General features: G+C 42.0%; 7 protein-coding genes across 14 annotated transcripts in view; 6 read left to right on the top strand and 1 right to left on the bottom strand.

Moving 5' to 3' along the window:
- The window catches only part of CATSPERB (cation channel sperm associated auxiliary subunit beta), a 72,603-nt gene extending 43,723 nt beyond the window's left edge, over nucleotides 1-28,880 (top strand). Inside the window, exons 15-24 of the mRNA XM_048484628.1 lie at nucleotides 327-523; nucleotides 2,856-3,182; nucleotides 6,817-6,956; nucleotides 8,102-8,290; nucleotides 12,429-12,539; nucleotides 19,830-19,940; nucleotides 22,014-22,152; nucleotides 22,764-22,864; nucleotides 25,174-25,248; nucleotides 28,629-28,880. Of these exons, the coding sequence (XP_048340585.1) occupies nucleotides 327-523; nucleotides 2,856-3,182; nucleotides 6,817-6,956; nucleotides 8,102-8,290; nucleotides 12,429-12,539; nucleotides 19,830-19,940; nucleotides 22,014-22,152; nucleotides 22,764-22,864; nucleotides 25,174-25,248; nucleotides 28,629-28,880 (1,642 nt within the window). The remainder of the gene's footprint in view (nucleotides 1-326; nucleotides 524-2,855; nucleotides 3,183-6,816; nucleotides 6,957-8,101; nucleotides 8,291-12,428; nucleotides 12,540-19,829; nucleotides 19,941-22,013; nucleotides 22,153-22,763; nucleotides 22,865-25,173; nucleotides 25,249-28,628) is intronic.
- Nucleotides 28,881-36,185: 7,305 nt separating this feature from the next.
- PPP4R3A (protein phosphatase 4 regulatory subunit 3A) lies at nucleotides 36,186-72,374 on the top strand. Of its 2 annotated transcripts, XM_048485206.1 has the most exons (16): nucleotides 36,186-37,384; nucleotides 40,880-40,935; nucleotides 45,617-45,715; nucleotides 47,273-47,890; nucleotides 56,540-56,617; nucleotides 56,699-56,815; nucleotides 57,501-57,617; nucleotides 60,681-60,812; nucleotides 60,935-61,037; nucleotides 62,159-62,317; nucleotides 63,421-63,590; nucleotides 65,002-65,144; nucleotides 66,296-66,486; nucleotides 67,649-67,875; nucleotides 71,183-71,248; nucleotides 71,531-72,374. In XM_048485206.1, exons 1-15 carry the CDS (start codon nucleotides 37,243-37,245, stop codon nucleotides 71,201-71,203), a joined length of 2,373 nt encoding a protein of 790 aa, XP_048341163.1. In that variant the 5' UTR covers nucleotides 36,186-37,242; the 3' UTR covers nucleotides 71,204-71,248; nucleotides 71,531-72,374. The 2 variants fall into 2 exon arrangements, with proteins under 2 accessions (XP_048341163.1, XP_048341162.1); XM_048485205.1 differs by lacking the exon at nucleotides 71,183-71,248 and having other exon boundaries at nucleotides 36,188-37,384.
- An 8,322-nt stretch (nucleotides 72,375-80,696) lies between these two features.
- CCDC88C (coiled-coil domain containing 88C) lies at nucleotides 80,697-234,521 on the top strand. 2 transcript variants are annotated; one of them, XM_048485200.1, is made up of 30 exons: nucleotides 80,697-81,097; nucleotides 83,795-83,895; nucleotides 101,843-101,951; nucleotides 141,447-141,516; nucleotides 162,459-162,517; nucleotides 170,898-170,981; nucleotides 174,215-174,355; nucleotides 176,383-176,567; nucleotides 177,718-177,799; nucleotides 179,513-179,671; nucleotides 183,861-184,007; nucleotides 186,253-186,397; nucleotides 188,843-189,024; nucleotides 197,589-197,726; nucleotides 199,536-200,606; nucleotides 201,685-201,812; nucleotides 202,481-202,622; nucleotides 204,144-204,332; nucleotides 206,251-206,412; nucleotides 208,454-208,731; nucleotides 211,117-211,260; nucleotides 213,015-213,201; nucleotides 217,887-218,032; nucleotides 219,771-219,860; nucleotides 220,743-220,981; nucleotides 227,020-227,184; nucleotides 227,966-228,031; nucleotides 231,045-231,113; nucleotides 231,415-231,695; nucleotides 232,515-234,521. In XM_048485200.1, the coding sequence occupies exons 1-30, from the start codon at nucleotides 81,038-81,040 to the stop codon at nucleotides 233,529-233,531; spliced, it is 6,036 nt and encodes a 2,011-aa protein (XP_048341157.1). In that variant the 5' UTR covers nucleotides 80,697-81,037; the 3' UTR covers nucleotides 233,532-234,521. The 2 variants fall into 2 exon arrangements, with proteins under 2 accessions (XP_048341157.1, XP_048341158.1); XM_048485201.1 differs by lacking the exon at nucleotides 83,795-83,895 and having other exon boundaries at nucleotides 80,698-81,097.
- Nucleotides 234,522-243,599: 9,078 nt separating this feature from the next.
- Nucleotides 243,600-269,207, top strand: GPR68 (G protein-coupled receptor 68). Its single transcript, XM_048485199.1, has 2 exons — nucleotides 243,600-243,717; nucleotides 267,284-269,207. Exon 2 carries the CDS (start codon nucleotides 267,376-267,378, stop codon nucleotides 268,465-268,467), a length of 1,092 nt encoding a protein of 363 aa, XP_048341156.1. The 5' UTR covers nucleotides 243,600-243,717; nucleotides 267,284-267,375; the 3' UTR covers nucleotides 268,468-269,207.
- DGLUCY (D-glutamate cyclase) lies at nucleotides 250,966-315,452 on the bottom strand. Of its 2 annotated transcripts, XM_048485195.1 has the most exons (14): nucleotides 315,292-315,452; nucleotides 298,475-298,583; nucleotides 292,385-292,538; nucleotides 291,098-291,296; nucleotides 288,888-289,038; nucleotides 287,077-287,199; nucleotides 286,776-286,973; nucleotides 285,586-285,846; nucleotides 285,350-285,449; nucleotides 283,768-283,916; nucleotides 280,189-280,308; nucleotides 277,548-277,699; nucleotides 270,735-270,895; nucleotides 250,966-252,124 (listed from the first exon to the last, which is right to left on the bottom strand). In XM_048485195.1, the coding sequence occupies exons 2-13, from the start codon at nucleotides 298,572-298,574 to the stop codon at nucleotides 270,752-270,754; spliced, it is 1,851 nt and encodes a 616-aa protein (XP_048341152.1). In that variant the 5' UTR covers nucleotides 298,575-298,583; nucleotides 315,292-315,452; the 3' UTR covers nucleotides 250,966-252,124; nucleotides 270,735-270,751. The 2 variants fall into 2 exon arrangements, with proteins under 2 accessions (XP_048341152.1, XP_048341151.1); XM_048485194.1 differs by lacking the exon at nucleotides 250,966-252,124 and having other exon boundaries at nucleotides 270,206-270,895.
- A 163-nt stretch (nucleotides 315,453-315,615) lies between these two features.
- Nucleotides 315,616-353,480, top strand: RPS6KA5 (ribosomal protein S6 kinase A5). Of its 2 annotated transcripts, XM_048485197.1 has the most exons (16): nucleotides 315,616-316,060; nucleotides 325,266-325,337; nucleotides 327,487-327,705; nucleotides 329,676-329,791; nucleotides 332,529-332,612; nucleotides 334,918-335,021; nucleotides 336,041-336,191; nucleotides 336,798-336,959; nucleotides 340,837-340,962; nucleotides 341,695-341,828; nucleotides 342,699-342,792; nucleotides 343,317-343,487; nucleotides 345,512-345,703; nucleotides 346,625-346,784; nucleotides 349,440-349,603; nucleotides 351,228-353,480. In XM_048485197.1, exons 1-16 carry the CDS (start codon nucleotides 315,985-315,987, stop codon nucleotides 351,465-351,467), a joined length of 2,265 nt encoding a protein of 754 aa, XP_048341154.1. In that variant the 5' UTR covers nucleotides 315,616-315,984; the 3' UTR covers nucleotides 351,468-353,480. The 2 variants fall into 2 exon arrangements, with proteins under 2 accessions (XP_048341154.1, XP_048341153.1); XM_048485196.1 differs by lacking the exons at nucleotides 315,616-316,060; nucleotides 325,266-325,337; nucleotides 327,487-327,705; nucleotides 329,676-329,791 and adding an exon at nucleotides 330,463-330,506.
- Nucleotides 353,481-374,455: 20,975 nt separating this feature from the next.
- On the top strand, nucleotides 374,456-505,333 carry TTC7B (tetratricopeptide repeat domain 7B). Of its 4 annotated transcripts, XM_048485193.1 has the most exons (23): nucleotides 374,456-374,667; nucleotides 390,635-390,789; nucleotides 391,819-391,987; nucleotides 398,241-398,371; nucleotides 403,712-403,833; nucleotides 408,919-408,942; nucleotides 425,195-425,273; nucleotides 425,639-425,811; nucleotides 431,498-431,561; nucleotides 433,782-433,919; nucleotides 438,092-438,175; nucleotides 440,738-440,842; nucleotides 444,929-445,046; nucleotides 446,206-446,263; nucleotides 452,000-452,072; nucleotides 454,831-454,991; nucleotides 464,253-464,369; nucleotides 470,751-470,848; nucleotides 474,502-474,669; nucleotides 476,619-476,669; nucleotides 482,554-482,694; nucleotides 487,891-488,093; nucleotides 504,252-505,333. In XM_048485193.1, exons 1-23 carry the CDS (start codon nucleotides 374,547-374,549, stop codon nucleotides 504,471-504,473), a joined length of 2,775 nt encoding a protein of 924 aa, XP_048341150.1. In that variant the 5' UTR covers nucleotides 374,456-374,546; the 3' UTR covers nucleotides 504,474-505,333. The 4 variants fall into 4 exon arrangements, with proteins under 4 accessions (XP_048341150.1, XP_048341149.1, XP_048341147.1 ...); XM_048485192.1 differs by lacking the exon at nucleotides 408,919-408,942; XM_048485190.1 differs by lacking the exons at nucleotides 474,502-474,669; nucleotides 476,619-476,669.
- The last annotated feature ends 71,383 nt before the right edge of the window (nucleotides 505,334-576,716 follow it).

Genomic DNA, 576,716 nt, shown 5'->3' with positions numbered 1-576,716 from the left:
ATTTTCTACAAGCTCAATTAATTTCCTCCTGTAATGCAAGACAGACTTACCTGCTTAGGAAATGCAATTATCAGGCATCCTATGCTCTGGATATGGATCATATTCTTTCCTGATCTCATGTTCTTTCAGCCATTAACATTCTCCATCAAAGGCCAGTTATCTGTTCCCTGATCAGTGAAATTCATGAGCACCACACACACTCTCTTTAGGATATATGGGTACTAGTTTGGAAAAAGCCAAATGCGACAAGTTCTGAACATGCTATAATTAATTGTGTTTAAAGTATAGGTTGGCATTGTCCTCTAAATGTGCTTTTTTCCATTCAGGTTGGGAGGATCAGGCATAATCAGCAAAGTTTATGAGCACGACGATCCTCCAGAATTTTTAACATCTGTCTTTGTTGAAGTTTTGGATCGATTCCCTGTTGAGGCTAGCACCAGCAGCCCTTGTGTATTAAATACTTTAACCATTCTGCCACCTGATCCTGACACTACTGCATTTAAGCTTCAGCTTAGTCCTTCAAGTGAGTTAAGAATGTATTGATCACATGGTAATGAGGACATTTCAGTAGTATTAAGGTATCCCTAGGCACCATGGCACCTACCATCATCCTTCTTGGTACCTATGAAGTGATAGAAAGTCGCCAGTAGGGCTTCTGATTGAGGATCCAACTGACTGCAGCGTTTTAAAAACTGGTTTTCATAGAGGTTGCCATCGCTGCATGACTGAAGGAAAGCTGTTTGTATGCAAGAAAAATATTTTCTTTAAAAAATCCATATTAAAAGCATCCTGTAAAGCTTTGTCTGAAATGTTGATGAGTTTGCAGGGGTCTTCAAACTATGGCCCTCCAGATGTTCATAGACTACAATTCCCATGAGCCTTACCACTTGGCCATGCTGGCAGGGGTTGATGGGAATTGTAGTCCATGAACATCTGGAGGGCCATAGTTTGAAGACCCCTGAGTTAGAGTTATGCATGACCTTACTTAACATTTTGTGACTGACTCCACCTCTTGTGGCAGCCATTTTGTGGTTGCACTCACCACCCTGTGTCAGAATTCCAAAGTTGCCTGCAGGGTCAAAAAGTGGATACCACTGTGGATACCACTGTGTTAAGCTATACTTGTCCAAAGCAGGCCTTCAGTGGTACACATAAAAAGTGGACATCTTTGCAATATAACGCCAAGGTTTGTTTTAACTATTTGTTTGCAGACTATCACTGGCTTGTTTCAACCAGTTATTGGTTTCAGTGCTGTTGCTCTTTCCCCTGCTTCTTCACCAAATACACAACTGATATTTTTCTAAATTACTAAACAGAGCAAGTAAGTAACAGGGAGCAATAGCTGTGAATGCTGCGGGAGGGAAAATGGTATCAGGTGCACTAGCAAATGGCTATGGAAAACTGTTTGAGTGTCTAGGACAGAGGCGTATCTAGGGAGAATGGAGCCAGGTGCAAAATCTGAAAAAAAAACCCTTTGGCGTTCAGGTCTACCACCCGGAGCTAGCAAGACACCCGGTTTACCACTTGGAGCTGGAGCCAGTGTCTAGGCCTACTGCTTGGAGCTGTAGCCGGCGTCCAGGTCTACCACTTGGAGCTGGTGCCGGCGACCAGGCATCCAGGTCTACCACTTGGAGCTGGAGCCAGTGTCTAGGCCTACCACTTGAAGCTGGACCCAGGTCTACCGGCCGGAGCTGGCAAGGCGTCCAGGTCTACCACCTGGAACCAGCGAGCGCAGCCTGGGCCCAGCGGCCCCCTCATGTGATTAGATGGCGTGAGCCCAGGGACATGTGATACCCCATGTCCCTCTGGCAGATACACCCCTGCTCTAAGAGGACAAACTAAGGATGAGGTGTTGGAACCTGTAGGCCCAAAGGGTCCTTACTGATTTGCAGATCAGAAGGCAAATGAGATTAAGGGTGCCTTTCAAGAGGCAAGAAATCTCTTACTCATAGATGTACTTGAGGTAGTGGAACATGAGCATATCCAAAAACATTTAAGATGCACTTAAATGGCTCTTAAGGGTTACTTCTAATGCCCAAACACCCTCTCCCCCAAAATCCAGGGCTGAATATGATACTAATGGGAGGTCTTTTCATCTGTGGTCCAGAGAGCACAAACCACATCTGAATAGCATGAACATGGTGTATAACAAATTTGCAATCAAACAACAAAAAAGGGGGAAGAAAGAACTCAGAAAATTACAGGGAGTCTCAAAGGTTGAGCTAAAAACTGTGAAATTTACAACAAAATAATTATATTTATTATGTGGTGTATACAAAAGGTTTGTTAAAAACACAGGGGCTGGAATAAAGACTACACATTTTTAAAATCAGTATAAACTGTTGCACAGATCTCAGATACTGTTGATAATACAAACATCATAAATTACCAGTGTTTAGGCATTTTTGGCCTTTCTCAGGGATCATAACCACAAAGCAATATTATTAAAGGAAACATCCAGAAATACACCGTACAGGTATTTCTTTATCTGAACATGGGAAATCTTAAGAAGAGGGAGAAAAAAAGAGAACCTAATCATTATAACCAATATTGTTATTACAACTGAACATTTTGCACAAATCATTAAATATAACATCTAGTGTGGCCTGCTGTTGCCTATTCACACAAACAATGGTTCCTTCATCATTAAAATTGGCTCATATTGAAATCTAAACAACAAAAATATATCAAAGCTAAGTTATAGCTTAAATTCAAAATGCCTAAGACCCTCCCAACCATGTTTTCAGATGCAAGTAACATCAATCAGTGATAAAACAAATTGGCATTAATAGAAAAAATATTCATATCAATTTCAGCTTTTTATGTGTTAAAATACGAACCTTCTTATTTTGTAGATACTCACATATTTCAAGCATCTGATGTTGAGAAAACGGTTGTGATTCCAGGATTCAGCAGTTTCCTCATTACTGAAGTTATAGATGACCACAATGCTTTAGCTGATGCCACTATGCCGAACCGAGCACCTACAAATATTGCCTTTGAAAGCAGACGGTGGTTCCTGTATGACTTTGGCACTACAAATGGAAGAAAATGGAGAGTTACTGTTGACAGATGTAGATACACAATGCAGCAGCTTGATGATTTACCAGTCCATTCCATAAAATACTTGGATCTTGGGTCAAAAGTTGATTTTTCATTCAGAGTAACACCAGTTAATGTAGGTAAGGTATTTGAGATCTTGCACTTACTCCAGATTTTTAGCTCTATCAGAACAACCTATATAACATGCTATGAGAAAATATCATTTAAATGAAATCTTTCAGTACCTTATGATAATAGCACCCTCTTTCTAAATATTGCTGAAAGGCAATCCAACAAAATCCACCTTTTATGTCGTGTGGTGGCAGAGGTGTGGTGGCTCCAAAGGGGCGGGGGGGCGTGTGACACAATGGGCGTGCGCCTCTGTGGGGATGTGGCAAGAGAGTGTTCCAGGGGGCATTCCGGGGTGGGATGGGGGCGTTCTGGGGCGGGGCAGGGGTGGAGGACGCACCAGTGCACTGGGCGCTTTCCCCCCTTGCTACGCCTCTGTGTGGTGGTCAGTTATGTTCAGAACACCTCATAGCCACACTCCCAATAAGACCATATAGCAAAGAATTAACTTCTGATTCTCCTCTTACATATAGTTCCTTGGAATTAGTAATAAAGTCAGAACTAGGATATTTCCCATATGGGGGCCCCATCAGATGCCTCTGATGTGATACCAAAATTCCATTCAAATCAGTCTTCTTCACAAAGCTGAGGCAGAGTATATGATGATTGATCAAAAAGACACCAGTTCTTTCTGTCAAAAGCTTGCAGTGGTGTAAGGGCTTTAACCTGCAGAACCGGACTTGATTCCCCACCCCTCCACATGACTCTCTTCTGGTGAACTTGATTTGTCTCCCCACTCCTGCACATGAAGCCTGCCAAGTGACCTTGGGCCAGTCACATTTCTCTCAGAACTCTTTCAGCGCCACCTACCTCACAAGGTGATTGTTGTAGGGAGAAGAAAGGAAGGAGTTTGTAAGCTGCTTTGAGACTCCTTACAGGAGACAAAGGTAGGTATAAATCCAAACTCTTCTTCTCTGTCAAAAAAAAATTACTTGCGGGCTGTAGGCAATCCAGTCTGGCAGCGCAGGGATAATAATGTTGACAATATTATGAGGCTGTTTGCTGCAAGTATTGTATATCAAGAGCCCTGCTGGATCAGACTGAGAATCCGTCTGGTCCAGTGTCCTATTTAAGGGAACAGTGTACAAAGGCAACAGCTTTCCTCTGCTGCTGCTCCTGCCCACCCACCTCCCTCCAATGTTCAGAGATATATAACTTCCAAACAAGGACATTCCATTTTACCAACATGGCCAATAGTTATTAATATAATTTAATACCCCATTTTTAAAAATCTATGTTATAAATGCTGTTAACAATACACATTCACACAGTGTTTTTGAAAGCATTCAAGGTAATTTACATCTCTGGATAGAGAACCCACCTCACTTTCAACCAGTAGCCTCTCTCTGCCAGAAGCTCCAGTTGATGGAACCACACTTCCATCCTTCCTGCTCCACTGTTCCCCGGTCGATGGGGGTTGAGAGAAATGAGAAGAAATGAACAAATTGGCACAGAAGATTCCCAGTGACTGAAAGCAAACAGTTCTTAAAACAAGAGCATTGTGTGGATGGGTCTTTTTGCTACGGTATTGCTGTCAAACATTGCTGTTTCAGTTCCCTAGGGAGGCAACTCTGCTGTTTGCACTTCTGGGATTTCCTCTTTCTGTCCTGACATTCTGGAATTCTTATCCCTGATTGAGCCCCTGTATCTATCTCTGTGAATTTCGGCACAGATCATTCTTTGGACTAGGCAAATAATGTGTATATAGCAGCAGAGGTGGAGGCTTAGACCTATTGGATGGTCTATTGAGGGAGTTTTATTGGAAGTGCTAGCGTCTGAGTTTGGTATGTTTCATTCAAATATAACTTTTAAACTGTTTTAAGGGTTGATGTGATACCAGAGTGTGCCAGAGTGAGAGACAGGCAGCCTCATCCAGAGCCCTGGTGGTGGTACACAGTGATGCCCTGCCACTTCCAAGAGGGCTTTCCGGCGGCACTGGGAGGCAAACAACAAAGAGAAAAAGCCCTACCTCCAGAGAGCCCTCAGTTGGGTCTGACTGACTAATGTCATCCAAAATGGTAGTGAAAGTCTGAGAGCCAGGACTGCGACGCAACTTCCGCAAGCCCATGATGGAAGCCAACTAATGTTAGCTCCATACCCGGGACTATCACCACCATGTTCTTGGTGCACCAATATGACTAGCAGTGGAGTGGGAGTGCTGAAATGGCACTGGGTTCCGTGTCTGGGTGCTGCAGGGCACAGCGATGACCACTCGCCAGCATTTCTGCCCCTCCACCAGGATAAGTACACCAGGGCAGGTGAATCCGTCAGCACAGGCATGCACTGCTTCCACAGCATGATTCAGTTGGGACAACTGTCAGTTGGGACAATTGAAAATTGCCACTGGCTGTCTAGACTTGGTGAGAGTCAGCCAAGACTGTAGAAAGCTCAATCAAAATGCTGACCCACTGTGTCATATTACTGAAAAAAGCAAACTACATGGGACTGAAAATATAACATCCAACATTGTGATGGCCTTGTATAAAGCTATGGTGCAACCTCAACTGGAACACTGTGTGCAGTGGTGTCACCATATCTCAAAAAAGACACTGAGGAATTGGAAGAAGTAAAAGAAGAGCAACTAAAATGATTAGGGAATGGGAGCACTTTTCCTGTGAGGGAAACCTGGAGTGTGTGGGACTTTTCAGTTCTGCAAAAAGACAGCTAAATATGATTGAGGTTTATAAAAGTATGCATGGTGAGGAAAAAGTAGAAATAGGTATCTTTTTTTCGTCCCTCTCCCATAATTGTTGGGAAAATAGGTCCAGAACAGATAAAAGGAAATGCTTCTTTACTCAATGTGTAATTTAACGGTGAGATTCAATGCCAGTGGAGGAAGAGATGGCCAGGAGCACAGATTGCTTTAAATGAGAATTAGATTCACGGAGAAGTTTCTCAATGGCAGCTAGATATGGTGACTGAAGGAAGTCTCCATATCCAGAGGCAGCAAACCTCTGAATACCATTCTTTGAGAGAGCAGCAAGGGAGGCTCTCAGCCGCTATTCCTTGCTTGCCCTCCAGGGCAACTGGTTGGTCTGTGTGTGAAACAGGATGCTGAACTAGATGAACCTAGTCTACTCTGATCTAGCAGGGCTCTATTTATGTTCTGTCAGGACTGCAACTCCCAGCATGCACCGGCTCCCGCCTTTTTCCAGAAAGAGCAGGAAAGCAAACTGAGAAGCTACATCCCACCGGAGCTTCACAGCCAATGAGAGGCCAGAGGCTGGACCGGGGGTGGGGTGGGGGGAGGGGGGTAGAAAGCTGATTGGTTGGTTCTTCTTGGGTTTCTTACAGTAGGGAACACAGGAGATATTTAGAAGAGGAGTTTGGATTTATATCCCCCTTTCTCTCCTGCAGGAGACTCAAAGGGGCTTATAATCTCCTTGCCCTTCCCCCCTCACAACAAACACCCTATGAGGTAGGTGGGGCTGAGAGAGCTCTGAGAAGCTGTGACTAGCCCAAGGTCACCCAGCTGGCGTGTGTGGGAGTGTACAGGCTAATCTGAATTCCCCAGATAAGCCTCCACAGCTCAGGCCGCAGAGCTGAAAATCCAGATTAGATATACGAGTTCTTAACCTCCTACGCCACTGCTGCTCCTTTAGCATTCAGCATCACTTTTGGTGTTTCCCCCTCTCCCCTTTACAGCTCATCAAATATTTCAGATGCACCAAGCTGAGGTAATAGTGGGAAATCCCAATCTACTGGATATGAACATAGAAGAGTACTGGGATAACACTGATAGTTATATAATTAAACTGCAAGTTCAAAGTCGATTTTTTGATCAGGTAACAGACTAACAGCATTACTAAGAATGTCTCATAAAACATGTATGGGCTTAATATGCAAAGTCATACCAGGCTGTTCTTCCCAGTACTGCCTGCTTTACACTATGCAACTTGACAGTAACTCTCAGTGAGTTTGCACTGTGCTGTAAGGTCTCTTAAAAACAATGAAATGTTAAATTACTCATGACTAACTTGCGTTGTGGAATGTAATTGCAACTAAATTTTACTAGATTGGGACCATTGACACATATTTTATTTCTGCTTATTGGATTACTATCCATTAAAATATCTGGGGGGGGGGAGCATTTTATCAAATGAGAATTGCTGAATCATTACAGTTAAAGTTACAGCATCTGAAACCTTTCCCAAAACATACTCTGAAGGCAGACAAAAAAGGCATTGTTTTAATGGCCATGTGTTCATGGCTGAGGCACAGCGCTCATGGGGACCTGTGGGGCCACATGTCTCGGGCGCATGGCAGCTGGTCAAGTGGGGGTGGAGCATCACCCCCTACATCCCTCCCCTCTGCCCCACCCTACCAGGCTGCTCCTTCAGCCAGCAGAGCCTCCACCAGCTGAAGGAGCAGCTTGGGCCACCACCAGGCTGTTCCTTCGGTGGGCTAAGGTAAATGGGGTGTGGGGGCAGCTGGGCCCCATTCCCCCCCCCCCCCACGCTTCTGGTTCATGGAAAGAGCTTATGGTAGGAAATCCATTATTCTAGTGAGGTGTGATGGTTAAGAGAGTGGAACTCATACCTGGGGAGACTTGGGTTCAAATGTTCACTTGTTACATGTAATCTTGCTGGGTGACCTCAGACCAGTCACTCTCTCAGAGCACACTTGCACCTGCAGAATAATGCACTTTCAATCCACTTTCACAATTGTTTGCAAGTGGATTTTGTCATTCCGCACAGTCAAATCCAGCTGTAAAGTGAACTGGAAGTGGATTGAAAGTGCGGAAGGGGCCTCAGTCTAACCTACCTCACAGTGTTGTTGTGGAAGAGAGGAGAACAATGTAAGCTGCTTTGGATCCCCATTGGGGAAGAAGACAGAGTACAAATGAATGAATTAAATAAACAAACCATTTATGTTGTATTATGTTGGAGAAATATGTTTCTGGGTTGTTGTTTTTTATAAACTTTCCTAGGGTAAAACCTCCATTTCTGTGATTATCGTACAAGCATCCCTTGTTTGTGATGTCACAACCCTTATATTAACATTGAGGAATTCCTGCTCATATCTTAAAGTAATGCACTACACTCTGCCTGTTCAACTCTCTGCTTCAGACTGGCTATCGCAAAGGGCCAACGCCTCAAAATATTTAAAGAATTTACCGGTAAGGATCCAAAACTCTTACCTGTCAAATTATTAATTATTTCTTTCAGTCTCTTTTCTGTCCTTCCCAACGCCTTTGGACAAGGTTAGGGCAAGGTATGCCCTAGTGTATTGCAAGGCTGCATGACAGAGGATCCCAAAGACATATTCATGAGAACATTAAAGTGACCCTAACTTTAATGCGGCTCGAGAGAAAGTATGGTGCAGGGGGAATCAATTAACCACTCAGCTTCTGTTCCACACTTTTTAAGTGCATTTATAGCCTGGTCTTCTACCTTTAAAATCACCCATAGAGAATATCAGTCCCTAAAACTGCGTAAATGCACGAGCATAAAATAACTAAATTCATTACAAAATAAAAAGAACGTGTTCGTGTATAAATTTTATGAGGTTTTTTTAATCACAACAATTTAAAATCTTGAGCCCAGTGACCCTCAAAACTCTGTGGAACAGGAACATTTAAACCCCTTTTCAGAAATAGCGGGAGGAAGCTGCGTTATTGGGGTACTTCTCTGAATAAGCCCTGTTCCTCACGATCATCAACCTAGTCTCAGAATGAAGCTGAACGTTCAATTGATGCTACTAACTCACAGGCACAATACAACACTTGTGTAGCAGTGACAGGAGAAGGCCTAGAGTTAGAAAATAATTTTAAGGGCAGCCAGGAGACGGGGGAGAGGTGATCAGGCTCCAGCCATCCACCAACCAATTTTCACTAGGATGTATTGCTAGCTCAGGTAGCAGGGAAGATAAGGGACTCCAGTGTGCTTCGAAAACACAGCTGCAGCTTTATTGATTACAGAATATGCCCAACAAAAAGCCTGCTGTCACAGACTCACACCTGCATACTTGCTCACCCTTCTCATGCACTTTCAGTGTATGGCCAGGTTTTTTGAGGCAGCTTGATCAGGATTTATCTTTAAGGGACATCTTTAGATAAAATGTCTGGCTGGGCCTTTGGTGTTGATCAGTCAGGAGAGACCTTCAAGGGAAAAATTGATGCTCCACAGGTCCCTGCTCCACCTCAAGTGACCTTAGATCTTAAAGCCTATTCCTGTTTCTCCTTGCCTTTGCCAGTAGATCAGGGGTTTTTGCTGTGTACGGTCATCTTGGCACCCATCAGTTCTGATCCTGTGACTCAGTGAGGTATTCTTGAGCCACAAACTTTTCAGAACTTTGCCAACATGCACCTTTATTCATTGCTTTTTTCTCTAGTAGGGAGCTGACTTTGGCTCTTATCAGTTACCAGAGTAGAGGTCGTCTGGGGAGCTTCCTACTGGTGGTTTATTTACTCCTATGGCTTTTGGTCTTCTCATGGCCTGCTTTCATGCATTTATTCATTCATTCAGTGGTTGTCTATACCGTCAGGTACTTATTAATTGCACAGATTATATGGTTAAATGGGATTACATGGAAATTATTTCTGAAGGCATATTTTTTAAACTGTTGGTGTTGTATTTTATTTATTGTGAAATTTTCTGCTCTGCTCCTTCTATGGAAAGTCAAAAGCTAATGGCTTGTTCCATTAGATATACAGTACATATATCTTCACATTCTGCTTTTGCAGGGCCCATGGCCTTTTGTCTGCAAGATGACTAAAAATTAATGCATATTTAGTTGTTACCCAGCTTTCACAGGTTGTGAACTTATTTCTAAGGAATCTCCACCAACTGCTAAGAGTGTAACAGCACACAACTATTTTAAAATAGCAATGGGGAAAATAACTCAAGAGGCAGGCTGGGTAGGGATCTTTTAAGACTATGTATACCAGAAACGGCTTGAAATGTATCTGCAGAGAATTCACAAAAGACCAAATTGTAGTTTTAAATATGTTTTTATACAAATTTTGGTCCAAACAATCACACAGTGAGACGTTAAGGCACATACACACAGTTCCTAGTATATAGATAGGTAGGAAAGATAGGTGGGATGATAGCGCAGGGAGTTGGGGAAGCGGGGACTATACGTTACCTAAATTCAGCTGAAGAAGATCTTATAGAAGGCAAGGATTCAAATGACCAGCATCTGAATCCAGGCAAAGGACGATATCATGTCTCAACTTAACTAGACCAAGAGAGGTGCAAGCCAGTATTGAGCACTGGAGTTGGGGTGCACAGTATTTTTATTTTGCGCAGGTAGGGGTGGGAACAGGTAAGTTTAAGTTTCGTTTTCCTAAATTCTCTGGAACTTCCCATGCTGGACTTGCTGGCTTGAGCTAATCAAAAAGCGCTATCTATTATTCTAATTCCCGGGACAATGGAGTCAGTTGCTCTTAGATTAAATCAGGAAGCACAGAATGGCTTTATGCAGAGTAACTCTTTGGAGCCTCCACTGAGGTTATTCAAATTTGGCTGAGGCATCAGATTAGGAAGGGATTGATTGGTTTTAGGGAAAGTGTATCAATAGGTTGAGGAAATTCAGGGAGAAAGCAATGGTTTGGAGAAAGGTTTTCTCAAAAGCAAAGTATCAGGGAGCTTCCAAAAGCAGCTTAGCGAGGTGTGGCGTTCAGGAGATGTGCAGATTCCATTATATCACTGAAGTACTCTGGTAGGGTAAGATAATCAAAGATGCATGTCCTTGTTATGAGACGTCCAGATAATTGCCTGGAGTAACTCATAGATTAACTTTCTGAAAACAGGCTGTTTTGCCTTAGGCTTGCTGTTGGCTGGGACACTCTGCTATCCACCCATACAAACATGAAAACTGGCATTTTTGCAGCACATGGTATGAGAAATAATATGAACTTCAATATTTTATAAGGCAGGGGATGAAGGCCAGGGTTACATAGTTAAAGCTTGTTAAAACAATGGGATGCAAATTTCGTGTCTCACGCTACAACTGCGAATGTGTAAAAAAATAGCACAGCTAAAGGAACTCTATGTGATTCATTTATCAACAGGCATAGGTTGCTTTTTAGGGATCTTGTGGTTTCAGGGAGTTAGAGTTTCAGGGAGTTAGAGCAAATTTATAGACTCAGGATTGAGAAAAACAGAACCAACCCCTGAACTATTTGGAGCAATGTCAGGAAAAATATAATAGACAGGATAATGGTTTGTTTTTCAGACAACTTAACACTGCTAAATAGGAAACAGAAAATGGGAAAAGTTAGAACAGTGATGGCGAACCTTCTCGAGACCGAGTGCCCAAATTGCAACCCAAAACCCACTTATTTATCGCAAAGTGCCAACATGGCAATTTAACCTGAATGCTGAGGTTTTAGTTTAGAAAAAACGGTCAGCTCCGAGACATTCGTTACTTGGGAGTAAACTTGGTGGTAGTCAGTTGCTAACCGTGCAACTCTTCCAATGGGTGAATCACGACCCTAAAAGGGTTTACTCAGAAGCAAGCCCCATTGCCAGCAACCAAGCTTACTCCCAGGTAAAGGATTGCACTTTAGTTCTTTTCATGAATATCAGTGGTGTTTAACAGCGCTTAACAGGGTTACCTACACTGCTTCCCCAAAACAGGGTCTTAGGTTTAATACTAATAATCCAGCCCAGCAGCCCAGGCCAGCCTAGATATGTGGGGGGGGGGGGGGACTCTGTTTGCACGTGCCCCCAGAGAGGGCTCTGAGTGCCACCTCTGGTACCCGTGCCATAGGTTCGCCACCACTGAGTTAGAACCTCCCTCTGAGAGTGAATGGTTCCATTGTGTCCAGAATACTTCCTTATTTGCTAAATCAATGTCAGCAAAGGGTTCAGATTTTTTAAAAATCAATACTCAGATGAATTTACTGAGCACTGGGCATTATGGTTTTTTTGTTGCTATTTTGGAATACAAGATAAGAAAGAGTTTCTTTGTATGTGTTATGAGTTATGTCTCTTTGTTTCTTTCTGTAGTTCAGAGTATGAAATATTGTATTGTATGTGTTTCATTATGTTTTATTTTGATATTGTTTGTTATATATAAAAATCTAGAAGACAGGATAGTAGGGTACAAGTTGAAATCTAGAATCTCCATTGTACTGATCAAATCATGTAATATGTAAGCTCTATTCAGTCACTAGAATTTCATGCATAATTTTTTAAGATCTATGACACACATTCAGATTTGCTTCAAGTATCGCTGAAACCAGCAGGAGTAGTGATGAGCAAAAAGTGGGGTGGTACTAAATTGCCGTCTGTTGTCATGTCAAACAGGTTAACTACAGACCACCATCTAAATTGGGAATTGCTGTTCCACTTACAGAAAACTTTTACAATGCGGATCCTGCAAAGCCAAGAAGGAGAGATTATTTTCCGGGATCAAAAGTAAGTCTTACTAGCTATAGTCACAGGACTTTTTGATAGCATGCATTTTTAAAATGCTATCGATTTCCTATATCTTGTTGTAAATTAATTTAAACAAATCTGTATAATCACAAGGGATGTTGAATAGTGAGAAGAGTTTGTGTTTCACCCTCCAGAATAAGTTTATGTACAACCTCCAAACCTGTGAACATTCTCCATACTACCTGCACCTACGACACACTCTGTCAACCACACATAAATCAGAAAGTCACTTGCCTGCCTTTCTGCTACCCAGGATTTAATTGTTGCTGTTTGGTTAATCATTGGCTCATTACGCATGGAATGTTTACCTCAGGACTCTTCTCTGTGCAGTGGGCCTGCAGAGGGCTCTCCTCATATTTACATGTGAGGAAGCTGTCCCTGGACCACAGGCTGCTAAAGAAGGGGACCAACCTAGAGCTGCAAGTTTTTCCTCCTCCTCTTCACACAACACTTCTTGCTGCTGGTTTTCCTGCCACTGGAGACAGAGACTTGTAGAGGGGGGGATGAGGGGGAAGGCTTGCAAAGTTGTGCGAGGGAGAGGGAAGGCTGGACATAGGCGGAGGGAAGATCTCCAGGGCAAAGCTGTGCTCACTGGCAAATCTGTCCTGCTCTGGAGATGAAGCAAATTAAAAGTCATGCTAAAAGTGGTCTTGCTTGCTGTGGAGAGTATGAAAACTGAAAGTGAGGCTCGAGGAAACAGGCCCATACAAGAAATATTGCTGCGACGACATTTGCCTCCAATCATGCAACAAGCATATTGTGTGTAATCGGCCACTGGTAATAATGTTGATTTTTTAGACCAAATTTTACATAGTGATGGGAGATAATTTATTAATATTTTTCACACAATTGATAGTAAGCGTGGTGTAGTGGTTGAGAGTGGTGGGCTCTACTCTGTAGAACTGGGTTTCTTTCCCCACTCCTACACATGAAGCCTGCTGGGTGATCTTGGACTAATCACAGTTCTCTTCAAACTCTGTCAGCCTCACCTGCCTCACAAGATGCCTGTTGGGGGAGAGGAAGGGAAGGAGTTTGTAAGCTGCCTTGAGTCTCCTTACAGGAAAGAAAGACAGGGTATACATCCAAATTATTCTTCTTCTATAGGTGTTCAAGTTATGGTTCAGAGCAATTGTACAACCACTTCACCACAAAGTCACAGTAAAAATAGGCATAACATTTTAATAGCAATGAGACCAATAAGCGGGGGGGGGGGCGTTGTTTTTTGGAAGATGAGCCCTGAAAAAACCCTGTCCAGAGTTCATACCTCTGCTCCTGCACTTATCCCAGGGGACTGCATTTCCCACCAGTCATTCTATGACAGCAGCCCTGAGGTGAAGGAAGTTGTATGTCAGGTTGCAGCAGAGTATTGTCATGATGGAGTGTACAGGGGAGTCAGCGAGCTTGCAGCAACCCAGCCACCTTTCAGTGATGTGCTCAGCAAGAGAATCCAACTCACTTAAGTTCCTACCAGAAATGACCTTGGCACTGCGACCCAGGAGAACTCTACCAAGATGGTGGGAGAAGAGGCAAAAGACCAGGAAGAACTGACCTACTCAGGGGAAGTCAGATGGGGTAACCAGCTATTTTAAAAAGTCCAGGGGAAGGGCCAGTGAGCTCACCACTCTAAGGCAAGTATCCATTGACCCTGGGACTTGTCACTCCCCAGGACTGGATTGGGGAGGGAAGTCTGGTTAAGCTCAGGACTGGCCCTCTCTTGGAGAAGCATTTAAAGGGCATGCCCAGGAGTAGCCAAAGAGGAAGAACTACAACCATTCCAAGCCAGGTGGGAAAAGGTAAATGGCACAGCAGAAGGAGGAAACTGGATGAAGAGAAACTCCCCCCTCTTACTCTATTCTCAGGTTCTATCCTGGGGCACCTGCTCAACCAAAAGCAACCCAGGAGTTGCTTTTTGGTGAGACAATCCCGGACTCAAACACAACCCCAGTGGAACTAGGCAAATGCTTTTAAAGTTTTCAGTTGGTTAAGCAAAGCTGCACACTCATAAGACAGGCAACAATGGCAAGACAAGACTGATCTGGCTTACAGGTCCAGCAGAAGGCAGCAGAGGTCCGTGTTTTGCTATCTATGGCTAGTCAGCACTATGGATAGCTCCTGGTGAAAATCTCCATATTCAATGAATATTTTGTCACTTGAAGTAAAGCAACCTTACTGAGGGAAAACTATACTAAACCCCAAAGGTCTGTGATGAAAAAAAATCGTCTGCTTATTTAGTTTAAGTAGCTTCAGCAGTGCAATTTAAAATCATGAAAAAGACACTGGAGAAAATATTTAAGTATCCTTGGTGATGACCTAGGAGAGGATTGTCTTGAGAAAGGTGGTGGTAACCCAAAAAACCAGGAGGGAAGTGCTGTTATTGTTTTATTGCTACTAGCTGTGGAAAAGCTGTCTGCAACAGCACCTTTTGGATCAGTTAGGACCTTGGACAGCAGCCTATTTGAATTATCATAAGAGAAAAATAAAAGAAGAAACCTGAGCTGTAAAATGAAAGGAGCTTATTTCTATGTAAAAGCTAGAAAGGATTTGGGGATGGAATAAACACAGATCAAACCGGGGACTTTAAATGGTTTAGGAAAACATACAAAGGCAAAAAGGAAACAAAATAAACTTATCAGATAGCTGGACATATTTCCTAGCAGAATAAAGTACCTGTTGTGGACTATGGGGTAAGAGTAGCCACTGTTTTGCCTTCCTTTACCATTGCTGCCACCATTTCAGGTGAAATCCTGCTTCCTTCTCTGTTGTATGTTTGCTTGAAGTCAGCCTTGCATGCGTATCATTTAGTAACATGTCAAGGAGCCAGGCAGGTGGGTAAGGACTTGTGCAGACTCTTTCAAGTTAAACGAAACTTTGTTTCTACAAGGTAAAAACTCAGGGTTTTGCAAAGGATAGGATCTAGTGCACTAAGGGAAATGAACAAAAAAGACAGGTATTATATAAAAGCTTACAATGCATGTTATCTCTGTTTCGGGTAGTTGCAAGATGCTGCATCTGCAACTCTCTTTAGCATCATTCCCTTCTGTCATCCTTAAGAGTGAAATACAATGTCATAAGAGTTCCCAACAAGAAGTTCCCCTCTCCTCCAAAAAAAAAGCTCAAACCACAAAGAACCCCCAAAGAAAGGAACAGCTCCCTTTTTCGAACCCTCCCCATGTGTGCCTTGGAATCTTCAGCCATTCTGGGTGCTGAGCCTTGGGGCTGTAGAACCCAGGACTGAGATGTGACTCAATGGCTGAAACAAAGTACTGGTGTTTTCAGAGCTACTTTTATACCCTAGAACAGGGGTAGGGAACCTGCGGCTCTCCAGATGTTCAGGAACTACAATTCCCATCAGCCCCTACCAGCATGGCCAATTGGCCATGCTGATAGAGGCTGATGGGAATGAATTCACTGAACATCTGCCAAAGCCTCACCTAGAAAGTATTAAGATAGTGGGGGATATAAGATGTTCCTCGAAATAGATTGGATAGGTGTAAAAAAATTCAAACCTCATTGATAGATTGGGTTAATAATGGTTGAGTGGAAAATATCTCTCAGCAAGGGGGAAATGGGGGGTGCCATTGTCTTCTTTGATGAGACTCATATCACAAATAGAATAATAAACTACAGTTATATGACTGCCAGTTGGCTAGACAGAATTTTAGGGAAAGCATAGGGAATAAAAATATCAACCTCAGAGACAGATTTGCTGACATATCACCTTCGGTGCAGGTCCTGTTGCATGATGATGTAATTCAAAAATCAATTAACTGAGACACTATTATTACTATGGCCCCTTCTGCACATGCAGAATAATGCACTTTCAATCCACTTTCACAATTGTTTGCAAGAGGATTTTGCTATTTCGCACAGTAAAATCCAGCTTCGAAGTGCACTGAAAATGGATTGAAAGTGCATTATTCTGTATGTCCGGAAGGGGCCAATGAAAGGGTGAGGGAGTTGAGTGTATGCAAGTGAATGTGTTCATTCCCTAGCAAACTGTCAAGTTACCTTTAGTCCTCTCTTTGAGCGAAGGACATGCTTCTCTGCCCTTCTGCTTCCCAGATTCAGGAGCTACATACAATACAAAGAACAACAGCTATGATCTATTGTTATACATAATTTGAAGCTTGGCATCCAGTTATTCCTTCAGCTTAATCACCATGGCAAATATCTGGTTAAGGCAAGATTCAGAAGCCAATTTAGATGGATTTTTGTGCTAGATTTTTATGCTAGGTCATAGATTTTTGCGCTAGATTTCCAAGCTATTGTATACAACTGGAATTGCCAGTAGCCTCCTAGCTACTCTCCTCTGGATGTGACATCTGCCTCCTTGCTGAGCCTTCCTGCCAAGATCCTGGGGTTGGCGACACTGACTAACATTTCCATTTTATACACTGAGGTAAAAAAGGGATTTTAAGGAGAGATGGTTGGCCTGTTAACAAGCTTTTTCATCATGCAACCCTTCTCCAATGTTTAAAGCACCCACCCGAGGCTGTTAATTAGCTTTAAAATAATGCGAAGTTCCTCATTATGGATCTTTTCCCTCTTGGCCAGTTTGACCTCAAGTGCAACATCCTATCCTCAGTTGCAAGTTGTCAGGTATTTAAAGAGAAAGTAGAGCTTGGCACATGAACAAATTTGGGGAGCCTCCAGTTTTTCCTTCTACCCTTTTCTGGGAGTTTACAGGGCCAGTTGGAGACGTGGTAGAGTTATAGTTTTTTCTTTGTTTGTGGAATCTGAACATGGGGCATTGAAAGAACCAGCAACAAAGACCCCCCACACACACACACACACCTTTAGAGATATAGTTTCAAAGAGTAGTCATGTTGATCTTGAGTAGAACAGCTAGATTTGAGTCCAGTAGCACCTTAGAGACCAACAAGATTTTCAGGGTATATGTTTTGAGTGTCAAAGTTCCCATTGACTCTGCCTTTGACATAAGATGAAGGGAACTTTGAGTCATGAAATTCTTGTTCTCAAAATATAGGATCTCTTTAGAGGTCTACTCTGCATCAGAATCACTGTGGGAGGTACCTGGAGTCTGGGATATGGCATCAACCTGGCTCCGTTTCAACACAGCAAAGATACCATGATAGAACACTTGTTAGCAGTGTTCATGTCCTATCTCACCCTTTTGACCCCTATAGCAGCTTCACAACTTTTCAAAAATGAGATGAAGAATGAATATTGCTTTAAAGTATTTTGGAAAAAGTGGATAGCCTGCTGAAATGGGGATGGGGGACACAGTAATGGCTGCACAGCTGGTAATTCAGCTTTCTATTTGGTATGTGCATGAAGTAACTTGAGAAACCAGGAAGATATCATAGGTGAAATACTCACTGTTTTCTCACCCTCAGAGCAGATACTTCTACCTGCTGCTTGCAGAGGTGTATCTAGGGAAAATGTAGCCTGACGCATGTCCGTGCACACACACACACTCCGTATGTGCAGCTGCCGTCCCCCATATTGACCAAACAATGTTTTTTGCATCAAGTCATCTCAAAGTCACCATAGCAGGAGGGGTGTGGGATTTTTGACATTTGACCCCATATGTCCCCCTGGGTGGTACGCCCCTGGCCTTGGGTCACCCAGCTGGCTTCATGTGAGGGAGCAGGAAATCAAATCCCATTCTCCAGATTAGAGTTTAACACTTTTGACCACTACACCCCGCTGGCTCTCTCCATCTCCAAATGACTCTCCTGTCCACCCCACTGGCCCAGAAGAGCAGACTGATACAAAGGTCATATGTATAGTGGTTACAAAGTCAGACCATGACTGAGGAGATAAGGATCAAACTCCCACCAGCCATGAAGTTCACTGGGTGGTCCTTGCCCAGTCACTTTTGCTCAGCCTAGCCCACCTCGCAGGACTGTCTGGAGGATGACCCACAGCTTTTTTGGAGAAAGGGTGGGGTAGAAATGAGATGTCTAGGGGGTGACAGTGCAGCCCACTTGATTTTATAGTGAGTGTTATGGATTTCGATGATGGAAACCGTGAGAGGCAGGCAGATAAAGACACATGATAGGCAGACAGACATAGGTGGATGGATAGACAGATGGATGTAGTTAGAAAGACAGAGACATGGACAGTGATAGGAAGAGAGAAAGACAGACCCAGGCAGAAAGACACAAATGGCCAGATAGATAGACAGATGTAGCAGGATAGACAGACACAAATAGAGAGAAAAACACACACATACAGCGATAAGCAGATAGACAGACACAGATAGATGGACAGAAAGAGACAGAAAGAATCAGAAACAAACACACATTCAGATAAGTGGACTAACAGAGATGGAGATAGAAAGACATGTAGGCAGAGATAGACACAGAGAGATGTAGAAAGAACCTGAGATAGACAGACACACACACATACACACACACATGGCTCAAAGCCGTAGAGGCCGCCTCCAGGCTCTCCCAGCCCGTCGCAAACCAAGGGTGTGCGTTGAAACCTCCACCACCACCTGCCAGGTGTGCTCCTGGCGCAGCAGCCGCTGAAGCTGAGAGGATCGCGGCAGGCTAGGAGAGCCCAAAGGGGGGCGCTATGGCCAGCAGCGGAGGGGGGAGCCTCACCCTGCCCTTGAACCATGGCCTCGGGAGAGAGCCCCACCACTCCAGGCCCAGACAACCGACCCTTTCCTGGCTCTACAGAGGACTTGCCCAGCCAGGGAGGGGAGTGGTGCCAGTGCCACCTCCTTGCCTGCCAGAGCATGCCTCGAGAGCCAGCGAGACAAAAGCTGGGCGGGGGCACCTCTCTGTTGGAGGGGTGTGTGCGGCAATTTTCTGCCCTCCATGTGACTAAATGGCTAATGATCTGAATTGTAAGTGTATTTGCAGTTTTGTATGCCATTAAAGATTGAATTGAATTGAATTGACTAAATGGCTTCTGCTCAGGGACTCTCTGGGGAGCACGCCACTGGCTGCTTGCATTCATGGCATTCCCAGCTCCCCATTTATATTTATGGTATGTCCCCCTAAGATTTAGGATGTCTCCAACAAAAGTGAATAACTTTAATTATCTCAAATAAAAGCACTTGGACTGGGCATAACTGCACCCGCCACTATCATGATGCTACTGCAACATAGGTACATCATATTCTGTGATGCTGCATTGTTGTGCCTGTGCCCTGCATACATTGTGACACAGATCCAGTCACAAGAACATTAAAAGCAATAACTTTGCAGTCATTTTTAATGTTCAAAATTTTGAAATGATAGGAGAAACTGAAATTCCTTTTTCTTTTTTTTTTTGCATATCTTTCTGCAGGCTTCTGGGACTTATAAGCAGTGTGCTGACAAAAAAAAGCGGTCTGAATGTGGTTGTACAAACAATATGAAGCTGTCATTCTATGTTGCCTTTTCAGACTGCAAGGAAAAGGTAAGAACTGCTTACCGCAGTATTAGAAGTGTTTTTATATGGAATGAAACCCAGTAGGATGCTCTGGAGAATGCTAAGAATGATACAGTCCCACATATGTAGATGGCAGCTCATTGTCTGCACTCTAGTACATCTATGATGCTCCTCCCACCCCGTTCCCAGCCATTTCCCCTCTTCTCTGTTGCATCATGCTCCTGCCTCTCTTTATTGCCCCACTGTAGTCAGGTTCATGTCTGGCTAAAGAGAGTGTCCTGCAGTTACTTTTCAGATGGTAGCCATCTTCAGTAGAACATTGAGATTCGAGTCCAGTAGCACCTTAAAGTTAAAGCATCAGGTCATTACTGGCTCATGAGCTGATGTTACATCATTACTATTACTAAACAGGCTATGTTTATGGGGTGGTTTGCCATAGCCTTCCCCAATCATCTACACTTTACCCCCAGCAAGCTGGAGGATGGAAGGCTGCCTCAACTTCAGCTGGCTACCTGAAACTGATTCCCGCCAGGATCGAACTCAGGTCGCAAGCAGAGCTTTAATTACAATACTCTGCAGTTTACCACTCTGTGCCATGGGGCTGTAAGCAGTTTAGAAAGCAACAAAATTGGGGGGGGGGGTAAACTTTTGAGTGTCAAACATCCCTCCTTCTGTCACTCTGCAGTTATTAGACAACAGGATTATGTGTTACAATTTTTCGCTGGCCAATATTCTTTTGGCAAAGAAGGCTAATAACAGATGGTCTCCTAATAGTTGGTGGTATCTCAAGTGCTTGGAATAAGATACCAGTCAGAGTTTGGGAAAGGCAATGTAGGGAGAGAACAGAAAAACAGCAAAAGTAGTTTGTGATTTGAATTGGGAGATTTTCTTAGTAGAGCAGGGCTGTCACCTTGTGGTGATTGTATAGATTGCTGTCCTGGGATCTGCTGCTTGTTGAAGGAATGCCTGTTTAATTCTACTATGTTCTGTGTGGTATTTATAAATGCATCCATTATCATGCACAGTGTAGGTCTCCTGTGTTCTTGCTTCCAAGAAAACAAAACTTGCATTGATTACTGCATATTCTCAGTGCTTTTGGAGATGCCCTGGGATTTTTCCTTGTTTAGAGAAGGGGAAAGGAAGGTATCTCCTGTCCTGGATAGCCCAGACTAGCCTGATCTTGTCAAATCTCAGAAGCAAAGCAGGATTGTCCTTGGCAAGTATTTGAATGGGAGACCTCTAAGGAATACCAAGGTTGTGATGCGAAGGCAAGCAATGGCAAACCTCCTGTAAATGTCTATTGCCTTGAAACCCCTACCGGGATTGCAATAAGTCAAAGGTAACTTGATAGTTAAAAGTGGGGAAAGCATATAAGACATACTGCTTTCCAACTGCTCCAATACAGCCAGATGCATGACTCAAGGCAGTGGACAGACACACAGAAGTCTGCTTCACATGGTGCTGGGATGTATTTCCTGTCTGTCCAGTGGATGGCACAGCCTTGGTCAAGTTACACCCTGTTGATCTCCAGAGGCGTAGCTGGGCCAAACTGCGCCTGGTGCACATTTTATATCCCCCCCCCCCCGCAGTGCCCCCCCTTCCCCCCTTCCCACACTTACCTTAGTTCCTTTCCTTTTTGAGAACTTTTTCAGGCTGCAAAAGGCCTGTTCTCAGTAAAAACAGACTAATGGGAACTATACTTCCCAGGAGACCTTGTGAGCCCCAAGGTCTCCTGGGAACTGTAGTTCCTCAGGGCGTTTTTACTGCGCACAGGCCTTTTGCAACCTGAAAAAGTTCTCAAAAAGGAAAGGAACTAAGGTAAGCTTCGGAGAAGGAAGGAGAAACTCTTGAAGCGGAGAATTAGGGGGGTGCCGTGGGGGGCACTGCAGGGGAAGGGGGGAAGGGGGAGGGGCCTGGGGATGATTTTCCACAAATTGTGTAATTGCAAGAGTGTTTAATCAGATCAGATAAGAAACCTTTTAGCAGATTTGCCATATCTAACACTGAAGTAGTCTCATTTAAACCCATGCACTTTGAAAAGTATGCTTAGCTGTATTTTTTCCCCCTAATACTGGCTATTTGTTTGTAACTTCTCTTCAGGCGATTCGGATGAAATACCCGGTTGTTAAACTTCCCCTCCATTTCACTGTTGAGAATGAGAATGGAATTGTAAATTTGTCATCTCCTTATTTTATCACAATAAAAGAAGTCAACAACAGAACAAACTGGGAGATTATAGGTAGGGGAGGCAGAATATTGAATTACTTGGATAAAGAAGATAGAATGAGTTTCTGCAGTTTGCTATCAATTGAAAGCCCCTGTAGATCACCAGCTTTTTGTGCATTCATTTGGACATCTTGTTTCACTGAAGGGCAATAATTGCAGGAATTATCACATAGGGGCAACCCTATCACAGCCCCAACATCAGTGCAGTGGCCGCACCTCCTCTATCTTGTGCTTCTTTTCTAAAGGAGGTGTGTAACAAAGACCCATAGGGGAGGTGGTTTCAAGTGATAGACAGGACGGAAATGGTTAATTCCTGCCCGGACCTGATTGGCTGGAGATATCTACATTGCCCTCTGCTGCTTGGAGTTGTGGCAGGAATATTTTGCCCCCAAGTCAGTGGCCTGTATGCTGCTACAGCACTTCCAAGGAAAACCTGGAAATAATTTTTCCTTGGGCAGCTCTAGCTTACGATGCCATATCTGTGACACTGCTCAGACTCGATGTATACCTTTTATAGATATACTTGCACAGTCCATGCCTACTTTACAGGATGCAGTCTTCACTGAATCATATGCTTTGGAGAAATATGGAAGTACCGCTGAGGATTGTTTTACTATTTTTCAGATGCCAACCAAACATCAAGCTTGTTAAAAATGAGACGCTATTTGGCAGATACGCTCGACGCAACGCTGTACACCCCAGAGGGTCTCACTCTATACATACATGTAAGTTTCAGATAAACGACATAATTTGTACAAGAAAGCCAAACTTGAACACCTAAAGTCCTTCAAAACTCTGTATCCACTGCATCCACTGCACATTACCATTTCATATGGGGGTCTAATATTTATAAGCAATATTTGGCCACAGTAGCACACAAAGAGTATCAAGAAGCAGAGTATCTTTGCATTTCCTGTGACAATGCAGCTCTGGACAGATAATCAGCTTGGTGTGTACATATGCAGATATAATTTTCTTTTCATATTGTAACTTTATGAAATAATATTGCAGCCTAAGTAGTAAGTTTTGAAAGTATTTTGGAAGCCAGGAGACTGACAGTAATGGCTTCTTTAAAATTATTTCCAGTGGTTCGTGCTGTCTGCCAACTAAAAGCGTGGCACAGCCCGTTGAACTGCATAGGAGGTTTCATGGTGACTGGGGATTTCTGCAGTTTTCATGCTTTCTACATCACTTGCAGTGGCGAAGCTACAACGGGGACATCCAGGGACACTTGACCCGGGCGCCCCACATTCAAGTCACATGGGTGGCGCACAATCGCCCCCAAACCCCTCCCCCTTCCTGCCTCGCCTGACCTCACCCCAACAGACTTCTCCCGGCAGAGCCGGCTGAAAGAGCAGTCTGTTCGGGACTTCTCCCTCTGCTGGCTGAAAGAGCACTCACTGCTTTCCAAGGAGAAAGGTTGGTCTCTCTCTCTCTTGCAGAGGCGAGCAAGCCCGTTGCTCGCTCATGCAGGGGTGAGAAAAGCCCTTTCGTAGCCCTTGCAGGAGCAAGCAAGCCTGTTGCTCGCTCTTGCAGGGGCAAGAAAGCCCTCTCGACCGTCCTTGCAAGGGTGAGCGGGGAGGGAGGGGAGGCTTCTGCAGGGCCCCTGCAGGCACAGCTGGGCCTTTGGGGTGGGGGAGGAGGAAGGAAAAAGTTAGTCAAGGTCCTCTTGGGCCTATCAAAAGTTAAAGTACAAATAAAGAATACTCAAGAACTGATAAGTTTGCCAGGATGAGCTTTGTTTATAATATCATGGAATGAGGTCAATAATGTGTCCCCCCACCCTTTATGGTTTTGAAACTTTGCACAGGGTGTTCTTTTGGGGCTTCAGGTGGGGGTGTTCTTCTTTTTCTATTTTTTTGAGGATTTGGTTTTCTCTGCCCCTGCCTCAAGCCCCAAAGGGCTCAGTCCCACATGAAGGATCGGGCTTGCTCTCCCCTGTCTCTACTGTCTAACAACCCCCAAAGGGCTCGAACAGCAAAGGCAGGGGGGATCCTCCATGCAGGGCTGCTCAGGAGGGCTTAGGAGATGGTGCCAAGGATAGCATGCCTTAAAAGTGGCAACAACACCACCACCACCCAGCAATCGGCATGGGCTGAATCGGCCTCCCAACTGCCCAAGTGTTCTCCTCCACCCATGAGAGCTGCTTTTAGATCTCTGCAGGGTTGGGGTGTTCTGTGCCATGCAAGCCCACCTAAGTTCCTGCATCAATGGAAAGGTGGGGAGCACTTGGCAGGCAGCAGGAGCCAAGAGTGTGAAGATAACTTTTTTAGCAAGGAGGGTGAGGGAGAGAGAAATGCTTTAGCATTAAAATGAGCATTGAAACACTCCCCCCCCCCCAAAGAAAGGTGGCAGGTAACATCTGGAGAAGCAGGGGGTGGGCAAAATGGTGACTCCTGTCAGGGAGGAATCCGCAGGGCACTTCCTTGGATGTAGATCAGAGGCATGCAACCTGTGGCTCTCCAGATGTTCATGGACTACAAATCCCATCAGCCCCTGCCAGCCTGGCTGATTGGCCAGGCTGGCAGGGGCTTATGGGATTTGTAGTCCATGAACATCTGGAGAGCCACAGGTTGCAGACCTCTGATGTAGATGAAGAAATGCAGGGAAATCCCACTGCAGAGCTGACAGCCTCAGGGGAAGTCTGGTACGCATAATAGGCCTGTGATTTGTTTCAAATTCATTTTGCAGTTGTTTTTTTGCATATGCTTTGATTAAATGGCAAAGTTTTTGTAGTACTGTAACAAGATGTCCAGGGTATGATCTAAGCCAGGGGTCTGCAACCCCTGATCTAAGCTAAATGCACATGACGTATCCATTTTGCTGAAGTTGCATAAGTCTGGGTATGGGAGGTATCGGGAGACCTGCTGAGAGTTTCATGAGGAAAAAAAGGCAGGACAATTTGGTTATTGGCTCTTGAATGAATTTTAGTTGTTGCAGTTTGAGGAAATTGACACAGCGGTTAAAGGGATGCAACTATATACCTGACCCTTGCATATCTTACTACATAGTGATGACTTTTTCTTTTCCACAGGGATCTGAGCTTTTCCATTTCAGGGTAGCAACTGTTCATGGAGTCTCCTTTTGTAGCTTATTTGATGAATTTCAGGTACACTGAACAATCATTAACGTTACATAGCAATACGAAAATATAAACAATAAAAGAGGGTATGGGTTTTTTTAAAAATATTCATGAATATTCAGGTATTAATTTCAACAGATATATTTGTTAAATGGCGATCAGATTTCTGATGGTGAAGAATATACTGCCAAGGAACAAATTCATCTGGCATGAGGGGCAATGGCATATCTGAAGAAAATGGAGTCCAGGGCAAGTAATGAAATTGTACCCCCAGGCCCCTCCAGAATTACATTCTCCCCCACCCCAAAACTGTGCTCCTACTTGATCTGATCAAGGTGGCTGCTGGGCGGGTGCCAGGCAAGCGGGGCAGGCTAAGCATGTAGTGGGCAAGTGACACAGGCTAGGCAAGTTGCTCGCAAGTGGCACACAATGACATATCTCGGGGGGCTAGAGAGGCCAGACAACATGGGGGTGAATTTTGGCCACCCGCCTCCTCTTTCTCCCCCCGCCCGCGCCAGTTCAACAGCTGAATTTGCCCACTCGCCCAGCCCACCCACCTCAACCCATGCCACTTGCCCAGCCTGTACTGCTTGCCTGTCATTGGCCGGTCCACCCTGTGCCACTTGCCCACCATTTGCCCAGCTTGCACCACTCAACTCACGCCACTTCTTCACCCAGCCTGGATCAGCCTGCACCACTTACAAGGCCCGGTCTGCACTGCTCTCCCACCCTGCTCTGCTCACCCTTCACTGCTTGTCCAGCCTGCGCTGCTTGCTTGCTGCTCGCATGACCTAGTCCATCCCCCCCCCACCAACCCCCCCCCCCACCTACTCAGATCAGGTAGGGGTGCAATTTTGGTGTAAAGTAGCTTAATTCCTTTTGTTCCACAGCCGAGTTTAGCTGAGATGGTGGTCCCAGGTTTCACTCTAGGGCAGAAAGAAGTGTCCTCCAACACTCTGGAAGAAGCCTTTCGGAGATAGGTGGTTGATCTCGAATTTGTCTCCTTGATCTGGAGATGACAATTAGGCTTGAAAGGCCTCTCAGACCTGATAAACCCCCAGCTGGGTCTCTCTGCTTTCACAGAGAGGGCAGTCGCTTCAGCCCCACACCAGAAGTCAATCAGATAAGAAGTTTTTGAAGGACCTCCACCTCTGTCTTCATTAATGTAGAACCCACAGAAGCTAGTTCCTCAGGCACAGCAGGAAGAAATCTCTGGCATCCCGTTGCCCTAGTGTCTGACCCAAGCTTTGGTTCCCATACCCTCCCATGTATCTACCTCAATGGGATCAATGGGATCAGCTGTCATGTTGTTTACAATATCTATTTACACTTATAGTCTAGTTGGGGATAGCGGGATATAAATCCAATAAATAATAATAATACCCAAGACCATCAGATCAGAGCAGCATCCTGCACCACTGACATCAACGCACGACTTCATGCCCCTGGTGCTAAGCAAACAACTTCCATTGAATTCAGACAAAAGTTGTACACAAGGTTCCAATGTCAACTCTGAATTGCTGTCTATTCTATTTTCCGATGATGCTATTAGTGATCAATCACCCATACTGCTAATATAGGCCTTGAAAGTACTCTGAACAACTAATCAGGATGGCCAAGGCCTTCGAATTGGACTATCTCTCATTGGAGCCAAAGCCCTTGGATCTGATCCTCAAAGTCTTTTACAATTCTAACATAGGTCCAGCAGCTTTCCCCATATTCCATGAACTATTGGACATTCCTAATAATATATGGGCCAAACCTGCTTGGATCCTGCTTCAGCAAAAAAACTGGAGAACTTATATACAGTTAGGAAAGAAGTGTGTGAATTTCTTTTTCAGCACTCCCAAGTTCACTCTTTGGTGGTGAACGTACTATTTTCTAGGCCAGGGGTAGGGAACCTTTAACACTCAAAGAGCCATTTGGACCCGTTTTCCACGGGAAAAGAAAACACTTGGAGCCGCAAATAATTTTTGACATTTAAAATAAAGATAACACTATATATATATAGGGGTTTTTTACCATTTACTCCGCTCATTCTGAGAAGCGCATAGATGCGCCCGCCCTGCTGCCTGCAGGGCGGGCAAGGATGAAGCCGGTGGCTTGGCCTCGCCGGCCACTGGAAAAGTGCCCGCCCTGCTCCAATGGGGCGGGCGAGAGGGGAAGCCGACGGCGCGGCCCAGCCAACTGTGGGCAGTTGGTGCGCCCGCCCTGCTGCCTGCAGGGCGGGCAAGGATGGGGCCGGCTGCTCGGCTTGTGGAGCCACAGTGCAAGGGCAGAAGAGCCGCATGCGGCTCTTGAGCCGCAGGTTCCCTACCCTTGTTCTAGGCACAGGGTGGGATCACATTCCTCTCCCTTTGACAAAAACTGCAAGTTTGAAAACTTGGGCCAAAAAATCTATTCCTCTGGAGCATTAGGGCCAAGGCTGAAGACATATCCTTTGCAGAAAAGTTTTTCAGTTCCCGAACAGATGTCACATTAGGCATAATATGCAATAATAAGTTAACAGCGAAGTCTTTAGGGAAGTCTTTTAACAGTGAACTCCTCAATCTGCTCTTTTATACAAACAGCAGTATTTCTTGAAGCATTCTTATCGTTACGGTACCAAAGGCCCTACAGATACCAGCCTGTTGAATAGCAACAGTAGCAGTACCACCCTCCTTATGTTCCTCTGCACCAAAGGAAGAAACAGCAGGGTAAACAGTGAGGCACACAGACAACGCTGATGCCTGGGAATTACTTTACTAGGAGGCAATTCCTCCTATAACAGTGATAGCGAACCTTTGTGAGACCAAGTGCCCAAATTGCAACCCAAAACCCACTTATTTATCGCAAAGTGCCAACGCGGCAATTTAATCTGAATACTGAGGTTTTAGTTTAGAAAAAATGGTTGACTCAGAGGCGTGCGTTACTTGTGAGTAAGCTTGGTGATAGTAGGTAGCTTTGCTTTGAAGCAATCGTTCAACTCTTCCAACGGGTGAATCACGACCCTAGGGGGGTTTACTCAGAAGCAAGCCCTATTGCCAGCAACCGAGCATACTCCCAGGTAAAGGATCACACTTTAGTTCTTCACATGTTAATCAGTGGGGTTTAACAGCACTTAACAGGTTTACCTACACTGATTCCCCAAAACTAGGTCTTAGTTTTAATGCTAATCATCAAGCCCAGCGGCCCAGGCCAGCCTAGATGTGGGGGGGGGGGGTTGGGGGCGACTCTGTTTGCGCGTGCCCACAAAGAGGGCTCTGAGTGCCACCTCTGGCACCTGTGCCATAGGTTCACCACCACTGTCCTATAACAAGGCTGGGAGTACAATTTTTTTAATGGGGCAAACTCTGCAGTCACCCAGGGATCATTCATTTAGCTTTTAAAAAGAACAAGTTTTAAAACTGTTGTGTTTTCTGTTGCAGATTTATGTTGATGATGCTCCATTGGCTTTCCCAGGACAGTATCTTATCAGTTCAATTACAACTGTACTATTAGGATTGTTTGTCTTTGTGGTATTTATTGTGGAAGCATATGAAATTAATGTCTGGAGCTTTTTGAAGAAGAAACTAGGTGTAAGCGTCAAGAAATCAATAGTTTCTGTCATTTCACCTTCGACAACTTCAATTGAAAATACTGAAAAATTACTGCCAGAAGTTCCTGGTTCTGCCATTTAGTTGACAGTAATTTTATACACTAGCATAAGAGCAACTCTTCCATCATTACTTGGCCATGAAACTCAGCATTGGTTAGGAAAACAAGTTATTTAAAATCTTTTGAAAGATTGAAACCTGTGGTTACTGTCACGCTAAACAGAATTTTACTGGGAAGGGTAATATTAATAAATATATAACCACTTCTCTGAGTACCATTTATTTCTTGGCTATAGGTTTTGTAAAGTGCGATAAAAATTGGTATCACTTGTTATCACTGAAGATACAGTGAAAAGCTAGTGTCCTCTTGAACATTAGAGAAAGCAGTGACCAAGCATTATAATAGGACTCACACCTACTTTTCGTACATCCTCTTCTGTCTTTTTTCCTCACATTGAAATTCACATTTGAAAGTCTCATACTGCAATTCACGCTAAACCTTGACTCCCCAATCCCTGCAAACATTCCCCATAGAATTTTCCAGCACCATCCCATTGCTGATGAAGGGCACTGTGATTCAAGCTCATATTGAAATAAATGTTGTTAGTCTTTAAGATGCCTTCAGAGGTGTAAGCAAAGAAATTCTTTTCTGTCTTGTTTGCAGTCCTCCTTGGGAGTTGGACGAGTTCTGTACTTCATTCATTTGCCAACTCAAAACTAGGGAACACTTGACAAGGATGAATTTTCCTAGGTACAGGGTAGTCCTATTCTGTCCTCAACAACTCTGCTGTGTGGCATCTTATGGGCATTTTGCAGAGAGGAAAGAGAAACATCTGCCCACGAGGCACAGCCCACATAGTGAGCACACCAGCGGCCCTAGCAACCTTAGTGACACCTACCAACAGAGCAGTATGCCATTGATGTCTTTGTGAGTAGGCCACATGGGTGCAGCCAACACACTGGATGCAGCCAACAGCATTAATGTGGTCAGGGCCCCTTTGTGTCAAACTCATCCTCTCACAGATGCCACCAGAAGACAGGCAGAAAAGAGATGCTAGGCCTGCAACTCCAAGGCAGGCTGACGGCACAAACAGCAGAACTTCAAGTGTTAACAGGGTGTGACATGCCTCTGAAGATGTCAGCCATAGGTGCTGCAAAATGTTAGGAACTACAACTATTAGAACAAGGCCACCCAACACAGAAAACCCACAATAGCCTGCAACCACAATGTTTGTCCCTTGACTGTTTTCACCAAGGTCCCCCGCTGCAATGCCTCTTTCACTGCTGTTCTTACCATCAAAGTGCAAGAGGTTGAGACTCCACAGTTTTGGCTGGCAAAGCAGTGATACTTATAAGAGCCAGTGTAACCTCAGCTTGTGGGTTCTGTGGGGCAGTACTTGGAAGGAGTTGCAAAGAACCAAATTTAAACAAAACAGTTTACTTTACTTAACAAATAACACTTTTAAAACATTTAACATTTACACTTTGCAGTCCTGTTAAGTTTGCATTTTCAAGTCCTTATTTACAGTCTACTGATATTGCCAAGTCCAATTCTTCTTTGCTGGTGGTTGGTTTTGAAGACTTCTGAGGCTTGGTGAATGGGCTTCAAGATGATGAAGGTTCCCAGAAAACTCTCACCATTTACATACACAAAAACCCTGAAACAATAAATTCTAACATTTACAATATAGCAAAAAAATAAACTCCCTTCCCACTAGTTCCCCACAACATTGCAGTTACCTTAAACAAGGTGTTAAGGGCTTAATAAAATCAATCAAGGTCCCAGCCTGGTAGTCTCGCTTCCTCCAACCTCATGAGTTCTGCAGCATTCTACTTCATTTCAGACTCCACCCCTTTCTGGGTCATCCCATTCTGACACAGGGGTTACATTCTCCCCCACTAAAATTCTGTCGTCTCGACAGTATTTACAATTTAACTCTTGAAATGATTGAACAATGACATATTACAGTAGGAGTGTTGACTCCAATTAACCTCATTGAAAAATTCAGAACATAATCAGCTAACTTAGTAGGCTGGGTTCTAACTCTTTGCGGTCTAAGGGGTAGGTTACTAATTTCCCCAGAGATCCCTGTACTGGTAGAGACCACATTTGGTGAATCTGACAGCACAACCTTGTCTGGCTCTATTCCAGAGGCTGATATGATGTGACCTAAATATTTCACTGATTATTGAAATAGTTTACATTTAGAAGGGGCCAACTTTAATCCATATGTCTGAAGTCTTTGCAAAACCTTGAGGAGACGTTCTTCGTGCTCTTCTTTAGTTGCAGAGAATATGATCAAATCATCCAAAAAGGCAATAGTTTCAGTAAGGTTTAAGCCTTGCATCACATTTTCCATCATTCGTTGAAAGGTTGAAGGGGCATTTGTTAACCCTTGGGGCATCATCTTGAACTGCCAATTACCAAATGGGGTGGTAAATGCTGTCTTTTGGAAATCTGCTGGGTCCATTGGCACCTGATAATATCCACTTTTTAAATCTAAGACAGAGAACCACTGTGATCCCGCAAGTAAAGCAAAAATTTCTTCTGTTATTCTTGGCAGAGAGGGGTAAGCATCCTTTTCTGTTAGAATTATTTAATTTCCTATAGTCCACTACCATCCTAAGAGCCCCATTTTTCTTCCTTACCAATACTATTGGTGATGCATATGGACTGTTGGAGCCCTTTCTTCAATTACACCTAGTGTAGCCAACTCCCTCAAATGTTGCCGTAGGTCTTCAAAATCTGAAGGCAAAACTGCTAGCCTAGTTCTCTCTCTAAAGGAGCACATCACTTTTAGAGAAAATAGAATTTTGTGGGCAACACCTGAAACTCTCCCAAAGGTCTAAATCATGCATTGCAAAGACCCTTTGGTGTTTCTGTTTGCTATACGTTGTGAAATTCTTTCCTGTTCTGACTGACTTAATGCTGAAGCTTCAAAAATTTAAAACTGGGAATTCATTTCCATTTATATTTGTGAGGTCCAAACCCTGACAGGGCTAGAGCTCTTGTCCATTCTGTACTTCAGAAGCTTTAGCGAAAACTACTGTATGAGGCTTCTCAATACAATATCCTTTTTGTGTCAAATTCTTGACACAGACCCCTTATTCTCATATTTTGATGTACCATAGGTTTTACTATTTGTGGAAAGATGGATAACCCCTCCTGGTCCAGCTGCCACTTCTGGAGTCTTCTAAAAGGACTGTTGTTCCTATTTTCTGTGGTGAAGTTTGCAACACATCACCTGTCACTGTGCATACGCACTTCCTGCTGGGACATGTACAGGCCTTCCACCTCTGCCAGCCATACTCTCACTTCCCTCTTCCACTTCACCCTTCTTCTTCCTTTTGGCTGATGCTTCTAAATAATGGCTGCAAGCTTCTTTCCAACGCATATGGCAGAGTCTTCGCTAGTTGCAAAGAAACTGATCCCATCTGAATCCCAATATTGGCATAAGTCACACACATCTTAATACATTAGTACCAATAATGGCATTGAAACTTGCTGATTCATCGCGTTGGTCTGGGCAAACTAGAGCAGCTAAAATTTCATATTTCTCTTCTATACCTTCAGTATTAATTGGAATGTGCAATTCTAGAAATATAAATCCCAAATAGGGCACTGTCTGACCTCCCTGCTCCTTCTATATCCAATAAATCCCTAATAGGCTGCAGTTCACTTCATGAGATAAGTGGGCTTTTATAAAAGGTCCTCTACAAATGCATGTCACTTCTTGTGAACCTTGTATCCCTATTAAACAACAGCATTTCACTCCCATCCAAATATATCGCCAGGGTCATAGCATACAAGAGTCCTATCAACAACCTTGCAATAGTTTTCTTTTTCCACCCATACCTATAGTCATGCTTTCCAAGATGCCCACTGACTTGCTGCTATGCACTGTTTTTTAGATGGTCCATCTAAACAAGTTTTTTTCCTTTAGTTTACCAACTGTATTTAGTAATATTTGATGAACCAATTCTGGATTTGGCTGATTGACACATTCCACGTTTAACTTATGACCCTTTAATCCCACAGTTAAAGGCACCATATCTTACTAGGGGTCTTTAGAGGCTACCATTCTCCTTTCTCTCAGACCCTGGGAGAACTGAGGGCTTTTGAATTGCTACAATCCCTTGCTTGGATGAAGGGTAGTCTTCAATTTAGCCACCTCCTCTCTCCAGATTGTAAAGTATTTAGATTTCCAGTCACTATCTCTTTTGTTTAGTACCCACTCTTTTCAGTCTTTTTTTCTGTATTTTTATCAAATAGTCCCACAATTTTATTTGAAGGCTTTCCCTTTTCCCTCATCTCTTGCTTTGAAGTTTTTCTTTCCTGTTTTACTCAGAGATTTCTTTTCTCTAAGAGATCTCACTGCATGAAGGGAGGCTTAACATATTATTGACCTTCTTTTAGTTCACTACTGCACTCTATGTTTCCTTATTTTGAGGGGCTGTTAACAATGCTTCATGCCAGCATCCCTAAAGAATTGTTCCTGAACATAGAACTTAAGCTCTACATCAGCTTAATCCCCCCTTCTTCTAATATTTCCATAGCCAGAGCGATGCAACCGATTTAAATATGCTGATTGGGGTTCATTAATGTGCTGATATGTTCTCATAAAACTTAGCTTTCAATTCAGAAACTGAGACAATATTGCCATATGGAATTTCCAAAATAGCAAAACATTGTTTTGCAGACAGCATCCTTTCCCCGGGCTCCCAAAGCTATATGTGGCAATGCAGTGAGGCAGCAAGCTCTCTATAATTTTCTCTTCTTTTTAATATTTTCAGAACACTGTCATCTGCAATTAAAGATTCTCTTGCTATGACACGTACGCCAGAACGTGAATATTCTATTTCCCCTGCTGGTTTAGGTAAAAAAATGGACTTCAGAATCATGTTTTTTTTAATTCGCGGTGAAATCTTCAAGGTCTACTGCTGGAAACTTAGATGTACTGGCCTTTTGCAAAACTCTTTTCCAGCAGCTCGTTGCAATCCAGAGGATGAGTTTGCAAAAGGGGTATGAGGTTGCAACATTGGAATCCTTCATTCATGTAACTGCCAAACAGTGTTCCTTTTTCTCCCTGTGCACAGGTTTTGCTTCTTCCCAACTAACTGTTGCAAACTCTGAGATCAATAGGGATTACATCTCCATTTCCCTTGCAATTTACAGTTTATACATTGGTTGACTATCTTGCAAACAGAATTATGTGTTTCAAATTCACACAGCAACATCTCTTTCCCTCTGCCCTTTTATCCTGTGCATTTTAGCGAATTGCACCATAGAAGTTTCCACAGTATGTTGAATATCCCTCATTAACATCACCTTGAACTTATGTCACATAACAAGAACAGTTTTATGGGGATCAAACCCCCCAACTTTTGCACACTTCGGCATTTTGCAAGCAATTTATATTTGCAATCTTCATCTTCCAAGCCCACACGCTGGTTGGGCGCCAATTTGTAACCTTCAGCTTGTGGGTTCTGTGGGGCGAGTACTTGGAAGGAGTTGCCAAAGAACCAAATTTAAACAAAGAACAGTTTACTTTACTTAACAAATAACACTTTTAAAACATTTAACATTTACACTTTGCAGTCCTGTTAAGTTTGCATTTTCAAGTCCTTATTTACAGTCTACTGATATTGCCAAGTCCAATTCTTCTTTGCTGGTGGTTGGTTTTGAAGACTTCTGAGGCTTGGTGAATGGGCTTCAAGATGATGAAGGTTCCCAGAAAACTCTCACCATTTACATACACAAAAACCCTGAAACAATAAATTCTAACATTTACAATATAGCAAAAAAATAAACTCCCTTCCCACTAGTTCCCCACAACATTGCAGTTACCTTAAACAAGGTGTTAAGGGCTTAATAAAATCAATCAAGGTCCCAGCCTGGTAGTCTCGCTTCCTCCAACCTCATGAGTTCTGCAGCATTCTACTTCATTTCAGACTCCACCCCTTTCTGGGTCATCCCATTCTGACACAGGGGTTACACCAGCACAAAAGAATTTCAAAGAAATAAAATCCAGGAATTTAGGATGAGACTCCATGGATTTCTCAGCCCTAACTGAGTTGAGGGGCTTCTCAGAAGGGTGTCAAAAGTAGATTGCATCCAGGCAGGGTAGAGACTTTTCCCATATTGGAGCAGGCCAGAGGCGTAGCTGGGGGAAATGGTGCCGGGGCAAAATGCCCTCCCCCCCCACATGTCCCACTTACCTAACCCAGCAGCGGACCTGGGCAGCCTGGCAGGGTAGAGGGGCACCCTACGGTGGCTCTGCTAGGCCGCTCATTCAGCCAGCGGAGCCTCTGCTGGCTGAAGGAGTGGCCTGGCAGGGCGGGCCTGGCCAAGGAGGTAAGGGGGAGGGGTGTTGGGGGCAATTTTCTGTAGACATTTAAAGAAGATCAGTAAAAGGCTGGGTTTTCTGGGCCAGGTGGCCATGGTCTGGTAGTTTCTGATCTTAAAATTTCACCTGCCTATACAGCTGGCATCTTCAGAAGCATTTCATGGTAAGATGTAATTCTGTCTGTGGCACATCTTACCGTGACATGCCTCTGAAGATGTCAACTTTACATGTAGGCAAAACATTAGGAGCTACACTGACTAGACCAGATGTGCAGGCCAGGAAACCCAACAGTCAGTTGATTCCAGTCATGGCAGCCTTCGACAGGATAAAAGATAATCAGCTCACCTGGCTACCTGATACTAGTAACTAGATTTTGCAATCGGGAAGACTTGCTTTTGCTGATGAAATTACTTTGAAAGATCAAGGTGGGTTCCTGTCTCTGCAAACTGGCTGAAGCAAGGAGCAGACATGCATACATTCCATCAATGAATCAGTCGCCCAAGGCTTTGACCTCACCTTCTCCAAAGAAAGGCATTGCTAGCTGCTAACATTGTGTTACATTTTAAGTGTGTTTTGGGTCTCTCTTAACCATTTCATGCCAACCTTATTGGGGATTCAGTAACAGAACCACCCCTCCAAGTCATTCAGGAACTTTGAGTCCTATTATAAGGAGGCAAATATATGATCTTCCTAGTCCCCCCATATTCCTATGTACCCAAAATCTCATCTGTCAAGTGGCTTCAAGGAATGGCATGCATGTCCCTTTCGTCCCACCCTAAGTCCATAACGTTTCAGATGTCACTGTTCTTTCAGAGAAGGTTAACATCAACACACGCATTTATTCTCTCTTTTTTTTTGCCAAGAAAGCTGGGGGCTTGGAACAGAAGGAAAGAAACGTCCTGCGTGGAGCGCTCCTTTTTTCCCCCCTTGCTCCTTCGATGCGCCTCCGAGGCTGCGGGCCCTTTAAATGTTCGCGGCCGGCCCGTGCCGCCTTCGGCTAGGAGACCCCGCGCCTCCAGTGAGAGGTGAAACCAAGATGGCGGCCGCGCAGTGACTGAGCCCGAGACAGAAGGACACCCGCGGGCAGCGCCTCCTCCGCGCAGCCCGGCCGCCGAAGACGCTCCGCTCTCCGAACAGGGACCCGGGCCGAAGCGGGCGGCGCGCAGCGGGCCGAGAAGCCTGCGTGGAGCTGAGCGGCGAGAGGCGCGGGAGCAGGAAGAACATGGCGGCGGCGGAAGAGTCGGACTGGGAGTGAGGAGAACTCGTGGGGCAGACGAGGCGTTGAGCCCGCCTGCGCGCTCGGCTCCCGCGGCGCTCTCCCCGCCCCCGTCCGAGCAGGCCGGTCGCGTCTCCCGGCTCCCTCCACCCCCGCGTTAGGCCGCGGCCTGCTCTGGGAAGAGGGGCGGCTCCGTCTCGGGCCCCTGAGCCTGACTAGCCTGGAAAAGGGTTCGGGCCTGCCCGCCTCTTGCACAATAGGGCGACTCCATCTCCTCCTTCACCTTCTCCCCCCGTCCCCTCGTTCCCACTTTCGCCCTCGGTCGTATTGCGAATTTTCCTTTCTATACACTTGATTTGAGGTGGGGGGAGGGGGTGTCTATGTGGGACCGACTACTTGTCCCCTAGTTGTTTCCCTCCCCCTGGTTTGTGCTGTGACAGTTCATCACGACCCCACCAGCACGCACACACTTGTACCACTTCACTGGCATCCCTGCTGTTTGTCACCTGTGTAGTGCAGGCCCTTCCCTACCTGCCTTTTCACATTTTTCACACTGATCCCCCCCCCCTCCACTTGTTTCTTCCTCTCTACTATTGCTACTTCCTGTTTTCCGGCAAAGCTTTCACTGCTTAGTAAACAAAGCCCTGTGCGCCCATACTCTGTTAGAGATTCCTGTTTTGTTTTTTCCCTTTTGGGGGGGTGATGCAGCTACTTTAGCAGTGGCGTTTTTTTAAAAAAGAAAGAAAGAAAAATAATTCTTTGGAGTGTTCTGTGGGACTCTTAAAATATTTTCCTGCTCTCTTTTACTGAGAGGGGGCAAGCCCCCCACCACGCCAGAATTTTAACAAGCGTCACAGGGCCCTGTGGTGAGGCGAGAGGCAGGATGACTGATACCCGGAGAAGGGTAAAAGTGTATACTCTGAATGAAGATCGACAGTGGGATGATCGTGGCACTGGACATGTGTCCTCTGGCTATGTGGAAAGGCTGAAGGGCATGTCCCTGCTTGTCAGAGCAGAGAGTGATGGTAAGTGTGCATGTATGTGTTGGTCACATATATTAATCTTCCTATTTGCATAGTAGGATGTGTGGTGGAAGTTACATGTGGAGATAGAATTTCTGCGTTGCATAATTTATATGAGATTCTCAAACCAATGAAGGATTATTGTCCATATGTTGCTGGCAGTGGTGATGGAAGGTTCCCACTGTATACTGATATTGCATGCTGGTCTGCATGTATAACAAAACTCATACCAATTTCTGTAATTAAAAAATCTCCGTGCTATTCCATAAGTGGTCTTTTGAACACAGGTTAAAGAACCAGACTGAATAAAGTGCAGTATTTTTAAATATGTTTTGCATTTAAAATATGATAGCCTTACTTGATAACATATTTGCTAACTTTCAACTTGGCTATGTGAGTTTTAGAGCACTGAGTTTTGAGAGTAGATCGTATTAAAATACAGATTACAAGAAACACACATGAGATTTCCAGTTCTATATGTCAGATTAGCAGCTTGCTACAGACTATTTTTTGAAGAGATTGGGGTTCTGCTTGCATCCCATTGGAGACTATAGCAAAAGTTCTGTTAATTTTAATGACTGCAAACTCTATCCTATAAAACTAATCTTGTTTTTTTCAGTCATTCTCAATTAGGGCATGTAAGGCAGATATATATTTTCCTCCAGTTCTCGTCAGTTGCTGTATTTGCCGAAGGAAATGCATGGGTCTCTTTGAAACAGGCTATTTGCACGCATTTGTCCCTGCTGTGTTGTAAAATTCCCTTTCTCCAGTAGAGAGAGAGATTATGTGGAACTTCCACATGAAATCCGCAGTGGTGGTGCACCACCTCCAAAGGGGCTTCAGGAGGTGCGATGGTAATTTGAAAACCCACCTGCTGCCCATATTGTCCCATTGCCCAAACAGGCTTATGTCTGTGCAAGTGCCTAAGGGGTGGGTTCAGAGGGCGGCGTTCACGGGCTGGAACACCAGTGGAAGCCAGGTACAGCTAACTCCATCCTGGAAACATCCTGCCTTGCCCTTCAACACCACCCTTACGTGCATCAGCATCTACTTGGACACCAGCATAGCTGTGTGGTGGCATATACTTCTAGGTGTGCCTGCTTCAAACCTGTGTGGTGGCTGGACACCAATGGGTCTGCCCCAGTGGTGGGATTCAAATAATTTAACCACCGGTTCCGGTGGTGGGATTCAAATAATTGAACAACTGATTGGTTACAAGCACCATTTTAACAACCGGTTCTGCCGAAGTGGTGCGAACCTGCTGAATCCCACCACTGGTCTGCCCCCTCTGTTGTCATGGGTGCCCCTTACACTGGCAGAGGGGGCAAATGGCGTTGGTGTGGCCCTCTGCTGCTCCCAAAGGTTATTCTGTTCCTTCCATCTTGATTGGGCTGTTATTTTTGAGTAAATGTTAATACAGTTGCACTATTGATCTAATTTGTGTGTTATCCTGTAAACGTGGGGGTATCTGGATGCCCTGTAAACAAAACTACAGTACATTTAGAAACATAATGGAAACTGACAATTATTAGAATCTCTCATTCTCTTTATCAAAGTCAGTAACGCCATTTGTTGTACTTCAAAACTGTAGTAAAGTTTTTTTTGTAGGTTACTTAAAGGCTGTTCAGACTTCTTGATACAATTCTGTACCAACATAATATATTGTTAAAATTTATACGAAATACCTTAAATTGTGATAGCTTTACTGAATGCACATTACCCGCTGAACAGAACATCAACTGTTCTACTCTCCAAGATAGCCATAGTCCCTCACTGTGTAGGACTGTGAAGTATTTGACAAAACAAACCCCACCTAATTTTGTTCCAGAAGAGTGGCAGGAACAGGACATGTGAAGCTTTCAGTTAGTCAGTTGTGGAACTGGGCTTGACTAGGTGATTCTCAAGTTTTGCCCCTAGAGCAGCTACATGGAGTTCATCTGTCACAGACTGGTTAAAAAAGACCTTTCACGTTCCTCTGACTAAATACCTTTATTTTGTTTTTTTCCCGAGAACTACTTGTTCAGATTTGCTCCTTACTTTATGACATTGTTTTTATACTATTATGAATCACCCTGAATGTATTTGGGAGAAAAAAGTTTAAAATGTTCTAAGTAAATCTATTTGGACCTTCTGACACCTGCTTCTTCAGGGAGTGATACCACAGAGGGATGGGTTCTGCAGATGGATTCTAATTCACATAAACAGCAGGATACCAAAAAAGAGATGCATGACCATAAACCTATTCATCACAGCCTTGCTTTTTAGATTATCTGTACGACTCTTGTACTGTCACTTTAGTTGATTACGTTTGATATTTAACAACAAGGAGTCAAGTTTTATGGAAACTGATTATGTTAACACAGACATGTATGTTAAACTTCTAAAAAATTTTAAGGGGATACGGATTTGAAGAACAAGGTTGTTGGGCGCTAGTGCCGTTTAAGGCATCCTGTGGTTTCAGGGAACCCACACTTTCAACATTGTGAGAACACTTGACTATTGCGTAACAGTGTTTGTGTGGCTACTCCAGCAATGAGGAGATGGCTAATCACATGGCTCTCTTCTTTCCACCCCAGCTCTCCTCCAGGATGGTTCCACTCATTTGGGAAGAACAGTGTATTGCATGGTGTCGGGGTAGTCACATACATTCTCCAATACCATAGGATCTCATCAAGCTGAAGTGGTTCCCTCACTGCTGGAAAGATGATGGGGTGGAGAGAAGAGAGGCAGGATCTTATCTGATTGTATGCTCTCAGTCTAACCTACCACACAGGGTTGTTGTAAGAATAAAATAAAGGAGAACAGAATAATATAAGCTGCTTTGTGTCCCAACTGGCATGAAAGGCAGAATATCAATAAAATCAATAAAAATAAATATTTTAATCCATGCCTTGGTCTAGCATTTTCAGCTGTGGAGTACATATGTGCAATGATAGTTTCTCTTTTAAAGAGGGAAGAGAGTGTTTTGTAGATATATAATTTCACACCTTTTTAAAAGTAATCAGTTAGCCTATTCCATTTCCACAATTAAGTGTATTTAGTAGCAATTACTTTTCATAGATTTCTTGTGGGTTTCTGGTATGAATTTGTTTTTGTTTTATTGTCCATAGAATAGTAGAAGATAGTAAAACATAAGCCTGTTTGTAAATCCGTACTGAGAATCTTTCCATGTCTCTAAATTAATCTCATTGAATTTTCTTTATCTTTGTGGACCAAGTCAACAGTCATAACTAAATATGCTATCTTTGGAGAGGGTGTTAAACCATTAACTTAACATTTTGTATTCTAAAGAATACTGAGAGGTAACTTCCTAACTGAAGATTAAAGAAATCTAAGTTCCTCCTTCAACAAGATCAGTGATGAATTTCTGGCTTATGTGTCAAATGATCATATTATTGTCTACTTGCTGGATGCTTATTTAAAATCTTTAATTTCAGTATGCAAAAAATATTGCTTTATATAATGGGGAAAAATTACAAACTATTTCTTATTCTCCAGGTTCTCTTCTTCTGGAGTCCAAAATCAATCCTAATACTGCATACCAGAAGCAACAGGTAACAATCTAGTCAGTTATTTTGGATGTGTAAGAACAATCTTTGAAATAGAAAATATGGGATCCTGCCAACTTCATGATGCTTTCTATCCAGTGCTGCTTAGGAAGTTACAACCTGGTTTGTGAACTTTTGCTGTGCCCCAGAAATGTGATCAAAAGGCACATTTTTAAAATGGCAGCCTGTAACAAAAACATGGTAAACATCCATGCAACCAGTTTGTGTGTGTTTGTGTATAAAGCATTTTTAGTTTTTATCTCATTCCCCTGTATAATATTCTCATGAGTGAATACCCTGCTGTGTAAATGAAGTACTTATGGAGTAGATCTGTGATTTCACAAGCAGCTTTTACCAGATTTATTTCTAATTTTTTTATGAGTGTTAGTAGCGTAGCAGTTTGAAACCATACTTCCTTTGTTGTTTAAAGTGTCAGTTTTTATTCTTTTTTGACAGTCTTTACTGTGGGTGTGATCAGATGGCCATTTATTTATATTTATTTATTTATAGTTTATATTTGCCATACTGCCCACCACCGAAGGGCTCTTACTGCATGAAGGCCATAAAAGCTTTCTTCTCACTGTCCTTATTGTTAGCTGTTTCTGAAAGCTGAGAGAGTTGACATGACAAGAATTTAAAGACATGTTCTCCACATGGTTAGAAATAACCATTTAATTTTAAAAAAAATGTTGTGGAAAGTACACGTTTTGTTCAGGCCTTGAGGAAGTCTGCAGCTGGGGGTACATGTCCCGGAAAACGTTAGAGGAAAGTACTAAGCTCCTTGAAAGGAAGCACCTTTCTAACAGGCCAGTGGGGAATGAGAAAAACCTGATATCCTCTGTCTTTTGGGCACACATGTGCATGTATCTCGTAATCATTTTTGCCTGGAGAATTGGGAAGAAACTGTGCTGACTCCTTCAGCTATACTTCAGTAAAGATCACTGCAAGGAATTTATTACAGTAGTAGTTTGTAGTGAGTTCCTGCCCTCTTCCATGTCACAGTCTGAGATTTATTTAAAGATAAACCATAACGATGAGGCAAATTCCAACTTTTCTGACCTTTTGCACCTGTTATATTTCATATCAAATCATACATTCATAGATTTGTTTAGTGTTTTGAAAACACTCAAGGATTCCTTGAGTGGCGTTGGCACCTTAGGATGTGCTTATCTGCCATTCTAATGTGTGTATATGTATCCACGTGCTTGTTGTATCAATGTATCTTTCTATATAAATGACTTTCCAACCATTGTTTGAGGATCTGACTGAGTTGTAAGCTGTATTCTTGACAAACTCATCACATGATTAGAAGTCTTTATCTGGAAGTTTCCATATTTGTGGTTTTAGACAAATATTCTTGGTTGTGAACATTAAAAAACTGTTTGGTTGTTCCTAGTGAGTAGTTAATAAGAGTGGTTAATTCTACAGTCTTATGTTTACTACACTGAAGTGTAAGTGTGACATGAAGCTAAACTGTAGCTGCTAAAAAGAGAAGCAGTAAATTGAACTTAAATTTAGATGTGTATATTTTTTTGAGACTGCCTTGGTGACCTATTGTTACCTAAATGCATGTTATCTCACAGGTCTTGATGGTGTATACTTTGAAATAACATCTAGAATTCTTTCAACTGGCTGTATTAAAATGTTGTTGCTGACTACTTTATGCTGCCATAGTGACTGTGGGCTAGATGCTTCTATAAATGGCAAGATCTTTAGTTAACTGTAGAGAAGATGAAGACACTACATAATATGCAGTATTATTGGAAGGAGAAGAGTAAATTTTTAACTAACAGTGCAGTTATATGAGCAAGTTAAATATGCAACTGCCCATGCTAATCTATAGACTAAAATCTGGGATTCATAGTGCTGCCAACTGGTGATGCAGTGTAGAAATTTTTATAATGCTGTATTTTTCTTATGGGAAACCAATCCCCCCTCCCATTTACATATGTAAATATAGGCAGCATATCTATAGTTGTTTGGTCTGCAGTATTGCAAATCAGTCATGTGAATTGGGCTCAATGTGGGATGTGAAGCACTGACAAACCACAAATACTTATATTTTGCTATTTAAATATATTTAAAGTTGAAATGGAAAATTTTCTGATTCAGGTTTTTCTGGAGACCTGTTGCTACCTAGTGGGTACTAGAACAGTATCAGAAGAATTTGCCCCTGCTGCTGGCAACAGATGGATTGTTCCTGAAGCAAACCCCTTAGACCAGGGGTCGGGAACCTGCGGCTCGCGAGCCGCAAACGGCTCTTTAGAGCCTGTGGTGCGGCTCCACGCCCCTTCCTGGGCAGCGTGGGATTCCGCCCCCTTCCCCCGCGCAGAGACTGCCGCCGTGCCGCCGTCCCGACGGGGGGGAGAGAAGAAAGCGGCCTCCCCGCCGCCCGAGAAGAAAGCGGCTCCGCGCCACCGCCCCCCCCCCAAGAGAAAAAAAGCGGCCTCCGTGCTGCCGCCCCCAGGGGAGAGAGAAGAAAGCGGCCTCCACGCAGCCACCGCTTCCAGGAAGAGAAAAGCTGCCTGCCGCCGCCCCAGGGGGGAAGAGAAGAAAGGCAGCCTCCGAGCCACCGCCCCAAAGAGAAAAAAGCCAGCACCAGCGGTTCGCCCAAAAATCCCCGAACAGCTCAGCCCTGGAGTTGGCAACGCAGGGGATTTTTTGACAGGTCGAAGAAGGGAGGGGGAAGGAGCCGCAACAGCGGTGAAAGTGAAACCAGCCGAAGCAGCAACAGAAGCAGCAGAGTCAAACAACAGCCTCCGCTGCCTCCCCCCCCAGAGAAAAAAGCGGCCTCCGCGCCTCCGTCCGCCCCCCCACAGAGGGGGGGGGAGAGAAGGAAGTGGAATCCCCCCCCCCCCCAGGGTGCGGCTCCATGAATTTTCTTTTCCGGGGAAAATGGGCCCAAATGGCTCTTTGAGTCTAAAAGGTTCCCGACCCCTGCCTTAGACTCTAGACTTTAACACTCAAAGAGCCATTTGGACCCATTTTCCACGGGAAAAGAAAACACTTGGAGCCGCATATAATTTTTGACATTTAAAATAAAGATAACACTGTATATATTGGGGTTTTTTACCTTTTACTCCGCTCATTCTGAGAAGCACATGGATGCGTCCACCCTGCTGCCTGCAGGGTGGGCAAGGATGGGGCCAGCAGCTTGGCCTCGCCAGCTGCCGGGAAAGCACCCACCCTGCTCCAACAGGGCGGGTGGGAGGGGAAGCCCGCAGCGTAGCCCAGCCAGCCGCGGGCAGTTGGTGTGCCCGTCCTGCAGCCTGCAGGGTGGGCAAGGATGAAGCTGGCGGCTCGGCTCGTGGTGCCACAGTGCAAGGGCAGAAGAGCCGCATGCGGCTCTCGAGCCACAGGTTCCCTACCCCTGCTCTAAGGGGTTTAGACTCTAAGGCTTTATCCAGCCGTGCCAATGAGAGCTGTCCAGCCTTTTCTATTAAGTTCTTCATTTTTGCTGCCTGATAAGAATGTTAAAGAAAAACTAAATGAGTTATTCACATTTGTGTAATCTCAAAGGTATTATAGAGAAACCAGCACTTCTGCTGTTTTTTCCAAGTAATATATTGTGCATGAAATAGAGTCCCATGGAACCAGGTTCACAAACTGAATCGTAACAAGTTGCTGGGTCCAGATTCAACTCATTTAAAACCGCAGTGCTTGTTAGCAGAGAATTAATAAGTCAAAAATAGTTAATAAGTCACATATAGTTTGATAAATTATTGAGATGCTTCTGCAAGTCACACAGCTGACCAGCTTGTTACATTTGCCAGACTATGATAATGAGGCTCCTGTGGATTCAGTGCTCCTGGTAACACATTCTTTTTGTCAGATATTTATAAGGAAACTGGTAGTTAACTTGAAAAAGACCCAAATGGATATGAATAAATAAACGTGTGGTTAGTGGCAACTCAGATCTCCATGTAAAAATGTTTAGGTGTGCTACGGCAGGAAAGTGGCTGCAAATAAATCAGTGATTAATTAGTTTAATTAGAAGAACACATAATGCTACTGTGTAAGTCTGGGTTTAGTGCAGTCCTGTCTAAGGCAACTTAGAATTACTTCAGAATTGGATTATTTTATTTAAAAAAATATCCTGAAGTAATACGACAACTGAAGAAGCTAAAGTCTTGAGAGAAGCAGAAGAGTGAAAAAGGAGTCCTGTCTTCACGAAAATCTGATCACTTAGTGAAACGTAGCCAATTGGCCATGCTGGCAGGGGCTGATGGGAATTGTAGTCTGTGAACATCTGGAGAGCCACAGGTTGCAGACCCCTGGGCTACAGTATGAAGAGGGAGATGAGAATGTCATGTTCCTTGGGCAGAGTACTGGCAGCGGTTCTTTGGATCTAACTCCCAGGAATTCATCAACTTGCTGCAGAATTTAGGCATTGGTATAAATGGATTTTAAAAAAGAGTTCATTGGAAGTGTCTTGACAGTGCTTCACACACACACACACATACGTGTGTGGCCCAAAAATTGATCAGCAGTGTAAATCAGATTATTAAAACTAGCAGGTTATGACTGTGTGATTCTTAGGCAGGCTGTGCTCTAACTTTTGATGTCTCTTAACACAATACGGAATTTGGTGTCATATTATTGAAGGACGAAATAATTCATCAGAAAATGCTGTGTTAAATATTATGTAAAATGTAGCTCAGCTAAACTTATACTTTTACCTTTCAAGGACACTTTAATTGTGTGGTCTGAGGCAGAGAACTATGACCTTGCACTTAGCTTTCAAGAAAAAGCTGGATGTGATGAAATATGGGAAAAAATATGTCAGGTAAGCTTTCTGTCTTGAATTTTTAAGCATGGTTCACCCCAGCTGCACTTTTAAATGGAACATTAGCTAGAAAATGTGCTTATTAGTTGCCGGGATCCTGTAGCTCAGCCCTAGAAATTCCCAATTGACTGAGCAATACCATTGCTGTTAGAACAGTCTTGTAGGCCCTTCAAGGCTAACAAGATTTAATAGAGTTGTCATAGTTATTTCAGATATAAAACTGAATTGTTTTCCAGTGCAGAGGGTTTCAGCTGAAAGATAAAGAGATAACAATCTGTGTCCATAGACAATACTAGCCAATGATAATTGTCAGTGTAATTCCCAAATTCGGCTTTTGTATGATGCTGGAGGTTTTTTTCTGTGAGCCACTTGGAATGCAGGAAGGTCTCTCCCCACTCCTGTTCAGTGAGGGAGCCAAGGTGGTATAGCTGTTAAGAGTGGTGGACTCTAATCTGATGAACTGGATTTTTTCTTTGCTCCTCTACATAAAGGCCGCTAAGTGACCTCAGGCCACTCACAGTTCTCTCAGAACTCTCTCAGCCCCATCTACTTCACAAGGTGTCTGTTATGTGGGGGACTTGGAGGTAAGATAATTGTAAGTCTCTTTGAGACTCCTTACAGTAGAGAAAAAACACGGTATTAAAAAACAATCCTCCTTGTGACTGGGAGCTGTTAATAAATCAAGAAGTTTCTTTCGGTCTCTGGAACAAAGTCCTTTCGTATTAAGGGATGTAGTTGATTAGAACTTGGCTTGGGTATTCTGAATTGTGGCCTTATAGATCTGAGTTTGTGAGCCGTGTATGGGGCATACAGGCATTTTAATTAAACATGCTGTTAAGGGTACCTGATATGGTTTTCACTGTTGTGTGGAGGACACAAGAGAATGGAGGCCTCCAATGGGGCATGTATGGGACTCACTTTGACAAAGAACTGTTTGACATACGGCAGGTGTTACGGTGAAAGAGTAGGGGAAATTTTGGGAAGTCTAATTTTTTAAAATCAAAACAAGATTCCCTGTTTGATTGGGTTTGAGAATCACTTGTCTAGTGTACTAAAATGTCTGAAGAAAATCTTGATGATTCTTGTGTTGCCCATGCTTATCTGCCATGCTGTGGCCAAGCCTATTTCTTTTCACATTCTACCCTGCGTGTAGAACCCTTGGTAAGATTGAAGCTCCTGCGGACAAAGGGAGTTCAAAAAGGGGGATCTTTCCTTTCTTTTCATTCTTCTGAACCTGTAAAACCCCTGCCAAGGATTGGGCTACTGCCACAAGATGTGATCAGACAAAATTCCCCCAGCCTCCATCCTAGTGTGTAGAGCAAGTTGATTTACTCTTACAAGTTGATTTACATGGCTTCTCTGGGAAGAAGCCATGAGAGTTCTTCTGTCAACTCTCTCCACAGGAGCTTACATCCAACACTTAATCTTTGTTCTTGCCTGTTCCCTATGGTGCCTGTTTTTCCATTATGGCTTTACAGTGGCTTTTCCATGGACAAAATCCTGCACAGTAATAAGATTTGAAAGTAGAAACTGAAAAGGTACCTTTTAATTTTATAGGTTCAAGGAAAAGACCCTTCAGTGGACATTACTCAGGACTTGGTGGATGAGTCTGAAGAAGAGCGCTTTGATGATATGTCATCTCCAGGTCTAGAATTGCCATCTTGTGAATTAAGTCGATTAGAGGAAATTGCGGAACTTGTAGCATCTTCACTGCCTTCCCCACTACGTCGTGAAAAACTTGCTCTAGCACTGGAAAATGAGGGCTACATTAAAAAGCTCTTAGAAATTTTTCACGTGTGTGAGGACTTGGAAAACATTGAAGGACTTCACCATTTGTACGAAATTATTAAGGGAATCTTTCTTTTGAATAGAACTGCACTTTTTGAAGTCATGTTTTCTGAGGAATGTATAATGGATGTAATTGGATGCTTGGAATATGATCCGTCTTTATCACTGTCACGGAAACACAGGGAGTTTCTAACAAAAACTGCAAAATTTAAAGAAGTTATTCCAATATCAGATCCAGAGCTAAAACAAAAAATACATCAAACATATAGAGTGCAGTATATTCAAGATATGGTTCTACCAACGCCGTCGGTATTTGAGGAAAACATGTTATCAACGCTTCATTCGTTCATCTTTTTTAATAAAGTAGAAATAGTTGGTATGTTGCAGGTAAGTCAGTTGCTTTTTTTGGTAGAATTTTGTGCTTTGGATATCTCTAGTCTGGAGGTCCTGCTTTGGAGTTATAATGTTAAACATAATAGTCCATCTTAGATACCATGAAGGTGCAGATTTTTTGGAGTCAGAATTATCAATGGTTAGTTACTTAACCTATTGATTTCCAGACACTTATGCCAAGACTTTCTTTTGGAAGCTGAGATTTGCAAGCTTAGTTATCATGCTCTGAGTGGTTTCAGCTTTCTAATTCTGTTATTCTGTACCTAATTTCTGCTTATGAATTTATCACACAGCAACATCTCTTAATTAGAAATACTTGTCTTTACCTCAAAAAAGATTGTCAAGTTATCCCCCCACCCCACCCAGGTTTGCTTCATATATGCATGTGCTGAAATGAAACCATGTCGTGTTCTCACATGCCTTTCCACGGTATCGTGTGTGGTCACACAAAGTGAGCTGTATGATTTTTGTCCTGCAATTCTGATCTTAATGCCATATTGGTAGTTAGCTTCCCCACTACCTTCTGAAAGCTCTGTGTTCTTTGAGTGCTGCCTTAAAAATCAGGATCCAACATTTGGGGGAAGGTCATGTGAGTGTTGTTGATCGATGTCCATCGCCATCAATGGATGTTGAGTGCTTTGAAGACCAAGAAGCAAAAAAGGTAGGCAACAGAGGAAAATGCATTTTTCATCAAATGAACAATAAGTCTTCAGGACATACAAATTTGGTGAATCTTTCCTCATATTGAAAAAGTGAAAGCCACTGACATGCCAGGAAAGTCCAAAGTATGTGCCAAAACTACAACACAGTTTGGTGTATGGCATGCTTCTGCCCATCCCCCCACTTTTTTTTAAATAACTGTTTGAATTTCCATAGGAGCTGCATCTTTCATTTTTTGTGGTTTTATGATAGGTAGGAAAGGATCAAAAAGGTATGATTAATGGGAGGAAAGTTACTGGATGCTGTAAGAGAGTGAAAGTCACATGGCTGTGCTTCATTTTCCCTGGGGCTATTTACAGAACCTACTGCATATTTTCAAACACACATGTAATTGTTCTAGGACCCCGTGTGTGTGTTAAATGAAAGATAGAATCCTCAGAAAGTCATAACAGATTGTCTCATATTCTTAAGAAAAATATATGAACAGATTTGCAATGTATTGCCAGGCCTGAATATAGCTGAGTTTGGAAAGTTGAGTGAAAGTTGAGACTGAGAATATATTACCTGGTTGGTTGCCTGTTTATTTTTTCCTATTCAGTCATTCAAAAACACTTAACAGCATTCTGGGTAACTTGACTGTATTCTATTTCAGCCAGCACAGGAAACTGAACTAGACTGAGCAAAGCAGAAAAACATACAGTGGAGTGGTTCTGGTGGGTTTTCCGGGCTGTGTGGCCGTGGTCTGGTGGATTTTGTTCCTAACATTTTGCCTGCATCTGTGGCTGGCATCTTCAGAGGTGTATCACAGAGAAAATTCTGTTTTGGATATCTCTCAGCGTGATTCAAGCAATTCTTACCTATTTGTACTTTTGGGGGGAGATGAGGAAGATTTTTTCCAGTGCTTTGTTTGTGGAAAAATTTCCATTCCTAAAAACAGTGTTTTCTAAAATTGATACAGCTTCTGACACACAGTATTGTACAACTTGACAGTTTTGAAGTTGTAATTTATTCTTTTAGGTGATTATCTCTCGGAGTTATGTGAGAGAGCATATGTATGGTTTATTCATTGCTTTCTATATTGGGGCTGGGGGTAAAGCCACCAATGCATATAGCAATTTTTAATAAATCAAAGGTATGAATTCACTTGATTGATGATTACAGTATTTCTTCTGTCATGAAAGATACATGGAGAGGAATTTTAGCTTTGGTTTAATTTGACCTAACAGGTCATACTGACAGGCAGTGTGACCTTCGTAGGCTAAAGTTAACTGTGTTGAAATAGATGAGTGAACAAGTATATCTAGGGCATACAATGTGCAGTTTTTTTGGGTGTGCTGAAGTTCATTTGTCAACATGTTCTTAAAATCAGTGTTCTTAAAATCAGTAAAATCATATTGTGTTTATGTTTTTACTTCATTCCAAGAAAATAAGTCCCATAAAATTTTGAATTTGAAGGATATTGACAAGCTGGAACATGTCCAGAGGAGGGCAACCAAAATGGTAAAAGGTCTGGAACCCATGCCCAACGAAGAGAGACTTAGGGAGCTGGGGATGTTTAGTCTGGAGAAGCGAAGGTTAAGTGGGTGGGGGGGGGCACATGGTAGCTATGTTTAAATATTTGAAGGGATGTCATGTCGAAGAGGGAGCAAGGAAAAGAGATTCCATCTAAACATTAAGAAGAACCTTCTGATCGTCAGGGCTGTTCAACAGTGGAATTCACTGCCTCGGAGTGTGGTGGAGTCTCCTTCTTTGGAGCTTTTTAAACAAAGGCTTTGTGGCCATCTGTCAGGAGTACTTTGATTGCATGTTCCTGCATGGCAGGGATGGGACTTGACTGCCCTTGTGGTCTCTCCAACTCTATGATTCTATGAATTAGTCTATTAACATTTGAACCATTTGATATTTCTTTACCTAATAAAAGCCTTCTGAGGTCAGTAAAATGAGTACCCAGCTTGCTGGGGTTAAAGCGTAGATGGCTGTGGAAACCACCCTGTATACATAGTTGACCTAGTAAACGTCCTGATATAACATCACCCCATGGGTCGATAATAACCTTGTTCTTGCACAAGGGACTATTTTTACCTTTAATAAAATATTTCATTTTGAAGATTTGTTGATTTGGAACATAGAATTACGAAGTGCCAGTCATAATTAAACAGTAATTCAGATCGTGCACTATTTAGGATATTGGAAAATTTCCCAGTTCTACTTATTTCTAAAAATCATTTTTTCCTCACACTTAATTGCTTTTATTGTGTAGGCAGTTACTTGCACATACACAAGCCTTTGCATTCTGCCCCTTTCAGGCGCTAGGTGCTGGGGCTCAGTGCTAGAGTATGTGTTTTAAGTACAAAAGGTCCTAGGTTCCATCATGGCATCTCGCATTGAATACTCTCAGTTTTTCTGCCTAAGGATCTGGAGACCCAGTGCCAGTCAGATTACCGTATATACTCATGTATAAGTTGAATTTTTCAGCTCATTTTTAATGCTGAAAAAGCTCCCTCAACTTATATGGGGGTCATTAAAAATTTTTTGTGTTTTTACTTTGCCAGCCAGCAGGGGGCGCAGTTTTTATGCTAGCGGCACCAAAATTTCAGGGTACCCTCAGAAAACACTCCTGGTGATTCCAGCCGAGTTTGGTAAAGTTTGGTTCAGGGGGTCCAAAGTTATGGACCCCCAAAGGAGGTGCCCCCATTCCCCATTGTTTTCAATGGGAGCTATTAGTAGATGGGGCTACCCTTCCGAGGGTCCATAACTTTGGACCCTCTGAACCAAACTTCACCAAAACTGGCTGGTCTCATCAGGGGAGTCTCTTTATGATACCAGCCAGGTTTGGTAAAGTTTGGGTCAGGGGATCCAAAGTTATTGACCCCCAAAGGGGGTGCCCCATCCCCCATTGTTTACAATGGAAGCTAATAGTAGATTTTCCGTTTCTGATAATATCCCTCTTAAAATCTAAGTTGGGTTACATTTGGATATACAGATGATGATGAGGAATCCAGTTTTGAAGGATTTTAACTCTTGTGTTTTAGCTTGGTTGCTGGTTGAGCTAAGGTTTTTGTACTTTTAAAGTTATTGTTGATACCATATTGTTCTTGTTGACCCTCTTTTCCACTTACAGAGCCAGTTTACTGTTTTTCTTTGAAATAAATATTCAAAAACATTTAACCTACTGATGCCTCAATTGATGTAATTTTATTGGTATCTATTTTTATTTTTGAAATTTACCAGCAGCTGCTGCATTTCCCACGCTCGACTTATACGCGAGTCAATAAGTTTTCCCAGTTTTTTGTGATAAAATTAGGTGCCTCGACTTATATGTGGGTCAACTTATACACGAGTATATATGGTAGATCTAATGGTCTGTAATGGTCTAAAGCTGCTTAGTGTGTTCCAATATCTGGTTTCTGTGGTCTTTTGCAGGGTTAAAAGGTGAGTAGGTAAAATATTTTATAATGGTATTCTAGCAGCTGTCTTGAACAGACAAACTTAAGCACTAGTCTGCCTTTGAAAGATTTAAAAAGTATCCATACCTCTTGAACTATCACATTAGAATTACAGTGTCAATCAACTGAACAATTAAAAAGCATCTAGGTTGCATGGCTGTGAAATGAATTAGAAACTTGCGGGGTAGAGGTGGATTTATTTTTGTGCCTGGACAATAGTTTTGTCTCACAAGGAGAATATAGAGTTCTGCCTAGTATCTCTGGTCAAATAACAATAGCTTAGATGACAAAAATGCCCCCCTCATTTTCAGCACCATTATCCCAGGCTGAATTAGGACTTTATGTAGCTACCATTTAAAAATTAAAAATAGTACAAATGGATCTCCATTATCATACCTAGTGTTGTCCTAAGCATGTATGTTCAGTGGTTGCTAATATTTAAAGTTGAAAATAAAAACTTTCAGTAGTGGGGTGGGGGAGATGTAACTTCAGCTGATAACTATGGGTAGAGAACAGCAGAGATCTTTGTAGGATGTGATGCTGATGGTATTGCAGGTTTATCTTACGAATTAATCCCTGTCAGGCATATTATATACTTTTTGTAGTTCATAGTACTTCAAGTAATATCAAATGATTTCTGCATTAGACCTTGAAAGCTGCCTTTACTTTTTGTAATATGTATACCTTTATACTTTGTACTTAATCAATGTGAAAGTTCATAATATAATTGATATTTTATTTTGAGAGTTACATTTTCTCAATGGGCTTAATTTCATTGTGAGATTTTGTAATATTACAGCAGATCACAACTTTCAAGTGAACGTTTAATTATGAACGTTTAATAGCCACTTTCAAGAGAAACATTTCCTTCAGACAAGTGTATCTTTCCTCTCTCAGTAAATATTCCTTCAACAGAAATAAATGCTAGTGACTTTCACATCTCTCAAAGATATGGGTAAGAAGAAATATGGATTAGAAGAAACTGCATAAGCTAAATATATAGTTCAGTAAAACCAACTCAAAATGTAATTTTTACAAGTTGATGATAATCCCTGTAGAACATTACTTGGGTCTAATTCATTTTCTTGAATAAAGTTAAAATCTGAAAATGCCATATCTGTCCAATGTATTTTCGAAGGCTTTTATGGCCTGATAATCGGTATATTTGTTGATAATGAGTGATAATTCAAAGAGGTTTTTAAACATTTAAAACTCCCTCATGCTGAAAAGCTGATCCAGTAATAAAGCATAACAAGACTTAGTGTGAAATTTGTATATTTGGAAGAACAATATAATCCTGAGATTGTACAGTAGATGGCAAGCTGAATTGGGCTGGCTGTTTAATGTCCCCATCCTTCCTTATAAATATTTTAGTTGTGTCCTCTGTTACTACGGCAACAAAGCCAGTGCCATTTTTGACTGCATTAATAGACCCATCATGCCCGTGGCTTGTAATGGAATAATAGTGTATTAGCAGTGTAGAACTAAATTTAGTATAGCACATGCTTTATTTCTAAGCTGTGCAAGACCTATGAAGGTAAGTCTGGGGTGCATTTCAGACATCACAAAACTATGGTTTGATCAAGCCCCCAGTCAGTTGTAATGTCTGAATTCAGGTAGTCTAAAAAATCAGACTTTCTTGTTTTGCTGCAAACCAGTATTTTAAACTAGAGATTATAGCCAAGTTGTTAACCATAGTTTGTATGAACTGTGGCTTGATGTTTGTGCACTGAGACATCTGATTTTTGACTAGTTAGAATTCCTTAAAGCTTCATGGGCACAGGGAAAAGTAAATGGAATAATGCCTTGCTGCCGGACTGTAGAGGGAAAGCGAAAATTAAACGGGGTTTAAGCATAAACCCCAGTTTGTTTTTTAAATTATATGGCTTCTAGACAAACCATGGCTTCTTCAGCAAACTGTCTCAAAGGCTGGTCAAACACTGAAAGTAATGGGGGGATTGCTTTCTTAAAATGAAGTGTCGGAGGGAATGTGATAGCCTTTAGAAAACATAAAAAGATATTGCTAAGACATTAAATTGATGTCTAGAATCATTACTAGCTGCTACAAAACTGCTTACTAACTGTGTCAGCCAGTGTGTGTGTCTTGTATTCCTTTTGAAGTTGACTTTTAGTGGCCATACAAATGATAATTACCTTTCACTCTGTTTCTGCATGAGATGTGAATATTTTATATAATTATATATACCTCCTTTAAGTCTTGGTAATTTGACTTGAAATCTGAAACGCTTCAAAACAGACTTAAACACTTCTGTTATGGTGGCAGACGCTTATGATTGCTGCCTATGACACTTTGTTCAGCCAAAAAAACCAGGGAAAGGAAAATCTAGACCTCTTTGATTTACATAAACCTTTGATATACAAAATTGCTAAATTAAAATGCTGGAGGAAATACTATTACCTCATCTACTGTGGTGATTTATGCAAAGATTTGTAACCTCGCTTATTTGAATCCTCACTGTAAATTCTTGAAATACAGAATACAGTAGATGATACAATAAAGGCATTTATTCTTGTAAGTTAACCAGAAGTTGCTTCAGTGTTGTTATTACTGTAGCGGTTAACGTCGCAGTGTTTATATTTTAGTTCTTGGGTCTACATCACATTATACAGAGATGGTTTCTGTATAGAATGATGTGTAGGTACCCTAATAAGTCATATGCACATTTTTTTGCAACAAGTACATGGAAGGACAATTAATGTGTATACTAGCTGCTTATATATACACATATTTCACTGTGGAAAGACAAACCTGTTGGTGGTCCATGCTTTCAATACTGTGCTATGCATGGCCTGTAAAAAAATTATTTCAGTATTTGGAAGATTAGAAGTCTTGTTCTCTGCTAATTAGTTACTAATGCTTTTTTTTAGCATATATGAAGTTGGTCAAGTATATATGCATTAGGTGAACAGGGTCATACTTTCTGGGAGTGCTTGGCCCTGCCTTGTATTTATATGTTAGACCCGGTGTTGTTGTGGGCCTTATGCAGTTTGAAGGCCTGTGGATATAGAATCCACTGTGAATAGACTTTTAGGCTTAATTCTTGTGCCACATCGAATGCTTAGAAAGTGCAATTTCATGTCCAGTTGCGTATGTATGTTACACGGGTATGCATGGACTGTGTGTATGTTAAGTGCTGTCAGGTTGCTTCCAGCTCATGGAAACCCTATAAATCATTGTCATCCCAAATGTCCTAGTGTTAACAGCCTTGCTCAGGTCTTGCAAAGTGAGGACCGTGGCTTCCTGCATAGGTGTCAAACTCGCGGCCCTCCAGATGTTATGGACTACAGTTCCCATCATCCCCTGCCAGCATGATGCTGGCAGGGGATGATGTGAACTGTAGTCCATAACATCTGGAGGGCTGCGAGTTTGACACCTGTGCATAGAGGTGCATAGAGTCTCATGCTGGGCTTTCCTCTTTTCTTGCTGCCTTCAACTTTATAGCATAGGTTGCAGGGTTTATCATGAAGAGTGATGTTTTGTGATGTAGAACAAGAACTTGCACAAAATGGCAGGAGCCCTTCTAGTTTTGACTGAGCTTTCACTAAGTACAGAGAAACTTGATACAACGTTATATATCTAATTCTGCAACAGACTCTCAAGTGTGAATCAAAGATTGTGGAAAGTGGAGCTGGGAGACAGATCCCTGTTACAAAATCAGAAATAAAACCCAGGTTTGTAGAAAAAATCTGAAATCTTTAAAAAGAAAAAAAAGACCATTGAGAAATTAAAAACATTCCAGAATAATAGAAAAAACATGTGTAGCTTTAAGAAAACAATGTCCATAGATATTATATACTGAGATCTCAGTGATTGTTTTGGGAGTTGCTAGGCCACCACAACAATACTACTGACTCTTCCAAACATTGTGAAGCAAAGCCATGGAGGAGCAGTGATGGCTGGGAGGGCCAAAAGAGTCCTGGGAAAAGACCCACCTCCCCTACCTGGTCAGGTGGCCAGCACCACAGATTTGTCACTCACACCTCTCAACCAGGCCCCCCAGTGGTGGCCAAACTTCCCAGGAGAAGTTGTCAGGGGGAGGGAAGGAGCGTGGAAGCAGGAGAAGGGGGAAAGCTGTGAAGTCTGTTGGGATGGGAAAGAGAAATTAGTTATGGGAGGGGAAAATGATATCCTCCTCCCTGCAATTCCTTGCGGGTCTCTTGCTTAATTCTTAAAAGTGAGCTAAGGAAACGTTTTGGGTGGGAACCATTTTGTTGTTGTTTGAAATTTGGAATAGAATTTGAGCTAGACGGACTTTTTGTCTGAGCTATCAGACTGTACTTTTTACAATATGTAAGTAAGTAAATGAAATGTGACTTTTGTTGGTGGGTATCTGTAACCTTTCATGTTGGTAGAAGTTTGCATGTTAAGGGAGAATACCCCTGCTTTATATCATTGTTAAATGTAAGTTATAACAAATATGTACATATTTGCCCTTTAATACTATCAGGAATGTATTTGGGGTGGATTTTAGCATTTTTAGTGATATGGTAAACATAGCTCTGATTGCTTTTCTAGGAAGATGAAAAATTTTTGACTGAGCTGTTTGCACAACTTACAGATGAAGCCACAGACGAGGAGAAAAGGCAAGAATTGGTAAGGATGTTTAAAGTGAGCTTAATGAGGTGATTGCTATATCATATTTCTCACTAAAAAAGATCTTTTTTTGCATTTCAGGTAAATTTTCTTAAAGAGTTTTGTGCATTTTCTCAAACATTACAACCCCAAAACAGAGATGCTTTTTTCAAAACATTGTCTAACATGGGCATTCTTCCAGCACTTGAAGTCATCCTAGTGAGTTTTCAAAGTTTATTTTTAAACATTTATCTTGCTTTTCAGACCTCAAGAGTGTGTATATCTATGTGGTAATTAAATAGCTTCAATTCTGTATTATCATTTTTGGGTAGGGGAATATATATATTTTTATATATATTTTAGTAGCAGAATATATCCTAATTTATTGTACTCCAACATTATGTTAGTTATTTGAAATAGTGGCAGCAGCCAAACTATCTATATATGATGCTGGAAGTGTCATGGTTGGAGCTCCCATGTACATTTTGATTTCCAAATAGCAAATATGTTGGACTCCGATCTGGAATGGTATTACAGTGTGGAAAAGGATCAACTCTGCCCTCCCTTGCCATTTCCTGCCTTGACATGATGCTGTGGAGTTGCTATTTGCCCTGTTAGGTCTAACATAAGGGTGTCCTGTAAGTTGCTTGTGTATGGGTATCTTGCTGGAGCAAATACACTTTCCACGCACCAAGATAGTAAAACAGGATGAGATAAAGGGTTAACTGAACCCTTAGGTAAAGTAGAGACCTTGTGATCCCTTTAAAACTGCTCTTTAGAAAGATCCTGGGATGTGTGACCACAGAACTTTGAGAGCATTGTGCAAAATAATGAGATAACAGTTTCAGTCCTCTCTTGTGCTTCCCCAGCTTTGTTCCATGACCTTGTTTTTATTTGACTTCAGGGAATGGATGATGCCCAAGTGCGAAGTGCAGCGACCGATATATTCTCATATTTGGTTGAATACAACCCATCTATGGTGCGAGAATTTGTCATGCAAGAAGCTCAGCAGAACGATGATGTAAGTGGCTTCTAACAACTTACTGTTTCCAACTGTTTTCTAACAACTTACTGTTGATGACTTTAAAAACATTTGTTTTGACAAAACTGAGTCGAATGATTGAAATACAGAAAGATGTTGGTACATTCTTTTACTGAGGGGGTGTGATGTTGTGTCACATGGAAGCTAGAAATATTTCTGTGTAATACAGTTTTCATTTAATCATCTGGTGCAGATGTAATGCTGGCTGGCCGCAAATCACAATGACACATTAGGAATGTGTGCTGCTGTCTGTTATCAGCTTTCACCACGAGTGGCAAATTCTGGTGTTGAAGACCCCTAGCTGTCTTGAACTGCAGCTAACATTGGTTTAGATCTAATACTGAATCATGGTTAAAGTTAACAGAGAGTGGTGGGGAAGAAATCATGCACGATGATGGATAGGGAGGAAAATCTGTATGGGATGATAAGTATTGTTTCACATAATTTATTTTCCACTGAATTCTTTGCCGTAATATTTGGAAGCCCCCTAGTTGTGGAAATCACTGCCAAGTTCTCCCTTTACATTTTAAGAAAAAAATGTGCATGACAGTATGAAGCAGCTTGAGTCTGCTGATAAAAGCATTGCTGTTAACATGGAAATGGCCTTTCAACTCCGAACTATATAGTGATCCTTTGAACCAGTATTTTTGAATGAGAGTATTTCTTTAGGTGATGTAGTGCTTTGTTTTTCCATTGTGGTAATCATAGAATACATTTAATACAAGTCTTTAAACTTTCTTGCTTTTAAAAAATAAATGGTACTCAAGAGCAAGCCTTCTGAGGTGATATCGGTTGAATGGAGAGGTTATGATGCATAGTATGTTAGATCCTGAAACAAATTTTGAAACGGCACTGGTACATGGTAAGTTGTTTAACAAACAGGATACAAATTTCCCTGATAACACAGTTGTAGCGAATAAATGTGCTATGCCAGCCCATGTGGCTCTGCATAGGTTTTGTGGCAGTTTCTTCCTATGATGTCACATTGTGATATCATATGTTTACACATGGAATATCACATAATAATAGTTATATAGTTGCATCAAAGCGTTCACTTTTACATAAACCTGCTTCTAACAACAAGCCACCTTCGGCTGATGTCCACAGTAATAATTTCTGAGCAAGAAACCTGTAATACTTCTATATACTTTTCCACTGAAAGATTAAAGTGTGGTTACGAATCAGTATGCTTCCACATTAGAAAATAGTCCCAAATAAATGAGAATTGTTATTCATTTTTAAACGCTGCCTTTGTCAAAACCATTATTCTATGCATATTTTAACATGGCTGGGCAGGTGGGTGGAGCAGGAATCCACCCAGGGGAGCAATCTTCAGACCGCCCCATGGATTTTCTTTGAGGTGGTAGCAGCAAGTCTTGGTGGGCGGGGAGGGAGGGAGGGGGAAGCAGGAACCCACCAAAAAGAGGAATCTTCAGGCTGCCTCCAGTGAGGCAGGAGGCAGCAACAACGAGGCTTGTTGGGTGGAGGGAGCAGGAACCTTCCAGGGGGAGGAATCTTCAGGCAACCTGCCAATGAGGTAGGAGGCAGCGGCAGCGAGGTTCAGCAGGCAGGGAGAGCAGGAACCCACAGGGGAGAGGAATCTGTCTCCCTGACAAAGCAAGAGGCGGCAACAGCAGCAGCAGCAAGGCTCGATGGACGGGGGAGCAGGAGGACAAGAGGGATTGAACAGAAGGTCCAGCGTGTGGCAGATGAATGTAGAACTGTACTTTAATCTTTCAGTGGAAAAGAGTATAATACCTTAACACTTTAATAAGCTTTATGATTTATAAAGCACTTGAAAAGGGGGGGGGGTTGAATATAGACTTCTGCAACTGGCATTCACAGAAGCACCTGACTTCTTTTCTCAGCCCTCTGAAAGCCATGCCTGATAGCCGACAGACCATTAGGAACGACCTGCACAGGGGCTCACGTTGAAGGGAGGAAATCCTTCCTCTTGAATGAGCTCCTTCTCCATCTACACAGTAATGGGAGAATCAGCTGATTCCCCCTCCCACCATGCGATATCTTGCATCATTCCCAGCGGACCCCTTGACTCAAAGGCTCTTTAGTGGGCTGCAGAAAAGAGAAGGTGGCAAAGTTTAATTCTGTGATTAAAGCTCAGCTCACAATGTTGTGAATCTTAACTCAAGACTCCAGATGCCGCCTTTTTATCAGATACGAAGTGTTTCTTTAAAGGTTTCAGTCCCCCATGTTTTAAAAAACCTTACATTTACAACTTGGGTACTGCAGTAAATTCTGGAACTGTAGATCATCTGTAGTGGTATTGAGTGGTTTGATTTTCCCCATGTACATGTCCCTCTTGCCTCCCTCACAGAGCAAATAATGGAGAGAAACTATGGCAGCTGTTGCTGGGAACCTTGTCCTCTCTATTCTCTGAATGGGAGAAGGTGAGGAGACTTCCTGCCAGGCCAAGGGTGTTCCTGCATTTTTTGGAGGGGAAATATCCTGCTATATTATGCTTGGCCACAGAATGGTGTAGACAGCCTTTTCTGGGTTGAACAGCTGGAGAAAAGGCGGAGCTAGTGCAGCCTCTCCTGTTTTTACACAACTATGCAGTACTCTGACAATCTCTACCCTTTACAGGGAGGAGTGCTTCTGTTTAAATGATCAAAAGTAAAATGCTTAGTACAACAAAATCCCAGAAAATCAATTCTGACTCCATTCTGAAGTTTTGGATCAGCATCTTGCAGGGCTGCTTGAGACATGCTCAAGAATACAGCTGTGTGTCCTGTGGGATTTCTGACTTTAAACCCGTCTACCCCCTTTGTACAGCAAACCATCCCATGCCTTTTAAAACTTCTCCCAGTTTTAACAATGATCTGCCATTCAGCATTGAGAGGCTGTTATTAAAACAAATGCCACAAGTCCACAACTCCATTTAGTGTATTGGAATAATTGGAATAATTGCACCATTCTTTGCAGTCTATCCTTTATCTGAATTACTTTGTTGGTGTCTTTCTCAAGTTTGTCTGTTGCTTCTGACTGACCTGTTTGGTATTTAACTTTATTTTCTTGAACCAGGATATCTTACTCATTAACCTCATCATAGAACACATGATTTGTGATACAGATCCTGAACTGGGAGGAGCAGTCCAGCTGATGGGTTTACTACGTACCTTAGTGGATCCAGAAAATATGCTAGCTACTGCCAATGTAAGGAAATACCTGAATATTTTTAACATCTGTAGTGACGATAATGGAGGAGCGGGGAAATGGTTCTTAAATGTTGCGATTGAAGTGCTTAATGTATAAATCAATGCTTTTTTATTCCACAGAAAACAGAAAAAACTGAGTTCCTGGGTTTCTTTTACAAGCATTGTATGCATGTTCTCACAGCACCTTTATTGGCTAATACCACAGAGGAAAAACCTAGCAAAGGTGAGATTCGAGAGGGGCTGAATTTTGCCATAATATTTTATAACTGGAAAAGGTCTGGCATTATGATAGGTGGGACTACTTAATGGAAAAGAGGAATAATATATTGCGACAACATGCAGGAGAACCTAAACCTCCATAGGATCCCTTCTGGCAAAACCAAGAATGCCCATTGCCAGAAGTGGGGTGCAGGTTTCTTCTTCACCACAACCTGTTCTTAAGCACAGTGCATGGTTGTGATTCATTTACATGGGGAAAGGAAAAGTGTTTGCTCTGGGACATCTGCCATTCGATGCCACTGAGAATTATCTTTGTGTGCATAGTTCCATCCTGTGTAGCTGGATCCATCATGTGTTTCCAGCAGATGTCATTTGAACACAAGGGCAGGCAGGGGGATCCTGAATTCCTGGATGAAAGGTGGCTATTTGTTTATAGTTGAATTTATAAGCTGCACTTCCTCTGATGGGCTCAGTTAAGCTGAGTGTGTCTTGCTGTGCTAAGTACAAGTGCAAGAAAGTAAGTGCCACAAAAGTGGATCACAGCCCATGACATTTTTTTTATTGGAGCATTTCTATGTCACTTTTCTCTCTGAAGGGATCCAAAACTTAAGGAAAATAAACTATGAAACTGTTTAAACAAATAAAACACACACACACACACACACACACACCCCTCACAAATGTATCTGGGTTGATTGTGGTTCACCAGTCTGCTTGCTTCAGGCTTCAAGCAAGTGACAAGCAGATGTCCTTTGGCTCATGCCTAGGGACTTGTGCTTTGGCACCACTCAAGGTACAAATTTGCAAAAAGAGTAGAACAGACTCAGTGCAGATGAAAGACAACTGTTACCTGGCTATTGTACTATTATTTTCTCCCCTGTACTGGCATTTTCATCTAGCATGCAAGGGAAGGGGCGGGAGGAAGGGAGGGGTGGCATGCAAGGGAGGGGGAGGGCCCCCGGCATCAGGACATGGCCCACCCACCCTAGCAGAGGAAGGGAGAGGGGAGGGTGGGGGAGGGGTGGCATGCAGTGGAGGGGGAGGGTTGGGGAGGTACCCCTGCTTGTTGGGGAGGTACCCCTTTCTGCCTCAGTACAGATTTAATTATAGTATTCTTTGTTTTAGATGACTTTCAGACAGCCCAGCTGTTGGCCTTGATATTAGAGTTACTAACCTTTTGTGTGGAACATCATACATATCATATAAAGAACTACATTATTAACAAAGATATTCTTCGAAGAGTGTTAGTTTTAATGGCTTCAAATCATGCTTTCCTGGCACTGTGTAAGTATGACAAGGTATCAAGATGTTTTATTAGCATTGCTACAAACCAAGGCATTTTTTTATGATAAGACTGTTCTTACGGGTTGCCTATGTATAAAATGTTATCTTCTTATAACTGAAGACCTGAGCAGGCTACTCTCCATTGAAGCAGCATGATGCAGTGTCCTGGAATTAAAATTAAATCTGCCTTTAACCATATTTTCAGGGTTGCTTTACCTCTTAAATTAATCTCTCTCTCTTTTTTGCCATCAAGTCTCAGTTGATTTATAGCAAACCCATGGACTCTTGCCTCTGAATATTGACCCTGGACTTCCTTGGTGATTTCTCATCTAAATATTGACCAGGGCCAACCCTGCTTAGCAAAGATCTGATGAGACTGGGCTAGCCTGGTCTATCTAGGCCTTATTTTTATGATAAATAACCTTTAGATCAGGGAAGTCAAACTGTGACCCTCCAGAGGTTCATGGACTACAATTCCCATCAGTCCCTCCCAGCATGGGCATTGGCCATGCTGGCAAGGGCTGATGGGAATAGTAGTTCATGAACATCTGGCGGGCCAGAGTTTGACACCCCTGCTTTAGATTATAGTGTATCTTAAATGGAAAACAATTTAAACCAGGGGTCTCCATCCTATGGCCTGTCAGATGTTCATGGATTGCAGTTTCCATCAGCTCTGCCAATTGTCCATGATAGCAGGGGCTGATAGGAGCTGTTGTCCATAGGTTGGAGTCCCCTGGTATAAACTACCTTTAGATTGATTTTCCCTCAAAAAGCATTTTATTTTAAAACTGATTTAAACTTAAAAAGCCAATATAAATTTTTAAAATCTGATTTTATTTTATTTTAATATACATTTTATTCACTCTGTCCATTGCATTTTTTCATATGTTACTGTGATTATTCTCCAGTGTATTGAATTTTTATCCTTCAGTATATCAAATTGTTCTAATTAACTTTGGGTTGCTTCTTTGCTGTCTCTCACAATGTTTTCACATTGTTGTGAATGAGTTGTGAGAACCTTCAGAGATCATGACTGGTTGGGGAACCTGTTATTCTTCTGAAAAATGTGAAAATAGCCCTTAAATAATCTTTGTCTTCGTCAGGCGCTCTGCGTTTTAAAAGAAAGATAATTGGGTTGAAGGACGAATTCTACAACCGCTATATAATGAAAAGTTTTTTATTTGAACCGGTGGTCAAAGCATTTCTCAGCAATGGATCCCGCTATAACCTGATGAACTCAGCTATTATAGAAATGTTTGAATTCATTAGAGTGGTGAGTACGCTTTTCTACGAAGAGGGTGGAAAATGTGGTAGCAGTAAGAAAAAAGTATCCAGATAAAATCTTAAATCTGAGCGGAGAGTAGGAAAATTTAGTTTTATTGGTTGCTTCACATAGAACATCAGTTTGGATAGAATTGTTGAGTAAATGGGTTAGGCTAGGACAGAAAATTAGAGGAAACAGCGTTGTGTGCACCATATATGTCAAATGTTGGTTCACTGAAGCAGAAATTCACAGGAGAGGCTGTGGTGTGGAGTAAGATATTCCCATCACATTGATAGCAGTGGGAGCATGAGACATGACATCATTTCTCAGGAAGAGGAGTTCATCTCCAGGCTTTTCAGGACTAGACGCTTAAACATAGTAGTTGAGCAGCACTTGTGCAGAACGCCAGTTATTGATCCATCAGTATTGAAGCTGTAGAACTAACAATAGATGCAAGGGTGAGAAGATCAGTCTGTCCTGGCATCTGCCATAAAACAGGACCTCCCAGAACCCTGGTTGAAAGAACCCTGATTATCATATGTCCCAAGAAAAGAACAGCAATGAGTAAGATGCATCTTCTAGATTATAGGTGTCAAACTCGCAGCCCTCCAGATGTTATGGACTACAGTTCCCATCATCCCCTGCCAGCATCATGCTGGCAGGGCATGATGGGAACTGTAGTCCATAACATCTGGAGGGCTACGAGTTTGACACCTGTGGTCTAGATTGTAATCAGATTGAGCACAAAGAACAACCCACCCCTGACGTCCCAGATAAGGGTGTTGCTCCCAGCCCCAGTGGACCTAAACTGAAGTATCAGGATGATGATCATAATTGAGGATGGAGACTTGGCCTGGCTGTTGATGCAAACCATTGATTCTTTTAAGTGCATTGTAATTTTACATTTACAATTGTATTTAAAACATGGACATCATTAGCAAACAAAAAATAAGATAGGTTCACATTTCTGCCTGAAGGACATGCTACTCAGAAGAGTTACGATTAATTTGTGCTGTAATGTATGTTGCAGATGCTAATTTTTATTCTGTAACTATTCCTTGCACTTTTAGTGCCAGTACAGTACCAGGGACTGACAGAAAAATGCTTCTAATGAAAGTTTTTTGTGCAGCTATTTTTTATTTTTGTCACACATTTTTCCTTTACTATGTTGTTTCCTTTCCTTTACTATGTTGTTTTTTTGTAGGGCAAACAAAAGAAGTTTAGCATAGCTACTTAGCTGTTATACATATGGAAGACTGATGGAAGCTATTTAGCTGTTTAGGCTGATGGAATCTATTTAGCTGTTATACAGATGAAAACTAGAACTCCCTTGCATCATTTTGAGAGTAAATTATCATGACTTTTCTATAATTTTACTTTTTAACATTTTTAATTGGGGAAAAATAACTTTATTTTCTAGGAAGACATAAAATCCTTAACAGCTCATGTAATTGAGAATTACTGGAAAGCCCTAGAAGATGTAGATTATGTGCAGACATTCAAAGGTTTGAAATTGCGTTATGAACAACAAAGGGAAAGACAAGATAACCCCAAACTTGACAGGTTAGTGGACACTGAAGTCTTTATTAGAAGTTTCATACTAGATTTTCTTGTTGGGGGTGAAACAAAAAACTTCGGGACAATAGAAGTGGGTTCAGATTGAGGTTGCTCAGGTGTCTTCTGTTTATAGTTCTTTTTTTAAATTACAAGTACAAGTGAGGATGGAATAGTATTTGTATTACATTAAGAGGATTCTTTTAAAAATATGTCAGGACAGTACAAAATAATACACCTTCCTATGCAACTGACCCTAAGAACATCAGTAAGTGATACCTAGAACATAAGCTAAATTGCCAATACATAAGAGAGCCTCATATCCCTGAAACTTGTTTTTGATTCAGTCAATGTCATTAGCAGTATCAAATCAGCAGGAGAGAGAAGACTAAAAAAGACATGGAAATAATGTCAGGAACAGAAGTGCATAAGTAACATTCATTTTGATGCACGTGTGGTTTTTAGATTGTAAAACACATCAGCTTTCTACAAGGGGATTGTTTTAGTGTGTTTTGTTCTTAAAAATTGAAAAGATTTCGTTATGGGCAGCCCAATCCAAACCCAGAGGCGGCAGGATGCAGCACCAGTGGGGTTCCACCCTGCCACCTCCAAGAGGGCTTTCTGCTGGTGCAGGGAGCTTGGAAAAGGCCTTAAAACTCTCTCCCATCACCGCCACCTGAAAGCCCCATCGAGCTAAAAGGACTTTCACCACAGAAAGAGTGGCATAAGTCCAAGGGTTGGGGCACGTACTCCCATCTGTCAGTCCTGGAAGGGAGATGACTACTGTCAACTCCACCCCCAGGAGTACCCCAGTCCATCCTACCTCCCATGCTGGCATTCAAATGGGACACCAGTGTAGCCCCCTCCAGCCCATATTTCTGGGCTCTCCAGTGAGGTTGTGGGATGGGCAGCCGCTGGTATGTCTGCCCCCACGTCAAGGTAAGTGTCCTGGGGAGGACAAACACATCAGCGCAAAGCTGCACTGCTCCATGGGGCCCTTTTGCAAACCCACCCCCATTTGGATGAGGCTGTTAGTCTGCAAAGTATGAAGGTTTCACATGTTGATCAGTTTATTGAGTACTTTAGCACTATATGTGTAAATTCAAAAACTTCATAATAGTGATAGGAAACAACGTTGAAAAGTATATCCTCTTCTGTAGCATGCGTTCCATCTTGAGGAACCATAGGTATCGGAGAGATGCTAGAACCTTGGAGGATGAAGAAGAGATGTGGTTTAATACTGATGAAGATGATCTCGAAGATGGAGAGGCAGTGGTGTTGCCCTCTGACAAAAGTAAAAATGACGAAGATATTATGGATCCCATAAGTAAATTTATGGAAAGGAAAAAATGTAAGTCAGTAGAACTACGTGTTTTTGGTTTAAGTTGATTCATTGACATCACTTAGGAGGTCAGTGTATACAGATACATCAAAAACCAAAGCACTTTATAAACTGTTAACTTTGGTGAAGAAGTGAGTTTTGAAATTGTGCACTCCCTTTCCATTTCAGTGCAGTTCCCTTTCTGTCCTTCTGATAGCATCTACCATGGCACCAAACTGAGTACCAGCCAGAGTTTACTGTCCACAGTGCTTTTGCAAGTTGTCCTCGATGACAGCAGACTCTGATTAGATCAGCACCAGTGGAAACTGTAAAGCACTTTAACTGGAAAAAAATTAACAAAATATATGAATTTCATAATTAAAGTATCCATCAAATAGCTTAATTTGTATGAGCAAACAAGAGAATTTGGAGGCAATGTTTTTGGCAAATGGATGTGCAGTGTCCACCCAATTGTACATGCCTCTGTGTTCATGCAGCATTTGCAAATGTTGTTAGGATCTGTCCATCATTTGGTTGACTGATCTAGCTATCCAGCTATAGATGGATATGTGTCTATCTGTTTCTCTGGGTGTTTGTCCCTCTGGGTGTCTAGATATCTGTCCAGGTAAGTCTCTAGTACAGTAGAACTTCGAAAATCAGTGCCTTCGGCAATCGTCGATTTCAGAAATCAACAATTGCCAGGCGCCAATTTCCGCCATCTAAAATCGTCAGCCGCCTCCATTTTTGGTGGCCACTGAGATACGTGAACGCCGTTGCGCATGCGCAAACGGCATACCTCGAAATACGCCATTTTCATCTCCAGACGGATTATCAGCGATTTTCAAGGTTCTACTGTACTGCTAATACAGCTAGGATAGCCTTCAGCAGAAAATAAAGGAATAAAATGCCTTACTTAGTATTATTCTTCTGGTATTTAATTATTGCCCCTATAAATTTTGCCACAGCAGAATAACAGAATCACTTGTTTCTGATAAGAGATCTGTTCCCTGTTCCCTGATACCATCAATGCTGTTAGGTTTAAGGAACATGCATGAACAGGATTTGGATGGATTTGTGCGCAGCAGAAATGCATCTGTGTACATTAATTTGTGATGTAGTTGCTATTCTGTGTCTTAAGCCAGTTGCAATTTTCAGTAGAATTTCTTACAGTAGTATTTGTGTTACATTCCAGTTAAAGAAAGTGAAGAAAAGGAGGTCCTTCTGAAAACGAACCTTTCAGGGCGTCAGAGCCCAAGTTTTAAACTTTCCTTCTCTAGTGGTACAAAGGCTAACCTTACCAGCCAGTCATCTGCAACTAATTTGCCCGGGTCTCCTGGGTCACCGGGATCTCCTGGGTCACCGGGATCTCCTGGATCAGTTTCCAAAAGCACATCTCAGATGGCAGCTATAACTACCAAGGTACTGTGTTCACCCAAATCAAATTGTTCTTGTCATGTCAGAACCAGACCACCAGTTCTGAAGTTCACCATTCATGTATGCCACCATTCATTTGTGAATTCAGGTTTTCTTTACAATTTACTAGTAAATAAACTTCTAAAATGATACATCAGAGGAGATATTTTTGTGCCCCAGTTGTCCTTTTTCAAATATGTAATCATAATGTATTGCTCTAACTGTCCAGTGTACAATCCACAGTTCTTGGATGGTGCTGGTATAGTCTGAATATAAATGTCCAATTTTACACATGCAAACCTATTGGACATTCAGAAGGGTTTCATTGGATCCAAAGCAGTAGCATGCATATGCCCTTAAACTGGCAAGGTTAATTTTGAAAATGAAAAAATCTAAAGTTTCTCTTTGAAATATCAGATGATGTTTGAAAACTAAAAAGCTGGTGTTGCAATTGCTTTCATTTTGTTGTGTGAAAGGGGGCTTGTTAGAGCATTTATACTCCATTTAAATTTGTGCAAATTTTCAGTCAAGAAAAATAGCCTACTGAGAACATTATTAATTTTATAATTCAGCAAACAGAAGCAATATCAATTTCTTGCATCCTTGCTGGAAACATGGCTCATTTCATTGGGTCAAGTGCATATCTCTGATTTCAAAAAGTTCCAAAGACATTGGGCACAGAAAAGCTCTGCAAGCTGTAGAAATCAGTCTTGATTATCTACCTCTTGTAGACAGTCATTGCTGAACTTCAAAAAACAGGCAAAAGGTGCTCCATTAGGTATCTGGGATATCTTAAAAATTCTGAAGCACGTTGAAGTCATTTTGGCAACAAATTTGTAACCACGGATTACCTACAATGTTAAACTTATATGTTCCTTCCCCCGGCACCTGCAACTAATATTGCTGCAGTGTTTTGCACCAGTTGAAGTTTTCTAGCTGGTTTTAAAAGGGCACACTTCATAAAGTATGCTGCGATGGTATGGTGTATTGTCCCACCTCCCCCCTATAAAGGGCTTTCAAATGCTGTCTGGGCTAGAACAGCCATCTGTATATTCAAGAGGAGGCCACACCCAAAAGCACTTCCAAAATGTGAACTGCTTGTTTAGGGTGAGCTGACAACCATAAATAATACACTTTTATCTGGATTAAACTTTATTTTATTCACTCGCTTTCACTGATCACAGGCATTTACAGATAGAACCTGCCGAACCTGAGAGTCTGGTATTTTGAGCATGTGGTTGACAACCCACTATTGACGAATGTGTCCAGTAGTTTTTTGTATGTGTTTTTAAAAGCACAAGTAATCCACATCTGTATCCACTGTGAATTTTCCTCCAACTGTGCTCAGTTATCTCTGCTGAATCCCGTAGCTCTCTTCAAACTCTGGGGGAGGCCTGGGATATGGAAAACGGGGTGCCTAGGAAAAACTGTTGTATCCCCTACTAGTGTTAGTTCTCTTATTGCAGAAGACACCTAACAAGATCTGCTAAAAATCTTCCATGGCAGAACAGAAACTAGTTGGATCTGTAAGCCTCTGGCACTAGCTCTTGTAATCCCAGTGTTAACCAGCTGGTGATTCAGCCTTTTCAGTGGAATCACCACTAAAGCCCCTACCCAGAGAAAACCCCTAACTTCCTTGGAATAAAACACCAGATCATGATCCGCTGTGTTACTTGTTCTGAACATGCATTGTGGAACTAAGCTCCGATAGTCTGTAATCCCAGTCCTGAGAATGGGCTTGCCACTCTGCCAGTGCTGATCTTCCTCTCCTCTCAGTGACACCAGTTGGGGTACCAGTCTGCCCAGCATTGCAACATATATCTAGATATTCCTTTCTGTAATAGATTAGGAACATTCCTTCAAAAAAGTGGAAACCCAGCCCCCTCCTTTTCTCACAAGGAAAGGTATCACGGGCTTCCATTCTTACATATATTTATTTGTGTATGTTTATACATTTTTTCAGTCATAAAGCTGTACCTGGTCACCCCACTCAGCCAAGGATGGTGCATTCCATCTGCACAATGTGTGTTCCATTGGCACAAGGCATATCCCACCAACAGTGGAGCTGAGTGTGCTTCATGCTGTGAAATACTCCACCTTAGCAAGCTGAGCAGGGTGGCAGGAGCTAGTCCATTGCTTTTTCCCTCACTGCCATCCTTATTAACTCAGAATGACAGTTTAACAGAGTTCTGGGGGCAGCTTGAAGATGTAGGAGCCATATTTTAACAAGAGTCCACATGAATCCAGCCTACCTATGTTAAGTGTAAGGGACTGTTGCGTTTTCTTAGGAGTTAGATATCAGGCTGCTGTTCCCTGGCAATATAGTTTAATTACATCTTAAATTCAGGAGATATTTTCTAGGGCAGAATAGATTATACAGATGCTGTGAAAAAAAACAAATGAGCATCTTGTGGGCTTATTGCCTATGCTTATGGAAGAAAAGCACCAGAAATCAGACTGCTGAATAGACTCTGCAGTGGTGCTGGTCTTGAGTTTTCACCGTTTTGCATGATGATCCTGGTCTTAAAGGGAGCATTGCTAAGCCCCAACCAAGATAGGCCATACCATTCAGGGTTTGCAGTATCTGACTTTAAACTCTTGCAGATGTTGGATTTTTTTGTTATCCTTTTTAATGTTCCTCAGTTGCTTATTACATAGTCACTGTCATTCAGAAGGCCTTAGCATGCATTCCTTTAAGTTCTTCATGCCTTTCCTATTCATGGGAAGGCTCGGTATAAATGTCAGGCAGAATCCCCTATGGGCAGTGGTGGGATTCAGCAGGTTTGCAGCATTTCTGCAGAACCGGTTGTTAAAATGGTGTTTGTAAACAACCAGTTGTTAAATTATTTAAATCTCACCACCGGAACTGGTTGTTAAATTATTTGAATCCCACCACTGCATATGGGGTTTTTTTGGCAGCCCATTGTATGTGTTTTTATCAACAGTAGCAACGCTTATGTGTATGTCATCCCTCAGATGTACTGAGCAAGCGTATCTCCTGATTTTAGTTGTTTTGTTGCTGATTCAGACTGGATGGAGCACGGAACAGTTGTAGGCGCTGTCCGTCTTAAAGATTGGGTCCCTTCACTATGATGTCAAGTGACATAAATCTCTGTTTATACTAGTCAGTATAAAAATCCTCTCATACAATACAGGAGTTCAAGTAGTGATTTGTCTTTACTTTTTCTTGAATCTTGTAACTTGCAAATAATGCATTCATATGGCTGTTTTGCATGTACATCAATATACTGTAGTTATATAAATGGAAGAGACCACATCATTAAATTATCCTAATTGATAATTCAATTTGAAGGATGTTCCATATTGTCTCTGAAGTACGTCAGATCGCTCATTGCTGCAGTCCAGCCAACTCTCGTAGGTAAAAGAAATTTCCATCTTTGTACAGAATAGTAAAATGTTTTCATTACACCTCTAAGTAACACCTTTTCACTTGAACCCAATCTACCTCCCCCAAGTAGGTAGCATTGTTTTATCTACTTTAGATGTATTCTCCAAATATTTTTCATATTTTGTGAAGATTGAAGTTCTTATTAAAACTTCAAATAGTCAGTATATTAGAACTTAGGAAAGCAGTGCTAGCACTGGAATACAGACAAGATGGTTGGTAAATCTAACTTTCCTTATTTTCTGTTTTTTTTAGGGAGGCCTCGTGGGGCTTGTAGATTATCCTGATGATGACGATGAGGATGATGAAGAAAGTCTACCTTTGTCACAGAAAACAAAGGTTGAGTCATCATAATGACTGTTCTGAAGATCAGTCTCAGTTGGGGGGTAAACCTGGTTTCCAGAACAGGAAAAGTCCATAATTAAAAACTGCAGCCTTTAGTGAATTACTGTGTGTGACACAGACCAGTTTAAAAATATGGATTCCTGCTAATCAAGTGCCAATTTGAAGGAGCAGAAGAAGAGGATATACTACACTTAATGGGAATGACATGCCTGTGACCTCTCCAGCTTGGACCACGCATTGCTCTTTTCTCAGGGAAGGAAATGGAAAAAATATATATATATATAAAGCCAGCAGGGCAGGAGTTTAATAGTGGAACTCTGGATTGGCTGGTCAGTCGCTACAATCAGAATATGCTTTCTTGGACCATGTACAAGACTCGAAGAAAAGGCTTTTCTGCCATAATTCTTCACTAGCTGAGAACGCCAGCAGTTTCTTTGTATAAAAGAGACCTGCCTTTGAAACCACACATTCTGAACATTTTAGTCGAGCTACAACAGGTTTTTAAAAAATGAACGCTGTTGGGGGAGGGCTGACCATAAGTTGTTTTGTTTTTTTAATGTGTTCCCTTTGCCCTTTAAACTGCAGAATGTTTTCTTTGGAGGTGAGATATTTGTCTCCCTTTATTAAAAGATTGAATGGAATTCTAGATGTGGTCACTTTTTGTGTCATAATTTTATCTTTATTTTGCCCCCTGAGTGTATGTTTAGTTGTTGAGTATATATTTGGGACCATTAAAATTTTTGATGTAATATAATCTCATTGTTGTGCTGGTACCTGTTTCACCTGTGAAATTCTGTTCTACATCACGGTTCTAAATATGTTTAGGATTTTATGGCAGATGGTATAGTTTTTATTGAAAAAGAGCCAATTAATCTTGCCACAATGTGCATAAAAAGCAATACTATTTTGTGACTAAATATTTTATATTAAACTTTCCACCATCAACTGTCTTGAAGCAATTCAGGGAAATAGGTTGCATTTTTTTAAAAAAATGAAGAAATCTATAAATACAAAATTAGTATTCCAAAGAGATTTTTGAAATTTCTTAACTGGAAACCACACTGGTACATTTAAATCAAATTTAAGATGATTTATTTAAGCGTATAACTTATACTGACGCATTTGAGTTCTGAAAATAAAAAAGAATAATTCTAAGTGAAAGAACTACTGCATTAGTGGTATTTTTTTAAGGAAAAAAATCTGACTCCCTTTGGAATACCAGTTCTTTTGTCACAGTTTATTCTGGGATTATGAAATATTTATCCAATTTATTAATCTGCTGTGGTTCTGAGTGGGGGAACAAATCAGTAGTACAGTAGTTATCCCCTTGTTGCAATCTTGTTGCAGTCTTGACTAAACAGCATATCTGTATGCATCTATTTGCAGCAGTAGTTATTAGTAGAAGTTTGTTGGGAAGTGTAAAGACTGGTAATGACATGATACCCCTTCTAAGCTTTCTGTCCAGAAATCAACCTGGTACAAATCCTGAATGTATGTTTGTCAATGCCATATCAAAACACACAATTTCTTTCCAGAGAAAGTTCAGGTGGGTCTGACATCTTGCCAGAATACAGCCAATTCACTTATTGCTTCCTCTACTCAGTGAGAAAGTGGAATGTTCTTACCCAACACAACATGTTAGGATATCACTTGGAAAGTAACAAATGTAGAGTTTATTTATACATCCATCTTCCATCAACTAAATATCTAAGCTACTGCATGGAACAGGGTTGTTTGCATCCAGTGGTGGGATTCAAATAATTTAACAACTGGTCGTTTACAAGCACCATTTTAACAACTGGTTCTGCCAAAGTGGTGTGAACCTGCTGAATCCCACCACTGGTTGCATCTCTTGTTAAACAGCCATCGATTACTTCAGTTTCACCTGTTTATGTAGCAGATAATTCCTTTCTGTGTTCTAAAGGGCAGCTTTCATTGTGTAAAACTGTATCATAGTGCATGATTGTGTCATTTTAAAATTAATTATTCCAACCATATTCTACTTAAGCGAGTTATATATGAGAATAATTAATAGCAGATGGGAAAATAGTATTTCTTGATATGAACATTTAGATATAGTGCTGTATAACCTCAACCTGTTCAGAGCATTCTTCAAACAAGCAACACTTCATAAAAGTATGTTTTTTCATTCAAAGTAGGCCAATGCCATATAGTGAATTGAAGTTAGCATTTATTTTCTAACCTTGCTTTTTCAAGTTTCAGGTCTGGTGGTCTGTCTGGATTGCATTTGGTTTTCAGCAGAGCATGCTTCTACAGTACCTTCCTCCAATGAGAACTAATGGAAGTTTCAATACCACATGATTGGGTGATAGCTCAGCTAAGATGAGAGTTGAAGGAAGGGTTAGGCTTCTGTTTCTAGGAGAGGGGGATTGCAGGGGTAGAGTGGCCTGCCTTTAAATAGAAAATTGAAATAAATTATTTAACTAGTTTCCTAGTTGGAATATCCAACTTCACATGAGATGCACTGTCAGCAATTTGTCTGTTGAGGAGGACTTAGGTTTTTCAGCTGTTTCTGTGGTGCATGATACGTTTTTGTGAATGGACTCTTATCATATTTAAACAATTGGCTATCAGCATTTGGATGTGGATGCATACTCGTCAGTAGAAACTGATAGACTGGGGAAATTCTAGCTGCAACTTACCTTGAATAGCATGGTTACTGTCCATAAGGGGAATGAGAATCCACTCCCCAGTTTTCAGTCTACGCACCAAGAGAAAAGATAGAAAGTTCGGAGCGGTGTCTACATTATATTTGTCCTTTTTCATATCCTAAAAGATGAAGAATTAAAAACTTCCACTGAGTGTATTCCATTTTGTTACTTCCTGAAGACTATTCAGGGAACATCTCTTCAGATATGGCTCGAATCCCAGAATAAAATGTTACACAAAAGGTAATAGTCTGAAATATATAACTGGTGTCTACGATATAGATTTGATTACATTTTGTTTAGTAAGAATTGTGAATAAATAGCTGCTCCTGGCATCTAAACAGCTAAGCAACAAAGCTAAAAGTTTTCTAGTGATGTTTTGTGAATGCTGAGAAATGGAGGGGTGGGTTGAATTTGGTCTACTACTTTCTGTTGTATCATATAACCTTGTAAGGTTTATTCTCCAGGAGCTGAGATTTTTAGACAACTCATGAATGAGAGCGCTTTGTTGTTGCTTGGGGCTGTTGCTAGGAGACAGCTGGAGACAGGCGAAGCATGTGGATTACAGCTGGTGTATATTTGAAACTGCCCTCACTTAGGAAATCCCAGCTACCACTTACATTTAGATGCAAGGTGGGGGAAGAGATGCCTGAGACATTGCAATATCCGTGCTTTATATCTATCATCTTTCCAAGTAGTCTGGAACTGAAACAGCTATGCTGAATCTTAAAGAGAGGTCCTTTTACTTATTATGTTTTTAAACAAAGTGAATTCATTAGGTTGATTTCAGCTCCGAAAATGCACGGGAGGTGGCTGCAATATTTATTCAATGGTTTTGCCAAAAAAAGAAACATGTATTCAACTAGGGGCTGCAATCTGCCACCCTTGGTATGCTTAGTAATTATAGTAGAGCTTGCTTTTCAGTAAATATACTAGGACTGGGCTTTGCACACACCAAAAATAGATATAATTAATCATATTACAAGGTTATTCAAAGGGAAGAACCAGTTTATAGCCCAGTGGATTACAGCTGGTGTATATTTGTTCAGTGTCAAATGATACACAGCATTCAAATTCTGTGACTTGAGCTATAGACACAGAATTTGGTTTCAAAAAAGCCATGGCACAGTGCAATGCATATGGGAGCTCTGATGCCAAGAAGGGAAAGGCCTATGTCCTTTTCCCCATTGAATGTACTGCCCCCTCTTTTGCTGCTTTTAAAACTCTGGTAGGGAAGAAAGATGAGTAGCCATATCCATATCATGACTGTGTCCCCCCCCCCCCCACACACACACACATCCCGAACACAAGTTAAAGCAGCTAGGAAAAAGGATTTTCGATTGGGTGCAGTCCTGATTCCCCTCCTCCCAATTTTTTTGTAGCTATATTGAAGATCTAATCACAGCCCTTCCCCAATCGTGCATTGCTTAGCCCAGAAAGTGGGGAGGGGGGACAAACATCTCACTAGTCATGTGTTAGAGTTCTGCACTTTGTCTCCCATCCAAGTACCAACCGGGGCTGACCCTGTTTAAGCTTCTGGTATCTGACAAAATTGGGCTAGCCTGGGCCATCTGGGTCCAGTTTAAATTAACATTATGTGGCTTATCTTCCTCAAACATTTTCTCCCACCCCGAAACCTAAAATTCTACGCATGTTGGATTCAAAGGGTCATTGTTCAGTTGCTGACACCTCCAGTTCAAGGGCTTTGAGAAACAGAAATTGGAAGGCCTCAGAAAACCACTGTCAGTGTCTCAGCACAAGGCTGACTCAGTCAATGTGTCTAGAGAGCAGCAGTAGCATAGTGGTTAAGACCAGATGCACTGTAATCTGGAGAACCGGGTTCTGACACTTGAACTGTGGAGGCTGATCTGGGAAACTAGATTAGCCTGTGCATTCCAACACATGCCAGCTGGGTGACCTTGGGCGAGTCACAGTTCTTCAGAACCCTCTCAGCCTCACCCACCTCATAGGATGTTTATTATGAGGGGGAAGGGAAAGGAGATTGTCAGCCCCTCTGAGAATCCTTACAGGAGAGAAAGGGAGGGGGATATAAATCCAAACTCTCTTCTGCTCCTGCTGCTTCTGCTGCTGCTGCTCCTGCTGCTGCTGCTTTGGAGCTTCATAAGTTTGTGACAGATGCTTAGAACAAGTCCCTAACCAAAACCCATCTAAATCCTGCAGTTCCTTAAATACTTTGAATGCTACAATTCTGGGCACATCAATTTAAAAGGCTAATTTAACAAAGTAGGACTTTCCTGCAAATGAACCAGCATAGCACAGACTAGGCAAGTGTGAATTATCTAGTTAGCACAGGCAAATGCTAGAGAAGCAGCAAAATGTTTGGTACTGTTTTCTAAAAATGATGCTGATCATGTTGTCCAAAGTCAGTTTCTCACAAGATCTTCCTTGCATTCCAGGCATTTCTCATTACTGTTTTTTTATAGATGTTGTGTGAATATGTTCAAGGACCTTTCTCCTTCCTCCTTTAGCATTTCTATACTTCCAAGTGTGGTAGGGCATGGCAAATTTTGATCACTCTGGGATCCCACATCTTAGATTCCTAGCCAATTAATGGAGAGAGTGTTTTGGCTCTGTTGGGCTGCAGTGCCATGGTTTATTCCCTGTAGGAGCATTTTCTTGTGCTAGTATAACTTGGTGATTGTCTCTGTATTGTCTTTGGCCATAGCAGGAGGACAACGTTCAGATGTCTTCACACAAACAGCAGGTCTTTATGATCATCAGAGAGAGAAGCCTGGACACACAGAAGTCCACCAACATGGAGAAAAACAAAAGGAGAGCAGAAACAGACTCATAGTAAAACAGCAAGCTATATAAATAAATTTTGGGTGTGATGGAAGAATAATCTTATTTAAAGGAACATACACCACAGTCTCAGCCTATATTGGGTAAAGGAAGTTTGTATGATTCTGTTCTCATAAGGACCGACCAGATAATCTAATCACATTATCAATGTAAGCCCAAACCTTTTAATCCCCCACTTCCTTACTGAAACTAAACCTAAACAGGAGTTGTGGGAACAAACTCATGTTCTTCCACTTCTTTCTTCTCCCCTTTGTCATCTGTCTGGTCGCAGGTTTTTTCTCCTTGTAGAACCCAGTCCTGCTATATTCAGCAAAGCACTGTGCACATCCATGGCGGTATATTATAATCATTAAGGCTGCAAACACTTGAGTGGTTCTAAATATAAGATAGGGAAGCTTAAGAAAGCAGTATGCAATCTTGTTCTGGTACAAATGTTGGTATGAACAGACTTAAGCTATGTGGTGTTTCAAGAGAACCTGTCCCATAAGCAGACTTGTTTATCTAGCAATGAATCAAGACTATTTTCTACCTGTAATGTGTGAGAAGTTGCACCCCCAAAATGCACATGTCCACTGTAGCAGAAGGTGGATGGCAAAAACTAGCAAAATTTGGTCACAATATGACTCTGTCCTAGACTTTTTGTAATAGTTGCATGTCTCCCTAAACCCACAATTAACATTTCTGTGGAGGCAGGAAAGGAAGCATTACTTGCTAATGCTTCAAATGTTCTAAAGAATAAAAGTGTTCCTTGTGTATGGGCTGCTGTTTCAAAGAGAGGTTGGTTTTCCAGTGCTCCCGCTGCAGGGATTTCTATGTTGCCTGTGAGATCTGCCCAGTCGTTTGTTTTGTTTTAGAGCTCCAATTTGCCATGGTCACCAGTGTGTTTCATACAAAATTTTGAATTGTCTTTGTCAAGCCACTAGATGGCGGATGTATTCTTGAACAGCAATGTCACTGCGACTTTTCTTCAGACTTTCACCTGACTTGAGGCAGGAATAATTGTATTCAGAGCTCAGCAGGTCTGTTTGAGCTCCATACATTGATCAGTACTTACAATAATGCTCTCTGACAGTTTCTCGTAACTATCCAAATCCTTCCAATTACAATGAGAATCTGTGCTCTTTTAATGAACATAAATCTATGTTTCTGTCTTGATTCAGAAGAATTTTCAGTTGAAGACTTTACTGCTGCTTCAAGGACACTGAAACTTTGAGGCATGTTCCTAATCAAGGTGGAAAATAAAGCTGTTGCAGACGTCTGCAGTACTTAAACGGGGCTGTACTCATCTGAAGTTTATGTGCTTCTAATCACTCACAAATATCAACCTTTCTCAACTCACACACAAGTACAGGCCCAAATGTCATGTGACAGTTTCAACTGTGATGTTTAACCAGAGGCGTAGCAAGGGGAGAAAGCGCCCAGTGCACTGGTGCGTCCTCTGCCCAAGAGCGCCTAACCCCCTCCACAGGGTGTGTCGCCCGGTGCATCACGCACACCCCCTCCCCTTGGAGCTGTGTTTAACCCTGAAAGGGGAGGGAGAGAGGATGACTAGGACTGTGATTGTCATGCAGGAAAAAAAGAGGAGGGGTTAATCTTCCCCAGTTGAAAATATAGTTGATAGGGATTTTATGGTGGTTGTTTTTTCCCTCTAGTAAAGTTGAACTTTACTAAATAGGGGGAGGGTGATTGTTGATTGGGGGAAATACAGGTAAAAAAGATCTTCTCCACAGCCCTATTTCAAATGTCTTTTCCTCTTTCCCCTCACACTGCTTTTTAGAGCCAAAATACATATTTGAAGGAGAGTTTGGATTTATACCCCACTTTTCTCTCCTGTAAGGAGACTCAAGGTGGCTTACAAACTCCTTTCCCTAACTCTCCCCATAGCAGACACCTTGTGAGGTAGGTGGGGCTGAGAGTTCTGAAGAACTGTGACTAGCCCAAGGTCATCCAGCAGGAATGTAGGAGAGCGGAAACACATCTGGCTCCCCAGATAAGCCTCTGCCACTCAGGTGGAGGAGTGGGGAATCAAACCGGGTTCTCTAGATTAGAATCCACCTGCTCTTTATCACTGGGATTATATTAGCTATACAGTTGTCTCTCCAAGTGTTTTCCCCACCCCTACCTCTTTCTCACCATGCTTCAGTAGAGCCCTGTTCACAAGTTATAGTGAATGCATGTTACAGTGAATGATCCATGTACAGGGTACACTCGTGTGTCCTTTATACATAAGAGTAATTCTCAGGTTATGTTCAATGCAAGTACAGCCAAATGTGAGATGAAACCCGACATTTATCTAGATAATAATTCCAATTTTTACTTGTAAAGTGAACCCTTGTTGGCTCTTTTTTAGAAACAGGTGTAAGTATCTACATGCAGCTTGTATGAGAATTGCAATCACTGTAACATTTGAAAAAGGGTCACATCAATTAATGATTTGAGGTTGCGTCTACTGTCTTTTCAGGAACAAGGTTGGGATGTGGATCTTGATAGCCTGCTGTGTGGAGAATTCAGTCCTGGAGTTTGCATCCCTTGCTCTAAAGCATAACAAGAGATATCTCTGTGTTGCTTTTTAGTATTTACAAGGTGTAAATTTGCTCCCATTTGTTTTCTGTCTGGAGAAAACGAAGGTCCTTGATTGTGGTAGAGTGCATCCTTTAGGAGGCCTTGAAAAGCTGACAAAAACACAAGAGCTGCAAACAGGAATCGCTGCGTCGTTTGTTGGTCTTCATCCTCAGCCCTTCTTGCTGAATTACGCCCAGGCCTCGAGTTAAATCCTGTTTATATCTAAAGGGTCGCTTGCCCAGTCCTCTTTGTGCTTTGGAAGTTTTTTTGGCATGAGTTCATGTCGAAACACAATGGAGAGCCTAACGCTCGAGTCATGTTAGCAAAGGCTATTAGCACAGAAGAAAAACATCCTGTGGCTCAAAAGGGGGGGGGGATCCAGCGCCCTCCCCCCTTCAGGGGGGCTCTTCATTGGACACCATTGTTTTGCGCTGAAGGTTGGAGTCCGCAGTTTCCCACCGAGCGGCAAAATTAAGCACCCGGCCAGCCCGAGGGAGGGAGTGAACCTCCTCCTCCTCCCGCCTCGTACTTTCTGCTGGGCCAACTGCAAATAGGGTGAGGCAGGGATAGTGGTTAGAGCACCTAGCAGGCCACACAGCAGACACGCTCAGAGACCCTTTGCGACCGCTCTCTACCGGGCAATACGGCCGGGGGATTTCATAGCACCGCTCGGGGGTCTTCGGGAGCGCGGGCAAGAGCGCCCAATCGTTAACACCTTCCCAGCCAAGCTGAGCCTCGGAGGTCGCCTCTATCGCTCAGCTTCGATCCTTCCCCCCCCCCCCACCCCGGTTTTGAGTTGCTATCGTCAATTATTCGACTTTTTTAAACTCTCCCCGCTGCCCGGGATTCTTCTTGCGCCTCGCGCGTAAAACCAGGGCGCGTTTTTCGCCACAGGTAGTGATTAACGTGGCCGGCGACGGTGCGGCCTCGTGGGCTCGGCCGGCTCTTCTCCAGGGCCAGGAGCGCCCCCAGCGGCGGCGGCGGCGACGCTCCCTTTGGGCTTTCCCTTTCCCAGCGACAGAAAACTTTTCCTCACGTCCGACCGCGGCGGCGGCGGCGGCAGCAGCGCTGGCTGCCCGCGGGGAGGTGGTGGCTGCACCCGCGCCCTGCTTCGCCCAGCAGCAGGTTGCACGGCCAGGAGGGGCCCGCCCGCGCCGCCTTTGCCAGAGAAGGGCGAGACGGAGGGAGGCGAGCGCGCCCCGTGTCCCTTCCCCGCCCGGCCGAGGGGGAGGCGACGAGCCTCGCATTGTTCCCGTCCTCGGCGACTCCTCCCGGGCCGGGGGCTCCGCGCCTTTGTTCCCCGCCTGAGCCGGCCAGCCCCTTTTGTGATCCAACACAGACACGGGTCCTCCTCGGGGAAGCCATGGATGTGACCGTTTCCGAGCTCCTGGAGCTCTTTCTGCAGAGCCCTTTGGTGACCTGGGTGAGTTAGCAACGCGGCCGCGCGGGTTGCACCCGCTTTGCGGAGGGGCTGCGCGGGAGGGCGGGGGTCACTGTCGCCTTCCCCCTCTCCCTCGTGGGGGGCACCTAGGTGGCTACCCCTCCTGGAAAGTACGGGTGGATGGGAGAAAGAGGAAGAGAGGGGGTGGGTAGCAAATCCTGGGGCTCGAGTCATCGAAAGTGGCTTGTGCACCTGGCTGGCGCTGGCTTCCGAGGGGGATTTCGTTAATGGGGTTTAATTGTGTGTTTGGTGTGCAGAGAGGGGCTGTTTTCAGAGGAAGGGCTTTTTAAGAGTCGCTTTCTCCACGTTCTCTTGTGCCAACTTGCTAGATCCAAATGGAGAAAGAGCACGGCAGAGAGACCGTGTGGTGCTGCAAACGGCGCTTCGGTTGTGCTTTGTGGGGGCGTCCATGACTACCAGGCTCATCTGCCTGCTGCTGCAACAAGGACCGCCTCAGCGTTTTAAGGGATGGTGCCCCGCGCATCGGTTGGCTGTTACGCCTTAAAAATACACACAGGAAACGTGTTCTTAAAAAAACCCAAAAACAAGCGAGCGAGCAGTTGAACTTCGTTGGGGTGTTTCAGTTGTGGCAAGTGAACCAGACGTAACTCTTTGTAAGAAAAAGCGTGCCGTCCTGTATACATTTGGAAGTTGGGCTCAAGCTTTGCGACTCTTATATGTAGTATATGTGCACGTGGTGATGTAAATGCAGTTGCTGCACGTGTGCAGTCGTCCTGCGGCATGCTAGTTTTTACAGTACACTGTGCTGGTTGGGTAGGAAATTCATTACATTATCTTGCTCTTCGGGCATATAATTTGGCATAGGAACTTCTTAACCAAAGGCCAAGTCTGGTATAGTGGGGAAAAATGCACTTTTAGTTGCCTGACGGGCAAATAGACCTATTTATATCCAGAAGAGTGGGATTTGATGCTTATAATTTAAGTGGAAAGAGCAAGTTTATTCTTCTGCTCATTGAAACTGACCATGTTCTGCAGTTTAAAAAAAACCACTTTGTTTTTGATACAATGGGTGATTGCAGGACAAAGGGGGAAAAATCACTGTACAGTGTTGTGCAGCATGTGCTCTTGCTCCCTTGAAGCCTGGCAATGTCATGTATTGAAATCAGTAAGCCTGAAAAAGGTTCAGTGTGGCTTTGGTAGTCCAACTTTCTCTACTGAAGTGTTTTTTTGCTACACTGAACACTCTGTGCAGAGTAATGTGTAGCCTCATGGAAAGCAATACAAGTAAACAAACTGGCTCACCTTACACAGGTACATAAGCCTAGGTATAACTAGAGGCATTTTTAGCAGAGGAAGAGGTGGGAAAGATTTTGCTAGCAGTAGCTGAATACCATCTGAGCTGAGGTTTTTTCTCCTCTGGACAAATCGACACGTCTTCTGCTGTATCATACTGTTGGTCCATTACTGTCAGTATTGCCCATTCAAAGGCTGTCTCAGGCAGAATCTTTCACGTCCCCTGTTGCCTGCTCCTTTTATCTGGAGATGCCGGAGATTGAGAGCCAGCGTGGTGTAGTGGTTATAAGCAGGTGGATTCTAATCTGGAGAACTAGGTTTGATTCCCTACTCCACCTTAGTCACAGAGGCTTATCTGGTGAACCAGATGTGTTTCCGCACTCCTACGTTCCTGCTGGGTGACCTTGGGCTAGTCACAGTTCTTTGGAACTCTCTCAGCCCCACCTACCTCACAAGGTGTCTGTTGTGGGGAGAGGAAGGGAAAGGCCACCTTGAATCTCCTTACAGGAGAGAAAGGTGGGGTATAAATCCAAACTCTTCTTCTGCATGCCAAGCAGATGTTCTGTCACTGAACCATGGCCTCTCCCTTCTGCTTCGCAGGTATTTGAGCTAATGGGCTCTTGTTTCTCAGCCTGCTGAATTAATAATGTCTGCCCACAATGCCTTTGCTTTGTTTGTTGAAACAGCAATTTTTTATACTTACTGGCTTGAATTGTGGGAATTTCTTCAAGCCACTTCAGGTCTCTTTGGAAAGGAAAATAGCATCACAGGGCTCCAGTATTTGAATTAATGAATGGTGTGGTAAGCAGCAGGGACAGGACCTTTTCTGTTGTGGCACCGAAATTCAGAAATTCCCTCCCTTCAGAGTTTCTGCGGTTCTGCTTTTCAGGTGTCAAGCAAGGATAAATTGTCCCTCGTGCCTTGAAATATTATGTGAGGTTTTATATTTTTATCTGCTTCTCAGTTCCATCTAAGTATTTTGATTGTTGGTCCATTATGCTACTTGGGTTTTTTTGTTTGCTGTTATTGTTGTTACGTGTGTATTCTCTATTTGACAAATTTAACAGTTTTGAAAATATTTTATTGGAGTTTAACTGTATACTTTTTACATAAATTGAGGTGGTGGGTTTTTTTCAGAGAAAGAAAACCTGGCCGTTTTGTAGTATTGGCTACTATATAGCCCCGTAAGGCTTTTTCAGACAATGTGTTTTGGCAATCCTGCCAGGAGAAATTGGGCAGTTGCGGCTTGGCCAGTTTCTATGATGTTGGAAATGGTGGAAATTCCTCCTGTAAAATCCAGTGGCCACCTTCCAGCATTTCGTCTAGTTCAGGGGTCGCAGGTTCCCTACCCCTGGTCTAGTTTTATTCTTGAGGGCATTTTTGATGAGCATGTTCTTTGTCTAAAATAAATGTTCTTTCCAACAGGTGAAGACATTTGGACCATTAGGAAATGAAAATGGAGAGAAGCTCACAATGTACATGGATCTAGTAGATGGAGTCTTCTTGAACAAAATAATGTTGCAAGTGTGAGTTACAATGAAGAGGGCGGGGGGGGGAGACATAGTTCACTTTATTTGTTTATTTCATTTATAACCCATTTTTCTTGTAGAGGCTCAAGGCGGATTACAAAATATAAAAAATCAATTCAAATAAATAGCCAAGACCTCCAGTAAGCCGTGCATAGGACTGGGATCACAAAACAGGGAAGCAGTGCAGATAAAAAAGACTTGAAGGCATAATACAGAAAGTAGGTTACAAAGGTAGAAGACAACATTGTAAAACAGGGTAATATATACAGTCAGCATTGCCAGTGGACTTCGTTATATTCTGTTATAACATCATTCCCCTGAGCTGGTTCATTAGTCAATGAGTTATGTTCTCCTTTTGGATCAGATACAGTGTAAGCATTTCTATTGGAAAGCAATGTGATTGACCAGATTTCAATTTTTAAAATCTGTTTTATTAACAAAGGTGTTCTTGGCATATATTAAATATATGTTTGGAAAAAGTAAATACAACATTGACCTGTTAAGATGCTGCCATTTTAAGGGCCTTAGAGGCAGCACCTTTAAAAAAGTGTGGAGGACGGGGGTGAGATCCCTTTTTGGCTAAGATCCCATGTTCAAATCCTGATTTCTCTGGTTATAGGATCTTGAGGATTTGGACAGCTGTTGCAGTCAGCCTGCTAAGTACTAGGCTAGATGGACCAGTGTAAGGCAACACCAAATACCAAAGAGATTCTTAGGCTCTGCAGTGTGTATGTTAGTGGTGTAGGATTTATCTCAACAGTTCGCTTTTTAAAAAGAAACAGCTTTTGGGGTGGAATGATTCTGCATAGGCCAACTTTAAAAAATCATGTGCTGTGTTGGCCTATTCGAAAAAAAGCAAATGGTGCATCCAAGTGCAACTTAATAGTGGTGAATAGTCTTGTATAGGTTACAGTGTTATTATCCATTACAGGCACAGATCCCCCTAGAACTTAACCTGAGAGGGTCACATAGAAAGGGAGGGAGGAGAGATAAAGTCTGGCAAAATGTTATCTTATGTGTGAGCTACCTCGTTTTTCTGAGCTCAGTTAAACCTAACCTGACCACATCCCTTCCTGTTGCTAAGAGTTTGATATGACGAAACAACCTATTTCGTGAGATTGGTTGAAATGAAGATGCCTTTTGAAGAGGCTACTGAAGTGAAATATGTCCTTGCTGTCTAAATTTTAAAGCTTTTTTGGTTCGTTTTTTGAAAGGCTAAGTGTTGTCTTACATTGGATGTATATTTCCACAGCTCTCTGGAAGTGGAGTTATCCAAATGTGGCGCTTGTTTCAGGCGGCTGAGGCACCTTGGCAGAGCTGGTTTTCTTTTTCCTTTTAGGGACTTTCTTCTTCCTTTATAGACAGTGTTGGCAGCGTGCCTAGCTGTGCCTCCAGATCAATGAAATTAAAGCCGTTTCTCCAGAAGGGCTGAGTCTGTTTAGCAAAGAACCTGAATTGTGGCATTTGTGTCCGTTGAGCCTAGTCTTGCTGCAAACGAGGCCTGTGACCTTCCCTCTTTTCTGACTGATTTTTTTGGGCAGTTAGTGCTTTGCCTGTAAATCAGAGAAGGATTACTCTTTTCTCTCCCCCCCTCCCCAGTTGTTTTTTTTCCCCAGTCTTGTGAAGCTTTCAAAAGACAAGATTAAAATGCAGCCCTTTTGGCTTTCAGGCCTGGTGAAGAACTGCCCATTTAAAATATTTGGTTCATTGACTTCTTGTGCTTAATTGTTGCCAGATTTGATAGTTTATTTTGTGGCTTGTTGAGGTTCAGTTGGCATATGACCGCACCTTTCTCTTTATCATTTATTTATTTAGTTACTATTTATTTAGATTCTATTGTTGTTTGTTTAAATTCTCTGCATAGTGTCTCTTTAAAACCTGTACCTGAGACGATTCACAGATAATCTTTTTTAATAATCAAAATTTTAAAAGTTGTGTCAGAATCAGTTAAGTAACAAGGAAACGTAAAACTGCGTAAAAACTGCATGTATTAGCCGGGGTGACTAAAAACAACAGCAGGCTCTTAGAATGATTAACAGTCAAAAATTACAGGAAAGACCACAGATCAGGAGAACCAGAAGAACCCCAGTCAATTATTTTTTTTTAAAAAAACTATTGGCTCTTTTTAGTTCCTGTGAAATCTGAGATTCAGTTGAAGATCCTCCCCTGAACTTGTTTCTTCAGGGGGGAGTTCAACCCCATCCTGAGTAGCCAGCTCCTTCACCAAGCCAGCAGTACTTCAGGCTTACCTGGACCAAACTTTCCTTCAGTGGCCCTCATCCAGTCCTGTTTATGTCTTATTACTGGTTGAGTTTATCCATCACCTCCCATTTTGGGGATGAAATGGAGAGAGGCAGTTAAAGGCCATCTGCATATTTATCACCTCCAACTCTGGCTGTCTAGTCAGAAATGGTTTCTTGTAGATGCTAAACAGAATGAGGGGGAGGGGATAATTAAGCTCCTCATTTATTACAGGTGTAAACTACCTTAGCGGAACTAGGAGATTGCTCATTTCAACTATTGTATCTGTACTTTCTTGCATATTCTATCATCTCATTTCATCCTGCCATTTCCCCCCTTTCTAACCCCCTATGTCCACCTGATGACTACACACATCTTATGAAGTTGGCTCTGATCCTTGAAAGCTCATGGTGGAATAAAATCTTGTTAGTCTTTAGGATTCCACTAGACTCTGGTTTATTTTTGTGGAAATAGGTCATCAAAATGGAAAAGAGCTGAAAGCATATGTGTTAAATTGTCTGACTACATTTATATGTTTTTCCCCCTTACTAGTCTTAAGTCTGTCATTTTACTGTTCATTAGTGGAATGAAAATCTCATAGTCACATGGTTTCATACCTGAATGATATCTTGAGGGATGGGCTTAGATTTTATGGTTACCCGTAATTCAGCTGATGTTCAGGTGCAGCGTAATTGTGTGCTCAGCTGTGATATGAGGAAAGCAATATAATTTTTATTGACTTACTGGTATGGTTTCAGTTTGGGCACATATCTTTCCAATTCATTCTTCTTCACCCTCCCTTCCCTGTCTGTAAAGTGGAAATAACATCAGTGCACCTCACAGGACTGTTTTGAGGGTAATATCTGTGGAAACATTGTTGACAGTAAAAAAGACCTCAATCTGCAGTGTTTTCCCTGTTTCTTTTCTTTTCTTTTTTTTGTTCATCCACATAACAATACTGGGAGCACTTTTGGTTCCCATTTTGCAGAAATGGATGGGTAGAAAGATCCTAATGATTAAAGGACTCCCCTTGACAGGGTCTTCAATTATATAGGGCTGTTGGTGTCCAGCAAGTTTTAAGTTCATACTTTCTCACCTTGAAAGATAATAATTGAATTGCACAGCATGTATAAATCTAGGATGTTGTGGGTTTTCTGGGTTGTATGGCCGTATTCCAGTAGTATTTTCTCCTGACGTTTCACCTGCAGAAAACCCACAACATCCTAGTGAGTCTGGCCATGAAATCCTTCAACAGTGTATGTATAAATCTTTGCAAGTTTGTAATCTTTGCTCAATACATTTTCATGATATGATTTTTGTATGTTACAGCTGTAGCCTAGTAGTCAGATTACTTGATTACTTTTCCCCATCCAAAGGGGGAAGGGAATCCCCTTCGGGGAGTGGTGCACCAGCTGTATTGGCAGATTTGCCCTCCCCAAAGCACTTACTCCGGCAGAGGGGTAATCCTGTCAGCATGCAGTGGTGGCCATCCCCTCCCCAACACTGTAACATTGCTCTTAACAATGTGCCCCACCAGCATAGTGGGGGTGGGGCCAGGGGAGGAGCCAATGTTCACTTCCTCTTGGCCTTGGGGGAGGGGTATGCCAGCAGGCTGCAGTCCACACTTAAGCCAGCCTTTTGGCTGGCATAAGTGTAGTGCGGCCCATTGGGGCTTCTCAGTTGTGTGGAGGCTTTTTGTCCTTCCCATACTGCTGGGAGGCCTCTTTGGTGGCCTGTGGATGGGGCTACACGTGGGTTGGATTGAGATGTTTCTGAACTGCATAGTTGTTTGTAGTTCTTCTGACTGTAAAAAAGATGAAAGCTAATGGTAAAAAAAACATGGTGCAGTGGTTAGTGTCAAACTAAAGAATTGGGTTTTCATTCCTACTTTGCCAGGAGGCTTTCTGCGTGACAGGCTGTTTTTACTGTCTCAGCCTGATTTGCTGCATGGGGTTGTTGGGAGGATAAAATGGAGGAGGGGGGTGAATAATGTGTGCTGCCCTGGGTACCTTGAAGGAACATTGGGATAAAATGTACTGAATGGTGAGGTAACTAATCCATTTGAAAGGGAATTATAGAGCAGGTAGAAGGAGGAGGAGGAGTTTGGATTTATACCCCACTTTTCTCCTGTAAGGAGACTCAAGGTGGTTTACAAACTCCTTTCCCTTCTGCTCCCCACAACAGATACCTTGTGAGGTAGGTGGGGTTGAGAGAGTTCTGAAGAATTGTGACTAGCCCAAGGTTACCCAGCAGAAATGTAGGAGTGCGGAAACATTTCTGGTTCACCAGATAAGCCTCTGCGACTCAGGTGGAGGAGTGGGGAATCAAACCTGGTTCTCCAGATTAGAATCCACCTGCTCTTAACCACTATACCACGCTGGTACTTACTGTATTGTCTTGCGTAGGTTTCTGATACTATATTAACTGAAACCTAGTATCTCAGACTTTTCCTAAAATAATAGCAAATTTTACGTTTGTTTGTTTGTTTGTTTTTAAAAACAATGCTAGCAGCATTTCTTCCCCCCTACTGATGTAAGGAACATGTTTGAATATGTTGGTCTCTTACAGTCAGTTTAGAAAGCTATTTTCATCTCGTTGAACTGACCTGCTAGAATCACGTTTCCTGTTCAAGAACTATTTTTGTCCAGTACCCTTTTGGTAGCTTGACAAAGAAGAAGAAAAGAAGAGTTTGGATTTTTGTCCTTGCCCTTCACCCCTCACAACAAGCACCCTGTGAGGTAGGTGGGGCTGAGAGAGCTCCGAAAATCTGTGACTAGCCCAAGGTCACCCAGCTGGCATGTGTGGGAGTGCACAGGCTAATCTGAATTCCCCAGATAAGCCTCCACAACTCAAGCAGCAGAGCTGGGAATCAAACCCGGTTCCTCCAGATTAGAATGCACCTGCTCTTAACCACTACGCCACTGCTGCTCCCCAAAGGCAGGGCAGATAGTCTTATGAGTTGGGGTGCTGTGTGGTTTTCGGGCTGTATGTTTTATGGGCTGTGAAATGTAGTTAGGTATGAATCATAAGAGCCAGGTATTAGTTTCTTTATAAACAAGGCAGAATATAGATTGCTCAGCTGGGCTAATAGTACTGAGCTTGCCCATCTGGTGATGGAAAATGCGTTCAACTCACAGATGACTTATAGTGACCTTGTAAGATTTTCCGTTCAAGGGACGTTGAGAGGTGTTTTGCCGTTGCCTGCCTCTGTGAACCCTGGACTTTGATGATGGTCTTCCATCCAAGTACTAACAAGGCCTGACCCTGCTTAGCTTCCAGGATCTGATGAGATCAGGCTAGCCTGGGCCATCCAGGGTCAGGGCAAGCTAATCATTTATTTTTCATTGTAAATGGTTATGTTCTCAGCTTTGATGCTGTAGGTGGGTATAGCTCACGGGGGTTGTTGGTCATGATATGCACATATGTTTGAGCTTGCTTAGGGGAGAGGATGTATGTATGTGTGTATGAATGCTGAAATGGGATTTATCAAGTAAATAAGTCTTCTGAATGCAAAGTGAATTCAGAACTGGAATATAGCACCAGTCACACACACACACACACACACACTAATCAGTATAATTATAATTAAGATTGATTAGTGTATCTTGCCTATCCTTGTCCCAAAAATAAAACTGAGAGACTGTGTAACGTCATGGTTAGTGTGTTGGACTAGAATCTAGCATATGTGGAATATTTATTGGTCCAGGTAAATGACTTTATAGTAGCTTTTAAGTTGACTTGTTTTGAGTGTGATTCTTGCAACCCACATTAATATATTTGAAGCCATGTTGATGTATTTTAATAAGCCAGTACAAAATGATGATTGGAATTAGCAGTTCCTTTTGCATACATTTCCATCCTTTTCCCACAGTGCATACCCTGATTGCTAAGATTGATTAATTGGGTTCTGTCTCTCTGAGAATCATATGGGTCTGCTTTACTCAGTAGTGGAGTCCATGGATAATTTCTGTCATCCCCATGCAACTTCATAGCATGTGCTTACAGTCCCATTCCATCCAAACCAGCTCTTTAATCATAGAAGAAAATAGAAATGTTTATTTGTGAGACAGAAGTCCCGTGGCACCTTAAGGACTAACAGCATTTATTTCAATATGAGATTTCGTGAGTCAGATATCATTTCTTCAGATGTGTAGAAAGGAAATCATTTGGTCAATACTTACCCTGTTTCCACGAAAATAAGACCTACCCTGAAAATAAGTCCTAGCATGATTTTTTTTTTGGGGGGGGGGGTGTTGGAGGATGCTTGAAATATAAGCCCTACTCCAAAAATAAGCCCTAGTTACAGATTCCCCAGCGCAATTGATCTGGTCATGTGGGGGGTGCAAAATCATGGGGAAATATAAGACATCCCCTGAAAATAATCCCTAACACATCTTTTGGAGCAAAAATTATTATACGACCCTCTCTTATTTTCAGGGAAACACGGTATAGAGAAAAATAAAGAAGTATGGGGGGTGAGGAGAATGATCTGAGGTAGAGATTTGGTGTGAATTTTTGAAATGACTCAGATATAGACCCTGATACAAGGCTTAAAGTCCTGCCTTGGTAAAGTATACTTTTTTAAAAATTATTTATTTATTTATTTATTTATTTATTTATTTATTTCCATGCGTGGCCCTGCTAACTGGCCCATAAGACCAAAGCTCACTAATGAATCTCCTATGTCAGCATTTTCTTCACCCTCAGTTGGCAATTCACACCCGTGCTATAAAAACAAAAACTCTTCTGAAGGCCCACATGTAGTTTGGTAAACACGGTTCTCAAATTACTGGTGACCACTTTCCTTTTTATGCCTTGGAATTTCAAAGGAACAGTGGGAGGTCTTGAAAAAATGCAGTCTCTGAGACAGTTTGGAATAGTGGTGTCTGTTCTCTTAAACAATTTTATTATCATAAGATAAGTAGCATCCCAACAGTAGTTGTGTATGGCATCATGCTTAAAGTATTGGATTAGGACTAGGACCGTGGTGGCGAACCTTTGGCACTCCAGATGTTATGGACTACAATTCCCATCATTCTGGCAGGGACTGATGGGAATTGTAGTCCATAATATCTGGAGTGCCAAAGGTTCGCCACCACTGGACTAGGAGGACACAGGACCAAATCATGTTTGAATTACATTGGGTGGACAATGAGGTAAATGAAATGTATAGTCAGTGCAGACCCTCGTCCCCCCAAAGTTGAGGGGAACTATATCAGTTTAAGCCTCCTTTTAAAACAAATCCACCATTTCAGTTTCACATTTGGCCATGAAGGTAACTATTGTCATCTTGGCTAGTAAATTTCTGTCAGCCTAACTTACCTCACAGCGCTGTTGTGAGAAGAGGATCATAAATGCCACCTTGGAGGAAGAACAGAATAAAAATGTCCATAGTAATATAGAGCATTTGAGTTTGGAAAAGTCATTCTCCTGTTCACCCCAATCTATTTACTAATCAGAAAAACCAAAAGAGAATGCTATTTCACTTACTATGTAATTTATCCCCAATTGTTTGTCATTATGAGAATGGCCCACTGGCTCGGTTGGCTTTAAGAAGAAGCCCTTAAAATCTTTGGAATTCTCTTCTCCATTGCTACATACCCTGGTACTTTTCTCTTTGGTTTCAGCTACCGGGCTAAGACCTTCCTTAAACTTTCTTCTCTGTGGATGCTCTGGTTTTGATAGTGTTTCTGGCTTAGCGGTTATTTGATGGCATGCTGCTCTAAAGACTTTTTTTAAATTTTTTTATATATGTAAGTTTTTATTAAGTATTTTTATTGGATGTGACCTTAGAGGTTTACAGCTGAGGCTGGGTGAGGAAAAAAAGTTAAATAAAGTTCATCCAACTTCTTGGAGGATTAGCCATATTTAAAAAGTGTGTTCAGATACAGAACGTCTTTCCTACAGTGTCTGCCATTCCATCACTCTCCATTACAGACATCGGTGAGAGTGGTCAGTGTCGTAGAAGGATTTTTGATCTGAGCCAGTAAGGCTATCCGTATATAGTGCTTTTCCAAGAATCCTTGGGCACATATTCATCCAATTAAGACTGAGCAGAAGAACAGCTGGCAGCCTGGTGCTTGTAAGACAATCTACTGTTCTTCCCGTGTTTCTGTCAGTATCTGTATTTAATATTTTATAAACAGCCTCTCAGGTGTCAAGCTTGGAAAGGTGTGCTGACGGTTTTTACAACTTTGTCCTCCTCGCTTCATATGCTGGCCCTATTGGGGAAAAAAAGACATGATTGGTTAAATTCTTCACATTTTAATGTACTGTCAAAGGCTTTCAGGGCCGGATTCAACTGGTTGTGGTGGGTTTTCCAGGCTTTGTGGCTGTGGTCTGGTAGATCTTGTTCCTAATGTTTCACCTTCATCTGTGGCTGGCACCTATATCACAGAGAGAAGTCTGTTATGCACTGTAGACTGTTCTTTCCATTTTGTTTAGATGTTTGGGCCCTATTTTTCCTCTTCTGTGGGGATCCAAAGCAACTCACATCATTTTCCTTTCCTTCATTTTGTCCTCACAGCAGTCCTGCAGGGTAGACTAAAGTTGGATGTTTGTGATTAGCCTAGACCTCAATGACAGAGTGGGAATTGGAACCCCAGTTGCCCAGATTCAACTACTACGGCTCCACTGAGACAGTTAATACACAATAGATGCTGGTGAAAGCTCATGAGATGATATGAAACATTCACAGCCATTCTGAGGTTCCTTTCATATGGACTCTGTAACCTACTTTGCTTCTGAAAGCAAATTTATCTTTTTAGGGTTTTACACCATTCCAAGGAAACACTGCTCCAAACAAACAAAACAAATTGGGCTATAATGGGTTTAAGAAAACCTGGATTAAAAATTTGTTAATCCAGGTTTTCTAAAACCCATTATAGCCCAATTTGTTTTGTTTGTTTGGGTTGTGTTTGTCAATCCAGTGTGTGAAACCTGAAAAAAATTACCTTCAGAAGCTAATGTGGAAGGGAGCTCAGTTTTGCCAACAAATGTTATCTATACAGTGGGGATGAATTTTTTAAAATCATCCCCCTTTTCTGGCTTATTTGCTCCCTTACTTGCCTTTGTTTTTCATATAACATATGGCCCAATTTCTGCTGTTTCATATAACTTCTAATGTATCTGCCACATGGTAAAAACAAAATGGAAAAGACAATGTTATATCTTGGAACTGTTGGCTACTTTTAATGTAATTTTGTTTCTGATGTGGTAGAACATGGTTTGAAACTGTCCCCTCGGGAGTGCTGGAGTTCCTTGGACCTTAACAAAAACCTTTCTTCATCTGAATAACGGTCACTGAAACACGCTTGGTCTTTCTGCATTGTGCAGTTACAGAAGTGAACTGGATTTGTTCTGGCCAAACTGTCTGTTCATTTGATAGTGTAAACCAGGGTAGCCAGGGATCCTGCTTGGGTTATGCAATTAAATATCCCCCATAATCTGCTGTATTCCTTGGCAGACTTTCAGGGGTTCCTTGGCACTTGAGTTTTATTATTCTTAGGTTTTATCTTTCTTCCAAGTGCCTTTGAACTGTGCCCTGGGTAGGTGGGGCAAGGGTTCCCTGACGTAGACAGCTTGAAAATTATCCTAACAGAAGAGTATGCACACCTGCTTGAAAGTTTATCTAAGTCTGTGTAGGGATTGGTGCGATAAAAGCTATTATCTGACCTATTCAGTATTTCTATTAACTTGATATTTTTAGCACAAAGGCTAACATGAAGTGATTTCCCAACACGTTCCTCCCAGAACATTTCAATGATATGATTGTGTGTCTTAGAAAATCAGCCATCGGAAGTAGTTATTCTTTCGTTGATGTACTACAACAGCAGGTTCCAGACATCCTAAACCAGGACTCGCTCGCTCACTCGCTCGCTCGCTCACTCAAAACCCTGGGCTAATGGGAGCTGGTTCTGCAAACTGGATGGTGTAATTTTTTAGTGTGCAAGCAGTCGCATTTCCTTCAACAATATTTCACCAAGTTTAGGCTGTTCATCTTAGCTTAATAATTATGTGCTGATTATTATTAGCATTAGCTAATAATGAAGTCACAACTGACATATTGCAACCCCAGGACCCACAGGGTATTCAGGGCAGGAAAGGAAAAGAGGTGGTTTGCCATTAGCTGCCTCGGTGTAGCAACCCTGGACTTCCTTGGCAGTCTCCCATCCAAGCACTAACCAGGGCCAACCATGCTTAGTTCCAAACTCTGATGAGCTCTGTCTGCCCATCTTTGCTGACACAACCCGAAAAGGTAAACTTGATATGCTTCTAAAATTGAAAGTTTTTTTTTACTAGGATCATATACTTCTGCTTGAATAGTTTATTTCTCCACTGATGAGCACATTCCCCCACTACTTTCTGCCTGTGCAGATCACTGTGTTCAACTTGAGTAGGTGATGCATGGCGTCATAGGAACACACTCTACAATGGAGGACCACACTTTATAAGTTGGAGGAAAATCCTTGCCACGGATTTGGGACAGGTTCCAGTGATTCCTTTTTCATTAACGAAGAAGTCTCCTTTCCATTATGTAGATCAGGAGTCTGCAACCTGCGTAGATCCATTACGTAGATCAGGGGTCTGCAACCTGCGGCTCTCCAATTGGCCATGCTGGCAGGGGCTGATGGGAGTTGTACTCCATGAACATCTGGAGAGCAGCAGGTTGCAGATCCCTGACATAGATGAAAGTACTTTTTGTATCCATTTCTTAAAAAAACGGTCCAAATATTTGAATATTGTCATAGAATATACTATAATCTACAGAGTATGTGGCTGGATGTTAAATCTGCTAGAGGCTGTGCTCCCATGGACTTGTGAGTTCAGTTTCTATTTTGTATTTCAGGGTATTGGGTAGTAGACAGCCAAAAGGTAAGAAGGTTCTGTATTGTCCAGGGCGTTGTTGTTGTTGTCTATAGAGCTTCTGAAGAAGGCAAAACTTCCTCAGGTATAGTTTTGTCCCATCAAAATGTTGTAGGGAGTGATGTTTATTTAAAATATTTTTGTACCTCGCCTTTCTCATTATGGACCCAGAACCCAAAGTGGGTGACAATAAATGAAATACAAAAATATTAATGTATTTAAATGCATAGTTAAAAGCTAGTAATTTTAAAATAACTATAATAGACAGAATTTCCTTCTGGTTGGGCCAAGGAACAGAATATGGAAGCTGTGTTTTAGTAAATCTTTGGTCTGTCAAGATCAGAACTGTCTGCTCCGGCTTGCAGTAACTCTCTAAGTTGTCTTGTTAGGGATGCTAGACCACCAGAGTTTTACCATAGAGTTTTTGAGGATGTTGTCCCATGCATTTATGTTACATTTGGGTTTATGCAAATGTGATGTCACGTGTCACAGTGTCCTTTAATTGCCCCTCCAATTTGCTACCCTTCTTCATCTTCCTCTGCTCTCCCTCATGCATACACATCCATTCACCCCTGCTTTTGTTCATCTCTGGGACTGGTGAGGCAAGACTTATGGGAGCCAAAGAGTCTCAGCTTGCTCTCTTCAGTGTTCTCCTGCTGCATATGATGTTGACATGGGTTTCTGGGGATGTTCCCATTCACTAGTTGGATGAATGGTTGAAGGATACAGAAGTGTGTGGCTTTTTTCATTTGATCGCTCTAGTTGCCTCCCACTGCAGTCTCTCACGTTTCCTGGTTGCAGAGTCACCTAGAGGAAGTAGAGCCCTCCTGCCTGAGAGAGTGCCAGAAGCCCTTGTGGCTTGAAGGGGCCCCTTGGATCATCTCTTATTTTATGATGGAAGTAGCAGATGGCCAGGTACCTCTGGGGGTGGGCTCTCTGTTGGGCAATAGTGTCAGCAGAGGCCCCACCAAGCTGACCCCTGACACTGCCCAGCATTCTGAGAGGAATATAGCCACCTTCCTAATAGAACATGGCAATTCCAGCATTCCTAAGCAGTTCCACAAAACTAGCACTTGGGAAAATGCTTTGTTTTGCCCTGTGCTATAAACTAGCTCTGTCTTTGTTCATTGTTCATTTGCTTCTTGCAGCCTCCAAGCATCCTAACAACTCTATACAAGCAAAGCATTTAGGAGGGCGGGACAGCTAAATTCCATCTGTATTTGACCACCAGAAACAGACTGCCGTTAGAGGTTCTGCTTGTAATATTGGGCCTTCAGTGGGGGCAGGCTCTGTACCCTCTCGTTCATCCAGGGATCTTAAAAAAGCTTAGCAAATCAGTCTACCTTAATTACTAACAAGGACATAGGTTAGGGGGGTGTTCTTGGGTTCAAACCCTCCCATTACATGTCCGAAGCTCTGCCTCCCGTTTGTGTTTTTTGTATTTTTAAGTGTTTTTTTTTTCGGTTTTTGGCCTGCAGGGTATGCAGTTTTTAGGCTAGCAGCACCAAAATTTCAGGGTTTTTTAGGGAGGAGGCTCTCCTGATGATACCACCCAGGTTTGGTGAAGTTTGGTTCAGGGGGTCCAAAGTTATGGACTCCCAAAGGGGGTGCCCCCATCCCCCAATTGTTTTTAATGGGAGCTAATAGAAGATGAGGGCTACACCTTTGAGGATCCATAACTTTGGACCCCCTGAACCAAATCTCACCAAACCTGGGTGGTATCACCAGGAGAGTCTCCTAAAGATACCCTGAAAGTTTGATGCTGCTATCTTAACAATTGCACCCCTGACAGCAGGCACCCCCCCAAGTTTCCCCAGATTCTCCTTTTAAATCCACCCCCTTCGGCATGGTTTTAAAGGGAGAATCTGAGGTCCCCAGCTTAAACATTGAAAGTGATGCTGTTTCAGGGTGGGGGATAATCCACCCCAAAACAGCATCACTTTCAATGTTGTTTTAACTGGGGACCCCAGAGTCTCCCTTTAAGGTGGATTTAAAAGGAGAATCTGGGGTCCCTAGTTTAAACAAAATTGAAAGTGATGCTTTTTGGGGGTGAATTCCAGCATCACAGTGGCCGCCCATGCAGGGGGGGGGACTCAGATTTTGCACTGGGCTCCATTTTGCCTAGCTATGCCTCTTCCTGGAGGGGAAGACAGAAGGGACTGCCGGCTGCCAGCTGAAAGCCCAGCTGGTGGGGGGGGGGCAGGGGAGTCTGCTGTCCCTGGCCTCGGAGAGCTGCTTTTATAAGTACTGAGGCTGGGAGCGGGGCGTGGGAAGGCATGGCCACTCACCAGTGGTGGGTGGGAGTGTGGCCTGGCCTGGCCGCCGAACCCCTCTCCCTAAAAAATCTATACCTACGTCACTGGTTACTAACCTTCTTCCCACACAGACCTGTGATTGGTCTGTGGTGGTTTGATGACTTGATGCCTTTCTGGGTGTTGCAAGTATATAACTTACATTGGAACCTCATGTATATATCAAGACAATTCCTATTCCAATTTAGTAGGACTGAAGGATAGAATCCAAGATGGAGCTGTGCAGTCAGGCCCAAGTGAACCACACACAGAATTTGCTAGCTCAAGCTTAGTCTGATCTTGTCAGATCTCAGAAGCTGAGGAGAGTCAGCTCTATTTACTACTTGAATGGCAGACCACTAAGGAGGTCCAGGATTGCTACACAGAGGCAGGCAATGGCAATCCAAGTGTGTTCCTCTCTTCCCTTGAAAACTCTACAAGGTCACCATAAAGGCATGGTGGACTTTTCCTAGCAAGGTTGAGAAAGAGTGGGTTTTTCAGGAACCTAGGGAGGTTCATCAGGAAGGCTTTGAACTCATGCACCACAAGATGAAGGAGATGGCCCAACCAGGGAATTCACTGAAGGAGAGCAAACAGCAGACATCCCCCTGGGTAAGCTGGGTCAAATGTAGCTGAAGATGCTAGGCTTTAGGTGTCTATGTATCCATGCCCAAAGATTGGACAATAAGAAGGAAGAACTTGATCTTCTAATGCAGACAGAGAGAAATGATTTCGTAGACATTACAGAGATTTGGTGGGATCATTCCCATGACTAAAATGTAGCAGAGGATGGCTATGAGTTGTTCGAGAAAAACAGAGTTGAAGAGGATGGGGAGTGTAGGAGGAGAAGGCTTCCTTGCCAGGAAATACTGGAGGAGGTGGGTGACAGTCCACTGGATGGGAATAAGAGAAGGAAAAACAACAGTATTGTGCTGGAGTCTGCTACAGACTGCTTGACCGGGGTGAAGAGCGGGATGCTGCTGCCCTTTTTGAGCAGCTTGACAGTATATCCAAGCAACAGGACCTTGTAGTTATGGGTGACTTGAACTTCCCTCATGCGTGCCAGGTGAAAAACTCTGCGAAGGATGCAGAGTCAAGCAACTTCCTGACCTGCCTTGCCAACACATTCCTTTTTCAAATAGAGGAGGAAGCTATGGGGGGTTCCTCTCAACTTAATATTAACCAAAAGACGAGAGTTGGTAGATGGGATGAAAGTGGTGGGGCCACTCGGCCACTTAGGGAGGTTGTGAGCTCCCCCTCACTGGCAGTCTTCAAGTTGTGACTGGATGAACCCTTTTCTGACTGATCCTGTATTGAGCAGGGGGTTGGACTAGATGGCTGATATGACCCCTTCCAAATCTATGATTCAAAGCAGATTGCAAGTTGATAGCAAAAACAAACCTCAATGGTAGTCTTTAAATCAGTGGCCCTACTCCCATCCCAACCAAATCTTTTATTGTTCAGTTGGACTCATAATAACTGAGCTCATGTGGGTAAAAGATGGCCAATAGAAGGAGGTTTAGCATCCCCTGCCCACAAACCTCTTTGGAATGTTATATAGATCCATAATCTTGTCTTAATTACATAGATATTTAACCATATTTGTTGAATAAGTAACACATTTAAGTTATATGGCATTTTAAATGACTTCCTCAACTCCACCGTTCAATGTTACTGGGGCGCAAGTCTTCATTTGAAGACGTGGGTTTGTTGCTGTCATGTATAATTTAAGACTTCCTTGCTGGGTTGGGCAGGCTTGCATATAAATTAGTGTCCATGCGGGGAAACAGTGTGCTGCTCTTTGGGGCATTGTTGTACGAGGAAAGAGAAGCAGCCCATCCACCTGTGGAAAATCTGTCATCCACCCACCACTCGCCAGGAAATTGTGGAGGCGAACAGCACCTCTTTTTCATTCTGACTGGTAGGTTGTGCTTGGTTTGGGAGAAGCAGTGTCAAATTTGGGGAAAGGTCCTGTACTGACCCTAATGAATGGCTTTTCTGTCATCGTCCCCCAGTCCAATTTGACTACTGTGTGGAAGGGCCATAGACTGATCTGAATTAGAGGGGGAGTACAGAATTTACATATACTCTAAATCTTTACTTTGTTGTTTCAAAGGTACTTCTTATCCTTTGTTACATTGCTACTTTAATAAGCAGCAGGTCTGATGACCTTGAATCCACATTCCTTCAGGGTGGCAATCTTTTCCCCAATAGCCTTGAGTGAGCCTTGAATTACTTGCGATGAGTATTTGTTTGCAACTATGCCCCTTTCTTGGTAGCAAAAATATCTACAACAAAACAAGAAATGCAGATCTCTCTCCAGTATTCCAGCACTATCCATATATATATCACTATACACTGTAAACATACCAAACAGCACAAAAATACTAAACAAAATAAAAGTAGCTAAGCGGGATGCCATATTCAGATCATTTTTTCTTTTTCATAATGAATAAACAGAACTTTGCTACCCGTTTAGTAATATTCTACTTTGCTTCTCTTACAGCCCTATATCCAAAAGGGGTGTGTGCACGAATCTACCCGAGGCAGTCATACCAGCAGATTGACTCCACTGGCTTGAAGCTACCGCAGCCCTCCCTGGTGCTGAGACTCCTGCCGCCGCCGCAGGTGTAGCAAGGGCAGGTTGGGGGCATGGCCAGGGGAGGAGCCGACATTATTCGGCTTCCTCTCAGCCAGTTGTCACCTTACGTCAGCAGTCAGGGCCTCAGAGTTAAGCTACCAAAAAGGTGGCTTAAGTCTATTGAGCCCCATGGGGGCTCTTTAGCGGTGGTGAGGGGTTTTTTTTGCTTCCCAAGCCTCCCCACACCACCAGGAAGCCTCTATGGGTGTGGTGGTTGCAGTGCCACAGCCAGCCGCCTGGCCTCTTAGATGAGGCTGCCCATCTTTAGAATTGTAACTATGATAGGATCTCTTTTTCTGTTGTAGAATGCCAGCGTGTTGTAGTGGTTAAGAGCAGGTAGACTCTAATCTGGAGAACTAGTTTTGATTCCGCACTTCTCCACATAAGCAATGGAGTCTTATGTGGTAACCAAATTTGTTTCCTGCTGGGTGACCTTGGGCTGGTCACAGTTCTTCAGAACGTTCTCAGCTCCACCTACCTCACCAGCTGTCTGTGGTGGTGAGAGGAAGGGAAAGGGGTTTGTAAGCCCCTTTGAATCTCCTTACAGAAGAGAAAGTGGAAGTATAAATCCAAATGCTCCTTCTTCTCTATACTAACTTCTATTAATGAAAAATAAAAGAAAGATTTGAGCAGTTCAAGAAAAGAGAGAGCCTCAAACTGCTTGTGATGAGTGTATGTTGCAACTGCATCCCTTTCTGGAGTTTGCACACTTAACGAACAATGTTAGGAGTCTCAAAAAACCTGTAGTCTAAGGAATGTTGGGGGAGGGGGGTATGAATCCTTGTACCTCAGCCTTGGTTCGTGCCACCAGCCCCTTTTTGGTACCCAAACAGCCAGAAGCCAAGGGTCAAGTTTCCAATCTTCCTGGAATCAATGTCAAGAAAGCCACCCCTGCATGATAGGCTACTTGCAGCATGAGTTTCACAAAAGAATTAACTTGTTAGGTATGGCCACTTAAGCCTCTTGAAGACAAAACATCACAGAATATAAAGTTATTAAAATTATGCAAGAATATTTCATTAAGAGCAATAAGCAGCGAGGATTTTTAAAAAATAAATGCTAAACTGCAAAGGACTAACTACACAGTGAATAGCATTGGTTCAAAATACCAAATGTTATCGTTTCAGCTGAAATCCTCCAGCATTCAAAAGGACATCCTTTCTCCACATCGGTATGTTAAGACAGCCTATCTGAACAGCAAGAAATCACATGATCTAACAGATGTGTCAAGGAGCAATGGTGAAGGCACCAAAAGAGCACACAACTAGGATGGAAATCCTAAACTTTATGGCCAGGGGTCTGAGTTGCCTGGGACCCAATGACCAGTCAGATTTGTGACTGGTGATGTCAGTTAATCACGTAACCCTGTTACTAGCCAAGTGACCCAGCATGTCAGAGTGAGTTAAAAAGGTTGGATTTATCTGCAGGCTCCCATTTCTCACAGATGACAAGGCTCATAAAATCATTGGCTAATTAATTGGCTTCACTGTTCTCGACCTTGGAGACCTAAAAGGGAGTTAGGGTAGAAGCTCCCTCTCCAGCACCCCAGTTCCTATCTAGGTTGCTAAAAGGTCATAGCTTTGCTAAATCAAGCAACAGCTCAGTTATTTTCCACACTTAAATTTTTCTGTTGTAGGCCTGAAGCCTGAGCCAGTGTTTGAAGGAACAAGAAACTGCACGGAGGGACTGGAGGAAGGCTTCAGACTTCCTCTGTGGGGAGATGGGATAGGAGTAGGATCCATCTCACTGTGAATACAGGCCTACTGTAACCTGTAGTAGGGATTTACAGTGGATGGGGGAATGGAGGTCAGGACTTGCTGAATGGCAGCAATGATAAGAGTCAAGTGGTGGTTGTGAAAATCTTTTGATTCCTACTCTTTCTAAATCCTTGGTCTTATTTTCTTAGAGATCCACGGCCAACAAACCAACGCGTCAACAAGCATGTCAACAATGACGTCAATCTCCGGATTCAAAACCTCACCATCTTGGTCCGAAACATCAAGACCTATTATCAGGTATGTTTTCTCTACCTTTGTAGCACAGATGCTGGGAAACTAGCAGCACACAGCTACAGTGAGAGATCACCACAGGAAAAGAAAAAGGAAATTGTGTTTGATGTATAAATTTTTTCAGTTAGCATGCAAGTCCTCGCAACGAATCAGCTATATGTATGTGTTTAAGGTGAGAATGTCTTGATAGTGTCAAGTGGATTGTGTAAACTGCCTTGATAGTAGATAACCATGGTAATAAGTACAGTGAAGAGGCTAAAGTCGGCTCCCTTCATGCTGTAGGTCTCTGTGTGCAAAACTGTTGCTAGCAACAATGTTGACACGTCGGTCTTCCAGAAGAATGTGATATTCCAGTTACACCCTCCTTGCATTGATCAATAAATCATGAGTTATGTGACAGTTTTCTTAATTGGTTTAGAAGAGTAAAGTGCCATTGAGTTGCCCGTGCCTCATTGTGACCTCATCTATATGGTATTCTATGCAACAGACAAGCAGATGTGGTTCTCTGTTGCCTTCCTCTGCATAACAACCCCAGTTTCCCATCCAACCACTGATTGTGGCTGACCCTGTTTAGCTCAGGGTTTATCCTCCAATAATTTGAATTTAGTTTCAAATGTATTCAGAATTCTGTATGGCTACCCTGTTTCCCCAAAAATAAGACAGTATTAAATAACTCCGAACAGGATAGTCCATGTGGTGACCTTTTGAAGCCTTTTGTACTGGACAGTTGGGTCACTAGTCTGCTTCCAGTTTTATCCAGGGGGTGGTTACATTGGGGGTGGAAGAGGGGAATCCAGATCCCCTGTCTTGTTACAGCCCAGCCATGTGCATGTGCTTTATGGCATATATTCAGGAGTCCCTGACCCTCAGGAACACCTATGCAGGTGACGCAGAAAGCAGAAGGTAAAAAAGATTGACTGCCATAAACACCTTCTCTTTCTTAGGGCTTTGCTCTTGACCTTTGTGTTTCTCAAAACTGATTTCTGGGCATGTTGACTGGATAAGGGAATCCGAGATTGTCAGATTTTTTAAAATCCATCCTGTGGCACAAAATATTTGGTATTAAAATTGATCTCAGAGTGCTGATATTCATAAAATATCATGAGAATGGTATTGTCAGTTGCAAGTAGTGTTTATGAGGCACTACTTGCACCTGATCACTTACAATACCATTCTGATATCTTGTGAATATCAGTACTCTTGAGATCAATTTTAATACCAAACATTTTGCTACGTGTCGGAGGATGGATTCTTTCGTAATTTTTGTAGCAGTTCAGTAAGCATTCTTAATTCAATAATGGTTTCTTAATCTTTGTAGCAGTTCAATAATGTCAAATGTGCAGTTATCGAACAATCAGATTTTTAAAGATCTGTAACACATGATTTGCTGAAAGATTAATTTCTGACCGTTGCTGGTAATAATGCTTAAATGTTCCACCAGTGCAGTAATTAGAGCAGCTTCCCTTGGGACCACTCACTGCCTTTGTGTAGCACCTGGGAACTAGCTTTTGTTGTTCATCTGCAGTTCGCTCTCTTGTCAATGGTGCTGTAGAACTCTAGAGGCTGGTCAGTAGAGTGGAATTGGGAGATTCCCAAGGGGCTTGCCATTCTGTCACCTATAAATTCTGAGTATTCATTCTAAGATCATGCCTTTTCATTGTTTCATAGACTGTACAACTGAGATCCAGTAACAAACCACAAACTGCGTTATACTTTTTATTAAGGGCAGCTACAATGACACAAACAAGTATGGAAGCTTTTTAGTTCATCAGAACTCTTTTTCAGACTGGGTGTTACAAAATAAAACAGGTGAAGGCAGAAAATGAGATGTTTCAGGCCCTGATTTTAAAGGCCTCTTCACACCAGCAGCTGAAAATTCACCATAAGAACATAAGAACAAGCCAGCTGGATCAGACCAGAGTCCATCTAGTCCAGCTCTCTGCTACTCGCAGTGGCCCACCAGGTGCCTTTGGGAGCTCACATGCAGGATTTGAAAGCAATGGCCTTCTGCGGCTTCTCCAGTTGGTTATAGATGTTCCTGAGCCATACAGCAGCATACTTGGCTTTGTACCTGTTTTCTCACTTATGCAGAACACATTTTGTTCAAGCACTTCATGTATTTAGCTGCTTTTGACTGTTAAATATTGAATGCTATCTTATACTTCACTGCAGAAGAGCAAGTGTGGTACAATCAGTGTGCAGTCTAGGTGACCGCAAAGTTTGTACATCTTGCAAACATTTGTGAAATGCAGATACCATTACTTTTACCCCAGTGTCATTCCTGACTACCCTATGCCCTATCTGTGCCTACTGTGTACCCCCTCCAAAAAACCCATTATGTTGGGGTGAACACTAGCGCGTGCCCCCCCCCATGATACATAAAGGTGAACTAAAATGTAAATCCATGAATCCCAATCAATCCCAATATAGTCTCTGTTGAGCTCTCTTAAGCTGCAGAAGAGTCTTTAAGATTGGTGCAGGAAGGAGAAATAACTCTAAATCAGGCAGCTAGCTTGTTCCAGCATCTCAACTGTACCAGGCAGCTGGATGTACTTTTAAAGCTTCATAAATCTAGTCACTGTTGTAATAAGAAAAATACAGATCTGTATTTCATAATGCCAACAGGTACCAGCAGGAGCTGTAATAGCAAGACCGAGCATGTTTCTTTATGCTCCATGCTTTGAAATGTCTATGTAACTGCTTTGTCAAGCAAATATATTTCCTTATTAAAGGTTTAAGTCATTCCTCTCTGCTCATAGTCAGTGGTATGTTTGTGATGAGATGAAGCCAGGTTTATTCTTGGGCTTTCCCCTTGCTCTCTCTCCTAGTCTCCCCTTCCTCCAGGATTAAAGAATCACTGGCTTTCGGAAATATGATTTGTGTATAAGGAAGAGTTGGAAAATATTCCAAATGTTGTGTCCTGTTTACCACACACAACTTTATGCTGTGTGTAAAAGAGTTTTGGTGTCTATTAATTCTCAGAGTAATTATTTTGAAGTCTCCTGTTTGGCTTTGTCATTTCCAACAATAAAGGGGTTTTTTGGGGAGGGGGGAATTGCATACATTGAAGCAATATCTCTTAACAGCAGGCAATAAACACGGTTAGCAAGAAAAAATGTGATTGATTTAAACTGGAGGCTGGGAATAGGAGGAGAGGTTCCTTGAGAAACAATAGAAATAGGGACCTGCTGTTTCCGTAAGGGAAGTGTGAACTTCTGGATGCCCACATGTGATGATGATGGTGTTCCTTTGTTCAGCTTGTTTCTTGTCAGATTACGCCCTGGTGCAGTCAAATGTGGGATATTAATATTTTGTCATTTCGTGTATGAAGTTGCAGAGTAATCATTTTTCCCTTTCCCACCCCTTCCTGTCCAGAGTACTTGAGCTTGTACTTTGGAAGAGAATCGAATGTGTAATCATAATGATGGTGATTCTGTTCTCACAGTCTGCCTAAAAATCAGATGTGAACATATTCCCTGAGATCTATAGTCAAAATGTTCCTTGGTGTTTCATTAAAAGAGCTGAGTCTTTAATCAACATGGGTAGTTAAAGATCATTTAGATTGACACCTGACCTTCAGGAATTGGGGGATGTAAAAATGGAGGCATGTTGGGAATCTAGAGGTCAGAAATTGGATGAACAAAATATGACACGCTGTTAAACTGTTAAGCCTTAGTGAAATAGGCCACTTAGAGGGTAGTAGGCAACATTAAGCTGTCATTTTTATTATCTTGGAAACCTCTTCTTCATTTTTGGCAATAAATGGCCAGTCTAGGCTGGAATGTATTGTTCTACCCTGCTCGATTTTGAGTTGCTTATATAGACTGCTTTTCTGGGGTGGTGGTGATATTCATATCTGTAAATGTATAAAAATACAAATTAAAAGAAGAATTTGTGAGTGTAATTTTTCTGCATAAAATCTTGGATTTGGAAACAACATTTGTGGCATCCCTTTTTTAGTAGCAGTGGGTTTATTGCAATTATTTCACAATGACTGAATGGCTGGCAATGTTAGCTGTGCTTGCTGATTGGTAGCTGCATAAGGCAAAGTATTTTTTGTGATTAGGGACTGTGTTGATGGCTACGTGGGATGCCTGAGGACTAGTCTAAGCCCCTGAACTCAGAAAAAAATTAAGACTTCATTCTGAAGATTATTAGGAAAGTGATAGAGAATAAAACAACCAGTACTGTGATACCCTTATTTCTGAGTCATGGTGTGACCTTATTTGTAGGGTTGGTGGCTGAAGATCTTCCGAGTGATACCCATGACCACGTGTGGCTTTGGAATGTTAGACAAATTCATGGAGGAGAGGTTCATCAGTGGCTACTAACCAGTGGTAATGAAAGGGAATTACCTTATTCAGAGGCAGCAAATCTATGAATACTAGTTCCAGAAGGCAATGTCAGGGGAAGGCCTTGGCTTTCTATGGCAACTAGTTGATTACTGTGTGGGACAGAATGCCAAGTTGGTTGCATCACTGGTTTGGTCCAGCAGGGCTCTTTTCACGTGCTGTTATCAGTCTCTAATATACAAGGTACTTTTACCTTTGTCTCCTCCTTGTTTCTATTAAAAGGCAGGCACCATCCTGAGGCAGCTGGCATCTTAGATTTCAGCAGCAAGGGAGATAACTTGGGAAAGAGAAAGTAAGGAGGAGGAAGCAAAGGGTAATAAACGTTTCCACTTTCTGACAAAACTTATTTTAATTAGAATGGGAGACTTCTGAGCCAAAGCAAGCTGGATTTCCACAGGATAAGTTAAAATTTTGTGGTTGTTTGCTAAGTCAATTTGTCAACTTTGGTTGAAGTTCAACTTTTTCAACCATGATAAAGCCACAGATTCTCTGAAGTCATTCCAACCCGTTCTGCTATGCAAAGGCTTTGATCGTTATAGCAGAAGGAAATACAGCTCACAAGGAAATAGAAATGTATCGCTGCTGTAAAATAGTCATCAAAATATTTTTTAATTTGGGACAGCTTCTTTGCCTTTTTCTTATCTCATGAAAAGAAATCTGATGCGGAGCCTTCACGTCTTTCACATAGGCTGTATCTCCATGTCCCACTAAGCCACAGGTGTCAAACTCGCGCCCCTCCAGATGTTATGGACTACAGTTCCCATCATGCTGGCAGGGGATGATGGGAACTGTAGTCCATAACATCTGGCGGGCCACGAGTTTGACACCTATGCATTAAGCCTTGTTGCTCATGAACCTGACTTGTTGATGAGTGTGTGTTTGTGGGCCTGGCTTCTGCCTTCTCTTCCTTCCCTTCTTGCCTGGAGACAGATGACAGAATGTGGTTACTTGCAAGATATTAATGCAGATGGGGTTGTCCTGTTGCTGTATTCTACCCTGCAAGCCAAGATTCTCAGCTACCTAGTTTGTCAAGAGGAAATAACACTGGTTAATCCCAGTTCTTGCATTTTGCATCATATTCATTTGCTTTATGCAATGATTCTTTCATTGCATTTAGCGTAATGGGCAGAGAGAATGCAAGAGATAAGTAGGCAAATGAGCACAGTTTAATGTCCTCTCAACATGAAGTCTTTCTACAGCCTTCCTGGATTGTGTTTAAGATTGCTTTGCGGAACTCTCCTGTGAGCAAGGTTGGCTTCAAAGCCTGATAAACTTGTTGGCAAATCCTTCCAGTCTGGAATTCATTAGTGAAGATTTGTCACTAATTCCATGTTCCAATAAACACTGCAATGAATGACAATAGAAATAATGGTCATTAACTTTATGACCTTGGAGGAGTGGGAGGGGATATGCAAGCTGAAAAAATTTGCTACCTATGACCTTCCCAATATGGAAGATGTGTTTGCTGTAGACTCTGGCTACTATTTTCAGCAAGTCAGGTGAACTAGCTGCTTCTTTGTATAGTTGAATAGGTGGGAGTGGGGATTTAGGATAGGCTTTTTTAAAGGTACAGCATGCATATTTGTTGGTACTCCTACATTCCTGTTCTTTGCTCTTTTGTTTGAAAATCTTACATGGGGGGTGGGGTGGGGGATGTTACCTATTGAGGCCCAAGTTGGTTGTAGCAACTTTTGAAGCATGAAAATGAAATACATGACCAGACGAATGGTATCAAACAGGAAATAGGCACACAGTGTATCAGATGAATGGCTTAAGCATTGCGGTCTTCTGGTAACTATTATCTCGTTAAAAGCTGCTGATTCATTAACACTTAAGTGTGTGGTTTACAAGCAATGCTGTAGCAAAAGTTTTTAAAAAAAGATGTTCTCTAGATTTCCTGAATTTAAAACACAGTTTAGAGCAGGAGGGCAAGTTACAACAGCTGCTTATTTTTGACTGTCACTGTAAGTGATTTTGAAGCTAATATATGAGGAAGCAGCAAATGCACTTAAATAGCACACTTGTGTTGGCACCAAGCAGTGTTATCTGGATAACATGAGGTCTGTAGGCCAGGGGTATTAAGTTATCAGATTGCTGTCTTGGGTTAATCTGTGGGCCTTCAGGCTCTATTTACTGTGGTGCTGGTAAAAGGGAAAACTGAGGAAGTATCACCACCATTATCACCCCACATCAAAATGAAGCCTTTCATTAGCCTAGCATTCACTGGAGTAGTTAAACCTGTGTCTGGATTGTACCACTTCCAACTGAAGATGGGAGTTCACATGACTTCCGTTAAAGAGTATTCCTTGCGTGTAAGAAAAATAGTATGCTAGGGAGAGGATTAGAGCCTTTCTCTCTGAGGCATCTTCATTCTGATTCCTACTACATGTGGGGAGTTTTGGAAATTAAAGGAGTTACCTTAATAGACATTTCAGAGATGTCCAGTTTCACTAGTATGCCTTGGCTCAATTTAATTTAAAAACATTTATCTCCTGAGCTATTTATATAGATCTAGCTGAGACAGCTTTGAATACAAAAATAAGAGAAGAATGAAAGTAAAACACTCCATAAAGGTACGTACCAGGACATTGAAATGAGTAGATAAAAACTAGTGTAGCATCAGTGGGATAAAAATGGCAACAGTGATATAAATCTTCCTAAAAGCCCTTGGAATAGAGTAGGAAAAACTGTACAATACTTCACAGGGAGGACAAGTTACCAAAAGGCTTGGGAAGCACACAAGATTGAATATTTGATGCCAAGAAAGCTTCTGTAGAGGGGGAATGCAACAATCTGGTGCCGCAACAGAAAAGGTCCTGTTTCTAGTGCACACCAGTTGTACCTTTCTGTCACTGGGACTACACAGTAGAGCAGGGACAAATTCTTTAACTGGTGCGCTGGTTTTTATGGCTGAGGGTGATCCTTTTGTCTGGCTAGAATTGACCAAACTGAATGCTTGTATTCAGAAATCAAACTTTCTCCCAACAAATGATTCTATGTGTAGATATTAAGTATTGAGGGTCCACTAATACTCAGATTTTGTTTTTAGAAGCTGCTGAAAAAGACACTGGGTAATGAGAGGCTTATTGATGGCAAATCCACTTACTTGCTAATTTAAATGTAATGTGTTTTTGATATGAATGTAAATTGTATGACTGTGGAGTCTGTGCTGGCAACGTTTGTTCATCTGCGTAGTCTTCATGGGCAGTCCCACATTGGGACTGCGCATATGCAGGCCTTTTATGGAAAGATTAAAAACCTTTCTGGAACGATCTGCAATGCTAAGGGTGCCCTCTCTCCACCCATCATGGCCACAGCCAGTCTTTCCCGCCCAAGTGATCATGTGATAGGGAGGGGGGAGAGCACTCAGCCCTTCTGCCACTACAGAGAACAAATATACTTTGCCGATCCACGTGTCTGTGATTCAGACCTCTGCTATAAGTTCTGTGCAGTAGTATATGAACATGCATTCTCTTTAACCTAGCATGCACCTTGATATTCGGGATTTGGAAGTAAAGATGTTAAACTCTCTTATGCTTTCATGTGGCCAAGAGGAATCACCAGGTATGAATCTATTCAACAGACTAAAGCGGCTTTTCTGAAACCGTCACATCTCTCAGCTCATTTAATATGAACTATAACCCCATTTTAATTGCCGTGAAGCGCAGGAACAAGACGAAAAATAAACAGCCGTCAAGCACCCGTGTTTGAAACAAATAACGCCAAAAAGATTGCTAGGGTGGCATCTGGGGAGTGGGGAGTGAGGAACAACCTTCATTCTGCAGTTGCCAAGAGACCTGCTGTTCTGAGACCCTTTGGCATTTGTTGGGTTAAAGGAAGGGAAAGGTCAGGCTGGGATTAATGCTGGCCTTATTTAGAACAGCTGTCTTGCAGTGAGGCTTAAAAGACTGAGCTCTCCTGGGAATAACAAGAATTATAACTAGAAAATGGAAGCAGGTGAATCTCCCTGGTAGGAATCCATTGTGCTTGAGAAGCAAAAACATGTTATGAAAAATTATGTCATGTAAACCTAAGTCTGCGCATGTCAGACTTAGGTATACATACCTAGAACCTGAACAAAGTGTGCTGGCCGTCCTCCATAATCTTCTTGGTAATACAAGGAAGCTATTTTTTTCCCAACAAACACACTCTGAGGTCCCTACTCCCCTAAGCCTTCAAATATTATTTATTTAGTTAGACAATGTTTGTGCTGCCTGCACTAGGTAGATCACAAAGCAGTACAATAAAAATAACAATGACAACATAAGAATTAACAATATTAAGCAATAAAGGTAATATCAAGGAGCCTAAAATAATAACCATAAAAACAAATCTCAGGCTAGCAACCAACCTTTAAAACATCCAAAAAAGGGGGGGGGGCATTCCAAAGTCAAAGTACCACCCCTGAAAAAGCCCTCACCTCATTTCTGCTGGCTGGGGCACAGAGAGCAGGACATGGAAGGAGGATCTTGACTGACAGGCATAAGAGCAAATTGTTTCCCTGATCAAGCCACAGTGGGAAGTGCTGCTGAAGAAAGTAGAGGAAGATACCTTTGTGTGCACAGATTGTTATGCTCTCGACCTTTGCAGGTATCCTAGAGCTCTCTTCACTTTATTACACCACACCATCCTGAGGCTCACAGGCAGGTGGAAGATCCTGACTCCCATGAAGCCCTGACTTTCAGCATTCCTCATGAGTGTAGCAGAATGCATAGACATAAGGGGGGGCCAAACCTTGCTTCTGACAGCTGAAGTGATGTCGAAAAGAGCCATTCCTCCCCCAATGCTGCCCAGTTCACTGTGGAGGGACCCAACTTGAAGGTCGAGCTAAACCGGGGCAAGGGTGCAAACTATGGTGGGCCCCAGAAGGATTACTTGCAAAGAAAACTTTGCTGTCCCAAAGCACAGCTCCTAGCTTTTAGAAGGCATGATTTACAGCTAAGATTTATCTGAATGGTGCATTTGTGCGTCTCTGGATCTGCAAAACAGAAGGCGGAGCTGATAGAAGTCTGCAACAAAGGACGAGTCCTTCTCAATACTTTGCTTTGTGCCAGACTGTTAATTTTGCCCTGTAATTGATGTGACAGTAGACAGCAATTTTCTAGCTGGTGATGGCTTCCCATTTCACTTGGTGAGCTAGTGTGTGTTTTATAACGATTGCCATTGTCAGCTACCAAAAATCCATTGCCATTTAGAGGATTTGAACTCTTAATGAGTTTCAAAATTCTTGACTTCAAGTGGCTTGAGGAACCACTTCCAGGCTCCAAACCCCCTTCTGCCCCTGCTGACATGTTGACTTGGGTCAAAATCTAGCCAGAGCAGAAAAAAAAACATATTGAGAATCCTGATATTTTTTTAATGACTTTGGATCCAAATGTAGAGATGTTTGAACTGTAGAATTAAAAAGCAGCCCTTAAGCAAAAAAGCCACAATCAAGGACAGTGTTCGAGAGTCAAGGTGGAAGAACCCAGTTCCTCTTGGAGTAATACAGTTTCCATTTTGAAAGAGTAAGCCGTAGTCTTTGGACTTGCAGAGAGATAAGGAAAAATAACTTCACATTCTATCCATTGGGTTGGATCCTGCGTAACAGATTTCTGTGCATGGGCATGACGTTTTCACCTCTTCCTTCCCACTACAGCCCCAAATCCTGGGGTACAGGCAGTAGGGGTAATTGGAGATCAGCAGCAGATGGAGAGAACCCATGCAAACCACCTTCTCTTTCCCCACAGAAATCCAATCTATGAAGAATGACACTTTCTCCAAATCCGTGGATAGTTATTAATTTTAATCAAGTGAAAAACAAAATTTGTATTTAAATGACCTGAGTTATGATGTGATGTCCCTCTTCCCAGTGCATCTTTAGAATTCTTAATGACACTCTCATTTCTGGCCACAACCGTCGTCAAGGATGTGGGAGACCTTTTACAACAAGACGTGGAGCTTAATTTTGCATTCATCCCTCTTTCTAAATCCTGGCCCTGGTTTAGAAGTATAAATTCCTTTTTCTTAGGGCCACTTTTGCTCTGGCCTGGATAGCCCAGGCTAGCCAGCTTTGTCAGGTCTTGGAAATGAAGCAGGGTTGGCCCTGGTTTGTCCTGTGATGGAAGAATACCAAGGAAGTCTGTGATCACTACATAGAGCAGTGATGGCGAACCTGTGGCAGGGGTGCCAGAGGTGGCACACGCCCACAGAGTTCATAATGTGGGAGGTGGAAAATCACCCCCCCCCCCACACACACATCTAGGGTAGCCTGGGCCACTGAGCACAATGTGCACGCACTGCGGTGAGCAGGGAGGACTCGGCTGGTGAGCTTGGTGCCTGTGCTTCAGGTGGCTGCTGCCCGGGGGGGGGGGGGGCAGAGGAAGCAGAGATGCTAGAGAGGCACAGAGCGGTGCGCGCGGGACTTGCTGAAGGCTAGAGCAGGCTGGCCCCTTCTCAAGCGGGTGGGGTGGAGGAAGAGGGAGCCATCCGTTTTTTTCTAAACGAAAACCTCTGCATTCAGGTTAGATTGCTGGGTTGGCACTTTGCGATAAATAAGTGGGGTTTGGGTTGCAATTTGGGCACTCGGTCTCAAAAAGGTTCGCCATCACTGACATAGAGGCGGGCAGAGGCAAATCATTTCTGACACATCTCTTGCCTTGAGAACCTTGTAGGGTTGCCATAAGTTGGCTGTGACTTGACAGCACTTTCCACCACCACAACCGCTTTTCACATTAACAATAGCAGCTGAATCGTGTTTATCCACAGGTCACCAAATAACATCTGATAAATTCTCTTCCTAAAAAAAAAAGGTGCAGCTGGCACCAACTTGGCATAAACATGGTTAGAGGGTGGGGAGGAAAGAGGTTTTACAGTGGTTTATATTACAGCTTGTGCATAGTGTGCTGCTAATTGTGTAACAGGTGGGACTTTCCCTAAGACACATAAACAGCATCTAGGATTCTGCTTTCCTGAGTTTATCTCAGTTACCTGATGGCAGGGTCACGTGAAGAGCTGGCCAAAGTTGGCACCTTCTGTTGCTTTACTGCTAAGCATACCTAAAACTCTGAGCATTGTTTCTGAGGCCTTTACATAATTGAGACATAGTGTACTGTGTGGTTGCAGTGAGTAATTTTTGCTTCCCCCTTTACCGTTTGCTTTGGCTCTTTCCCTTGACAACCTCCTTAAAGATTCCAACCGTATCAAAGTAACCATTATGAATGATCAGAAAGTTTGTTTTTAGCAACCAATTTGAAACTGTTTTCACTGACTTATTCCACTATAGCAGTCAAGTGTGTTCCTTTTGTTCAGTAGATACTTGGTGATGCACTGTATCACTGAGGAAAATGAGAAAAATATGCGGCAATTCCAAAAAAACAACACCACCATAGTTACTAAAATTGAATTACCCATTCCCTGCAAAATTTAGTGATTGTGCCAGAGTTCTTCCCAGCCAGAACTGCCATCTGGTTCTTAATGCTGTGATTAAGCCAAACAGATTTTGGCATGTTTGGCATGTTTCTGATGGTTTCAGAAGAAACTGTAGTTGGTTGTTATGAGAATAAACTTGGGGAACGCTTGGCTTTGTGCATTCCCTCTACTCACACACAACTAGGAAATTACCATATATACTCGCATATAAGTCGATTTTTTCAGCACATTTTTTGTGCTGAAAAATTCTCCCTCAACTTATACGCAACTGAGGTGTATTTTTAAAAATATTTTAGGGTTTTTACTTTGTTGGTCTCCAGGGGACACAGGTTTTAGGCTAGCGGCACCAAAATTTCAGGGTATCATCAGGTGACACTCCTGATGATACCAGCCAGGTTTGGTAAAGTTTGGTTCAGGGGGTCCAAAGTTATGGGTCTCCCCAGTTGGGTGTCTCCCATCCTCCATTGTTCCAATGGGAGCTAACAGTAGATGGGGTTACATTTTGAGGGTCCATAACTTTAGACCCCTTTGAACCAAACTTCACCTAAACCCGGGTGGTAACATCAGGATAATCTCCTTTGTTGATAATAGTTGTTTGGTGATGTTTGGTTCAGGGGATCCAAAATTATCGATCCGCAAAGTGGGTGCTCCCATCCCCCATTGTTTCCAATGGAAGCTAATAGTAGATGGGGCTACCCTTTTGAGGGTCCATAACTTTGAACCCCCTGAACCAAACTTCACCAAACCTGGGTGGTATCATCAGGAGGGTCTCCTAAAGATACTCTGAAATGTTGGTACTGCTAAACATTCCGTCCCTGACAGGCACCCTCAAATTTTCCCCAGATCCAACCTTTAACCGCCTCACCGCCCAGAGCCCCTAGAGGATGGGGCGGTATAAAAGTTTAATAAATAAATAAAAAAAATAAATCACCCCCCCCCCCCACACACACACAGAGTGGATTTAAAGGAAGAATCAGGGCTTACAGAGCTAGTTTATTCAAAAACATTTAACCTACTGATGCCTCAATTAATGTAATTTTATTGGTATCTATATTTATTTACTAGTAGCTGCTGCATTTCCCACCCTCGACTTATAGAGTCAATCAGTTTTCCCAGTTTTTTGTGGTAAAATTAGGTGCCTCGACTTATATGCTGGTCGACTTATACTCAAGTATATACGGTAAGCTTTTTTCTGACAAACCATAGTAGGACGTTTCAAACGAATCACAAGCTGTGGGTTATTCCCGGCTTTCTAAAGCAGGGTTAAACTGTAGTTTGACCTTAAACCAGTAATCTTCTGGTGAACTGTAGCTTGCTGTGGAAGCACTTATTCCGTACTTGAGCAGAAGGAGAGGAGGAAACCTGTAAAACTAATTATCTGTGCTTATTCCAAAAGCTACAAACCATGGTTTGTAATTGCATATAAATCTAGTCTTCCACGCCAGGCTGGAAATCCTGTCATTTTTTCCAATGAGTTCTTTGCCTGTTTGGAAGTAAAAGGCAAGACAGCCTCACACAGTTTTGAGATGTTCCTGGGCGTTCCTAGGATTCTTTAGGTGTGCAAGCTGGTCTTCATTGCGGTGCTGAATAAATGACAGCTTTGACCTGTACTGGGGCATGTGCAGAGGTGGAATCCAGCAGGTTCCCGAGAGTAGTTTACTAATTATTTGTGTGTGCCGAGAGGGGGTTACTAATTGGTGATTTTGCCACATGATTTTTGCCTTAGTTACGCCCCTCCTCTCAGCAGTAGCGCGCAGAACTTGAAGCAGTCTAGCAGGAGGTGCACCAGCGTGCGTGGCAGCCTGCGCCTGCGTGCATTTGTTTCCCGCCCAAGGACCCGCGCAGCGGCTGCATCCTTGCCACAGCCCCATCCAGGAATGCCCCGCCCCCGGAATGCCCGACCACGCCCCCATCGTGCTCCACCCAGCCCCATTGGCACTACGCCACAGTTTGAATCCCACCACCATGGGAACCTGTTACTAAAATTTTTGTATCCCACCACTGGGCATGTGGGTACTCCTGGGTACCTCTGGAAATGTTTATTTCTTGTGGAATCGTAGAATTGGAAGAGACCACAAGGGCCATCAAATTCAACACGCTGCCATGCAGGAATATGCAATGTTGTCCTGCACTTCCTGTAAGGAGTTAAGAGTGGCAAACATTGTTCTTCCCTCTTTCATTTAATGAGGTTGGCTAATCTATGAGAAAGAGTGCCTGACCCAAGGTCACTCAGCAAGTTTCACGGCAGAGTGGGCATTTAAACCTGAGTTCCGTAACTCTAGCCCAGAGGTGTCCAACTCTGGCACTTCAGATATTCATGGACTGCAATTCCCATCAGCCCCAGCTTGCATGACCAAATGACCATGCCAGCAGGGGCTGGTGGGAATTGTAGTCCATGAACACCTGAAGTGCCAGAATTGGACACCCCTGCTCTAGCCACTGCACCACACTGGCTTTTTATTAAGAATCTGTTTTGGATTTTTTTGAAGGATGAATCAGTGGGTTTTGTTTCAGTTTGCCTCAATAATCCAAAAGATAATTGGGAGGCTCTGCACATCCCTAACACCTTAATTTCTCCTCCTTCCCATTCTGTTTTATATTAAAGCCAGCCTTATGGACCAGAATTTCCAAAGGACACTTAAAAGCACCCTTCTTGTGTCAACGGTGACAGAATGAATGAATGCTGTTCATCACATGGCTGTCATCCCCACCTTGCACGCAAGCATAAATTGGCCAATTCTGAAGAGCAGCTGTAGTGATGATAGACATAACAAAGTGACATAAAATATTCAGCAGCAATAGAAGAGCCAACTGCTCATTCATATGATTTTGCAAGTCCTCATTTAAGCAGAAAATTGCTATTTGCCACTTTACAATAGCCCTTAAAAGGCTTCTGTAAGACCATAATGGCAGCTTCTCATCTCTGTGTTCAAATTACAAGAGCTGATTTTTTAGGAGGCTCATTTGAGGCAGGTCTGTTCAAGTTGCCTTCACAAAATGTGTGGCTCTTGCCCCAAAGGCAAAGAGCTTAGAGGTGTGGGAGGCCCTGTATCCACCTTGAATAAACAACCTGCTGTTCTGCTCATTGAGAAGGGCTTTTCGCTCTGAGTTGCATGAGAGTGGAAGACATCCTGCTTGTGGTTAACAAGAGGATCCTCCGCTGCAGAGCTGACATCTTTCCTGCTGCTTTTCTCTGCCCTTCATGCATTGATATTTGGAGCTCAGTGACCCTTGAAAAAGCTGTTTCAGCTCTTGAAGCAGAAGCTTCTGATGAGCCAAAATGTCTGGGCATGGTTTACTTGTGGGTAAACTCAGGTTCAGAAGTCCTGCTTCCTGGGCAGGTGGTGGCATCCCAGCAGGTTTTGTTTTTGGGTCACCTGTTGTGCCAAGGTTGGATCCAAAGTTTGGTTTGGATTAGTCACTTCAGTCAGCAGCATAGTTTTTCCTGGTTTTTTTGCTCCTGTTGCAGCTACTGATCTGCCAGAAATGCTGCTCCTGGGGGTAGTGGTGTGTCTTCAGGACTACACTGGCTCCTAGCAACAAATGCTGATTTCACTCTTAGGCCACAGACATGAATACAAGCACAAAAAGACAACAACAGTTGTTTCATCAGAGCATTTTTAGAGGCTGGCCCACAGTGGGAGAAAGCAGGATATACATATGACTTGTAGAAACTATCCCACTCTCTTCTGCTGAAGGGGCCATCCCATGACCCAGAGGGTCGGTCCTGTCTACCTGTATGCGAACAGTCCCGGGGCTCCACCAGAGTCAAGTACACTGGTATGAGCCAGCCTCCCCAATCTGTGCGGAAGAGACCTTACATCAATTCAAACAGTTTAAAATTTCACAATAGAATACATTTTAAATAGTTATATTTAACCCAGTGTTAAAATTCCCCAAACAGATGGCGATATAAAGACTAATGGGGGGTATTGATCACGACAAGGGAAGGGACAACCACATTGGTGGTTTTTAAACTGTTAAAGCTCCCTGAACACGCACGCGCGCACACACACACACACACACACACACACACAGAGAGAGAGAGAGAGAGAGAGAGAGATGACTCACAGTCAACTTATTGCTACCCTATAGGGTTTTCAAGGCAGGAGACACTCAGAGGCCAATCCTACTTAGCTTCTGAGATCTGATGAGAGTGGGCTAGCCTTAACCATCACAAAGCACTGAATTTTACCCCCTTTGTTATTTGTGAAAACTCAATGCTGTTTCTTCTCCATCTTGGGTCAGTGATATGTAGGAAGAGTTGAACTGAATGTTTGACCTGTTCTGACAGTGTCATCCTCTGTGGTCAGGTCAGAAGCTTAAGATGGCGTTTTGCAGAAGCTGGTTCTGCAAGGAACTGAGCTAATTCCTGTAGTTCTCTAGTTTCCCACTGGCCATTCATTAGCACCAGCTAGCTCATGGCCTTCTCTGTGAAAGAACAGGTTTGACAAGGTAAAGCGACACCTTGGCATGGGTATACTTAAACAATGGTGAAGACAGACTTTTATTAAAGTGGTAAGAACAGCCTGGAGAATTCTCTTTTAAAACAAGAGCGGCAGCTTCATTTTGTAGAGTTCTCAGGGTTTTTTCAGGCTACAAGATGGATGTAGCAGCGGCAATTTATCTGAACCCTTCCTCTTGATATAAGTTTGTCTCAGATATTTCAGATCAACATTTTTAGTGCAAAAGAAGGACTTGGGAGGCTCAGATGTTAATACCTGTTCAAGATTGTTTTTGGTCCCTGCTACTGCCACCACTACTGGGCGCCTGCATCCTCACGACATTATACTGGCCAATCCAGGTTCATGCTGTCACCATGGTGTCAGCTAGATTTGGCTTAGTCACAACACACTTTGCTGGGGACACACAAAGCCAATGCAGAATAAGGGATATGTTCACTATATCATGTTGCTTATCACCGTGGATGGGACAGGGTAGACAGAATAGAGCTGCTCTACATATAAACGGGGCAAAGATGTTTCATACTGACTCAGCCCACAAATCCTAGTAGCTCAGTACTGTCTATTCTGATGGGCAACGACTCTCTAAAAACTCTGAAGAGGGTTTTCCCCAACGTACTGGAGATCCTTCAACTGGATATGGTGGGGATTTCTGCATACAAAGCAGGGTCTCTGCTGCTGAGCCACATAATTTCCTCATATGCAGTTCACTGGCGTAGGTAGAAAGCTTGGGGAAGGATTAGAGAGTAGAAGAAGTTGGTCTCATGTTATGCTGATCTTTGAATTCATCATACCCAAGTCCCTCAGAAAGAATCCATCATTCCCTGCAAGTCAGGTGTACATTGCAAGAGAATTCAGAGAAGGAGAAAGGGTAGTGATGACTGCAAATCATACCTTTCAACATGACTAGCCAAAACTTGTCTGAATGGTTGTTTCCGTCTGTGTTTACAGGTGTGTATGTGTGTGACTTGTCCACTGAAAAGTGACCAGTCGTATGAGTACATCAGAAAGCATCCGTGTCCTTCCAGGGATGTCAGTTTTAGAATTTCCCTCCCCCATGGTTCCAGTGGTCTACTCTAAAAGAGTTCTTTAAGAATCTCTTTAAGAATTCGTTTAGGATCCATGAATGTTGATTCAGATGCAACTTAGATATAATCACAAGATAGTGTCAGGAAAAAGCATTAATGTGTCATAGCTACCTTCCCTCCTTTGCTCCAGTTTCTTTTCTGTTCTTATATATAATTCCACTGGCTTCCTGTTCAAGTTGGCAGTCAGGGAAAGGGCCATAGGTCAATGTTGGATCACATGGTTTGCGTGAAGAAAGTCCCAGGTTCAGACTTGGCATCTAAAGGAAAAGCTTGATCTCTATGAAAGCTGCTGTCAGTCAGCATAGACATTACTAACCTAAATCAGCCAATGACCTGACAGTGGGTACTGTTTTAAGTGGGGCATTGGCTTCAAGGCATCCTTCCCTATAATTTGATGGTGTTTTAAAAATTCATTTCTGTGTTGGAGTCAGCTGGTTACCATTAATATATAATCTTGTTCTTTATTGCTTTATAGACTCTATGATGATGGAGTCACCAGTAAGATTTACTTTAATTACACCCTACTTTCCTCCCCTGTGGCAATCCATAGTGGCTCATGACATTCTCATTTTTTCACTTTTATTCTCACAACAACCCCGTGAAATATGGTAGGCTGAGTGTGTGACTAGCTCAAGGTCACCCGAGAATCTTGTGTGGTAGAGTGGACTTGCAAAGATACGTCTCCTAGATATTTTGCATTCTGTTCTGTCTAAGGTGGGTATCAATTAATGATGTCTTAAATTGGATTTTAAAAAGTTTAAATTGGATTTTTTAAACATAAAATTCTTTTTGAGGAAAAAGCTGCCTAAAGATAGTCATGAATAAGGACAGATTTTTATTTACGTAGCATTCATGCAAAGTTCAGAGTTTTTTGTTTTGTTTTCTGGTAAATGAATTCCATAAATCCATTCACAGTGTCATGATCTTCTAGAGGTTTTTTTAATATTATTTGAGGCATTTTTTTCTATCTAGAAGATATTATCACTGAAGTTTGGTTTTACAGTTCTCGAAACAGTGAAATTTGGGTCTTCAGAGATAATGAGCCTCTTCACAAACATGCTATAAAATAAACAACAGAGTTGAGAAAAGATCTTAATCCCATTGATCCTTTGCAAATCTATGTATTCAGAATCAATCCCTTACCTCTGCAAATTTTCAAGAAGCTCTGTGTTGTTGGAGCTAAGGCCCTTTCCACACGGGCCAAAAGCGGCGGCAGCAGGCCGGTAAAACAGCGTTTTGGCGAGGACTGCTCGCACAGGCGCCGCTGCCAAATCACTGCAGTGGCGCCCAGTTCCTGCCAAAACGGTGTTTTTGAATCTCGCTCAGGGAGCGAGGTATTTTGGAAATTCCGGTTTCCATTCGGTGCCATGCAAACGGCACCAGGTGGAAGCCGGCGTTTCTCTCCCAGCCCTCCCAAACGCTCCTTACCTCCAGTCGCCTTCTGTCGCATTGTGCAGGCCAGGAGACACACCCCCTGGCCTCATTCTCCAGCGTCGTGGTTCTGGCGGGGGGGTGGGGGCGTGTCCCCTGGCCTCCACAACGCGACAGAAGGCGACCGGAGGTAAGGAGCGTTTGGGAGCGGCGCAGCCTGTGTGAAGACTGTGCTGCCGCCCCTGCTTCCAGCGGGACCGTCCATGCGAACGGTGCCGCAGGGGTGCACCAGCATAAACTATGCCGACACACCCCTCGGTGCCCGTGCAGAAAGGGCCTAAGTGTGAGGAGATAGGAGCAACCAGTAAAAATGAAAGTAAAACCTTTTGAGCAGAATACTTCAGAAGTTCTGGAATCTTTGTGTGTATAGTTTGAGGTTTGTCACCTTATTCTGTCCCTAAAGGAGGAAATCTATAATGGCAGTAGATCATAAAATAGACTGAGTTTAGGAATATTTTCATGAAGTTCCTCTGCCTAAATGCAAACACTTGCAAAATGCAAACACTGCAACAAAGAAATGCAAGGCTTGCTGGCCCAAATAAAACTGGTGATTGATAGATATAAAATTAATGTGAGATGAACTATGTATTTCTAAACATATAACCAAATCAGTACTTTTTGTTATAACTTCAAAACTAATCTGAAACATTATTCTAAAAATAAAATCATCTGGTTATAAATATTAATATTATACCAGTCACATTGAGTCTTTTATGCAGAAAACCATGGCTTAAATGTAATCTGATTGACTGATGATTTAAATTGTGATTTAAATTGATTTGATTTAAAACAAATCCTTCCTGATTTAGTCTGTACTCTGCCTTTGCAGAGACTCCAAGCAGATTACAATATTAGAAAACAGTGCAATAAAAGGTGCATCATATACTGGAAACAATACAAAAACTGGATTACAAAAATTAGAAGACAGTGTAATTGAAACAAGATAATACATGCAATAAATCACAATGTTATTCCCTTCAAAAATATTTTATGTGTTCTGTGGATTTTTGGAAGTACAGGAATGTAAGAAAGTAACTGTGAGTGCATTTGCTAGAGTTCTTTCTTTATTTCTTTTATTAAAAAATTCAGTAGTAACAGGTGTTAGTAAGTAGCTATGTTATGTGGACTTTCTTTTAAGTACATTAAGATACATTCTAAATTCATTTTTTAAAAATGTATTGGCTTTGAAAGTATAATTGAATGTGTAATGTATATAGTATTCTTACAGGGTCCTTATTACTAAAGATTACATCGTGTTTTTCTAAGTTATGTGATATTTAATGATATTTTAAGGCATATAATTATGTCAGATATTAAAAGATGTTTCTCGTGTTCCTTAGGCCTTCTTACTAATACCATGTAAGGCAATGTAATTTCCCTGAAGCCATTTAAAATAATAAATCCACCTTTATGTGTCTGTATTACTTCAGTGAAATTCTACATTGTTTGATTTGCTGATGAGAACAACCTGGAAATATTTAAAGTATAATTTTTCTGTTCAGCAAATCCGAAGGAATTGATAACACTGCAGACATAATGTTCTGAAACCTTAAAAACTGGCTTAACCAGGAGTATTGTGTAGTTAATCTTTCATGAATGTTAATGATTATATAGAGGCAGGCTGCCTCTGCATCTGTGACAGACAGAGGGATAAAAGGATCTTGCAGGTCTGGGCTGCACCTGCTGTTTTTTTCCCTTGCATCTTTCACACAAGGTCTCTGGAGAGCTATTATATATCCCATGACTTCTAAAGTGTGTGAATGAGGGGAACGGCAAAGAAGGAAGAGCAATGAGCTCCTCCCCTAATACCACCACTACCTCAATTCTTAAGGGCTTTTCTTGGTGCTTGGCTGGTAGCCCACTAGGACATTTGGTCCTGATTATGGGAAACCCTTTGGATCAGCTTGTGCTTCATTCTAGAACTACAGAGGAGGAAAGGCTAAAGTGCACCAAATTAGTTAATGTATTGTATTGTAATGTATTGGGAGTTCCATCTTTCATCACTGTTATGTTGTCTTCATTTTGGATTGTCTCATCATGGTGTTGTTGAGGTAAGAGGTGATAAGTGGTTTACCATTATCTACTTCTGTGCAGCACTCGCCAGGGTGAGCTGAAATAGCAATTCTATTGTCTACGAATGGTCTTCTACCAGTGTCATCTTCCGCTATTGCTGCCGCCCAATAGCTACTGTTCAAGGATTCCTGTCACCAGTGAAATTGTTTGTTCTCTTCTGGTGATATGAACATTGACCGCTACAGAGGGTAGATGCATTTTAGTGTGGTATCTCAGTTGTGACTATTTTACTTTGAGTGTCTTGAAGTTTAAGCTCCCTCATTGTATTGCTCTTTGCTTTGCTGCATACACAGATCCCCTTACTACATTAAGGGGAATGTACGGTACTTAACGACAAAGCACAATAGGTATCAGTCCTAAAACTTGCCAGCTTGGATTGTACGAACCAGATCCTTGTGCTAGGTAGCCTTTGCCAAGGAGCACACTTCCTCGTGAGCTAAAGCTTGCTTGTTGAAGGATCTGTTGAAAACCATTGATCCTGGGCAAATAAAGGTTTTAGCAAAAGAGGAAGCTCGCTGTGTGGCACAAGTGGAACTTGTTTGTAGGATCCCATCTGTTACCAGAGGTAAAAATAGCATCATGGTCATTACTATGAATCACACTAAAGCAGGGTCCCTGTCCTTTTTGAGCCTTCAGGCCCCTTTGGAATCTGATACACAAAATGGTTGCCACAGGAGAGAACCAACCAGCAAATGTCAAGAATGAAGGCATTTATGACTCTTCAACCACAGGCAGCCAGTCAGCAATTCTGTAAAACTGGCAGGGTTGGGCTTAGTTAGTACTTGGATTGGAAACCAACTGGGGAGTTCAAGGTGTTACTCTGAGCTAAGCATAGGCAAACCACCTCTACTCATGTTTTCTCTTGAAAATCACCTGGGGTTGCCATATTCTAGCAGTCACTGGACACACCTGCTAGAAAAGAGCCACTGTTTTAACTTACTTCTGTAAGAAGCCAGTTTTATATACCGTATATACTCAAGTATAAGCCAACTTTTTCAGCACATTTTAATGCTGAAAAAGCCCCCCTCAGCTTATACTTGAGTATATACGGTAATTCCAAGATGGTGGCCGGAGCTGGGGCTGCTGTGGGGATCCGGTTACCATGTTGCTGCTTTTTTTCTAACTCACCAGAGAGCCATAAAAACAAGCTGTAAGGATAGCCTGCATAGCATTACAACTAGGTTGTGTGTGTTAAAAGAAACCGAGGCATTTCTCTCCTAAGGGTTATTGGTGCATTGCATTCTAGATGAATACAATTCTTCATACTGTAGTTTACTGCAAAATACTGATGTTGCTGAAGACAAAGACTGTCTTTGGAGCAAAGTTTAGGCCGGCATGGCTATGAATCCCAGAATTATTCTACATTTGGAGGAGAACAGTGGTTCATTTGTGTTCCTATAGTGCTGGAAAGCTGCTCATCCCTAATACAAAGTCTGTTAAGCAGCTCTACCTCATCTAGCTCCCAAATCTTCTGTTTTTAGCTTCTACTGAGTTAAGTTCGAAGGCTTATACTTGAGTCAATAAGTTTCCCAGTTTTTTGTGGTAAAATTAGGTGCCTTGGCTTATATATGGGTCAGCTTATACTCGAGTATATACAGTAAGTGCTGAATGTCTTCCTCTTGTAACTTGGTTGTGGCGAGAGCTTACTGGCTGTTACTTATGGAAAATCATGATGCCACTTCCCTCTATTCACCCACAGTTTTAAAGAAATGCATGAAACAAAAAGACATGTAATACAAGCAAACAGCATCTAAATAATTAACAGACCAGGCCCCCAAGCGGTGAGTTTCCTGTGCTGTTCACCCCTAAGGGCTACCTGTATATATATAAATAAAGTAATGACTGCAGCTATCCAGGAGACAAAACTACTCAAGGAAAGTGCTTCAGCATACTTCCTCCTGCAGTGACCATAAAAATGTTCCCAGGCTTTTGTTGAAAAACTAAATTAAGTCACAAACTTTAACATACTACTGCAATGTAATTTGTATTTAGGAGCAGTGGAATTTGCAAGAGCAAGTGTTGTATAAGCAATCTATAATTTCTGAAAGGGAATGAGCGTTGTTTAAATGAGGCAAGTAATGCTAGCTTTTAATTAATTTCGTAATGCTTTGCTTCTGTTCTGTTCATGAGGCATTTTCCCCCTCTTCCCTTCTGTTGCACTGATTTGATCTTTATGGATCTTTGCGAGTGTTGCAGAAGGCCTCAAAGTGTGTTGAACAGATGGGTTGAATTTTTAGCTGTCTGTAATATTAAGTGACAGCTCTTTAAAACACCACATTTTATTACCCTCAGCTACTACAGAGAAACCCCCACTGGACAATTTGGAAGCGCAATCAAATAAAAATCTAGGGTAATTTGTCTGGAGAGTAATAGAAAAATGAAGAGGTATTTGTACATGCTTTAAAAAGAAAGGCTGAGGATCAATCAGTTGGTTGTTTATTTCCAGCCAGTGACTACATTAGTAAACTGTGCTGCTGGCAATGAAAGCTGGGCAGCGTACGCTTCTACAGTTAAATTGAGTTCAAGTCAATATTCCCACCACCCACAATTGTATTGCAGAAGGTCCATGAGACATGGCAATAGAATTTGAGAATTTGATGAAAGTGAATTTTGGATTTGTAGAATTTTTTTAGTTTACATGCATACCAAGTGGAAATCATATACACTTGATAATTTTGATGCCATTTATATTTTTTAATATGAAGAAACATTACACTGATTGACCTTACTAGAGTTCTTTGAGGGTGTAAACAGGCATGTGGATAAGGGGGAACCAGTGGACATTGTCTACTTGGATTTCCAAAAGGCTTTTGACAAAGTTCCTCACCAGAGACTGTTGAGAAAACTCAGCAATGAAGGAATAAGAGGGGAAGTCCTCCTATGGATTAAAAACTGGTTGAGAAACAGGAAACAAAGAGTGGGTGTAAATGGGAAGTTCTCACAATGGAGAGATGTAGGGAGTGGTGTCCCCCAAGGATCCGTTTTGGGACCAGTGCTCTTTAACCTATTCATAAATGACCTGGAAGTAGGGGTGGGTAGCGTGGTGGCCAAGTTTGCAGATGATACCAAATTATGTAGGGTGGTGAGAACCGCAAAGGATTGGGTTTAAGAGCTCCAAGCGGACCTTTGGATAAATTAGGGTGAGTGGGCTCAGAAATGCCTGCAAATGCAGTTCAATGTAGCAAATGTAAAGTGATGCACATAGCGGGCAAAAAATCCAAACTTCACATACGATCGCCAGCAGGGGTCAGTGCTATCAGTCAAGCAGACCAGGAAAGGGATTTGTAGGCTGCCTTAGTTGATAGTTCCATGGGAATGTCAACTCAATGCATGGCAGCTGTGAAAAAGGCAAACTTCTATGCTGGGGATCATTAGAAAAAGGAATTGATAATAAAATCTGCCAAGATTGTCATGCCTCTTATATAAAAGCAGTGGTGCTGCACCAAGCACTTGGAGTACTCAGGTCCAGTTCTTGGTCGCCGCATCTCAAAAAAAAGCGATATTGAGGAGATAGAAAAAGTGCAGAGAAGGGCAACAAGGATGATTGAGGGACTGGGAGCACCTTCCCTATGAGGAGATGCTGCAGCCTGCCAGGGGACTCTTTTAGTTTGGAGAGAGGAGGCGGCTGAGGGGGGGGATAATGATTGAAGTCTACAAAATTATGCATGGTGGTAGAAAATGCTGACAGAGAGACATTTTTCTCTCTTTCTCACAATAACTAGGAACCAGGGGGCATTCATTGAAAAATGCCTGGGGAAGAATTAGGACTAATAAAAGGAAAACACTTCTTCACTACCAACGCGTGATTGGTGTGTTGGAATATGCTGCCACAGGAGGTGGTGATGGCCACTAACCTGGGATAGCTTTTAAAAGGGGCTTGGACAGATTTATGGAGGAGAAGTCGATTTATGGCTACCAATCTTGATCCTCTTTGATCTGAGATTGCAAATGCCTTAACAGACCAGGTGATCGGGAGCAACAGCTGCAGAAGGCCATTGCGTTCACATCCTACATGTGAGCTCCCAAAGGCACCTGGTGGGCCACTGCGAGTAGCAGAGAGCTGGACTAGATGGACTTTGGTCTGATCCAGCTGGCTTGTTCTTATGTTCTTATGTTCTTATGTCCTATCCATGTCACAGAAATCCATATATTTTTGTTTCTTTCTCAAATTGGTAAAATGCGTAGTGGCTGTTGTAGTTGATAGTTATAGTTGATATTCCGTCCCCATACATACCATTTTGAAGTAACATGAACAGAAAATGTATTGTGGAAGGCTTTCATGGCCAGATTCAACTGTTCTGGTGGGTTTTCTGGGCTGTGTGGTCGTGGTCTGGTGGATCTTGTTCCTAAACTTAGGAACAAGATCTACCAGACCACGGCCACACAGCCCAAAAAACCCACCAGAACCAATAAACAGAAAAAATAGCTCTTTGTTCTTAGAAATTTAGAATTAGCAGTGGGGGAGTAAATGAATGAAGAATAAATGGGAGAAACATGGATTACCTTGAGAACTTAAGAGGTGTCACATTGGATCATGTTAGTGATCCATTTATTCCAGCATTCTGTTTCACACAGGTTCCATCCAGTTGCCAACAAACAAGCCGCAGGCCTTCCTTTGATTTTGCATCCTACCATCTCTGTTCAAGTTATCTTTTTTATCACTAACCTGTTCATTCATGTTACCTCCTAGCTTTCTGTTTAGTCACTGAATAAGGTGTAAAAATGTGTTCCATTCCATTTAATTTTGGGGTCTAAAAGCATAGGAGGGGAGAGCTACAGGTGACCAAATAAGTGATGCATGATTGTATGATTATTGACATTTGACACCATCGTCAGTTTCAATAGCACATAAAAAGTGATCTTGGTGTATTCCTTTCTGTTCTATTATAGTTAATAGCATTGGTACATACCAACAATTTTAGTGTCTCTTAATTTCCTGACCTGTATGTTTGCAATGACTAAAAGGGATTATATCTATGGAATGGCTTTACCGTGTGTTAAACAACCCCTTTTTTGTATTTACAACCGCTTTTCTGTTATACCCCCTATACATGTTCTACTCCTGGCATTTTTTTTCTATCTGGTTTGTATTTGGTTAGGCTCCCTGGAAACCCCCTCTACAGCTGCTGGTCTGGGGGACAGGGGAGTGTGGGTTGGGCTATTTTAGTGTTATTTTTATTGTTTTAATTGTTATATTTTATTTATGATGTTTTATTGTAGTTTTTAAATTCTTTTCAACCTGTGTAAGCTGCCTAGAGATGCAGGTATGAGGAGAGGTATAAATGCTTATAAATAAATAAATAAAAATATAACATAATGTCCTACTCAGCAAAATGTTGAGAGTTCTGTGGCACACATGAATACTTGGACAGTGACACAAGAAAATCATTTGAACCTTATAAGCGTGGGGCTTGTGCTGTACTTCTGATGGCCTATAGCTAACTTGTAGATTATGTACTTTCTGTTCAGAAAATCCCAGATTTATTCCCTAGTAGGTTGGAAGTTTTCAAGTGCTATGGATAGGAAGGGCCTTTACCTGAGGTAGTGGACAGCTATCACCAAGTATGATTGGGCAGTACTAAGATCATTGGACCTAGGGGATGGTGATTTGGTAAAACTGAATTAACAAACCCCTGAAAAATCCCTTATTGGATTTTTTCAGGTTTTTAATTTATTCCCCCCCCCCCCCCCCAAAAAAAAAAAGAACCCGTAGGCCAGTAACGTAGGGGTATTGAATTCGGCTTTTCCATATAGCCTATGGAAGGGTCTGCAACCTGCGGCTCTCCAGATGTTCATGGACTACAAATCCCAGTTGGCCATGCTGGCCATGGGCCGATGGGAATTGTAGTCCATGGACATCTGAAGGGCTGCAGGTTGCAGACCCTTCCATAGGCTATATGGAAAAGCCGAATAGCCTGGGAACTAATAGCCAAGCATGATTCAGCTTTTGGAATTGGGGGGGGGGGGAGCTGAATGTTGCACTAGGTTCAGCCCAGTGCAGCAGCCTTTTCGCCCTCAGCCACTTTGGCACTACAAGCAGTTGCTTGGATAATACATTAGCCCTGCTGTGTGATCCACAAGATCCTTGATACAGTAGATTTGCTGGAGATGAGCAGGTCTCATCTGTCTATCTCATCTGCGCCTGTCTGGGAGATATCCTAGACTCGAGACAAATGTGTTCACCAGCTTAAGTTCCTGAAAGAAGAAAGGCAGGATATATATTAATAAATACTGCAAATCAAGGAGTATATTTTTTCTCTGCTTGTGACATATGAATAACAAAAGGTTGGCTGGGTCATCTAGATAATTTAACAAATGGGATTAACTTGGCATGGGGTATTGAATTACAATAGTTGCTGGTAAATATTCTCTGAATTATTTATTCAATACCTGTCAGCCAGTGCAAGGTTGCATTGTGGTATTTGTGTTAGCTGATGTTCATTCTATGTTTTTCAAAAAAGCTAGCTGTGTGAATCCTGCACAGAATGTTTGCATATGTTGTAATGCAGGGTGCATATCTGCTTTCATCGAAGTTGAATTTATCAGATCCTGAAGCTGTGGTTAAGGTTCGGAGCTAAAATTCAACGGCATACTTGTGGGTCTAAGTCATTTATTGTTGCTTTTCCAAGGCTGATCTGGGCCAACCCAGCTGCTTGCGACCCCAGAAAATGTGGAGGGAGCTTTTCTGCAACAGATGTCCATTTCATACGTATTTGAGGTTTTGCTGGATATTCTTAGAATGCTTCTAGGATGCTTTGAAGCTACCATTCCTGGGGCCATTTTCTTTTTTGTGTGTGTAAGGAAATCTTACAGAAAAAGTAGACGTCATGTGGAGGTAAAGGATCAAAAGTAATGGTGTTTTCAGAAGGGGCTGGTTGATTATGGCTTGAGCCTTTTTTAGACACCAGCTGTGAAGGAGACTGAGAAGGGGTGTATGTGTGAAAAACACAGGCATGCAAGTTTAGGAGCATCAGACATTAGTGTAATATCCAATCAAATGAGACACTATTTACTCTATGAAAGGCAAATCCATCTAACAGTCCCTCAGGCCTGGAGAAAAGCAATTGAACTTGCTAATGAATTCTGATACCATACCCATATGCTGTATTTGTTTTTAGAAGCTCCTTTTGTGTATAGAGATCCCTCAGAGCAGAGGTGGAGTTTATTGGTCTAACAAGACACAATTCTTACCAATAGGTTCTCTTATGTATGTGAAACCCAGGGAGAAATCAGGTCACGACCAAAACTGTGGGAGAGGTGGCAACATATGAATAGTATGGGTTAAAATAAAAATTATACTTTAAATATTTTTCTGGTATTTGAAGGTAAAATATGGGTGTATGTGTGTAATTTTCTCTCTGTGCTGTCATAAGATTAGTGTAATACCGAATGCTTGTACTTGCAGTTGTTTGTGGTCTGTACTTGTTGATTCATTTTGTGATAAGTCATTCAAGATGTTAATCACAATTCAAAACAACTACTTAAAATGGAATTTTAAAATTGAAGGTGTTAATATGAATTATTTGAATAGCTTAAGGATAATTGTTATACCATGTGTGGCTTCTCCTACACATACTGTTGTAATCCATCTTTTTGGCTCCTGATTTTCGCTACATCTGCTCTGTGGTAAGAACATGTTTTGTGTAGTCCTTAGATACCCCGGGGAAGGTGAGGTATCAAATAAAATAGATATATTAATGTCATGAATATCATTAGTAGATTTTAGTTATGCTCCTCCTTTCTAGAGCCATGTAAACTGACTTATACATGATGGTAGTTTTTGAGAAGGGCTAGTAGAGAGCCTGCAGTTCCTTCCTCCCTAAGGAGGAGGAGGATATCTTGTTGGGTAATTCCCACTGATCAGTCAGGGAGGCAGGATTGATATTTTCTTCTAGCTTCTTCTTCTAATGGGAGTCGCTGACACCACTCTAGATTCTACGATACTTTCCTCTAGAGGCTGAGCCTCCACAGCTGCAGCTGGAGAACCTTGTAGCTTTCGACTAAGTTGGCCGATTCCCCTTCTAAGGCTTCCATGATGGCATGACCCCTTTCAGGGAGAAAGATTATTCCGGGAGCAACTAGATAAGGTCTTAGTAGAGACACCAGAGACGTAGCAAGGGGGAAAAGCAACCGGTGCATCCTCCGCCCCCAGAACGCCCCGCCCTGGAACTCCCTGCCACATCCCCACAGGGGGGCAAGCTCGGTGTGTTGCGCGGACCCCTGCCCCCTTGGAGTTACGCCTCTGAGAGACACCAAAGACATGGAAAAGGCCTTTCCCAGAACCATTAGGAGAAGCAACAGGAGGGGCTATGACTCCTTCTGTAGCCAATAACAACAAGCCAGAGATGGGATCCAGCAGGTTCTCACAGGTTCCCGAGAGTAGGTTACTAATTATTTGTGTGTGCCGAGTGGGGGTTACTAATTGGTGATTTTGCCACGTGATTTTTGCCTTAGTTACACCCTTCTCAGCAGTAGTGCGCTGAACTTGAAGCAGTCTAGCAGGAGGTGCGCCAGCGTGCGTGGCAGCCTGCACCTGCGTGCACTCATTTCCTGCCCAAGGACCGACGCAGCAGCTGTGTCCTTGCCACTGCCCCGCCCCCGGAATGCCCGCCCCCGCCCATCCCCATTGGCGCTACACCAAAGTTTGAATCCCACCATTATGGGAACCTGTTACTAAAATTTTTGGATCCCACCACTGCAACAAGCCCTCATACAAAAACAGGGTTATTTCAACAAGTTCCATTAGCAGCCATTCGCCAGACAGTGTTACCCAAAATAAGCAGTGTTGAGTGAATAGGTTTGTAATTTGTTCCTTATATAAACATAGTGAGACATCTATACTTTAGATTTCTTGGCCCTGGCTACATTTTTTGTTTAGTTTAATGTTCAATTTTTGGTGGTTGTGTACTCTTAGAATATAAAATTGATCTTGACCTTTTGCATTCTGCTGGTTTTCTGTTAAGCTTTGTATTTTTCCCCTCTTCTGCTTCACCAATTTGTTTGAGGAAAATATACAGATCATTCCTTTTGGCTTAAGTTGTCAAAGTAGCTTACTACATTGTGTGTGTGAATTTTTACATGAAGACAGTAAGAGCAGGGAAAAGAAGAAGCAGTAACACAATCTCTATCATAAAACTGGCCAAATAAAGTTGTTTTTATTTGCTGCCTAAAATTCATTATAGGGAATGAGGAAGAAGCCATATCTCACATAGCTGGGACTTCTGATAACCCTGGTCACTGGGCAGATTTGCATGGGACCAGGCAGTTCTGCAGATCTTCCTTAAGGTTTATTGGTCAAAGCCAGTACCTTGAATTGTGTGGAAACAAATAACTTATGATGTTCTTTAATAGCCTGGTGAGTAAAACATGCTCCTCTTCAAGCTAGTTAGCAGCCCTGTCAGTTGCCTTTTCTCCCATTTCCGCTTGTAATTGGAATTCTTTTGCGAACTGTTTGTTTAACAGATTCTCTTTGCTTATTTTTTTAAAAAGAAGTTGAGAAAGTGTTCTGTTCATACAAGTCAGTGATTAAGTTGCTATTCTTTTCATTTCAGCATTCACATTCCTTTTTTAATTATTATGTATTTTGACTTCATTTGTAACTATGCTACTTGTTTGTTATGCATTCTGACCAGTATGAGGGTTTTTTTTAAAAAAAAAGTTTGGCTGCTGCTTTGTCGCTATTATTTATATGCCCAAATGAGTGAATCTTTTGCCTATTAACAAACCTGTCATGCAGTGATAATCCCATTGCGTGAAAGGTTTTTTTCCTGTGACAGTAGTTGCTCCCAAGAAGTCCCTTGGGCTGGCTCGTCATGAGAAGAAAGCTTTTGCCTTTAAAAAAAAAACAGGCTGTTGGAACTGCAGCCATTATGTGACTCTTCGCTGTTTGTGATCCACTGTCCACAACATCCGATGCTGCCTATGATTTCAAGATTGGGGGCGGGGTGTGTGCCGGAGTTGTTGAGGCCAAATGACATTTCAGGTCATGGTACAGGCAGGCAATGTTAGCTTTCAGTCATAGCTGTAGAAATTGGTGTTCTTTTGGGGTAAAGGGACAGAGCTTACGGACATCTTCCTTTCAAGTTGTGCTTCTATAATAACGAAGTCACGTTTCTCTGCAATGTACAGTAGCTTGTATAGGCTGAGAAAATTATATTCTCCCCACTCTCCCATGCAAATTATTATTGTGGTGTGTGGTCTTTGTGACTCTAATGCTTATTAGATAACAGTACCTACGCATTTACATCTACATGTTCACTCCCTCCCCATGATTGGGGACGTTGTTTTCTGAATACTCCTCAGTGAACAGAGCATTTATTTTATTCATTCTGTATTGGCATTCATCTAGTCCTCTCTAAAGAAAAAATAAAATGCCAAAATGCAAGCAAATTTTTTGACTTTTAATTACTGCAGTCTGCTATCCTCTCCAGAAACTTCTGTTATATCTACTGAGATGCCACTTGGAGTGCACGTGCATCAGACTCCAGCCCCCAAGAGGTGGAGGCTGACAAAATGCAAGCAAGTTGGTCAAGTGACGGTTGGTGAAAGTGAATTCATAGGGAATACATTAAAATTGAGTCTACCAGCACTGCACCTTTTTCTAGAAGAAGGTTTGATGAAAGGCAGGCTGTGATTTTTTAAAAATGCATTTTGTTCTCTCCACATCTGTCTCTCCACATCTCTCCACATCTGTCCAGAAAGAAATATCCCTTTTAGGAGATGGATGTGATATTGTTAGCAAATAAGAGGCAAGAAATGAATGAGAGGCACCTGATCCATTTTTTTTGAGGGGGGGGGGAGTGTGAAAGGTTATTTTTAAATGGGAAATGTCAATCTAATAAAGAAATGATTAGCACGGTGTCTGCACGGACTGCTTGTAGTAAAATCTAATGTGTTGCACCTGCTGGAAATCAAACTCAGTTGTCTCTGCTTAGCAGACATCTGGAAAACATATGTTTCCATGCCGAGGCTGACTCAGCACAGTGCAGTGTAAATACGGCTTGCACCAATACAGTGGGAAAGTTTTTTACAGTAAAGAGAACAGTTGACTGATTTGTAATCCTGCATAAATGAAAGCTAATTCTCTACTTTCCTGAATGTAAATATATACTTGATATGGAAACTCAATAAAAAAAAATGTTTATAATTTGAGAGGTTGTTTTCTGCCCAGGTTCTTTTATCTTGAGGAAGAAAACTGGAAATGGCTGTACTTTGGGGACATGGTTTACTAATGTTCAGCTGATGATATCCTAAACATAAAAGGACAAATTTGTAGAGCTGCTGCTATCAGCATTCTGCTAAAAAGGGGGGCAATCAGGATATAATTATTCTCTATTTCAACAAGGGTTTTTTAATTACCTTTCTGTTTGGGGTGGGGGCGGTGTGGAATAGTCCCCAACATTATTGGGACCTAAAATCTTTGGCTGGTGGTGGCAGTGTGGATTGATTGGAGCCTGTGCTCTAGTTTCCAAATATTGGGAGATATGTTCCAAGGGACAACTAGCTAATTACTGCTGCAAGTCTAAGAGCTGAAAACCAGCTTTGCTGTAGGTGGAAAGAAAGAAAGAAAGAAAGAAAGAAAGAAAGAAAGAAAGAAAGAAAGAAAGAAAGAAAGAAAGAAAGAAAGAAAGAAAGAAAGAAAGAAAGAAAGAAAGAATAGTGAGGCTTGGCCATTGCATATGCAGTACAGTCTCTCTCAAGTGAGAGTCAGCCTTGACATGGGAAACAAAGCTCTGGAATGGGAGGGACCTATGTTACAGTCTGGTCTGTGTCCTTACCTGACTCTGCCTGTGTGGTGTAATGTGCTGTTATCCTGCCAGGTCCCATAGGCAGCAGATAGGAGGCAAAACACCCCCAAGACAGAGGGAGGTGTGAAGCACTTCAGGTGATGCACAGGATTCAAGTTGCAGCTACACTCTTTTTAGTGTTGTCTACCTGTTCACAGCCTCTGGCATACTTGGCAACTGTACCATGTTTCCCTGGAAGAGTTTCCTTAAAATGGGTCAACTGTGTTCTTTTGTTTTCTAGCAGTTGTGCATCTACAAACACCAAAGGCTTCAGTTGATCAGCTGACCCAAAGCCAACTTAGCATCTAACTCCTTTTTCTCATGGTTGAGCTGTTGCCAGTTAACCCACTGAGTGACAGTTGGGGGCTGGTGGCATTTGTGATGGCTGTAGAGCTCCTCAAGAATGACCTTCAACAAATTATCCAATGTCCTTTTTACTTGCCTTTTGCTGTTCATGGACTACCCTTGTTGTATTTGTATGACACATTTTTAGTGAAAAACATGGGAGAGTTGGTTTTTATACCCTGCTGTTCCTTTTAAGAAGTCTCAAAGAGGCTTACAGTCATCTTCCTTTTCCCTCCCTGCAATAGACGCCCTCTGGGGCTGAGAGAGTTCTAAGAGAACTGTAACTGGCCCAAGGTCACCCAGCAGGCTTCATGTGGAAAAAGTGGTGCATAAAATCCAGTTCTCCAGATTAGAGTCCGCTGTTCTTAACCAGTATGCCATGCTGGCATAGAAATAAGCAAGGGGTAAAAGATCCAAGCAACTGGGAAATGTGCTTACTCATAAGAGCTACATGGAAGAAATTAGATCATTTTACTGATCAATGTCAAAAACGACCTGTCGGAACTTACCTTGGACAGTAGAGCCCCTGATTGACCTTATTGGTGACCATTGGCTGACTGTGCTTTCATCATTTAGTACTTACTTCCCTCCTAACATCATTAATAGTACCAGCACATGCCCGCTTAAGCGATAGATCTGAGATTTGCTGTTCAAAGTGAATTAACAACAAGAACCCTTGTGTGTGAGGACCAAAGTATTCATTTTACAACTGTGTGAAGGCTGCTTATGTCATTCTTGTTATACAGAAATCCATGGGTGTTTCTGCAACATGAAACATGGGCTGTTTCCCGTTTCCCCCCAAGTTACATTTTCTCAGCTTTCCAAATAACCTGCCCTCTGGTCATTTAATCCATTTCCACAGCACTTATTCAAGGCTGACTTGAAGTCAGTCTGCTAAACAAATACTGCTTCCTTAACCCCCTGACCCTAACTGACCTTGACAAGTCACTTTTAAAGGAGGAAACTCTCTGCTGGTTTACTTCACTTCCTCCCTGTCATGTTTAAATTTATCAGTCAGAATAAGTTATGTACTTAACCCTTGATATATGCATTGCGGTAGGAATGGCTAACATCCCAGATCCTTATAGAGCCCCATGTAAAGGCTAATATTTATTAGTCTGACTCATGCTTTAAAAATCATATAGGCCCCTTCCACACGTGCAGAATAATCCACTTTCAATCCACTTTCACAGTTGTTTGCAAGTGGATTTTGCTATTCCGCACAGTAAAATCCAGCTGCAAAGTGCATTGAAAGTGGATTGACAGTTCATCATTCTGCGTGTGCTGAAGGGGCCAGAGTCATTATTGAGTGGGGCAGCTGGAAAATATGATACCAGGGTACTTGCCAGAATTGGCTCAAGTGTGCACTGGCTCATATGTTACTTCCTCCTATCAGCTGCAGTCATTTTTCCCCCATGGAAGGTTCAGATGTTTGGTGCCTAATCAAATACAGTTCCTTTTATGGGACTAAAGGATTTCGTGGCAACATGTCTCTGAAGATGCCAGCTATAGATGTGGGTGAAATGTTAGGAGCAAAATCTTCCAGACCATGGTCACATAGCCCAAAAAAACCACAACAGCTGGTTGATTCTGGCCATGAAAGCCTCCGACAACACATTGCTTAGAAATGCTTTACAGAAAGGGGAATGATGAGGAGCACAGTTGTCATTCATCCAAATGTGACCCTTATGTTAGATTCAGACTAATCTGACACCTTCTACTGATTTCTCTCTTCCCACTGCAGGCACAATCATGTGCTTCGTCAGAGTTCCCTAGCTCACTGGCTGGAAAGTTCCATTCTGTGGATGGAAGGTTTAGTCTGGACCAGTGGTTCTCAACCTGGGGGTCGGGACCCCTTTGGGGGTCGAACGACCCTTTCACAGGGGTCGCCTAAGACTCTTTGCATCAGTGTTCCCCATCTGTAAAATGGATAAATGTTAGGGTTGGGGGTCACCACAACATGAGGAACTGTATTAAAGGGTCACATCAGTAGGAAGGTTGAGAACCACTGGTCTGGACGCTACCCCACTTGCAGATTTATGCCAAGACAGACAGGGTGTTCCTTATGTTGGGAGAACCACATCTGGTGCGTGTTTTTCCCTTGAAAAGTAGCAGAGCGGCACAGAGGCTGAACACAGGGAAGCTTACCTGGGCACACACGCGTGGCTGAGCTTGCTAGAGAGAACTTCAGACACAAAAGAAAGTCAGAGTCGTTTGTAGTTTCTAATCTAATGAAAAGAGTATTTATTAGTGAACTCCATTCTGGATAGAAAGGTGGAGAGAGGTTCACTATCTATTCTAATCTAGCTGGATGGAGGCGGATGTGTAGGAGACACATCCTCTCCCTAGGCATGGTGAAGGTAAAATGGAGAGGTTCTGAGAAGAAGGCGGAAGCAAGGGAGGAAGTCCCTAAGAGTATCAGTCTACATCAAAGGGATAGTCAGCATGATAGAGTAAAGGTGACAAATTCCTAAGTCCCTATCTAGCCACTAGATCGCTAGTAAAAAAAACCCTCTGTACGATAAGGCAGGAAACAGCGTAAAGTCCCTTTCTTCCAACACCTTATATGTATTTATCACTTACTTTGAGACCTGATGTGTAAAGCCCTTGCAGCAACCAGTGTTAGGGATGTAGAAATTTTATACATTATTAAAGTGTCAACTATTTGCAATTTTGTGGAATATTTTCTATTATGCAGATGGACTTCCCCACACTGGCCCCTAACCTCTTGTTTTGAATTTTGACATAATTTGGCTGTCTAATTATAAAAAGACTAGCAGTAAATCCCATTGCGGGGGGAAATGCAGTGGGTTCTAGAAAAGGAGGGAGAGCAAGCAGTTTCGCCTGCAATGAGCTTCAAGACTGGCAAGGGGGGAGGGGGCCACATAAAGCCCTGCCCATTTCAGGTTCCCCCAACCCCCCATCCTGTCCCTTCATCCATCTCCACCACCACACTGCCTTTCCCCCTCACCATTCTCCTCAGGGTCCAGCGGCTGGGTCTCTGGCTCTCCTTCCACCAGGTATTTAGTCTTTGGGGACTGGCAGAGGGCAGGCGAGGGAGTGGGGTGTGTTCCCAGGCCAGGCAGGAGGGCAGCTTGCCGCCTGTGCCCTGCCAGGTGTGTCTTGGTCTTTGGGGGGTGGGAGAGGGCAGAAGGAAAATGGGGAGGCTTATGCCAGGTCCGACAGGGAGGGAAGCTGACTGCTCATGCCCTACCAGACCCAGCTTAGTCTTTGGGGGTTGGGAGAGGGAAGGCGGGGGATTGGGGAGGGGGTGCGGGGTCAGTGGGGCAACAGGTGGCAAACTGCTGCTGCCCTGCTGGACCAGCTTGGTCTTTGGGGCAAGGAGAAGGCAGGTGGGGGAATGGTGATGGCAGTATGGGGCAGCAGAGGATCAGGGGAGCAGTGAGTGGCAAGTCGCCGCGTTTTCACCAGCCTGACTTCTAACCAATCGATGTTCAAGACTGCGCACCGATTGGTGTTAAGTGAATTGCAACTCATATGCTATTTCTTAGTGAAATATGTCTTAGGACTGCTGACCTGTGAACCTAGCCTAGGCAATCATCTTACCTCAGTGGAAAGTGTAATTCAGTTTCAGTTGTTGTAAGACCACCCTTTGTCAAATTCACTTGTTGTACAACCTCCTTTTCCATTCAATGTGTGGTAAAATGCCTGCATGCATCAAGGTTGGCAATAGTTGGGTTCGCACATGCTCAGAGGCTAGAAAGCATCTAAGTGATAAACCAGGGAAAAGTGGAGTCAGTATAATTCAACTCATGATTCATCCAGCCCCATAAATAAGCAGATGGCCCTAGCCTGAGAAGAAAAAAGTCACACCTAAGCCACAGAACTTGGGAAATTAGATGGAAAGAATGGATATTCCTTTTAGGACAGAAAAAAATGGCCACCCAGGGATTGGGGGGTGGGGTAGTGCAAAGATTATAAACACTTAATACATGTGAAAGAAACTCTTACTACCCTTAGCCATCTTGCTTCTTTTACTCCACCCCAGAACTCCCATCACAATGGCTGCTGTGATCATATGTTGCTGGACCAAGGGAGAGAACCTCCATACTATGAACCTAAGGAAAAGGATTCTTTCTGAAACTATCGTAACCATCATAGAATAAGGCTCAGAGATCTGCAGCCATATTACTTCTCTTTGGTTCTTTGCTCATTCCATTGTGATTTCAAAATTTTGAATGTTGCTATACTATGATGGAGGGACCGTGGCACAGTGGTAGAGCATCAGCTTGGCAGAAGGTCCCAGGTTCAATCCCCTGGTACAGTGGTGGCGAACCTTTGGCACTCCAGATGTTATAGACTACAATTCCCATCAGCCCCTGCCAGCATGGCCAATTGGCCATGCTGGCAGAGGCTGATGGGAATTGTAGTCCACAACATCTGGAGTGCCAAAGGTTCGCCACCATGGCCCTAGTATTTCCACATAAAAAGATTTAAGTAGTAGGTGAAAGACCTCTACATGAGACCCTAGAGTGCTGCTCCCAGTAGACTAACTTTGATAGACTGATGGTCTGATTCAGTATATTGTGTATTCATGTGTGACAGTTTTCTGTACCCATGTTAAGCCCATTCAGTCCTGTTTATGAAAGAGAAGAACAGGGAGTGGGCAGCCATCATTCTCTTTATTCCCGTAGCATGCAAGTACATTTCTTCATTCTCAGGTTAGCTAGTATGAATGAAACAGAAAACAAGAAACTGAGGCGGGACCTTTAAGTGGCAATGCAGCTACGAGCCCTGGACAATTAGTCCTTCAGCAGGAAATATACTCTTAATGACTAGTTGGTGTTGGCCCCTGGGAAGTAGACTATAGCGAGTGTGAGGAAGTGAAGGGCCTCCCCGGGTGGGGACCTGGGATGGTCTTGAAACATCTAAGTTCCCACATGGGGCCTGCAAAACTATTTCCCCACTGTCAGGAACTGCGCCTGGTGATTAAGCAGTATTCCTAACTTAGTGCTTGTCCGGGGGTCGCCGCGACTGCCGCGTCGGCTTGCCCCGGACTCGCCCGGCCGGGAGGCGGGGCCAGCGGGAGGCCGGCGGCGGGACCCGGCAGCGGCCGGCCCGCCGAGGAGAGCGCGGGCAAGGAGGCCAGCCGGACGGGAGGCAGTACGCCGCAGCTGCGGCTGGTTGAGCCGGCAACGACCGGCGAGACCGCAGCGCAGCTGCGGCTGGAGAGGCGGACGGCAGACGACGGACGGGCCGAAGACGAGGCCGGGAACAGCCCCAATCAGAGGGGGAACCTATTTAAGAGAGGAGGAGTGGGAAGGGCGCGGCTGATCGCAACGGGTCGAGGGAGGGAGTTGCGGAGGCTGGGAGAAGGGGAGACAGACGTGGGACAGAGACAGAGAGAGGGAGAGGTGGAAAGGAGGCGAGGGAACAGAGAAGTCAGGGAGAGAAGGGAGAGTGAGAGCGGAGGAGGGAGAGAGGCGCGAAAGGGAGTGAAGGAGGGAAGGGAGGCTGCTCCAGGGGAGAGTGGGCTCTGCACTCGCAGGGCAGCCGGCCCCAACCGGGTGTAGGCGGGGCGCAGGAGAGCGGGAGGAGGACCCTTCTTCCTCCTCCCTTGGCAGCCACCCTGTGGTTTCGGCAGCTGGCAGTGAAGACCCCAAAGACCGGGGCCACTGACGAGGGGCCCATCACCTCGGTTAGGGACGGAGGGACGGTTTGCCAGCCCGGGCTGCAGGCGGGGCAGGGGGAACGCCACAGTGCTATATGTGTCACACTGATAGAGATGGTATCTAAGTGGTGAAAGGGTACTTCCACTTCAGGGTAATTCTGACAAGATAAATACAATTGGTCAACTATACCTAACGGAACTTTCCTCTTCCTCTTGATCTTTATGGCTTGCAATACGTATAGATAAGTAGGCTTACCCTAGCACAGTACTGCCAGAGGAAAACAGGAACTGTTTGTTACCCTGCAGGGGTGGACATGCCAGGTGGCTGTATCTCTCCCTATCTCTGACCTTGGGGCACCTAGGCTTTAAACTAACTGCTTTCACACTTTCTTTGGAAAAATGGGAGCGGGGAATTATTTGGGGATAAATGGGAGCGGGGAATTATTTGGGCTAGCAAAAGCCAGGTCTGGTAGAACTGGCTTTCTCAAGTTGGATGCTTCATTGCCTTTCAATAAACACTATTGATCAACAAATCCAGAGTCCATTTATTGACTAAAGGTCCGAGACCTAACCCCCACACTGTGTTTAGTTCTGTCTTCCACTTCAAGGTTGGTTCTGTGGAGAACATCCAGAGGCACAGGTAGAACCTCAGTACAGGCATGGGTCTTTTTAAAAACTTCCATTCTAGTGCCCCCTGTGCTCGTGCATTATGGGACTCCAGTCCCCAAAGTTAAAATTTTCTAATAGTCTCTAAGAGCCAATCAATGAGTTTCATGTTTGAGCCATGAGGCTGACTCCCATGTAGGAATTTTTCTTCTCCAAGTGTGTGGCTTGTTCACCTAAGCAAGCTGACTGTGTGTTAGCTAGTGGAACCAAGCGTGTTCAGCAACTGATCATAGTCTGTCTGTTTCTCTTCTTTAGGAAGTCCTCCAGCAGCTGATCATTATGAGTTTACCGAACGTTTTAACAATTGGCAAAGATCCTCTGTCTGGTGAGTTATTCTGTGATGTTTCTCTCTCCGTTCTTTTCAAGTCTGAATTAAATGGTTTGCAATATGGAATGACACTTGCAGCTTCTAGCGGAAATTAGTTGGTGCTGAGGAATAGAAGAGCAGCAGCAGATTGATGGCATCCAGCAACTTTGCTGGTTATCCAAACTATGAAGGACACAGACAGGGGAAAGACATTTGAAGCAAGTGTGCTCCTTCCACTGAAATACCACTCCAGAGATCTGTGGAGCCCTGGACAATTAGTCCTTCAGCAGGAGCCCTGGACAGCAGGAGCCACATGGCATTGCCATGTGGATGGAGTGCGGGGAGGGGGGAATGTTTTCCAGCAAATCGGCCTTGTGTCATTGCATTCATCTGAAAGGTGAAAGAGGCTATGGAGAGTTGTGATTTCAGCTTGAGCGCCTCTTCCCACTGCAGCAAAGTTTGTTGAACCATGTCCTGAAAAACTGGAATTGTTGGCTACTTTGCCAGCGAAGGGCAAGTCCCCATGACAGTTTTTTTTGGACCACTTATTTATTTCTGCAGTGATGAATTAGACTTATCAAAAATGCCAAAAAGGAAGGGTGCTTTTTTTCCCTTCTGTGCTTCAAAATCAGGAAGTTGATTTTACAAAGTAACACAATAAGTGCAAACATCTGGCTGATGTCCCCTATGTTTTGTGGGCTCCTGTGGAGAGAAGATGGAGCTGAACAGAGACAACATCTCCATGGGTGTATACTACAGGGCTGCTCAAAAGCATTCCCATACTACCTAAAGGCCTTTGGTCTGGGTATATGCCACTGTGGTAATTCTTTATTTTAAGCATTTATGTTCTTTGTTCACAGCTGGAAACTCTTGAGTTAGGTGACAGTTTGGTACATTAAACGAACAGCTCATTCACACAACAGCAAGATGGAGCAATAAAACTTGCAGTATAAAATAAAAGGATCTAAAAGTTCTATCCATTGATACTGAAGCATAACAGTAAAGTGTTAAAACAGCAGCTGGAATAAATGTAATGATAAAAGCATCAAAGTGAAATCACAGCAGAGAGGAGAATGAAATTGGAATCAAAATGAGAAGCTCAGTGAGACTAGAAATGTCACCTGCAGAATTTTAGTAAAATGCCTGGGCAAAATATCATCAACAACTAGAACCACTGCTATTACTACTACTACTACTACTACTACTACTACTACTACTACTACTACTACTACTACTACTACTACTACTACTACTACTACTACTACTACTACTGTTCCTACTACTATTGTTACTGTTGCAACTACTACTACTACTATTATTATTTTAATAATAATAATTATTATTTTTATTATATTAATAAATATAATGTAAATATTATATAATAATAACAACAACTGGGTGAGGCTCGAATTGTAATGAAGGCCAACAGCCAGCTAAAGATCTGGCAGCTGTGAAATCAATAATAATAATAATAATAATAATAATAATAATAATAATAATAATAGGGATCCGCACGAATACTACGCCGATACATTTCAACTTCCTAGGCCTCTGGGTGAGGCTCGAATTGTAATGAAGGCCAACAACCAGCTAAAGATCTGGCAGCTGTGAAATCTACAATAATAATAATAATTGTTTCATATCTTATCACTATTATTGTTTTTATTTGATCAAGAGTACCAATTTCTCCTGAGCAAAGCACAAAGCTCTTGCTCTCCAATAGTCTTTGGGATTATCCCTCAGAAAACTAACCCTGCTATATATCTGCAACAACATTAATTACAATAGCAGATGGGTCATGACCAGAGCAAGGTGTAACTCTTTTCCGTCAGCACATCTTCAAGGTCGATTCTCTGGTATTCCACAAGATGAGCATCGCTGTCAATTCTGTCCTGATACAACTGTAACACTTTCTCATATTCTGCTCCATTGTTCAAAGTACAACAACATCAGAACCAATTTGAGAACTGTGTTACCAACAGGATTTATGCTCCTCTCTGATAAAACAAAAATGGCTAAGCTTCTAAATAGCTCTAGTGTGGAAATATCTGAAGCTGTTGCTATGTTTTTGCTCGGTGTACTGCAAGTTGAGCAATAATGATCTTTTTATTGTATCTGAAATTCTTGGCACTGGTTTTATGCCTAATAAAGGTTTTTTGGAACTGGTTATTGTTTTTATTATTCAGCAGTGATTGAAAAGAAAAAAGTGTGGATAATTGATATAGCACTACCTGGCGATGGCAGGGTTGAAGAAAAAGGACCCAAAAAGATGACACACAGTTGCGAGATTATGGCACAAACCAGCAGTTGTGGTCCCAGTGATTATTGGCATTTATATTGTGGGGCTGCACACCTGGCCCCAAACGATGTAGCATTCTTTTCTTCCTGACAGTTGCTTTGAGGAGTCTGACCCTCAAGGCTCTCTTCTGGCTTCCCTTTTAATTGGGTTTTGGCCAAGAGCCAAGTGAACTTTTAAACTTTCGTATTTCTTTTATCTGTTTCCTTACTTTTGAACTTCTGAAGTTTTCTTTGAGTGTGGCACATATTTTGTGTTAAGAATGAGCTCTTGCTCCTTTCTGAAAGAAAATCTCTTGATAAGGAAAACCTGACCAACCCTCTCCCCCCCCCCCCCAACTTTTTTGGCATGCAGGTGTTTGGTCTGATCACTGCTCTTTATTACCTTCATATTGCATTATTTGTCTGGAAAATATATATGCCATGTATATCGACATCTGTGCACAACCTGACAAATTTGAGATATTGACAGAAGAGGATGCTAATATATATGCAGAGCGTTTTCCCCTTTCTAAATCCAAAACTTACATATCTGGAATGCTTCAGATCTAGGCAAGTTTGAGCAGCAAGAAGTTATCAGCATGTCATTATTTTATTATTATTTTATTATTATTATTATTTTATTAAACTTATAGGCCGCCTATCCCCGCCTATCCCCGAAGGGCTCATTGGATGTAGACACGTCTCTTATTAGCCTGTGCTGCTTCTCCTCCATCAGTTAAGCCCTATTCATTTGTTACGGTGAACACATATACAGTCTATACATCCATGTGTATATATTTATGTAAGAAACCCAATACATATGCACATTACAGAATACCAGGAACCCACACCTGGAGCAATGTCGAGTTTCAACCACATGTACACGTGCTGAATGTAACATGAGAATTATCAGTGCACATCTGAAGAAAAATCAAGAGTACATGGATTGTACATGCATTCATTGTAAGTTGTGAAAAGGGCGCTAGTGCTTCAGAGTTAGCTTGGAAGGATGTTAAAGAGCACTTTTGCCCCAAGATGGAATTGGAGGGGAGAAATCAAAGAAGTTAAAAGTGTGTATAGTGAGGAAAGAAAAAAGTCTGAAATGGGAATGAGACAATAAATGAGTCACCATGCAGTGATCTTTTACTAAGACGGAGTGTAATTCAGAACTGGATCTGGGTATCCATTATAAAGGCAGGTCCATTGTGTGATATTCATTGAGTTAATACCTGAGCTCTAAGATCAATGTTGGGCTACAGCCAAGGCAATGAAACTGATCTCTCCCAGCATTCACACCTCTAAAGACTACGACGGGAGAGTTTTTTGATTAGTTTGTATGCATATTTTGTACAAATTGCTAGGATTCTCTCCCCACTTTCCTTTTGCATCCATGTTTGCTGTGGCCAAGTGTTGTTAAAAATTGGCAATGTTCAACGTGCTGCTGAAAGAGGAGTAAACAGCTGACCAGGAATGGAACAATACCAGAGCCTCCAAACTGAGGTTTATACGTAGTGACAGGGCTTGGTTACCTTATACCAGCCAGGAAATCTGATTACCAATGTGCTGGGAACTAAACTGGATCCTCTGACTTTTAGTGAACAAAATCCAATCTTACTTCAGAAAACCTAGTGGTGTTAACTGTCTTTGTTGAAGAATGGGGTCATGGTACAGCAAACTGAATTCTTTCATTCTAATGGAGTGGCAACCAATTAGTGAGGTGAGAACCGGGCAAGAATCCCTGCTGTTGATGGTGGCTACAGAATTAACTGTCCTGACCCGAATGGCCCAGGTGAGCCTAATCTCTTCAGGTCTTGGAAGGCAAGCAGGGTTGTACCTAGTTAGTTCTTGCCCTCTGTTGCCAGTATTTGCGATCCAGTATTATTTTATTTATTTATTGCCAATTTTTAATAACACTTGGCCACAGCAATTGCTTTGCCACTTTCTTTGGTAGTGGTGGGGGGAGTTTACAATACTGATATACCTGCTATCACAGGTATATTGATATAACTGCAATTTAAAGGGCTTTAACAAAGCTCTTTATCTTGCAACTGCTGAGTGTGATGAGATCTGTGCCTTTAAGAAGGAGATGATTGTCATGCCCCCACAGACCCTTTAAGATTTAGTTTCCCTTTATATAGAATGGGTTTAGCTATGTTTTGTATAGTATTCAATGGGAGGGAACTTAATTTAGTTCTGTCCCTTTAAGAAGCCCTAGGGCTGGTGTTCTACGGCAGTTATTACCCAGCAACCTGTCTGGTTTTGGCGGTTTGGTGCCAACGGAAGCTGGGTGACAGCAACAAGTTAGACAGTCAAAGATGTTATAGACTCACAGTATTTAAGTTAAACAGTCAAAGATGTTATAGATTCACAGTATTTAAGTTAAAAAGTCATAGATGTTATAGGCTCACAGTATTTACAATAAATTCCAGACTCCAGAAAGTTTCTGCAACAAAGTAACCTTTATTTAGTTAGACCCAGGAGGAGTCAGGGTCTGTCAACGTTGTTACAATTAAAGCTTTAAGTATTGAACTGTTAACTGAGTCAGTGAGTCTTACATTCTGCTTTGGCCGGGTGCAGGGCACCTAAATAACCACCTGGGAAGCAGAACAATGATGGATGGAGTTAAGAGAAGCAGAGGTCCATTTGAGACCTCCGCAAGCAGCTCCAGGCTCCTCAGTTGTAAACAAGAGAAATCCAGTGAGGCCCCACTACAGCCTCTCTGCGTAGCTAAGAGCCCCGTGGTAAGCGTTCCATGTATAATGGGCCTCAGTTTCCTCATCTTGAAAACCATCCATGAAAATACAAAGTCCTTATACATATGAGGAAATCAAGAAGCTTTCTTCCCACAATCACTAATAAATGTTTGGAGAATATTTTTTTTCTCCTTATGAATGTGAAAGATTTAAACTTCCACTTGTGTATTTATTTTTCAAGGCCTGTTTCCTTCCTTGTTTTGTTTCATAACTCTCCAGGGTGACAAAGTGTAGTACAGTGTGGAGTACCGTCTTCCACCTTTGAATTGAAAAGCTATGGTGTTGCAAGTAGATTTCTTATTTTGGAAATGTAAAAAGTGGGTTTATTGCCAACCCAGTTGCAAAAGGATAATGTTTTGGAACCCATTTTGCTTGATTGTATTAATCTCCCAGCCTCTCCACCACCTACGATCTTTCTGTGAATTACTAATCAGCTTTGAGATGATCTCTTAGGGGCTATTACTGTACTGTAGAAAGATAAATTAGATAGAAAATAAAAAACACAGATCTTGTAGATTTACAGAAAGCAGGAATCTTGCCAGTTTGTCCCCAAATTAAAAAAAAACCCAAAAGTCCCAGGTGTGAATACCAAACCATTATTTGGAACCTGGAAAACTAGGAATAACAATATTCGAAAAATACCATTTTTAAAAGCTGTGCAACCCTAACATAACAGAAATGAAAACTTGATTGCATGTTTATGATGATCCCACCTATTCACACATTACTGATAGCACAGGAGGCTTAGGGACTACCTGCAAGTATTGGGAAGAAACGTACAGAATAATAGAATCAGCACTATCACAATGTTAGACAACTGATAAAGCATATGTGGGAAGGGGAAGAATTTGAAAGGTTAGCTGAGGTTGTGTTTGAGTAAATGAGGAATAGTGCAAGAGTATTATGAAAAACGAAAAACCCATCTGGAAATCTATTCACAAACATTAGCAGTTTCCTTACGAAAAACTTTTAAGTAGCAATATGGATGAATTAAATGTCTTTGAGCCTTTCTAATTTGCCACCATGCTCATTTCCCCCCTCCTCATTATATTTCTTGGGGGAGGAGCACTGTAATCTCTTTCCCTGCCTCTCTCAACAATCCTACCATCTGCTCCTCACCATCCCTCTCCTGTGTGAGTGTGGGGGTCTGCAGCCCAGTACTGAAGAGAGGCTTCCAGAGGCCAGATTTTATTCCCTCAAGGCATAAAGACTCTGTAGGGAGCAGATGGCTTCTCTGTAGATCGTCGGGTTTAATGGCTCAGTGACCTGGTGTGACAGTGGCTGCTTTGGAATTCTTAAAAAAAGAAGGAAGGAAAATGCCATTGTGTTAACTTTTGCAGAGTGACCATCTCCACTGTGCCTAGTTAGTTTGAAACGTGAAAAACCAAGAACTTTGTGGTGCTTTAAGGACTAGGTTTTGTAGGCAAGTGAGGTTCATCAGATCCATGAAATAGATGGAGAACTCTTGGAGGGGAGGGTATTTATACACATTACTTGAGTTACCATGAAGGGGGGGGAGCCCATAAAATGCAGATTTGTGAAACGTTTATGCACTCCTATTTATGAAGCTTGACAGTATGAATTTTGATTAGTCAGGCTAATTCTAATGAAGGGCCATTGTTTCCTGTAGCAGTGCAGCTGGATGAAATCCATAAGGATCCTAGAAGAGAATTTCAGAGCTTTTGTACACTTTTCCATTTTTACTTGAAGCCAGACACTGCATTTTAAAACATGCAGAACATATGTGTATGTTGTAATGGAACTGCACAGATAAATAAGGTTTGGAAGTGTAGCCAAAACCAAAGTGCAGTCACAAATGGAAAAAGTCTTCATAGGAATTGAACAGCACTCTGGGTAAATTGACTTGTGCTCTGTTTGGTGTAGCAGAGGGAGGAGGTATCTCTCTGTCAGGGAAGTTATTGAAAATCTTTTGAATTTTGATTCCTGCATGTTATCATCAAGTCCCTTAGCTATGTGTGAAAATTACCCTGAGAGGATTTCAGTCAGAAAGTGAATCTTGTTCTGAAATGTTGTGTGTCATCATATGCTAAGAGCAGAAATTCTTAGACAAAATAAATTTATTTATTGATCAAGGCAGAGGTGGAATAGTGAGAAACTTTCCACAGTGACCATAAATAAAGAATGTGGGAATATATCTTCTGGGAGATAGAAGAATTCCTAAGCCAGTTAGGAGGGGAATTATACTCAAAGGAGGATTCCCTGTCTGGTGTATTAGTGATCTGCTTAAGATACCTCACGAGGGAGATTTCTGTAACATGGAAGTATAACATTGGAGAAGCTGTGTGCACTGAGGGGAAGGTACCAGCCTGTTAGAACCCAAAGCCTTTGTGAATCCATAAGTCAGAAATGTCTAGGAGGACAAAATTGCACCTTCATAAGAAATGTAACATCTAAGAAGTCTAGAAAGCTTGATAAAGTCCTGTGCCTGTGAGGTTGTACATAGCTTACTCCTGCCTGATTCCCATCTGCTTATTTTCTTCATAATTCCACATTTGTTTGTTCAATAAATTTTCCTTTTAATCTGTTTGAACTTGCCTCAGTTCTTCAATGCCATTAGGGGATTGGTTTGAAAAGAAAAAGGCATTCTATATCTTAGGGTGGGACAATATTAGAAATACAGCCTGAAGCCATCACATGCTGCCAGAAAGGCTACTCAGACCCGAGGGAACCAAAAGGATAAGGTGGAAAAATCTGTCTCACAGTGATAACAAGGTGTGTGTGGGGCGGAGGGGTTTGCCACATATGTATTCCTGTATTTTGTACCTGATTATACCTGATTTTTTAGGAGTTTTTTGCTTATAACACTTCATGTCACTATTAAACAGTGTGACTACTTCTTGTGCAGTCAGGTTATGGTGTATTTTTCTTTATCCATTTAGTTCTTGCTAGAAAAAGAACAAAACTTTCCCTTTAAAGTTTTTTGGCATAAGTATTTTGGCATAAGGCAGCAAATGTGACATTGTCGCAAATCATTTTCCCCATCTGAGTGAGAAAAGGAATAAGTGTAATTCTATTGAAAACATGCCTGCCGCCTGCTTATTCAGCTGATTTTTCTCTGAGGATGGGGATTTTGTTCCAGAGGATCTTGCTTGAAGAATCTTGCTCTTAATATGCACAATTACCGTAGTGCCACCATCTGAAACCATGGAGTCAGTACTCTAATTATTGCTCCCCTTCTGTGCACATTGTTTGTTTATTATATGACTTGTGCATCTCACATACAGATGTTTTAAAGTCATTTATGTTTCAAGACCCCTCTCCCAGGGACTTGCCATTTGTATCCAGGGAAGTCTGGGAGATTGTAACACCAAAGAGTCCCTGCTTATGCTTGTACTTGCTTTGTTTAGAGGTTTGTAGTAATGGTTTTTCCTCCCTAGCCAGGCAGCACCTGACCCTTGTTCCTCTGTTCTTGGAGGAGCTGCATGGTCTGTCATGGGCCAGCCCCTGGGTACTTATCAGGACACAGAGGACTCAGAGGCAGAACTTGAAGACACAGTGCAACCAGAGGTGACTGCTCCTGAAGAAGACCAGGCAGCAGAGCCAACTCCCAGCCCTTCCCTGCCTGATGACATGCAGGTGGAAGAGCATGCAGATCCTCCTAGGGAACCCAGTGATGAGCCAGCTGTGCATAGGAGGCAGAAGCAGAGGCTGCTACTGCAGAAGCAAAGAAGGAGTGTTAGTTTGGCAGCAAAATATGGGAGATTAGAAGTCTCTGCATCTGATGAGGATTAACTCCTTACAGAATCCCAGCCCCTTGAACAAGGCTCTCTGTATAACCCTTGCTGTGAGCTTGCTTCTACTTGAGTGCCACAAGTGTGTTATTTGTTGCTGCCGTGTGCCTGGTTCTTCGTTGATTCCCAGCCTGCCTTGACCTATTGGACTATGACCTGACTATGTCTTGCCTGCCGCCTTCCTTGACCTATTGGACTGTGACCTGACTATGCCTTGCCTGCCACCTTCCTTGACTGTGACCTGAACACGCTTACTGCCCACCTTGCCCTGCGGGGTCAGACCCGGCCATGCCCCTGCCTGCTGGCAGCACACAGCCTGTGAACAGTTTGGCTTTTGGGGAAACCATTGTAGGGAAGCGGTGCATAGCAGGAGATATAGGCTGCTGCTTTGTGTGCAGAGGTTAGATCCAGCAAAATCTCTGGAGTGTACCTGTTCGTTTGCTCTGATGCAATAAATTGATTTCAGTGAACCTGAGTCTGATTATTGGGAGGAGGTTGACGGGCATGACATTATGCAATAAATCTTAAAATCAATTCCTAAAAACCACTACACAATATTATTCAGACAGATTCAGTAAAATAATACACATTAGCTAGAACCATTACACACATGACGGTGCCAGGCAATGGTCTGTAAAACAGGGCAGAGAAAGATAAGTTTTACAGTCTTACACCTACATTAATTATCCATTCAATCAATTTTATTACTGCATTTAATAATTCCCAAACTTTTTCCTGTGCTGTCTCCTGTTTTGTTTCATAAATTGTACAAAGCAATGCTGTTCTACAAGCTTTGGGCTGAAGGGCTGAATTGTTTTGCCTTTATCAAATCTGGCAGCAGTGTCTGTTTGATTTGAAGACTAGTGAGCATTTGAGCTTGTGATCCTTTGTTTTTCTAAGATACTGTAATATTTTACATAATTTATTCCTATTCTGCTTCAATCAAAAATAGATAAGAAGTGAGGTGTTTTAACCAATTGGTCACACCAAAATATGTCAAATTGTTGATGTAGTTATATACAGTGGTACCTCGGTCTTCGTCAATAATTGGTCCGAAAGGAAAACCGAAATCGACGAAAACCAAGCCACCATTTCCCATAGGAATCATTGTAAATCCAATTAATCCATTTGAGGCACTCCAAAAAGTGCCTCGAACGGATTAATTAGCTTCCTCAAACCCCAGCCAGCCGGGAGGCAGAGGGAGATCCTTATTTAGGCAATGACATCAGGGGGAGTCACTGCACAAATAAGGAGCTCCCTCTGCCTCCGGGTTCAGTTTTCATGGACTTTTCGTGGACTTTTCATGGACTTTTCGTTTTCCTATTCTGCTTCAATCAAAAATAGATAAGAAGTGAGGTGTTTTAACCAATTGGTCACACCAAAATATGTCAAATTGTTGATGTAGTTATATACAGTGGTACCTCGGTCTTCGTCAATAATTGGTCCGAAAGGAAAACCGAAATCGACGAAAACCAAGCCACCATTTCCCATAGGAATCATTGTAAATCCAATTAATCCATTTGAGGCACTCCAAAAAGTGCCTCGAACGGATTAATTAGCTTCCTCAAACCCCAGCCAGCCGGGAGGCAGAGGGAGATCCTTATTTAGGCAATGACATCAGGGGGAGTCACTGCACAAATAAGGAGCTCCCTCTGCCTCCGGGTTCAGTTTTCATGGACTTTTCGTCAATTTCAGTTTTTGTGGACTTTTTCTGGGCAATTTTTTTCTGGGTTTGAGGACAAAAACCAAGGCAATTGGCGAAAACTGAGACAAATTTTGCCCCCAAAAAGTCGACAAAAACCCAGAACGACGAAAACCAAAGTCAGTGATAACCGAGGTACCACTGTACAGAAGTATGCAAAAAGTAAAAGATCAAGATTGTTAGATAGTTGAAGTGCTTTAGAAAGTATTGACCCAGTGAAATGCTTTTCAGAATAATCAGCTAAGTTCTAGAAAAGCGTGCAAGGTAGTAAACTAGATTTGATTTATTATGATTAAAAGGATGCATTTAATCTGAGTATTTGTCACTGAGGGATAATGAATCAAGCACTGCAGCATTCTCTTGTTATAAACATATGCAAAACCTTTAAGTGACCTTAATTAACTAAGTAGAGTATAAGGGCTTGTTAATATTGGGACTGATTACTGCTGATAATGTAAAATAGATATGCATAATATGAACTCATATTTTCATAAAATATATATTTATATATACTACCAAAGTATTCTTATATAACTAATTTTATCCAGTAATTTTGCATGATGATTCTATTTTACCTGTATATGAAAATACAGAGCAAAGGCCTAAGAAAGCAATAACCAGCTGTGGCGATTGTAACTGTTCAAGTTAGCTCCCTTCGATCTTTACACCACACCTAGTTTTTGGGTTTGCTTAAAACATTTGCTAATGGAAGAAGTGCTGGTTTTGCCTATTCCCCCCACACTCATTTTTTTTCTGAGGGTCTGTGTCCCTTAGGAGCATATTTCAGTGGACATTTTGTGCTGCAACAGAAGGAGGCAGCAAGAAATTCTCCTCCTTGATGGAAGTCTTTCAACTAGTGGTAATTTTCAAGGGACTTGTAATCTATCAAGCCAAAACACAACCTCCCTGGGAACATGAAAACAGGGAGTTGTGAAGACTGCCTTTGGCTTAATGGGTTACCAGTTATATCAAACTTCAAATAGACTGTCACTGGAAGATCCCATGTTGATCCCATGTTCTTGTATTAAGAGCTCTCGGAACTTGGAAAAACAGCTCCTTCTCTCCTCTTGTACTAGTTTTTTAAAATGTTGAATTGAGGTGTGCGGGGACTCCTCCCCCATGAGCATTTAATAGCCAGAATATCTACTACCTATAGTCTATTCTGTGACAGTGGGGTAAAAGTAACATGTCATGGTACTTCATCCCACCCCATTCTCCTGCATGTGTGAACCAGGCCTCGGTTTTCCCAGAGCAGAACAGTTAATGGATGAAATACATATTCAGAGTAAGAACGTATCAAAGGAGACCACAAGGAGTCTTCAGTAGTTGCTGATTGTGCTATACAGTGTTCTGTGAACACATTACAGCCCTGTTCTGTGTTTCCCCATCTTAAATTTGTATATATATGTCTGTATGCCTCTGTGTGTGTGCCTGTTGAATCATATGTTTGCAACAGAACGATGCATCCAAAAAGGAGATCTATGTTATGTGATTCTGCAGTATGAATTTAAAATGTGAATCTGTGCCTCAGATTCCATGGCTGTAGCAAGTACACTGGGTAAGATTATAATGTCTCTGTAGTGCCTCTTAATGAAGAAAACCATCTAGTTCAACTCTAGTGTAAAGGAAAGTGAGACCACACTTGATGTACCTTCCAGCATTTGCCTTTTAAAGAGCTGCCATCAACTTAATCACACATTTGCTACCTTATTTTTTTTTGCTCGTTTGCTATTATCTTTGGTAATGTATAATAACTCCATTTTGCAGTTTCACTTGTGCATTTGTTATTCAAATGGAATTGAGGAGGAACATAGGAGTAAAAAGAGCTCTTTCCCTGCTCCCTCACCAACTTCTATAGCAGTGATTTTTCTTCACACTGAATTTCAGTCCCTGAATCGATTAGTAATTAAACCACTTTGTCATTTGTAAATCCAAATGTTTGCAACAATCCATTTTCATTTGTGTTTCCTGTGGATAGTATCACATGTTTACATAGAAACGCATGATAACGTAGCTCATGCAAAGAGGTTGCTCAGATAATGATTTATCCATTTATACTCTCCTCATTCATTTTAAGATGGATGAGTGGAATTAGTTTTAGCATGTGTTCAAGGAATGTTTCCAGTTTTCTCCAGACGTGCAATGAATCCCGTCTCTGTTTTATTTCTACAAACGATGTGTAAATTCTCCTAATTTCTGTCCAAGCACCTGCAAGCAGGTAGTGGCTTCATGTACATTGTGCTTGGACACAACGAAGGTGGTAATTTCTCTTGAAGACTTTATCTCGTTTAACATAAAAGGAAGTTTGGCTGAATAGTTGCTGTAGCAGATGTGTAGGAGAAGAGTTTGGATTTGGATTTATATTCCGCTTTTCTCTCCTTTAAGGAGTCTCAGAGTGGCTTACAGACTCCTTCCCTTCCTCTCCCTACAACAGATGCCTTGTGAGGCAGGTAGAGCTGAGAGAGTTCCAGGGTATAAGGCAGATTATGTGTGGTCTTTTCTTTTCTTCTTTAATATGAATGGGGAATTGTTCAAATATTAGAAGATAAAGCCAGGAATTTTGATTTTGTGGAGGTTGCCAAAGCAGGAGGTTTGTACGCTGCAGGGGCATTGTAAGCTTAATGCACAGGGAATAAAAATCTAAATGCAGTTTGTGAAGCAGGCAAAAGTCCAAGTGCCTGTTAGTCATTTCCAGTGCTTTGGCATGTATTGACTAGAAGGCAGGAAGAAGTTTTCTTACAATCATACAACACTGCCTCATATTGGTTCAAATCAGTGGCCCATTTGGGTCAGGATTGTCTACTGTGACTGGCAAAGACAGTGGAGAGTCTGGAGAAAATAAAGGTCTTTGCTAAGTCCTGCTGCCTGCAGTCTTTAACTGGAGGTGTCAGGATTGAGCCGGGGGCCTTCTGCATACAAAAAACTGTGCTATACCCCAGTCACTTCTTGAACTTTTCACAAAGCAAATGAGTAAACATGACCTGCATTATATTTCCTAGCATGGTGTAGTGGTTAGGAGCAGGTGGATTCTAATCTGGAGAATGGGGCTTGATTCCCCACTCCTCCACCTTAGTGGCAGAGGCTTATCTGAAGAACCAGATGTGTTTCCACACTCCTACATTCCTGCTGGGTGACCTTGGGCTAGTCACAGTTCTTCAGAACTCTCTCAGCCCCACCTACCTCACAAGGTGTCTGTTGTGGGGAGAGGAAGGGAAAGGAGCTTGTAAGCCTCCTTGAGTCTCCTTACAGGAGAGAAAGGTGAGGTATAAATCCAAACTCTTCTTCTATATTTTCCTCAAGTAAAAGCACTAGAGATTTGGAACATGATCGGTTTCTGGTGGTTGCCTGAAAGATCAGCTCAGTTCTCTGGTCAACTCACATGTTAGCAGTACCCTGGTGTTACGTTTTTGAGCTTGTAAATCTTCATTTCCTCTTCAGTTGGGTTGTTGGCAAACTTAGACATGTTTTAATACAGACCCTAGGTGATCTTTTAACAAAAGAAAAAATGGGCAGTTGTGGAAAGCATAAGGTCAGGGAGCTGTTTCTATGAAATGCAGACTTGATGCAAAGGGGGCTTGGTATTTTGGCCCCGATCCAGGAAAGCACTTAAGGAGATTAACTATCTTGTTCACAGTTAGATGACTACTTTTGTGCATGAATTAAGCTGTAGCTTAAAATTCATTGTGAGACCCAGAGAACTTGGATGTGAAAATTGCTTTCATATGCTAAGCTGTGGGACTTTGGCATTTTGGAATGCTGTCTGTGTTTCATTTTTGTGTATGTTTAAACTAGGAAGTGGCTTAATCTTGAATACTCATAATTTGCATGGATCATGCTCCATTGCCGATAGCTGATTTTAAATGGTGCTGAAAAGAACAGAACTCAAGGGTGGTACTGATAGAGATACCTGCCTTGTTTGTTATTTTTAACTCCTCTTCTGTCTCCACTTTCTGTAGCTTCCTTCTGTTACAGCTTTAGAATAAACCAGTGCCGATAGTTGCGGTTGTGAGGGGAAGAAGAGTTTAGATTTACATCCCACCTTTCTCTCCTGTAAGGAGACTCAAGGTGGCTTATAAGCTTCTTTCCCTTCCTCTCCCCACAACAGCACCTTGTGAGGTAGGTGGGGCTGAGAGAGTTCTGAAGAACTGTGACTAGCCCAAGGTCACCCAGCAGGAATGTAGGAGTGCGGAAACACATCTGGTTCCCCAGATAAGCCTCGGCCACTCAGGTGGAGGAGTGGGGAATCAAACCTGGTTTTCCAGATTAGAATCCACCTGCTCTTAACCACTATACCACACTGGCTGGCAGAGGAGGAATTGTAGAGAAGGGATGAAGAAGACTGGGATTCAGTTAACTACACAGTCCTGAAACTCACTTTGTAATGGGGTCAGTCCCTTGTTTCTTCAGTTTTAACTTGCTTTTGAAGATATCCTTTAGCACTTTACTGCACACAGAAAGTCCTGAGTTTAGTTCCCCAGCACATAAGAACATAAGAACAAGCCAGCTGGATCAGACCAAAGTCCATCTAGTCCAGCATTCTGCTACTCGCAGTGGCCCACCAGGTGCCTTTGGGAACTCACATGTAGGATGTGAACGCAATGGCCTTCTGCGGCTGTTGCTCCCGATCACCTGGTCTGTTAAGGCATTTGCAATCTCAGATCAAAGAGGATCAAGATTGGTAGCCATAAATCGACTTCTCCTCCATAAATCTGTCCAAGCCCCTTTTAAAGCTATCCAGGTTAGTGGCCATCACCACCTCCTGTGGCAGCATATTCCAAACACCAATCACACGTTGCGTGGAGAAGTGTTTCCTTTTATTAGTCCTAATTCTTCCCCCCAGCATTTTCAATGAATGCCCCCTGGTTCTAGTATTGTGAGAAAGAGAGAAAAATTTATCTCTGTCAACATTTTCTACCCCATGCATAATTTTATAGACTTCAATCATATCCCCCCTCAGCCGCCTCCTCTCCAAACTAAAGAGTCCCAAACGCTGCAGCCTCTCCTCATAGGGAAGGTGCTCCAGTCCCTCAATCATCCTCATTGCCCTTCTCTGCACTTTTTCTATCTCCTCAATATCCTTTTTGAGATGCGGCGACCAGAACTGGACACAGTACTCCAAGTGCGGTCGCACCACTGCTTTATATAAGGGCATGACAATCTTGGCAGTTTTATTATCAATTCCTTTTCTAATGATCCCCAGCATAGAGTTTGCCTTTTCACAGCTGCCATACATTGAGTTGACATTCCCATGGAACTATCAACTAAGACGCCTAAATCCCTTTCCTGGTCTGTGACTGATAGCACTGACCCCTGTAGCGTGTATGTGAAGTTTGGATTTTTTGGCCCTATGTGCATCACTTTACATTTTGCTACATTGAACTGCATTTGCCATTTCTGAGCCCACTCACCTAATTTATCAAGGTCCGCTTGGAGCTCTTCGCAATCCTTTGTGGTTCTCACCCCCCTACATAATTTGGTATCATCTGCAAACTTGGCCACCACGCTACCCACCCCTACTTCCAGGTCATTTATGAATAGGTTAAAGAGCACTGTTCCCAAAACGGATCCTTGGGGGACACCACTCCCGACATCTCTCCATTGTGAGAACTTCCCATTTATACCCACCCTTTGTTTCCTGTTTCTCAACCAGTTTTTTAATCCATAGGAGGACTTCCCCTCTTATTCCTTCATTGCTGAGTTTTCTCAACAGTCTCTGGTGAGGAACTTTGTCAAAAAGCCTTTTGGAAATCCAAGTAGACAATGTCCACCGGTTCACCCCTGTCCACATGCCTGTTTACACCCTCAAAGAACTCTAGTAAGTTTGTAAGACAGGATTTGCCTCTGCAAAAGCCATGCTGACTCTTTCTCAGCAGGTCTTGCTTTTCTACATGCTTTATAATTTTATCTTTAATGATAGATTCTACTAATTTACCAGGAACAGATGTCAAACTGACTGGCCTGTAATTTCGGCTCCCCTAGATCCTTTCTTAAAGATTGGTGTGACATTGGCCATCTTCCAGTCTTCAGGGATGGAGCCTGATTTCAGGGATAAGTTGCATATTAAAGTGAGAAGATCAGCAATTTCATGCTTGAGCTCTTTAAGAACTCTTGGGTGAATGCAATCTGGGCCAGGGGATTTGGTAACATTTAGTTTATCAATGGCTGCCAGAACTTCTTCCTTGTCTACCACTATCTTAGCTAGTTCCTCGGATTTACCTCCTAAGAAGCTTGGTTCAGGTGCAGGATGTTCCTCACCTCCTCTTGGGTGAAGACAGATGCAAAAGAATTCATTCAGCTTCTCTGCAATCTCCCTGTCATCTTTTAGCACACCCTTTGTTCCTTTGTCATCTAACGGGCCTACCGCTTCCCTTGCTGGCTTCCTGCTTTTGATGTACTTGAAGAACTGTTTGTTGCTGGTCTTGATGTTCGCAGCCATGCGTTCCTCATAATCCTTTTTTGCCTCCCTTACAGCTAACTTGCTTCTCTTTTGCCACCATTTGTGTTCCCTCTCATATTCTTCATCAGTCAAACTGGACTTCCATTTTCTAAAAGACATTTTCTTTTTCTTTTTTGATAATTTCCTCAACCTCTCTTGTTAACCATGGTGGCTTTCTGGGTGCTGCCTTTCCTAACCTGTGGAACACATTCCAGCTGAGGTTTTATTACTGTGTTTTTAAATAACCTCCAAGCATCCTGGACAGTTTTGACTCTCTTGATTTTCCCTTTCAGCTTCCTGCGCACTATCCCCCTCATCTTTGAGAAATTTCCCTTTCTGAAGGCGAATGTAACTACATTAGTAGTTGTCACTTGTTCGCATACAGAGATACTGAATCTGACACCATTGTGGTCGCTGTTCCCTATCGGCTCAACAACACTGACTTCCCGCACCAGGTCCTGGGTCCCACATAGAATTAGAGCTAGGATCACCTCTCCCCTGGTTGGTTCCACAACCATCTGCTCCAAGCCACAGTCATTTAGCATATCCAGGATTGCTCTCTCCTTACTATGACCTGAGCATGCATTTTTCCAGTTTATATGGGGATAGTTAAAATCACCCATTACCACTACATTTTTGTTTTTGTTGGCCTATCTAATTTCTTTTTCCATCTCAGAATCCTCTTGTGCACTTTGGTCTGGGGGACGATAATATATTCCTAATATTAAACTGTCCTTCACACCTGGTATTGATATCCACAGTGATTCTGTAGGGGAACCAGCTCCCCTTGCATTGTCTATTTTATGTGCTACTATGCTCTCTTTGATGTAAAGGGCAACTCCACCCCCAATGCGCCCTGTCCTATCCTTCCTATAGAGCCTGTAGCCTGGTATAGCAGCATCCCACTGGTTCTCCTCATTCCCCCATGTCTCTGTAATGCCCACTATATCAAAGTCCTCCTTCAAAACTCTGTACTCTAGCTCCCCCATTTTAGGTCAAATGCTTCTACTATTAGCATAGAGACACCTGTATACCCTGTCTCTGTCCTTAACCTGGGATTTATGTGCTTTACCCTCAAGTCTTTTGCAGACACTATCCCTTGTCACATGCACATTGCTATGTTCCTCGCTTGTGTGTGGTTGATTTAGAAAAACCTCCCTCTCTGTCTGCATCCCCATAGAAACTGTATTCCGAACCGAAGTCACCTCAGCTCCTGTCGGCTTTCCCCCAGTGATCAGTTTAAAAGCTGTTCTGCCACCTTTTTAATGTTGAGCGCCAGCAGCACCTTTACTTAAAGGCTGTCAGGAGTAGGTTTTGAGAAAATCTTTTATCTGTGTATGACCTTGAACGCTGGTGTCAGACTAGACCAGGGGTAGGGAACCTGCGGCTCTCCAGATGTTCCGGAACTACAATTCCCATCAGCCTCTGTCAGCATGGCAATTGGCCATGCTGGTAGGGGCTGATGGGAATTGTAGTTCCTGAACATCTGGAGAGCCGCAGGTTCCCTACCCCTGGACTAGACAGTGCAGAGCTTAGTGGATCAGTGTACCAATTCAATTGATGACAGCTTATTATCGCATTGTCATATGTTATATTATAATGAATGCTTAAAGCTGTGGGGGTTGCAGGACACAAGTCAAAGGGATGAGCTCCGTGCCTTCAGATCTCTCCAGAATTTGAAAGCCTATTCCTGTTCACTCGAAGAGCAATCTGGGCAGACCTTTTTGAATACATAAGCTCTCTTGTTGAGTTCAACAGAACTTGGGGACATTGCCTCCAGTGTTGCTTCCATTTCTCCCATTCATGTATTGTAATGTCTACACAGGGCCACTTTTGCAAGGCCTGGTCATTGAGTGAACATCAGTTCTTAATCTGTAATCCTCTACTGGCCATGAAGTATACAACATTATCATCAGTGGTTCTCAAGTAAGACATATTAGGACACAAAAAGCACGCCAAACAAGGCAACCTTATGAAGGAATATCTAAGACATTCACGTATATACCCTGAACATATTTTAGTGTACATTCTGTAGGTTGAAGGTAGTTTCAGAGGGTAGCCATGTTGGTCTGCAGTAGAACAGTTAAATTTGAGTCCAGTTGCACCTTAGAACTCAACAAAAGTTTCAGGGTATAAGTTTTGAGAGTTAAAGCTCCCTATACCAGAGATGTCAAACCCATTTGTTATTAGGACCGGATATGACATAAATGTGGCTTGGTCGGGGAAGGTGGCTGCCTTGGCTGCTGAGCCTGCAGTGGGCTCGCCAGCCTAGAACGGCATTCTGGGAGGTGGTCAGCAATCGGAGAGGGTGTGGCTGCCTCAGCTGGTGAGCCTGCATCAGTCTTGCTAGCCCAGATTGGCATGGGGGGGGGGGACTCTCTAGGCCAGATTGGGAGCAAAGGAGGGTTGTCTAAGCTGGCTCGCAGGCCTCCTAAGCCCCCTCAAGGGGCTGAATGTTTGACACCCCTGCCTTATTCCCTGGAACTCTTTTTGGTCTCTTAAGGTGATACTGGATTCAAGTGTTACTATTTCTATATATTGGAAAACCATCAGCAAACTCCTTGGTTTCTGGTTGTTGTGGGCTTTCCGGGCTGTGTGGCTGTGGTCTCGTAGATCTTGTTCCTAACGTTTCATCTGCATCTATGACTGGCAACTTCAGAGGTGTATCACAGATTCTGTGATACATCTCTGAAGATGCCAGCCACAGATTCAGGCGAAACTTTAGGAACAAGATCTACCAGACCACGGCCACACAGCCCGGAAAGCCCACAACAACCAATTGAGTCTGGTGTGAAATCCTTAGTTTCTCTTTGCTGTGTCTTTTAAGACCTGGTGGAAAAATCTGGAATTTTATTCTGATGACAGAGTGAGCAGTATAAAAACAATTATCCTTGGCTGGCTGTCAACAGCTATTGAATATGGGAAGAAGAAGCTTCCTAAAATCTGGAATGCCATTTTCCTAAAAATTCTCACTGTCCTCAAAATTTGTAGATTGCCTCTTGAGGAGAATGTTAAGAATCAGGCTGCGTCCATTTCACTGGGTATGGTGCTGTTGTTATTCTACACTAACCAAGAACTGATTCCACCATCCTGGAAATCTGGTTAAGAGTTATTGTTACATTGTGGTATCCAGCGATGCAAGAGTTCAGCCTCTCATGTGAGAAATCTTTGTGGGTTTTTCCCATTTGCAGACAAGCACCAAAGAACATCAGTGATTTAAATTGCTCTTAGAGAGGCTGTGTGATGAGGTGAAGTATTGTTTGAAAGCTCAAGTTAAACAAGTGGATATCCCAGAGCAACTGTGCTAATTTGCATCAACCACATAAGAAATCATTAGCTCCCCACCGCAAGTAGAACTTGTGGCATGAATGAGACATAGCAGACAAGAATAGTTTGCTGTTAAACATGGGCAAGCTGGAGGCATCCTTGGCCTCAGATATGCCTTTCTCCCATCATATGCAGCAAAACAATCTATGTCTATAGTTTGCCTCTTCATACAAACCAGTAAACTCTGTTTTGTGCTAGTCCTGCAAACCTGGATTCAGAACTGTAGCTGTACCCTGGTTTGCAGAGAAAATGCAAACTGTAGTTTGCTGGTTCACATATAACAGCCTATGATAACTTACCTCAAAATCAGAAACAACTCCTTATCTGTCTGTGTGAGGGAACAATAGTCCCCCTCCCAGCTAGGGCACATTCACATAGAGACAACACATAGTTTGCTGTTGCGTCTAACTTGTGACTAGGACTGCTAATTTTTGCCATTTGGTTTTCTGGGTTTTTAAACTTATCCATTCATATTTGGGGGAAATTTCTTAACAAGTGTGAGAGTTGGGAAGTTTAAACACACAAACTGAAATTCTTGAAAATACAAGCAAAATACCACATCAAGTAGTGCTGTAAACAATCTTAAAAGCTTAAGGAATATGCCATCTCTGTAAAAGTGCTTTGCTTCTTAGTTCTAGTTCATAAACTTTTGTTCTTTTTAAAAAAAACTTTGTAATAATCACCTATATTTGGGGTCAATTTTTGTCTCTTAGGTAAAAGTATGGATGAAATTAAAAAGCTGCTGTTGCTGGTATTGGGTTGTGCTGTGCAGGTAAGTGTACTACTAGTTTACTACTTAAGCTATAGTTGTAACAGTGGTTCATGAAACTGATAAACTACCGTCTATACTCGAGTATAAGCCAACTTTTTCAGCACATTTTATGCTGAAAAAGCCCCCCTCAGCTTATACTTGAGTATATACGGTAATTCCAAGATGGCGGCCGGAGCTGGGGCTGCTGTGGGGATCTGGTTAGCATGTTGCTGCTTTTTTCCTAACTCACCAGAGAGCCATAAAAACAAGCTGTAAGGACAGCCTGCATAGCATTACAACTAGGGTGTGTGTGTGTGTGTGTGTGTGTGTGTGTGTGTGTGTGTGTGTGTGTGTGTGTGTGTGTGTGTGTGTGTGTGTGTGTGTGTGTGTGTGTGTGTGTGTGTGTGTGTGTGTGTGTGTGTGTGTGTGTGTGTGTGTGTGTGTTAAAAGAAACTAAGGCATTTCTCTCCTAAGGGTTATTGGTGCATTACATTCTAGATGAATATAATGCTTCATACAGTAGTTTACTGCCAAATACTGATGTTGCTGAAGACAAAGACTGTCTTTGGAGCAAAGTTTAGGCTGGCATGGCTATGAATCCCAGAATTATTCTACATTTGGAGGGAAACAGTGGTTCATTTGTGTTCTTAGAGTGCTGGAAAGCTGCTCATCCCTAATGCAAACTCTGTTAAGCAACTCTATCTCATCTTGCTCCCAAATCTTCTGTTTTTAGCTGCTACTGAGTCAAGTTTGAAGGCTTATACTCGAGTCAACAAGTTTCCTATTTTTTGTGGTAAAATTAGGTGCCCCGGCTTATATTTGGGTCAGTTTATACTCGAGTATATACGGTAGATTAGCTGTCTAGGCTGCAGGCAATCTCCAGTAGTATACCTAGCTCTTACACCTAATCTGAAAATAAAATTCATTCAACACAGCCAGTTTACTCTGTTGGTAATTATTACTGATGGCATACCCCAGTAATACCAACAATTGCTTTGTGCCAACTGAGAATAAGTCTTTTTGCATCTTGTTGCAGAGGGTAACCATGCTGGTCAGCAGTAGAAGGTCTAGATTTGAGTCCAGTAGCACCTCAGATTTGATGACAGAAACTTTGACTCTTGAAAGTTTATAGCTCAAAAATGTTGTTGACCTCCAAGGTAGGTGGGGCTGAGAGAGCTCCGAGAAGCTGTGACTAGCCCAAGGTCACCCAGCTGGCGTTTGTGGGAGTGTACAGGCTAATCTGAATTCCCCAGATAGGCCTCCACAGCTCAGGCGGCAGAGCTGGGAATCAAACCCGGTTCCTCCAGATTAGATACACGAGCTCTTAACCTCCTATGCCACTGCTGCTCACTTGCGAAGAGGTTCCCAGCGTGCAAAGAGGTTCCCAGCTGATGTAGACTTTGATAAGAGAGCCATCTTTAGAATATTAAGGAGGAATGGAAGAAGAGCCGTGCAGCTGAGTACAGATGTGTGCTTTTATATTTCCCCTTCCCATTATTTATTTATTTATTTATTTATTTATTTATTTATTTATTTATTTATTTATTTATTTATTGTTTCAGCTTTTATACCGCCCCATCCCCGGGGGGCTCTGGGCGGTGTACAACATAAGATATAGATAAAAGTTATTTTTCCTTCCAAAGCTTCACAGTTCAGTGTTAAGGCTTAAGCAATGCCTGTTTGTCCAGGCTTTTGAGAACAACTGGATTGCCACATTAATTCCTTGAATAGTTTGGAGTTTGGGCAGGGTATTAGCAATTGTGGCCTCACCTCTATCCTCTTCCTATCCCTTGTGAGAGAAAATGTTGAGGTATGCCTCATCTCTTTACATCCTAAGAGTTCTTCCTAAATAGGAGATCAACCATGGTCATGTAAGTGTTACAGTGATTGTCAGTCCATCTTGTGTATCTGTGGAATAGTAAGCTATGTATTCAGAGATGCTCCACCCTTTATACTTGAATGTCCTCTACTCCAGAGTCAGGGAACTGGAGAATATCCAAGGGGTGTTGTGGAGAAATGGCTCCCCCCCCCCTTCCGTTTCTTTTTTCTTTCATCCTCTCCTTCTCCAACCAGGTACCAGAGATTTGGAGGACTTAGAAATCCCAGAGAAACATCAGGAAATGCTACCTGACCTAGGGGGAAATGATATCTTGACCCAGTCTGACCTGGTCAAAGGAGGGTGGGGTCTGGGATCTGATAAATTGAGGGGAAGAGAGGGGCGAGGGCTCTTGGCTCAGGTCTCTCTGGAGGGGAGCAGAGCTCTTGCCTGAACTGGGAAGGCGGCAGCCATTTTCTGGACCAGGGGTAGGGAACCTGCGGCTCTCCAGATGTTCAGGAACTACAATTCCCATCAGCCTCTGTCAGCATGGCCAATTGGCCATGCTGGTAGGGACTGATGGGAATTGTAGTTCCTGAACTTTATCCTGGAGAGCCACTGGGATTCCCTATTCTGAACAATATTAACTCCAACCAGGTAATGTGAAGCTCTTTGCCAATATGGCCAACGTTTATTTTAAGCTTTAAGGACCTACCCTGCTTTCTACCATCTTTAGCCAGGGTATGTATTAGTGGTAGGAAAAGAGGATTTGCGTTTTATCTCCTTTTATTTTGTAACCCTTGCTAAATCTGGTGTGTGCTAAAACATATGGTAATCATTTTCTTTTTAATAAATACTTTTTAAAACCTTAGCTGTGGAGGAAAGTTCTCTGTACCACTTATGCCCTACTGTCTTGGACACGCTATTTAAACAGGAAGTAGAGGAAGGCTGAGCGGCTTTTCCTCCAGGATCTCCAGTCTACCCTGTGGAACCCAGGAGAGGGGAACCAAGGGGAAACTGAGGCAGGGGCCTCGTGCAGTTGGAAAGGAAGCTGGGAAATCCTGATCTTCCCCAGCAGGCAGTCCTCAAATGATCAGGTGGTGGCAGCATACCCAAAGAGAAAGTTAGCCCTCCCCAGGAAAAGTCGGTAACTCCTGGGGGTGTGCAGAGTGCGAAATAGGGCCTGCCAGCCAAAAGCAAGCCCGTTTTGCCACAGGTGTGGCAGGTGTATCAAAACTCAGCCAGCTCCTGTCCTTGGAAGTGTCTGTGTAATAGTATATACTTACCTCTCTCTGTATACCTACCTCTCCCAAGCACGTGCTGTCATGTCCTCGGGTTATCAAAGAAGACTCCAGAGTGCAAAAGCTATCATAGATCTTTCTGTAGTATTCTACTTCAGAGGTCATGTGCACAGTTTCTTCCCCAGCCTCCCTCTGTCTTTCATGATCACCCCCAACAAAGTGAGCTGTGGTTCATGAAAAATTAGTAAGCTACAATCAGTTTGCTAGCCTATAACAAAACTTAATAAACCCCATGGAGCAGAGTGGTGAGCATCAGTATTTCAGTCAAATCTCTTCTCACAACCTGAGTTTCATGTTGATGGAAGTCAGTTGCAGGTAGTTAGCTCACGGTTGACTCAGCCATCCCCCTTATGAGGTTGGTAAAGAGTAGATGGGGGTAAAGGATAGATGGGAGTAAAAGGCAGATGACTGGGAAGGCAATGGCAAATCACCCTGTCAGCACAGTCTGCCTAGTAAAGTCGTGGTGTGACATCACCTCATGGGTCAGTAACAACCCAATGTTTCACCTTTACTTTTAATAATACATGGGGTGTGAGGGAGGTTGCTTCAGTGCTTGAACATTTGTCAAATGAATATCCCCTCCCACTCCCTATCCTTCCCCCCCACCCCGAGGTGGGTGGGCCAGGACAAGATGATGGCCCCCTTCCCCCTCCCTCCCCCCAGTGTGGGTGGACCATGACCAAATTGGCTCTTCTCCCTCCCCCTCTGACAAAGTTCAAGCGCTGAAGCAATAGAGGAAGGAAGATACTGTGCATTTATTCAGCAACCATGTGGATAAGATCTTTGCATTTCTTACTCCCCTCAGATTAGGTGAGAGTAGAGAAGCAAAAATATTTGCAAAAAGGGAAGGACCAGGCAGAAAATGATGGTCATGAAAAGCCTAGCAAGGCTGGTGTTTCCATCTCTGTTGCTGTGTGAGAACTTGTGCACAAAGTATGTGAAATGAGAGAGATTAACAGAAGGAACAGATTTTGTTCAATGACGGATTGTCTTAACTTGCCCCCCTGCTTTGGTAGTGTTTTGAACTTGCTTGATGAATATAGTCACAGTGAGCAATCAGTGCATTATGCAATAATCCTCTTCCAGGTTTGCCCTTTTGCCCTTTAAAAACATTTAATGTTTAAACACAAATAAAAAGGGGGGGGGGAACCCTCCAGTGCCTATCATGCCTATTTTTATTTCGTTGTTCCGTTTTTTGTTAAAAAGGAGTTTCTCCTGGAGGCAACTCAGGGCATCTTGGATGGGTGATTTCCCAACCCTTTCTCAGGGAGGCAGGAACTAAAACTTGCTAATTCCTGTGGAAGGCTTGGGCATCCATCTCCTGCTCCAGTATTTTTCCTGCCTCAGCAGGGAGAGCGGTGATTCTGAGCTCCATAGGCAGTATTGGTTTTCTCTTCTTTTTAGTGTTTTTTTGTCTGTTTTCATCTATTTTTGTCAGTGGATGTTCAAGTAGTTAGTTTTGGAGTTTTCTTTTTGTGAAGCTAATGATGAATAAGATTTGATGTGGAATCCTCTGCTAGCCTTGATTAAATATTCAACCAGTGGCTCATTGATTCACAGAGTAAATGCACTCAAAATGTTTGGTAATTAACCAAAGAAAAGAGCCAGTGTTCTGTGTACCAGTGCTTTGTGTCTGGGATGGCACTTTGTGGTGGCTTAATAAACAATAAAAGCATCACCAGGCGGTCTGAGTTTATGATCTGACCTTCTTTCTGTGGGGTCTGACTAATGTTGTCATGGTTTAGGACACTCAATCCTGCTTGGTTGTGTCAAGTCAATTATATTAGGGTAGCTCTCTCTTTATATGGCTGCGTCAATCTTGGTACTTTCTAATTGTAATATTTTGAACACTAGACTAGCCTTATGTGTGGTGTGCCCTGTTATATTTCCACTTCATCCGCTCTGAAATCAGTTGCCATACTTCTGGTTGCCTCATAGAGTAGCTGCATTGGTCTGCAGTAGAAGAGCTAGATTCACATCAGATCTGACTTAGGAAGCCTTGACTCTTGCAGGCTTATACTCAGAAAATCTTGGCATTTCAGGTGCTACTGAGACTCAAATCTAATTCTTCTGGTTATGATCTTCAAATCAGTTGGTCTGCAACCTGCAGCTCTCCAGATGTTCATGGTCTACAAATCCCATCAGCCCCTGCCAGCATGGCCAAGCCATGTTGGGTGTTCACCAAGCCATACTGGCAGGGGCTGATGGGATTTGTAGTCCATGAACATCTGGAGAGCCGCAGGTTGCAGACCCTTGGACTTTAGCCAGTCTTTCATCAATTCGTTATAACCCCATTGTATTTAATTAGGTTAAACAATTTAAAATTCACATATGGACTGAACTGCTTTGAATGTTTCACAACTTGAATTGGACATGGTGGACATTTTAGGAGGGGAAGGTCTTTGTAGATGAATGCCCTGGAATTGGGGTATTCAAGGGACCACTGGTATCTACTTTAGACTGCCTGCCAAGTTAGGTGTCCTTCAAGACCCTTTCTGTGCCCCTATCTTCACAGACATGGTGAGTGGTAACATAAAAGTGCCTTTTCTATAGTGGCAGCTAGACTGTAGCACTCCTTCCACACAGCTGTTTTCCAGATTCTTATTTAACCAGCTTTCTTTTGTGTACCAGGTAAAGATCTAGGTATGTTCACCCAGGTTTAGATTTATTCATCCATGCTTCTGGTTGGTTCTATTTAGTGTATGCTTGAGAAAGAGAGAGAGAAAGATATGTTGGGTGTTCGCTGGATATTTTTTCTCTGATTTTGGGAGGTATTTTACCATACTATATTGCTGATTGCTGCTAATTAATGTTTTGTGTAATCTGTAGTTCTGTTGGTATTAATCCTATTACTTTTAGTGGGCTTAGAGGAGGATTTCAAAAAAACTTTTAAGTGAATAATACCTAGGTGCATTATGTGTAAGAACCACACTTTAATTTAATGCAGGAAAATCAGAAAAATAAAAACCGTAAGAGAGAAGCCAGCATGAGAAATGTAAGGGAAAGCTATGTGTCTACAGGGGCATGGATAAAGTTTGTGGGATGAAACCAGTGGTGGGATTCAAATAATTTAACAACTGGTTCCGGTGGTTCAAACCAGTTGAATCTCACCACTGCCTACCCCCACATCTATCTACCTACTTACTTACCTACCTACCTACCTACCTACCTACCTACCTCCACCCACCATCCATCTATCTACCTCTACCCACCCTCCACTTAACATACCTACCTTCACCCACCATCTACCTACCTACCTACCTACCTACCTACCTACCTTCATCCACCATCCGTCTACCTACCTACCTACCTACCTGCCTGCCTCCACCCACCCCCTAACTACCTCCACCCACCAGGCCGAAGGTGAGGGCAGCAGAGGTGGTGAGATGAGCCATCCCGAAGGCCAGCTGGCCCAGCAGTGGAGCAAGGGGGCCAGCAGGGGAAGGTGGGGCTGACAAGGGCCAAGGGACTCATCACAACTCCAGCCATTAGCCACCTGTCTGAACACAACAGTCACACATCCCACGCTTCATGGTACCACAGTGGTGCAAAAACCTGCTTGAAAACATGGATCCATGATTTTTCCACTTGGTCACCCCCAAATCACCTGCACATCACAGCTCATACCTCTAGACACATATCTGAACACAATAATCCTGCATCCCATGCTCCATGGCACCACAGTGGCACAAAAATGTGGTTAAAACACATGGATCCTCCTGATTTTAGCACTTGGTCAACCCAAAATCACCAGCACATCACAGCTCATTCCCCTGGCCGCATGTCTGAACACAACAGTCACACATCCCACACTCCATGGCAAAAGGTAGTGAATTAGCAAAGAGTCAGAAAGAACCCACCCCCCAGGCCTACATCTATGGGAAATCGTGCATGGGGCAAGCTCTCAAATTTTGCTCCCCACAGCCCACGCTGTGTGCCCACGTTAGAAGACCAGACAAATATGAACTAAATCAAAATATTTCAGACCAGTTAAATAATCACAGCAACCCCAACTGTTTCAGCTTGAGTATGCTCTCCCCAAAACACAAGGACTCACAGAGATGCTTATTTTAATGGGAACTCTGCTCAACAGTTACTGAAGAAATGAAAATAAAAAGCAGAACTCACCATTGCTCCAGTGTGTCAGGGACTCTGCTATTTCCCAGCCCCCAACAGTACAGAAACAAACACCAGCCAAGTGGAAATTTACTCTGCACATGCTCAGGAGTGCTTGTTCCTTGCTTTCTCAGCCCCTCCTTGCCTGTTAATCATGCTTCCCTGGGAGCAGACGATGGGCGAACGAGAAGGCTCATTTGCATTCAGGCTCTGAAGACACAGGGAGATAGTTTGGAGGGAATATCTTTTGGGAGGGGTAGAGAGGGATGAAGGGAGGGGCAATAGTGACTTGCATAGATGCCCTGAGAATGCTGGGAAACTGTGTAGAATAAAATTGAGACTCACCATAACTTGAAAGGTTCGCTGATTGTGGAGACATAAATACCAAGTTGAGTTCCATTTATATTAACAAAGTCCTAACAATGCTGAGTCTGTCAGTGAAGCCACCTTAATAGCCAGAGCTCTCCCAATCTGGCCACCAGATGGACGCCCTGCAGGATCTGCTGGCCAGGTAGACTCGGGTATGTCCTCATGGGCCCCACACCTCTGCATGGCTAAGACAGGGAGGAGCAAGCCAGCCACCCCTGCGGCCACAGACTTGTGAGCTTGGCTGGGGGAAAGCCCAGGGCCAGTGAACCCCCAAAGAGGGGACAAGGAGGGCTGAGACTGCAGTGGTAGGATTCAAATTGACAACCGGTTTGCCGAACTGAAAAAAAAATTAGCTAGTGGTTCTCCCAAACTGGTGCAAACAGGCTGAATCCCACCACTGGATGAAACCCAGGTAATAAACTGCAGTTCCATTGAAAATCAGTAGGAATGAATGAATGAATGAATGAATGAATGAATGAATGAATGAATGAATGAATGAATGAATGAATGAATGAATGAATGTGAATAAATGAATGAATGAATGAATGAATGAATGAATGAATGAATGAAGCTATGCAGAAATGTTGTGACTGAATAGTTTTGAAACCCTGACACTGTCTACCATATCAGTTCCTGTCACTTAAGGATGAGTCATGGGACTTCTGAGTCTCAGTATCAAGCTGATTTTCAGGAGTTATTTTAGACTTAACATTCATAAAGTTAAAAAAAGGGGCAAGATTCTTGAATTTGAGAAATCTTTTTGATTATAGTGGTGGTGAGCCTTTTTTGTTGTTCATAGTGTGAAAGAAAAGAAGAATTCATTGAACAGATAAAGCAGTTAGATATTGAAACTCAGGCTGCGATTGTTTCACACATTCAAGAGGTAAGGTAATCAACTCTTCAAACATTTTTCTTTCACGTGGGATTGTGGGATGTTTAGTTATGGACTTATTAATTGTGCCTTTATGCTTTTACAAAGGGGGGGATTTGAAACAAAGGTTTATTTGCTTTCTTTACGGCTGCCTTTCACCAAGACTCATTGTGGATTACATGATATAAAACAATGCAATGCAATCTGAATTCAGGAATATTTTGTTATTTATATCGGGTTAAACAAAAAGGGAGAAATGAGTGTTCCCAAACAAGACTCACCCCCAGCCCCCCAATACATACCCACCATTTTTATTGTTGTATTGCTGTTTTCAGCTTTTTCTTGGTTCTTTAAAATACTTTATAATGATTTTATGAATTGTGATTTCTGATTGCATTGCATGTCACCTTGTTTGTTTGTTTGTTTGTTTATTGTTTCGATTTATAAACCGCCCTATCCCCTAGGGGCTCTGGGCGGTGTACAACATTCACATATACAATTAATTAAATCGATAACAACAATATAGTACTAAAATCCATTAAAAGCTACTTAAAACAGCGGTTAATATCACCATGACAGGTGCCCTATAATCCTGTTCATTCTATGTTGGCATAGAAATAAATGTAAACAAAGAGCTCCCCTTACTTCATATACAGCAGCTAGATTATTATGCAGGTTTTTTGTGTATGATTCAGGACAGACACTGCGCCAAGATGGAGCGATGACCACTGGTTTAGGTGGCTTGAAAAGGGAATTAGTCAAATTCATGAAGGTCAAGCAGTGGCTATTAGCTATAATGGCTTAATATCCGCTATGCTTCTAAATTCCAGTTGTTAGGAGGACGCAGCAGGGAAGACTTTGGCTTTTGTGGCCCTGCTGTGGTCCTTCTGGGACATCTAGTTGGCCATTGTGGGAAATAGGATGCTGGATCTCATAAACCATTTCCCTGATCCAGCACAGATTATCTTTTGCTCATGATGTACTGTATAATTCACACTATTCCTGCTGCATTTTATTAATCTGCAAATATTGCCTTATTTGTGTACTTCATGATTTTCAGATTTACTTGGTTGCATTGTATTTGTAATTTACTTGTGCATCCAATGACATCTTCTGGCTTTTTCAAGCTAGAGGTAACACTGTTAGTTCTTTTTCTTCCAGGCGGCAGCTTGGCAAATCTCTGGGTAGGCCCTCAACTCTCATTTCACCTTTTTTGTGGCTCCTTTTTTGTGCTCTTATCTCTATCCCTTCCTCTGTCAATTGTAACAGCAGCTGCTGCATAGACAACATCTTCGTTGTGTCATACTTCAGAAGGTTTGCCAAATGATGGCTGCGTGCGGCAGGATATAGGGGGTTAGGGATACAGGGGATGCTGTTGTCACAACAGTATGCCACCACAGAAAACTGATATTAAAATGGCATAGAACACCAAAACAACTAGCATATATGATAAAAGGACTTAGTTCTAAATGCTGGCACTGTGGAGACCAAGAGGCATATTATAGCCATATGTGGATAGACTGTACAGAAGTAAAACATTTTTGAACAATTGTATTTATATATATCAAGAAACTGGTGAAGATAAATGTTGGTTTAAATAATGACTTAATGTTCATGGGTGTAATGGAATACAGAAGGGTGGATAAACAATATAGTTATATGTATAAAATAATGATTAAAGCAGCCCATGCAACAATAGCCTTGGGCTGGAAAGAAGAGAAAAAATGGACACTTCAGAAATGGTTAGAATATATCTGGGAACAAGTGACACTGATATTTTTGATATACTAACCAAAAATAAGGTGTGGCAAGATAAACAGAATGAAATTTTGAAGATATGGATAATATACGTGGACTGGATGAAAGAAGCTCGAGTCAATGAAGAAATATGGGAGAAGAGGCTACAGAGAATGAACTTACTGCTGTTTGTGTGACAAAACTATGAAGAAGTAGTAATGGGGGGAGGGAGAAAAGGGGGAAAAAGTATTGTTTGAAAATGTATGAAGAAGGAAATTACTATAAACTGTAAAATTCAAATGATACAATTAAAAAAAACAGTATACCACCACTTTTAGGGAAATCCTGGAAGTTATGTCTTATGGCTCTAAGAATTGCTGGGAAACGGTAGACCTTCCAGCCATCCCCAGAACAGTGTGCCATCACTTTTAGGTTTTTCTGTCATGCCTGCTGCAGGTTTTATTCATCTGTGAGTACATTTGTAGCCCCCCTTCCCCTTTGGTTCAAGGCAGCTTAAAATAATAATTAAAACAACCCCCGCTGAAACCAAAGATAAAATAACAAACTCCAAATCCCACTCACCCTTAAAAGATGCCTACAGTTCAATTCCATCAATTCTAGCAAACAGAAAGACCTTGAACCAACTCCTGAAGAAAATGAAGATCTCTAGTTTTAAAATTATTTTTCTCCTCCTGGCCCACAGTCAGAAATGTGGGTTACTTGCAGGATGTCCCTCACTACAGCAGGAGACTGGGTAACACTCAGTGTTGGGATTCAAATAATTTAACAACTGGTTGTTTACAAGCACCATTTTAACAACTGGTTCTGCCGAGGTGGTACGAACCTGCTGAATCCCACCACTGGTAACACTGTACTACTGTTCCCAGGATTCTTTGGGCTTTGTTCCTTTTTGCCAGTATTAATTTTGTCCTTCAACCATCCTGGATGATGAACCTTTAAAAAATTCACATATCCCATGACTAGACTTCTGGAAGGCCCAGTTCAACACAACTCCAGCAGCAGGTAATGTCATCAGATTCCAGAAAGAGATGAGACCTCACCTTGGCCCAGTGATACTGCAAATCAGACTGAAGTAGATCGTTTGAGAAGCACCAGGCTTCAAGAACTGTTGGATATTTTGGTATTGTTGCATTTTAAATTTATTCCCTGGACGTTCAGCTAAAACTGCCCGATAAAGAAAGCTGGATACTCAATAGTATGAAATCTTACATTAGGCAATGTTACGTAGTCAATTTAGCCTATAATCATAGGGACATAAGTCCCATTAAACTTGGTGAGACATCTCTTTCAACTAATAGGGACGTAAGTCCCATTAAACTTGGTGAGACATCTCTTTCAACGATAGAAGTGGAAAGCACTAAAGGAATTGCAGAACTCAGTTTCAAGCCAATGCACAGAAAAAAAAGTCATTTCCAAGAAACATCTGAAAAACGATCAGAAAATGAAACCTGTTTAAGCTTCTAAGGGGTTTTTAATTTCAATTTCAGGTGACGCATAATCAGGAGAATGTATTTGACTTGCAATGGCTGGAGCTGCCAGATATGGCACCAGAAGAGCTAGAATCTCTCTCTAGAAATATGGTTTTCCACCTTAAGAGGCTGATTGATGAGAGGGATGAATGCACTGAGGTATGCACATTTATTTAGTTATTTAACTTGTATGCTGTCCTTCCTCTTACATCTTCCAACATATAAAACCACAAATCATGCAATAAATAACAATTAAACCATAGGTGGTGACTAAAATATCTAATCTTAAATAGACTAAACCATTCTACTGTCTCAACAAAATTCTACTATCTCTAACAAAATAACAAGGAGGGTCGTTATTTTTTCTTATAATATAGATTTTTTATAATATAGTTTATTTTCAAAGATCATAATGAACTTTCCTGCTATTGTTGAATGCTTTCACGGCCGGATTCAACTGGTTGTGGTGGGTTTTCCGGGCTGTGTGGCCATGGTCTGGTGGATCGTGTTCCCAACGTTTTGCCTGCATCTGTGGCTGGCATTTTCAGAGGTGTATCACAGAAGTGATACACCCCTGAACATGCCAGCCCCTCTGTGATACACCCCTGAACATGCCAGCCTCAGATGCAGGCAAAACGTTAGGATCAAGATCCACCAGACCACGGCCACACAGCCCAGAAAACCCACCACAACCAACTTTCCTGCTGTTTGCAGGAATGCAGTAATGATTTTCTCTATCTAATACTGGCATGTCAAGTGCTACATGTTGTGGTTCCCCGGTACATGCTCACACACACAGAGTCCAGTTTCCAAGGTCAAAGTTCCATAAGTACAGAAGTTCCAAAACTCACAGCAACAAATCCAAGGGTAAACCAAAAGTGCAAGTCCAAAGATTCAGGCCAAGGTTGAGCAGGCAATTCAAAGCAGGAGCCACAACGTCAACAATAATTCAACATACCACTTCAGCACAGCTGTGTCCGTTCCAGCTGCTTATAAAGGCAATGCTACTCAGAGGCCCTGTAAATTGTGCTCCTGCTGGCTGCCTCAGACCTGCTCCTGGAGTACTCATCCTTGCTGTCCCTACAGGGCCTCTGCTGGGCTGTCAGGTGAGCTCTTTGTCTCCCGTCCAGCAGGGCCCTGTGTGTTCTCCTTTTGTGCTGTTCCTGGGACTCTGCTGATGAGGGTGGTGAGCAGGCTGGCATCTGATTTTCCACGGCTGGCTTAGAACTGGAGGGCTGAGGGGTCACTGTGCTGGTTCCTGGCTATGAGTTCGCTTCTGGCCCCACAGGGGTTGCTTCTCCCTGTATTATTTCTTCTATCGGCTGTAGACAGGAGCCAAGGCTGCCTGCTGATTCATCATCAGAGGAGTCCTCCATAACTACTGGACCAGGCTGGTCTATGGCACTACATGAAGATTAGGCTCCATCTTTCCCTCTCCCACCCATCTTAAATTAACATTCAGTGTTCACTGACAATGCTTCTGCATGACATTATATATCACTGCGCAATGGACGGCCCAATCCAGGGGGCAGTGCATGTAAATCACCTCCGGAAACTGGCATTGGGGCAGTGCATAAGGGGAAGATCTCTCTTATAGTGCGTAAGTAGTCTGCTGACAAAGACACATGCACCCCCAGTGCCCCCTGCTAACCTCACTTTTTTTCTTCTCAGTCTAAACGAGTGTTTGGCCAGTGGGCAGGAGCTTCTTCCACCCAGGTCTGAGCCATAAATCTTCTTCTCGAGTTGAGTCGCTGGTTCCAAATACTAGGAAGGCTTTTGGGTAGTTATGCTTTCTCGTTATTTACTTCCCGTCCACAAGGCTAAATAAATAAATCCTTGAAAGCATATTTCCCTAGTAGTCTTCCTCTTCCTCTACCAATTTTTACATTTCAAACTCCAGGGGCAAGGATCTACCTTCTTACTGTTACACTATAAAGATTTATTCGCATTGATGAGACTACATAAATATTTGTTACAAAATGTGGTAAAGGTGTAAGAAATGAGATAACTGAGTTTTATCATTCTGCTGCAGTCTTGATTTATGTGCTTGTGCCGCCAAAACTTTCCAGATCTTATGTGCACCTTTTTGTTTGTAAAGCAACTCAAGATCTGTTTGCCAATGCAGCAATGAGAAATATCTTTCACTCATGCCAATCGCTTGGGTGGTTTTCTTGGTTCGTTTCCAGCTGATTGTAGATCTCACTCAGGAGAGAGATTATCTGCAATCCCAACGGCCTCCGAGTCCACTAAAAACATCCAGCCAAGCCTCTCCCCCAAACTCGGTCAGCCGTCTCTCCAATGAGGACAAACAACATCTGTCTGTGGAGCTTGCAGACACAAAAGCTAAGCTAAGAAGAGTCAGGCAGGAGCTGTAAGTATGGATATCAAACTCTTGGTACTACTGGAGAACTATTATTTCTTTGTGTCCTTTGGTGATTTACTTCATACGTGACGTGTAGTTTTTTACTTCAGTGCACTGATGCTAATTAATGCCTCACAGTCAGATATGTTACAAAACTGGGTGGGGTTTTTTTTTTTAAGAAAGATGAGCAAAACTGTGGAATTGTCTTGCCATGTGCATCTCCCAGAGAAAGAATAGAGTAAAAATGCAACAGGAGACAAAAAAGGCAGATGACACTGATACGACAATATGAATAGTCAAATGCTGGTCTGATGTAGTTGAGCAGTAGGGAAGCTCTCCCATAAGGCACATTTTGCTCAATGCAGGACTGTCTACACTGTTCCTGCTTGTAGCACCATCATTTACCTTCAAGAGCATACATTTTTAGTGTTGTGTGAGTACCTGTCTTTACCCACTGGTTGTCCACAGTGGTGGGATTCAAATAATTTATCAACTGGTTCCGATGGTGGGATTCAAATAATTTGACAACTGGTTGTTTACAAGCACCATTTTAACAACTGGTTCTGCCGAAGTGGTGTGAACCTGCTGAATCCCACCATTGATTGTCCAGCTTTTCCACAGCATGCATTCAGGGAAATAAACACGAGGTACCACGTCAGAGCCAGCCCTCTTTTACATGCCTCTTTTTTTGACAACCTTGATATATTTCTAACTCCATTCTCTTCCCATTGCCCTTGGCTTTCTGCCACCATTTGGGTTTACTTTTAATGTTGCTTTGCACTTGGTTTTGTGGCTTTCCCATATGGTTTTATTCCTCTCTGGAGGCAGCCAGACAGAAATGGGTATTACGAAAGGCATAACTTTTATGGGGTCAGAACTAAGTAGCTTTTTGTTGACATGTGGTGTTTGCTGATCTTGATGAATTAACAAGGAAATTGGAGTCCTGCTGTGCTTCTCATGTAGGTGTAGTGCGTGGCCCTCCAGATGTTATGGACTACAGTTCCCATGATGCATGATGCTGGCAGGAGATGATGGGAACTGTAGTCCATGACATCTGGAGGGCCGCGAGTTTGACACCTGTGGTCTAGTGTGTTTGAGAAAAAAATGGTGCTTCAGGGGCTGGTGGGATCATTTCTAACTTTCTTGACAATATCCTCAGGGAAGAGAAATCAGAGCAGCTTGTTGACACAAGACATGAAGTTGATCAGCTAGTTCTGGAACTTCAGAAAATAAAACAGGAGGTAAGATCTTGGCGGCTATTTTTTAAGCTTTTCAGACCACTTCTTTTGATATGCGGATGTACGAACATTTAGGTTGGTCTGAGGGGGAAAACACTGATAAAACTTGCTGAAGAGCTTTGTGTAATTCAGATGCTTGCTTATTTTTATGCCATTTTAAAATACCTAAAATGAATGCCGGTCATTTTAAAATGCCTAAATTATGAAATTATCTTTCATTGGAAACTTTAAAAAATTAGGAATAGCATAAAGAAACATGTTGGCATAGTATTTTAGCTACCATCTGAAAGTTTGATTCAATTGTTAAAGATTTTTCAGTATTACTCAGGAGTTTTAGTGCTGCTGCTATAGGAATAGTTAAGAACGGAATCAACAAACACCATTTATTATTCTTGAAGTAGTAGTGCCAGATGCCCACAAACAGAGCATGAACATCTGCCCTCAAAAATGTGGGGAAAGTGTTGTTACTCACGCTATGATATCACTTAACATGATCCCCCGGAAGTGACATCACAGCTCTCCCGCCCCCCATACACAGATAGCACTCTAGAAATTGACCCAATCTTTACGTTATTGACCATAGAACTCAGGGGAATTCCTAGAGCATCACAAGGGCACCCAAAGTGATGTTACAGCATCAGTGAGGCTTGCCTTCCCTCGCTTTACCCCCAACAGCTCCTGGGGTTCATGGACATGGATCTGATACCCCTACACTGAAGTATGTTTGGACACCACTTCATGAAATCCATTTAAAATGCACTTTCCCATATTATTCAAGGTCCCAAGAAGAGAGGAGGAAATATTCCATTTCCCACAAGCCATTAATATATCAAATGGATCACCCCTCACTCACAGTTTGTTCCCTTTTCATGTTGTTCCCAGAGATTCAAAGATGACAAATGGAAATGCCATTTCTGCCAGCAAAGAAGTGGAAATAAAAATCTGCATGAACTATTTAGAAATAAAAAGCAGTACCTTTTAAGACACAAACCAAATATACTTACAAACCTCACATTCTTAATTCCTTTGTTTTCCTCTCTGATGAACATAGGAACAGCCTTTATAAAGAATTTAAAAGGGTTGGTCCCTCTGGCTCAGTGCTTTCTACTGTGAATGACAATAGCTCTCCAGGCTCTCAGACGGATTAAAATCTTAACCAGGCCTGCTACCTGAGTGTGATGGTGTTAGATATAGCAGTGGCTGCAAACAGCAGAGCCTATTGGGCGGTATAGTATTGTAGGACAGAAAGTAGAAGGGTAGAGGTCTGACCTGGGCCCAGGCTGCCTTATTAAATGATACAGCCGTTGCTTTGCTTGTTAAAGATAACAAACTTTGTACTCAGTTTCTTGATGTAACACTGAGCTCTTTTTAAATGAAGATGTCAGGGAGGTCATGTGGCAGACCTTGTTGCTCGGATCTCTAAAATCTGACCAGAACAGTGGAGTTTTCAGTTTATTACCCTGCTATTGTTATAAGCAGCTATTGACTGCATAACTAACTCAGTAGTGTGGCAGGGCTTAGCACTGATTGTTGGATAGAAGATGCATCTGAGGGCTGAGTGGTCATTCAGCCCAACAATTACTTGCCACCTCATTGGTGCAGCTCTCCCGTTTTGTGACAGGATTGTTTCTCATTCGTGCCCTTGTTTCCATCCGTGAATGTCCTTCATCAATGGAGCATGCTAAAATTTTTGCTGTGCTACTTTATTTTACTCAGAACATTAACCTCATGGCAGATGCGCGTTCTGCTCGGGCCTACAGAGATGAACTGGATTCCTTAAGAGAAAAATCAAACAGAGTTGAGAGACTTGAAATGGAGCTGGTCCGGTGTAAAGAGAAACTGCATGATGTGGATTTCTACAAAGCACGGATGGAGGCAAGTTGAGGTTTAACTAAAGCTAGGACTATTTGACCTAATATGCCCTGAAGCACAACTGACCTTGTGTAGATGGTGGACCAGCAAGAGATGAGGGGAGGCAGGTGCTTATAGCAATGGGCCTGGGATGATTGTTGCTGTGCCATGATGTCATGTGCAACATGACTCCATAGAAACCATACAATTTTGGGACAAGTACTAGGGTAAGGGTCTCCAACCTGTGGCCCTCCAGATGTTAAAAATGAACTATGATTTCCATCAGCCCATGTCAGCATGGCCAATTGGCAGAGCTGATGGGAATTGTAGTCCATGACCTTCTGGAGGGCCATAGGTTGGAGACCCTTGTAAGAACATAAGAACAAGCCAGCTGGATCAGACCAAAGTCCATCTAGTCCAGCTCTCTGCTACTCGCAGTGGCCCACCAGGTGCCTTTGGGAGCTCACATGTAGGATGTGAACGCAATGGCCTTCTGCGGCTGTTACTCCCGATCACCTGGTCTGTTAAGGCATTTGCAATCTCAGATCAAGGAGGATCAAGATTGGTAGCCATAAATCGACTTCTCCTCCATAAATCTGTCCAAGCCCCTTTTAAAGCTATCCAGGTTAGTGGCCATCACCACCTCCTGTGGCAGCATATTCCAAACACCAATCACACGTTGCGTGGAGGAGTGTTTCCTTTTATTAGTCCTAATTCTTCCCCCCAGCATTTTCAATGAATGCCCCCTGGTTCTAGTATTGTGAGGGGAAAAAAAAGCATTTGTAGTAGGGCATCATTCCACTTCTGGGTCACACCAGAAATGACATCATTGCACAGAGGACAACAATTATTGCTCATCTGGTCGAACTGTTTCTGCTTGTTTGCAAAGTGAGAATCAGTGGGCAGCAGCCAGAAATTGCCAGGAATTTGCCTACCATAAGAGGGAGTCTGACAAGCCTAATGGCAAACTATTTTTGGAATCACATTATTGTACTATTTTGATAGTAAAGGTAGAGGCTGGGGTTTCTTACCTATTCTAGAATATATGTCTTGGTGTATAAACATGAACATTTCCTTTAAAACTCATGTTCCGTGGTCATTGTCGATTCATGTTGAATACAAATCAGCAGTGTGATGTATTATTTATTTATTTATTATTGGACTTATATACCGCCCTCCCCCGGATGTGGATGCAAGTAAAGTCTAATCCAGGGAGTGCCTCTTCAGAAGGGGGGAAACCACTGCCTGCTCAAGGAGTATTTCCTGTCCATAGTGAGTGAGTGGTCCTAACTCCCCAATATAGGATGGGTACCAGTGAGCAGATTTGTCTCAAAGTAGTAGCATGATTTAATGGTTGCTTAATTGAAAAAAAAGCATTGTTTTGACTAACTGTCAATGGGACAGTAAGGTTTACATGTCTATTGGCGTACTGTATAATCCCAATGTATGTATAGCTAGTAATCATAACATAGCCTTTTAAATATATTTCTTCTCAAGGAGAGATATCAGCTAATGTAAATCTGCTGCAACATTCCTCCCAATTGCTCCTGGAGACTGGATTCTTTTGGAAACTTAGGAGCTTTTGTCTGAGTCCCCTTTTTCAAACATGTCAACATTCCCAGAGGAGACTGGGGATTGGCGGGAATCAAAATGAACCCAGATGCCCAGGTTTTTAACAGAACATATACAGTTCAATCCACAAGTACAGTGTTATTTTGACTGATTTTAAAGATAAAAAGCTTAATAGCTCTGTATAACCCTCCTGAAGCTAAAAAAGTACAAGCTCTTTTAGTTAGTTTCAAAAGGAGTGCATGATTAATAGCTTTTTTTGGTTAATTAACGAAGAGAATAAATTGTCCATGCCCACATTGTTGTGTTGCTTGTCTAACCCAAAAATGATTTGCTGCCAAGTGTTCCTTGAGGTTAATGCTGTTGGGAATTTCCCCCCTCCCCCATCCGCAGCTTCAGTGTGGAGTAATTATTTCAATTAAATTGTTGCTTGTGGGGGGAGGGAGCTTGAATGATGTGAGACAGGCCATCTTCAGCAGGATTTTTATTTGGTTGTAAAAGTTTGTTAAAAATGAGCGTCTCAATGGATTCTGCCTGCTGAGCGGAATATGAATGCTGCTAAACCCCACTGTGCCCGTCGTTGCATTGGTGTATCAGTAAGACTCGGTTCAAGGGGGAGGATGGAAATAGCAAAGAAATTGCAGAGCGGTTAGATGACTTTATTTCTTGCCACCATCCACTCAGTTGGACCCAGGTACTACCTGGCAGTTTTGCCAGAACCGCGTTTTATCAATACATGGGAACCCTGTGAAATCGCCCGCAGTTCAACTTGAGCATTCTTGTGTGTGTGTGTGTGCGTGCGTGCGTGCGTGCGTGCGTGCGTGCGTGCGTGCGTGCGTGCGTGCGCCTTTCCCCATGGCAGTTCTTTTCTGCAGAAGCGTCAGTGTTGCTGCAGCTACTGGTTCAGCACAGCAACAACAATGCTTCTAGATGGCATCTTCCCCCACATTTTGCCTGCCTGCCCCAGCTTACCACTATGGAACTGTGGCCAAGGTTTGTTTGTTTTTTAAGAAATTGGTGATGGACATACCAATATGCCATTATAACAATATTCTAGTTGCTGATTCAAAACAAAACAACTGAGAAAATCTCTCTGGCAGCATGAAGGTAGAATGAATGTCGGCTTCATGAACTAGAACAGGGAAAATAGCTGCTGTGTGGGGAGGCCTGGGAGAATCCAGACTTTCCTGTCCGCACGGCAACCAGCCTGGTTTTGCTGTGGTCTTTCCTGAAACCTCACAGCAACACAAGTTAGGGTAACATTGTAGAATAGATGGGGGGAAAGTGGGTAGTACGCAGCAGCATCACAATATTGTGAGGGAACGGGGGGGGGGGGGGGGCAGGACACCCGCTTCCCAACAGCTTTGAACTGAAGGCAAATTGCCTATGTGGAAATGGTCATGTGCCAGAGCAACTTTCGTGTCTCATTGAAGCAGTCTTTCTCGTCTTCTTTTGAGACAATTTGTGTCTAGAGCAGTAAGGTTGTGAGAGGAACAAAACCGAGCACAGTCTTTCAGAAATCTTGTTTTTGTGGTTTATTTTTCTAAGCATTTCCAAAAGAATGACAGAGTGGTGTTTAGAGTTCCGAAACATACAGAGCAAAAATTAAAAGTACAGCTTTTTACTATCTAAACACAACTCCTTTTCCAAGGGCTATGAAAGGCAGTCTGTGCATACATTCAGGCTCTGAAATCTGGCTGCTGATAGGCAGATCTTAGATTGATGGGGCTGAGGAGGGACAGAGGGTTGCTCTCATTCCGTGTTTCAGGCTGGTTCTAGGAAGATTTGGTCTTCTTGCCCGTCCGGGAGCAAAGTGGGTTTTTAATTAAAAATTCCCAGCAGGAGTTTGGCTAATTAACTGTTCCGCAAGATCAGGTGCAGTTTTCCACCTGGGGTTTTTTGAGTCTGGATACAAAGCTTGCAGGTTATATGCAAGGGAGGATGTGATAAGTGGTAGACAGGAGAATGTTCTCCCCTGGGTTGAAACTTTCCCAGCCATTATTACCAGCTAGGTGTAACCATCTTTCAGGTATCCATTCCATCTTATCTACCTAATGACTTGCCTCCCAGCAGATTGTTTTGCCGGGGGTGGGGGGGGGGGTTAGTTAAGCTCCATGCACAAAACTGGCTTTTTTGCATGGGGACAGCTTTCCTCCAGTACTTTGGTGTCCAGATAATATTAAAAACACAAGTCTGGAACTGGGTGGGGGGAGCAGGTGGCATTTGGGTGCAGTGGATGGCTGCTCCTCTTAACTTGCAAAGGTTTTTTCCTCTCCTGACTGCACCCCGTCTCTCATGAGAGCACCTGAAATGATATAGTTTGCTGTCATGTTCTTGCAGATTCTTTGATTTCATCCAGGCCACAAGCATGAGCCAGGGATGGAACGTTTCATTCTTGTGGAACCTTCAAAGAACATTGACTTCTCCTTTCTACTTCAATGATTTTGCAAATCTGAGTCGATTCTGTGGGTTGTTTCTGCATACAGTTTCCACTGAAAAAGACATGGCATTTGTGATCACATAAAGTCTGGCAGCTGTTAAAATGTCTTGATTTCTGTTACAGTGACATTAAAGTTCCTGGGTTTGAAAATGTTAAGGAGACTCATCTGTGTGCATTTGTTAGATTTTTTTTCTTGATTTGCAGGAGCTTCGAGAAGACAACATCATATTAATTGAAACTAAGACAATGTTAGAAGAACAGTTGATGATGGCAAGAGCTCGTGGTGACAAACTGCACGAAGTCGAAAAGGAAAACTTGCAGCTGAAATCCAAACTTCATGACATAGAACTGGTACAGTGTGAATTCCTTAATGATCAATTTGATTTTAAAATGATTATTACCTCTATCGTCATCATTATTCTTTATGCCACCCTTCCCCTTTCTTATTTTAAGCCGATTTTGTTGTTGAGCTGACTGGGCTATGTATTATTCTACTCCTGTAGAAGGTTAACTATTTTAGAGACAGATTGAGAAATAATAAAATACTAAGAGTCAATTTGGTATGTGTGGTCAACCCAGTAGGACTGAGCATTATAAGGAAAAAAACTGGTAGTGTTCAAATTCTGTATATCTCATACTGGGTAAAAGATGATTACTCTGGCTGAGATTTTTTTAAATTAAAAACTTAATTTAAAAAATAAAAAATCTGATGTTTCTGTCTTGCTGGAGAGCATGTATTTTTTAATTGTACAAAGTACAAGTAAAATTTGCTTTCTAAAAAGTCTAGTTCAGCATATAGTGGAGTGGTGCCGAACCTTTGGCACTCCAGATATTATGGACTACACTTCCCATCAGCCCCTGCCAGCATGGCCAATTTGCCATGCTGGCAGAGGCTGATGGGAATTGTAGTCCATAACATCTGGAGTGCCAAAGGTTTGCCACCATGGATAGTGTATCCTTTTGGAATTCTAGTGTTGGGCAAAGCTTATGCCTGTAGAGATGGGGCTCTTGCTATCTCCTGCTCCTGTCGTCTCCCTTCACAAAGTTCAAGCATTTCTTTAATTTTGTGTTCATTATTGCTCAAGGCAGTTTTCATTACAGTTTTAAAAAAAATAGTTGAAAAGCCAGATCCTCACAAACTACAGAAAACCTAGTAACACCTAATAACTGGCTGCAAAATCCCTGAAAGCTATCGTCCATCAAAAACGTTGTTGCATAGAATGTACTTGCAGAGCCTCCCAAAAGTTTCCAAGGATGGCACCCTGTCACTTCATTGAGGAGCCATTTCATAAAGTGGAAGAAACCACAGCAAACACAGCCCCTTGTTGATACCACGAAGGATACTTTTAACAGTAGATCAACCAGAAGGTACCATTTGAAGGTCGTAGCTGGCATGTGGGGACATAAAAGGAGAGGTAGTCTTTTAATTTGTGTTCTTGGGCCATGAAGGTCTTTTAAGGTCATAACCAGCACCTTGAATCAAACTTGAAGTTAAACTGGAAGCTGTATGGGAATTGGCAAGATGTATTCCGACGACCAGCCTCTAACAATAGTTATGCTGTCACATTCTGAGCCAGCTATAATTTCTGGGTTGTCTTCAAGGGCATCCCAGTTCAGAATGCATTACAGTAGTAGTGCTACTGAGAGATTTCAAGAACATGAATTCACTTGACCACATTGACTGCACGCTCTATTAGTGTCCCTTGTTTTCCCAACAAATCAAAAATGGAGATATGTATGTTTGATTTATTGGGAAAACAAGTCACACTAATTTTTTTTAGTAAATATCCATAGCTAGAATCCACATACTTGCTGTGGTAAAATGAGCAATTCAGTGGTATTCTTTGGTGACTGTTACTCCTACATTTGTGTATGAGTCACGTATTGATTCTGTTTTAATAAGACTTCAAAGCATTAGAAGTGAATGGCAAAGAAAGACATGTTATGATATGTTTATCATACAAACATAGTGCCGAGGGTAGGGAATTTCAGATAGTTAAAATTCCCATGGCCAGGAGAGAGATGTAGTGCATTATAAAAACAAGACAAGTGGAAATTTAACCCATTTGAATGAAGATTTCATTTTGAAGGTTTGCTGCTAATGCTTTGTATCCCTATAAGAGCTCTGGTTCAGACACTAAACAGTGTGAAATTGGTGAAGATAACGCCAGCTGGTGAGCCATCTCCAGTCCTTCACTTATGTTTCTCACCCTTAGTTGCTTTTCAGCCTTCACTGTGCCGTACTGGAAGAGTCAGATGCTGTGGCAGCACTTTTTATACTTGGAAATAACCCAGCACCTAAAGCCTCTGCCACATTGTTGACCCTTATTCCACAAGTAGGAAAGGTGTTTGCCAGGCTGTTCAGCTCTGAAGAACCAGATGTTTACCCACTAAGGTTCTAAAAATGTGGTAGTTAAAACTGTGAACTGTTTGTCGAATGAGCCCACAGCTCCCTGCAAGCATCAGGGTTAGGGACCTAACCATCATTATCTTGGTACATAGTACCCATCCTAACTATTAAGCATGCAGCCTAGAATCCTTAGGTAATAATGAATGAAATATGTGTGTCTCTGTATATCATTTCCTTCTCCGTTAGGACAGGGATACGGACAAAAAGAGAATTGAAGAGCTGCTGGAGGAGAATATGGTGCTGGAGATCGCACAGAAGCAGAGCATGAATGAATCCGTCCACCTGGGCCGGGAACTGGAACAGCTGTCGAAGAGCACAGATCTGTCAGACAGTAAGAGACATGGAATGGTTTGTCTCTCTTTAAAGGTTGCTGCCTCTCTTCTGGAAGGCTGCTTAAAGGTTGATATTCCCAACAAGAAGCGCACAGGGGGAAGCAAGAATATCATAATAAGCTGTACTCATTATAAGAAAAGTTCCCAAAATAAGAACTTTTATGCACTTATGGGAACTACGAGTCTTAGAGTTGGAAGAGACCCCAGTGGCCATCAAGTCCAACCCCTGCAATGCAGGAATACATAGTTAAAGCACTCCTGACAGATGGCCATCCAGCCTCTGTTTAAAAACCTCCGAAGGAGGAAACTCCACCACACTCCAAGGTAGTGCATTCCACTTTCGAGAACAGCCCTTACTGTCAAGAAGTCTTCCTTGAAAAGCAGGAAGTCCTGCCCAAATGAGGAAAATAAACAGAGCACATACTCAGGCAATAGCACTAGCATCTAATTGTTAAATACTTTTGAAAGCACGAAGCCTTCAGTCAAGGAAGTGGCTAAACAATTCGGTCAAAATGATATAAAGGGATTGCAGAAGAGGGAAGAAGGATATTTCAGGGAAACTGAAATGATTCCCTGCATTAATCTACTGTGTTTTCCATGCCATGTCAGTGATGCCTCCTTGTTGCTTCTTGTTGCTATTAAGGATATGATCCCTGTGACTGGAAGGGCCCATTGGCTTCATATGCTAGTGTCAGAGTACAGACTGAAAGTACTATTCTTTGTACATTCACATTTGCATGTAGGGTTTGTTCTCGGATGCATTTCTACTTTTCACACTGTTGAAATCAGTGCAACCTTATAATCAGGCAGGGCTAGGCAGCTTACCTGAGGCAGCATATTTGGGGTACCATTAATTAAAGAGTAGCAAGGCTAATGTTATTTTAATTGTTACTTTTACCTGTCAGGGACTGGGGTGCCATTTGGATCTCCAGCTTCCATACTCAAATGTATGAGTCTGTGCCTGTGTAAAACAGCAACCAGTTGTTAAAATTTATTGGATAGTTATTTGCAGTGACTTGCAGATCTTCCAGCAATCTGTAGTGATACATTTTGTTCCTGGCATAAACTGTGACTATTTAATAAACAGTTGCAATGTTTTGAATTATGGATCTTGATTAAATAATGGTTTAAAACACACGCACACTGTATTGTCGAAAGCTTTCACGATGGACTCAACTGGTTGTGGTGGGTTTTCTGGGCTGTGTGGCCGTGGTCGGGTAGATCTTGTTCCTAACGTTTCGCCTGCATCTGTGGCTGGTATCTTCAGAGGTATATCACAGAGGGAAGTCTGTTACACACTGTGTCCAGTGAGAAGGGAATGTTTAGTGGGGTATATATTGTCCATGTCCCAGTGTGAGGAACCAATCAGTAAGTGTTTGGGTGGAATTTGCTATGCATCTGTGGCTAGCATCTTCAGAGGTGTATCACAGAGAGAAGTGTGCTGCAGCTGTGTCCACGCACACAACTTGGCCTCTGTAGGTAATAGACCAGCTGTATCCTATATCCGAGCTTCCCCCCTCTAAATCCATAGAAATTGTTGGCCTTAGAAGGGTGTACCTTTGTTTAGGATTGCACTGTTGTAGATGATAGAGGGAGCCCATTTTGCACCCCCAGATTCCTTATTGACTTGCAGAGGGTAGTTACGTTGGTCTGCAGTAGATTTGGTCAGCTAGATTTGAGCCCCATAGCACTTCAACAAAGTTTTGGTGGTATAAGCTTTTGAGAGTCAGAGCTTTCTTTGTCAGATACCCTATAGGCTAGTGACCCACTGAACTAGGGGAAATGTAATGCTCACTCCCTAATAAAACCACAGCTGGCAAATCAGGAACCATTCCAGAGACTGTATTTGTTTTACTCTCCTGAAAGGTTTGCTGACTCTAATGTTAAATCCCCTTAACAAAGATCTGAAAACTATTTAAGGCTGCAGAGTTGGATCTGGGTTTAGTGGAAATCTAGTAATCTTTAACTGTGGCTTTTGTCTGCCCTGGAGAACTGCCCTGATCTGAGGAGAAAAGGGACTGTTAGGTGGGGCAGGGTCACAGGTCACTAGAGTGACTTATTTCCTTCTGTCACTTTGATTTGATTTCATATGTGGTCACTTTCACTTGTGGTAGAAGACTGGAGGGGAAAATGACAGCTGGTTAAAAACAGTCAGTGAAAAATATTATTTATTTATTTATTTATTTATTTATTTATTGGACTTCTAAACCGCCCCATCCTCGAAGGGCTCTGGGCGGTGTACAACATGACATATAAATAACAAATTATAAAATCATTAAAACAACGATATATTGAAGGAGTGGGTTTCTCCATCTGTAAAGAGGAGCATGGTTACCAACAGATATCTGATACGCATAGAACAGAGAAATAAACTATAACCCCAGAGATGAATTGGATTTGTGATCACATAGCAACTGGTTATTCTGAATTTTGTATTTGAACAGCAAGGAAATCCTTTGTATATGAACTGAATGAATGTGCGTCAAGTCGTATCTTGAAGCTCGAAAAAGATAACCAGAGCTTACAAAATATCATCCAGGAGCTCCGGGATGCATCTGTTAGTACCGAAGAGAGTAACCTTAAGTTCGGGGAGCTACAAAAGGAGAACCAACAGCTTGGCCAAAAGGTAAACAGAAAAGCAGAGGAGTTTGTGAGGGCTGGTTGGCAGCTGAGGTGGTCTTTTCAGAAGCTGTCTCACTCTGATTACTGTTTCTGTTTAGGACTGTTAACTCAAGTGATGTTTTAAGTCCAGGTTACCCTCAGGTGTTCTATCACTTTTTAAAAGCCATATCTACATGGCTTCACTTCTTCGGTTCCCTTCATTGCATCAGTATAAGGGAGCAGTGATTCTTAATATTTTGTACATATTCATTTGGAAGTACTAGATTGTTTCCATGAACTCTCTCCCCTCCTTGACATCCTACCATCCGAAGAAAAACTCTGGTGGATCCTAGCCATGCTTTGCACTGAAAATAGTGTCATTTTGCAAATTCTATTTAGATTAATTTAATGCAATTTTGCATTGAATTAAAAAAAAAACTAGGTCATGGTAGCCTTTTAATATGCCTGGCATATTTACAAGATATTTTGTTATATACATGCACATACGTATGTGGGCGTGTATGTACATGATAGCTGAAATAGCCAGTGGCTTAAAAACAAAAACTGGTTGACATATTGAGAATTAACCGTGAACATATTTGATAGTATTTGAAAGCACAAGCCTACCAACAATAATATTAATGAGCCTAATAGTTATTTTAAAAACTTTATTTGTCCTTTATCATTCTTTATTTTTAATTCCCTCTCTCATAATGCCAGTTTTTTCCCCCTGTTTATCTGTGCCAATGTATCAGGGAGTTCCACAAAAGAATATTTTGGGGCTTGCATGCTGCCAAAGTCCAGTCTTACCATGAAGAGTGGCCAATTTGTTTATTTTGGGCAACTGCACCTGTTGTTTGAAGCAGGGTTTGCTTACTATGTTACATTCTACTCTCCATCTGGCAGATAAGAATTTGCTTGTCCTTGAATAAGTGTTTGGAGAGGTCTGTTGGGCCTAGCTCACTGGCCCTCTTTGTTTTATCTGTATACACTTTTGGCTGCTTGGTTGATTTCTCAGAAAGATCATTGCTATTTAAATTTGTGTGATTTATCATTCGCCTTTCTTTCAGAGAATCCAGCACAAAAGTATTCAGTCTGTTGTGGATTTTTCTCAGACAATTGATCGTACTATTTTTACTAGTGGAAAGCTTTTCTAGCATAGATTTACTGGGCCTGGAAGAGAAAATGAAACTCTTAAGGTTAGGCTTTGAAGAAGCACTCTCCCTCCCATAGATTAGCCAAAGAAGTTTGCTTTTGTGAGCAGTTAATTTTATTGGAAGGACCAACACAGCTTTTTATACTGTGTACTCAATATGGCAACCATTTAGGGCAAAACTTGGCAATGCAATGTCCCAGGGGGCAACATGGTCGCCAGCTTTTCTGTTGCTTCAAAAATGTTGCAGAGCCTGATCCTGTTCAGGACCATGCATTGGGGGAGGCAGAGCTACTGTGTCCCCTGCCCCACACACTATTTTTTCAAGAATCCAAGCACCTGGGGCATTTGGCCTCTTGAAAATGTTATGGGAGGGTGGGGAGACAGGAACTCCTCCTCTCACACCATGGTCTCAAGCAGGGTGAGGCCCCACAGCGTTTTTAAAGAAACAGAAATCCTGAGATAAAATGGTTGTCCCCAGAAATTCCATATTGTCTTCTGGAGCCCTTAGGAACACTGTAGTAATTATGTATTTTTAAACAATTGAACTTAATAATAAACAGTGAATGAAAAATGAAGTTGTGTTCATTGTTCTGTGTGACTTCCATTTTTTTTCTGTACCGCTTCATTTATTTAGGTAATTTCAAGGTGGTTTACAAACCAAAGAGAAAACAAAACAACAACATGTACACAATCCCCCACAACATAAAATACATTATAAGATTAGCTACAGTAAAATAACAATAAAATTATATTGTGGCAGTAAACATCAGCTGAGCAAATATTATAAAATCTGGAAGGGGAGAGCAGCAAAGGCAGAGATTCAAAATGAGCCGTGGAGCAAGACTTCTAGTATTATATATTCTTCATGCTTTTATCTGTTCTTCAGAGTTGTTTGCCATTTGTTTTTGTGTCCCATGGGTACACTATAATATGTTATAAAATTTTATATCTGTCATTTCTGATGTCATTGAACTGTTGTTGCAACTGACCTATTTTTTAAAATCACACTTAAAAAAGAATTATTGCAGTAAATAATTTACTCATACCCAAAAGCCTTTCAAACTAACAATGTTCTTGTTTAGCCTTGTGGTAACGAGCAGGTAGGGAAATAATACTTTTAAAAATAATTTTGGTCCTCTAGGACTTTTGACAAAGAGGAGAGAAATGTTTAGGTCAGCAGCCCGTTTTAGAAGTACTTGTCATTCTTGGAGCTGCGACTGCTGAACTGTATTCATGTGTGGTTCTCATTTTTGTGGTTTCTCCTTTGGATTTTGGCCTTGTTGAAGGAGTTCTTCATTCAAAGAATTTTCCTTTCATTCACCTTCTGTGAACAAAATTGCATACTTATCAGTAGAACTGTGGATACAGGCTAGTAACTTGGACTTAGGGATTCTGAATCAGCTGCTGTTTGTATTGCAGGAAACTTAAATACATGTATTTCAAAACATGCCCAAAATTCTCAATGCCCTTTGGTTGGATTGGGTTCCTTCTCCTCTCAAATTGTGTTTTAATATTTTGCCAACTTAATCTCAAAGGAGGCTGGCCTTCAAGCAGGATCCAGCGCTAGGGAGTTTTGCAAAGATTTGCATTTTCTCCTCTGCTCCATTTCACCCTTAAGATGGTTTTAGCTCACAGACTGTGCAAGTCCATTACAACTCATGTGTTATTTTTCCTTGTTACAAAATGTGAGGGGGTGGGGAGAAGGAACCCTGAACATACGAACCTGACATACTGATTCAGATTATTGGTCTCTGAAATGGATCTGTTTTGGCTGGCAGCTGCTCTCCAGGGTGTCTTGGACAGTCTTTTACATAATCTGGTTCTAACTATCTGATTCTATTAGCTCAGTGGTTCTCAACCTTCCTAATGCCGTGACCCTTTAATACAGTTCCTCATGTTGTGGTGACCCCCAACCCTAACATTTACCCATTTTACAGATGGGAGAACACTGATGCAGAGAGTCTTAGGCGACCCCTGTGAAAGGGTCGTTTGACCCCCAAAGGGGTCCCGACCCCCAGGTTGAGAAGCACTGTATTAGCTGGAGACACTGGTAGTCTTCTGCATGCAAAGCAAAAGTCCCACCACTGAATCAAAGGCCTTTCCTAGGTGGTAGCTGACCACATACTGGAAGATGCCAAGGCAGGGGACCCCCAAAATGCGTAAAACATAAAAGAGATGATGAGAAATGGCAACTGAAGAGCTGATCTTAACAAGTTTGTGATAAATGATTTGTTTCTCCTTGCTAATCAAGGGTGTGTCAACACAAAAGCTGCCTCAGAGTGGCAGCTGATCATTTAGTGTAGGAATTAGTTGATTGCTTTTTGCATGCAGACAATGGATTGCTCATCATTTTCTTTTTAAAACTTTCTCGAAGAGAATAAGGCATGTTTTGTTTGAAGGTGATCCTCTTGTAGAGGCGTAGTTCCTAGGGGACGAGGGGGGGGGGCATGACGCACCGGGTGCATGCCCCTGTGGGGATGTAGCAGGGGCATGGCTGGGCGGAGGACGCAGTGCACCTGGTGCTTTCCCCCCTTGCTACGCTTCTGTCCTCTTGTATGTTATGCAAATAGTTACAGGGCCGAAGGGTATCCCGATGGAATATATTTGCATCCAGAAATAGTCACACAACTTTCCAAAGATTTTGGATATTTTGTCACAGCACAAAAGCGTAGGCAGATATGCAGTTAGCCATAGGCTCTTTGAGTGAGCGTGTGCCAATGGCTCTAGCCATGTTCATCCTGGAAGGGTCGTGCTTGTCAACCCACCTGGAATATCTGCCATGAGCCCTCAGGCATGTTCATGCCAGTTCTCACATAGGAGCCGTAATTTTTGCAGAGCTCCTGGTTCAAAGAAGTCTACATACATACCTTTGCTGCAAATATTCTTTCCTTTTCTATCACTATATACATGCATGTGTGTACCAATTTTCTCTTAATGTTTTACTTGCCGTGAATTATATATCTTTCATCCATAAGGTTACCCATTGTTGAAGAGATATATCTTTCCCAAAATTTTTCAACTGTTTAATCATAAATGTTTTAACTTGTTCTGTTTCTGTGTCAAATTGAAGTAATAGCTTATAAATTCATCCTAATTTTGCTACGTTATCACTTTTTAAAATTATGTCAATCCCCTTACTGTGCCTCTTACTGCATGAATATATGCATTTTTAACTGATAATACTTTTTAGCCATTAATACTTTTCTAATTGATTGAAACATCACCTGGCAAAAATATACTAAATTATTTAGAGGATAGAAGATCCTGAGCTAACGCCAGTTTACAAAACTGAAATTATAGGTTACAGATAATTCAGTTGTATTTAACATGAAGCTGTAATTTACCACTTATGCAGTTATCAGCCATTCCTCAGTTTAACAAAAGAATGATAATTAGTCATCAGTGGAACATGTTAAGGCAAAAATCTACTTCATCCCTAAACCTTAAAACAACAGGCATTCATATTGGTCCTTTTTTCTGTTGAAGTTTGCCTGAGTCACAGTTTTGCCCCTCAGATTAAAGGAACCCAAAGTCTGTGAAACCAGTGAGAGGTCCTGTTCTTAATGGCGTGGTTGCCTGCCCTCTGTTCTGTCCACTCCCCACCCGCCCATTTCTTCTTTACTGGTCTCAATGTTTCTCCTCTACTTCCATTATTACTTGCTTTTGTCTTCCCCACCACCAACCTTCCTAGTGCTGTGTCTTATCTTCCTAGAGGGGAAAACACAGAACTTGTGAGCTGGGGAATTCCCTGTCTGAGACTTCGGAGAACTTCTACGAGTCACAGTACAGCAGCCTAATTCATTGTGTGCCAGTGTCATCTGTTCACATAGTGACATGAAACTCTGTCAAGTCACTGCTCATTGATCCAGAAATCAATATTTTGAGGGTGTCTTCTGGGAAGAGTGACATGTCTATGACAGATTCCAGACAGAAGCTCTTGGTAACTTTAACCTTTATTAATTTGCTCAATCAAGTTTTGTACAAATCATTTTTTTGAGATAAATTGCTTCCATTTTCCATCCTGGTTGTCTTTGAGAAGAAACAAACAGTTTTAACTAGACATTCCCATTTGGTGCAGGGATACCGTTATGAGCAGCAGTTATTGTGGAGCTCTGCAAGCATTCCCTAAAGAACTAGTGAAGTGTATGGCTTTTACATTTGTAATTGCTATGTTTTGTTATCTACAGAAGGGGCAGCACCTTCTTATCTAGACACTTCCTGTCATATTGGCTAATAATAAATACTTCCAATCTTCTGATCTGCACCCATTTCTTCCTGTGAGTCAGCCATATTCATCTCAGTAACAGTCTTGCTAACATGGTGTTTGGTTTGTTCATTCAGGAGCAAAAACCAAACTGAACAACTATCTTTCTTAATCTGTACATAAACAATAAGTTGAATGTGCTTATCTGGATGCTAGGACACCTTCTTGTGGTTTCAGGCAAGACACTGAAAATACTGTTTTCTCTAATGTTTTTCCCAGCTTCATGATTTTTTTTCTGGTGCCTCCCTGCTTTGATAGGTTATAACATTCTAGTTGAAAACCTCTTGAACATTTCCTATTCTCCGAGCTCTGAGGCCATTACAGGCTTGAGTCATGACACTTTACAGCAATCTTTGGTATGTTAAAATGGGTACTGACAACACAGCATATCTAAAAAGCCACCTGTCGCTGTATGGCCAACTTCAGGGTTCACCTGCCTTCAGCTCTGGTGGTGATCAGGGAAAACAGCGTTGCTTACTGTCATCTAGTGGTCCTCTGTGCAGGCACATATGGGACTGCATTTGGGTAGGCCACATGGGACTGCACAGAGACCATGACAATGAACAGAATATTCTCAGTGATGGCTCCAGGTTATAGAACCAGAGGTGTATCTGACTGTACTTCAAGGAACCTTCTTCCAACGTAAGTTGAAGGGAGGCTCCTTAGTTGTAGGAAAGTTTCATACTTTGTTCATTGGGATGACAGGAGGGGATGAAATCCATTCCATTATCTCCAGAGATATCCAGGTGGCATCTGTTTTGACATTTTTTTGGGTACCAAGTGGAATTTGCATTTTAGTTGAAAGATTTTTTTCTCTTAAGATGCGTCTTTCTGGATTTATTACAGGGACAATGTTGATTTTGCTCCTTCGTGATGGCTTTAAAAATGTTTTGTTTTATTTCTCCTAAGTATTTCTATCTTGCTCTTGATTACCTTTCTTTTTATTGTTTGTATTCTGCTCTCAGACATTCAGTTTTTGAGACAACTTTTAAAAGCTCCCAATACGTAACCCCTCCCCCAAGATTTGCATGAATAGTTATTAAAATATTATTCATTGTTAAAATAGCAGAACAGCAGGGTAGCAAATCCAGATTCTACAGCAAGCAGAGATTTGTCTGTGATAGGCACACGCATCAATTGTTTCATGCTCAGGCACTACCTTCCCTCTTCTTCCTTCTTGTTTTCCTCCTGTGTCTCTGCTGAACTGAAACCTTCTGGATTTGGGAAGGCCAGAATCTGGTTTCAAATCTAATCCTAATTTGGTGCAGGATACAAACTCCAGTTCAGCAAGGAGCCTGCATTTGGACATTGTGGCCAATCAGAAGCCTTCTGTTGCCGTCTCTGTGTATGAGGGAAGATCATTGACAGAGGCAGAGAGAAGATGCTAGCTGCTGTTCGTGGCCATAACGATTACCCAGATTATCCAGATGGTTGGCCGACTGGACCAGATGGCAGCAGCAGCAGCTATTGTCTTTCGAGTGTAGCATTTTACAGCCACAGATATTTTCCATGAAGAATTCTGCCAAACCTATTTTAATTCCTCAGGAGAAAAAAATTATTTAATTACCAATCCCAAAGGTTCCCATTTAGATGCTGGCAAATATTATGAGATGGGCAGCCACATCCAAAGGACTGGGCTCCTGAACCAACACCACAAGGGGGCTTTCCAGGGGCATGGGAGGCAGAAAACACACAAAGCCTTCCCATCACCAGACAACCTCTATTGATCTTAATAGACTTGTGCCACCAAAAAGGTGGCATTAAGTCCAAAGCCCTTGCATAATAGAGGCAGTGGCCAGGTGGAAGCTGACTAGCATTGGCTCCTCCTCCAGACCGCCTTTGTTGCTATGGCAGGGCCGCAGGGACATTTGTGCTGTTCTCAGCAGCGTGTTGTACCACCATGGAAGGCCACGGCAGCCGCCCACCAGCAGATCCAACCCTCTGCCAGGGCAAGTGCCCTTTGGAGGCCAAATCCACTGGCACAGCTCCATGCTGCTCCCAGTGATGGATTCAGCCCCACCTTTGTATGGGGCTGTTAATCAAGTTATTGCATTCTATAGCGGTATTGTTTGAAACAGAAGTAAGATATAATGTACTCCACATATAGGAACTGACTTGCTGTTTTGCTCAATCATGTGGGTGGTCTTACGGCATACCAGAACCGTAACGAGTTGTTAATTTCAGCAAAGGAATGGGAGACTGACATCAAAGCTTTGTGATTCCCTCCTCTATACCTTTCTCTGTATATGTAAATGTACTTAAACTGTTGGAATATTCAACTTTCTTGTCTTGCATTGAGGATTATGTCCTCTATCCCTTTCACCTTTGCACTGCACCGTATTTCATAGGTTTCTTAACCCTCTGTATGTATCTGCTTGGAAGATGAGGAGGAAGACCTGAAGATGTGGCATTGGTGGAGGTCTAGTGGATAGAGAACACATTTATGAGGCTCTCAAAACCTGGAGCCATTCTAGGGCAGTATGGGAATGAGCTAGGCTGCCTATGTTATCTGAAATGGGGAACCATGGATGTATTCCACACTAGTCTAGGGTGTAGAGAGCTTTATGGTTTATCTGAAATGGGGAACCATGGATGTATTCCACGCTAGACTAGGATTTAGAGAGCTTCTAAAAGGCCTCCATGCAGGAGCTCCTGCTCCTTCTATAAGTGGCTTCTTGCACCACCCAAACAGTTGCTCTTACTGCTAACGCAAATTGCTGAAGCAGCCTATACTATACTGCAGAGAGCTGCAGTTAAAAGAAGGATGACTGGGGAGGTGGTACCTTTGTGGATGTATGAAACCATTTGCACATGCATTGGAATCTTTTTGGGAACACGAGAAAGACACAGGATTCAACTTAAAGCATTACAAACATTTCTTCTGGTGAAAACCAACCTTGCCTGAATTGTTTTCAGTTCTAAGATCCTGGTTCAAACTTGTGTTACTTAGATATTTGGCATTCTTATTCCAGTTTTTTGATTGCTACTTGCTGACTTCAACAAATCAAGCAAACAAAAAAAAACTTGTTTGTCCCAACTGATTGGTCTGGCATAAGTGTCAATAAACTGAGGAAAAAGTTGAAAGCATTTTTTTAGCATGTCCTTATATGACATCAGTATTTGTTCAGGCCTGTACATATAATGTATTGTGGTAATTTTCTCCATGCAGATTGAGAAATTACAAAACCAGATTGAAAGAGAGAAGCAAAGTAATCAAGACTTGGAGACATTAAGTGAAGAGCTCCTAAAAGAGAAGGAGGAGCTTCAAGACATCATGGAGACCTTAAAGGCTGACAAAGAGAGACAGGTATGAAGAGAGGCAGGCCTTGAAATTTCCGTCTAGATGTATGCTCATTCAGCTACATAGAAAGTTTTGTTGGCTTGCAAAGACTGTTTGCAAAGGTTTGCTTCCTTGGCCAGGATAGGGCGGGGTACAAATATAATAAACTAAAAACTGAAAATTTAGAAGGCCACCAAAGATTTTTTTTCCTGCTTCCAAGTTTGCTTAATAAAAATTCATCCAGTTCTGCCAGTTTTATAATCTTCAGGCCTTTCCTGACCTTTGTGTCAGTATGGAGCTTGTGCCAAAAGGATATAGCTCAGCTTCCATATTGCTAGAGGAAGAATCACAGTGCCTTTGACATCTGCTGTTTTGAATAGCTTCAGCCATTCCTATAGCAAATTGACAAGTGGGTTTATTTCAAGCTTCGTATGGCATCATCCATTCATTGAAATTTTAGGAATTAAACATGTATTTTGCCCTTAAAATTGAGCTTCCCAATGTGATTTGTAGATAGCTTTGTATGGCACACGAAAACAGAAAGCTGTTCTTTCCAGGGAACTTGAAGTTGTTGGGTAGTGCCCAGTGCCAACAGAAGGAGGATATATCTTGCCATGTCCCCTTTTTTCCTGTAGTCCCTTCCAACCTCCCTCCCTGGAAAATAGATTTCCAAAGTTATAGTAATCATATGAATTAATAGCCGCATGGGAAGGAGGCTGCATGGCAGACAGGAAAGGGGATACAATCACATTTCCTGCTTTTTCTGTCAGTGGAGAAGTCTAGCCTTGAAATATTATGATCTGACGATACCAAGGTCAATTGGGTCCAAAAAAGGCCAGTTTCTAGGCTAGATAGAAATTTAAAAAGTGTGCTGTTATCCCTTCTACCAGAAAAATATGGTCTAGCATAACTCATAAGCTCTTCATGCCGTAAGATAATTTTACTCCATCAAAAAGAAAGAGTCCTATACCCTCCAGGGTCTCAGCCTCACCGGCATCACCTCTGTCTTGACTAGGCCATAATTATTACTATGTTGTAGTGAGGTAAAGAAGGCTAAAAGTGATTTTTGCTGTTGTTGTTGTTCTATTTATGCCAATAAAGGCTTTGCTTTGCTAACAGTGATTTTTATATGTGAAACTAGTTCACTTTTTGTTCAGTTCTTCTGTCTAGGAAAGGCACTTCTAAATGGGAGGGATTATTTTGCAAGTACAGGACATAGTTTGAGCATGTCAAATTAACTCAGCCTATCAAGAGCTAGAATACAGAATGCCTTCATGGGCACAGGCCTATTCCGACCCACAAGTCTTTAGAAGCCTAATCTGTCAGATGTGATGGTACCCTATGTCGGAATCAGATCATTGTTCGGTCATGGTTGCCATCTTTCTTCAGTGACTCAGTTGGATTGCTTTGGGGTTTATTTAAATCTGGTGGTTTTGGTTACAAACCAATGGTAGATCTGGAGCTGGCTGGACTGGCAAGAAGATCTAGCATGAATCTCGTAGAAAAGGGCATGCTGGTCTGGAATAGGCCACCTTTTCCTCTTGATTATTCCTAGGTTGGTTTGAAAGATATAGATGTTGCCATCAGCACAGGTAGCTGTTGTCTGTTGGCCATGCCCATGGTCATGCCATGAAGATGGCACTATCCTTGAGCAGTGCAAAATTTCATTTATTGCTATAAGAGTGCCTAACAGATTAGTGCAACCACCCAGTGTTTAAACTTATATGCAGCTTGCTAGAGTGCAATTTATGATGGATCACGTTCATCTCCTCAGATCTGGATCGTCATGTAAGCTTCCTGGTATTCAGTTCTCAACCTCATTTATTTTGAATATAGATAAAAGACCTAGAAAAAGAAACAGATCATCTCAATCAAGTGGTTTTATCACTAAGGCAGAGAGCGCATGTCAGCAGTGAGGCCAGAATGAAAGACACTGAAACAGAAAACAAAATACTCCATGAAACAGTGACTGAGACTAGTAGCAGACTCAGCAAACTGGAGTTTGAGAAGAAGCAGCTGCAGAAGGACTTTGAGCAAGTTAAAGAGAAGGTGGAAAGAGTAGAAGAAATGGACAAGGAGCTTCATCGGCTGGAAAGGGAGAATGAGCAGCTGACCAAGAAAGTTGCAGCCATGAAGGTCACTACAGACAAAATGGAGGTTATTGAGCAAGAAAACAGGGATCTGGAAATGGAGAACAGGAAGCTGAAGAAATCCCTGGACACTTTGCACAACGTTACAGTCAGACTGGAGAGCTTGGAAAAGGACAACAGGGAGTTAGATGAAGAGAACTTGGAACTCAGGAAAATGGTGGAGACAATGAAGTTCACCAGCACAAAAATGGCTCAGGTTGAGGCAGAAAACAAAGAACTGGAAAGGAAAAAAGAAGAACTTGAAAGGAATGTGGAAATGTTAAAGATGTTAGTCAAGAAATCTGAAAGGTTAGAGTTGAGCTACCAGAGCATCAGTGCTGAGAACCAAAGACTCCAGCAGATCCTGGAGAACAGCAGCAAGAAAATCCAAGAGTTGGAGAAGGAGCTCCAGGCCACCGAAGGTGAAAAACAGACTCTCAGTAGAAGTTTAGAGGAGCTAAAGGTTTCAAACAAGCGTCTGGAGTGGTTAGAGAATGAAAAGAAACTGCTTGAGCAGGAAGTGTCCCAACTGGACAAGGACAAGAAGATGCTGGAGAGGGAGACAAAAAGGCTTTGGCAGCAGGTGGAATTAAAAGACACCAGTTTGGATGACAACACTGTAAGGTTGGCAGCTCTGGAAAAGGAAAACAGAATACTAGAAAAAGATCTTGCTAAGTTCAGGGACTTGTCCAATAAGATGAAAGTATTTGAGAAAGACAATAAAGACCTCCTAAAGCAAGTTACCATTGATAGGAGAACACTGGCTACATTGAGAGAGGTAAGCAAAGTAGCCTTTGTCTGAAAACCGCTCTTGTTTCTGCATCAAGCACAGATAGAACAAGTGTGTATGTTTGTCTGAATCAAATGAGGAATGAGGGCGACATTGTGTGGTGGTTTGGAGCATTGCATTTTGTCATGGCCAAGAGAGAGAGAACCTATTTTCAAGGCAATGTATGTAAGTGATAGGTTCAGCCTTTTGGGAGACAAAGATGTCGGCTTGCATGTGGATCCTGATCCACAGCTATGTGCTTCAGAGAGGGATTGAAATTGATGCTAGTAAGCATCAATAATAACTTTGAAAGTGCATTAGCCTGAAGACAACCATCAAAAATCTTTCTTCAGACAATACCATAAATTTGGTACACACACACACCCATATTAACAAAGGGGTAACATCTTGAAGCATTACTGAAACACTTCAGGGTAGAGACATCTTCTAAAAATGTTGGAGCCCTCCTAATTTTTGTGATGCAAGCTGCAATTAAGAGAATCCGAGCAAAAAGTCTGTGTATTGAAACTGGGAAAAGTATCCTACAGCAAATGTTAGGTGAGTTGTTTCTACAATGGCATCCCCTATGTCTATTTGCAGTGAGAGCTACAAATTGAGCCAGGGTCAAGCGAACTCATTTTGGTGAAAAAGAAAGTGGTCTTGGAAATTATTAGTCCAACTCAGCCAGCTGGAATGGACTGCATTTATGTTAAACTTTAAACCGTGAGAGTGAACACATAAATCATGGTTTCTAGAGCTTTTGCGTCCTTTACTATGTAATTTGGTCTAAGAAACCGTTGTTCACACATGAAATGTCCTGCACGAACAGTACTCTTGAGTTGGGCAGAAATTAACTCCACCACCACAGATATGTACAATAACTGTGCATACCTGTTTACAGAATGTGACAGATATTTGTCTCCAACGCATGTATGATGGTCTCATAGTTTTTCTTCATATAGCAATATCCATGTAGGAACAGTCTTGGGTGAAGCAATTCAGAAGGCCCCCTGCCAGATCTGTTCTGTTGAAAAGCACTGGTTTTTCTGTCACTATGCCTATTAATCAGGTTTGATGCTGTTTTCAGGATTTGGTTCTTGAGAAATTAAAGAGCCAGGGATTGTCAAGTGAGTTGGACAAGCTTGGCCAGGAACTAGAGAAGATTGGATTGAACAAGGAGTTGCTGCTACAGGATGACAATGGCAACAATGACAAGTGAGGCTCTTTTCTGGAGGTTCTGTGAAAGGCTTTTGTATGCATGATGTCCTGTTTTTTATCTGATAGGTTCTAGATCCAACAGGGATCTTACAGGGTAACTTACGGGCTGCTGCAGAGAAGTTAGTTCATCCCCTTTGGAGACCCAGGAAAAGATCACAAAAAAAGATTTGTTCAAGGCCTTTTAAAGTTTTTATTTCATGGCATTTTTCTCTGTGCAGCTTAACTGATAGCTTTATGTCTGGTGCTCTCTCTAGTCCATGTTCTGTTTAAACAACAGAACAAAATATGGTAACATGCAAAGGGGGTGGTGAAAATAGCTGATAGAGGACTGGAATTTCCAGCTGTCTGAAGCCATCAATGAGATCACACCCTGACACCCTCTGTGTTCCCGCTCCAAATTGTCTCTGTGGTATACCGAGTATATTTCTGTGGCCCCTTCTGCACATGCAGAATAATGCACTTTCAATCCACTTTCAATGCACTTTGCAGCTGGATTTTACTGTGCAGAGTAGCAAAATCCACTTGCAAACAATTGTGAAAGTGGATTAAAAGTGTATTATTCTGCGCATGCGGAAGGGGCCTGAATGTTTCAGGCTTCTCCCAAGCAAAAGTGTCTGTATGCTTTCCACTACTGAAACATTCTCATTGTTGTTGTTATTACACAGGAAATACAAGATCCTGGAAACAAAGACTGAATGTGCACTGAAGACAACGTTAGCCAATAAAGAAGAGAAAATTGCTGTGTTGGAAGCCCAAGTGCAAGAGTTTCTTATCTTGAATCAGCACCTACAAAATGAACTAAATATGGTAAAAGGGGAAACTTTGTTCATGTTATGAAGTTATAGGTATTGGATAGACTTGGTGAGCTTTCACTGCCAGTTAGGAATGGGAGTTCCTGTTCCATTGCTATGCTAGCTGTCGAATACTGCAGGCACAAATGTAATCCACGTGACTTGGAATAACTGGCCAGTGTTTGATAGATGTTATTTATCCACATAGATCACTAATATTGGAAATAGGCAGATTAGTTCTTCATGCATAGGTTTATCCAACATGCCTCTTTCAGGCATACTGCTCCACCTACCAAACTGCTGTTACTAAAGTAGTAATAACTCAAACTGTATGTAGAGTACATGAGAGTGCCTCACCCCTTTCTGTGAGCTCAAAATGTCCACCCCAAGTGGGTGATCTTTTGACGTTAACTATTCAGTTCTGCCTGTATATGGGGTGTGATTTGGTCATTGGAGAACTTCCATATACACAGGGGGGTGGGGAGAGAGAGAGAGAGCGTGCGCAGAATTGCATGCCCAAGGAGGCTGCCCATTGTGTTTTGGAATGAGTTTCTGCTCTGGCCTTTCTATCACATGATAAATTCAGAACATGAACTCCAAGCAGCAGCATGTGGAGGGTCTATCATATTGTTATGCATTCCAAAGCTAAACTTTGGAGAGTTTCAGGATGCTGCATGGCTTCCATCACAAGACAGAAGAAGAGGAAACATCCACAATTGTTTCTTTGCAGACAATTGCACAAGATCTCGTGGAACAGCAGGTTCTTTAGCAACTCTCATGCTCTTGTGGCATCTTGTTTCTTAATGGAAAAACACCTTAGGACTTGCACAGTGCTAAGACATGCCGTGTAAAATGCCCCTTCTGCTGGTAGGACAGGGGTTGTCATCTGGTTGATTGTGACTGGTAGCTCAGTGTCAGCTCATAGTGCTCAGGGTGGGAATCTCCCTCCTGTGTACTCCAGAGGGACATCTGTGTCCATTCCAGCTGCACTTCTCAGCCCTGAGGATGCAGGAAGCCTCCACACAGATTGACCCTCGTCCTTGCACATTTTCATCCATTTGCAGCACTCTCATGACCAGAAATGTATTGTTTTGTGCATTGATGAGGTACTGTAAGTACCCAGCATGGTGGTGCTCCAGTCTTGGGTGGGGGCACCACGAGTGGTACCCACTGACACCCCACTCCTCTGGGGAAGTATGTTTTGACCCCTGCATCCCCCTCAAGCATAGCTCCTGCCCTGAAAAAAACTGTCCATCCCTGATACTGAAGGTGTCTTCTACATGCACATGTACACCTCTGGGACACAGTCATCTTTGTGCAGACTTCCAGATGCCAAAATTGTAGATTGTGGTAACAGAAAACTTGAGAACAAAAAAAAAATGCCACATATAAGAAGTGAACATGGCAGTGTATATTTAACAAATAGAAGTTCTTGCACATCATGAGTCTGTAGACAATGTTTCTAATTCAGTTTCTGCAGGCCTCAGAGTTGACTTCAGTTGTATGCGTGACAAAACTTTGCCTTTGTATTTTACAGGTAAGGAAGGACTTCGAAGGTCTCAAGCGGAGCAAAAAGGGTGAAACGCTTGAGCCAAATTCATTTAAGCAGCCCTCAGAAAATGTCGCTTCTAGTCATCAGGCGAAAGAGAAGTGGCAAATGCTTCACAAGGAAGCAACAATGGAACTTCTGAAAGTGAAGGACCGAGCGATAGAACTGGAAAGAAATGTAAGTTTTGCTCGCAGTGCACATCTAACAAACAAAGAAACTTGATCGAGTACACTTCAAAGATTTAACCAGCCTTCACATCTTATAGCAGACGTATTTTCCTGCATGGAGGTTCTCTTTGTAGGCAAACTATATGCAAACTGGCTCTATGGGCCAACATTGTCAGAAGTCATATTGTCAGTTTTCAACAGGAGTTCGCTCTTTCCCAGGCTGGAGTTGAGAAAGGGCCACCAGGTTTTTTTTACTGCTTTGGGGAAAAGACTTGCTGTTAGTGCACATATATGACAGAATTCTCCTGTTTTAATGTCATGGTTTTAATTTTGTTCTCACACACATCAACTGCCATTATCTCCATTGAGATTTATAATTTGTTGACAGCATTGCCACTAATTATGACAGCGCCAATATTTTCTATAAAAAGTCAGCAATATATGGCACTCCCAAGGTTTTCTGAACAACTGAAACATGGATTTATTTGTCTGTTGGGGAGGATTTAAAAAGTCAGGTTAGCAAAATTCATAACAGGAACATGGATTATAATAAAGACAGATTGGAGGAACTTGGGATGGTTATGTTCAAGTGATATATTGTAATTCCAAATGTGTCAATGTTGTTCATTTACAAATGTTTAAACTTACAGTTTCTACTGAGATTGATTTCTTTTGGCAGTCACTAGTCTGCTTCTTTAACTTAAGTTTCTTTTGCGTGTTGGTTCTTTTGTTGGAGGAATTAGGAACATTAATACACTTCCCCAATTTTTTTCTTTAAGCTGGTCTGGGGTCACTCCTTTCACAAGAGCTGTTTCCCATTAAACTCTTCGGGATCGCTCTGACAACCTGAGAGCTATTTTCCTAGATAACTGATTATGGATCCTTCCTGATCCAAAAGGCGAAGGTGTTCCTTTTGACTCCTGAGGAGAATCCTCCACCAGATAGCTTACAGTTCATATCACTAAGCTCTGTCTGTAAACCTCTCTTTGTCAACTGCCAGTTCTCAATTGTCAAACCTCTCCAACTGACATTCTCAGAATTCTTTTTGAATTCCCTGTCAACCAAGGGTTCTATGACTGGGGCAACCCCTTGGAGGGCAGCTATCCCTCATGTATAGAAAGCAAGGCTGCCAAGCTTCCTGTCTTTCTTGTCAACACACACTGATAGGAGTAGCAAAACATAGTGGTGAGATCATTCATTGGTGGAGGAGATTCCCTTTGAATGCAGACAAATTCAAATATACACATACACCTTGTGCTAAGCTTCTCTCACTTACTGTGGTTGGGCCACTCCCCTCCCCGCCGTGATTGGTCATCCAGTATTCCATGTATGTTTGCAGCACAAAATAGTCCTCTGTACCAATAAAGTAATATCTTTGCATCATCTCCTTCCAGTCTTCAGACTATTTATGGTGTATTTGCAGCTCATGTTGTTGCCTAGAAGTAGAAGGTGGGTCTGGAAAGTTTGAAGACCACAGCTGTAGAGTGTATAGCTCACTCCTCCTTTTGTTTAGACACTGGAAGGGAAGTCTGATAGCAGTGATCGTGCTATCTTCCAAGAAAATGGTCTTAATTCTTTCTCTTCTTACCTGCAGAATTTCTGATAGATTCCCAGGGAATTCCAGAATGCAACTTGAATATCAATGGTATTGGAAAAGGAGCTCAAGCCACAATGCCAGTCCTTTTATGTTACTGATACAGTATATAGGTCTAAAAGGAGCCCTTGTAGCCATTATTAGTTTCTTCTTCCATGTGTGACACACCATTGCCCAGTACGAGGCCGGTAAATTAAAAGGGGCTTACAAAGTAGCTGCATTTGAAATAATAAAGGCAGGTGTATTCTGTCCCCCAACACATCACAGTTGATCTCAGAATTCTTTGCTCATTATTTCTCTTGCTTCCTTTTAAAAAAAAATCTGTTTTTCCCAGAATGCAGCCTTGCACACAGAGAAGCAACTTCTCAAGGAACAATTAAGACATTCAGAAACCCAGAATACCTCCTTCAGCAATCAGATCCTGACACTACAGAAACAAAACATCTTTCTTCAAGAGCACAACACTGCTATGCAAACACAGACAGCCAAACTCCAGGTCAGCAAAGTTTCTAGGAACTTTCTGCTGGAAATGTTTCTAGCCAGCTTATTTTAGAGAACAATGGAGGAAGTGCCCCTTATATAGTTTTGGTCTTTTTTGTTTCAGGTGTTAATTTGTTTGAAAATAAATATGATCCTTAGATTTGAGAAACTGTTACCATAAAAAAGGTCTGTTCTGGGTTTGGTGCAATTAACAATTAAGAGGGACATTTTGCAGTTGCAAATCTCATGGGTTCCGATCCATCTTGATCTCTGCCGACGATCTGAATTCTGAGGTGTGAAAATGCCGAGGCTGAAAATATGGTCCCATTTCGCAGAGTGAAGTGGAGATAAACGTTTAAAAACCTGTTACTACCAAAGTGGTGGATAGGGTGAGAAACTTGGAGCGTAGTAAACTGGTTGATGTGGGGTAGAAACAATCTTCTGTATCAGTAGCCCTTTCCTCTGTTGCAAAGAAACAAGAGCATCCAACAACCCAAAGGCACCTGGTGGGCCACTGCAAACAGCAGAGTGCTGGACTAGATGGACTCTGGTCTGATCCAGCAGATTCTTTCTTATGTTCTTGTCTCAGAAATGTGGTGAAATAGATAAAATAGTACTGTTTTTATGTTATAACTATCCATTTGTGTTAATTTTGAGAGCCAGCGTGGCATAATGGTTAGAGAGTTGGACTAGAGCTGGTTAACTTCGCATTCTGTTTCTTCATAAAGCTCACTGGGTGAATTGGGCCCCATCTCTCTCCCTCTTTAAACTATATTCCTAGGCTGATTATGAAAATAAAATGGAAGAGGGAGAATTGCCTTTATCTGCTTGAGCTCCTTGAAAAAGCAAGAGTGGGATTAAAATGGAAGAGGAAGAAAGTCAGCATTGTGCAAGAACAAAGCAAACAGTAAACAATCTGCATTTTTAAGTACTGTGCCAAATAGTAGTTACTCCTCCACAGTGTTGTTATTTAAGCTGGTTTTCATCATGAGTGTTAGATCTTTTTTGAACTGTGACAGCTTTAGAGCTTTAAAGGTTTTTTCTCAATGGCTCATTTGCAGCAGAGCCTTTGGATAAGGAAAGACTTATGTTCCCTTTTAACTAGTGAACTTTATTCAACCGCATTTTGTCAGAGAGAATGAAAGTGAGTCTGCAAGCCTTCTCTCAGCGGTACCAGTGAGGCACGTTTTGGTTTTAAATTAGTTGGCACAACGAAACAGTGCCACAGTGGACAATTGTGCAGTAAAAGGGCCGAAGTTCAAGGGAAAATTATTTCCATTTGCTGTAAAACTAAGCGTATGTCTTAGTTCTTAAATGTTCTAGGTGAGATTATTTTTCACATGTACAAACACAGACTGAAATCTTTCGAACAGCCTAAGTGTGCTGGCTGTTTTAGTTTTTGTAGAAGTGTGTATGTGTGTGCAAAGTGGCATCAAGACACAGGCGACACCATAAGAGTTTTCAAGGCAAGACATATTCAAAGGTGGTTTGCCATTGCCTGCCTTCACATGAGCTGAGGGAGTTCTGAGAAAACAGTGACTGTCTCAAGGTCACCCAGCAAGCTTCATGTGAAGGAGTGGAGAAACAAACCCATTCCTCCAGATCAGAGTCTGCTGCTGTTAACCACTACACTAATAGGTACCAATAATTGATATTCAAAAGCGTGTAATGCCTTTTTGTTAGAGCCAACTGAAATAACAGAGGACATTGTGCAAGTTTTTGAGTTCTGCAGGACTCTGGAGATTTGGATCTGAAACAGCAAGGGGGGGCGGGGCAGGGAGAACACACATTTCAGGCCAATGTGTGAAGGCCTCTTCATCATTCTGTGTAGGCTGCTTAACTGACTTCAGTTAATTTTTGGGGGGAGTAACTCATATGAAACAGAAACACAGAATTAACTATCAACCTTTCACCAGTGGGCATATTGATCCCAAACTGTGAAATCTTTGACACCACTCTGCAGTAACTTCCAGGAGACACCATGGCTTAACTTTTTAGCCTCTCCAAGAATACAGTTGTGTGCTTACACTGTTTTCTGTTGCCTTGATAAAATGTAGGTAGAGAACTCAACACTAAATTCCCAGAGTTCCTCCTTGATGGCCCAGAATACTCTACTCCAAAACCAGCAGTTGGCCAAGGAGAATGAATACGACAGCTTGCTGAAGCAGAAAGAGCAACTCAAAATGGGGTATGAGTCTCTGCTACAGGACCACGAGCACCTGGCTTCACTTCATGATCGACAGTCAACAGAGTATGAAATGCTGATCAACCAGCACAGCAGCCTCAAAACTCTCCACAAAAACCTTGACCTGGAGCACAAAGACCTAGCTGAACGGTAGGGGCCTTGTAAGGGAAGGAAACTGACAAAAAGAAACATTTCTTTATACAACGTATTGTTAAATTGTGGAACTCCCTTCCCCAGAATGTGGTGATGGCCACCAAATTGGAAGGCTTTAAGAAGGGGGGTGGCCATGTTCATGGAGGATAGAGCTATCCATGGCTGCTAGTCAAAATGAATATTAATCATGGGAGCTTACCTATTCTCTCCAGTGTTAGAGAAGCCTGCCAATTACCGTATATACTTGCATATAAGTCGAATTTTTCAGCACATTTTTTGTGCTGAAAAAGCCCCCCTCAACTTACACGCAAGTCAGGTGTATTTTAAAAAATATTTTAGGATTTTTACTTTGTCGGCTGCCAGGGGGTGCAGTTTTTAGGCTAGTGGCACCAAAATTTCAGGGATTTTTCAAGAGACTCTCCTGATGATACCACCCAAGTTTGGGAAAATTTGGTTCCCCCATCCCCCATTGTTTCCAATGGGAGCTAATAGTAGATGGGGCTACATTTTGAGGGTCCATCACATTGGACCCCTTGAACTAAACTTTACCAAACCTGGGTGGCATCATCAAGATAATCTCTTGCTGATCCCAACAAGGTTTGATGATGTTTGGTTTAGGGGGTCCAAAGTTATGGACCCCCAAAGGGGGTGCCCCATCCCCCATTGTTTCCAATGGGAGCTAATAGTAGATGGGGCTACATTTTGAGGGTCCATAACTTTGGACTCCCCTGAAACCAAACTTCAATTAAACTCTGAGTGGTAATTCACTCAGAGGGTCTCCTAAAAGATACTCCTGAAATGTTGGTACTGCTAACACATTAAAAAATCCAGTTTTAAGGGATTTTAACTCTTGTGTTTTAGCTTAAGCTGGTTGCTGGTTGAGCTTTCAAGGTTTTGTACTTTTAAAGTTATTGGTTGAGACCATATTGTTTTTGTTAACCCTCTTTTCCACTTACAGAGCTAGTTTACTGTTTTTCTTTGAAATAAATATTCAAAAACATTTAACCTACCGATGCCTCAATTAATGTAATTTTATTGGTATCTATTTTTATTTTTGAAATTTACCAGTAGCTGCTGCATTTCCCACCCTCGACTTATATACAAGTCAATAAGTTTTCCCAGTTTTTTGTGGTCAAATTAGGTGCCTCGACTTATATGCGGGTCAACTTATACACGAGTATATACGGTATATTAGGTGCTGTGGAACACAGGCAAGATAATACTGGTGCAGTCACCTGGTTTTTTGGCTTCCTAGAGGCACCTGGCTGGCCACTGTGTGAACTTGTGAGGCCACTGTGTGAACTGTTGAGCTTGATGGACATGGCTTTTCTTACGTTCTTAAACAGACTGCTTGGGTTTAGGATTCCCATCTTGGTTAATGGCCTTGTGCCTCTTAATAGTATCTTGCTGTGATGATACCTCCATGCTGTGAAAAGCTTCCCCTTCTTGTCTCTTTGACTTTGAGCTGCGGCAGAGCTAGTCTTGGGTGGGGTTGGTGGGCTCTTTGCAAGATGCTGACCACTGGGTCCGCCCCATGGCAGGGTTGTGATGCACAGAGAAACAGGAGGTGCAAGCAACTGGTTGCTTCGACTCGTAAACATATCCTACTTCTGCTGCCTAAGTAAATGTCGCGCCCCCATTCATGTGCCGCACCCCCATTCATGTGCCTGCTCCCTCCCTCTGATTGGTGGTTCCGGTTGCTGCTCCTAGCAGCCAATACTCATTCAGAGGTTAGTGAAGAATGAAGCAGTTACTGCCATCTGCCCTGTCAGTAACTAGCAGAAGAGCAAGGAGCAGGGCCTCCCATCTCCGCATTCAGGGCATTCCAAATATGGAAGAAGGGACGGCAGGCTGTATCCTTCCAGTGGCCCTAATGCCTCTGCTGCCAGAGAGGGAGCAGTCTGCACTGGAGTTAACTTTGCCATGCCCCTAGGGCCCGCTGTTGCCAATTCCTGACATAGGCCCTGAGATGAAGTTCAAGATCCATAACCTAGTCAGGTTCTGTCTTTCCTCTTTCTGTTGCTTCTTTCTCTGCAGATAAGTGTGTGTCTGTGTGTCTGTGTCTGTGTGTGTGAGAAAAATGCATGTGTGTGTGTGTAAAGTGCCATCAAGTCACCACAGCAAAGGTCTTTCAATGGAAGTGATTAAGGAAGAGATCATTTGCCATTGCCCTCCTCTGCAGTCTTCCTCGGAGGTCTCCCTTCCTTGTTTAGCTTCCGACATCTGATCAGATCGAGCTATACATGCTGCCTTCCCTCCCTTACAAATGCTTCGCCTTCATATATGTAAATAAAGAAAAAAGCTAATAAACCAGGAATAGCAATTTTATTTTGTGATGCTTGTTTTTATGAAGCAGGAATCGTTCTGACTCCTTTCCTCTAGGTACAATAGTTTGATGCAATACAAAGCTGAATTGGAAGAGCTGGAAGTTGTGTTGAAATCAGAAAAGGAGGCTCTACAGCAAGAGAAGAATTCAAGCACAGTGGCAGCTGCAGAGAACCAGAAGCTAAGAGAGGAGCTGGAAAGGTAATTGTCCTTGGGAAAGGGACAAAACCATTTTTGGAGTGGGGCGGTACACATTAGAGCACATTTGATAATGTGTCTTGTCAATAACATGTAGAAAATTCTGCCTAGGTGGCCGGACATCTTAGGATTTTCATGTGGGGTCAAAGCTGTGGTTCTTTGCATATGGACCCATTCAGTCTCCAGTTGAAATGATCAGCTAGTTGGGGAGGTGATAGGTCTTGACCTGAGACCCTGGAAAGCCAGTGACCTTGACAGATTAATGGTCTCACTCAGTAGAAAGCAACTTCATTTGTTCATGATGTACAAGTAAAGCCCATCTCCTTCAGAACTTGGCCAATGCATTATGCTAGTCTGGGATCCATCCTTACAGGTCCTTCACTTTCAGCTGTCTCACATGGCCTTGTACTGACTGGATCCCACCTAATCATTTGGGTGAACACATGAAGCTGCCTTACTCTGAATCACACCCTTAGTCCATCAAGATCGGTATTGTCTGTTTAGACTAGCTAGTTTAGACTAGCTAGTTCTTCAGGGTCTTTCACATCACCTTTTGACAGATCTTTTAATAGGCGATGCTGGGGCCTTCTGCATAGCACTCTCCCACTGTCTGTTCCTGAGAGCCAGCATGGTGTAGTGGTTAACAGCAGGTGTGCTCTAATCTGGAGAACTAATCTGACTCCCCCCTCTGCCACTTGAGCTTATCTGGTGAACTAGTTTACCTTGTGCACTCAACACATGCCAGCTGGGTGACCTTGGGCTAGGCACAGTTCAGCCCCACCTGCCTCACAGGTGTTTGTTGTGAGGGAGGAAGGGAAAGGAGATTGTAAGCCCCTTTGAGTCTCCTTACAGGAGAGAAAGGATGGGATATAAATCCAACTCTTCTTCTTAGATACTCCCTGCTGTTTCTTCCAGTGTGATTGAAATTTCTGTTTGTCTCTGGGGGTTTTTAATTATTATTATTGAGTGTAGAATAAGGTTGAACCGTAAAGTTTTAATTAGGCATATCAACAGCATGGATGGAAAATTTAACATTTCTCCTCATACAACTTGGGATGGCATTTTTTAACCAGGTTGGAGAGGGATTGGGGGTCAGTCATAGGTAGAAACATATAAATCAGTCGCAGAACATTAGATTCTAAAAGACTGGAGAATAATAGAAAATACATGCCGATATAAAAAGACTCAAAGTAGTTAACAAAAACTAGAGCAGCAGTTTTCTGCCAGAAATTTTGTGTGCTGTAATCCCTCTCAAATATTTTAATATTAATAAATCTAAATCAGGACTATTTTAATAGGGAAAAGGCCGTACCTTTGAATACCTTTGCTAATACCAGCTCAAAATCCTGTTGTTTTTTCCACTGTATATATGATATATACAAAACAGTTTGTTTAAAAACACAGGGCCTGGAATACAGCCTCAAATTTAAAAACTAGTATAAACTGTTGCACAGATCTCAGACCCTGTTGATGATACAAAAATTATAAATGACCAGTATAGGACCATGTACATTGTGACCTGTTTGGCCTTCCTCAGTGATCATAAATACAAAGCAATATTATTAAAGGAAATGTATTTTACAGGCATTTTTATCTGAAAATGGGAAACCCTTGTATATAGTGTGGCATGATGTTACTTATTCACACAACCCATGGGTCTTCTACCATTAAAACTGGCTCACACTGAAATCTGGTATTTGATTACTGATGTTTCCCAAGGAGTGTAACATCAACCACTTTTGTCTTCCCTCATTTAGGGTGAATTTCTTACACAGCCAACTCAAGGCAGAGTATGAAGGGCTTCATCTCCATACTAAGGAGTTGAAAACTTCCTTGAATAATTCCCAGCTAGAACTGAACCGCTGGCAAGCTCGCTATGATGAGTTGAAAGAACAACACCAGACCATGGACATCTCCTTGACCAAACTGGACAACCATTGTGAGGTGAGATCCGTGAGTTTATTTAGGATTTATATCTTATTTTTCTTGCTGTTATGGACTCAAACCAGCTTAAAATCATAAAAAGGTAAGACAAATAAAAATTTATATATACAGCAACTATTCTGGCTCCCGGTCTAGGCCTGTATCTGCTTTCTCAAGGTCATATGCTGCAGGCCAAGGGCCGTGATCCTTTTGGCTCTTGCCCAATGTCCTGTGCCTTTGGCCACACCAGGCTGAATGCCTGCCAGAGGGGAGAAGCAAAATCTCATCTGATGTTTCATGTAGATTGCACAAAGGTGTATCCAGTCTATGACTGATGCAAATAAAAGGAGTAAATGAAGGCTGGAGATTTCTGCTCCTCCATAAACACGAGGGACACAATTCAGTAAAATAAATAATTAAGCACCAGGGCCCAAGCAGAACCGTGTGTCCAGATGGGTTTGCCATTACATTCTAAGGAAGTTGAACCTCTTTTTCTATTGCAGTGGGGCTCCATCATCCAAACTGGTTAAGACACACACCTTTCTCTACAGGCAGGGTTATGTACCTTTTTTCCAAGCTTTTTTGGATGCCAGGGGATTGACCCTTCTAGTTTTGATAGCTCTGCTGCTGCAATCAGGTGCTTGGCAAGCTCGCTCCACAGCAGATCTCCAATAGAAGTGAACAAACTCAATCAAAACTGCTCGGTACTTCTCAGCAGAGCAAAAAGAAAAAGGATAAGTCTCCCCGACCAAGTTCCTTGACAAATGTGGTGCTTGCCTCTCTTCTTCCCACCATTTTCTCCCAAGCGGAGTGGGTAGCCAACAGTGGCAGTTCCTGGGCTGGCTGGCTGGCAATGGCCTACCCATGTTTCCAACCTCTTCATGGAAATGCAGATCTCAATCAAACTTCCCCCCAAAGATAATTCCAACTGTGCAGGGGGTTGATCGGTCAGCAGCAGTTCACTGGGATCAAAGAGGCTGTTTCACTCCCCTGCAAAGGAGAAGGACGATGTCCCCAAGCCGTTCAGGGGCAGAAGGACACACAGAACCTTATCAGTTTACAGCTATTAACAGGAGAAGGAGGCATTGAGTGAGGATGCATCATCGAAACTCCCAGACCAGAAGGGGTATGAGAACAACAGGTGCCATTTTCAAAAAGATCAGAAAAGACCTTTGAAGAATCCCCATCCTGTAAATCATTGTTAGACCCTGATTGGGTTAAATGAGGGGGAATGATCGGATGAGTCAAAAAAGAGTGATGCCAGGATGTTTCAGCTTGTCCATTTCTTCAGATTTACCACAGAAAGTAGTGGCAACTCTTTATTACCAAACTGATCAGCCTGCAAACAAGTCCACCATATTGGACTTGCGGGGCTTCAGAATTTCTTCAAAACCCACGCAGGAATGCCCTTTTCTGGAAATATCTGAAAAAGTAATAAAATCTGAATGGGCAAACTCTGGCCGCAATGTCACAGCAAGGAGAATAACGAAAATGTTCTAAACTCTGCCATCTGAAGCTATGGAAGATCTACAGATCCCCCTAGTGGAAATTCCAGTAGTGGCATTACATTCAGGTGCAGTACTCTCCAAAGCCGGAGTCAATGCCCTCAAAGACTAATTTGACAAGAAAAATGAAACCACTCCCTAGAGACCTCATGAAGCCTCATCACTGGCTATTACAGCATCAGCAGTGTTATCTAACTTTACTAGAGCAATAATAATATGGGCAGATAACATGCTGCAAGAACCAGGCATAGACCCTCTGATGTTTAAAAGATCTTTAGTAAAAATCAAAAGAGCAGCTTAGTTCACAGCTGATGCATCCCAGGATGAAATTCAGTTCATCACCAGATCACAGGCGAATATACTCATACTCTGGATTTTAAAAACCCTGGAATGTATATCCTCTCAAGATGTCAGATCTTTCCACAGAAAAGTTTGCAGGACCACTAATGTTCAGCAATGCCAGCCTCAAAAAGTTCTGATTGGGACCAAGGACGAAAAGAAGGCCATGCCATCATCTTCAGTACCCAAACCTAAAGAAAAAGAATACAAAACCAGGCAATTCTCTTCCTTTAGCTCCTACAGGTCTCAACAAGGCAGAGATCACAAGAACTTCAGATATGACAGAACATCGAGTTATAGAGCACGAGCATCAGGAAAACAATACCAACAGAATAGGGAAGACAGAAACACACCTGCCCAGGAAGCATCCACCTGACTGCTCAATATGGGGCAGACTCGTCCTTTGGCCACAGCTAATCACTCTCAATCTCAGACCAGTGGATATTATAAATAATTCAAAATTGCTACAAACTAGAATTCAAATGCTGTCCATCATAGCTGTTTCAGAACTCTCCAGTTCCAAAAACAGAACATCAAGCAAAAACCCTATGGGAAGAGGTAAATCACCTCTTGAAAATTGGAGCAGTGGACCCAAAAGGTCGGGATGGGGTGGGGTGGAGAGTGATATTAAATCTAGAGACTAAACAGATCAGTAAAGAAAAGAAAATTCCAAATGGGATCATTAAGAACCATCCTTCAAACAATCCAGAGACAAAATTGGATGGCCTTCTTAGACCTGAAGGAGGCATACCTTCATGTGCTAATTCACCACTCCTTGAGAAAATACCAATGTTTTTTCTTGGCACAGCACCACTTCCAATAGAAGGCCCTACTCTTTGGCTTTTCTTCTTTACCAAGAGTGTTCACAAAATCCTAGTAACTGATAACTGTCCTATGACGGAAAGGAATTCACTTATTTCTTTACCCGGATGATATACTATCCAGACCTCCATCAAAGCATCAGTTGACTAAGGGCACTCAAATCACCATTCACATACTCACCTTACATGGTCTCCTCATCAACTATCAGAAAAAAACAGTTAACTCCCACAAGGATCCTAATTCACCTGACAACAACCATCAACATTGTCCAGGAAAAAACCTTTCTTGTCCTGGAAAAACAAACAAGAATATCATAGACAGTAGAGAAACTATGTGGATCTCAAACAGCAAACATAGTGAAACTCTCATAGATTTTGGGATTATTCATCTCCACTATAAAGACAGTCCCCTGAAGCAAGTTCCACGCACGATCCCTTCAGTGGACATTACTCCCCTATCAAAAATGATAAGTCAGAGAAAGCAAGAAAAGATTCCCTTGCCTCTCAGTTTGAGAAGATGACTGCTTAGGTGGACACAACTGCACAACCTAAAGTAGGGAGTTTTGTTCATCTGGTCACAACCATTAGTGATCACAACAGATGCTAGCAAGCAGGGCTGAGGAACTCACTTCCTGGCACTCTTGACTCTGGGCTATGGTCCAGTCAAGAAAAACTACACAGCATAAACTAACTGGAATTGAGGGCAATCAGGAAAGTTCTCCTAGTTTTTGGAAGCGTGATTTGAAGTGAATCCATACTAATCAAAACAGTCAGCACCACAGCAAAAGCCCATGTGAACAGGCAAGGGGGAACAAAACCTCTAACCTTATACATGGAAGCCAAGAAACTGTTTCAGTGAGTAGAGGGCCACCTCCTGGACCTGAATGGTCAATGCATTGGGGAGTGGACAACATCCAGGTAGACTGGTTCAGTTGAACCCCAAAACACCATGAGGAATGGATGCTAAACAAATCAGTATTTAGAGAGATAGTAGACAAATTTTGCCTTCCAATGATGGATTTATTTGTTTCCAGCAAAACCAATCAAGTGTCACGTTTCCTACCAAGATTTGAGGACAAGAGAGCAGAAGGAACGGATGCCCTCCTGGCAAAGTGGCTATGGGCCTCCTTTATGCTTTCTCTCAAGTACCCCTATTGGGCAGACTTCTCAACAGAATCAGGATGGAAAAGGTTATAGTAGTTCCGTGGATCAATATAGCTGTATCTGTCAACTGAGCTAGACATTAGAGAATGGTCCCTGTCTTGGTACCTTCTAGTTTAGTACCTTTTATTGACTTATATCCTTATGAATTCTGGTGCAGGATGGTAGCACAGCCACAGAATGGTTACCACAGGAGGGAGAAACACACACATACTGTAGGACATCCAAGTTCGGGGGGGGGGTTCATTTTAAAAATACACTGGGAAGCAGGAGTGAGAGAGAGAATAAAACAAACACTGTGGCAGCACCTGCTACTGATTTAATGTTATTTTAACCACATTCAATCAGATCTCCAATGGCCAATGAGAAACTGTAGTGGGCAAGAGCCCCATCAACTCCCTGAAAACGCTCGGCAAGTGTTAGGAAAGGTACCTGCAGGCTCCATGATGGCCACAGGCTCCACCCTGAGGATCCCTGGGTTAGCCTCTAGTTCAGTGGTGGCGAACCTTTGGCACTCCAGATGTTATGGACTACAATTCCCATCAGCCCCTGCCAGAATGGCTAATTGGCCATGCTGGCAGGGGCTGATGGGAATTGTAGTCCATAACAACTGGAGTGCCAAAGGTTCGCCACCATGGCTCTAGTTTAAGTTTTTGTTTCTATATGGGGAAGATTTTTGCTGATTCCCAATCTCCCACTGGAGACCATCACTCCTCTCAGGTTCAGTGCAGAGTTTCATTGGCCACGCAGCTGGAAGGAGGATTGATGGGAAATCCCTTCTGGTGCTGGAAATGCCTTCTGCAAGCAGAAAACCTGTGATTCCAGCTATTGTTTTAGCAAATGCAAAGGAAGGAGACTAATCTATGTGTCTGTTGTGTAGCTGCTTGCTCGACTGAAAGGAAACTTGGAAGAAGAGAATCATCATCTCTTGAGTCAGATCCAGATGCTGAGTCAGCAGAACCAAATGTTGTTGGAGCAGAACTTGGAGAACAAGGAACAGTATCATGAGGAGCAGAAGCAATATATGTAAGAGCCTCGCTGCATTTTTTTTCATTTGTCTTATTATCAGATAGGTCAATATTGAAACATGGTGAAAGGAGGAAAATTCTGAGTCAGATTAGGGAGGCTTAGAAGCCAATGACGCTTTTTAAAAATGTATTTTTCTGAGTTGTATCCCCCCCCCTTCCAACAAGTCAGCTTCATGGAATAATTGCATCTGATGACTTTTACAGCTTGAACATGGCTAGTATTTGTGAGGATTCCTGCTTTTATACATGCAGTCCATCACCAGGGGGTTGAATGAATGCAAGTTTTGATGAGAGTGGAAACAATTCAAAACCCACATGAAGGACAGTCCAGCTCTTGTGTACTTGACAAATCACTGTCAGGTCATTGTGCCTTGTTTAAGCCATGTGTATTTTTTTCTTTATCTGAAGCTTCTTTTTTGATTACTCTCTGCCCACTGACTGCACTGCCCCCGCCCCCCCCCACCCCCCGGTGGCTGCACTTTGGGGTGTGAGGGAGATTGCAGAAGGAGGGCTGTATGTGAAAGTTCCATTCCCACAAGTGCAGCTCCACTCATTTGTTTTCTAATTCCTGTCCTTGTTATGGCCACCATAGATGGCCTATGGAAGGTGCCGTCCTATGTAAGAATCATATATCTGTAAGTGCCACCTAAACAAAGTCTAAGTATGATGTATGTTCCTTTAAGTAGGATTGTTCCCCTAGCGCACCTGATGTTTATTAAGCCTGGTGGTTTATCATGAGCAGTTGTTGCTCTCTTGTAGTTGGTGTTCTCTTGTCTGTTCAGAGACTTCGTGTCTCCAGGTTTCTCTCTATTAAACTATACTACTATCCTGTGAGCATGTCTGAGGATTGCTGTGTTTGCTGCAACTAAGAGACATTACACTAAGTAAATGGGAATAGAAGGATATAACTCTTCTTAGTATAGCACTGTAAATTTTCATACATAGCATCACAGTAAAGATCAGACAAATCCTCAACCAATTTGGGATCTAAAGGACTGAGGGTATGTCTTTCTGCATAACTATTGTGATAAGGAAGTTACTAATCTGAACAGTGCACTAGACATTTTGGGTCACTTTCCAGAGTTCAGTCTGCATAATTCAGTCTGCATAATTATGCACCTTTTTAGCAAACACTCTAACCACCCATTATTGCTTTAGTAGTAAATAAACTGATCTAGAGGCATAGGCAAGTTAAATTGATTTGTGATTTGTTTTCAGATGTTGACTAGAATCTGCTTAAATGGATATTTTGGATTAAGATAACTTCTTCCCCACTTAACAAAAAACAAACCCAAAGCTGTATTTTCCTAGGGCATTATGTATTTATTACATTTTATGCTGCGTTTCCATCTGAACAGGGTTCCCAAAGCAGCCAACATTAAAACAGCAATGAAAATAACACATAAAACAATTTAATAAAAATATAAAAACATAGTACTTTGGAATTCTCATTTATCCCTTTTGTCTACATAGGAAACTCCTTTTGATAGCTTCTCTTCCCGCTTAATCAGTACATTAATTATTTTATAGTTTCTCTTCCAACTTAATCAATAATATTAATTATTTCTGCCTTGTGACAGGAGAGGATCTTTTAATTACTGGCCCTCTGGGATAGTCTTTCATCTCCTGTAATCTTGTGATGGTTCAGTTTTTAATTGTACCTGGTTTTCAGCAAATAGGATCCTTGAAATGTCAATGTGTTTTCCTCACAACAGTCTCTTTTTGGTTTTCAATAGTGACAAGCTAAATGCCTTAAGGAGAAACAAAGAAAAGCTGGAAGAGAAAATCATGGATCAATATAAGTTTTACGACCCCGCTCCAAAAAAGTAAGTTGTACTGAACTGAGCTGGGGTTATGAGGGAAGTCATCTCTTTAGGCAGGTATTATCCATCTGCAAGTAGAAAGGTAGCAGCTGCCAGTTCATTCTGTTTCCCACAGTTTAGAAATTGTCTAAGTTCCTTTGGATAAGATTTGGGGAATTCGTTGCATTGTCATCTGATTATAATTTGTAATTGAAGAATTGGCCTTTAATTCAGATTCTAGTACTTCTGTGTGGCCGTACAATGGACAGGGATAGAGTTAACTTATAACTAAATGAATTATGTTTGGTGAACCCAGTCCATTTCCCCTGTAGAACTTTACACACAGGATGGGGGATCCCAGTCATTTTTAATGGCTGCATCCTGATTAATAAAAAACCCAGATAAAACAGAACAAACATTTAAATTATGAGATTGATCTCTGTTTAATCAAAAAGAAGACTAGTGTATTTTATCCTGGGTGCGCTAGCAATAATAAGAGAGTTGGGGGTCATCTTACATTTCCATACAAGGTAAAGGTAGTCCCCTGTGCAGTCACCCGGTCATTATTGATCCATGGCATGACATCACATCATGATGTTTACTAGACAGACTGCGTTGGCAGGATACAGTAATTTTAAAAAGGTGTAAAACATTTTTAGTAGTGTTTTCCTTTTGGCTAAATACAGTATCTCATAGCCCCATTAGATATCTTGTGCTGAAGATTTGAACGATATCTGATATATAGCTTTAACTTCAATTGTAGTATGAAATCCCTAATTATCTTGCCTACTTCTGGACTATAAAGCCAGTTCACGTTTTTTTAAATGATGGGTATCCAGAAAAGTAAGCGAAGTAATGCAAAGAGCAGAATTGACTCTCTCGTTGAAAATTTTCTGCCACCAATAGGAAAAACCACTGGATAAGCGCGAAAGCCTTGGCCAAATTTATAAAGCCAAAGAAAGAGGCGACAAGAGAACGGTTGAAATCTTCCGCAGAGAGTCCTCCGTGGCATTTGGAAAGTGCAGAGACGGCAGGTTCGCCACCTCCTTTCCAGCTTCCCAAACAACAAGAGAGTCTGGATAACGCATCTGTAGGATCCAACTCTGCAGAAGGCAAAGAACAGAATAATGGATGTGCAGGCAAAGGTATGTGTGATTTTACATAACTCTGAAGAGTTCGTGCTGGCAGAGATTACCGGCAAAGGGAAAAAAAGATTAGAAGGTACAATCCAGCTCAACATCAGTACTTGAAAGACTTGATATCGATGGGACAGTTAAGCACATTCCTTACGGGCAGAATAAAATTTATACTCGTGTTCATTTCAGTAAAGCAAAGTTAACAGCCTAGACAAGGGGAGGAGCCTGCCTTGTGGGTTGGGAAAAGGCAGGGTAGAAGTCCAATAAATAAATAATAGGGTGTTTTTTGCAAATGTCCATCCATGGCCTGACCTACAAATGCAGTAGAGGTAACAGAATGGGTAGAAATAGATTTCAGGAGAGAGAATCACATTTTTGGAGAGGGATACAGTCTGATATCTTATTCCCATCTCATTGTGCTGCGTTTGTAGGCACAGCCTGTGTGTATGAAGAACAAGTCTTGAGCTTCCACTGCCTCTCCCTTCCTCTTCCCCTCATTTGCCAAAACTCAGTCACTCAGTTTCTGTCTAGTGCAACAACTGTCTTGGTTTATTGTTATATCTAAAGTGTTGTTGAGTCTGAAGTGGTTTTAATCCTTGTTTGGATGACAAATAGAAAACAGTTTGCTGCTTCAGATACCACGGCAGACTGATTTGTGCTAATTCTGGAGAATTAGGAACATTATGGCGGATTCCGCATGGGCCAAAAACAGTGGTGTGAAAACAGTGTAAAAACGGTGTAAAATGGTTTAAAACGGTGTAAGAGGGTTTACACCGTTTCACACCGCTGTTTTTGGCCCATGCGGAATCTGCCTATGTGTGAACCTAACCAGAGTCAGCCAAAAACAACAACCCTACCATGGATTTCCAGGCAACGCAAGCAGGACACCAGGGCTTTTCTGTGACTGACAGAAGGAGAAGGGCAATTTCTAGAATTTGGAGATGCTCTGGAAGGAGTGCCTTCAGCAATGTCCCTTTAAGAAGCAGGGCTTGCAAACCAGGATTCTTGTACATCTAACAAACTCGGCTGCTCCATGCAAAGTAGAGTAGCTATTGGCTGTTGTGGGTTTTTCAGGCTGTGTGGCCATAGTCTCGTAGTTTTCGCTCCTAACATTTTTCCTGCATCTAAGGCAGGCATCTTCAGAGGCACTGGAATGACTAAATGGCAATATGGATGAATAATAATAGAAATAAGGCCGCGTTGAGGCTAAATATAGTACATGCGTGCTAAATTCCGTTACTCAAAAGTTTATATTACTAAACTTTGTGTGACTTCTGTCAGTATAATAAAGAATCTTCTTATCCAGAGGTCACTCCTTCCTTTTATATATATGCAAAGAATTGTATGCTGTACATTTTTTTTACACAGTTATTGTACCACACACATATGACTCAGAGACCCATCGGGGGCGGGGCCAAAGGGGTCAAGGGATTGGCATGGCCTTGCGCCAGCATGTTTCAGGAATACATGAAAACAATCTCAAATATACACAAGAACAGGCTATCAGACAGTTCTTTGGTAATCACAGCTGTTTCAAATCCTGTGAGTTCTTCCTCAGTGTAGAGATTTCATATAAAGGATTTCATATAACAACCTTCTGAGGGGTAGGTCAACTCCTGTGGCAAGTCCTGGATCAGTTTTTCATTTCTATAATATTTGGGGTCAACATGAAGACTTACATTTTTATCAGTATTGCAAGAAATGTTGCTGTTAAGAAATCAATCGCTGCATCTTACCCTGAAGCAAAAAGCCCTTTGCCCAGTGACCAAAAGCCTCGCATTAGAAGCAGTTTTCTCCAGGAATGTCTAATATCACAAAAGGCGTCCAAGGAGGACCATGTCCCCCCTCCCCACATGTAATTTAAACTACCAAATGTGACAGGCAAGTAACAGTGGTTTGAAGTAAAATTAAAGATATAGTGCACCATTTGAACTACAGAAAGCAAGTAAAGTCTTTGCAAGCCTTGAGTCCTGGGGCAGGGAAGATAGATTTGAAGTTAAAGTTAAATTTGACTTCCTGCTGTGCCAATATATGTTGAGTATCAAGAGAGTCATAATGATTAGATTTTAAAGTCCAAAGTACTAGGAATCGAAGATCGTTTTCTGGATGACCACGTCTAATGAAATGTTCCACCACAGGCACATCCATAGCGAGGTTTTTGATCTAGGACCTGTGCTCACGGATCCTTAACTTGATGGATCTGGAGGTTTTTCCTATGTAGATGCATGAAATTAAATATATTGATGTTTTCGTATTGCAATTGCTGGGATGCTTCAGCTAGAAAAATCCCATAAAGGGTGTGTAAATTACTTGGTTACAATGGCTAACCTGCAAACACCAAAACGCCTGTGGGGTCTTTGAGCACTACAACCAATAGGTGCAGTGTGCTGAGTGTCTGTATGTACTAGAATGTCACTTATTGATCATGTCCTTTTGAGGCCAAACATCAGAACAGATGCCAAATCTGTACCAAATGCCATTGCCATCGAATGATTCTTTTGATGCCAGTGGACAACACGGACGTTGTTCATTAAGGCAGACAGTGCAGTCACTAGTAGGCCTAGATACTTTTTCTTGTCCCATGTGTGTTATCCTGACATCCTGTTCCCATGTACAGCTGAAATACTTCATTGTCCCATTTTTATTTACATGTATTTCTGAAATATTTTATCTCACTGTTGTAGTTTTGAGAACCGCTTAAGAAGCTTGTTTGAAAAGCACTGATTTAAGTATTTTTAGTTTCAGTTAATGAGCACTCTGCCTAATGTATATAAAAAGAAAGTGCTGCAGACAAGAGCCAGGTGGCTGCAGGAGGGCCCGGGAGGCCAGCAGGGAAGTGGCAATGCAAGCAGGCCCGGCCGTGGTGTCTAGAGATAAGAGGGCGGGTGGAGCCAGGGAAAGGTCTAGGAGGGGGCGGGGTGGGGCAATCAGAGATTGGCAGGGACAGAGAGCCATGGGACCAAGGAAGGGCAGGCTTGCTCCCCACCCCAAGGCCCTGATTGGCAGGGCGGGATGCAGGAAGCAGTGTGACCTTTATAAGAGGCAAGGGCAGGACAAGGGCCGAGGAGGAAGAAGCTAATCAGTTCCTAGAGCCAGGGAACTATGTGGATTGTGAGGGAGAAGCAGCCATTGAGACCTCCCTTCTGAGGCCCCAGGGGAGACTGGAAGACCCTGTGGGGGAACAAGGGAAGGAGGCAGCCCCACTGCTTGGGGGGCACCACAAACACATAACTTGGGATATTGTGCATAAAGGCCTGTATGTCTGGGAATTCCATCTAATATTGCTTTCATCCCATGTGTATAATGAATAACAAGTACCTTGACAAGAAATGCAGGTTTGGCTTCCAATTGAAGTAGTGCTGTTTTGTAAAAGAGAATAAAGGAAATGACAAAGGTATGACTGTTTTGTATATGAAGTTACAGGGTACATAGGCAACAGAGACTGTGTTGCCGCTACTCCTCAAAAGTTGTTGCTGTGGAAATGATTCAGTCCTGTTTTTCATGTTTAGCAGGTTTCTAAGTTGTTTGAAATATATTTTAGTTATTCCTGATCTTTTTTCCCCCCTTCTTCTTTTTGGGATCTCTGGGTGATAACATTTAGCTGCTCAACGCAAAAAGATTCCCTTTTTGAGAAGCACAAGCAAGCCCAAAGACAAGTCTCCTAAGTCTCCATCGACTCATTCGTCTCTCTCTAATCGCTTCCGGTTCTGGTCGTCTTCTGACAGTCCATCTTCTCCTAACGAGCCACTTTCTTTCTCGGACATGGGAGTTTTCTAACACCTGTTATCATTTATTTTCAATACATTTCTGATTACTTTTTAAACGACTCCTTTAAACACTCACATCATCCTATCTGTTCAACAGTCCCCGGCACAAATTAAAGCCATGACCAGATCAAGTTGACATGGACAATGTTTTTTTTTGTTTCCCCAATAAGACGAAGAAACCTTTACTGTACAATCTGGACCTTTTCTTCAGTGCAGTACACTTTTTAAAGAGACCCATGACATACAGTGCCCATATGCTTACAGTGCCATTGATGATGGCACACATCTTAAGTAAGTGAACTTGCTGTTTGATTCAGTGATGTTTGGCTATCACAGATGTGCCTCATGTCCTGTCCAGATGTGGAAATGACCTGCTATTGTTGCTTTGTTGCCAACAGTGCATCCTCCTTTATAAAATTTGCCTCATCAACATTATAGGCTCCTTATATCTTACAGAGCTTTTGCAATGCCCCCCGCTCACTCTATCCATTGCCATATATGCTGTTTGTCTGTTCTCTGCTACTGTGCAATATACACGTGGAAATGGAGCGATCTCCACCATGGCTTGCAAAGAGACTGACATTGGGTTGGATCCAGAGGGGCTCTCCTGGTCTTGAGTATGAAGGCTCCTCGTGATTTGGGTCCATCCCACTGTAAGGCTCCAGATACCCTAACCTGATCTTGCTTTTAAAAAAAGAGAAGAAGTTAGGTGAGCTTTTATTAAAGTGTACAGTACAGCTGTAATGAACAAACACCATTGTCATGGATTCCCATCATGCGCCTTATTTGTGCTAAGTTTGGGGTAGTTGCTAAGCAGATTTTCCCTATATTAGTTGTAACTGTAATTATTATTATAAGCAGCTGGGCTTTGCAAACCTGCAGTGTCTGCATGACATATGCATGTGTCCCACATTCTTTAACATATTGGAGCCTAGCTAGGAACCTCTGGGAGCACTCTGAAGCAGGTTTACTTTGCAGCAAGTCCCATAGTTCATTCCATGGGGTTTAATCCCAGGAAAGGATCCTTCGAATTGCAGCCTCCCTTTGGGTCTGCTTGCCCTGTACGAATCCTCAGCTGTAATTAGAGCGTCCCTATGCATAATTCGCTTGTTCCACCAGCATGGAAATGGTGGGTCTTTTTTTTCCTTTTGGACTAACAGAAAATGTTGTTCTCTAACCTGTTGTCTTGGCCTCAGCTGGCCTTGGCTTGCTGGATCCCATAATTGATAGGATGGATAATTATGTTAGCCCCTGAAAGGTGGGATCTGCTAAGCATTGTGTTTGCTGGCCACATTATGGCAGCATGCGCCCTTGGCCATTCCACTGTACGTTACACATTGCAGAAATTCAGGGAAAACAACATAAGCTTCATGACACTTTTCACTAACTCTCTATAACGCACTTCAACTAATCTCCGCCTTCGGTGCTAACAACTTTTTCTGTCGTCTGTGCCAACCATTTGTTACTTGTGTTGTTTATTTCCAGGAATTCAGTGCCTTTGTTGACATAGAACCGCTGTGGAAAACAATTGGAAAACAACCGCTTGCTTCCCATCTGAGCTAGTTTTGAATGTGTTGGATTTTGTACACTGTTGTTTTTAAATGAGTGCCTTAAGGCATTGCAGACTTTTCTTTTATTTGGATTGTAGCTTGTTCCTGCAATAAATAAATTGTGGAATTGGTACAAGAGGCAATTTAACTTGTACGTGGAATTCCCAGTCTCACTGAATACCACCCTGAAAAAACACTTTGTGCTGGAAGAAGAAATACTCCATGAGAAACATGATCTCTTGCAGGAACAACATGCTATATAAGCCATCACAGATTCCAAGCCTCTTCTATTGTCATCAGGCATGCACCATTCCTCCTGCTTTAACTCAAGGAAATAGCATCAAGTTGTTAAAATGCCATACATGTTTACTTGGCAGTATGTTTGTTTACAGAAGTCCCTTGGCGTTCAAGAGGGCTTACTCCCAAGTAAGCGCATGAAATCGCAGCTGTAGAGAACCTACACACATTCTGCATTTGCATTCGGCTCCCCTTTTTCATAATGTGTATAAATGTTCCTCCTTTTTCTCATCAATTCTTTAGTAAGCTGGCATCTGTTTGCAGAACTGGATGCAAATGTGTGATCTCTGATGGCTTTGTTGATGGAGTTTACTTAGTGTCTCTCTTGTGCCTGTTGTTTTGTGCCTGCTTGCTGCATTTATGGGATGACTAGTTACCTGTTTTGTGCTCTTGTGCATTATTTTGTGTCTCCTTTTCCCCTGCTTGACATTAGTGGATTCAAAGCAGAAAAGAATTTCCCATTGTGGAGGCAGTAGCGACTACACTGGAAATGTTCTTAAACACTGCTATGTGGAGCCAAGTTCCAGGACTCACTCCACTTCAACCAACTTCTTGGCTACTTCAACTCCTACCTCTAGACAACAAAGCAGACCCAAAGGTATGTGTCCCACCCCATCTGTCTGCACATCTGTACTTCTACTTCAGTAAGATCAAACCTTCCATTTTGGATGAGCTGTTCTTAATCAAAGGGCATGAAATCTGAATTCTCTGATGGGGGGAGATGGCTGCAGCTTGGCTGGATCATTGGTTGTCCTGTGCAGCTGAGTAGACCAATTGCATGGAAGAAGGAAAAGAAGTCCATGTAACACATGGTTTGGCTTCTAGATTGGCAAAAGCCTTTCAAGGGTTTGGCCAAATCCCAGATACGCATTGGATGAGACGGAGCATTTAAGAGCAGGTTCTAAGTACTTGGCATGTTTCAGTGTTGAAAACAGGCATGACGTGGGGTAGGAAACCCTAGCGTGGCCCAACTCCTCTCCCCTCTGGTGGGCCACCTGTGTTAGTGCTCAGGGACAGAGACAAAATTATTTGGGTGGATATGTTGGGAATTACTCCTAGTTCAATGTTAGAGTTTCACATAAGTCCTCCTGGCCTTTGCTACTATCCTCTTTGAACAGGTATGTGTTGACTTGGAAATAGTAGAGTTGCTACCTGAGGTGGACCTTGGGAAGACTTCTGGGGTCCCATCCAATCTTCCTCGTGAATCCTATTTAAATGCTTAGTTGTGCAAAACAGCATCAGTCTTACCTGCATTAGCCCCTATCATTTCTGTGGTTAACCATCTTAGCTAGTAGACAGGTCTACTGCTTCTTACTCAACTATGTTGAATAATTCGATCTGCCATTGCGCTTTTCCTTTTTGGTTTTTTTTTTTGTCAGGTTACAATTCAGATGGGGATCTGTGTAAAAACTTCCCAGAGGCTGAGTTTTCAAACAGACAGCACAGTAAGTCTGCACACAGAAAAGTTTCTCATAACTTTTTCCTTTTGTCTTTGGCCCTACCTCTCACTGTTGATGGACTGAAGAGGGGTGACCCAAAAACTCAGTTTTAGGCATGTCCTCCAGATTTGGTCACACCCACAATGCTTTTTTTAAAAAAAATAGTTTTTTATTAATTTTCACCGTATATTTGACATATGAAACAGGAAATTCAGAACAGACTGAAACAGAGCAAAAAGAGAGGGAGAAAAAGAACAGAGTACATCTACCCAGAACTTCATTGATATAATCATGACACGTTAAATCCCAAAACAACATTCTACTGTAATCGGAGAAACGATCACGAAATCTTAAATTCACTATCTTCTGTCCACTAATTCTGCAACATCTTTACTTAGTCTCTTATATATTTATCATCAAATTAGTAATCTTCCAGTTATTTGGGTGCTGTGTGGTTTCTGGGCTGTAGGGCCGTGTTCTAGCAGCATTCTCCCCTGACGTTTCGCCTGCATCTGTGGCTGGCATCTTCAGAGGATCTTCAGAGATGCCAGCCACAAATGCAGGCGAAACATCAGGAGAGAATGCTGCTAGAACACGGCCATACACCCCGGAAACCACACAGCACCCAAGTGATTCCGGCCGTGAAAGCCTTCGACAATACTTCCAGTTATTATTTTTACATAATCAATTCTGCTTCAGAAAAGAAATAAAGTTCCCATTTTTCATCAAGTTCGTATTTTGGCCAACTATTTACAAAGTTTGTTAATTTAGCACACCCACAATGCTTTTGATAAAGACTCCAAGAAAAACTGACCCCCACACTTTTAATGTCATGTGGGAGTACGCACTTTGCCAAATAACTGTTGTTATAGGTAGGGTCCATGTCTGAGAAGGAGGGTATATGCGTAAAGAAAGTCCCAGGTTCAGTCAGTGGCACCTGCACTTTAAAGATTATTTAGCAAGGCTACAAGCTGTTTCTGAGAACTTGGAGAGTTGCTGCCCATTAAATGGGATGGGCGGGGGCCATATGCACAAGGCAGCTTTATAGTTGGTTTGCTTTAGTTGGAAAGCAGGACATAAATCCAGGAAGCAGGTATGGCATGCTGAATCCTCACAGTAATCTTCAAAACTACCCAATAAGATAAATTACACCCATGTTGCAGAGTGGATCTGGGAGTAAAAAGATGCCCACTTACCTAAGAGCACTTCTGAATTCATAGATGAGGTTGAGGTGACATGTGCATTTGGTGGATTACTCTGCTCTCTGATCCAATTACTACACCATAACTGTCCTCTTAAGGGGAGCAGAAATTTTAATTAGTGAAATTACCCCACCCCAGGAACCATCTGTACCTCAACAATCCTCCAGCAGGTGGCAGCATGCATGCAGGAACGTCGCTCCAGAAACAGTTCAGTAGATGTTGATTTTTGTTTTTGTTTTAACATTTATTTTCTTGCAACATGAAACGGTTCATGTTAACTGTGGTTTGTTTGTGAACACAGGATTCAGTTCACAGGCCATTACCCCAAATCCCAGTTTGAATCCACAAATACTGGTTTCATTTCCCTCTCTCTGTTGCCTGGAGGGGCATTTTTCTGATGACAGGCCAAGACTAAACCAAGAACTCTGCATCTAAATCACATGAAAGCATAATTAAGACTGGCTTCAGAGCCTGGTTTTATAGATTCTGTCTAATCTTTCTCAGGGAAGTGGCCTGCATTTAAAACAGTCACCCTAACTGTAGTTTGTTTTGTTTTTAAAATGGTGGTTTAACACAATATCTGAACTTCATGCATATGAATGAAGTGTGTGTGTTGAAATAACTAAAAATCACAAATCACTGAAATAGGTCTACTTTGCAATTTAATAAGTGAATACCAATCCACAGAAAGTTGGCCTTTCTATCCCCACCACAGTTCATGCAGGAGGAAACACAAGAAGGTGTCTCATGCTGCCTGCTAACTGTTTTACAGACCCTTCTAAGATGGGGCAAGCCCCACTGAATAGACCTGACCAGGTCTCTGAATGGACTTGCTTAGGACATCGTTGTTCATGTGGCGTGAACTTTTTCTGCACTGGAGTCTGTTCAGCACTGGGATCCTTTTCATTTGCTCTGCCAGCACTTAAGAACCTCTGGTGCCTGAGGGAGACGAAATAAATTCCAACCAGTCTTTCGTTTTCATTCAGGATATTTACTTTCATAAAACCTGGGGAGATTAAAAAAATCACCTCACAAAAGAAGCAAAGAAGAATAGTTTGGATTTATACCCCACCTTTCTCTCCTGTAAAGGAGTATCACGGTGGCTTACAAACTCCTTTTCCCTTCCTCTCCTCACAACAGGCACTTTGTGAGGTAGGTGAGGCTGAGAGATTTCTGAAGAACTGTGCCTAGTCCAATGTCACCCAGCAGGCTTCATGTGTAGGAGCAGGGAAACCAATGGCAAACCTCCTCTGCACATGTCTGCCTAGAAAACCCTGATGGGGCCATCATAAGTCAGCTTTGATTTGACAGCAAAAACAAAGAAAGATATGGTTGTTGTGGGTTTTCCGGGCTGTGTGGCTGTAGTCTGGTAGATTTTGTAACAGACTTCCCTCTGTGATACGCCTCTGAAGATGCCAGCCACAGATGCAGGCGAAACGTTAGGAACAAGATCCACCAGACCAGAAAGCCCACGACAACCACTTGTTCCTAATATTTTGCCTGCATCTGTGGCTGGCATCTTCAGAGGTGTATCACAGAGGGAAGTCTGTTACACACTGTGTCCAGGTGCAGATGCACAGATGCAGGCGAAACATTAGGAACAAGATCTACCAGACCACGGCCACACAGCCCGGAAAACCCTCAACAACCAATTGAATCCGGCCATGAAAGCCTTCGACAATAAATTAAAGATACGCTTTTGAGAATCGTAAAAAAGTATTTTAGTAACATTCACCTCACTTCCTTCTGATTTGATATCAGTATTATTGGCCTCACTATTCTTTTATGTTCTTCTCTCCCCTCCCTGCTCTCTGCAGCGTCCAGGCCGAATAGCTTAGAGAACAGTGAAAATGCATCCACTAGCAGTTCCCCTCTAAACCTGAAAGGTGAGATATTCTGATGAATTTGGTGTACTCGTTTTTATAGCACATAAGTGTTAACTGTGAGTCATGGCAATGCAGCAGATCAGCCTCCCTGGTCATACGGTTTGCAGAAAGCTATTTTTGAAATCTTAATCTCTCTGGGCAAAGCATATAGCACTTTCTGTTCTGTGTAATGTTTGTATGTGGTTGGTTTTAAATAAATGCATAAAGATTCCACCAGTGTTTGGAAAAGCCGAAAGACAACTTTGCGTAGGGAAAAAAAAACCAGGAGGTAACTTTGGTGTGTTGGAATCACCTTGTGCAGGTTCTTTTGACCGTATTCATGGAAGATCAGAGAGCCTCAGTAGTGAAGACCTGGTGCAGAGTAAAGACGTGACCGGTTTGTGTAGAGATGGACTGTTTAGTCCCAACTCTTTGGTTGTTGCTGTCTCAAACACTAAGCACAGGAGTGGCTTGTTCTCAAGGGATGGACCTCAGAAAAATGCCCACGGACAGGTCGCAAGGCACCGATCTGCCTCTCCAGGGAGTGAGATGGTAACCTTGGAAGAATTCCTGGAAGAGAGCAACCGGCTATCACCACTAAACGTAAGCAAATTTAAGCCTCGGCCTATGCAATAATACATACAAATGGGATTACAAATCTGTACACTGGGAGTTCCAGGCTGGCTTGATCACAAATCAGCTTATTGATTAGATCAAGAATTTTTAAAAAGAGTGGAACTAAGTGGGCGTTAATACACTTTGGAGTCAGCGGTGCAGAAAAGTGAGGGTTTCTGAGTTAGGAGATTAGATTGACTAATTCAGAGGTTTTCAACCCATGGGTCAGAGACCCAGATATGGATCATAAGGTTCTGTTTTCTGGATTGTGCCCCCCCTCCTTTTTTTTTACCTTCTTTGGGATAGACCTTTTGCTGATATTCATACAAAGAATTCAAAAGCACACTGAGAGCGGCATGACCATGAGCACCGGTAGATGGAGAGAAATTGGCTCCTCTTCTTCCTGTCACATGACTTTAGTGTCAGATTCTTTTCTGATAGGTGCTTGCAGCTTATTGGATCTCACGTTACAGCCTGTGGTTTGAGGTATATTTTGAATGTGAGAAGATTAAAGACCATTGGGCGCAAGTGATGCTAGAATGTGTTCTTTTCATGATCTCGCCAAATACAGATTGGCCAGAATTCCATGAATGATTTCATAGTGACCAGGCCTAGCTAAGCTTCAGAGGCTCCCACCTCCCAAAATCTAGTGTCCGATGTCGCCTCACTTATTTCTCCTCACTGTAGGATCCTCCCTGTTTACTAGTAAGATTGCAGAGAATTGCTAGGTTCAATTTTATCTTGAAAAAGCTGAATTGGTGTATTTAGATAATGTTTGCACTAGATTCACCTTGTGTTTCTCCTTAGGACACGTCGAGCAGAGATGACTTGCTGAGTGACTATTTCAGAAAAGCAAGTGAACCTCCCATTGGCAATCAGCTCTCTCAGGCCAAGAGAAAGGAAGCTGCCAAAACGCCAACGAGCTATGTCACTCCCACCGTAAAGATGCCTGCCGTTAATGAAGACGGAAGGCACCCTAAACCAGGGCATTACGTCAAACCAAGCCCTAGAGCAGCTGAATCTGAGCTTCTGGCCAACTCAGTGGGTTCCCACAAACTGGCTCACGCATCTCAAAATCAACCCAGCAAGGGGACAAGGCAGACAGCACAGCCCCCACAACCCAGTACCGTGAGCAGGCAGAGCACATCGCTGAATCGAGCTTTCAGCCTAGCTTCTGCAGACCTCCTCAAAGCCACTGGTCCAGAGACATATAGACACTACGAGAGCCTTCCAAAGCCTGGGACTGCGGACGGCCGAACAGGCAAGGACTTAAACAGCCATACTCTGCCACTCCCTTCACTGGCCAGCTCTCAGGCCCCTATCAGAGACAGGCCACAGTCTGCAAAGCTGGGGGGTTCCTTGCAGGGTGTCGATGCACGCTGTCGACAGCTTGATGTTCGGCGCCTCTCACTGGCACCTCCAAAAGACGAGAGGCCACTCTCGTTTCCTTCCATCTCTTGCTCTCCTGCCACTTCTAATGATGACCTAAACTGTCGGCCTCTTGAGCAGGCAAACGCAGGATCAGAGCAGCACTGTCTTTCCCCTCACGCGACTTCTAAAATCAAACCCAAGTCGACAGCACGATCTGGGGAAGTAGCCACTGTGACTCCTGTCAGAGTTGTCTCCAGCAGCACTGAGGGAAACGTTTCCCCAGCAATAAGCCCCGGTGATACTTCTGTTACCAAATGCCAGAGTCAGTCTCCAGAAAATAAAACTCTGTCAGGAAGTACTGAAGAAGCGAGCAGAGCCTCCAAGAACCCGTCGGCATCACCAGATCCCCATAATGATCAGCAGACTGTTTGGTATGAATACGGGTGTGTTTGAGGGCTCCTTTCCCTACCACTTCACCCCCACTCATCTGCTGTTCCCTGAAAGGTGTATTTGCTTTACTACTGAAAACTGGGTGGCTTTTGTCTCAGCTCTCTTGGATATGCTAAAGTGTATGTTTGAACAGATACATTGGCACCCCTGAGGTGAAAGACTGAATTGCCAAATATGGTTGCTCTTATGGTCGGAACGCCCCATAAACAGCTAGAATGCGCACATTTCTCCCCGTCTCACCCTTGAAAGCCAGGCAGTTAAGCCAAACTCTAGAAACACTGTGGACTGCACACCACAGCTCTTCCCTTTCCCTGTTGTCAATAAATTACGCTTGTGTCGGTGTGTCTGTCAGTCTACTGACCTCAGTCCTTACTGGAGATATTATTTAGTACAGCAGTTACAACCCCTCAGTTGGTGAAGAACACAGTGTTCCCTCACACACTTTGAAAGAATCCGTGAGTCACTTTTTGCTGGTGGTTCTAATTAATACAGCTGCTCCCGAAAGCAAGATTCTGTTTCACCCCTCTCTCTCTCTCTCTGAGGGCCTTCACAGTTACGGCAGAGGCCTGTTTAACACTCTGGCTTTCACTGCATTTGCCTTAGAGTACTGGAGAGGAGCTGGCTTTTGGGGATCTGTTAAATGTTTTATGCAAAAGACTGGAACTGATTTACTCTTTTTTGTGTATGCGTGTGAGAAACAGAGATGATGTGTTTTTTAAATGCTACGGACAACTCTCCCTGCAGTAGTCCGACACGTTCATCAATGCATACGTGAAACATTAAGCCCCTACGTGGCACTGCTTGCGTACCTGTTGGGCACGTGCCGTCGTTTGCCTCCTAGCAGAGGCGCACCATGGGTAAATGGTGCCCGGAGACAAATTGTCTCCAGGATGCCCCCCAGGCTCTGTCCCACTGCCACCCCGGCTCCACCCCATGATGCCCCAGGCTCCACCCCCACTGACCTTGACCCCGCCCATGTCACCATGGACATGGGCAAGGTCTAGGGTGCCCACCTCCCCTCCCCCTGCCGGCTGGGCTCCCAGCTGGCAGCCTGCAGTCCCTTCTGACTGGGGAGGGGAGGCAGGGATGCAGGCGGAGTCCGGGAGGGGGTTGATGGCGCTTGGAGGCAGCAGGACTTCCTGCTGCCTCCAAGCACCCTCAACCCCCTCCCGGACTCCCCCTCCCTCCCTTCCGACTGACACGGATAGGTTGAGGCACGCAAAAACGACGAGGCAAGAGGACTTCCTGGTCACGTGGGGGGCCAATTTTGCGCCCCCCACGTGACCAGAAGAGTGGCGCCCGGGGACAAGGGGTACCCCTTGTCCCTAGGTAGATGCGCCACTGCCTCCTAGTAATGTGTCCAGCCGCTTGTCTCACTCAATGATGTGCGGCAGACTGAATGAATGTCACAGCTGCTTACTCTTCCAACAAGCTTGTGCCATTGGGCCCATTTCATTCAGTAGTCATGGATTTCTTTTCTTTTTGTAGTTTCGCTTCCATCTCTGTCAACTTGATCTGTGTAGAAACCAAAATGAGTGTAATATGCATATGGAAAGAAATGCTTTTTATTAAATCGTATTTATGCTCAGATGAAGCTTTTTACATTTTGGGAGTTCTGATGCTGCTTTTGTATATGTGGTGTATGTGTGCATTTCTGTTAGCTGTTTTTGCTTGTAAAGATGCTTCCTTTTCAGCAGGCAAAGTTCTAACAGTTGTAAAACTTCTCTTGAGTTTTGATTTCACCATAATAGTGAGAGGACATGGAGTCTGTAACAGATAACACAACCAGCGACTACTATGTGTATTGTATTGTAGCATATAGCAGTCTCTTGTGCAAAAAGCAAGATGGTTTATAATAAAGACTTTAAAGCTACAGAGTTCTGTCCATGTGTTTTTTCCATCAGAATGCTGACAGAGGAGGACTCAGTACAACATCTGTAGAACTCAAGCAAATATAACCTGACAGTCAGAAACAGGTCTTAAAACCTACTGAGGGTCCCACTTTGCTTTGCTTTCAGTCATCATTGAACCACTCTGAAAAGGAAAGATGAAAATGCAATTTTTTTAAATTAAAAAAAATATTGTTTTCCCCTGTTGCTAGTTCGTTCCACAGGTGCGCTGAGTCCACTTGGGTGAAACTCAGTCCCTGTTCCTCCAGTTTTGAGGAGAAAATCTGGGTTTGGTGGCAGCTGTAGAGACCTATTTGTCCCTTCACTAGTTTTTGAGATGTTGACTCCCTTCTCCCCTACCCCTCAATTCAGAGGATGGAGACCCTCTTCTCCCCATTGTCACATGGCCAGTGTGGCTGTAGTGATTAGAGTGTTGGACAAGGATATGGGAGGCTCATATTCAAATCTCAACTCCACAGTGAAGCCTGCAAGGTGACATACCTCTCAGGGTTGTTATGAGGTAAAATGGAAGGGAAATTGATGTATCCTGAGCTCCTTGAAGGAAGGATGAGGTAAAAATGTACACAATATACAGGAATATACAAATCTTTTAATTAATTGGAGGCTGAAGAGAAATATTGTGGTGTTTGGCTATGTCTAGAAAAAGCTACCGGATGTCAAAGAAATCTGCAGGGCTCTCGGTTTTTAAGAGCATCTTTTAGACCAGGGGTAGGGAACCTGCGGCTCTCCAGATGTTCAGGAACTACAATTCCCCATCAGTTTCTACCAGCATATGGCCACACTGGCCATGCTGACAGAGGCTGACTGGAATTGTAGATTCCTGAACATCCGAGAGCCTCATATGCCCTCAAATCCGCTTTGGTGAGACATCTCCAAGCCAACTATCTTAAGATAACCAAGAGGGTTGAGCAGGGCCATAGTGAGGGGGAACTGTGCCCAGGGCATGAGTGCACCATGGGCCCCGCCATGCCCCCACAATAGCACATGCCCGGTATGTCGCGTCCCCACCCCACCCCCTTGAACTATAGTGTTTTTTTAACCCGAGGCTGCCCCTTAGCCATACCAATCTATCAATTATCCTTGCCAGAGCAATATTTAGACCAGTGAAATAAAGCGGTCAGGGTTTTAAAAAGCATAAGTATTCTGGTAACCAAACTATCTTTTTATAGTAGTTATATATCCTAAGAGGAGAAAATTACAGGTTTCTCAAGATTTTAAGCCTTCCCAAGTTTGTTTGCACTAAAAGGGTATAATTTGTGCATGAGATTTCCGGGGAGTCAGATATATTGATTCCTGAGTACTTCCAATTGTGTACCTGCCCAGGAAATAAGATTAAAAGTTGTTAATAATGGACAAATGTGTAGTCTGTGTGTCTAATTACAGATGGATTCCACTGTTCCTCGAAGAAGCTGAAAGTGACATCTGTATGAAGTATGTATTAGCTGTATGAAGTAGATTAGGCTGAGAATGTGACTTGGCATAAGGCCATCCAGTGAATTTGATGACAAGTGTCCATCTGAGCCATCCTGCCACCTGGCCACAGCAGGAACAGTTCAAATTGTAATTTTACTCGTTTATGAAGAGCTCAGTCTACATCTCAAATGTATGTCACGGATCATTTGTGACGCTTTCACAAGCAACAGTTCTCTGTGCTCATTTAAAAGGATCAATTAGGTGAAGTTGAAAGATCTCTGAGACTCTGGAGAGCTACTACTAGTCTGAGTAGACTGATTTCAACAAAGCAGTGGTCTGACTTGGTTAAGGCAGCTTTATGCGTCTTAACCACAATGTTATTGACAGTATAACAGGTTACCAAAAAATTGCTAGCAAAGAATCTGTTGTTTTCAATGTTATGTCCCTCTGCTATCATTTCAGTGCAAATGGGGGTATTTATTTATGTAAATATTTATGAACTCCTATTCCCTCAGGCTGAAAGTAGTTTGTAATTCCAAATTTTAAAACATACGAAGCTCAATAAAACCCTATTCCAGTGGTGGTGAACCTTTGGCACTCCAGAGGTTATGCACTACAATTCCCATCAGCCCCTGCCAGCATGGCCAATTGGAGTGCCAAAGGTTCACCACCACGGCCCTATTCCCTTTCTCAGGAAAACATGCATAGCTTGCAGCTCGTTTTAAAACCCTATCAAAACTGCCTTGAAGAACCTCCTAAAAACTTATGGAGATTGCGCCTCCCCCCACCCCTTCACTGCCTCAGGGAGTCCATTCCTTAGGGTTGGGTCTACTGTTCAAAAGCCCAAAGCAGAGGAACGACCAGTGGCCCAGAAATTCCCTTCCTCCTTTGATCATGTATCTAATAGCGACACGTGACCCCCTTCTGCAGATATCTAAATCAGCGGATTGAGACCACAATGATGCTAAACAGATTCTTCTCCAAATTTGTGGTACTACAAAGTTTGCAGAAAAGTCTACAAGCAAAATAAATAATTAAACTGGGTGTTAAATCCCCACATTTTTTTTTAAAAAAATGTGTGCTTGTGTCAGCTATCACTGGCAAGATCTACTCTGGGCCCAGCGGAGGACACTAGGAGTTGTTGTGGGCTTAGTAGCTACCAGGCATTTTCACTATCACCAGGCTTAAGGTAGGTGATAAGGGTCTGGAGCCATTCCATTCCCCCCCCCCCCCAACCCCTTGTCTCATGGGCCTCCCACTTATTATATCAATTTCTATTATATTTTAGCCTGCCCTTCATTCACAAAGCTTGGAGCAGTAGAAAGAGTTCTCCACCCATAGAACTGTCACGACATCCCCTGTGAGGTAAGTTAGGAGAAGTATGTGTAATCAACCCATGGTTGCCCAATGAATTTCAGCATGACTGAATTGAGATTTGAACTTGGGTCTCCCCAGTTCTAGTCAATCACTTAAATTGCTACACTATGCTGGCTTTTTATAAGTGTAACTGAGGCTTCAAAGTTATTGATGGAAAGGAATATGAAAATCAAGTGTTGTGATTTTCAGTGTCATTCAGAAGGTAAGGTTGTGATTTTCAGTGTCACTCTGAAGGTAAGGTAGAATTTCCCCCAAATTAATTTAAAATTGGCAAGCAGTGGGACTTCTGATGGTCGCAATGGCACAGGATGTCTGAGCTCAGAGCTTCTCTGAGACCCAAAGCCCCAGTGTGTGGCTATAAAGTCAGCTGCCTGCATCTCTCGAGTAAGGAGAGAGCAAGGGAATTCTGCACTTGCTCTTGAAGCTTTCCTTCCTGGAGGAAACTTCATGGAAACTCAAACCATGAAGTTCAGTTGTGGGGTCGGGAGTGGGGAATCAGAGCTAGTGGTGCCGTCATCTTTCCCTGCTGGAGCCACTCGCATCTCTGTGGCCCCTTCTGCACATGCAGGATAATGCACTTTCAGTCCTCTTTCAATGCATTTTGCAGCTGGATTTTCCTGTGCAAAATTGCAAAATAAATTTGCAAACAATTGTGAAAGTGGATTGAAAGTGCATTATTCTGCATGTGTGGAACGAGCCTCAGTTACATCGAAGCTGCATTACTTCTCGTTAACAGAATGAAGAAAAAAAGAGATCTCAAAGAGAAGCCTAAAACTCACTGCAGATAATGCCAGAAAGAATTTCAAGATTACCTTAAGACGTATGGAAGCTGGGGGAAATTTAAAAGTTACAAAAGATAAATGGATTTTTTTTAATGGACTAACCTAAAATGATTTGCTGAGTTAGAGTTGGTGCAGAGAGATCACTGTTTGGTGGCTTTCCAATAAAATTGAGCTGATGATCTCCTGGGCTGGCAAATTGCCAACACAATACTGGAAAAGAAAGCCTTTGTTCTAAATGTCATTCCATAAAAATGCAAGGTGAGAGCAGTTCCAGAAACTTTCTATTGCTACTTGTACATGATTTTTGCACGGTGACATCTTCTGAATAGGGGAGATAGTGCAGATTTTATTTATTTAATTGATTGATTGATTGATTGATTGATTGATTCGATTTATATGCCGCCCTTCCCAAAAGGGCACAGGACTTTGATTGCCAATATACTATGTTGAACATATAAGTGATTCAAGTCACTATAGAGATATAAGAACATATAAGAGACATATTAACGACCTCAACCAGGAAAGGTTTGGTCTCTTCTTCGGAGATAATGGAATTATCTGAAATCTGATAGCTATGTCTGTTAATACTTTGAAATCTGAAATAGATACTCTAAAATATAATACTGGAAATATCCCATGTAAAGAACTGGGGAAATTACCAGCAATCATGGTAGAGTTATTAAAGGAATGTAAAGAGATCAAGACTGAGTTTGCGCGTTGGGTCCCACCTAATTGAAGAATTCTTTGAGTAATAATGAAGGATGAGATGAAAGATCTGGGAGAAAAGGTACTAACTCTGTATAAACACAACCAGGTCATAGTCCATCTCAATTATCAGATAAAGGAGAAAGCAGTAAGGCTAAAATGAGTACTGGAGGAACAGGATCCCTCAAAAGAGAACCTTAAAATTATCTCAGCTTTGGCTGACTTTTTGAAGATACAGGAGGAGCAGATGGCAGCAAAAATGGAAAAAGTCTACAGAGTTAATACAAAATTCAGGGTTGTCCAGATTTTATCGAGATATAGTGGTCTTCTTCTTGGCAAAGAAACTGTTGATTAAATATTGGTGAAAAAAATCACCATTGAAGATGGAAGACAAGGCTATTATTGTGATGAGAGAGATACCATTGAGAGCCTACAAAAGAGAAAAGAGTAAACGTTTTTCTAACGTGCTGAAGAAGAAACAGATAAGTTTTACCTGGCTTAAATAGGAAGGCCTTCGTTTTACATACAACAGTCAGCAGCAGAGAATCACCTCGATAGCTATGGCTAAATAATTTTTAAGAGGAAGAAGAACAACTAAAAATGTCTAGCTCAAAATTTCTAGCTAAAGAGTATTTGTCTGAAAAGACAAAACAGACAAAAATAATGTCTACCTTGATCAAATGCTAATTTTGATTATATAAAATGTCAGAGAGGGATTGGGAAACTTTATATACCAGTGTATTGTCGAAGACTTTCACGGCCAGATTCAACTGGTTATTGTGGGTTTTCTGGGCTGTGTGGCTGTGGTCTGGTAGATCTTGTTCCTAAATGGCAAAATGTTAGGAACAAGATCTACCAGACCACAGCCACACAGCCCGGAAAGCCCACAACAACCAGTTTATATACCAGTTTTCCACTCTTGAACTAAGTTAGAGAGATAAAGATTTTAGCTGTATATGTTATTATCTGCTTTGTATATTGTAAGTGAAAATTGTTTTAAACTATCTATAAAGATATTAAAACCTGGTACTTGGTATTAAGGGAAATTTATTATGATAAGAATGATTTTTGCAGTGGATGATGGGCAGGAAGTGAAATAAGTTACTTGTGTGCATTTCTGGCTATTTAGAGTAGGGTGACTGAATCACCTTTGTGTAAAAACTTACACTTTGTGTAAGTTTTTGTTTGCTTGGTAGTTTTGTGCTAGTTTGTTGTAAATCTTATAAAATCAATAAAAATGTCATAAATTGGGAAGCAGCGTAAAGTGCCATTAAGGCCCAGTTGTGTTCTGGTGACCTGTAGGGTTTTCAAGACAAGAGGCTAATAGAAGTGATTTGCCATTGCTTCCTCTGCATGGCAACCGTGAAACTCCTTGATCTCTCCTCCAAATACTAACCAGGGTCACCCTTGCTTAGCTTGCAAGATCTGATGAAATTGCACTAGCTTGGTCCATCTAGGTCAGAGCATCAGTTTTATAAGGCTTCTATTAATATGAAGGCAGCGTGAATAGCTCAACTCAGCCTGACCTATGAGAACATTTGTTTGTTTATATTGGACCTTATATACCACGTATCCCCTTACAGACTCAGGACAGCTTCTAGTCTTTCCATGATAATACCATTTAAAATCTAATTTAAAATGATGGAAGCAAAAGTCATGCTAATGTTGTATCTAATATCAGGAAGAAACAGGTGGGAAAAATGGAAGAACAGGGGAGGAGGAGGTCACAATGATGAAAACAGCCATAGCTGCTTCAACCATATGCCTGGTTGAACAGCTCTCTCTTTCAGGTCCTGCAGAACAGCATAAGATTTCACAGGGCCCGGGTCTCACAAGACAGAGGGTTCCACCAAATGGGAGCCAGGACCAAAAATGCCCTGGCACTGGTAGAGGCTAGCTGAACCTCTCTTGGGCCAGGATTAGACTCCCATGTGTAAGCTGGCAGTCTAAGCAGGGTTGACTATAGTTAGTACTTGAAACACAGAAGCCAATAATACCTCAAAGCAGATTTAAGTGTGAAAAAATATTTTTAAAATGGTCCATTCATCAACATACACTTTACAATAAATACTAAACTCTAAGTCACATTAAAAATACAAAATGCATACAAGTTCACCTATGATCATGGAAGTACAGGTTCTCTCAGAGAAGCAAAGCTTTTCATAAGATTATCAAATTTATCTCCACAAATGCCGAATCATAACTACACTTTACATATCCTTCCCTGTTTAGTTGCAAACAGGAATGTAAACTCCTCCTTTGCTTCTCTGTTGTTATGCTCTCATTATCAGCAAAAGTCTTGAAAGAAGCATAGCATAGCACCAAGCCTTTACTGGTATATAAGATGATACAGGTAAAATACAAAAATAAACAAACAGATCAGATTTAAAACAATCCCCAAAGAGAATGATAACAAAGAATCTCTTAATAACAGAATGACACAACAAAGCTAAAAAACAGAACTATCCTTTAGGGTGTATAATTTCTAGTAAAATCTTGGCCGCCAATTCACAAGCTACAAGATCAGAGTTATTTAACAAGTATAAGATCTTTTGAGCATCTGGAATGCTGTCACAGTTTTCATCATTGTGACCTCCTCCTCCTCTTATCTTCCATTTTCCCACCTGTTTCTTCTTGATATTAGATACAACATTAGCATGACTTTTGCTTCCATCATTTTAAATTAGATTTTACATGGTATTATCATGGAAAGACTAGAAGCCGTCCTGAGTCTGTAAGGGGAGATGTGGCATATAAGGTCCAATATAAACAAACAAACAAATGTTCTCATATGTTCAGGCTGAGTTGAACTATTCACGCTGCCTTCATATTAATAGAAGCCTTATAATACTGATGGTGAGCATTTGCATACTTTCACCTAATTCCCTCATATTTAGTGCAGTAGAAGAGGGAATGGGGTAAAGTTCCAGTTGATTAGAGTTACAAATGCAGAATCTCGTCTCACCCTCAATTTTTAAAAATCTATTATATAGCAATGCTGAAGGCAGAACATTGAACCTAGCCAATGATATAGCTCTCCTAAGGCTAGGGTTCAGCATTATGCATATATAATCTGCTATGCATCCCTGTTTAAATGGTATCGAGGAGCTAAGGGGTGAACATGTTTTGGATGCCGCTGCAAATAGGTTTTGAGATTCTGTTTCTAGTTGCCTTTCTTCTTGAAAGAAGCAAAAAAAAATGCCATTATGCAATAGGTAAGTGCAGGTTCTGTTGTGGGGAGTTTTTAAGCCGCTTTGAGACTTGTTACAATTGAGGAAAGCGGCATATAAATCCACACTCCTCTTCTTCTGCTGAGTGGTAAGTGATTCATACTATCCAAATATTGGTTAGGAAAGGGTCATAAGCTCATTGCTAACTCACTGGGAGGCAGCTATCTCCATTCTTTTCAAGACATCTGGTCTAACCACTGGTCTAACCACTTCACCTTGCTGGCACAGTTTGTGCCATGCGATAGAACTGGTATTTTGAAGGAATGCTGAAGATGCAGTAACCGTACCCTAAGCTTAGTGATGGATGTGAATGAAACATATTCTGGAACTCCATTGTAATTTTTTACAGTATGAAAATTTTTTACAGTATGAAAGCAAAAATAATACAGTATGAAAATAATACAGTATGAAAAATTTTTACAGTATGAAAGCAAAAATAAAGAAGAGTTCCTCTGCTTGTGCCCGACAGATTGTCTTTACCACTGAGTACAGGGGTTCCTCTGACTTCAAGGAGTACATTCTGGACCTTGAAATGTAGCAGCACTGATTTTTTTCCTTAATATTGCTAATAACATGAGCAGCAGCTAAGTGAGTATAGCATGTTCTGCTCCTCCTCTTTCTCAGTCTCACTGACAGCTTTGCTCAGTGCTGGGAGGAAGTTAGTCAGCCAAGAGCCTCAATCGGGAACAAAAGTGTCAGAAACTCCTTGTGGCTTCGCAGACAGTGGATGTGAACAAGTCCTCATGCTCACAAGAGACAGCTTCTACTACAGGTGAGTCTTTGTCTCTTATTGCTGTAATGGCTTAAAATAAACTTTTAATTGACTGTAAAACTAAATGTTATGTCTACCTGAGGGAAGAGCTGTATTATATTTCTGATGGTCTTTAGTACTGAAATCATAAAATCTCTTTCTGAAAAGTTTTCAAAGCAGGAGGTGGACTATACGCAGCATCTGAGCCATTTTTCTTGAAAGACCAGTTATGTGGGGGTACAATTACTGTGGTTAGGGTCCCTTGGAAGAACACAGTGGGCTATTGAATAGATTTATCCCCCTTTTAATATCCCATCTTGTGATTTCTTATTTCCAGATGGATCAAAACTGTAACAGGTAAAGATGATGTTTGTAAATTATTCACAGTGATACTCTAAACATACTAGGGTTGGCTGAGATGGCCAAGTAAACTTCGTGTTTAGTTGGAAACCCTGGATAGAATATCTAGATAAAGCAGAACAAAATAAATCAATTAGTGGTTTTGAAGGTTAAGTATTGTTAAATTATGATATAATAGAGGAAAGTGAGACTATTTATTAATAATGATGTTAAAAATTAATTTCATGTTGATGTTTAATGGCCAAGTACTGAAGGTGTAGGGTTTAAGGGTTAATATTCAGTGTAGAAGAAACTGAAATAAGTACTTTATAATTTAGTGAATTTCTGGGTTTGTGTATGTTTTTGACTTTGATTTTGAAATCAAATAAAAAACTTTAAATTCACTTTGATGCACTATACAGGAGTGTCCAACTCTGGCACTTCAGATGCTCATGGACTACAATTTCCATCAGTCCCTGCTAGCATGGCCAGTTGGCCATGTAGTCCATGAACATCTGAAGTGCCAGAGTTGGACACCCCTGCTCTAAACAGAGAAGTTTAAAAAATCTCAAAATGCAGTAGTTGCCAACCATCTTCTGTTTTATACTGTGAGGAAAACACAGACTTTACTAATTCTAGATGGAACCAACTCAGTCCGTGGAGCAGTGCAGTCCACTACTTGGGGTGTTAGTGTTGAAGAGGTGCCAGGCTATACTGGGGTCCCTGAAAGGAAGATGGAGCACGAATGCTTCTTCCCTGGAGAACTGTGGGACAGTAGAGGGCAGATGGGTTCGTTCCACACAATATTTCCAACTGTTGTCCCTTACCTGCCTCTTCTCACTTGGAAAAGGAGCTAGTTGGGAAGGAAGACTCTTTCGGAAGGAACACAACTGTCTCCTGCCCATACAATCAGGTTTTTCTCTAGGGTACAACGAGGGCACTTTATTCTCAGCCTCCACCCAACACAGCAGGGTTCCTCTGCATGGCAGACTATTCCATTTCCTAACCATCCTCCTTCCCATTTTTATAAGGCATATTTTTGGTACAGATGAGAACCTCAAGAAAATCGGAAACCTCTGGAAGGCTGAATCAGCTGTCTTTATTTAGCTCATCAGCATAAACATGGAATTCATTTTGTGTGTGTGAAATATTGGCAGTTGGTTTTTAAATCTTTAAAGAGAGAGCGGTAACAGGACAGAGAGAAACAACTCTGCTGTGTCTCTATAAACTGACATCTCAGTCCAAGGTGTACGTGAGTATCAGCCTTGCCTGAACAATGCTTCTGATGACCTTTTACCACAGTCTCTGCTTAGAAAACACCCTTCCTCAGCCAGTTTACCAGAACTTCTCCCTCCCATCAGTCTCCTCCAGCAACCCAATTTCCACCACAATGAACAACTCAGACATTTATTTATTTGTAAATTGTTCCATTCAGCCACAAACAGATCTTTGCCAGTTTAGTCCCTCATGTCCTGTTCTATTCCTGTATGAACCCTTATTGTTTTCATCTCCTTTTGGGCCTGCTTAAGGGCTGTCCCAAGCAGGAAAACAAATCATATAAAAAAGCACCTATGGGTACAAAATAGAGAAACAACTTTTCCTTCTTCACATTCCATAACCAGATGTGTCTATTTTATAATGTTTGCTGTGCAGGAACCAAATGGAAACGTCACAGCAACTGAGTATACTGCAAAACACACATGTGATTGTCATATTTATTTACTTATTTATTTCTTCTATTTATACCTCGCCCATCCCCAAAGGGCTCAGGAAGGCACTATAGGATATAGGATCTCTACATCATTTGAGTTCTATTTCCTTTATACTTCTGTGAAGGATGTAAATATTTAAAACTCTTTATCAGTTTTTGGTGTATGGGCAACTGAATAAACCAAGTTAGGACCTGTTCAGTATATTTCCCAATTGCCTTTCTTTGTCATCCTGAAGGGCCTTGTTTCTCTGGAGAACTATAGGAATCTTGATGCATTTAAAAGATAAAAAATGATGAAAATACTAAACATTGGGGACCAAAATGGTCAGCCAATTAAATTTCATCTCAACAGCTGAAACTAAAGTAGCTGTCATAAGATCTCTTGTACAGTGTTGGTTATCCAAAAGAATACTCTGCATCTGGGAGGAGAAACTAGCCAAACTTGCGACTTGGTGGCACTGGAAGAGTGGATGATGAGTGTTAGCTATATATCTAATACCCATGGGTGCCCCCCTCCAAAAAACTGTACAAAATAGATACACAGAGCTAAGAGATAGGTTTTGAAAGCCAAGGCTTGCTAAAAAAGGGGGGGAGGTCAAACACAGAATGGTAAGCACAGACACCACAAGAGAAATAGGCAGTATACTGAGTTGTCACAGAAACCCCAAGGTACTGTGTGAAAACACTATGGCAATTGCTGTAAGTAGCAGATATGAAGGAGAAGGCAAAGATAGTTCTGGTTTACTCCCCACCCCCATGCTTGCTGCTCCCCAAATCTCACCAGTGAATAGACAAGCAATACAGAGGAAGCAAGACTGGGCCTTCAGGAACACTGGGAGGGCAGGCATTGCAAGCTGAGTAAGATCAGTTGAGAGAAGGGATGAAGGGAAAGTGGAAAGTGTGATGTAGTGCTTAAGAGTGTAGGACTAGTTAGTATCAGGAAGATTCAGCTCGAGTCCGCACGCATGCTTATGGAAGCTTGCTAGTAACTTTGGGCCAGTCACTCTCTGTCAGCTTAACCTACATCATGGGATTACTGTGAAGATAAAATGGAGGAGAGGAAAATGATATAAGCCAAACTGGATTCCCACTGGAGGGAAAGGCACAATGTATATGACTTAAATAAACAAATTCAAATAAAGTCAGAGCAAGAGACAGAATGCTGGGAGGTGCAGTGGGAGAAGGAATAGAGCTTCCCCACAATTCCCCTTCTTGTCAACCATTTCTCACATTGGGGTGCTGTGTGGTTTCCGAGCTGTATGGCCATGTTCTAGCAGCATTCTCTCCTGACGTTTCGCCTGCATCTGTGGCTGGCATCTTCAGAAGATCCTCTGAAGATGCCAGCCACAGATGCAGGTGAAATGTCAGGAGAGAATACTGCTAGAACACGGCCATACAACTCGGAAACCACACAGCACCCAAGTGATTCTGGCCGTGAAAGCCTTCGGCAATACATTTCTCACATTGATATCCCTCTTCCTCCAAGGAGCTTAGGGAAACTGAACATGGGGTATTTTATCCTCACAGTAACCTGAGGCAGTTTATGCTGTGGGTATGACCAGCCTATTGGTGTGCTTGATGGTTGAAAAGGAATTTCAGCCTAGCTCTGGACTGTCCTGAACTCCAGCTGCCACACTGTCTCATGAGCATAATTTTGCTACCTAGGTCTATTAGGGGAAGCGAGGTTTGTTCTTCCTTTTAAGATACTGCCTCCTGTTCGCAAGATTAAATGGAGTGTATCTGGAAAGCTTAACTCAAGATCTTCCTTGTTGGCCGAACACGTGTACTGTGTCAAGCCTCAAATGTCACACAGACAGCTTGTTGCTTCAGCTGTCCTTGGCTGTCTCTCACTCCAGCTGAGCTCCCTGTCACCATCTCAGATGGACTTTTTCAATCCCTCCAGATATGTTTCCAATCAGTGACTCAAATGTTTTGTCACATAGGGATACAAGCTTGTACATTTGCAGTAGAGTGAAAGGGCTGGAGGGACAAATGGTGTTCCGCCGCCAAAGACTGAGCATTAGCAGCTGAATTATCTGTCTAAACATTGGAAGAACGAGAGTTAGATTCTACCAACTTTTTTTTTTGCTCCATTTGTCCATTTTCTCTCCTTTTAACAGTCTCCATCCTTACATGACTTTTGTTCATGGGGGTCCCATGATCCCCAGCATTGCCTCTTTGGTGGTCAAAGGGGACTCCCTCCTGCCTTTTCACAAGTGCAGAGGCTGTTTGGATCTAACCCAGTGTATATACACACATGGTAAGGAAAAAGTCAAGAGGAAAGGTTAAGAGAATGTTGTTATTCAAATATTATGAAAAAAAGTGATTTGTTTGTCACTTAAATCCTCTTCAGAGTTGCACTCCCCTTTCTTCCTCTGATGCTTGCAGCAAGATTGAAGACTTACTGGTTTAGGAAGTCTTTGGATCTAACCATAATGAGTTGTCGCATCAGAATGAAGGCACTTCAACAAACTGAGGTTTGTTTTTTGCATGCAGACCAAAATTCAGCAATGGTATCAAAACCTGGTTTGGGGACAAAAGTAAATCTCAGTTTATTAAATCATCCTAATTCTGATGTAAAGGTATGAAAATGCTTCATGACTGAGTCACAACATTGGTCTGTCAAGATTTCTACCCTGATGGGCAGGATCTCCCTGTTGTCTCAGGGTATGACTCATTTATAATTAAAGATAAAATTATTGAACATGTAGAAAAGCAAGACCTGCTGAGGAAGAGTCAGCATGGCTTTTGTAGAGGCAAGTCCTGTCTTACAAACTTACTAGAGTTCTTTGAGGGTGTAAACAGACATGTGGATAAGGGGGAACCAGTGGACATTGTCTGCTTGGATTTCCAAAAGGCTTTTGACAAAGTTCCTCACCAGAGACTATTGTGAAAACTCAGCAATCAAGGAATAAGAGGGGAAGTCCTCCTATGGATTAAAAACTGGTTAAGAAACAGGAAGCAAAGAGTGGGTGTAAATGGGAAGTTCTCACAATGGAGAGATGTAGGGAGTGGTGTCCCCCAGGGATCCGTTTTGGGACCAGTGCTCTTTAACCTAATCATAAATGACCTGGAAGTAGGGGTGGGTAGCGTGGTGGCCAAGTTTGCAGATGATACCAAATTATGTAGGGTGGTGAGAACGACAAAGGATTGCGAAGAGCTCCAAGCAGACCTTGATAAATTAGGGGAGTGGGCTAAGAAATGGCAAATGCAGTTCAATGTAGCAAAATGCAAAGTGATGCACATAGGAGCAAAAAATCCAAACTTCACATACACGCTACAGGGGTCAGTGCTATCAGTCACAGACCAGGAAAGGGATTCGGGCGTCTTAGTTGATAGTTCCATGGGAATGTCAACTCAATGCATGGCAGCTGTGAAAAAGGCAAACTCTATGCTGGGGATCATTAGGAAAGGAGCTGATAATAAAACTGCAAAGATTGTCATGCCCTTATATAAAGCCGTGGTGCGACCGCACTTGGAGTACTGTGTTCAGTTCTGGTCGCCACATCTCAAAAAGGATATCGAAGAGATAGAAAAAGTGCAGAGAAGGGCAACGAGGATGATTGAAGGATTGGAGCACCTTCCTTATGAGGAGAGGCTGCAGCGTTTGGGACTCTTTAGTTTGGAGAGGAGACGGCTGAGGGGGGATATGATTGAAGTCTATAAAATTATGCATGGGGTAGAAAATGTTGACAGAGAGAAATTTTTCTCTCTTTCTCACAATACTAGAACCAGGGGGCATTCATTGAAAATGCTGGGGGGAAGAATTAGGACTAATAAAAGGAAACACTTCTTCACGCAACGTGTGATTGGTGTTTGGAATATGCTGCCACAAGAGGTGGTTATGGCCACTAACCTGGATAGCTTTAAAAAGGGCTTGGACAGATTTATGGAGGAGAAGTCGATCTATGGCTACCAATCTTGATCCTCCTTGATCTCAGATTGCAAATGCCTTAGCAGACCAGGTGCTCAGGAGCAGCAGCAGCAGCAGAAGGCCATTGCTTTCACATCCTGCAGGTGAGCTCCCAAAGGCACCTGGTGGGCCATTGCGAGAAGCAGAATGCTGGACTAGATGGACTCTGGTCTGATTCAGCAGGCTAGTTCTTATGTTCTTATATTCTTATTTAGCTTTACCTTTTCCAACATAAATATCTCAGGTGATGTGAAAATTAATCCAACCCATCTTCCTGGACCTTCATTGTGATGGAATGCTTTGCCTGGGTCCTGGTGCTTGCCTCTCTCCCCTTTTGATTTTCTTTTAGTGTTAGAGAATCTTATTTAAGCACTGCTTCCATCAAAACCATTATTCCATGCACTGTTAAACACTGAACTTTGAAAAAGATCATTCCTATTGCCCCAGACGGCTATTAGTAATACTTGCCTTTTTGTAAAGTTGCATCCACCATTTTGTTTTCCACAGGAAACAAAATGGCTGGTGCAACTGTACAAAAAGGCAACTCTTAAGGGAATGAACTGTGATTCCATGGCTTAATGTGAGTCAGTCAGTTGAATGACCCAATCATGATTCTAAGGGATTCTGCCTTTCCTTGCCCAGTAAATAAGGTTGTTTAGATCTCAGCCACAAGTTCAATGACTTGGTCTAATTGGATAAGTAGTTACTGTGCAGGTGCGAATCTGTTCAGTATAGTGCTAGACTTTCTTGACAGTAACTTGGCCAGGGAACATTGAGCCTAGTGTAGTGGAGGGAGTTCAAGTAAGCTAAGGTCTTCTGGCAATCATGTTCCAGTCAAAGTTCCCCATAAGCCTATAAGCCTATAAATATATATTTAAGTGCTATCTATCTATCTATCTATCTATCTATCTATCTATCTATCTATCTATCTATCTATCTATCTATCTATCTATCTATCTATCTATCTATCTATCTATCTATCTATCTATCTATCTATCTATCTATCTATCTATCTATCTATCTATCTATCTATCTATCTATCTATCTATCTATCCACACACACACACACACACACACACACACATATATACATATACATAAATACAAATAAATAAACCAAAAAGACCAGGCAATATGTGAAAGACCTCTGCCTAAGACTGGAGAGCCACTGTCAGGCTGAGTAGACAATACCAACCCCGAGCAGCTAATGAACTGATTCAGTATAAGGCAGCTTTGTGTGTGTATCTTTAAAACAACACCCTTACTTCACGCAATTTCCAATATTCTGTGCTCTCATGAATGTTTACTGTTATTTAGTAGCAGATGTGGTTGCTATTAACAGAAGCCATAATCCAGTCATCCAGGCAGTATTTTATAATTAGTTTCTGAGTCTGTGTTTCCTGTAGCTCTGTATTGCATTGGTGGTCCCAAGATGCACCTTCGATTTTTCCATTGGCCTTTATATGAACTTTGCTGAATGCCACGTCCCAGTGAATTTTACAGACTGATTCAGTTAAATTAGGGTTCAATCATACAATGTTTTAGTCATCCACTTTTGTACTATTAAGGAACAAAATGCGGACCACGCGAGGCTAGGAATCTATTTGAAGATCATATCTGCACTTTAAAAGTATACTTATCTTCTCAAAATATGGAACAACATTGTAAAATTTGAGGGCTGGCCTTGGTATTTGATGCATCCTAGAACTGTTGTTTGTGCTCACAGAGAGATAAGATGAAAAGAACATGGAGAAAGGGATCATTGCTCTCAAATTACATCAGTCTGATGTAGCATGGGCAGAGATGCCTGTGATAGCCCATCTGGTTTTGGTGGAAATGCCAGTCCACCATTGGGTGGCAATGGCTTGGCTGCCCTGGCACTTCTATCTGACCACTGAGGGGGCTTTCCTTTACCTCTTGCACTTCTGCTTTGCATTAAGGCTCCTTGAAAAACATTGACCTTGCACATGTAGAAGTCCTAGCAGAAGTAAGCACTATGGGAGAAGAAAGCCTCTGTAGCCGCCAAGGAGAAGCATGAAGGGAACAATTTAATGAGATTATTCAAGTCATGGGAAGGAAAAATGGCTTAAAATAATAAATTGCATGAGCTGCTTGTGGTAGCCACTGCCAGCAATCTATAGGTATGAGTGGCCTCCAGTTTTCACCATGACAGATTGGTTTATGAGCTCAGTTCCCTAATGCATCTTAATGGACCATTGGAGGGGTTGGGTTGGGTTACAGGGACTATTCTGGGAGCTTATGAAAAATGCCCAAGTGCAGAATGACCCCACTTCAACAAGAGGTCACAAAAGGCTACATCATTTTGTGAATCTTCTGCCTGCCATGATTGTTCTGCAGTCGCAAAGGCTTCTTCTCTTGCGTTGCCTCACCAGGTCAGGCCAAATGCCCGTTGGATGACTGTTGTTGATTGAAAAGCCTAAGAGGCTGAGATAAGACAACGGAATCTGAAAATAAAACAAATATATTTATTCAGTGTGCGTTGATTGGTGATTGAAAACAAAGAGGCTGCGAATTTGGATTCATTAAAATAACTGCAGCCATGAATCTTGCTGACATAAAAAAACGTATCATACACAGCTGATGAAACATGAATTACACAATAAACCACAAAAGACCAGATGGATTTTAGACACTTGGGCCTTCTTCAGTGGTTACCTAATATACAAGTTTAAAACCCACATCCCAACAGTATACAATAAAACATATTTTAGGAAACCTGGCCAGCCAAGTGGTTGTTTGTTTCCTGTTGTGTGTGGCTTTCTATGGATTTCAAAAAGAAACCATGGGTCTTTCATTTCAGTGTCGGTGCACAAATAGTGAAATGTTATATAACCTGGTACAGGTTTTACAATTGTAGGATGTGGTGTCGTCAGCTAGAAATCTTCCAAAGTGGCCACTTTGATAGATGGAGGACTACTTGTTATCTGCACCTACCATATTTCTCTGTGAATAGCCTTGGGAAATTGTTCCAGATGCAAGTGCTCATGATCCCATTCAAAGGGTTGCATCCAACCAAGTTTTTCCCCCCTAAACTTTGCCAAATTGCCTTCATCACATATGGCTTTTGCTCATGCTCAGTTTCAGGTTTTTTTGTAAGCCCTTTGTGCAAGTATAACTGGGACCCCTTTCCCACCGTGAGTCCCTGTTTGGAAGAAAGATAGGGTGTAAGTGAAGTAAATTTTTAAAAATCTCATAGCAACTTGGAGAGGTAGGTTAGAAAAAGTTGCAGTGATTTGGTTAAATTATGCAGTGTGCCTAGATCAGGGGTAGGGAACCTGCGGCTCTCCAGATGTTCAGGAACTACCATTCCCATCAGCCTCTGTCAGCATGGCCAATTGGCCATTCTGGTAGGGGCTGATGGGAATGGTAGTTCCTGAACATCTGGAGAGCCGCAGGTTCCCTACCCTTGGCCTAGATTAAGGATGACGCAGTGCTGGGTTTAGATGAAGAGAGGTCCTAGCTATTCCAATTGTGATGTACTTCTCAATCTCCCACCCTCACGACTAGAGGAAGATCAGGTCCACAAAATGGGGTCCACTTCAGACAAAATACATACAGAAATCAATGCTAGACCAGGTGCTCGGCAGCAGCAGCAGCAGCAGAAGGCCATTGCTTTCACATCCTGCAGGTGAGCTCCCAAAGGCACCTGGTGGGCCACTGCGAGTAGCAGAGTGCTGGACTAGATGGACTCTGGTCTGATCCAGCAGGCTAGTTCTTATGTTCTTACGTTCTTAGTGTCAAGTTACTGCCTTAAGTCAGTATTATTCTGAATTGGAGCGCAAGGAAAATAACTGAAGCGTTGTTTGCAGACTACAGGGTATTATGAAAGCATGTATAAGAAAGGCCTATGACAGTGTCAAAAATATTATACACCTTGACCTAGACCTCCTAAATTCTGAGGCCCTAGAATTCAGCCTGGCAAGTCTATAGGTCCATGGTGGCGAACCTTTGGCACTCCAGATGTTATGGACTACAATTCCCATCAGCCCCTTCCAGCATGGCCAATTGGCCATGCTGGAAGGGGCTGATGGGAATTGTAGTCCATAACATCTGGAGTGCCAAAGGTTCGCCACCACTGCTATAGGTGGATTTGGCACTGGGATGAGTGATAGATTGTTAAAACCTAGCCTCAAAGGTCCATGTCTAACATGATCATTGTCCAATTACCCACTGAAGGGTGTTCCCTGCCCTTGCCCCACTCTGGCACAAAACATCGCACCGAAAGTGGTCTCGCTTCCCCCACAGAAAGTGAGAAGCTCGAGCGGGGCAAGAGGAAGTGCGTTAGAATGAGAAATCTTGCCCCAGCGCGCCTCTTCTCTTGGTGCGCCGCAAAGAGGAAGGGGATCAGGACAAGATTTTTTGCCCCAACATGCTTCTAGTCCACAGCGCACCCCAGCACTAATGGGTAATTGGCCATCAAGTACTTTTTAGTTCCAAGATAGCACATGCTATAGGTAAACCAGCACAAAGGCTGATCATTTCTGGGCAGTGTTTGGTTGTGTAATGGAAAATAATGTGATTGCATGGTGCATTGTTCACACTGATCTTTCTTCATCTTTTTGTACATTTTAATCCTGATGATCATACTATTTTACAGAAGCATTTGGAAATAGGATGGGGATTACACAGATGGTTCCCTAGTCTTTTCTGTCTGATAGCTTAGAGTGTTTCCACTGGAGATGTTGAATCGCTCTTCTGGCAACTGGATTCTTAGAACTGCTTGTTTGGAATCTGGTTTGTTGGGCTGTGAACTCTTGATTCTGTCAAAATGTTGCTTAGTGTTTTTGTATGATGGTGCATCGTACATGTTGATATTTATGCTTTATTGGTTTTAAATGATTCTTTTCATAAGCTTACCTTTATGAAAAGGCAGACTATAAAATGAATTTTAAAAACACCAGTAAGCCGTAATACTTCCCCAATGGCAGCAAATCCTTCTTCCTTTCTATTCCCCTCCCTAACTTCTCCCCCTTCTGAGTTGTCTCCTTGTAAGCTTTGAGCTAGTGATGATTAGCATTCTAATACTCAATTCCCTGCAGTAGGATGCCACTAACACTTAATTCTTTGTAGTAGGTTTCCTACTCCATTGCTTTCTCTTCTGGTGTCCCATGCTGTGCCTTCACCAGTTACCAAGCTACAGGCTTCATGAACTGGTTGCTACTTGGTTAAATTAATGCAGTGTCACCCCTGGGTGCCTTATAACAGCTGGCTTGCTTATTCTGTGTACATACCTTATGTTTGATTGATCCCTAGCAACATCTAATTCCTCTCCTATGATCTAGATTGCTAGTACTGCCCATTTGTACGTAACCTAGGTCTGTCTGATAACCAGCAACAGTTTGGTTGGATGCAAGGCAAACTAATCAAGTGAGCTCCAGAAGGAGAGGACACAAAGGCTGGCACAACTGCTCCATTAGAGCGCTCCAGTAATCAAGAGAAGAGCTGAGTCCTGCTAGGTACCCCTTCCCAAACATTCAAATACAGCCATTTTTAAAAGGACCAGAGCAGAAGAATGTTGGAAGGCCTGTATGCTTGGAGAGAAGGAACACACTGGAACCTAAGCCACACAAGTATGGCTGATTCTCTTAGAATAATAGAATCACAGACTTGGAAGAGACCACAAGGGCCATCAAGTCCAATCCCCTGCCATGCAGGAACACACAAGCAAAGCACCCCTGACAGATGGCTCTGTTTAAAAACCTCCAAAGAAGGAGACTCCACTACACTCCGAGGAAGTGTATTCTACTGTCGGACAGCCCTGACTCTCAGGAAGTTCCTACTAATGTTTAGATGGAATCCCTTTTCCTACACCTTGAATCCATTACTCCTAGTCCTAGTCTCTAGAGCAGCAGAAAACAAGCTTGCTCCCTCTTCAACATGATATCTCTTCAAATATTTAAACATAGCTATCATGTCACCCCTAAACCTTCTCTATCATGTCACCCCTAAACCTTCTCTTTGCCAAACTAAACATACCCAGTTCCCTACATCTCTCCCAGAGGTGTAATGCCCAATGGGCAAAGTGGGCAGTTGCCCAGGGTGCCCCTTGTGGCGGGCACCAAAAATGCAGGGTTCATTTGTGGGGAATTTTTTGGTATTGTAGTGGCTTTTCTGTTTGTGGCCTGCAGGGGGCACAGTTTTTAGGCTAGCAGCACCAAAATTTCAGGGATGTTTTGGGAGACTCTCCTGATGCTATCACCCAGGTTTGGTGAGGTTTGGCTCAGCGAATCCAAAGTTATGGACTCCCAAAGGGGGTGCCCCATCCCCCATTGTTTCCAATGGAGCTAATAGGAGATGGGAGCTACATCTTTGAGGGTCGATAACTTTGGACCCCCTGAACCAAACTTCACCAAACCTTGGAGGTATCATCGGGAGAGTCTCTTACTAATACCACCCAGGCTTTGTGAAGTTTAGGTCAGGGGGTCCAAAGCTATGAACTCCCAAAGGGGGTGCCCCCATCACCCATTGTTTCCAATGGGAGCTAATAGAAGATGCAGGCTACACCTTTGAGGGTCCATAACTTTGGACCCCCTGAACCAAACTTCACCAAACCTAAGTGGTATAATTAGGAGAGTCTCCTAAAGATACCCTGAAAGTTTGGTGCTGCTAGCTTAACAATTGCACCCCTGACAGCAGGCACCCCCTAAATTTCCCCAGATTCTCCTTTGAAACTCCCCCCCTTTGGCATGTATTTAAAGGGAGAATCTGAGGTCCTCAGTTTAAACATTGAAAGTGATGCTGTTTCAGGGTGGGAGAGAATCAACCCCAAAATAGCATCATTTCCAATGTTGTTTAAACTGGGGACCCCAGATTCTCCCTTTAAGGTGGATTTAAAAGGAGAATCTGGGCTCCCTAGTTTAAACATCATTGAAAATGATGCTGTTTGGGAGTGGATTCCAGCATCACTTGTTTAAATTAGGGAACCCAGTGTTACCATCCCCTGCCTTAGGAAATATTGGATTTCATATTATTTCTCATATTGTGTACTGTAAAATACCAGTTTCCATGTTTGTATGGGTGGATAGCAGAGTGTCCAAACTGAGAGCAAGCGTAAGGCAAAACAGTCTGTTTGCAGAGATTAGATTTGTGAGTTACTCCAGTGATACAACTTGGACGCCTCACAACAAGGACATGTATCTTTGATTATCTTACCCAGCCAAAGTACTCCATTGACATGATGGAATCTGCAAATCTCCTGAACACCACACCTCGCTAAGCTGCTTTTGGAAGCCACATGTTTCCAAACAATTGCTTCTTCCTTGCATTTCCCCCATCTCTCAGATATGATCTCCCTAACAACAAGATCCCGTCCTAAATCACTCAAGCCTCAGCCAAATATGAATACTTAAGGCAGAGACTGTAGGAAGTATCTCTGCATAAACCATTCATGGTATCACTGATATAATCTAGGACCAAGTGACCCCATTGTCCCGGGAAGCAGAGACAATAGATAGAGCTGATTAATTTAACCAAGTCACTTGTGGTGATATGGTTAAGTGGTGGAAGTAAATTTCTGACTTGCTGTAACCCTGCCCATCTGTAACCATCCAAATACCTCCTGATAGTCCATTTAGTGGAAGTCTGAATCAGACAGTTTTAAACACTATAAACTACTCTGCAAAATGACATATGGATTTGTAGGTTACAGTTTTACTTCTTCAGGGCCATTAATGATGGGAAGATGAGTTTTCTACCATTAGGAAAAGTATGTTCCCAGTTGGATGTTTACTTATAAATGCAGTCTCTTTGCTCTGGACAAGTTACGTAGAGCACCAGAAGATTGGGCTGAGCGAACTTAATATAACTGGAAAAGACAAGCTGTCCAAGAGGAGGAACAAGCAAATTGATGGCAGTGTTGAAACTCCCTAATGATGTGTTGCTTGTGTTTTTATTTGATGAAAAGCACATCCTCAAGGCATTAATTTTAAGGCCTGCAGTAGACTGCTTCTGTCTGTGTATTTTTGCTTTGAAAAAACTATTCTAATAGCAAGGCAAGAAACCAAGGATTAAATATAAAAATGTTCCAGAATGCAAAGGAAAGAGGGGATCTCTTATTACCAAATTTAAAATTGTACTTTGAAGCTGCTTGTCTATTATGGATAAGGGAATGGGAGACTTTCAAGAACAATAAAATTCTGGACCTGGAAGGACATGATAGAAGATTTGGTTGGCATGGATATTTGTGGTATGTCAAGGGGAAAATACTGAGAGGCTTTCCCAGTCACTATGTCAGAATGGGTCTATTATGCATATGGTTGAAATACAAGAGATTTGTTTCAGGAGTTACTCTTTTATGGTTGGCCGATTCCCCATGGTCAATTAATTGCATGATACACATGCGAAATATCAAGGATTCAGGAAGAATTCCCCACTGCCTGATTGACGAACAAGGATTCATCCTGGTTCTGGCGCTCATTCTCCCCCTTATCCCGCATCTTTGCCAAACCTGCTTGAAAGTACTACTTTTTCAAAAAACACGTATCGATCCAGTTTGGAGGGGGGGATTGGGGGCCTAATCTTGGTTCAAATTTCCCACCGTGGAGCACGACGCAAATGCCTTACAACCAATCAGAGAACATGAGAGAACGATAACCAACCAGAAACTTGGGTGGGGGAGACGTGCTGACGTCATAATGTGAGCATGTTTTTGCGGGAGAAAAAAAGGTCCCGCCCCAACACGGCACGACAGCCAATCAGGAGAGACCCGGCTAGCCAATCACGTGGTAGTGGGGGTTGTTACATTTCTTGAATCCGAGATAGGTCTAGATGTCTTCACTGGAAACATGCTGCGGTGGGGAGGTTGAAACCTTGATGAAAAGGTGCAGTTTGTTGTCAAACTTGGTTTGATCTAAACTGAATTTCCCGGTGGGGATTTGGCCAACTCTCCAATGGAAGCATTTGCTGCAAAATAAGTGAATATGCAAGGGAAATGGCCTACATAGAGAGAGTTGTTGAATTTTCAAGATGATAAATGTGAACATAAACCTACAAATGATTTAAAAGATATAACAAAAAATTGATTCCATTATTAACAAAAGGGAGAAACATTTAAAGATGACTATAAGAGTGCTGGTTTTAGCCCACAAATGGAAAGGAAGAACTGTAAACTAGGAAAAAAACGCTGCACACTTATACTGCTGTTGGCAATTTTATGAATGAAGTTAACCACCTATACACTCCGTAACACCTCTACCTATAAGGCACAACTTAATATATAATACAATGTGTTGACATAGATAACAAACATGAAGTGCTCAAAACCATGTACAATTCAATATCTCAATAAACTATGTATAATAAACCCAATGGCATGATCCATACAAGTTTTATGAAGCTGGACCATGGTCAGGGGCTTGAACTGAAGGTTTGTGGCCTACGTCTTCAGATGGGCCAACCAATGATTTTGATAGGGACCAGCCCTAGATGTAATTGTGGCTTTTTTGTTGTTGTTTATTGCTTCATTTATATCGAAGAATAAGAATTTGGATGCATACTCTGCTTTTCTCAGTAGTAAGGAGTCTTAAAGCGGCCTACAATTTTCCCCCCTTCCTCTTCCCACAGCAGACACTGTGTGAGGTAGGTGGGGCTGAGAGAGTTCCAAAGAACTGAGACTGGCCCAAGGTCACCCAGCAGGAATGTAGGAGCAGGGAGACAAATCCAAATCATCAGATAAGAGTCCATCACTCATGTGCAGGACAGGGGAATCAAACCTGGTTCTCCAGATTAGAGACCACCGCTCTTAAGCACTGCACCACACTCGGCACATCCCTGTTGTGCAAGCCATTTTTGGACCCTTCAGTGAGAAAAGTAGGGTGTAAATAAATAAATCAACCAGCTAAGGGTGAGGGGAAGAAGTACACTTTATCAGTAGTCAGGTGTCAGGGGTGAACCCCAAGCTAGTTCATTTCTGTGATAAATTTAAGTTGTTGCTGAAGTAAAATATTTTTTTCTTTCTTGACTCATGAGATAATGCATAAGGGACTGTGTGTGGAGGGGGATAGTAGGTATTGCAGGCTTGTACCAGGCCCAAAGAAATAGTGTTTAAGCCTTGATATCATCCCAGTTTGATGGACTAGGGTGTGCAATCTCTCCCCTTGATTTTTTTCCCCTTGAAGTCCATTGCTAGTTTCATGGCATAAGAAGATGGCCGGCCGGCCGGCCAACCTCTGTTCCATGCTCTTCAGTAGACCCTAGTATGTGATCCTCAGATTCAAAATTTATTGTGGCCATTGACCAGTACAGTGTGTGGTCTTCAGAAAATTTGTGGAACAGCTTTTGTTACTTAGCTGTAAAATGGGCACAGCTGTCTCCTGTAAAGAGTTGTTGAGAGGGCAGACACGGTTGAGTTTCGTAAGCTAAAATAACAAACTTCCCATACAGCTGCAATCCTGCTCTGTTTGTTTAGACAGAGTTGGCATGCAACATTCACTTTAAGAGCTAGCTAGGTTTGGACTTCATCCATGATTCACATTACAAATGATCGACATTGTTAGATCGGCTGAAGCAGAGCTGAACTGAGATTCAATTACTTGATTGAGCACAATAAAATCTGAGTCTGGAGTAAACATACTGAAGGAAACTGAATATTTATTGCTTTTTCAGCCGGCAGCTTCAAAATGGACTTCAGTGACTAACAACAGTATGATACTGTGCTTTTCTATCTACTGTCAGGGATGGCACCTAGTTGATTGAGCTACGTAAAATATATAGAAGGTGATTGTATCTAAGTGATTGAGATGCATTCCTGCCAATGTAACTGCTTTGAGATATACACACTTTGCCTGCTATATGTAACCTTGTGTTAAGGGAACATTCTTGCTTTCTTGTTTTCACATGCTTGGTAGATAACTAGGCTTGCCCCTGACACTCTCTACTCCCATGGGAAGCAGGATGTTTCTGTTGTTCTGTGGGGGTGAGAGACCATATAGCTTTATCTCTGTCGCTGGACCTTGGGACCAGTGAGGCTCTGATGTAATCCTTTCTCACATTCTTTGGGAAGACGGGAGGGGGGATTGGTTCTGGATAAAGGGGGTTGCTAAAGCCAGGTCTGGCAGAACTGGCTTTTACATGCTGGGTGCTCTGCTGCCTTCCAATAAACACGACTGATGAACAGATCCAGCCCAGAAAACCCACCACAACCAGATCCAGAGTCCGTTTATTGATGCAGGACTCGAGACCTAACATCTACGTATTTGAAAAGTGAGAATTTGCAGAGTGTATGCTTCACACTGTAGCGTAAGCCTAGTCCTGCTTTGGTCTGCATCCCCACGCATTATCAGAAAGCAGGAATCAACACGCACAGTTAAACTGCTGTAATTTAATTTATTAGATTTGCATGTGATTTAAAATATCTTTATTGTTTTTAAACTTTGTACATCAGTATGTGCATGTTTGGATGAATTTAGAAATATCATATATAGGCAAAATCCTGAAACGTGGGCTGTTGCAAGTTCAAACCAGCTATTAATCACTGGCTTTTAAAACTTTGTGCATATGTCATTCTTTAAGAGAGTCTTCAGAGTCCTGATTCTAGCATACTTCCCTCCTCCATGTTGCATAGTCTGTTCATGATGGCTATCTTTTACTTATAATTGTAATATTCCTCAGAAGTATAAAGATCTCCCCTTCCATCCCAAAACAAGAAGATCTTCATGATGGATTGCACATTTAAAAAAAAAACACAGCATAAAGCATTACCATTTGGAATGCTCACAACTTTGTGGCGAGCATGTTTGAGCGGTGAACATATCATTTTTGACATAGATGATTACTCATGAGCTGAGCCTCCAATCTTCTTACTTCATTCGTGTCCATCTTGAGCAGCAGGGTCCAGAATATGATATTCCGTCTTCAAAGGATGCAAAGACGCGGCATTTACAAATAGTGTTTGCTTTGCAGTGAAATATGATTGCACCCCAATAAATTCAGCATGACTACTTGAGTTTAGATTTTGCGCCTATTCTTTGGTTTTTTGCTGAAAGGAAGAAATGTACCCTGTTTTCCTGAATATAAGACATCCCCTAAAAATAAGACATAGAAGAGGTTTTGCTGAAGTGCGAAATATAAGGCATCCCCCGAAAGTAAGCATAGCAAAGTTTTTGTTTGGAAGCATGCCCGACAAACAGAACACAGAAAAATAAGACATCCCTTGAAAATAAGACATAGCGCATCTTTGGGAGCAAAAATTAATATAAGACAGTGTCTTATATTCGGGGAAACACGGTATATGAATGACTGTATGGTGCTGAAACCTTCCACATATTTTGCATTTGCTGTACTTTAGACAGCAACAGTTTAAATAGGGAAGAGCCCCAGTAGCTAGGTGGTTTAGTGCTTATTACAAGAGCTGGCAGCCGGATAGCCATAAGTAACTCAGGTTGAGAATCATGCCAACCAGATTTCGTGTGGTGAGTGCCAAAGTACAGACGTGAGATTTTTTTCCCCAGAACAATTGGGTTAATAAAGTATTTCAAAGAAACTTTGTGAGGACAGGATGAGAGCAGCTCTAGCAAAAAGGACTTAAGTTTGAGAGGCCAGGAGCCTAACTACACACAGTTACACAATTCCCTTTTCCTGGATCTGTCCCCATGTAGGGCTAAGAGAGACCGGCTGGGAGTTCTGTGCTTCCCAGGTGTGTGGGCATAATTTAAACTGAGTGCATGGCACACAAGTACTCCCCCACCCTTGCATTTTCCCACCTGAAACAGTCCCATGATGCAACCTGATGGGCTACATGTTAAGTGCTCCCAATGAGGCAACTAGCAGCTCCCTGGGGCTGCTTCAGGTTAGGAAAATAGAGGGTTTAAGCCCCCTCTTGCTGCATGCTGTAATTCCAGTATAATCCAGTAATAACAGCAACTTGGAGTTAGTAATTTTTGTATGAAAAATAGTACACAGATTAGGACAATAAAGCTTATGTCTCCTCTATGGCTGGCCAGTCTCCTCTTGGAAATGCAGTCCCAGCCACTGCAGTCTATAAAAGAATAACCCTTTAAGGTGATGAAGGGGCCTAACATGTAGCCCTGCCCTCATCCATAAAAGTCACTAGGTGACTAGGAGATGTTGTATAAGCTGTTGCCTCTCAGCTTACCTGCAGAGTCACAGGCCATTTATACATGCAGTACTCATCCTGCAGCTGTTTGCTTCACAGTGGGGTTTCCCCCCATTTTTCTGTTTGCTCTGTGAAGTGTCAAGGATAGCCAAGCCACCATTTTGTCCACCCTCACCCCCACTTCCTTGCTATTTCTGCAACCTCCATTTGGGAAGGTTGCCTGCTTTCTTTTTTTAAACAGAGTTTCATGTGGTCCATCACTTCTGCGATAGGTCCAGGCCCCTACTGCACATGCAGAATAATTCACTTCCAATTCACTTTCAGTACTTTGCAGCTGGATTTTACTGTGCAAAATAACAAAATCCACTTGCAAACAATTGTGAAAGTAGATTGAAAGTGCATTATTCTGCATGTGTAAAAGTGCCCCTACAGTGCTAAAATTAGAAAAAGGAGAAGGCCTGCCTGTCATCATGAAAAGCTGGCCCAAAGAGTGGGCAAAACTGCTGCTGCGTGGGCAGGGAAAGGCAGGGAGGAGCAGGAAAACCCGAGTAAAATTGAACACACACTGGTCTCCTTTGCTTTCCCTGCAGACAAAAAGTTGCACTTCAAGTGGTTTTGGAAACCACAGGGATTCTTTGATCTGAGAGCATGATGAGTTCTGATGGGGGAAAAATGTGTGCATAACCAAGAATTCAACTTGAAGGGAATGTACACTCAAAGCAAAGAAGATCATAAGTGTATAAATGGGCACAGAATTTTTGCTGGGAGAACAGGCTATGCTGACCACATGTATGTCACTCTGACCTTCTTGGAGAAAAAATAGGATTTGGATGCTATACAATAGGATAAAAATAAAACAGGTATGATTTGGATTTTAAAGATTACGTATCAGACTCATCCAGCTAAATTTCAAATGAGTTGCAGGTAACACTGTTGCTCCCCAAATAGGGGTATTTCTGGAGAATGGCCGTTCAATGCTCATTTTTATATTACTGTAGAGATAAACTTTGCAGAACAAACTTCCTACTGTAGAACAAACTTCCTGTTCAGCAAAAACAACTATTAACTACTGGCAACATACATAGCTTTGTATCCTACCACTCTGCTCAGCAAAGTTTAAGGCATTCCTCCCACAAAAGAAGCCGTGTTCCAGAGGAGGTGGTTCTGAAACCACAATCTATGGATAAAGTAAAATTGTCTAACTTTGGCAGTTAACCATTCTTTGTTTCTTTTAAATCATTTTTAGAAGAATTTTGTGATTTGTGAAAGTGGCAATTGTGGACTTAATGAAGATTTAAATAATATATATTTGTATTATCTGGCAATAATGGACAGTGCTGGATGTTGCTCCTTCTGTCTTAAAAGGCATAAAGACACTTCCCTTTTTGCAAGCACCACTTATGAAGACTTGAGACTATTTTTTACTATTCAAGCTGCTTCTACTGAAATAGGTTTGCTGTGAGGTAACTTGTTGTCCATATTCTCGTTTTTAAGGTTGTCCAGATGTTGCTGGCTTGTGCCCAGTTCTCTTTTTACTAGATTTCCTGTTGAACATTGGGCATTTAATTGCATGTTGTGAGTCCTGTATTCAGCCTTTGAGCCATTGACTCGTTAGGTTTTGTTTTGAAGGAACCTTTTTTCCCAAGAGTCTGTGTCCTTTGCAAGTTTCACTATTGTCGGGAGGGAAATCAGACCAACGTAGGAAGATCAACATATCAGGGAGATCAGCATATGAAAAACGAATTAAATAGTTATTTCACATCGTAGGCAATATAATGTGATTTAATGAGAAATACCAGGCTTTTACTAGGGGCTTACTGAGTGTAATCTCTAATTTAAGTATTTACTTTGAAAAGCAGCACATTCAGTACAGTTACACAAATATGCTCTGCACTTGCAGCAGCTGTACAGGGTGTCATTTTTCTCCTTCTTCATGGATCCTAATTTTCTCATAGTAAGTATGATCTAGTTGAATACATGTTATTTGGTTTGTGAGAGGACAGAATCCTAGTCTGAGATAGGTTTCAAGATTCTAAAACTCTATTGTCTGTACAACTGGCTGTTATAGGTTTTCCAGGCTGTATGGCCATGGTCTGGTAGTTTATCTAGCTACTGTCTACTTGAAGGATTGCTTGCAAAAATTTAATAAAGCTAAGGTTTTTTTTCTTGGGGTAGTGGTGGAGGGATTTTAATGCCAGGATAGCGCCCTCGGAGGAGACTCACCTTGATAAAATTGCTTGTCTCGCTGGGTTGCTTCGAAAGACGAACTAGAGATGAAAAGATTACGTTGGGATTCTATTATTCAAGTTAATTATTCAGCCTGGCCTATTATGCTAAATGGACCAATAGGCCTTGATTTCCTTGGAGATTTACCTTCATTTCTACAAGAGAATGGGCCTTCTGTCTAAGGGTCATCTTCCTCCCAGTTTAGTTGAAAGTTATGTAGAACCTTTATTCATGCAAGATTTAATTGTCCTTTTTCAATGGTTTTGCTGGGTCATCTGCTAAAGATTCCTTTTTCAGACAGGTTATATTCCTGCCGCCTTCAGTAAGTGGATTTCATGGTACATATCCTTTTTGCAATACCCTTATGTGTCTCAACTGAGGCTAAAATGGATTTATCATGTTTTAATAAATGGTCCATGCTTTATCAAGCAATTTTCAAGCAAAAGGTACAGTTCTTCTTACAGCATTGTGATCCTCATTATATTTATTTTGTTCATTTTTAGAGGCTGCAGAGAAGAGTTGAAGGGATGGTGTTTTTACATATAGGTCTTATTTAAGTTTTATGGTTTTATTGTTCAAGACCTCGGTCTAAGAACAGAGGGTTTGAAAGTAAGAAAAGATTATGAACTTTGTACATACTGGTATATACATATTCACCTCTACTAGATATGAATTGAGTCCTTGGACTCAATAGGGAGGACGCTAGAATTCTTTTTGAATGTGCACAAGATTTTTCCATTCAGAACAATTCATATCAGTTAGAAGAAAAGCAGAGGAGGAGGAAGGAATGTTCAATCCACTGTTATGAAAATGTGCTCCAAATCTGTTGTGTAAGTTCTTTAAAATGTTGATTTCTTCTGAGCAGGAAAAAAAATGTTAGTTTACAATTTATAGTCAGAATTTGTTATTTGAAAAGTAAGATATCTGACAAAGTTCTAGCTGGAAGGGAAAAGGAAGCTGTAGAAACGGGAAATTCCAAGTGCATGTCAGTTCATTCCTTTAGGTGACGTAATTTCCATAATGAAAACATGCATTGATGACTAATTAGACTATTCAAACTTCATTTAAATCTTGTTAGTTAAAAGTTAAAAAACTCTGAAATTTCCAGAACACTTGAGTGGTTTTTTCCTTCTAAATAAAAGCTGGACATTTTTGGTGGCCTGCATATAAACTGTTGGGAATGGAGTTAACAGAGTAGTTGCTTTTCATCTTCCCTTTCCACTAGAAGCCTCCAGAACCTTCTGTAAAATTGTTGAAGGCTCTCATGAAGAATGTGATGTGCTGCACCGTGGGCTGCAGCAAGAAGGGACAATCAGATAACTTTTCCCCTACTCTGTAATATTTCTAGGTCCACAGTTAAAGACCACCAGAATGAGTGCACCAATGAGGGTCCCCATGGGCTCAGGCCAGTGGACTCGGGGTTGCCCCATGCCTGTCTTATTTTGTGGCTGGAGTAGGGGAGATGGAGGCATACATTCAGGCACTGCAGAGTGGCAGGAGAAGCAACTGACAGGCAAGCGAGGGCGCACCCTGGCAGACTCAGACATTATGCTGGCATCAGAAGGTACAACCTGAAAGCCTTGAAGCAGTTGGCTGCCCTGGCTTCTGCCACTCCACCCCACTCCAACCCCCAGTTGGCTGTCCTGGCTTACAGATTGGGTTTTTCTATGCTACAAGCTGCATTTTTAATTTAAGGAGACAAAATCTGTGTTTGATGGTTCTGCAATTATCACTACATATATTTGTCCACTTTTTCATAAATATCAGTGTTTACTGCTATTTTTTATTTTGTATTAATCTGTTTTTACTAAGTGAATCAGTGTTCTGATCTGGAATTATTTTGATAGACTTCCAACACCATAATTAGGCATAATTTGCTGAAACTACTGGGTAAATTCTGTTGGTGGTTGGAATGAAGGGAAAGAAACCCAAGTAATCTAGATAGATCATAGATCTTTAATCCAGAGCAATTAGTAACAGTTGATAATCACACTGTCCTATTGCTCTGAATTATATCTGTGATATGTGAGGGTTGGTAATTACCAGCTCCTAATTAATGGTAGTTTGTGGTGGGTTTCATGACCATAGTAGATAATGATTATAAATGCTCATTTTAACCATGCTAAAAAATTCCAAACAATAGACCTCCAGATCTGTGACAATTATGTATTAATTAGTATTATTAAGTATCCTAATTTAAAAGTTCTTGTCCATGCCTGAAAAACTTATAGCTTTTCACTTCAATGGGTAGAACTGCTAGTGATTATGGAAATATTTTTGATAGATTTCATCAGATTTCATTTCCCTTGTGATTTTTTTTTCTCAGGTGTATACAAGTAGCAACACTCCTGTGAAGAAAACAAATGATGAAATGGTAGATTAAAATTTATTCCTGCCCTGCTGGGATCATTGTGGAAGATGGAGAACCTTCCAGAGGATGTGATGGAAAATAATACTCTGAACTGCACCATTGACCACAAAATACATCAGATATTATCACCTGTGATATACATACTTGTATTTATAGTAGGACTCCCAGCCAACTGCCTTTCACTGTACTATGCCTACTTGCAGGTTAAGGTCAAGAATGAACTTGGAATCTACCTTTGCAATTTGACTGTAGCAGACCTGTTTTACATCTTTTCCCTGCCATTTTGGATCCAATATGTCCTACAGCATGACAACTGGACTTATGATGAATTTCTATGCAAAATTTGTGGAATTCTTTTGTATGAAAACATTTACATTAGCGTGGGTTTCCTCTGCTGCATTTCAATTGACCGTTACCTAGCTGTGGTACATCCTTTTCGCTTCTACCAGTGTCGCACAATGAAGGCAGCCATCATGGTGAGCATTGTCGTCTGGACCAAGGAAATTCTGACGTGCTGGTTTGTTTTTAAGCATGGTGAAGTCAGCAAGGACTCAGAGAGCCACATTGTGTGTTTTGAACACTATCCCATCAAAAACTGGGAGCACAACATCAATTATTACCGTTTTGCTGCTGGCTTCATATTTCCATTCTCCCTGCTGCTTTTTTCTTACTGTGGCATTTTGAGAGTCGTACGCAAGAGTCATGGCACTCAGAAGAAAAAGAAGATTCAAATCAAGCGTCTGGTTTCAAGCACAATTGTTATTTTCTTGGTTTGCTTTGGGCCATATCATGTTCTATTGTTGGCGCGAAGCCTTTTTGAGAGAAACTGTGAATTTGCTGCTGCAATCTTTGACAGCTACCATTTTTCACTCTTGCTAACTACTTTCAACTGTGTTGCAGACCCAATATTGTACTGCTTTTCCAGTGAGAACACCTACCAGGACTTTGCCAAAATAGGAGGCACCTGTTTAAGGTGCCTAAGATGCACGCAGATAGAAACTAAGGAATCTTACCAGCTGAATACTCCAGAAACCTTCCGAAAAATCACAGAAGAGACTGAGCTCTATCCAGAGTTGTTAGATAAACCACACGTTGTTCATAAAATAGAGGAAACGACAACCAACGCTTTTCCAAAATGAAAAGTGATCTAATATCTCCATGTATACATTTGTTCACTTCTCTTTTTGATATATAATTGTATGGGAATCATTCATTATACCCATACAGGAATCTACAGTTTAAAAATATAATACACTATGCTAAGCTGATCATCTTCTTTCCACATGGGGAATCCCTTAGTTCTTGAAATGTCATTCAGAGCTTTATCACTGAGCCCTTTTGGGGAGGGCGGCATATAAATTGAACCAAATAAATGAATAAATTCACAAGCAAATTATCCTTTGCAGTTCAATGTCACCCTATGCATACGGTTAACTGAGTTCATTTCTAGTCATGGAAAGGACCTAAGGAACTAATAACGTTAAGTATTGTAGATTTAAGAACTTTTGTGTCCTGGTGAATCAGACAAATGGTTTACCTAGTCTGACCTAGTTCGTACAATACTTAGGTGTCCCCAGAAGGTCTGGAAGAGCCCAGAGTTACCTCTTGTTATCATCACCCAGATCCATTACCTTTGAACACAGAAGACCCATTTAGCAATCGTGGCTAAAAACAGAAATATGTGAAGCGTTGAAATGTGTTTGAAAGGAAGTTGGGTCAGACACCAGTTAAAATTAGAGTACTTAGTACTGTTTGGTAATAGAGGCCTACCTGAGAGAATTCAGAGCATTCATTCTATGTTATAAAGGCTTCAGATCTGTTTCTGGACAATCAAATACAAAAACTGTTTATATGTTTACATTAAAATTGAAATATTTCAGCTCTGAGTCATGTTTAAATTGATTACAAGGGGGGGCCAGAAGGAAAAGGGGAAATTGCCCCCCCCCCAACACACAGACACTGCTGAATTTATCAGTTCTCCCACATTCACCTCTGCTTCCTGCACCTAGTGGCTACTGCTTCCAAATTCTAGGTTGCCAAGACAACTCTTCACAATGATGAAACCTCCAGCTCATGTCATGCTTTGAGAAATCAGTGCCCTTTGGGAGAAAGTGCCATCTTCCAAGTGCCCATCTGTCATCTGATAGCTAGGAGAAAGCACTGAAACCTGCAGCCAATTCCCCAAAGCACAATTTTTGAGCAAACCTTGGTGATGTGAGGGACTATTCCTCCGCCCCCCCCCCCCCCGACATGAAATCTATCCTACCCTTGAAGAAGATTCGTTTTGTTTACAATTAGAAGACACTGGGCATTTAGCAGAGGTTTAGGTTAGCTTGGCTTGCTTTCTTTGTGCTTAGTTCCGCAATCTACTCTACCTTCATTGTGTTTTTCAGCTAAACTATAGTCCCACATTCTTTGCATGCAACATAACTGAATAGGGGTGAATATTGCATATGTTGATCATCAGCTGTTGACATAGACATGGCCGCAGCCAAGATGGTAAAACAAATATGACTTAAAGCAAGAGGACTGAAGTCATATATCAGTGGTGGCGAACCTTTGGCACTCCAGATGTTATGGACTACAATTCCCATCAGCCCCTGCCAGCATGGCCAATTGACCATGCTGTCAGGGGCTGATGGGAAATGTAGTCCATAACATCTGGAGTGCCAAAGGTTCGCCACCATAGTCATATATTGATCTGTTCACTAGTTTACAGTGATGTGCTGTTGAATGCATGAGGATTCTGTATACAGTTGCAGTACAAAGACTATTGCCTAAGCGGGTATCGGGCGGTATATAAATTGAAAAAATAAATAAATAAAATAAAATAAATATATTTATGGAAAACACAATAATTTCAAAAGCTGAAAATTGGCAGCAGTGAAAAGATGCTTTATTGGAGATTTATTATCCTTACAATGATTATTAGATTTTTTTGCTATACTCATAATTGTGCTGCTCATAAAGTGGTAAGGCCATGCCTATTGTCTATTAGAATTTGCTTTCAGATAGTGAATATTTTAAAAATCCTTATTTCCTCTACTCCGTCTTCAGGTTATTGCTCACTACAGAGGAGGAATTCTTTATCAACCCTGCATCATATCCCCAGCCATTCATTTCTTTTGCTTCACATCGTGGTTAAAACTATGGTGATCTCACAGTCTTGCTAGATCGGGTCATTTCAGTTGGTCCTAATAAAAGATATTATGCTTTGGATTGTATCTAAAGTTAAGTTGTAGGATTGTACTGAATCAGCAAGCTCCATTGTAGGCAAAATACCCTTCAGATGCCAAGCAGTTAAAGGGTTTTTAGTCCATCATTCAGGATCAAGGTAACAAGACAGTAGCTGTGTCCAACATGGCAGTGTCCTCTACACTCTATTAGAAACATGCCAATAGCTCACCACTGTTTGGAGAAAAGTTATTTCACAGTTTCCTGCAGAAGCTTCTCAATTATAAGTGAATGAGTGTCATAGAACGGCAGACCATCCACTTCCATTTCCAGACTGGCAGTTACTCCACTACGGATTTCGTGCTGCCGTAATATGTCCAGCAACTTTTCTTCCTAGGAAAAAAAGTAAGATAATATTGTCAATATATTCATCATTCAGGCACCACTGACCCCAACTGTCCTATTTATGACTCATTCATTTTTGTTAACGCTGCTAAAACACTGCAACCCATTTGTTCACCCATTAAATAATCTTTCATAATCTGTTTTTATTTGCTCCAGTGGGCATCAAGTGTATCTATACAAATAGAAAGCACACAGATATTTTCCTCAGTTTTCTGTGATGAGACATTTAGAAAAAGTAATACAATCTAAACATTGTAAGATTCTTTACAGGCACGTGCCTGCATGGTACCCTAAGATATAGGCTAGGTTGGAACATTGACATGTCATTGCTTGAATTATGGGGAAAAGATAAGTGACACCCTTAAAGAAATTCCCTTATCCCACCTCCTGAATTGCCTCAATTTATTTCCATCCTATCGGCAATCAGATAAGCCACACCCCTAGCTCTGTTCCTTCAGTGTTCTGTACAAATCACTTGCGGAATATATTCCATACAAAAATGGGGGAGGCACCATATACAAGTATCAATAACCCTCTTTCCCTTTGTATTCACTGTGCTTTTGAGAGATCAGAAAGGGAACTCACCACAATTCAGAAATTATCCCAAGGAAGAGGTAACAACTGATATGCAGAAAGGATGGCCCAAGATGGCAGTGATCCACACAGTGGTACACAGTCCAGTTTGAGAAATCTGAAGATTTGTTGGTGTTGCTTAGTAAGGATATTGAAGTGAATCTTGGTTGTGATAATTATATCACCCTTATTATTAAATGCAGAGTTTGCGCAAATAAAGAGACATAGGCAGTTCGTAATGAAAATAAAGTTTACTAACTATAAAAGAAGGGAAGGGTAAACTTGGATACAAAACAAGAAAATACCTTTCTAACTGGCTAGCTCCATTAGCTAGCTTCTGCTTGGCTGTCACATGGCTAATAAACTAGTGAGAGCTTGTGCAGAGAGAGAACAAAGAATATATACCTATATCCTACATGCAGACCCAGTGAATCCAGTGATCGCCATGTAGCATGAATAGCTTTAAAACTGGATTAGACAAATTCATGGTGGAGAGGTCCCTCAATGGCTACTAGCCATGCTGTCTGAAAAAACCTCTACATTCAGAGGCAATAAATCTCAGATTACCAAAGCTGAGGGACAAGTGGTTGGCCACTGTATTAAACATAGTACTTAGTTGGTTGAACCACTGGTGTAATCCCGCAAAGTTTCTCTTACGTTCTTAACAGGATACATGGAACAGGACTATTTTACTGTAAATGGGCACTTAGCTAGAATAGGAAATACACCTGCATCTGGGCATAAGCTTTTAGTAAATTCTACAGACTCAAATGGAGTTTTTGTTCCTTTTTAAAATTCGTCTTTAATGGATAACGGTGCTGAACTTCAGGAAAATTTATTCAGCTTTTATTGCTGGAGTTCACAATAAAAGCCATCATGTCAGGGAAATTTTAATTTTCTTTTTCTCTAGAGGCTGCTCTCATTAACTTTTAAGATTTTTCATCTGAAACTTTAAAGTGTCTTTCCATTATCTAATTACTAAGAAAGCCTGATTTAGACATATAAATGGCAACTAAAGAATCCATCTGTGAGTAACTGCTCTTTGCAACCTCTCATTAAATAAATATTAAACTATAATATCTTTCATACTAATGTTGTTTACAGTGTAGAGACCTCATTATTTTCTTGTCAGGTGTTCCAATGCCGCAATGACTGACTTTCTCCCTCAAATGCTTTCCTAGCAATGAGGTATAAAGTATGTAAGGGAAAAGGTCAAACAGGCACAGTGATAATGTCAAAGAAAAACTAGAACAGTTAGGAAGAGGTAATAAACCCCCAAGTTGAACAATGCAGAGTTTAAAAGCAAGAGACATGGGAATGCTGAAGGAGTAATGAGGCAGGAAGACAGACCCAAACCAAACCAACAGGTGTGCAGTTAACTCTGTTTAGACCAGGGGTCTGCAACCTGCGGCTCTCCAGATGTTCATGGACTACAAATCCCATCAGCCCCTGACAGCATGGCCAATTGGCCATGCTGGCAGGGGCTGATGGGAATTGTAGTCCATGAACATCTGGAGAGCCGCAGGTTGCAGACCCCTGGTTTCGACTAAGAAGGCAGAATAGAAGAACAATATGGAATGCCTGACTCACAATGTAAAGGGGAGCAGTAACATCAGGACTAATTGGGAAGGAAACATTCTAGCTGAGCCAGCAATTACTTCCAACTGATCATCATGCAATGTTGACGCGATGATTTGGCAGTGTTAGGTGGAACTGCTGCAAGGCAGTGGGATTGAATGTTGCTGGGGTTCTGCTCTTCTGTTTGTGTCTGTTAAGTGCCGTCAAATCACTTCCAACTTATGGTGACCCTATGAATTAATGACCTCCAAAATATCCTCTCATTAACAGACTTGCTAAGGTCTTGCAAACTGAAGGCTGTGGCTTCTTTGATTGAGTCTCATGTTGCATCTTCTGATATCTTCTGCTTTTCCTAGTTTTATCGTCCTTTCCAGTCTTCTCTTGACTGAAGTATGAAAGCCGTAGTTCTGTCAGTTTAGCTTCTATTGAGAATTCAGGTTTGATTTGACCGAGAATCAAGTTATATGTCTTTTTGGTAGTTCATGGTATCCATAAAACTCCTCCAATACCACATTTCAAATGTTCAGCTTTCTTCACTGTCCTACTTTCATACCCATACATAGCCATACTTTGATAATTTGACTTATCTTGATTTTGGTTGCCAGTGACACATCAGTATCTTTTCTAGTCCTTTCATGTCTACTCTTTCCAATCTCAGTCTCCTATTGATTTCTTGATTGCAGTCTTCCGTTCAGTTGTTGATGGAGCCAAGGAATAGAAAATCTTTAAATTTCAATGTTTCATTCAGTATTCATTACTTTTGGCTCCTTGATGATCAATTTTTAATCCTTGCTTTGCTGCTTTCTGTTTTAACCTTCCTCAATAGTTTCAAGTCATTATTTTCTGCCACTAGTGTAATGTCATCTGCATATCTCAAATTGTTAATGTTCATTTTATGAATTTTAACTCCATCTTTATCTTAATCTAACCCAGCTCTCGTGGTATATTCTGCATATATACCCCACAGATAATGAAATAAAATACTCCTTTGTTTGACATCTTTGCCAAATGGAAACCATTCTGCTTCTCCATATTCTGTCCTGTCAGCAACCTCTTGTCCAGAGTATGCACATCAAAACAATTAGATCTATAGCCTTATGAAATGTTTGATTTAATCACAATTTGCCAAGGCTTTAATCTTGGAGCAGCAGGTAAGGGGAAAAGTTAGAGTGTGCATAAATCAAAGACTTTGGGCTCCTCATCCGCAACATCAAAGTTTGTGACATCTGAAGGCAGCCATTTTATGTGGTTTGTGTGCACCTGATGTAGACATCTCTCCCCCAAGGGTTCTCATTTTCAATTAACAGAGTCAATTATTCAAAAATGTATTTTAAAAAGATTCAACAAAAATACTTCAGAATTTGTTTTCCTTCCTTAAATTTGGAAATGTCAGAACCCATAGATGACTAACAATGTAATGTGTCATTCTATATTTATTATGTTACGCTGTAGGTTTGATTCATTCTCAGCTTTAATCTATCAAACATCATTACAAGAACAAATCTCAGGTTTACCTTCTGAAATATAATCAAAAGTAAAATATACTGCACTTAACTGTGGGAGACTGACACTACAAATGTAAGAAAACTTGGTGAAAGGTTAGAATTTTTTAATCTACTTCACAACAATGTTTATGGTTTCTAGATATTAGAAGCAAAGGCTGAGAGGCAAACCAGAAATAGTGGTAACAGCCCCTTGTATGATATAGGGAAGATCTGAAGTGTAGAATCGATAGGAAGATAAGAGTGAATCTTTCCCCTTATCACATTTTCAACCCTAAAACTGATTTCATGTAGCCAATTTTTTTTCTGGTGAGCTGTAAAACAGGAGATATACCAGGAGAAAAGAAATAAGGGAGCGTAATTTTGAGAAAAGCTCTGCACTTTAAATGGTCGTCTTAGTTGATCTCTATAGGAGTTTAGCACAGTCAGTATTCTAATTTACTGGGTGAGCTACCATAACATTTAATTTATCGCTCGGATAGAATCACCATATATTGTAGCCTAACATGATTTATCACAGTTGTTGTCCATTTGTTAAAAGAAAAAATTCTTAGACATCCTCAGTAAAAATTTCCTTGTTTGGAATATGCTGCCACGGGAGGTGGTGATGGCCACTAACCTGGATAGCTTTAAAAGGGGCTTGGACAGGTTTATGGAGGAGAAGTCGATTTATGGCTACCAATCTTGATCCTCCTTGATCTGAGATTGCAAATGCCTTAACAGACCAGGTGCTTGGGAGCAACAGCCGCAGAAGGCCGTTCCTTTCACATCCTGCATGTGAGCTCCCAAAGGCACCTGGTGGGCCACTGCGAGTAGCTGGACTAGATGGACTCTGGTCTGATCCAGCTGGCTTGTTCTTATGTTCTTATGTTCTTAACTTTAAGCAGTATCATGAAACATCTTTTTAATACAGTTGTTTGTTATCATGTTTATTTGAAAAAAAATAGCAGGGTTTTTCTCAAGGCCATGGTGAGCCTCCTTCAAAAATTGTTCCACTGATAAAGGTGGGTGAATTCAAACTAGAGCAGAACTAGGCGGCAATGGAGAATTTGTACACTGAAATTAAAAGCACGTGGCCAGCTTAGCTTAGAAAAAAGGGAGAGAGAGGTGGATTCAGCACAGCGTAAAAATAATGTGTTTAGGATATAAGAGGTCTGGGCAAGAAAAATGAAGCATTTCCTGCCTGCTTGCGTTTGCTCAGCAGGCAGAAATTGTCTTCAATCCAGGTGGAGGGGAAAAGATCGCTAGTTTAGTGACTTTTGGAAAACCCAGGTTAAGAGGAACATAATGGGCTGAACTCATTTTGGGGAAGAGTGCTGTGTGAAGTTCTTCCTCAAAATGCTTTTTATAACATCCTAAAGATGTTATATTTGTGCTGTTTGGAATCCACCAGAGAGAAACCAGTAGACTCTGCCAATATCAGAGGCCCAATCAAACAATGACCCCAGGAAGTATCAAAAAGTCAATTTAGAATGGAAATTAAACAATGTTTCTTAATTAGAAGGGTAAAAGTGAAATAATTTCTACAGAATTCTGGAACGGGGATGTAAAGGTTTGTCAGATTCAAGTCAGTTGGACAAAGGTGTGACTTATCTCTCATGATTTCAATTCTGATACTTTTGAGGCAATAAGGAATGGTTTGTTCCTCATATATAAACTTGGATGATTTCTCCCCGCCAGTATTTCTTCCAGAGTACTGCCAGAGAAAGGTTTGCTGGGTGGCAGCAGGTATGGACACTCAATTAGTTTTCAAAAGTACCAGGCCCAGAACTGAGTTCTGTGGCAACCCACTGGACACCTTCCTCCATTTAGATGAAATGCCATTGACAACCACACTTTCAGTACAGTTCTCCAACCAGTTCCCTATCCTCTTGACTCTCCTAGAATCCAGTAATCTGGGTAAATGACACTGACAGCATTCCCTTGATTCAGTAAGTTTACCGCTTGATCAAAAAAAGAAATGAGATTGGTCTGGCAGGACCTGCTTGGGACAAATCCATGCTGGCTTCCCCAGGTCACCTTCAGGGGTTTGCAGATTGATCCCTTTAAAATCTGCTTTGATATCTTTCCTGGAACAGAGTTAAGACTGACTGGCCTGTATTTATATGTTCTCTCCAAATAAAATACCACAAAGGAGACAGCACATATTGGGAGTCACCAGAGTGTTTCTTCAAGGTAGATGTTAAAAAGGGGCAGGGAGGGGGCAAGAAGACCTCACCCTGGCCTGTATGGCCTTTTCCAACTCTATGATTCTACTTATCAGTTCCTTCTCCTGAGGAAACAAAACTTATTTTTCACGGCTATCCAATGTTTGCAAATGTCAGGGGGTTAGTATCTATGTGATTGAGATGCATTCCTAACTCAATGTAACTGCTTAAAACAAAAAATCAATGCCATTATAACATATGTGTAACCAGCCTACTATATGTAACCACTGCCATCTGGACCATTCTTTTATTGATCTTTACTTTATGGCTTCACATGCTTCATATATTATGTTGTTCACTGCCCGGAGCCCTTTGGGGATCGGGCGGTATAGAAATTGAATAAATAATAATAATAATAATAGATAACTAGGTTTCCCCTGACATCCTGGTCCCATGAGAAAAAGAGTTACATCCGTTATCTCATGGGGCAGGAAGCCAGGTGGCTCTCTCCTACTATTTGCCGCCGATGTGGGGTGCCTCAGCTCCAGGGACTGTTTTTCACAACTTCTTGGGAAAGCGAGATGGGGGACTTGCAACGGGGATAAAGGGGGTGGCAAATGCCAGGATTGTCAGGACTGGTTTTGCTAAGCTTTGGTGTTTCGATGCCTCATCAATAAACGCTACTGATCAATACCTCAGAGTCTGTTTATTAGCTTAAGTTTCCAAGACCTAACAGCAAAAGCCTAAGGCCTCTGACAATATTACAAATTGAAACCTAAATGTTAAAAGGTTCACTATCCTGTGATATTCTTTGTGAGTAATTCTCTTCGAAGGGAATACCTTAAGCACAGATGGAAGTGCTGATGCCCAGCTTGCTTTCTCAGACAACCTGGAGAATCCAATAGCTTTCCTCAAATAGCGGTCATGTACTTCACAGGTATTGAGGATATATAGTGCGCAGGCAACAGCATAGCCTCCCCAGTTAGAAACCCCTAAAAGAGAAAAGTACCATGAAATTAGATACTGAAGTTTTACATTTCTCCATGGTTTGAACGAGTCAAACAATGCATGAAGAGAATTCCCCACTTTTTTGTCGCAGAGAGTCAATGTATAACTGCTTCACAAAAAGAACAACTTTAGATGTTGCAACTTTTCCCATTTCTTTGGCTGTTTCTGCACAGCCAAGGGAGAGAGCCTGCATTGGCATTAATCATGGCTGCCGTTCACACAAACGGCCCCATGGGATGCGGGGCAAGCTCCGCACAGCCACGTATTCCCCTCCCTGGCCCCAAACGCCTCCTTATCTTCTGCTGGCAGTCATCGCTCTGTCTTTGCTCTGAGGAGGGAAGGGGACACGCCCCCATGGCCAGAGCGACGGCTGAAGCACCGGAGGCCAGGGAGCGTGTCCCCTTCCCTCCTCAGAGCGACGACAGAGCGACGGCTGCCAGCAGAAGGTAAGGAGGCGTTTGGGGCCGGGGAGGGGAGGGGAGGGGAGGGGAAACCTCCAGCTCCCACCTGCTGCCATTCGAATGGCAGCGGATGGAAGCCGGCGTTTGAAGGAAAACTTGCTCCCCAAGTGAGTTTTGAAAACACCGTTTTGGCGGGCACAGAGCGCTAATGCATCAATTTGGCAGCGGCACCTGTGCGAAGGGTCCCAGCCAAAACGGTGTTTTATCAGGCTGAAGCCGTTGCTTTCAGTCCGTGCAGAAACCGCCTTTGTCACCATGCCCCAAAGTTTCTACTTGTAAAAGGAAAATAAAGAAAAACTCTTGTCAAAGTTCTGAAAAGAAAATGCTATTGAATAGTTTGCTTAAGTTTTACTATTCTGATCTCAAATCATAACTAAAATATACAGCTTGTTTCCTTCCTTTTTCCTTTTAATGCCTAATAAAGGTGGTTTTTTTTAAATACAGCTAAACCAAAACTCCTTTCAGTCCAGAACTATATTCAGCTTTTCTGACCAGAGATATTAGTTCCTAAGCAAAGGCATAATCTTAACAACAGATCAAAAATCAAACGATCAGAAATTGTTTTCCCCCATGCTTGTGCTGTGTTTTTAGAAGATAGCCAAATACCTGTAGCACAGAAATTAATTTTATGTCAATTCAAGAAAATTTATTTGCTGCACTTCACATGCTTTGCAAACAGTAATTATGACAATTTAGAGTTGAGGATGATCCCATACTATCTTCATACGTACAAGGATTCTCTAGCACTTTTCTAAAAATGTTTTGTGCCCCTGAAAGCCATCATGGTGTAGCAGTTAACAGGAGTGGACTCTTATCTGGAGAACGGGGTTTGATTCGCCACTTCTCCTCATGAGTGGCGGACTCTTATCTGGAGAACTGGATTTATTTCCCTGCTCCTACACAAGAAGCCTGCTGGGTGATCTTAGACTAGTCACAGTTTTCTCAGAACTCTCTCAGCCCCAGCTACCTCACAAGGTGTTTGTTCTGGGGAGAAGGTAAGGAGTTTGTAAGCTGCATTGAGATTCCTTACAGGAGAGAAAGATGGGGTATAAATCTAAACTCTTCTTCCTAGTCAATACTTCAGGGTTTCCACAAGGAGATAATTCAACTTTGACTAAAGAAAAAATGGCGTTTGTGTGCACACAAATATTTCTTCCAAAAAGTTCCTGATTAGTGAACTGTTTCCCCAGGATCATTTGTGTTTTTGCACCCAGCACTTTTTGGTTTACATGCAAAGCTCAATGTGGGTATATAAGTTTCTGGGAAGAGTATCCAGAGATTCTTAGACAGGAGGAACCACCATTGTTTCCCTGTGGCGTAAAACTTGGCATGTTGATGGGATAACCAGCTTAGTATTAAAGCCTGGATGCCTATTGGTCCAGTCCTGGGGGGAGGGGCAATGGGCCAATAGAGGAAGCGTGGGGCTGCATCTGCCCCCTCTGCCAATGTAAGGGGCACCCCCACTAGCACAGAAGGCAAAGGAGCCGGTGGCTGGGCGTTCCTCAGCTCCATGATGGCAAAACCCAAAAGTGGCTGCTACCACAGGGGAATGATGATGTCAAATCAGATGCCAGCGCAGGGGGAGCTGGTTGTTGCGTTCCTGATTGTGGAGAAAACTTTAGTCAGCTCCCACCTGGCCTTTAGGGCCAGGATCGCCACCCTAAAGACATAACTCCATGGTGGCGTTAACTCCATCAAGACCTATGGACTGCTTCCAGGTAGCCAGGTTTTTTTCCATCAGTTGTCTGGAAGTCCTCTGGAGGCAGTACGGTAGCAGCGCTGCCTCCAGCCACCTCAGGCTTTGGATTGGGCTGCATGTGACCTCCCCATCTTGAAAGAATTAAATTCCTAGTTCTACAGCACAAACTACGAGAATGAAAATGTACCTAATGCATATCTGCTAAAATAATGTTTTGGATAAGAGGTACACAGAAGGAGTTTTAAGATGTGTATATCAACCACCACATAATGTCTACCGTAAGTGTACCATTTTAGTTTGTTCCATGACTTACCTGCTGTAATTGCAAAATCTGCTTCAATATCACAAGCAATAATGTCTCCATTTTTAATGTACTTCTTCACAGCTTCTTTTACTTTTCCCATTCCCAATTCATTCCCTCCATCTCCAATGCCTAAATTAAAATGGAGAAACATAGTGACTCTCATACAAATTTACAAATATTAACTTTTTGAAAATACTGTGCCTCAGGTGCTTTTTGTTGATATCAGATGGGTAGTCTGTTTATTTTAACTGAATATATGTTAATTGAACAATTAATAAACCAATTTTTCTCCAACGCCACTTTGGTTCTATCGTGAGAGCTTATTCTATTGTGAGAGTATGTTAAACTGAGAGTGTGTGATTGCTCATCTAGGAAGCTTCCATGGCAGAATGGGAAATTTCAACCTGGCTTTCCCGGATCCTAATCCGGGAGCAGCAGTGGCATAGTGGTTAAGAGCAGGTGCATTCTAATCTGGAGGAACCGGGCTTGATTCTCCGCTCTGCTGCTCGAGCTGTGGAAGCTTATCTGGGGAATTCAGATTAGCCTGTGTATTCCCACACACGCCAGCTGGGTGACCTTGGGCTAGTCACAGCTTCTCAAAGCTCTCTCAGCCCCACCTACCTCACAGGGTGTTTGTTGCGAGGGGGGAAGGGCAAGGAGATTATAAACCCCTTTGAGTCTCCTACAGGAGAGGAGGGGGGGGTATAAATCCAAACTCTTCTTCTTCTCTTCTAATCCAAAATTTAACTGCTACAGCAACACTGGCTCTTGAAATTAGTCCTCATTTATTATTACTACTATTTATCATGCACTTGTCTGCTTTCATAACAGCTATGCAAGGAAGGCGACAATAATTGCTATTTAACAGCTGAGGAAGCTAGGCTGTCTAACGTCTGCTGTGATAAAACAGTGATCTTATAATAGACAATATCTTGTGATTGCAAATTAAGGGAACACTTCATTGAAAATCCATTTTCAGTTTAATTCAGAGGCTAGCTGGTCCATAGTAAAGCAGCTAGGTACTACTATACTCAAATCTAGCATTTTCAGATTGTTTCTGCTATTGTGCTTCACTGAAACCAATGATCATTTTATTCTCTAATGTAATCCACAGATTTTATTTCAAGTTTTTTTGATTACACCTATTACATTAACTGACTGTTTGGTCTCTTCTTGGTGGCAAATATTGAGCTATTAATAACATGCTCTGCGGCCAGACTTTTGGGCAATGGTGGTTTCTTTATAGGCAATCTGATGATTGGTTTAAATTTATTTTACTCTTGGTGAAATTTTAGCTCTATATAGCTAATTCTGAAATATGCCGCCTGCCTGCAGATATTTAAATCTGCATATAGGGGGCACACTCACCCCAACAGGCTTTTCTGCAGACTAAGGGGACTCCCTATGTCTGCAAAAAATCTGAAATGTTGAAAAATGGGGGGTTTAAACATCTCTATTTTTTTAAAAAAATGTCTGAGTATGTGCGAGGAATGCTCTTCAGCTGCCACAAAGTGCCCGGCAAGAGAGAAGGGCTGGGGTGTGGAGGCATCATCATACTCACCCAGAGCAGTATCAGGTGAAATAGCAAGAGAGAAAGGCCGGGTGGGGCGGGGGGGACTGTCCCAGAATTGGATCCCCTCTCCAAAAGTTTCACAGTATTTGACTATTTTACTAGTATTTCAGTTATGTGCACATGTTTATCTGATCCAAAGCTCAAGTACAATTCATATAATAATAGCACAGTAAAGTTTTTTGCCTCCAAGCTCGAACAACAGCAACCAGTGTTGTGTCTGACAAAAATAACTGCCTGGATCAGTGACAACTTATCTTCCAGAATTCTGCAGAGGTCAACTCAATTGGTCTTACTCCAAGGAAAGTGTTCTTATGATTATACTGTAAGCCAATGAGATGTTGGTACATGAGAATTTAAATCACCGTTGTCTCCAGAACATCACTTCTGGATTGCAAACTTAATATTTGAAGCCTTTTGAATCAACAATTTATAAATTGCTACACAGCTTTACAACTGTACTCTGTGGAAGTTATGACATATATTTTAAAGGATAGACAGAAATTTCTTAACATGAAAGGGGAATTTGGGATTGTGGGCAAATCTTTTGAAGCCCAATTACTGGTAAATGTGCAATTCCAGCATTTATTTCAACTTTTCTGCATTTATAGTTACCCTTCTTTCCCACAGCTAATCTTCAGAAATATGGTCAAGTTCATGGTTCAGACAAGAGTGATGGATATTCTACTTGACTGCTGCCTAACTTAACTTATTAACACTTACTGATTTGGTTCTTAAAGGACAGTTTAACACTCTTTCATTTACTCCATCTGTTGAACAGTTCTTCTTTCAACAGCATTTAAGATGTCCTACTATATATATATTTCATTCCTTTAAAAATTCCTTGCTAAAATCTTTAGAGTTGTTAGAAAGATATGCATATCCACATACAAATTCAGTAATCAATCAATACAGTTCCATAATTCATTGGAGCAAAGTGAAATGCTACAAACTGTCTTAATGATAGGATGGAATCTTGTGGGACTCCTCAGGCTAAAGGCCAATGGCCTGAGCAGCACTCCCCCTGCAACACTTTCTGAAATCTGCCCTTCCAGTAGGACCGGAACCACTGCAAAACAGGACCTCCCAATCCCAGCTGGGAAAGGCCGTCCAGAAGTATACCATGATATTAATGATTAATTTATTGTCGAATGTATTGTCGAAGGTTTTCACGGCTGGATTCAACTGGTTCTGGTGGGTTTTCCGGGCTGTGTGGCCGTGGTCTGGTGGATTTTGTTTCTAATGTTTCGCCTGCATCTGTGGCTGGCATCTTCAGAGGTGTATCACAGAGAAGTCTGTTTCACACTGTGTCTGAGAAGGGAAAGTTTAGTGTGGGATATTGTCCATGTCCCAGGATGGGGAACCAATCATTAAGTGTTTGGGTGGAACTTGCTATGCAAAGGTGGCTGAGTGCATTGTATTGCGGGTGGGGTTATCAGTCCATTTTTAAGTACTGGGAGCCAGGCTTTGCTAATGTTTAATGTCTCTTCTTTCTTATTGAAGTTGTCCTGGTGTCTGTGAATTTCAATGGCCCCCCTGTGCAGTCTGACATAGTAAGCTTCTGACTTGTCCAGAATTTCAGTGTTCTCAAATAAAATATTATGTCCAGTTTTGTTTAACACATGTTCTGCAACTTCAGATTTTTCAGGATGGTTAAGCCGACAGTGTCTTTCGTGTTCGTTAATACAGGTCTGAATGCTGCGTTTTGTGGCACCTATGTAGACCTTTCCACAGGTCTACATAGTATGCGATATACTCCTGCAGAAGCCTTGTCCTTTGCTGGGCGTAGCAGGAGAATCAACAGAGTTGCACTCCCCCTATCTATGTCCCAGCACAAGTCTTCAGGGTGACTTCATGGAAATCAATTATCTGCTGTAGGAAGGGTGATGCAGGGAAATTCTATTCTGCCACTGAAAAATTCAGATCAGCTTCAACCCATTGTGTAATAATAATATAAGTGCATTTTATAAACAGCACTAGTAATCTACAGGTTACTGAACAAATAGCATTCTGTTTACCTGTTGAAGTAATTCCTGGGATACTGCGCGCTGCTACAAAGAGCTCATCAATGGGATCCACTAAATGCTTCATATTAACTTTCCGTGCATTATAATAATTGCCATCAGCCGCCATCCCAGCACGTTCTATTGCTAACAGGTGATTAAACCTTGTTTGAGGGAAAAGCACATGACTTTTTAATTATGAGAAGTGCCTTCAGTATTCAGATTTGATGTTGTTAATAGAATGAACATTATCTTTTCAAAACTACCAGGGGTACACTTCTTTTTAAATCGGTCACATCTCTCACTTCTTGATCTTACTCCCTGTGAGGGACTCTTCCATTTTACAAATTCAACAAAACTTGTCATGACACTGATGATGATGATGATGAAGAAGAGTTGGTTTTTATATTCCATTTTTCTCTACCTTAAGGAGTCTTAAAGTGGCTTACAAACTCTTTCCCTTCCACTCCCCATAACAGGTACCTTGCGAGGTAGGGGAGGCTGAAAGAATTCTGAAGAACTGTGACAAGCCCAAAGTCACCCAGCAGGCTTTATGTGGTGGAGTGGGGGATAAAACTCATTTTTAATCGCTACCCTACACCAGTGGCGTATCTGCCTAGGGATAAGGGGTATCCCTTGTCCCCGGGCACCACTCTTCTGGTCACATGGGGGGTGCAAAATCAGGACCCCACGTGACCAGGAAGTCCTGCTGTCTCGTCGTTTTCTGGTGCCTCGACCTCATCCCTCCCCATTTCCTCCCTCCTCGGGCTTCTTCTCGCTGGCTGAGCTCCCCGAAGCTGGCAGCGCCTGTAGTCTTTCGATTGGTACAGAAGAGACTGCAGTCTCTGGGCTTCTCTCGGAGACCTTCTTTTATAAGCACTGAGGCTGGGGGGTAGGGCTTGGGGAGCAGGAATGGGTGGGACTTCCTGTACCACAAGCCCCACCCCCCAGCCTCAGTGCTTATAAAAGAAGGCCTCCAAGGCCAAGACTGCAGTCTCTTTTGGCCTGCCCAGAGGGGAGGTCAGAAAAGACTGCAGGCTGCCGGATGGGAGCCCAACCGGCAGGGGGAGTCTGGGGGGGAGGTGGGCACCCTAAACCTTGCCCATGTCCATGGTGACATGGGCGGGGTTGAGGGCAGTGGGGGTGGAGCTGGGGTGGGCGGAGCGGGGGCAGAGCCTGGGGGGGTCCTGGAGACAATTTGTATCCCGGCGCCATTTACCCCTGGTACGCCTCTGCCCTACACCTGTAGGAGGTTGCAAGTGATAACAAATATGCACTGAGAGACGTCAACTAAGTTTGCTACTATTAAAATACTACTGTCTGCCACCCACCAAAGCTTTTAAAATATTCAGTAGTCACTTTTTTGTTTCTTGGATTTCCTCCTTTTTCCCATGCCTCACTTAAAGTTCCTGTACCTCACCAGCACTCTTCCCCTTTACCCATTCCTCCAACAGTGCATAACCTCCTGTGTCTAGGCTCTGGGTAAAGTTATTTCCCAGCTCATGGCCTTCATTCTTTGTACTCTCCAATGCTTCTTCCCCTCATCTGTCTCCTCTCTCTGTCCATCTTGCCATTGCTTGGATTTTTGGTAACATACTTGGGCTTTTCTGGATTTCCATCTTCACACAAAAAGTGCAAAGCTGAATCTGCAGAGTCGCTATGATAGCTAATTACAGGAACTGGAGTCTTCAGTATCCCTATACAAGAAGAAAACAGATTGTCTTCAGTCATGAAGGAAAAAAAAACCTATAGTGATAACTGAAGCAGAATTTTAAACAAACACAGTTGTAAGAAATAAGTCACTTTTTGTTAACATAGAACAGAATGTTTTACCTTGTTTGACAGCTTCTTTAATAATCTTCTCATTCAAATTTATAGCTCTTTGATCGGTTACTATAGCAACATCTTTCCCCAGAGCTTTCAACATGGCTGCCACTGCAAAGGCTCCTGGGGGACCATCGTTTTCATCAGGGGGCTCGTAATTGAAGTGGGTAGGAAATCCAGTGGTAATCAACACTGAACGAGCATGTGAAATGGATAAACATGCTTTCAGAAGTTCTCCCTGTTGGTACAAATGTTTCACGCCTCTGTTTCCTAAACTTAGATAGAACAATGAAATAAAGATTGAGATCATTCATTAGAACATTGCCTTGCTGTGGAAAAAACTATCTTTGTGGGCATTTGCCTGAACCTTTTCGGTAGGAACTATTTATTGCTGAATGGCAATATAGTAGGGCACAGAAGGAACCTTCAGTGATGCCATACTAGTTCTTTTTTTTTCAGTCTAGTCAACAATATAAGTAGGTAATGGGATATTGCAGTAGTGATCAGTTTGGACTTTCCTCAGCTTATTACATTGCAAACTGTGCATTCCTCTTTCACACACTTCTGCAGAAAATGAAAGGAAAGCAGGGGCAGTGGGCAGTACACCTGAGCATTAGCCAATAATTTTGGCTCCAGGTAACTGAATTAATTTATTTCTCCTGCCCTTCATACAAAACACTTGAGTAGATGCGAATTCGCTACTGTGGTATTTTTCAGCTCTCTTAAGAACTAGTTAGATTCTGGATTCATAAAAATCTCCAGAACGGTAGTTATTTACAGTTCTTAGCTACATAATTTGTTATTATACAGGTACATAACTTGGAGACCCAGCATGGTGTATTGGTTAGAGTGTCAGGCTAGGGTCTGGGAGACTTTGGTTTAAATCCCCTCTCTGCCATGGAAGCTTGCTTGTCAATCACATATCCTCAGCCTAGCCTACGGCACAGGATAGTTATGAGGATAAAACAGAGGACAGGAGAATTACATAAGATGCTTTGTGTCCCCTTTGGTGAGAAAGGGGTGTATAAATGAAAATAAAACAAATAAAAGTAGTCTAGATGGTTAATATAAATGTACTTTTAGTGTTTTAATTTTCCCTTTCATAGTACAGTATCTTGCAACAATTCTATAGTTAACAGTTTAAGAATTTTAGATTTGTAATAAGAATATTTATTTCTTTTTTTCCTCCTTGCTTTCACCTGGGTCTACTCCGATAATTTCTTCTAGTCTTCTTATTTTGTTTACAGCTGTTGCAGATGTGATGCTATAGTGCAGAGGATTCTGAGAAATACAGTAAACTTCAGGGATTTCTTTGCCATAATCTACTGCAGCATTTTTATCCTTCAAATCAGTGATAAACATACAGCCAGGAGCATGGGTAAAAGCCAGTGGAGACTCTGAAACAGACAAATTTTTAAGAGATTGTTCAAACTTAGTTCACTACAGACAATGGCTATATTTAATTTCTTTTGTATAAACATATTCTTTTTATACACATACTGCAATTACTGATGGCTTCCACCCCTGTTACTCCACAGGCCCAAAAGACTGGAACATCCTCTGGATGAGCTTGTACTTCATCACCGTAGTCTACCTTGGAAAGATCTTTGATACCTAATAAACCTGAAATTAACAAATTACAGAGTCAAATTAATATTGCAGCAGCAGTGATGACAGAAAGTTAAGGCAGACTCAGTGACTTTACATTATTTATTTTTATTTATTTATTTATTTCTCAGTCTTATAGACCACCCAACCCCCGAAGGGCTCTGGGCGGTGAACAACATAAAATAACAGTTACATAATAGACTGTAAATAATTTAAGTTAAAATGCAGCAATTACTATGGTAACAATTAAAATAGCAATTAAAGACTCGCATGTGGACAGCTGTATACGTTGCCCTGATATCTGAGCTAATGCCATTGTCTTTTTCTTATAACATTTGATTTTACTTCATATATTCCTTAAATGTATTAATGTAATGAACATATCAATAGTAATTATGTTCCTTGTTTTGTATTGTTTGTGTTGCTTTTCCAATGATATTACACACAATGTCAGGCAAATTAGCTCAAATCAATATGGGAAAATTATTCCCCCTTTACTTTTTGGCGTTCATTGCCTCCTTATTGGTGTCAAATACTTCTGAATCAACAGAAAGCAGAGTGTCCAGTTAGACCTCACCTGGAGTACTGTGTTGAGTTTTGGGCATCACCATTTAAGAAGGCTGTTGGCAATCTGGAATGTGTCTAAAAGAGGGCAATGAAGAGGGTGAATGGCCTGGAGGTCATGTCCTATGCGGAAAAGTTGAAAGAACTGTGTATGTTTAGCCTGAGGGGAGACTTCTGAAACGTGATATGATAACCAAGTACATGAAGGACAGTCACAAACAGAATGGTTATTTTCTCTTGCCCCAGCAGGTCAGGCCAGAACCAGCAGGTTGAAATTAGATCAAAAGAGTTTTCAGCTAAACATGAGTAAGAACTTCCTGACAGTTCGAGAAGTTCCTCAGTGGATCAGGTTTCCTTGGGAGATGGTGGGTTCTCATTCTTTGGAGGTTTCTAAGCAGAGAAGAGATGATCATCTGACAGCAATGCAGATTCTGTGAATTTAGGTATATTGTGAGGGAAGGGCAGGAAAGCAGCATGGGCTTTTCTTACATGGCCAGGTAATGCTGATCACCACTTCAAGGTCAGGAATAATTTTTTCTTCAGATTGGCCAAGAATCCTGGAGGTTTTTCTGCCTTCCTCTGGACAGGGTCACTGGGGAACTGGAGGGAGATGTTGTTGTGCATTTACTGCATGGTACAGAAGGTTGGACTACATCCCTGAAGTCCCTTCCAGCTCTATGTTTCTATGTAAATCAACAAGCAGCAGTAGCAGCAGAAGTCACAACATGTACAATTCCCCTTTTAAACAGCTCTGAAAGTTACTACAGAAAGTTACTACAGAGCCCGATTTCCAAAACAACAACATAGGTCTCTTGATTCCTCAACATTCAAATTCCTATGTTTGTCCCTCCTGCAAATAGTTCACAGCCCTTTCTGTCCCTGGGCCATGTGTGAAGTTTTGACCCAATCCTGTACTTCTTTATTCTTTTAAAATAAATTATTTGTTGAAAAAAATACTCTTGCTAAATCAGAAAAAGCCCAGAGTCAAGGCTTGGCGATCTGCAGTTGAAAGAGGTAACACACTTTTTGTTTTCTACTACCACTGCATTAACTGAATCACTTAAGGAAGTCCAATCCCCTTACTGTAAATGATACGGCATACAAGTGTATGTTAAATAAACAATATTAAAGATACTGACCAGGATTACCAAGGTGAACTGGTGCTCCATGTGATTCTTTCATTGGGTAGGTGGTTTGCACAACCATTTCCAAGCTGTCTTTAGGAATCGGTCTCATTGATACCACCAGATTACAGTTAAAATGTTCAGAATTATGGCAAGGCAGAGCAGTCTGGTGAAGATTTTTAAAAAATTATCAAGGCCTTTGAAGTCTCTTCCATTTCAATATTATAAAGACTTAAATAATTGAAAGAACATGCTTTAACACATTCATAATATTCATTAGAAATATAAACAAACAGTAGCCAGTGTATGGTGCATAGATTGCATCCAGCTGATCTAAATCTAGCTCTCCCCTTCTTCTCTTGCCCAGAGGCTATATCACAGTGTGTCAAACTCGCGGCCCTCCAGATGTTATGGAGTACAGTTCCCATCATCCCCTGCCAGCATGATTCTGGCAGGGGATGATGGGAACTGAAGTCCATAACATCCAGAGGGCTGCGAGTTTGACACCTAAGGGCTATATCATGTCTGTAAACCAAGTACCGTAGTAGCCTGCTGTGTGAGCCAGAGAAAAGCTTTGGAAAACTGGGACTTCTTACACCTGAGCTAAATAATTTATGTGCTGTATTCTGATTCAGTATGTTTTAGTGTTAATTTTCTTGGAAATCTTTTCATAACAGTGTGGGATTGTCAGAATTATGTTTGTGTTACTTAAATATGTTTGTCCTATTTTGTAAGACAAATGAATACAACTGTTTGATTTAACGTAAAAGTTAAAAGCTAGGTAACAAAATGGTGTCTGTATTGAAGCCAGAGAAATCTTATATTGGGCCACTCCCCACTTACCTCGTCTGAGTGCAACCCCGCAGCGACCCCTCGTAGAAAAGCCTCCGTGGCTTTTGACAATGGAGACATTTGTTCCCCACTCATTTTCCATTCAGGAAATAGCGCGGGGTTCCACATCAAGAGTCAAAGAGGCAATGGCGAGCTGCTCTGGGATTGGCTTTGGCACTTGGCGCAAGGTGCATCATTTTACCATCGCAGAGTTGCAGCCAGCTTCGAAAGCGAGGGCTCCATTTTGGATTGGCTGACCCAAAAAAAAAGTTCGTTTGGATAAGCTGAATGTATTGTTTTGGAAGACGTCTGCACATGCTGGACGTCACTACCTGTTGCAAATTGCTTGGGCAGAAAACAATGAAAGTAAATATCGGTTTCGGGTTTACACCGGGCTGACAACCCTGTGCTTCAGCAGCACTTTTACCAAGCTGCAAAACAGTGGAGCTTGAGCAAAAAAAAAAGAAGCAAAAGAGCAATGTTTGGCATCGCCTTGTTGTGCATTACATCGTCTCAATTTCCAAGCACTTGCGGAAATACCCTCCCTAAACAAAATGGCGGTTCCTGTTTCCGACATTTGTGCCAGAAGCTGCGCTGGGCCAGGAAATGGCTGAATCAGCCCGTGGCTGTATTAAGCCAGCCCGAGGTTCCCCACCCCCCTGCGGCACCTGTGGGGTTTTTGAAAATGTTGCTCTTTTCAGAGGACCTAATTTGCCGCGCAACAAGGAGGTGGGAGAGCGGCAAATTAAGGGCAGCTGCGCAGTGGGTGCTGGTGACGTGGGGAACGTCCATCCTCCTCGTGTCTTTTAAAGAGGTGACCCCGCGGCTTATGGGGAGTGGGGAGTGGCCCATTGTCAGCTAGCAAGGTCAGGCCAGACTGGCAGTTGCCCAATACATCTGGGTCTCTATCAGTCAGACTTAGTACAAGATAAAAAAGACTTTTAGCACTATAGTCCTTTGTCTATTCAAACCCTCTGTCTTTGAAATATAGATCTGTTGGTTCTTTGTGTTAAGACAGTCCATTCAAATGTCTGAATTATAAACTGCCAATCAAATTCTACCACTGTTATAATGCAGAAGGAGGGAGCATTATGGAGCATTATAAAGTAACTTTGTTTTATTCTGGGGGGGGGCATATGTACATAATTTTCTGTTTGTATTTATGTTTCTACAAACTTTCTGTTTGCAAATATAAAAGTTTGACTTCATTAGCCCAATCATTTGTTTGGAGACTTTTATTTTCTAACACCACAATCAAAACTACAACAAAATAGCCCAATGTTGAAGTTATACTGTTCAACCTGAATCCAGCAAAAGGTAGTTGTAGCTATTTAGTTTTATTGGTTTTAATTATCATGAAATGCTATCTAATTTCATGTATCCTCTGTTCTTACCTTGTACATGCTAACATTACATTTCTGTTCAACATTTCTTACAGGGATACCAGCCTTCTGGATTGCTTTTTCAAACGTGAAGCTGCAGCCTAGATAGAAAGTCACCATGTCTTTAAGCTGTTCAGAATATTCCTTCAAGCTTGTCAGAATTCCTGTACATAATCCATTCTCATATTTCCTGTACTGCAGACAGTCGGTTCTATTAAAATAAACAAACAATATCAACACACTCAAAAGTATTGTTTAGCTTGCCTGATTAGAGTCAGTCACTTAAAATTCTATGTGTCAGTTTCCCTCACCTCCTGTGCTACAAGTTGCTTAGACTGATCCAATGATGTAGCAAGGGAGTGGAGTGGAATGGACTGGAGCCCTGGGCACCACTTCCTTGGGGGTGAATTGCAGGGCCGCAACCTCCCTCCCCTTGCAACCATGCACTGTGGAGTTTGGGGCAGGACACAGTTGAATGCTGATGAGCAGGACATCTGGGATCGCCCCGCCACAATCTCCACATAGAGTTCAGGAGAAGCGCCAGCCAGCCAGCTCGCTCTGCTCTGATCTCCATATGGAGACCAGGGTGGGCTGGGTGCATTTGATGCTACCCTCAGCTTACCTGGGTTCAGTTTTAAACTGCAGACTTCCTTGATCCTAGCCTTCTTTGAGGCCAGGGTCAGATTGAGCACCAAGGCTGTAGCTTTGTACTGTTTCAGGTTTTTAAAAATTAAAACACTGAAATTCATATTAAAAATTTGGACATGTTTCATATTAGCATAATATTTGATGTGAGATCTGGATTACTTATCTGAACTTTATGAGCCTGCTACACTAATCGTATACATGCTAAAGCAAAACTATAAGGGAAGGGTGAACCATTCTCTTCCTTCCTTCCTTCCAATTGCCCCAATGTTGCTGCTCCTTGTGCACAGGTATTCCACATACAATGGCAGAATCCTCATGGTTTTCGCATAAGAAATTAGTTGAGGGGGCCAAGAGGCCTCCCCCCCCCCCCATGGCACCATTCTGAACTCATTAGGGCTTTCCTTTTTTAAAAGAAGCAATTTCCCTCAATTGCTGTATGATTTAAGGGAACACAACTCTTTAAAAATAGTTTAGTTTGGCCCATTTAACTTTTGCAATCTAAAACTGGTCTTAAAAACCAAAAATCCTCATAAACGTTGCAAACAAATTAATTGGTTGTGCAGACAGACTCTTCTAAGTGGTTTATTGTGCCAAAATGATATTACTGCATACACATCAGGCCTATGTTAGATTATTTAAGTTCATCCATACCTGATATCAGAATCAGCGCCCAGGTTAGGGCACTTCCACTCCCCTGGTTTACTTCTGTAGAGCAATGGAAGGGGCCCTTCATTTGCATGGCAAAATCTTTCAAAGTCATCCGCAAGGGATTTGTGCAGAATTATAACATTCGCCTGTTTAAATCCTGTAAGCATTTAAAACAGCATTTTACCTTGGTATATACATGGTACACATATTCCCTTATTTATTTGGACACAGCTACTGGTTATGAAAACAAAGAAACATGCTTCTAGCATTCTTTCCCCACTCCTTCCCATCGTGCTGCATTAATTAGTGTTAACCCTCACAGGATTAGCTGAATCTCTTTGCCATCTTGAAAATCTGGTCATTAGTAAATTACTATAATGTTTTAATGTTAGTTGACTATGTTTGTGTGTTGTGAGCTGCCGTGAGCCAGAAAGGGGAGGGGCACACCATTAAATCCAATGAAATAAAAATAAACAAAAATCCGCTTCCTTTCTTTTGCACCATCATACTATGGTTGCATTTAAGAGTATTTTACATAACACTGCCTGTGCTCGAAGGAAGGGATTTTCAAATCAAGAGCGACTATTTTTTATGACTGTTTTCGAGCTTTACTGATGCTCACAGCAAGATAAACCTTCAAGAAGTTGTGTTTTTCCGTTTCAAATGGAAGTAAAATGCCCCAGTGGTGGTGTACTCTGCTTTGAGTATTCAATGAAAACTATTTTTTTAAATTTTTGTACAACCAAATGACATAATTGGAAAATGTGCCACGTTTGACAATGTTTTCAAAACATGTTTTGAAAACATCTGAGCTACTTCATGATAATGGAGACAAAAGTGTCTCAGGAGGATTATTTATTCAGTTCAACTATATTCTTTCATTTCTCTAACACAGTGGTTCTCAACCTTCCTAATGCAGCGACCCTTTAATACAGTTCCTCATGTTGTGGTGACCCCCAACCCTAACATTTATCCATTTTACAGATGGAGAACACTGATGCAGAGAGTCTTAGGCGACCCCTGTGAAAGGGTTGTTCAACCCCTAAAGGGGTCCCGACCCCCAGGTTGAGAACCACTGCTCTAACACATACTTTCAGCTTCTCCTTTCCATTTCTATCTGTTGCTGTAACAGCATACTTCAGTCACTGATCCTGTATTAACAGTGGATGTGATGAATCAGAGCTTTTTTGTGTGATGGAACTCTCTGGTATTGAGTACAGGCACCTTTGGGGGGGGGGGGGTGTCTCCCAAGTTCTGATCCTAATGCACTGGCCTATCCCACTCAGTCAAAGAGAACAGACCCTCAGCAACAGCACAGTTGGGATCTGCGGAAGGAGGGAGGACTGCTGGCAATCAGCACAACCTTATGTATGAGCACCAGCATTTTTAAAAACCAAAAAGCAGTATAATGCATATTTCATAATAGGACTGTAGGAGAAAGCCTCAGGTTCCTAGAAATGTCTACATACTTTCAAACAATTGTCTCTGTTGCCTTGCTTCTGGAGTTTCTACAGCTTGAGCTATTGCTGTGGCTAATCTATCAGATGCTCTTCTCCACTATGTCACTTCTGGAGTTCGTACAGCTCTAACAAGTACAGTGGCAATCCTAGTTCCCCTTCTTCTCACTGCTTCTGTTGTCTCAGCTGCTCCTGCTGCCGCCTTTGCTTTTCTTCTTGTTGGAACTATAATTTAAAAATTCTGCTTATAAAGTACTCCATATTAAAAATACTCCTATTTAAAATATTTTATGATTTTATAATTACTCTGCTACCTTCTGAAAATGCTTGGCATGGTAACAGACTGAAAAGGTATACATAGGGACCAGCAACAATTTTTCTGAGATACAGATAATATTATATAGTATACATAATAAGACCAAGTGCAGCATAGTTTTGGTAAAATGTTTGCTTTTTAAAACATATTTTCTATTTGTCAGTAAATTTTGTTCTTTTTTGCCAGTAATGTTTATTTCTGTTTTTGGTCACCCTCTTATGATTTTCTTACTGATTGTTTTAAAGTTGTTTTCTTTTGTTGGGAATATCTGTGCCATAGTAACATATTTGGTTATTGTGTGGGTTTTGAATACCTTCTTTTTATACCTGAGAGGGTAGCCCCCCTCAAAATGTAATGTGCACACTGGTCTCCCCCCCCCCTTTTTTTTCTGTGCATTATTTGAAAATGATTTATGTGCCTTGTTGACTGCTGTCTTCTCGGGCATCTGAGCCACAGTGGAGTCATTACATACTGGACTGGCTGCTGCAGACATTGGTAATTTAGGCAGCTACTGGTTATTTTGGAAGAGATTGCCTTAGTAGCCTATGCAGCTGCTGTTCTGATTGGTTTGTAAAAATCAAGAGGCATGGAGTAATTTTATAGATGATATCTGTTATAAAACTGAGGCAAGTTTATGGCTCTTGGTGATGCTTGCCCTATCAAGCAAAAGTTGTTTTTATTTGTGACTGCAGCTCAGCACTGTTTTCAACTTTAAACAACAGCTGTGGAAAATGTGTGTGCCTGGTGCACGTAAAGAATCATCAAGTTGCAGCCCACTTAGGGTGACCCTGTAGGGTTTTCAAGACAAAAGATGTTCAGAGGTGATTTGCCATCACCTGTTTCTGCTTAGCAATGGGTGGCAGGCAGGTTGCCCAATGCTGGATTCGTGCCAATTCTTCTGCAGCTGTATTCAATAAAACTGTGGCCTCTTTTCCCCAACTCGATTCTCTGTTGTGGCCCTTCCCCTCATACTTACTCCCCTCAGTGCCCTGGGGTCCACAAGACTTTGTTTGATCTTGGAAGGAGTCTGCAGAACCAAATGCCTCAAAGGTTTTAAGTACTTGTCAGGACAATTTTTGTACAAGGGCATATATACCATAGTCACAGAGAAAGGAGTAGTTTTTGGAGCTTTGCTCAAAGAAGTTGTTCAGTTTCCAAAGAAGGGGAATATTCCCAAGTGTCCTATCAGTGTTACATTCACCTTCCTGGCTTCTAGCGAGTAAATGAGGATTTGTGTTGCAAAAAGCATAGGGACATTCTGGAGATAATCTGGGCAAGGATGTTCAAATTTCTTGTGGTAAAATGAAGATGAAATTCACATACATTTTCAGCTATCTATTTTAATTTTATAGCATGCGGCTAGTGGTAGTGTGGAAATATATACTAGGCTAACTCAAGAATCCAGGGTTATAGTTCAGTAATGAATTCTGTACGTCAATGCCAGTTTTCATATTTTTGTGTGAGTGAAAGAAGGTGATGGGTATGCTACCTATTCAAGGCGGTTTCTTCATGAATGGCTAATTTTAATACAACTCTTCAGCATGCTTTCTTTCAGTGACAGGGACTGTACAGTCTAGTTGTCATTTTAAAACAGGACATAAAGGCCAAAATGAATGAAAAGGGCAAACAACTTTAAATAGCATAACTAGTACATCTGCTATATTAAGCCAATGAGTCAAGTTTTATTTTTGTGCAGTTTTGTAAACACCCACAAGCCACAAAAAGTGATGTTTGTGAGATGTTAGAATTTGTGGCATAAATAGCGTGAAGACTATGGCTGGGGTAATAAGCAAACCTAATGTCCAAAGTTATTATCTCAACAAAGTGGTTATGAATGTGGTGATCCTGTGGAGTGTTTTACACTTTTCTTAGTTACTATACAAACTATATACCGTATATACTCATGTATAAGTCGAATTTTTCAGCACATTTTTAATGCTGAAAAAGCTCCCCTCGATTTATATGCGGGTCATTACATTTTTTTGTGTTTTTACTTTGCCGGCCAGCAGGGGGCGCAGTTTTTATGCTAGCGGCACCAAAATTTCAGAGTACCCTCAGAAGACACTCCTGATGATACCTCAGCCAAGTTTGGTAAAGTTTGGTTCAGGGGGGTCCAAAGTTATGGACCCCCCCCAAAGCTGAGGTGCCCCCATTCCCCATTGTTTTCTCTTTAATGAGGAGCTAAGTAGTCAGATAGGGGCTACCACCCGCTTTTGAGGGGTCCATAACTTTAGGACCCTTCTGGAACAACTATCACCAAGAAGCCCTGGCTGGTCTCATCAGGAGAGTCTCTTTATGATACCAGCCAGGTTTGGTGAAATTTGGGTCAGGGGATCCAAAGTCATTGATCCCCAAAGGGGATGCCCCATCCCCCCATTGCGCTTTACAGTGGAAGCTTAATAGTAGATTTTCCATTTCTGATAATATCCCTCTAAAAAAATCTAAAAGTTGGATTACATTTGGATACATACAGATGTGATGATGAGGAATCCAGTTTTGAAGGATTTTAACTCTTGTGTTTTAGCTTCGTTGCTGGTTGAGCTAAGGTTTTTGTACTTTTAGAGTTATTGTTGATACCATATTGTTCTTGTTGACCCTCTTTTCCATTTACAGAGCCAGTTTACTGGTTTTCTTTGAAATAAATATTCAAAAACATTTCAACCCTTACTGATGCCTCATAATTTGATGTAATTTTATTGCTTCACCGGCTATTTTATTTTGAAATTTACCAGCAGCTGCTGCATTTCCCACCCTCGACTTATACGCGAGTCAATAAGTTTTCCCAGTTTTTTGTGGTAAAATTAGGTGCCTCGACTTATATGCGGGTCGACTTATACACAAGTATATACGGTAATACTAAATTATATTGCAACAATTCCTTTAACAAAAAGAAAATCAACAAGAAAAAAAGAAGGAACGAGAGCCACATTTAAAATTAATGACATTAACTAAGCACCCTTATTAGAAACATACTTAACGGATTACACTGGAATTTACTTTCAAGTAAATATACACAGGACTAGATTACATAGTTACAATACTGAACTAAATTGACATCTGTATCCACAAAGGCTGCATTCAGATGTCCTGATTCACTGCAGTTAGTTTAAACCACATACTACTGAACTCACCATGATTAATTCAACAAAAGATCACCAAAAACAAAACAACCACCACAAAACCTGGCATAAAGATGGAATTCTTCATTTGAATGCAATTATGCTACTACAAAGCAGAATTCACAAAGTGGGCTGTAACTCTGGTATAGAATCCTGGTTTATGGCTCTTCCATTACACAGAGTTAATGAAACAGCCACCTCAGAGATGCTATTAGTATTGCCAACATTTGAACTGGTCCTTTTAGTTGTCCCTTTAATATTAGTTTGATATGCAGCAATAGTAGGTGATACTCCAGGCCATGAAAACCTTCAACTGTCCAGTTTAACACATGAAACCTTTATTAAAGGGGCAGGACATTCTTCTTCTAGCTAACTGGCAACCTAGATACCACTTTCATGAGTCACATAAAGCTACCCTATATTGAATCATATCATTGGCCCATCAGTATTGTCTACTCCAGGGGCCTGCAACTCACGGATCTGGAGCCGCAGGCTGCTCTTTCAGCCTTTATATACCTGGGCTGGCTCCCTGCATGGCCTGGAGGGGTTGGAGGGTGGCAAGTGGTGTCCCAGCTGAGCAGCTTGGAAGGCGGAAAGGTGGAGTGGAGGGGGCTGAACCGGAAGCTCTCCTGGAAAGCCTCCGGTAGATCTTTGGGGCCATGGAAAACGGGTCCAAATGGCTCTTTGGATGGTAAAGGTTGCTGACCCCTGGTCTACTCAGACTGGCAGCAGCTCTCCACAGTCACAAGTGGAGGTCTTTCACATCTCCTCCTATCCCACTCTTAACTGGAAGCAGGGAACAGAACCTGAGACCTTCTGTATGCAAAGCAGATGCTCTACCACAGAGCCATGGCCTCTCCCCCTAGAATGGCTTACTATGATGCCTCAATGTAACTAATATGTGAGAACTGTGAACATATATGTTTGCTTTTGAAAAAACAGGCTATCAAGACAAAGATTTCTAATTCAAATATCTTGACAGTATTGTAATGTAATAACCAAGGAGACAGCAAAAAGATAACATTATTTTATGACAGAAATCAGTTGCCATGGAGGAACTGGGTTTTTTTTTTTTCAATTCGAACTGTTTTAGACTGTAACATCTCTTTAACAAATTGGTTCTTGTTCCAGTCTTCCCCTGTCATTCCTTAAGAGAGGAGGAATAACAAAGTGTCTTTCTCACATATAAAAGTTCACTTACCTTCTGACATGCCGGAAGTATTCTTAATGGTGAGTTTATCTGATCTAATTAATTTTCTGACTGCAGATGGAAGAAGTGTTCTCAGATAACTTATGATCATGCCTTCTTCCTGGAACAGGATAAAATGTATTTTTTAATAGTGTAGATCAAGAACATCTAGTGATTTTAAAACCAGTGTCATTGTCATTTTGTTGATTTAGCTTCAGTTTTACAATTTCATTTTATAGTTTCATCTAGGATACAAATGATGAGTTCTCTTTTCTAAAGAATATTTTATGAAATTATTTTTAAATTAATCAAATGCTGATTTGCCTGAAGAATTAAAAAGGAAGTAACATTTCTCAGCCCAGTGTAATGTAAGCTCCAGTTATTTTCTATAGTACAGTGTCATTAAAAATATGTCAAGGAAATTTACAACTTTCATATTTTAAATTATTACAAGAATGACAAATGCATGAACAGTCTGGCTGACCAAACAAGGATTAATTCCAATAACTTTTCCAACCTCCTTTGTAAGTAACAATTATTATACCCATAACCTGAACTGCCTCACCTCTATATTTACTTGTAATTCTGATGAAGCCATGGTTAGCAAAGATGGTAATTCCTGAACAAAGCTGATTTTCAGTTTGGAAATTTACTGGTGTTATGTTTGAACTGATGAGTTAATATTCACCTTATTGCTGGTTATACAGTTCTAAAACAGCTCTAGCTGCAATGCATGGCATTTTAAATTATCTTACAAAGCAGCTGTACATTTTGTCGTTGATATCAAGGTTTACATTTTCAGCACATCTCTTATGATATGAAAATTGTTGTACCTAAAAATGATAGTCACACTTTACATGCAAATTGTGTCACTTCTTCTCCCCTCAGTATTTTTACCAGCATCTGTACTTTGTTCTTACTAGTAACCTACATCACAGAGTTGGAAGGATAATAACAAGACATCCAGTGCAAAGATCACTCAGTTCAAGGGCTTCAGATCCTCTTCCCTTTCCCCTCCCCATACCAGTCTGAGAATGGGCATAGCTTCATAGTCCAAAGAGGTCCTGCGACTGTGAGCTGAGTGGCGTACTTGCAGGAAATGGCACCCAGGGGCAAGTACTGAAATGTTGCCCCCCCCCCAAATTGCTCCCTCCCCCCAAATTGAGGCAGGCCAGTGGGCAGGGTGGGTGAATGGGGCAGGTGGATGGGGGTGCAGGAGAAGACAGGGAACAACAGCTAGCTGGAATGCTGCAGCCTCCCACATACTTTAATGGTGGGGCTGGAGGCATGCCTTTGAGCCCAGCTGACTGCTGCTCAGGCTTCTGCTGCCCAATAAGGTTTCTTGATCCTGGGAGGGGGCCTGTGAACCAGCTGAATGCGCCCCTCATGTGACATTTTAAAGTGGCACCTGGGGCGTCCCCCCCTCTGTCCCTGCTAACTATGCCATTGCCTGAACCACAGGATTGTAATGTCAAAGCTTACTTCTGTGCCATTTCATTTTCACAATCCACTTAATTACATTCTGCCATTCTGTTGAGTAACATTCCAGAGAAAGAGAAACTATTTTACTGGAGAAAGGTTTCAAACTTGGCTGAATGGAGTGAGAGGATGCAAGCCAGTATATGCAGTTATACAATCATTACAAGTAATAGAAACACAGAAAAGAAATTGACATGATTGTGCCCTACCTTCCCTTCTCGGTGAGCATGTCAAATGTTTGTCTCTAGTAGCTACTATTCCATTCAGCCCATCAGTAGAATAAAGCCCTGGTGATACAATTAGGTCTCTTCCATCAGGTAACTCAACATATTACAGGAAGGTCTGCAGTTGTCCTTCCAACACTTTATGAAGGCTCCTTCCTTTTCCATCCATCCTATCTCCTACTTTCTCCTGTAATAGCAGCTGCAGCACAGGATAGAGCCCTGTCCTATAGTAGTTCCTAAAGTCTTTCAGATATTCCTATTGCCAATAACAGTTTTGTCCTTCGGCTATCCTGGAGAACCAGTCATTGAAGAAGACTCATTCCCATGATTCATCTTCTGAAAGGTTCAGGTCAACACACGTTCTGTCGGGTTACATATCAAAAAAGCAACAAAATCACAATTTAAATCACCAGTTAGTAAGACTAGATTTAAATAATGGTCTTCCACATAAAGGCTCATTCTTCTTGGGATAATATTTAGTCAGATGAAAGTTTTATTTTTAGAATAACTTTTCAGATTAGTTTTACAACATATCAAAATTACTGATTTGGTTATTGTAATGTATTAAATTGTTCTGTGTGTGTTTCTTTAAATTGGTAAGTTGGAGTAGAGGTAAGTTGGAGTGGAAGTGGGAGGTGATTGGTTGACACTGAAGAGTGGATAGATTCTGTGCTGAACTAGGAGTCAGTCTGGACTAAAACAGTGTGTGTGTATTACTGGAGAGAGACAGCAGTCTGTACTGTAGACTGATGGGGTCAGTCTGAACTTAACTAAATCAGAGTGTGTACAGAGCTGAGGTGGTAATTTGAGGTGGTCATTTCTTAATAGTTTAAACCATGATGAAAATGTTGTTCTTCTAATTAAACTATCTGAGCTGTATACCTAGTCTTTCAGTGGACGACTGTTGCTAGCGTTAGTCAATAAATTGTCAGGGACTGAACAGCACATTGGGATGTTTTTTAAGAAACCAGAACATGACTTAGCATTAGACATCAGACGATTGAAAGATTGTACACCGGGGGTATTTGTTTTGGAATTTTTACATTGTTTCCAAAGTTTTAGAACGGCCAGATGAACACAGGACCTAACTGAGGGCAAGCCAGTTTCCACTCTCATTAATGCCACAGGGATCCCCTTAGGGAGGGCTACGATGCATCTCAAAAAGAAATTTTGGATGATTTCTAATTTGGTTAGATTGGCATTCTTCTTGCCCCACACTTCAGCAGCATACAAAAGTTGGGGAACAACCTTGCTTCTATATAGTTTCAAGGCTGGGTCAATGAGGTGGCCACCCTTGGAGTAAAAAAAAATCAAGTATAGTCTCCACTGGCCTCTGAGCAGAGGCCTTAATGGCAGCTAGTTGCAGGTTCTAATTTAGGGTGTCACGTTTAGTGACACCCAGGTACTTAAAGGAGCTACATTGCTCAACTGGATTTCCATGAATGTTCCAGGTGGACTTTTTTGGCCCTTTCCCAAAGACAATTACTTTTGCAAAACCAAGTATCTGTGATAGTATCTTCTATATGTAAATATTTCCCAAAATAATCTTACAAAAACCTGGGGAAGAGCATGACACTTCGAATGGATTAATAGATTTAATTTACCATATAGTTAAACATTGCATAAATGTAATACTATTTAAAAACTAATACTTATTTCATGATGAATAACCATGGGACTATAATGTATCTTAAACAGAAAACGATTTGTATCTCATGCAATTTCTAGGTTTCAACTGTAGGGCCTAGGGAGAAGGACCTCACTATGGGCATGGACAGTTTGTAAGTTTGATAAAACCTCAGTTAGTCTGACCTGCAGCAGCACAGGGAAGGCCCTGAGTTAGACTGAGGGAACTAATAATTTTCTTACAGGCCTAAGCCAGAGAAAGATCTGCAGCAGGCACAGCAGGAGCAGGAGCCACAAGAAAGCAGGTGTGGGAGAAGCTGCCCTGCTCTTCTAGTTAACATGTTGAATTTTCTTTTTCCCCCTTTATATTCCCAGCCACTGTTATCTGCCATTGTTCAGAGCGCCCTTCCTGAAGGGCAGTGGAAGTTCTTGTCCCCTTCAGTTGTATTATGTTCATAGCAGTGGTGGGATCCAAACATTTTAGTAACAGGTTCCCATAATGGTGGGATTCAAACTTTGGTGTAGCGCCAATGGGGATGGGCGGGGGTGGGCATTCCGGGGGCGGGGCAGTGGCAAGGACGCAGCCGCTGCGCCGGTCCTTGGGCAGGAAATGAGTGCACGCAGGTGCAGGCTGCCACGCACGCTGGCGCACCTCCTGCTAGACTGCTTCAAGTTCAGCGCGCTACTGCTGAGAGGAGGGGCGTAACTAAGGCAAACATCACGTGGCAAAATCACCAATTAGTAACCCCCTCTCGGCACACACAAATGATTAGTAACCTACTCTCAGGAACCTGTGAGAACCTGCTGGATCCCACCTCTGGTTCATAGGTATTATGATTTAGTTTTACTTCTAGTTGTAAAGCTGCTGTGTTTACGGTAAATGTTTGTTACCTGGAATGTTGTTTTCCTGTTTGAAGCAATTTCACATTTATTTACCAAGCTATAAGAGTTCTGTTATTTTACGGATTTTAAATCCTCCCTACAATTTTCCAATAGGGGTCTACGTAGCCAGGGGTCTGCTGGATTAAATGTAAATAGAGTTCTTCCTCAAAAAGCATTTTATTTTTAAAATCAAATTTTAATTTTAAAAATCCATTAAAAATAATAATTACTGATTTTTATTTACCATGTGGGCAGTTCCTCCAAAGTGAAGGACAACCAGAGCTATGGATAGCCCTGGACCCTTTTGTCCAACGAGTTCCTTATGATAATTTGGGTCTGCAATAGCTATTTTGTGAACAGCTTGTCAACTTCCGCATATGGTAAATTGAAACAGAATCTTCAATAACTTTTACAGGGATAATAACCCTTTTGTTACAAAGCAAAACCTAGTCACCAGAATTATAAATGGGGAGAGGTCAAATATTTACGCCAGCATGGTGTACTTGTTAAGGGCAGTGGACTCTAATCTGGGTTTGACTCCCCACTTCTCCACATGAGCGATGGACTCTAATCCAGTGAACCGGATTTGTTTCCCCCACTCCTACTCATGAAAACTGCTGGGTGACCTTGGGGCAGCCACAGTTCTCTCAGAATTCTCTCAGGTGTCTGTGGGGAGGGGCAGGAGTTTGTAAGCCCCTTTGAAACTCCTTACATTGGGAAAAAGCAGGGTATAAATCCACACTCCTCCTCTTCTTATGTGAGGGAAGGGTGACAAGCTATTCAAATACAGGTTAGGAAAGGGTCATAAGGGTCATATCACCAACTAACTCTGAGGCAGTTGTCTCCCATATTTTTCAAGTCATCTCCATTTCTTTTTGTCCCCTCTGTCTTTTTAATTTCCCCAACCTTCGCCTTTTATTTTTCCTTCCTTCCTTTTTCACTTACAAAAACAACAACAACAACAACTGGGGAAGGCAATGCCAGCTGTCTGTGTACTAGGGGGAAAAGGTCAGAATAAACCCTGAGTGTCCACAGTATGTTATGGAACCCAATGTTGATAATGGTAATTTTCAAGTAACAAACAGTGAAAGCTAGACACTCTCGGTTTCTCATTGTATAGAAACTGGCAAATTTGATGCCAACTCTGAATATGAGGCGTTTTTTAAAAAAGAAATGCCCAAGAATCCCTCTTGATTTTCTTGTCAGCTTTCAGTATCATCTACTATGATATCCTTCTTGATTTGTTGTTTGAGATTAATACTGAGGACACTAAACATCACTGGTTTACCAATTTCAGAAGGTGGTGCCGGGTTAACGACAATTTGACTTTGACACTTGTACTATGGAGGCTGTGTTCTATTCTGACTTCATTCTAAGTCTCCAGGTGATTGCTTACAGAAGTCTTTGTGTAGATGTTCAACTGATTCAACATCAGTTATCTGATGACACCCAGCTTGATTTAGGTTTTTTTTATCTAGATCAATGGATGCCAGAAATGAATGTGTGAGGGTGAATTAGATAAAAGCCCAAAAACTGGTGCTGAATCCACACAAGACTGAGATAATCTTGGTCAATAATAACTAGAAATGTGATGAAGTTTATACTTCTCCAGCAGTTTGGAAAGGAGGGGTTTCCTACCTGCTGAATTTTCCTCTGGCTCAGATAACAAATCTAATCCCTAAATAAATAAATCCCTAAATAAATAAATTCAAATTTTTTAGAATGAAACCCCCCCCCCCCCCCAATCTTGGTGAACATCTTGAACAGATGAGTTAGGCTAAACTAGCAGTTTATCAGCTGTGAGGGCATGGGGCATAGGGAGAGTGCTCCCTTGGTGCTAAGCAGCATTCAACTGAACCCCATACACAGCAGAAGCAGGTAGATGTTGGCGGGACTCGACACCACTTGGCAAGAAAAAACAAAGAAAAAGAATCCCCCTCCTCTCTCACAGTGCTGTCTATTAATCTTCATATCTTATGATCATATGAATTTTTAACAAGATCAGTGTATTACTCCGAAGAATTGCTGGGGACTGTGTGACGAGGTAGAGTGCTGCCACTGATTTTTGATGTGATAAAGATTTGATGAAATAAGGATTTCAATGTTCTACTGATAAATGATTGCATTTTAATTTTTCCCCAAAGTTGCCTTTTGTAGTGGAAAGATGAAACAGAAATGTTCTAAATAAAACAAGTTTGATACCAGCTAATAAAGTATTAGTGTTGGATTCTAGGAATATGACTTTTTTTTCAGCCCTGCCTACACTACATCCATTATTTCTGAAACCAACAAACCAGTAATGCTACCTTAGAAACTGGAAACAGAATACATTTCTTTAAATTACTCGATGCAGCAGGGTAAAGGATAGCAGTGGCTCCTCATCTTGCTTCCTTTATGCTTCTGTTTCAAGGCCTTGATGTTGATAGCACAGGCTCTGTTTCTTAGAGAACTGTGGAACATACAAGAAAACCACCAGATGGTTCCAGGAAATAAAATTTTATTATGCTGAGGGGGTGGGGGGGATGGGGTTCATGCCCACTAGGCATTTCTCCAGTGAGTTGTTCTAAAGGCAATGCATGTATACATTTGTATAAAGGTATGAATATGCTGTTCCATGCAAAGTTATTCACAACCGTGTCACAAACTCATTGGTATTTTGTTTCTCATATATCATTAACATTACTACACCTCAGACTTTCTTCACCATGTTGCAATTATCTGGTGCACATATCTGTGTGCGTGACAGTCTCACTTAACATTTATGGGTTCCTAGCAAACAAAGGTTACAGAAGCCAATTGCTGATTATTTATTTGCCCTTATATATGATCCACAGAACTGTAGATTCATTAGAATTGGGTAAGCAACAGGCATTGGACCTCTTCCACCATGGAACTAAAACGTGGAACCCTCCCCAGAGAAGGCTACCAGATGCCAAACTGGATGTCTTTTAGGCTCCAGGTGAAAACAAGTCTATTTTATCTGTATACACAGCAGAAGAGAAAGTTGTGCAATACAGGTGGTTTTACCGTCATTTTCTCATGATCTCCACACACATTAGCCTACTCAATGTGAAAGCATAGTTGTATTCACCCATCATTATGCAACTCTCTCTTCTGTTTGCCTTCCTTATTTCCTTCTCCATTTCATGTGTCTTAGGCAGGCAATTGCATGTCCCAATATTTTATTGATTTACAACATTTTAAAGCTACCTTTCCACTCAGAGTACAAAAGGCTGCTTAAAAATGCATACAGATGTATATAAAACAATTAAAACAAAACACAGAGCCACAGTAAGTTACTTCTGGGGCTTGGCATTTCCATCTTTAGCAATTCTGCATTGAAGACTCTTAAGTTTTCTGGCCAGTTTGGCACACAGAGCAACTCTACCTCTTACACACCCTCACCTGTCCATCCTATTTTGCTCATATTCATGTATTTCTGTCTGCCACAGCTTCTAACATTTGCACATAGACAACTTCACTTTGTTTCCTTGTCCAAATGTCTTCAGAATGCACATTTTCCCCATACTTCCGTTTAAACAACTGCCACATATATCACCCAGACTAGTTAAGCCATCATCCCCTAATGAGGAATCATCCTGCATGTGATGTTTTCCAGCTCCTATCAGCTTTCCCCAGCAAATAGTTAGACGGTTCCAGTTTGGTTCAGGTAGAACCTGCTTTTTTTATAAAGGATCAGGATGTCACAAAACATTACTTAGTGCCTAACTAACCTAAATTTTGCCTCTTGGCACCATTGTTTCATCTATGCACTGGGACTCTAATCTCTGCTTGTCTAGCTGCCCTGAGAATGCTACCTTTCGGGCTTGATTAACAAACATAAAAATTTCCTTGAGAACTGCATCATTATATGTTTCAACACCACTGATGCTATGCACCACGACCACTGGTGCCGCTACCAGCCAGTCTAGCTACACAACTAATCCCACAGTCTTCATCTCAGGCAGGAAATTCATTACATGGTCAAAACATTCATCACAGATGCATCTCCGTCCACTCCTGAGGACTGAATCTCCCATTACCAAGAGCTCCCCTGCCTTGTGGGGTATCTGCCATTCAAGTATTTGTGGGTTCGATTTTAATTGCCATTTGAGAAATAGGTCCTTTCTACAGAATTATCCGCTCCACCCAACCAGACACTTTCCTCCTTCAGGACTCTCATTCTCTATGGCCCCTTCCGCACATGCAAAATAATGCGTTTTCAAACCACTTTCACAACTGTTTGCAAGTGGATTTTGCTATTCCGCACAGCTTCAAAGAGCACTGAAAGCAGTTTGAAAGTGCATTATTCTGCATGTGCAGAATGAGCCTATAGGACTCAATGGCTGTCTCTAGCAGGTCCCTGAAAGATTTGCTTACATACCTCTCTGTTATTCTCAGTTTCTCCAGGCGAGCAGTTTTAGTCTCAAGAGGTTGAATTCATGTCCTGAAAGCCCAACTTATTACATCAAGAACACACTCACAACTTCTGCCCAGCTTGCTGAGTCAAATGTTGTAACACACTGTGCAATCTATTGGTTTCCCCATCCCAGTGCTGGCTTTCCACCTTCATGATTGTTTTTGTACTTCAGTGCCTTTTAACATAAAATCAGGAAGTTCATACAGGACTATGTAAGTATCTGATAACAAGAAGAATAGTGCCTGAGTTTCTTTGCAATACTTCTGAACTCATCTCTTACCTTTTGCCAGACTTTTTTAATTATTGTGCAGATTTAGTCCCACTTGTTATTGTTTTATATATATCCTATTTTTTAGCCAGAATTGGTTTCAAACTGCTCCCAGAAATCAAAATCTAAAATCAAATGTCAAAGCTCAGCGCAAAATGTTTCTTGAAGATAGGATTCTTACCAAAGTGGGATTTAGGCACAGTGGAAGAGTGCTTGCCTGCTTCCTGCGCTCCCTTTGATTGCATAATGGAAGGTAGTTAGAAACTGGAGCCAAAGCTGGATCCAGGCATAATGGAGCAATGCCTGACTGCTTCCTACCCTCACTTTGCCCCATTAACAGCTGCTAGAAATACAGAAGCTCTCTGATGGAACTAGTAACAGGGATAAGGAAGGCTTTGCTGCTTCTTTGTTGAAATCTGTGTGCCTATTACTGATGGGTAAATGCTTTCTAAAATACCAACTGACATCATGGTTGCTGCTTCAAAGTCCGATATTAAAATGGTATGGTAGGTATGGTATATTTAATTTATATACCGCCCTCTCCTGAAAGGCTCAGGGCAGTGCACAACAACATAATAACATCAATAAACATAACATCATAGAACAACCATCAATAAACACCTAAATAACACAGGATCAATAAACATAACATCATAAATCATAACATAGCATCATAAAACATAACATTGTACAACAACCATCAATAAACAAATCAATAAATATAGAGTGAATAAACATAGGATCATAACATCATAAACATAAAATATCATAAATATAGCAACATAGACATAGTATTATCATACCAATAAAAATCCAAACGATACAGTAATAATAGAACACATGAACATTATAAATACAATTAAATCAATTGAGATCAGTTTACAATGAATTAACAATAATTCAATAAACAGATGGCGTCACCATACAAATACAAAGGTAAATATATAGCCATGCCTATTGACCAGCACAGGCAATAGCACCACATATTATCTAGTAGAAAAAACTAGCAGTAACCAGAAAAAACTCTGGAAAAAGCCAGTTTGGATAGAAGAAAAAAGAAAAAAGAAAGAAAAGAAGAATAAAAAGATAGAAAGGAGAGGTAACCTGGACCCGTCTGTCACCTGGCGTCCAGACACCCTCCTTCAACAGCCAAGGAGAAGAACACAGAATACCACCACCCACCTGGCCGACTACCACCCAGACAGGTATAGGTGGTCCCTATGCTGGAACAGGTGGCCGTCTGCCACTCAGTCACCTACTCTGCAACAATTGTGGACTTAAGAATAAAACATTAACACCTACACTAACCCAAATCCACCTAACTACCGTAGCTTAAATATTTAACTATCTGAATCCCACTAATTTATTTATTTATTTATTTATTTATTGTTTGGACTTTTATACCGCCCCATCCCCGAAGGGCTCTGGTTTATCAAATCAAACTAACCACAAAATTAACTACTAACTACTAGCCAATACATTCTAATTACCTACACTATCCTATATCAAATTCCATGATCTAACAATCTCCAATTATCTAAGCAGCTTCTTTTTAGACAATCACTTGAACCACTCCACCAGTACAGATATGAGTGGGACTCACAGAACTCTGGGAGCAAGCCATAGTTCCATAGGTCTTGCAAGCAGATCTTCCACACAGGCAGCAAGACAGACCAGGCAGGCAGGCACTGTTGAAAGCTAGTTGACTTGGGTTGCTGCTCCTTAAGTGGCTGACCAGCCCCACCCTCTCCAGGAGCTGTAAATGGGGTGGAGTGGGACTCACAAGCACTCTAGGAGCAGGCCATAATTCCACAGGTCTTGCAAGCAGATCTTCCACACAGGCAGCAAGATGGACCAGTCTGGCTAGTCAATGACATGTTTTTCTCAAAATTCTGCAGCAGCAAGAAGCATTTATACATTCACACACAATTGGTTTTTGGAATTTATTAGTATTGTGATTTGACAGAAGACTGCAAATAACTTTATTGCTATAGCTCCTTATTTATTTACATAGTAATGATTCCCAATGACAGTATATAAGGTTGGAATCTCTCTGGCGATCAGATCTTCTTATAGCCCCTAGAACTTTTTGGCCAAATAGACTCAGTGGCTTCCATACAGGACAGCAGAGTGGCCAGTTGCAGGACTACTACCCTGTTTCACCGAATATAAGACATCCCCTAAAAATAAGACATAGTAGAGGTTTTGCTGAAGTGTGAAATATAAGACATCCCCCAAAAGTAAGACATAGCAAAGTTTTTGTTTGGAAGCATGCCCGTCAAACAGAACACAGAAAAATAAGACATCCCCTGAAAATAAGACATAGCACATCTTTGGGAGCAAAAATTAATATAAGACACTGTCTTATATTCGGGGAAACACGGTAGTTGGAATCCCTGCAGTTCTTGACAAGAGTGGATTTAGGAGAAGAAATCTGTAAGAACAGCTGGAAAAAAGAAAATAAGGGAATTAAGGGAACAAGGGGCAAGGAGACTACAGGAATGTGTGGGTGGGAGACAAGCACACTGGGCATTTAAGTAGGCTGACTGAGAGGCACAGTGGCTGAAGGAGACTGAATAGGGTTGAACTACACGTGGCATGTAATTTCTGCATAAAAGGCAAAACAGGTGTGATAGTGTCAGACTGAACAGAGACTGAGAATGTTTTAATCTGCTCAGAATGACTACCCCATTTTCTACCTGAGAAGAATATCTGCAAAACCATACAAAGGATAGGACTTCTGTATGTCATCTACACAAAGGAAATGTACAGCTAAGAGAACCTGGGAGACTGAAGGCCAATTCGCATGCTGCAAAGGTCACAGGCTAACAAGTTGCCATCATGAGGGATTTGGGGAGAGCACAATACTGGGAGCTCAATATCCAAGTGTACCCAGGCTTCTCCACTGCAGCCCATTCTCCAATCTGAAACAGACTGGGGATCTTCTACTCATTAGGTCCTTCTCTTCATTCCCTGCAATCCCAATGTAAATCAGGCATTCATGTGCCTCAGAATTAAGTTCCCAGCTGAGGCTTCCAATGTACACATGTGGACCTTGTAGTATTCAAATCAGCCTTGAGACTAGGTCAAAAAGTTAAGATGACAGAGAACTGTTTCTAAACCCTAAATGGCATTGTGTGCCTTTTAAAGTGTTGAATGGAAGGAACAGTTTTGCCAAGTATATTTTATCAATATAAACCGGTGACTGGCATCCCTCAAGTGTCAGCCAGGGCCGGGGGCTGAAGTGGTTGCTCCTACTGAGTTTAATTAACTAGAATATCATTCTTTGGTTGCAGTTTTCTAGTTAGGGTATAATTCCTAGTCACTTTATACAAGTTCAAGTTATGACCCGAGAGGGTTTCCAGTGAAAAGATATAGAACAGAGACCTATGGAAAACCTTCTAGTTAGATGATGTTGTTTTGCATGTGAGTAAGAATTGCATAAGAATGGTTTTGTCCTTAATTAGAAATACCAACTCTAATCTTCATTCCTTTCCTCCATTTATTAAAAACCACACTTCTTGTGTTTTACGTGAAGCTATTTTTACAGTTCCTGTGGAGGCAAAGTAACGGTACAACCAGTTGCCTGCAGTTCTTTCTATTAGTTGTTCATCTACTTGCACAGATCACTCAGCTAGCACTAGCTCCTGCAGCTTATTAGAACAATTATAAGACACAGTTAAAACTCAGCACCAATTCCTGGGACAAATTATGGTTTGAAGGCCACTAACTGGGTATCCAATTGCCCATCCTTTAGTTTTGGAGACTTCCAGCATTCCCTTCCCTCCCTTTTTTCCTCCACAATCACCCTAGTACCTAGGGTACTCACACCCAGCAATCTGTTCAAGGTGATAATGCCAGAATATAAAAGCGAGTTACTTGAAATGACACTATATAGGTTAAGTCCAGTGCATATAATGCTCTATGCCAGTGGTGGCGAACCTTTGGCACTCCAGATTGGCCATGCTGGTAGGGGCTGATGGGAATTGTAGTCCATAACATCTGGAGTGCCAAAGGTTCGCCACCATGGCTCTATGCTCTGTCTCAGAAAAATATGTTAGTTGGGTCGTATATTCCTCCACCACAGAACTCAACATGCTGAACCTTCTTTGTGGTAGAATGCTCTACTAGGGTCCTAATGCCTACCCTATTTTTGCTCCCTCACATCCATTTGAAAGTATAAATAAAAACTATAAATGCTCTTGTATCAAAGCACCATGTTCAATAATGCACAAAATAATGGTTTTGAAAATATTTAATTTGGACTATATTCTAATGTGGAAGCATACAATTTTCTCGACCGCTGCACTTCAACTGACTGTATTAACATATTTTTTCTGACACAAAGTATAGTCAAAACCACTGCATACAATTCCAGTGAAACCAACTGGCATTAACAGAAATGTCACAAGAGGAAAATAAAAGCCAAATCTAAGGCTCAACTGCACACAGGTAGTACAATACAGAGGCACGTATTGTGGTCCCTGAAATTACAGGCAGGGACCGTCTCCTTCCATTTCTCTGGCACTGATGAGAAATCCCCCACCATTTTTGTTCATCCTCACCGATGAGAAGGCCACATGCTTCTGAGCATGTGGAAATTGCACTGTACAGTTCACTGCTTTATTGTTATTAGCTGCCTTGGCCTCATGGAATTGTGAGATATTAATAAATCACCAACATACAATTGCATGTGTTGCTTTTACAGGAGTGCCAGAGTGAAGTTTCTGTTAACCCCCTTTACACCAACCTAGGTCCTTCTGAATACTGGAAACTATCAAAAGGGGATTTTTTGTTGTGCTTTAAGACAAGTAAAGCAGAAGTGCCTAGGCCCACCTGGTCTTGCAAAGGGTATGGCACAACAGTTGCAATATGAACCTGTCATTGCACCATAATAGCTACCATAAGAGATCTCTCTCATTTGAAAGTCAACAGGATATCACAAAGCCACAGAAAAATACGTGTCTTTTTGAAACATTATTTTTGAAATATTTATGAAACCAAGATAAGTCTCAAGAAGAATAGACCAGTAAATTATGTTTTAAAAAATCTTATCATAGGTTAAAACATGTATTAAATATATTTGCACAAAACAAACATTACTCAGAAACTGTCTGCAAATAAACTAATCCAAGCAATGCATACAAAACTTACTTTCTCTTTGGCCTGTCAGAAATCAATTTGTAATTTCATAATTTGTGAAAACATCCAGAGCACTATTCCTAGAAGTGTTTTATTCAGAACTGTCTTTAATCACACACTTCCGACTGATTCTTCTAATTTTCTTCCTGCATTGTCACATTACTTTATAAGGGTAAAGGTTACATGCAAATTAGAAAACATTTTAAAGGAATATATGCTTATTCCCAATTCATTAGAAACACACTGTTCAGGGTGAATAGGCAGCTTACAATGAAATAGTTATTTATCTTTAATTTGCATTATATATCAAAATCAGCTCTTTCTGTCATTAAAGTTTGTATAATACTCTATATTTCAACACCCTGACACTTTATTATACAGAGAAACGAGATTTTTCTTATAGTCCTACATCATTTCAACATTTAAGCTTATAGATTTGTTATGAGAATAAAAACTGTAATTCTTAACACAGTGCATTTTGGCAGATTTAACGTTGGCCTTAGAAATTTATGTTGTACAACCTCAATGCTATTTTAAGTTATCAACCCACATAGTTTGGTTCTTCTGCACAGGATTCATATCTCATATGAAGGCTTGTAACATATGTGTTTGTTAAAATGTGCCAATTCCATATTTATATTTTATATTAAATAAGCACTTCTTATGTAGTCATAGGGAAAACACTGCTAGAAGACTCTGAATATACTAGGTCATTTAAAATATTAAACGTTATGATAGGGGAACATATTTTTGGATATTGTCATTATGTTATTCAAAGGTTTTGCTATTCAGAATAGTATGAGAAGTCTGATAAAAGTAGTAGTGCTATCATAGCTACTTCTTAAACTGTAGTCTCACTGTGTAGATCAAAAAAAATCCACAGAATAGGGCTACCAGGGATATATATTTCTACTAACCCAGAGAGAAATCCCAAGTTTGTAGAAAAATCTGTGCATAGATATTTGTGTGTGTGTGTGCACATGTATGTATGTATGTATGTATGTATGTATGTATGTATGTATGTATGTATGTATGTATGTATGTATGTATGTATGTATGTATAGAGGGTTAACACCTGCCCCCTCCCCCAATAAAGCAATTACTATGCAGGGGGAAAGATATTCTAGCAATTAAATAGTGCCCCAAAATGTATGGCTCCTACCACTAGGGGAAGTGAGGCAAAAGTAGAGGATGAGAAGGGTGAAAGGCCACAGGGGCTATTTAGGGGTGAGATGGATACACAGTAGAGGACAAAATGGTAAGTGGCAGGTTGGGGAAGAGGGAAAACCATAAAGGTATGTGGAAGGTGGAAAAGCAGAGAGAGAGAGAGAGAGAAGGGGGCTAATAAAGAACTGGTACTTCTGCCAGTCCTTTTAATACCCTGGGATGCAGTTCATCAGGCCCTGTAGATTTGAATTCATTTAAAGTATTCAGGTATTTCTGTGCTAGCTCTTTATTTATTCTGTGCTGAATTTCCCCATCTAAATCTTCTCATCCATTCCCCCACCCCACCCCACCCTCCCAGTTGAGCACTGTTTTTCTTTTGGGAAAAAACAGAGGCAAAGAAAATGTTGAGTAGGTTTGCCTTTTCTCTGTCCCGTTAGAATTTCACCATCTTCTCCACCCAGTGACCCTATCACATCCTTTTTCTTCCTTTTGCTACAGACATAACCAAAAAAGCCCATTTTATTGTTTTTAACATCTCTCGCAAGTCTGAGCTTTACCTTTTCTGTCTTTCTCCCTACATGTCTTGAGTATTTGTTTGAATTCCTCTTCAGTAATTTTCCCCCTTTTCCATTTCTTGTACATGTCCGTTTTATATCTTAGCTAACTTGAGAGTTCTTTAGACATCCATCCGGGTTTCTTTAGACACCTCCCTTTTTTTCTTCATTGAAACTGTATGAAATTGTGCCTTCAAGATCTCATTTTTAAGAAACTCCCATTCATCCTGAACTCCCTTCTCTTTTAGTATTCTTAACCAAGGGATCACATCCAGTAGTTTCCTAAGTTTACTGAAATCAGCTTTCTTAAAGTCTAGAACATGTGTCCAAAAAGACTTGGCACCCCCTTTCCATTGTATAAGGGACTCCAGGAGAACATGGTCACTCCCACCGAAGGACCCTACCACTGCCATCCCATTAATCAGGTTATCATTAGTGGTTAGTAGCAGATCTAAAATAGCCGATCCCCTTGTTGCCTCGTCCACCTTCTGAACCATGAAACTGTATGCAAGAAACAGAAACAGGGAAACAGACAATTCCCCCTCTGCCATGGAAGCTTGCTGAATGACCGTGGGCAGGTCATACACTCTCAGCTTAACCCACCTCACACGTTTATGAGGATAAAATGGAGATGAGGAGAAGTAAGATGTCTTGAGTCCTTCTTGGGGGGAAAAATAGCATAAATTCAGTAAATAAATACATAACAGTTGCCTGGATGGAACTTGGCACCTCTGGTCACAGTCCTAGTTCTCAAACATCAAAAACTTTGGTATTTGAGTGAGCTACACCAAATTCAAATCTGTCGTTTGTACCCACCTCAAAGGCAGACTGGCTGTAAAAATATCTACATGCCGACCCTAAAAAGCAATTATAGCTTTGCTTATAATCGTTGCTAAAGCACTTCAGGTGATTTTACCAGTCTTATCCTGAACCCCTTCTATACCTTATGAACGCAGGCTTAATAGGCTTTTAAAAAATTGGTTTGATGCTCAGGTGAGAAGAGGGAGCATGCTCCAAAGGAGAGGCTCTCCCAGCCAATGACAGCGACGAGGGCTCAACTCACTTACCGTCCCCTTTTCGTGCCTAAGCAACCGACCTGGCCCTCATCCGAAAGGCGGGACCAAAATATTTACTCCCAACTGACAGGATAATACTAGCGAGCGAAGCTAGAAGGCGGGAGGAGGAGAAAAGAAGCAGAAGCCCTTGGGAGACTAAGAAGTGGGGGGTGGCGGAGAGGGAAGAAAGCGCTACAGCCATTGGTGCAAGCGTTGGACCAATGAGGGCGCGTGCCTTTTGGCGGACCGTTGTGGGGGGGAGTATAACACGCAACGGTCGTTGACCAACCGTTGCCGTTGTGTGTAGTCTCGCACACCAATCCGCGTTCGCCTGCCCCCCCCCCAATTGCCTGAGGAGGGGGGGGGGTTGAGAGAGAGAGTGTAGATAGAATCTCTCCGATATTACGGCTCCTTCTGCCTGCCCCTGGCTGGCCCCCTTTCCCCCCCTCCTGTTGGGAATGGGGGGGTCGGTGGGTGGATGAAAGGAGAACGGAAGAGTCCGGATTTCTAGGAAGGGTCCCCCCCTTCAAATTAGCTTTTGTCAATGTAGTTGGTTATTGCCGTTATTTTAAAATAACAAACCCTGAAAAACATGAAATACGTTTTTAAAGGATAACAGTTGTTTATTTAAAAAAAAAGACACCCTTACAGACTGTGGCGCCAACGCCACCTGGGGAGGAAAGCGTGAGGGGAGCCTGTGAGGAAATGGAAGGACCCTCCGGCTCCTCCGCGGAAGAAGGGGCGCTGACCCTCCTGACCGTCAAGCACGAGCTGAGGAGCGGTGAGTGTTGTCTGTCAGCCAGTCAACCGGGGGGGGGGGGCGGCGGAGGGAGCAGCGGAGTGGAAAACGGAGGTGGGGGGACGTGCACGAGGAGCCCCATGCTGGAGGGGGGGGGCACGCTTGGGTGCGCTTTCAGCGTGTTGTCAAAGTAAAGAAGGCGCTAAGGCGGCAGGATGGGCTCAGGGCAAGTGCGCGCGCTTGTGCTGCCTGCCTGTGAGGGACTGAGTGGATCCGCCAGGGTGGGGAGGACGGAGTGGGGTCGTCGAGGGGCAATCTGCTAGGAGGATGTTGTTGACCATTTGAGGAAGGGGCGGTGACTAAAGGGCGAGGGCAGGGGCTGCAAGGAGAGCAGAGGAGAGAAGGAGAAATGGTTGGGAGGGTGAGAAAAAGGCAGCTTTAAAAGTAGCAGAGGGAATTGATGAAGGAACTGTTGTTAACTGGGATGGAGAACAGCAGAATCAAACCCAGTTCTCCAGACTGGAATCCACCTGCTCTTAACCAGTGCAGCTCAAACAGGCAATGTGATTTCAGAACCACTCTTTGAATATATGCGGAATTTCCACTAACCTGTGCTTTACAGGCATCTGCTTCCTTAAAGTTCCCCAACCCAGAGTTACTTATTTCTTTACTGCACTTTGTACTGTCAGTATTACTCTGCCTCCTTGAATGATATTGGGGGAAAGCAGGGAGTCACATACTCCTGCATGGGCATTATTCCATCCAGCACAGAACCAAGAGTTTTTCTTGGAGATCTTCCATTAAGCAGGAAAAGAAGAGAGCTAGAAATAATGGGGTGGGGGACACCCCACGAAAATGTGCTGAAGTGGGCTTATATCAGTTTGCAGAAAGTGGGGCAGCACATCCATATCCTTTCCATGTGTTTTTTAAAGGGGTACTTGGTACCATGTCAGGACATGGGAACTTTTTCTACCGGTTTGTCCCCTGTCCTGGATTATTCCTCTTTTGTTGTCTAATGATCTGTACCATATTGTGATCTGTTTATATGACACTTAGGAGGGATTTTGTGTATTATTCTTTAAGGGTAATCTTCAAAGAACACCCTACGACTTCTGCTCTTTTTAAATTCATGTTGTTTGTGCTGTGTGGTTGAAGTTCATGTCAGTCCTATGCAGGTCAGGGCATTGATTCATCTAATTCAGCATTGGCCATTTATGCATGCAGTACTTACCCTGCAACTGTTCAATTCTCAGTGGGGTTTTCCCACTTTTTTGTTTAGACAGTGATTCTTCTGCTACAAAGTGTTCATAGCCAAGCTGATCTGCCATTCTGTCCGCCCCCTGCTTCCTTGTCTTTTCCATGCAACCTCTGTCTGGAGAGGTTGCCTTTCTTTTTTTCTATGCCATTTTTTGTCTAGCATTAATTCACTAGACTATGGAAGTTTTGTGTCAGTTTCAAGAATCTATCGCTTCATCAATAGCATGATTTTTAAAAAAAATCCAGCACTTTTGATCCTTCTGAAGTGGTGTTGGAATTGTGGAAGAGACTGCTGTTGTGTGGGTGTGGGAAGGCAAGGAGGAGTGAGAAAATCCAAAGAAAGCAAAACACATGCTGATCTCCTTTGCTTTTCCTGCGAAGGGAGATAAAAAAATCACACGTTGAGAACTTTCAGAAATTGCAGAGATTCTCTGATCTGAGAGTGCAGTGAGTTCTGAAGAGTGGGAAATGTGTGTGTTCCAACCTGAAGGGAATGTTTGCTCAATGCAAAAGAGCGCACAAGTGTGTAAATGGCCAGTCTCTACTCTGATTGGCAGCAGCTCTCCCTAATAGCATTGAAAGGTTTTGCCCAAAACCTACTATGTGTGAAAGGCTGAACCTGGCATCTTCTGTTTGCAAAACATATGTTCTACCACAACTGAGCCTCAGCCTTTCCTCGCTAATATCTTTCCTGCTCATTTTGTGGAAGATAACCATCAGAAGATTTAGTGTGTATGAATGTTGGTATGCTTGGTCTGTTGTAGCAAACAACAGTTTAGTAGCACCTTAAGGACTAACAGAAATTTGTTCCAGATAAACTTTTGTGACTTCCACCTTACTTTTGGTAACTTACACCTCATCTGATGAAGGCTGCCTGTTGGTAGATCTGCCCTCCACTGGGGCAAGTGCTTTGGGAAGGGGAAATCCCCCGGCACAACCCCGCTCCACAGTGGTGGATTCTGCCCCCCCCCTTTTTGATGAGGCTCTATAGCAGATAAAACGAAAACATGATTCAAGGCATGAAATGATTGTAATATTTGTTCTTGTCTGGGTCATCTGTTCAGTTTTTTTTGGAGTCTACACACAAACTTTACAATCATGTTGCTGTAATCTAAGGAAAATAAATTTTAACACGTGTATGGTTTTCTATTTCAACCAAAAAAAAGGCCAGGTATCATTTTGAGCAGAATAATGTGTGTTCATTATTCCAGTAATCTTGAAGTATGTCCTCAGTTTCTTTTCTTTTTTTATGAATATCGGGATGTCTGTTGTAACAATTGTCTTGCAGCCTGACTGTATGCATGTCTACTCAGAAGAAAATCCACAGTGTTCTCAAATTTATAACAAATCCACCTGCACGATAGAAAGGAAACTGATTCAGAGACTTGACAAACAGCAGAGAAAATTGTTCTCCCCACCATGTAGAGTTCAAAAATACATTTTCTCTGAACATGGAGATTCTGTTTAGCTTTCATGGTTGATAGAATATCTTCTTGGGGTGGAGAAGGTAAGGAGGACTGCTTTCTCTTGTATTGCCCATTTTGCCTATTAGGATCCATCTCAGAAATGAGGTGGTGATGGATCAGAGACAGGGTTGTTTTTTTCTGTTACAGTTCCTAACTTTTGGGACACTTTTCTCCTCGAGGCTCACCTGGCACCTACCTTGGTCTCCTTTAGGCTCCAGCTAAAATGTTTCTTCTTAACTTATCTTTTAATTTTGTGCTTTTATATCTTCTAGTTGTTTTATGGTTTACTTTTTGGTCTAACACTGTTTTAACTGTCTCATATTAGGTTGCTCAATGTGTATGTGGTCCTATTTTTATACCCTCAGTTGTTTGTAATAGCCTGATTTAATAGGTCAGCCTGTTTTTTAATGACTGAGGTTGAATACTTTTGTTTTAATTTTAAGCTGCCTCAATCAGCTTTTTCTGGATAGATATAAATTTTCCAAACAAATAAATGGAAAAGAATGACTGTCCCAAGGGGCTTCAGGACCAAACTGGGGATTTAAATCCAGGTCATCCTGGTCCACTATACTGCACTTGGTTTTATTGCAGTCTTTATTCCCCACCCCTCATCCAGCCAGGTGTAGAATGCAGCATTAATAGCCCCTGTGGTTCTGGTCAACTTAGCTATCTCATGCAGTTTCTTAAATATATGAGAGAACCTTAGAAAACATTTAGCTCTAATTGATCTAAATACCGTAAGAAGCAGTTGCCTATACTTTTATTGTTGGATGGCTAGCCATAGTTATCTGAAAAGGCAAACTGTCTATAAAATGCTTCTTTGTAGCTCTTCACTGTAGTATTTCCTCAGATGTGGTTATTCTTCAGTTTCTCATATGGTTGCTGTTTTAAACGAACTGTTTCCTGTGTGAAAATGTGGTGGTAAAATCACAGTATGAGATCTTTGCCATGTTTCTTCAAATCATTGTGTGGCCCAGAAACATACATTTTTTTAACTTGAAAGAACACAGATGTACGCACACACATAGAGAAACTTTATAATTGTTTGACAACCTGCCTTCTAAGTAATGGGTCAACTTCTAAATGTTTGGTTGGAAAAATTCTGTTGTTAAATTACATCAGGCATTGAAAATGGAAAACTGCATCCACTACTCATAATATGTTGTAAATATGTTAATAAACACAATAGGAAGGAAAAGAAATTTACAGTACAGATCTATTTAGAATTATACTGAAGAATACTCGTGGGTTATATTGTCAAGAAAGTATTCTTAGGTTTTCACCACAAGGCAGCTGTTATCCTCTGTAGGCATTTCTGGTCCCTCTCAAGGTATATCCATTAACTGTAAAGGAAGTTGGATAAGAATTAAGATGAAGCATCGGCTGTCTGCTATGTATATGAATTACAAATGACTGACTAGTTTATGACTAGTTTTATGTGTATCCCAAAAGGTATTTGTACTCTGTAAAATGTAGGTCATGTCAAGCAGCCTGGATAAGAGTCACCAGCTTTGCCTTTGTGACATACCTGAGACCACCTAGCCAAAATAACACAATATTAGGGAACTGTTAGAAGAGTAGGCTTGGAGTGTGGCACCAATGTTATAGAGCAGTTTGAGCAGTAGATATGATAAACTGCTTACCAAAAAAAATGTTTTCTTTTCTTTGAAGACAAGTTCATTCATAGAAGGAACCGTTCCCTCTTTTCTTGGAGGTGCTATTGTCAGCATTTTCTTGACATAGAACTGTCAGTGCAAACTTTGCCATCAATGTATCCCATTTTCATTTAGCTTCAAGCCAAAACCTCTTAATATTCAAAGCCCTTATAATTGTTATGTTCTACTTGTTTTGTACAATAGTCCCCACTGTCATACTGACAAATGTTTTTGTTTGGTTTTTACCGTGAAGGAGATAGATTATACTGGTGGACGGGTCTATCTAAAATTAACAGTAATATAAAATCAGTCTTTTTCAAACTAGTGGAAATATCACAACTAATAGAGGCCCTTGTTTATTGTTGGCATTTTAAAAAACTATTACAAGAAAAAGGATTTCACTGAAATGACATTGTGACATTTCTAAGTTGTGTCAGTACAGAGCAGTTTTTGTGTGGCAATTCTCAGTCTTTTGAAATGTGATAACGTGACTATTTTGTGATAATTGTTCCTGTTTTTGCCTTTCATTCATAGCTTTTAGCTATTATTCACTGTTTTGGAGGTTACTAATGGAAAGCCATTCTTAACTAAATTAGTATTTCTTGATCATATATATCTTCTGTGTACACAGTGCCATCAATCTTTGGCACTTGTAAATGCTATGTTAATGCAGTGATTGAATTTTAATTATTTGCATTCTAGTCATAAACACCAGCTATTGTTTTCTAGAAATTTCACAAGCTTGCATTTCTGAAATTTAATTATGAAGTTTTCAGATCATCCTATATTCCATTCATGGGAGACATAGGGAAAGTGTATCAGCTGTGCTGTTTTTATATACAACTGAACTTCACTAGTTATATAGTCCATGTTGTGTCTCAGTGAGAAAGGCAGACTATAAATAATGTCAGTAAAATAACATATAGCAAAGTTATTAATAGTCATTGCCTTGAATCCATCCCTGCCACCTGAAACTACTTGCTCTTTTTTTTTCCAGTGGAAAATCTCTTGTGAAGGGGATTCCCTAGGAATTTTTTTAAGTAATAATATTTTTATTAATTTTCTCAAATATAATTCACAAACAAAAAAGGAAATGTAGAGAAAGAGAAAAAAAGGAGAAAAATACAGCTACCCATAAACTATATATATCCTAACACATTGGATCTTAAAATTATAACACTAATATCATTTAGAGAGAACATTATATAGTTTTAAAATTTGTTACCTACTAATGTTTAGTTTCAAAATGGCAATAAGCATCTAATAATCAGTTACTTATATCTCAATCATTAACAAATTCATACTCCTACTATTATTATTCTCACATAATTGATTCAACCTAAGATAAAAAATGCAGTTCCTATTTTTCATCGAACTCTTATTTTGACTGTTTACATAATTTGTTAATTTGGCCATTGTGGCCCATTCTCTAACTTTGTCTTCCTAGAGTTCTGTGTTTAGATTCCTTTCAGTTTTCCAACGGGATGTAACTTACCCTTGCAGCTGTTAGCAAGTGCCAACATAGTTCATTAAGCTTTTCTGGAAGATTTTTAGGCAAGATGCCTAATAGCATAGTTTAAGCAGGGAAGGAAATATTTGGTTTTAAGTATTTTTTTGTATGTTCATGTGTACTTCTATCCAATACGACTTGATTTTTTTGCAAGTCCACCACATAGGAAAGACCTAGGAAAGTTGTATGGCACTGCTGTGCTTATAGTTAGGATGCCTCAGGCTGTCATTCATACTGTCAAGGATGCTTGGCTGGAAGGCCTTCATTATAGAAGCAGAAGCTATTTGGGCTAGCTTCAAGTTTGTCTGATTGAAGGGATTTATTAGTTTGTGTATGTGAGTGTGAAATTGCTCAACATTCAGTATTTTCAACAAAGACCATTACATCTGCTATAGGAGAATACATCCATGTTAGATCTAATAACCATGTCTAATCTGCCTGGAGTTCCAGTGAGAAAGGTAGACAATTAATAGCATAAGTAAAATAAAATAACATAAATAAACAAGTATGGGCAAACTCTGGATATCCAAATCCTCAGATTGGACCCACACTGACAAAATAAATTCTACAAACTTGGGAAACTCCACAGGTTTTTAGGAAAATCTGAAAACGTGGAAAAAAGAAATATGCTTTTAAGTTTAAATCCTCTCCCCACCCCAAATAAAAGAGCAGTTCTGCAGACACTGAGCCACTCTGAGCCTGGCCACATTGGTGGACACCAGGAGCCAGGCCAAGGCAACTGGGCTCATTGATGAGGAGGGAGCCAGGATTGCTTCGCCAAATCTTGTGGGCTCCCCACTTGCATGTTGTAATATGTAATTGCTTGGAGAGCTGGCATAATTATCTTTGGGGAAAAACATGAATGGAGGACAGAGCCATACATTAGCCTCTAAATCCACATAGAGATGGGGTCATAGCTTCTAACTGTGAAATCATGTGATGAGACGCACGTGTGTTTCACCACATAATAGCTGATCACTCTACACCCTGCCGCCAATTAAAAATCAGCTTCAAAATTTTCATTCAAGGTAATATCTTCCTTAGAACTGCCTTATGGTTGCCTAAAAAGAACAGTCTTGCATTCCATTTAAAAAGTGACAAAAATTGTGTGGACCTTCTTCAGCTCTTCAGGAAGTTTGTTATATAGTGTGGGAACCGGCACTGCAAAAAACTGAGCCAGTATTGTTCGCATCTTACAGATCACTATTGCCTCCATCTTGTCTGGATTTAGCTTTGTCTTTTTCTTCCTCAGCCTCCTGGTCCATGCCTCCAAACTACTAGCAAAAAAACTTTGCAAACCTTCTTCATGCTGTGGTTTCTGTTTCTGTTTGTCTAGGCATCCAGAAACCAATTCATCAGTTTGAACATTACCCCATATCCAGTGGTGGGATTCAAATAATTTAACAGCCGGTTCCAGTGGTGGGATTCAAGTCATTTAACAACTGATTATTTACAAGCACCATTTTAACAACCGATTCTGCTAAAGTGGTGTGAACCTGCTGAATCCCACCACTGCCCATATCATATTTATATTTCAGTAACCATAGTCTGAAATGTATGATCTGAGCCTGTGATATTGGTCATCTTTTGTCTTAAAATTCCATAATGCCTGCTTATTGAGGTACAATTTACAAAAGCCGTGTATACCTTGTAGGAGGCTTCCTTCTCACTTGTAGAGCAAAGTCAGCATCTAGTTACCCACTTTTTTGGTATTCACCAATTTAGTTTCATGATAGTATCTGAATGGCATTAGCAAGTATGGCCAGTTTTCATTGTCTTCCTTGCATTACTTCAGAAAATGCCACTGTTGGGACGTTTTTACATAGAGAAGACTAATAGATTTTGAAATGACAGATGTCACTAAAAAGAATGGTTCTTTGTGGGGTTCTGGTTAGGCAAATGCTCTTTAACAGTAGAGCGAGGAATTCATGGCACAGGTCTTTAGAGCATATATTAGGCTAAAATTAATTTTATGAAGATAGAAGAAGAAGAGTTGGATTTATATCCCCCCTTTCTCTCCTGCAAGGAGACTCAAAGGGGCATATAAGCTACTTTCCCTTCCCCCCTCACAACAAACACCCTGTGAGGTAGGTGGGGCTGAGAGAGCTCAAAAGAACTGTGACTAGCCCAAGGTCACCCAGCTGGCATGTGTTGGAGTGCACAGGCTAATCTGAATTCCCCAGATAAGCCTCCACAGCTCAGGTAGCAGAGCGGGGAATCAAACCCGGTTCCTCCAGATTAGAGTACTCCTGCTCTTAACCACTATGCCAAAAGGTTCAGTAGGTTTATCTTATTTGCCTACATGTCTTTTTCAGAAGACCCTTAAAGTCTTATGTACATACTTTTGGCTCTAACACAAAGTTTGGAATATTTTGTTTCTTAATGCATTGTTCTCTGTAATGTGTTATGCAATTTGTTTGTTGTATGTTCTTCCCCTTTACAGTAAACCTTTGGAATATGTCATCATAAGGGAATGAGAAAGTGTATGGTGCATGTGAAATTCTGTAAAGAAATCTATGAATGACAGCGGGTAAATAGGTGTTATGTACAGTGCTGCTTCACAGTGGTGCCTGTTCTCTTGATGAAATACATGAATGAGTTTTATATACTTAAAATTGTTTTAAACTCACGTAGTTGTGAAAAGAGGAGAATTACGTAAGTTGCTTCTGGATCCCACATGGGAAGAAATGTGATATATGAAATAAATAAAACAGGGTCAAGGATTGTATGAACATTTTAAAAACTCTTTTCAGACTAAAAGCCTGTTATAATCAGAAGGAGGATGTTAAGTGTTATGATGTTGTAAAAAGTAAGATCTACTAAATCAGTGATTTTCTGCCCATGGATCAGCAATTTTCTGAGTTGAGAGCCTCTATAGAGCTATCATATTTTTACTACCTGCTGCACAGAGCACAAGAATGACATGCCATGCATTTACGCTAAGTAGAACAGCAAGATAGCAAGGTGAAGTTACACAATAGTGAAGAGGATTTTACCATGGCTCTGACCTCCGGTTTATCCCTTACTACTTATATCTCCTCCTTATACCTACGCTCAGTTGGTTTTTCTTCCACCTGCCTCTCAGTCTGGCCCATGGTCCTGGCCATAATACTAGTGAAGTAGTTCCCTCTTTCTTTTGGATAACTTTGGTGTCATATGCTTGCAATTCAGTGAGTACCAGGCTCAGTGGGTCACAAGTCTGGAAAGGCAGAAGAGCACTGTACTAGTGGTGATGGAGGGAAGAAGAAAGTTAAATGTGGGGTAGGGTTATTTTAGTTGTACCATTTGCTCCAATGTCTTATTTAATGCATGTTTTAAAAGCTAGTTATTTGAAACCAGAATGTTTTGTGTTTTCTTAGCAAACTTGACAGGCCATGTGGAGAAGGTGGGCATTGAGAACTTTGAACTCCTGAAAGTTCTTGGAACAGGAGGTAAGAATTACTTTGGTTTCTGTTAGTGAGGTTTCTGAAAGTCTTCTCCGAATAGAATTCCATTTTAGAGACTGAGATTTTACTATCTGGGCATATGGAACATTTTGTTTCCAAACTAGCTGTCACTTCTTTTATATAATTAACCCCTTGAAATAACTTCTCTATTGCTAGTCATTTCTGTGTTTATCTTCTGCTGTCACACCTACAATATTGTTGTGTACATCACCCTGAGCCCTTCGGGGGAGGGTGGGTTATAAGTGTAAATAAATAAATACTTCAGTGGAAAGCCAGTGGGGATTTTTCTGGTGCGTTCAGTGGTCTTGTTCTCTTATTGTTCCATCTGTAAGCTGCAAATTACAGCTTCTGCTGGTTGGAGTTTGAAGACAGCTCCCAAATACATTGCTCTATTGTGCTTCTTCATGGCCAGGATCCCTAGTGTTAGCTTGCAGATTTTCTATGCATATTTATTCAAAAGGAAAACAACCCTGACTGTGAGATGACCCCCTCATTAAAATATTATACACATATTTTCATTACTGGATATAACTAACTTGAAACCTGAATGGAAATGCATTTGAGTAAACACGGTAGTTGGAACAATATGGATTTTTTAAAAAATCCTACATATTATAGGCACCTGCATATTCAACAGTATTTCTACACAACTACTGAAGTATAATGATCTAGTAACCTTTCTTATTATTTTAGCATCTAATCGTGAGCTCTATCTAGTTCTCTATCAATAGACAGCGCTGGCAACTATCTTGTTCCCTTCTCAGCAATCCTGTCTGATCCTGAGAAAGTTGATTCCTAATTTCACAGTACACATATGGAGTCATGCTAGCTGGGACCCCATTGAGGAAAAATTGCTCTTCCCTTAGGAGAACTGTGCTTCCAGAAGGAGGAGAAAGGGTGATTTCCCCCTTCTCAGTGCAGCTCCGTGACAGGTCCTGCAACCTTGACAATCAATTTTCCTGTGATTGCTGGAGACAAGGGTTCATGGCAGATATCTCTATAAATCTGGGCCATTTCTGTTGCCATATATAACAAGACAGTACTACAGCATTTCCACATAACCTCCCCCCATCCCTTGCCATGCAGCATGGGGTCTAGAACATGACCCAAGGCTTTCCAAATATGATATCTGCATATAATGGAAGAAGAATGAGTTGAGCACAACAGCAACTTGTGTTCATCCCTATCATGACAAGTATGTTTTTCGGTGTTGTATGAATGTAGCCATTGCTGCTAAAGTCTGAACTTGTGTTTGTTCTGAATGTACAGTACTGAAAGTTAGTCTATTACCATTCCAATTATCTTTAGAGGAAGTGTTGAAGATGAAATCTAAAATATGTTTTGGCTAAATTCATATTAACTGCTCAGGAAGCCCTATGTTCTTTGAAACATCTCTCATGATTTTCTCACTATATTCTGTATTTCACAGCATAATATCCTTTCCTTTAAGCAAAAAATGTGTGGCTCTACCTAGAATGTGTGTTATCTAGATTTAAACAGTAATATGACTCATGAGTATTTCAGAGCACAAACTGCGCTAAAAATCCTAAGGGGATTTTTAATGTTACCCAAGATTTAGATAATGCAAGGCTGAACATGCTAAAATTTGCATATATGACCTTGTAAACTAAATGTATCTTACCACAGTAAATGCAAAATACATTTCAAAGTTCTGAAAGTATTTAAGAAAATGCCGGACTGACTTTATGCGCAGTATTCTGCACAAATTACTAAAAGTTCTAAAGTTTAATCACTGCATATTCACTAAGGGTAATATCTTTTCTGCATTAGTGTCAGAAAGAAATCACTGATATTCAGCTATATCACAATTTTTTTTACGTTTAAAAATGTAGGTATAATCCTTTCCAAATCCTCAGATTTAACTGGCAAGCCTCTGAACACTATCATTTCTAAAAACATTTATAGTTCTTTTCCCAGTCAACATGATACAAAGATGCCTTTGGAATTGCCTGTAATCATTACCTTTCCACATCTGAAAGCATTGTGTTCTGTGGCAGATATTTGGAGGGTCTGGTCTAGGCATTTTATGATTGTGGAAAATGCATACTATAATTCCCAATTATTTATATAAATACATTTTTAAAAAAAAATTCTCTCCTGGTTTTCATTTCAGCTTATGGAAAAGTATTTTTGGTGAGGAAAATAAGTGGTCATGATGCTGGCAAGTTGTATGCAATGAAAGTATTGAAAAAAGCAACAATAATTCAGAAAGCCAAAACAACTGAACATACAAAGACTGAACGACAAGTACTGGAGCACATTCGACAGTCTCCATTTTTGGTCACTTTGCATTATGCTTTCCAGACTGACACAAAGCTTCATCTCATTTTGGGTAAGTTTTTCAACGAAGAAATAAACTTTTATTGAAAGTCAGACCGTTAAGATGTTCTTGTGCATATGTGATTGGCTTGTAACAAGCAGAGCAATGATCAAAAATTTTTATGTTGTATTCTTAGCATTTTCAGTTATATTGATAAGAACCATTGATTCTGTGGAACTCTAGTCCACAAAGAACAGAACTAGAAATCACTTAAATACATTGTTGTCATTGTAGACACTAACATTTTTTGCACAGTGCTATAAGTTGCTTTCTGAAGCATTTTGATTTCTGGATCTTCTACATTTATTTCAGACATATTACTCCCACGTAAGGATATTTTGTACCCCATAACACATTACACAGAAATGTGTACTGAAGCTCTTGGGCCTATATGTTTGCCTTCAGGAAAAGCCAATTCAGCAGACATCATTTATTGTATTAAACGCTGTTTTTAAAGGGAACTAGTAGTTATATTTTAAAATTGATGGAGCCAGTGTAATTTGGAAATTATCCGCATATAGTTAATCTTTGCTCCTTTTATTTGGTTGTATTGTAGTAGAATTTTGTGTTGTACACCACCCAGAGCCCTTCGGGGATAGGGAGTTATAGAAAACCAAATAATAAATAAATTAAATAAATTAAATAAATAATTTTTGAGCAGTTAAGATGAAAAATTGTGGTGGACCAGGAATGCTTAACTCCCCAATCCAGAGCAGCACCACTCTGCCCGCTCCAAAGGGCATTCCTTCAGTGCAGGAAGCCTGAAAAATTAAAAAAAAGACTCCCCTGAATCCAGGGGTGGACTGTGCCTGGGGCACATGTGCGCCATGCATCCCCGCCATGGAATTCCCTGCCACACCCCCGCACTGGTGTGCACCCAGTGCATTGCGCACACTCCCCCCGGCACTGTGCCACTGTCTGAATCTCTCCCATAGGGGAGAAAAGAGATACATCCCAAAAACCATGGCTTATCTCTTCTGGCAGTTCCACTGGCACACGGGCTGAATGGGCTCTGGTGGCTGAATTAGGTTGGCCCCACCTCTGGAATGCTCTGACCACGTTGGAACAGCATTTGCTCCGATGAGCCCGGGCAATGGAGGAAAATTCCAGGTTGGATATTTGTAGCACCCATCTGGCCTGTTAAGTTGTCCCTCCCGCTGGTGCATTTGCCCCCCCTTTTGGATTAAGCAGTAAATCTCTTCCTCGTCCACTGTTTCTGTTTTTATAATCTTTTTCCCCAACCACTTCAGCCTCCCAAAAAATATAATTCGTTGTGTGTTTGAGAAGGTTTTGGATAGGCAGGAGAGAACAAGTGATAGGAAGGAAGTACTCCTACCTCTCTGTCACTACTTCATTGAAAAATATACCCTCCTAGAGCAGGTTTTAGGTGTTTGACTAAAAACATTTGTCTGAAATGTATAGTTATGGGGTAATAACAGACCTTTAAGGACCTAAGTGTAATTGGGTTGGACCACTGTTGGATTAAAAGTAGTTCACAAGAATAAATAACAGATAGGAAAGGATACATGGATAGTAAACAATAAAAAAACCTTTCTTAACTTAAGTACATCTGACTTCTACATTGTAAAAAGGGTGACTGACTGAACAATGAAGGAAAGAAACTAGTTTTGCAAATTCCTCTGAGGATGCCTATGTAACTTGTTGCACATTCCTAATAGCAATATATTGGCTGAATGACAGGAGATTGCCTCATTAATGTAGGTAACTCCTAACTTCTAGAAAGCACTAGGCTACATGATGCCCCATAGGCTACATGCAAATCTACTCACAAACACCATCTTAACTCTTTAATGATTGAAAAGCTGGCACTTCCATATGCCACTCTTGACTAGCTTCATCTGCAGATGAGTAACTATGATTTTAAGATTATTGACGTTTGGATAATGTGAGTGCTAAAATACCTATTAAAAGTCATTTACAATTCTTGTAGAACTGCAAATACTTATTTTTCTATATTTTAGATTACATAAATGGAGGTGAACTTTTTACCCACCTTTCACAAAGAGAGAGATTTACAGAAGATCAAGTACGAATATACATTGGAGAGATAGTATTGGCACTTGAACATCTACATAAGGTAAAACATTTTTTCATCTTTCCTTAAAACATTTTTATTTTAAAAGTGTAGCTGAAGAGGAAAAAGTCTTACATGTTAGTCATATAAATATTAACCAATGAAGATACCGTAGGGAGAATTGTATCTTAAGTGACAAAGACTTCCTGAGTCACCTGAATTTTAAAAAGGATTGTTTGCAATGTGTTGTAGGACGAGTAGAGATGGTCAGTGATTGCTGACAGGCTTGTAGGTTCTTGTAATATGACTCTCTTTATTTTACTTTGGCATTGAAATGTTTTGGATTGAGCTTTAGGATTATAAATAGCATTACAATTATACTGTTATTGCATTATATATATAGAGAGAGAGGGTGGGTAGGGGGGTAGGTTATAGGCTTTTTAATATGAGTGGTCATGCCTCACTGTATTTAAAGATCTAGTGGTTTTAGCCTAGTTTTTGAATTTGTAATATATAGTTTAGGATCATATATATATTCTCCTCATACTTCACATAAGCATCTAGTGTTGTAGGATGTGCCAATTGAAGAGCAGAGTTAAACTTGCTTAATGATACTTGACTTTATTTTTTTTCCAGCTGGGAATTATATTCATTCTGTATAAGTGATAGTAAAACTTGAAAGCACCTCATTCTTCTACTTGACTTCTGATGGCCGTATGTGGTGCCCCATTGACCAGACTTCCTTGCTTGAGTAAGGAGTCTCATTGAGGCGGAGGAAGTAAAAGTATCCCTGCAAGTGATCCAGTGGTGGGATTCAAATAATTTAACAACCAATTCCGGTGGTGGGATTCAAATAATTTAACAGCTGGTTGTTTACAAGCACCATTTTAACAACTGGTTCTGCTGAAGTGGTGCGAACCTGCTGAATCCCATCACTGTGCGTATCCCTTGATTGTGTACACAGACCTAGGCAATTTAATTAAAATACCTGATTATTTGTCCTTGTACTCATGTGGATTGTTGTGATTGTTGTAAATACCCCTGCCCATAACTATACATTTCAGACAATTGTTACTAATGGTGGACTTCTTACACTTTTCTGTTCATTTCCGCTGATAACTTTTAAACTCATGCACCCACAGTTTTTATTTATTTATTTATTAAACTTATATACCACCCAACCCCCGAAGGGCTCTGTGTGGTGAACAACATAAAATGCAAATACAAATAAACGTAAAAATAAAATACAAATTAATCTCTAGATAATATAAATTAAAATGCAGCAATTAATACACAACAATGCCCGCAAAGTCCCTCTTAAACCCTCCCGAAAGGAGAAAAGAAAGGGTGGGTCCTACAGATGGTAATGGACCCTAATTCCATGAGATTGGAAGAGGGGGGGCACTTTCAGCGGCTGGACACTCCGAAAGCCCGGCGGAACAACTCCGTCTTGCAGGCCCTGCGGAAATCACCAAGATCCCGCAGGGCCCGGACAGCTGGAGGAAGAGTGTTCCACCAGGCAGGGGCCAGGGCTGTAAAGGTCCTGGCCCGAGTGGAGGCCAAGCTGTGACATCAAGGGTGGAGGGGCCAGGAGGGACTGTGAAACAGGCAATCATTGGCCTCTGCTGAACCCAGAGGCCTGGTAGGGACATATTCACATTAATGTGAATTAATGTGTTTCTAAAATCCTAGTTCTTGTGTTAGTATGACCAAATTTGGAGAGTTTGCTAGTCATTTTTCTCAGCTTCTTAATTGCTGAACACAGTTTTGGGTAATGGTTAAAGTTTCTAGGTTCAGAATCATCTTGGTTCAGCTTAGCCTACTTCACAAAGTTGCTGTGATGATAAAATGGAGGAGAAAAATATTTACACTGCTCTTGTTCCTTGCCAGAAGGATTGGATAAAATGTGATAGATTCCTATTAATAAAAATACTATACTATAAACATATGGTAAAGATTTCTCAATTTGAATCACCAAGTGGTTCTTAAATGTTAAAATCTGTTAATATTTTTAGGTAAGTGGATGTTCAGTGTTCAGATATTTTTACAAGTTTTATTTTCTCATGTTCATAAAAATAATGTTTGTTGGTTCTTGTGTGTTTGCACATGTGCAATGTGTGACTTGTCATAGCAAACTTATGGCTACCCCAGCAAGAAGCTTTCAAGGCAAGTGATTAAGCAGAAGTGGTTTGCCATTGCCTTCCTCTGCTGAGTCTTTCTCGGAGGTTTCCCTTTCAAATACCAACCCTGCTTAGCTTTCAACATCTGACAAGCTTTACCATGCTGCCTTCTCTCCCTTGATTGTTCATACATCCCAGTTTTAGTGGATACTTAGACACTAGAACACAGGTTTTCAAGGTTGTTTTTTTTAGCCACTCATACAACATTGGCCACTTTATATGTTCTCATAGTTACTTAATATGGGCCTGGGATATGACCTACCAAATGTGATGCATAAAGCAGGCTTGAAATTATGCAGGTTTTGTGGTAACATTTTGTCTGCAGAAAGATGGCCTCCTTTTCAACATTCACATAGAAAATCATTATAGTTTTGCTGCATTGTTGAGGATGCTAGTGTTGTCTTTTAAACGATGAATGATAAGCCTGCATTTGTAAGCTGCAAGGTACAGGTTTGTAAAACTGATGTTTTTTAAAAGAAGGTAATGAAGTGTTTACAAAGGCCATCTTGTACTGACCAGATGTACTGGAAACATTAGGTATGTTTTTCTCTTATGCTTGTTTCCTGTAACTCTGATACCAGTTTGTGCTTTGGCTATTGTTCTGGTTTTTTATTTTTCAGAATGAAAGAGCGTATTCCTTCTGTGGAACCATAGAATATATGGCTCCAGATATTGTCAAAGGAGGGGAGGCAGGACATGACAAGGTATGTTTTCTTTAGTTGCTTTTGTCACTGAACAATTTCTGATGAAAAAGAGGATATGAATTTGACATTTCTATGTGTCTTTCAGGGTTAAATTGAAGATATTGTGGGTGTGTTATGGTTAAAACAATAAATAAAAAGGGGTTCTCAAAACCTGATTAACTGGATAGATTTTTGTTAAAATGATCAATACTCTGATTAGCATAGTCTCAGTAGCACAGTTACAGTGCTATTCTGGGTAGCCAGCCATTTGACTGGTGCATTCTTGTGCTGGCCCTTGTGGTTCTTATGGATTATAAAGTCATATGGTGCCTTGCAATGGAACAGTGGGGACCACCCCCATCATTTCCGTGTTGACAATGGCCCTTGTGTAATACTGAGCTGTGCTGTGCAGGAGGTAAATGCCAGCATAACAGTCTCAAAGGCAGCTGCTAGCTCTATGAGTATAACTGTAAGCTGTTACTGTTGCAAGGAGACAAACTGCCCGTTGTTGTTTAGTATGATTTTATCAGAAGACAGGCCAATGGGGCCAAAATAAAATAGTAAAATTATTATACCAGCTAATCTTACTTTCAAAATAGTTAGCTGTCTTTAAAATGAAAAAAATAGAATTATCATATATAGTAGATTGTACTAAATAAATCCAAGTATTTCAGTGTCACTTGCTGTACCCACCCTTCCTACTAAAATCGACAACCAAGAGGAGAGGTATCATTTTCCCTCAGATTCTTTTTTGCTGCCGGCTGGAGAAGATGTACTCTTCTAGCTCTCTGTTACTTCACCAATTGATTCAGCAATTGTCATCCTTTTTTCTTTTCTTCAGTGGCCCAGTATTCCTTGTTTAAGAATTATGCCAGTTGTGGCAGCAAAATGAGTCAGACTGACAAACATTCCTTTTCCTTTTATGCCTTGGAGAGTCCCACAATGTAGGGTCTTGCCATTACTGCCAGCACTTCACTGATAAGGCTTTAAGTGGCAAGGCTTTCTGCCTCGAGGCAGCCGTTTGGGAAAAAGCCTGTAATGTCTCTGATACCCCAGCAGCAAAGTGATCGCACCTTGACACTATTTTGCTGGTTTCATCTTTAGACCCACCTTACCATTGGTCCCAATTGCAGGTTCCATCCTCCTTCCAAAGGAGTGCATTGGGACCTCCTCCCAAAAAGGCCAAGTTGAAGCATAAAACTTTTAAAGGAAATTGGTGTGCCACTGCATCTGATTGTTTTGATGCATGAGAGGTTACTGTTTTGACAGAAGATTCAGAAACAGAGTTAGCAGCAGTGTCAAGGCAAGGGTATAGTTTATCTCCCTGTCTCTTCGATCTTTATGCAGAACATATTGTAAGGAAGGCTGGGTTAAATCTAGATGGTGGAGTGAAAATTGGTAGAAGGAACATGGATCATGGAAAGACAAAATGACTGGGTTCTAGATCAAATCAAACCTGAACTATCCATAGGAGATGAAGTGACCAAACTGAGGCTGTTGTACTTTGGTCACCTTGTGATAAAATCCATCAGTGGAAAGACAGGAAAAATTGAAGGCAGCAGGAAAAAAGGAAAACTCAACATGAGTTAGATTGACTCAGTCAAGAAGCCATGGTCCTCCGTTTCGAAGACCTGAGTGACGCTGTTAACGATAGGGTCACCATAAGCCGGAAGCGACTTAATGGCAATTAACACACATGCACCACATAAGAGATTCCCAGATAACAAAAACATTGGATGGTCTTCCATTATTTAGATAAGTACTTCTGTTAATTTCTGTTTTATTAATTTAGCTAATTTCACAATTTGCCAAATCTTTTAAACTCATTCCTTGGTGGAAATTTTTTTGTCAACACGCCAATTTGTAGCTATGATCATTTTTTGCAGCTGCAGTTAATATATCAGCAATCATAGGATGTCTTAGTTTAGAAGTGACATTTTCTATATGACCTAGCAACTATATTTCTAGGTGCTGATATTTAATGGACATATCCACCACATTTGTAAATGATCTGCTATTATAAACTCACAGTCCTAGCACTGAGGCATCATATCATTAATCTTTCATTCAAGTTGAATACATGCACATACTTCAAAAAATTATTTTAAATGAGTACAAATTGTATTTGCAAAATGAGAATGAAAAATAGCTTTTTATTTATTACCTGAAAAAAGAAAAATGTTCTCTTTTACAATTTGCATCTAATTATACTTATCTGTTCTATATGCGTGTGTGTGTTTTAATTGGTTTTTTAATTTTTTTGGTAATTCCTTGAATGTTATTTAATGTCCTTTTCTAGTCTCATGATTTAAGTATTGCTTTATAGGCTGTTGATTGGTGGAGTCTGGGTGTTTTAATGTATGAATTATTAACCGGCGCATCACCATTTACAGTTGATGGAGAGAAAAACTCACAAACAGAGATATCTAGGTAAAGTATAGCTTTTCTACAAATTGTTTGGTAGTTTTTAAACTTTTATAACCTATTTGGATAAGCAAAAGATGTATGCTTGTAATAGATTAAATTTAGGTCACTCCCCATGGTTTTCAAACAGCTGTACAGATTAGGATACATTCCTACTTTGGAAATTGGTAAAGATATTATTTTCTTGGGTTGGACAATAGTGTCCTACACTATGTTCTCTTTAAGGTACACTATTATCTTAGTGTTGAATTAATTAAATCATTATTTTGATGCTTTGTATAAATGACTCTATATTTTTTCACATTAATTTCTTAATTTAAAAAATCTAAGTTATTCAGTTAACAGGCTCATTTGTACATTGAGTTTTTAATCCAATTTCATATTTTGCATGACACTAAATAAGGTTTTGGGGTAGTACCAATTTTGTGTTGTGCTTTATATTACTCATTTTATTAAATTTGCTAGTTGGCTCTTCCCAGTCAAAGGCCATCCTCAGAATGGCTTATGCACGTAATTAAAATATACAGTTATTCATGCACAGTTCAACATAATAAACCATAACGATCTCACATATCAAAATTGAATTAATTCTATAGCTGATGATGGAGACTGACAGATTTAACATTTTGATAGGCTGCTACAAGCACCCTACCAAAACAACACACACACTCATTTATAATTCAGTCTTTCAATTCAATTTTACCACAGTGGTGAGAGAAGTGAACAACTATTAGGTGACCAGCAAGTTGGCCAACACCATAGCTGCCTTAACCAAAGGCCTGGTGGAACTTTTATATCAGAAAGTTTAATGGATGGGTCATAGTTCAGTGGTAGAACAAGACCTCTGAGATTTCACTCTGACTGGCCATGATACTCCAAACAGCTGGATTAGATAGACTAATAACTCAGATAAGTTTTTTTTATAATCAGTTATAGCAGTTTTTTCATAGACACACAATTCAGTGGGGATTTCATTGGCTTTTTTTTATTCCCCCCATTTGTTAATTATTGTCCATATTCTTCAGGAGAATATTGAAAAGCGAGCCTCCTTATCCTCAAGAAATGAGTGTTCTAGCTAAAGATGTAATTCAGAGTCTTCTGATGAAAGATCCGAAGAAAAGACTGGGCTGTGGTTCAAGCGGCGCTGATGAAATCAAGCAGCATCCCTTCTTCCAGGTAGAAAAAGTCATATTGTCCATTTTAGTTTTCTGGGGTTTTTCTCTTTTGGAAACTTGTTTCTCCATAACTTTGAACTTTAATCTTGATGCACTTGAAATTATTTTGCACTTTAAAAAGAGTGAAACATACAAATTTTATAGGGAAGATTCCAGTTCTCCCTAAGTACAAGTAGAACAGGCTGGCTCTTGGGGAGGTATTTTATCCCAGTGGCAGCCTTAAAATGGCTCATGTGGTGCTGCTGTGCAGGGCATAATGCTTAAGTGGGAATGTGCGTGAGATAGTTAGGAAGCTGTCACTAGAAGGGGGAGGAATTAAAAGTTCTCATACTAATAGAGCATCTATGCACGGCAGTTGGGACCCTAATTGTTAGAAAGTTAGAAATGTACCCAAGAGTACATCTGCAAAGCAGAGATCGAAGCCGTTTGCTGCTATCTGTATTGTGTGTTCAAGAACTCAGTAGTTGCCAAAGTGGATAAATGAAGTGATAATGACTGTCAGGCTCCCCTAAACAATTTGTCTTACTAGCAGAAAACTAGTTGAACCTCAACTTGCAGTAAATGTTTCTTTTCCTACTGGCTTCTAAACTTTAATGTTTTGGTTTAGAAAATAAATTGGGATGACATGGCTGCTAAAAAAGTCCCAGCTCCATTCAAACCAGTAATTCGTGATGAGTTGGATGTTAGTAACTTTGCAGAGGAGTTTACAGAAATGGATCCAACATATTCCCCAGCAACCACTCCACAAGTTGCAGATAAGCTCTTCCAGGTAATGGCCGTATAATATTAATTTGTGGGTGTTTGTGTTGAGATTGTTGTAGAAATACAAAATATAATAACTGTAGGAATTTGAAAAGCAATTTAAATGGATGAAAATTGCAAGTATAAAAATTCTGTTAATATAAACAAATTAATGGATTGCAAATATTAATGGATTGTGATTTCTCACCATCTTGTCTTTACTTTTATGGATGTGCAGAGAACAGTTTCTGAATGTTGTGTCTTGGGGGATAAGACAGGGGATAAAGGTGAAGAATTGTTTGGGGTATATATATTCAGCTCAGCTGGGGGATGATGATTGGAAATGTTAAAGTGTGAAGCAGAGAGTTCAGGATGACCAAATCCAACAAACATAATTGAACACAATATGGTCATTGATTTGGAAGTGAATAACAGGTGCACAAAGTAGGGTAACTATGACATTTAAAACCAAGTTCTCTGTGGAATATCTTTCAGGGTTGCAGAGTGCAATCCTAAATGGCCCACAGGCTTCAATGGGCTTAGAAAAGCGTAACTCTGCTTGGAGTGCGCTAGTAATATTACAACTCTGTTGAGTCGATGTTGAAGGCCAGCATTTGGAGCATTGTAAACTCTACCATAAATTAGAGAAGAAGAAAAATTAGACAACATTTGTGTATCAGCTCTACAAATGTAGATTAAGAAGAACAATACTGAAAATTGTATTTGTAGGTAATAGCAAGATATTAGTGGGCTTTATTATGACCCATGTTAAAAGCTGTCTATAGGTTGCAGAGAAGATCTGAATCTCTGTGTAGTTTGGCCTTTTCAGTAAATGTAACCTCTATCTGTGGGTTCTGTGGGGCAGAACTTGGAAGGAGTTGCAAAGAACTAAATTTAAACAAAATGGTTTACTTCCTTAACAAATAACACTTAACATTAACAATTTACAGTCCTTTTAGGTTGCATTTCAAGTCCTTATATTTACAATCTACTGATAATGCCAAGTCCAATTCTTCCTGCTGGTGGTTGGCTTATGAAGACTTCAGAGGCTTGGTGAACGGGATCCAAGATGATGAAGGTTCCCAAAAGAACTCTCATCAACTACATACATAGCAAGCCCTGAAACAATAAATTCTAACATTTACAATATAGCAAAAATAAACAACTCCCTTCCCACTAGTTCCCAACAACTTTGCAGTTACCTTAAACAAGGTGTTAAGAGCTCATAAAGAATTAAATCAAGGTCTCAGCTTGGTAGCCTTGCTTCCTCCAACTTCACTAGTTTTTGCAGCCTTCTGCTGCTTTGAGCCTCCACCCCTTTCTGGGTCAACCCATTCTGAACATAGGGGTTACATAAACAGGTGTGCCAACATATCTGAATGAGGGAAAGTCAAAGGAGTAGCCTAAGTAAAAATGTATATTCCCAAAAGAGTAAATTGGTGACGGGTAGCAGAATTGCTGTGGCCGTGGAATAATTGAAGTTAAGAAAGTGTTGCAAACAGGCAAAGGTAAAATAAATAACAGAATTAGTCTTCATAAAGTGTTTTACATGTGCAGCTCAAAGTCTGCTAACAGGATGGGGAAATTCTGTAGAAACAAGAAAGGATAACCAAGAGAGGTATGAATTCCAGAATTCCTGAGCTGAAAATATACATGAGAATAGCTGTTGCACATTGTTACTATAATTTCTAAATCATTACACAAATCTGGGATTTTTCATTTTATGAAAAAAAAATCCAGTTTTTCACGTTTGGGTGCTTATCATCATCAGCAGGCATCCTATTTCTTTGATTCTCCAAATTTCATACCCAATGAGATTTTGAAAAAATCTAGGAACCATTCCCCACAACTCACACAGATTTAAACCTGTACTTATAATGTCCAGCCTGAAAACCAGCAATCACAGTCAAGATTTCCTCCTCAAATTCCAGATCCGAAATTATAACAATTTTTTTCTCAGTACACAGCCTAAATAACCAACCTTATTAGGGATAGTAGAATGTATACAGAGCAAGCGCAGCAGGCTGGAGCCAGAGGGCCTTTCCAAAATGATGCATAGACTCAACATCTCTCAGCCAACTCCCAGAAAGTTTGCTGTTCAAGCCACCTGGGATTGATGGTTGCTACTCCCACAAGTTCAGAGGATGTGTACTTCTAGACACCTTTTTCAGACAGGGGGACATTGCTGGAAGAGACCATGGCATTCTGTTTCTTCATGTAGACTTCTCATTATAAGAAACAAAATGGTGGAGCGTAGGACTTTGGTGAGCTCAGATAGTTCTGTCCCTATGATGACCCTTATAAGCTTTGTTCTAATTAATAGTTTTTTTAAAAATCTTGCATGTTGCTATTGTCATGTTGGAAGATGGTATATGAGCAGGAGGCTCATTTTCAAAGCTTGATCATAGGAATCCTTGATTTTTCATCTTCCACATGCCCTGATTTATGTAACTCACCCAACCATGACATACCCAGCTGTTCCAGTAGCACTACTCTGTGGAGGAGATGTTTAAACATGAAGTATAAAGTGTAATAGGGCAGAGATATGATTTTTTTTCAGTGATTTAGTTGAAGGAGTAATAGTGCAATCCTAAGCAGAGTTACTTCAGTGTAAGCTCATTGATTTCAGACTGGAGTAACTCTGTTTAGGATTGCACTTTAAGTGTAAGAATACTGAGATACATAATATTGGGGTCAGTAATTTATTGTTGCTTCATTAGTACTTTCAAAGTGCACTCAGAATGTTTCTGAGCCTTTTAGAACTAGAATTTGTGTTGGTATAAATATAATTTCAGAGTTTTAATTTGGAGCTAATTGGTGTAACTTACAGCATGACTTTGTGCTTTTTTATTTTGAATAAAGTTCCATTGTATTGTCGAAGGCTTTTTTATTTTGAATCCAGTTCCATTGTGTGCATAGGATTGCATTCTTAACAATTTTTATTATGAACAAAATAAAAACTATCTTATGTTTCCTGAAAAATTACATAAGTATATCTTAGTTCAATTATATTGTTGGACATAAATAGTTCTACAGTTTTCTAAAAGTCTAACCCATTTTATTTCAACTATTGGAAAGTGAGTTCCTAAAACTAAAATGGAGTTCTCTTAGACACCCTTAAAAGCATGTTTTACTTCAGTAATTAAACATAGTTTAATGTAATAACAGAATAAACATGATCATCCTGTTCGGTTTCAGGGTATCTTTAGGGGTCCAAAGTTATGGACCCTCAAAGGTGTAGCCCCCATCTTCTATTAGCTCCCATTGGAAACAATGGGGGACACCCCCTTTGGGAGTCCATACGTTTGGACCTTCTGAACCAAACATCACCAAACCTGGGTGGTATCATCAGGAAAGTCTCCCAACAAATCCCTGAAATGTTGGTGCTGCTAGCCTAAAATCTGCGCCCGTACAGGTAAAAAAATAAATACATTTAAAATTAAAAAAACACAAACGGGGTGGAGCTTTGGACATGTAATGGGGGGTTGAACCCAAGGAAACCCCCCTTACCTACGTCCTTGGAAGTTAGCCAGTTTGAAGTATGAACCTTTGTCACCAATGAAAAAGAATTGAAACAGTGAGTCAATTTTTAGCAGTTTTAACAATATTTTAATTGGGATTTTTTGTTCTTCTTTAGATCAGAAGGTGGTATAACTTCTTGCAGATGAGCTTTCTTTGCTGTCCTTGATACAAAGTTATATTTACTCAATAAATATGATGATTTGTGCCCAACTTCAGGCTGACAAAGCAAGAAAATAATGCAGAAAAAATATATATAACTGCCCTTTGGGGATGGGGCGGTATAAAAGTCCAATCAATCAATCAATCAATCAATAATTGAAATTATGACTAAAATTTGATTTCTGTCCTTTTTAGTTTATTTATCTTATTTCCTTGATCTTCAGGGGTATTCCTTTGTTGCACCTTCTATCTTGTTCAAACGCAATGCAGCCACCATGGATCCCATTCAGTTATTGATGGAAATTGACCGACCAGGAATTACAAGTATTGCCAGAAGTGCTATGATGAAGGTAATATTAAGAGTTGATCTAGTTGCTTAACGTTAAATGATTTTCTGCTTACAGTAACTTGAATCCAAATCTGCTAACGGAGATACCTAGTATTCATGCAATGGTAATGGTAGCAGTGTCTTATTCTGGTGCACCCCCTTCCATGCTCTATTTCATGTCTTTTTTTGAGGGCTTTTCAATCCTCAGAATCTAAACCAGAATATTTTAGTTGATAGATAATTCAGAAATGTAAAGGTGTGCATGAAGACTCCATAAATGTAAAAGTGAAAATTTATTGGAAAATGTGAAATGAAGTGTTTAATAGCCTTTCAAATTGTTAATAGTTTTCAGTGCTTTCTTGTAGTGATGAAAAAAAATTCAAATTCTTGGGTTCCAGAAATTAATAATATGAATTTTAGTAGCTATTAATCAAGCCCCTGTTTCTCTTTCTGCCATATATTGGTTTCCATCATCTGTACATTGTTTTCTGAACATTAAGATACATTTTAATTGAAGATGTTAAACTATTATTTAAATTAAATAAACTTATTATACATTGTCATTTGTTCAGCCTGTTTACATTAACTGTTTTTCATGCAGAAAAATATATTGTATCAGAAAACCTCAAACAATGGTATACTGTCGTATAGCACACAATATTATTAGAATAATAATTCTAAAGTAAATTTATTCTTTCTCAGTGGATTTTGTTGTTTAAATATTACTAAATATAGCTAGTTTTTTTTCCCCCAGGATTCTCCATTTTATCTCCATTATGAACTGGATCTCAAAGAAAAACCACTGGGAGAAGGAAGCTTTTCCATTTGTCGAAAATGCTTACACAAGAAAACTAACCAAGAATATGCAGTAAAAATAATTAGTAAAAGGTATAGATACAGTAAAGATGCTTTATTTTCTCATTACTCAGTTCTCAGTACATATGTTGTTCTAAATTTTTGAATCAAATGCAGTGGGGCTAATGGATGCATATTTATTTTCTTTATATCTGTCTATCCAGTACATTATAATCCTGCCCTTCCTCTGGCGGACTCAGGGTATACATGGTTTTCCCTTCCCTCTTTTATCTTCATAACATCCATGTGGGGTAGATTAGGCTGGGAGAGAGTGACTGGCCCACAATGAACTTCATGGTGAGCAGGATTTTAAACTGGATCTTCCACATTCTACACCACATTGGCATTGTGAATGGGTTGGGAGAAAGGAAGAATTACTTGGCAGTGAAGGGAGAAGTGATTCTCTGCCCCATACTTTTTTTTTGTATGAGGCATACATTCTTGAGGCTGCCTTTGAGGCTACAAGGGTATTATGAACTAAGACTTGGTGTCAAAGTTGGCAAAATTATTTTCTACAAAAATCGGAAATATAGTAGACTGTTTAGAGAGTGCCCTTATCTTTTTACCTGCCCATTGCTACCCTGAGGCTCATAGATTTTTTTAAAAGGAAAAAAATTCTGAAATATTCACCAGACCCCACAAAATGCTGTTAATTGTGACAGGAGCCATATAGTGACAAGTTTAGTTGTTAATATTACTAGGTTAAGACAAACAGGCTCATTTCTTTTGGACACTCAGTGTTCTTTGATGCAGCTGATACAGTTGGTCCTCACAATTGTTTCTCTTCAAGAAAACTCTGATAATAGTTTAAACCATGAATGAAGAAGATAAAAGGAAATTGTTAACACTTTTAACAGGTTGCTCCGTTAAATTGATACACAGGCTTGCTTTTTAATTTTCCAGGCTTGAAGCCATTATCCAGAGAGAAATAACAGCTTTAAAACTATGTGAAGGACATCCCAATGTTGTGAAGCTGCATGAAATTTATCATGATCAGGTATTTGCAGTATTGTAATATAATGCACTCAAACAGAGAAAAATATATTTTGCATACTACTCGACAGATACACACCAAATTAATTTCCCAGGGAGATAAAGTAGGTAGACCCCATGTGATTGAATATATACATTTTCAAGAGAGAGAGCCTTTCAGTTCTTGTACCAAATCTTTTTTTAAAATTAAAAACACTATTTACATTAATTAAATAGAACAATAGAAGCATCCTACTGGATCAGGCCAGTAGTCCATGTAGTCCAGCATCCTGTCTTTCACAGTGGCAAACCAGTTACCCTGGAGGACTAACAGGACACAGAGGCTAAGGCCTTCCCATGAAGGTGCTGGCATTCAGAGGTTTACTCCTTACTTCCTCTGAATTTGGAGGTTTCCTTTAGTCATCATGGCTAGTAGCTGCTGAGAGACCTATCCTCCATGAATCTATACAGCTGATTTTTTATGCTCATTCCTCTTTTGTTTACAGTACTTTACTAAAAATGCTTGCATATGTATGTATTGTTTTCTAGCTCCACACATTTCTAGTAATGGAACTTCTAAAAGGAGGTGAATTACTTGAACGCATCCGGAAAAAAACCCTCTTCAGTGAAACTGAGGCCAGTTATATCATGCGCAGACTTGTATCAGCCGTGAGCCATATGCATGATGTAGGAGTAGTCCACAGAGATCTAAAACCTGAGGTATGGTATGTTTTAGCTTGTTACAATTTCAAAATTGCCTGGTAATCATTAACACTGCATATCCTCTTTAGAGTAAAGTTTATACTGACTATTGTTGGTTGTTGATGAAATCAAGCATCTATCCTTTGACTTATGTAATAGTTTTAGTGATAATTCTATCTTTAGTAATTCTCTGTGGACCCATTAAATTGGTGAACCTTGAATTAGGCTTGTAATTGGCCCCTTGTTTTGTTATTACTGAGTAAAAATTGTCACTTTGCCACTACTACTGATGGTTGCCTTCATTACACTGCCCTTTGGTTCTTGGGTTATACAGATGATTATTGTGCTAAACTATCCCCCAACACTTCCTGACAGTTGTTCTTTTTTGTTATAGTTGTTTTATGATTGGTGAGTTGGATGATCATTATTTATTTGGCTTTTTATTGCATGAGGCCATTAAAACTGATAACTGAGATCTGAGGATGGATTGTTGCAGTTTCTACCATTCATCTTTGCAGCATTATTTCACTGTTCCCTAGAGCTGTTTTGAGTGTTTTCTGGGAACACATCTCTCCTCCCATTAAATTTGTCATCTTTCATTATTCAGTTCAGTTCATTACTGCAAATAAGGCCATTACATATAAGCCATGCTATAAGTGCATAAAGATAAAACAAAAAGGGAACTGAGCATGGGTTACCAAAACTGCTGGGATTGTCCAGGATGAGGAACAAACTCTGCCTGATGTTATAATTCATTATATTTGCGGGTCTAAGGCCTCTTCTACACATGCAGAATCATGCACTTTCAATTCACTTTCAGTGCACTTTGAAGCTGGATTTTATTGTGCGGAATAGCAAAATCCACTTGCAAACAGTTGTGAAAGTGGGTGCTGTGTGGTTTCCGGGCTGTATGGCCGTGTTCTAGCCCAGAAACCACACAGCACCCAAGTGATTCCGGCCGTGAAAGCCTTCGACAATACAGCCTTCGACAATACAGTTGTGAAAGTGGATTGAAAGAGCATTATTCTGCATGTGCAGAAGGGGCCTAAGACTGTACAAATAAATTGATTGATCAACTGAAACTCTGGCCCATTCCGCACATGCAGAATAATGCACTTTCAATCTACTTTCAATGCACTTTGCAGCTGCACGGAATAGCAAAATCCACTTGCAACAATTGTGAAAGTGGATTGAAAGTGAATTATTCTTCAAGTGCGGAAGGGACCTCTGCCATCTCAAAGGGATGACAATAGTTGGATAGGTGATTGCAGCATTTAAAAATAATGTTGTTTACCAGAGGAGGAGGGACAGAACAGCTGCTGGATGAGGGGACTTTTAATAATATAAAAAGCAGTTGTCCTGACAGATTGTATTAAGGTACCATTCTTTAAAAAGGTATTTAATTTTCTAACAACTGGTGCATGGTGAACCATCAGTAAGACTTGTGATGAGGGGATCCATTTTACACTGGAAGAAGGAAATAATCCTTCAGGTAACTTGTGATTGTGTGTGTGTGTGTGTGTGAAGAGTTGCCCTTGTCAGTTTGTGATCCAGCTGTGAGCGGTTGTGCCTATAAGCCATCCCAATGGTGTAAACATCTTCTTTATCTCAACATTGAACATTTAAGATTTTTCTTTAAAGTTCATAGAGCCACTGGATTATTTTTAAAAAGCTGTTAATATGTAATCATTTATTGATGTTTGTCTTTCCTTTTCATTCTTCCTTTCCTTCCTTTGTTCCATGTTTGGTGATGAGACTGTAAATTTGGTACCAGATGTATATAATACAGATGTTGTCTGTGCACATAAAGTATAGCTATTTGCAGGTCTTTTAAAAGGGAGCTGAGGATTATTTGGTGGTTTTATTGTATATTTTACATTTGAATTTGTAGGCCATCTTGCGCCATGGGGAAAAGCAGGATATAAATATATTAATAAATAAAAATATAAGCAGATCTCTCCTGTACCACATAGTTACCATTTAGTGTTGCACTGAAAGTACATTTTGTAATTTTCTGAATTTAATATATACTTTTTTCCTAGAATTTATTATTCTCTGATGAAAGTGATAATTCTGAAATAAAAATAATTGATTTTGGATTTGCCCGCTTAAAGCCACCTGACAATCAGCCACTTAAGACTCCATGTTTTACTCTTCACTATGCTGCCCCAGAACTCTTGAATCATAATGGTTATGATGAATCATGTGATCTCTGGAGTCTAGGAGTCATTTTGGTAAGTAAGTACTTCCTTTACTATTCAGTTTTTTAAAAACTGGCCAAAGACTTGGTAGTATAGAGGAAAAAAATGACCATAACTGGCCCATACAAATGAATTCTAAGCACTCGTGTTTAATTGGATTTGTGATATTTTATCAAACTAGTACAAACCTAATAACAGTTCCCTCTTAAGTGAAGTTCAGAGGTGATTAATGGACTGTAGGTTTGTGTACTTCCTTCTCACAGCCCTGCTGAAGAAAAGTTTGTTGATGGCCTTCAAATTCTCCAGTGATATAGAGCAGGTATGTGTTTCAGGGAAAATGCCTCCCTCTAGTCACAGGCAGGTGTGTTAGGCTTTTGGTGACTTCACGGGAAGGAAGTTCCTTCAGCAATCTCCAACACAGCCTTGTTTGGCCAGTAGACAGCAGGTCACGGATTTTCTCTTAACTTAAGGTGACCAGATGGTCACCTTTGCTTGTCGGGACGGGGAGGTGGCTGTGCGCGCACGCGCGCAGCCGCATCAGCACCATCGGGCTTCCTGGGAGCTCGCCAAGTTTGTCGCCCTGTTCAAGCAGTCCTCCCACACTGCCCAGGAATGCCCTGCACTCCTGGAAATGCCCCGGCCATGCCTCCCCATTGTGTGCCCCAGCCTTCCCCGAGGTGACCATTGATGTTACTACCAAAGTTTAAATCCCACCACCATGGGAACCTGTTACTAAAATTTTTGGATCCCACCACTGCATCTAGGTTATATTTTTGAAGCAAGAATTAATTATTCTGTTTTGAATTTGTTGGATAATTAAGGCATGCACAGCAAACTTCTTTTCAAAATACTACTGCTTGAAAAAATGATCTTACAAAGACATTTTAATGTGAAGGTAATTGGTACATTTTATATTGCATCCACAATTGATTAACATTTTCCTTTTTTCAAAAGTATACAATGCTCTCAGGACAAGTACCCTTCCAATCTCAAGATAAAAGTATAACGTGTACAAATGCATTGGAAATAATGAAGAAAATTAAAAGAGGGGAGTTTTCATTTGAGGGAGATGCTTGGAAAAATGTATCTCAAGAAGCCAAAGATTTGATACAAGGTATATAGTGACCAGTAATTTTCTTAATGTACTTCTATGTAAGTCATTGCAACACATCAAAATCCGTAGGCCTAACTGAGCCCTTTGGCCCTGATCCAGTATGCTTGTACCAGCCTTTTTGTGGAAGAACCTCAGTCTCAGCATGCCATTCTAAATTTCCAGCTTGGATTTAAATATGGAAAAAGGAGGGAGTTGAATCCCAATTTCTGAGAACAGTCAATTTCATTGGTGTGATATGTGTGATTTCCCCCTTTTATCAACAGTACACTGTGACCCATGAAAAGATGCTGCTGAGGTCCAAAATGTAGAAAGACTATTTTGCTAACACCCTTCGTTGCATGAGCAGAACAAGATCGGTGAATGAAGCAAAACCTCATGAAAGAGCAAGGGGGTGATTGCAGCCAATTTCTTCCTTCTTGGCTTGCTGTTCTCAAGGAGGCATAGGAGCCTTCAGGGGAAAGGAGATGCAGATAAAAATAACTTTAGTAAACTCACTGTGTTCATGAAAACCTTAGATTCAACTTGTATCTAGGGGACTTGCTAAATTAAGTTTCTTCTTTATGGTCTCTGTTTATCACACATGGGATCTCAAACTGTGCACACAGAGCCGGATCCTATAAAAGCTACAAAACTTTGAGTGTGAGCTTCCTCACTCGCAACAACTGCTCATCACGAATGAGGCGGAGACCCAGTTGTCTACTCATCCGTTCTTCCTTCACTGTCACCACAGTGGTTGCCGTCTAGAGGGATGTTCTTATTATCAGTATCTTCAAACTATCTATTTAAATGCTGCAACAAAGGAACAAAGAGAATTTGCTTATATGTGGGATGGATGCTTATGGTGCAGCACACAATATATATTCATTGTTTTGCTTATAAGGGAAAAATCTCATCCACAGACTGACATAGCCTTTGTCTTTTATGTTTGGAGGAGGAGCATAAAGTGGACTTCTGCCAGTATTTTCTGGCGTTTACAAAACAAGCTAGATATCATCATGACAACATACCAAAGACTGTTGTGGGGGAAAACTCTTCATCCACATCCATGGTCCTGACAAAGTCAGCAATAACAATGTCAGATTCTGTGGCATCAGTTATCAAGCAATTCGGACCCAAATAATCTCAGTCTAATCAGTAGAAACAATCTCTTGTGCAAAGAAGTCTGCTGAGCTTAAGACTCAGAAGCAGAAATCAAAGACAGCTAAACATATTTCAGAGGAGTTCTCAAGAGACCATAAAAAAGAGAAAGAACAAATCAAAACATAGGGATCCAACTGCATCCGCCAGTACTTCAAAGTCACCTCAAAGATCAGTGCTGATACAGGACACTGTCACACTAATCCTGGAAATCTTCCAGAAGGATTGGGAAGTGACCGGTCAGTTGCCAGAGAAGCTGTTAAGTTCACTGACAGCATCCCTTTCAGAGGAGCAGATGGAAAATATAGCACTAGATGTGCCTGCTGATTGGGATGCAATGTATCAGTCTTAGGGGCAGAATAAAACTGACTCACTAAAAATCTTGAACTTCAACCATCTAAACAATTTTTCCCATCTTCCCAGAATAATATACACACTAGAACAAAATGATTGTGTATATAAACATAAAGAAGTCTTGCAGCCTTCACATTCAAACACCATCCTGAGTTTCTGGCTGCTGTATCAGTATTATTCTTGGATGATGAGCAAGAATTGCCTTCCGATTCTGATGGCCCCATCCAGAAGGAAGGCGACTCCACCATTGGGAGTGGTGAGGGCCGTGCTGGCCAAATTGCCCTCCCCAGGGGACTTGCCCTGGTGAAGAGACAAATCTGTCTAAGCGTGGATGCCACAGCTCTCCACAGTGATAGGACATGGCATGAAACACTGCACCAGCATCCCTGCGCACCCGCCACTGCTGCAGTGGGGGACGTGGCCAGGGGAGGAGCTGATGCCAGTTGGCTTCCTTGCAGCCATTGCCTCTGTTGTCCTGGCAGCCAGGACTTTGGAGTGATGCCATCTTTGTCCCAGCGGGGGCTTTCTGGTAGTAGGGAGGGTTTTTTGTGTTTGTAGCCTTCCCATGCCTCCAGAAGGGCTAGTTGGGAGCTGACATGGGTTCAGCATTGCAGTGGGCTCCTGGCCCATTAGATGGGGCTGCCCGTCCTACGACAAAGCTTCTGTGTCCTCACCTACATCTCTGGTTTCTGAACATAAGCCTCCCTCCGAGGCTTTAAGAGGACTTAAAATATACTGAACCGATCACAAAAATTGCTGAACACAGAGGCTTCTGGGAAAAGGAGTAGCTTATAAAGGTATGCATGGAAGCCTTGGATGCAACTGGTTTGTAGGGAGTCTTGCTAATTAATATTTCTTTAGGCAAATGGTACATTTTAGAGAAGTATATCAGCTTTGGACTCTAGCTACCTAGATCCTCTAGTTATGTAGCACTAAAATAATTTCCTGAAATTTCTACAAGTACAGGATTGTAAATTGTTATGAATAATTTTTCTAATATGAATTTTCACTCCAAGAAAATTGATTTCTACAATCTTAAAAGTTCTTGAACTGTTTTGATATATAGTCATAAACCAGCATTTCGTTTGTTTATATAATATTCCGTAAGAACAATTAAGAGATAAATAGTAACTCATTGCTTTTAAAACGCCTAATTCCTAATAGGACTTCTTACAGTAGATCCAAATAAGCGAATTAAAATGACCAGTTTGAGATACAATGAATGGCTTCAAGATGGCAGCCAGCTGTCATCCAACCCATTAATGACTCCAGACAATTTAGGATCTTCAGGAGCTGCTGTCCACTCTTACGTCAAAGCAACCTTTAATGTAAGCTTGTGTAATCTTACTTTCGAAATAGCAAATCATGGCGCTTATGTCAATCTGTCTTCTAGTTTAAAGTAAGGCACATTTTAGGTCGTAAACATGCACAAAAAATATTGGTCTTGGCTGGAACTCGGGCATATTTCTTCTTGGCTTTTTTGGCCTAGCACCTTTCCTTTCTCTGTCGCAGTCCCCTGGGGCTTTTTGAACATGCAATACTTGCTGTTGAAGTAGTGGAACAGTGTAGGAGTTGTGAGGAATGGAACAGTTGGACTGGAAGCTGCTGTTGGTACCACAGCCACAATGGAGAGTTGTCAGAGCCCAGTCCTGGTTTCTGTGGGTAATTCTTTCCTCCTGTAAACAAATTTTCTGCATATTTGTCCACCTTATTGGTTGAGTTCGAACTAGGGGGCTCTTTTGTGAGTGCATCCATCACATTGACACTGGAAAATAGTAAAAACAAATATCCTAAGATTATAATTATGAAAATAATACATATACATAATGAAAAGTTTGTTTAGATGTTCAGTGTGTCACCTCTCAATGTCTTAGAGCAGATGTTACTTAATAAGAAATAACAATTTGCTCTCTAAGACATTCAGAATTTACAATAGACATCAGATAAAAGAGATTGAAAAATATGAATAAACCTATGGTTTCCCTTCTACTTCAGTAGCACTTTTTAAGGCTTTCCTTAGTTCCTTCCTTTCTTTTAATGATTTCCATAAAATGATTTTTTTTAAAAAACAAAACAAATCTCCTTTCAAAGAAGTTGCTACTCCTCATCAGCATTTGAAATGAAAAAGCTTTATCTTTATACTTCCTTCGTGTGTAGCTCGGTAAATTTATCCAAATCCATTTGTCTGAAATCTGGACCAGTTAATATAAGAATTCCCAATAGATGTGACTCAGGTAGTTATCTGAACACCAGACAACTGCTGAAGCTTTCTTAAGGAGGGAGTGGGAAAAAGTCAGTCTTGTACCTTGTGGCTTAGGAAGTCTCCTCATTCAACTTCAGAAAAATTTCTTGACATTTCCTGTATTTTAAGCACCTCCTTTCTCGGGGAAGAACCCCTTACTTAAAGGTAACTGTTAGTAGAGTTAAATTAAAATGTCTACATAGAAATTGTTTGGAGTTTTCTGTCTACTTTGGTTGTTGTCCTACTTATTAAAATACTTCTCCAGTTCTCTGGAATAGTATCCCTATATCAATACATCTTGGTATATATTTGTTAGAAATGTAGGTTCATTCTGCACAGTATATTTAAAACTAGTTTCAATAGTTATAAATGAATTCGTTTTCCATTCGGGAAAACAAGTTCATTCATAACAATTCCAACTAGTTATAAATATTCTGTGTGGAATGAACCGTAGTAATCTCTGAGGAGGATTCTGCATGGGCCAAAAACAGCAGTGTGAAAACGGTGTAAACCCTTTTACACCATTTTAAACCATTTTACACCCCTTTCACACCATTTTAACACCGCTGTTTTGGCCCATGTGGAATCCGCCTTAGTTCTTTGAGGATTTGTATGGTGATTGCTTAGGCAAAATATTGTTAGTTCTTCTGTTGGTAATACACTGAGCCCTGACTCTGGTTTAAATAATTTTATTTGTACTTCTGAAACAGGCCTTTAACAAGTACAAGAGGGAAGGCTTTTGCCTTCAGAATGTTGACAAGGCACCTCTTGCCAAAAGAAGGAAGATGAAAAAAACAAGCACAAGCACAGAAACACGCAGCAGTTCCAGCGAAAGTTCTCATTCGTCCTCTTCTCATTCACATGGTAAAACTACTCCTACAAAGACACTGCAGCCAGCAAATCCCACAGACAGCAATACTCCAGAGACCATCTTCCAGTTCTCTGACTGAAAGGCAGGGAAATGGCTGTATATTTGTAGATATTTCTATTCCCTTTAGCACAGCAATGTTTGTTAATTTCAATATCTACTTCATTAGGTATACATTTTTTTACAAAGTGTCTTTTTAAATGTTCGAGTTCAGTCCTAATTCATAATCGGGCATGTTAAACTGCTATGAATATCACCAGAATCCAGCTAAGAACTACATGTTCCAGAACATTTTTATATGTTGCTGGTAAGAAACACAAAATTAAGGAAATGGAAGCAGCCCTGCAAGGTCTCGAATCTCCATTGCCCAGCCATGGCAGCCCCCGATGCATCCAACTTTGACTGCATTGTGGCTAGGCTGTCTTTGGAAATTTCCGTACAATTGAAATGTGACCAGCTGAAGTGTCTGGTACTAAAACATATTGTTAGGGTTTTTAAAAAATCTTTCCCCTTGGGCAGCACCTGTGGTTTTTCTGCAGGACACATGCATGAGAATAATCAAGCCCAACCCTCTTATCTTCTGTAGCATGTGAAATGAATGCATAAGATATAAGTAACATTTGGCTAGTGCAAGAGTTTGGTTTCTGGTATGCAGTAAATGACACATTCTTTTACCTTCGGTTTGGGGCATTTTGTGTTTGCTGCTTTCAAATAATACTTTAGGAGGGTTTTTTTCCCCAGTAATTCAAAAGCACTGATTTGTTTCTAAAATGAGCCTGCCATTTTCTTAAGCATTCAGAATTAAAATGTGTTTAAACATTTTCTGAACAGTTATTTGTAACTTATGCATTATGCCTAGTTTTTAAATATAACATTTTAAAGTGGAATTCCGTAATTCTGTTACATTGTGGGCCCAAAAATTGTGCATGCAGTGATACCCAGTATATTTTACAAGTTGCTATATAGCTGTAGCAAAGTATTCAGATTTTTTCATGCTACATAGCAACTGCATGGCTTGATATGCATATAATGAGTCTTGATGAGTAACAATAAGGTGATGAGTGCTTCTCAAAGGTGCTGTGTAATCTGCTCTAGTAATGTTGATGAAAATTACAAATTGATAGCACCATCCGACCTGGCAATATTAAAGCTTTTGTTTTCTCATTCCTATATGCAGAACTCCTCAGATTTTGCCCTCTATCATGTTGGGGCAGGTTTTAACTTTCAGCCATTATGCACTGGGAAAACTAAAGGAACTTTCTATGAAACACTGTGCTATACTTGTACATACTGTATTCTGCTTCAGTAATATGTAGTACTAGATGGACTCTGGTCTGATCCAGCAGGCTTGTTCTTAGGGGAGGGGGGGGGGCGGTGTGCGCAAAACTCAGATTTTGCACCAGGCTCCATTTTCCCTAGCTATGCCTCTGTCCAAAGGAGCTGCCGGCTGCGAGCCCAGCTGGTGGCGGGGGGGGGGGGGGCGTCTGCCGTCCCTGCCCACGGAGAGCGGCTTTTATAAGCACTGAGGCTTGGGGAGGCGTGGCCATCCCCCAGGGGCGGGCCCTGCCCCCAAACACCTCCCCATAAAAAATCTATAATTTTCGAAATAGGGGGTAAATGAAAGTTGTGATCCTTACACTTCTGCAAAGGCATGGTTTTACTGAGTTCTTTTGGCTTGAACGGTGGTTGTTTCTGGTGGGAAAGAAGAAGCATTGTGTAGTTCTCCAGATTAGAGTACACCTGCAGAAGCCAATTTGAGTGCTTACCAGAGCCTGTCTCCTCTGTTCAAATTGCCTTTCTTCTTCAAGTTGTTTTTTACGACATTCCAGTTTCTCGATTGCACATTCACCATCTCCTTAAATTTTTTCTTTTTTCCCCGCCACTTCACAAGATCATTAAGCACCCTTTGTTTATTGTCGGCAATGTTCTCTGACCGCTCCTTTAAGTCTTGGAAAATGTAACGCTGCAAAAAGTTTAGGCTCATCTTATTATTATTATTGTTATTATTGTTGTTGTTATTATTATTAATAATAATAATAATTAGTTCCTATATGGGGGGAGAACTAGGCAGAATGCAGCTTGTTATCATGGTTTACCTGGGCCAGGTGTGGTACATGAGCTAGGTAAGTAGCTTAAAACACTCTGGGAGGCATGAGCTATGTTGCGTTCAAATTTCAGAGCGTTTGGTCCAGCAAAACCCCGGGCCCTCCCTCACCTTCCCCTTCCTCCGCTAGGGTGGGTGGGCCATGTCCAGATGGTGGGCCCCATCCCTTTCACTCCAGATGGCAGGGGTTTTCAAAGGCAGCATGGTGGTTTCCCTTTTATAAGAGGGTGTTGCTTTGACGGCCAGCAGATGGCGCTGTTGCGGAACAGAGCTGTGGTTCCAACTGTCACAGGTGTGGCATGTACACAACAGGAGGTGTGGAAACAGTATGAAAACCTGGCTGCACATGAATGCGACGTTGTGTGAAAATTTCAGAGCAATCAGTCCAGTAATTTGGAAGATTACCTGTCAGCAACAAACCCACTGTTAGCTTTTTATATATGTAGATTATTGGTAGGAATATTGGGGGTCATAAAGTGACTCTTTCTGATGCATCTTTGGTAATACCTTAAATTGTGAAGCATAATTTGTTAACATGTGCAGAACACTTCTAAAGGTCACATCCTCTGGTTTTGCAATGAAGCACTGAGTGGTCTATTTTGAATTCAGTGGGACCATGTGTACAGTAAATTTTATGCATAGCTATTTGTATGAATAGAGTCTGCCTGATACGTTTTATTAATACCTTGTTGTATTTTAGAATACCTTAAATCAGATCCTATGCAAAATATTATTCTTCTAGGTATTTGTATAAATGGTTTGTTTACATAGTTGCATCTGTTACCTGTCTTTGAGAAATCGAATGCAGATTTGTGAATGGATTTTGAGGGAACAAAATCCTTTGAACACAGCATGTGTGTGTGTGTATGTGTGTGTTTTGTTTGTTTTTTGGTAATCTAATGAACAGCGTTTTCAGTGGAGGCCCAAGAGATACTTTTGTGTGTAGCTAATCTGGTTCTTGATAGGATCTTTTAAATCCAATTTTTTTAACGGAAAAAAAGTGTAACTTTAGCCCTCCTGTTTCAGAGGTGACCTTGAAAATGTGGTGGCAGAAGCCAGAATGCTTCTCATGGTCTCAGGATGTACAATCTCAATATAATGCATATTTACTTAAGTTAGCTCATCTGAGTTTTTTGAGGCTTACTCCCTAGCAAGTGTGCATATTATTGCAGCCTTAATTGCTTTGACTCCTGAGGTTGCTATAGTGATTTAATAATGTAGGATCCTATTGTGTGCTTTTTACGTTTGAATAATAATTCCATACTGCTCATAACTGATAGCTTGTCCACCAGATGTGCCTTGGCTTCCACACTGTGTCTAGAAACTTAAACATTAGGCCCATGGAAGCATGGACAAGATAGAAGTTTGCATTAATTACTTGTTTCTAAAATAGAGAGATTACTTGGCACTCTTATGATATGTTTGCAGCATGGCTGTGATACTGAACACTTGCCAATTTTTGTGTTTGAGCGATTCACTGATGAATCCTTTTGTTGGGAAAATGACTTCTATATAATGAAACATTTTCCTATCATTAATTATGCATATATCACCAGGGAGTTGAGCTACAATTCTTTAGGTAAATGTAGTCCCCTGTGCAAGAACTGAGTCATTACTGACCCATGGGGTGACATCAGATCACAACATTTACTAGACCGACTTTGTGTACGGAATGGTTTGCCATTGCCTTCCCCAATCATCTACACTTTATCCACAGCAAACTGGGTACTCATTTTACTGAGCTCAGAAGGATGGAATGCTGAGTTAACCTTGAGCCAGCTACCTGAAACCAACTTTCATTGGACTCGAATTCAGGTCATGAGCAGAGTTTCCTGTAGTGTACCACTCTGTGCCACAGGGCTCTTTGGTTTTCTTTGGTGTTCAGTAAATACCACATGTATTTACAAAATGTAAAGAATGGATTCAAACCCAACCCCAAAACACAGGTAAGGAACTGGAAAGGCTGAGCTAGCATAAATCTACAAAACAGTAGTTTGTTTATTGTGTCCTCAAATTCATAAAAACCAAAGCTTCTTAAAGGTATTGAAACCACCATATATAAAAAATACAATTAGGTAGCATGTATAAACTGTTGTGAACAGTTGCGTTTCAGTTGAAAGGCCTTCTTCAGTGGTTTCAGAAAATATATACACACGTACAAAAGACAAGATATACTGTATATTTATCTTAGTATGTGGGTATATATTATATGAGCCTCTGTGGAAGGCCTGTTGGCCAAAACACATCTGGTCACAATGGTTTATCCGTGCTACCAAATTGTATTGTTTATATATGGTATATTAATATCTCTATGAGGCTTTGCTTTTTAATTTCCATGAATTTGAGCACACAACTATTTTGTGGATATATGCTGGCTCAACCTTCTTCATGTTAAAATATAACATGAACAAAGTTGTCTGCTAAACCACTGAGATTTTATTTTAAAAGTAGGTTAAGCTACAATATCATAAACCTTCCATATAATAAAGCCTTATTTAAATTTATATGTAGTTTAAACTAATTCTTTTGCATTCTTCATCCCATAAGGGTAAATAAAAAGAAATGACTTTTTATATTAGAATAACTTTATTAATAGTTGGTAGCCTTGTATACAGTGCATAAAGTAATTTATACAGTGTATTTGCTAAGATTTCTCAGGAAAGGGCATGTGTTTATATTTCCATAGTTCTCTTGCACAGGCAGCTATCACGAATGCTCACAGAACTATTTTTGTACTACTGGGACACAGACTTTCTTTGGTGAAACTGAAATGGGTACGGAGTATAGGCCACACTACTTATGATGCTAGAGTTCAGGGACTGAAATTACAGTTGGGATTCTAAAAAGCAGTTGTGGCAGGGTTTGGTATGTATTGATTGGGTCTGAGGCATTAAAAGGAGCAGTAGTGGCATAGTAGTTGAGAGCAGGTGTACTCTGGAGAACCGGGGTTGATTCCCTGCTCTGCTGCTTGAGCTGTGGAGGCTTATCTGGGGAATTCAGATTAACCTGTGCACTCCCAACACACGCCAGCTGGTGACCTTGGACTAGTCACAGTTTTTCTGAGCTCTCTAAGCCCCACCTACATCACAGGGTGTTTGTTGGGGGGGGGAGGGAAAGGACACTGTAAGCCCCTTTGAGTCTCCTTACAGGAGAGAAAGGGGATATATAAATCCAATACTTTTTAATTGGGAGTAAACCCCTTCCCCACCATTTCTAATAAATCCTCCCCACCCATGCTGCTAATCATTGGAGGGGGGCAGGAAGACCGGGTCCATTATTGATTGTTTCATTCCTTTCCCCCAACTGAACTTAAAGCAGTAGGAAAAAGCATTTTTGACCAAGAAAATAATATGAGGATAAGATCCTAAATGCCTCATTTCTGAGTTCCACTGCCTTACCCATATAAGGTCTCCTGGTGTCTTTCTTTTGTAGGGCCAAATAGCCTGTCCCAGTTCTGCACATGAAGCTTGGGTGACATACCCTTTTCCCCTAAAGTTTCATTTTTAGCACAGTTGTAGTAAAAAAAGAAAAAAATTAGGATAGCTTCAAGGTATTCCAGCTCTCTGTACTGAGCCAAGATCTTTCATCTCCATATAATCTCCATATGAGATTATAGCCAAGGTGAGCAGAGATGGATCAAAATTTATATCTTATAAACTACTTGTAAACGGAGGAATAGGTGTGCTTATAAGGACAAAAATTGTTAAAGTATATTTCTAAGTATCAGAGGCGTAGCTATAAGGGGGTGCGCCATGCACCAGGCGTATGCTGGTGTTTGTGTGGGAAATCGCCCCAGCTCCCTTCTCCCCTTGCCACACCTTGCCCCGCCCCATCAGCCCAGCCCATTTTCAGCCGGGAGAAAGCTGTTTTCAGTCAGCAGAAAAGGTAAGTGGGGGGTGGGGGCAGGGGGCGGTACATGGGCACCATTTTCTTCCCCTACATCCCTGCTAAGTATACTTCTAAACACTCTGGAGCATCCTATTCTTTTTTCAGTAAAATTATACAGAATGCATTTAAGATAAACAAACATCCTTTTTCCTAACTGTACATGGAAACAATGAAGGGTTGATCAGACACAGCAGAGTAGAGTCAGCTCATAAGGCAATATGTATGTATGTATTCATTTCATTGGATTTAATAGGCCACCCTTCCTGTTTCGGACTTGGGGCAGCTCACAACATACATTTAAAAACAGAACCTACTAACATTAAAATGTTCTAATAATTTACTAATTTCCAATTTTCCAAAATGGTGAAAAAATGCATACAATCCTGTGAGAGTTAACACTGATTCATGCAGCATGATGGAAAGGGGATGGGGAGGCCAGATGGTACTAGAGCTGTCTCAATCGTACACCTGGTGGAACAACTGTCTTACTGTGTAGTTGTTAGAGTGCTGAACTGGAATCTGGGGGAAGTGGTTCAAATGCCTACGCATCCATAATACTCAGTGGATGACCCAGAGCCAGTTGTAAGTAAAAGCCAGAGAAAAGTAGCAGCGTGTATGCTGCTCCAAGCTTATGGGTGAATGGTGGAATAAAATTGTACTAGACAGAATGTTTCTGACAGCAAGGACTGCTAGCTGATGTCATCCTGAAATGATTCCTTCCCCCCTCATCCTACTTTGAGCCACCAGGAGCCAGTTCTTTGAGAGAGCTCCTGGGCAGGTGACCAATTTTTCTGCCTGCTGTGTAGGATTGCTTTGGGAGGAGGTGAGGGTCTGCAAGATTGGGGGCTGTCACCATAATCTTTCCCATGGGATAGAAGTTTGGTTGTTGTGGATTCCCCTGGACAGTGGGAAAGACACAGCAATAAGCTTTGAATATGTAGCATATTTGATTAAACAGCAACTCCCATTCCCAAGGAATATAATATAGCAAAGCTTTTACTGTATTTTCCAAGGCTAGTGAGATTTCGTCTGTCAAAATTAGCAGTGCAACCATTGAAATCCCTATTCTGTATTCTCCAAAAGCAACAGCATATTCATAGCCTTTGACTTCTCTCCTGGTTCCCTTCCTATTATGCTGAGAGATGTTGGTAAAAAAAAACCTTTTCTGCTAATTTTTTTCTCACATTCGTTTATCTCAGCAAGTTGCATAACAAATAGGCTGATGTTTGTTTCTGAAACTTGTGATGCAGTGTTTGTGTGGAACCTCAATTGTTCATCCTTCATTGTTTAATGTTCGTTTTATGCATAGAGATCCCCAGCTCCAAGCACAGCTAATTGGATGATAGATGTCATCACACTAAAATTGGATTGGATTTACTCATATGAATTTACCTACATATGAATTTATACTGACCTGGTTCATTTATTATTATTATTATTATTATTATTATTATTTATTACATTTAATAGACCGCTCTACCCCCGAAGGGCTCAGGGCGGTGTACAATAAAACCAACAACAAGTAGTGATAAAACATAATACAACAATATCAATCAAAAGTGCATTAAAATCCATTAAAACAGGAACAGCATCATAACTCAGTATTCATGTCTCCTTGAAGCTTGTTTGTTTTTACTGGCATCAACTTTCCCTGGCACCTATGATACTAATATTTATAATTTATAAGGCTCTGAAACAGCTCAGCACTTCATAAAAAGCTTATGGGTTTACAATCTACACTAAAAGAGAAAAGAAACCCGAAGTGGAATTTGGGGGGGATCTTTTAATTGAGCTATGTCCGCTGATTTTCTAATAAATGTGGACATATCAAAGAATTGTTGTCTAATGGGTAAGTGTTTGTAACAATGGTGAAAACACGTTTTAACCATTTCAAAATTTTTATTTATCAGTAGTATATTTAAATATTTTGTGCAGGCTATATTATTTTCTAGTGTCCAAATGTAATTATGGGACATGGTACGTTATAGCCTTTAAATGTGTTCGTTAATTAGACCTTGAATATTTAGATGTCATGTATCATTTTAATATTTAAGTATCCCAAATATCAGAATTAAATATTAATGAATATACCAAATATAAGTTATATATTTTTCAAATGCATAAATGGTAAGGTCAGCTCTTTATAAATAAAAATATGTCATTGTGGCCTTACACAATAGGTGTGGATTTTAGGCTCTATAAATACAGTGTATGCAAAATGTTCACTGATATACTTTAGAAGTTTAGAAAAACTGTATGTACAATTAGTGGATGCAGGGGATGATGATAACCTGGTTGTGGTATGCTCTAGCCATACTAAGCAGAAAGAACCCTTAAGGATTCTTAAACATGTCAATCCACCCTCCCTTGCCTAAAGCTCTTAGGAAGGTTTTGTAGTGGATTACATGATTCAATTAGTAGTTAATGAGCTCCAAAAGGAATATTTTAAGAAAGTTTCCTATTTGGGTTTTGTCTCCTGTTTCATTTTGTTTTTACCTTCAGCATGGTGAGCATTAATATGTAGTTTCCTGTATGTATCCTACTTCCATAACTTTCAGCAATCAGAAAGTAGGTAAAAGAAACAGTGTAGGACAACTGAAAACCATCTGGGACGTGTTTTAAAACTGCTAGGGTGACTATGTCATTGGCAAAAATTAAAAAGTCATGCCTCCTTGAAGCTGATAAAGTACTGCAGAGATAGACTTATATCCACCTGTGCCCCACATACTGTTTTCCTCCTGGTATGCTACTCAACTAGGATAGTTGTAATCTGCCTGCCAAGTTTGTTGCTGAAATAAGGTTCAGTATGTCTTCATCATAGTTCATTGTGTCAGCTTCTCTACATAACATACCATCAAATAACAATCCATAATATATAAGCAAAATTGCATTTTGACTTGGTATTAGAGACTTCCGTTTCATTTTGGTTATACTTTTAAAATCTTGGAGTACTACTTTTAATTTTTTCTTTGATTTTTGCATATGGACTTTTATGTGGAAACACATGGAAAAGCAGTTGGGCTAATTCTGCCAACTTTAGTTGAACTTTTCAGAAAATTCAGTTGTGTTTTGAAGCGGGAACTCTTGTATACCAGTACAACCAAGAATACAGCTTTCGAAATGGGCAATTAAAACAAGACACGATGCTTTTGTTTTTGCAGATATTTAAATTTTCAGTGAGTAAATTTATATTCAGTTTAGGACGTAGTATTAACTGTGGTGGACCACCCTGTAAGCTTTTGAAGGCAAGTGACGTTCCGAGGTTTGTCATTGTATGTCGTTGCCTGCATCTGCATCACAATCCTGGACTTTCTTGCCTGTCTTCCATCCAAATACTAACCAGGGCTTCCGAGATATGATGAGATTGGCATCAGCACAAAAAAGTGTATGTACAATTCTGGGATCAGCATGGTTGCATTAACCATTAAATGTATTCTAGTTTGCATCGTACAATATAGACAGGGTTGCAAGTGGCAACCCTTGGGAGAAATTTGATAGGGCCTAGTCCCCTGGCATTGCACTAGCAAACATGTCTTTTCCAGTAAAAACAAGTTTTACCATAAAGTTTTTTGTAAAATTCTAGTGTCTACGTGTCTCTGGAAGTGAAGTATGCCGACATGCAATCCCTCTCTTCCCATTTACTCACAATGGTGCCTGAAGTGAACAATCTCAGAAACATGATCTGAAAAATCAGTAGTCGATTTATTGCTAAAGCTGAGTGTTTTCTTCAGCGATGAAAACATAATTGCTTCCAGGGCAAATTGCATAGCAGGGCACTTACATATTGGGCCTTTCCAAATGATTAAAAAACTGGATTGTTCACTGAGAGCCAAATTAGATGTTATGCAAGCCATAGATCAGACCCTTAGTAATTAACATTCACCGTCCTCACTCCATCACTACTGGTTCATTATCCGTTCCCCATGTAGTAGATTGTGGGAATGCAGATGGAAGAATAGTCTTGCAGAGAAAAATATAGCATTTGTTTTTGGGGAAAAAAGAATACGACCATTGCAATCATTTATTTTGCTGAAGGAGGAAAGTCTTTTTGTACTGTACAATAAAAACCACATATCTAACAAGTTTGTTAAGAAATCTAGTAAAAGCTTATAGAATGAAAGTTCATAATAAAGGCAGGAGAATGGTGGCAGGATGAGATGGATTTGGTTGTAGTTCATTACGTCTGATGTGAATTATAGTGTTCATTAGGTGCCTGGTCCTGACACTCATGGAACACTTTCACTAAACGTTTGTGATTAACCGTGGAAATACTTGTTTGGGAAAGGAACACCTTTTCTTAGCAGCAGAATATTGCTGTGTGAGTGCATACCAAAGATCTACCCTCAGAGGTGTTATCTGGATCACTTTTAGCTGCTCCATAATAACTTGTCACCATGACTAGTGGTTGTTGAGGGACCTCTTCTCCATTAATCTGTCTAACCCCCTTTCAAAGCTGTCTATGCTTATGGCTATTATTACTTCCACTGGCAGTGAATTGCACCATTTAATTACTCTAAGTAAATATTTCCTTTTGTATGTTCTGAACCTATTTCTCAATAATTTCATTGTCTGCCTCAAGTTCTAGATTATGGGATATTGAGAAAAATCTCCTATCCACTTTTCCCATCCCATTTACAAACCTGTATGCAGCTGTATTTTATCTAGACTGAAAAGTTCCTGGCTGTCCAGCCTTTCCTCATAGGAAAAGTACTTCAGTACCCTAATCCCTTCATTGTACTTTACCTAGCTCTGCAATGTCCTTTTTGAGTTATGGAGAAACAAGGCCTCATTATAGGGGATAACAACATTGGTTGCTTTGTTTTCAGTCCCTTTCCAAATCATTCATTGACTGGCATAGTTCAGACCCTGGTAGCATATATTTCAAATTAGCATTTTTGTTCTAATATGCATCACCCTACTCCTGTCGTATTGAACTTCATTTGCCAAGTTGTTGCCTTTTCGGAAATCCTCCAGTAGCTTTTCACAATCCACCATGGTTTTTACTATCTTAAATAAATTGGTACTATCTGCAAACTTGGCTGCAGGCTTCACTGCTGACCTCCAATTCTGAATCATCCGTGAACAAATTAAAAATACCGGAGGTCCTAATACCAATCCTTGTGCAACCCCACACCTTGCTATTCTACATTGTGAGAACTGTCCATTTATTCCTGTTCTCTGCCTCCTTCCGTTTAACCAAGCTTTAAGAGGACCCATCCTGTTATTCCATGACAGCTAAGCTTGTTCAGTTTTTGAGGTACCTTGTCAAAAGCCCAGGTTACATATTTTAGGTAAATTATATATTTTAACAAGGAACAGACACACAAGTGTTTTGTTGAGAATGTTGAAGATTTTTTATACTCTCCTTGGATGGAATTTTTTGAATTCTGTACTTTTCCCTTTCTCATCAATGAATTTTATTGTTTTGTAGGTATCTCGGTATGTACCCATTCCAGTAATCCTGAAAAGAGTATACTTAACCACCCTGTCCAAGATGGGAGAGTTGTTTGTTAGAGAAGGCTTCTGTACATAGCTGATACAGATGTGGATGCACATCCACATTGTAAAACGCAACTTGGATGCAGTTTTTGAGGAGAAGGGGATATGTAGCTTCATCCAGAGGTAACTAGTTGTTTCAGGTGGCTCCAAAATGTAAACTTTTAATTTGAAAAAGGGTATTAAATGCCATTGCTGCCTCTCTAGTTCAGATAAGAATGCAAGGCCTTTCCTTACTGTTACAAGTCTCTTTCATTAGAGTATCTTCTTGTGAATGTGATAGTTATATCTGAAAGAGAAATATTTGTATTAGGTCCTCTTGTATAGATGTGTTGGCTTAGATTTTATTTATTTCATGTCTCTCCTCTTCCTCATAAAATTAATTTAGGTTGTCCGTACAAAGTGGCTCCAGAATTTTGCACTATTTAACTGAGCTTGTGCTATAGGTCCCACCTGCACAAATCAGGTAGTGGGATAGGAAAGTTAGTTTTATATAATAATTATATATTTGGCAAATTATAGAGATAAGAATGAAAAGGAATGAGAAAGGCATAGAGTCTTAGGATATCTCACTTAATTTTTGAAGACTGCACAAAGTGAACGCCTTGCTATTTCTAAATATATTTTACAGGAATAACTATGATGTTGGAAAGCACAATTTGTTGGTGATACACATTAACATTTTTCTCTGTATTTTAAATTAGATTTTTAAAAAATCTTCCTTTAAACATTTTACTAAATTATTATTTCTCTATTTCTGAGAAGATTTGGCTTCTCAAACTCATGGCAACCCTGTAGGGTTTTCAGGGCAAAGGAGGTTTAGAGGTAGCTTGCTACTGGCTGCCTCTGGCTCATTCTGCACAGCATATTTATAACAAGTTGCAGATTATAAATGAAATTGATTTCCCTTTTGAAAAATGGAAAACAAATTCATTTATAACGATTGCAGCATGTTATAAATATGCCGTGCAGAATGAGCCTCTGCGTAGCAACCCTGGACTTTCTCAGAGGCCTCCTATTCAAATACCAACTCGCTTAGCTCCTGAGATCTGATGCTATCACAAAATTAGCTGGAGACACTCCATATATCCTTCATTGATGAAGTTTGTGAATTTCTAGGTGATAGTAGTATTTATAAATAATAATTGGGATCTGGAAGACATGCCTCACTGTACTAATTTAATGAAGCAGTCTAGGAAAAAATGAGCTTAAATTATAATACTCTATCTTGATGATTAGTGTTTCATTATGGCTTCTTTTAGAACTTGTGTGACTGAATTGTCTCTAGAATGAATTTTGTATATCAGTTGTAAGCTCCCTTAATAAAATTAAAGGGGTTATCTCTACCCTGATCCAGTGACAGTAATATGGTTCTTCTATAACAGATTGGCTTGGTAAGAGGCATCTGAGTTAAGCATCCTACAGGGTTTACCAGTTGTAAAGAATGGGTGGAAGCTGGATAGAATATGCAACATACTTGGCCTCTGATAGTAACAGCCTTTCATTGGAAACTGATGGTGATTCCTGAACTAAGCAGAGGAAACTATTCTCCTGCCACTTGACAACTGACCAGAACACTTAGACCTTTTATGTGTGCTTTTCTTGAAATGCAGGATAGAGCAATCCATATATGTCAGTACACTGAAATGCTATACAGGCATGAATAAATAATAGACTGTTTCTATATGCAGTACTCCCATCCAATGTAAAAAATGACTTGTAGGTTGAGTATGAAAAATTACTGGATCTTCACTGTTGGCCTGTGTGGAAAATCAAAGTCAAGTCAACCCTGATTTCTCCTTTTGTTGTTAGTTTTCCCAAGTTGTCTCCTTGCTCATCTAATTTAATTGCTGTTCTGTTTTCATCAGAACATAGCATGGGATATTTGACAGTGCAGTAGATTCTTTAGGAGTGAAAGACTGTTTAACAGTGTGTTAAGCTTGAAGCTATATTAGCTTAGCTGCTCACGTGCTCTAAGAGTTAGGAGTGAGGTGATAGCTGCAAATTCAGTTTGAAAGGAGTGCACAAAAACGAGAAGAAAAAAGCACAAAGCATATCTATAATACTAGGAGGGCTGGAACCTGTTGACAGAAATAACCTTTTGGCTTAAGGAAAGAGCTGTTTTTGAGCATTAACTGTAGGTCAAACAACTAAGTCCTCTCTTACCTTTGCAGTGAACGTGCTTGTTCTTATGCTTTGACACTCTCTTCTGGCATTGTTTTTAATGTGTATTTCCTTTGTACATATATGTTTATCTGTGAAGACTATGGCTGCAATCCTAAAAACACTTTTCTGAGAGTAAATTCCACTGAAAAAATGGGACTTACTTCTGCGTAGTCCTGCTTAGGATTTCTCCTTATATACATTTTGGGAAATACAGTAGAAAACCTTATTTTAAATATGCAAACTTTGTATCATGTCAGCTTTTTAATTATAATTATTAATTTACAGATTATTACTGGGTGTATAAAGGAGCCTTTTTTCCATGCAAATCTAATATATACATTAAAGCCTTTTATTCAGACTTCTTCCTGAAGTATAATATTTATACAGTTTATATGCAAAAAATTAACAATAGTAAAAAAGAGAAGTTGGGATTGTTCATTCTAGCTGGGCTAGAATTTAAGTGTTAACTTATTGTGTAATGTGGAACATAGGCTCCTTTGCAATTATTTTATGGAAAATGTCTGTATTTTCCCCCTTGTGACTGTATATAGGTTAAGCTGCATTAATCTTTATTGGATGCTTAGTATTGTTTCAGTTGAAACTGCCATCCATCAATTCATAAATAAACAAAAGGATTTTAATATTTACTTACTGGCAGGTATTTGTGTAAATGTTCACAAAGATGCATGTATTTTACAAGTTTTTAATTTACCCTCTTTATTTGTCAAGTCGTGGATGAGTTGTATCAGCTTCAGAAAGAAGCTAAGTCATATCTTGTGTTGTGTAGGGAAAATATACATACTGTTTTTAAGTCTTGGTTTGCTGAAATGTTTGTGTGTGGATTTGAATTTTAAAACCAGTAAGGGCTTACATTTTTGGAATCATGTACATGTTCCAATGTATTTGTTCTACCATGAACAAAATAAACTTGGCTACATACAAAGTATTTTTTGTGTGTCTTCATTTCACTCTTGATACATCAACATACTATTGATCTTTAGAATATGCTTTTTCAAAATACATAACGCCCGGGCATTCCGCGCAATAGGCATTAAAATAATGCGTTTCAAAACCACTTTCTACAACTGTTTGGCAAGTGGGATTTTGGCGCATCTCCTGCACAGCCTAAAGAGCACTGGAAAAGCTTAGCTCTGAAAGTGCATTATTCTGCATGTGCGGAATGAGCCATAGTGTACTTTAATCTTAAAGGTTAAAGATGTTGAGTGAAAACCTATGTTTGGGAACTCAAGTCGGCTGAATAGGTAGAAGGCTTCAAGAGAAAGGTATTCCCCTTGCTCCATCCTCCAGACCAGTGGTACTCTGGTTCATGGCATGCCACATTTGCATTTTATATCAACCTAAAGACATGTATGACTACCACACCGCCTCACCAAGCATGTGCATACAACAATATAAGGTGTAAATATTGATATTAAATAACTATAACTTTTTTTACTTACCAGAGTATTTCTGAGCATGTCAGGCGTGAGAATGAAGTTGCCAGGTGCCTAGATGAGAGCAAGCTGGTCATGGAGAAAGGGCAGTAAAATCACATATGCACTCATACACTGAGCAGAGTTGGCCCTGGTTGGAGCATGGATGGGAGACTTCCAAGAAAGTCCAAGGTTGCAATGCAGAGCAGGCCTCTGTTCATTGCGGTGTCAGACTGTCAGCTGTGAGCTGATGGCACTTTCCACCAACATTTTGTAGGCATAATCCAATAGTTCACAATGGTACTTAAAAGTAAGCAGTATGAAAACCTTTTTTTTACCTGTCATGGAAACGCAGTAGTACAAATGTAACACATGTGTGTATTATGTACCACTTGAGAATGACTATATGTATTAATTTAAAGTGTTTATATGCTTGCCTTTCCCTAATAGCTCAGGTCTCAAATGCTTTGATGCCTCTAAGTACTTATTCTGTGCAAATCCTAAGAAACTATTGTTGGAACATAAGGAAGAGGCCTCAGGAAGCACGTGTTTAACAGATGATCCACAGATGGTGGGGCAACAAACATACATTGTATGTATGGTACCAATGTATGTACGTACCATACATACATAGACCTTTCTCCATTTTTATAAACTCCAAGTTACACTGGACATGGAATGTGAAGTGAGGACATCTCATGTAGTGTCAGTACCTCATATAGTGGGATTTTCATTTGGCAGGTCTGTGAGCTAGTCCTATCTTGCTGCACATTCCTAGAATATATACATCAAAAGGTTAACCCAAAGACTGCATTGTGCTGCCTTGTTGTATTGATCCATTTAAGGTATTAGCTCCTGTTTGTTAGAACAATGGAGTATTAAAATATACATTGCTATGACTGAATATCGCTGAGTTTCATCTCATGGGTCAGGATCCTCACATCAGTTGTAAAGCTTTACTTTTTGAGTCATGGGGCCCTTCTTATTCACTCCCAGAAAAGACTACACACACCTTTTGGAAGGGCCTGCTGTTAGTGCAGTTATGTAGAAAGCACAGGCACCAATACCTTCTGCCTCTCTTTGCATGTACACTGAGAAGAGCAGCAGAACAGTGAAGTAAGGTGACAGTGGTAGAGAGAATTTTTCCATGGCTGCAACAACCCTTGGTTTGTTCCTCTCTATGGGATACCTTCTGGCACTCAGCTTGTACTTTGTGTTTCTGCTCCCCTTGGTTTGCTGTCCTCAGCATTAAGCTGGTTACCAGCAAGATCATCATTCCATCTCCTACCTTGTGATCACACAACTGATGCTACATGACTTACAGCTCACTCCTATCTAGAGTTACTAAGTCCGTTGGGTTCTCCTTAGGATTGTGCTGTTATTGTCATATTCTTGCTGCTTAGTGAGTCTCAGGTCTTGAATGCTGAAGACCACCAGTTTAGTTGATACAACGAATAGAAGCAATCATGCAAATATGTTTAGTTCTCTTCACAGAAACGTACTGCAAGCTACTAAGAAAAATATTTTTTTAGCTGGCTTCATACCAAGCCCTTCTGGGCGCTAGTCCAGTTCTGAGCAAAACACATTTCAAATTGCAAATGGGGAACAACATTTAAAATATATTGCCATTCAGTCTTTTAGGGTTTTTTAGTATGGGTAATAAATACAACAGAAGGAAGGATATGAAACACAGCTGACAAAGGACAGTTCCTCTAGTCAAGCAACCACAGAGTTTCCAATCAAAACGACAAATTTAATTAGGCCAGAAGAGATGAGTGTAACAGTGGCAGAGTGAAAATGAAGCATCGGTATGATATGTGGTTGGCTATAATCTACTAGATTCCTACACAAAACATACTTCGTGTCATTTGGAATTAAGCATGGTGATTGCTTGGGGGGCAAAAGGAACTCCAAGAAAAGCTAAAATAAAGAAAAATGTTTGGATCTGCAAACCAAGTCTTGAAAATGGCTATAATGTAGTTTAACACCCCAATCCAGATGGGAGTAGGGAGCGTGGTGGCACGGGCAGGAGGAAAACTGTGAAATTCTCCTGCCCCTAAGATCTGGGAAATCCAAGTCTAAATCCCCATTCTGCCATAGAAGCTTGCTGGGTGACCTTGAGCCAGTCATACGCCACGTACGCACTCTCGCTGCCACCACTTATATAATAGCGGTCACTAGACACCGCCGAGCCTTGATTCCACCAATATATGTATATATTGACCAATATATATATATTGGTCACTGGCCCACCAACACTCCTCCTTCTACACTCCCAAGAACTGAGGGAGTAAACACCAAAGCCTCTAACAAAAATGGAGGGAAACTCTGGCCCTTTCCACACGGGCCAAATACGGTGCCCTGGGGATGGCAAAAATGCCGTCCCAGGGAGTCACCGCTTGCGACAGGGCGAAGCTGCTTCAAAGAGTCAGCTCCCGCCTTCGAGGAGCAGCATGAACTGGGCCATTTTCTCCTACCTCGCCTTCCAAAGCGAGGTTTATGAAAATCATAGCGGCTTGGAGCCGCTTCGCGATGCCGAATCCGGGTAGCGGCTCCAATGCGCCTTTATACCGCACCCAGTAGTGCGGTCCACCACTACTCTGTGGCTCCTCACTGATGCGGCTGTCGCCCGAGGAGCCCGCGTTCGGGGACCACGCTCCCTCTGCCCTGCGACTCTGGAAGCCGGTCCAGCAAGCAGGAGCAGGGGGGGGCGTGTCCCCTGGCCTCGGCCAATCTTGCCGGAGGAGCCGAAGCAGCAGGAAATGGAGTTATTGACTCTGACGACACGGGCGCAGCCGCGAGCGCCATTGTCCCTTGAGGGTTCTAGGGACCGCCTTACAATGCGAACACCAGTCCCAGAGGGGTTGGGTCGGCGTCATGTATGCCAACCCAACCCTTTCCGTGGCCATGTGGAAACGGCCTCTGTCAGAGAGGGTTTGGGCTTGAACACAGACAGGCACGTCCCCTTTTAGGCTCACAGACACAGACTGGCACTTTTGGTAACATGAAATCAGGTTTTAAGTTTATTTAACAGAAAGGAAGGCTTCTCAGTTGGTTTAGAGAGGGTTTAACGCTTGTGGTTACAAAAAGTTAGAGCTTATTCTTGAGCGGTTGTTTCAGTCAGTTTCTTTACAAAGCTTGGTTACACGCAGGTGGCCACTTCACTCTCTCTCTTAAAGAGTTTCAGATACTCAGGCTTTCACACCCACAGGTTTCTGGCTTCTTAGCTGTTAAACATAGGCTCATTCCGCACATGCAGAATAATGCACTTTCAAACTGCTTTCAGTGCTCTTTGAAGCTGTGCGGAATGGCAAAATCCACTTCAAACAGTTGTGAAAGTGGTTTGAAAATGCATTATTTCCGTGTGCAGAAGGGGCCAGACAGTTTCTAGCTTCTATAGCTTTTTCACATACAGACACTAGTTTCTCAACTGATTCATGCACCTTTCTGTTCCCTCAGTCTCCACGTCTAAGTCTGGAAGGACCCTGGCATACACAAGCCTCCTTCCTACAGTACCCTGATAGGCCTCACTGCCCCTTTGGACTAGACTTCCCAGACTGGATTTGGAACTGGGGTTGGACAGATACTAGGTCTGGACAGTCAAGCTGTGTAGCCACTGACTGGCGGGTCACTTTCCACCAAACTCAGGGCCACCACGCTCTAACAAGCCTCCTCAGCTTAATAGAGCAGTGTAACTCCTGACAGCACACCAGCTGAGTCAGAAAGATCAGAATAGAATAATCCTGTCACAGGCTTCTCCCTGCCTTTATATATCCAGCCCTTATGGCTCCCTCTACCTGAGGCACTAGGCAAACTGCACCTTCTGCCAGCCAATCAGGTAGGACCTCCTTATATGGAGTGTGCTGTTGACTCTCTCTGGCTTCTGCCAAGGCCTGTCTCACTGGGCCTTACAAAAAAACACACACCAACCCTTCAGGGTGGGCAAATCTGTCACATCATACGCTCTGCAGCCTTGATCCTGGCAAGTATTTGGATGGGAGACTTCTAAGGAATACCAGGGGCATGACATGGAGGCAGTGTATTAGCAGATAATAGCACCCGGGGCATGTACTGGAATTATACCTCCCCCAAAATTGTGCCCTCCCCCCAAAAGGGACTCTGGAGGCAAGTGAGTGATTGGTGGTGGCTGGCCAGAGAAGAAGTATCTTCTCTCTGAGATACAGTGTGTAACAGACTTCACTCTGTGATACACCTCTGAAGATGGCAGCCACAGATGCAGGCGAAACGTTAGGAACAAGATCTACCAGACCACGGCCACACAACCTGGAAAATCCACAATAACCAAGGTTCGGCATGCTTTATTCTGTAGCAGAGGAATATACTATCATCTTTCTATGGAGCAGGATATAGACAATCAACATAAAAGTCCTCTTGAGTTCAAAGAACTTATTTCCTAAAGGAGGAACTGAAAGAAATCCAGATTTCTTGAACAAATAGGAGCTTAATGGTGCCTTAAAGATTACCAACATGTTTTTCCTTTTGTAATTTTTTCTGTGTGGCCTAGAATCCACTTCTTCAAATGCAACGAGTAGATCCTCAATATACTGTTCTTTTAAGCAAAAACAAATAGCAGGTATCACCCAAAACAGGAAAGACATGATGAAAAGTAGTTACGGAAAATTCTAATCTAATTAAGGTAAATACTAACTGAATTACATTAGTTTCAGGTTGTGTTGACATTATTAAATATCTTATAATGAGGGTGAAATTCTAAGAGTTTGTTCTGGGGTGGGGGAGGTGGGAGGAGTGTGTAATCTTTTCACACAGTCTGAGTGAAAACCCCTTCTCAACTTGAGGTAATTGAGAATCAGAAAGTGTGAGCTGTTTTGAATGTGGTTTTTTCTATTGGTTTGCTTGTGACTGTTCTGGTTTCCAGACTAGCCAAGCTGGCCAAATTTGAGGATACTTAAATCTGGAGACTGGAGCTGTGAATGGGCAAGACAGATCTTTTTACAAATCTGAACACCCCAGGTTTGCAGAAATATCTGAGTTCTCTGGGAGTGAGTGTGGGGAGATGGTTGTGAATTTCCTGCATAGTGCAGGGTATTCAACAAGATGACGCAGGGGTCCCTTCCAATTCTTTCATCTGTAATCAAACCTGGGGTTATGATAAAAGAACATTTCTTAGGATTTGTTTCACTAAAGGAGACTAAGGTCGATTCCCCACTTCAAAAATGGAAGTAGAGTCAAACCTTTTTGGGAAAAACCAGGACCTTTTGAGCACGGTTGCAGCATGCCCACTGCAGCTTCTGCCCCACAAACGATCATCAGGTAGCAGCCACCAGGATTCCCCACTCTGAAGCTGTCAAACACGCATTCAGCTCAGGGGCCATCCTGATTGGCTGCTGCTGCTGCGCGGGATTTTAAAAACCTTTTTCCCTGTCATATCCACGTCTGTGCAAGCATGCGCAGACCGACATAGAAACGAGGAGACGAAGAAATGGCTTATAAAAACAAACCGAAAAATTACTCATCCCAGTACTAGAACCAGCAAGCTTTCACACTGCAGCACTGCCTTAGCCACCTAAGCCACAGAAACTCTAGTGGCAGAAAGGGATAAATACTAGGCTTGAAGTGAGTGCTCCCTTGCATTGTTATGTAACTAACCCCACATTGCCACAAATAGATGTCGATCTCAGCTCCACGATACTAGAACCAGCAAGCTTTCACACTGCTTCCTTACTGGGCACCAAGTCACTACCAGGGGTGGGAAACTCAAATCCGGAGTCACCCCCCGGACTTCCCCACTGCTGCACGTTCGCCCCGTGGTTTGCAAAAAGGAGCAGCAGAATCGGGGTGACTGTGTTGTCGCTGCTGGGGCAGTGGGGAGCGCTGCAGGACCCCAGGGTATTTGCCGTGAGGAGCGTGCATCAAATAGTGAGTGGGGAATCGACCTGAACGTGCCTTTGTGACAGAAACTCTTCTTGGACAGCTTGAGCAAATAGGATTACCATTTGAAAGTCTGTGTGATCAAGGTTATGACAATCAGTTATGAAAGGCAAACAAGAGGATCCTGGTTATAAACCCATACACCTTTTTTGTGTCCTGCAATGCACACTCTTTAACTCTAGTAGTCAATGATGATGCTGTCTGGAAGCAACTAGTTTCTATAGTTTGGTTCAACCAATGAAATGTAGTGGGTAAGAGTGGAGGACTCTAATCTGGAAATCCGGGTTTCCATTTTTCCCCTACTTTTTAAAACTGGTTAGCAAAAAGACGGGGCGGGGGGTGGGCAGGAGTGGAGTGCACAAGTAGTTAGCCCTGCCTAGGATGCAAAACCAAAACCAAACCCCTGACACCTGCCCTGGCTGGAGATCACCCAGAATTACAACTGCCCTACAGAAGAAAGAGATCACTTCTCCTGGAAAAATGGAAAGGAAACTCTATGGCATCGTACCCTGACTGAGGTCATTTCCTTCCCCAAACTTACCCTCCCAAGGCTTCATCCCCAAATCTCCAGGAATTTCCTAACCCAGAGGTGGCAAGCCTAACGGGGGAACTGATTTCTGGAACTGGGAGATCTGTTCTGATTCCAGTATTTTCAGGCTGCATTTGTAGCCAGAGGGACAGTTACCAATTATTTTTTTAAAATATAGTTTTGATAGTAGAATTTAGGTTTTATTTTGGTTCTCTGTAAAGTTTTTCTTCCTGCTGTAAAATGTATTACTCCCTGAAACCATTGTCTAAGTCACAAGCTTGCTGAAACAAAAAAGGTTAGATTATGCTGAAGTGGACCCAGAGAAACAAGATGCAGACAGTTAATGAATCAGGCAAACCCCTTTTGCATTTTGACATAGCCCCAAGTAATTGTCACACACACCCAGTAAAAACCCATTAAAAGCCAGATACAGGGCAGAACGTCAAGATGTATATGCAAAACAGCCAGCAGGCAAACATCTGCATTATTACAAGGACAACTATCCAGAGGTGTTTCCTCACCAAAGATAAGACCCGGATGTCTTGGAGGAAGACGCTTAATGGCCCTTGATGACCCTGTATTATTATTGTATAATTCAATCCATGATGTCACCTGTAAAATTTACTGTAAGAAGTCTGTATTTTTCTGTGTTCAGTGCGCTTTCTGCCAGGCTTGGCCTTGCGCCTTGCAATGGTGCTCAGTGTGCATTGTGTCTGTGTGCCAGTGTACCCCCGAATTGTGCCTGCTCTAGCAAAGCGCTGTAACAGGGATTCTTTGGTGCTACAGAAAAGAAATTTTTTTTGAAGGATCTTGCCTGCCGAGCCTCTTTATTTGCCGCCAAGCTGAAATCACTATTAAAGTTCCCCAGGTAGTGGGTAACCCATTCAGAAGTGGGCAACTCTAGGAGAGAAGGAAGAGGGAAAAGGGGAGAGGCTCCAGGGCATAGGTGTCAAACTCGTGGCCCTCCAGATGTTATGGACTACAGTTCCCATCATCCCCTGCCAGTAGTCCATAACATCTGGAGGGCCACGAGTTTGACACCTGTGCTCCAGGGGATATCGGGAAGGAAAAATAGCAGGGGAAGAAATGAGATGCTCCCTGCAAGTCCAAGTTTCAGATTCCCACTTATTTTAAATGATGTGCTAATACGAAACAGGACAGTGTGACAACGATCAAATGAATGAGTTAAAAACAGCAAGGACGATCGCTGCAAAGTCTCATTAAGAGGCCCAGAGGCATTACGAAAAATGGCGAATTACTCGTGCATTTATTTAAATTAAAGTTAAATTAAATTTATTTAATTAAAGTCCCCCTCATAACTTGAGGCCCTAAATTCAGCACCGGGTTTGGTGCAAAATATGATAAAACTGCTCCTGAAAGAAATGAAGCAGCCCAGAAGCGACAGGGAGAGGAACCCCTCGACACCCCAGTCCTCTTTTTCCCGCCAAGGAACCGCTCCCCCTCCCCCTCTCCTCCGCACTCCCGGCCCCGCCTCGTTCCTCCGGCCGGCGGCAGGGGGCGCTGCAGCGAGACGCCTCCCCCGGTTCCCGTTCCGGGGACGCCGCTCGGTTCGTTCCGCCGCCGAAAAGACCCCCGCCGCCGCCACCGGTTCCGCGCCCCCCTTCCCTGCCCGCCATGGCGACCAAGAAAGGGGGCTCGCGGCTGGAGACCGAGATCGAGCGGTGCCGCTCCGAGTGCCAATGGGAGAGGATCCCCGAGCTCGTCAAGCAGCTGTCGGCCAAGCTCATCGCTAACGGTGCGGCCCGCGGGTGGTGTGGGATGCGGGGGCGTGGGCCGGGGAACCGCGATTGCAGGTGCAGCGCGGGCGGGAGCCGGCAGGTACCGTCGGGGACCGGAGCCTTAGATTGGGCATTGGGGAGAAGATGAAGCAGCTGTCGTTGTTGTTTTTAAATTGCGGCTACTGGATCCTAGAATAAACAAAGGGCGAGAAAGTGTCCCTGGGCATGTGCAGACTGCTTTGCTGCAGGCCAGTGAGTAATGGTGGCTGCAGTCGGCCCCCCTCCCCCCATCTCTGTCCGGCCACGCAATTCCGGAGTGAAGGACGTGGGGGAAAGCAGCTTCCAGGTCAGAGGGGGCGACTGTTAGCCGGCGATTCTCTGTAGCCCTCGGTCGAGAAAGAAAAAGGCACAACTTTGAATTTAAATGCAGAATTTCTGGCAATGATGCTTTAATTGTTCGAAGCCCTTCCCGCAGTGCCCTGCTATCTAGGGGCTCGTATGTTGTGGTCACCCAAGTTAGCTCAGTTCAGACGTTACATCAAGTGTGATTTCAAAATTCTTGCAAACAGGTATCACATCTGTGCAAAACACTGCATATGTTGCAAGTGACACTCATAGAAAGAGGAGGCCGTGAACGCTGAGCCTACATGCTTAAATTCCTCCCTGTGGTTGGGAATCTTTTTTAAAAAAGCAAAACAGCCACTCGTGGGAACAAAGCCTGTGAGTGCACACTTTGTATGTTTGTAGACTGTACTGGTGAGCTGGCCATAGTGGATAAGCAACAGGATGGGGACATTGCAACTCCCTCTCTACATGTGTTGAGATCAGTGAACTTAATATTCTGTTCAGTCAGCTTCTATATATAAGTATATTCCTGATTTTTGTTTGGATGTGCACTGAGTCATTTGTGCATTGCATTCCACACACACATGGCCAAATGAACCTCACACTTATCTAGTCATCAGGTTTATTTTTAAAGAGAATGTGTTCTGGGGTTTCCAGGCCATGTTCTAGTAGCATTTTTTCCTCACGTTTCGCTTCATCTGTGGTTGGCATCTTCAGAAGATCCTCTGAAGATGCCAGCCACAGATGCAGGTGAGACGTCAGGAGAAAATGCTACTAGAACATGGCCATACAGCCTGGAAACCACACAACATCCCAGTGATTCCAGCCATGACAACCTTCAACAATACATTGTGTTCTGGCTGTTTCTTGCAAAGGTATATGCATTTACCCTAATGTGTACAAAGGTAGTGGTGTAAAAGTCATCCTTCTGCATGTTGCACTGCATGTACTTGGTGGGGCTCTGGTCTCTTCTGTGGTTTCTTGGGTTCGAAGGGTGAGCCTTGGCATCAACAGCAGAAACCGACAAACCTTCACAATTAAGTGTGGCCTCAGGTTAAGTTCTTGAGAGGAGGGTTGTGAAGGAAAATGCTTGTTTCCTGGCTAGATGCTGTAATAACCTGGGCTGTCTGTTGCTTGAGGAGTTGAGGATTTCCCTCCCCCCAGGTATGAAATAGTAGCCTGGACTATGGAATATGTGTACAGAGGTTTGATTGAATCAGAGTTTTGGGAATCTTGTCCAGTACATGGGCTTAATCCTGGAATATGAAGAAATATTAGAGATAGCATCTCTGAACATCAGTAGATCTTTTCCCTTGCCACTCAATCACCAGACAATTTGGCATTTGAGAAAAAGACTTTCCAGAAGACCTGAATTCCAGGGTTTTTTTTTCGTGAGGTGAAGCTTTGGATAGTCAAGTAAAATTTACTTCACTATCTAGGACTTTATTTCAAGGGGGAAAAACCCTGGAATTTAGTTCTTCTGGATAGTGGTAAAGCTTAGTGGCTAACCTGAGAAAAGTCTGGTGTCCGGCTGGTCTTAGATGTTTGCTAAGAGGTGAGCTAGACTGTATTTAAGTTTGGGGATAAGGGAAGGGTACATGCTTGAGGAGACTTGAGTGGAGACAAGATGTAGGCCTCAGTATCTTTGTCAGATGCTACAGCTCAGATCCAGAACATTAAGGAACAGGATTTATGTTTAAATTCCTTCTTGGGCTCACTCTCAAACACCCCTAGGTGCATTTCTGGCCCAACTATTCACTTGGAATTTGCTGAACCATTCCTGGAGGCCAAGGCCTGTTTATCACTCATCAGAGGGCAGCTATCTGTACTATCTGGCCAAAGACAGTTTTTAAAGCTCATGTCTGAAACTGGTGGATGATGGATTACAAAAACTGGGCTTTCCCCTTGCAACCTCCTTCAAGCAACCAAAATGGATTTTATTCATATGCAGGCAAAATGTAACCTAGTATCTTGGGTAAATTTTGATAAATGGAGCACATGCTGTTAGCAGCCGAGAAGTCTGCAACCCAAGCTGCTCTCCAGATGCTTGGGCCATGTTATAGGCCGGGGAAATTGATGGGAATTATAGTCCATGAACATCTGGAGAGCTGCAGGTTGCAGACTCCTGCTGTAGAGCAAAAGAGTATGCTTCCTACATTTTTTGGCCCTCCCAACTTTGAAGACTGTACCTGTATATTGTACATTTCTAATGTTCCCAAATAATATTCTGTTCTCTGAGGCTAAATGCCTTGCCATTCGGGGAACTAACAGGCAGACTTCAAGGGATCACCTTTTTAAAGTAGTTTAATGACTATAACTCTGGGGGGATATAGATACGAGCTGGCATTTCTGTATCACTTGCATGAAATATAATATGGCATGTGAAAAATGGATTAATAGACATATCCCTGGATGGAACCCTATCACAAAATGGAACCCTGTCACAAAACAGAAGTTCGTAGCTAAGTTACTAGCAGATGCTGATCCTAATATGACCTTAGCAGATGCAAAATTCCTATCTCTGGCACTTAATGACACTGCTTCTTAAATTTTAACTGCATAATAACGAAAACTCTGCTGTAAATGTAAATTTTTGTTGAATTATATAAGTAATTTCTTAGATATATTGTTTATAAATGTATCCTTTCACTCATGACTTGTTGATCTGTGAGCATTAAATAAATGAATGGAATGGAAACATTAGGGAAAAGAATGCCTTGTTTTTCACTACTGATAACTATCTCTTATATTTGGTATTAAGCCAAAGTGCTTGCAAGGGAGTGTGTGATTTATTTGATAGGCAGTGTTGCTTTTCTCCTGATCTTTGCAGTTTGGGAACATGTGCAGAATCTGTATCTAAAATGTATTGAATGGCATTTCCAGACAAAGTTTTGAACCTGAAACTGTGGCCCACATGGGGACTACTTTCCAGTTCAAATGGCAAACTGGATGGATGGGGATGACGAAATTGAAATAAATGCTGTCTAGAGATATTTATTTATTTATTTATTTATTTATGCATGCATGTATGCATGCTTTTATATCGCCCCATCCCCGAAGGGGATGTGCAAAACCAAGCTTTGCTTTCTTGATTTTTCTTGCAGTGTAGGAAAGTATCATCTGGATTTCGTATAAACTGCTAAGTTTGAATGGCCCTGTGAATGACTGTGTCTTGGAAGGTTGATCTGACAATAGCTCTAATACTATAATTCTTAAAATGCTCATATTTGAGTAATAAGATTCATATCCTGTTATATAAAAGCCTAGCCATTTTGGTGACTACTTGTTTTTCCCCAGAAGGTTGCAAGCAAAGGTCTGAAGAGGGGAGGGGTTGGAGGAACCTGGGGGATAATGTGCAATACTTCTTGCTGGGTACAGTGTGTGAGAAGACACCCTCCCCAGGCTGGGGGTGAGGGGAGGCGTCGCTGCACCTGCAGTGACTCTTGCTGAGGCAATGAGAGCAGGGCTAGGGGGGGGGGGGGGGGAACATGCCTCAGCACATCCACCCAGAGCAGTTCAGCCAAGCTACCAAGCATTGATTAGGCTGATAAGAAGAGAGAAAAAGAGAGTTGGGGTCGGGGCAGAAAGAGAATGACTGCTGGGGAGGACCAGAAAGAGAAAGAGTGCTAGGCAGAAAGAGAGAATGAAAGCCGGGGTAGGGTGTCAGAGAAGAGAGAATTGAGGTAGGCAGAGAGAAAGAGAGAGATCGAATAAATGGGCAAAAAGAGAGTTGGGGTAGCGGGGCAGAAAGTTCAAAAGAAATCTGGGGGTGGGCAGAAAGAGAGTTGGGGTAGCAGGGCAAAAAGAGAAATAAAGAGCTGTGGTAGCAGGGTAAAAAGAAAAGAGTAAGAAAAGGGGCAGCAGAATGGAGATTGAGAGGCAGCGAAGAAGGGAGAGAACAGAAGAAAAATATGGGGGCAATGTCCTCTCTCCACAATTTTCTTGTGGGTCCCCACTTGCTAGAGCCTGTTGTATTTTTTTCCCACAGTAGGCCTTACTGCTAACACTATAATAAATTCACAAACATGATACTTGGAGTAGAAACACATGCAATCAGATTTGTAAAGAAATAAGTATTTTAAGCAGATATTTCAGAATGGCAGGTATTTCTGCCAGGACCCATGTGAGGAAGTTAATTTGTCTGGTTTCTCACTACCATGTTTATTGCCTGTTTCTACATTTGGAAGTAAGGGTTACCAGTGTTTTTCATTTGAATGTCAGAGGTTATTTTTGGTCACCACTAATACAGAGTAGAGGCGGTATACCAGCCCATTGCAGGGAGCTTTAGAAGATGAACTCTACTATCTTTTTTTTTTCAGTCATGGCTCATGAGGTACAGGATATTGTTGTATCCTGTTGTAACTTCTGCTTGTGGCCAAAACAAACATTACCTTCTCATGAGAATGGAAGAACAAGTATTCTGGATCTGATCTTTGATTCATGTAGTCTAGCATCCTGTTTCCTGCAGTAGTTAACCACATACCTTGGAAGGCCCACAAGAAGGGGCATAAGAGTCTGAGGTCTCCCTGTGTTATTGCTCCTTGACAACTTGTGTTGAAAGGTACATTGCTTGTGAACATGAAAGTTTTGTGCAGTTAATATACCCTTTGCTGCTATGAACTGAACTCTTACATGTCCAGGGTCAAGGTATGTGTCCACTATCAGTATGAAGGCAGCCCATTTTCCAGGTTGAACCCAGATTCACTCTCAATAGCATGGGTGTAAGGAAGAAAATACTCCTCCTGCTGCCTCTCACTCCTACTCTAAAGGAGCTTCTGGCTGAGGTCCTACACTCAGTTTAAAGGATGCCCCAATCTGGGCAATGAGCCAACACAGCAGAGATCTTTTGAAAAAGCAAGATGCTTCTACAAGCTTGGAAGGAACACTGAGAATCAGATAGTGTTGGAATGTAAACAATGTTGACTGAGGAGAATAATACAAATATCTGAGCTGGAGCATTAGTAATCTTAAACAGACAAAGTAATATCAAACATTTACAGTAATAACAGTTCATCCTGGAAGTTTTTTTCAAAACCCAGTCATTCCAAATGTTCATACACTGTGCAAATTATTCCCTCTCAAGGTGGGAAGTTAGAAGTCATGGGGTAGTGGGAGAGTGAGAAGGCAAAGATGGATAGAGCTAACTATCCGAGTGGGTATGCATGAAACACATCATACAAGATAAAGAGACGTATTTATATACCTGAAAATCGAAAGCATGAGCCAAATCTGATTCTTCTTGCAGGCTTGTGTTTTGAAGTTATACCACATTACATACTATACTTGCATTTAATTTTCTGGTATATAAATAGGTCTTGTATCTTGTACAATGCATTTGGATTTAATAGTTTGCTTTATTTGGGTTATTATTGTTCATCTACAACAGCTTATAACAGGCTTCCAAATTAACCAGTGCAAGGTCATTCATTACCAGTGAATATCCATGCATCAAAACTGGAAGTTAGCCAACATCCTGTCTTTTGTTGCGCACTCTTCTCCAGTTTGTAAACCGTTTTATAGAAGTGCCATATTGAAGTTGTGTATGATTTTGAAGTTCTATATATCTGTACTGAATTTGTTATTTGCTGTATTTTGCCTGTAAATCTTTTGATTGTAATCCTATTTGCTGCCATTTTTGATTTGTGGACATGTTGATGTAATGGTTAAGAACAGGTGGACTCTAATCTGGAGAACCGGGTTTGATTCCCCACGCCTTCGTATGAGCGGTGGACTCTTATTTGGTGAACTAGATTTGTTCCCCCACTCTTACCTTCCTGCAGTGTGACCTTGAGCTAGTTCAGAACTCTGAGTCCCACTTACATCACAAGTGTCCATTGTCGGGAGAGGAAGGGAACGAAGTTTGCAGGCTGCCTTGAGAAAAGCGGGGTATAAATCCAAACTCTTCTCTTCTTATTTTACCCTTCAGGATACTCTGATTGTGAGTGCAGATGGATGTTCAGGGACATTGTGCATTAAATGTTCTCAAGCAGTTAGCTAAGGGCAGGCAGGTGAGTAAAGAAAAGGCCAATATGGTGGGTCTGAGGAAAGATCACGGCAATAAAGCTTTACAGTGTGTCCTAGACTTAGAATACTAACAATGGGGATTTACTTGTAAGGATTGTAATCCCGGTATCACTTGGGGTTGTGTTTACCAGTCGGTTTCATGTGATTAGTGAGACTCTGATACATCTGTCAGACCTCTTCCAGTAGAGCAAACAAGGTCTATTCTATGGGCATTTTAAGTGAAAATAACTTTTAGGCCACATCCCGGTATTTGGGAGTGAAACCAATTCAATGCTGTGTAACTCTCTAATCAGGAAACATGCATATGACGAGATTGCAGTCTCAAGCATGGGTGCACATTTGGACAGACGTTCTGCAGAAGGGATTGTGGAGATGTGTTATTGGCACTTGTAGAACACTTGGGCTGAACACTACACACCTCTTAATTTTTAAAAAAACCAAACCTCAACGAAGACAATGTTTGTCTTGTGTACAAAGTCACAAACATCCTCCTTCCTCAATCTGTTGACCATTACCCATGAAGTTATAGCAATTACAACTGAAGGTTTCAAACTGTAGTCATTATTTGGCTGTGTTGGGTTTTCCGGGCTGTGTGGCCATGGTCTGGTAGTTTTTGCTCCTAATGTTTCACCCACATCTATGGCTGGCATCTTCAGATGCATGTCATGCTAAGATGTGTTTTTCTCCATGGCATGTGGAGTGATTGTGTAGTGGGGTTTTGCCCAACTGACAGGTGTGGGGTGGGATGAGGCACATTTACATGTGTCTGGGTGGAGTTTGATTGCGGTTGCATTCACATTGGTATTTGCTGTTGCATTTGGAATTGCATTAGCATGCGCCCTGGTGAAATGTTAAGAGCAAAAACTACCAAACCACGGCCCCAGAGCCCTGGAAAACCCACAACAGCTAGTTGATTCTGACCATGAAAGCCTTTGACAATACATTATAGTCATCATTATTCTTTCAGGAATGGTGTCGAATTCCTAGTTATAGCCGCATAGAATGGATTACACCAGGAGACAGATTTCTGTTGCAGAAAACAAGAGGGTCTAATTGAGACTCCCATTGGGCTCCCCACTCCACCCAATCTTTATTCATCTGTGCACAAACCGCTCATGAAAACTCTTCTTGATTTCTTGCACTTCACCACAACACAAATCTTTTAAGCCTCCTTGCCCTCCCTCCCCCTCGGTATGCAGTTTATGTCCATAAACTCATTTTCCATGATTTCTATGTTTGGTATGAGATTTAGTGTACTGAAGAATGCTAAACCTCTGGTTATTAGAGGTACTGTTTATTGTTGTGTATCAAGAGCTTTCAGATCATCAGTGATTCTCATACTAGCGCTCATACCAGTGGTGTTAAGGGATTTAGTGTTCTTGGGGATATTTCAGACATTGCATTTATCCTGTAGCAAAGCGCTTTATAGTATTTCAGCCTTGCTGTTCATTTATTCAGGATATCCTTTGAGGCATTCTTTTAATTAAGCTTCTCCATTTATATTTGGGAGCAAGTATGCTAAATAGTAATTCTAAGAATGCTGACTGTGACTGTCTTGGGTTTGAAAGAAGCATGAGTGTCATGGCAGCCGACAGATGCTTATTTGGAGGTGCTTACAGTGCAATTGTGCAGAGAGTTACTCCAATCTAAGCCCATTCATTTCAGTGGGCTTACATTAGAGTAACTCTGCATAAGTTTGTGCTGTTAGTCTCATGGCGGCAGTTGCTTGTATTCATGAAGCTAACACCAATAATGTATTTATGCTAACTTAAGATCACTGCACAATAGTGTAAGGTTTAACATTGGAAGGGCTTGACACACTGAAAACAGAAGCTGTTATGGTGGAAAAATCAGGTACATGGAAAATATGGAAGAAATATTCGTGTTATGTAGGTTGTGAAAGAGCAGAGACTTAGGGTCTCATCCCATACTACATTTTTTAGCACAGTTTTTAGATTTATGGATGACAATCTTTGAAGAGGGTACACTTAAAATGTAAAGTGTGTGCTTGCAGTTGTATATTGTTCAGGTTTGTTTGTTAGGAAGCTCTGGCATTGGAGATGTGTGCGTGAGCGAGGAAAGATTTAACCCTCGTCCTGAAACTGTTTACCTGTTCTAAGCTGCTTCCTTAAGAAGAAGAAGAGTTTGGATTTATATCCCCCCTTTCTCTCATGCAGGAGACTCAAAGCGGCTTATAATCTCCTTGCCCTTCCCCCCTCACAAGTGGCTCCCCCAGAGTTCAAATGTTTATTTTACCCTTAAACCCCACACAGAAGGGAAAGCTGCTGCAAGACAGATTTGGGACAGGAAACAGTAGGCAAGGAAAGGCCTGAATGTTTGTTCCCCTTACTAATTCTCTTCAATCCTGGTTGTCCAACAAAAGTTCTTTTTCCACTTCCAGAAGGGCCCGGGGTGTTTTGACTTGCCTTTCTGTGTAATGCCTAGTCTTGACTCTAAGCCAAGGGGGTTTCTTTAAAATCAGTGTTATTACGTGAGTTGGTAATAAGGACTATACTACCCAGCAATGCCATCCAGGAAATTTGGGTAGCAAAGTAGATGTGAGAGATATTTATTTGTTGTGATCTGTGTTACAATATTTGCTTTAAACAACAAACAACCCCTGTTTTTTTCCTTTGAAAATTGTTATAAAGTTGGCAGTTGACATGCAACTAGGTTTCTGTAGAATGAGCATTTCACATTTGAGGGCAGTGGTATAAACTTTTCCTGCTAATTAAGTAACATTCTAGTCATAATGTAAGTCCCCCTTCAAGTCCCATCAAATTGTGGGGCTTGCTTTGCAATGAACGTGCTTTGGCCCTTGCTGTTAATTTTTAGAGTCCTGTGGTGCAGAGTTGACCTTTGCAGTTTCACAGTATGGTTCATTGCTAACCTTGACCAGAGCAAAGCAAGCCTCTTAGAACAGTTTAATTTTCCAGAAATTAAACGCAGCTAGAAAAGAGAACCTGGCGGTTTCATTAGAATTGGCCCTCAGGAGGCCAAGTTTGAGGTCCCCTAAATTGATTATTATATTTTTATCATTTTGGGAGTGGGATTTTGGGTTGGGCACCAACATGTTAGTGGCTCTCTGGTTGGGCTTCTACAATTGGGATAAACTCCTCTCCTGACATTTTACAAATATGTGCTCTGCCTTACGACGAGTCAGATAGTTGGTCCTTCTAGCCCAGTACTTATTCAGACCTGGGCTCATTCCGCACATGCAGAGTAATGCACTTTCAAACTGCTTTCAGTGCTCTTTGAAGCTGTGCGGAATAGCAAAATCCACTTGCAAACAGTTGTGAAAGTGGTTTGAAAACGCATTATTTTGCGTGTGCGGAAGGGGCCCAGTATTGCCTAATCTCATTGGTGGTGGTTTTCTGTGGTCTCAGGCTGAGAGGTCTTTCTTAACTCTTCAGTTAAAAGCAGTTGGTGGTACTGTCAGAAATCAAATCTGGAACCTTATGTATGTTAATGAACATAAGAACATAAGAATGGATTTCTGTATGACTGAACTGTGGCTTTTCCTCAAACTAGGAATTTTGTAGTTCTAGCAGAGATGTGGGAATTGTATCTCAGATCGGTGAGGCAGGTTTAAATCCTGTTAAGCAGCATTTTAACTTCCCTTATTATCCCAAAGACTGGTCTGGTCCCAGTAGCTGTTCAGACATTATTTCTCACTCCCCACGCGTGATAATATCAATTTGTCTGGACAGCCTCAGAGCCCATTGTTAAAGTAAGAGAAACATATGGAAGAACTTATGTATTTTTTTAATGAATTGGACAAATATTGATATTAGTTGGCAGTTATTTATTTTGAACCTTAATGCCATCTATTGTTTAGGAAAGAAGCACCAGAAACTCTTCTTTTTGCTCCCTAGTTCATCTCATAATCTTCTGTGCTATTCTGATTTCTTTTTGCTAAGTAGAATTCTTTGAAATATGAAGCAGTTATGTGAATCTCTTTGAAACTAATGCTGTAAGTAGTCTATCCTACGGCGTCTTATTTCTTATTAATACAAGTATGGCTTTCAATGTTCTTCCTTGGTTCCTGTGGTCATTTTTTCCTAATGAGATAACACTCTTCAGAATTGCAAGCAGTTAAAGGGGTAATTTGTTTCCTTTGGGGCATTGCAATAGATAAATTATTTGAATTCCTAACCATTCCTAGCCATAAGACTTTTGGGGTACGGGAGGGGCGAGAGAGAGAAAACACAAAAACGGGCTGCATTTCTTTAGCTTTTCCTCTGTGGTAATAAATCTTTACTATGTCATATTCTATGTATTGTTTTTTCTGTACTTGATAATATTGCAGAGTTTGTTTTAAATTTCTACTGATTGGTATTGATTTGCCTCTTGTTTTAGGAAGGAACATCTTCAAGTTAAATATTTTTGTTGCTTTTCTGAATGATCGGCGTCAGTGAGGGCAACCTGTCCTAGATGATTGCTTTATTAAGGCAAAGTATCAAGGACTCTCAATTTATGCGGGAAAAAATGCCATTAAATGTAGGGGTTTTTTCCCACTTGTCTGTACAACAGACATTTTGTAAATATGGCTATAGTTTTGTGAATGGCCAGATACTCAAATATTGCAAGTGGCAACATAAATGTTAGAAACTTTCTTAACATTCTGTCTTCTACAATATTAAGCCAACATATTCTACCAGTCTCAAAATCAAATCTTTGATTGTTATTCATCCTTTTAAGGTACAAGAACATTTTGCATTTCTAACATGCTCTGTGCCTTGACCTGGATGGCCCAGGCAGCCTGATCTCGTTAGATATCAGAAGCTAGGCAGGGTCAGACTTGGTTAGTACTTGAATGGGGGGCCACCAAGCAATACCAGGGTTGCTGTGCAGAGCAAGACAATGGCAGACCACCTTTGTCAGTCTGTTGCCTTGGAAACGCTATGAGTGGTTGTCATAAGTCGGCAGCAACTTGACAGCACTTTGCGCACACACAAAGTACTCAATATACAAAATGGGAGAAGTAATTTTATGTAAACCAGCACAAGAATTCTGAACAGAAATTTGTCAGTCTTGTTCTTGATTGTAATACCCAACCTGACTTAGTCTGTGGCTGCATGCAGATACGAAAGCAGCTGAGGGGAGGGACACCATCTGTCCACACTGTCAGGTTGCTTCTACTGCTTCTCCTTTTTCTCCATTGCATCCGTGCAAAAGCACAGACAGGACAGTGACTTTTGACCTGTGTCTTGGAAACTCCCCCTTTCCCTCCTTACTGAGTTATACTATATTCTCCACAATATGCAGGGGCAGGAAGAAATGCCCTTTAAAAGGCTAAGAGACAGCAGGGCATGATGTGTGGCAGTCTCTTTTGAAAGCAGAGTTTTGCTCCACCCCTTCCTTGTACTGGTACAGATGGAGCTTCTAAATAGATACTCCACCAGAGCTTCTCTTTTAAACTGGAGAAAGTTACCGTAGGTTTTTATTTTATCTGGACTAAATGAGGGGGGAAAGGGGGGAACAGACAAGCCATGTCAGGTTTGGGTTCGACTTGTAACTTACCATGAAGTCTCCCTACTACCTATGTGGGGAAAAATCATAGAATCATAGGCCATTTTCACACAGCCAGCTGAGCGGGGGTGCATCGGCATAGTTCATTGTATGCTTCGCATGAATGGCACCGCTGGCTGTGCAGCCGGCAGCGCAGCCTTTGCATGGGCTGTGACGCTCCTGAACACCTCCTACCTCCTACCACCTTCCGTCACTTTGTGGAGGCCAGGGGACACCCCCCCCCATTGCCAGAGCAATGCCTCTGGGGTCGGAGGGCAGGAGGCGTTGTGTAGTGGTTAAGAGCAGGTGGATTCTAATCTGGATAACCGGGTTTGCTTCCCCACTCCACCACCTGAGCTGCAGAGACTTATCTGGTGAACCAGATGTGTTTCTGCACTCCCACGTTCCTGCTGGGTGACCTTGGGCTCGTCACAGTTTTTTGGAACTCTCTCAGTCCCACCCAACTCACAAGGTGTCTGTTGTGGGGAGGGGAAGGGAAAGGAGCTAGTAAGCCATCTTGAGTCTCTTTACAGGAGAGAAAGGTGAGGTATAAATCCAGACTCTTCCCTCTTCTCACTTTTTCTTCATTCCGAATGGACATTGGGGCGGAAGCCACACTGAGGACACTTTTGCCCCTGCTCCTTCCTGAAAAATTGTCGAAAGAAACAGGCATATTTGTTGAGGTCAGAGATTTTTGTCTCACCCCTAGTATTTACTCTCTGCCTATCTTGACTCATTTGTACTATGTAGCTCCTGGCTTATTGTAGGGCATTTTCCCACTCACCATGCGAACTCAAGTTCGACCTATGTTCAACCCAAGTGCTCCCCACATCTGCTGAGTTCGACATAGGTTCGTCCTGCTCTGCTCCGTTCTGCCATTAAATTTTCGGAATCCATCCACGACATTGGTGAGGTGAACCGAATGGAAGCCTTAGGTTAGAACTCAAGAAAAAACCCGGCGGAGTGGGAAACGCTCGTCGGGTGCGAGAAATTCAGCCAGTCAAGCCAGCCAATCACAGGGGAGTGTTTTGGGCATGTGCAGAACGGAAGCACTCGTGCCGGGTAACAGTGTAACACTCACGCATCATGCTTGATGGACCGAAGGATAGATTGGACGCCCGCTCAGCAACCTTGAAATGGCAACGTGAAATTTTTTTTAAAAGGGACGACGTTCGCATTCCCGCCCGAACGCAGCAGCCAATCAGATATGACGAGTGAATGATGAGTCGAGGTGATCCCGCCCTCTGAACTCGGCTCCGGCAGGACCACCTCGGCTGCTGTGGGAAGCAACGAAGGGATTAACACAGGTCGACTCTTTCAGCCTCATGAGTCGACACTATTCAACTCTTGAGTGGAAAAACGCCCACAGAGGGTCCTTCTGCTTTAAACTAGGTAGCATTGTGGGCATCCCGCTGATCTGAAAGACTGTGCATAGAGACAATTCTTTCTTTGGAGCAACAGAACCAGCTTTCCCATTGGGGCTAATTCTTAGGTAGCTTGATCATGGAGCCATGAAGGAGCAAAGCTTCCCTTCAGGGGAAAAATGTGCTCACTTCATTTTCCTGGACTTTCCTTGCAGCTACTTCCTTGACCTCTAAAATTCAGAGGCAGTTGATTAGACCAGTAGACAAGCAGCGTCTGTCCTTTTTTTAAGGGCAGCTTCACACAGGTTTTTAAAGGCTGCATGCACTCAAAAATGGTTCACTTTAAAAATAAAAATGGAGTAGGGAACAACAAACCCAAACACAGGCAGGAAAATTGAAATAGGAGAGGGGATGTATTTCTCATAAATTGTATCCAGTCACAAGCATATTTTTGGAACTTTGATTATGCTTCTGGGGGCTTCTTGCAGCTTTTTCAGGCTTAACCAGAGGCTGTCATGGGTCATAAAAAAAAGAAAAGAACTGTGCTTATCACAGTCAAAGATAGCTGTATCCTTGTGCCCCCAAGATTCTAGAAACGTACTGCCTGTACATTGCCTAGGAAAAAGACATCTTTAAACTTGACGGCATGTTTTGGAGCCCTTGCTGAGGCAAATCTCTGTCTTGGGTCATGAAATGAAAATGGTGCCTCAAACAGTTTAAGGCCCAAATTTGTCTTTATGACGTAGCTGCATATAACATTAGCTGAAAACATTCTTAGGAAGGGGTGAAATGAATTGGGCCAGAGGGAATATTTTACTCCGTTCTTGCCCGTCTTTTCCTGGTTACCCCCTTATTCTTAGCTGTTTTTTGTTTCTGTGTCTGCAGATTTCCAGACTTTTGCATAGTAAACATAAATCTGTGACTTGGGAGGGAGGAGGGAAAATGAGATGGCCGAAAAAGGGTTAAGCTTGTCAAAGATGCTTTGCAAGGCAAAGCAACACTTGTTTTAAAATTATTTGATGTTGTGCTATAACATTTAATTTGGTCCCAAGTGCCAGAGATAACATCAGAGTGGTTCAATGCTGTGAGTATCCTTATTCTGCCAGCAGATTTTTATCTCTCTCCAAGAACTGAACATCATACAGAGTTCTCCATTCATACCTGCTAGTTAAAATTGCCTAGATTTCAGACTCGAGCAACATAAATATTAGGAATAATAAATATCCCTTTGGGTCCACAGAGAGCAGTAAGGGCAGCCATGTTTAAAAATTGGATGAATGCTACTACTTGCCTCAACATTTTGCATTTGTACAGTAATTGTAGCACATCAGAATGTCTCAGGGCTACGATGAAAACTCTTAACGAGAGATGGATTTATAGCTTTGTTTACCCACAAGTCAGACAGGAGCGTACTGCAAATGACTCTCTTAGGTTCCCAGTAAGTAGATATAGGCATAAATCTTTTTGCTATTACAGTTTTCATTAAGGGAACATTCGTACTGTCGCCTGGAGTGCTCAAAATGTCTGTCAGCTGTGATGTTGTTAAAGACAGTTATCTAACATTACATGCTAGGTGATGGTTGAACCAAAGTTAGTGAAAATTATTCGTGGTCTTTTTCTCTCTATGATTTTGTAACTTCTACATCCGGTGTACTTCTTTACAATTCTAAATGGCACAGAATGCACTTATATAATTATGAGCACTTCTGTAATTAATTAAAAAGAACATATCTATGTGTGCATGATTTCTGCATCTCCACATCCTGGTATGAATATGTTTAATGACTATAAGCTGTTGGCAGGTGCTGGTTTCTCACCTTGGTGTGGCACAGTGTTGCATTGCCCTCTGCTGGGAGAACCTGCTGCGTTTTCATGTAGACTGAGGAAAAGATGGGGGAATAGTTTGGCTTTGAGTTGCAAAGAACAGAACTCTTAAGGATGATCAAGTCAACTGGTAGCTGAGCCTCCCATAAACAAGAATTGAGGCAGTATGAGCGGCAGATCCGTCCACTCAATCCACTTCAGTGATCGTTTGCAAGTGAATTTTGCCCGTTCACATAGTAAAATCCAGCTGCAAAGTACATTAAAATGGACTGAAAGTGCATTATTCTGTATCCTGTTTTAAGTACTCGTAGGGTATATGGTGGGGGGAGAGCTTTGAGTGAAAGATATACTCCTAGAACAATAGGGTTTTGCCCCTGTTGTGAAGCTATTGAAGGTATACAGTTCTGTTGAAAATCATCATCTGTATGTCTAGGTATTTATGTATTTAGGCACACAGATGTGCCATTATTCTCTTTGTATGCAGATCAAATTGTTTTACAGCACAAACACACAGACACAGTCCACACAAACAAAGACATATTCACTGTGATGATCCAACATCATGGTCTGGTTCTGGTTTTGGTTTCAGTAGTTCAGCTTGCTGAGGGCCACAAGCTGCTACCAAAAGCGCACACCTTTGGCCATGCTCAGGCCTATATACCTGCAACAGAGGAGGATCCGGAGAACAGCCCCTACCTTCAGCTGGCAAAAAAAAGATGTTCTGACACTCCTACTTTTACAGTATTGGGCTTTGGAGGGACCAGAGGGTTAAGAATGATAGCCCTTACCATTACCCTTTCTACCAATGAATATTTCACCTATGATAGTTGCTTTTTGTGTGTGGGGGGGTTATAATCTTATGTATGATCTGTGCCATGCACTAACTGTTTGCATATTATTTTCTGTGTCTTAACAGATGACATGGCAGAGCTCCTCCTTGGAGAGTCCAAGCTAGAACTTTTTCTGAAGGAAAATCCTCTTAAGCAGGGTGCTAGTCCCTGTGGGCCCCGGCCAAAGTTAATTGAAGTCAGGAAGCATCTCACTGCAGCGCTTGACCGAGGAAATCTAAAGGTAATTGCTTCTTTTAAAGAAATAGCTGGATTCTAGTGGTTTTGTTTAGAACTTGAATAAATACTTGGTTTGGTCTCCAGAGGCCATTTTCCACTGACAAAAAGGCACTTTCTCCCACAGAAGGGGACGATGACAGTTCTTACTGATTCTCTCCTGCTGTTGCAGGCCTTCACATTGCCTCGCCAGGCTGTTACTGAAGGGCCCTATCCCCTGTGGGCACAGTTTTGGAGAGCTCAGTTGGCTTCATTGGGGGCAGAAAAGGTTCTGTTAGTGGAGCTCAACTGGTGAAACTTGGGTCCAAGCCATGGTGCCATTGGTTTGTTGCTGAATTTTTTTCTCCTGTTCCTGTGCTGAACTGTGAAATGAAATAAGGTTTATTTTGTGTTCAAAATATTTTGAGGAGCTGTTTGGTCTTGAGTTATCTTCATTATCGATCATATCTATCTGCCTGATCACCACATTGCACATTCTCTCCCAGTATTCTATCATTCTGTAGTGTGATCAAGAAACAGAGAATGAAGTACAGCCCCACCTACCTTACAAGGTGTCTGTTATGGAGAGAGAAAGGGAAGGGCTTTGAAAACCACTTTGAGATTCCTTACAGTTGAGAAAAGCAAGATATAAATCCAAAGTCCTCCTTCTCTGATTCTCTTCCTATTGCTTTGCTTTTTGGGTGGATTAGAATTTAATTTCTAAAGTAAATTAGATTAGATTTTTAAAAAATGTAGCATATCCTTTGGGGAACAGTTGTTGATTTCATTCTCCCTACCTTCTTCCTTGATATTTTTATTTTCATTATTGTTTTTAAAACTGTGGCAGGAGACTATTCCATAAACTTTATTTCCCCGTCTTATTTCCAACTGCATTCATCATTTTTATAGCAAAAAGCTCTGTGCCAATTCTGATCTGACATGAAAAGAAGGAATTTGGGAAAAGGTTTGAAGGCTGAGTGCTCAGGCTGTGCATAAATGCAGGCAATACCTTGTGCTCTCGAGTAAAAATATTTGTAATTTTTCTTTTTCTTTCTAGCCAGAGTTCTTACAAGAAGCCAACTTAGTGATGGCCAAATTAAACTATGTAGAAGGCGATTACAAAGAAGCTGCGAATACCTACGCAAGAGTTGGCATTGATGACTTACAGCTTGTTGCTGTGTCTCCTTATCGGCTGAGGATGATTGCCGAAGCATATTCTACCAAAGGTAACATGACTGTTAATGCATTTCGAGTTTTCTTTTCTTCTGTTAAATAATATGTAGAAGAAGAAGAGAAGAAGAGTTGGAAGAAAAGAAGAAGAGTTTATAGTTCCCTTTCTCTCCTGCAGGGAGACTCAAAGGGGCTTACAAACTCCTTTCCCTTCCCCCCTCACAACAAACACCCTGTGAGGTATTTGGGGGGTGAGAGAGCTTCAAAGAATTGTGACTAGCCCAAGGCCACCCAGCTGGCATGTGCTGGAGTGCACAACCTAATCTAGTTCATCAGATAAGCCTCCACAGCTAAAGTGACAGAGTGGGGGATCAAACCCGGTTCTCCAGATTAGAGTACACCTGCACTTAACCACTACACCACGCTGGCACGCTGGCTCTCATAATACATAAATAATATGTATTATCTTGCTGGCCAATCTGACATTTGTTTCCACTTGGATTGTGTTAATAGTAGCAGTGTGGCAATTTATTTATTTATTTACATCATTTATACCCCACGGAGACCCAGAAAAATGGCTTACATCATTCTGCTGTGAGGTAGGTAAGTGTGACTGGTGTGTGACTGGTTTCCCGGCAAGTTTCCATGGCAGAGTGGACACTCAGATCTGATTCTCTAGTGATTATTGCAATGACACTACCTTTCCAACAGAGTGATAATTTGAGCCTGCGTTTCTCAGATCCTCATGAAGCACTCTAGCCACTATAGCACACCGGCTTAATGACTCGCATCAATCAGAGACATGAAGACATCACAGCTTGGGCTAATACATGCATATATATTTCCTTAGGATAAGGAGTATTTATATTATCTTCAGTTTAATCTTCATTCTCTTTGCCAAAAATCACCACAGTTGGTTCGTACAATCAGGGAAGGTTAAATTGTACAAAAATCTCATGAGGTGTACAAACTTATGTGAGATTACCTTTCATTTTTGTGAACTGGAAAAAGACAACTTGTGATTTTCCAGCTCAAAGAATAACGTGTCATTTGGTAGATCAAGTGTTTAGCCACTTACAGAAGTGGATTGCTGAGGTGAACAATTATTTTGTTCAAGTCATCCCCTCAGCAGTTTCTAAACTCTCCATTTTGCACAGTGTTCTATATAAATTGGTTTGAGTTCTGAAGTTGCATTCTGAAAAGTAGATGTGTGTTTGATTTTTTATATATTTTCAGTGGTGTTCTAGAGTTTTCCTGGTTTATTTTGAAGACCCTGAGGATTATGGGCTTACTACTGCTTATTTCTGTAATGTGCCGTCATAATCGTGGCTTTGGCAATTTGTGGTACATGTGGTAAAGACTGGCTTTGCTGTCCGCTGTAGTCTTGATTAGATTGAGTGCTACTGGGTGGAGCTAGTACTGTTGCACCTGAGCCCTTTAGAAAGAGGACCATAAAAACCAGTGTGTTTTCTTGAAACAGGTCAGATGTCTCTTTAGTACCCAAATAACATGCAAATCCCTTTCAAAGGCCAAAATGGAGTTGACATTTTTGTACTTTGTAGTCCCATTAATTCCAAATTGTAGCTCGTGACCCTCCTGATAGCTCGCTGGATGTTGCAGAGTAGCTTGTGCATCTCCTAGAAAATGTAGGAAAAGATCTGCTCCAGGGGTTTTCTTTGAAAAAGCTTTTACTTCTGTGCTGCTTAACAGTCTAGTCTATCTTCTGTTTCTAGAGCAGAACAAAATCTGGTCATGGGGGGTGGGGTGGGGGAATAGCTTGGAGATATTTTTCATTATGCAGAAGTAGTTCTCATTAAAGAACACATTGAAGATTATTTGACTACTCCCTTGCTCTACCACTTATGCTAATGCCTTATACCAGGTATTATGATTATGGTGATGATCTATTTTCTGGAACAAAAGTATAAGACAGTTTTTTCCCTGCTCATTTTCTTTGTGAAGTATCGTATGAGGTACGTGCAAGGTAAACAAGAATAAAAATAGCTTTGCCTTTCCCATATTCATTTGTGAAATCATGCAATTCTGTTATTGTTTCTATAGGTGGCAGTGTCACCTCAGTGTCGGGCTGTTTTCCGGTCTGTGCATGCTTCTCATAAAAACTGGGTCCATTTTTTTTTTAAAGTGCAGTGGTTTGTGTGTGCTAGGATAGAGAATTTTTTATGCCCAACTGCCTCCTCTAGCGTTTGGAATAGCTTCTCTTGTATGGAAGAGTAATCAGATGTCATATGCGGTGTGTTTGCCTCCTGAAAGCAAAGTCTTACTGACAGCATTGAACTGAATTCTGAACAATTTCTAAAATTAACTTAAGAAGAGATTAATAACTTTCCAGTACTCTGAGGGTTGGCAGAGTGTAGTCCTGAATTTAGAAGTGAAGGATTTTTTTTTCCTGCCTGGTATGATAAGAGTAGGAAGTCTGTCTGTCAGGAATTGACCCATATCAGAGAGAAATGAATTTTAGTGGATGGCAGGAAAGTAGAATTACTTGAAATATAATTCAACTCCCTCAGCCCCCTAAAAGATGTGGGGACAAACCTTTGGCACTCCAGATGTTTTGGACTACAATTCCCATCAGCCCCTGCCAGCATGGCCAATTGGCCATGCTGGCAGAGGAAATGGAGAAATTATCAGTCAAAGGTATCTGGAGTGCCAAAGTGCTGCAGTTAAAGGAATCAGCATCATCCTCAAGAAGATTGCTCAGATTGGGTTAAAGGAGAGGGACTAATGTATTTTTTGTCAGTCCAAGTTGGCTATTGCTTAGCTTTTGTATTGATGAAGGCTTTCACAGCCAGAATCACTAGGATTTTGTGGGTTTTCGGGTTGCATGGCCATGTTCCTGTAGTATTTTCTCCTGACGATTTGCCTGCATCTGTAGCAGTACAGATGCAGGGCTATCAGGGTACCAGGCATAACCACAGGGAAAATATTATCCAGTGCTTAGCTTTTCATTGCAATGAGAATGCACGAAAAGTGTTTGGTTCTAGTAAGTCACAAGAACTTTTTTCTTGTTATGGGGAGGGAGGATTCTGTGGAAGAGAGACTGGTAAGAAATAAAACTGTTAATTAGAGTGTTGTTTAGTCAGTGGATGGCAATTGGACAAGGCACATTGTAGAGAACTGGGTGGTGGTAGGCTAGGTCCAGGTGGCGGGGAGGGGCAGGTAGGCCAGTCGGCATGGGACTACGGTTTTGAGGGGGCTTACTCCCTCAGAGAGAGGCAAAGGGGGCTCTTTGGTAAAGAATAAAAATATTGTAAATGGTGTCAGAGGAGATCCTTTAGCACAAAATATGAATGTCTTAAAGAAGATTCATAATCATAAAAGATTAATACAGATAAAATATAGTTAAATAAAATGTAGATAACTGAAACCAACTTTCATTTTTTCCCCAGATCAGTTTTGTGGGACAGTGAAAAATATGAAAGCACATGATACATAGATCATATGTATAAAAATACTTAATGAGCAGTTTGAAATGGGGCTTATATTTCCCATCTGGCCTAGTTCTACTACCAGGTCCACTTGGGCCTGAGTGGAAGTAGTCTGGTCAAACACCTGAAGATTGTTTACTAATGGAATTTGTGTTTAACCTGGGAACTACCTGTACCTCCCAATACACAACTGATTTCACACACTGCTTGCTGTACGTCAGTTGCAGCCTTGCAGGTATTACTTAGGAAAGCTGAGAGCTGCCAGTGGTTCTTTGCACTGCTCCCCGGAGTGGCACATACTGCACGTTTGTGCAAACTGAGCACAAACCTGGTAGCATCTGTGCTTGGTAGGTAATTCCCACCTTGAAACATCTGCAGGGACTGGAGAATGGATAAGTTGCAAGCCTCCCTGAGCTGTGGGCCTTGTGCCAGGTATGGATATAGAGGCCCCATCCTCTCCTTGCATACATTCCTTTTTCCACAGCCTTTGCACTGTAATCCCAACATGCAGGTGCTTTCTGGAAGCAGAAGAAGCTGACCACAGAGATAAAAGAGTACAGTTATCCCGTCCATATTGCTGGGGTGAGGGGCAAGGTGCTCCCCACAATCTGGAAATCTGTGTAAAAAAATTTGGCCCTCCCTTCATACCAGAGAATAAGTCTGAATTTTTCTTTTAGTTTTAACTTTTAAAAAAAGTTTATATTTACAGTATTAAAAGCTAAAATATGGTGATATTATACAATACCATACTTACATTTTATGCATTTCTAATTTCTAAACTTTTTTTGCATTGTTAAAGGCTTTCACGGCCAGTTTCAACTGGTTGTTGTGGTTTTTCCAGGCTGTGGGGCCATGGTCTGGTAGATCTTGTTCCTAACGTTTTGCCTCCATCTGTGGCTGGCATCTTCAGAGTTGTATCACAGAGGGAAGTCTGTTACACACTGTGTCCAGTCGAAACGTTAGGAACAAGATCTACCAGACCACGGCCACGCAGCCCAGAAAACCCATAACAACCATTTTCTACATTGTCTGCTGGCCTTCATGCGTCAACTCCTGCTGCTTCTGCAAAACTCTCCCCAAATTCTCATTTAATTTATTATGCCAACCTGCAATATATTAAAAGCACAATGGGGAAAGTTGCAATGTGGAAGAGATAACTGTAAAACTACCTCCGTGGCAACTTCCCAGGAAAAGAGGAAGCTTTTCTCTCACCTTCTCTCTTCTGGGTGGTGATCTTCCTTTCTTTCTGAAGATGAGGAGACAGCAGGAAGGCAGAGAGGGAGGCCCCACCCCTCAGTCTAGATATTCAAGGGCTCAGCTGTGACTAAGGCTCAGTGGTGGTAGAGAGTGAAAGCCTGAAATGCTTAAGTAGTATTTACGGTTATATATTTTACATTAATAATTATATGTTTTATTTTTGTTTATGTGCATGTGGAGCATTTGTGGCTGTTTTGGTTGTTAATTACTGTGAATGTGAAAGTCAGGGTCATGTTATGATTAATAGGTTGGGCTTGGATCTGGGAAATCCAGGTTCGAATCTCCACTCTGCCGTAGAAATTTGGTGGATGACCTGGGACTGGTCACGCAGCCTGAATCCTAGCAAGTATTTGAGTTGGAGTCCTCCAAGGCCTACCAGAGGCTTAATGCAGAGGGAAGACAGTGGCAAACCACCTCTGAACATCTCTTGCCTTGAAAACCCTCAGAGATTTGCCATTAGTCAATTGTGACTTGGCTGCCAAAAAAAAAAAAAAAGGTGAATGTGGCTTTCTGTATTCTGCAGAATTAGTACCACTAAGTTAGGAGCAAATTTCCATGCGCTGCTCTTTTGTTCTGCCTCCCACACTGTTGCCAGCCTGTTAACCATCCCACTGCCTGGGCACCACTGTGGTATTGTACTTAGTAGCTGGAATAGTGCTATGGCGGTGACTCACCTTTGTGGATCTTCTGGTGTTTAAAAAGCCTTTTGTTGCATACTGTGCTTCCCACCCGAATGATTTGCACATTTCGAGCAGTTTTACCTTGTTTCCTGTTTCAGAGTGCTTCTGTGAGGTTCTATGAGTGCTTCTGAGGTTAACAATCCTCGTTTTCTTAGTGGTAATTGTATGAACTAGCTTATAAATTCCTGGTGTTAAAAATCTGATCAGGAACTTGTGTGGCATTCAGAACTGTACTGTTTCCTTTTGGGTTAGGTAAGATTATTCCTTACCGAGCACATATGTATAAGCATTCCATAGAATTACATATTAGTCGCATGTTTTGAAGGCCATCCAAGAAACTCTTTGAATCAGCATTTTTCTAAACAGCAAGTCTGCCTAATCACCTGCCTTTGGTGCAATAAAGTACCTGCGCTCTTTGATTTCCATTTCTGAACACACCCACACATGTGGATATTGCGCTAGTGACAATAGTCATGTACACCACTGCATAATTATAGTGCAATCCCAAAAAGAGTTATACCTGTCTAAGTCCATTTCAGTCAGTGGGCTTAGAAGAGTGCAAATCGGCTCAGGACTGCACCGTTGGCCATTTTGGCTTATGTTCAATATTTCCTTGCTTTTTGCTTCCGTTTGTCCACTGTAGAGGCTGTCCTCCACTGTAGATCACGTTCCTCTTGTGCTAAGCACTTTTTTGCTCCTTGAAAAAAAATCTGTTTTGCTTGAGTGTAAGTACCTAGCACTAGGAGAACGGGATCCACAGCAGAGGACTGCCTCTGCAATGGTGAAAGAAGAGTTCAAGCAGAAAAGGGTTATAGGACCAAAGCCATTTCGGTGCTCAGTTCTTGGCCAGTGGGGAAAATGCTGCCTTACATTGTGTTCACACATTGTGTCCCATTTTCTTAAATAGAAATGTCTTTGTTTTGCAGGTCTTTGTCTAGAGAAGTTGCCAATTTCCTCTTCAACTAGTAACCTCCATGCAGATCGTGAGCAAGAAATCATTATGTGTTATGAAAAGGCAGGGGATATAGCTCTTTTATATCTTCAGGAGATAGAAAGGGTAAGCTGGGACACCTTGTCTATTGATATTGTTAATGTAATATGTAATTATGGAATAGTCTTAGGTAACTCACTGTATGGTACTTGTAAGAATTGCATAGAGAATGTACATTTTGAACTTCCTCTGAACTCAATAAAGCAGCATAAAATGCTTGAATATTACTACCAATAATAATGCATTAGGTGGCTTTGCCAGTAATGTTTTTGCAAAATAACTTTCTGAAGTCTGAGAAACTATGTCCATGAGTGGTTCTTTAAATGTATTTGTTTTGCATGTGTTTGCACATACATGGGTAGTTGTAAAATAGAATCCTAGATCTAGAAGGAGCTGAGATGGTTGTTCAGCATCTCTGCCTGATAGTGATCCTCCAAACAGCAACAACTTTTCTCAGGTCTGCATGCAAAGACGAACTCACAAATTGGGTAGCACTGAGCTACAAATGGGAATGAAGCAAAGCACACTAGTTCAAGGATCCCGTTCTCCCTGAGTATCTAGAAAGTTTGAGCTTCCCAATGGGTAGAAAAGCAGGTGATAGAGGCTGCTGTTTGAATGTAAAAATGTCTGGAAAGAAAAAATAATTAAATCATTCTCGCTGTTGCTGTTGCCTATTCAAACTCACTGGCCAATTATACACTGTTTGGGTGCTGTGTGGTTTCCGGGCTGTATGGCCGTGTTCTAGCAGCATTCTCTCCTGACGTTTCGCCTGCATCTGTGGCTGGCATCTTCAGAGGATTTGGGTGCTGTGTGGTTTCCGGGCTTAGTATGCAGCGTGTTCTAGCAACATTCTCTCCTGATGTTTTAGCCTGCATCTGTGGCTGGCATCTTCAGAGGATCGATCCTCTGAAGATGCCCTTAAATCTGGCAAACGTCAGGCTCACTACTAGAACTACTGACTTCCCTTCTATCCCCAACCTAACTCCCGACGTGAAAGCCTTCGACTATACACTGTTTGCTTGCTGTGTGATGGGGTGAATGTCTGTTGCAGCAAGATTTCGTGTGCAGACCTGTTTCCTCAAGCTCCGCTTTCAGTTTCCATTCTCTCCACGGCAAGGGAGATCGCTTTTAGCACAACTTTTAACTTGCTTCACCGCCAGAGTGGGGAAATTTGCCATTGAACACAGCTCTGCCCCAGAGATTTTTCCTCCGCCCACAGCCAGCCTTCCCTCTCTTTTGCACCGCTTTGCACGCCTTCCCCCTTGCAGTGGCGAAGTCACCAGGGGCGGGGTGGTGGTGGTGCACAATGCACAGACACACACCCGATTCTGGTCGCGTGGGAAAATCCCCCACGAGGGCTTGTAGCCCCCACCCCCTTCTTCACCCCATGGCACCCACGGTACCCCAACTTACTTTTAGGAATAGAACATCCCAGAGAAGAAGCCTGCCTGCGTTCCCTGGGCCTGGTGGGAACTACATTTCCCAGGGGCTCCTGGGAAATGTAGTTCCCACCAGGTCCAGGCAACGCAGGCAGGCTTCTTCGGCCTGCTCCTTTCCAGAAAGTAAGTGGGGGGGGGTGCGAGCAGTAATGAAGAGAGGCGAACAACAAAAAAGCCAGAGTGTGCACCGGGCGCACTCTGGACTAGCTACACCTCTGCCCCCTTGTCCCCTCTTTCGTGTTGTCGTCTGCTTCGAGTAACAGAGAAGCTCACTCACACACTACTGACCCCTAATTCTTGTGATATTTTGAGATTTTAATTTAAAGAGAGCTTGGAAATAACAAGCCTCTGTCCTCTGGTGGCAGCAGCAGCACCAGGACCAGGAAGTGTTGTGGGGAGGGAAGGGGAGGGGGAGAGAATATCTGCTCTAGGATTGTCCCCTTATTTAGCAGTCTGTGGTCTAGGTAGTTGCTTTGCCTCTTTCAATTGTGTGCGTGGGAGAGGATTACTTTTGGAACAGTAATATCGACATAAGTACAATTTAAAGCAAGCAGTCTTGACTACCCCATATAATGAAGTCTGTGCCTTTAAGAATCACTTGATGGGTGGAGTTAGAAGAACCAGGCCTGGAGAGCTCTCTGCAGAAAAACAGGGAAAAAAGGGAATGCCTCCTTACGTGTAAACAGAGAAAAGTGAGGAGAGCCCTCTGCAAGCCTACTGCGCAAAGAAGAGTCCAGAGGTAAACGTTCGATGCATAACGAACCATGGTCTCCATTTCATTTAAGGGGAATAAATTGTCCAGCGTTATGTAGCATATTGCTTACTGGGCCCTAAATACCCAGGCAGCTACTCTTTGGGACCATTAGAGCTGAAAGGGGGGTGCTGTCTGAGGCCACAGTCGCTGCCTATCTCACCCTCTTCCTGCCTCTCTTACCTTACTGCACCTCACCATCCTAGAGCAGCTGACACCCCTTACCTCCTTGTTATTAGCTCAGCTTGCCATGTGTGCCCAACATGGCTTCCCAAGGTCAGTGTTGTGTTGAACTTCCATAGAGGTAGAAAATAATTTTTTTAACTGTTTGCAATGGGTTATTTGTATAGAGGAATAAAGATGAAGTTGAAAAGCACATATTCTCTTAACAGTTTGAAATGTTAATTACTCCTGTTTACCTAAAATGAGAACAAGTTTTCCCCCTCAGGAATGCCATTAATAAAAATACGGGATGTCTTCAGTTTGTATACAAGTTATTGGTATGTATGATAATTAAAAAAACTTTTTTGTATGTATGGCTTTTTTTAAAAAGGAGGTTGTCTTACATTCAGGGTCATTTTCCTTCTATGTAAATGCAGCATTAGTATAAACACTATAAGCCAGTATCATCATATTGAAACAGGTATGGATGACATGCAACCTGCATGTGCCATGTAGAAGTGACTACATGAAATGGCACAATGTTATGTTTTGGTAGTAGGCTTGGGGAAGGGGAGAGAGGGAGAGGGAGGGACGGAGGGACAGTGAAACAGGCAAAGCTGTGCAGGAATAACAAACGTTCTGCTTTCTTAGATTTACTCCAGGTTCTTGCAAATATGCAATGTACAATGAAAGGCAATGATTTGCATTTTACTTTAATTTTCAGAATTACTGTGAATATCTGGAAACACCAACAATCCAGCACTGTTACATCTTTTAAATAAAACCTTAATGTGTACATTTGAAGCAGAATATGCTTTATAGAGACAATTGCTGAAGATTTTGAAATGCTGTTTGACCTCCCTGCATTATTTTAACAAACCATTGATCCTTATCCTTCACGGCAGAGTAGAACATCTTGTCATTTGTTGGAACTGGTTAGCTTCTATTAACTGTTAACTTCCTTAGAGTCTCCAGTAGAAAATAATCTAACATTTAAGTGCTGTTCAGCACTTTCGGTTCAGAATGCTGTGACTATCACTGTGTCAAGGTTATGACTGCGCAGTTTGCATAATGCCCAGGAAAACCTCCTTAGCGTTCACATGGTGAAATAACTTGTCACCAAAAATGTACTGAGAATGCAGTTGTGAATGTGTTCAAGCATTGTTCCTAATGAAAGCTAATGTTCTTGAGCTGCTTACTGATTGGGTAATCTTTAAGGTCATAAGACAGACTCTAGAGTTTTGAAGTAGATTTAAGTTTTGAACTTGCTGTGTATCCTTTGTCCTTCATTATCCCAAGCTGTGTTTTAACCCATTAAGAAAGAAATGTTGAACTTCTTGAACAATGGCTTTGAATCCACCCTATTCTCAGTTTACATAGTGGCTACTAGAACTTTTCAAACAATTGATATTGGGGTTATTACTTTCTCTTTCACATCTAGTAGTTTTTTATCTTGCCATTTGTAAGAAGGTGGGTTGAAAATAACTGTGGAGTCCCCTTACACATTCTGAGAACGAGGACCCCATAGGCAAATGCAATCTCCTAAATGCATGTGCAGACCTATAAGTTACAAGCAAGGAGTGTGGCTGGCAGGCGAAACATTAGGAACAAGATCTACTAGACCACAACCCGGAAAGCCCACAACAACCAGTTGAGTCCAGCTGTGAAAGCCTTTGACAATACAAGGAGTGTACAATTTTTCCCCTGAAATTTGGTTTCAAAAAATTTACTAGATTTGTGCAAAACATTTGCTTACCTTTTATAGGGTATAGATAGCCCTTCACACAGCAGCTTTGAGTGTACATGGAGCTTTAAACTATATAAATGAACAAAATAAAATGTATTCCAAGCTCCATTGAAGTTGCTTTGTGTTGCTAGTATAAAAACAAGTTGGAAACTAATAAAAATGTAAATGAATTGAACCCTATTGTTGAGGATACAACTGCATAATAATTATGAGAAGATTACTTGATGGCTTATCAACAGTGAACTGCTTTTAATTTCTGTTCATAACTGTGTTTGTTTATAAGCATGAGGCATAGAAATGACTTGCAGTTGTACGGCTATCCTTTAATGATTATTATAATGTTCAGCCACTTTATTGTGCTATAATTATCTTGATTCTCAATTGTTTGTGTACTCTTGACGTAACAGGGAGTTCTTGTAATTTTGATGTAGATGTTAAAGAAAAGTTTTTTAACAACAATTTGGATCTGCAGTTGCCCATCTTGAAATTGAAGTTAATTTGAGGGCACTTGAAAGAGTACATGGAACTCCTTAAGTGATTAAAGAATAGAGTTGTTGTCTGATGCTCATCTACAGAATCATACTGAGCTCAGTTCAAATGTTACAGTCCTCAGTAAAATGTTTCCCTTTGATTAGGTTGCGCTTGTAAGTTGTAGTATTTGTAAATTGCTTCACATATGGATTGTTGCATAAAGTGTCTCTGATGGTTTAAACGCTGGTGTGGAGGTTCTCCAAGGTTTGCTAGCCTTACAGCCCCTTTGTTGAGCGGTGCCCCATGGGAAGATCATCAGGGGTTACAGCATTTGATGGATTTATAGTCAGAAAATCAGTCCAAAACAGTCAGCTAATCTCTAGTAGTCAAATGGTTTAAAGTGTTTGTAAGGGGAGAAAGGAGTTGTGGAGATCTTGAACTGGATAATAGTGTGTTGACTAGGTCAGAGTTCAGGGGATTTTAGACTCTGGACATAACAGCTTTACTGGGCCTTGCTTTAGGACTGGTAGCCATAATCCTTAAATACAAAGTACAAAGTGCTCTCAGCAAATTTGTACCATCCCATGCCACCATCTTTGTAGTGCTATGCACACAATGTAAAACAGTTGTATGTATATTTATTTAGAAGCATCTTACTGTGCTCCATATTGCTTGGCAAGTACCACTTGCTTTTGAAACACCCGAGCTCAGTTTGTGTACTGGACTGCCAGAATTCCATCCAAAAGGCAGCTCTGGTCGTACAGTTGCTTCAACAAAAAGACGAGTTGCGAGAAAGGTTCGGTGAGTCTGATTTCTTTCTTTCTGTGATTTCCCAGGTAATAATGGCTAACATACAGAACAGAAGCCCTAAGCCAGGACCTGTGGCACATGAGCAAGAGTTGGGATATTTTTTAGAAACAGGACTCCAGAGGGCCCATGTCTTATACTTCAAAAATGGGTAAGATTTAATCTACCTTTCTTGTTGACTATAATATTAAAAACCTGCCGGAAAGTGAACTAGATGAGCTGTGGGGTTAAGAACATAAGAACAAGCCAGCTGGATCAGACCAGAGTCCATCTAGTCCAGCTCTCTGCTACTCGCAGTGGCCCACCAGGTGCCTTTGGGAGTTCACATGTAGGATGTGAAAGCAATGGCCTTCTGTGGCTGTTGCTCCCGAGCACCTGGACTGTTAAGGCATTTGCAATCTCAGATCAAAGAGGATCAAGATTGGTAGCCATAAATCGACTTCTCCTCCATAAATCTGTCCAAGCCCCTTTTAAAGCTATCCAGGTTAGTGGCCATCACCACCTCCTGTGGCAGCATATTCCAAACACCAATCACACGTTGCGTGAAGAAGTGTTTCCTTTTATTAGTTCTAATTCTTCCCCCCAGCATTTTCAATGAATGCCCCCTGGTTCTGGTATTGTGAGAAAGAGAGAAAAATTTCTCTCTGTCAACATTTTCTACCCATGCATAATTTTATAGACTTCAATCATATCCCCCCTCAGGCGTCTCCTCTCCCAAACTAAAGAGTCCCAAACGCTGCAGCCTTTCCTCATAAGGAAGGTGCTGCAGTCCCTCAATCATCCTCGTTGCCCGCTTCTCTTTTCTATCTCTTCCAATATCCTTTTTGAGATGTGGCGACCAGACTGAACACAAGTACTCCAAGTGCAGTGCAGCACCACAGCTTTATATAAGGGCATGACAATCTTTGCAGTTTATTCTCAATTCCTTTCCTAATTATCCCCAGCATAGAGTTTGCCTTTTCACAGCTGCCATGCATTGAGTTGACCTTCCCATGGAACTACCAACTAAGGCGGCCAAATCCCTTTCCTGGTCTGTGACTGACCCCTGTAGCATGTATGTGAAGTTTGTATTTTTTGCCCCTATGTTCATCACTTTGCATTTTGCTACATTGAACTGCATTTCCGATTTCTTCGCCCACTCACCTAATTTATCAAGGTAAAGCTGGAGCTCCTCGCAATCCTTTGTGGTTCTCACCACCCTACATGGTGGTATCATCTGCAAGCTTGGCCACCATGCTACCCACCCCTACTTCCAGGTCTCATTTATGAATAGGTTAAAGAGCACTGGTCCCCAATCACGGATCAGCTTGGGGACACCACTCCCTACATCTCTCCATTGTGAGAATTTCCCATTTACACACCCACTCTTTGCTTCCTGTTTCTCAACCAGTTTTTAATCCCATGGGAGGACTTCCCCTCTTATTCCTTCATTGCTGAGTTTTCTCAATAGTCTCTGGTGAGGAACTTTGTCAAAAGCCTTTTGGAAATCCAAGTAGACAATGTCCACTGGTTCCCCCCTTATCCACATGCCTGTTTACATCCTCAAAGAACTCTAGTAAGTTTGTAAGACAGGATTTGCCTCTGCAAAAGCCATGCTGACTCTTTCTCAGCAGGTCTTGCTTTCTACATGTTTTATAATTTTATCTTTAATGACAGATTCTACTAATTTACCAGGAACAGATGTCAAACTGACTGGCCTGTAATTTCGAGGTCCCCCTAAGATCACTTTCTTAAGATTGGTGTGACATTGGCCATCTTCCAGTCTTCAGGGATGGAGCCTGATTTCAAGGATAAGTTGCATATTAAAGTGAGAAGATCAGCAATTTCATGCTTGAGCTCTTTAGAACTCTTGGGTGAATGCAATCTGGGCCAGGAGGTTTGGTAACATTTAGTTTATCAATGGCTGCCAGAACTTCTTCCTTGTCTACCACTATCTTTGCTCGTTCCTCGGATTCACCTCCTAAAAAGCTTGGTTCAGGTGCAGGAATTTTTCTTACCTCCTCTTGGGTGAAGACAGATGCAAGGAATTCATTCAGCTTTTCTGCAATCTCCCTGTCATCTTTTTTAGCACACCTTTGTTCCTTCATGCGTCCTACTTGGACCTACCTTCCCTTGCTGGCTTCCTGCTTTTGACCTTGCTTGAAGAACTGTTTTGTTGCTGGTTTGATGTTCACCTTCCTGCCTTGTTCCTCGCATAATCCTTTTTGCCTCCCCTTACAGCTAACTTGCTTCTCTTTTTGCCACCATTTTGTGTTCTCTGGTATTCTTTATCAGTTAAGTTGGACTTCCATTTTCTAAAGACATCTTTTTTTTCCTAATAATTTCCTCCGTCCTTATTAACCATGGTGGCTTTCTTTTGGACTGGGCTGCCTTTCTAACCTGCGGAACACATTCCAGCTGAGCTTTTGTGAGCTGTGTTTTAAATAACCTCCAAGCATCTTTGGACATTTTGACCTCTCTTGATTTTCCTTTCAGCTTCACGCACTATCCCCTCATCTTTGAGAATTTCCCTTTCTGAAGGCAAATGTAACTACATTAGTAGTTGTCGCGATTACTTGCTGAGATACTGAATCTGACAGCATTGTGGTGGCTGTTCCCTATCGGCTCCAACAACACTGACTTCCAGCACCAGGTCCTGGGTCCCACATAGAATTAGATCTAGGATCACATCTCCCCTGGTTGGTTCTACAACCATCTGCTCTAAACCACAGTCATTTAGCATATCAGGAATGTTCTCTCTCCTTACTATGACCTGAACATGCATTTTTCCAGTTTATATGGGGATAGTTAAAATAAGCCCATTACGACATTTTGCTTTTGTTGGCCTCTCTAATTTCTTTTTCCATCTCAGAATCCTCTTGTGTGGCTTTGGGTCAGGGGGGGCGATAATATATTCCTAATGTTAAACTATGCTTCACCCCTGGTATTGATATCCACAGTGCTTCTGTAGGAATCAGCTCCCCCTGCATTGTCTATTTTATGTGACACTATGCTCTCTTTGATGTAGAGGGGCCCTCCCACTATCGCCCTGTCTATCCCTTCCTGTAGAGCCTGTAACCTGGGATAACAGCCACTGGTTCTCCTCATTCCACCATGTCTCTGTGATGCCCACTATATCAATGTCCTCCTTCAAAACTCTGTACTCCAGCTCCCCATTTTAGGTCCGAGATGCTTCTACTATTAGCATAGAACTGCCTTGTATATCTGTCTCTGTCCTAACCTGGGATTTATGTGTTTTTGCCCTCTAGCCTTTTGTAGACACTATCACTTATCACATTGCTGTGCTCTTCACTTGTATGTGGTTGATTTAAAAACCTCCTTCTCTGTCTGCATCCCCATGTGGACTCTGTATTCCGAGACGAAGTCACCTCAGCTCCTGTCGGCTTTCCCCAGGGATCGGATTTAAAGCTGTTCTGCCACCTTTTTTTAATGTTGGCCAGCAGCCTGGTTCCTCTTTGGTTAGATGAAACCCGTCCCTTTTGTACAGGCCTGCCTTATCCCAAGGTTCCCCAGTTCCTGACAAATCTGAAACCCTCTGCCTTGCACCACCTTCTCATCCGCATTGAGACCCTGTATCTCCGGCACTTCTTTCGCCCCTGCTTGGCGATGGAACAGGTAGCATTTCAGAGAATGCCACCTTAAGGGGGGTCCTGGATTTTAACCTTTTTTCCCTAGCAGCCTAAATTTTAGCTTACAGAAGACCTCCGGCTACATTTCCCAATAATCATTGGTACCAATGTGGACCACCAACTGCTGACTCCACCCCAGCACTGTCTAACAGCTATCTAGGCGTGGCAGTGACATCCGCAACCTTCGCACCAGGCAGGCAAGTCACCATAGGTCATCAGCCTGTCACAAACCCAACTCTCTATATTCCTGATGATCAGATCACCACTACAAGGAGGCCCCCCACCCACCCGGGGGGTATCCTCGATGCGAGGATATCTGACCACCAACTAAGAAGGGGTCCCATCTAAAGGAACATCTTCCCCATGAACTGGCACCCTCTGTCACCCAGACTCCTCCATTCTCCACTGACATCCTGGAAGAGATGTCACCCCTTGGGAAGTGGGACCCGGCTGCTGGAGTCCCTGAAAGCCTTGTTTGTTGCCCTCTCTGCCTCTCCAGCTTCTCCAGGTCTGCCACCTTGGCTTCAAAGGCGGACCGTTCGCTTGGCTGTGCCAGGAACTCATTACAGCGAGGGGCACACCCACGACTTCTGGCCTAGTGGCAGATAGTCATACATGTGACACTCAGTGCAAAACTTGCTGGGAAGCCCCCCATCCCCTGCTGGCTTCCTGCCTTCATATCTTGCTTTTGTTTATATATTTAGATGTTAAACTTTTAGTCAGTGCCTTTGGGCTATCTGTGCCTACTATCCCCTCAAAAAAATGTCCTTATTAATTAATTGAATTTATTTATTTTTTAAAAAGAAGAAGAAATTAACGGCAGCAGCTGGCTCAGCGCTAATTCAGAGACTGAACTAAAGACTGAATGACTCACCTCAGAATCCCACCCATTTAAGCAGCCAGGACAAAGGTAACCTCTGTTAACCCCTGTTAAGCCCCCACCTCCAGCAGTCTCAGCTCTTAGCAACCTTACAAGGAGAAAAGAAAACCCTGCAAACCCCTGTTAAAAAATACACTGTTTTAAAGATGTGGCTTTGAGGAAAAGCCTCAAAATGAACACCAAGCAGGTCCTCTGCTCTTCCTGGCCAGTTAGCATGCACTGCTGCTCCTTTCTGCTGGTTCAGAGACTGAACTAAAGACTGAATGACTCACCTCAAGGCCCCACCATTTAGCAGCCAGGACAAAGGAAGTAGCCTCCTGGTTAGCCCTGTTAAGCCCCACCTCCAGCAGTCTCAGCTCTTAGCAACCTTACAAGGAGAAAAAGAGAAAACCCCTGCAAACCCCTGTTAAAAATACACTGTTTTAAAAGATGTGGCTTTGAGAAAAGCCCTCCAAAATGAACACCAGCAGGTCACTCTGCTCTTCCTGGCCAGTTGCCTTTGCAAAAGCAATGCATAGTCTGGCAACAAACTTTTTATGAAATAGATTTTTTTCCTTGCACGTAATAGCAAGGTAATAGTAATAGCATCGGATTGGCTGCAGAGACCTTTTAAAGTTTTTCAGTTTTGCTCTTAAGCTTGGATACTAGAAAAAGCAAAGAACTGTTGACTTTAAATATCTTTTTCCTAATCTCTTCAGTTACCACTTATTTTAACATTGTGCTGCAGGATAAACGTGCATGAAGGCGAACAGTATGTATACACATTTTCATTCATGACTACTCAGTAGACCCCCTTTTAGACAATGCATGAGAGGTCATTCATAATTTTGTGGTAACCTTGTCTAAGAGTAGCCTACTAAAGATAGGGGTAACACAAATCCAAGTGCTGAAGAAAATGAAGAAAGGAATTCAAGCCTCTGTTCATTTTTAAAGGCTTCAAAACTTGGTGTGCTAGATTTGAGATGAGTCTGCTACCTTTTCCCTCTTTGAAAAGTGGGGCTATAATTATCTTCCAGATTTACAAAACCTTCATAGGAAGAGTGCAATGTCCTGCTGTGTTAGTAAATGGGTTTGACGTAGCTGAGAAAAAGAGCTCCAAGTTTTGAAACTGATTGCTTACTTGAGTTTTTTTTGTATAGGCTTTCATTATTAGTATTTCAAGAAACGACTTGGAATAATGCATGACTTCTGAGTTGTGATGTAGTTCTGCTGCCATCACTTGATCGGAAGAAAAATGGAATGTTAAGATTGCATTTTTCTTAGTATCCCAAGCACGGTACAGGTGGAAGGGAGATAATGTTGCGTATAGTAACTCTACTGTCTCTTTTTAGTGGGAAATATGGAAGCGAATGGGCTATAGAGTGCATGCTCCTAAATTCCACACAGTAGAAACACAGGAATTTCTCATACTTAAAGGGACAAGAAGTTAACATCATTTGGTGGTTTCAGTTTGGTAGCTTAATCTGTGCTGCACCATTTTGATTGCACTTTAGGAAACCTGTAAGAATAGATATAATTCCCACATAAGGTGGTTTCTCCTAAATGTAATTATTACTTGATTCGTGTTTTTAAAAGAGAGGCCGTTTTCAACATGCATGGTGAGTGAGCCCAGGTGGGTATCTTGACCTGCCAGAAGGCATATTTGGGTGGGATCATAATTAGCCATAAATTTGGTGCTTTTCAGCCTTACGCTTTTTATCTTCCTTCCATGAGTAAATGTAGTAAAATCAGAATAGCTTGTGGATATATTAGTAGTGTTAGGGAATTCTTTGTATGAACTTGTTAAGAAACAAATGTCTAGCCTTTTATGCATTTTCAGTTTTTGGATTTCCATTAAGTCTTATTGCACTTAGTCTCCAAGGTGTTCTACAGCTTCCAGTACCATAATTCGAACCCAGAGGGGGGCGGGAGGGGCTTTGCAGAATTACCATGACTACGTTCTTCCTAGGTAACAGGTTTTTTTATGCAACAAACCTGTTGAGTGACACTTTATCTTTCTAATTAAGTCTTAATTCTTTCGTATCTTCCTCAGGTAGGAACTTTTCTGTTCTCCTAATTATGTTGTTGCCTTACCCTTTTGAGCTGTTCTCTGCTATTCCTTTTTCTTACGTGAGCAATCTAGTGATAAATTGCAAATGCCAGCTTGAGTGACTTTTTATCCTATCGGGTGAAAGTTCTTGAGCTCGCTGTATTGCGATGTTTGCATTTGCCTGTATGTCAAAGGGGCACTTCGCACATTATGTTTGTAAGATGACTATCTTACAGTGGTTTAAGTGAACAGTTAAAGATGTAGTTTTGGGAATAAGAAGTGCATTTTTTGAGAGAGCCATGATTAGCTGGAGTTTCCGTGGCCAACCTGTGGTTTCCTCTGAGCCAAATGTGAAATGGCTTGAAATGTACAACATGAAGAATGCTTCCATGAACAAGATTTCTGCCATATTCAGAAGCAATAAATCTCTGAAACCCAGTGCTGAAAGGCAACATCAGGGGAAGGTCTCAGCATCTGTACTTATTCATTGGCACATGTGTACCATGTACCATGTATAAACTGACTGGCCACTGCGTGCATCAGGGTGCTGGACTTGATTCACCTGTGGTGTGATCCACAGGACTCTTCTTGTATTCTTATGCTTGGTTTTGCTGTTAGGTTTTTGAAACTTGTTCCGAAAAACGTACTCGGTGTGTGTATATGTGTGTGCGTGCGACAGAGAACACATCTTTTTCATCTGTTTTATGAAAGAGCATAAGGCCCAGGGCTTGTAGAGATTCATAAATGCATGAGATGGAGATACTTTGTAAATGTTAGGAATAAAAGTTCCTTCAAAAAACTGTAGGGCTGAGAGCTGTGTAGATGGAATCCCAGTTGTTGGCCCTGTGGAGTTGTATGCTGTAGACATACTCATTTTCTAGCATTCTGTTATATAATTATTCTTGATGTTATTATGGTCCCTGCTGAGTTCATATTAGCATTGGCTAGTTTTTGAAAATAACTTTATAGCCCAGGCTAGCCTGATCTTGTCATTTGTCAGAAGCCAAGCAGGGTTAACCCTATTGAGATGGGAGACCTCCAGGGAATACCAGGGTCATGATGTGGTGGCAATGTCAGACCACCTCTGTATGTCTCTTGCCTTGAAAACCCCAGCGGTGTTCACCACAAGTCAGATGTGACTTGACAGGAAAGGAACAACAATCGTTAACATTATTGGGTAGCTGCCAAGATCCTCGAAAGGGCCCGTATTGATTCAGTGACCCTCCAGTAGCAGCTGCCATCATCTGCAGTTCTTAATTGTGTAACAGTGGTGGGATTGGGTCCCTTTGGGGCGACTGGTCCTTCTTTAAGCCTCCCTGAGTGATAGAAGCTCAGAGGAGGACCAGCAAATACCACTTGTGGTCCTGCTTCCTCTCTAAGCATGGCAGCAGCTGCTCCCACTTACTGGGCAAATGAGTAGCAGTAGTATCAAGCAGCAGATATGAAGCCCTCAATGAATGTTAATAGTAGTACTACTCAGAAATGTAAAATGTTTTGGACATGGAAGCTGTGTAGCATACGGGGAGTTGGAGGTCAGTGGTGCATCTGTGAACAGGGATGAATTGTGCCGCTGGTTAAACATCTGTCTAAACAAATCACATCCACTTATAAGGAGTCCTGCCCAAATGTCCACTGATTTGGCTCACATCCTTTTCAGCAGTTGCATGCAGGAACTGACCATTAGGCAAACTGTTCTCCTGGAGGCAGAGGACATCTTGCAGTGGGTGTTTCCTCACCCCTCTTCCAGGGAGGCAGGAAAAGGTTTTCAGTCACTTCCTGTTCGGTGACCGGTCTCCATTTCTCCAGTATTTATAGAATCTCGCCACCAATCCTTCTGATTTTGAAAGAGGCACAGAGTAAAATGATAAAAGGTTCAGTTTGAGATTTTTTTAGTTGAGACTTTTTCCATATAATGTACCTGTGTACCTTTTGGATCTGCTAGCGAATCTGGGTAGGGTTGCAAACAGTCCTTGCAGTCGTTTCTCAGATAGATACCACTGCCTGCAGAAGTGCAAAAAGCAGACAATGCAATCTAGCCAATGCTGATTGTTTAAAAGGAACTGTCAAGGTGTAAAGAGGGGATGAACTGTAAGTGGTTGCATATTTTATATAAGGTGACCAATTTAACGACCAGAGTAACAGTGCCGTAGGGAGATTCATGTACAGGGAGAGTCAATCTTAGAGACCAATGAGATTTTTGAGCTTATGACTTTTGTATCTGACGAAGAGATCATTGACTCTGCAAAACTCACACCCTAAAGATCTTGTTAGTGTGTGCTTGGGATGGAGGATACATCCTCTTCCCCAGCAAATGTAGTTCCTGAACCAGGCACAAGCAGCTGCAGCGACCCAAGTGACTACTGGGCAGGCGCAAAGCTGCTCAGCGTGGTCCAGTCTTTGTGATGAGCTTTGCCAAAGTGAGATGATCTGGAGCCTGCTGTGCATCGTCTGGCCCAAGGAGTTAAAACGAGATATATTCCCTGGCGAGGGTGTTGGTTTCAAAGTTTACAGCATGCCTATTTATATGTAACATCTATAAACAGCTTTAACCTTTCAGTAACAGCCCAGCAAGCATTAATTGGCTCAAAGAGAGAATGAGCCATATTGTTTTATCTCCTAAACTACTCTTCACTGGCATTTCTGTCTTGTCTTGTATGCCCTTTTAATTAATTCAGAATATCTTCCTGCCAAGATCACCTTTCTATCCCATTGCTGTGAGCACGTCAGCCTTTCATTTGTAAGTCTCAACTGGCTCCTTGTTACTCTCAGGCTGGCTTAATAATAATGGTAGTAAATCTGTTGTTTTCCTTATCCTTTATGGATATAACCTCACCAAACAGAATATATATATATCTGAACAGGAAGGGAAGATAACATCCCCCAGATATTCTGAGAAGATGAGCTGTCAAGAATATTTAGTTTTGCAACTTGGAGTCTGCTTGTACCCTGTCATGTAGGCTCAGCTTTGTCTGAAGTTTAGATTATGGAATGGAATATTAATTAGATGTTTTTACACCTATAATGTCTAGTTGTTCTACCATAAAGTTCAACAGTGCATTGAATGCAGAATGAAGCATTTGCAGACCCAGGACCAAAGAGGAAGCAGGGCAAATAACATACTGCACACACAACCAGTTGAGAAAAATAGGCCACCGTTTTAATGAACACAGCTGCAGGAGCATTGGTGCAGTGTGGGGATGGATCCAGCATTGGGCAACTTGCTTGCTACCCAACAAACGTCCCCCCAGCCTGCCTGCTTGGAGGAAACCATGGAATGGCAAACCCCCGGGATCCCACGTAGTCATCAGTCTCCGTGGTTCCCTTGCCACATGGTGGTAAGAGCTAGCAACCGCCCTTGCCTTGGCATTCCACTGAATGGCTCCACCCCCAAAATGGAATCCCCAACACGGGGGAGGCAGGCTTGTAGGCACAATCTCCCTCTATCAGTGGATCCATCCCAATGCCCTAATTTGGTTTCCTTGTAAAGAGTCCAAAAAATACAAGCTGAATCTGTTAATGTAGGAATGTCCTTTTGCTGTGTGTTGTATCATATATACCCATGTCTAAAGTGTCCAAAAATTGACAGTCCCTCTTATAGCAATTTTATTAGATCTTTGTCTACAAAACCCTTTCCCTCCATTTTTTACTTCCTTCCTTTCATAATGATGCAGTGCCCACATATGTTCCACAATGGCTTTTAATGTTTCTGAAAAGGATAAAAACAAATGAGTTTGATAGAGTTTCTAGCATCTTCTACCTGTTTCTCTTCTCATAGGACAAAATAATTTGAATTGCCAAATGGTGTAATGTGATTTACCAGAGTTCCTTTTCCCCTTAAAAAAAATTAATTTCCCATCAGTGTGGATGTGAATAGTTTGGGCAGCTGTCCCTCAAGGTGTGCAGGTAGCCTTCAAAGATCTCCATACTAATTTTATTTCTGCTAGTGATACTGGACAGATGTAAACTTTTAATAAGCACACGAAACTACCTTAAAATGGAGCAGACAGTTGTTCTATCAAAGTCAATATTGTTTATTCAGATTGGCTGTGGCTTTATAAGATCTCAACTACTACTCGATCTTTGTAAGTGGAGATGTTCTAGTTGAATCTAGGACTTTGTGCATGTAAAACTGATGCTCTACAAGCATCAATTTTATACAAGCAGCTATCCAGGTTTTACTGTGATCTTTCCAAAAGTTTGAGGAAAGCCAAGTTTGAGGAAAATCATAGAAAAGCTGGCAAAAACCTGAGAGGTACACAATCCTCTGCAATGTTGTGGGGAAGCCATTGGGCTGACTCCCAAAAGCATTGAACCTAGGGCAGATAACCTGTGCAGAAAAGTATATGCTAGTCAGGCTGTCTACATACCCACTTAAAAATGTATTGGGCTCTGAGTATTAGTAGCTGATCTAAGCATGCTTAGACACATCCTTTGAGCAATCTATCCCCCCCCCCCTCTCTCTCTGTCTCTCTGTCTGTCTGTCTGTCTCTCTCTCTCTCTCTCTCTCTCTCTCTCTCACACACACACACACACACACAAAGAGGACTTCACTACTCCGTTAAGGGCTTAAAGCTGATTAAGTCATTCTGTTGAGCAGCATTGACAATTCAGCAGAAATATGGTTTGCCTAAGAGTATGAATCTCCATTCAAACATTTTAAAAGGATTAGGTTTAGGATCCTTAACTGATAAATGCCAGCGTGATTGGCCATTAGGATCCTTAACTGATAAATGCCAGCATAATTGAGATATGTGGCTATATGTTTGCAAATACTCTTTATCTGTGAATATATGGAATGTCAGAAATTTTTTTTGTTTAACTGATAAGTAGTGTTGGACATGAACTTGACCTATTGTTTTGATGGATCACAAAAGGCAGGCTTTAACTACTAAAATATGTATCATAATTCATGTAAGTGGAAAACTCCCCACTCTCCTTTGGGGTATTAGTAACTGTCCACCCAAACTTTGCAGTATTTTTTTCTTAAATGAACTGAAACCTATAATGGCACTCAGATAGCAACGATAAGACACGCTTTTTAAAAATACAAATTTATTAAAAAACATAACAAAATAGGGATCTCTATTTTTAAAAATCCTCTAAAATGATGATTTAAAAACTGAATAAAATATTTCAAAAATTACGTTAACAGCGCCTTGCAATTACAATACAGAGGAACCTGGCAGTCAACTCTAAGACTTCTCTTGAGCCATTATTGTCCAGAAGAAAGAGGGCTTTCTATTGGTCTGTGAGAATGCTGTTGTCGATCAACAGAGGAGCCAGGAACTTTCTCCTACCTGCATTATATAAAGGACAATGATGCAGGATATGATGAACTGAGGAATGCAGTATAGTTAGGGCCTGGTATGAAAGATTCTTTCTCTCACAGGTGAAACAGAAGCGGGTGCAGTATTTAAAGGTGATGCACCAGGCCCTGGTTTCATAATTTTTTTTCTTGTGCACATGAAAATGACATTTAAGAAAATGAACAAGATGCTATACTCCATTCTCTGTTTTATTTTCTCACAACAAATGATGAGAAGAGATTCTGATCTAAATACCAGTAGATATACAGTAATCATTTTAATTGAATTTGGGAGTCTCCTCATGATCCTTAGAAAAAAAAGAGTTGGGTTTTATACCCTGCTTTTCTCTCCCTTTAAGAAGCCTCAAAGCGACTTACAATCACCTTCTGCTCCCCACAACAGGCACCTTGTGAGGTAGGTGGGGCTGAGAGAGTTCTGAGAGAACTGTGACTAGCCCAAGGTCCCCCAGCAGGCTGCCTGTGGAGGAATGGGGAATCAAACCCAGTTCTCCAAATTAGAGTCCATCACTCTCAACTACTACACAGTGCCGTCTCTCCACACTCATACCTTTAGTTTCTCATTCAAACCAGTTGAGGTAAAATGACCCATCTCAAAATATATGTTGTATTTTAAAAAGCATTATACGAGGTTGGTGGATGAACTGAGATAACAAAAGGCAACTGACTTTATTAAGGTTGAGGACTACATAAAGTATTGAATTGTACTTGGTTGAAAACCAAGTTTTACCTTATCATCTTCCATCTCTAAGGATCAGGTTGAAACTGGGTTTTCTCTCTCTCTTGGCCCGAGTTCTTGATATCATGCATTACTACTTGGTAGAGCTACCAAGCGTCAGTTCTAAGCTGCAGATATTTTGCTAATGCATTTTTAATTTTTTTAGACCCCTAGAGATCAAGGCTATTTATAATTAATGACAAATTTGCTGAAAGTTTTCATACACTTTCTTTGGAAGAGTGTTGAAAACATTGCTCATCAGTTTATTCCAATCCCCCCCGCTCCTAAGTTTATTTCTACGTATTTTAGAGATTTATGCTTCAGGAATCAAGCAACCAGGGAGCTTCTTAGCAGAATCATGCTACCTGTCTGTTTATGCGTGCATTGGGGGGCAGGTCTGGGGAGGAGATTCAACTGCTATGACTGTTAGCCTAGCTTGATGACCAAGGTTCAAAGTCTGTTAAATCCATCCAAATAGTTACTCTTAAAATTGTTAAAATCATACACAGTAAAGTTATAATGAACTCATTCCAGCTTTAGACCACGTTACACAATTTATAGTTTAAAACTGAATCGAGTACATAGAATAAAATAACATATAAAGTATTTTGTTGGGAAATGGAACATCGATGCCATATGAGTTATGTTGGGTAAAGCAAATAGCCTTTGTTGAAAACAAAAGCAAAGCTTAGGGGGAATATAAAATTACCCAAGTAGAGGAGGATAGATTAATCAAGGAAATATGAGCTGCACTAGTTCATACAGTTTGAGCTTCATCAGCTGTCTGCCCATTCATTTTCTCTTTCAGTTGATACCACTGAATACAGTTGATTAGGGTAAACAAAGCCATCTGTCCAAATGAATGGGCAAAAAGCCCACTAAAACTGGGAAGATCTGAAGTGTTAACTACATGTTAGCATATCCTCCTACCCTTTGACATTGTATGTTCAAAATGGGTTTTATTATTTGAAGTGTTGATCTGGCAACCTGTGTGCTATAGTCCTGCTTATGTCCTGTTTTGGATGCTATGAGGAACTCCCACAATCTTTCATGTGCCTGCCTAATAGTTTGCAAATCAGTTTTCCTCCTTAAAGAGGCAGGGGGTAGACTACATGTTGGAAACTGAGCTCCAGCTGTTTTACCAAAAAGAATAGCAACTACTGCAGGTGTGGATTTTGAACTGGTGCATGAGAGTACTTGACCATTTCTTCATTGGTTACCCCTCTTCCCTTAACTTCTGTGCAGTACCAAGTGTTTGCTCTGGAGGGTGGAATGAGTAGTCGTGGATGATTTGAAGCAGATTTTGAATGACTTTTGTTGTAAAAACCAGCCCTCATCTGTGATCTGTTGTTCATGTTTGACTGCAACGTGTAGCTAGACCCTCTGTAACTTTAAATGGAAACTCTTTTGCATTGTGTTGGTTTTCTTGGCTCCTGCATCATACTGCTGACTCATGTTCAGTTTGTGGTCTAAGACAAGAAGATCCCTTTTACGTGTACTATTGTCAAGCCAAGTGTCACCGATCCTATATTATTATTATTATTATTATTATTATTATTATTATTATTATTATTATTATTATTATTATTATTATTATTATTATTAATTCAATTTCTATACCGCCCGATCCCCAAAGGGGATCTGTATGGTTTTTTTTCTGCCTAAGTATAGTATCTTACATTTATCTCTGTTGAAATTCATTTTGTTTGTTTTGGCCCAGCTCTCTAATATGTCCAGGTTATTTTGAATTCTGACCCTGTCCTCTGGGATATTAGCTCCCAATTTAGTGTCATTTGCAAATTTGATTAGCATGCCCTCTATTCCATCATCCAAGTCATTGATAAAAATATTGAATAGCACTGGGCCCAGGACAGAGCCCTAAGGCACCCATCTGGTCACTTCTCTCCAGGATGAAGATGGGTCACTGGTGAGCACCCTTTGGCTTGCTCAGTCAACCAATTACAAATCCATCTAGCAGTAGCATTTCTAGCCCACATTTTAGTAGTTTGCTTGCAAGAATATCATGGGGCACTTTGTCAAAGGCCTTACTAAAATCAAGGTATGTTACATCTACAGCATTCCCTTCGTCTACCAAGACTGTCACTCGAATAAAAAAAAAGAGATACGATTAGTTTAGCATGACTTGTTTTTGAGGAACCCATGTTGACTTTTAGTGATCATGGCATTCCCTTCTAAGTGCTTACAGACTGTTTAATGATCTGCTCCTGGTATCTTTCCCAGAATCTTTCCTGGTATTGATGTCAGGCTGACTGAGTCGTAATTGTCTGGGTCCTCTCCCGCCCTTTTTTTTTTGAAGATGGGGACAATATTAGCCCTCCTCCAGTCTGCTGGGACTTCCTCTGTTCTTTAGGAATTCTCAAAGATTATAGCAAGTGGTTTTGAGATTATTTCTGCCAATTCTTTTAATGCAATATTGTATAATATTAACATATTTATCTTTTAACACCATAAATATACACCACTTCTTTTTTAAGTTAAAAGAAAAGGGAAAAAATCAGACTGATTCTCTGGTACAAAGGAGGGCCAAAAAAATTTCAGAAGTAAGAGAGCTACAAGAAGTAGGAATGTAGAATTTGGCAGATTAATTGCATTATATGTGCGTGTGTGTATGTGTGTTAAAGTTAGAGTATTTCAATATGATCTTAAAATATTATGTAACACAGCATTATGAAGTTTAATAAAGCAGTGCAGAGGCCCTGCAGAAAAAAAGTAATGTAAGCCAGAACGCTATGCCAGAATGCAATACACTGCATTTTTCTTTTTGCCCTGACAAGAGTGCTGATTAACTAACTTGTAATGCATTTTAATCTCACTTCATTGCACAGCCTGGGTCACAGGTGCTCTGGCATAATATAAATCATTATTTATTATGCTGGAATGAAATCATCCCAGCTAAATGGAGTGCAAACGCTGGACCATTAACTGCTGTAGAACCCCCCCCTTCGGAGTTATATAACTATACCATTTGGGTAACTCTTTGATTTGTATAATCAGTGTAGTTATTTCTCATCTTTACAGTTTGGACGTCTCAATTTTCTTATATAGCACAATATTTAATCGAACCATCAGGGCAAATTTTCACAATTAGTTTGTTTCCCAATGATTCCAGGCAGTATCATTTCTGCGCTTAGATTAGTTATATATGTCAACAATGTTTTCTTCCCCTTTCAGATAAACTAGACACATCGTACTGAAAAAAAAAAATTCTTAGCTCTCAGTCATAACAGTTAGTTACCCAAACTCATTTTAAATGTCATAATTTAAAACATTAGGTGTGAATATCTTTTGAAATATGCGTGTAAATTTCCCTTTCCAGAAAACAATAAAAGACAATGAAGCTTAATCTAATACAAATTGGATTCTTGGCTTGAACCTGACAAGACTACTGCAGTAAGAACGAGGACTGGCTAGCTAGGTTGACATTAGTCCTGTTCTCAGAAAATATGAAGATGGCACATTTGGCCAAAAAAGATAGTTATGCTTCTTTGAACATTGACGGTTAAATTTACAGAGAGAGAATGCCTTGTCAGTAAGGCCTTTCAAGGAATGGAGGGAAAGCAGCTATATCTGAAGATATGCTCTCTCAAGAGCCAGTGTGGTGTTATGTGTAAGGTGTCGGATTAGGATCTGGGAAACCCGGGTTCAAATTTCCAGTCTGCTATGGAAACTTGCTGAGTAACCTTGGACCAGTTTCACACGCTAGCCTCAACCCTGGCACATTTTGAGTGGGAGACCTCCAAGAAAGACCAGGGTTGTGACTTGGAGGCAGTCAATGACAAACCATCTCTGAACGTCTCTTCTCTTGAAATTCCTTTGGCATCACCATGAGTCAGTTGTGACTTGATGGCAAAAGACAGACACAAAGACTTGCTCTCACTAGGCAGCTGGTAATAACGGTCATATTCGTATACACAGTGGAGTACTTTCTGTAGTTCTGTGTATGCCATGAGAACAAATTTAGCTGCCATATTGAGAGGGTGAGAAGCTAGCCCCCCTTGTGCTTTTACTGGCTCTTGTAAAAGAAGAAGAGTTGGTTTTTATACCTCGCTTTTCTCTGCCTTTGAGGAGTCTCAAAATGGCTTACAATTGCTTTCCCCAAACCTGTTTTTTCAGATGAGAGTCTGCCTCTCTACACCACTCTGACTCTCTGACCTATCCAAGATTGGGAAAGGGGATATTCAGGACATTCACTGGCAACCACTGCGGTTGTTACAGCAGTGGTTGGATATTCACCACCTTCCTATACCTGCCAAAAAAAGAAGAGAATAAGAAAAACAGTTGGTTTTTGTACCCTTCTTTTCTCTACTTTTAAGGTAGAGAAGGCTAACAATCACCTTCCCTTCCTCTGCCCAGAATAGACACCTTGTGAGGTAGATGGGGCTGAGAGAGTTCTGAGAGAACTGTGACTAGCCCAAGGTCACCCAGCATGCTTCTTGTGGAGGAGCAGGAAAAACAGACCCTGTTCACCAGATTAGAGTTTGCTGCTCATGTGGAGGAGTGGGGAATCAAACCTGTGAAACCAAAGCTCCTCTTGACCACCATACCATGCAGGCAGTGAGTGGCATTCTTTGCTAGCACTGGATTCAGACTGTCTGCAAGGGCAGCCCAATGCAAAGCACATTAAGGTATTGATATAAAGCTATGAATTACTGTGGCAACATTCTAATTGTCTGGGAATGGAGGTAGCTGAAGGTGACTGACAAAGAACACTCTGGGCTACTACCAAAGCACATGTATTGAAAAGAGACTTACAATCGCCTTCCCTTCCTCTCCCCAGAATAGACACCAGATGAAGAACTATTCCTAGGTGACATACCTATTCATCAGATGAGACATGCACACAGCATTGATAACAGATGGATAAATCCCTCATGCTCACAATATCTGACCTGGTAGCAAGCATAATTTTGAGCTAAGGTTTCAAAGTTAGCTTGTTAAAACCCTTCATTTGGCCAGTTTTCTGACACTATGTAGGTTCTTGTTCATATTTGGAAGTTATACAGGCTAGATGCAGGTTTATTGCTGCATTGAAAATGAAATCCAGTAACAGCACCGCTTGGGGAGGGGAAGCCTGAGCCAGAGAAAGAGAGAGTTTTAGGAAAGAGGAGACTGGTAGGTTGATTCTCAAAGGGGGAGACCAATCTGTCATGGGCTGAAGCAGGGTGAAAGAAGAGCATGAGGAGAACTGAGGAATGAAGAAGAGAACAAGAGACATATACCTTCTGAGCTCTGGCTTGTTTTCCCTCCGCTGCCACCTGAATAATAAATGTCTGGTTGATAAATCTTACAGCCCAATCCAAATGGGAGCAGGAGAGCATGGCAGCTAGGGAAAATATGGCTGCATTCCTTCTATCAGGTTCCCTGGCAACCCGGGCAGGAGGAAAACCACAAAATCCTCCTTCCCCTTGGAAATCCCATAGCTCCATCCCTGGGCCCACAGCTCGAATGCCCCCTCCCCCGTTGGGGCACAGTTCTGCGCTAGGTGGGCACCACAGCTGTCTGAGTGCGTGCACTGCAGAGCTCCGTGGCACCCCTGGAGATGTGGGAGCCCCTCCATGAGTGGGAATACCCCTTACGCTAGTGAGATGGGCCCCCTCAGTACAAGCCCACGTCGCATCCAGTGAGGGATTTACGCCCCCCCACCTCTGTAATTTAAATACTTTATATAAGGATATTAAAGTACTGAATTAATATACTGAGGTTCAAAGGATTTCATGATACATTATTAGCTATTTATTAATTTTGTGCTTTTAAAATTAGCTTCATCTGTGTCCATTGAATTTCATAGTTTTCTAATTTTTATTTTTTTTCTTTACTGATATTCATAGTCTCCCCTGAGGAAGACTTTCTGTCAAAACATACTGGCCATTGTATTTGAAGTCCCTTTTAATGTGTTGTTCTCTGACAATAAAAGAGGATTTTTATTTATACTTGAGTATTTTATTGAGAGATCTAGAGTACATGACTCTGGTTATTGCTGGCATTGTGTTTTCTTCTTTTTATCATGGTTGAAGAATTGGGAGAAGGCTGCAAGATTACATTACCTGCCACCTTCTCTCTTCTGGAGCATGGGTTTCTCCTGCCTGCGTTAACATTAGTACTGTTGTCAAACCAACAATAAAGGATAGCCTGAGATCTGAAAGTCTTGCTCTGAAGCTGTTTTTAGATCACAGTCTAAGTAAAAATCCTGGTCAGCCTTAGCTTCAGGTAAGGGTGGTTATAGCTTTATAGAGGAGTGTTCACATTCCAGAGCGGAGGATGTGAGTATGCTTTTGTGTACTATTCCCACCAGATGATATAGTATTCCTGAGTCTGTGTGGAACAGCCTGTCATTTTTAAGGAATGGGAATTGTGGGGGCCTAATTCTGGTAGGGACCCCTGGAGCATAGAGGGAGAAGGGACTTCTCCTCCCTCCCCCCACACATTGTTTTTCTGTTCCAAAACAACTCTGTGGAATGGGCAAGTAACCATTCAACCACGTTCCGTAGCTTGCCATCATAGGGCCAATGCAAGACTGATATTTAAGAAAATGTTTCTTCTGCTGTAACAGTGGTTGACTTTTGAGTAGATGCTTGACTGAATATATGCAATGTGTGTGGAAATTAAATGAGACCAAATAATCAGATGTTGTGATCCGGTGCATGAGTTCTGCAGACTATGGAAGAAACCTTACCGGGTTTGGAAAAAACAGATCCATACTCATAACAATTAAGCTGAAAGGCAAACTGAAAGTGTACTAACTTAAAACATCAAGAAAAAGACTAATTTAAATCCATTTCCTATTTTTTTTTTACAAAATTCATTATGATTCATGTACAACTATGCATACAATCTGGTCACTATACCAATTAATAACTAGAAACAGAAAAGCCACCGTACCCTGGCTGCCAAATGTACTTAGGCTCTAAGCTCTAGTGTAATAATTTATTAGTGAACTGAAAATGTGAAAAGTGCAAATCATGCAAACTTCCTATGACATAAATTACTCATACAACATCAGTACACAAAATAGATCACATTCGGGAGAATATTTCAGTCCAATAGATCAAAGTTTGCCTGTTTTTGGGTCTACTTTCTAACCAGCTCACTGTCATGCCTATTATTAAGCTCAGCAAAAGTTCAGTCGACCCGCGTGCCCAGTGGCTCCCGTTGTACAGGTTTGGAGTGAAATAGAAGCTTGTCTTCTGGTCTGTTGACAATTTCTCCAGACTCCCAGTACATATATTAACAAATATACAGCAACAGCAGAACGCATTCTGTGGTAAACCACATTTTTGGACAACCTTCCTCAGTAGTAATATATCCCTTGCCAGCTTAATCCAGGATTAAAAAGTAGAACTAGCTCTCACTTCCGTGATGTGACTAAGAGCCTGCTGATTGAAACTTTCTGGTTTGCAACCAAATGACCTTTTACACAATTTTGGAGCATAATGCAAAACATTTTGTTATGCAATTTGTATATCTCTGCTTACAGACATGAAACAGATTTCTGTTTGTCTTTCTATGTATATGCTCAAAGATACTAAACAAGATTACTTACTTGAAGATTAAGACTATAGTTCTGTAATCACATATTTGGAAGCAAGTCCTATTAATCTGGAACTTGCCTCTAAGTCAACATACATGATATCCAGCTACAGTTGTCCAGAACTTTCTGTAAGGAAGGGCAGTGTTGCTGACTATTTAGACCAGCTAAATACCGGTAGTCATAATTTGAGAAAAGAATACATAAATCTCAACTGGAAAAGGGCATTAAAATAGGACTACAGTTTGAGTCATATAGGTTCCAGGGATGATTCTGGTGGAACAAAATTCTAGTCCAGTAGTCCAGTGGAACAAAATTCTAGTCCAATAGCAGCTTGAAGTCCAGCAAAGCATTGCAGCAAAATTTGTCTTTAAGGTGTCACTGGACTCCAGTTTTGTTCTACTATTGCTACAGACTAACATGGCTACCCACCTGAAACTATCTCCATGGCTAAGTGAGTATTTGAATTTGTTCTTGCAGATTCTAATCCAACATACTAGCTACTACATCACATTCGATCCTCTACAAAATGTACAAAATAATGATTTGTATATTAGTAGGCATGGATGCAGAATAACATATGGTATTTTGCATCAGTTTGTGGGTTATAGTGAACCTTGGAGGATTTTCACATTTTGGCAGGCTGTTGACGAAGTCACAAACTGCAGCTTGATCGGGAAGATGCCTATCAAGATCTGTTTTCTCTTCCAACCTTGTTTTCTAACTGCAAACCGTGGTCTTCTGTGTTAATATCTTGAAGGCTCGTTTTTCTATAGAAGGTCATTTTTATACGGATTCAGACATGCACGTCTTGGGCCTCATTCGGTCCTTCGTTTATTTCCCTTAGTTTAGTAGAAATTGGAGTGCTTGATTTTGGAGAAAGAAAGAGTAAATAGGTCTGTTTTCACTAGAAGGAAGTAAAGTGAATTAAAGTATGTGATTCCCTTCTGCTCAGCTACCCTTATCTATATTTTAAGACCCTTCACTGTTGAAAAAAAATAGTTTATTTTAAAACTGCTTTCCAGAAAGCTGTTTATCATCCTTTTTTTTTCGTTTTTCCAGTTTATGTCTGTTGAACTTTGTAGTTGTTTTAACTTCTTACCTGGAAAGGGGGTAGCTTTTGATCTTCATAAGCGACTTTCGTGGAAGATTCTGGTTCTGCAGTTATGTTCATCTTTCCTGGAAATATATGTTACATTGTGTAATAAGTGAAACTAAATTGTAATTTTATTCTTCTAAGAGAAAATATATTGTTCTGCAAGTGGATAAAGAATCTCATTTCACTATGTTTAAAATGTTCACTATCTTAAAAAAACCATACATTTTAAAAGAATTAAATGTTGATGTATTAGCTGGAAATATTGTTGAATTCTATGTATATGTACAGGAACTTGACAAGAGGAGTCGGTAGATTTAGAGAGATTCTAAGAGCTGTTGAAACAAGAACTACACAAAATCTCCGAATGGTAAGTTTTTTTATGCCTACAAATAATTGCATCTAATTATAGTTAATAAGAATTTTTGTAATTGGTTTTAAATCATTAATATCTTGTGCATTGTTATCCTGTTGCTACATTAGAAGAAAAATATTACGGAACATTCAGTTATCAACAAACATTTTAATTTGATATTAAAATAAAAGTAAATAATTCAAAGGGACTAATTCATATTTTGCTGAAGACACATTTACCCAAAGACTTGTACTAATAGCCTGTTAAGTTGCATGCTGATGAGCAGAATTTTATGCAATATGATTAATTTTTTTAGTTCCGCAATCTGTTTTTTCCTCCCTACACCCTTAATGGGGAAAAATATTGTTCCTTGTTAACAGACAATAGCAAGGCAATTAGCTGAAATCCTGCTAAGAGGAATGTGTGAACAGAGTTATTGGAATCCCTTGGATGACCCTCCTCATCAGTCGCCCCTGGACGACCCCCTCTGGAAAGGTGCAAACACTAAAAATTATGCACTTAGCAGAAGACCACGGGTATACTCTGGAGAAAAGTAAGTTTTGCCAATCATGTTTAAAATAATGGGGGTAGGCAGTTCTATCAAATGAAATAAATAAATAATTGATTGATCAGTATGCTTTGAAATAGCATAATTACAATTAATTATAATTAAAAAGTAGAATAGTCTCTTAATTGAGTTGTTGTGAAAGAGACCAAAATGGAGAAAAAAAATCCACTTCCTTGGTAGGCAGAATAAAAACATTTTTCCTGACTCTACGTAAACAATCTTCTATGAACAGACATGGATTAATACATTAATCACCAATATTATCTGCTCATGGCCAGACTCGGGGCGGCTTACAAACAGTAAAAACACTGCATAGGTATAAACATTAAAATACAATTAAAATTATTATGATCTAAATTACTTCCCTGATGGCGATAAATATCATATCAGTTCAGTCTGGAAAACCCACATTATCTAAATCACCAGAGGATGAGCTGGGAGAGTAAAATGTAATCAGGAAGGAGGGAGGCGCACAGTTTGAACGTATAACAAAAGGTGCTCGCTGTGTTAAACTCAGTTGTCCAATTTTGTTTGGTGGTAAGTGGTTGGAAGGCCAGTAGGATACCACAACAATGGGTGATCTCAACCAAAAACCTGACAGGACATCTGTGTCTTACAGGCCCTGTGGAATTGAGTAAGATCCCGCAGGGCTTTGGTATCAGCAGACGGAGAAGTTCCACCAGCCTGAAGCCTGAGCCAAAAAGTCCTGGCTCTAGTTGAGGCCAACCTAATGTCCTTAAGGCCAGGGACCAGCAGCAGATTTCCATCGGAGGAACAAAGCAACCTTGTTAACGTACAGTATCTAGGAGGTTATGAGCTTCCTAGTGCATATGCACCATACTATAGTACTGGAGCAACAGGATAAAGCATTACAATACTTGGCCAATGTGGAAAAGTGCAAACATGATGATATGTTTCCCTCTCTGTTGTCAGTTGTTCCAGTCAGTATTGCAGTATCATAGTCCTTTTACAATCATGGACTTTAGCCTTTCCCCCTGAAACCTTCTGGATTTCTATTCTGACACTGTAGAACACTGGGATGATGATAGGGCAGTGTGCTGTCTGTCAGGAAAAGCAGACTAGGAGAAAGTGTGGTCTTGTGCTGAGATAAACTCCAGAAAGTTCTGCACCTGGCCTGGGCACATGTGGTTCTCGTGTGAGACTGCACAGATGTTCACCTGGCAACCATCTGTTGCAGATTACTCTGCGGCCCTGCTTTACAATTCTCAATTGAGTTCCAGACCTAGGTAATCCCATATTTCCCCGTTGAGCCTTTCGTGATCCATGTGGGTAATACAGAGTCCCAAAAGTGTTGAATTACATAAGATAAAACAGTTACACTTTCAGTGGTTATAGAAACGTGACAAAATTTAAAAAGAAGCTAACTTGTAACTTTAGTTTGCTTATTATTTGATAGTAGTGGGAGAACAGTGAAAATCATGACGCTGGTCCCACTTCCTCGTTAGCGGTGAAGAAAACACTGGATGAACATGTTTCTTGAGAATAAACCAAAGACTCAGTACAAAAATTAATCTTACATTAGTGTCTGCTCCCATAGCTTTAATAATGTAAGTCATTTTGACCAATGTGGAAATTTTATAACAGGCTGTAGGGAGAGATGTTTCAAAGCTATGAGATTTGCTTTTTGTACATATAAGTGCACCTGCTGCAGCTCATTGGATTTGCTTTGTTTTCATTTAGTACTGTGGACATGGTGTCCTATCAGACTTTTTGATATAATGAATTATACATACATAGGGTAGAATATTGAAGTGTTTCGTTTTAGGAAGCTTCAAAAACTACCCAATGAAATAATTGTTCTTGTGAAATTTCTTGCATTAGGAAGTTTTGTTTTCTGCATTGAGTCCTTATGAGAGGTATTAAATAAATGCATGCCTTGATATTTATTAATATTTTTGAGGAAGAAACATGAACCAGTGTATTGAAGGAACTGTTTTTGGACTGCACTTTCTCTGACACTTGTTAGTCGAGCCCCAAGCCAAAAATGTTATAGTAAGGAGGCATGAGTACACCCGGGTTGGGGGTTAGAGTTGCCAAACCCCAACTGACCCTGAGAGTCATTGGCCTGATACCATTGGAGGGTGGAGAGCGTCTAGCAGTCTCATGGGGTGGGTCATTGTTCTGTCACGTTGAACACATATGTTAATACCAGTAGTATTATTAGAGATGTAAAGTGTCAGAAAAAAGTGGGTTTAAAAGCCCTCTTTTCCCCCAGGACTTTCCCCAATTTTTCCAGTAGAAACAGTGGGAATTTGGGGGCAGCATTGAAAAGAAACTCCTGTAATATTTTCTCTTTAGAATGAGTGAAATGTTTCTGAGACAAAATTTTAGCAGGGAAATTTTGTTGAGCACTGGGAAAAAAATGAGGGAAATAAAAGACAGGATTGCATACAAAATGTGTATTAGGAATGTGTGTGTGTGTGTGTGTGTGTGTGTGTGTGTGTGTGTGTGTGTGTGTGTGTGTGTGTGTGTGTGTGTGTGTGTGTAAGGCAGTCTACAGTATCAGCAATTATTCTGTACAGTATTAATGATCATTCTTATATACAATATACACAAATAGTTTTTGTTTAAATGCAGTGTTCGCAACAATTAATATTCTGTGTGTAATAATATATTATTAAAGAATTCAGTGTTTTCTCTGAATATCCTAATTTGATAATAGCCCAACTGTAAGAACATAAGAAGTGTGATGAAGTATGAGAGTGTTTCTGTCCACATAACGAACTTTTTTTGTTTGTTATATAATTTTGTTTTCTACCTTTAACTTTTATTTTTCCCTACCTGGCAGATGGTGAAAGTTAAGCTACCAATGCTACAGCAGCAATAGTGCAGCTCTTAGCAACTCCTTCTTATTAAGCAGAGGCGTAGCTCCGAGGAGGGGGTGGGACACACCGGGTGCTTTTCCCCCTTGCTATGTCTCTGTTATTAAGTATTCTTAGATGTTTTTCTTATAGAAAATGAAGATATTTCTGCTTTCAAATTCCATATGTATTCCAAATAGTACAATTTTTTGCACTAAGTTATAAATGATGTATTTTATGTTCAGTCAGCAAAAAAAGTTAAGGAAAGAAAATATTGCATATGTTTCAGTATTTCCCCATACATTTCCAGACTTTTTGCAGAAATAAAAGGAGGGGGGAGATAATTTTTTCCTGTGGTTATAAAGTTTCTGGTAATTGTCCATCTCTGAGTGTTCATTCCATATACTATAAGGAATACACCACAGTGTATCTGTGTGTAGTCTCAATTATGTAGCTTTGAACAGATGGACCATTTACCAGTAAACAAAAGTAACTTGCACTAAATGTAATTGAGCTTTGGTGCCCACTACTTCCTCTTATCTTCAAAGTTCATGCGCAGCTCCACAAGCTGGTATGCATAGAAATTTTGAAAGTCATCTGTCTGCAACATGGCACACCATTAGCTATCCTGAGAAATGTTTGCTTGTGACCATAGGATGAAATTGTTGGTTGAGGTAATTAGCATATCCGTGTTCTTCTCAAGATACATTGCATGGCATAAGACTTTAGGCTGAGGTGGATGGATTGGGATTGCAATTGTTCAGTGTCTTAATTAATGGGAAATTCCTATGTTACTCCTGCCTACAAATTCCGATTTAGACATTTCCCCCTAATAGATAGATTTAGATTACCATGCAGTAGAGTTGCCAGGTCTGAAAACCAGTAGGAGATCGGGTGGGGTGGGGATGTGTGGGGGCAGCTGTCAGTGACAATGTGATGTCACAGGAAAACCCAGAAGTGACATCACACACAGACATTTGGAAGTGATATCAGCCCTCTCTAGGAATTGCCAAAAATGCTATGATCTTACTATACTGTTTCTGGCAAATTCTAAAGAGACTTGACATCACTTCCTGGTTTTCCTAGTACTTAGTAACATATTGCCCATGAGGTTTTTTTTCTTTATCCTGTCGGGGTTAGCAGGCCAGTGGGCAAGGCCACTCGGGACATGAAATCTCCCGCTCCCAGCAGGAACATGACAGCCCTACTGTGTAGGGAGTATAAAACACTTGGCACGTTTTCAAAGGGTAAGCAGTGTCTGCATTCAGGCAATTGATTATTTTTGGAACAATTTTATTTAGACCATCCTAATTATCTTATTTTTGTCTCCTGAGAATGGTGGAGCTTAAAGCAGCCTGGATATTACACTTCCTCAGCTCTTTGACCTTCTGTTGTTAATTTCCATTGGGCAGGGTTCCAGAGTTTAAACCTATCTAAACATAATACCTCTTCAGTTCTTTAATTTGACCGGAGGCGGGGTGGGGGAGTAGATGAGGAACATTAAAGTGGCTGTTCATTTCTGAGTAAAAGGCATTCTGTATATATAAGTATGTGCATTCTTTTACTCAGGCAAGTTTCAGCATGGAGTTTTGCAATTAATGATTAAAACCAGATATGCTCAGTGAAACTAGACATTGGTTTTTCTGTTCCTGGCTCCACCTAGGTCTCACTGCAAATGGCGGAGAAACCCTGAGACTGTGTAATCAAGCAAAAAAAAAAAAAAAAAGCACAGAGAGGAAGGGAAAGAGCTGAAGAGACTGAATGTGGTCAGGCAGGAGTTAACTGATTTGGCTCCAACTGGCTAATAGCTGCCCCTCCCACACTCCCTCCCACCTTTCCCCCTTAAATTTTACAGCCAAAAGGACTAGAGACTTACTTTTTTGCAAATTAAAGTTGGGAATTCAGAAATGGAGTATGATGCTTTCTGGGAGGAGTGGCCCCCTAGCTTCAATCCTGTCAGTAATATAGGATGGGTGAAAAGCCCTGTTCAGTCTATGCAGAAGGATGAGAATTCCTTGTAGCCTTTGTTGGCATTTTCATCCTTAAGGATCTATTCTATATCTTACATAGGAGCAGTCTGTTTAGTTTGGTTGGTTTGGTTTATTAGATTTATATACTGCCCTCCCCTGGAGGGCTCAGGGCGGTGAACAACAGCTGCAAAATGACGATATCAATAATCATAACAATAAATAACAACCATCTGAAAACATAACATCAATAGACATAGAATCAGTTAACACAGCATTGTGACATATTCTAAACAACAATGAACATAGCATTTTAAACACAGGAGACTCAAACATTCACAGTAGTGTTAAAGACACATAGAAAATGGACTGGCATTTCAGCAATTCTTAAAAAGAAAAAAAGGAAAATTATACAACATGAAATCAGATGGAATCAATTTTGTTAAGAACATGGGTGGTAGCTATTGTGATCTGAATGTGAGAGGTCTCATGAAAATCCAGGAAACTCGTCAAACCACTGAATGTGTCCATTGATTACTTACAGTCCAACAATATGGGGTCACAGTGACTTTGGTATTTGTACTCATTGGGTCATTGTTATAGCTGTCAAAGTAGCAAACTGGGTTGCTTGTTTTTAATCCTGATACTGCTCTATCGTTGTGGAGAACACATGCAAGCATCTTTTCAAAGTAACCTTTACTGTTGTAATTTGATTTGCTGTTGCGAGAATCAAAATAGGTACATGTGCTGTTATGTACACTGCCAATACATTGTGTGCTTGTAAATTGTTATTAGGGTTGAATGTGGCACAGCAGCTAAATTTACATATAAAAATTTAAAACAACCTTTATTTTAAGGTAATAAATACTCAATTTTTAACAGCATTTTCTGTCCTCAAGAGAATACCGAAGAAGCTCTTTTGCTGCTGCTGATCAGTGAATCTATGGTGAGTAAGAGTTCTTTAAAATTAATTTCATTTAAAGTACATTTGCTTGTACTGCTTCTTTTATTATGGAAACATCTGTGTTTATCCTTTTTTCTTATACCATTTCCTTGGTAAAAGTAACCCATTAAGCTGTACATAGGTGTGTTTTTTTTTGGGGGGGGGGGGCAACTACAACAAGGGCTCCTGTATTTCTTTTCCCCTTTTGAGTCTAATTGGTTGTCTGGTATAGTGAATTTCTATTGGGAAAAGGGTGGGGATGAAGGAAGAGTTAACCGTTTTGCATCCCAACAGAAGGACACTGATTCACATTACAGTTTCCCTCTCCCATAACTTAGAAGCATTTCGGGAAATCCAGTCAAGGGTTCCCAAGTAATAAGTAGTTGGCCTTTGTTTGTATGTAAGGTGCAATTAAATAGCAGCTGACTTATGGAAACCCCTGTAGGGTTTTCAAGGCAAGAGACATCCAAATGGTTTGCAAGTTTCTGCCTTTGTGCAGCATCTCTGGACTTCCATGGTGGCCCTTAGTATTAGGGTTGTACAAAGTTACTTGTGAAATAGTTCACAAAGTTACTTGGACAAATGATTGGGAGGGACTGTGGTCTATATTACTGTGTATAGATTACTGTAAGGAGGATCCTAGTACGTGGTTTTTGCACTGCTTAATGCTTCATGTGAATACTTATGGTATGCTTCAGTTCTCTCTTTTAGATTTCTGGTTGGTTCCAGACTTCTACAAATGGGAAAATCCCATTTTGTTGATCACATTGACTCATTCTGTGTAGTCCACCTTTCGTCCCTGTGAGAAAGGTAGACTATAAATAGCAGAAATAATTTCATTTTTCTAGTAAGAGAATGTCTTACTGGTACAACATATAGTAGGTGCTGAATAAGCAAATGTGGCAGGAGATAAAAATAAACTTCCAACTAATGTATATCAGAAACCATAAACAGAGAAGTGTTTTAAGAAATGCTTATTGACTCTACTAGGCAGATACACAGAGGTAGCATATGTGCTGCTGTCCTTCTTGTGGAGAAAGGCTGTTCCGCTTCCTTCCATTTGTTTACAGCTTCCTTCCATTTCTCATTCATTTTGGACATTTAGGGTGATTGATTTTGAGGCACAACCATCCTTAAGAAATGCAGCTCCATCACTCTAGCAAGAAAAGTGGGGCATAAAGATGCCAATGTGTAACTCTTGCCATCTGGTAATTTAATCTTCAATAAAATACATGTTCCATCTGGATCTTTAACATTTTTGAGGATACTTGTATTTTGATTGTTTACCTTATATACTCGTGTATAAGTCTGCTTTTTCAGCACATTTTTTGTGCTGAAAAAAGCCCCCCTCGACTTATATGCAAGTGAACGGCTGAGCTTGCAGACCTGCAAAAAAGACTTGCTTTGAGGCAGCGGCTGCCAAACATCTTCACTGTGTAATGATAAGCTATCCGTGTTGAAGGACAACCTGTAGGGACTTTTTAAAAGGGGGATCTTGTTGAGCATCTTCCCTATGAAACTCTGAAGAGATACTGTCTGTGAGAGTTATATATTCCACTTCAGAACTTTTAAAGTTATTGTTGATACCATACTGCTTTTCTTTGAAATAAATATTTAAAAACATTTTTTATTGGTATCTATTTTTATTTTTGAAATTTACCAGTAGCTGCTGCATTTCCCACCCTAGTCTTATACTCGAGTCAATAAGTTTTCCCAGTTTTTTGTGGTAAAATTAGGTGCCTCGACTTATACATGAGTATATAGGGTACTTAAATGATCACTCATTTTTGGGGTATATGTCGATGCTGCAATTGGTGTGCCTAATTTCTTGTTGTTCAAAAGATGTTCATGTTTTGATTTTATATTTAATTTTTTTGTATACAATATCTTTATCTTGCTTTTGGAGGCTAGCAAGGAAAGTTTGGATTTGCATTTCTGAGACCATAAAGCAGAGTGGTGGTGGTGGTTGTTTTGGTGTTCTGATCCTTTTGACTGTGCCCAAAAGCCATGGGAAGCCTTTTAGGGAATACCCTTCGTCTCCTCCAAAAGCCAAAGGTGTAACCTGATACAGAGTTCTTTAGAACTCAGACACTTGCACACTCAGACATTTGGTCCTAATAAACTGTATTACCTGGCTTCCGTCTCTGGATTTTTCAGCCTCTATCTACCTTGGAAATACTCCACCTTTTTATGTTTATCCTTATTTTTGGTATCATTTTTCAGGCTAATCGTGATGCTGTATTGAGCAGAATACCAGAACACAGAAACGATCGCATTATCAGTTTGCAGAGCGCATCTGTAGTTTACGATTTGCTTACCATTGCCCTAGGAAGAAGAGGACAATATGAAATGTTGTCAGAGGTAGGCTTTGAAAACTTACCAAGGATTTAAATTCACCTAAGTGACAATTGTTAAGATATAGAGAGTTTATCAATTCAGTGTTGTATGGAACAATGTAGGTCACATTATAAACATTAATTTATTTTCATGGACATAGCAGGATTTTTTTTCTACTGCTTCCTTCTACCGGTTTCACAGGTAACGGTTACTGCTTAGTGGAGATACCAAGAGTATAAAACAGCTCATAGTTCCCGCAGGTAAAAGTCCAAATGTATTCTTCTAATGTACGACTTAAATGCAGCATAGTTGCCACTGATTAAATAGTATCATTCAGTGGCACATTACGGTTTATCTAGGAGAAATTAATATTCATTGAGTACCAAATTGCTGGCGGGATATGCAAATGATCCTACTTAGATTTTAAAGGTAAGGACATAATGAATAAAGAGGAGGTGCTGAAGAAATAACACAAAAGTTTGCAGTATTTCTATCTGAGAGATTACAGCATAGTGCTTGGCCAACATAAAAGTCCATAATTTGGTAGTGAAATGCGTGAGCAAATTCTAAACAAAGAAGAAGAGTTTGGATTTATACCCCACCTTTCTCTCCTGTAAGGAGACTCAAGGCAGATTACGAACTCCTTTCCCTTTTTCTCCCCACAACATACACTTTGTGAGGTAGGTGGGGCCGAGAGAGTTCTGAACTAACTGTGACTAGTGGAAGAGTGAGGAATCAAACCTGGTTCTCCAGATTAGAGTCCACCTGTTCTGCTCCCCAGGTGGTTATTTAGGTGCCTGCACCCGGCCAAAGCAGAATGTAAGACTCACTGACTCAGTTAACAGTTCAATACTTAAAGCTTTAATTGTAACAATGTTGACAGACCCTGACTCCTCCCGGGTCTAACTAAATAAAGGTTACTTTGTTGCAGAAACTTTCTGGAGTCTGGAATTTATTGTAAATACTGTGAGACTATAACATCTATAACTGTTTAACTTAAATACTGTGAATCTATAACATCTTTGACTGTCTAACTTGTTGCTGCCACCCAGCTTCCGTTGGCACCTAACTGCTGCTGTCACCCAGCTTCCGTTGGCCCCTAACTGCCAAATCAGACAGGTTGCTGGGTAATAACTGCCGTAGAACACCAGCCCTAGGGCTTCTTAAAGGGACAGAACTAAATTCGGTTCCCTCCCACTGAATACTGTACAAAACATAGCTAAACCCATACTAACTGTGGGGAAACTAAAGGGGAAATAAACAAAGGCTCTGTGGGGGCATGACACCACCTGCTCTTAACCACTACACCAGGTTGATGAAAAGATGAGAGATTTACTGTTCAGCCCTAAGCAGAGTTCCCCCATCTGTCCATTGAAGGCAAAGGGCTTCAAAGGCTGCCACTCTTCTTATTAACCATGCTACTTTGGTAGGCTTTCTGTGCTTCGCTGCTACAATGAGTCATCATATATCTGACCTTTTATTTTATGAATATCACCATAGTGATTCAAAGCTTAGGTGAGAAATAATCACTGCTGCGATACAGAAAAACAGTTTGAATTTCTTTCATTGTGTTCTTGTAATTCAGTAGCTTCTGTGTAGCTTGTAATCTTGTTCTGTTCTATAGAATGACAGCATTCACAGTGGGTAAAACAATAGAGTCCTGTTATTTTGGCAGGTGTTGGTTTCTACCAGGTAACGCTAAACATTTCTGTAAGAGTTTGTTGAAAGTTACATTTTTGGTGTATCACATGATCCAATTCTTAGATCTCACCAAACAGAATTTATAAATATTTTTTTGCGTTTTATTGCCTTGTTCCTCGCAAACACTAAATATGTTCCTCCTTTTTCCTAACTTGCTTGCTCACAAATTTCATTATTATTGTTCTTCATTTCCTTTGTTTCTTTTTGAATTCTGATAGTAACATACATATAAGTGATACTTTTATTTAAGAATTTTATATCCTGGCCTTCTGCCATAAGAACAATTGGGGTAGCATGTAAGTTTTAAATAGTTAACAGAACATTAATAGCCAGATTCTCATAATGCAGGCATCTCCAGGCATCATTTGCAGGCCTCTAAAAATAGCATTCATAAGATTAAAATTAAACAGTGATAAAAAGATCCCAAAATTATATTTTTAAAAAGCCTCCAACAGTGTCATATTAGTAAAATGAACTCCTCAGCAAGCGTTACACAGGTGATGAAGATTCAAATGAAGACCATCAACAAGTATAAATCCCTCTCCAGGAAGTTAAGTGTAAAGTTTGATTAAAAGCCCTTGAGAAGCACACAGGTTTTACTACTCTCCAGAGACCTTCAGTAAAAAAGCCAAATATGCTTCCTTTTTGAGGGAAAGCCTGGGCTTACCACAGAAAAAGCTCTGGCTCACATGTATACCAGTTTTATGTCAGTGAGTTAATTATCTGGGCAATATAGGGCCTTCAGATATCTTGCTTCAAGAATGGTCACGGTCTTAAATCAGTACATTAAAATGTACCCAGAAACCAACTGGTAGCTGCTGGTAGTGATACAACTTGGAGGGAAAGGCTAGTCATGGCCAATCCCAGGCAGCCTCTTAGGTGCTGCATTATGCACTGGTTGAAATTTCTAAACTGCCTTCAAAGGTTGCCCCTATAAAGAGCATGTTATATTAATTCAACTTGGATGTTACAAAGACATGTGCAAGAATGAATACCGTGATATGTGGGTGAAGTCTTAATATTTGTAAAAATACATATTCTGTGTGTGGGTATTAAAAAAGCAAGATAAACCATCAAGCACAGTAACAAGATTCAGATCTTGGATTGTTGTATTCGTTCACTGGGAACTGATATAAATTTCATTAATAGATTTTCCAACAATGCATTCAAATGTTAAGAGTGGTAAACCTGGGGATAACTGAATACACAACTAGCTATTGTGATAAGTACAATAACCTCTTTCGTTTTGAATAGGTGTGTGTCAGAGAGGTGATCCTATTTTTCACTTTTTCTCCATTTTGATGTTATTGCCTGTAACACTGCTTTGAAGGATCATAATTTTTACCTCAAAACTACTTTGGAAGCCTATAGACACCTTTGGAATTTTGGCACAGGGTAGGGTGTGCAACCACAAAATGGCCACCAAGGGAAGTGGGGACATACATGCACATAGGAAGCATAAGGAGTAATGTTTTAAAAGTACACTGGGAAAGAGGAGTGAGAAAGGCAACAAAGCCAGTATTATTTTAGCTTGTACAGCAGATCAGATAATCTAATGGCTAGTCAGAAGCCCTGCGGGGCAGAAGCCCCACTGGCTACAGCCACTGTCTGAGAACACTTGGTGGGTGCCAAGAAAGATCTTGACAGGAACTTGGTTATATAATTTCCAAACCGCTTAATGTGCCCTGTGAATATTTATGTGATGCTTCAGTTCTTTCTGGTGGTGCCAAATTTGTAACCTAATCCACTGGCTATCGATTATCCCTACTATGCCATTAAAGGTTATCTGTATCTCTGTATTGAATATCCCATTGTGTGAGGTGTACTGGCTTGCTATGTGAAATCTGCCTTGAGTCCCTGTGAAAAAGGCGGACTATAGATAACATAAATAAAATTAAAAGGTGGTTTTAAAAAAATCAGATAAAGAGAGACCTGAAGTGATAGGAGGAGAATAATACACTTTTTTTTCACTCTGCGCCCCATAAACTGTTTCACACCACCCCAGGTGTCTTTTCATAGCATCTCTATTCCCTGGTTTTCCTCAGTCTGTCTTTGCTTCCCCCGCCCCCCTCTGTCAGCGGTCCTTTGAACAGAGTGTAGACCTGCCAAGGTGCAGGGACCGAGAAGAGGATGTGTACAACTTGGGGTGCTGAGAGAGACACACACACATGCAAATACTATGGAGTGGAAAGGACAAATGAATGCGGGCTAACTGAGATGTGTTTAAAGAGGCCTGCAAATGATGCCTGGAGATGAAAAACTGAGTTAAAACAGAACAGGTTCAAATGCACCAAAAATGCTTTTGTGGCAATGCTTTTCTCTCTTGAATTAGTGTAAGTATAAAAGAGACTCTCAGAGCTATTTGAGTTGTGTTCCCTCTGGCTTAGAGCGTTGTGGTTTGATTAGTCATTAATTTCTGTAGTTCTCTTTACAATATTAATTCTGTTCGTACCTTTTGTGAATTAATGTGGGATTTTTTTGTGATTTTATTTTAGTGCTTAGAAAGAGCCATGAAGTTTGCCTTTGAAGAATTCCATCTTTGGTATCAGTTTGCACTATCCTTAATGGCGGCAGGAAAAGTAGGTTTCATTGCTGATTTTGTTTTATTGAATGCTGATGGAAGTGATATTGCAGGCTACATACAGTCTTCTACTCGCTGAGTCAATGGAATTTAGGTTTCTGTAACTGTGTGCCAGATTGACACCGTAGCTCAATTTATCTTCCAAAAATTGTAACGTTAGTGCTGTCACCATGACATTTGTGCAAAGCTGCATACAATTTCAGTCTGTTCAGTACTAGGCAAAACTCCCTAGAAACTCTATAGAATAAAATGTTAATCATTTTTGTTCATTTCAACTAAACATTTTATTCATTTCAACTAAAGCATGGCATAAAAGTACTTCAGCTTGCTAAAGTAAATTCTTGGCTGAGATGTATTTTTAATCTGTGTCTCTGAGCTCAACTGCATGCTTCTTTCTTTCTTTCTGTTTAAACAAGGTTTCTTCGTTGATCTTATGAAGCCTCTAGAATTAATTATCAAGGAAGAAGAAGCATGCAAATTTTTAACTATTTCTTCTCTTGGGGGAAAAAAGTCAATCCTGACCTTCTTTTACCTTTGCTGTGGAAAAATACAGGCAGTGCAATCAGAAGCAACTCAGTATTTCTTTTCCCAGTAAGAAAATGGCAAGGGAGGATATAATTAGTTTCCCTTACCCCCACCCCACCCCCCACACACAGTTTTCCTCCTTAATTAAACAATCCTGGAGGGTGCATTTGCAAAAGAAAAGTTATAGTTTTACAGTAAACATGGAGAGAGATGGGTGGCATAGCAAGCATGGATGGACGGGCGGGAGGGAGGGAGGGAGGGAGGGAGGGAGGGAGGGAGGGAGGAAGGAAGGAAGGAAGGAAGGAAGGAAGGAAGGAAGGAAGGAAGGAAGGAAGGAAGGAAGGAAGGAAGGAAGGAAGGAAGGAAGGAAGGAAGGAAGGAAGGAAGGAAGGAAGGAAGGAAGTAGAGTTTCTAAAATGCAGATGAGCAAGGGTTTTCATCCATGGGCTGGCAACCAGCAAGAGGGAGAAGGGATGGGAATGATAATGTGCTAGTGACACAACATTATTTCTAGCAGATCCCAGAAGTGACATCGCTGTGTTGGTGTGATTCTCTAGGAGCTCTACAAAACTCTCTACCAGTGTGGTGATATCCGTGCCAGGTTTTCATGGCACAACGACTCTTTCCTACTTTTCCCCCAGTGCCCTGCTGAACAGTGGTGGGAACAGCAATGGATGGCAGGAGCTGTCCAATCACAGCAAGAAACTTGACAAGTCTAATTTGAGTCCACTCTGTTCAAGTGCCAGTGTGGTGTAGTGGTTAAGATCAGTGGACTCTTATCTGGAGAACCAGCTGTGATTTCCCCACTCCTCCACAAGAGCGACAGAGTCTTATCTGATGAACCAGACTTGTTTCTGCATTCCTACATTTCTGCTGGGTGACCTTGGGATAGTCACAGTTCTTTAGAACTCTCTCAGCCCCACCTGCCTCCCAAGGTGTCTGATGTGGGGAGAGGAAGGGAAAGGAGTTTGTAAGCTGCCTTGAGTCTCCTTAAAGGAGGGAAAGGTGAGGTATAAATCCAAACTCTTCGTCTTAATATTTATCCAGCATAGCATGCTAGTCCCACAATCTCTCTCTCTCTCTCTTAGTCAAGACCTGAGCATTTGGTCTTGCCATCACTTTCCAGGTGGGACGGGGGAGGTGGCATCTGGAATTGCTCTGTCTGTTCTCCGCCTGCTTGCTTTTGTTTTGCAATCTTGCTGCTTCCGCTGACCTGCCTGTTGTGAAATGACCTTCCCACGAGACCTTCTGAGAGAATGGTTATCTGGTCTCGTGGAGGAGGTGCTTTGTTGTACCTGCTTGCAAGAAACTGTTTCTGAAGGGTGGCTAATTGGGTTGGGAGGAAGGGGCTGCTCAGTTTTCTGATTCTTCCCAGATTGGACCATGATCCTTTGCCAGTGTTAATCTCTAACTATACTCTATCAATAAAGAGATTACATTCATAATTGAGTCTACTTTATTCAAGAGATCTAGATGAGACGACATGTTTTAATGATGGGAAGACCCATGAAGTAATCTTCATTGATGCCTCCGTTTGTCTTTTTTGCCTATGGAGGGCAGCTTTGAAGCCACTGAAAGGAGAGATACAGAGCGCAAATTTAATTTGGCTCAACAGCTTTCATCGAGAGAGTGGCACTGAGACGATTTCTCAGTTCTTAGTAATCTGTTCTGCATTTTGCTTTTATGGTAGACTATTTTAAATGCAGTCGCCCTCTGTGCTTTTTCATCACCCTTCCTTTGCCTCTTGAGGACAGTTCTGTGACTTTGTAGATAGCCCTTATCCATTTGCTAACTGGTTGTGTGTCACTATTGGCACTAGATGGTGGTGGAAAGTGCCATGAAGTCACTGTCAACTTTCCTAGAAAACCCAGCGGGGTCTCCATAAGAGATGAACAGAGGTGCTTTGCCATTGGAGCTATTAATGCTGGAATTAAACTTATGACATATTTTAAGATTTGTTGAACAGTTTGCAAGGGTGTGATACTGCATGAGTCTTAACCATGTTGTCTTATTTTGAGTCTTGGTTTTTGTGCAGTCTGCTCGAGCTGTGAAAGTCTTGAAAGAGTGTATACGGTTGAAACCAGATGATGCCACGATCCCACTCCTCGCTGCCAAATTATGCATGGGATCCCTTCATTGGGTACGTTTTTCTGTTAGCTTTCTACTTGAATTGCAAAAAAAAGAGAGTGTTTAAAGATATATGCATACTGTTCGTGTTGAGTGATTACTTGTGCTGTTCAAAAACGTCAGATTTCCAGGAACGTGTTAGATTGAAAAGAATATGCTTTAAACATAAAATAATTTTCCTTGAGCTTCTTCAGCTGTTTTCATATTCAGTCTGGGTTTCACAGCACATGCACAAAAAGGGGTGGGTGGGACCCGTGTGCAGTTGTTGCATGTGACAAACGCATGTCTTTTAGCACAATCCCTTGTCCTGTAAACAGGGTCATGTTAGCAGCTGGACTTGATGGCCATTTGATCCTTTTCAGTCTCTGATTCTGAAATTTTGCAGTGCTGCTATGGATTCATGACTTTTTTGGTTCTTTCTGCAATACTCAAAAGGAAGGAGCCGGATTAGATTTACTTGATTTAAGCTGGGCCAGTTCTAAATGGGTCCAGATTGGCTCTTGCCATTCTTGTTCTTCACCCACCCACCCCTTCACAAATTCTCTCAGTGGCTGATCTTATGCAAACTAATAAAAAGTTAAAGTCTCTTCAAAACACTTTCATTGCCACAATCAACTGGCTGTTGTGGGTTTTTTGGGCTACATGGCTGAGGTCTGGTAGTTTTAGCATCTAACATTTTGTCTGCATTTGTGACTGGCATCTTCAGTGGCATGTCATGGTGAGATGTGTTCCAAACACATTTTACCATGACATGCCTCTGACAACACAAACCATAAATGCAGGTGAAACATTAGGGACACACCTTACTGTGACGTGCCTCTGAAGGTGTCAATCATAGATGCTTGAAAAATGTTAGGGCTAAAACTATCAGACCACAGCCAGACCACTGGAAAAACCACAACAGCTAGTCTCTTGAGAAGAGCTTGTAGGACATATAAGACCTCTTCTTACAAGCATGAATAGCACTGTATAGGCACCCTGGGGATCATGGGAAGTTCCCATATTTTCTGGGATCTCGTACTGCTGCCACTTCCATCTGCCACAAGGTTCCCAACACATTGCCTTTTGACAAGTTCAGAGGCTGGGAAGGGGGGAATGGAATGGAAAGTACTAGCAAGTACTAGCAAGATTGATTGTTATTGACTGTACTTTAAAGACTTTGCAAATTCAGATTTTTTTAAAAAAATTTAAATTATTTTTCAAAGTATATTAAATAGTCAGAAAAAGAAGACAAAATAATTCAAAATATAAAGGGGAACTTCCCTCCGACGTGAGAAGAGGCTCGTGTGACTTTAATACATAAAGAAGGGAAATGATCCAGAATCGCCACACTCATGCAGACCAATATCATTATTAAATGTGGATTATAAACTATTTGCTTCTATAATGGCAAACAGATTGAGAAACTGCATTCATGAGATGATCCATGAAGACCAGATAGGTTTCGCCCCTAAAAGAATTCATGAAATATACAATATGCGATTGATGCTTTTGAACTCTCAAATAGTAAAAAAAGAAAAGAAAACTGTTCATTTTTTTAGATGCAGAGAAAACTTTTGACACTATTTCTTGGAAATTCATGTTACATATACTGGAACATATAAATTGTGGTCTCAGATTTCTAGAATGAATACAAAGAATATATACTAGACAAAAGGTGATAATTTTAATCAACGGTGCCTTGACAGAAGAAATTCAGGTAGAAAAAGGAACAAGACAAGGATGCCAATTATCATCATTACTATTCATACTAGCCTTAGAATTCTGACAACAAGAATTAGACAAGATCCAAAAACCACAGGTCTTAAAGTATATAGAAGGGAATACAAGACAAAAAGCTATGCAGATGATGTAGTATTGACAATATCCAACCCTAACTTTTCAATAAAACATTTGATGGAACAAATAAAACAATATGGCCAGTTTGCTGGATTCAAAATAAATTCTTCCAAAACAAAAATTATCATGAGATTTTTTAACTAAACAAGAGTTAAAAGACATTGAAGAGGTAACTGGTTGTGATGTTCCCACTAACAAAATCAAGTGCTTAGATATTAATATAAATAACTTATTTCAAGATTACTACGGGGTAACCTGGAAGAAGATTCAAGAAGATCTACGAAGATCTAAACTCAAAATGTCCTGGCTAGGAAAAATAGCAAGTATTAAAATGAACGTCTTGCCCAAGATAAATTTCTTATTTAAAATGCTACCTATACATATTAATGAGAAGATACCTAATACATGGCAAGTGCACATTAACAAGTTTATCTGGGCCTACAAAAGACCAAGAATAAGATTTAAAGTCTTACAAGAAAAAAAAAGAGAGAGGAGGATTAGCGATTCCAAATATTAAACTATACTATTATGCAGCTGGACTTACGTGGATCACTGATTGGATATTGAACCAAGTTTATAGTCTCATGAAATTAGAAACTGTAGGCCTTACATCAGGTATACATAGTTACTTATGGCAAGAAAAAACAGATTCAAAGAAAGCTGTTAAAAAAAGAGTAGCATGTGATAAGAAAAAGATTATTTGAAATCTGGAAAAATACATATCTATAACTCAGCCCTACAACCTCACTTCTAAAGTCTCTGATAGAAGCACACTATGACACTGAAACTTTGAAGAATGACAATATGACAATACAAAGAAATGATTAACAAGCAAAGGGAAATTAAATCATGGCAAACAGTTACGACAGAGGGAAGAAAAAAACCAATGGCTGACATATTTTCAGATTTCATCTAAACTCAAAAGAGAACTAAGTTCACAGAAGAGAATACTATGGGATTTAACAGACTTCGAATAAGAGTTTATAACACAGAAGCATCATTTGATGGGCGGAATATATGAGATTTTACTGAAAATTGAAACAGAAACTGAACAAGTAAAAACATGTATGAAAAAATGGATGCAAAACTTCAAGGAAGAGATAACTCTTGAACAATGGGAATCATTATGGACTAAAAATATTACATTTACAGCAAGTCAGATGCTGAAGGAGAATTGGTATAAAATGTTTTTCAGATGGTATGTTACCCCTGAATTGATTAAGAAGATGGCATCTGGTGGAGATGTAACAAAGAGGTCAGAACTTGTAAAAAAAATCAAGAAGTTTTGGATAGAAATACATAAGACAATACAGCAGATAATTAAAATTAATTTCTCTCTCACTGCAAAAACAATGCTATTGGGTATACTACCAGAAAAGCTTCTCAAGAAATTGAATAAACTGCATTGGTATTTACTAACTACTGCAAGAGTAACAATTGCAACAAGTTGGAAATTAGATGGTCTCACATTAGAATGTTGGGAAGACAAAGTTAGAGAATATGCTACTATGGCCAAATTAATATTATAAATCGACGATCAGAACATGAATTTGCTGAGAAATGGAGTCTCTAGTTGACATATGAATCCAAATTGATTATGTAAAGACAAGATTACCAGATGATTGAAAATTAATAATGACGAAGATAGGATAACTGAACTAGTAAAAATGCTTTAGAGCAAGTAAATAATATAGATGTTAAGTTCTTATAAGGTCTTTCTAGCAATCAGAAAATGTTATATTGGGATCCAATTGTTGTGCAATATGTACTTTCATTCATTAACCTTTAATGGCATAGGTAAAAGATCAAGGGTAATAACAGCAATTGTTCAGTGTTCCTCTTAGAGACAGAATGCCATATCTCAGAGGTGAACAGACTTTGTTGGTCTGTGATAGGAGTGTTTGGTATGCCATATGAAATATTATTTGCTTTAGGGTTTTGAGGATTTGATGTTCATCCAAGGTTATAATATAGTCCAAGGAGAATCCTAGGGATTTGATTTTGTTGACAATTAGGTGGTCCCATGTGGAGCAGAAGGTGTCGGCCAGCATAAGCAATAATAAACTGTCTGGCCAATATGTTCTTGATATAGTGGTGGAAAGATATCCTTGATGTCAATTCAGAATAGTTTTGATTTTAAGTTGTATTAATTTTTGCTACCTCCGATGTCCATGAAATTAATCTGAGTCCTTTCCGCATGAGATTTGGGGTGGTCCTGTCTATTCCTATTTTTCCAGCCTTCTGTCTCTTTTGTTTTCAGTTAGAAGAAGCAGAAAGATTTGCCAGAATGGTGGTCGATGTGGGGGACAAAACATCAGAATTCAAAGCCAAAGGTTACTTAGCCCTGGGATTAATTTACAGTCTACAAGCTACAGATGGTATGTTAATCACACAGGTTTCTCTTTATCGGGTAAAGTGGCAATAAAACGTAGAATGTAAAAGCATGTCAAACAATCAGTCAGTCTTTATTATGGTCCCAGACCAACATAAGGTAAATAAAATAAAACTAAAGAGATAAGATATATTAAAACAGTAAATACATATCTAAAAAGGGGGGGAAATCTACCAGTAAAAGGATATTGGGAACACAAAAAGTTATGGGAACATAAAGGAAATAGGATAAAAGTATAAATATTAAAAGGGAACAAAACTGTAAAGGAGCTATAAAAGGGATAGGCATAGGGGAACAATAAATCGGGGAAATTGAAGACTATGTGATCATTAAGCTAGCTTTATTTCACAGACCGTCCTGCTGCATACTTCAAGTGCTGCTTCACAGAACCTGGCAACACTCTATGTTATGTCAGGATTGGTAGCTGTAAGCAGCAGGAAAATATGCAGACCAATCCAGTTTGGGGCGGGAGGGTGCTGTGCAGCAGCCAGAGACAGCGCCTTAAAGGTGGCGCTATGTAACCTCCAATATAGCTCCAGGCAGCATAGCAAGTAACTGGGCAAAAAAACACTGCTGCTGCCCAGAACACTCCATAGGACATAATGACTTACGCTACATGTTATCGTCGTGTAAGTCAGCTGCCTGCGCTGGGGGTGTTCCCAGGCCAAAAGCCTGGTGAAAGACTGCTAAGGTTGGCTCTGCCCCTGGGAATGCCCTAAACCACCCCCATCTGCGCTTGTATCCATATTTAGGCCGGCACAACTTTGGAACAGGAGACCACTTCCCTGTTTGCCCTCCCCACTGGTGTGAGAGCCACTTAAGCAGGTGGGGTGGGCAAAGGTATTGGCATGGGCCCTTGCCATTCACACAGCCCATTCCACACACACACCCCCCACACTGGATTTGGCTGATAGTATTGTTCTGTGTGACCTGCAAATCTATACCGCAGTAGCGAAATAAAAATAGTATGTATATTTTTTTATAATACTGACAATGGGGAAGCACATGTTCTGTTGTTTTAATGTGCCTATGCCAAGCAATAAAAATGATGAGTTTTGCACGTGATCTCTTTCACCTGACATAAGGTTTCCATGTTAACTTCATGGTGTTTGCCTAAAGATCACTAATTAAAACCCTGTTTTTAGCTTCCTTGCGAGGGATGCAAGAGGTCCTACAGAGGAAGGCTCTTCTTGCATTTCAAAGGTGAGTGGGCATTCCTTTTCATTTAGCTCTAGATATTTTAAACACCCCTTACATGTATTTTTAAAGAGGAGTTTTTAAATGAATGATTGTGCACTGTGGCTGTTTACCTCTAAAGGCTGTTTTCATGAGAACAGAGCCTATTGATTGATGAAGTAAGGCTGGCAAATCCAGTTTGATTCCAAAGGATTCCTTCTTATTTCATTATTAAAATATAGCTGTTATCCGCTACTTTAATGGTTTGATTGCACATTTTCTTCTAAACGAGAGTGCCACTCTGAACAACACACTGAAAGCTGCTGGAGAACCTGTGAGGTGCCACCATTGTGGTCCCACCAGTTTACAACATTTGAAACAGATTCATGCATTTTTCATCTGAAAGTGCTCTGACTTCACCATGACTGACGTGTGAATTTTCTCAGGCAGTAAGCCTGGAGACTGAAATAGGGTATTTACGTATTTCATTTACAGCCCACCTTTCTTACATCAAGGAAATCAAGGGGACATGCATAGGTTCTCTAGAGATCTCCAATCCTTGCTCTGACCGCTCACTCACTTCAGCAAGGTTGCTGCGTCATGTGTCTTCAGGCCATGCTCTAATGCTGTTAGAATTACACGTTATGTTTTAGAAGCTTGACATACATGCACATGTCTACTAGATGCTTTGAGACTGAAGAACATGCTCTTCTGCAGTGGTTCCAGGGGTGAGGCACTCTTACAGGGTGTGAGGGCGCCACCTCTAGGTTGAAGTCAGGATCACCGTTCAGAGCCACAGCAAGCGGAGGGGCTTCTTCTCTAGCTCCTAGCCCTTCTCTAGACAGTTAGCAAGCATCTTTTCTAGTGGGTGGGTGTATTTGGGATTTGTTTATTTTCTTTTTGTTTTACCTTGTTATTGGTTAATTATCATTGTAGGATTTCTTGATCCAAGAGAAAACCTGGCATATAAGTATTTTAAGTCACAAATCAAAAAGAAGACTTTCTGGTTTTGTTCTTACCAGAACGTGTAGAGTAGCACTTATTAAATCATGTTGCAAGAGATGCCCATTTCAGTCTGGGAGCTAGGGGGAAGATACCCAATACAGTAGCTTCAACTAGACTTCTGCCAAATCATAGCCTGTATGGTTCAGTAGCAGCACCTGATTAAGCCATCTATGCCCTCAGCCACCTGAAAACTGTTGACTAGGGCTGCGCATAATTTTTTTCAGTATTTTTCAGGTTTCATTTAAAAAGCCCACATTTTTTTGAAGCAGCCAAAAAAAGCCACACCTCCATGTTGGCTTTTTCAGCCTATTTGAAATTTTGGGTTTTTTTAAAACCAAACCCAAGTAACTCTGAGCCAAATAGCATCACACTACTCGGCTGGCTGCCCCACTGCCTTTAAAACCCCTTGGGCTTTAGAGGTGGCAGGGGAGAGCTGGGTGGAAGGGATCAGGTTAGTTGAACCCTCCACTCACCTCGGGAGCCTGCTTGGTAGTGGCGGCAAACTTGGCACAGGGATCAGATGAGCTGGCACCTGCGTTCCCCTCTACTAGTTGCCCCACCGCTGAAAACCGAAAAACCTTGAGGCTGTTCAGCCCAAGTAGCCAGGGTTTTTTTTTTTCCGGCTCAGGTTTACCCAAAAGCAACCCCTGCTGTTGACTAACAGGAGGCCACATGGCTGTCATTCTCTTGGTGCTTAAAATATTTTAACAGATTTTAACAAAAGATTTTAAGAGACTGGACGTGGGCTCAGTCCAGCTAAAGGACTGAACCTAAACATTCAAAAATGCCAGACCAGGACATCTCTAGCGCCTTAGAATGCAGAAAGGGAAAACAAATGTTGCTGTTCTGAGGCCCCTTCCACCCATGCAGAATAATGCACTTTCAATCCACTTTTGTTTGCAAGTGGACTTTGTTATTCCGCACAATAAAATCCGGCTGCAAAGTGGATTGAAAGTGCATTATTCTGCATGTGCGGAAGAGGCCTGAGAGAGATCTCTTTGATCATCCTGGTAGTTTGGAAATTCTCTGCCTAAAACTCTTAATACATTTCAAGCCGCTTTTGAGACTCTCCAGCTTCCCTGCTGCCAGCACTGCCGAGTGCAAAGCCGGCACACTCGATGAGCAGGTGGAAGACTGGAACTCCCGGCTCTCCGATGCCATCGAGGTTGTTGCTCCCCGGCGTCCTCTACGCCCCCATTCTCGGCGGGCTCCGTGGTATACGGAAGAGCTCCGCCATATGAAACGGGTGCTTAGACGACTAGAGCGAGTGTGGAGGAAATCTCGTGACGGAGCTGCGCGAGCATCTTATAGGACGTTTATGAAAGCCTATGAGATGGCGACGAAAGAAGCGAAGAGAGTTTTCTTCTCCTCTTCTCTCGCATCTGCTAGCTCACGCCCAGCACAATTGTTTCGTATAATTCGGTCTTTAACCTCCTTATCGGAAGGTTCCACAAATCATCAATTGGCTATTAGCTGTGAGGCATTTATGAGCTTTTTTGCAGATAAAGTCACATCGCTCCGCCAGGATCTTCCCCCCACTTTGACTACAATGAGCGAACTGGAGGCTCCCTTGCCGCCTTCTGGCCCTTTATTTGGCCCAGTTCTCCGCTGCTCTCCGAGGCCGCTGTTGACAGGGCCCTGGCTTGCTGTTAGGACCTACTACTTGTCCCTCTGGATCCGTGCCCCTCCTGGCTTATAAAACCTGCTGCCGGGCGGAGCTCACGCACCCCATCTGTTGAATATCATCCAATAGCTCCCTTGAGCAAGGAGTTTTTCCGGATGGGTTGAAGGAGGCAGTGGTCCGCCCACTCTTAGAAAAGCACCATCGCTAGATCCAGGGGATCTGGCCAATTACCGCCCAGTCTCCGAATCTTTCGCTTTCTGGGAAAGGTAATTGAGAGAGTGGTGTTGAGCAAGCAGCTTCAGTGGTTTCCTGGATGACACATTGGCTTTCGACCCCTTCCAGTCCGGCTTCCGTGCTGGAGCACGGGACGGAGGGAGCCGGTCCCTTTGTCGCCCGCCACAGACACATCGCTCCGTGATGCAGCTTCTTGACCCGCAAAGGCGGATCGGGCGCTGTTGGTTTTGTTAAGATCTTACCAAGCAGCGTTTGATATGGTCGCATCACGCACCTTTTGGCCCACCGCCTGGCCCGCTTTCCTCGAAGTGCGCAGGCACTGTCCTTCAGTGGATTGTCTTTCGCTTCTCAAGCGGGACCAGTGCCAGCAAGTGTGGTCAGCGGGATCAAGCCTCCCGGAAGTGCCCACTTCATTGTGGTGTACCCCAGGGGCGTTATTATCCCCCGCCATTATTTAACATCTATATGCGACCCACTCTGCTCAGCTGGTACGGAGCTTTGGGCTGATCTTGTCACCAGTATGCTGATGACACTCCAGCCTCATTCTGTTGATGGAGAGGGGAACCGTCCACCGCCCCTGCAGCTCTACAGCATTGTTTGGAAGCTGATCTCTGGTTGGATTTACAACAGAGCAGGGCCTGGAAACCTGGAATCCATCCCGAAGGCCAGCGGAGGATCCTTTGGCTTGGTCGCAAAGGGGAGGGGGGGAATTTCCAGCCGGGCCCGGAGTGGGAGGTGGACCATTTTGGCCTCCGGCTCGCCTCCGTCACTCATGGCCCAGTCTGGGGAGTCCACCTGGATTCGCTCTCTTTCGATGGAGACCCAGGTGGCCCTTAACAACCCGGGATCATGCGTTTTTCCTATCTTCGCCAGGCCTCGGGCGGCTGGCCCCTTCCTCTCGCAGAAGCGGACCTAGCCACCGTGATCCATGCAACGGTCACTTCCAGGCTTGGACTATTTGTGAACTTTCCTAAGCTCTACAGCTGGCCTTCCTTGCCGGCATTCCAAAATTGAAACTGGTCCAAAATGCAGCAGCGCCGCTTTCCTGCTCACAGGGGGCTGCTTCGCGGGATCCCACCAAGCATCCAGCCTGTGTTGCGCCAGTTGCATTGGGCTTCCAGTGGAATTCCGAATCATTTTCATAGGTGTGGGTTTTGACCTTTAAGGCCTTACGTATTGGCCTTTGGGACCCTCGGTAATCTTAGAGACCACATTACCCCCCCATATGCCTTCCCTACTCGGCCTCCTCTGGCGCGCAGCAGAGGCCAATTCTGCTGGGTGGTTCCTGGCCCTCAATGATGCGGCTGGCCTCCCACATCGTGGGCTGTGGACTTTCACAGCCCTGGCCCCGGCCTGGTGGAACACTCTTCCTCCAGCTGTCCGGGCCCTGCGGGACCTTGGTGAGTTCTGCAGGGCCTGTAAGACTGAGAGTTGTTCCGCCGGGCCTTTGGAGTGTCCAGTCGCTGAAATGTGCGCCCCCCTCTCTCTCTATTCGATTACCACCATATGCTACCCTCTTAGAGGGGAGTCCGGGTCCGCTCCCTTTCCTCTTAGGGAGGCCTCCCTTTAATTAAATTCTTGGGTTTGGGGTGCCCTCTGATATTCCTTTGTATTGACCTCGCTGCCTTCTTTAATAGATTTTTTTTTTAATAGATTTTATTGGTTTTAATAATTTTTTATTGGATTGTAATGGAATATTGTTGTGGCAATCACCAGAGCCCCTCGGGGATGGGAAGCTAGGTCTACAAATTCAATAAATAAATAAATAAATAAATAAGAAGAGGTGCTGTGAAGAAGAGCAGAGATCAGTGGGGGAAAAACAATGCTACACAGTTGAACTATGGGGAGTGGGGTTTTCATAGATGAAATGGGTTGGGCATGAGGATAATTCCAGGGATGCCAAGCTTATTCATGAAGCATATAGACCTGTTACTGAGGCAATCTATCCGGTACTGATGTTATTTACTACTACTTTGCAGTGGCATAGTGGTTAAGAGCAGGTGCATTCTAATCTGGAGGAACCGGGTTTGATTCCCCTCTCTGCTGCTTGAACTGTGGAGGCTTATCTGGGGAATTCAGATTAGCCTGTGCACTCCAACACATGCCAGCTGGGTGACCTTGGCCTAGTCAGTTCTTCTGAGCTCTCTCAGCTCCACTTACCTCACAGGGTGTTTGTTGTGGGTGGGGGGACGGGAAAGGAGTTTGTAAGCCCCTTTGAGTCTCCTGCAGGAGAGAAGGGGGGGATATAAATCCAACTCTTCTTCTTCATATAGCTGTGGCACAGCCAGAATGTGCAGTTCCTTCTGCCCCCAAATTAACAGCCAGGGCATTTTTAGCTTTAACTTTTGTTTTGTAGTGAATGAGAAATGCAATAAATCGGAAAGGAATGATGGGGTGCAACAATTTTTATCTTGTAATTACTATTTGTAATTACTATTTCAAAAATTCAGTTAAAGTGAAAATTGATTTATAGTGCAAACCTACACATCATTACTTCTGTCTTGGACAACTGACGTCAGTGGTCTTAGAGTGAAGTAACTTTGCATAGGATTCCAGTGCTTAAAGTGGTAACTGTCTGTCAGTTACCTGTGACTCATAGGACATTATCAGGTTCAGATCTCAGAAATCAGTCCAGAAAATATCCACGTTTAATACACTTGCTCAAATGCTTGTGGCAAAAGAGATACTATGTGACAACCAACTAGACTCACATTTTCCACTGTGGGGAATTCATGGGGGTGAGGGGCGGTATTCTCCAAAGGGGTGTTTTTTTCTGTAAGCTACCGTGACATAGAAGGCTGATAGTCCCCTAACTTGCTAAATCTATAGTTGACAGGTGCCATGGAGATCTGGGTATTTACTGTATCTTAATGGACTAAACTATCCTTAATATTTTTCAGAGCTCACACTTTATCTCCAACTGATCACCTGGCATCGTTTTATCTGGCTTTGCAGTTTGCTATATCTCGGCAGGTTAGTTTAGAATTTGACATGTTTTTAAAAATTGATATTAGCACTAACTAAATTACTTATGTCTTCTGCTGTTTTGGCATTGCTGTGCAAAAGTCTGTGTGAATAATATATCTGTCTGTCTATTTATCTACTGAATAATGTAAATGTAAATGGCAAATAGCGGTGGCAGTATCTGAAGAAGTGTGCATGCACACAAGAGCTTATAATAAGAATAAAACTTTGTTAGTCTTAACCATGCTACTGGGCTCAAACTTTTTAATGGTGGTTATTGTTCACCTGTGTATGCACTAGGGTTTTTTTTATTTTTTTTTGCTGCCTTGGGGTACCAAGAAGTGGAAGATCACTCTCAGGGTCTGCATACTTGAAAATAAAGGCCTGCTTTCACTTAGATTTTTAAGAGGGACTTGAAGTATAAGAACATAAGAAAGAGCCTGCTGGATCAGACCAGAGTCCATCTAGTCCAGCACTCTGCTACTCGCAGTGGCCCACCAGGTGCCTTTGGGAGCTTACATGCAGGATGTGAAAGCAATGGCCTTCTGCTGCTGCAGAAGGTGTAACACAGAGGTGTATCACAGACTGTTACAGACTTCCCTCTGTGATACACCTCTGAAGATGCCAGCCACAGATGCAGGCGAAACGTTAGGAACAAGATCCACCAGACCATGGCCACACAGCCCAGAAAACCCACCAGAACCAGTTGAATCCGGCTGCGAAAGCCTTCGACAATACATCTGTGTTCTGTTTGCTGACCCAGATGTTCTCCATAGCCAGTTACAGCAATCTTATCCTGGAAGATGGGAGCCAGTCTCCTTGATCTCAGTGGGGCTATGCCTTGTTTAATGTCTGCCATTTATCATCCAGGAATCAAAATCATCATTTTCCTTGTGACTCTGTAGAGTCTTATAGAAACGTAGCATTAAACCTGGCCTTTGCAAACTGGGAGCCGGTGGTGTGATAGTTACAATATCAGAGTAAGATCTGGTAGTTTGAGAGTCAAATCCCTTCTCTGCTGTGGAAGGTCCCTAGATGAATTTGGACCAGTGAGCCTAGCCTACGTCACCATTGTGAAGGTAAAACAAAGGAGAGGAGGTGCAGGGTGCTTTGAGTTCTCCAGGGTATAAATGAAGCAATTAAATACCTTCTGATGCGGGTCTTATTGTAGTCTTTGTATGCTTGCCAAATGTGCACTTTCACTCAGCTTTTGTTAATGTAATGACAGGCCTCCGAAACAATGTCACCAGCTCACCTGGGGCTGACACTTCTGTAAATCCCTTCTGTAGAGTCCTGAGACTGCACTGCACTTCCTTGTTCTCATGTGAACGTGACCATAGCCAGGCAAAATAGGGAGGGCTTCGCCAGGTGTCAGGAGGACAGTCGTAGTTCCTGTGCTTGGCCTCAACCTTCAGAAGAAGAGACTAGCGCCAACAGAGAACTGAGGCCTGTAACGAGAAGGACGGAGAAGCAGGAACTGCAACCAGAGATGGACCCTAACCACACAGCACCCAAGAGATGGATTGGCCCTAGAGGACCACTGGTAGTCAGGTGTAAACACATCCAAGCCGAAGCAACTCAGGAGCCGCATGGCTCAGAACATCAGCAATAGTCATTGGAGTCAACTCATCCATTGTCTCTTGCACTGCTGTCAGTCTGAAAGAAGAAGTGAAGGATGAACAAATGCTGGGCTGCCTGGTCCCAGCAGCTTTGGCTGCTATTGTCCCAAGGGCTGCTCAGTTTGGCTTTGTTCCAGGGCCATTTTAACTTCCCAGTTGGTTCCTGGCTGCAATGGTTGGAACAGGCTCCCAACAGGACTCAGTACTGGCAGGGACTGTTAGCATCAACCTGCAGATCACATGGAAAGAAGAAGAAGAGTTGGATTTATATTCCCCCTTTCTCTCCTGTAGGGAGACTCAAAGAGGCGTACAAACTCCTTTCCCTTCCCCCCACCCCCATACAACAAACACCATGCGGTGGGTGGGGCTGAGAGAGCTCCGGAAAGCTGTGACTAGCCCAAGGTCATCCAGCTGGTGTATGTTGGAGTGCACAAGCAAATCTGAATTCCCCAGATAAGCCTCCACAGCTCAGACAGCAGAGCAGGGAATCAAACCCGGTTTCTCCAGATGAGAGTACACCTGCTCTTAACCGCTACGCCACTGCTGCTCCCTGGTGCCACAAGTCTCTTGCTTGCTCCAGCAATCACCACAGTGGTGACCATCACCAGAACAGCTGGCACTTCTTGATGTCACCAGCACTCATTAGCAGACCTGCCTTTCTTTTGAAAGAACTGGAGGTGAAGACCAAATTTAGCACGGTGAGCGAGCTCAGCCAAAATGGTGAGCTCTTGTGTAATTAAAATTATGCCTTCTCCCGGACTGCCGCTCAGCATCTGAATCTGTTATATAAAATACCGCAAAGCTGTATTTTGTTTAGCCAAGAGATCATTTTTTAAAAATCTTTAAGATTTTGCTCCTTGCATTTCCTGCGTTTTGGTTATACGGAGCCGCTTTGTCCTTCTGAAGCCAGGTTTGAGGGGTCTGTTCTTGGAAGTCAAATCGAGCTTGGCAGCACACGCCCTTGGGCTGCTTTTAATTGCCAATGCGCCACAATAGATGCTACACAAAAATTCATTTCAGTCGTAGCATGTGAATATATTGTTATTGGAGCATGCTTTCCACTCTTGTGTTTTCGCAAACTCCGCATGCGGCGGAATTCCTCTAGGAAATGTGTGGTAATGACTCCTTTCAGCTTTTCTCCCCAACAGATACCAGAGGCCTTGGGTTACGTCCGTCAGGCTCTGCAGCTGCAAGGAGACGATGCGAATTCTTTGCATCTCCTCGCCCTCTTGCTTTCGGCACAGAAACACTACCACGATGCTTTGAATATCATTGACATGGCCCTGAGCGAATATCCAGAAAACTTCATGTGAGTAGTTCTCCTGATTCTGTAGCCTGCTCAATATGACACAGGGCTGAAGCTTTGAAATTATTCAGGCTCTCTGTTGTTCTTGCCTTCTTCCATGTTGCAGCATATTAAAACTTTCCTCCTTGGGGAATGATGGGGTGTATGGAGGAGAATCTATGGCTACCTTGATCTGAGATTGCAAATGTCTTAGCAGACCAGGTGCTCGGGAGCAGCAGCAGCAGCAGAAGGCCATTCTTTCACATCCTGCATGTGGGCTTCCAAAGGCACCTGGTGGGCCACTGCGAGTAGCAGAGTGCTGGACTAGATGGACTCTGGTCTGATCCAGCAAGCTCGTTGTTATGTGTGGAATCCTACATCTTGAATTTTTATTTTGAAACTGACTTTTTTCAGTGTAGGCATGATAACCTTCCCAGAGGCATCACTCCTAGCCTGGATAGCCCAACCTCTTCAGATCTCAGAAGCTAAGCAGGTTCAGCCCTAGTTAGGATTTGGACAGGAGACCACCAAGAAGTCCAGGGTTACTACACAGAGGCAGACAGTGGCAAACCATCTCCGTTAGTTTCTTGACTTGAAAACCCTACTGGGCCACTAAAATCATGTCTGGCTGTCTTTCTCTGTGTGACCCTCTTCATCTGAAGCATGGCTGGCAGACACAAAACATTGGACTTCCTTGATACAACTTTGGATTTCACATCTTTGGGATATCCTCCCATGGCCAACTTGCCTGGCCCCATCCTCTCTGGCTGACTTCTCAAGAGGCTCCTTTCAAAAAGTAAACAGGGTCCAAACTGTGAACTCTTAAAAATAAATTATGATGTTGTTAGTTGAGGATTCTCTCACACATACACACACACCACGCACGCACGCACACACGCACACAAACAAAATGAACTTCAACAGAGATAAGTGTAAGATACTACACTTAGGTAGAAAAAATGAAATGCACAGATATAGGATGGGTGACACCTGGCTTGACAACACTACATGCAAATGGGATCTGGGAGTCTTAATAGGCCATAAACTAAACATGAGTCAGCAGTGTGATGCAGCGGCCAAGAAAGCCAATGCGATTTTGGGCTGTATCAATAGGAGTATAGTGTCAAGATCAAGGTATGTAATTGTACCTTTCTATTCTGCATTGGTTAGACCTCACCTATAATATTGTTTACAGTTCTGGGCACCACAATTCAAGAAGGATATTGATAAGGTGGAACGGGTCCAGAAGAAGGCAACCAAAATGGAAAAAGGTCTGGAGTCCATGCCCTACGAAGAGAGGCTTAGGGAGCTGAAGATGTTTAGTCTGGAGAAACGAAGGGGGGTTTTTTGGGGGGGGGGAGGGGGACATGATAGCTATGTTTAAATATTTGAAGGGATGCCATGCTGAAGACGGAGCAAGCTTGTTTTCTGCTGCCTCAGAGACTAGGACATGGAGTAATGGATTCAAGTGCAGGAAAAGAGATTCCACCTAAACATTAGGAAGAACTTCCTGACTGTCAGGGCTGTTCGACAGTGGAATTCACTGCCTCAGAGAGTTGTGGAATCTCCTTCTTTTGAGGTTTTTAAACAGAGGCTGGATGAACATATGTCAGGAGTGCTTTGATTGTGTGTTCCTGCATGGCAGGGGGTAGGACTTGATGGCCCTTGGATGTAGTAAGTGCTGGAAAGTGTTGGCATGTTGCAATAGAGTTAGTAATATTCTGTGCTATGCCCATGTTCTTGCTGCAAGGGTTGTGAACGTAATTTGAAACTACGTTCATTGCTGTCGTTTGGCACTTTTTCCAAAATACGACAAAACTTTTGAAAATATTCCATTAAATGTCAGTAGCTTAACAAGGAGGATGGGTTGTAGCCAACACCGACTCTGCTGGTGCTTAGGATCTTCTGCAGAAGGAAAGTTCTTCTGTCAATGGAACGGAGCCATTGGATGGAGTCCCGTGGCCTCTTCCCACCCCATCCTAGGATGTTGATGCCAGGAGGCAGCTTCTGCTGACGTGACAGCCCCACTCGTCAGCATCCCTTGGCGTTTCCGCAGAGGGAGATCAATGCTGGAAATACCTCAAGGCAAGCTGTGGACAAATAGCGATTGATGGCCTTTGTGACCCCACCAACACCCAGCAGTTCCAGAGCAGGATTTCACCACCCGCTCCTCCAATGATCAGTGCATGCAGACACAGCCAGCCTCCCCTCGCTGGTAGGGCCACAGTCCCCTGAAGTGCTTACTGCCCACTAGGCTGGTGTTGCAAGCAGTAGGAAACCTGTTAACATACTCCCTCAGATGTGGGTTCAAATTCCTGCCTACAACCAGAGTCCTTTTGCTAGGGAAGGAAGCATGCCTGTCTGTGCTCCTGTAGTTGGCTCAGGACAGGCACTACAGTGGATTGTCCACAACTGCTCCTGCCAAGGGTTTGAATCCCAGCCAGGAGCACCAGACTTTTGCCAGGCAAAGGGAATGCTGACAGTGCGGCCACAGTAAAGGGAACACACCATTACTGCGTCCTTGCCAAAGGCCATCCTCCCAGTGCACACTGGGGACAAACACTCGTGTGACAAAAAAGCTCATTCCCCATTAAGGCTGGGGCCTGAACACTTGGAAGTAGTCGTCTAACCACTCACCCAACTGGATGCAGAGAAATGAGACATTACTATGGAATTAAGCATTCCCTACAACAGCCCTGCTGTCAACATCAGCCATATAGATGACAGCAGGAAAACCTACAGAGGCAGACATATCTCTGTGGAAAGGCACAGGGATATTAAATCCAAGACCCCCAATCTGATTCCCATGTTGGCGGCGTCCTGAGGCAGTCCGGCAGAGCTCCTGAATAGTAGTTTTGACCCATCAAAAATGATCAAGGCGAATGGCTGCTTGTGTTAATTGGCTGCCCCACATGCCCATCATTTTGGCCAGTAAGCACCAATGCAGGATCTCCTTCCTGAAACCAAGTAGTTTACGACTACTGCCCATTTCCATTTGTTTAACTATACGGTTTACCTTCCATAATGTGGGGAGGGAGCCTCAGAAATGATAGTGGATTCTGGAGAAGAATTGTCGCTTAAATGAAGAAGATATAGTCCTCATTCTGTCGGCTCTTTCATCCCAGTGAGGAGCAGAGGGTGGGATATGGAAATATAAGGCATGATCCAACTGCAGGTCCGCAATCTAACCCCCCTTTTTCAAATGGGAGAAACTTAAGAATGTGTTCATTGAAATTTTCTCATCCATAGTTCCTTATCTGTACTAATTCCTGCAGATCAGTAGTAGGGTATAAATCATCTTGTATCTAGGACTTTTGAATGAGGCCTGGGCAAGTTGCATCTATAATTAAGCTTTGCATGACTGCGCAGATAAGGTGAGGTGCATGGGCCCTTCCCAGCCAAATGCTTCAAAGTACAGTTAGGCCAATTACAGACAGGGGAGCTTACCTCCTCTCTGCCCCACCGCCGTGTTGGGCATTCACCTGAAGTTCTCTTGCTTTCTGCAGGAAAAACTGAGAGCAAGAGCACAAGGCATGCGACAACTTCCTTGTATGTTGGTACAAGGACATTTGCTGCATGCCACTTCTGCTCCCTGCAGAATCAGAACAAGGAAGCTTGCCTTGCAGGGGCTCAGTTGCCAGCATGCTGTAATTGACCTCTTCGTAACCAGCCTTTGTTATTCATTTGCCCTGGTTTAGTATTTAAAGAAGTGCCCATCACTGTAGTCTCCTGAGCATTTATTTTGCAGCCTCCTAAGCATTTATTTTGAATCGTCCCATTGAACTTCTGGATAAGCACGCATATGATTGGGTTGCATTATTTACATTCTGAACATTGGACTCTTTTTTTAATGTGAAGCGCAAATCTTACAGCAGCCATATCCCTTGATTTCCTTAGCATCCCGAGAGACTGGTAACAAAGCTAGTTATTTGGGGTAGGCAGTGAGAGAGCCAGCATGGTGTTCTGGTTAAGAACAGCAGACTGTAATCTGGTGAATCAGGCTCAATTCTCCATTCCTTCACATGAAGCCTGCTGGACAACCCTGGGCCAGTCACGGTTCTTTCAGAACTCGCTCAGCCCATGCAGAAGCAGTCAATGGCAAACCTCATATGAATGTCTCTTGCCTTGAAAATCCTACGGGGTGGCCATAAGTCAGCTGTGACTTGATGGCACACGTGTGCGCGCGCACACTCACACACATGCACAAAGTAAAGTACTGCTGTCAAAAAAAGATTGATTTTTCTAAGCAGTATTTACAGCATGGCTAAAAAGAAAAACATGTATTTTAATCAGTCTTTTCTCCTTCTTAGGGACCAGGTGAGAGATAAGTTGATACAAACAGTCCTGGTATATTGCCATATAATCACTGTGCTTTAAAGTAAATTACTGAGCGCAGCCACGTATGACAAATGTCTGATACACAATTTAGAGATAAATAGCTGTCCTCTAGGAGAATATGGATCATTAGATTTTCTGTTGCTAATTAGTAGTGGAAGAAAACTACAGATGTTTTGCAAAAGAATAATGCCAGGATGTCACTAGACTCTGGCCATTTCTCACAACAGCTATAACCACGATGGAAATGTATTGGAGTGGAAAGGAAGCGTCATTATTCTGGACATGTGAAGCACCCATATATGCCTTATACTTGTATTCTCTGCATCCTTTATAAGCATTCTTTACAACACCCATACCACCTTTTGCCTAGGCCAGGGGTGGCCAACCTATGATGCTCCAGATGTTCATGGACTACAGCTCCCATCAGCCCCTGACAGCATGGCCAACTGGCAGGGGCTGATGGGAGTAGTAATCCATGAACATCTGGAGCACCATAAGTTGGCCACCCCTGCCTAGCATAAAAAGACTCAGATATCCTCTTCTATTTTGTCTGACAAGGGGGGCTTTGACTCTTGAAAGTTTATACCCTGAAACTCTTGTTGGTCTCTGAGGTGTTCCTGGACTTGAATCTAACAATTCAAAACAGTCATTTTTACCCCATTATGCTCTACTGGCAAATCTGTAAGGGATTCAGTTGTCTGGACATAGCCTGAGGCATAAACAACTATGTTTAGGGCACAGGCTGTAAAGCAAGATGGGCAATTTCGGTGTCTTTGGGAACCACTTTTTACAAATGTCTGTGTGCTGTAGTTAATTTGGTATCATCTTAGGAAAACAGCTTCCAGTTATTAAGTAAGGCATTGTTCTGTTTAGAGCTGGCATGCCACTGCATGGAAAAATCTCAGATTTGGAAAAGTCTTCCTTTGTGAAACTAGGCAAATTTTTACCATTAGCTTGATTAAAACTTAGTAGACACCATCAGAGTACTGTGAAATTGTTCTGTTGGCTAGGTATAACCCAGGCAAAAATGATCTTTGTACAAAGAAATGTTTGTAGCCTACTTGATTTGTTAGAATTCAGCATACATACTAGTTCAAAGAACTCTGCAAGGATGACAGATTAGTTGACTTAACACTTTTTAAAAACTTGGATGTTCTAATGAATTTCTTTTCCGCGCTATATGAAAGCGAGTGTTCTTTCTTCCTAATTGTTTTCAGTTTAATTCCGTGGCACGCAGCCCTCCACAAAAGAACTGTTTAGTAAGCAAAATGAAGTGTTGCATTATTCAAGGATAATTTCTTCAGTACTGTAAAGTTTCCATTTTCAGAGTTCTAAAGCTGAATCGAAAAATTTTCATTTTAAATGTTAAAAGAAGTTCCCTAAAGTAGAGTGCCCAGGTATGCCTGATTTGGTACAGCTTTCAAATGCTGTGTTCTTTGAGTGCTGGTGAATGCTTGCTACTTTCCAAATCAGGCATACCTGTGTTCTTTGAGTGCTGGTGAATGCTTGCTACTTTCCACAGCTCATTTGGATCAATTGTTTAAGGTCTGCATTTTTCAAACTGCGTTTCTTTCCACATTAACTTGTTTTTCTCTGAATATTGTAAGATATTTGGGGGACTACTGTATATACCCGAATATAAGTCGAGGCACCTAATTTTACCACAAAAAACTGGGAAAACTTATTGACTCGAGTATAAGTCTAGGCGGGGAAATGCAGCAGCTACTGGTAAATTTCAAAAATAAAAATAGATATGGTCGGGGGTATTTGGGGTCTCTGCCACTGACCTCCCATCTCACCAATCCCAAGGTCTCTGCCACTGACCTCTCCATCCCGCAGCTTGTCCAGCTCACCCAGGTTGACTGGCTGTCACCCGCCGAAAGCCAGGGGCCAGCCGCCACCAAGAAGAAGGCAGAGGCAAGGAAAGCGGCTGAAAGGGGGAAGGCACAGAAGAAGGCAGAGGAGAGCGAAGACGGGAGAGGGGGAACGCCACATAAGAATTAAGTGGGACCCTCACTTGCATATAAGTCGAGGGGGGCTTTTTCAGCCCAAAAAATATGCTGAAAAAGTAGACTTATATGCGAGTATATAGGTATTTGAATAGGCACGGCAAGCTGATGCCTTGTGCTCACATGCCACAACATGGCCCATTAGTGCAGCGGGGGCCATTCCAAAGGCATGCCCAGGGGTCAAACTGACGTTAGTCAGCTTCCATACTGGGTTTGTGATGAGTTACGCCATGGCCTGAGGTGTGGACTTAAGCCACCCTTTTCAATTTATTTATTTATTATTTATTGCATTTATAGACCGTCCTCCCTCGAAGGGCTCAGGGCTGTGAGCAGCAGATAAAATTCAACTGACAACAATTAAAATCATAATGATGAAACCAGCTCACATCCGTCGGAACAGTAAAATTAAAATGCCATATAATATCTAATATTAAACTTCCTTAAATCTCAGGAACCGTATGTAAAACAGATGGCGACATGCCCCTCCCCCTCCCATCCCGGAGGGATTTCTGGCAGTTGGGTTTTTTTAAAAAAATTTCTGCCTCCCTGTGCTTCTAGAATGCCCTCTGGTGGCCGTGTGGCAGCACAGCATCAATGCCGTCTCCAGCCGCGTGGGGCTCTGGATTGGGCTGCCAGTTCTTTTCTCTAAGTAATGAAGTTAGTTTGGCCATGTCTGCCAACTTTAATACTTTCACCCACCATTCTTCAATCCGAGGTATAGCTGGAATTTTCCATTTCTGTGCACAGAACATACTTGCAGCTGCTGTCATGTTCCATGTTTTCCTCCATAGATCTATCCGTAAGTCCCAACAGATAAGCCACAATAACACAAGCCTTTATTGGCATATAAAACAGGACTAAATTTTAAAACAAAACAAGGTTAAGAAATACAGTAACAGATAAGCCCCAGGTTTCATATGTATGCTTGTCTTTAAAATCCTTTGAATTATTGCATGTATCGACCTCCAAAATCCCTTAGCTTTTCCACAAGTCCCCCAAAAGTGGTAAAACATCCCTCTGCTGGCCCGGGTAAGTTTGGGAGCAAGGCTCTCATCCCTGGACCCAAGACTAAATTCTAAACCCTCTTACGCTGAGAAGTAATTGCGCCTTTTTTTTTCTTACTGAATCTTTACATTTTCACTATATGATTTAAAGTCAGCCCTCATTTTATAAACTCAGTTTTCTGAGTGGGGTGGTTACAGGTTCTTGATTAATGTGAATTACAGAGCAAGCCTCTTTTAGATTTATGCCCTCTGTGCAAGATTAGATTGCTTCCAAATGTCCTTGTGCAAGTGGCACAGCTCTCCGCCTGTGAACAATAAAGAATGACAGGATATCTTTGTGCTGGAGGAAGGCTAGCAAAGGTGCACCTCTTTCCTGATAGGAGTCTGTTCAGAAGGAGAAACTGGGAAGAATACTATGGAAGAATTCAGTTTTCCCCAAAAATTAAGCCGTGCTTTGTGTAGGCCACTGTCACATTTCCTTGTGCATGTAGTCCTCATTCTTACCCTTGTAACTTGTTTGTTCCCTTGTCCAAGTGTCATATGGAACATGTTGTGCTCACTGGTGTGAAATTTGTAGTGAGACTTAAATCCTTCTCTTAGGGGATTCTGGGTTCTCTGTGCAGGCTTCCTACCCACAGAAGGAGGCACTGTGGGCGCCTGGTCATAAGTGTATGTAATGGATAGAATGAAGACATAGAATGGCTCAGCCATTGCTGTATGTTGATTTTTGGATGTCTTCTGGGCATGTGTGATGTGGCGGCATCAGTACAGATCGTGGTTGGTGGGTGACAACTGAAGTTGCTAGGAATGCTGTCAGTGGCTATCTGTGTCGCTAGTGAACTATTGTTCCTGCAGCTAATTTTTTCTGTTGTCTTGGCTGCTGGTTGACCATACAGTTGAAAACTACATTGTGCTACCAGTAGTTCTGGTACAGCAGTCCTTCCTTTCCCCCCGGCGTACCAGAAATCTCAGTAGGCTCTCTTGTTATTGCATATGGACCTTTGCTGTCCAGTTTCATACTTTTGTATTACCGTATATACTCGCGTATAAGCCGAGTTTTTCAGCCCTGTTTTAAGGCTGAAAAATGCCTCTTCAGCTTATACACGAGTCCTGCTTACCAGCCGGCTCTTCAGGCCTCTGCCGAGGCTGGGGGCGTGGCCGAGATGACCTCCCTGCGGAGACGTGGCCAGGACGACCTCCCTGCAGCTGCACAAGCCGCTTGTTGCTGCCCTCCTGGGAGGGTGAAGGGGAACCCTGGCTGGCTGGACTTCCTCAAACCCAGGGAGTCAGAAGGAACTCCTTATTTGGGCAGTGACTCCCCCTGATGTCATTGCCCAAATAAGGAGCTCCCTCCACCTCCAGGCTGGGTTTGAGGAAGCCCAGCCTGCCAGAAGGTGGAGGGAGCTCCTTATTTGGGCAATGACATGAGGGGGAGTCACTGCCCAAATAAGGAGCTCCCTCCACCTCCCAGCTGGCTGGGCTTCCTCAAACGCAAGTCAATACATTTTCCCAGGTTTTGGTAGTAAAATTAGGTGCCTCGGCTTATACACGAGTCAGCTTATACACGAGTATATACGGTACTACCCTACTTTATAGAACATACTTCCAGAAACGGTGAGGAAAATACTGGTCCTCTTGGTTAGGTATAAGTGATGCAAGCCTGAACTTTTTAGAATGGGGAAAATTAATGAGCAGGTTGTTTTTTCTGTTATGCATGAATTGTATCAGGATTATTCCGTTTTAATGTGCTGTTAATTTGAATGGCCATTTTGAACCTTTTGTAAGGCACTTAATGAGAAAAGTGAGGTAAAGGTATTTCAGATGGAATCAATAAGCATAAGTCTCATTTGGGTTGCAAGTAGCCTCAGAAGTGTTTCAAGTATAGTTTTTGTTCGATTCAGCTTTTCAAACACTTTTGTTTGTTTGTTTCTCAGATTGCTGTTTTCGAAAGTCAAATTGGAGTCTCTCTGCAGGGGCCCTGATGAAGCTCTCCTTACCTGTAAACACATGCTGCAAATCTGGAAGTCCTGTTACAATCTCACTAACCCCAGGTAAGACAACATGGAAACACCGGATAGTGTCTTGGGTCTGCCGGGATGTTTCCACAGGCGAAAGAATTTCGCCCTGCAGAGCATGAAGTTCTTGCTGAAATGTGCGTCCCCCTCCCATACCCAAGGATCAGAACTTCTGGGGCTGCAGCAAGAGGGGGGAAAGGTGAGAAAGTCATGCTCCACAGGCAAAAACAGTGCAGTAGCCCCAAGCCTATACATTGTGAACCATCTGATTAGCATTAAATTAGAATAAGTACCCATTCATTGCCTGTTCACCTAAGGCAGATTCTGCATGAACCCAGGGAGCGGCAGAGCACCGGTGGACATGACACCGGTAAAACCTACCTCCTCTTCCTATGTAGCTCTGTCGGGATGGGGGGGCCCCCCCCCCCCCCCGTGGCCCTGCAAAACTGGATTCAACAGGTTCTGGTGGGTTTTCCAGACTTTGTGTGGCCGTGGTCTGGTGGATCTTGTTCCTAACATTTCGCCTGCATCTGTGGCTGGCATCTTCAGAGGTGTATCACAGACTTCAGAGGTGTATCACAGAGGTGTAACAGACTTCCCACCAGAATCTATCTGAATTGCATATGCTAATAATATAACAACAACAACAACCTATTGTATAGTAGTCAAAGTCCTTTACATTTTGTAGATTCTGGGTTAAGATTTAGTTTAATTTTTCAAAAATTTCTCATTTCTCAGTTTTTTGTATTTTTGAACCTCTCGCTTTTCCTTTAAAAAAGAACCCCTACATTTTGACCCCTGCGTATGGTTGTGGCATATAAAGTTCTATAACATAGTCTGTGTAGGAATCTATTATAAACTAGTTATGTATGTTTGTTGCCTTTGTCCAAGAGGGAAAATGTAATAGGTAGACACGAATAAACCAAGAGTGCTTAAAATTTGTCAGGCATCTCTTCTGCAGCAGTTTCGAGTTCATATCATTGAGCGTTCCATCTAAGTGTCATGCAAAAATGAGTTTAAATTTACTGAAGAGAATGTCAGGATCGCTTGCCCTCTTATCCTTCCTTTCAGAATGCTGACTGCACGAACACTTGCCTGATGTTGTCCTCTATTTATCCTGCTTTCATGTTTCCCCCTGCTTTGTTGTGATTCTTGTTAAATCTCGTTTGATACAGTCATTTTGGGAAGATTGCATCCAAAGTGCCGTTGATGCTGTGTGGATGGGAAGGTGTGCATTTTTTTCCAGGTCCTGCCTACATGGGTGCCATTTTCTTTATCTAATATCCTGCCCCCCCCCCCCCCCCCCCCGCGCTTTCAGTCTAGAGGGCTTATTTCAGGCTTCTAAAAATTAGCAATAGCTATATCACTATAATGTGATAACAGTATTGCAACAATGGATCCACCTTTTTTAAAAAAAAACAGTAACTCTTTCGTTTGCAGAGTTGTAAGGGGAAATATATTGGCTGTTCATTTCACATTATTAAATCTACTGCCAAAAACGGTAGGCAGAGGATCAAAAAGTGCTGTCAAATCACAGCTAACTAATGACAAATCATCATGATATTTTCAAAGCCAAGGCCTGGATTTCCTTGGTGGTCTCCCATTCTAATACTGACCGGGGTCAACCCAGCTTAACTTCCAAGATCTGACGAGATCAGGCTAACCTGGGCCATCCAGACCAGGGCAAAAGTGGTAGAGCCTTTCATTTAAAGAAAAGCAAGCAAGCTGGGTGTTAGACAACTATTGCATCAGATAGTTACACGGGTTACATTTTAGCTGTAGCTTTTACTGATTTTTTTTTAGGCCTTTAAAAAAGCCCTCCATTGGCAAAGAGGAAAATGGCAACCACAGAGGGCTGAGACAAGGAAGGGGAGGGGCAAACCTGTGTGTGGATCCTCTGTTGTCTCTGCAAACATGTCCCCGCTTTGTCTTCCTGTAGAATCAGCTCTGGTTAGAACAAGTGCAGGGCGGCTACTTAGAACCATTTTTAATCAGGTTTATAAAACTCATAGAAGCCTTCTTGGGTTTATTGTAACCAGAGTTAACAAACATACCAGGTTTGGGGGCAGAACTGCCCGTAAGTTATGCTTCAGTTTTACTCTGCTCAGCTTCCTAATTGTTCATTCGGTGTTTCCGCCGTGTTTCCTCCTATGATCTCTCTGTTGGGGTCCCCAGGATCTGCCCTTGACCCTCTTATAGTCCTTCTCTATATGTTCGGTTTCTTTCTTTTTCCCAAGGCTTTCAGCATCTCCTGCCTGTAAGCTGACTCTCAGCTCTACCTGTGTGCCCTTTAATTTTCTCAGTATTCCCAATCCTGTATCTCCAGTCACGTGTCTCGTGATTGCTTGGATATTTCACTGCTGCCTTCAACTCTGTGTCAAAGACTAAACTTCTCAACTTTCCTCCCAAGATTTCCTCTCTCCATACTGATTGACAGCTCTACCATCCATCCTGTAGAGGAGGCATGAAGCTTTGGTATTTTTCACCTTTGTCGCTCCCCATACTGGGTCTGCTGCTTCTCCTTTTTCCTCTCTGGAAATCTGTGGTCCTCGCTTTCTACCATCTTGGTGGAAACTCTTGAGTCGTGCTCTGGTGGACTCTCGCTTTGATTACTGCAGTCTTCTCTTTCATCTTACTTTTGTCATTCCTTGGGGCTCCTTGCCTCTAACCAGCACTCTGCAACCAAAAAAAAATAGTCTCTCGGGTCATCATGAATATGTGACATCCCTGCTTAAATCCCTGCTTTAGTTTCCTGTCAATTCTCCAGTTCAGCATAAAATTTTTGTCCTTCCACGATGCTTGCTTGCTTGCTGGTATCCTGAAACATCACTACACATGATATTTTATCTTCCTTCTCTGTCCAAAGGTCTCCTGTTCCCTTAGATGGTTTTGCCCTTTCTCTCTTGCTTTCCCTTGCGCCTGAAATTGTCACTGAAAATGTCACCTTCTTTGTTTTCTTCAAATGTCTCCTCAAAAGCCTTCTGTTTTTATGAAGATTTGGGTGCAACCTCTTCATTCTAAGCATTCAGCCCCAGGGGTAAAAGTAATTTAAATTTCCCATTGGTATTGACTCTTTCAGGAGCCTTGAAGCTGAAGATGGAAAGCGCTGCTTTGGCCCTTTTCTTTCTGGTACTTTGTGGTTGCCCACTTTCACACCGACAGAAGCCTTTGTGCCTGTAGCGATAGCATATTCTGTTTACTTCCCTCTCTCTCCTCTCCCTTTTCGCCACCCTTCGTCTCAAATTTTAAATTTATAAACCTTTCATCTTGTGCCATAGGGGTGACATGAAAAAACCTAACAGCTGTTAATTATGAGACTGTAATGGCAGGAATGTGATTTAAAGTCAGAATTTCAGTTTTTTAAAAAGACTTTCCAGAAGTAAAATACCCAGGATTCATTCAGAGAGTGCAAGAAAAATAGGTAGAAAATGTACAGACGTACAATTAATTTAACTATATACTTAAAAAGTTGTTTCTTTTCGCTAGTATTTGTACATACAAATTGTATTTTGAGTAAGCTAAAAGTGGATTGCAGTCATTGCTGTTTGGCAGTATTATTGATATAATCAGAAGACTCAAACAGCGTTTTTCATCCTAAAAGTGTTTCGAGTCAATTTTCCCATTCTGCAGTTGGTAAAATGATCTCCTTATCTGAATTTCCAGAGTGCTTATCTGAGGGGTGGGGGGGGGGGGCAGTCTTCTTATGCCCATATGCTTAGTATGATATCTGCATCACAAAAATTGTAGTAATATACTTTCCAACTCCTGAATCTCTACTTATGTGGCACTGGAGCTAATTGTGTGCTATCGCTTCTTCTCTAATGGGGCTTATTCAGTCTTGCCTAAAAATATTTTAACGTAATCATTACTCTAGATCTTGGGAATTCTGACCTGCTATGAACTATAGAAGTTAAACTTTTCCCAGTACATGGAAGCAATACATTATTTCCAAGCAGCATCAGTTGTTGGTTGCCTTTTCCTTCCTCTGCTTCTGGCCACATCAATTTAAAAACCAGTTGTAATCGTTCTTCTTCTGCATTAACTTCAGCCAATCTTTGTAAAAAGCATAGAGATTCAGTTATTTAAAAGTATGGAGCAGTTAATGATGGAAGCATTTAAGGAAACCTATGGACACAATGTTGAAAGAGAAAACAGATCTCTCTGCCACCACCACCACTGGCAGAGACTTTCACTGATTTCTCAACCATGTTCAGTTGGATTCCTCCACCTATACTCTAGCCACTTGTTCCTGCCACCTTGTTTCTTAGGGAGTTGTGATCAACCCAGGGGAAACTTGACTGCTGTCTAGAAACTTGTGTATCAATCATCTGCATGAGTTCCCTGGAAACTACTAGAGCATTCTGGAGAGGACAACCAAGAGACTGAGGCTACTGAGGAATTTGCTAAGGAGACCCCCACCCCTTCTTACCCAGGATCCCACAATCACTCCCAGAACTCCAGGAGTGGAGAAAATAGAAAGCCCACCCAGAAGATCAGCTCAGACAGTGGAATGCGTGACTGGCCACGTGAGGCCTCTCCTTTGCCCGTGAAACTTCGGAATACTCTGAAGGCACCATGACGCTTTGGAGGACATCGGGCAGCTGAAAGTGTTTGCAGGCTTTAAGCCACTGTTAAAGCTGCAGTCACCTGTTCCTATAAATAGCCTCAGTCCAGCTCTTGCTGTTTGTGGGATCAACAGCTCTGATGGTACCTGCTGCCCCTGCTTGCCTGGACTCCTGTCTGCCTATGTTTGTGAGAACTTGTGCATGCCCAGTGTCATGGCCCTGCAAGACGTTAGCCAGGACACTGCTATATATCGTTTGGGGGCCACTCCTAGAGGGCTGCCTTGGGAATTGTTTGTGCTGAGTTCAGCTTGTACCAGTCTGTCTCTTATCTCACTTCTGCAGCTGGGAGTACGGTATAAGTTTTGGATGTTTGTTTCTCACTGTTTCTTGCTGTCCAAGGAATGTGTGTGAGTGTGTCTTCCTGCCCAAAGGTGGAATGGGTGTGTTTGGGAATGATGTTGCTACTGTGGGGAATATAACGCTGTGCCTGTTTTGTTGTATTCAGTTCTGACGATTAGAAGTCATCAACTTTTCTATGCTTGTAATCAGTGAATAAGAATTCTGCTTTTGAAGTCCTTTTTTTGTTTATTGGACAAGTCTGGGGTTTTGGCACCCTGGGTGCAAGCAGGACGTTCTCTGCAATCAGGTAAAGGATTTAGGGTTCTTTTAGGTCACAGCAACAACGTTTCTTCTCCTGTGCTGCCCCTTCATACTGGGAGCATCTGGGACTGAACGGGCCTTCCTGCATCATCCAATCAGGCAGATGATTCACCAGCAACTTGGTTTCCTGTTCATTGACATTTGACATGACATTTTTCACGGATAAAGGAAGCAATTAATACTGAAGTTACCAAGAAATGTTTGCTGACTGACTGCATGACAAAATGGACCAAGGAAGTTTCCCTTTGGCTTCCTGTGGATACCTGTAACTGCATCGCTGTTCATGGAATTAGCAGTCTGTCAACGTGGGCTTCAAGTGTTCTGCAGAATCTTTTATACCATTTTAGCAGCAGCCGAACAAAGAAAGGAAGTGGCATCAATCTGTGTCTAGAGTGCATTCCTTGAGGATGGATTTTTAAAAACTTCACCCGAGGAAACTGCCAAGATGCTATTCAGGTTGAAAACTAGGAAGTCATTTTAAAGCTTTGGGAAGTTGGGGATTCTCTTCTACCCCGGCTTGAACCGTTTTGCACTATTCTAATCTTTCTGGGGACATTAGGACTGAAGTTACAACTAGAATGCTAAAAACATTGCCTTTCTCAAGAAAAATAATCTGTGAAAAATAAAGCAGCATCAAAAACCCAAGTCTGCTATTTATTTGCCAGCTATTTATGCAGCATCAATACAAGTAATTTCTCCACTATTCAATCTCTGTACATTATAGCTTGAAACAGAGAACAATTATTTTTGTGTCCTGTTCTGTCTCCAAGAGTGATGGTATCTGCATCAGTGTGTTTCTTGTCAGGATTAGAAACATTTCTGCATGTGCGTAAATACCACATACCATGTAAATACCAAATACCACATGTGCAGAAAGGAAGCTAGGAAATTACTTGCGAGTAAGCCTTCCCTGTTGGTGTTTAACATTCTGGTGTTTAACATTCTCTTGGAAGTTCTAGCTCCTCTGAGGTAGCCTACATCCCAGTGTGGAAAATGTTTTGGTCACTATAAAGTATATTACTTTTAATGGAACTTCTGTTTGTTCTGTTTCCTGTGTCAGGTTACCATTTCATAAATTGTAGATAAATACATATACTTCTGGGCTCTGTGGTAAGCACTACAAAGCAACCTGAGCATTCATATTTATTTTTAAAGCTTTAAAAGACTAACTCTTTTGCCTTATTTCCTATAGTGATTCTGGACGGGGCAGCAGCTTGTTAGACAGAGCCATTGCTGACAGGCGACAGCTTAGTACAATTACTTTGCCCGACTTCAGTGACCCTGAAACAGGTGAGGAACTAGTGTCTAGAACAGTAAAGTGTCAATGACAAAATGTGTCATCTGTAGAAACTGTGATCTAGATTCATCAAATCGCTTCAGGTAGGATTGAAATTATGTCGCTTTAAATATTTCTTTAGGAATCACCATGTACATAGTCTGAAATGTTTGATGTTTTTATTAATTTTTTTATGAACTGATGCCTGTGTACCTGTTCCCTGTAGAAAATAGGCACAAGGGCTTTTGAACTGTGCGTATTAATTGCAGTATATGCTAAAGACCCCCAAAAGAAGCCATTAGGGTCCAGTGTTCAATCTTGTGGCTTTGCCTTCTCACATGTTGTTTAACAGAGAGGTTCATGTATGTTGACAGCCAGAATCTAGAGAACTGTGCAGTTTGGGCTACAATCCTGTGCACCCTTACAGGGAAGAGAGTTCCATTGGGTTCAGTTGTGTGTATTTCCAAGCAAATGTGTAATATCATTGAACTGCATGGGCCCATTTACACACTGTTTTCCAGGTGTGCACATAAGTGTGCATACAAATGTACTTAGAGAGCTGAAATTGGCTGCATCACACTACAAAAAGTTTTAAAAATTAGGACAAAGTCCCTTTAGGAACATGCAATCGTTCAAGGATCTGGTACGTAGTGGTTTATCTGAATAATGCTTCCAAACATACTTTTAATATATATATTTTTAAAAATAAGATCTTCCAGCTCATTAGTAGACATTATTGTCTGAGCAATCTTTTTTTAAAAAAACACTGACTAAGTGAGAGGATGATTCACTTTAGGAACTTTCTCATAAAGCAATCTTACTTTTAAAAAATTAATCACACAACAGATAATGAACCTGCCTTTTGAGCGCAGAGAAAAAATAAATTGCATGATTTATCCATATTGAGCCCTAATCTCTCCGAATAATCACTCTCTAGTGCCCATCTGTTTTCACTGGAATATAAAACCACTTTCTGTTTTCACAAACAAATGTTTTGTGACCCTAATAGTTGAGAATGCAACTCCTTATTAAATACAGTATTGGTTGGTTGTTTTCATAAGGAAATGCCTAATGGATGTCAATCTCTACTATTTTGCATTTTTTTAACCAGTTTCTTGATGTGCATTTTAGCTTTTTGGTGAAATTGCAGCATTTCACGTGGGCTTTTAAAAATATTTATTGGTCAGGCCTTGATACTAAAGACGTTATTAGCCCTTTGCAGACAACAGAGGGCATATACATACTGGAGAGCTGAGGTAACACTAACTAGCTCTACCCCTGTATCCATCCATGTATCAGACATAATTTTTGCATGGGAATCTACGTTAATTGGCTCCTATTGTAAGGGAGCATCCAGTGCATAGATGTCAGGTGACCCTGGAAGAAGGGAGGCTGGGGCTTGTGTAAACCCTTTTCCCTTTGCCCATTAGGTGCTACACAGGGTAGCTCACTGCCGTCCAGTCCCTTAAATAGCACCTTAATCAGCTTAATTTTCCTGGTGATGTTTGTTTACCTCCATTCCATTAAAACTTACAATGTCCATTTTCATACTTTAAGCCTTTGGTAAAGGGGCAGGGCATTTTTTTCCAGGCTCGTTGGCAACCTTAGTGCATAAGGCTATGGGGAAATCTGCATTAACCCCACTTGTTACAATAACGTTTTGAGTCAGTGGAAAAGGAGTGAAATTCTACAATGTTTACCGAGTTGCACAGTTGTTCAGGACTGGAAAAAGGGCCTTGTTTCTTTAAAATGTTTTGGGCTAGATTGAATGAATTTTAGTTGCGCACAGCTGTGGTGAATGTAATGCAGTATTTTGTTCCAGGTTTTGAGATACAATAATTTCCCATGTGATAATATCAAGGTGTCAAAGATAGCCACAGAAACTGATAAATGACACCAGTCTAGTACTCAGTCAGCCCTCTGTTACAGACTTCAGAGATATTTTAAGGAGAATACTGAAATTTTACTGTTTGCACATGTTCTAACCAAGGTGTTTTCATTGAGGATAAATTAAAACAAAAGTGTGGGTAATTCCTTCTGGTGAGTGACAGAAGGCAGGTAATGTTTCTTCCTTTGGGATCCAGAGCAAGAATCATGCTTCCCTGAGCCTCCTAGCAGAAATATTCCTTGGGGTGTCTATTAGGTGTTGGCTCCTCTTTTCCCCTCTTCCTTTTACTTTCCTTCTCCTAAATACTTTCACTGATAATTGGACCTTCCTTCTTTTCAACATCTCCCATCCTAGTGGATTTTGTCTACTTACGCACAAGTAACGTGTGCTGATTTGTTCTCATGAATGTATTCTACAGTTCAGTACTAGTGCTGAAGCTCTCCAAATACGACCCAACAAATTTAGACCCAGTCCTTTCTCTTGGCTTGCTGGACTGGAACCAGACCATGATTAAAAAGACAGCAGCTTCATGACTTTTTCAAACGAGTGAAGTTGCTCTCCTTGATGCTGTAGGATCAGACTGGAAGGCAGAAAGCATGCTTCACAGTTGGAGCACCAGAGCCCATTTTAAAGAGAGTACAGTTATTGTAATTTTAAGCTTTTAGCATTGTTTTGTTTTTTTCACATTGCTTCTTTAAGTTCTGGGTAGAGTTATGCCAGATCACAGGCCAGCCACAAGTGATCAAATACAAAGAGGGATGGAACTGTCTTATACCAGATCAAACAACTAGTCCATCTAGCTCATCACTGTCTGCTGTCACTGGCCCCTGGTTCTTAGGTGCTGGAAAGGTCCTTGCTGAAATCCTTTAATAGGAGATGCCAGGGATTGAACCTCAGATAACTTCTACACGCATTCCCCCCTCACCTGAGTACTGATGGGCCTCATCCTACGTGCATCTCTGTCTAAGGGTTGCCAGTCTAAAAGGATGACCTGGCCTGCCTACCATTTTGTGCCACAGGGCAGCCCTGAACAGTTGCTCTGGCAGTCAACTCACCAAGATGGCATTCCTGTTTCACAAGTAAGTGGTAACTAAAATCAAGTCTTTTTAAGCCCGTCCTTCCAGTCTGCATGATAGCCATCGTATTTCAGGCCCCACTCTAGGGACTGTCCAAGATAACAGGATGTAGAAGTTAATCCTTCTTGGTTTGTTCTCCTGCCCTCCCTCTCCATCGGCAGTCTGATTCTATTGTCCAGCGGTGCAGATGGGAACATAGCGCATTGTAAGTTATCAACCAAGATCACCGGGCAGGATAGATGGCCTCTTGTGTGGCATCATTCAAAAATGGCAACACTTAGCCTTCAGTTTGACAGGGGCTGACGGCATTACTTGTAGCCCAGATGGACAGTTCGTAGCTTCTGGCTCTTAGGAAAGTCTTTAGAGGGTCTCGGAAAACCATGTCTGCCAGCTCTTTTCCCATGAAGCAGTTTGTTTCTCAGAGGTTTGTATAAAGCTATCTCCTCCTCAGAATAAACCGATATGATTGAAAGTAGTTTTGCAACCCCAAAATTCTGGGTAAACATTTTAAACTATGTGCATTTTTAAAGTTTACACAAGAAAGCTGTCATTTAAAGTGGTTCTCAGAAGAAAATTGGGGGAGGCGGTTGTGGTTAAACTGTTGCATCCATATTTTCATCACCCCCCCCCCTTTCTTGGCATCCATTAATCCATTCAAATCCTGGCATTTTCTTTATATTTTTTTCTCTTTCACTCTTTTTAGCTTCTGATTCCTCCACATCTTCACCTCTCTCAAGAACCGAATCTCCTCTCCACCTGTTTATGTCTCCTCAGTCTCCTCACCCTCTTCCCAAAACTGATACCTTTGTCTGGCCCCATGCAGCCAATCCATGCTGTGACCACGTTCCTGGGCCCTGCGAACCTCCACTTTGTAAACTGGTTTCCTCTTTCTGATAGGCGTGCTAGTTTGCTCTCTGTTTGTGCTTCTGATAATCTCTGGAACTGCTAAGCACTCTTTGCACGGAACTATTCATGGGCACCAGGGTGTTTTGGTAGGAGCACTACCTGCCTGTTTAAATGTATTTGATTAATTTTCATAGATTGGTTTTAAAAAAATGGAAGCTCCAGTGCTGTAGGCTGCAATATTCTGACTCCACGTACTTCAACACTGATAGTTTTAAGAGGCCACACAGTGAAATGAGGTTCACAGCTCAATCCAACCAGGAAAGCTCATGAATTGCTACTTAAGATTACCACTAGGGGGCTCCACCGCCTCCTTAAGATCACAGCGCCATAAAGAATTCCTGCAATATCATTTCTGGGGCAGTAGCAGCTGTGTAACAGTCTTGCATTGGGATGGATTCCCATTGTCGATGTCATGCCACGCAGTAACTATTTGGAATAAAATAAATAATAACTAATAACCAAGCAAGCTGTAGTGTTATGCCAGCATCAGGAGCCTTGCCCCTGATCCTGGCTGCCATTTCTTAGGTCTGCTTCTTTTTTTAAAAGCAGGGCCATCCAGTGCACAGTTGTTCCAACTGGTGGGATTAGGCTGAAATGGCTTTGCATAGGATTGCGCTGCAGAGGTTTACACTACAGGTTTGCAGAGGTTTACACTACAGGCTTATCTTCACTACTGACTGTTTGCTAGGAATACAAGTTTAGATTTGTTATCTTAGAGCCTTATTGAGCAAAATTGGCAAACAAATATCATTTTAGACTGGTTTCAAGAAGGACCCATTTTATTCTCTATTTTGGCTTACTCTACACAGTTGGGTGGTGCTGTGTGAGTAAAAGAAAACCTTGTCTCTGGCACAGAATATGATGTGCAGGTGCTAGGAAATAAATAACAAAGGAGTGTGAATTAATTAGGTCACAATGCAGTCAGATCCCATTTCAGATACTCTCTGAAAGGGTAGCTTTTGTATTAACACTCACTCTGTTCCCAGTTGTTTGTTTAAGGCTTTTGGTCATCCTGGGTTTTCACCATGAACTGTTAAAAATGGTGCACCTGTTCTGCTTAAAATTGCTCTATTACTTAGTTTGTATTTAGCTTCTGCTACAGGCCTCCGACATCGTCACTATCAGAATCCAGTGCTGCTAGTGGCCCTGGAATGCATACCCATACAGTTCCCTCTAAGTAGAGTTAGAAATTAAAAGTTGAATGCTAGTTTGGCCCCACGAAGGCTTAGGAAATTGAGAATGGACTTCTGCTTTGAAAAACATTAATGCAGTTTGATTAATTGGGGAAGTGCCATAGACAATTTCCTTTTAACAACTGAACCTCTGTCAAGCATATGACCGTAATGTAGTGTGACCCAGGTGCTATTAAATTGTTTGCCCTGTGACTTACTTGGGGCTCCATCAGGATGAATAATGAGAAGTTGTCGAAATGTGAGCAGCACAATAGGCTGCAAATTTTCCACCTCCTGTGAAACCCATAGTAGTAATGATAGAGATGTTTGTGGTATGTTTTTGCAAGAACTTCCACTTCAGACCTTCATCTAAGCTAAGAACAGACCCACCTGTGTGTTAACTAAATAAAACGTTTCCCCCTTCTTTTCAGTTCATAAGTAGAAAATGGTATGCCTCCTCTACGGCTTTCTTTCCATAAATATGCATTTGTTATTTTTCTGTGTTCTGTTTCAATATAGAGTAAGAGGGATGGAGCACACCCTCCTCCCCCCCCCCCATTTTTTTTTCATTGAACGTTTGCTTATTTGAACAACCTCATTCCAATGCCTTTTGGAAATCAAGAAAAACGGCTTACAGTTTGAAGGTTATCAGAAGTGTATTTGCTTTTTTTGTGTAATTCTGTTCTTATAGCTCTATTATCCTTTTGTGATTTTAATTTGTGGTTTGATCTGTCGTTTAAAGGCAATCCTCCAGACGCTTACTTTCATGGTTTTTTCTCCCTTTTTTCAGTTTGTAAGTAGTATTTACTATACAGGTGTATTCCTTAACTTCCTAAAGATGTCAGAATAACCCCACTCCACCCTCCTGCCCCCCTTTCACCACAGAATGTAAATGTTGTCCATTCGTCATGGAGGTTTGACAGTGTGTGCAAAGCTAAGCTGCTGCTCTTTCAGGTCAACCCCTTGAGGCCGTAACCCTTACAAGATCTGGATGCACTCCACTAGCGCTAGACTGTGGTTTTTAAAGAGGCAGTATTCACTTCTGGAGGGCTGCAAATAAAAGAGTTTTGGGAACAGGGAGCTTATTTCTCATATTCGTTCCTTGAAATTCTCGGTCCACCACATCTGTGTACCATTACGTTGATTTGTCTTGCTAAGTTTTTTCCCCTAGTTCTGTTTCTCCCCTGTACACTATAATAATAGTCACTTTGCTCACAAAAAAATACATTGAAAGAAAATGAAAGATTATATTTTTCTGAAGTCTAATTTTATAGCACTATACGTTTGATTGTATAGCTTTGTTAACATTTTCACTCTAGTTCTCTGTTTTTCTTTTTACAAACCTAATTCAAGGCAAAACAGATTTTGACCCAAATAATCGGGGCGTTCTGTGTTTGCAGGCATGGGGTATGGCTGCTTCATGAACCAACTGAAGGGAAATTTTCCTTTAATGGTCTTTTCCTGGTAGAATAGAGAGCCCCCAAGCTTCATATCCTTCACACACGTAATCCATTTCCCAAAATGTTGACAAGTAGGGACTGAGGCAGACGAGTTGTTGCAGATGCTAATAAAGCCTTGGGGTTTTTCAGAAGGAAATAGCTCTTTCGTTTAGTCCTGCAGAAAGTACTGTCTCTTTTCCCAAAGAGTGTGTTTGCTGGCACTGGCGTACAGATCTCTGCATGCTACACATTTTGATGTTCATGTGCTTTGATGCCTGCCTCTTTTTTTTTATGCACGTGGAGTCTGACGTGTGTTTTCACCTCGCATGCTTTTGCTCAATTCCATTCCTTTCCTCTCCTGAAGTTGAGATGCATTGTCCTCATAAGATTTGACTGAAAAGCAAGTTTTGTAGCAAGGAGAGAGTGAGCCTACGAAGGGTTTGCATTATGTGATTTCACCATTTCATCATTCATTTGGCCATTGTAAAGAAAAAAACCGCAGGGGAAGCAGGGAATATGTGCACCGCATAAGACATGGATGTTTTTCATAAGCCTTCAAGTTGACAGAATTCAACCAATTGCTGGCAGGAGGGGAGCTGAAACCATCCAATTTATAACCTGTTCAGAAACAGAAGTCCTCCTTGGACTAAAAACCATCCAAAAATGCTGGCAAATCCATTCATCACCTCGTCCTGACAGCAGGCTTCCTCTGTTGGTCATTCAAATTGTGGCAGATGCCTATTGTGACTATAAAATAAAGCCACTGAAACAAAGCATGAGTTCACCTTAAATGGATGGAAGCTTCCATTATGTTGGTTAAGTAATCCTGGGCAGGTATAGGATGAGGCATCGAGAAATGCTTCTTCTCAAGTAGATCTGCAGTGACACAAAAAAGTGAGACCGTAAATGCTATAGTCCAGATAACAGCAATTAAAATATCTTGCTCTTAGTGTTTTACAGAATTAGTCTTTTGGTTGCAGGGTTTTTTAAATTAAGTATTAGTGGAAAAGTTCAATGACAAATACGCCAAAAATTATAGCAGAAACTCTCTGGCTAGGATAGGAATACAAATGCAAGCTACATAAAAGATGTATAGCTAGACTTTGCCACTCCTGCCACTGGATGGACATACTGAAATGTGCAAAGGTTAAGTGACTCATCTGAGAAAATGAACCCAAAAAGAGCACTGCTGAATCAGGCCAGTGGTCTTTGTAGTCCTGTTTCCCACAGAGGCGGCCTACTTGCCTCCGAAGGCTCAAAGCTTCCCCCCTTCAACTGGCATTCAGACCTATGCTGTCACCAGGTTATAATAGCTACCTTTTCTTCATGAATTTGCTGAATCCCGTTAAAAACCTCCTAAGCTAGCAGACATCACTTCCTGGAGTAGTGAATTTCATAAGTAATAAGTTATTCTTTCATGGTCTTCCTAAAGAGGGGGGGGGGCTCTTACACATATGAAACTAATATGTTGAACAGAAGGCAAAGTTCCCCCCAGAAATCTTGCTTTCTACCTAGAAAGAATTTTTCTGTCTGTGAAAGGTGTATGGTCAGTCAGAAGTTTAACAGTTGAGATATAGTCTTACCGAGCCATGGACTTTCTAGTGCACTGTTATACCGCTCTCCTCCAAAGAGCTCAGAGCAGCATACATTGTTCTTCCCTCCACCATTTTATCTCTACAATAGTACATTGTGTTAGGTTAGGTTGAGAAAGTAACTGGCCTAAAGTTAGTCAACCAGTTCAAGACAGAAAGGGAATTTGAACTTGGGCCTTCCCAGTCCTGGTCCACCCATTAAGCTGACCAGACAATGCTGGCCTCAGCTAGTTCTGAGTCTGTACTCTATGTCTGAGAGTAGAATAACTTTTGGCTTCAGCAATGGGCAAAATATTGTTGACAGTTTGTACCTTAAGGAACAGAACTTAAATTATGTTCGGGGCAAAGATTGCCTTAGTGCAACTGGTAAAATGATAAACATCATGGCACCCAGCTCTTGCTAGCCCATTGAGGCTTAACTCTCCTTTATAGAGAAAATGATGACAAGTCAACATGTTGCTATCTTTGCAAGGATTCCACACAGTGTGCTGCATTTGCCAACTTGGGTTTCACAACAAGCGTAGAGTTCACAGGGAGTTTCAGCTCACTGATAAGCTGTGTGTTGTACACATTTCAGCCTGTGTGTTGTACACATTTGCAACATGATTGATACATAGACTTTTTACGTACTGATGAGCAGAACTGTTTTAAACTGCAGCAAAATACAGATTATAATGGAGTATTGGCAAGAGCTACTAATACTTTTGTTTCTCAAAAACAATATGGATGGGGTTTCAGTCAGTCTGCCTAGATTGCTGATGCAGGCGTCTTCAGTAAGCTCATTTGGAGTGGGCTGTGGGTGACTAGAATCTATTTATTTACTTCATTTATAGTCAGATTTCTTGCTGAGACTCAAAGTGGATCATAAAATATAAACAGCCAATACCTCCAGAAAACAATGCAGTAGGTTGAGGGTTACTGTTAGACAACAACACGCACCCTTTCTAAGGTATGACACGCTAATGTAGGCAGTAGGTTACAACGGTAGAAGGCAATGCAGTTGAAGGAAAGGGATAAATACAGAAACATTGTAATAGACTACAATCTTATTCCCCTATAAAAGCAACTTCCTGAGCTGATCCATTAAACGACAGTTCTAATTCCTCAATAAAAAAGCCGTCCTCTGTTTTACATGTTCTGCGAAATGATAGGAGTGTGAAGCCTTGGTGAAAACTGGGTATTCTTAACTTTCGTTGTCATTATATGTTCCAATACATATGAAAGTTCTTTTCTGAGCAGTTGCCATTCTAGTTGGTTTGTTAACACACAAGAAGTCATTGAGTATATCATGGTTTGAACCCATTGAGGCCACACATCCAAGTGAAGGGCACTTCTCCATAAACACAGAGAACATGCTGAGTTCCAGTCCCCCCAAACTGCTCCTCCTTGCCCCCCATCACATACTGTTCTGTAGGGCTCCTGGACCCAGGAACAGCTTTTCAGGAGATCGGTGCACTGTAGCAGGAAGTGGACTGAGAAAGCTATGTTGAGTCTGTGAAACATTTCCTGTGGTTCTTTGGATCTGAGCCACTGACTGGCATACGGAGATCCCAGTACAACGGTAGATTCATTGCACCCACATTCTACATGCACGTAATGGAAGAAGTTGTATTTCTGAGAAAACACATCTTAAGACGAGGGTGTAAGAGTACAACACGGCTCCAGAAAGGAACTGAAAGGGATTGTATAGAAGCTGTGGAAGAAGTCACTTCAGTACTTCTTGACTAGTCTTTTGAATCTACATGCTTCAAAATGGGAGGGTGGGCACTTTGTTCAGAATTGTTTTTAGAAATCCCTTGTGCCTACAACGGCTGTGGGGCAAGCTGAAGCTAAGTTGACAAAGCTTTCCTCCTCTGCATGTCAGGAAAAGTCTTCAGTCTGCTAAATTTCTGCTTGATATGCAGCTGTTAAAGACATAGGTGCTTGAATAGACAAAAAGAACCAAGAGCCTTAAGTGGGTGTGTGACTAATAAGGCAATAGTTTCAATAGAAATATTATTATTTCAGAAAAAAAATATGTTTGATCTCTGTTCTTAATTTTCTGTCACAGAAAATCTAAAATGTGAGTAGATCATGTACTACTGCAATATGACAGAAAATATTCAATTTTGGGGTGGTTTTTTTGCAAACATATCCAACACTTTACTCTTTATTCACTGGTGACCTAAGCTTCTTGCTATTGAAGATGAACGCTTCTATGAAATGTTCAACTCCTATGCTTAAAGGCATGGATATTCTGATCCCTGTCAACTTAGTCCAATAATTCATTTGGGGGCCACATTGGTTTTTAAATTTCAGTAAGTGCCTCTTCAAGTGCAATAAGACTTTTCTACTTCTAGATATCATGATAGGCACTAGTGACTTCTGTTATACCACCTTATTTTTAGAACAGAGAAATAGTCAAGATATTTTTAAATAATAAAGAAGAGGAGGAGTTTGGATTTATACCCTCCCCCTTTCTCCCCTGTAAGGAGACTCAAAGGGGCTTACAATCATCTTTCCCCTCGTCCCCACAACAAACACCCTGTGAGGTGGGTGGAGCTGAGAGAGCTTTGAACAGGGGTAGGGAACCTGCAGCTCTCCAGATGTTCAGGAACTACAATTCCCATCAGCCTCTACCAGCATGGCCAATTGGCCATGCTGACAGAGGCTGATGGGAATTGTAGTTCCTGAACATCTGGAGAGCTGCAGGTTCCCTACCCCTGGCTTTGAAGAACTGTGACTAGCCCAAGGTCACCCAGCTGGCGTATATTGGAGTGCACAGGCTAATCTAGTTCCCTAGATAAGCCTCCACAGCTCAAGTGCCAGGGCAAGGAATCAAACCCAGTTCCCAGATTAGAGTGCACATGCTCTTAACCACTACGCCACTGCTACCCCTATATATACAAAATAAAATATAGGAAAACAAAGAAGAAACACACATGTTTAACGAACATATTTATATTTATTAACACCTGAAACATTTTACATTTTCATTTTAGTAGATTTATTTACAGGTCAGGTCAGACTTTCTTTTCTGTACTATTAAAAATTTCATTTAGGCAAAAGTGTCCATTCTGTGCATTCTTCTGGTGGTTAACACTGGTAATTCAGCGATCCTTACAATTTGTGCAGCTTTAATTGGTTTCTGTTCAGGAAAGCGTTGAGATTTCTTCTATGTATTTTAGTTTATTTTGGTCCATCTATTATTATCCTTAAAATAGTCTTCTAATTGCTGCATTTTTCTCCCCAAGAGGAACAATGACTAGCATTGGAGAGCAAAGTAGTAAGAGGAGGGGGATTACATTATATAGTACCATCTCAAACCTCTTACTGCTCACATGTGTGTGTGTATATATAGTGTGTGTATACCTGTGATTGATGGAGAAAAGCTCCTTGTGATTCATAGCAGCTGCTCAACTTTCATCAGTCATTTCTGCTAATAGTAAAATAGGGCTTCTTAATTGTGGGCTCATGAATCGTAACGTTCTGATGATCAGAAAATACATTGACGCTTCAGATATGTTTAGGTTTTAGTAACACCTTTACATTGCGAAGGGTAAAGAATGACGAATTGAACATAGCATGTGTGGCCCTCTTTTAAAAAAAATGTTTTGTTGTGCTTGCGTGTTTTTTACTAATGCAGACTGTTTTTGTTACTGCACAGGTTCTGTTCACGCCACTTCAATTGCAGCCTCCCGGGTGGAACAGGCATTATCTGAAGTCGCCTCTTCCTTGCAGAGTAGCACTCCCAAGCAGGGTCCTTTGCATCCTTGGATGACTCTAGCCCAAATCTGGCTTCATGCAGGTAAATGAGGACAGGCCCTGTTTCCTATACCTGCTCATTAGCTGCAAGATTCTGTGTTCATTTCATTCAGAAGGCCAGAATGTGTTGCATGTCAGAGCTTTCTAAGGACAGAATGTGGCATTTTGTTACATTCCAAGATAAGAACATTGAATGTTTAATTTACAGACGCAATGGTCAAGGGGAAGATGGCATTTAAAACTTACGAGGTGTACTTTTTCACCCTTCCCAGCCACTTCTCAGGTTGTGTTAAGTCACAGACATTTAAAAGTGTTTCATTGGTAATTAAGTCTGACAGTGTTTTGCTGAACTTTAATCTGGCATTATAATGGAAATGCGTAATTGGGGAAGGTGAGTAATTCAAACAGTAAACTTTATGCAAAAAGATAACCTTTAAAAACTTTTTTCCCCTGCAGATTGGAAATGGGGGCAACTGTACTATATTTCTTGAAGGTTTTAATAGAGGTGCATCAGTGTTTATTTCAGTAGGGTGGAAGAGGCTTTGGTTAGATTTCTCATTCAAGAGTGGGGAAACTGAGAATCTAGGATGTTTGGTCACAGATGAGTCACTCATTCATGTATGTTGTCAGGACCTGTAAAGTGCTCATTCAGTAAAAGATAATGCTTGCTTTTTGACACATCAGGTAAACATCACTGAGATTGAAAACAAGCAAAAATCCTACAAGATGTATTGTCAAAAGCTTTCTCGGCCAGATTCAACTGGCTGTGTGGCCATGGTCTGGTAGATCTTGTTCCTAACATTTTCCCTTCATCTGTGTCTGGCATCTTCAGAGGTGTATTACAGAGAGAAGTCTGATACGCACTGTGTCTAGTGAGAAGGGAATGTTTAGTGGGGTATATATTGTCCATGTCCCAGGGTGGGGAACCAGTCAGTAAGAGTTTGAGTAGAACTTGCTATGCAAAGGTGTGGTTGACTGCATTGTATTGGGGGTGGGGTTTTTCAGTCCATTTACATTCGCATTTGCATTCCCTGTAAACAGTATTCACTAATATAGCCTGGAAAACCCACAACAACAGCCTACAAGATGTGTATGTTCCTACATTATTTCATTTTAAACCTGCAGAATGAAGGCTCGCATGTTCTACTATTTATTTGCATAAAAGAGAGTTTACATAGAGAAAATGAGGGAGGAGGGAGGACATTCTAGACTCATTCTGTGAAGTGGAACAGTCTTATGATAGGAGGAGCACTCATACATTCCATTCATTACCTGCAGTCTGACCTGATTCAGCCTAGCTTCAGGCACAGGGTTTCTGTTCATCTCATTTAGCTCAGGAAGCTCTTTGGGGTGTGATTATTTTAAAAGATTTATCTTCTTTCTACCGATGTGGTTAAAAGTACATAGATTAGTATCACAGAGCTTTGGGTTATAATTCTGTGAAGGTCCCTCGGAGGGTCTGGGCGAATCAATATCTCTTGGCCTCATCTACCTCAGAGGGTGGTTGTGAAGATGAAAGGAGACTGTGTACATTCCTTGGAGCATGGTAGGAGGAGGAAAGCATTTAAAAAGGGGGAAATAATTATGCTACAGGCACTGCTAACTCTGGAGACGAATGAGAGGATTTGCTCCCAAGCCCTTTTGCCTAAGTAATCTATTTTCTTGGTTGGTAAATTGATGGTAAATGTGTCTGATGTTTTTAAAAATCTCTAACTGATTGCCAGTTTAAAAAGTCAGTAGCTATTTGGGAGGGTGGGAAGGCCAGAGAATCATGCTCATCTATTAAGACGCATTCTGTAAGATCCTACAGTACATTTTAAAATATCATTATATCTAGAAAGAGAGCGTAGCACTGTAAATCAGCACGCTCATTCCAGCCATATATGGCAGAATTTTTCAACTCAAATCTAGTTGGAAAAGCAAGGATTTGCATCTTTGGACATAAGGGAAATCCTGGGGGAGAGGAAGACAGGCTCCAAACCTGAACTCGGTCTTGACACTGAAAACATAAAGCCGCACAATATGACTTTGCAGCTGTCTCCCATTATTCATGGGCAACTAGTGGTGGAAAGTTACCCTTTCTTTCCTGAATGCATTTTCCTGCAGGAAAAATGAATTCTTGGTACAATAAGCAGAGGCATAGAACTTGCTTATCCAGAAGAGACTTGCAGGGTGGGGTGGCAGTTAAGATGGACACAAGTATCTACTTAACATTTCATTTGTGCATGAAATGGATTTCCCAGCATCTCGTCTCCAGAGTTAGCAGGGCCTGTAGCATCTTCAGAAGATGCTGTAGATCATTTGTAGGAATGAATGGAGAGCCTGCAAGGACTTGCAGGGGTATCTGATTGTTTCCTCCCCCACTATTTCCTCTTTCCCTTCCTTGAAAGCCCCCAATGTGGCATAGTGGTTAAGAGCAGGTGAACTGTAATCTAGAGGACAGGGTTTGATTCCCTACTCCTCCACATGAGTGGCAGAGTCTTATCTGGGAAACCAGATTTGTTTCCCCTCTCCTACATTCCTGCTGTGTGACCTTGGGCTAGTCACAGTTCTTAAGAACTTTCTTAGCCCCACCTACCTCACAAGGTGTCTGTAGTGGGGAGAGGAAGGGAAAGAAGCTTGTAAGCCCCATTAAATTTCCTTACAGGAGAGAAAAGAGGGTATAAATTCACGCTCTTCGTCTTTATAGCCCTCTTTCCTTTTCCAGTTTCCTCATTTCCTTCCCTCCAGTCTACCTTTATCTGACCCCCTGTCTTCAGATTTCCTTCCTTCACTCTCCAGGGCAGCCTCTACCCTGGAAACTGATGGCCCACTTGTGTGGTGCCAACCGCCGAATCCCAATGAGCAGTGCCAGATACTGGGTTCAGCCAGGTTGCATGGTGAAGGCCACTGAGTTGTGCCCAGTAGCGTGATGGAGAACTATCTTTAGAGCAGGGGCTGCAGCTGAATAGTAGTGAGTCATCAGGTATTTGCTACAAGGTCTGGGTGAGTTGTTCATCACATCTGTTGAGTGCTGCCAGGCCTGGCTCCAGTGAGTCCTCCCACAAGGGCAGGATGGAAGAGAGCAGGGGTAGACTTGGAAGCCAAACCAGGCCTCAAAAGGGCTCTGCCCCTTCCTCTTGCCTTTTTAAAGACAGAAACCAAGAGTTGAGGGCTGATACTGTTATTGTGGTTGCCTGGCAACCCCTAAATGGCCACTGTGGGCATTAGTTTCTTGAGGATACAGGGATGCTGCTTTTTTTAAAGGTATTTTAACACTATATTTTTTAGATGTCAAATTTTTCTGCAAACCTGGGGCTTTTCTTGGGTTTGTAGAAAGATCTGTCTTGTCTGGTTGTGGCTCTAGTCATCTGCAGATGGGGCCTTGCTGAGAATTACTATATTGACAAACATTTATTAGTATTGTTTGACATTTGATTTTCTGTTATATTTTACAATTTGCATTCATATTTATAAATTGCACAACAGTTTTTTTCAAAAAAAATTTACAGCTTCAGAGTTAGAAAACATAAACATATTAATTCTTAAAAGTATCAGTTGGATCCGTTAACCTACCTATTCAACATCATGGTACTTTTTCCTTTATAATCGATATCTATATAATGTGCCTAAATTATAGATGAAGGTAAATACAGTGCATTCTTATGACAAAACTGCAAAAGGTATTATTGTCATTATGATTTCAAAGCAGTGGTAAATAATGTAATTGCTGAGGACAGAGAATGGAGACGAATTCTGCTGCAGTCTGATTCACACAGCAAATAGGGGAGTGCTGCCGGTTCTTCACTCACCCACTATTACATTTGGCTTGGGATTTAGGTAGTGTTGAGTATAGTCAAATGAAAGGTGATACAAATGTAGTAGTGCAGTAATAGAGTCATTTTTATACTTATTATACATTTTATATTTATTATACTTATTATACATTTATATTATATTATACATACATACATTATTATACATATTATACTTATTATACTTATTATACATTATACATTTAACAGCCCAATGGGGGGGGGATCACCTATGGAAGTGGCGCGGGGTTGTGCCAGAGGATTTGCCCTCTCCAAGGCCCTTACCCCACGGAGGGGCAAATCCGCCAGCAGGTGACCACCGCAGCCCTCCAGTACTCCTGCACCTCTTTTGACATATGGGGGCATTTCAGAGGCGAGGCCCAGGGCTTGAGTGTAAGTACATAGAGCCCAAAAGAGGGCTCTTTGGTGGCAGGGAAGCTTTTTTATTTTCTGCCTTCCTGAGCCACCAAGAAGCCCCCTTGGAGGCAATGCCATGGCGGGCGCTGCTTCCCACCGCCGGGGGCTCTGGATTGGGATGCCTGTCTACCATGTTTTATTTGGGTTTTAAAACATGTTAGCTTGAACATCTTTTAGCAATGCACGGTGCGCAGCCTGTGTCAGTCCTACCTTTTTAATGGCTAGCTGAGCGTCAAGGGGAGCAATCATAACATCTACCTTAATGTATAATTTATCAGTCAAAAGGTTCTATTTAGCAAACGCCATCAGTTGTTCTTTGTTTAAAATAGCGTTTAAACACTTCATATCCCGAAGAGGAAAGTCGTGCTAGGAAGATTGTTCCACCTCAGAGCTGCCTTATTGTTTAAAATGCATTAGCATTTAATATTGCATCACAGTTATAATTTAAGTATTTTAGAAAAACAAAAGACTACGCAAGTGAAAGTCTATGGGGACGGCAACCTTGTGAAGTGTGTTATTCAGAGTGTTTTCATGACTGATTGGGATTTGAATTTACATCTCATCAGTACTCTAACCACTGCACCACAAGGCCTTTCATCCTAAGAGCACTTCTCTGGAAGTCAGCCCCACTGAATAAAATTGGCACTTCTAATTAGATGCCCTTGGAACTGAACTCAATGCACTTTGAATCCTCTTGTTCCAAGATCATGTTTGGGAGGGGAGGAGGGGATCTGTGGCTTGTGTACTTTCAACCCAAATTGGGCACCAAACCAAGTGGTTCTGTTTTTCTAGCTGTTGAAGGGAATTGGCAAAACAGGAGGATTGGTTGAACCCCTTGAGTGGCTGACCAATAATGATAACTAGATTGTATTCTGTTTATCCCTGTAAAATAGAACAAGACACGTTTGTATTGATCTTTGCACAGACCATGGTGTTTTTTTCAGATCGTTTTTAGACAAAGATATAATGAAAGTCAGAAAGGGGAACTTTTAATTGGGTAAAAACGTGTTAATCTGTCTTCCTGACAGCTGAAGTATACATAGGAATCGGGAAGCCTGCAGAAGCCACAGCATGTACTCAGGAAGCTGCTAACCTCTTTCCAATGTCCCACAACGTTCTTTACATGCGAGGTCAAGTGGCAGAACTTCGGGGAAACATTGATGAAGCCAAACGTTGGTACGAAGAGGCCTTATCCATCAGTCCCACACATGTCAAAAGTATGCAGAGATTGGTAAGTTCATATATCTCCCTGTCACTGGAAGTATAAATGCTTGGATTGAGCAGAAAGAAGTGACCTTCAGTACGAGAACATGGAGGCTCGAGTAACTGGGCTTCAGTTATAGGGAAGAAAAAGGTTGCCTATGACTGTCTTCTAGAGAGATGGAGGGGGCAAACTAATGTGAAAGAAAACGTTTCAAAGAAGTCCCATAATGCAATCTCAGGTCCAAGGTAGTTTGGAAATCTGGAAAAACTACCAGCTATACCACGCTTACCACTTTGAGTTCCACAGAGGAAGGGTGGGATAAAGATGTAGTGAGGTTAAACATTGCATGATATTTTTGAGAATTTCCATGACACTCTGTGCTTAACATCTCCTTTAAGGCCACATAGGTGCCGACTCACTAGCGATACCTGCCATGGGGTCATGTACATCACTAATCCGTAATGGACTATGATAACCAGTACCTCATGATTGCTGCCCTCACTCTAATATTCCCCAGGTCACCCTTCCTATTTGGCAGAAGTACCTTGTAACCCTCCAGCCAACTGCCATACAAGATACCTTGGTCCTTGCACAAAAAGTTCCCCACAAGTAGAAAACTAGCTCAGTAAGGAATGGAGTGGACTAAAATCATGGAATCACAGAATCATGGATTTTGGAATGGGCCATGCATTCCACCTCAGCCCCCTGCTCAATGCACTATCAGCCTAAAACATAGAATCATAGATTAATAGAGTCACAGAGTTGGAAGAGACCCCAAGGGCCATCAAGTCCAACCCCCTGCAATGCAGGAACCCACATCCCTGACAAGTCAAGGGATTTGGAGCACTTCCCCTGAGGAAGGCTTTCTTTCAAGTTCGGTCTTATTGGTTTAGAGAAAATAGAGTGGGTAGGGAGGAACATGAGAGGTTTATAAAATTATGGGATAGATAATGTGGATTGAGGCAACTTTTTCTTTCTCTCCCAGAATACCAGAACCTGGAGATACACATTGGATAGCTGATTCAGGACAGATGAGTAGGGAGTTGTGCTTTACAGAAGTGGAGTTTATTGGTGGCACTAGTTTAGTATGTATAAGCAAGAATTAGACAGATTTATAAAGACTGGTCCTTCAGTGGCTATTAGCAACAATGACTGAATAGAAACCTCCATGTTGAGAGGCAGTAATCTTCTGAATAGATAATATCAAACAAAATGGGACAAAATGAGGGGGTGGGGAGGCTTCAGCCTCTGAGCCCTGCTTATAGACCTTCTGGGGGCATCTGTTATTGGCCACTGTGTAAAATTGGATGCTGGAGTAAACAGACTACTGGACAGCTACTCTTACATTTTTGGGAAGGGTATGTTGAGAAAGAAGAAAGAGTTGCATCCTCCATTTGCCTCCACATGTAACTGTTGTATTATGCTTTCCATTAATTAGGGATTGGGGAAGTAACATCTTTCTTAAAAAAAACATTTGGAGATATTTGTTTCCTTGTCCAGTTTCCCCCAAGATCTGCAAAGGAACCTGACTAAAGGGGTGTTTTTTTTCTCCAACCTGGAAGAAACTTGAGGAAGAAACTAGAGGAAACTAGAGGAATAGAGGTGGTGTTTGCAATTTCTTCCATGAGAGTCAGGGGTTTTGTGGTGTGGAACCTTCAGTGGAGGTGTTGTGGTCCCTCTGCAACTCAGATGCCCAGAGGACCATTTCTCACTATACAAACCTGTGCATCAGCTCCAGTATTCTCAGCAGTTCCTCCATTTTGTCCCTTTCTGCAGACCTATTAGAACTGCCACTACATCATTACGTTCATATGGTGGAGGCACTTGCTTTGTGGCATGAAACTTCCTAAGGAATTCAAGAAGGCATGTTCCTTTCTAGTCTTCAGGAGAGTTTGAATGACTCAGTTAAGCAAGAGAACTTTGGAGAGTAGATATGGACAACTGGTTTTGTCCAGATTGTTTGATATTATCTGTTTTTGCTGTGCGACTTTTGGACCTGCATTATAAGTCACTTTTGGTAGCTTTTTGGAAGAAAGGAAAAGAGAAGAGTGTTGAGTGACTATACATTACTGTTACTTTAAAAAGGGAAGATGCAGGGGAGGGGCCTTTGTACATGCAGACCTTCCTTGTCGAGAGTGGGTCAGACCTGTCAATAGACAGGAGATCCATTCACCTTATCTTTGGTCCTGAGCTGTTGAAAGTGGTATGTGTGAATCAGATTGCAGACGTGTGGCTTGTCTGCCTTCCGATCTTTCCAGCGAGTGGTCAACAATTCAATCAGCAATCGTGACCTTAATGGTGGTGTTAATGTTTTAAATATCAGAGGTCTTAGCTGAAAAACTGATTTGGATAACTGATAGAAATAATCCTTTCCTGTATTCAAAAGCCTTTAATGCATTCCTCTTGTTAGAAATAAACGGATGGTCCCCCCCTCCCCCCAGTTCAATTACGTTGCTAGACATCAATCTGCAGTTTGGAAAAGTATGTATTACTGAACATTGCACACCCAGGGATAGGTGAATTATAACTCTCCTTGAAAACTGCAAAGCTCTGAAGTTCTCCACCTCTCTCCTGCTGTGCAAATTGTTGTTTGCACTGCAATAATTGTGGAAAGCATTATTTCCAAATTAAATCGAGAAAATGCAGCAGAAACATGTAATCATTTAAAAGCAGAGGTCTGTCCAAATTGTTGGTTGTCAAAGGGAAGTTTTCAATAAGTATAAATGAGCTATGATTTATTTTTCTGTACTATTATGCAAACCTGGGATGTCACTCTTCTCATTGGAAGGAGTATATTCCAACAAAATGAGATAGTTTGCTGTGCAGAATTATTCTGGGGTATGTCTACACTTTAAGATGCATCTTTGAGTCTTTCCAGGTGAAGGTCCCGTCACTTGCTTTATTCTATTAAAATTTAACTAGTAAGATTTACCGGTATGTTCTTATTTAAATAGTAAGACATGTTCTTAAGAACCACCCCTCTGAATTTAACTAGTTCTCCTTAGAGTCTAGCATCCAGTTTCCCATTCTGGCCATCCAGATACACAGTGAGGCCACATGCAAGGTAAAGACGCTAAAATATACCTCTGATATTGTCTCCAGCAACTGATATTCAGATGTATACTACATCCAATGTGAAACCCCTGCCTATACTGCCTATACTGCAGTCAAGGTCTGCTCACGACCTGAGTTTGATCCCGACAGAAGTCAGTTTCAGGCAACTGACTCAATGTTGACTCTGCTTTCCATCCTTCCAAAGAAGGAAAATTAGTACCCACCTTGTTGGGGGCAAAGTGTAGATTACTGGAGAGATCAGTGGCAAAACTACTCTGTAAATAGTCTGCCTAGTAAATATTGTGATGTGGCATCACAAAATGGGTCAGTAATGATCTGGTGCTTGCAGAGGGAACTACTTTTACTTTGACCTCCAAAGAGGTTACTTTTAGCCATCATGGTTAATAGTCATTAATTGACATCCTTCATGAATCTAACTCCCTTTAAAATGCACCTAAGCCAAAGGTTGTCAGCAGTGTTACATACTTTCTTTGTAATAGATATCGATAGCCTGTATTTTAGGAAGTGTTTTCTAGGATTTCCTGAGAGTACTGCAATCTTCGAATTAAAAATTTTAAATAGCATTCTGAAAGCCAACAAGGCAGGGCGGGGATCTGAGTCTGAACTCTGCTTGAGAGAGAAGAAATAGATGCAAAAGTCCAGCCTATTCAATATATGCAGACACCGGTTTGCTTACTAGTCAAGTTACTGCTGATATATGGGACAAGACTGCTATTGTTTTCTATATTATATCAACATAACTGTAATTTAGGTCAATTTATAACTGTTTAATATTTTCTTAAGCTTGTGTTTATTAAATATCATCTGTTTGGTAGTTAACCAGTCAAGAATTTTAGTTAATTAAATTTAGTTAAATTATTTTCAAGCTATTTCGTGAAGAAAACGAACTAAACAAATACCAGTCTTTTCAAAGTCCTAAATAATTTTTGCAATATTTTTGATGTTCTTAAAGTCACAAATCACTGCATTTTTGGTTAATTTCACTAAATTTTATTTAAAATTTATTTTGAAATTAAAATTGTATTTCTTTGCTTAAAATATATTTGTTTTAAAAAACCTGATTCTAATCACCAAACCGTTTTCCTAAATAGCAAAAACAAACATCAGAACCAATTTGTTGGATAAACCAGGAAAAAACCCCAGTATGTTACAATCCAAGTGCTAATTTAATTAAAAGCTAAAAAGATGTACTTTTACGGTTTCTTGCGAATCAAAAGTAAGTCACTTCGTCACTGATTTACTTTCAGTCCTTTTACTGAAATGTATGATGTCTAGATATTTTCAACATTATGATGAAAAGAATTGAAAAGTGATTCATGTGTGAGTCTTTTTTATTTTTTTAATAAAGTAATTTAGGGAAAAGGTATCTGCCATTTGATTCAGCCATTATTTCCTGTTGTAATGTCCACACCCATGTTTGTTTTCATGCAGCTTTCAATAAAGCTCTTGCAAGTATCTTCCTCTATCACGTTTTCAACAATTCAGAATATCTTTACGAAGCCAGGTTCTTGCCACTATGGTCACAGTCGCCCTACTTCTTATCTCTTTGCACTGGTTTGCTATCTGTGTCAGCCACAAGCTTCTGGGTTGTTTGTTTGTTTGTCTTTTCCGGTTTCTCTGAGCACGCACCCCATTTCTAGTCCACCATTTTTCACAAAGTGATATATTATCTCCCTGTTTATCCCTTTCACCCACTGCTGTTGGTATCACAGGATACTCTGGCTATGCCTTTTTCCTAGCAACCACCCTCTCTATTTTTCAGACTGTTTCTCTGTCTTCCAAGTCGTTTCTCAAGATCTACTTGTTTAATAAATCTAAATTCACGTCACCCTGCCATCTTTCCTTATCCCTACAGTTCACTGTCCATCCTTGACCTCACTCATCTCTGTCTCTGTCTGAAAAAGAAAAAAAAAACCCACTCTTGTCATTTCATTAGGTGTGAGATTTAAAGGCCACGGAATGCAAGAGTTACAGTCTGTGATATTTCTATGCAAGAGATCTTCAAGACCAAAAGCCTTTTATCAGGATCAGCCAGAATGACAGGAAAATGGGGTGCAAGTTTTTGAGTTCTCCAGAACTCTCCGTCTGGCTGTATAGAACAGACAGGTCCCCCAGAAATGTGAGAGAAGAGGGAAAATGTGGTGGTAATTATATTAACAGTACTGAAGATCAATTTGATATTATAAAGGCAGTTATTTAACTCCTGGTTTTTATCATGTGAATGGGAGGCTGGCCTTCCCCCTTGTTCTTCTTTCCAGAAGGCCAGAAGTACAATCTGATACCAGCTCTACTATCCCTTCTTTTGATTTGGATTCTCCTGGCCTTCTACATGTATTGAGGGCAAGTGGCCTGAAATAGCTTTCTTTTTGACTCCGCCCCATTTTGTTTATTTGTTTGTTTGTTTTTGACATCTAGCTTGAAAAAGATGGAGAACTCAAAAACCTACATTCTATTTTTTGTGTCTTTTGGCTGGTCGATACATGCTCTCTCTCTCTCTCTCTCTCTCTCTCTCTCTCTCTCTCTCTCTCTCTCTCTCTCCCCTTTTTTGCCTAGATCCCATGATACTTGGACACAATGATCATAGATCATTCTCTTGCTCTGTTCCTCCTAGCAGTCCTTTCTGGTCTCAGGAAAATAGATTCCTGGGGTCACAGAGTCTATATGAACTGGATGGACTGCATAGTAAAGGGGAAACAAGCGGTGATCAGGCAGGTGGCAGACAACAGGTGGGCCAGGCAAGCAGCAGGCTGGGCAAGCAGGCGGGGGCTAGTGAGTGGGGTGCAGAGGGGGAAGTGCAGGGGGGGGAAGGGGTGGCCAAATGCAACCCCCATATGACCCTCACAAGTGGCATCTGGGGCATTGGCCCACTCTGCCCCCCCCCCCCCAGGTATGCCACTGACTGCTGGCAGCTCCTGAAGATACCTCTCGGTGCAATTTGATCCCAATTAAGTACAGGGTGTAGTGGGCATTTTTGGTCTGATAGCTTAAGAGTTCAGCTCATTGATTCTTTAATAGGTCAGGAGGGGTGCAAAAGCTATGTATGAGGCTTTTGGTTTAATATACTCTTTGGAGACTCACATCCAAAAAGCCAATATTTGTATTCTCTGCCAATTGCAGAATGCCCTCCCTAAGCCAAGTTACACCCTTCTGAGGCCAGCAACTTCAATAGAAGGGTCTGCTTAGGACAGTGATGGCGAACCTATGGCATGGGTTCTAGAGGTGGCACTAGGAGCCCTCTCTGTGGGCACGCTCATACAGAGTTCGTCATGCGGGGGGTGGAAAATCACCCCCCCACACACACAAATGCAACCCCCACATGACCCTCACAAGTGGCATCTGGGGCATTGGCCCACTCTGCACCCCCCCCCTCCCAGGGCTGGCCTGGGCCACTGAGCATGACATGCGCGCACTGCGGTGAGGAAGGAGGACTCAGCTGACGGGCCTGGTGCCTGTGCTCCGGGTGGCTGCTGCCCGAGGGGGGGGCACAGAGGAGACAGAGATGCTAGAGTGGCACAGAGCGGTGCGCGCTGGACTTGCTGGAGGCTAGAGCAGGCTAGCCCCTGCTCGAGCAGGTGAGGTGGAGGAAGAGGGAACCAACCGTTTTTTTCTAAACTAAAACCTCAGCATTCAGGTTAAATTGCCGGGTTGGCATTTTGCGAAAAATAAGTGCGGTTTGGGTTGCAATTTTGGGCACTCGGTCTCAAAAAGGTTTGCCAACACTGGCTTAGGATGACATTGTCAGTCATCAAAAATAGCCCCACCTAAAGCCTTTTGCCATTTGAGAGGGAGGGGGGAGTTCTGTGTGAGCTTAATAGTCTAGTTTTACTTGCAAAGCGCCTTCTCTGTAACTCCTCTCTGCTGGAAGATTCTGCTGACCAATGAAATAGATTGTCAAGGACCATCTGAGTGGGGGGAGGGAGTAACCAGTATATATTTTTTAAAAAAACCTTACTGTAGCTTGACTAATAAATGGGCACATTATGTGTCTTTAGCTTGATAATATATTTGTGCCCATAAAACCGTGTTTAATTCAGTGAGTGGCACTCCAATCCAAGGTTTCTTAAAGCAATTTAATGTTGTGATATTTTATGTGGAGGTGATCTGTCTACTTTACCGTGAAATTAGGAATGAAGATGTGAAGCTGAATGAGATGAAGATGTATTGCTGTTAACCAACATAAACCCTAAAGACTGGATAAGCTGCAGGTTTACTTAAATAGCAGTTAATCAAAAGTATAATTTTCTTAGCTGGCTACACCTGTGCTTCTTTTCCTGTAGACAAACTGTAATATTTGCATAGACCTTCAAAAGCTTCATCATTCATCTTCTTTGAATCGGGTAGTCTGTCATCCTCACGGTGTTTATGAGCTACTGTGCTACAGGAGGCCAGAAAATTGGCTTCTTCATACCTTTTAATGTCTATTAAGGTCTTGCTCCTGATGCTTAAATAACCTAGACTACCTGGATCTTAGAACTTGAAAGATAAGGAGGGTTGTACTTGAGTGGGAGGCCACCAAGAAATATCTAGGATTTTATGTAGAGGAAGGCAATGCCCAATCACTTGTGCTCATCTCTTGCCTTGAACAGCGCACAGTTGGGGTTACCATGGGTCACTTCTGATTCGATGGCATTTAATGATGACCAGATGCTTCAACCTGTTTATGTGAAAAGGATGACAACAAAGAAGACAGCTTTTGTCAGTGAACATATGGAGCTTCCTTATATCAAGTCAGACCATTGGTCAGTCTAGTCAAAGTACTGACTACACAGGCTGACCTCCTCCCCCTGTGGTGGAATGTAGGGTATGAAATGGCTCTTTCCTAGTCATGTTCTCCAAGAAAGTTACTCAGTTACTTTCACAAGGCTTCTTAAAGATTTTCCTTTGTAAGAGGGCTTTCGGAGAATGATCTTGGCTCTTCCTTTCAAATATATTAATTTACATTAACATAAAATATAATTATTATTTGGATTGAGGTTCTTTTGGCTTTAGGGTTGGATCCCGTGCAAGTTTCCCCGCTCTTCCCACTTCTCCTCCCCCCCTGCCACAGAGGCCATTGCTAACACTTGGAAAGTTTATTCCTGGGACCCTGGGCCCACATGAACTAACAGCCATGCAGGTTGGGAGCCTGCAGAGAGGGAAGGAGGTAAAATCACTTTCTTTGTTCTGTCATTGGATTTCTGCTGGCAGAAGGGCAGAAAAAAAATTAATCTCCTTCTCCCTCCCCATTGCAGACTTCAGATTTACCAAATTTATAAAACAAGAGAATTTATTCTATTTTAATCTAAATCTGCATGGCTGTTAGTCCACATGAGTTTTGTGACCCCAGGAATAGAGTTTGGAATGGGGTACTTGGGGAAGGACCAAGCGGGAAAAATCCACAACTTTCAGCACTTTCAACTGACAGGAGGATGATGAAGAGGAGGAGTTTGGATTTATCTCTCCCCCCCCCCCCCCCCGGTTCTCCTGTAAGAAGACTCAAAGGGGCTTACTATCTCCTTCCCGCCTCTCAACAACAAACACCCTGTGAGGTGGGTGGGGCTGAGAGAGCTCCAAAGAACTGTGACTAGCCCAAGGTCACCTTACTGGCATGTGTTGGAGCGCACAAGCTAATTTGGTTCCCCAGATAAGCCTCCGCAGCTCAAGTGGCAGAGCGGAAAATCAACCCTGGTTTCCAGATTAGAGTGCACCTGCTCTTAACCACTACACCACGTTGGCTCTCTGTCATCTGCATTGTTTTTATTTCTGTGAGGCTTCTTTGTAGGATAGAATACCCTTGTATTTTGTACATGTAAGAGTAATGCTGTTTTTAACCAATCAAGTTAATGACAGTTTGCTTCTCTTGTTTCATTTCTTTTAAATTCTAAGATTATTTAATTATCAGAATGCAGTTTATTTGTCTCAGAGGTAGATTTGTTTCTAATTTGCTTGATCTACTGAGTCCTAGGGTCCCCCAGTATCTGTAAAGTTTACAAAGCAAGAAAACTTATTCTGTTTTTAAGCTTAAATTTGATTGTTTTGGTACTTTTTTAACAGCTAGTCATGTTTATAAAAAATCAGGATAAACATTTTTTTGCAAAAATATTCAAAATGCGATAACAGTAAACGGAATTGTGTTGAGTGATCCTACATATGCTGTATTCACTTAGAGCATTAAAAGTGCCTTCTGGAATCAGAGCAAGGTCAAATCTGGTCCAGCGTACTTTGTAGCTAGAATTAGGATCCACTGCAAATTGGCTGGCTGCCTTCCACCTTTGGCCTGTCCATAGTTTATGGTACTGCAGTGCTTTGGAAAGCATGGATTGTTAGAGAAGCATCCCAAAGGACAGGTCAAAATGCTGTCACTGTCTTTTGAAAGATGGATTTGTGTCATTGTTTAGGCTGCCAAAGTAATTAAGAGAACTGGACTGAGCAACTACTGTGATGAAGGGCGGAACTGATTAAAGGAAGGGCCACATTTCTTCGTATAAAACATTTGACCTAGAAGAAAAGCCTTTCCATATACATCCATACTAGATATTGCAACTGGGCAAAGCAGGCAGTTGGCAAACCAGGAAGATCAGAATACCATAAAGATCCTTTTAACCCTACAAACGAGTTAAAAGCTTAAAGTTGAGCAACTTGACATCCTCTTTGGAGAGATGGTAAAAGGATTAATGTAGTGCAAAGCGCACAAAGTTTCACACTTTGAAAAATGTGTTTATGTGCAACTAAACAATAATAGCACAAAAACCAATGAATCATTTCTCAAGGGGTGGCATGCAAGGGAGGGGGAGGGGTGCCATCGAAGGGGAGGGAGTGAGGAGAGGGAAGGGAGTGAGAGGTGGCATGCAAGGGAGGGGATGGAGGGGTGCCATGCAAGGGGAGGGGAGGGGAGGGAGGGAGGAGTGGCATGCAAGGGAAGGGGAGGAGGGAGGGAGGGTAGCATGCAAGGGAGGGGAGGGAGGGGTGCCATGCAAGGAGAGGGAAGGGAGAGAGGGATGGCATGCAAGGAACGGGAGGGAGGGGTGGCATGCAAGGGGAAGGGGGTGCCATGCAAAGGGAGGAAAGGGAGAGAGGGATGGCATGCAAGGAAGAGGAGGGAGGGAGGAGGAGGTTCTTGGTTTTTAAATGATAATTATATGGTCTGTTTTTATCTGGTAATTGTTAATATTTTTAATAAAGCTGTGCTTCTCATATGTAGTTTTATATAAGGTTCTGTTGTTTATATGCTCAACGAAAAGCTGGTATATTTCATCAGGACAGCGGATAGGCTACATGGAGGCTGAGGTAGGTCTCAAGGCTCTTTTGGCATTTTAAGTACCATCATCCTTTTTTAAAAACTAGTTTTCATGGTGGCAGAGAAATATTGATATAAGCGAAGACGAAACATTGTGTGCATTGGAGGGGAGCTAGCTATGTGATCCTAAACAGTTACAGCCTAAGATCACTGGCTTCAGCCAATGCTGTTTAGAATAGTCCTCAGAGTTTTATAGCACTGCATTAAGTATTAAAGGTTCAATATTAAAGGTTTTTTAAAGTCTTATTAAGAGTGACATTATTTTTGTAAAGGTAGTCATAGAAATTAGATGAAGCATTAGTCAGTCTAGTTGGCAATCTATGCCCGTGAATAATCATGTTACTTAAACTGCCATGAGTCATGAGAATATCATCTTGTCACCAAATAAATAGAAGTGGAAGTGAAAATAGTACTTCTTGACATTACTTTTATGACATTACTTTTATGGGCAACTTACTTTATGAAAATATTTCAAAATTTAACAGCGGTACAAAGAGACTATGACTCAGTTACGCAAATGGCCTACACATGTATGAACCCCAGCATTTGGAGCATATCTCCATCAACAGCACACACGCGCGCGCACACACACACACACACACACACACACACACGTATCTGAATAAAATTGAGGGACCACTGTCTGTATGTATATATCAAGGTCGAGAGTAAGGTGGTAGCACTTCACTATGATAATGGGAAGGTTCCCAGAAATAAACTTGGCCAAAAATAGAATCAAAAACTAAACCTTTATCTAGAAAAATAGATCAAGAAAAACACAAGGCACTCAGAGGTGCATGCATACACCTACATACAGCAAAACTTAACCCTAGATAACCTGGTAGCAAATACAGTAGAAGACAGAGTCAGGATACAGGATGATGTTGACAGGCTGGAAAACTAATAAAACTAAAATTAATTTCAATGAAGATAAATGTAAAGTTCTGCATTTAGGTAGGAAAAATCAGATGCACCCTGGTAGGATGGGGGAGACTTGTCTTGGCAGTAATATGTACACAAAGTATCTAGGGGTTTTAGTAGACCGTATACTAAATATGAGTAAGCAGTGTGATGTGGTAGCTAAAAAGGCAAATGCAGTTTGGGACTGTATTAACATACGTAGAGTATCCAGTTAATTCAAATTGATGGTATCACTTTGCTTTGGTTACACTTCATCTGGATTATTGTGTTCAGTTTGCAACACCACAATTTTAGAAGGATATAGACAAGCTAGAATGTGCCCAGAGAGGGGCAATGAAGATAGTGATAGGTCTGGAGACCACGTCCTATAAGGAGAGTTCAAAAGAGCTAGGTATATTTAACCCAGAGAGGGAACAACTGTGGTGTGATGTTATAATCAAGTACTTGAAGAGCTGTCATATAGAGGATTGTGCAGAGTTGTTTTCTCTTGCCCCAGAAGGTCAGGCCAGAACTTCCTGACAGAGTGGGCTTCCTCAGGAGATGATGGGCACTCCTCCTTTGGAGGTTTTTAAGCAGAGGCTAGGTGGCCATCTGACAGCAATGCTAGTTCTGTGAATTTAGGAAAATTGAGAGAGGGACAACAGGAATGGTTGCATCCGAGCTTGGCTCTCTTACATCCCCAGGGCAATGCCAATCACCACTTTGGAATCAGGAAGCGATTTTCCAGATTGGCCAGGGATCCTGGAGGTTTTTTGCCACCTTCTGGCCATGGAGCAGGGGTCGCCAACAAAGAGCGTTTTGCAACAGAAGGAAGTACGTAATTTGATTCCCTAGAGGTGTGTTTGAGAAGTGGAAATTAACAAAGGAGGACTGGAAACTTGATAATATCTAGAATGATGCAGCTGCATATATGTGATGTACTGGAGGTTGAAAGCAAAGTGAAAAGGCAGGAACAGACATGCAAAGCAAACAGTAGCATAATGAACACATGCACTGAGCTCAAACGGTATTCCACTGTCTGCTTCAGTGAATGAATTAAAAGCCGAATTGCATATAATTGAGCTGGTTTATTGTGTAGATATTAAATAATAATACTTTAAAAGTAGGGTTGGGCATTTGACTTATCAAAAACCAGTGTGGTCAACTTGCCAGTTAAATATTGACTAAGTGTTTTTTTAAATAAAGTATTAACTTTATTAGAGCAAAAAGATAGAGATAATTTAATCTTCCAACAGTGCTGATAGTTGTACACATTACAAAAACAAATCATTGTGGAATAAAAATGAAATTTTCTTTCAATAATTATGGTGAACTATAACTTTTCACTATATCTGGTACAGTAATTCACTTTGACTTTGTTCTGGAACTTCAAGGTATGTCTGTGTTTAAAAAAATATAAAAATAAAGCAAATTAGAAGTATTTGTTTTTTAAAAGTCAGTTTTGTTTCAAAGGTAAGCTGCCATTTATGAAGTGACACTAGGCTTCACGGAATATTCAACGATATTTTATGATCAGATTGTAAGCAATCAGTTTACTGGTCAGCTAACAATAGAAGAAGAAGAAGAAGAAGAAGAAGAGTTTGGATTTATATCCCCCCTTTCTCTCCTGTAGGAGACTCAAAGGGGCTTACAATCTCCTTGCCCTTCCCCCCTCACAACAAACACCCTGTGAGGTAGGTGGGGCTGAGAGAGCTCCGAGAAGCTGTGATTAGCCCAAGGTCACCCAGCTGGCATGTGTGGGAGTGCACAGGCTAATCTGAATTCCCCAGATAAGCCTCCACAGCTCAAGTGGCAGAGCTGGGAATCAAACCTGGTTCCTCCAGATTAGATACATGAGCTCTTAACCACCTACGCCACTGCTGCTCAATACTGGATGAGTCCGTTGATAAGCATGCCGACTTTATTTTAAAGCTTGTTCCGTTTCTATATTGCGTTATTGCTTTAAGAAGCCAGTTTGTATTGGAAACTTCGCATTTCAGATTGAAATACTTCAAAACACTGAGACACTTTCAGTTATTATTTGATTAATCTTTGAAGTCAGTTAATTTATAACTAAATGTTAAGAACCAGGGATTTGGGGTACATTTCACATGTTATTTTTTTTCACTATGTGAGAAGAAACTCTGTTCTGCCCCCATCCCAGTGATTTAATACCGTGTTTCTCCGAAAACAAGACAGTGTCTTATATTAATTTTTGCTCCCAAAGATGCGCTATGTCTTATTTTCAGGGGATTTCTTATTTTTCCGCTCCACAGCTGCATGCTCCGGTGTTCTGTTCGACGGGCATGCTTCCAAACAAAAAAAAAAGCAACGTCTTACTTTCGGGGGATGTTCTATATTTAGCACTTCAGCAAAACCTCTACTACGTCTTATTCTCAGGGGATGTCTTATTTTCGGAGAAACGGTAAAATCCACTTAATTGCAGTTTATAGTTTGCTATTGAATCAGAAGTCACAGTTTGAAGCTGGTTTCGAATCCTGTTTTGTTTGGGAAGCATAAACCATAGCTTTCTGTTTTGGAGATACAGGCAACTATATGTTTATGTGAAACCAAAGGCATGATTGACTCCAGTTGCGCAAGAGAAAGAGCACAGAGCTTGTTCTGTTAGCGCCAAACCATGGTTTGGTAGTGCTAGCTGCCAATGCCATTTACTGCAATTTTTTGCCTCCTAAAGTTTCATGTGCCTGCCTCACTTTTGTCCTGTCATTCCTCCAAGGAGATAATAAGTTTTGCCTCCTTCCATTATCAGCAGTGTCTGTGGCCGTATTCTGAAGCTTAAGTAAAACATGCTGGTGATTTAGCTGCAGCTGCTGGCTGAAACAAAATCATTTGAGTTCTTTAAAGATACACTTTGTGTAAATATGTTTAGCCCACTTAAAGTACATTCTGTCTGTTCAGAAAGACAAACAGAATGGGAAATGTCATCTCTGTGGGGACTTTCTCAGTTTGTTCTGTGTAAAGAGGCATTCAGGTAGTAATTAATTTGGATTTATATTTACAGAGGTAAATAATGTATGTTTATGCTTGCAATTCTTATCGTTCGTGGCTCTGTTTGCTGTTTCAGAGCAGTTGGTTCTCTTTGCTGTAGTGGGGAATAGAAGGAATCCTCAGTGGACTCATGTCTCATGCTTCTATTTCCTAAAGCTTGAAGGCATTTTGAAAGCTTGTCTTTCCCATGTTTAGTAAACCCTTTCCTCTTTGCGAAATGATAGGCCACCAGAATTTTACATTGTTCTTTGAGGAGTGTCTTCATTCTATCTCAAAGGGTCACCTAACGATTGGTTTTGCCTAGCACAAAATGGAAAATGTGCGTTTCAAGTGGCAAGCTAGACATAATGGGGAGGATCCATGTGTACATGGATTTGGATTTGGGGTTTGTTTGTTTAAGAAAAACAGGGCATACAACCAAGGAAGGTACCTCCTCTGTTTGCCTGTTCTCCACCTCCTGTTGTACTTTGCTATATTCTGTCACTTATTCTGTCACTCTCAGCTCAGCTTCAAAAATCAAAGTTAACTAGGCTGTACAGAACATGCTGAAAGCACCAAAATACAGCAAAGTAAGCAGAAGGAAGGATAAGAGTTTAGCTCCCCTTCCTTACATGATGCTTATATTATACATCAGGCAATAATGATACAAGTGGGTACTAAAATACATTCTGCCTATTGATAAAAATAAATGGAGTAGGTACTGCCATCTTTGTGTCGTGATTAGTTTGGTCTGATAATGGCACATGTATACCACTCATACATACAGTGAAACCTGCAGTCCCTTTTTAAAAACACATTGTAGTGGTCTGCACAACATGAAGTGCCTACGTTTGTAAAATCACTTGTATGAATTTGAGAAGCTTATTGAATTGCATGTTTAGGCTTCATCTCACATTGCTATTTCCTGTTAAAGTTCTGTGATGAAGGCATTCCTGGAGTAATGTAGTCCATTTTCACTAAACTAGAAATGAGAAATTGGGCCTAGAGTAAAGGTGAAGGTGCAACCCTGTGCAACCACCAATTCATTGCTGTGTTGAGGTCACATCACAATGTTTTCTAGGCAGACTTTGTTCATGGGGTTGGTTTGCCACTGTCTTCCCCAGTTGTCTATCCCCAGCAATCTGGGTACTCATTTATTGACCTTGGATGGATGGAAGGCTGAGTCGATCTTGAGCAGGCGGCCTGAAACTGACTTCCATCAGGATCGAACTCAGGATGTGAGCAGAGCTTTTTACTTCAGCGCTGTGGCTTACCAGTCTGTGCCACGGAGTTCAGTGAACAGTGCCCAGCAATATATAAATGGGGCATCTTCATCTGTTTTACGGCATAAGGCTGAGGGTTATAAATGTTTCAATTTACTTAAAGCAGAAGTTTGTATGAGTAGGTCTTTAAAAACGTACAGGTTCATACATATTTATAAGCCAAAATAGGGTTAGATTTGAATGTCTAGGGCCGTGGTGGCGAACCTTTGGCACTCCAGATGTTATGGACTACAATTCCCATCAGCCCCTGCCAGCATGGCCAATTGGTCATGCTGGCAGGGGCAGATGGGAATTGTAGTCCATAACATCTGGAGTGCCACAGGTTCGCCACCACTGGTCTAGGGTAGATGCTTCACAATACCATTGTGCTTCACAGACTATGGGCTTTTGCTACCCTACTTTGCCCTTTCTTCAGCCGTTCCTTTTCCTCCATGGAGCAAAATTTGTCAAGCATACACAGTCAATCCGTCTTTCTCATAAGCTGAAGTTTGCAGACACTCTCACACAGAATGGACCAATAATGCAAAAATTCTGCTGTCCAAGGAGACCATTTCCTAGGCAGATCAGTGAGGATTCGTTAGTGCATCTGTTGTTTTTATTTTGGGCCATTCCTGTTGGATTTGTGATGGCCATTTCTCCTTCTCTGCTTTCTGCCCTTTACAGGCTGTAATCCTTCACCAGCTTGGAAGGTATAGCTTGGCTGAAAAGATCCTGAGAGATGCAGTCCAGGTGAATTCAACCGCCCATGAGGTTTGGAACGGCCTTGGAGTGGTTCTGCAGGCTCAAGGTAATGACGACGCAGCCACGGAGTGTTTCCTGACAGCGCTGGAACTTGAAGCCAGCAGCCCCGTGGTTCCTTTTACCATCATCCCCCGAGTCCTCTGAAAGGCTAGCCTGGCAAACTGATGATTCATCGTGCTTCCGCTGATTGTGAGAATGTTAAGAAGCGTTCGGCGTAAAGCTGTCCCCCAGACTGCAAGAAGCAGATCTTCAGGCTGAGACGTCATGCAACCAAGCAGGCAAAAATGGTTCATTACTGCGGGGATTCCAACATGTGGAAATGGTGTGGTTTGTTAATGTTAGCGTGAAGAAAAATGACTAACCAAAAAGGGAAAATGAATACACACAGCAAACCACCACTTGTGTATTGCCTACATCTTTGCCCCCATTGTAGTTTTAAGACCTGACGCTATTGTTCAAATGGGTATTGTGCCATATTTTGTTTGGTGACATCTGAGTGTTATGTAAAACTCTAAATAGAACTGAACACCAAATGTTAGAATAATAGAATTCAAGTTAAAATTCAGTGGCGCAACAGCCTATTTTTAGCCAAGCCTGTTAAAAGACCTGTTCTCCTCTCGTCTCTCAACCTCTCTGGGCCCAAAATTGAAAATGTGAAGTTTGCTGTTTCCATCTCTACCGTAATCCAGGCCAGGGAATGAACTGAAAGGTTTATGTTTTCAGTTGTTTATACCTGTGATGTGTAGCTGGTTATTACCTTTATTTAGAAGAAAGATGTGAACAAGAATATTTATATTTTACCAATGTATGCCTGTTTAAAAAAAAAGAAAGAAAATATTAGTTATTTAAGTTTAACTTTTTTATGTGAATTCAGAGTTTATTTATCAACGGAAATATGTAAAAAGATGCTTCAGATGGAATATTTACCGACATTCCTTAGGCATTATACACCCAGTTGACTCAATGAGAAGATTATGTTAATAATAAAATAATTTTTGAATGGATATGGTGCCTGCCCGCTCTTTTAATAGGTGAATGGAGGATTGATCAAAAATGGGCATCTCAGCTGCTGACAAAGCCATCTTGTTGACCTGGCTCATTTTGAATGCCTAATATTTAAGTGAATGTTCAGAAAACCATCTCATTTGAACTCACTGGTCTGTCTGTGAAGCCACCTATCACAGGTCAGCCTTTCCACACAGCCGGGTCACAAGTGAAGCGAAAGGCGGAAAGTAAGCGAAAGGCGGAAAGGCATGTTATACATGCACAGGCTTCCTTGTGTGTAAATTGATCCACAGATGCAATAAGAACAACACGCTTCGCGTGGTTTTCTATTTTAAGAGGAAAAGCACTGAAGGTGAAGAAATTAATATATTGCCTAAATGCAGAAAAGGTGCCCCTAATCAAAGGGATATTTTCCCCATGACCAGGGAACTTTTAAAAGCCCTTTGCCTCTTCCATACTCTCTCTCTCCTCATGGCATAGGAATGAATTAGGAGTGGAACAGTTTTCCTGAGCGAGAGGGGTGTCAGCCAACCTCATCTTTGCTTCTCAGAGTCAGGGCAGAGTTGAGGTCTTTCCTATTTACACAAAAGGTGGTTCTACCATTTTGGTGTGGGGAGCGGGCACAAGATTGATGATCAAAAGGGCTCTTTGGTGTTACTTGAGCAGAGCTTCCGGTACTGGAAAGTTTGAGGCCATATTTGTGGCCTTTAGGGAGTCTTCCACTCTAAATCTCAAGGAGGCCATAGACGTAGTTCATTGGTCATTGGGAAAAGATCCTCAAGGAATTTGTGTTGACTCCCTGAGGCAGCAACTGTGACTGCCTTTTTGGAGAGTGGCTCTTTGGAGGAAACTTGCAGAACCACCACTTGAGTGTCTATTCGGCCATTTGCAAAACATTGCAAAATTGACAAATATTCATCTGCTGATGTATCATTTTGGGAGAAGCATCCAGCACATGCCCCTTTTCCCTGAAGGTTGTTTCTCTGTGCCTGGAAAGCCATCTGAAGGGATATTGCTCTCCCATATCCCAAAGATTCTAGAATTTTCTCCTACCTCTTCTGTGAATTCCTATTCTTGGGAAAGGAAAGCGGGCATTCAGCCTTCCACTGTAATTTTGATGTCGTAGTTAACTTGTGCTTCTGGATGACAGAGTACATATACAGGAGGTAGGCAGGAACGTCTGTGTTCAGTTTCAGTCCTGCCCCTCACGTTAAAGTGTCAGACCAGGACCTGGGAGAATCGGGTTCAAATCCCAACTCTTGCCATAAAAGCTCACCGAATGACCTTAGACTTCTCTTTCTTTCTCAGCTTAACCTACCTCATGGGACGAAGTTTGAAGATAAAATGGAGGGTGGGGAAAATATGTTGCAAGTCCCACTTTGAGTCCCCACTGTGGGGAAAAGAAATGAATAAAGTTAGGAATAAAGTTAGTATCTTGTAGCATTTGGAAGGAGATGTTCTTCAGAGTTGGCTTTGTATAAAGTTTCTGTTACAGATTTAACATGGGGTGTTCCTGGTCTGGACAGATGATCTGGGGGGGAGAAGCCTCTCTGCTGAGAAGAATCTGCAACATGTAAGCTGGTCCTGCTTCCTTCTACAAAAAGGGGTCAATCTGAAGGCTCTAGAATGCCTTCCCAACCTTTTCCAAGAATCAAAGGTTAAGGTAAGAATTCCTGATTTTTGTTCTCCATAATTTCCATCGCTAGTAATCTGTAATATTTGAAGAGGGTAGCATGAGTATTTTCTCCATGCTTTGGAGGCACTGATCACTGACATCCATTAGAATCTTTATACCATCAATTTTGTCTTGTCTCTTTGCACCATGATTCGCATTGGGCCGTAGCTCAGCTCAGCTTTCTATGCAGAACGTCCCAGGTTCAGTCCCCAGCATCGCCAGTTGTCATGGCTGACCTTGCCACGGTGCAGTAATGTATCCAAATTTAGGCCAGGGTTGGTTCAAGTCGTTCCACAGTAACCCACACAGAGTGAAGCAAAAAAGCTTTATTGAAGAAATTCAAGAAGCATTAAAAAACAAAACCCATAATTCAGTGGAATCATAATGCACATAAAATGGCACTCTAACTGGCTGTCTATTTACACATTCCTAACAGCAGCCACGCTGCTTCCTGAAGAATGATGTACCAGAGCATACTGAGCGTATCTTCAGGCATCAAGGATTGGTAGGTGGAGGAAAGGGAATAAGAAGGGGATGTCCTCTCCATAATAGGCTATCCTAACTGATAAATGGCTAAGCGACGGAATGTCATAACAATGAACCCTTCACCCATTGGTGATCAGCCTGTGCGCAGGCTGCTCTGCTGGCCCTGCAAAACCCTCCAACCTCCTCTCCCACCCCGAAGAGGCCATCCTGGCCAGTGGAGCAGCGACACCTGGCCACATTCTGCTCTGTTGGCTCAGCGAGGCCCTCCAACCTCCCCCCCACCCAAGCATCCCTATTCCACTCCCCCCACCCCAATCCTCACCTTCCAACCCTCCCACGCTTCAAGCCACACCTTCCAACCCTACTCCTGCCCTCACTTTTAACCCTCCCCCCAATACTCACCTTCCAACTCCTCCACTCCGTGCCACACCTTTCCACCCTCCCCTAACCCCAAGCCTCACCTTTCCCCCCTACCCCAACCCATTCTTTTCCATTTGGCCCCAAACCTCAACTTATCACATACTCTTTCCAGGCTCTTGCACCCCCAAGACACAGACTTACAGCCAAGTAATGGGATCTAGCCTGCCAGGAACAGGAGGACGGGCATGGGAGGAGCTGCTACGGCCCCAGTAAAGCCCATTGTAGGGGGAAATGCTTTGCTAGGGCCCATTGCATTTCCCCTGCAATGGGCTTTTTGCAGCTAATCTATATATATAAAAAGCTAACTGTGTATTTGTTGATGATAGTATACCTCAGTAACTGCTGGGCCAATTCCTCTGAAAATTCTCAACCACTATAGTCAGCCAGGTGAGACTGTTTTTAGATGAAATTTCACACCTGGCCCAGGTAAAATGCCTTTTTCCTGGCGCTCCATGTTGAAGGACATGCAGCTGCCTGTGTGTAACTGTCACCCTTAGAATGTTCATGCAACTTAGAATGTTCGCTCAGATGGCCAGATATGGGCAGTGAAAACAGTACATAGGCAATAACTCGAGTGGAAGTGAAACACGTACACACACATACACAGAAGGAGAGGGAAGGGAGGGAGAGGGAGGGGTGGCATGCAAGGGAAGAGAGGGAGGGAGAGGAAAGGGAGGGAGGGGGAGGCATGCAAGGGAAGAGAAGGGAGAGAGGGGAGAGAGTGAGGGATGGCAGGCAAGGGAGGGGAGGCAGGGGGGCCAGCATCTTGATATGACCCACCCACCCTAGCGGAGGGGAGGGAGGGGGAGGGGGAGGGGTGGCATGCAAGGGAAGAGAAGGGAGGGAGGGAAGAGAGTGAGGGGCAACATGCAAGGGACAGGAGGGAGGAGCCAGGCACCCTAGATTCCCTGAATACTGTGTTACAGTTAAGAAAACCAGGCACGGATTACTCAGGAGTAAGCTCAGTACAGCAACTGTGACATACTTTGAATGGCTGTATCGCGCCCCTCAGAGGGTTTCCTCAGAAGCGACACCCATTGCCATCAACCAAACTTACTCCCAGGTAAAGGATCATGACCAGCCAGCCTAGCTGTGTGGGAGGGGTGATTTTCCATTCCCCCCCCCCCCAGGAATGCGGGCACACACATCAATGACATCGCACAGTATCAGGCTGCGTGTTTGCATGAACAGGTACTGCTGGCCTCTGCAATTGATTTGCTGCTACTGTTCCTTTCCCATTTCACCACAATAAGCCACAGCAACGCGTGGCCAGGCCCCGCTAGTATTATATAAAAACTGCCAGCCATAACATCCTGACCTTCCCTGACCAATCACAGAACTGTCTCCATAGTTCTTTCTGGACAGTACCGCCTCTTATACCAGATTCACAGCTGAACTGTGTGAACTAATTAGCAGGTTTCTAAGATGACTTTGATGAGTAACTGTCAGTCGGGGGAGAGGGTTGGCTGACACCTGCAGAGCAGTCGGAACACAATTCGATGAAAGTTTAGCTGCAGTTTTCTTCTAAAATAGCTTCTCTCTTGATACTCCCTCTTCTAAAAGCTAAAATTTATGGCTGTTGTCAAAATGTTAGCTTTGTAAAAACAACAAAAAACATCTGAATCTGAAACAACATCTAAATCAAGCAGCTATGCAGAAGCTAGTTAAGCATATGTAAATGCGGCAGCAGTTGTAAATTCATTATAACAGCATTAGAAAGAAACAGGAAATTTAAATAATGCATACCTGAAGCCAATTTTAACATGTCATGCCGTCAGCTTTGCAGTTCGGGATAATCCATCTGCCATGCTTTTTTCTCTCCCCTTGATGTGAGAAATCTCAAACTGGAAATCTTGCAAAGCCCAGCTAAGAAGTCTGGCATTATTCAAGAAGGATAATCGAGTGTGATCAGTTTGTAAGTAGAACTTACATTATATTTACCTTCAAATAAGGACACAGTTCGTTACCAGCCCAAATGATGACACAGCATTCCTTTTCAGTAGTAGAATAAGCTGTTTCCCTTGGTAATAATTTTCTGCTAAGGAATGCAATAGATGTAATTCCTGTCCATTTGCGCTCTGAGCCAAAACAGCACCAAGGCTGGACTAGTGTTGGTTTGGAGAGTGAAAGGATTCTGGAAGTTTGGAGGAGTCAGGATAGGAGCTTGCATGAGCTTTTCCTTGACTACCTCAAAGGCTGTTTGACAGTCTGGAGTTCAGTTCACTTAAGCTGTTAGTTTTTTCTTGCACAAATCTGTGAGAGGAGCCACAATCTGGTTAGTTTGAGCTGAACCATCTGCAGTCATTGGCAACTCCCAGGAATTATAACTTCTTGGTAAAAGGAATAGGCCATTCTTGTATACAGGCATCATGAACTGCACAGAAAAATAGAAGTTTAAAAGTGCAAGTCAATCAGTGAAACAAGGTACTATCACAATGGGGGGGGGGGACACCCGAGGAACAGGAAAGAGCCCTGATTGGGTAAGTTGACCTGCGCTCTGATTGGTGGAGCAACCAGCTGACTCAGAGAGGGGGGAGGTAGCTCTCTGAGGGGAAAATTTTTGTGGGCTTTTGAATTTGGATTCCTGCAAGATAACATCAAGTCCCTAAACTATGTGTGTTAATTAGCTGCTCTGAGGGAATTTCAGTCAGGGAGAGGATTTGCTTTGAAATATACCTAGTTCAGTGTGTGCTGAAAGCAGAAAATACACAGACCTGAGAACTTGGAGTTCTATTTAGTGATCAAGGCTGAAGGTGGAATAGTAGGGAGACTTTCCACGGGTGATCGTAAATAAAAGGGGAAGGAATAAATCTTCTGGGTGAGGTTACAGTGCTGTCCCTCATGCCTTCAGACATTTGTACTCTGATGTTAATGGGAAGGGTGGTACTAGGCTTCAAGATAACAGGAAGAACTGGAATTTGTGTTTATGCTGCATTTTAGGACCAGTGTGCTAGGTCATTTTAACAAAGTCAGCAAAGCCTTTCAAAAATCAGAACTGTTATCGAGTACTTGTGCAAGTTTGTACACTTCAGGATTTTAAAACAAAATTAGATAAAATTTTGGTGAGCTGGAGAAACAAGCAAAACCTACCTTGCCGAATGTTAACTACAGAACTGCTACAAGGAGACAAAGAGTAAGGAAATGGCAAGGAAATGACAGAGGTGAACCTGGTCCTGATGTTTTAGATGAACTTTCTTCAAGAGATAAGTTTAGGATTAAATCCTTTATTCCTACACCAGATGTACCTAAAGGTAGTTTAAGAAGAAAAGCTACTGAGTGCAGTGATATTGCACAAATGTGTTTCTTTCTTGCTAATCTGACAGCATCTTAGCAAGAAATTCAGCCAGGTGTTGAACTGCTGATGAAAGCAAACCCAGAAGATGTTGACCTGAAACTTACTGATGAACTTTTGCACTTTCATTTGAGATTATGAGGAACACATGGCTGTGAACATCAAAACCAGCAACAAACAGTTCTTCAAGTACATCAAAAGCAGGAAGCCAGCAAGGGAAGCGGTAGTCTGGCATAGATGACAAAGGAACAAGGGTGCTAAAAGATGACAGGGATTGCAAGTTGAATGAATTCTTTGCATCTGTCTTCACCCAAGAGGAGGTGAGGAAAATTCCTGCACCTGAACCAAGCTTCTTAGGAGGCGAATCCGAGGAACTAACAAAGATAGTGGTAGACAAGGAAGAAGTTCTATGGCCATTGATAACTAAATGCCACCAAATCCCCTGGCCCAGATTGTATCTTACCTAAGAGTTCTAAAGAGCTCAAGCATGAAATTGTTTTCGATCTTCTCAATTTTAATATGCAACTTATCCCTGAAATCCAACTGAAGACTGGAAGATGGCCAATGTCACACCAATCTTTAAGAAAGGATCTAGGTGGGGACCCGAAATTACAGGCCAGTCAGTTTGACATCTGTCTCTGGTAAATTAGTAGAATCTGTCATTAAAGATAAAATTATAAAACATGTAGAAAAGCAAGACCTGTTGAGAAAGAGTCAGCATGGCTTTTGCAGAGGCAAATCCTGTCTTACAAACTTACTAGAGTTCTTTGAGGATGTAAACAGGCATGTGGATAAGGGGGAACCAGTGGACATTGTCTACTTGGATTTCCAAAAGGCTTTTGACAAAGTTCCTCACCAGAGACTATTGAGAAAACTCGGCAATGAAGGAATAAGAGGGGAAGTCCTCCTATGGATTAAAAACTGGTTGAGAAACAGGAAGCAAAGAGTGGGTGTAAATGGGAAATTCTCACAATGGAGAGATGTAGGGAGTGGTGTCCCCCAAGGATCCGTATTGGGACCAGTGCTCTTTAACCTATTCATAAATGACCTGGAAGTAGGGGTGGAGTGGCGGTAAAGTTTGCAGATGATACCAAATTATGTAGGGTGGTAGCGAGAACCACAAAGGATTGCGAGGAGCTCCAAGCCGACCTTGATAAATTAGGTGAGTGGGCTAAGAAATGTAAATGCAGTTCAATGTAGCAAAATGCAAAGTGATGCACATAGGGGCAAAAAATCCAAACTTCACATACCACATGCTACAGGGGTCAGTGCTATCAGTCACAGACCAGGAAAGGGATTTGGAGGGTCTTAGTTGATAGTTCCATGGGAATGTCAACTCAATGTATGGCAGCTGTGAAAAAGGCAAACTCTATGCTGGGGATAATTAGGAAAGGAATTGAGAATAAAACTGCAAAGATTGTCATGCCCTTATATAAAGCTGTGGTGCGACCGCACTTGGAGTACTGTGTTCAGTTCTGGTCGCCACATCTCAAAAAAGGATATTGAAGAGATAGAAAAAGTGCAGAGAAGGGCAACGAGGATGATTGAGGGACTGCAGCACCTTCCTTATGAGGAAAGGCTGCAGCGTTTGGGACTCTTTAGTTTGGAGAGGAGACGTCTGAGGGGGGATATGATTGAAGTCTATAAAATTATGCATGGGGTAGAAAATGTTGACAGAGAGAAATTTTTCTCTCTTTCTCACAATACCAGAACCAGGGGGCATTCATTGAAAATGCTGGGGGGAAGAATTAGAACTAATAAAAGGAAACACTTCTTCACGCAACGTGTGATTGGTGTTTGGAATATGCTGCCACAGGAGGTGGTGATGGCCACTAACCTGGATAGCTTTAAAAGGGGCTTGGACAGATTTATGGAGGAGAAGTCGATTTATGGCTACCAATCTTGATCCTCTTTGATCTGAGATTGCAAATGCCTTAACAGTCCAGGTGCTCGGGAGCAACAGCCACAGAAGGCCATTGCTTTCACATCCTACATGTGAACTCCCAAAGGCACCTGGTGGGCCACTGCGAGTAGCAGAGAGCTGGACTAGATGGACTCTGGTCTGATCCAGCTGGCTTGTTCTTATGTTCTTATGTTCTTATGAGACAAAGCCATAGACCTACAGAAGACCACTCTCTGTCTCATACAGACCTTTATCAAATTATATACAAGGAAAAAAATTCAGATGGCCTTCCCTTCCCTGACGTGGAAGCAATCTTGCAGCTATTTCTTAGATCAATGGTCACTAATTGCTCAAGAGATCTTTTTTCAAACTCAGAAGAATTAAAAATTAATTTAGGGCCCCAGTGTCTCAAGAGTGGTTGTCCACACTGAGCATTGTGTGCATTAAAAGTGACAAACCTAAACAAACACATTTTGATGAACTTTTGGATGATTTTGCTATGATGAAGGCTAGGAAAAAAACTTTTTTAGTCTTAGTGTATTTGATTATTGTATTTTATGGCTTTATATGTATTTCAAAACCAACTGTTTAATCACAACATTATGTAGGATATAAAAGTGTCACACTGTCATTGTCAGTAGTCATGATCATCTTCTTAACACTTCCCAGCAATGCAATTTGTAAGCTCAAGGTTTGTTTGTTTTTGAGGATATAACAGTAAACTTACGGTTTCATTTTCCTAAAAATTCCTGCTTATTCTACAAATGTTTACAAAGTTCGGTTATGGCAAAAGTTTTTCACAGTGTTAATTTTAACATGTATGCATTTTTTCCCCAATCACGATGGTATTTAACAATAACACCTTATGTCCATCCTTTAGAGGAGGAATTGTGAATTGCAGAATTTTAAACACCCGTCATCATCCTCGGCTTTACTCAGCTTTAAAACGCTCTTCCATCTTCATCTAGTTGTGAGGGTTGGGGATTGGGAGGGGGCCTCACAAGTACGATAATCTTGGGCAGGGGTCTGCAACCTGCGGCTCTCCAGATGTTCATGGACTACAAATCCCATCAGCCACTGCCAGCATGCTGGCAACGGCTGATGGGAATTGTAGTCCATGAACATCTGGAGAGCTGCAGGTTGCAGACCCCTGATCTAGGGCCATCTAAATCCAGCTGTGTTGCACACCTCATTTTAAACACATATATGCTGCCATAAGCCCAGCAGGTGAGATGAAGATTTCTCTTAAACCTTCCCCTTATTATGTTGTGAGAAGTTAAAAACTTCTTCTTTATTCCTCTTCCGTTACACCTTTTTGGGAGGCCTTTATTCCTTTTTCACTAGGAAAGTAAGAATCCTGAACATTCTGTAATCTATCAACCAATGGAAACCACTCTTTAAGTTAATATGTAATTACCTTTTCTGGCAAGTCACAACTCATCCATTTTCATCGTGGGACCACTAGAATCTCATCCTAAATTCTGCATTTTTATATGCAAATTGTGCCTTAAGGGTTCCATGCTGCTACTGGTAGTGTTATATGTTTCTATATACCCTTTCCCAATAATCCCCCGGTCGACTATTTCTCTTTTCCAGCTACAGCAGCCTATTAAGCTGTTCTTTTAAAAAGTCTTCCAAGATCTCTCCTGAGCAACAGCTGCTAAACTGGTAAATGAATATTGCATAAGAATAACTGGTAAACAATGCAGTTTAATTTTACATGCATCGACATAAAATCCTGCCTATCCAAGCTCGTATTCCCTTACCCCACCCCTGGTTTTTTCCATTTTCTTTATACCCTTGTTTTGGGTAACTATTTAGATACAAATTCCAGCGTTGTAACTGTATTGTGTCAAATTTAAACAGGATGCTCCTGAAGCAAAGGATTTCCCCATGGGACTTTGTGTGGGTTTGGTGTATTGTTTAAAGCTACCTGCAACCCATGCAAAACAACTGGATTATGCTAAGTTAGCATGACAAAGCCCCCAAGGGCTACAGGTCTCTGAGTAGATATTACTGCTTTGCACAGGTGGCAGCCAGGTGCAAGTGAGATTCTCTGCCCATGTTAGGTCCCTAAGCCTGCTGCAGCCAAAATAACAAAGAATCTTGGTCCAGAATGATAGCCATGTTAGTCTGCTGAGACAAATATAAACAGGAATTTATGTGGCACCTTCAAGACAAGGGGTCCCCAACATGGTGTCCGCTGATATCTTTCCTGGTGCCCACCAAGTGTTTCTAGAATGTGAGTGAGGCCATGATGGGCTCTCGCCCAGTAGGGCTTCCAATTGGCCACTGGAAATCTAATTTTTATTTATTTATTTATAATCAGTTTTATATACCACCCCTCCCCCGAAGGGCTCTGGCCGGTGAACAACATAATAACAAACAATCACATTAAAACCCAATTAAAGCAGCGGATTAAACAAGATTACAGCGGCATCCAGCATAAAACTTCGTAATTGGAGATTAAAATAATGTTGCTACAGTGGCAGCTGCCACTACAGTGTTGGTTTTATTCTCTCCCACTCCTCTGTCCCATTATATTTTTAAGTTACCTTTCTTTTCTCATGCACTTGGGCTTCCTGTGTATGTGTGTGTGAGGTTCCGCCTCCTGTGGCAGCCATTTTGTGGTTAATTTGTACATGCATTGAGTGCAACAGGGGAATAACTCAAAGCACAGGCCTATTCATAAGTTACAGTAAACAAACATGCTATCTGATTGTTCTTTGTATGTGCATTAAGTTATTCTCATGTGACAGTCAATACGCATTCAGCTGAAATCCACATTCATCCAGCTACATTCATCCAGCAGTATCATTTGCAAAGTGAATGTACAATGCCTCTTTCTTACCAACAGATGTACCCATGTATGGGCAAGATGTATAACCGTTCACTGTATCATGTGGATAGGGCTACACAGTGTGTGGTGAAGGTTGCAGAGCCAGTGTTAGGTAGCGGGCAGAGAATCAAACAACAGCAGGATAAATGGAAAGTGTCCTTTTCATATTATTTACCAAATAAGGTGGGATTCAAATAATTTAACAACCGGTTCCGATGGTGAGATTCAAATAATTTAACAACTGATTGTTTATCAGCACCATTTTAACAACCGGGTCTGCCGAAGTGGTGCGAACCTGCTGAATCCCATCACTGGGTGAAGTATATCAGCATATGCTTTGGTTTAATATTTTGGGTGTAACAATGAAAATGTTCTTTAAAATCTTCCTTTTTCTTAACATAGTTCGCTCCTTAGAATTTGCTTGAGAGTCGCTAGAATATTTTTATATAAAGATGTTGCCTTTCTGATGTTTACCACTGTAATTTAAAAAAGGATCCATTGTCTTTTTAAATTGTTTTAACTGTTTTTCTTATATCTTCTTGTTATGAATTTTTTTTAAAAAAACGACCACTTTTTTATTGTTTGGGAGAGTCTCGTCCAGCGGCAGGACCTTTGCTGACTGTTTGGAACGTGAGGCCGAATTCACACGTGCCGCTTACAGTGCGTGTCCTCGGCTGCTTCCACGCAGTAGTTTTTCTCCTCTGGCTTCCAAACTGGAGCACTCTGCTTAGTGACATCCACACAACATCATACTGTTATCCTGATCTCATCCTCCTTCCCCCATGCTCAGTGTGCCAAAACTGCTTTGCAGCAATCTTTTGGAAAAGACCGCAGTCCAAGCATGTTTTTGTGACCTCAAGGCGCACATTTTCAAAGACCCGTCCCACTTCAGTGCAGTTTTCCTTCCTTCAGCTCCCTACAGCCACTATTGTCCTTCCATGCCACTGAGAGAGCTTTTTTTTATGTAACGCTATAATACCTTTGTAATTATGGATTTTTTTAAAAAAAAAACAACCTTCTGTGATGCAACAGTGAAAAATGGAGACAGCGGCTGATGGGGAACCATGCACAGAAAACTTCCATGTGGAAGGTCTGTTGCCAGTGCACATGACTTTGCATTTCCAGCAGTGATGAATGCTCACCAGAGAATACTTGCCATGTGGATGCAACCCTTGTCCTGCTGTTGCTGCTCACATACAGAAAAAAGCACTTCTAAAATGTGAGTGGATTGATGTATGAAAAGGGGCCGTTTAAAATGCGCTTGCTCCAAGGTTTCTGAAGCAATTGGTGGGCATGCGGGAAACTCAGTTGACGTTCACGGTTCAACCTTACCGCACATCATGATGCACGTGTCATTTCAGCCTCGTTTTGCTGAAAATAAGACAGTGGTTGGTGGCAGCTTCAGCAGCGCCAAAGCAGACGCTGCCTCTGAAGCCCCACAGCAAGGGATTGCTGAGAGGCAAACCGCTGTCAAAGCAGGCCAGAAGGTTAACGATCTCAAGGGAGAGCCTGCATCTCTTTTCTCTCAGTCCTCCTTTGCATCTGTGTGCCCCTTGTTCAAATCTGCAGTCAGTATACACAAGCTCAGCAGCTGCCCTTAAGCTTTCATTTTTTAAAAAGATCAGCAGTTCAGTTTCCTCTGACTATCTGCTTATCATTTTGTAATGATGGCATCGAGGCTCTGCTGGAAGAAGACGCCTATCTAAGCAGCAGCATTTAGACTCCGCGTGTCGGGTGCCTGAAAGCCCAGGACACAATGAAACGATTCCAAGAGCCTTTGGTGGGTTGGCTTTCTCACCCCACACCTACAGTGGAGGGAGGGGAGGGGTGGCATACAAGGGAGGGGAGGGAAGGGGGCCCAGCATCTGGACATGGCCCACCCACCCTAGTGGAGGGAGGGGAGGGGGAGGGGTGGCATGCAAGGGAGGGGATACATCTGTGCTAAACAGGTGTTTGAGGCACTGTTTCATATTGTCATTTATTTCTTTCTTTATATTTATTTATTGCATGTATATCCTGCCATATCTTCAAAGACTGAAGGCGGCTTACAATAAAACATACATAATAAACATAATAATTTATTTTAAAAACAAATAAAAACAGATGGTGTAAAAAGTCCAACATGGGAGCATAAAAGAAACAGGTCCATACATCGTATCCAAACGAGGACCAGAGGTAATTTAGAAAGAGAGGGGATGTCCAGCTGGCTCGACAGAGAAGGCCCGGTGGAACAGCACTGTTTTGCAGGCCCTGCAGAACTGAAACAGACTCCGCAGGGCCCGGACTTTACTAGGATGCTTCTCTCAATGCCCAGGTTCAAAAAGAACTTTGAACTTCTGATCACTCTGCTCTCACAGTGCTTAGAAGAAAAGCAGCTTCCTGCAGTCCAGTCTGTGTCTGAAATATTTCAGCTGCTTGGCCCCGAAAGGGGTTGCTGAAGAGTTTGTTGGCGAGGAAGGAGAGGAATCCCATGGAGCTCTTAGCTCTGGCTGCGGAACTAAGGGTGCAGCTTTCATCTATGACATGCTCTATCTGCAACCTCAGCATCAGAAGGCGGTGTGAGAGAGAGAAAGCAAGGCAGGTTGTGTGAGACAGAAAGAGGGAGAAGGCAGAGATGTATGTTTGAAAGAGAAAAGAGTGGCAGGTGTTGGGGGTGGGGTGGTCCAAAAGCATCCTGAATGTTCTTACTCTCCAAAAATGATGAACATTTATTTAAATGTGGGTGAAAAAATATCAGCAATCTATAGTTTTCTGAAATTACTTTGTTCTCCAAATCTTTACACAAAAGCCAGTCCTTTCCCTTCCTTCCCTCTTTCAGACTACTGACATATCGCTTCTTTTCCGTTCTTTTCTTTCGGAGCTCACCAGCTGGGAAAGGGATAAGATCAGGAGTCTTTTTTGGTGTTAAAGACACTCTAATGTCTTTTTCACCAGGAATCTTTTTTATCTAGGCTTCGCATCAGTTCATCTGTTTTTTTAAATTTTATCTTTTTTCATCAATGCATACCTTTTAGAAAGATCTTGTACTTTCAGTCAGGATATTGGCAGCAGTGCTTGGACTTCTCTTTTCGGTTTCATTCATACTTCCTTCAGTTCTTCAGAGGTACACAGTTTGGATGTTTTTTCCCATGGGAAGATTGGCAGTTCAAGCTGGACAAGATGGCGTTGTGCCTCTCTGCTCCAGCTTCTCATCTCCAGAGGATCACTACGGTGAGTGCTCTCAGCGTGATCATGTAACCTCTATCTGTGGATTCTGTGGGGCAGAACTTGGAATGAGTTTGCAGCAACAAATTTTAAAAAAACAAAATGGTTTACTTCCTTAACATATAACATCAACATTTAACATCACACTTCAAGGTCCTGTTCAGGTTGCATTTTCAAGTCCTTATATTTACAGTCTACTGATACTGCCAAGTCCAATTCTTCTTTGCAAGTGGGTTGGCTCCTGAAGACTCCAAGGGCTTGATGAACAGGATTCAACATGATGAAGGTTTCCAGGAGAACTCTCACCCATTACAACCACAAAAACCCTGAAACAATAAACTCCAACATTTACAGCATAGCAAAAACAAACAACTACCTTCCCAGTAGTTCCCAACAACATTGCAGTTACCTTAACAAGGTGTTAAGGGCTTATACAAATCAAGGTCCAAGTCTGGTAGCCTTGTCTCCTCCAAATTACATGAGCTCTGCAGCCTCTTGCTGCTTTGAGTCTCCACCCCTTTCTGGGTCAACCCATTCTGAGCATGGGGGTTACAATCACACCTGGAAAAGATCACCTCGGGAGCTCCTATAGCATTCCCCTGCACTTTCCTTCATTCGGAGAGGCTTGGGCAGCCCTCAGGACTGTGCATTTGAGCCTCATTGTCTGGAGCAAATCCAGACACGTCCATCCAACGCCATTTCATACCGGAAGTCCCCGTTTGTACAGAAATATTGTGAACTGCACTTCGCTTGCCCAGGAATTCCGAGGGTCTGGATTTCAGTGTTTGGAACTAGGGTGTGAAGTAGCAAGTTCATATAACTTTCCAGACCATCAAAGGTCCATCCACCCATCTACTATAGCTTCACAAGACTGCTTAGGTACAGAAATTCCAGACTGTTCCCCACTCAGAAATGTCAAAGCTCTACTGATCAACATTTCACTAGTCCCCATCTCACTGATGTTCTGTGCTGTTTGCTTCACTGTGCTCCAAACACTTCTTATCTAAGCAACAGTACATGTTCTTTACAACACTGACAACCATTCTTTCCCCAGAGCACTGTCTAGGAGATGGCAGGTGGCCCTTTCTGTGTGGCCATCTGGAGATCTGTCAACACTTTCCATCTAATGATCAATTGAATTGATGACTTGACATGCTATCATATGATATGAGGGCCAACAGGGATTGAAGTGTCAGACTAGGATCTGGGAAACCCAGGTTCGAATCCCAGGTCTGCCATGGACACTGGCTGGATGATATTGGGCCAGTCACACACACTTAGCCTCAGCTCTGGCAAGTGTTAAGAAACACTGGGGTGAGATGAAAAGGCAGGTAATGGCAAATCACCTCCAAACATCTCTTGCCTTGAAAGCCTTACGGGCAGTGACTTGATAGGGGGGTGGTGGGGGGAAGCATTGACTACTGACTTCATTGCTGTGGTTAATTTATTGCTGTTTTGTAACCAGTTGGAAAAACAAATGGCTGGGTGAGACCATTGACACTGGGCATCTTTTCTCTACTGCTCTGACATTATCCCTTTGATGTGTAGATTGCTACTCTCGAGGAAAAACTTCTTTCCTGCTTTCCCGCCTCCTCCACGCTTCTCCATCTTGCCACCATGTGGGCAGGACACAGGTCCTATATCTCCCTCCATCCTAGTTCGTTAGATTAGGAAACTATATTTACTCACTCCTATCCAAAATTGGGGTTCCTACAATAAATTAATTATATTAGTTTGAATAAATAAAAGAGGCTCTGGGTAATTTTGCGCTTATCGGATGGGTTTTGCTGCACATAATAGCCTTTGTACACTCTGCTAACTTCAGTTTTTTTCACACACACAAAAATCTAACACTGCCTGGTTATTTTAACTGAAGATGCTGCAGGCTGAATAGGGGGTCTTCCACATGCCAAGCAAATGCTCTAACCACTGAGCACAGCCCCTCTCAATTGTCATTGTGCTGCTAACAACCTATTTGGGGGGGGGGTTTACATTTGCTTACGGTAGTTATCTATTTTGACTTTAAACTTTTACTTGTAAACTGCCTTGAGCTTTAGCTTAGTAGAAAGGTGGGGCAGAAATTCTCTAAACCAGTTCTGACGATGAGGCTTTCCTCCATCTTTGTGTGAGGCAAAGTTAATTTCTACTTAGATCAGAACCTTGTTGGTTGAGGTTGTGGATTGCCCCTCAAACAGTTCATCTCAGCGGTGATCTTCTTTGTTCACATTTTGGAGAAAAACGAGAAAATTTTTATTCCATCAGGCTTTGGGAGGAGTTAACTGAATGTATGCTTTTACTATGTTATTTTTAATGATTATGTATGTATCAGGACCATTTGTGTTACAGAGGTGTATAGACATTTGATAATGGATAGCATTCATAATTTTACACGGTGTTCTAGTTATACAAATAATCGTTCAGAATGGTCAGATGATTTTTGAGCTGAGGAGAAAACTGCTCTAAACCAGGTCTAATGCTTCACAAGCAAGGCCATATATCCTGGTTATTGTAGTGAACTGTGCTCCAGACTAAGATATTAATTAAGGAGCTCTTAATCCCTCTCAGACTCATGGGTCCTGGTTTCCCACTGTCAGATTCCTGTGGCTCTCCCACCCTTCTGTTGTATTTTGATAACTTAACCCAAAAGCCAGGTCTACAAATGGCATTCCAATTGAGTTTTCAGATGCTCAGAAGAGCAGACTCCTTGTTCAGAGTTTCAAGCCTGTCTCAGAAACCCTCCCAAGCACGCCCTCTGCCTTTTGCCGCAGAAATGCAAAGCTTGCTGGGGCACGTGCCTGGCCTCTCCTGTCAACTTTGCTTGACTCAGCACAAATACTTCCCCCTCTTCACACTTTTCTCACTAGAGGATGCACATCAACCATTCTGTTGCTTGCAAGTCCCCAGTGCAGGAAAATGTTGTGTTTCTGTGATTAAAATGAAGCATCTAAATGTGAGGCATGTGTAATTTGTATTTGGTGTCAGCAGGCAGGGCTCTTGATTGAAGGCTGTTGTGAGTTGTGCATCTCAGGTGGTGATGAAACTAGGCCCGTTTCCTTCTCTCCAAAGATACACACAAGGCTGGCTAGTATTGGGGATCTGGTAAGCTTGTCATTTGCCTGCCCACAGCAGGTAAACCCCTATCCTCAGCCCAAATACCATACTCATCAGATTCTGAGACAAAATGGCCTCCATAGTGACACTCTAGGAATTTCCCATGTTTTTATGGTCTTACCGAGGCTGTGCTAGCAACCCTAGCATGCTAGGGACTCTTGAAGTCTGGTTAGCAAAACGGGGTGGGGGGTAACCATGTTTGCTTTCAACCAAGATGGTGAACTGGGATTAATGGTACAAAGTCTCCTGCTACAGTGGGAGACCTCCCAGCCTCCACCGTCCACTCCTGCCTAGTGCAACAGCAAAAGAAACTGTGAAAGAAAAAGATTGCTTAAGGGCTGTTAATTCCCACTTCCTTGCTGTGCTGACTGAGTTCATTTCACATTATTAATCCTGGTCCAGCTGAGGACATGCTGCGAGAAAATGCTTCAAGAACAGAAACACAGCATAGAAGGTAACAGGATTTAGCTCCCCTGTTTTGTTTTTAAAAAGATATCTTCCCTGTGTGCTTTCCTGAAAGGAAACTTCCTCTTGACATGTATTTATCCCCATATTGAGGCCAAAGGCAGCTGGTCTTGGGGGGATTATATATTGGGGAAATGGCATGGTTGCTTGTACATTAAATCAAAGATATCAAGAGATTTCAGAAATGTTGTTACATAGAAATATCTCGGGTCCTTTCTCATCACTGATCTCTGGCATTTTGTCTCGCTGGTCCTTGCTTTTATAGATGGGCAGTATTTGCCTCCATTCTTGCTGCCTACCCCCTGAATCCTTTCTACACTCTCTCTCTCTCTCTCTTCTCTCCTCTGAATCCCAAGCAGGGGTAACATATTTTTGCCTTGCTAGTGCCTGCATTCCAGTAGTTACAAGCAAAATGATTGCCTCATCCTCAGCGGTCACACTGCCCAGTATGCAGTGCCTGCCTTCAGAGCAGGCAGGCAGGCACAGTACCAGAGCAAAAACTGAGTTGCTAGAAAACAGTTCCTATTTCTGCTTATGTATCACAGAGTCAAGAAATAGGCCTTCAGTGCAATGATGAATGAAAGGTGTTTCAAAATGTTTATGAGGTGGTATTCTCCAGTGGGGTCTACTAACTTTTCTGGCTGGAAGATTCCCCTGTCCATTAGATTATCTGCTGAGTCACTCTCTCCTTTTGCTGTCTTGACTGTAGACAACAGTGAAGCCCAGTCAGAAGTTTCCAGCATTTATTGGTCATCATTTTTGTGTCTGTTAAGTTAAAATATTAATGAATAGAGAGGATTTAAAGAGGACTCTGATTAGCTGAGTTCTGAAGGCTGTTCTTCAGGAAAATTAAAAATGATTAAAAAAAATTCTGTGCTTATTGACCTCAGCTGCAGACACTTTTGGCTTGCAGATCATAGCTGCTGAAATTTGGCTGACAAAAATGCCTACTACAAATGGAGAGAAGCACTCAGATCTGAACAGAGTCAGATCTGCACCCAAGCTGCAGCCAGAAAACGAAGGAGAGAGCGATGAAAGGGATAGAAGTCAGGTGTTTGGTTTTGTTCGTATTGTTTTCTCTGAAAGAACTGTGATAGACATTTCACAGGAGGAAGTTTTTCATGTTTGTTTACTATTTTCACAGCATTTTTCAAGAGTGTTTTTATCATCAACCCTACTTATGAGCAGAGGTTTACAAAATTATGCATGAGATGGTGGACAAAAGCATCTCCCCATCCCCCTACTAGAGCAGAAGGACTTGTTTGCTCAAAGACTAACTTGTGAAATTCACTTGCCTAACTTTCTATGGTAAGTTGCACCAGGTAGGAGCTATAATTGAGCAGGGACAATACATGTAGACATGTGGTTGTGCCTCCCATTTCCTTCACTTATATGTAGAGATATATTGTTTTGATATTGTGCTGAAGTAAAAGTGATGTTCTGCCAATGTGCCTCCAAGAGAAGCCCCCTCCTCCAGTATTATACCATGTTCCACATAAAGACCTAAGTAAAATTGTAATTCATCTGCCATTTCCTCCTGTTACACACACACACACACACACACACACACACACACACACACACACACACACACACACACACTCTCTCTCTCTCTCTCTCTCTTGATGAGTGGCAGTTGGGACATGGACACACACACACACACACACACACACACACACACACACACACACACATTGAGACACTGTTAGTGACTCTTAAGGAAGGAAAAACCTGTGAGCCACTACACAGTGGGGTGGATCCAACCATCCTCCAAGCAGACCTCCTCCAGTCCAAGAGTACTTCCTCCAAGTTAAAATGACTCTCCTTAGATTAGGGGAAGGCTTCACATTTCAGTGAAAAGGAAAGGTGAGGTGAGGATATTTTAAGAAATAAATAACCTTTCTTCAAGGGAATAGGAGAATAACAGTTGGACCCACCCCAGTAGGAGCATTTTATTTGGGGGCAGGGAGAGATTTGCAGTAATCCAAGTCTGAAGCAGGGCATTCCCCTGCTTTGCTTAATTTTGCATTGTTCTCACATTACCAACCAAGGAGCGGAGAAATCTGTTTGGTGTTTGTCTCCTGAGATGAAATACCTTTAAGAGTTCTGACCAGACTGGTATTACCAAAATTCTAGAACAACATTCCCATCCTTGGCTGTTTGTCTGAAGTGTTCTTTCTCTACAGGTCCCATAATCAAAGCCTCTCCGCCCCCAGTGCTCATGTGCTAAGTGTACAGAGCATGAGGCTAAAGGGATTTAGCTGTGTACAGCAAATTCTATCATCTAATAATTGGGTTTCCTGGCTGGGGTTTATGTGTGTTACCCAAAATGCTGGGGTCTGCCTCTATTAGAGTGGAGAATTAGTGACGGGCAGATCCAGCCTAGCGAGAGGCTGGGTAAGCTTAAGATCTTTGTTACCAAAGTTTATGAAGATGGGTTTCCGCAAGAAATCTACAGAAAATTTAACACTTTTTATCAAAAGGGCAAAAATAATAAACATACACACTCACAAATCAAAACAGCAGAGAACTCACACTGTCCTAGGATACAGATGGGAAAGGTTTGGAAAAGCAAGGGATTTGGGGAAATAAAGGCTATCGTTATGTTATCTAGAAGAGGACTTGTCTGATGCAGTTCATCAGGTGCAGTTCATCAACCCACACTGAACTCTGGTAGAAGAAGAAAGGCAACACGTTGGGAACAGCATTAGTCAGACAGAAAGTAGTCCAGGAAATATGGAACAGAACAGTATGACTAGACCGAAGACAGACCAGGAAATGCTGAAAACTGAGTGCTGTTCAAGGGATCTAGTTATAGGGAGAAACAGGTCATCAGGTTTTGCTAAGTGACCCTAATCTCCCAGGATAAAGGAGGCTCTAGCCTTCTGGAGAGAAGACAAGAGAGGACACTTAACTTAAGTGTTGGGCACTTATGTTAAGTGGTGGATAATTAATTGTTTGGCACTTGGATTAATGTTCTATGCCAGGGAATGCCCAGAAATAGTTAGGCTTTTGGGGTGAAGCTAATTTAATGACAATTTCGGGACAAAGCCAAATGTAAATGAGGAGTCAGAAACAAGAAGATGAGATTAGTATTTTGGCAGGAACTCTTGATGAAATCCTTGTTAGCATATCCTTTGTCTCAGGGGGCATGTGAGTCAGCGCTGGAGTTGGGAACTGACTTTGTAGGCTGAAAGCTACTGCCTTTTCCGAATCTCTTTAGAAAGAGGTGAAACAAGTTATTTTTCAAGGCTGAGGTTGGCAAGGGCTAGTCCAGGCAGGTTTTTCTGTCCTCATGAGTGACACTCAGCCAATGCAGAGGATGGCATTCCATCTTGGCATGGCATTCCTAGGCCACCCTACAAGGCTGGCTGGATGAGTAGGACCACAGCTTCAAAAGCAGAAACCTCGCCTCATGGGTCTGTCTGGTAATGTAGTACTTGGAAGAGCTGAGATTGGCTGCAGGCTTGCGTAGTATTCTAAGCTGCACAACAGCTGTGTAGGCAGGAGAGTAAGCTTGAAGGGGAGGAATGTGTTTTTCACACTGATTACGTCAAGCTGTTTTGACAGCATAATGATATGCAAGTGGGGGAAGCAGGATGTGAGCTGAGGGGGCTTGGGATACCAAGTAAACCCTGCTCCTTCCTTGTCATATTCCTCATGTTGTCTATTTTTGGTCCATACTCCTATGCAACCATGCTGGTACAATGACAGGATGCTTAGCCGCTTTTTTACAGACTAGCCTGAGGACTGAGCTGTCAGTCAGCCCAAACAGAGGCTGTGTATAATTTATATTCACGCTAATTCTAACTCATGGAATTATAAAAAGAAAAGAAGCAATTTCCCTCCTTCCCCGCCCCCAAGATTTCCTTTTTAATTAAAAAATTATTACCGGTAGTACTTAAAAGTCTTTACAGCACCAAAAACACAAAAAGAGAAATTCATCAAAGTTCAAGGTATACATTCCATAATGACTCCCAGCTTCTTCTGCGCTGAATATGAACGCTCAAAGTGATTTTTAACCACTTCATCTTTAACCATCTAGATAAAAATTGGATCTTTAGAGCTACTGCTAATAAAAGTCTCACTTTTCTCTGTCGGTCCTTATTTTAACAATCCTTAACCCTCAAAACCACTAATCATCCATTTGTTGTTGTTTTTCTGTTTTATTCGAATCCTCTTCCCCAAGATTTCCATGGCATGTCCAATATTTGGACAGAAATCAAAAAATGAAGTATCACAAGAATAAGAATGGATTAGGGGGCAGACAAGAAACTGCACCCGGACATGTTGATCAGTGTTTAGCGGACCCATCAGTGACTAAAAATTTAACATGTACACACAATTCAGTTTTAATGGATTAGTCCAGACCACATAACCCTGCAGGCTGCATTGTGTAGTTACAGGAGAAGATCAGGTTTATTCCCCTTACCACTGGGCCAGCCTGCAGGAAGAGGGAATTGGTAGATTGACCTGTGTTGTGGAACAGCGCCACCATTTGAGATGTTTGGAGGGTAGTATTGCAGCTCCCCAGCCTAGCATGGGTCAGATGAAATAAGTGTCTGGCTCCTTTGAGCAGTTTACTTCTCAGGTGCAGTACAAACTGCCAAACTGCCTGCTGCACTGTCCACTTGACAGTAGCTTTCTGTATGCTGGGGGTTGTCGGGGCAGGACAAAATCCAGCGCAGAGCTCCATTAAGCACTGTCCAAGTGGAGTGGTTTAAATCACCCCAAAAAGAAGTTTCAATAATCGGTTGAAATCAAAAGTATTTTCCATTTATTATTTAAATACTTTGTAGATAAAAGTGCAGCGTAATTGATTGATGTAACTATAAAACATGAATGTATGTTCAACCATTTGTGCATGGATGTTTTCCTGCAGTCTTCGCTGTTCCTTCATCTACTTCCAGTCCCTTGGAAATTTCATTTTGGAGTTGCAAGATCTATGAAGAGGAACAGACATGTGGATCTATAGACTCTTTCCTCAGTGGAACTGTGCTTGCAGAAGATGAAGGAGACATTATTTCACAGCCTTCTTGCTCCTCACACCAACCCCCTATCAAATTTGAATCCCTTGGTAAACTCCTGCTGTTAGTCTAAAAGTGTTGCAGTCGCAGAGGGGAATGTAGGATAATGTTGTATTTCATGCAGTGGCGTACTGCCAAGGGAACGGGGGGGGCGATGCACCAGGCACGTGCAGGGGCGGGGGGCATTCTGGGGTGGGTGGGGGCATGGCAGGGGTGCAGTTTCCTCTCACTCCAGCCCTGATTTCACGTACAGAGTGATAGAATACATGCTGTTGGTTTACAACTGAAAAAAGCCTTATTCAGCTCCAGAAGGTACACTGTAAATTTCTTAACTATCTAACCTAACATTCTTACTATTTTAGAAAATCATCTAGATGGCGATTGCTTACCTGCAGCCATAACATTTTTTACAGACAGCTTCTGGCTTGATTGGGATCAGCATGAGCAACTGTGTCTTTCCCCCCTTTAGTCTGAACTTTCTCTTGTCTGACTGTTTCGCTACTGCCCTGGCCCAGCCCACAAAAAAGTAAATCATCCCAACCATCCTTCCCTCTTGTGGGGAGGTGGGGCTGGGTTGGGGAGGGATGGCCTTTTGCAGGGTCATTGTTCTCTTCTAGTCGGCCCCTGAGGTGGAGCTGGTACTGCTGTCAGCCTACCTCCATATGGTTGCCAGCCTCTAGGTAGGGCCTGGAGATCTCTCAGAATTACAATTGATCTCCGGACCACAGAGATCAGTTCTCAGGGAGAAAGTCGCTGTTTTGGAGGGTGGACACTCTGCATGATACCCTGCTGAGGACCCTCCCCAACCTCCACCCCCAAATATCCAGGAATTTCCCAGCCCAGAGTTGGCAACCCTGCTGCCTGCCTGCAGAAGAAGAGTCTGTGGGTAGGCCCAGAATCCCTGGGGGTCACCACCATGTAGGGAGATGAAGAAGAGTTTAGATTTATATCCCGCCTTTCTCTCCTGTAAGGAGACTCAAACTCCTTTCCCTTCCTCTCCCCACGACAGTGAGGAGGTAGGCAGGTGGGGCTAAGAGATTTCGAAGGAACTGTAACTAGCCCAAGGTCAACCAGCCGGAATGTAGGAGTGAGGAAACAAATGTGGTTCACCAGATAAGACTCTGCTCAAGTGGAGGAGTGGGGAATCGAACTCGGTCCTCCAGATTAGAGTCTGCCTGCTCTTAACCACTACACCACGCTGGCTCTCCATGAAGGCAACTTGATGGGGGAAAACTTCCCACCTGCATGTAGTGGGCAAGTTCAGTTTGCCAGGACACCAAAACTCCTTGGGACAGCCCTGGCTAGCAGCTGTCCAGAGGGTTTAAGGAGCTACTCCTAGTAAATATAAGGTTTTCCGGTGTTCCCATCATTCTTTGTTCTGTATACCAATGTATAAACTGATAACACAGCTTTTTCAAGGCCTAAATGGCATAATGCGCAAATAAGTCGGACTGTTTTTTTAAAGTGTTTCCTAAGGTAGTCCTTAATGCAAACGTAGTGAAAATTGCTAAGAAAGTAGCCTCATTGCCCAGAATTATGTAAGAGGGTATTTTCGCAACTAGCTGGCTGGCTTTTGGCTCTCGTGACCTTGAAGGGATGCCGTTGCTTTACTGCAGGGCAAGATTCAGGCTGAAATGCAGCACAGACAAAGCCATGAACTGTAGAGCAAGAAATTCAAGCACAGCTCTTCTCACAAAAGCACTGGGGATGCATCTGGGAGTGAGACCTCACTCAAATACAGTCACGGTTTGAGCAATTGCTGAGGGATTGATTTGACCCAGGCTTTTATAAGCTAATCATCTAGTCATGACAGTCAAATCATTTGGGGGTGGGGTGGGGGTGGGGGTAGAATGCTGCTAAAGGGGTCAGCTCTCCCACTATGACAGGAATTATGGGGTTGCCAGCACTGGTTTGGGAAACCTGAAGATTTGGGGCAGAGCCTGGAAAGAATGATGTTTGGGGAGGCAAGGTTATTTGTTTGTTCATATCTCACTTTTCTCTTCAGTGGGAATGCAAAATGGTTGACATTGTTCTCCTCTCCTTTCTTATCCTCACAGCAACCATGTGAGGTAGGTTAGGCTGAGCGTATGTGACTGGCTCAATGTCATCAGCATGTTTCTGTGGCAGAATGGGGATTCAAACCCGGGTCCCTAGTCCAGCACTTTAACCAACATACCACACTGGCTGTTTGTGATGTGATGTGATGCCATAGACTTGTGATGTGATGTGATGCCATAGACTTCACTCTCTGAAGCTGCTGTTTCCCAGTAGTCCAGAGATTATCTGTAATTCCAGTTGAATTCCAGACCCCACCAGCCCTACCCTAAATTTCAGATACTTAAAGAAAGCAATCATGTGCCCCCTCAACCTCCTGTTCTGTGAATGGAACATTCTCATGCCCCTCAGCCTTTCCCCATAAGTCTTGGTCTCCTGGGCCCCGATCATCCTCATCACTCTCTTCTGCACCTGCTCCATTTCCCCCACATTCTTTTGGAAGTGAGGCCTCCAGAACTGCATTCAGTACTCCAGGAACAGCCTGACCAATGCAGTATACAGCTGGACTGTGACCTCTTACAATTTGGTTATTATATTTCTGTTGATATACCCCAAGATCACATTAGCCTTTTTTGTGGCTCCATCACACAAGTGGCTCCTATGAATGGCCTTAGAGAGTTGTTGCCAGTCAGAGCAGACAGTGCTGACCTTGGGAGCTCTTTTCCATATCCGTTAAGGTCATGATCCTAAGTGGGCACTGCGTGTGTGGAAAATGAAGTGAACTCACAACTCACGTGTGATTTTGTTACATCTGAGTGGCGACCTAGACCCAGCCTGTATAATCAATAACAGGGGTGGGGAACCTTTTTTTCCGCCAAGGGCCATTTGGATATTTATAACATCATTCATGGGCCATACAAAATTATCCAAAGGCCGTGCCCCTCAGTAATTTGTTTCAGCTCTATTCTGCCCTCTCCGCAGTCTGCTGTTGACATTCAACCAACCACCGGGCAAAAACATCGCCAACCCGCCTTCCCCAGCACCCGTCAATTAAAACACTTGGTGAGACCCAATTCCAACCAATGGCAAGCCGGAGAGAGTGATTGGCAGCAACTGAAGGGGGGAATAGAAGAGCCCAACGACCACCCCTCCTTGTGACTCCTTCCCTCGCTTTCATACCTTCATCCAGCGAAAGTAGCATCCGTGGCTCCTGCCATGTTTTGGCAGCCTCAGCCCCCAGGGTGGGTCCCGTAGTGCCAGCTCCAGCCAATCCATGTTCCTGGCCAAAACAAGGGGGTCAGGAATGTGACAGAGAGAACAAGCGAGAAGCAGCGGGGAAACAAGATGGCGGTGGGCTGGGACTGAGGGATAGGTGGCGGCAGGCCAGACGAAACAATTTTGTGGGCCTTATATGGCTCACAGGCCGGACGTTCCCCACCCCTGATTTATAACATGTATGTTCTTAAAAGGTACATAACACTTCCACAACAACACATTGCAGAGGAAGATCAGTTGTGGCAGAAAATCCTTGAGAACCAGGAAGGTTTACCCACTCCACTCCCCACAGACACTGCTGAGCTGTGCACTGTGAGTTCCCCTCCTCCATTAAGCTTCCAAAACCTCTGGGAGATTATATTGATACAATGCTAGGATGGGGCTTGGGAGCATCATGTTATTGAAACATCTTTGACCAAATCAGCGCTTCAAGAGATGGGAATACTTGTTTTTTGACCCTTTAACTGAGCAGATACCAGGTTGACTCAGCATCTTTCCAAGCTTCAGTTCCCTTCTGTATCAAAAATAAAAATAAGCTGAACTCCCAGGAGACAGCAAATTAGCAACTGAGTGTGTGACATTGTTTGTCTTTCTCCTGACAGATGAGCATCCCCCTTTTCTGTTAAAGTAAGAGTTGGCTGCACTTCCTTTTTAATGAGCTTTTGGACCAGAGCCCAATACTGATCAAAAGCACCAGCAGAAAAAAAAACAGACGGGAGGGAAAAAAGGAAACATCCTTTGCCTTTAAACTAAAGAAAAATTACACCTTTTATTGCTGAAGAGAATGCCAATAATGCCGATTGATCTTCACGTTGCATCTTTTGCAAAGAGGGACGCTGCTTGCAAAAATCTGCTTTGAAGTTCCTGGAGTTTTGCTGCAGTCCTTGGAGGATGGAGAATGATGCAAACAGGGATGGGGATTGTTTGTGAACAGAAGCCTCTTTCTTCCTGGCAAATAAAGCAGGCGCTGGGGGAGAAATTAGAAACAGATTTGTGAATGGTTTTTCCATTTCTTGTGCAACAGGTTGGGTTCCAATGACATAATCTTAAAATGACAACTCTTGCATAGGGAATGGTGGGGTAAGATATGGGGATCATCTTGGGAAGGGTTTTTTTTTTAAAAAAAAGCACAGGAGAGAAGAACTATTAGAGTGCAGAGAGAGAGGAAGACCAGTACAACAGAGATTCAGGAGGGAAAAATCTACTTCAAACAGCCAGCGGAAAACCTGTCTGTCTGAAGGAACCATATATATGGAATGCTTATGATCTCACCACAGAATCTGATGGACGCCTCTAAGGCAGAAAAAGATGTGCATTTCCAAAGGGGACTTCTAGTCACGTGAAACAAATGGCTACAGCTGCATCTGCCTAGCCAGCAATGCAAAGCTCATCTTCTTTTCTGAGTTTGTCCACAAAGAGCTCAGTGCATCTTACACCCTACATAGACCTCTTTCCCCCTCGTCCTTAAAATTGGTTTAATGGAGTCACTCACTTTTTACAGTCGGCACATGATTGCTGCGTCAGTACCTCATGTGAAAACAGCGACACCATCTGAGGAAGAGAGAGCTGAGTCATGAAAATTGATGGTTGGAAAGAATTCTGTTAGTCTTTAAGGTGCTACTGGACTCCTATTTACCATCCCCCCCCCCCCGGATGTTTATTTTAAGTGTTTTAGACCATTTCCCCATAAAGCTCAGATTGATTTACAAATCCAATCAAGTCAATGGTATACCACTAGGAATTCCAGCCTCCAGGTGACACCTGGGGATTCACCAACATTCAGCTCATCCCATGACTACAAGAGATCAATTCCCCTGGACAAAATTGATGTTTTATAGAGTGGAATCTAAAGCACTGTACCCCACTGAAGTCCCTGGGGAGAGCCAGTGTGGAGAATCAGGTTCGATTCCCTGCTCCTCCACATGAGCGACTGGCTTGCCCCTCCCCCACATGTAGCCTGCTGGGTGACCTTGGGCTAGCCACAGTTCTCTCAGAACTCTATCATACTCACCTGCCTCACAAGTTTCCTGTTGTGAGGAAATGGGGAAGGTGATTGTATGCTGCATTGAGACTCCTTTAAGTAGATAAAAGCAGGGTATAAAAACCAACTTCTACTACTCCTGTCCTCCCCAGGCTCCATTCCCAAATCTTCAGGAGTTTCCCAGTTTGGAGCTGGTAATCCTAACCTCACCCGGTAAAACCTGGCAACTCTATAATAGCATTGTCACACTTGTTCTTAACAGCCCCTCAGGAGGTTGGGATCTGTCACCTGGTGTTCCCCTCTTTGCCTACCCTCAGCATCAGCTGCTGCAAGCCCTTTATATACTGTATTGTTGAAGGCTTTCACGGCCGGAATCACTGGGGTGCTGTGTTGTTTCCGGGCTGCAGGGCCGTGTTCTAGCAGCATTCTCCCCTGACGTTTCGCCTGCATCTGTGGCTGGCATCTTTAGATCCTCTGAAGATGCCAGCCACAGATGCAGGCGAAACGTCAGGGGAGAATGCTGCTAGAACACGGCCCTACAGCCCAGAAACCACACAGCACCCAACCTTTATATGCTGTCTTCCTCCCCTCTCCCAGCTGGGCCTGCTTTTTTATCAGGTTCCATTTGGAAGTAGGGAAAGCTGCCCTGCCCACTGCAACCATGACCCCACCTTGACTGCTTTTTAAACTCAGTCTGGACAGTGGAAGCACAGAACCTACATGCAGCTCTTGTGGCCCTCCTCCCTCACAAGCATTTTAAAACTAGAACAACCACAAAAACATATCAAAAACATCTGCATCACTGAAAGGCCCTAGTTCTAAGCCTCATCCTGAACAGAGATGGAACAGAGTCCTTCCTTCACTGGGCAATCCACGCAACAGTGATGAGGGAAAAGATATATTTAATGGACTGGCACTTGGCTCAGCTTATTTGCTCATCTACTTATTCTACCTCATCTTCCCTGTGGTATAGTAAACAGAATGCTGCGTTTGGAGGAGACATAACATTCACATCTGTGCTCAGCTACCGCATGGTCTATGGCCAGTTCCCATCTCTCAGTCAAAACTATCTTACTCTTGAGGAAAACGTGAGGAAGGGAACTAGGCATATCATCTCAATCTGTTTAGGAAGGGTGGGATAAAATCATGGTAACATATTTCTACTATAAACTGATCAAAAGGAACCTCGTGATGCCCAGTGGTAATCAAAGCACAGCAATCAAAGCTCTGCTCACAACCTGAGTTTGATCCCCATGGAAGTTGGTTTCAGTAGCCATCTCAAGGTTGAGTCAGCCTTCCATCCTTCTGAGACTGGTAAAATGAGTGTCCAGCTTGCTGGGGGTAAGTGTAGATGACTGGGGAAGGCAATGGCAACCCCCACCCCCCGCCAGGGGGAACAAAGTCTGCCTAGTAAACTCTGTGATGTGACAGCACCACATGGGTCAGTAATGACCTGGTGCTTGTACAGGGGACTATCTTTACAAACTGAGCCATCATAAATGATGAACCTCCTATATTTTTTACTATGAACATATTCAGTTGTAATATCAATAAAAATAGCAGCAGCACACTGCCTTTCATTGCCACTATTATTTAGATTTTTTAAATTAGACATTATTTTCCACCTGCCACAGACAATCAAAGCAAAAAAGAAAAAAGTATCAGAAACTATTCTTGGTCATTGTTAATTTTATTAGAAGGAAAAGCCCCATTTGAAGATGATCTGGATTTTACAGGACCAATCTGAACTGCATAATCGTAAAATGAAAATCTGTGTTTATATAACAACTGAGATGTTAAAGATATATTTACTTATTATGACTTTTTAAAGACTTCTCAATATTACATTGGGGAAAAAGGTCATGGAAAACAATGGCTTTTCCACACATAAATGTTACCAAATGCTGTGTTTCTTTCTTTTAATTTCAAACATTTTCTCTTCCATTTGGTTCTGGAAACATTTTCCCTTGATTTTTCCTCCGCTGTTTCCCTGAGCAATTTTACCATGCAGGTTTTTTTCCAACCTGTTTCCAAATCAGCTTCTCTTGAGTGTCTGATCATCTTAAAATGGTTGTAAGCTCTCCACTTCATCAAACACCTGACCCTTATCCATGCCCCCAACCTCCCCTTCAGCCATTTTTTTTATTTATTTATTATTTGATTTCTCAGTTTCTCAGGGCGGTGAACAATATAAAAGCATATATAAACATAAATATATAAAAGTTTAAAATTTTCATTCTAAAACAGTATCCCACGAACCCATATGCAACCCTCCCAAGAAGAGTGATGGGTCCCGATGATGTTAGGGACCCTATACAGCAGGGGGAGGATGAAAGCAGGGCACCCTCAGCGGCTGGTCTCTCCGAAGGCCCGAAGGCTGGTCTCTCCGAAGGCTCTACCTTGTCCTCCATTTTCAAAAGGATTCATTTTTTTAAATTCTGTTTGTCATATTGCATTAATGTAACATTAAGGAAAAGATACACGTTGCGTCTGTGTAACCCAGGGTCCACTGGGGGAGCTAAAGAGTTGGAATATTCCCATATAAGGAAGAAAAGGTGCAACTCTCCCAGATTTGTTGGAGAACCTGTGTAGATAGTTCCAAGTTTGTTATGAACATATTCCAGGTATGACAATATTTGTACTTGCTTGCTGAAAGAAGGGATTGTGCTTATATTGGTTGACTAATAGTTTGTATTTTGGTTTTCTGTTACGAATGTTACAATGGGTGGTATATGAATTCTTCCAGATTTTTTGGAGAGCCAGACGCTCTATGTTTTCACCTCAGAAGGACTCCAATATATACTTCATATATATATTGACGGCTCAGCAAAGTATATATTGACGGCTCAGCAAAGACAAGGCAAAGCTGCAAGTCTATCCATTTCTAAGGGACCCAGCTAGACAAAGCCAGAAAAGGACTGCAACTCTGCTAGTCTGAGCAAAACAGGCCTGAACCATTATATGTCAATTATTGGTTTCTATATTTGATTGGCTGTTCTGGACGTTATTTCTTATGAAAGAAAGAGAAAAGAAAGAACAAGTTGGAAAATTGTTTACTGCCATTTTTGTAAGTATGGTAGTGTCACAAAGTGGGATCACACTGGCAAAAAGTGAACTCTTTTAGTTTCAATTGAGAATAATATCCCTCTTGGAATTAAGTTGGGTTACATCTGCAGTTAGGAGTCAGTGAGACTGACAAAGGAAGTTGCTTTTGCAGTAGAAAATTGACCAGACGCTGTCGCAGTAACAATTGTGTGTTACTACTGCTCTAATTTTGGCCCCCCAAAGTGTTTTTGGTGAAGGTGGGCCACATCATTCAGGTAATGTCATCTTCTCCGGGGGGGTGGGGGGTTGGCTTCCATTTTGTGTGGGTGGCTTTTAATGGTAGACATGGAGGCTGGTAAATTTTTTAATTGCCACTCCCTTGTAACTGCCTGCACAAAAGAAGAAATAGGGAGATATTTGTTCTTCTGTATCACAGATAACATCCCACCACCATCAGGAATAATGTGTTTTTATTAGTAGCGTGTGGAGTAAATGCAACTGAAGAGACAAGAGGGGGAAATGACAGGGGAAATGGAGATGTGTGGAGTGATTTCAAGACAAGATTTTACCACTGGGAAAATCTGTGGTAACCTTTGCTTGCAGAAAAGGCCAATGACTGAGCTCAATAGCCTACAGACACCCGGTAATACCATATTTTTTCAAAGGAAATTCCAAGGTTGTGTGGAATTTCAGAGACAAGGTCACATCCTGCATGAAATGTACACGTGCCTACTAATAAGTATATGTGGGTGAGGAGGTAGAACATGTCAAATTAAGTGGAAATAGGATGTGCTGGGAGCTTTAGGAAGATGAAGAGTAAAGCTAAACATACCAGATGGTGGCAGGAACTGAAAACACTGTAAACAGGAGAGAAGGAAAATTCCCTTCAGACCTGCTGGTATCACTGCATCTGACTAGAAGATGCCTAGAGATGAACCCCTCCGGTATTAGTTGGCCCAGAGGAATGCATGAGGTATTTGCTGTTAACAAAAAAGAAAGCTGACTTGCTGTGAAGAACTATAGGAAACTCTGGATAATGAAAATAATACATATATCATCTGACCATAAACCTATTTCCATGTATAGGCCTTCTCTGGATTTCACTGGCCAGTTTGGATGTATCCAGGTGAGGCCAGTACCACAAATTTGCTTCCATGAGTCAACTGCTTATGAGATCATACAACCATGGCAACTCACTTGTTACTAAGTTCCTGCCACAGCGTCTACTTATTAGAGCTTGTTACCTAGTATATCTTCAGTGGAGAACTGCAGGCAGTTTCTCAAAAGAATATAGTTATACGATGTACATGCACTCAAACATCCTCTTGTTTATTTATTTAGATATGTATACCCCCATCTTTCTCCCCAATGAGAACCTAAAGCCACTGGAGTAGTGAAGTAGCATGAGGGGGCTAGAGCCTTGGGTGCTGCTTCCTGGGGGGGGGTGCCATGCCCCCCCTCACACCTGTGCCCAGGTCGTGTTAGGGTCTACACTGAAGTTAAAGACTGGCTACTCCTGAACTCCACGTGGACCTTGTGAGGGGACCAGCTCCCATACCCCACTCCATCTTCACTTGGAGTTTGGAGTTGTGTTTGCTACTAGCCTCAGCTGACCCCAAGCCTCACTGCGACCAGCAACAAACTGAGCACACAGCCCGTCCTCTACTTTTATACTTTTGGCTCCACCCGAAGCTCCACCTCTGGTCAGGTGGAGCCAACCGTATAAATGTAAAGGAAGACCTCTATCTGCTCAGTCTGAGCCTGGCCTCAATCAGACTTGGATCCAGCTCAAAGGTGCAGGCTTCCAGGCCGCTGCTTAATGCTGGATCCAAGCCTGGCTAATGCCAGGTTTAAACAGGCCCTTGCTGCTCCTATCTGTGGAGATCTGGCATGGTTGACCTCACACCTGACCTCCACATGCAGATGGGATGGGGCGAGCTCACTAGTGCTCAGCTGCGCTCCCCAACGAGGTGTGGCACAGTTTGGGGGTGTGGCGCCCAAGGCTCGCACTGGGCATCATTTTAACAATCTACACCCCTGTCTGAAGCAGCTTACAACATCATTCTCTCCTCCACTATATCCTCACAGCAGCAACTCTGTGAGATCTTTTAGAAAAATCTTTTGTGTGTACCCAAAACTGTAAATACATGGATAGTAGTAAGTTTAACTATTGGCCATAGGATCCAACTATATCTCAAATAGTTCTGGCACAGAATTTAATGGACTGGATCCCTTCTAATGAAAGGGCCAAAGTATTACGGAAATCTTCTGGATGGAGGGCATCAACACCAGCTTTTCAAAAAAGCAAGATCAAAGCTTTTGAGTTCCCTAATCTACCCTATCTGGAGATGAAATGGTGCAGCCGGTTGTATCCATGCTGCTGGTTAAGCAGGCGGGCTAATTTACAAATTCTGAAAGCACAAGCGACAGAGGCAGCTATTGAAATGGATTACAAATTACCTCAGGAAAGGGATTTAACTGTTCTAGAGGAGAACAGAAAAGAAAGACTAAAGAGACTTCTGGCTGCAAGGCTAAGTAAGAAGCATTGAATGATCTTCTCAAAGGAAGGAGGGGAACACCCATACGTTTTCCTGCCCAGTAATTTTGTTTGTACTCTGTAAGCATACTAAATAAGACTAGGTTAACCATTATAAAGTGCTTCTGTTTCAGATATTAGAGCAGCATCATGGCTGCCATCAAAACTAGCTGTATGAAAAGCCATCTGTATGAAGGGCTGTCTCACCTGTCTTTGGGAAATTTCAATCATTCCAGTAAAGCTGCCTGGGGGAAAAAACAATAGGGATATGGCAAATGATCCCATCTAAGCAGAGATACTTTCTATAATTTAAATTATCTATGTGTATACGAAACATCTCCATGCCCAGACTTCTTGGAAATGCCTCACAGCTCAAAAGATAATGGTTTATTCATCAGGTAACAGGTTGGCACAGTGATTCATGCAACCTGTTGCAAAGGAGCCATTTTGTAGGCAGCAAAAGAGAGTTCAGAAGTATGAATGCTGGCAGAAGAGTGACCTAGTTAGACACAGTTAATCGCATAATAAAACTATTCCTGGACTACACTGTGTTCAATTGTGGATCAAAGATTGCCTGGCTGAAGCCTCGAAACTGAGATATCAGGAGGAAAGCTTTCTCCCTAACACACTAATTTTCAATACATAAAGTTTTAAAAATTATTTTTGTGTGAGAACATGCAATCATACCCCCTCCATATGCACATGGAGAAGTTTTACCTTTCAGGTATCTTTTGTATCTATAAGTACAGAATAAATAGGATTCAGTTTTGGGACTCATTTCCCAATGTTTATGGTGAACATTGGGTTGAGAATCTACTATTTCATTATTTGGGATCTACCTGCAGTCTCTCAGTCCGGGACATCTTTAATCACAGAAGTAACAAGTAAACAAGGTTCCACTGACCCCAAACAAGATGAGGTTTGATCAATTTGTCCCTAGCTTAACAAGCAGTTCTGTGCAGAGCCTGTTGATTATGCCTGCTAAGCATGATCTAGTGGCAAGGCTGCCTGTTTTAACTGTCTCAGTGGGCTGATATTTCTCAACTTCTCTCTGAATCACAAACAGCATCCTTTTGCAGGCATGTTAAGCACTTTGAGCTATTTTGGAATCCAGTCCTTGGAGGGCACCATTAAATTCACTAGTCAGCTGGAATCCTACGGATATACAGAGCTGCATTCAGATGTATTAACATCACTGTTGGAACCACTACCCACAGAACAAGAGGAATGGGCCCCTTTCTCCAACTGCATATCAGCTGAATTTTGATTACATATTTCATGCAGAGAATTACATTTATGCAACTGAGGATGGCAACCCAAATGCTTTTTAGGTGACATGTAAATGAAACAGTGGTAGACCTGTCCCTGACTTTTGCTGAAGGTTCTACTTTTAATACCTCGCATCTCCAATTTTAAAAAGTATCAGGTAGGAACGTGAAAGACCTCTGCCCGAGACCCTGGAAAGCTGTTGCCAGTCTGAGCAGACAATACGGGCCTGGATTCAGTATCAAGCAACTTCATGTGCCATGCCCCCTGTCTACTCTGTGATGCATTATATAGTGGTCATAAGAGATGTGTCCATGATGATAACTGTTGCCAGTAGAGCACTACTGACTGTTTTGCACTGTCTCAGGGGTAGTTCAGTACTAAGACTTTGTTGATGGAAGGTCCCAGTTTCAGTCTGGGCATATCCTGTCTAAAAGGATCAGGTGAGGCATATCCTGTCTAAAAGGATCAGGTGATAGATTCATTTATTTATTTTCGTATTTATACCTCACCCTCCCCATAAAGGCTCATGGCGGCGAACAACCACAATTACACATAGTAAACCCCACAAAACATTTAAGTCAATTAATTAATTTAAATCAGATAAAAACAGTAACAATAAAAACAAATTTCAGATGATGGTTCAGTCCACTTCCCTCACCCCAACCCCATGGGGCACACTGGAGGCCAGGACCATTTTCCAGGACCACGGGAAATGCTCTGAACATCAAATCCAAAGATAACGTGTTCAACTAAAATGGGAGTGACCCACGTCCAAATTCCCAGTCAACCATGAAGCTCACTGGGTGGCCCTGGTCCAGTTACTCTCTCTCTCTCAGCCTAGGATAGTTATAAGGATTGGACAGGGATGGCAAAATCTGCTTCCCAGAGTGGAATAAAATGAAGCAGATTAGTCATAATAAAAATTGTCTCCTCCCATTATGACCTCCGAGATCCACCAACAAAAGTCTTCCTCAGCAACCATTTCAGATACCAATAGCACAACGAGAGGCATACTGCCTGGCCTTTCCCCCAGTTATGGAATATTCTTCTGCTCCAGACTTATCAAAGGAATTGGCATATTCCCAGCATTTCAAAAATGCCTGCAGGTTCAGTGAGACTGAAAGACTGATTTCTTGATTAGTACCCACTAAGGCTGGTGGCTTGATGCCTAAACTAAAAGTTGGACTGAGGATGGCTCGTTACTCTGGGCAGTGAGGTTTCACTCCCCAGTTTTGCGTGTTTTGGTCTTGGCCTTCACCCAAAGCCTTCTCATGGGATGAGTGGGTTTTGACACCTTCTGCCAGGGTATTTGTGCTCTGTGATTTCAGACCATGTGCCGCATACTGTAAACTACCACACATAAGGTTTCTCTTCTATGTGCCACATACTGTAAACTACCACACGTAAGGTTTCTCCTCTAGATTAGAGCTGGTAGTGTCAAGTGAGCACATCTTGACTAGTGTCAAGAGAGCACTTCTCATGGTTAGGTTCTTCAGAATGATTAAAGACAATGACACCAATTGTCAACAGTCCAACAATTTGTCAAATCTTTAACAAAAATATAAAAAAGCATCTGTGCACCTTTCAGTAGCTGCCATACCCTAGTTGCTACACTGCCTCAAAGCTCCCACAAGTGGAAATGGTTTTCTTAAACCAAGCCAATGTCATGCCAGGTATTAACAGCCCAACTTGTATTCTCATCTCTGTGTATGCGCTTGGGGAAATTTACATAATTCTCGGCTTCCCTTTCTTCTTAGCTAGCTCCCCTGACCCCAGCAAGCATTTTCGTATTCACGGTAAAATTCTCCCCCTGGATTCTGTCATATCCCCCCAGGTCACCACACTGCCTTCACGCATAAAAAAAGAAACGCTGCATGCATGTTAGAGAGATTTGTGTTGCTTGGCACATTAAAATGGAGTCAACTTACTCTACTACCCTTTTGTATTTTTTTTTGTTGAGCAACACAGGGAAAGGGAAAGAAGAAGAAAGAAAACGTGTTAATGGATTCGGAAGCATTACTAATCATTAAAGGTCAAGAGCTTGTGGATTAACCAATGCTGAGACAACTGTCTGGCATAACGGAACTGAAAGAGATGTGGTTGGGGTGAGAAATTTGGAATAAGGGTTTGGCAAATCTTCTCCCACAAAACAATGGACTCCATCCAGTCATGTTTGATTTCTACATAGTTTTGTCTCTGCATAGAAAACCCCATCATTTCTGCTTCTGGTACAGATTCTCAAGAAAACTCCCAGGCCTGCTTTTCAGTGTATTCATGTTTTAAGAGCCCCCAAAGTGCATATTAACATCACTGGTTCTGGCTACTTTTTAAATAACTCACAATTATCAGAAATAAAGGTAGTCCTTGAGATACAGTTTTGCATGGGTTGTTACATGGGGAGGAGGTGGTCAAAGTCACCACACCTGCCTCAAATGGTGCATTTTTAAAGAAGATACTAGGACAGTGGTGCCAGCATGGGGCTGATGGGAATTGTAGTCCATGAACATCAGGAGTGCCATAGGTTCGCCACCACTGTACTAGGAGGAACTTGATTATATGGCAGTGAGAAAAAGTGGTAATATTTGGTATAATGGACTTTATTACATAATAGTCTAGGAGACCCCAGGAAATTGTGGAGGGTAAGGACGACTGAACAATTGGGAAACTCTTCTGTCATGTAGTCTGCACTCCAGTCTCTAATCTCCCCCACCCCTAGGTGTTAGGGCTTGATCAAACTATTTTCACCTGCCGATTCCTGCCCCCCACACAAAGATTCGCAGCATCTCAGACTGCAAAATACATACTGAGTTCTCATCAGAGTAATTGGGGCTTTTCTTACTGCAGTTCATGAAATGACATCTGACTTATGGCGGCCTCAAGGCAAGAGACATTTGGAGGTGGTTTGCCATTGCCTGTCTCCACATCACGAGGTGGAGGTCTTCCATCGAAATACTAGCTAGGGTTAACTCTGCTTAGTTTCTGATATCTGAGGAGATCAGGCTAGCCTGGGCTGTCCAGAATGAAATTATAGACTAATATTTTCCTGGCTACCTGAAGGGTCCCTGAATATGCAGTCACCTCTGCCTAGTTCCATCACATCGCTGATAAGCAACAGCCTATTAAGCTCATTGTCCAAAGGAATAAGCCAAAGTAGGGTAACAGTCTCGATGGCTCCAAAGGGATGATGAGCCAATAACACGCCCTAAAAAGTCCTTCCTCAAGCCCTGCAGTGGAGCAGGTGGGGGAAGTGTCACCAGTGTGGAATGCAGATTCTGTGGCTCAGACATGAAGAGCAGGGAGGCAGCATTCCAGTAGTGTAGAGTTCCTTATGCCCACCTATTTCTTTGTGTGATTTGGAAAGCAACACACAGGATAGCATTATCGGTACACATATCTTTAACATCATATGACCACTTGGATCCATTTTTAGTTTGTACGGATCTGAATCAGTTTTTGCAATTCTGGAAAACGAATGTTGAGCACTGAATGCTGCTGTGATAGTTGAAGCACACATTCCCCTCCCCCCCGCCCTTGCATGGCTGAAAGAGTAGCCTAAGCATTATCCCCCAGCTCCGTCATGCATTTTTAGAGGTCCTTGAGCATCAGTTGAAAAGGAAAATAAGGCTTTCAAAGGACTTTTACATTCAAGGCATGAGGAATAAATCCATTTGGCTGCTCTGAGGACTTCATTAACTTCCTTCTGTATCTTCCCTACAGTTATCTCTGCTCTCTCAGTCTCCTTCTTGAAAGGCTCTTGTAATCATAACAAAAGCAATGCAAAAATCATAGATGGGACTAACAAGTTGCTTGATTTTGAAAAAGAACTACACCAGAACTATTGCCGGTATGTAGATCTGGGCTGAAGGTTGCTTTTGTCTGTAAGGATCAATACTGCTGTACTTCACCTGCCCCAAGCTACAATGCCAAACGAGCGATCAGTGGTGTAGTGGTTGGTGTAGTAGGGTAGGAGCAGCACTGGTGTAGTGGTTAAGAGCAGGTGTACTCTAATCTGGAGGAACCGAGTTTGATTCCCTGAGCTGCCGCTTGAGCTGGGGAATTCAGATTAGCCTGTGCACTCCATCACATGCCAGCTGGGTGACCTTGGGCTAGTCACAGTTCTTCTGAGCTCTCTCAGCCCCACCTGCCTCACAGGGTATTTGTTGTGAGGGGGAAAGGGAAAGGAAGTTGTAAGCCCCTTTGAGTCTCCTTACAGGAGAGAAAGGGGGGATATAAATCCAACTCTTCTTCATCATCACCATTGCATACTTGGGGGCCATCACCTAGTACAGGGGTAGGGAACCTGCGCTCTCCAGATGTTCAGGAACTACAATTCCCATCAGCCTCTGTCAGCATGGCCAATTGGCCATGCTGGTAGGGGCTGATGGGAATTGTAGTTCCTGAACATCTGGAGAGCCCCAGGTTCCCTACCCCTGACCTAGTATGTCCCTTCGCCATCACCAGTGGCTGCCATTGATATGGAATGGGAAGAGAATCAAGCGGTAAGTGATACTTGACATTACAGCTGTGAGGGGTGGGTGAGAAAATGTGGAGAACATAATAAGTTGCCAAGATGAAGTCATGTGCCTCTGAGTGTGACACTGCAATGAAATGGAGTTCAGCAATTTGGCAGCTCAGTTGTTACATGTCAGTGCATTATAATTACAGTTATTAAAACTCTAAACACATGAATAAATAAACTGTTTCTTCCAACTGCACAGGTGCTCCAAATTTCTCAGTTTTCAGAGCTGATTTTCACCTCCTTCTCAAATAGGCTGTTTAGCCAGAAGATTTCAGACTTGTATTGCTGAGCATTTCCGTTGAGGTGCACCAATGAAATGTGGGTATAACTCTCCATCCATGAACCAATATGATGGACCCCATTATTTTTTTTGGGGGGGGGGCAGCATGGTATAGCCTAATCTTATCAGATCTCAGCATCTAAGTGGGATCAGTACACGGATGGAAGACCACTGAGAAAGACTCTGCAGAGGAAGGCAATGGTAACCCATCACTGCTTCTCAGTGATGGTCCCTTGCTGGGTCACCATTAAGTTGGTTGTAACTTGACCCACAGATGCAAAGGAGACAAGAATGAAATCAACAGGAAAAACTTGTATCCCAGTCAAATCTTCATTATTTTAAGGGTTTTACAGGTACAATCGCAAGGCCCAAACATTTTTGATTATATCTTGACTGTCCTGGCTTGCAGTTATGTCTATGTCTTCTCCCTTTAACCCACACCAGTGCCACCTTTTCTTGGAGTACTCCTGACTCCATAGGCCACATGCCCATTTTGTCCTGAGCAGGTACTGAGACCCCTTGGTTTTTTTCAGTCCTCAGAAATTTAGCAAAACAGGGAGCTGCCTCGGTGGAAAAATTCCAGGACTGCTTGCCTGTTAGGGAGCAAATAACTTAGGGAGGATAGAACCGGAGATAGCTTAGCAAGCCTCACCTGAGTAATGTCCTTTGCATTCCAGATTAAAAGATTTACTGGTTTGAACAGAGCCTATATCCTTCTAGGCCCATTGGATTTAGAAGTGTTCAACTCTGCTTAGGATTGCACTGTAACAAACTTCTGATCTCCAGTGGCCACCTGGGGCATAGCTACAGATGCACAGGAAAAAAGAATGAGATCAATATGAGAAACTGGTATCCCAGTCAACTCTTGATAATTTGATTTTCTCTGGCTATGTTGATCAAGATGAATTTGCAGTGGGGGGGGGGGAGGGACAGGGAATTAAATGTGCTTAGGATAGCAAAACAAAACAAAAACCCTTGAGCGCTCCAAGGGAGAGGTGGGACAGTTTTCTGCATCAGAAATTCTGTGTTATTCCTACCACTTGCTCTGTTCACCTTCTTGGAGTGGTTCCAGCCAATTGAGGACCATCTAATCAACATGATGAGCTCACAATGCCAAATGGCAAGCCATTCAGAGATTTCATAATAAACATTAGAAGATCACAATGCCAATGGTCAATCAGAATTGCTTACATAATGTTGTCCCGAAGACAGTTAAGAGTGAGGTCAGGAAACGTTTCCATTGATCTGCATTGATGATATGAAGTAGACAGGTTTGGTTATGTACATGCGGAAGCCAATTGAGAGTGCAGGTAGGAAGTGTGTTGGAGAAGCTGCCACATTTCATAATTATTTGTCTGTGTTCACAGCTTATCTGAACAATTCTGAAAAAGGAGAAACTAATATTTTACAGAAAGCTCATATACACACCACTTGGCTCATCAACAAAGCAGTTTAAAGATAGCTGAGAGGCTGAAAACCTTTCTAGGAAAAATGATTTGAACAGAACCACAACATCAGAGCTGTGCCATAGATTGATTATGTCTATTTCTAGTAGATCGAGCTATTAGTCATAAAACCGGCTGTTGTACTGTAATTAACCTTGCCCTTCTAATCTTCTTACCTTATACTCAGCAAGAGCAAATATACCACAGATTTTAATTGGCTAATTACAGGGAAAGCAAATTATTTGTGCCCATTGTGATGGTTTATTAACAAAGAGAGAACAGAACGCCTCTTCTCTGTGTATTCAGCTCACCTCGCTCAGAAAATCCAGTACCATATCCTTAGCCACAATTTCCCACAATTCACTGTTCTAGGATGCTACAAGCTTTTAGTATCAAAGTAGATGAGAATGAAGCTATTTGGTGCTTCTTCTCCCTTTCCCGTGCCACTCCTTGTACACACACACCCCTTTCAACTTGTCTATATCCTGTTATCAACACTTCGACATCTGGATGAGAGCCACAGAATTCTGTTTAGGGCAGGGGTAGGGAACCTTTAACACTCAAAGAGCCATTTGGACCCGTTTTCAACAGGAAAAGAAAACACTTGGAGCCGCAAATAATTTTTGACATTTAAAATAAAGATAACACTATATATATAGGGTTTTTTTAACCTTTTTTTACCCGCCATTCTGGAGAAGGGATGCGCCCGCCTCTCTGCCACCTGCAGGGCGTAAGGCAAGGATGGAAGATCGGGCGTCGGGCCTTTACCGTCGCCGCTGGAAAGCGCCCGCCCCACTCCAACGTGGGCAGGCGAGAGGGGAAACTCCACGGTGCAGCGCCCAGCTTCGACCATTACAGCAGTTGGTGCGCTGGCCTGCCATGCACTGCAGGGCAGGCAAGGTTGGGGCCGGCGGCTCGGCTTGTGGAGCCACAGTGCAAGGGCAGAAGAATGCGGCTCTCGAGCCGCAGGTTCCCTACCCCTGGTTTAGGGGAAAGGTGTCTTGTAAGTAGCCTAGAATATTTGTCCGCTGTGGTGCCAGCCACAAGCTCTCTCTGAGAGAGAGATGGGTGGTACATTACGACAGGGAGAAGCAACTAACTTACAAACTAACGTGGTCACTCTGTCCCTGTGCTCGGTAAGAACCTTGTTAGGATCTTTGTGTGAGAAACTTGCTCAGGCATTTACCTTTCTCCAATTTGCTGGGCATAATTTTAAACCCTTTTGTGTTCAAAGGCGATGCAAAGAAAACCGGCTTGATACACCGTCCCATCCCTTGTGCAACCAAGCCATCATTAAAAGTAACTAGCAAGGTCTCCATTGTGTGCCCTGTTAAAATAGCAGCGGCCCCAATATGGTGTAAAGAAAGGAGCCTGTACACAATAATAGAAGGTACTCTTTCCTAGCCATGATCACAGCATTTCCCACAGAAAAAAACTGTCCCACCTCTCCCTTGGACATATGCTCATAATTTCTACAGCGCAAGCCTCAGATGCTACCACCGAGACCTTTTTGATCTACTGTTAGCACTGGAAAAATTCATAAAATTGTCTGACTACACTGCACTATCGTACTCTTTAAAGACTCTTAAAAGTGTCGTTGGTGTTCCATTCCATGAGTTTATTACGGCCACCTCCTGTAAGCACAATAATAAATGAAGAGTTCGCCTGTAGCAAGATAAAAGAGTAGCTGACAGGCTAGGCTACCACTGGGAAATAACCGCAGGAAGAACGACCACATAGAATTCCTAATTCAGCTTGTAGCATTCAATCTGCTTAGAGCAATCTTGCACGCTGTAGATTCTATTGCCTCCACACAAGCCTAGTTGAGATGCATTTTTAAAAAATGCCTCCATGGAAACAAGACATTTGTCCTTTCATTTCCCAAAGAGAAACATCCCATTGTAAATATGAGCCCGAGCCAACATTAAGCCAAGCACATCATTTTCTAGTTTAGTCTCAACGGAAAGGTGGTGTTGTGCCAGCTTTTCAGCTTGGCACACAAAATCAGGATTCCCCTATAGCTATTTGCCATTTCCCCTTCCGAATCCATGGTGCATTTAAATGGTGTGTTGTGCTTCTTTATAGCTCTAATAACAGACCATCACTGCAAGCTCTCCTCCTTTTGTTTCCATCCTCTTCAATGAGAGGAGGTGACCCCACCATAACCCTGTTAATCTCCCGTGGACTCATCACTCTGTTAATTGGTTTCATCAGTTCAGGGCTCCGTTATCGTTGCCTTTTATATCAAGCCAGGGTTGAAGCTGACTTGTCACTCGAAACCATCTTGCTCCATTGCCACCCTTTCTAAACATGAATGGGAGTTTCAGCTGCCAGCCTATTCATTTTTCAAGCCACAATGCCAATGGTTTGTTGTTGTTCCCATGTATATTCCAGATGGGAATATATATATAATAGACAGCACACTTTTCTAATTCACTATTAGTTAGGGGAATATTCTGGGATGGGGATGGGACAAGCCACAAATAAGGCTTTCCTTTGTCCTCTTGGTTGCTATATGTATTCATCTATTTGCTCAGTGATAGTAACCAGGAGGTGCCTGGAGCTATCATGCTCTGTGTATAGCAACTCCATAAAGATCACATTCTTTTCCTTTACCAGACACAGTGTTTATGCTTTTGCAGTGCCTCTTAATGGACTCACTTTCCATTGAAGCATTGGTTCAAATGTCTCCATGGTCCTGAGTCTGTTTTTCCTCTTCTTTCCAGCTGTGTGCATGCATTAATATTTCATCCTCACATTTCCCACCCTTTATTTCCTTCGTTCTACTTGTTGTGAAACAGTTACTCCAGTCCAGTGATTTATTTACATATCTATTTTAGATATTTGTTCCCTGTTTTTCTCTTCCAATGAGGAAGCAAAGCGACTTGCCACTTCATTCTCAGCTTCTCCATTTTATCTTCCAAGACAGAGTGGGGATTCAGGCTTGGGTCTCCCAGATCCTAGTTTGATCCCATACTCACTACAACAGGCTGCATGGATAAATGTGTTTTCTCCTACCAGCTCCTCTACTTACATGTACATAAAGTCATATCATGGGCAAACGAAGCAGGGCCTTTTTGCTGGTGGCATCCTCCTTGCCTAAAGATGTTTACCAAATAACCTACTGGTATTTCTCTTTTTTTTAGACTTTTTTTAAAAAAGTGCTTCAAAAAGCATTTGAAGGTTTTCATTCAATACAGTTTTAATTTTGTTGAGCTTTTTTAGTATTGATTTTATTTATAATCTGCCTTTCTCACTGATACTCAGGTAGGATTACAGAAAATAAAACAGTGAGATCAGACAGCACAACTAATGAACAGTGCAATTAGAGATCATCAAGTGGGGACCCAGGAAACTCAGTGTGTGAGTGGGGGGGGGATCCCATCTCCCCCTCATGGGTGAGGGGAAGGAATCTACTGGGTGAGTCTGGATGTCTGTGGTAGGGAGTGCTACCACCACAGAGAGCCTGACCCAGACATCCCTAGAGCAACTCAAGGTGTCTGCTGTGACTGTACTGCCCAGGAGCCTCTCCTAGTATCTGCTACTATTGCAGCACAGCTGGGCCCTGTTCTCTGTGATGTCAGGACCACTGGTGCCATGCTTCCACTGGTGCCATCCTGGCGGCCGACCCCAACTCTTGGTAGCATTTTTGAAAAAGCATTGTCTATGCATACAAGAGAGAACACTCTTTCAAAAATCTGGGGTTTTTACCCCCCCACCCCCACCCCCACACCCCCACCAGGCTGTTGTTGATTCCTTCAGTCTGCAGAAAAACCTGTTGGGCGTGAATTTACATATCCACAGGCAGGGGGCACACTTCAGAATTAGATATATGGATAACAAAGTATCTAAAGCAAGGTACACCTTAAGCAATAAAGAAAAACTATTTAGAAGGAATAAGATAATGCAATAAAAGCAGGAAATATCTATGATAATCATTTCAGTGAACAACAATCCCATTCCATTATAGAGATGCCCTCCTGGACTAAGAATGTGAGAAAATAAGAAGAGACAGACTGGATCAGACCAAAGACCCATCTAGTCTAGCGCTGTATAGCCAACCAGTGACTGACCAGCTGCCTCACTGGCACCTCACTGGCACCTTTTGAAGGATTTGCTCAGATGAGGGAAGCTGTTGTAGTGGAGTATAGTGGGAGAGATGGTCCTGCAGGTATATGGGTCCTAGATGTTCAACATTTTGCAGGTGATAACCAGACTCTTAAATTGAAGTTGGTAATAGATTAATGGAGTATGTGCAGAATGGGCGTCACATGCATGTTATTTGCTAGATTATGGCATTCTACACAACAGTCCTATGTAGAGTGCATTACTGTCAACGCTTGCTTTGGCAGCTCTTATATTACAGTACATTACAGTCCTCTAGTCTCAAGGTAACCATCGCATGTAGCCAGATCCGATAGTCAAGGTCTGTTGGAGTGACTTTATCTGCTTTATTTATTTGTATGCTTATTCTAATCTTATTGCTGTTTTTATAATCTTTAAACCCTCTTGAAGGTAAAAAAAACAAGCAGCAACTCTTAACAAGCAAGTTACTCAGAGTCAGGAGTGAACTGTCAGCAGGGAAAGTTCAGGAACAGATGGGGCTGTGTGTTGTTTATGAGAAGGTATACAAAGAGACCAGAATAGGCCTTTTCATTAGTAGTTTCCACCTATTTGATTCCTAAGCGTGAAAGCAATCCAACTCATTGCTGAGTCATGACCCACAGCCACCCCACCATTATTATGGCTCAGTGGACTGTGAAAACTGGCAAGGTGATAAGCTTGCCAAAGCTTATGGCATTTTGCCAGCAGCACCTCCCACAGGGAGAAGAGTAGAAAGGGGGGGAAGAGTCAATATTCCTGAGTGGCTGAGTCACCTGAGAGACTCCAGGGGAGAAACTGTTCTCCTGGGTTAAGGCTGTCACATATCTTCAGAGTGAACCTTGCAACGTTACCATCTCCCACTTCAACATTTGTTCTCCCTGTGGGTAAAGCTTTTCTAGTCTGAGGCTGTACAAATGGAGCCGTTAGGAGAACAATTACTGTAATGTTTCCTTGCAGAGAACAAGTGTGGTGATACCTTTTATTGGATCAGCTTACGATTTCAAATGTAGGAAGAGTGCAATTCAAAGAATACCTTCCTGGTCAGATGAGGTCAGTGAAATTACAGTTGGGCTACTGTTCTGAAGTGCTGTTCCTTTCACTCATACCTAGGCCCTTTCCGCACAGCGGAAAGGGCACCTCTCCACTGGCAGAAATTATGCTGGTGGAGGGGAGGGGGCCGTTCGCACAGGAGCGTGCAAACAGCCCCCGCAGAGGCCAGCACAGAAGAGGCAGCTCCACACGGAGCCGCCTCTTCTGCGTCTCCCCCCCCCTCACCTCGTCCTCCAGCGTCGGTCTGGAGGGCTGCAGGGACTCACCCATGCTGCCCTCTGACCTCCAGGGGTCAGAGGGCAGCGCTAAGGGAATTCAACAGCCCTCCAGACCCACTCTGCCTGGAGGATCTAGGTAGACGGGATAGGATAAAGCGGTGCCTCTTCTAACGGCACGGCAAGCGGTTCGGCGACTCCACTCTTAATGCATGGAAGGGAAGGCAGCTGCTCAAAAACCTCCCCTCGGGAAGAGAGGTGGAAAGTGGCGCTTTCACGCCACTCTTGGGGCCGGGTACAGATGGCACTGCTGGGCCAATTGCAGCCAGCTGCTGTTTGTGCTGAACAGCTGCCCAGGGACAGCGTTTTTGCCATCCTTGGGCTGCTGTAAATGGCCCGTGTGGAAAGGGCCAAGAACTAGAGCTCTAGATGGGGCAGGGGACCATTTAACCATATCTTAACAATAAATTCTGACCATGTGCAAAGTACCACATCTCTATTCTTCTAGATGTGCAGGAATAGGAAGAAGAGCTGCTAGGCTGGAAATAGTTTAGTTAGGTTGCCTGTCAGGGTAGCATGTAAATGGACTCCAGAATCCTTTTTGCAATTTCAGGTCTACTGATAGCCTCTGACCTACCAAATGACATCCTTATACATTTCTCAGTGCCAGGCAAAGACTGTATAATAAAATTCTGCCAGGTCTTTTAAACATGGGGGATATGGCTATTTTGTATGCTTGGCTGTCGTACATCTGTTTATTTGCTTTGTTTTATATTGGTGTTTTTCTGGCATTGTTTACCTGCTGTAATTTTTCCTTATCATTCTGGACATTTCTAATGGGAACATGGTTCTTAAATGATAAGGAGAGACAGAAAGAGAACATATTTGCAGTGGCTATTCAGATTCATGGCACTCTCTTTTCCTGGAAGTTACTCACAGTTCCACCCTAAGCAGGTGTACTCATAATCCTACTTAAAGGTAAAGGTAAAGTTTCCCCTTCAGCTGTGTCCGACCCTGAGGTACCACTGCGAGCAGTGATTTCATAGGCAAGCCTCTTTTGTGGAGTAGTTTGCCATTGCTTTCCCCAGCTATTCTTTACCCCCTAGCTATGAGCTAGGTACTCACTTACCAACCAAGAAATGGATGGATGGCTGAGTTAACCATGAGCCCGCTACTAGGGTATCTGACCCACAGGGGGCTCAAACTCCTGACCATGTGAGTGGCAGTGCAAGCACTTAACCACTACGCCACGCGGCTCCTAATCCTACTTAACTGTGCTCAATAAGGCTTACTCCCAGGAAAGTGTTGTACTATCGGAGCCTTTGCCTGAGCATATTGTGAATGTAGCATTCTGAAGTGGTGGGTGGGGAGTAAGGGACAGGAAAGCAGTGAGGCTGCTCTTTAGGGGTACCATTAAATGTTTTGTTTCATCTTACATTTTTGTTTCATCCACTGAAGTCAATGAGCTTTAAAAGGATAAAAACACAGGTTAGGGTTCCACTGTACTTGCACCTTTGATGTTAGCATACTTGTATCTAAAATGCATGTACACATGACCTGCCTTATAATGAATCAGGCCATTGAGATATGAAGGTCAGAACTGCCTACTCAAACTGGCAGCTGCTCCCCCCAGATTACAGGTCGAAATAACTGGAAATGCCAGGGACTGAACTCAGCACAGCAAAGCAGCTACTCTGCCACTGAATCACAATTAGTGCTAGCACTGGAAACTCCTAGTAGTAGATGGGAGGTACAGTCCAGGTGAACAGAGTTGCATCCATGTTACAACATCACTTCCAGATCACCACATTGGAGGAATGCTGTAAGAACCATCTGCGACTCTGTGCTGAAAACATAATATCTCAGGTGAGTGTAAGGAATTCCATAGAAGCAGAAATAAAAGGCTTTTTTTTGGTGTAAAAGACCGTTTATTCAGACATCCTAGAAAAGCTTCACGTGACACCCACCCGTGGCAGGAATAAAGTTTCCTCGCCAGAAGCACAATAGGTTATAATCCTGTCCATCCCATCCCTCCCGATTCCCATGGGAACGGAGTTCTCATCTCTCTCGTGAGATAAGGTCTCCGGGCCGCAGATGCTGGCCCATCGCCCGGTTATGGAATGCAAGTCAAGGCTGTGGCTGCTGTCAACCGGCCATCAACACCATTGAATCCTTACACTCTGCCTCCCCTTAAAAAAAAAGACTCCCCTCCCCAGGTTTGTGCGGAAAGGTGCTATGGAAAGCAGAAATGAGGGCAGGGCCAATATTTTCGAATAAACCCATTGATTATACCCAGAGGAATATCCCACCCAAGAGACTAAATATTGCAAGCGCCATGACAAAACGAGTCCAGGATGCATACAATTTCGTAATGCTTGTATTATCAATTATAGTCGGTGGGGCCCCCACCGCTGGTCGTACAGGCATCGGAAACGGAGCCTCCTTGAGCAAACTGGAATGGAAGACAGGATGGATATTACTTAGAGAATTAGGCAAGTCCAATCGGGCAGTGACATCATTAATCACTTTAGTAATCTGGAAAAGGTCCTACCAATTTTGCCCAGTTTGAAAAATTTATGCACGCCTCTGAGATTTCTGGTAATAAATACACCCGTGGCCTACACGAAGCGGGAAACTGAAGGTGCCATCCGCTTGGAAGTTTTGGGAGTTCCTAGCCTGCTGTAAGGCGGTTCGACCATTTTCCACCCCTCGCCAGAGATGAAATCCATTGTTGAAACCTCGAGGATTCAACGCCTCCGCAGGTAGTTGCGGCAACGGAGGGAAGGATCGTACCAGACACAATTTCGGCGGGGTTTGCACTGCTATGAACCGCATTATTATAGGTATGATTCTGTAAACGGAATTAACTCGCACTAATTGTCTTCTAGTGGTAGTTGGTGTAACAACGTAAATAATTGCTCCAGGGTTCTGTTCTGCTCTGACTCACCGCCACTCTTTGAATGCGGTGGGGCGGCATTGCCGGGCGGCCCCAACAAACCCAGAAAGCTTTCCAGAACTTGAAAATGAATTGGGGCCCGCTGGAGACCACCTTAACAGGGGCTATGGACGATAAATATGCTGAATGAACAGACGCTTAACTTAGGAGCCGGAGGGATGGAAGCACATGGATGAAATGGGTTTGAGAAAATAAGTCCGCCACCACCCACAGTGACCGTGTTGCCTTAATTTCTGGCAAACTGTAATAAAATCCATGGAGATGACTTCCCAGGGCGGGAGGCCACCGGAGAGGCTTCAACAGACCATGGGTTTTCCGAACGGTTTTGGCTTCCGCACAAACAGAGCAACCTTTTAATATATGTCTCATCGTCTCCAAGTATCGCTACCACCAAAATTGACTAAGGGCCAAATGCAGAGTTTTAGGAAGCCAAAATGTCCAGCCGAAATGCAGCATCATGACAGGCCTCGAACCTGCTTTCTACGGAGGGGAGTAATGCATCAACAATCCCCACGCCAAACACCATTCTCCAGGCGAATTGTCACCTTCCTCCGCTGGTGGCTCACAGAGCTCCGGCCTCCTCGAAATTCTCGTGAGGGAAAGGAGAGACCAGGCTGGGAATGGGTGGGAGAAGGAGGAGTGGACGCCTGAGATCGAGTGGACAGCCAGCCCCAATTGGGAGGGGGGAGAACAGTGCATGGAATATCCCTGGGTAAGGCAGCTCCACCCTCCTCGGCAGGCTGAGCCGCATCAGCTAGTTTATTGGTTTTTCCGGGAAAAATGGACAGTGAAAGAGAACGAAAAGAAATCGCCCAACGGAGTTGTTTTATGGACATCTTGAGGGGTGGAGAGGGCGCTGTTCTGTGATCCTAACCAACTTGGAAAGGGTGCTTTAGCCCTCCAGCCAGTGGCGCCAAGTGGAAAGTGCTACTTTTGATGGCCGCAGTCTCTTTATATCCCCTACAGTCCAGTTGAGCTCAGCACCGAGAATTTCTTTGATAAATAAGCACACGGAACCAGCCTTATCATCTTTATTTCTGCAACAGGGTTGCCTCCAAGCGCTTTGTCCTAAGCATCCACGGAACCACAAACGGAAGATCTGGGTCAGGGTGTTTAGGATAGGTTCGTAGTAAAAGCTGATTTTAAAAGCTGAAAGGCTGTCTGACATTCTTTAGACCAGGAAGTAGCCCCGGCTTGGCAGCCTGTGGATCTTACCCCTTAGTGCTGCAGAGGTCTGTGAGTGGGAGAGTCAGTTCAGCTAATTGGGGTATAAAGTCATCATAGAAATTAGCAAACCCTAGGAAAGATTGGAGTTCCTTTCGATTGGTAGCAGGCCATTGGAGGACTGGGTTTCAATCTTGCAGGATCAATTCTTAGCCCCTCGAAGAGAGATCCGTAACCCAAATAGTCGATAGAGGTTTGGTGGAACAACATTTAGAAAGTGGCAAAGAGGGAGTTGTTGAGCAAGCCGCTTCAATACTCCTAACCAATGCTTCATGCTCCTCCATGGTTTGTGAATAAATTAAAACATCATCTAAGTACACCACTACCCTTGTATAATAAATCATGGAGAACTTCGCTGATAAGGGCCATAAAAGTCTGGGGCCCCAGTAATTTAACCTCGCCAATGGCATTATTAAGCATTCATACTGTCCAAATTTTGTGTTAAATGCAGTCAAATGTTCATAGCCGTCCGCAACCCTGGACCTCTGTAGTAAGTTTCAAGTCCAACTTAGTAAAATAAAGGCCCCTTGCCCAATGCATCTAAAAGGTCCTTGATTAATGGCAAAGGGTATTTATTGGACAGGGAAACCGCATTGAGTAATCCGTGCAGAGCCTTAAGGACCCATCCTTTTTACAAACAATACAGGGAGCAGCATGTGTGTGTTTGTAGCTCGTCAGATGAACCCGCTGAAATAGGTTTTCCTTGTCTAAGAAGGCACGAAGTTCTTCTCCTCATTGGGACTCATGCGGTAGATTCTACCTTTGGGCAGTTGCTCTGGCTGTAATAATGATTTTGCAGTCAGTGTCTCTATGGGTGGCAATTGATCGTGATTCTTGCTCCTGAAATACTCTGGCTAAATCTTGGTAAGCCGGGTGGAATGCCGTAGAATCGGGAGCAATTAGAGCGCATCGCTGATGAAGCCAGGGGTATGTCAGGAGAAGGTGAGTTTTCCAATTCATGTTCTCCGCAGGGAGGGCCAGTGAATTCTAAGATCCTTTCTTTCCAAATGAATTTTGGTTCATGCAACAACAACCAATGCATGCCCAGAACTATGGAGTGTTTGACACCGGCCCAGAATAAAACTAATTTTCTCCCCAATGGTCAGCGCAGCGAGGAGGACCGGTTGCTTTTGAACTTCACCGGGTCCTTCGACTCGAGAGGACTGCCGTCATTCATTTGGGTGAACGGTATGGGCTTAGCCAGGGGACCTCGGTCTAGTCCAAGTTCCTCTGCCACCCAATGCGATTAAACAAATGGGAGCAACCTTAGAATCTTACAAGGGCTGAGGCTATAATAATGGTGCATGCTTAGCGGGTTGGCCAGAAACGCTGAATCGTAATGGGAGCCGCTTCGCCTTCACTCCACCGTGATCTGAGTCGAACCCATATCCATGGGGCTGAAGAGAGGCAAACAGCCGTTTCCCTCCTCTGGTCACTTCGCAACTGCCTTAGACGAGGCTCCGCTGGGGTGGCCCGGACGGCGTGGTGCTTGGCAGATGGGGCGCGCTCGGAGCGGTTGGTTTCTGTTTTTTCGGCAGTTGGCAGTTAGATGACCCGACCTCCGCAGGTAAAGAATAATCCCAGACGGGCGACGGGCGCCGGAGGTGGTTTCGCAGAGGCTGTTGGGCTGGGTTTATGAAGTCGCAGCGTGGTCGAAGGGCGGGTTTTGGGCGCATGGCCCCGCACGCAGTGTAATCCAAACGGTGACGCTTCACTTTGAGATCCCAAGTCGACCAATCAGCAATAGTGCGGGGATCCGGTTAAGAAAACACCGCTTCACGAAGTTTGCCAGCCGACAGCATCCGGTGAAGTATTCACATTTCATGCGCCAGGCCACTCAGGAGGTGGAATGCAGCAGCCGCATCTAAATTCACGGGCACATTCTGCATACGAGCGGTTGCCTGGCTGAATAGATTTGAGGGTGCGGATGGCTTCATTTTCAGCAATCTGGATCTTGAAGTTGCGCCCTTAAGGCTTGGAGGAACGCCGCACCGCGGCAGTATCCTCCCCTTGCAGATCAAAAAAGAGTCACAAACCAGTCGGCTGTCAGCCCATCTAAGACGGAAACCGATGTCCCGTGATTTTTTCGCTCAGACCGGTACAAATCGCCATAGTCCTCCATGTGGGCATCGAAGCTGTAAGATGAAGCGCAGGAAGTTTGAAGCCGGTCCCATCGAAACGGCAGGTATTGAGTAATTGTAATATCCTCTCCATCGTTCCCTTGGCTTTACGGCGGTTGCGCAGGTTGAGGCAGCGGGCGCTGGCAGGGGCCGGAATCGGTGGAGGTGGGGTACCAACGCCGGTGCCGCTTGGTGTTCTGGTGGGAGCCGGTCCTTGGAAGCGGTAGATGCGCTGGTAGCAGGACCCAGCAGCGCCGCCTCTGGCGCTATTGTACCAGTGACAGCGACCCAACTTCAGTATCTTGTCCTGCTGCTTCTTCAGTTCCCTCCAAGGCGGCTAAATCTCTCCTTGGCAGTCAAGGCATCCTGGTGCGCGCATGCAGAGCTGCTTTCCTCGCTCCAGTTTGGCCAGTTCGCCCGCTGAACAGCTGCAGTTAGTCTCACTTTATGCATCGCGAAGGCCTTAACGCTTTCAGCGCTGACGCTTGTAAGTCCAGTTTGGAGTGTTCCAGGACTTTATCATGGACTGATAGGTTCTGCACATATTGCCGCTTGCAGCTGCCTTTGGCACGGTCCAATTCGAAGTTGGGATTTCTTTGCTACTGCTGTTCCCGGTCTCTTTGCAGGTTTTCACGCCTTGCTGCAGCTGCTCGCTCCTCTTCCCATAGCTGGCGCTCACTGGCCCATGCTTCCTGGGCATCTCAGTCGGCCCACTCATCCCAGCCTTTGATGGGAGGGGGAATAGATCCGATGGGAAGGCAGGCTTCGATCTTCTTCATCAGAATGTAGGACCTCGCGGCCCACCGGGCGCTCCATCGGGCACCCAGCGGCAGCTGCTGATCCGGGATCTGGGGTCCGGATCGAAGCTGGTACGGATACCCTCCCAATCCGGATATAGTCCCGGGTTTCAACGGTGGTCTTCGATCGGCCCCAGTGCTATGCCACCGGTGGTTCTTGGGAGCATCAACAAAAATACGGTCCAGGAATCGCTCAATGACCTCCTGTGTTGTCAGCATTTAGGTGGTCAGACCCGCCTCTTCCGCGGGGACAGGTTGCATCTGAGGTTTGGTAATCCACACGGAAACGGGCAGATATCCATCCACAGGCTTCATCCATAGACAGCGCCCCAAACGACTCCATGCAAATCCACATGATCGCCTTTCGCCCCTCGTCCCCAACGGCAAGGGAAGACCTGCGGTTGATAATGAGGATGGGAAAAGAGTTACCAGCTAGACCCGCTTCTCCCCGGCCGGTTCCTCCAAATCCATAAGGGAAAGCCCGGAGCCCCTTTGGGGCTACCGCAGACTTTCCACAGATCTAGGAATATTCAACCTCTCCATGCCAAGACACCAGAGGTCCGCTGCACTGGAAGATAGATGAACTAGATTCCTACAATGTAAGGAATTCCATAGAAGCAGAAATAAAAAGGCTTTTTTTGGTGTAAAAGACCGCTTATTCAGACATCCTAGAAAGCTTCACGTGACACCCACGGCAGGAATAAAGTTTCCCGCCAGAAGCACAGGTTATAACTCTGTCCATCCCATCCCCCCTCCCGGATTCCCATGGGAACGGAGTTCTCATCTCTCTCGCAGAGATAAGGTCTCCGCCGCAGATGCTGGCCCATCGCCCGGGTTATGGAATGCAGTCAAGGCCAGGCGGCTGTCCCGCTCATCAACACCATTGAATCCTTTACATGAGTCCTGGAACATTGCACGAATGCATTGAAATCTCTTCCAAATTTGCACCAATCGTGTGACATTGTGGAGCTGGTGCAAATAGAAACACAACATCAGAGTGTTTTGCTCCCACTGCTTCTCTAAGCAGCACTGGGAGCCAAGAGTCTGGGGGTTGGAGACCCGCTATGACTAGTCACTGCCCTCCCCATCATTCAAGATGAATACAGTGTCACTGCACTGCATAAGATATAAGTAAAGCCTTCTGGATCCATTAAGTCCTTCACAGTGTCCAGCCTTCACAGCATCCTGTCCTTCACAGTGTCCAGCCAGCTGCCCTGGAAGGCCAGCAAACACACCATAAAGGCCAAGGGTTTTCCACCAATGCTGCCTCTTAGCACACTGGTATTCAGAGCTTAACAGTTTCTTTTTAGTAGCCTCCATTACCTGGATAACAAATGTCAGACAGGCAAAGTATGGAGATGGTGGCCTCAAGCAACAACCTTTCATGTAGGCTTAGACAGTGTTTTCTATTTTTCCTTGTGAAGTGCTAAAGGGCATGTCACTCTGGTATCAGCTTTGAACAGATGGATGCTTCTGTATTCTCATGCTGCAGTTCTGTGGAAGGCATTGTTGACCTGAATTCAACAGTCATTTATTCACTGCAGACATCACATGAAATCACATTTGAAGAAGAAGAGTCTGGATGTATACCCTCCTTTCTCTCCTGCATGGAGACTCAAAGGGGCTTGCAAACTCCCCTTCCCTTCCTGTCCCCACAACAGACACCTTGTGACTTAGGTGGTTCTGAGAGATTTCTGAACGAAATGTGACTAGCATAAAGTCACCCACCAGGAATGTGGGAGTGGGGAAACAAATCTGGCTCACCAGATATGACTCCGCTGCTTATGTGGAAGAGTGGAGTATCAAACCCTGTTCTCCAGATAGAAGTCCACCTGATCTTAACCACTACACTACCCATGTCTCTCCAGTGGTAGAGGTAGTTAGTGTGATTGTCTAATATTAGTTTAATCATAGGAATACTCTCCCAGGCAAAGAGAGAAAGCAGCAAAGCTCATTTGTGTTAAGGCAAATCAAGATTTGACCTACTGTTTATATATTTACTTGTTTATTTCACTTGTATGCTGCCTTTCCCCTTGTAACTCATTAATTAATTTATACCTTTAGTTTTCTCTCCCATGGGGACCCAAAGTGGCTCACAATATTGCTCTTTCCTCCATTTTATCCTTAGAAAAACCCTGTGAGGTAGGTTAGGTTGAGTGCAATGGCGAAGTGCCCATGGGACAGGGGGGCGTGACATCCTGGGCAGAGCTGCGACAGAGGTGTGGCCGGGCCATAGAGGGGGCGTTCCGGGGTGGGGGCGAGCAGTGCTGCGGCAGGGGCACAGGGGGCACATGCACCCCCGGCACATTTTCCCCTCACTCCGCCTCTGGTTGAGTGTGTGTGAAGATCACCTTGCAAGCTTCCACAGCACATTGCAGATTTGAACCTGGATTTCCCAGATCTTTGTTTGACACTCTAACAACTATACCACAAGTTGAGTCCTGGTTTTGCATTGATGGTGGAAAGTGCCATCAAGCTGCTGCTGATTTATGGCAACTCCATAGACTTTTCAAGGCAAGAGATATTCAGAGGTGGTTTGCCATTGCCTGTTTCTGTGTAGTAACTCTGGCCGGTATCCTGTCCAAGTACTAACCAGGCAGGGCCGGAGTGAGGGGGAACTGCACTCGGGGCAAGCATGCATCCCACACCCCTGTCACACCCCCACCCACCCCAGAACACCCTGCCATACCCCTGCACCGCCGCATGCCCAGTGTATCATGCACCCCCCCTTTTCCCCTTGGCGCTACGCCACTGTAACCAGGTCTTACCCTGCTTAGCTTCTGAAATCTGAGGAGATCGGGCCAGCCTGGACCATGCAGGTCAGGGCAAGTAGCCGTAATTAAAATAAGCATGGTATTGTGTTAATTCTGAATTGAGCCACTTTGTGGCTCCTGTTTTGTAAAGCATGGCTATCCCCACGCAGCCTCAAACTAACCAGATTGTGAATTTGTGTGGCATCCCCTGCACCAAGATGAGAAAAAAATGTATACACAAAAATAGCTGGAAGTGCTGGAAAGTCATGAATATTCCATTTTGCTGCTCCCTGGCTGGTATTAAAAGAGGGCGTTCTTTGCCCAAGTCAGAGGGGGTGAATGAATTTCAATAAATCCTCTGCTGCGTGTTTGTTCTGGCCTGCTACTCTGTTTCTGCAGTCCGCCCCTCTCTCGATGGCAAAATAACTAGCCATGAATTAGAAGAAGTTCTCAATTTAATTGTGTGTTTCATCCGAAAGTGTTATTAGCAGAGGATATAGTGAGTGCACATTTCTCTTCAGCCAGCGCTGAGATGTAGCCGATACATCGGAGGCAACGGTAGCTGCATAACAAAGAGCAGCAATAAAAATACAATCGTCGAAGCTGGAAATGAAAAAGGCCGCCTTCTTTAACCAGAAACTGCGTGGGCGTAGGTGTAGGAAGGCAAGCCAAGTAAAATGATTCTGCAAGCTGAAGCTGGGGCAGGGGCGGGGGGAGAGAGGAATGGTCAGGAGTGAGTTGAATTCTTTGTGATTGTATGGGACCATTCCTCCGTGCTTGGCTGATATCTTCCAAAACAGGAGCTCTGTCATGTGCACCTTCTATGCTAAAGTGGGCTATGATCTCAAGAGGCAGGTGTTGTTCATGACAACTGCATTTTGGTTCCGACGCTTATGGCCTTCCACTTTGAGGGTCCATCTATACATGAGACTTGAGCTATTTAGGTGTCCCCAACCCATCTCACAGCCACACATACTCTTAGGGACTCACATTTAAAAACTGCTCAGTCAGGCTGTCAGTGTTGTGAGGGGGAGGGACTTCTGCCTTTTCTCCTGGGCCCGTTTCCCCAGTGGAAATGGCCATTGGGGGTGTTTGTTCCTTCGTTGGGCACCATGTGTACTTGGATTATGTGATCCAGGACAGGTGGAGCCCAACAGTATGTTGTCATGCACCTTCAGCTGATAGAACAGTGTTGCCATTTAGGGCAGGGACTCTTGTCCCAGGCATCGGGAGATAAGAACTCATACCTTGCTGTCAGTTGATTTCTTTGCCATATTATTTATATTCTGCATTCCCAACTTTGTTTGGAAGCTCAAAACAATGGTTGCTTAATATTTTAGCTGAAAACCTGTGTGTCACATCAGGCAACTGCAATGAGAGTGCTGCTTCCTTCAGCAAAGTTTCCAAATGATGAATTGAGCATGCTTCGGATGCGAATGAGGCAAACATTCATGTATTTCCTGCCCTCCATCTCTTCCTCTCTTTCCCTCATCCATTTCAATCTGATGGAAAAATTTGGCTTCTAGGGCAAACCAGAGTTTGTCATTATTTTAGGACCACAAACTATGGGTTTGCCTCCAATGCAGAAATCTTTTATTAAAGGGGGGGAATAGCAATGGAAGGTAGCAATACCATGCAGGTAGCAATGGGAAAAAATATCACCCTCTGCAAATTCTCCTCATCCCCAGCACATATTCTATGTCTACCTAATACTCAGACATGAAGGTCCCAAGGACATAGTTGATGGTTGCTACTGAAGAGCTTGTAGAATGACTCACCCAAATGGTTCACTAAGGCATGACTGAACCCTCAAGTCATGGCTTGCCAGTGTAAATCAGCCATTACCGATTAGTCACCAGCTACAGAGCGCTCATATCACCCTCTGCAAATTCACTTTCAAATGGAGGCAGTTCATGCATTCAGCTGACAGACATTGTGATGAATACGTATTTGTGAATCAGTCCATGCAGGTGGCAATGGGGAAAAATCTTTCAGGATACAGCATTACTGGACTTGCCTCTGAGGAATGTGTGGCAAGTTTGCAAGGAAACTTAAAAGTTCTTCAGAATACAGTTTAGAAACCCCAGATGTGCACTATTTAGCTAAAGATGTTTGATGAGTCAATATAAGAGAGTTGGAGGTCAGGTTAGAAAAATCAACAGTTTCCTTCCAATCTTACAGTTCTACATCTCTGGTACACAAGATGAGACACACGCTGCCATTTCAGAGAACAAGTTTCCATGTGGGAACAGCTTTAAATGCACCACTTGATGCATCCCCATGGCACAATGGAGTTCCCAGGTGGGAACTAACTCCCCCAGGTGAGGGAAATTCCATCTTGTATAGTCTTGAGAGCCAATGTGGTATGCTGGTTAAAAGTGATGGACTGCAGAACCAAGTTTGATTCCCCACTCCTCCACATGAAAACTGCTGGTTGGGCTAATCCAGGGGTCTCCAACCTGTGGCTCTCCAGATGTTCATGGACTACAACTCCCATCAGCCCCTGCCCACATGGCCAATTGGAGAGCCACAGGTTGCAGACCCCTGGACTAATAACTGTTCTCTCAGAACTCTCTCAGTCCCACTTACCTCACAAGGTATGTGTTCTGGAGAGAGGAAGGGAAGACGTTCATAAGCCATTTTGAGACTGCTTATGACTGAGAAAAGTGAGGTATAAATCCGAAATCGGCCTCCTCTCCTCATAGTCTGGCCCTTTCTCTTAGAGTTGAGAGGGCTGAAATACTTGGATAAGGCCCAAGAAGCCTGTATTCCAGTCATCTTTCAGCTACGACTGTCAATCTCCCTGTGTCTAGCAGCCTACCTCATGTGGTTGTGAAGATAAAATGGAGGAGGAAAGAACCATGAGTTCTGCTCAGAGCTTGGGGAAAGTATAGGGGAAATGTGAGAGATGTGAGAGATTCTATATCAAAGAGGATTTTTAATGGCAGCACTCCCACCTCAAGGTGGAGCATTTCCCAGTCCTGAGAATGAAAGTTAGCTTACAGCTATTCTCAGACCAGGGTTTCTACCATTTAGAGAGCTACCGGTCAATACTGTATCTAATAATTCTCTTAATTATAAGCAGCCCATGTAGGTTATATCAGCAGAGTTTAAAGAGGAGTTACTCTGGTAAGATGAGAAAGTCTATAATCTTCTTGCACTCACTGCAGCCTTCTACCACTCTTGGAAAAGAATACTCTCCACGCAAGATGTTCTTTCCATAGGAAGGTTTTACTTTAGCAGTTGCAAGGTTACACAAGTCTATGCTACACAAGACAATAAAGCTACACAGAACTCTTCAGGAAGAACACAGTGAACACACACTGAACTTAACACTCTGAACTCAGACTCTCTCTGAACTTACAATGCATTGCTTATACATCCATCAAGGATACTTTTCCCCCCACCCCAGCAACAGCCTCTCATTGGTCTAGAGAGTCACACATGAACTCACTAATCATGTTAAAGGTCAACTGTTGCTACTTCTTGTCCCTAGACTGATTGTCTGGGGCAAACCTCTGCTGACTAGAAGATGACCTTTTTGTGAACCTTTCTTTTTTTTACATATCATGACAGGTTAAAGGAAACATGTTTTTCTTATGACATACTACCTTTTGTTTTGTCAAGCTAAGGAATGGGCAAGTTCTTTGGTTGTATATCATGACAGAATCTTCATGTTTACATGTATAACATAGACTTGTGTAACCTATGACTGTCAAATCATGTATGACTTACAAGTACACTCGTAATGCCCTGTGCTTGCACAGACAAGAGACTCCTCAAGGGAGCAAAACCAACCACTTTTGAACTGCACATTTACCAGAATGCAAAGATTCAGTAATTTTTTTTTGAAAATGAAATTATTTATTCATGTGCATATTCAAGTAAAATAAATATCAGAGGACACAATCCAGCCAACTTCAAAGAACTTTCTAACTCTGAGTTTCTCTGGGACAGTTTCTAAGAGTGAGGGGGCAATGATGAGGAAAAAATACCAGGGTTTTAATCAACCTCAGATTATATGATGCTGGGCAGATGGCATGGTTTGTATATGATGTTTGGATTGGGTCTTGGTAGTGTCCTATGTTAGCACCCTAATAGGGACCCAAAGTAGGATTCCCCCTCACCCACTCCATCCCTACAACCTTGTGAGGTAATTAGAGCTGAGAGACTGGACAGGCCCAAGGTCCCTCAACAAGCTTTAATGGTTCAAACATGGGCGGATTCCTCATGGAATCCAAAAACAGCACCACAGGGATGGTGAAAACGCTGCCCCTGGGGGACTGTTCTTCACCATGAGGCAGCACCGTGCTTTCCCCTCCCCCCCACCCGGGGCGGAAACACTGTTTTCCTACCTTACTCAATGAGCGAGGCTTTTGGCAAACAGCATTTCCCTGACAGGCCATGCAAACAACACTAGGTTTGGTGCCTCCATTTTCCAAACGCCTCCTTTTTGGCGCCTCCATTTCCCCACACACTTACCTTCTCTCCCTTCAGAGCTCTGCAGGGATGGGGGCACACCCACACTGCCCTTCGACCCCCGGTAAGTGTGGGGAAACAAAACAAAGGCATTTCCGTGCAGAGGCGCCTCTGTGAGCTGCGGCCACTCTGGAGCCACTCGTACCTCAGCCATGTTCCACCGGCATCATGTATGCCAGTGGGAAGCCGCTGTAGTGGCCCGTGCAGAATCTGCCTTGGTTCTTCCAGATCTTAGTTTGCTACTCTAATCTCCTATGCCACACTGGCTATCCATGAACAGGAAAAAATGTGAAATAAATAGGTATAAAAATGGTTACCTTTGTCTAGGACATGCTGCCACGGGAGGAGAGAAAGGCTTGTTATTTTTATATTCCTTCATTAGTTCTACCCCCACATCTACTTCCTGTTACCCCTGTAATGTTTGGGGAGGATTCACACCATCCCTGGAAAAGTGGGGGCTGAGTGCACAGGAACATTGGGTATATGGTGGGACTAAGCACTCTATGTTATCATTATACCAATATGTTGATATGAGAATGTTGAGGTGAGGGTGTTTTGGCTAAGCCTATGTGGTTGAGCTTTTTTTCTTTGTCTTACACTTGCTTGTTGGATTTAACTCTTAAGTCCTCTCCCCTGTGGATTTGCAAAGATGCCAGCAGGATTAATAGGAAGCAGGAAGGAGCCAGCAACATGGAAGGGGGAGGGGAAAGGCATGGACACAGTGCAAGGGAGTGGGAAGGGTGCAGCTAGCTAGGCTGGCCATGGGCGGAGGGAAGATGTCTGTGCTCACTGGCAAATCTGCCCCACTCTGGTGGTGAAGCAAATTAAAGTCATGCTAGTAATGGTCTTGGTTGCCATGGAGAGAATGGAAAGTAAACGTGGGACTTGAGGAAGTACGTCCTTACAAGAAATCTTACTGTGATGAACATTCGTCCTTGCAGCGCAGGAGACACCTTGTGCATAATCAGCCGAAATATAAAAAGGGATGATCTGCAAATTGCAATAAATTAATGTAAGGGTGCATCAACACAAGGAGGATTCTCCATTTCCTTGCAGTAGCCACCACAAACGCAGAGCTATTTCCACTAGCACTGGAGCATCCACATGGGACTTTTATATGCAGTTTCCTGCATCAGCCTCAATTTCCGTTTATTTCCCCACTGCGTCACTAGAGGGATTTTTGAAAGATTTTTTAAAATCTGCAATTATTAATGTGATATAAAGCAATAAAATTGTTATAATTAATAACATTATTTGCAGTGCGCTGTCTTGCCATCACACTACACCAGCTCTTTCAGAAGTCTGATCGCTATTTCTCTTTTGAAAAGCAAAGCTGGGGCCAGTCAAATTCCTGATGGGACATGGTGGGAAAGGGGCATAGGATTCTTCCCCCACCCCAAGCTTTCTGTTCTCCAGCTCCCTTTGTCCCGGTACCCTTTTGTCTCCCAGCATGGATTTAGGACCAACGTTTCTGTCTGGGGGAAAACAGCAGACAAAGAAATGCTCTGGCGCTTTTCTCTCATCAGCCCCTTCTCTGCTGCAAACTGAGTCATTTCAGCCAAAGGAAAAGCAGTAGCTGGACTCTCAAGATGGTGACCAACTTGGATTGATTGATTAAGACACTTGAATGCCACTTTTCTCCCAAGGGACCAGAATGTCTTCTAGAAATTTCCAGAACAAATTAAACAAATCATCAGACTAAACAATTGAACAAATCATCAGACTAAACAATTGAAACCTGCTTCACCAGACTGACAGTGGTAGATGTCCAGACTGCAAGTCACATGCTGAGAGACAAGGCTCATGAATTCCTTGTACTCAAGACGTAGGCCGCAATACTTTTGTCTGTACTATCAGGGCATGTGCTGCCTGCTCTCTCCATTTCCTTACCAGTGATCAATGGGGTGGTGGGTCACACAAAAATAAGAGGTGACTTCATTGCATGATGCTGCTACTGCATGACCACTGCTGGCTGAAAACTCAGAAGTGGCATCATCATTGTATCACCTGATGCTGTAGAAATCTTATCGACATGGTAAAAATAATAGAAATTAGATAAGGTTCCTAGAGTGTCCTATGAATGGTGAGGTCCAGTTTTTCAGCCAGAAATGACATTGCAGCATCATGCAACACCATTCCTTCAAATCTCACCCCTCCCAATTCTCCTGCCACTTTCCAGCCAGTGGCTGGCAACCTAGGCCATACCCAGCTCTTAAACCTGCAAACAAAAAGAAAATACATTGGAGATGTCCTGCAGCTGTCAACCTATTCCCCCAACAATTCTCCCCACTTCCTCCAGAGCAGGGGTCTGCAACCTGTGGCTCTCCAGATGTTCATGGACTACAATTCCCATCAGCCCCTGCCACCATGGCCAATTGTAGTCCATGAACATCTGGAGAGCCGCAGGTTGCAGACCCCTGCTTCAGAGGCTCCTAGCCATGCCTAGCCATTATTTTTTTTAAAATCAGCTGCCCAGCATCACTTGGGAAAGGCATGTGGTACACGCAGGCAATGCGCCTATTGGCAACATTAGCAGCAGCACTCCCAGCTGCATGCACCAGCCAGTGCAGTTGGGGAAAACTGTGCAGGTGGGGCAGACACCTGAGCATGGGTAGTGGGAGGGCTTACAAGTGGGAGAAGATGAGGGGCACACAGGTAGGAGAAAGTGGGGGAGTGAGAAGGTATGGGGGGGCTGGTGGAGGTAGATGGGAGTCTTTGGGCACTGTCTGCCCAGATCCCCTCAAAACCTAGAACCAGCCCTAACATCACTATTATTATTTCAGGTCAGTATTAAGAATATCTGAAGTTAGGAGGAAGGGTTTGAAAAGAAGAAAAGCAAATCCCTCTCCATTCCCAAAATCATAACAGAGGTTTCTGCAGGTGGGGCAGACACCTTGTTTTAATTATACCAAAGCCGAGAAGAAGGGAAAGAAGACAAACGACCCGACAGTGTGTGAGGTTGTCTTGAAGGAGTTACTACCTGATTGATGGAAACAAAGCCTCACAGGAATTTGCATCTGACAGAACTATTTTTAATTATTGGTAGGCCTCCCCCAGATGCACCTGGGAAATTTCTACAAGTCTGCTTAACTCCAGCTGGTATCAAGTGTTTGCAAGCCAGTTAGCCCTATGGGTAGTATAAATAGCTGCTCTCTGTGTGTGGGTGGGCAATCTCACATGTAGCAGCTGACTGTGATTGTGGTGCTCCTCCAATGATCTGTGCTGTAAGCCTTTGATGGCAGATAGGAGAGGCTGGGATGGAGGGAGCATGCTGGCAAGCTCAGGCTTTAGGAGCAGTATCTTTTGGCAAACTCTGTTATCCTTTACACTGTGCTCCAAATTTGCTATCAAAGTCTGTGAGGATTGCAAGCTCTGATTACATCCAGGTTATATAACTACAACGAGCCGTAGGTGGGGTTGCCTTTCAAAATGGTTCAGAACCTTTAGGTCAGGGGTAGGGAACCTGCGGCTCTCCAGATGTTCAGGAACTACAATTCCCATCAGCCCCTACCAGCATGGCCAATTGGCCATGCTGACAGAGGCTGATGGGAATTGTAGTTCCTGAACATCTGGAGAGCCGCAGGTTCCCTACCCCTGCTTTAGGTCGTCTAAAATGCACCATTGTCAGGGGCAGGATGTATGTATGTGTGTGCCTTCAAATCACAGCTGACTTCTGGCAATGCTGTAGGGTTTTCAAGGCAAAAGATAGTATTGCCTGCATCTATGTAAGCTGAGAGAGTTCTGGGAGAACTGCGAGAGTCCCAAGGTCACCCAGCTTCATATGGAGGAGTGGGGAATCAAACCTGGTTCCTCAGATTAGAATCCACCACTCTTAAGAAGAGGAGTTTGGATTTATACCCTGCCTTTCTGTCCTGTAAGCAGACTCAAGGAGGCTTACAAACTCCTTCCCTTCCTCTCCTCACAACAGACACCTTGTAAGGTAGGTTGGGCTGAGAGAGTTCTGAACAAACTGGGCGTTCTCTAGCTTCCTGCTCTTAACCACTACACCACCTTGGTTCTCACTTCACCATGCAGGGGCAGGATACAGGACTGTCTCATTTCCACTCCAGAAGATCTGCACTAATTACTCATTTGTTTTAGGACACAATTCAAGTGCTGGTTATTATATTTAAAGCCTTAAATAGCTTGAGGTCAGGGTCAGTAGTGGGATTCAAATAATTTAACAACTGACTGTGGTGGTGGGAATTAAAATAATTTAACAATGGATTGTTTACAAGCACCATTTTAACAACGGGTTCTGCCGAAGTGGTGCGAACCTGCTGAATCCCACCACTGGTCAGGGTACTTCAAGGACTGCCTCCACCCATTCTGTCCAGACCACACGTTAAAAACTGTCTCTCAAGCCTTGCTCTCATGCCCCAACCTTCAGAGTTGAGGCAAGCGGCAACCATAGATGGTGGTTTTTCATTCTCCTCATGTACAAAGCAGTCTTCTCCTTGAGCCACATCTGGGACCTACCCTACACTATTTTCTTTTTCCCAGAAGGCCAAAAGATTTTTTGTACCTAGACTTTTAATTAAGGGGTTTATCTTTCAACACAGTTTTTGATAGTGTACTTTTAGTCTGAAAACTTTTAAGCCACTCACAATTTTATAGTATGCTTTTAGTCTGGAAAATTTTAAGCCACTCAGTGTTTTATGTTTTTATGCTCTAGCTGGGTTTCTAACATAGTGTTTTTATTATGTTTCATTTTCGAAGCTGCTTTGGGCAAGTTCCTTGGAGAGGTGGCATAAATATTTTAAAAAGAAATAATAAATAAAATAAGGTTGACATTGTTTTGCAAGTTTCCAATTGATGTGAAGCCAGGATACCTTTCTTTAAAATCATGGCTTTGCAAATCACTGGAAGTGTTGCACTGGTGGTGTTGATGAAATTAATGTTAGCTATACTTCTGCTTTTGAAATGTTCTTGTCTGTTTTTGAAACTTTCTCATATTAATATGGATCATTCAATTAGTATTCTGCTGCTAGTTCTCTTGGGATACTTACCACAGGCACTGCACTTCTAATTTTCCTAACACAAAAGTCAAATGAATAAAACTAAATAACGGATATTTTTGGTCAAAACTCCTTAAGAAGGCATGTTTATTTACCAAAACTATGTAGGAGACACAAGGCAACACAGTGACTGGTACAATCAAACACTTGTTGGTCTTTTAAGTCTGGCTCTTCCTGTGTCCTTTGAATGAAAAGCAGCAACTGGCTATTTTGGAAAGTCACCTTATTTCCTTTCTGTGTTCAGTACAAAAGATAGCCAGAGTACCATGAACTGGGTGGCAAAACTCATTAAGACGACTGATTGTTCAGTCCCTAGTAGGGCTGTGTGAACAGTCTGGAAGTCAACACTGCCATTTGAATTGACAGGAGCACAAACACAACACATGCTGGCTCTGTTGGGTTCTAAGCCAGCACTGCAGCATGTGCTGCAGGGTTTATTACTTAAGCTGGATCCTTTCCTATCTGCCTCACTTGAGAGTACAACAGTAAGTAATTCTTTGCATGTGGGACATCCAAGATGTGCTATATACATTGGTCATATATTCAACTGCAAAACATAATGTTTAGAACTATGAAGGAGGAAATGGATGCAGGTGAATGAGTGCACCACACTTTGGAAATGCCCACAGGCTGTGGCTCAGTTGGAAAGCATCTGCTTTGCATGTAAAAGGCCCCACGTTCAATCCTTTGCATCTTCAGTAAAAAGGGCTGAGTAGTAGCTGCCAGTCAGAGGAGACAATACTGACTTTGAATAGGCACCCTGGTCTGGCTTAGTAGACAGCAGCAGCTTCCTGTGCTCAGGAATATTAGCTGTACCAACCCATATTGTACACAGACGCCTCTCCAGTTCTTCATTGCAGTGCTTCTTGGCTAGTAACTACAGAGTTACTCACCAAGACTGGCCTGCTAGCATCTTGTGTTCTGTCAGGAAGACTAATAAACGATAATCTCTCACACATGGGACTCACTAATTACATACACTCTGCAAACAAATATGCCTAGGCCAGTTCAGTTAGTTGCTTGGGGCCCTCTTCCCTCAACTCTTCATAGGCTTAAAAATCCAACCTTTGATGTATTTCTTTTAACTGATCCCGTTAATTGGCTTCCTGAAGAACAAATACATATGTTTCGATCAAGTGTGCTAAAATCAATCCAAATTACACCCCCGCATGAAAGCCCCCTCCTTTTGTACACTGCCATCAAGCCAATTTTTTTTAATACATAGTCTCCATAGCAACTGTGGGTGAAAAGCTTAATTTCCTGGAACATGAAGATTAAAGATAGTTACAGAAATCATAGTCTGATCACAAATTAACAGGGCAGAAGCGCACAGACACCTCAAAACACTTGACAGAAGTTGCATCCCACTCAGCACAAAGCCTGGAAAAATCGGGCCTTGCTCCCTAAAGTGGGGCATCTGAAAAAAGCACACAGCAAAAGAATAGAAACAGCCTTATCATGGGGACTGGAAGTGTGGAGATGGGAAATGTTTACCTTCACAACAATCCTGTTAAGAAGGCCAAGAGAATAGGGTGCACAGGCCAAGAGAATAGGGTACCCTCCCTCCCTCCCTCCCTTCCCCAATGATAACCCAAAATGGCTGGCATTGTTCTCCCCTCATCCATTTTATCATCACAACTACAACTCTGTGAGGTAGATTAGGCTGGTCTAAGGTCACCCAGTGAACATCCATAGAAGTATAGGGATTTGAACTCGGGTTTCCCAGATCCTATGAACGTAAGAAGGGACCTACTGGAAGAGACCATCCTCTCTCACAAAAGGTAGCCAACAAAAGGATCTTCCCTCATGTTGCCTCCTGGCACTGGTACACTGCCTCTGAATAAGGAGGTTTCCTTTAACCATCATGGCTAGTAGCCACTGAGAAACTTGCTAGTCTGATACTCTTACCAATACAATACACCAGATCTGACACAGTGGCTTTCAGTGCAGTTAGATACAGATGAAGATGGGTGGGCCAAAGCATGAGTTTGTTAGAACCCTAACAGACAACATCGACCCACACAAGCAGTGGACTAGCCTTGAGATTTTTTCCCCACTAGTGTCCTTTTAGTATATCTCCAGCTTATTCTGTCTTTGTAGGGCAAAATGTTTACATGGTGCGCATGAACAGCTAAGGGTTAAATCTCCTTTCTTGGCTGTAGACTGGGGCCTGGAACTCCGCTTCTCTTCAGCTCTACTGTGTAGCAAAATCATTAAGTCTAATTAAACACAGGAGACAACATAAGAACCAGCAATCAGCAAGAGCTTTTCCAAAGATGAAATCCAAGATGAAAAACCAACCTATGCGGGCATAAGAGAAATACCATTAAAGTAGGTATCAGATTGAAAAGAACGCAGATCGTAAAAAAAAACACAAGGCCTTTGCCGGAGGGCATACAAGATCCAAGGCGACGAGCATATTAGAACATCAGTTTGGGTTTGCTTTTTTGTTTTTTCTGATAGAAAAAAAAATCAAATGTATCCAGAAACTCCTTGTGGCCCCACCTCTCACAGAAATGAGTTTTACTAAGAGAAGTGTTTCCAGCCACACTAATTTCTAGATGTACCATTTTGGAGACAGAAGAGTCATCACGAAATAACTGCTTCCTTCAGTATTCATGGGATATCACATTTTTGTGAAAAGAGGCAAAATATCACATTATAACAACTGACTGTGAAGTGTGCCTGCAAATCACTGGTCTGAAATATTGCAGCATGTGTTGTAAGAGCACAGGAGGCAAATAAGATGCACAGTTCCTAGCATTCCACCGTTGTCTTTAGAAGTCTGATGTAGAGTTGGCAGATTTGCTGCCTGCTAGATGAGTTTCTGTTTGCCTCCACTAGGCTCAGGTTGTATAGTTGCAAAGGGAATGCAGGAGAAAAGACGGTGGCAATGAGCCAGCAGCTGTGAGGAACCCTCTGTACTATGGCATTTATTTCTGTGTAGTCGCAAAGCAATATGATAAAGACAGTGGTGTTCTCTCATCTGAAGGAAGTTAGACACTGAAGAGTTATTCCTGGGAGATCTTACTGATCGAAGAAGTGGGGAGCATGTAAGAGAATTGTGTGAGAGGGGGATCATGCTGATATACATGTCTTGCATTGGTGTGGAGACACAGTAAGCAACTAGTGCACAGAACACACTCTTGAAGTGGAGATAAATGGCTTTAAGGCATACCTGAATGGCTTTTGTTTTTCTGATTTTGTGCATCCAATCCTCGCTATTATTATGCACAAGTTGCATCATTTTTACATTTGTCTGCAGGCTGTCTCAATGGCCAAAAAGCACAATGTATGTTCCCAATTTGAGTTATAGTGTCCAAGAAGTCTCCATAGGGAAGTCTGTTGCACACTGTGACTTCCCTCTGTGATACACCTCTGAAGATGCCAGCCACAGTTGCAGGCGAAACGTTAGGAACAAGATCCACCAGACCACGGCCGCCACACAGCCCAGAAAACCCACCATAGGACACTTCACCAAATAGTGGAGAGCAAGGAAATTCAACCTGAAATGGCAGAAAATGGCAGGCAGCAAGTGGTAGAGAAAAAAAGGTGAGAGCTTCAAACATCAGGCGGGAGAAATGAAATGTTTCCTGATCTCCACATAGCAAGCAGGAAACATTTTGAAACTATTTCGGGGAAAAAGATTGCTAGTTTAGTATTCTGGGCTGAAATAAAATGTTTCCAAAACATTTTGGCGTTAAAGCTGTGAGGAACTTGTGCAGGAAACATTTTGTATTCTAGCCTCAAGATGTTTTGTTTGTGTTGTGTGAAAAGGGCCAGCAATTGGCCCAAGCTCACTCAGTAAATTTCCATGGCAGAATAAAGATTTGAACCAGGTTCTCTCAGATCCTAGTCCAACAATGTCTAACCACTATACCAGTTCCAGTTTCCAAAACCTTTAATGGCATAAGACAACCACTATACTACACTAGGTCTTTGTGGTCCTCAGGTTTGTACCTATTTACATATTCTGTCTAGTCAAAGAAAGTCATATGAATTTTTAGCAAGTTCCTGAAGCAGGGTTTTTTAGATTATTTGATTTTGCAGGAACACAGACTAGCCATTGAATTTGCTATAAGCTTGGGATACATATTTCTTTGGGTCTCTGGGTTTACATGTCTTAAATGCTATGGTTAAGAAGATGGGCTTGTACATATTTGGACAGCACCTATTGAAATCTCAGAAGCAGAGAAGTTCTAACAAGTTATCACCGTGAGATTGTGCAAACATGCAGGGTGCCTATGAGCTACCCTGTTTCCCCTAATATAAGACATCCCCAAAAAATAAGACATAGTAGAGGTTTTGCTGAAGTGCGAAATATAAGGCATCCCCCGAAAGTAAGACATAGCAAAGTTTTTGTTTGGAAGCATGCCCGACGAACAGAACACAGGAAAAATAAGACATCCCCTGAAAATAAGACATAGCACATCTTTGGGAGCAAAAATTAATATAAGACACTGTCTTATATTCGGGGAAACACAGGTAGTTCCTGTGCCCTCTGGAGATCAGGCCTGAGTGCCTTTTGTATACTTAGAATGTTTTTCCAGTTGCTTAATTTCCCCCCCAAGTATTTTGCACCCCCATGGCAGAAGTAGATGGACATCTCATTGTTTAAATCCCACCCCCACCAGTGTGACTATCAACAGAGTGACCATTGCTTTCCACGCAAAGCCTTTCTCACATTTCTGTAGGATTGCACTGTTGCCCAATCTAGCAGCACTGTATACAACTGACATGTCTACAATCTCTCTGTTCTAGTGTTTATTAAACGTATTTTTACAATTCCACCTGTCAGTTTACAGCAATGTAAAAAAGAGAACTTCCCATTTCTAGATTTTCCTGTTCTTAGTTGAAGCCATACATCCAGGATTCATACATCTATGAGCTCCTTTTTTAAATCCTGAAATGCTATACCATTATAGCCTCTCAATGTCCCGACTTAAGGGATCAGCTAAGCATATTTACCAGGCATGGATTAAACAGGTCTGAGTGTAATCATTTTATCTTTATCTAATGTGTTACAGGATTGTAAATAAACCCTGCAATGCTAATTCTCATGTGTACGAATGCATCAGTACAAAAATGCCCTAAACCACCACAGCAATGCAGACAAATTTAGTTTACATAAAGCAAAACATGGGCCTACATGAAATTTATTCAATTTAATTTAGCCCAGAAAGCATTGGCTTGGGAAAGTCTGAGCTGCTTTTCAGAACTGAAATTGGTTCCACCTGGGAGATGGTGTCCTCGATCAACCTCTTTTCTTCATTTATTTACTGTATTTATGTTACTCTCGGTACTCCCTGAAATGCTCCAGGCACCTTAAAACGAAAACACCCTTATATAAAACTAGCAATTTAAATAACATTCCTGTTAAAAATAAATTCAACTGTAAAAATGAAAGAAGAGTGGTTTAAAAAAAATCACACGCCTATATACATGGAAGGTCCCATTAAACTGGGACGGCTTTTAAAAGCAGTTGTTACAAAAGTCTTCACCAGCGGATGCAGTAGCTCCAATTTGCTCCAATTGTAGTCAGTGAGATTCAAGGCAGATTACACCATTTGAAACAATGCAATAGAAACAGCCTAACACATGCACAGAACAATGCGCTAAAAACTGGATTACAAAAGCAGAGAATTTTTTAAAATTAGAATATTTTACAATATAAACTAGGGATGTGTGATGAAGTTGTTTTGTCCAAGTCTGGCATTGTGATAGGATATACATTTGGATACTGGTACACACACATCCCTCATTGGTATTTTGTGGGTATATCTGGGTAGTATTTATGATTCTCAGGAATTCTAGGAGTGTTGTGGAACATCTGAAAATATCCAGGGTGAGCATTTTAAGGTTCCCAGGCCTTTTTTCTTCAGTGTTATAGGGTTTCTGG

This window comes from Sphaerodactylus townsendi, linkage group LG02 (assembly GCF_021028975.2).
Source record: "Sphaerodactylus townsendi isolate TG3544 linkage group LG02, MPM_Stown_v2.3, whole genome shotgun sequence".
Classification (NCBI taxonomy): Eukaryota; Metazoa; Chordata; class Lepidosauria; order Squamata; family Sphaerodactylidae; genus Sphaerodactylus; species Sphaerodactylus townsendi.
The sequence above is the reverse complement of the archived record's forward strand: the minus strand, read 5'-3'. Positions and strand labels throughout refer to the sequence as shown.

Bases quoted from the DNA above. Each gene is read 5' to 3' on its own strand.
- TTC7B (XM_048485193.1), top strand. From the start codon at position 374,547: ATGGCGACCAAGAAAGGGGGCTCGCGGCTGGAGACCGAGATCGAGCGG. The intron at 391,988-398,240 runs GTAACATGACTG...TTTGTTTTGCAG, and splicing joins CGAAGCATATTCTACCAAAG to GTCTTTGTCTAGAGAAGTTG. The intron at 464,370-470,750 runs GTAAGACAACAT...TATTTCCTATAG, and splicing joins TACAATCTCACTAACCCCAG to TGATTCTGGACGGGGCAGCA.
- PPP4R3A (XM_048485205.1), top strand. From the start codon at position 37,243: ATGACTGATACCCGGAGAAGGGTAAAAGTGTATACTCTGAATGAAGAT. The intron at 65,145-66,295 runs GTTAGTGGACAC...CCTCTTCTGTAG, and splicing joins GATAACCCCAAACTTGACAG to CATGCGTTCCATCTTGAGGA. The intron at 67,876-71,530 runs GTACTGTGTTCA...TGTTTTTTTTAG, and splicing joins TGGCAGCTATAACTACCAAG to GGAGGCCTCGTGGGGCTTGT.
- GPR68 (XM_048485199.1), top strand. From the start codon at position 267,376: ATGGAGAACCTTCCAGAGGATGTGATGGAAAATAATACTCTGAACTGC.
- RPS6KA5 (XM_048485197.1), top strand. From the start codon at position 315,985: ATGGAAGGACCCTCCGGCTCCTCCGCGGAAGAAGGGGCGCTGACCCTC. The intron at 332,613-334,917 runs GTATGTTTTCTT...ATTGCTTTATAG, and splicing joins GGGAGGCAGGACATGACAAG to GCTGTTGATTGGTGGAGTCT. The intron at 335,022-336,040 runs GTAAAGTATAGC...CATATTCTTCAG, and splicing joins TCACAAACAGAGATATCTAG to GAGAATATTGAAAAGCGAGC.
- DGLUCY (XM_048485195.1), bottom strand. From the start codon at position 298,574: ATGATCATAAGTTATCTGAGAACACTTCTTCCATCTGCAGTCAGAAAA. The intron at 291,297-292,384 runs GTATGGATGAAC...TTATTTTAATAG, and splicing joins GGCGCTGATTCTGATATCAG to AACCGACTGTCTGCAGTACA. The intron at 283,917-285,349 runs GTATGTTACCAA...CCCTCAAACAAG, and splicing joins GGAAATCCAGAAAAGCCCAA to GTTTAATCACCTGTTAGCAA.
- CCDC88C (XM_048485200.1), top strand. From the start codon at position 81,038: ATGGATGTGACCGTTTCCGAGCTCCTGGAGCTCTTTCTGCAGAGCCCT. The intron at 83,896-101,842 runs GTGAGTTACAAT...TTATTTTCTTAG, and splicing joins AACAAAATAATGTTGCAAGT to AGATCCACGGCCAACAAACC. The intron at 170,982-174,214 runs GTAAGGTAATCA...TTTCAATTTCAG, and splicing joins TTGTTTCACACATTCAAGAG to GTGACGCATAATCAGGAGAA.